The sequence below is a fragment of the Plecotus auritus genome, assembly GCF_963455305.1.
Source record: "Plecotus auritus genome assembly, chromosome: 8".
Lineage (NCBI taxonomy): Eukaryota > Metazoa > Chordata > Mammalia > Chiroptera > Vespertilionidae > Plecotus > Plecotus auritus.
The window spans coordinates 86,334,326-86,905,630 of record NC_137782.1 but is presented as its reverse complement, the minus strand read 5'-3'; the positions used below and the strand labels follow the sequence as shown (position 1 = coordinate 86,905,630).

General features: G+C 44.2%; 12 protein-coding genes and 4 pseudogenes across 29 annotated transcripts; 7 read left to right on the top strand and 9 right to left on the bottom strand.

Annotated features, from left to right (window-relative positions):
• Positions 1-2,569: 2,569 nt before the first annotated feature.
• Positions 2,570-64,475, bottom strand: CSE1L (chromosome segregation 1 like). 4 transcript variants are annotated; one of them, XM_080682881.1, is made up of 27 exons: positions 63,800-63,830; positions 49,498-49,539; positions 48,888-49,007; positions 45,917-46,012; positions 42,291-42,433; positions 37,723-37,824; positions 37,497-37,642; positions 36,706-36,796; positions 36,477-36,584; positions 34,636-34,728; positions 27,254-27,421; positions 27,012-27,141; positions 25,831-25,896; positions 25,232-25,434; positions 24,206-24,290; positions 22,798-22,859; positions 15,617-15,753; positions 14,401-14,504; positions 12,410-12,507; positions 11,194-11,344; positions 10,847-11,055; positions 10,344-10,441; positions 10,161-10,246; positions 9,575-9,656; positions 8,133-8,279; positions 6,939-7,170; positions 2,570-5,788 (listed from the first exon to the last, which is right to left on the bottom strand). In XM_080682881.1, exons 2-27 carry the CDS (start codon positions 49,514-49,516, stop codon positions 5,699-5,701), a joined length of 3,066 nt encoding a protein of 1,021 aa, XP_080539007.1. In that variant the 5' UTR covers positions 49,517-49,539; positions 63,800-63,830; the 3' UTR covers positions 2,570-5,698. The 4 variants fall into 4 exon arrangements, with proteins under 4 accessions (XP_080539007.1, XP_080539008.1, XP_080539010.1 ...); XM_080682882.1 differs by lacking the exons at positions 48,888-49,007; positions 49,498-49,539; positions 63,800-63,830 and adding an exon at positions 64,323-64,475; XM_080682884.1 differs by lacking the exons at positions 48,888-49,007; positions 49,498-49,539 and having other exon boundaries at positions 63,800-63,826.
• A 9,582-nt stretch (positions 64,476-74,057) lies between these two features.
• On the top strand, positions 74,058-75,665 carry GP9 (glycoprotein IX platelet). Its single transcript, XM_080684598.1, has 2 exons — positions 74,058-74,099; positions 75,005-75,665. Exon 2 carries the CDS (start codon positions 75,017-75,019, stop codon positions 75,581-75,583), a length of 567 nt encoding a protein of 188 aa, XP_080540724.1. The 5' UTR covers positions 74,058-74,099; positions 75,005-75,016; the 3' UTR covers positions 75,584-75,665.
• Positions 75,666-111,644: 35,979 nt separating this feature from the next.
• NANP (N-acetylneuraminic acid phosphatase) lies at positions 111,645-116,552 on the top strand. The gene is made up of 2 exons (XM_080684866.1): positions 111,645-111,777; positions 115,139-116,552. The coding sequence occupies exons 1-2, from the start codon at positions 111,691-111,693 to the stop codon at positions 115,793-115,795; spliced, it is 744 nt and encodes a 247-aa protein (XP_080540992.1). The 5' UTR covers positions 111,645-111,690; the 3' UTR covers positions 115,796-116,552.
• A 2,864-nt stretch (positions 116,553-119,416) lies between these two features.
• LOC308256608 (heat shock cognate 71 kDa protein-like) lies at positions 119,417-123,649 on the bottom strand (annotated as a pseudogene). Its single transcript has 2 exons — positions 123,640-123,649; positions 119,417-121,316 (listed from the first exon to the last, which is right to left on the bottom strand). The product of its transcript is annotated as a heat shock cognate 71 kDa protein-like (transcript).
• Positions 123,650-139,288: 15,639 nt separating this feature from the next.
• On the top strand, positions 139,289-287,688 carry NINL (ninein like). 4 transcript variants are annotated; one of them, XM_080685885.1, is made up of 24 exons: positions 139,289-139,443; positions 204,442-204,635; positions 208,481-208,577; positions 222,792-222,958; positions 226,658-226,724; positions 229,561-229,751; positions 230,465-230,617; positions 233,150-233,320; positions 237,133-237,269; positions 238,775-238,915; positions 241,582-241,756; positions 242,889-242,999; positions 243,616-243,696; positions 248,822-248,951; positions 252,285-252,394; positions 253,377-253,723; positions 268,219-268,323; positions 269,530-269,599; positions 270,073-270,147; positions 273,922-274,080; positions 274,809-274,922; positions 278,902-279,090; positions 281,515-281,628; positions 286,801-287,688. In XM_080685885.1, the coding sequence occupies exons 2-24, from the start codon at positions 204,453-204,455 to the stop codon at positions 286,990-286,992; spliced, it is 3,279 nt and encodes a 1,092-aa protein (XP_080542011.1). In that variant the 5' UTR covers positions 139,289-139,443; positions 204,442-204,452; the 3' UTR covers positions 286,993-287,688. The 4 variants fall into 4 exon arrangements, with proteins under 4 accessions (XP_080542011.1, XP_080542012.1, XP_080542013.1 ...); XM_080685886.1 differs by lacking the exon at positions 270,073-270,147; XM_080685887.1 differs by lacking the exon at positions 222,792-222,958 and having other exon boundaries at positions 139,305-139,443.
• On the bottom strand, positions 190,144-191,341 carry LOC308255725 (Y-box-binding protein 1-like). Its single transcript, XM_080683514.1, is given in 2 exon segments — positions 190,144-191,206; positions 191,208-191,341. Coding segments are annotated over 2 exon segments (969 nt in total). The 5' UTR covers positions 191,247-191,341; the 3' UTR covers positions 190,144-190,276.
• On the bottom strand, positions 198,739-200,064 carry LOC308255966 (medium-chain specific acyl-CoA dehydrogenase, mitochondrial-like; the record flags this gene model as incomplete). Its single annotated transcript, XM_080683837.1, is given in 2 exon segments — positions 198,739-199,980; positions 199,983-200,064. Coding segments are annotated over 2 exon segments (1,263 nt in total). The 3' UTR covers positions 198,739-198,799.
• A 6,293-nt stretch (positions 287,689-293,981) lies between the features above and the next one.
• Positions 293,982-328,606, bottom strand: GINS1 (GINS complex subunit 1). 2 transcript variants are annotated; one of them, XM_080683442.1, is made up of 7 exons: positions 328,492-328,606; positions 315,618-315,682; positions 308,016-308,114; positions 307,158-307,248; positions 303,617-303,733; positions 296,825-296,899; positions 293,982-294,256 (listed from the first exon to the last, which is right to left on the bottom strand). In XM_080683442.1, the coding sequence occupies exons 2-7, from the start codon at positions 315,650-315,652 to the stop codon at positions 294,188-294,190; spliced, it is 486 nt and encodes a 161-aa protein (XP_080539568.1). In that variant the 5' UTR covers positions 315,653-315,682; positions 328,492-328,606; the 3' UTR covers positions 293,982-294,187. The 2 variants fall into 2 exon arrangements, with proteins under 2 accessions (XP_080539568.1, XP_080539567.1); XM_080683441.1 differs by lacking the exon at positions 328,492-328,606 and adding an exon at positions 322,954-323,167.
• A 243-nt stretch (positions 328,607-328,849) lies between these two features.
• On the top strand, positions 328,850-403,991 carry ABHD12 (abhydrolase domain containing 12, lysophospholipase). 2 transcript variants are annotated; one of them, XM_080685781.1, is made up of 13 exons: positions 328,850-329,245; positions 366,276-366,400; positions 379,492-379,597; positions 382,776-382,895; positions 386,114-386,144; positions 387,712-387,757; positions 394,165-394,294; positions 395,765-395,802; positions 396,321-396,400; positions 399,473-399,555; positions 401,259-401,337; positions 402,370-402,497; positions 403,359-403,991. In XM_080685781.1, the coding sequence occupies exons 1-13, from the start codon at positions 329,055-329,057 to the stop codon at positions 403,396-403,398; spliced, it is 1,197 nt and encodes a 398-aa protein (XP_080541907.1). In that variant the 5' UTR covers positions 328,850-329,054; the 3' UTR covers positions 403,399-403,991. The 2 variants fall into 2 exon arrangements, with proteins under 2 accessions (XP_080541907.1, XP_080541908.1); XM_080685782.1 differs by having other exon boundaries at positions 328,907-329,250.
• Positions 367,719-369,517, top strand: LOC308255840 (large ribosomal subunit protein eL30-like; annotated as a pseudogene). The gene is made up of 3 exons: positions 367,719-367,728; positions 368,275-368,666; positions 369,499-369,517. The product of its transcript is annotated as a large ribosomal subunit protein eL30-like (transcript).
• On the bottom strand, positions 376,135-376,682 carry LOC308255839 (large ribosomal subunit protein eL18-like; the record flags this gene model as incomplete). Its single annotated transcript, XM_080683756.1, has 1 exon — positions 376,135-376,682. Exon 1 carries the CDS (start codon positions 376,669-376,671, stop codon positions 376,135-376,137), a length of 537 nt encoding a protein of 178 aa, XP_080539882.1. The 5' UTR covers positions 376,672-376,682.
• Positions 403,992-405,940: 1,949 nt separating the features above from the next.
• PYGB (glycogen phosphorylase B) lies at positions 405,941-444,555 on the bottom strand. Its single transcript, XM_080685780.1, has 20 exons — positions 444,169-444,555; positions 436,640-436,741; positions 434,566-434,644; positions 431,923-432,026; positions 428,379-428,510; positions 426,678-426,789; positions 426,209-426,291; positions 424,769-424,912; positions 424,082-424,174; positions 422,502-422,648; positions 421,488-421,651; positions 420,555-420,669; positions 419,875-419,976; positions 418,934-419,081; positions 415,455-415,513; positions 413,718-413,859; positions 411,462-411,669; positions 409,890-410,024; positions 408,718-408,784; positions 405,941-407,391 (listed from the first exon to the last, which is right to left on the bottom strand). The coding sequence occupies exons 1-20, from the start codon at positions 444,409-444,411 to the stop codon at positions 407,239-407,241; spliced, it is 2,532 nt and encodes an 843-aa protein (XP_080541906.1). The 5' UTR covers positions 444,412-444,555; the 3' UTR covers positions 405,941-407,238.
• A 3,409-nt stretch (positions 444,556-447,964) lies between these two features.
• Positions 447,965-449,187, bottom strand: LOC308256751 (EMI domain-containing protein 1-like; annotated as a pseudogene). The gene has a single exon. The product of its transcript is annotated as an EMI domain-containing protein 1-like (transcript).
• A 12,998-nt stretch (positions 449,188-462,185) lies between these two features.
• Positions 462,186-496,855, bottom strand: ENTPD6 (ectonucleoside triphosphate diphosphohydrolase 6). Of its 6 annotated transcripts, none has more exons than XM_080684633.1 (14): positions 496,705-496,855; positions 486,125-486,438; positions 484,238-484,314; positions 474,591-474,734; positions 473,395-473,470; positions 472,691-472,726; positions 472,080-472,168; positions 471,431-471,510; positions 470,763-470,827; positions 468,612-468,713; positions 466,581-466,721; positions 464,862-464,918; positions 463,483-463,595; positions 462,186-463,349 (listed from the first exon to the last, which is right to left on the bottom strand). In XM_080684633.1, the coding sequence occupies exons 2-14, from the start codon at positions 486,414-486,416 to the stop codon at positions 463,251-463,253; spliced, it is 1,371 nt and encodes a 456-aa protein (XP_080540759.1). In that variant the 5' UTR covers positions 486,417-486,438; positions 496,705-496,855; the 3' UTR covers positions 462,186-463,250. The 6 variants fall into 6 exon arrangements, 4 of the variants coding, with proteins under 4 accessions (XP_080540759.1, XP_080540757.1, XP_080540758.1 ...); XM_080684631.1 differs by having other exon boundaries at positions 466,581-466,718; positions 496,705-496,851; XM_080684632.1 differs by having other exon boundaries at positions 462,197-463,197.
• A 45,912-nt stretch (positions 496,856-542,767) lies between these two features.
• On the top strand, positions 542,768-543,771 carry LOC308256607 (large ribosomal subunit protein uL30-like; annotated as a pseudogene). Its single transcript has 2 exons — positions 542,768-542,797; positions 543,025-543,771. The product of its transcript is annotated as a large ribosomal subunit protein uL30-like (transcript).
• A 5,390-nt stretch (positions 543,772-549,161) lies between these two features.
• Positions 549,162-555,068, top strand: VSX1 (visual system homeobox 1; the record flags this gene model as incomplete). The annotated part of the gene is made up of 5 exons (XM_080684928.1): positions 549,162-549,591; positions 552,554-552,632; positions 553,083-553,206; positions 554,132-554,312; positions 554,797-555,068. The coding sequence occupies 5 exons, from the start codon at positions 549,162-549,164 to the stop codon at positions 555,066-555,068; spliced, it is 1,086 nt and encodes a 361-aa protein (XP_080541054.1).
• Positions 555,069-571,305: the final 16,237 nt, after the last annotated feature.

Sequence of the window (571,305 nt, the reverse complement as noted above, 5' to 3'; positions counted from 1 at the left end):
CCCTAGATTTAGCCTTTTCTCCAAGGAGCCCTGGTCCCTTTCAATGACAGCATTTAGAAACCAAGATCTGGGTGCTTGGAGCACTCATTGCTCCTGGGGCATTGTTTCTAGGCCCTCTGAGCCAGACAGCTAGGAAATACGTATTGGTGTGAGTGTGTGTATAAACCTGTCTATTTATTCATATGTATAAAAGCCATGCATTTATTTTAAAAAAATATATTTATTGAAAGTATTACAAATGTTCCTTTTCCCCCCATCGATCCCTTCTAGCCCACCTCTAGCCCCTGTCCCAGGCCCTCTCCACTCAGTCTGCATCCATGGGTTATGCATACTAGTATTTGCATACGAGGTAAAAGTCACACATTTATACTGATACCTCTAGCAACACCAGGTTCTTCGCAATCTTTCCCGTCTATTTTTAGTACTTTCTTCAGCAAGAATATTAAAGCAAATCTCCCAACCTTGCCAACCACCTACCACGCATGCCCTGTGTTCTTAGGTGTCTGTTGAGGGTGCATTGCCTGTGCCTCACAGTATACACACAGGTGACAAGACAGAATAGTCTTAGAATTCAGAACTTCTAGTGGCTGTTTCCAATTGGCCCTCAATGACGGCACTCTAAAAGGGAAACATTTCCACTTACCAGGGATGTTGTCAGGAAGGATTTCTGGGTTCCTTTGGCTGTTTTGGAAAGCTGTCCCCCTTGAATGTTCTGAGTGTAAACTTTCAAACCAGGCTTGCCTCTCTGAACAGGCATCTGCAGAGGAGGGCTCACTGCAGTACCTCTACCTGAGAGTGCCTGGGAGTTTGCACTGTTTTACCCCAACATGATCTCTTTCAGTGGCAAGAACATTTAAGCCCAAACCAGGTACTTCTGCCCTTGGGGTAATATATGCAGTCCTGGTTTTCAGAATGGAGGCAGGAAAGCAGACAGGAAGGTACCAGAGAGGCAGGTCTAAAATTATCCAAGATGCTGTGAGTCAGCCACATTAAGACTTAGGATTTGTAGAGCATTGATCCTCAAAGGTCCTTAGGATAGACAAGCTTGGAACCCATCACCCCATAGTGAAGTGCCAACTTTGTCAGGTTCCTCTTATCACAAGATGTTAATGAGTGAAGATGATTTCGTTATAGGTGGGGTTTTTGTTTGTTTTTTAAAGTCTTAGAGAAGTGTTACTTTTGAATCTAAGTGTCTTTCCATAGTGCCCTGAGCTAATATGTGTGTGGCTTTGCAGGGTGAATGCCCAGCGACAGCCTCCTTAACTTGGATTGCAAGGTCTGCTGAGGTAGGTGGGATGGGTGTGATGAGCGGGAAATCAGCCATTCCCAAGAAGCAATAAGCTGATGCTTGCTGTGTAAGAGCTAACATGAGCTAGAATATGACCAACCAGGGAATAAACCTGAGGATGGAGATGTATAGTTTTTTGTTTGCTTGCATGTAACTTATCTTTAGAAACTTCCCTAACTACCATCTTTGGTTTTAGTGCCTAAATATCTTTTTGCCCTTAAAAACAGACTAAAAACTTCCTTGAAATTTCCAAATCCATAAATGATTTGTCCAACACTTCTGCATAGGCAATGAGGAGTGGTAGAGGTTTCAATTCCTGAAAACACCATTAATTTTCTTGGAATTCCTTTGTCACATATAGAATACACATTTGAAACTATAATTTTTATTTTTTAAAAAATATATTTTATTGGTTTTTTACAGAGAGGAAGGGAGAGGGATAGAGTTAGAAACATCGATGAGAGAGAGAAACATCGATCAGCTGCCTCCTGCACACCTCCTACTGGGGATGTGCCTGCAACCAAGGTACATGCCCTTGACCGGAATCGAACCTGGGACCCTTGAGTCCGCAGGCCAATGCTCTATCCACTGAGCCAAACTGGTTAGGGCTGCAACTCTAATTTTTAAAACACCATATTTTAATCAGACTTTGTACTTTAAATGGCATCCCAATTTTATTAGCAAAAATTATGTATAACTTAGGAAATTTTTTATGCAATGCTTAATGTGCTTCATAACTCGTTTAATATTTTAAAAATACTTCCTTTGTACATTGTTTGACAAATATTAAAACCTACTGAGACGGAAATATCCACTAGCCCTGCAGTGGCAACAGTTAAGCAGTATTTGTATAGTGGCAATTTTAAAAATAATTTTTAAATTTAAAAGTAAATTGTGAAAAATTTGGAAGTGTGCAGTGCACATGCAATGGTATATCCATTCTAAAGCTGGACTGTGAGGTATGCTCTGAGCACCTGAAGCTTGGTAGGGTGTAGGCAGGATCAGGTCTGCTGGCCCCTCCCTGGCTGCTCTAGCCTTCCACCACCATCAATGTCCCCACTTCCTTAGGCTGTCAAACAATAGGAATGTCTTTCTCTGACCTTCGATATTGCTGTGATGGATTGATTAGTGGGCAGTTGGTTCCCCTTTGGAGCAAGAATCAGAATCCTCTATCACTTGTCACTTCTTCAGAATTCTTCTGAAGTAACTGCCTTTTTAATTGTGTATTTACGGTTGATCTTGTCCCAAAGGTCCCTTAAACTATCTTATTTTTTCTGTTCTGATTGGGTGTTTTCTGCTATTTGTCTTCCAGCTACCTCAGTCCTCTGCGTCATCTAATTTGTTGATTCTCTCACATATTCTTCATTTCTGATTCTATTTATGTGTCTCTATTATTCTCACCTAGTTCACCTATTCTTCCCCTTAGCTCATTGAAAATCCTGTAGCCATTTTGACTTTATTGTTCTGTTCTTTCATTTGGGACATGCTTCATCTTCTCATTTTGGCTGACTCCCTCTGTTTCTGTGTGATAGATAGGTAGATCTGCTACATTTCCCAGTCTTGACAGAGTAGCCTTATGTAGAAAGCATCTTGTGAGGCCCAAAGGCTCAGTCTTCCTGGCCACCTGAGTTTGGTGCTCCAGGGCACTCTTGTATATAGGTTGTGTGCGCCCTCCTGTTGCAGTTGAGCCTTGATTGCCATTGGCATGTCAGTGGGTGGAAATGACCCTCCAGCTGACTAGTTGTGAGGTGGAGGTTGATCCCATGGAGTGTAAGTTGCTTTAGTGGGATTCTGGTGCCAACCACATCCAACCTTCAGGTGTGTCGTTCGTGGAGCTGGCTAGTCGTTGTTCTGATGTGGTCTGCAGCTAACCACCAGCTGCATTAGTTCTGGAGTGTCTCAGGAGGGGCTCCAGCACAGGTCCAGGTCTGCTGCTGTTTGTGCTTGACGTGTGGGTTGCCAGATGGGAGCTACAAAGTGATCTAAGGTTGGTTCTACTGGTCCTGGGATTGGGAGGCTCTGGAGTGAGGCTATACTGCAAAGGCTGGCTGCTATAAATGTTGGACTCGGGGACACCTGATGGAAGTTACCATGCAAGTTGAGACTCATTGTCACTTATGCCAGGCTTGGGGCTGCTTAGCCAGAGGTTCAGGGTATTCTGAGGCTAGTAGCTTGTTTGGGGGGCCTTTAAGAGATTTTAGTAGCACCATGGAAGAAGGCCACCTGTGTGGAAAAGCTGCTGTAAGTGGCTTGGGAATGCAAGTTGGAGCATAGATCAGCGTTAGGTTAATGGAGAGCTGATTGGCACAGGCTAGGTTAATGGAGAGCTGATTGGCACAAGCCTGAGCCTGTCAACAAAGGATCGGTGGTGCCTGCCTTTGCTTCCATTCCCAGAAGCTGCCCTAACCCTCCAGCCCTCGCCCTAAAGTTAGTCAATTCACTTCCTCCCCATAGGCCAGGGGTGGGCAAACTTTTTGACTCGAGGGCCACAATGGGTTCTTAAACTGGACCGGAGGGCCGGAACAAAAGCATGGATGGAGTGTTTGTGTGAATATAAATTCAAAGTAAAGGAGCGGAGGGGAGAGCAAGAGAACCTGATAGAACAGCCGGATCCGGCCCGCGGGCCGTAGTTTGCCCACGGCTGCCATAGGCCCTTGGAGGTTTTCAAGCTAGTCTGGTAGCTCTGGCTGGTATCACTCAGCGGACAGAGCATCAGCCAACGGACTAAAGGGTCCCAGGTTCGATTCCGGTCGAGGCATATGCCTGGGTTGTGGGCTCTATCCCCAGTAGGGGGTGTGCAGGAAGCAGCTGATTCTTTCATCATTGATGTTTCTCTCTCACCCATCCTCTCTCTGAAGTCAATAAAAATATATATTTAAAAAAAAAGAAGCTGGAGTCTGGTGTGGGGCTGGTATCCCTAACTCCTCTGTGGGGTACCCCTCCACAGATGAGATACTCCTCCCAATTCTTAATTGTCACATGTGGGGCCTTCCCATTCCACGTCTCTGCCTCTATTAGTCTCATCCTTGTTTCTTCATATCTTGAGGGGATTTTTATTCATCTAGTCTTCAGGTGGGTGGTTCTATAATTGAGTTGTAATTTGGATGTGGTTGTGGGAGAAGGTGAGCACAGTGTTTACCTTCTTCACCGTTTTGACTGCAAGTCCTTGGAAAGGTTTTGTAGCCTCACTGACTGGCCAGAGTGCTCAGCAGGCACTATCTCAGGGACTTCTTCCATTGTTCTATTCTGAGATCTGTAGTCTCAACAAAGGATGCTCTCTATGTAGGGTTGGTTCCAGCTTAACTTTGGACCTCAGTATGGGGCTCCTAGACTCCTTCTTCCCCTGCAGACCCACTTGGAGACAGGTCAGGATGTCTTCTCAGCTGATACTCACTGCAGAACCAAGGTTCCTCAGAACATCAGTCACCCTCCTCTCCAGATGCACAGGGCTGACTCTAACTGCGAGAAGATGGACATGTTCCCGGTGCAAGGTAAATAAGCCTCTTCTCTCGTCGTGTTTCCCACCTCTCCAATAAGGTCTCCTCAGGTCCAAAAAACTTTTGCCTTGACCTGTCTATTGTGGCTTTTTTCATATAGACAGTGCCTCCCCATTACCAAGTTTCTCTCTCACATCCTCCAGTTTATAAGGGAGGAAAGCCAGAAATAGGTAAATGAATTCATGTAGTTCATGGCTGCTTTTCCCCACCACACATACCATGCAGCAACCCCAAAGGGTATTAATGTTCAAAATGTAAAAAGACAAGTATTCTGAGTGAATTACTTAGAAATAAGAATTTTTATGGAGTCCAAGAGAGGAAAAAAAGAAAAATTTAAAGAAATTCTTCATTATAAAAGTATCAGCACCAAAAACCTGTCCTTAAGAGGTTCTTAGATACATGTTTAGGGCTTTTTTTAATTGCCGATCACAGATTTAAAACTATGAAATGTGCACTTTTTGGCAAGTCACACAAGTGATTACTTACATTGCCAAATAAAAGCTGAAGGAAACAAATAAAAATTCAAAGGACAAGAAAAACACAAATTTGCATCAACCTCAAAACAAAAGGATTTAGTAAAAGAAAAAGAATAAAGTTTCCACAGTCAGTGTCCGTCAAAATTCTAAAGTTATCCCAACAGTGCAAATGCTCAAATCAGTGTCTTATACTGAACTATTAATTAACACTTGGCCCTTGAAGCTGCAAACTGCAAAAGTCATCCACTTAGATTATTTATCATCACACAAACCACCTAATTTGCTCAGGGTTGAGTAAAACAACATTTAATATTTTTTACAAGATGGAATTTGTGACAAGGAAAACTTGCTTTGTTTTTATGCAGTTGTGCTCAGAAGTCTCCCAGCTTTCCCCATAAATCATCCTGGGCTTTTATTAGCCAAATCATAATCATAGTTCAAAGCAGGGTCACACTGGCCGCCTGAAGGTACCCTTGGAGATACTGGAGGGCTTCTGCATTGAGGCTGGTGCTCACCATTGATGGAACCTACAAGAGTCAGGAAACACACAAAGGAGCTATTGGAGATCCTACCATACCAACACAAACCCCATCTCTACAAGAGAGCTGCCACAGCTCTGGGAAGAGCAGTCCATCATGACTATTGAAAGAATTCATCCCCAAGTAACTCAATCACTTTTAACTTTTATGCCTTAAAAATGAAATGGGTCTAAAAAGGGGAATTACTGTTATTGTTCACTGTGGTAGAGGCAATGTGATGATGTTTTAAAAAGAAAGTCTTTATGAATTAGTGATGCATAATGAAATACATATGGGTGAAATGACATGCTGCCTGAGGCTCTAAAATTCTCTAGCAAGGGGGCGGGGAAGGAACTCATGAAACAAGATTAGCAGATTATAGTAACTGAAGGTCAGCATACTATTTCTTGGTATTTTGTTTTCCTTAACAACAATAAAAAATATAAACATATCTTAAGACTGTAAAAGGCGCCCTAGCTGGTTTTGCTCAGTGGGTAGAGCATCAGCCTGCGGACTGAAGGGTCCCAGGTTGCAGGCTCGATCCCCAGTAGGGGGTGTGCAGGAGGCAGCTGATCCATGGTTCTCTCTCATCACTGATGTTTCTATCGCTCTCTCCTTCTTTCCTCTCTGAAGTCAATAAAGAAAAAAAAAAAAAAGACTGTAAAAGGCAATGGCTAATGGAACAGTATAGCCATTAATAGGTTTGCTCTATATTCCATTATTTAATTTCTGCGTATGCATATAGAACCAATAAATGCCTGCTCTATCTTGGAAATAAATACATTTTTATTTTAGAGAGAAACATTGATTAGTTCCCTCCTGGTACACACCCCAACCTTGGATCAAATGCACAACGTTGGGGATGTGCCCTGAAACGCTAGCTCTTTTGGTGCACTCCAACCAAGTCACAGCAGGGTGAAAATAAATTTCTAATCAAAAGGCTTTATCCCTGAGATTTGCCCCTACAATGATTTGCTTAAAATATTTTTGTAGCCCATAATTTTAAAGAAAAATAAGCCTTGACTATATGTAAATGAGATGTTGTTTGATTATGCTGACCAACTATAACGCACCAGAACAACTATTACCCTCTTACCTTCCCATAAAGGTGTCCTATTGATCACAGCATCCTCTGATAACAAAGATACTTAATACTTACCCTTCCTGGACAGGCAGTAGACAATTTGTGAAGTGACTGTGCCAGGTGAATCTTGGGGTTGGTCACCATTTGACCTACAGGATCATGCTCTTTTTTCCCAGCAAATGCCAACTGTGAGAAGGCAGTCTGGTATCCTGGTGTATCTTCTATGTCAATAAAATGTTCTTCATCAGGAATGGAATCATCCTCAGGTAACTCAAAAAGACCAATCAGAGACTGCAGTAAAGGAGTCCTGGATTGAAGAAAACAAGACAAAAGATTAATACACAGCAATTCCTTAAAAACACAAATTATAGAGTCAGTGTCAAGAATAGCAAGGGACTGCCGAAACCGGTTTGGCTCAGTGGATAGAGCGTCAGCCTGCGGACTGGAGGGTCCTGGGTTCGATTCCGGTCGGGGGCATGTACCTTGGTTGCGGGCACATCTCCAGTGGGAGGTGTGCAGGAGGCAGCTGATCGATGTCTCTCTCTCATTGATGTTTCTAGCTCTCTATCCCTCTCCCTTCCTCTCTGTAAAAAATCAGTAAAATATATTAAAAAAAAAAAAAAAAAAAAAGAATAGCAAGGGACCAATGAAATAAAGATGGATGTCAGTGCTTATGCCTATCCAGAAACCATTTTTCAATTCTTTTGGCCAGAGCACCCCAATTTCTCTTCTGAAAACTATACCATCACCAGAGATGCTTGGCTAGTGAGAAGGCTGTGTGACCTCAGCCAAATGAAGGTGGAAGGAATAAGCCTCAAGTTGTCACTTTATGAAATGGCTAGCTGGCTAAGTGAAACCATAAGAAAAAGAGAGGCAAGAGGTCAAGTAAAGCAATGTCTGTTGGACATTGAGCACACACACGTAAGATCTTCCCTAAACCTATTCAGTGTCTCTTCTTAAGACTGAGGCCAGTTTACTTGGGCACCTATCATAAAATAGTGTTAGAGATCATCAAGAACAGGAACTTTTACCAGACTCTCAGGAGGTCCATGAATTTCTTCCCTCACCCCACAAAATGTTAAGAATCAGGAAATAAGATCATCTTGGGCCCAGAAGGATCCACAAGTCATGTCTTGGACTTGATGGTTGTTAGTAGAGAAGCTAAAATCAGAACCAAAATTCTCTTGGCCCTCGAAAGTAAGCCTGGCCGATTTTGCAGTCATAGGAAAGGAAGCTGTAATTTTCAAGAACTTGAGGATGAGTACTTGCCATAGCTTGGTATACTCAGTGTCCATCATTGGGGGACATTCTGTTAGTAGTTTGGTTATGCCAACTGCACAAATCTTTTTCTCTACATTTCCAGATACTTTCTGAATTTCGGGAATAATAATTTTTTCCAAAACCATTCCAAACATTCTGTCAATCAAAACAAAATAAACCCAGTCAATATTAAATTGGATGACGACTATAATTATGTTAAACAGGTGTTATTCATACTCAGTAACTCCTCATAAATAGAAAATTCAAAATAACAAGGTTGCATCAAATGGAAGAGACTGAGAGGTGACAAAACACCAAACCGGCCCTGTGGCCAACTGCCACCATCTTTTGTGAACACGCAAGCCTATGCTCAATCTTCACAGCCATTGTTGGTCTTGTATGTTTTTATTTAAAAAGTCCTCAAGAAATCTTAAAAAAAATAGAAATTAGAAAAAAGAATCACCCAGCAATAGTTTTCACATTTTTGGATTATAAACTTCCCAACTTTCTATTTTCTATACCTACATATCTATAACTACGTAGATGTTAATGGCTGTACTAAAAAATGATTTTGGCCAATCATTCCATGTTGTTGCAAACATTCTAGAAGTTTCCCATGATTCTAAATGATGCAAATGTCTCAAATTATACATTAATGAATCCTTTGAAATGGAAATAGTGGGTATCAAAGAGTATAGACATTTTAATGCTCTATAGAAAGGGTGCATGTTCATTGCTTTCTAGAAAGATCATGCCAATTTAAGCACCCAATAGCAGTCCATGAACTATTGAATTCCTCACAATCTTTTATTACCAGAAAGCATATTTTCTGGTCCTACTCTTTAGGTTAATTCATTTTTTACATTTTATTCAATTTTGAATTATTTCGATACCCTCACAGATACAGCGATCTAAAGTGAGTTTTTTTTTCCCATCCTCTATCAATTTCTTTACATCCTTCTTTCCCTACTAAATGGGGAATGTTACGCAACATTCTTTGCATATACACTAAAGCAGTTTTAGTGATCCAAACTTTTCTTTTGAAAAATCATGCTGTTAAAGGCTCCTGGAGACAACACTGACCATCACACCGAACACTGGCTTTGGAGAATGCTAGAGTAGGGAATAACTTTGAGAATTAGGGAAATATTTACAGGTATGTTCTTATTTATGACTTAACACCCCACGAACATTTGAAAACCACACAGATAGAATCACTGCACCAAAAACTATGAAGTTATCTATAAATAAACAAGTCCAACTTTCTGCTTTTAAAAATAAAACACAGCCCTGGCCAGTTGGTTAGAGAATGGTCCTGATATGCCAAGATTGCAGGTTCAATCCCCAGGCAGGGCACATATAAGAATCGACCAATGAATACATGAATAAGTGGAACAACAAATTGATGTTTCTCTCTAACTAAAATATAATAATAATAAAAACAAACTTACTTTGGTTGTATTCCATCAAATATTTCTTGTAGTGCCAGCGCCCCATATTTTATGCAATACAAATTAATAAAGACTAAGAAACCTGTTGAAAGGAGATGCAGACTTATCAATACATAGGACTCACTGCACTACACAAGTGATTTAGTAGTTTACCAGATGAAATATTTATCATTAATGCAATGGTAAGATATGTACACATATAATACCTTAATAAAAAACAAAAAAAACAAAAAAAAAACAAACAAAAAAAAACCCCCAATGACTAACTTTAGCATCAATACTTCCCTTTTAATACAATTTAACATACAGAATTTCTGCCTTTATTGTACAAGCAAAAAAGTCTACATGTAGTCTCTGATTTATATTGTTTTATCATTTCTGTTTAAAATATTTTGATATTTAAATTTATAAACGTCTGGAATGCAATATATTTGAAAATGATTTAGTGTTCGAGAAATGCAAACATCTTAAAGTATTTTATATGTAATGTTTATAACTGATAAAAACATTGGTATGTAACCATAACATCTAAGGGTCTTAAGCTACTTCATTATTTCTGCAGGAACACTGAAATTACTTTACTTACTCTTGATAAACTTCGTTGTTTTGGAATTTTGAAGTCTCTGGAATAATAGAATGAAGATTTGCTTCCTGTATTGGTCAACTGACTCACTAAAGAAATGAATAAAAGCAACCATGTAAATGCAGCATTTTTCTGAGTACCTAACAGAATCCTAGTCTAATGTACGAGATTATATTTCATACTCACGGAGGCATGTGCTCTATTATACTGTTTAGAAGATAAAAACCTTGGTGGTCATTGGCTTTGGATGCAATGAGCTTCTGAAAAACACCTAATAACCCAGGCTACAACAAAACAGATCAAATAACAATTAAAGTGGCAAGGCTTAATTATTCTAAAAGTTAAGCAGGTGATATATCTTGGAAAAAAAGAGCACACTGTAATAATCTAATTTGCATTTTCATTTTAGTTCTTATGTCTGAAGTGTAGAAAAAAATAATCCCACCTCAACAAGCCCTTAGTTTTACATTCTTGAAATTAACCTTAACCTATTTGACTATTATTTTTTTATTTTCCACCATGGCAATAATTAAAGGATACCTAATTCTAATAAAATATACATTAATATTTCCTACTAATTACTTCCCTTTTTACTAAATTTAAGTAAAGAATTTTTAAAAGTCTGCCATCCCTAGTTTCTCTCAGCTACCTTAGAAAATTACATTTACATCAAAATAAATCTGACTCACTATTTTGTCAGCTGCAGCATTTGCTATTGTATTTGAACCGCGTTCTAGGAATGCTTGGAGAAGCCTCACTAGAGCAGGGATATTTCCTGTTCTTTCCCAAAGCACTGGCTGAAGGAGATGAGGAAATAAGGCCATATAGGAAGACGGAATATCATTTTTGTGTGTTTCCAGAAGCAAAGACATCACTTGAAAGACATATGGAATAAACTCTGTTGAGGAAAATAACAGCTGTCAGCTTCATAATCAATGGCTCTGACACAAAAGGTTCATATTGTTAGGAACACTGTGTTTATAACAACTTTAATAATTTTATTCAATTTAGAAGAAAACAACTCCTTTTAACTTACCTTGTACATCATTCTGTAAAATTTCAGTAAACACCAGAAACAAAGCCTCTTCAAAATTTACAACAGCAGCAGGGTTGGCTTTGCATGTTATTCTTATGGATAAACATATTGCTTCAAACATATAGTGATTAAAGTGAGGTTTGCTTGGGTTCTGAAATTTTAAAAAAAGGCTTATTATTCTAATAATCCAAGTGACTATATTAAATGTCATTTAGAAGAAAACACACCTAACTTTCTAAAACAGATTACAAGAGATGCCATCTTTTTAAAAGTCAGTATTAAGAAAAAGTACCAAATACACTAAAAAGCCTGCATATATGTTAAAATTTTACATTCACTTTAAAATTCAGAAAAAACAATACTTGCTAATACCTGTTTGGATTATTTTTTTTAAATACTATTACTAAAAAGTACTTCAGAGTCACAGGGAGGTGACAGCACAAGCCTCAACTGCCCGGGCTGTAAGGAACTTTTCTAAGTAGTGGCAGAAGAAATGAGCAGGGACATTAAGTCCTGGCTCTGCCAATAGCCTTGTATGGGACCTTAGACAAACCTTAACCTCCATAGGCTTTGATGCCTGTATCTACAGTGATAACCCTTCATATTAGCCGTTTTCTTGGAAGGCTACTACATAAAGCTGATGACCTCAGAAGATGTGTGAAGGGAGCAGGGGCACGCAAAGTGTGGGACCCTGCTTCTCTTCTCAAAATTCCCCAAGGCCCAAAGTAGTCCAAAACCCTTACCAGACCTCAGTGAAAAAATCATCACTGTTCTCCAAAATCCCTCTAATACTTCCCATAAATTTATCTCCTTTTCATACAATTATTAGGAATAAGAATGAATCAAATATCTGTAAAATTTCTGATCAAAGGAGGAGTTAAAAGCCTCTTTTGTGTCCACCTGGTACAAAGCTTACTTTCCTAAGGTTTCAGATTATCTATACTTTCTCAATTTTCTTTAACATGTTACTTTTTAAATGAGAATAAAAACGTTTTTAAGTTTTTGAGCCTATACTTAAAGGTGAGTGCTGCCATGTCTGCAATCTAATGTCATCCCCACACTTTCAGAAACACACATTAACTGTTGGGTCAAGAAGAATTCAACAAAGACCTTTTCCTTAAGTCTGACCTATTGCCAGGGAATACTGATGATCAAACAGTTTATAGCATGAGTTTTTTTTCAAAAAAGGCTGTACTTTCAGAAGTGGTTCTGTTACCTTACTAACAGCTAATAGCTTCTGGGTAAGCTGAGTGATGAGAGTAGGGATATAAGGGATTATGGCTTCTTGGAGGAGGGAAAAACTTCTCATGATAGCTGTAAAATATAAAAACAGCAAAAACAAATAGTTTAAACTTCAGAACAAAATAGTGGTTGGGGAATTCATCATCTGACATTTTAAGACCTTAGACAACCCCAGATAGCTCTCTATATTTAATCTAAATTTCCTTTCCTTTTAAAATTAGGCCAGGGACTGGCAATAAAAGTTAGCTGGGAAATATTGAGTATTTCCAGGGGGCATAAGGCTTAAAGAATTTTAAAAAAGGGACAATAAAAAAATAACAAAGTGACTAAAGAAACAAAGAGAAGAACGAAATAGTATTAGTATTCCAAGTTTCTCTCACTTAGAAATTAGTGGCAGAAAGCATTTAGTCCTGGCCTATTGGAAACATGATTGCACCTGCTTATCCCCCCTAAAAGAGAGATTAGGAGCATAAGAAAAATCTGAATATACATATGAAGCTATGGAAGGTCCATATTGCAAATATATTGCTCATTAAGATGCCTAAAAACATTTATCATGGGAGATAAACACATTAAGCTAAAAATGTATGATAGCCATGTTTGCACAAACAGAATAGATGTTCCCTAAGTAGAGCACCTACTATATGCCAGACACACAGGATAGAAAGTTATAAATCCCTTGCCTCCTAAACTTTGCAAAGATGTTTCCTCTACCCGAGCCAAAGCCTCACCCTCCTACTAGCTAACTGCTACCGATCCCTCATCTCGGCTTACCAGGGGTGGGCAAACTTTTTGACTCGAGGGCCACAATGGGTTCTTAAACTGGACCGGAGGGCCAGAACAAAAGCATGGATGGAGTGTTTGTGTGAACTAATATAAATTCAAAGTAAAGGAGCGGAGGGGAGAGCAAGAGAACCGGATAGAACAGCCGGATCCGACCCGCGGGCCATAGTTTGCCCAAGGCTGGCTTAGACCCATTTCCTAGAGAAAGCCTGTCCCTGAGTTAGGTTACTAGGGTTAGAGGAAGGACCAGTGTCGCTCCTCTGGGCTGACACACAAACCTTTCTTTCACTCATATCTCAGTATTTCCTGGGTGCTCTTGCATACCCGAAGAACACAGCAACAAAGACCAGCAGTCATTACCTATCATTGTTGGGAGAAGTCCAGTGCTAAAAACACATACATGTAAACACATGTACAAATGTGTACACACCCCAGGGGTCCTTACCCAGGACAGGCATCAGTTTCTTTGAAAAACATTTTCTACAAATCTGACACTGTGCTATTCTCTTGGAATCCAACAGTGAATAAGACTATGACTGCCCCTGAAGTCAGAGCTGTCAACAAGACACTCTCATAATGGACAACCTGGCAGGTGGTTATAGCTGCCTGTATCCTCAACAGTATGTCTATGAAGGCAGTATCTGTGTGGGGTCTACCAAGTGCAGTCAGGTGTCACACCAAGACCCAGAATACACAGCGTGCATCACTGAATGTTGTTTGATCTAACCTTTGCCCTCAAGAAATTCAATCTAGCCCTGGTTTGGCTCAGAGGATAGAGAGTTGGCCTGCGGACTGAAGAGTCCCAGGTTCGATTCCAACCAAGGGCACATGCCCAGGTTGCGGGCTCAGTCCCCAGTAGGGGGCGTGCAGTAGGCAGCAAATCAATGATTCTCATCATTGATGTTTAATCTAACTCTTCCTCTCTGAAATCAATAAATATATATATTTTTAAAAAGCAATCTAGGAAAGGAAAAAAAGGAGTTTGCTACTTTAATAAGAATTCTCTATCAAATTAAGGTAAAACTTTTTCCTGAAATCACTGGTAATAGTAAATAAAACAATATTCTTTATTTTCAAATACCTAAACCTAGCTAATTCTTGGCTAACAGTATACAACTCACTATTTACCCTTATAATCAGAAATTAGATACTTATAGTCTATACACCAGGGAAACGGCCTACCTTTCATAATATATTCATTTTCTGAAGAGCCAGGAAGTGTGAGAGCTTTGAAAAGGTTTGTTAGCAGAATCTCAACAAACGGTGCGATTTCTGCAGCTGTAAAGCTATAGATGAAAAAACAGCTTTCAGTCACTACCAACTCTTGAGCTTGTCACTCTGGATTATCCTGGGACTACATCACACTTCTTGGCATAAAAGTGAGCCATCTCCCACCACTGACCATCGGCAGACAGCTTAGGAAAATAATTTTTTATATGTGCTCACGTTAAATTCCTAAGGCACATCTGACACCAATCAGTTAAACGAGCCAAAACCCGAGCAAACCCAACATCATCTGAAGCTGTTAAGGTCATCCATGGTTCATATCACCATCAAGGACAGGACTCAGACCCTCAGGGAACTGTCACTTATTCTTCCTGAAGGTGGAACTGATTCAGAACTGTTTTTTGCATAAATTCCAGTCCCGAAGAGATACTGGCTTGACTCACAAAAAAATCTTCTTTTAACCCTTACTTAGTCTCTGAGAATATCTGCATTTCAAGTTCTTGATGAAGAAAACCTAAAATTGTTTTCCATATCTTACCCACAGCTCAGTTTAAGAAATAACATTGTTGAAGAACGGCCTGAAAGACATGCTGCTGTTCTACATTTTATCCTTGGATTGGGCTAGAAAAGCTACTATCTTGGACCATAGAAAATTCTTTTCACTCAGCTGTGTCATATCTCAGCACTGAGTGAACACAGCCAGCTGAAAGTAACTACACTGCATGATGCTGCTAAGAACACGACTACTGCACAGACTCCCTCCATGAAGGCCCACTTCTGAGATGCCTTCTGAGTAACTGTTTAAACTCATGGACATTGTGGAAATTTTAACTCATCAAGTTTCCCTCATTCATTTGGTTGCTAGGAGACTACACATAAAATCAAGAGTTTCTTTAACTACTGTAAATGATCCTGACACACATTTCTGTTTATTAAATGCACCCCAGTTACTTTCCTTTGCTGCTACTTCCTCTACTCAACTTGATTATCATAATATATCTATTCTGGCATGCTGCCTTAGATCCTTCTGGATTGAGACAGTATAAATGAGTAAAAAGTACACATTTATTTTTCTGACTCTTAGTGAAATTTTGAATACATTTCAGAGATATCTCTGACCCACCCCACACCAAAATGAAGAAATATAAATTGCTTAGAACCCAATACTTACAGAGTGGCGTGGTTAGGCCCCCTCATAGTGAACAGCCTCTCAAGAGCATGTGCTGCATAAGTATGAACAACAATACTTTCAGCTTGAAGATAATTAATCAAGAGAGGAACAGAGACCAAAAGCTGTTCTTTTGGTACCTGAAAAATACAATAATATGTATGCTCTAACTCAACAATGCTATCTTTAAGTAAAAAACAACGGGAAGAAAAGGACTTGCTGAATCTAAAAAGTGTTCTTTCAACTGTTACAAAGGGAAATGATACGATGGAGAAACCAAAACTTCTACCACAACACAATGGTTCAATTCACATTCTCTTTTCCAATTCTCTTTCTCTGAGCATAAAAACTATGATTAGGGTAAAACCTTGCATACCATAAAATAGTATCATGGAGAAGCAGACTAAGATTTCATTAATCTTAAAGAAATATACTTTTTCCCTTGCAGCCATTTCTTGGAAAAGTCATTCAAGCTTTGTGCCTTATTTTCTCTTAAAAAAAAGGGGGGGGGGGAGGGCAACAAAAATAAGAATACTAAGCTTCATTAAAAGCCTCTAAAATGTTATATTATTCATTCACTAGCCTCTAAAACAGAACAGCTTCATAAGGTTGCAAGTAACCTTGGTAAATACTTGCCAAAGACACACAAAAATTATGAATCAGGAAAATAAAGAATCATCCACAGGAAAGAAACTATGGCATATTCTTACAATGGAATACTACACAGCTATTAAAAATGAACGCTTAACACCGCTAATAAATGAGTAACTCTCTAAAACGATGCTATAATTAAAAATTTTAAACCTATAGGGAACTACAGAATTTTTATGGAAATATGTAGTATACAACCATAAATAAACACTTATAATAATAATGGGTATAAAACACATTTAATTCATTACAGCAATTATCTCTGGGAGAAGGAGAATACAAATCAGATGTATATGTACATGTAAGTAATTATAGCATGGAGTTAAGATTTGTGGTGGTCATGCTAGAGAAACCAAGATGGCAGCATAGGTAAACACTAAACTGCTGCCTCGCACAACAATTTCAAAACTACAACTAAAAAAAACGGACATCATCCAGAACCACAGGAAGGCTGGAGGAGTGGAAATTCTACAACTAGAAGGAAAGAGAAAAACACACTGAGACTTAGAGGAACTACAGGAGGCAGAGGTATTGAGACACATGCGCAGAGAGGACTGCCAACTGAGTGCGTGGCTGGCTTTCTCAAGTGGGAGGGAGACAAAAGCTCCCGACTGCGCTGAACTCCATTTCTAGGTGAGACTCTGGGGACCCAGACTCATTTGGGGAGAAACTGGACTGTCTGGTAGCGGGTGGAACTCGAGGGTGGCTTTCTCTCAGAGGTGCTTGCAGCGATTAACACGGGACACTGAGACACAGGGGCCTATTAGGGCAGGGCTGATGGGAAACCAATGCTGTCTGCTCCGCCCTGAGACTCCACCCCATCCAAGCTGAGCACAGAGGCTTTTGTAAGTCTTGTCTCATAAGGGTGTCTCCAGCACAGAAGTTCTCCCAGCGTAGACACAGCTGATCCTCTTAGCCAACTGGCCTGGAGGTCAATTCCTCCCAGTGATACCAACAACAATCAAGGCTTAACTACAACAAGACTGTGCACACAGCCCACAAAGGAGTGCACCAAGAGTGTACACCTCAGGTTAACTGAGGAGGCCGACCCACTGGGCCGTATAGGACACCTAGCACACAAAGCCACTCTACCAACTCAGGGAAGCAGCCAAAATGTGGAGACAAAGAAACTAGAGGATCACAAGAATCAAGTCAAAGATTTGAAATACAAAGAAGCAAAAAACACTCAACCGGAAAAGCAAAAAGCAAAAAGAATCCAAAAATATGAAGATAGTGTAAGGAGCCTCTGGGACAACTTTAAGCGTACCAACATCTGAATTTTTGGGGTGCCAGAAGAAGAGAAAGAGCAAAATATTGAAAACCTATTAGAAGAAATAATGACAGAAAACTTTCCCTACCTGGTGAAAGAAATAGACTTACAAGTCCAGGAAGCGCAGAGAAACCCAAACAAGAGGATTCCAAAGAGGACCACACCAAGACACATCATAATTAAAATGCCAAGAGCAAAAGACAAAGAGAGAATATTAAGAGCAGCAAGAGAAAAACGGTTATCTACAAGAGAGCACACATACGACTGTCAGCTGATTTCTCAACAGAAACTATGCAGGCCAGACGGGAGTGGCAAGAAATATTCAAAGTGATGAACAGCAAGAACCTACAACCAATATTACTCTACCCACCAAAGCTATCATTCAGAATGGAAGGGCAGATAAAGAGCTTCACAGATAAGAAAAAGCTAAAGGAGTTCATCACCACCAAACCAGTATTATATGAAATGCTGAAAGGTATTCTTTAAGAAGAGGAAGAAGAAGAGAAAGGTAAAGATGAAAATTATGAACAATACATACATATCTATCAACAACTGAATCTGAAAATCAAGTGAATAAAAAAATCTGATGAACAGAATGAACTGGTGAATATAATAGAATCAGGGGCATAGAAAGGGAGTGGACTGACAATTCTCGGGGGGAAAGGGGTGTGGGGGGTGTGGGAAGAGGCTGGACAAAAATCGTACACCTAAGGATGAGGACAGTGGCGGAGGGGTAAGGGCAGAGGGTGGGGTGGGAACAGGGTGGAGGGGAGCTATGGGGGGAAAAAAGAGGAACAACTGTAATAATCTGAACAATAAAGATTTCTTAAATTAAAAAAAAAATTTGTGGTGGTTATGCATTATACAGGTTGAGGCAAAAGCAGGTTTACAATTGTGAGTACACAAAACAGAGTTTATTCTTGTATTATTATTTATTAATTTAAAATAGAACAGCTTCACAATGTTGCATGTAACCTTATTTTCCATTCAGATAACTATAAACCTACCTTTTACCTCACCCTGTTTTGTTTTCTATTCTTGCTTGTGTATCTATATATATAAAAGCCTAAGTGACCATCACAACCGAACGGACGACTGTACAGGCTGCGTGGGGCGACTAGGCCAGCAGGGGAGTTAGTGAGGGGTGACCAAACGACCGAGCAGTAGGCTGCGTGGAGGCAGCAGGGGAGGCAGTTGGGGGCAAAGAATCTGGCGGGGGGGGGTGGGGGGGGGAAGGGAGGTAAGCAGTGAGGGGTGACCAAGCTGGCTGGCAGAGGGGGGCAGTGAGGGGTGACTAGGCTGGTGGGGGGGGGCAGCTGGGGGCGATCAGGCTGACAGGAGGGGCAGTTGGGGGCGACTAGGCCAGCAGGGGGGGCAGTTAGGGACAACCAGGCAGGCAGACAGGTGAGCAGTTAGGAGCCAGTGGTCCCGGATTGTGAGAGGGATGTCTGACTGGGGATCGGGCCTAAACCGGCAGTTGGACATCCCCTGAGGGGTCCTGGATTGGAGAGGGTGCAGGCTGGGCTGAGGGGATTCCACCCGCCCCTCCCACCCCCCCGCACAAATTTCGTGCACTGGGTCTCTAGTTTAAAATAATTTGCAAGATAGCCACATTGTAATTTGGCAGAGGTATAGGAGAATAAGATGACTTTGCATGCTTTATTTTTTATCTCACTAAAATAGAGCGATGTAAAGTGCTAAGAGTCGGAAGGATCATATAACTCAACAGCAAAAAACAACAACAATCCAATTAGGAAATGGGCAGCCCTGGCCAGTGTAGTTCAGTTTGTTGGAGTGTTGTCCCATGAACCAAAAAGTTGGTTCAATTCCTGGTCAGGGCACATGCCAAGTCTTCAAGTTTGGCTCTGACTGGGGTGCATACGAGAGGCAACAGACCGATGTTTCTTTCTCTCTCCCCCTAAAATCAACAGAAACATATCCTCAGGTGAGGATTAAAATAAAAACCCACACACAAAAAAACACCCCACAATGAGCTATCGATCACCTGACACTTGCTAGTAGAGCTATTATCAAAGCCAAAAAATAACAAGTGTTGTTCAAGGGTCAACTGTTCATACAAGCATAAAATCACTATGCTATATACCTAAAACTTGTATGTTTATTATATATATATATATATATATATATATATATATATATATATATATATATATATATATATATTACGTTTCAATTAAAACAAAAAAGAGAGGGGTGAGGAACTGAGAACCACTGAGGGGACAATGGGCTATTGTAGTCCTCCCCTCTTGCGGGTGTCAGTTCAATGACAGGCATGACTGGTGGAATTTCTTTTATTGTTTCCTTCCTCTGATGCAAAGTGCTACTACTGATGAGCTGGAGCCTGGGCATTACAGCAAAATGGGGGATGATAAAATTTTATAAAGGGGATTTATGGTTTAAAATTAAATACTTCAGGATCCACAAAATCTTATTCAGAGTCCAAACTGTTTGGAAAATATATAAATCAATCAATGAAAAATGTTAAGAGTGTTTTTCTGTTGTTGACTTTGAACATGTTCAAGGAGCTATTGTGGTGAAATTTAACAAGGGTTGTGACCAAAAGACTGAGTCAATGACTTGAGGGGGTGACTCAGAGTCTCTGTGTTCTCGTTGGACTAACTTTTAATATTTACTGGTCCAGTGGAATAAATAAAAATGATCATATCTAAGAATAATTAAAATTAGATCAATGTTTTGTTGGTTATGATAAAAGCACCATGCACTTGAGAGTTGCTTGAAATAATTTTTGTTAAAAAAAATAAGAAGCTCTAACCGGTTTGGCTCAGTGGATAGAGAGTTGGCCTGCGGACTCAAGGGTCCCAGGTTCGATTCCGGTCAAGGGCATGTACCTTGGTTGTGGGCACACACCCAGTGGGGAGTGTGCAGGAGGCAGTTGATTGGTTTCTCTCTCATCGATGTTTCTAACTCTCTATCCCTCTCCCTTCCTCTCTGTAAAAAATCAATAAAATATTAAAAAAAAAAGAGAGAAAACTACGTTTTCTAAATATTAAGAACAATCAGAAATATGGGCAAAGTATGACTAAATAATTCACAGAGACTACACTGAAATGGCCCATTAAATGAAAAGGTATACAATCAAATTCAAACTGAGAAATGCATTATTAAAACTGCAATAAGATACTATTTCCTATCTATGACATTGGCAAAATTCCAACATACTCTATTGGGAAAAATCAGCACTCATTCAATTTATAAAGAAATGCAGCATGATACCTCTATAGAGGCAAATATGGCAAGATCTAACAAAATTACATGTGTGTTTACCCTCTAATCTAGCAATCCTACTTTTAGGAATCTATCACAAAATTACAAAGGCGAAAGCACTAAGTGAGATAAACAAGTATTATTTAAAATAGCAAAAGGTAGAAAAAAAACAATATCCATGGGGGAATCGGCTGAGTAAACCATGGGCGGACCACCCAATGGAATACTACAGGTATTAAAAAAAGAGAGAGAAATCTATAAATACTATTATAGAATGACACCCAGGATTTTTTAACTGAAAAATGCAAGGTAGAAAAAGTTTACTTAGTAAGCTCTTTTGTGTAAAAGGAGAAGAAATATAGATATACATAGGATAAGTATTAGGTTATATTTTTAAAAATAAATAATGAGCCCTCGCAGGTTCAGTGGTTAGAGCATCAGCCCATGGACTGAAGGGTCGCCAATTTGATTCAGGTCGAGGACACGTACCTCTGCTGTTGCAGGCTCAATCCACACCCTGGTTGGGGGCATGCAGAAGGCAACCAATCAATGTGTCTCTCACTCAGATGTCTCTCTCTCTCCCTCTCTCTCTATCTCTCCCCCTCCCTTCCACTCGCTTTAAACATCAATGGGGAGTGCTTGCTTCAGCAGCTCATATACTAAAATTGGAATGATAAAGAGAAGATTAGAATGGCCCCTGCGCAGGGATGACAGGCAAATTTGTGAAGTGTTCCATATTTAAAAAAAAAAAATCAATGGGGAGCCCGGCCAGCATGACTCAGTGGTTGAGTGTCGATCTATGAACCAGGAGATTACAGTTTGATTTCCGGTCAGGGCACATATCTGGGTTGCTGGCTTGATCCCCAGTGTGGGCGTGCAGGAGCAGCCAATCAATGATTGTCTCATCATTGATGTTTCTATCTCTCTCTCCCTCTCCCTTCCTCTCTGAAATCAATAAAAATGTATTTTTTTAAATATCAATGGAGGGGAAAAAAATATCCTCAGGTGAGGATTAACAATACATAAACAAACAAACATAAATAAATAAAACCAGAACTCGGTAAGAAAAAAACCTGGTTAACCACTACAAGAGGGAGGGAACAGGGATGAAAGCTACACCTTTCTGAATGTACCTTACTGTATACTGTCCTACTTCAGAGGCATGACCACCAAAATAAAAAAAACACACAATGAAATGAACCTAATAGTTTATCAAGTTTATGGCAAAAATGCACAAAGAATAATTTCAAGTTGCTTTAAAGACAGTATTTTTAAAATACATATAAAAACCACAAAGAAATCAAACTGCATTCAGCAGTATTACTTTAGTAATAATAATACTGGTATTGTTATTTATTTCCTTACTCTCTCCTGTGAAAAAAGCCTAGAACTAATGGTAATTCATTAGCAGTATCTCTAGCACTTAGATTTCTGTCTTTCAAATAACATTTTGCATCATCTTCAAGAGGCACCTGAGATCTATAGCAGGAAATGTATCAAATGAGCCTGGAATATTTTGTCATGTATAAAAGAGGCCATTAAAGTATATGTCAAGAGGGCACAGGAATCTATAATGGGTCCCCACTGGCCAAAGATTCAACAACTAGGGCATCAAAATACCCTCATCTGTCACACCTTTGGAGGTTGGTAAGGCACTGTCTCGTTACTCTAAAAATTGATAAAGTGGGAAAACCAACAAACATTTATCCTGCTTTTCCCAAACAAATTGGTAATTAACTATCTATGAGAACATGGTGGTGGTTGAACAAAAGAATGAATATATTAAAAACCATTTAAGTGTACATTTTTAAATAGAGATATTTAAGGGAATTAAAACATAAGTCAATGGTGGAAAGTTTCTCTTTACTTGAATCTACTGATCACACAATCATTACTAAAAGTAGACAACCAGACATGGCGTATGTCCTAAATAAATGAAACAAAGTGTAACTACGACAAATTCTTGCCCCCGCCCAAAGGATTAAGTGGTACATAATATAAGTGAAAAGCAACTTACTTGATTCCTAAAAATCATAATGTATTTGATACCATCAGCTTTAAGGACAGGAAATTCATTCACTATTTAAAAAAAAAAAATCATAGTTACTAGAATACTAAGGACTATTTTTCCCAAACTGGTGAAAACATTATCAGATTTTTAAAACAAGGTTTTGGTAACCAAACTGTCAAGTAATTCAAGCTTAGTTACCTCTATACTAATCTACTATGTAGCTATTAATTCTGGTAAGATAATAAAATAATTTTCCCCTTTATCTTTAAGTTTCATTACAAATTAACATGTATTACTTATGTAACTGAATAAACATGATTTGGGACCATGACTAGTGACCATATATCTATCATCTTCTTCCCAGAATTGAAGCTATTGTGAATCAAGAGCATGTTTCTCTACCTGAGATTTACTTTAAATTGCTCTAGTGGTGAGAAAATAATTAGTAAAAGGGAGAGAATACTAGTTAATTGTTAAAAATTCTTAAAACTAGATGATATTAATATGGAAGTTCATTACAAGACTCTCCCTACCTTTTAATGTATTTAAAATTTCCATACAGCCCTAACCGGTTTGGCTCAGTGGATAGAGCATCGGCCTGCAGACTGAAGGGTCCCAGGTTCAATTCTGGTCAAGGGCATATACCTTGGTTGCAGGCACATCCCCAGTAGGGAGTGTGCAGGAGGCAGCTGATCCATGTTTCTCTCTAATCGATGTTTCTAACTCTCTCTATCCCTATCCCTTCCTCTCTGTAAAACATCAATAAAATATACTTAAAAAAATAAAATAAAATTTCCATACAAAAAGTTTTCAAAAAGGGAATATCTATGTATCTTGATAAATATAATTTCATCAACATAAGAAATTATCCGTAATATTTATTAGTTTCATATACTTTAAATTTACTATGATTTTTAAGAGTTTTTCAAACAAGAAGAAAACTGAAGTATAATTCCTAGACTATATACCAGGATAACGAAAAGCTAAGATACAATCTTACTTATTCCTATTTTCCTTCTACGTAAGCCAATATTTTCTTTATAAACAGTTAATTTCACCTGAGCAAAATCTGGAGGATCATTTGAGATTTTATTCAATAAAAGAAACACCTGCAACAAGCACAAGAGCCAATGTTTGGAGTACTATAGTGATATAGAGCCCCTATTATGGCTTTTGCCATAATGTTACTTATTTTGGTAGCTCAAGTTGATTAGAGCGTCATCCCACTATGCCAAGGTTGCAGGTTCAATATCTAGTCAAGGCACATACAAGAAGCAACCAATGAATGCATAAATAAGTGGAACAACAAGTTGGTGTGTTTTTTCTCTCTCCCAAATCAATTTTTAAAAATTGCAAATAAATATTGCAGGTATGGTGTTGTTCAGTTGCATAAATAATTTTTTACAAAACTCACCATTAGCTGATTTTAAATCAGGGAGAATGTGATTCACAAAGAACTCCGTCAGATTTACAAGCTCATTTGCTTGTGTAATTCCATGCTGAAAAACGAATTTGTAACAGGGTAAAATAACATGAGATACCTGTATATATCTACCACATTGGACATTTATATAACTTTAGAAAACCAGGTTAAAAAATGGAAATGAGCCCTAGCCAACTTGGCTCAGTGGATAGAGTGTCGCCTGCGGACAGAAGGGTCCCGGGTTCAATTCAGGTCAAGAGCACATACCTCAACTGCAGGCATGATCCCCAGCCCCGGTTGGGGCACATACAGGAGGCAACCACTCGATGTGTCTCTGTCACATCGATGTTTCTCCCTGTCTGTCTCTCCCCTCCCTTCTATCCTCTAAGAGGAAAAAAAAAAAAAAAAAAAAAAAAATCAATGAAAAGATATCCTCAGGTGAGGATAAAAAAAAAAAGGGGGGGGGGAGGGACTAAAAACTTCAAAACACAAACTGCTTAAAAACAAAACAAGACTAGCTCAGCCAGTGTAACTCAGTGGTTGAGAACTGACCTATGAACCAGAAGTCATGGTTCAATTCCTGGTCAGGTCACATGCCCAGGTTGTGGGCTTGATCCCCAGTGTGGGGCATGCAGGAGGCAGCTGATCAATGATTCTCTCTTTCTTTGATGTTTTCTCTCTCTCTCTCCCCCTCTCCCTTCCTCTCTGCAATCAATCGAAGTATTTTTTTAATCATTTTTTTAAATATATAATAAAGAAATTTCCTTAAATTAACAAACACTGAGTCTCAGCTAAGGGAACAAGTGTGGCATCTGTGAACATTGTGTTCTATAAGAAACTTAAGTGCTTAATACATCAACATAAAGTCCTCTTTGGAAACCACATGAATTCTAATCAGAACTAATAGATTACCTAGCAGAGAGAAATATGCGTCATCAAAAATATATTACTTCCCTTTTACTTCTGTGGTCACCAACACGTCTGATTTAGAAAGAAAGCTATATTGAAAAGATTCACCTTCTGTGTCTGGGCTTTTGATGCCAAAGATGTCACTAGGTAAATGGCTGCATCTTTGTGTTTCCAGTTGACAGATGGATTTTTTGCATATTCCTGCAGCATGGAATTAACATAACCGGAGAAGATTCCTGTCACGGGTCCCTCAAAAAACTTGCATAATCCTCGTACTAGATCACAAGCAGCCCTTCGTCTAGTATCAATATCTATAAAATCAAAGAGAATTACATCATAAGAAACAACCACCAACCAACTGATCAAGTTTATGAAGAAAGCTGCTGACAGCTATCAGCAACATAAACAATGAACATTGTTTTCACACACACAAAAAAACACAAACAGAAAATGAGGATGAAAACTAAAAAGGTCATAGTAGTATGATAAACTCTACCAAGTACATAAAAAAGAGAAGACAAATGATTTAACTGATAAAGCTCACATAAGAGCTGCTTTTTAAGGTGTAGGAGTGAAAAAAAAAAAGTTATCCGACGACAGCCAGTTGAAATGACACACTAGTCTTAACTCCCTCTTCCATATTTACCAGAAAAAAAGAGCCACTTTAAAACTGGCTTGCCAAGGCTGTTAAAAACAAAAATACATACCAGATCCTTCCAAATCTCTTCTTATGTACTCCTCAGAATTATCTTCAAAGGCTTCTTCATCAGCAGCTACAAAGACAGATGACATTTCTGTACTCAAAAGACAACCCCTCAAAAGACATGGCAATCACTATACTTTTACACCTGAGCATGCTGAAAAGTGTGTAGAATTGACATATTTTACAGCAAACTGTTCTTTCCCAACACATAACTACTTCATATATTACTATTCATTACTTAGAGCAGCAAATGCTACCGCGAAAGTTTAGGTAATGGATCATTCACACAGACGTGCTACCAGCTCACTTGTTCTAATGTGTAAGTGTCCCCATAACTGGACTTTACCATCAACTTTCAAAAATGAGTGTTGGAAACCAATCTAGGGGGTGCCAATTTTTTATTTTGCCAGATAAGGACATTAAAAAAAACAAGCTAACAACTATAATCACCATTTCACAAAAATAATTTCAACACCGAAAATGTAGGACAACATCAGAATAAAGCTCTGTTCTTTAAATAAATACATCGTTTTAGAAAAACACAAAAGGAAAGAAAATCTCACATTATATTGTCCTTTATTTCTTCATTTTGTTCCAGATAATTGAGAACCACTGATCTAATGACTGCTTTGATATAGAACACAATTCCTACCACATTTACTACTTGCTCTTCCCAACTAGAAAAAGACATTCTGTATACAATCAGTATCTTAGGACTATCTGAACCTTAAGCACGAACTAAGTGGGCTTTCACTCTATTTAAAAGTTATCAATTCTAATCTCAAGTCAACTGTTGGAAAACAGTTATTTGCCTTGGTGAAATACTAAAACCAAACAAAACCAAATTATTTCCATAAGTTGAGATCCTGGACAGTTTACTTTCTTCTCAATATACCAGGATTGTTAAAGTTTCATTTAATATTTCTATGAAAAAACCTCCACAGCATAAAACAAAGTTCATCACAGCAGCATTCATTTCACAAATGCCTTTTATACCGACCACACTTGGTCTTGGTTTACAAAATAGGCAATAAATGATCTACAAAGTCTTATTTAGCAATAAAAAAAATTAGAATATGTTATAATAATCAACAGGGAAAAGACTTACGGAATATATACTAACACACCCTTTAAAAAACCAAGTTTTTGATTTCCTAAAAAAGCTTTACACTTCGCTATAATTACCTCTAAATTCCATGTTAGGCACAATAACCTTTTCACAGATACTTGTCAGCGTGTTCTGGTCCTCAAACAGATTCTTATAGTGAGGTCTCTCACAAACTGAAGCCAGAAATTGAATTGCATTACTTACCAACTGGAATAAAACACAAAAGTAAGCATATTTTTAAAAGCAAAACTGAACCATTTATTTCTTGGGGAAGTTAGAAGGGGGACGTCTTAATTAATTTTCTCCAACATCATCTTACCAAGTCATATTTGACCTCTTGACCTGTTGTAACTAGTAAATTCCAGATGGCTGTGACAAAACGAGGCAGGTACCGTTGAAATTCTTCATCATACTTTTGTGCATACAGTGCAGCATTATCACAAATCTGGGATTTTAGGAGCTCCAATAAGCCTGCTTCCTCTTCATCCTCACATAAGAGAAACCAGAAAACTCAAACATACATCTTTAATGCTACCATAAATACAGAGTAGCTGTAATGCCTGAACACTTTAAAAATTTAAATCCAAAGCCACTGTCAATTTACTCACCTAGTCTTTCAAATAAATGAAAGATGAAATACTCATTTATTAATCACTGAGAACAGCTCTCAAAAGATTTCAAGTTAAATAAAGCCTTTTCTTCTGGTTGCTAAATTATAAAATATTTACATACCAAACTGAAAATAACATATTCCTACAGAAACCTGAATGATAAAGATTACATCACACTTTCCTTTATAACATGGTTATTGTATTGTCTTACTGTCTCCCAAAAGGTTCTCATTTCAAATGTTACAATGTGTCCAACCCCCAAAAAGGTAATGCTATAGGATTCTCAAATAATATTTTGGTTATCTATCTAATAAAAGAGTAATATGCAAATTGACCATCACTACAACACACAAATGGCTGCCCCCATGTGAACACAAGATGGCAGCCACACAAGATGGCCAGCAGGGGAGGGCAGTTGGGAGGGGCCAGGCCTGCAAGAGAGGGCAGTTGGGGGCGATCAAGCCTGCAGGGGAGGGCAGTTAGGGGTGACCAGGCCAGCAGAGGAGGGCAGTTGGGGGTGACGGGCCTGCAGGGAAGGGCAGTTGGGGGGGACCAGGCCTGCAGGGGAGGGAAGTTATGGGTGACCAGGCCTGCAGGGGAGGGCAGTTAGGGGTGACCAGGCCTGCATTGGAGGGCAGTTACGGGTGACCAGGCCTGCAGGGGAGGGCAGTTAGGGGCAAAGAGGCTGGCAGGGGAGCAGTTAGGCATCAATCAGGCTGTCAGGGGAGTGGTTAGGGGGTGATCAGGCTGGCAGGCAGAAGCAGTTAGGGGCAATCAGGAAGGCAGGCAGGTGAGCAGTTGGGAACCAGCAAGTCCTGGATTGTGAGAGGGATCCCAGATTGGAGAGGGTACAGGCTGGGCTGAGGGACACACACCCCTGTGCACAAATTTTGTGCACCAGGCCTCTAGTAAAATATAAAACAACAATCTAAACCAAGGGTCAGAAAATTCAAGCAGAGCCTGTAGGTCTGCTGCCTATTTTTATAAGCTAAGTTTTATTGAAAAACAGTCATGCTCATTCCTTTTCCTCATTTATACAATTTCTAGTATTGCCTTTGGCTGTGTTCAACTACAACTGCAGAGGTGAGTTGTTGGAACAGAGACTGTATAGCCCACGAAGATAAAAATATGTACGATCTGGGCCTTTACAGGAAAAGCCTGCCAATCCCAATCTAAACAATAACAGTGGTTTATATAATACTCTCAACTATAACAGCAAATCACAAAAATCTTTTGAGCTATACCAGCCTTGGGCAAACTACGGCCCGCGGGCCGGATCCGGCTGTTCTATCCGGTTCTCTTGCTCTTCCCTCCGCTCCTTTACTTTGAATTTATATTAGTTCACACAAACACTCCATCCATGCTTTTGTTCTGGCCCTCCGGTCCAGTTTAAGAACCCATTGTGGCCCTCGAGTCAAAAAGTTTGCCCACCCCTGAGCTATACTATGTGCCAAACAGCTCATTTCTTTTTTTTTTTTTTTAATATATTTTATTGATTTTTTACAGAGAGGAAGGAAGAGTGATAGTCAGAAACATCGACCAGCTGCCTCCTGCACACCTCCCACTGGGGATGTGCCCGCAACCAAGTTACATGCCCTTGACCGGAATCAAACCCGGGACCCTTCAGTCCGCAGGCTGATGCTCTATCCACTGAGCCAAACCGGTTTTGGCGCAAACAGCTCATTTCTTAAGGCATAAAAACAGGGGCTGCTACAAAGATGACAAGGTAGTACATGGCACACAGCTCTCTGTAACAATCTATGAGAAAGGGTCTTTTCCTAGTGGACTGACAGAATTACTTTATGGGAACCAAACCCTTTTTTATTGCTTTTTATTTAATAACTAGTGACCCTGTGCACGAAATGTGTGCACATTAAAAGGGAATTAATTAGAGGAAATATTTTAATATTGCTTTTTGCCTTTTCTCTATAATAGAAGTGTTAGAGATGAGAGAAAATTAGTAAAATGTATATGAAAATAATATATAAATTTATTAATAAACAATCACAACATGATATAACAACAAAGACATGACATAAAAATAACAAAAACATGATATGAAAACAACAAAAACATAATATAAAAACAAAAACATGGAGGATCCAAGATGGCGGCATAGGTAAACACCTAAACTGCTGCCTTGCAAAACAATTTCAAAACTACAACTAAAAGACAAAACGTCTATCACCCAGAACTACGGGAAAGCTGGCTGAGTGGAAGTTCTACAACTAGAAGGAAAGAGAAAACAGCATTAAGAGGTGCACAAGCGCTGAAAAGCTGAGGTACGGAGACGCACGCCAATCAGGCTGGCGACGGGCAACTGGGAGTGCTGCTTTTTTCAACCCGAAGGGAGACAAGCTCCCGATTACTCCAAACTCCAGTTTCTGGGGAGACACGGGGGACCGAAACACCTACAGGGCGAAGCTGGACTGTCTGCCGTGGGGTTGGAAAGTGAGGGTGGCTTGCTTGCAGGGCTGCGTGCAGGAATAATTGTTTACTGTGCTGGGGCGCGGGATGCGGGGATGCGGTCGGAGACACAGAGCCGGCTAACTGGCAGCCATCACTGTTTGCCACGCCCTAGCCTAGTGATGCCCTGAAACCCCGCCCCGCACAATCTACAAACCCACCCAAGCTCCAAGCAGCGGCTTTAGCATATGAATGGCCTGCCCTATCGGCAGCTTAACCTAGCAAACCTGCAGCCTGGGTCAGACAGCTCCAAAACCTCCAAACCCCAAGCAAAGAGGAGAAAACTGTAGTTCTCACTGTAGCTCCTGCTGGGTGGCCTCAGACAGTAGCTGACCTGCACCCCATTGGAGATCCAGAAGCCAGTGTACCTAGTGGTCAGTGTGAGACACCAGATTTCAACTCCTCACATCCATAAGTGACACATTCAAGAGGCAGACTCAGTGAGCACCAAAGCCCCACTGAAACAAGTCCTGCACCATAAGCGTGTCTCCAGCATAGCAGTTCTTCCATTATAGACACAGCGGATCCTCACAGCCCATTGGCCTGGAGGTCAATTCCTCCCAGTGTACCAACAGCAATCAAGGCTTAACTACACCAAGACTTTGCACTCAGCCCACAAAGGGGTGTACCAAGAGCGTCCACCTCAGGTGATTGGGGAGGCTGAGCTACTGGCCCCTATAGGTCACCTACCACACAAAGCCACTCCATCAACACAGGGAAGCAGCAAAATGCAGAGACAAAGAAACATGTCAAGAATAAAAGAAATGGAGGAAAGCAAACTACTGGATGACATAGAGTTCAGAACCACATTTATAAGGTTACTCAAGAATCTTCTAAAAACCGCCGAGAAACTTGATGAGACCTCCGAGGAGCTTAGTGAGACCTTCAAGGACCTTAATGAGAATGCCAAAAAAATGGAAAAGGACCAGTCAGAAATTAAGCATACACTGTCTAAAATAAAGAATATACAGGAACTCAACTGTAGATCAACGTACTCCAAGAATCAAACCAAAGATCTGAAATAAGAGAAAACAAAAACACCCAACCAGAAAAACAAAAAGAAAAATGAATCCAAAAATATGAAGATAGTATAAGGAGCCTCTGGGACAACTTTAAGCGTACCAACATCTGAATTTTTGGGGTGCCAGAAGAAGACAGAGAGCAAAATATTGAAAACCTATTAGAAGAAATAATGACAGAAAACTTTCCCTACCTGGTGAAAGAAATAGACTTACAAGTTCAGGAAGCGCACAGAACCCCGTACAAGAGGATTCCAAAGAGGACCACACCAAGACACATCATAATTAAAATGCCAAGGGCAAAAGACAAAGAGAGAATCTTGAAAGCAGCAAGAGAAAAATGGTTAGTTACCTACAAGGGAGCACCCATATGACTGTCAGTTGATTTCTCGGCAGAAACTATGCAGGCCAGAAGGGAGTGGCAAGAAATATTCAAAGTGATGAACAGCAAGAACCTACAACCAAGATTACTCTACCCAGCAAAGCTATCATTCAGAGTTAAAGGTCAGATAAAGAGCTTCACAGACAAGAAAAAGCTAAAGGAGTTCATAACCACCAAACCAGGATTACATGAAATGCTGAAGGGTATTCTTTAAGAAGAGGAAGAAGAAGAAAAAGGTAAAGATAAAAATTATGAACAACAAAATGACACCAAATACATACCTACCAACAAGTGAATCTAAAAATCAAGTGAATAAAAAATCTGAAGAACAGAATGGACTGGTGAATGTAATAGAATCAGGGACATAGAAAGGGAGTGGACTGACAATTCCCAGGGGGAAGGGGGTGTGAGGGGTGCGGGAAGAGATTGGACAAAAATCTTACACCTATGGATGAAGACAGTGGCGGGGGGGTAAGGGCATGGGGTGGGGTGGGGTGGGGAATCAGGTGGAGGGGAGCTATGGGGGAAAAAAAAGAGGAACATATGTAATAATCTGAACGATAAAGATTTATTTAAAAAACAAAAAACCCCACAAAAACATGATGTAAAAACAACACTGATACAATGACTGATAAATTGATTAAACTTATTCTAATATCTCCCTGTACACCACATTAACAGTGAAAACACTTTCAGAGTGCTTGACTAATTTCCCTTGTGATGAAGTATTTACAATTTTAACGTCACAAGCTCTTCAAACTCGAGAGAAAGCAACATATAACTGACCATGTGCAAAAACAGGTTCAGGTAGGAATAGTCCTACTCTGTCTAGAATTTGTCCTTGTGATTTATTAATAGTCATCGCAAATGCTGGCATTACAGGAAACTGTCTTTGAATTAATTTAAATGGAAGGCCAATGTCAGATGTGGACAAATCAATTCTTGGAATCAGAACCACCTCTCCTTCTGCAGATCCTGTTAATATTTCAGCTTCAATTATGTTAGGTCACAATCTTTTGATAATAAATCTAGTACCATTACAAAGACACCATTTACTATTAATATTTCTCCGTAGCATGATGATTGCACCCACTTTCAATTTCAATTTATTTCATGGCATTCCCAAAGGAGTAATACTATTAAGAAATTCGATGGGAAAATTTTCCTTTTCAGCATCATCTTTTGAATCAATGGAATCATCACTCAAATATGTGTGAAAATCTCCATCGAGTATATCCAAATTTCTTCATTTAATTTTTGAATGTGCTCATTTTTTGGACAAAGAATCGCACGTTTATATATATATATATATTTTAAATATATTTAATTGATTTTTTTACAGAGAGGAAGGGAGACGGAAAGTTAGAAACATCAATCGGCTGCCTCCTGCACACCCCCTACTGGGGATGTGCCCGCAATAAAGGTACATGCCCTTGACCGGAATCGAATCTGGGACCCTTCAGTCCGCAGGCTGATGCTCTATCCACTGAGCCAAACCAGTTAGGGATAGATATATTTTTAATATTATCTATAGATATAGTATTTCCAAAGGTAGCTTTAATAACAGATCCGTTACAAATAATTTCACAGGGCATTTCAATAATATCCATTCCTAAATGAAAACTGCTATCAAGTTTGCCATCTCCAAGTTTTACTATCCATTCACTGTATGCAGAATCCTCTGATCTCATATTTATTTTAAGAGACAACTTTCTGAAACATCCCCAAACATTACAGTACTTTAAACTCATTTGTATTATGGCTGATCGCATAGCATGTGGCACAACACTGAGACAGTAGAAAATCCCCTCTGAGAAGGAGAACTTTCCCACCAAATGCAACATTCAAATTCTTAATTTCTCTTAGTAATTTGTCTATGGCGTTTATAGCATGACTGGATACCATGGTGCATTCATCAATAATGAGAAGTTTGGCCTTTTCAATGGGTCTGGGGTGCAGGTGAGTGGGATACCTGGCTGGCAGGCCTCTGACAGCAAGCTGACCAACGGGACATTCTGCGAGGAATGGGGCTCCCTCCTCCCTCCTGTTAGGGTCCGGTTGGAAGGCCAGCCATGCCCCCAATCATGGCAGAGATCTAGGGGCCACCGGCGGTTGGAAGGCCAGCCACGCACCCAATCCAGGCGGGAGGGTGGGGAAGGGGGGTTCCCCTCATGGTGACCGGTTGTTTGGTCGTGATGCCTCTTGCCCTTTTATTATTATGAACCTTAGACAAAATTTGCTGTAAACTCATAGTAATGACTCTCCCTCTGCAGCCCACTCTCAAAAACTGACTTGAATTACTAATTCCAATTTTTCTTTCATTTGGTGAAGTATTTTAAAATTTTGCTTTTTTATGCTTTTGTTGTTTCTTGGGAAAGGGGGAGATCATAAATACATTAGTAAAGAAGCAAATAAGTAACAGAATAAATGCTATGCACTGAAAAGCACGTATTACAGAGCCCAGATTGGAAACTTATACATTACACACTTTCTTCATGTCCCCTATTTCCTATGCTGACTTTTAAAAAGAGAATATTATTACAGAGGTCTAAGTTTTATGTTTTCTTAATATCTTCAGTGACAAATAATTTTCTATTTCATAAATGTTCACACTGTGAATACTCTAAGGCCTTATTTCAATGTAATAAAATAGTCTAATGCAGTGGTCAGCAAACTGCGGCTCGCGAGCCACATATGGCTCTTTGGCCCCTTGAGTGTGGCTCTTCCACAAAATACCATGGCCTGGGCGAGTCTATTCTGAAGAAGTGGCGTTAGAAGAAGTTTAAATTTTAAAAATTTGGCTCTCAAAAGAAATTTCAATCGTTGTACTGTTGATATTTGGCTCTGTTGGCTAATGAGTTTGCCGACCACTGGTCTAATTTATACATGGTGACCTAAGCCAGGCCCACAATAAGAGTAATTGATTCTGTACACTACACATAACCAAATATGAAACATCCCACATAATTAAATTATTTGCATTCTTGGAATTCTAGCTATTAACAATGCAAGAGCAAATAATTTTTAAGGAACTAGAATGCCAAATGTTCTCAAATAACTTTATTTCATTTTCTGAAGTCTACTCTCCAAGCTTCTCAGAGGGTACTCAAATAATGTCTTAAATTAAAACAAAATGAGATATAATTGATATATATGATTATATTTCAAATAATTCTTAATTTTAACAAAAGGCTACTTGGGAAATATTTTAAACAATACTTACATCAGTTTGTAGAAGTTTATTATCTAATGTCAAGAGAGTATGAAAATTGTTCATCCAAGTTTCCATATTATCTTCAAAAAATTCAGGAAGATCCTAAAGAATAAATGCAGACTTGAGACTTTTAATTAAAATAAGTAGCATACTGCCCGGCCAGTGTGGCTCAGTGAATTAAGCGTTATTCCATGCACTAAAAAGTCACTGACTCAATTCCCAGTCTAGGCATATGTCAGGGTGGCAGCTGATCGATGTTTCTATCTCTCTACCTCTCTCTCTAAAAAAATCAATAAAAACATATTTTAAAAATAATAAGCATGCTATGTACTTATGTTCCCCCTGCACACACACCAAATGTTTTCCACATGCCTACAGACTCCAAGTCTACACTTCTTAGCCTAAGCCAACCATTATCTATTTTGACAATAATTCTCTGTTCTAATTAGATCTGGCAACTGAATAAACCATTCTGACTTCTGTCTCTGTTTATACACACTTTCAACCACAAATAATGCTGTCTTGGTTTCCTGCCCCAATTTAATTTAAATCAACTTATTCCTTCCAGGTCCAGCTAAGACTGTATGAATGAAGCCTTTCCTTATTAAACTCAGTGCTTACCAATATATCCCTTTTCCTTTCTGAACTATTGCATTTAGTGTAAGATGACCACCAATTCAGACTTACTGTCTTATGCAGGTTAATGGTTTCCTATGTAACAGTACTGCCTTCTTAATGAGGTTGATAAATTCCCCAAGGGTAAATTATGCCTTTGGTGTCTCTGACTATGCCTAATAAGAATCTTATTCTACCTGACTTCCAGGAAGCAGAATTCAAAAAAAGATATAAGTGAGGTAGGCGCAAGAAAAAAAAAAAAAGACAAAAGGTATAAGCAAAAACAGTGGCATCCTTTAATTAACTTTCTCAAACTGCTATCTAGCTGATCACTGATGTGGTTATGGCATTTTGAGCTGTTCAACTCCTACTCTACCAATCCTTTGGTGGAATGCTTTCCCTACCACTGTGAGTCATCCTGTAAGGATTAAGTCCCTGTCCTTGGCCCTGGCTAGGATCAATGAAAAGGCCAGATCCTTCCTCTAGCCTTTCTCAGTATAGTAAACTGTACCATTAAGATCCCCTTTTGGTTCCTGGAGCCCTGAATCTTAAAGAAATGAATCAAGAACAGAAAGAATGTCTGGAGGCCACTATCTCAGTAGCAACAGAGTGACTGGGTATTTTCTACTATAAAATTGTGGCTGTGTTTCCTCTGAAATAACACTGCTTCTTATACCTTCTAAATACTGGTTCTTCGCCTTGTCTCCCCCAGATATTTCCAATAAGAGCCTTTTTGTATAAGGCAGCCATAGATCTATAAACAAAACATGGCTCCCCAGTGCTAAGACCCACTTAAATGAACAAGAGGAAGGCCTGAGAATGTGATCTCAGTCTTCAATAAAAGAGTAGAGAAGGAGTGGGGAACCTTTTTTCTGCCAACAGCCTTTTGAATATTCCTAACATCATTTGCGGGCCATACAAAATTATCAACTTAAACTAGGCTGCTATATTTGGTCAAACATTTAATTAACTAGCCTCTAATGCCTTGGGAAGGCCAGACCAGATGATTCCTCGGGCCTTATATGGCATGTGGGCTGGACATTCCCCACCACTAAAGTAGAGGATGGTTCTCCATAAAAATGACTATTTGTAGACAAAGAATGGAGGGAGTAAAAAAACTAATTTCTTTACTTTCAGAAAAATCTATGCTGGCAAAGAGGTCTTCATCAAATGGAAAGTTGCATATTTTTTCAACAAAGAATAAGAATCAAAAACAGAAATAAAAGAAAACTTACCTGAAAATTTAAACTGTAGAACAGTTTTGAGATCAATATCAGGGAAGAAAAAAGAATTCTCAGGGCAGAGGCATCATTTGCATGGGTACTACAGAGTTCAATGGTGGCCTTGGAAAGGAATTTAGGAACATAGTGTTAGTGTATTGTAAGCCTTCATGAAATAAGCTTAGCACTAGACTGAGATTAAATATTTAAGCAATAAATATTAAGTAATTATATTATTCCATACCTTAAATAGATTAGTCAAAGGCAAAGCAAAGGCATCCAGAACAAGTTTAATTTCAGTCCATAACTCGTTTGACTTAAATTCATGGCGGTATCTAGAAAATTAAGATGAAATAGGCAACTTACAAGTTTTTGCTTACTGACTTTGGTTCCTTAGGAATAGATTAGAGAAAAATCTAATTTTCTGAAATTCTTTCTTTTTAAAGGAATCTAGCACAGTTTAAGGAGACTAGGTATTTTACAGATAGGGCAATCCTATATAATAAAGAGGTGATATGCAAATTGACCCTCACACCATCGCACAAGATGGCCACCCCCATGTGGTCAAAGATGGCTGCCACAAGATGGCTGGCAAGGGAGGGTAGTTGTGGGCAATCAGGCCTGCAGGGGAGGGCAGTTGGGAGCAATTGGGCCGGCAGGGGAGCAGTTAGTGGGTAATCAGGCTGGCAGGCAGGTGAGCAGTTGTGAGCCAGCAGTCTTGGATTGTGAGAGGGATGTACGATTGCCGGTTTAGGCCCAATCCCTGTCCGACATCTCCTGAGGGGTCCCAGATTGGAGAGGGTGCAGGCTGGGCTGAGGGACACCCCCCCCCCTGCCAACTGCACGAATTTCTAGTATGAAATAAACATCCTACCTAAGAAGAAACATACTAGTGAATTGAGAGGCTTATGCTCTTATTCCAGAATTATTATATTCAAAGGAATGACAATAGTGACAGAAATATGAACTGCTTACACAAGCAAAAACATATGAAAAAAAAAAGTATTTTAAATGCATGAGTTTTTATGTCAATACCTTTTAAATAAAGAATGTGCTGTACGAAGGACTCCATTAATAACGTGAAAATCGCCACTCTGAAAGCGATTCACCATTTCTGTCAACAAGTCGGGCCATTTCTGAGGGAAATCTTCTCTACCAATTATGCTAATGGCATCACTTAACTGAGAAGAGGAGGGAAAAGATTAATTAGACAAAAGCTCTACAAACAAGCCTACCTAAAAAAAACAGGGCCTTACATTACCTGCTTCTGAATTTGCTCCGGGCTGCTAAGCATCAAGTGAACTATGTTGGCTTTAATGGCTACTCGGTCAGCTTCACAAATTTTATTTGGTTCATCTTCAACCTAAAAACAAAGTATCCATGAGCAAGTAACATAAATCCATGTCCGTGATGAGATAGATGGATTTGTAGATAAAATAGAACCGTTTCTTATTTCCTGATTTTCTAAGAAAAGCATAGAGAAAGGTAGGGCCTTCCCTCTACATGAATGAGTCAGATTCCTTTACTTTCATGAAAGCACGAATCCTTTGATTAGAAAAATGTATATTCCATCCCAAATGCAAATATTTTACATACAAATTAATGAGCTTCTGATTCCCTGATGCCAATTAAGACTCCCAGTTTTATAAACTAATCACATGTGATTAAAATCTTTATATATTCGGCTTAGTACATATTTATCTTCAAAAGCTTCAATTCTGACTCTCACTTTAAGTCAAAGGTCTTTCTCAATGAAAACCTCTTGACCATATGAGTTTGAATGCATCCAGGATTACATCACTCTAAAAGGTCTGCAAGTCTCAGTAGTTTACAAATCAAGATAGAGGTAGAGAGAGGGATTTTTAAACATTTTAGGAATCACCAAGTCATTTTTCTCACATGTGCTTATTAAAGATACAAGCTTAAACTAGTATTTACTACTTTCAAATTCTTTTATGGAATGAAGAAAATAGATTCTAAATAAATATTTAAGATTTAAAGTTGACTTTTTAGAAAAGCTGACCATTTTTGTCAATGGTAATAATTTCTAAATAATTATCATTACTGCTATCATCATGAAACAATTCTCATTTTTTTTCTTTACCTTACGCCATGTTTCCTCAACCCTGGAATCACTGACTATTTATCTTGGATCAGATAAATCTTTGTGGTAGAAATATTTCTTGTATATTGCAGGATGATTACATACATCCCTACCCACTAGATGCCAATCACACCAGCTCTCCACACCCCAAGCTGTGACAACCAACATTTTACCAAATATTGGCTGGTGGGCAAAAATCACCCCTAATATCTGTTTCTTAATTTATAACAAATTTATACTAGTCATTAAACTGCAACACAAGAAGTCACCTTAAAATTAGTATATATTTCCATATCACACAAAACATAGGGCACAATCCCTTATCAAAAACTTCAAAATAAGTTATTTTGCATTTTTTTTTAAAATATATTTTATTGATATTTTACAGAGAGGAAGGGAGAGGGATAGAGAGCTAGAAACATCGATGAGAGAGAGAAACATCGATCAGCTGCCTCCTGCACATCTCCCACTGGGGATGTGCCCGCAACCAAGGTACATGCCCTTGACCGGAATCGAACCCGGGACCCTTCAGTCCGCAGGCTGACGCTCTATCCACTGAGCCAAACCGGTTTCGGCTATTTTGCATTTTTTTTAAAAATAAATCTTTATTGTTCAGATTATTACAGATGTTCTTCTTTTTCCCCCCCATAGCTTCCCTCAACCCAGTTCCCACCCCACCCCATGCCCTTACCCTCCGCCACTGTCCTCGTCCATAGGTATAAGATTTTTGTCCAATTTCTTCCCACACCCCTCACACCCCCTTTCCCCGCACTAGAACTGTCAGTCCACTCCCTTTCTATGCCCCTGATTCTATTATATTCACCAGTTTATTCTGTTCATCAGATTTTTTATTCACTTGATTTTTAGATTCACTTGTTGATAGATATGTATTTGTTGTCACTTTGTTGTTCATAATTTTTATCTTTACCTTTTTCTTCTTCTTCTTAGAGAATACCTTTTAGCATTTCATATAATCCTGGTTTGGTGGTGATGAACTCCTTTAGCTTTTTCTTGTCTGTGAAGCACTTTATCTGCCCTTCAATTCTAAATGAAAGCTTTGCTGGGTAGAGTAATCTTGGTTGTAGGTTCTTTCTATTCATCACTTTGAATATTTCTTGCCACTCCCTTCTGGCCTGCAATTTCTGTTGAGAAATCAGCTGACAGTAGTATGGGTTCGCCCTTGTAGGTAACTGTTTTTCTCTTGCTGCCCTTAATATTCTCTCTTTGTTTTTTGCCCTTGGCATTTTAATTATGATGTGTCTTGGTGTGGTCCTCTTTGGAATCCTCTTGTTTGAGGTTCTATGCGCTTCCTGGACTTGTAAGTCTATTTCTTTCACCAGGTAGTGGAAGTTTTCTGTCATTATTTCTTCAAATATGTTTTCAATATCTTGCTCTCTCTCTTCTTCTGGCACCCCCATAATTCGGATGTTGGTACGTTTCAAGCTGTCCAAGAGGTTCCTTACACGATCTTCATATTTTTGGGTTCTTTTTTCTTTTTGCTCTTCCAGTTGGGTGTTTTTTGCTTCCTCATATTTCAAATCTTGACTTGATTCTTGGGATCCTCTAGTCTACTGTTGAATTTCTCTATATTATTCTTTATTTCAATCAGTGTATGCTTAATTTCTGACTGATCCTTTTCCATTTTTTTGGCATTCTCACTAAGATCCTTGAAGGTCTCACTAAGTTCCTCAGAGTTTTCTAGAAGATTCTTGAGTAACCTTATAGCTGTGGTTTTGAACTCTATATCAGTAATTTGCTTTCCTCCATTTCTTTCATTTGTGACATGTTTCTTTGTCTCCACATTTTGGCTGCTTCCCTGTGTTGATAGAGTGGCTTTGTGTGCTAGGTGTCCTATAGGGCCCAGTGCTCAGCCTCCCCAATCACCTGAGGTGGACACTCTTGGTGCACCCCTTTGTGGGCTGGGTGCACAGTCTTGTTGTAATTAAGCCTTGATTGCTGTTGGTATCACTGGGTGGAATTGACCTCCAGGCCAATTGGCTATGAGGACCAGCAGTGTCTACAATGGAAGAACTGCTGTGCTTAACCTCAGTACCTCCTTATGGGGCAGGACTTGCTTCAGTGGGGCTTTGGTGCTCACTGAGTCTGCTCCTTGCTTGTGTCACTTATGGATATGAAGAGTTGTAATCTGGAATGGTCTCACATTGACCACTGGGTACACTGGCTCTTGGATCTCCAAGGAGGTGCAAAGTCAGCCACTGCCTGAGGCCATCCAGCAGGCGCTACATGGAGATCTGCAGATTTCTCCTCTTTGGGGTTTGGAAGTGCCCAGATGAGGCCCAGCTGTGAAGCAAGGTAGCTACTGCCACCAAGAGCCTTGGGTCTTCTTTTGGAAGCTTTTGAGCTCTCTGACCCAGCTGCAGTTTGTTAGGTTAGGCTGCGAAAGGCCAGGCCATTCATATGCAAAAGCTGCTGTGAACAGCTTGGGTGGGCTTGTAAATTGGGTGGGGCGAGGTCTCAGGGAATCACCAGCACAGAGCAAACAGCAATGGCTGCCAGTCAGCCGTCTCTGCATCCCGCGCCCCCATGCAGGAACAATGATCACTGTGAGCACCTCTGAGAGAAAGCCGCCCTCGCGTTCCAGCCCGGTGCCAGAGAGTCCAGTTTCTCCGTATGAGTCTTGGTCCCCAGAGTCTCTCCCTGAACTGGAGTTCAGAGCAATCGGGAGCTTGTATCTCCCTCCCAATTGAAAAAAACAACCCCATTACCAGCCTGTTTCATGCGCACCTCAGTACCTCCACACCTCCTCCCAGTCTCAATGTGCTTTTTTCTTTCCTCCTAGTTGTAGAACTTCCACTCAGCCAGTTTTCCTGTGGTTCTGGATGATAGCTGTTTTGTCTTTTACTTGTAGTTTTGATGTGGTTGGGAGAGGCAGCAAGTATAGGTGTTTACATATGCCCCCATCTTGGTTCTCGTTATTTTGCATTTTATAAATTTTCATATATATGAAATTTTCAGCTTTATATAATTTTTCCCAGTCCACAATACAAACTGCTTCAGTTATTCACTTAGACTGTTTTCCCATATGTCTCTTCAGAAGACAAAGAGCTAGAATTAAACGGAGGTTAAAACCTAGTTTCATAATCCTCTAGCAACCTGAGTTATAAAGTTGAAGTAATCTATATGAATTCAAATGAAACAGGAACTTTGGAAAAGTATCCTTCTTTCAGGTTTTCTACACAGGAGATCGTGCCATCTATGAACAACGATAGTTTTATGTCCTCCTTTGCTCCTTTTTATTTCCTTTTCTTACTGCATTAGCAAAGACTTCCAATATAATGTTTTTAAAAAGCTACCTGGCCAGAGCTGATTCTTTTTTTAGTCTACTGATGTGATGAATTGCATTAATTAATCAATTTTTAACTTTTTAATTAAATTTACTGGGGTGACATTGGTTAGTAAAATTATATAGGTTTTAGGTTTACAATTCTATAATACCTCATTTGTATACTGTATTGTGTGTTCACCACCCCAAGTCAAGACATTAATTAATTTTTGAATGTTGAACAAGCCTTGCTACCTAGAATAAATCCCACTTGATCATGGTGTGTATTTTTATACTCTCTGCATTTGATTTGTTAGTATTTTGCTGAGGAGGGTGCTGTTTAATTTTATCTTTAATGTGTGTCCAAATCTTTCAGGAGCACTGCATATATAAATCTTATAAACATACAAGGTATTGAACTATGTATTCACAAAATACTTACAATTCTCCAGTTTCTTTTAATATAGTTCTTGAATGTTACTGAGGCACACACTTTGATAACATTATCCTGGGACTTCTCCAGTAATGTTAAAAGCAACAGTGGGTAATTCTGATTTCCTTCCACAGATTCAAGAAACTTCTCAGCTATAAAAGAATTTCCATGTTAGATTTGTTATTATAATCAAATCTTTCTACTTTATGTATATGTGGAACTATGTATATCTGATTTAAGCATCATAAAATGGAAAAGATCTTTTTCCCTTTGGAAACCTATCAAGGGTCTACTGAGCCTTACTTTCCTTATCTATTAAAAGGACTATATATGATGTTATATTAAACTTACATAATACCTCAGTTTTCAAATCATTTGACTCACCTGATTCTCACAAACCTATAATGTGGCCTCATCAGAAGACCACCCTATCTGAAGGAGAACCTGCTTCTTGAAGAGTTTAAGTGACTTTAGGGCAAAAGTTACACACTTTCTCTTGTTCCAGAAGGGCTATTATTAGTACTATTAGTAATAGTAATATTATTTCTTTTTACAGTATTACCGTGATCAAAATTAAGTAAATTCCATCTAATATGTTATTATTAACTATATGAGTCTGGAGCTTTACTCACATATATTATTTCATTAAGTTGTCACTATTACCCAGAGAGGTAGGTAATTTTATCCTCATTTTAAAGACAAGGCCACTGAGGTTAAGTAACTTGTCAAAGGTCACAGAGCTAGAATATTTCATCACTGAAAAAGTTTTCGTCTTGTCCTTATTCGACCACACTAGACTTCAGTTTTCTTCTAGATATACACATTTCTAATACCAGCAAAAAATTATACTAAGATTTTAACACATAGTCACACTGATATTACACTTAGAAATATTAAATACCCTAAGTTTACTGATTACACAGTGAAGGTGTATAGCACTTCTAATTTTTCCTATCTTAAGCCTCACCCATTCCAAGGATCTAATACCCATTGAAAAAAGCTGCTATTAGCACCTATTATTTCCTACAATGTGATTTAGCCTAGCCGGTGTTGCTCAGTGGTTGAGCCTTAACCTATGGATCATGAGGTCACAGTTTAATTCCCAGTCAGGGCACATGCCCGGGTTATGAGCTTGATCCCCAATGGGGTGGTGCAAGCGGTAGCCGATCAATGATCCTGACAACTCTGACTAAAGATGCCTCTATCTATCTATCTATCTATCTATCTACCTACCTACTTTTTAAAAATATGTTTTTATTGATTTCAGAGAGGAAGGGAGAGGGAGAGAGAGACAGAAACATCGATGAGAGACAATCCTTGATCGACTGCCTCCTGAACGACCCCACTGGCGATTGAGCCCATAACCTGGGCATGTGCACTGACCAGGATTCAAACTACTACCTCCTGGGTCCATAGGTTGACGCTCAACCACTGCGCAACACGGGCCGAGCTAAATCATATTATGGTAGAAAATAATAGGTGTTAACAGCAGACCTTTTCAATAGGTACTGGATCCTTGGAATGAGTGAAGCTTAAGATAGGAAAAATTAGAAGTGCTACACACCTTCATTGTGTAACCAGTAAACCTAGGACAGTGGTCGGCAAACTCATTAGCCAACAGAGCCAAATATCACAGTACAACGATTGAAATTTCTTTTGAGAGCCAAATTTTTTAAACTTAAACTTCTTCTAATGCCACTTCTTCAAAATAGACTCGCCAGGCCGTGGTATTTTGTGGAAGAGCCACACTCAAGGGGCCAAAGAGCCGCATGTGGCTCGCGAGCCGAAGTTTGCCGACCACGGACCTTAGAGATTTAATATTCCTCTCTGAACTCAATAAAAAAATATATATTTAAAAAAATAATATGATTTAACACTTTTCTTCTCTCTGAATTGAGTCCCAAGAGTTTAACTTCCATCCTCAAACCTTTCCGCTTTCTGTCACGATGTCTTTCTTGAAAGATGAGAAATGAACTGGAACATGTTTTTAAGTAGCAGACACAGTTTCGTACAAGTCTATCAGGCTCTCACCGTTTCCTTAGTGTCAGCATTTTGTACAGGGCAACACACTATATCCATGATTTGGGGGAAAGCCCATATAGACTGCCAGGTCTCTTTCTTAAATTATAATTAATATCCTGGAAGCAATTTTCTCATGAGTTTAAGTCTATTCCTTTCTGTGTTCATTTTCCTCAACTTGCGCTCAGAATATTCACACTGACATGTTTCCACACACTCAATGAGCTTCAAAATGTCTTCCAGTTTATCTATACCACTGTCACATCTCAATAACCCATGAGAAGAGTGGTATCTGTAAGCTGGAATCCACTATACATTGCCAGCTCCATATCATTTTATAAAGATGTTGAGTCAGTCTACTACCAATCCCTGAGAAATATGTCCACAACTCTTCCCAGAAACACCAGTTTATTCCTACACTCTGTCCTGGATTCATAAAAAAATGCCATCTTCACCTTGAAAGACACAATTATTAAAAATAATTTTAATAGATAATGTTGGCAGAGGCTTTCTTGGAAAGTCTAAGAAGATTAGAGCCATTAGTTTCCCTTTATCCAAGAACACATTACTTCTTTAAGCACTAATGGGAAGTTCACAAATTTTTCCTCTTAGAAATCACAAAGGCTAGGATGAACGCATTAACATGTTTACAATTATATGTTTTACATGTAACATCAGTATGACACACACACACGCATTCATTTGTGTCTTCATGGGGCCCTTCCAAAATCCTCTTCATGAGCACGCACACTAGTAAATTCTAAAGAAGATTAAGAGCATTTCTGGTTAATATGGCTTACATCAAGGATCCTCAACTGACTACTTACAGGACACATATGGCCCTCAAAATTAGTTTGATTTGTATGAATTTCAAAATTGTTCGAAGTTATTAGTTGCTATCATTTAATTAAAAGTAAGGACATTTCATATAAATACCCTTATTTTTCAAGTAAAGCTGGAAATACGATTTTGCAAAACTAGTTTGAATCCCCCTAAGACAGCTGGTTCCAAATAATAATTGCCCCTTAACCAAAGCATATAGTCACAGGAGATTACCAGTCCCCACTTGGCCTGCTCCCTCATTTACCTTCACATCTGATTCCTGTGGGCACCTGAGTTGCAAGTCTAAGTTTATACTAAGTTTCTCATGGAAACTGATAGGTCTTAAAATGTAATAATTAAATCAATCCCAGCATGAAGATTATACATGGAGTGTCTGATTGCCTGGTTTCATTCACTTAATCACTTTTTAGGCAGTTAACACTCATCTCTATGCCCTAATTATTATCTTTCTAAAACTGGCAGGTGTAGGGAATTTCAGAAAAGTGAAGGGACAAAGCATTCTAAACATATTAGTACTTTATATTCCAGAGGAGGCCAAATAAAAGCTATTTTACTCAAAAAACAAAACCCAAAAACCCCGCACCACCCTATGCTATAACATTTGAAGATAGCCAACCACACACTTTATGGCTACAGAATGAAAAATAAACTGTCTGAGAATCCAAGTGTAAATCTTTTTTTAATCTATATTTACAAATAGCAGTTGGCATAAAGTTTTCCCTCACCTGTCCTTTAAGAATATATCAACCACAAACAATATTTATTCTCTTTACCTGGACGTCTGATGGCAGGATCAGGATCAAGAGTTTTCTTTAAATATTCTGTTAGTGTTTGCAAATTTGCGTCACTGAGCTCCATTGCGATAAAATCTAAAACAAGAAATGAGGCTTGGTAACTGGTCACAGGTGAACACAGTAATGTGCATAAAAAATCATTTCATGTTATCAGTCTTCTCTCTGAAAGTCATTCTTGTTATGTTTGGGCATGGACTATAAATCTGACTCTGACCTAAGATAAGAAGGGCTTTTCTGAAACAATGGTGAGATAATTTTGATATACAGTAAAGGAGAAGAAATAACATGTCATAATTTTAAAAAGATAGGCACAGAAAAGCAAAATTGAAGGCTTGATCAAAGTCACCATAAAGTTGATCTAATATATGAAACAGAGTAAAGGGTAAAAAGACTCACAAAGAATGTTTTTAAAGTCCTGTCATAAAAAATTAAAAATTAGAGGAGAAACCAAGATGGCGGCATAGGTAAGCACCTACACTGCTGCCTCGCACAACAATTTCAAAACTACAACTAAAAGACAAAACGGACACCATCCAGAACCACAGGAAGGCTGGCTGAGTGAAAATTCTACAACTAGAAGGAAAGAGAAGAGCTCACAGAGAATTGCAGGTATGGCAAAGGGTCTTTGTGTGCGCAGAGAAGAAGGGCGGCTGAGAGCCTGGCTGACTTTCTCTGGCGGGAGGGGGAAGGAAGCCCCCGACCGCACTGAACCCCAGTTCCGGGCGAGCCCCTGGGGACCCACGCTCTTACTGGGGGAGTCTGGACTCTCGGCCGGAGACTCGGGAGCTGGGGAAGGCAGAAGTCTGAAGGCGCGTGCGTGCCAGTGCGCACAAAGACTGCGGAGGTTGCCACAGGCTTTCCCTAGTGGAAGGGAGTAGGAGGCTCCTGACCGCACTGAGCCCCAGTTCTGACTGCACTGGACTCCAGTTCCAGGCGAGCCCCTGGGGACCCACGCTCTTGTGGGGGGAATCTAGACTCTCGGGCGGAGACTGGGGAGCCAGGAAAGGCGGAGGACTGAAGGCGCATGCGTGCCAGTGCGCACAAAGGCTGCGGAGGTTGCCACAGGCTTTCCCTAGTGGAAGGGAGTCAGAGGCTCCTGACTGCACTGAGCCCCAGTTCTGACTGTAGTGAACTCCAGTTCCAGGCGAGCCCCTGGGGACCCACGCTCTTGTGGGGGGAGTCTGGACTCTCGGGCGGAGACTCGGGAACCGGGGAAGGCAGAGGTCTGAAGGCGCGTATGTGCGCACAAGGGCAAGGCTGACAGGAAGCCAAGACTGAGACTCCACCCCATCCAAGCTGAGCACAGAGGCTATTGCAATTTGGCAAGTCTAATCCTATAAGGCTGTCTCCAGCACTGAACTTCTCCCAGCATAGACACAGCTGATCCTTACAGCCAACTGGCCTGGAGGTCAATTCCTCCCAGTGATACCAACAACAATCAAGACTTAACTACAACAAGGCTGTACACACAGTCCACAAAGGGGTGCACCAAGAGTGTCCACCTCAGGTTAACTAGGGAGGCAGACCCACTGGGCCATATTGGAAACCTAGCACACAAATCTACCGTAACAACTCAGGGAAGCAGTGAAAATGTGGCATCAAAGAATCAGATCACAAACGAAAGAAATGGAGGAAAACAAACGACTGGATATAGAATTCAAAACCACGGTTATAAGGCTTTTCAAGAATATCCTAGAAAAGGCCGATAAATATAACGAGACCCTCAAAGATATGAAAAAGGACCAACTAGAAATTAAACATACACTGACTGAAATAAAAAATATTATACAGAGACCCAACAACAGACTAGAGGAACACAAGAATCAAGTCAAAGAATTGAAATACAAAGAAGCAAAAAACACTCAACCGAAAAAGCAAAAAGCAAAAAAAAAAAAAAATCCAAAAAGTTGAAGATGGTGTAAGAAGACTCTGGGACAACTGAAAGCGTACCAACATCAGAATTATGGGGGTGCCAGAAGAAGAGAGAGAGCAAAATACTGAAAACCTATTTGAAGAAATAATGACCGAAAACTTCCCCCACCTGGTGAAAGAAATAGACTTACAAGTCCAGGAAGCACACAGAACCCCAAACAAAAGGAATCCAAAGAGGACCACACCAAGACACATCATAATTAAAATGCCAAGAGCAATAGACAAAGAGAGAATATTAAAAGCAGCAAGACAAAAACAGTTAGTTACCTACAAGGGAGCACCCATACGACTGTCAGCTGATTTCTCAACAGAAACTATGCAGGCCAGACGGGAGTGGCAAGAAATTTTCAAAGTGATGAATAGCAAGAACCTACAACCAAGATTACTCTACCCAGCAAAGCTATCATTCAGAATTGAAGGGCAGATAAAGAGCTTCACAGATAAGAAAAAGCTAAAGGAGTTCATCACCACCAAACCAGTATTATATGAAATGCTGAAAGGTATTCTTAAAGAAGAGGAAGAAGAAAAAAGTAAAGATAAAAATTATGAACAACAAATACATATCTATCAACAAGTGAACCTAAAAATCAAGTGAATTAAAAACCTGAGGAACAGAATAATCTGGTGAATATAATAGAATCAGGGACATAGAAAGGGAGTGGACTGATAATTCTCAGGGGGAAAGGTATGGGGGGTTCATGAAGAGACTGGACAAAAATCATACACCTATGGATGAGGACAGTGGGGGGGAGGTAAGGGCAGAAGGTGGGGTGGGAACTGGGTGGAGGGGAGCTATGGGGGGAAAAAGGAGAAACAATTGTAATAATCTGAATAAAGATTTATTAAAAAAAAAAAAGAAAACAAAGATTAAAAATTAAACCAGCAAACATATATGCACCCAATATAGGAGCACCTAAATATATTAAAAACTTCTGCCCTCGCTGGTTTGGCTCAGTGGATAGAGCACTGGCCTGCAGACTGAAGAGTCCTGGGTTTGATTCTGGTCAAGGGCACATACCTTGGTTGCAGGCTCCTCCCCGACCCAGGCCCTGGTTGGGGCTCATGCAGGAGGCAACCAATCGATGTGTTCCTCTTACATTGATATTGCCTCTCTGTCTTTTCCTCTCACTTTCACGCTCTAAAAATCAATGGAAAAATATCCTCTGGTGAGGATTAAATATACATATAGATGTGTGTGTGTGTGTGTGTGTGTGTGTGTGTGTGTGTGTGTGTGTGTGTCTCTGTGTGTGTGTGTATACACATCCTTATATGTAAAAGCCCAAGCTACCATTATGACCAAACGACTGGTTGTCCAGTCGCTATGATGTGCAATGACCACAAGGAGGCAAACGCTCAACGCAGGAGCTGCCCCCTGGTGGTCAGTGAGCTCCCACAGCCAGCCAACCTCCCCTGGTCCCTACTCCTGGGCCGGCAAACCTCCCGCGGCCCTTCCCCCCATCTGGCAGGCCCTGTCCGGCAGCAGGCAGACCCTGGCCCTGATAGGCCCTGATCGCTGGCCCGACTTAGGGACCCCACCCGTGCACTAATTTCATGAACCGGGCCTCTAGTATACATATAAAAACTTCTGGAGGACTCTAAAGGAGAGATAGACAGCAATACAGTCATACCTACTAGGGACTTTACCATCCCGCTGACTTCACTGGATAGATCTTACAAACAAAAAATTAACAAGGAAACAGTAACTCCAAATGACACATTGGATCAGATGGATTTAATTTACGTTTATAGAACATTTCACACCAAAGTGCAGAATTTACATTCTTCTCAAGTGCACATAGGTCATTCACAAAGATAAGACCACATGTTAGCACACAAAACAAGTCTCTACAAGTTCAAGAAGATTGAAATCATATCACGCACCTTCTCAAATCACAATGGAATGAAATTAGAAATCAACTACAGTAAAAACACTCAAAAACATTCAAACACATGGAGGCTAAATCTCTGGGACACAGCAAAAGCAGTCCTAAGAAGGAAGGATTATAGCATTACGGGCCTACCTCAAAAAAAAAAAAAAAAAGATAAATTAATAATAAGCTATCTAATCCTACAGCTTAAAAATTTAGAAAAAGAAGAACAAGAAAAGCCCAGTGTAAGTACAAGTAAGGAATTAATAAAGATCAGAGCAGAAATAAATGACAAGAGACTAAAAAACAAAACAAAACACAAAAAAACAAACAAACAAAACCCACCACAATACAAAAGATTGATGAAACCAATACCTGGTTCTTTAAAAAGATAAACAAGATTGATGAATCTTTAGCCAGTCTCATCAAGAAACAAAGAAAGATGACCCAAATAATTAAAATCAGAAATGAAAGTGGTGAAATAACTGACACCACAGAAATACAAAGGATTGTAAGAAAGTACTATGAGCAACCACATGCCAAAAAGATGGACAATGTGGATGAAATGGACAAATTCCTAGAAAAATGCTATCTTCTAAAAATCAGGAAGAATAAAAAAACCTGAATAGGCCAATAACACTTGATGAAAGAACAGGAACAAGACAGGGATGCCCACTCTCACCACTCCTGTTTGACATAGTACTGGAAGTATTAGCCATTGCAATTAGACAAGAAGAAGAAATAAAAGGCATCCAAATTGGAAAAGAAGTAAAGCTGTCCTTATTTGCAGATGACATGATATTGTACATAAAAAACCCAAAAGACATATAGATCAATGGAATAGAATAGAGAATCCAGATATCGACCCAAACCAATATGCGCAATTAATATTTGACAAAGGAGGCATGAGCATACAATGGAGTCAAGACAGTCTCTTCAATAAATGGTGTTGGGAAAATTGGACAGATACATGCAAAAAAATGAAACTAGATCACCAACTTACACCATATACAAAAATAAACTCAAAATGGATACAGGACTTAAATATAAGATGGGAAACCATAAAAATACTAGAGGAATCCACAGGCAGCAAAATCTCAGACATATGCCAAAAGAACTTTTTCACTGATACTGCCCCTAGGGCAATGGAAAATAAAGAGAAAATAAACAAATGGGACTACATCAAAATAAAAAGCTTTTGCACAGCAAAAGAAACCATCAACAAAACAACAAGAAACCCCACTGTATGGGAGAACATATTTGCAAATGTTATCACTGATAAAGGTTTAATCTCCAACATCTACAGGCAGCTTATACAACTTAATAAAAGGAAGATAAATGATCCAATAAAAAAATGGGCAACGGACCTAAATAGAATCTTTTCGAAAGAAGACAGAAGGAAGGCCAACAGACACATGAAAACATGCTCAAAGTCACTAATTATCCGAGAGATGCAAATCAAAACGACAATGCGATACCATCTCACACCTGTCAGAATGGCTATCATCAACAAATCAACAAACGACAAGTGTTGGCGAGGATGCGGAGAAAAAGGAACCCTCGTGCACTGCTGGTGGGAATGCAGACTGGTGCAGCCACTGTGGAGAACAGTATGGAGTTTCCTCAAAAAACTGAAAATGGAACTCCCATTTGACCCAGTAATCCACTTTTAGGAATATATCCCAAGAAACTAGAAACACCAATCAGAAAGGATATATGCACCCCTATGTTCATAGCAGCACAATTTACAATAGCTAAGATTTGGAAACAGCCTAGGTGCCCGCCAGCAGATGACTGGATCAGAAAACTATGGTACATCTACACAATGGAATACTATGCTGCCATAAAAAAGAAGGAATTACTACCATTTGTAGGCACCTGGATGGAATTAGAGAACATTATGCTAAGTGAAATAAGCCAGTCAATGAAAGAAAAATACCACATGATCTCACTCATTTGGGGATAATGAAAAACATTATAAACCGATGAACAAAAAGATACAGAGGCAGTAAAGCATCAAACAGACTGTCAAATTACAGCGGTAAGGTTAGGGAGAGGTGGGGGAAATAAGAGATCAACTGAAGGACTTATATGCATGCATATAAGAGTAAACAACGGATGCAAAACATTGGGGGGTGAGGGCATGTATGGGAGTGGGGTGGGGAGGGCAATGGTAAGATATGTACACATAAAATACCTTAATAAAAAAACAAAAAAACACTTGATGAAATAGAAGCAGTAATAAAAAAAAACACTAGCAGCAAACAAATGCCCCGGTCCAGACAGCTTCACAGGGGAGTTTTACCAATCATTCAAAGAATTAACACCTATTCTCTTCAAACTATTCCAAAAAATCCAAGAGGAAGGAACACTTCCCAGCTCTTTTTATGAGGCCAGCATTATCCTAAATCCAGAACCAGATGAAGACACTACAAAGAAAGAGAATCACAGGCCAATAACCCTGATGAACATAGATTCTAAAATCCTCAACGAAATATTAGCAAATCAGATCCAGCAATATATTCAAAAGATCATACACCATGAACAAGTGGAATTGATTTCAGGAATGCAAGGTTGGTACAATATTTGCACATCAACAAATGTGATGCATCATATAAACAAACTGAAAGACAAAAATCACATGATCATATCAATAGATGCAGAAAAAGCATTTGACAAAATCCAACACCCATTTTTGACAAAAACTCTCAATAAAGTGGGAATAGAGGGATTACACCTCAACATGATAAAGGCCAAATATGACAAACCTACAGCGAACATCATATACAGTGGACAAAAACTAAAACCATTTCCCCTCAGAACAGGAACAAGAGAGGGATGTCCACTTTCACCACTCTTATTCAACATAGTAATGGAAGTCCTAGCCATAGGGATCAGACAAAAAGAAGAAATAAAAGAGCCCTAACCGGTTTGGCTCAGTGGATAGAGCTTCGGCCTGCGGACTGAAGGGTCCCAGGTTCGATTCCGGTCAAGGGCATGTACCTTGGTTGCAGGCATATCCCCAGTAGGGGGTGTGCAGGAAGCAGCTGATCGATGTTTCTCTCTCATCAATGTTTCTAACTCTCTATCCCTTTCCCTTCCTAACTGTAAAAAATCAATAAAATATATTTTTAAAAAAGAAGAAATAAAAGACTTCCAAATTGGAAAAGAGAAAGTAAAATTCTTGTTATTCTCAGATGACATGATATTGTACATAGAAAAACCTAGACTCCACTAAAAAACTTCTAGGCTTAATAAATGAATTTGGCAACGTAGCAGGATACAAAATTAACAACCAGAAATCAACGGCATTTTTATACACCAATAATGAATTATCTGAAAGAGAAACTAAATAAAGAATCCCGCCCTAGCCAGTTTGGCTCAGTGGATAGAGCATCGGCCTGTGGACTAAAGGGTTCCAGGTTCAATTCCGGTCAAGGGCACATGCCCGGGCTGTGGGCTTGATCCCCAGTGTGGGGCATGCAAGAGGCAGCCAATCAATGATTCTTTCTCATCACTGATGTTTCTCTCTCTCCCTCTATGAAATCAATAAAAATATATTTTTAAAAAAACAATAAAATAAATAAATAAACAATCCCATTTACCATCACAACATGAAAATTAAGATACCTAGGAATAAACTTAACCAAAAAGGTAAAAAAAGACTTGTGCTCAGAAAACTACAGGACGTTGAAAAAAAGAGATGGAGGAAGAAATAAACAAGAGGAAGATTATACTGTGTTCATGGATTGGTAGAATTAAAATCATTAAAATGTCCAGACTACCCAAAGCAATCTATAAATTCAATGCAATCCCTATTAAATTAACAATGATGTATTTCACAGATCTAGACCAAATACTCCAAAAATTTATATGAAACCAAAAAAGACCTCGAATAGCTGCAGCAATCTTGAGAAAGAATGACAAAGTTGGAGGGATCACAATACCAGATATCAAGTTATACTACAAAGCCACAGTCATCAAAAAGTGACCCAAGTCATTACGCTCAATTAATATTTAACAAAGGAGGCAAGAACATAGAATGGAGTTTTCAAGAGAGTCACTTCAATAAATGGTGTTGGGAAAATTGGACAAATACATGCAAAAAAAAAAAATGAAACTAGACCACCAACTTACACCATACACAAGAATAAACTCAAAATGGATAAAAGACTTAAATGTAAGACGTGAAACCATAAAAATCCTAGAAGAAACCATAGGCAGCAAAATCTCAGACATCTCTCTTACCAATGTATTTACAGATACATCTCCCAGGGCAAAGGAAACTAAAGAGAAAATAAACAAATGGGACTATAGCAAAAGAAAAAGCCTCTGCAGAGCAAAAGAAACCATCAACAAAACGAAAATGGAGCCCACTGTATGGGAGAATATATTTGGCAATGATACATCTGTTAAAGGGTTAATATCCAAACTATATAAAGAACTCATACAAATTAACAAAAGACAAATAATCAAATTAAAAATGGGCAAAGGACCTAAAAAGACACTTCTCCAAAGTGGACATACAGATGGCCAAGAGACAAATGAAAAAATGCTCAATGCCACTGATCATCAGAGAGATACAAATTAAAATGACTATGCGTATCACCTCACACCTGCCAGAATGGCTGCCACCAATAAATCAACAAATGACAAGTATTGGCCATGATGTGGAGAAAAGGGATCCTTAGTACACTGCTGGTGGGAATGCAGACTGGTACAGCCATTATGGAAAACAGTATGGGGTTTCCTGGGGGTTATAGATATAGATATAGATATAGATATAGATATAGATATAGATATAGATATAGATATAGATATCTGCCATTTGACCCAGTGATCCCACTTCTAGGAATATATCCTAAGAAACCTGAAACACCAATCAGAAAAAAATGCATGCATCCCTATGTTCATATCAGCTCAATTTACAATAGCGAAAATCTAGACAGAAAAACCAAGATGGCGGCATAGGTAAGCACCTAAACTGCTGCCTTGCACAACAATTTCAAAACTACAACTGAAAGACAGAATGGACATCATCCAGAACCACAGGAAGGCTGGCTGAGAGGAAATTCTACAACTAGAAGGAAAGAGAAAAGCTCACGAAGCATCAGAGGAGCGGCAAAGGGCTAAGGTACGCAGACACGTGCGTAGAGAGAAAGGGCGGATGAGTGCCGGGCTGACTTTCTCTGGCAGGAGGGGGAAGGAAGCCGCCGACTGCACTGAACTCCAGTTCCGGGCGAAACCCCATGGACCCAGGCTCATACAGGGGGAGTCTGGGCTGTCAGGTAGAGAGAAAGGCTCTCGGAGACTCGGGGGAGCTGCAGTGGGCAGGGGTCAGAGGGCGCATGCGCACGAGTACTCACAGAGAAGACTGAATGCGGAGGTTGCCGCAGGCTTTCCCTAGCAGAAGGGAGTCAGAAGCTCCTGACTGCACTGAACCTCAGTTCTGGGTGAGCCCCTGGGGACCCACGTTCTTACGGGGGGAATCTGGACTGTCAGGCGGAAACTCAGGGGAGCCGCGGAAGTCAGAGGTCTGGAGGCGCGCGCGCAAGGGCAGGGATGACGGGAAGCCAAGACTGTCTGCTCCGCCCTGAGACTCCGCCCCATTCAAGCTGAGCACAGAGGCTTTTGCAATTTTGCAAGTCTGATCCTATAAGGCTGTCTCCAGCACCGAACTTCTCCCAGTGTAGACACAGCTGATCCTCACAGCCAACTGGCCTGCAGGTCAATTCCTCCCAGTGATACCAACAACAATCAAGACTTAACTACAACAAGGCTGTACACACAGTCCACAAAGGGGTGCACCAAGAGTGTCCACCTCAGGTTAACTGGGGAGGCCGACCCACTGGGCCATATAGGAAACCTAGCAAACAAAGCTACCCTACCAACTCAGGGAAGCAGTGAAAATGCGGAAGCAAAGAAACAGATCACAAACGAAAGAAATGGAGGAAAACAAACAACTGGATATAGAATTCAAAGCCACGGTTATAAAGTTTTCCAAGAATATCCTAGAAAAGGCCAATAAATTTAGTGAGACCCTCGAGGACATGAAAAAGGACCAACTAGAAATTAAACATACACTGACTGAAATAGAAAATATTATACAGAGACCCAACAGCAGACTAGAGGAACACAAGAATCAAGTCAAGGATTTGAAATACAAAGAAGTAAAAAACACTCAAGCGGAAAAGAAAAAAGAATCTAAAAAGTTGAAGATAGTGTAAGAAGTCTCTGGGACAACCTCAAGCGTACCAACATCCGAATTATGGGGGTGCCAGAAGAAGAGAGAGAGCAAAATACTGAAAACCTATTTGAAGAAATAATGACTGCAAACTTCCCCTACCTGGTGAAAGAAATAGACTTACAAGTCCAGGAAGCGCACAGAACCCCAAACAAAAGGAATGAAAGAGGACCACACCAAGACACATCATAATTAAAATGCCAAGAGCAAAAGACAAAGAGAGAATATTAAAAGCAGCAAGAGAAAAACAGTTAATTACCTACAAGGGAGCACCCATATGATTGTCAGCTGATTTCTCAACAGAAACTATGCAGGCCAGACGGGAGTGGCAAGAAATATTCAAAGTGATGAATAGCAAGAACCTACAACCAAGATTACTCTACCCAGCAAAGCTATCATTCAGAGTTAAAGGTCAGAATTTCAGAGGGAAGGTGGTGGGTGGGACGAGATCAACCAAAGAATTTGTATGCATATATGCAAAACCCACACACAGAGATAATAGGGTGGTGGAGGCCTGGGGGGGATGGAGGAGAGAGACGGGCTAGAAGGGGTCAATGGGAGGAAAAAGGGGACATATGTAATACTTTCAACAATAAAGATTAAAAAGTAAATTAAAATGGACAGAGGATCTGCATTAACATTTACCCAAAGACATACAGATGGCCAACAAAAGTACATGAAAAGATACTCAACATCACTGATCATCAGGGAAATGCAAATCAAAACCAGGAGCTATCCCCTAACACCTGTTAAAATGGCTACTGTTAAAAAGACAAGAAATATCAAATGTTGGTGAGGATATGGAGAAAGAGAGCCCTGTTTACTGTTGGCAGGAATGTAAACTGGGGCAGTCACAAGTAGTTCCTAGGGAACCTGGGGAAATGTAGCCTTTTCAGGGCAACCATGCACCAAGTTAATCTGGAGCCTCTATGACAAAGAAAAAATTAAGTTCATAATAATTTTTGTAAAATGTATTAAAGCTAAGTGGAAAAGAGGTTAAGTATACATTATTCAAACTGTGCTAAAATTTACATATAGCCAAATGTATAGAAAAAACTAAAAATACACTCCAAATGTAAAGGGTGTTAATGTCTACATGATAGATATGGGAATTTTTATTCTCTTGTCATTCTTCTAGATAGTTCTAATATACAACTAACTGTATGTATTATATTTACTTTACTATCAGAAAATTATCAAGCAAATTCAGGTGCTCGAAGAAGCTTAGAAGTTGAAGACAAGACACAACTGAAATAACTACTACAGACCTATAATTTCTTTTCTCACTTAGTATGTAAATTTCTTTCACTAAAGAAATAATGTGGCCAGGCTGATAGGGCTCAGTGGTTGAGCTTCGATCTATGAACCAGGAAGTCACAGTTTGATTCCCATGGGGGCATGCAAGAGGCAGCCAATCAATGATTCTCTCCCTCTCCCTTCCTCTATGAAATCAATAAAAATATATTAACAAAAGAAAAAGAAAAAGAATGTGTTTGATTGCAGGGTACTACCCAAAGCTCCACTGGGATGTTGCATAATCCTCAGTAAAAATTCTGAATTCATAGATAGCAATTTAACTGCTAGGAGGTTAAGACAGTTGCTGGGTATTCAGTGGTCCAAGATTTCCCAGAGGCTCTGAGTCTTGCTTGAACTGAATTTGAAGGTTCTACAGATTTGGAAAGGCAAAGTAAAAGGATCCATCTCATGAAGGAAATAATGTGCAAAGTAACAGACACAGGAAGAGTACATAGCCCCTTTGGGGAATAGTGGACTTGGAGGCTGAGATCAGTTAATGTGGGTTCCTCAATACTTAAAAGTTTCATGATGTAATGTACAATAGGAATGTATTTTAGAAATGGGTAAAAATTTAATGCAAGTGGAATATAGGACCTCTGGGCTGTTAATGGTTTAAAAAGAACAGCCAGATGGGAATTAGGGAGAGGAAGAAGCCCATGACTCTGAGATTTTGAATAAAACTTAAAGGTGTGGCCCTGACCGGTTTGGCTCAGTGGATAGAGCGGTGGCCTGCAGACTCAAGGGTCCCAGGTTCGATTCCAGTCAAGGGCATGTACCTTGGTTGCGGGCACATCCCCAATAGAGGGTGTGCAGGAGGCAGCTGATCGATGTTTCTCTCTCATCAATGTTTTTAATCAACTCACTTTCCATTCTTTCTCCCTCTCCTTTCCTCTCTGTAAAAAATCAATAAAATATTTTTAAAAACACACACACACAAAAAAAACTTAAAGGTGTAGCTCAGGGATTGAGTATCAGCCTATAAACCAGGAGGTCAGGATTTGATTTGGGGTCAGGGCACATGCCCGGGTTGCGGGCTCATTCCCCAGTGTGGAGCATGCAAGAGGCAGCCAATCAATGATTCTCTCTCATCACTGATGTTTTTCTCTCTCTCTCCCTTCCTCTCTGAAATCAATAAATATATGTGTGTGTGTACACACACACACACACACACACACTCTCTAGAGGCCCGTTGCAGGAAGATTCCTGCAAGAATAGGGCTTCCTTGGGCCTATTCCTGCAAGAATAAGGCTTCCTGCAGCCTTCTGCACTGCCCCGCCTGCTTCCCTCCCTTCTCCGCAGCCCCGCTCCCTTCTGCAGGGCTTGGCTTCCTTCTACCCTATCTTCAGTCTTTGCTCTGTGTCTGGATATGCAAATTAACCACCAGCTTGGTTGGGTTAATTTGCATACTCGCTCCTGATTGGCTGGTGGGCGTGGCTTGTGGGTGTAGCGCAGGTATGGTCAATTTGCATGTTTCTCTTTTATTAGATAGGAGGCTATTTTTAAGGGGGAGGGATGCACTAGAATTGGGCAATGAGCTAATGCTATGCTTGTGCACAGTACTACTCCACAACCAGAAACCACACCTTCTAAGGAGGACAACCTGTTTGAATCTATATTCTCCTTACTACTATTGTCCTTTCCCTTAATTAGAAAACATTTTTCTCACAAGGGAAGCCAACATTCTGACTGAGTTAAGAGATACCACCACCTGTCTATTCACTTCCTTCCACCCAGGAAAAATCACACTATGGAGATGAATTATAAAATCCCACTCAACCGCACAATTTATGCAGAGGCCACCCTTTCTGTTTTTTATGTCAAAAGTTTGGAAAGTGCAACACATTTTCCTCCCTTTTTGGAGATTCACTTTAAAGATTTCAGGAACTCCAACAGAACGTTTTCAGCTTAACATTGTTTAATCCAGAGTCCCAGCATTACTTGGCCACTTTATTATGGAACACATTTTGAAAAGCAGTGATTTAATCGATTCACTTTCCATTCTTTTTTCCTGTGTTGAAATGCTGACTCTGAAATCTTGAAAGTTTACTGTTGCCAAGCAAAATCATTTACATCAATATATATGAGCTAAAAACAAAAACAACCACCTGGTCTTTCTTTGCCACATGCAAATTTATTCTATCTTTTGAAATTTATGCAAGGCAGCATGTTAGAAACTGTGTGTGTGTGTGTGTGTGTGTGTGTGTGTGTTGGGAGGATTACAGAAGTTAACTAGATCTATTTTACTGAGTTTTTAAATAAACTCAAATCTGCATTTCACTTTCTTCATTTTGTACCTGTAGCACTGTACATATCTCAATCAAAATCTCTTAGACTCCTCATAATTATACATTTTAAAAATCCAAACTCCTTTACCATGGCAAAAGTCCCATGCAATCTGGCACCTGTCAACTTCATTTTCTAACTTCTCCTTGCCTTGTCTCACACTATGTTCCAGCCACAAAAGCCTTCTTTCTATTCCTTGAACAAGCCAAGACACTTCTCTGTGCCTGTAATACTGTTCTTCCTTCTAATTTGATATTGAGTATCATTCAACTGTCAGCTATCAACTCTTCAAAAGGGCCTTCCACACCTATTATGTACTTTATCCTGGTTATACTGTTAACAGCATTAATCATCATCTCAAGTATCTTTGACTTATTATCTGTTATTTGTAAACTCCTTAGGACAGGGACTTTGTATGTTTTTGTCTCTATATGTACAGGACCTTCAACATTGCCTGGCACATAGTAGACATTCAGTAAGCATTGGATGCATGAACTAACAAATGAGCATTTGATGTATGAATTAACGAATGAGTCAATGTCAGCCAGCCAGCTAAAACATAAATCCCATTCTGAACTAGAGACTATTCTGGGATCGGCTATTAGCAGCCCCAACAGAATGCAGGAACTCAGTTACATGTCAAATAAACAAATGACCAACTAGCTGTCATAAATAATTTCTGTTCATTCAAAAGAGCTTTCAAGAAAGAAGTGAGCTCCACCTGGTTTGTCTTAGTGGATAGAGCATCGGCCCTCAGAATGAAGGGTCCCAGGTTTAATTGCAGTCAAGGCCACGTACCTCAGTTTCAGGCCTGATTCCCATCCCCCCCGGAGGCAACCAATTGATGTGTCTTTTTCACATTGAAGTTTTTCTCTGTCTCTCACCCTCCCTTCCACTCTAAAAATCAATGGAGCCCAACTGGTGTCACTCAGTGGTTGAACGACGACCCATGAACCAGATCATGGTTAGATTCCCGGTCAGGGCACACGTGTGTGTTGCAGGCCTGATCCCCAGTGGGGGGTGTAGGAGGCAGCAGATTGATGATTCTCTATCATTGATGTTTCTGTCTCTCTTTCCCTCTCTCTGAAACTAATAAAAACATATTTAAAAAAAATAAATGGAAAAAAATGTGCTTAGGTGAGAATTAAAAAAAAAAATTAAATTTGAAATCTGTCCTGTATTACTGTTCACATATGGCAGTGCTTATATTTTTGCCTCAGGGCCTTGCACTTACTGTCCCATCTGCCTGAGAGCTCTGTCCCTGGAGAGCTGCATGGCTCACTGCCCACTTCATTCAGGTCTCTTTTCAAATGTCATCTCTTTTCAGAGGTGCCTTCCTGGACCGTCCTCTCTAAGAGAGCACCCATCCAATCTCCATTCCCTTACTCTATTTTTCTAAGTAAATTTATCAGGCACATTAATTTGCTTTCTTGTTTACTGTGCCTCTCCTTCCATGAGTAGGAACTTTGTGTTTTGTTCACTGCATTCTCTCTAGTGCTTTACAACGATGAGCACCTACTCATATTGGTTGTACTATTTTCAAAAGCTACAAGCCCTTGATTGATTTTTCCATCAAAAGCATGATTTTTCACATTTATTCTGGTCAACTGTGACAAATACGAGGAAGTGGAGAAAACTGATTCTAAGGCTATGTGATAGAATAACCCTAAAATGACCAAGCTGAGGTGCTAGGATAAAACTATTTTTTAAATTTTTTTAAAAAGCATGTTGGGGAAAAAAGTGTATGTGTATGGGGAGAATGATGTTTCATAAATATGCATGCTACAATCTCTGAAAGTTAAAATACTACATAGATACTAGAATTTTAATGTTAGATAAGGGACTAAATATTTGTCAACAAACCCTTTTTATATCTCCTTAGTAAGAATGTCTATAAGCCCTAACTGGTTTGTCTCAGTGGATAGAGCATCGACCTGGGGACTGAAGGGTCCCAGGTTCAATTCCGGTCAAGGGCATGTACCTTGGTTGTGGGCACATCCCCAGTAAGGGGTGTGCAGGAGGCAGCTGATCGATGTTTCTCTCTCATCGATGTTTCTAACTCTCTATCCCTCTCCCTTCCTCTCTGTAAAAAATCAATTAAAAAAAAAAAAAGAATGTCTATAAAACCAAATTGTAAGCTTAGCCTTGATTTGGGAAAGCATGACAAACCAGGTAATTTTAGAGAATACTCCACAGGTATTCACAATATATCAGCAAGATCCAAGTCTAATTAAGTTCTTATTTGACCACAGATGAAGGTACTTTGACACTTTAAAATATTAAATTTTTGATGTGAAGAGAAACCAGAATTATATATATATATAAAATATATGTTATATATTAAATATATAAATGTAAAGTGTTATTAATTTTAAAATACTCAAACTAGAAATAGAAAATTCATTATTTTGTCTTTAAATGAAGGATGATACTGTACTTTCACCACAAAGCTATCTTTGGAAATCGCTACCAATATACACACAGAGAAAAATAAAAAACATGTACCACAACAAATCAATTATGACAGATATATCTAAATTCTAAGATTTTCCTGTTGAATGGCTGGATCTAAGTCTTGCCTCTTCCCACAGGCCCTCAGTTATAGAGGAACACCTCTGGAATAAAAGCTATGCTTTCCAATGCCATCTCAGACATCTATGACATAAGCTAATCCAAGATGTGTACCTTTTCCTTAGATACTTCCTCCACATTAGAGAACCATTCCTAATGCCTTACATCTGGAGAAAGGAAAAGAGATCCAATGTATGAAAACTATCTGGCACACATACATCAAGAACATGACCCAATCCTAGCCGGTTTGGCTCAGTGGATAGAGTGTCAGCCTGCAGACTGAAGAGTCTCAGGTTTGATTCTGGTCAAAGGCACCTGCCTGCGTTTCGGCTCAATCCCCCATAGGGGGTGTGCAGGAGGCAGCCAATCAATAATTCTCTCTAATCATTGATGGTTCTACCTCTCTCTCTCTCCCTTCCTCTCTGAAATCAATAAAAATACATTAAAAAAAAAAAAACATAACCTAACATCTCTCCACCCTCTGCTTTCTGCTCACAGAACCATACACCTTAGTATCAAATCCAAACTCTTTAAATTGCCTACAAAGCCCTATGTGACCTGGCCCCTGGATACCTCTCCCTTCTTCACACACTACTCTAGCAAGCTGCATTTTCCTCAGATATTCCATTATTCCAAGTTTGTTCCTGTCCTTGAGCTCTTGTACTTTCTATTCCCTCTGCCTGGAATGTTCTGTCCCCTCACCTTTCCATGGCTGGTTTCTGCTTAAATGTCACCTCCACAGAGAAGCCTTCTTCATCATCAGATCACCTGTTACTTGTCCCTATCTGAAACTATCTAATTCATTTATGTGTATTGTTGTCCACCCCTCCCTGAACATAAGCTACCCAAGGGACAGAACCTTGTCCATTTTTGCTTCTTCACTGTATTCCCAGAGATTAACAGGCAAATAATATTCATAAATATGCATGCTACAATCTCTGAATAATAATAATTGTGCATCTGGCGGATGGCAAGCACTGGCCACTTGGACACAGCAGTGAACAAGACAGGCAAAAGCAAGGCCCTTTATTGTCTTTCTTGACATTTTAGCAGTCAAGAAAGACAATAAACAAGTAAACTATTAAGGGATTATAGATGACAATCGATGCATGAAGTATATAAAAACTAGTGCGAAGTGATGAAAAGTTGAGGAGAGGTGCGTCAAAGAAGGTCTAACTAAGGTGAGTAAAACCTGAAGGATAGGGAGCCAGCCTTGCAAAGGTCTGATGTTGGTCATTTCCACGCAAATGAAAGGCATGTCCAAATGCTTTATAGTGGGCATGAGCTTGGAACGTTTAAGAAAAAAGAAAGGCAGGTCAGTATGTCCACCGTGGCTAAAGAGGAAAGATAGGTGGGAAAGGTGGTCACCTGAGATGGGACTGTAAAGCGCGGTAATAACACAGTGGATCCTCACAGCCACTTTACCAGGTAGACTACGTTTTCAACCCCATTTTGCAGATAAGAAAATGGAGACTCAGACAGGTGAAGTGAACAGCCCTAGGCTACGCTCCTAGAACGAACCCAGGCGTTCTAATTCCAAAGCCCATGCTCCGAATTACCAAACCATACAGCGTTTCCCCCAACGGGGTATCCCATATTACAGGTCAGTACATGGACTAGAATTTAATCCTGACAAACAACTCAGCAAAGTCACCATGCCCATTTTACAGTCGGAGAGAATGAAGCACGCTCCTCCTTAAGAAGGTGAGTCCAGGGAAGGGGCGGTCGGGGGGCGGCCGGCATCCTCCGCGGTGCAGCCAGACAGGCCTTGCCGCGCCACTCCACCCACGTTGCGGGTGACCGGGTCTCGAGAACGGACGCGCGGCCATGACCAATGAAAGGCGGCCTTCCCGAGCGACACGCGGCGGCACAGCCAATCAGAACGGCGCTAAAGGGGAAGGGGCGGGCGCTCGAGCGCGTTAGGCCGCGCCGCGGCTGCGCTCGACCCGCTACAGGCCCGGCGAGCCTCAGACCTGAGACACGGCGAGGCGAGGCGAGGCGAGGCGAGGCCGGTGAGCGAAAGCAAAGACCTTGTTCCAGGGCCGTGCCCGACACACAGACCCACATTCCGCTCTCTCCCAGAGGCGCGGTCCTTGCTCCCCAGCGCTCGGGAATGCAGGGAGTGCCTCAGCCCATCCCCAGCGGGATTCCCAGAGGCCACCCTGCCAGGCCGTGCACACCCCGGCCTTACCTGGTGGGAATATGGGAACAGAGAAGAAAATCTAGGCCGCGGACTGCAGCCGTACTACCCACTCCTGCCGCCGTTCCACCTCACATTCAAACCCGGCAAAATGGCGCGGCGGCGAGGCTGTGGTCTGGGCGCATGCGTGAACAGGGCAGAGGCAGGGGGCGGGGCCCCACCCAAATTCGAAGGACCAATCTCTCATTTGCATGCCCCGGCTCTGTGTTTGCGCTGACGTCACAAGCGACAATGCCATTTGGTTCAGAAGGTTCTAACAGGCTTCACAATTCCCATTTTCCTAAAATAAGCACAGATTCAGTGAGTGGCTGCTGGATTGTGACCTATTTTGATGTCAGGGCTTGATGTCAAGCACGTAGTAAGTCTTGAACGAACTGCCCAAAGTCATGTCCATAGCAACTCAGACAAGTTGGTTATGTTAGAGGGAGAAACAGAATAAACAAGATAATTTCATATCATTATAAGTGCTATGAGGATAAAATTAAAACCAGGATGATATGACAGGCAGTGACTTGGAAGGTCAATGGGAGGGTCCCAGAAGGACTCTGAACAGGTGAAAATTGGCCCGAGTTTCAGTAAGAATACAGGTGCGTGTAAATCAGCCTGGAGAGCATTTCAGGAGGAGGGAATGTCAGTAGCAAAGGCTCTGAGTCAGGAATAAGACTGGGGCTTAATGAAGTGGAGCCTGTTACAAGATGAAATTAGGCCAGCCTGAGCCAGACAATGTAAGCCTCATAAGGCAGTGTTTGGACTATGTCTTAAGTGCATGACCACCAACTTTATATTTTAAAAGGCCCACTAGTTGCTGCTTGGAGTATGGACTGTATGGGGGGAAGAGCATGAAGCAGGGAGACCAGTAGGAAGGCTGCTGGAGACATCCAGGAAGATGTTATGGCCTGAACTAGGGTGTGTAGCATGAATATGGAGAGAAGTAGACAGATTCAGGATATATCTTGGAGGCACAGAAGGGGATTTTTTTACTCTTGGATCTCACCAGTGCTCATTTTCTCCTTTCTTTGGACCCCCATACTAGAATTTTTGGCCCTTTTTTCTTTTTTAACCTTTTTATTGAATTTATTGAGGTGAGACGGGCTAACAAAATTATACAGGTTTCAGGTGCACAGTTCTACAACACATCATCTGTACACTGTTTGGCCCCTTTTTTGTGTCTCCATTTTTTGCATAATTCACTTCTTTCCATCAGTGCAAGGGAATTCTTTTATGATTACTTTGATTTCTGCTAGTTGGCTGGAACAGAGGGAAACCATTTTCTATACAGGATTAGATGGGTTGGAGAGCACTGCTCTAGGTTTGGAATTAATTTGTTCCTTTTAAACTTCATTGAGCTCTGCCCTAAAAGATGATCAAACTCTAACATGGCTTCTAGTAGCATAAGGCCATTTCCCTAGGATAGTTTCCTAGGCAAACTCATTAGTCAACACAGCAAAATATAAACAGTACAACTATTGAAATTTCTTTTGAGAGCCAAATTTTTTAAACTTAAACTTCTTCTAACACCACTTCTTCAAAATAGACTCGCCCAGGCCGTGATATTTTGTGGAAGAGCCACACTCAAGGGGCCAAAGAGCCGCATGTGGCTCACAAGCCGCAGTTTGCCGACCACGGCCTTAGGACAAGTGAAGCACAGGTTGTTCAATGCTGCCAGGAGAATTTACTGTTTTTCTAGCCAACACCTGAGGATAGGCCCCAACTACCCTTTCTTAGAGCATTTGATTAAAAGGACTTACAAATGTAAACTTTTCCTCTGTCCCTTTGATATATGTATCTTCCACAGTTCAGGAGTGTTCTTCTTAAGGGTCTGAAAGCCAATCCTTTGAAATCTAATCATCAGGAAGGTAGCTCCTCTGGAAGCCTAACTTAGGAAAATGCTAGCTTGCAGACACAGCTGGCCTAATCACTTTTTTTTTTTTTTTTAAGGGAGCAGGCTCTTCATTTTTAGATCATCCTCACCTGAGGCTTTCCCCTTTGATTTTTAGAGGGAGTGGAAGGGAGGAGGAGAAACATGATTGTGAGAGAGACATATCTATTGGTTGCCTGCTGCACGTGCCCTGACCAGGGACAGGGGATCAAGCCTGCAACGGAGCTATGTGCCCTTGACCAGAATCAAACCTGGGACCCTTCAGTCCACAGCACAAAGCTCTATCCACTGAGCCAAACTGGCTAGGGCTGGTCTAATCACTTACATGTTGATCAGCCCTTTGTAACTTTTCACTTGAGCCCCTGCTCACTCCCTTATTCCCTCATTCTCCCTTTAAAATGTCCAATCAGCTCTGCACAAGTCAGAATGGAGCTCAGCTTTCTCCCCTACTGTCAGTAGTTACTAAGAAAATCTGTTTTCACAGCCTTATCAATCTTTGTCTGTGCTTATCTTTGACAGCACTCTGTCACATGTAAAAGCAATTCCTATGGATAAAATGTAAAAAGTTGTTGTTCTTGAATGAAAAGGTTATGAACATGAGTTTTGGTAAAAGTACTAATCTTATTACAGCCACAAACCCTACAAGATTTGACCTCTTCCAACCTGTCTGACCTCATCACCTTCCTTCTTCCTCCCCGTCACCCTCTCTCAGCTCAGCCACTCTTTCTTCCTTTCTGTTCTTCCAAGCTCCAAGCTTATTTCCCCCTTAAAACATTCATACTTGCTCTTCCCTCTGCCTAAAATGCTCTTTTTCTAGATCCCTGAATGACTGGCTCCCTCTGTACATTCAGATTCCAGTTCAAATGTCACCTCCTCAAAGAGGCCTTCCACCTGTCTGAAATTATCCACTCTCCACCACCCAATAACATGACATTCAGGGTTGCCAGACTTAGAAAATGAAATACAGGACACCCAGTTCAATGTGAATTTCAGAAAAGCAATGCATAATTTTTTAGTATAAATGTTGTATGGAACATATTTATACTAAAATAACCATACATGGTTTACCAGAAATTCACATTGAATGAAGTGTCTTGCATTGTATGTGGCATCCCTAGCTCCATTTTATCATTCTGTTTTCTTTTTTTTATTTGGGATAAATAGAAAAAACAAACAAACATTGATTTGTTGTTCCACTTATTTATGCATTCATTAGTTGACTCTTGTATGTGCCCTGATGAAGGTCAAACCCACAACCTTGGTGTATTAGGACGATGCTTTAACCAACTGAGCTATCTGGCCAGGGCTCATTCTGTTTTCTTCATAACATTTGATTGTCCTTGTTAATTCTTTTTCCTCCAGCTGACTAAGGACTCTATTAGGACCAAAGATTTTATCTTATTTACCGCTGTACCCCAGCACCTAGCACACAGTAGCTGCTCAATAAATAGTTGTTGAATGTTGAATGAAATGCCCTATATAAGTAGGCAAAGCCTGTTGAGAAAGGTATGTTATTAGAACATTCGTGGAAAAAAGATGTATTTTTACCGTTGCAGCAACAGTACAAATAATCACCTTCATTATACTAATCTGCTCTCCTGGACCTGGACATTTTCCTCTGGTCCTGGTGAGAATGAACCTGATAACTTAACAGTTCCATCTTTGAGAGCTCATCAGAAGGAGGCTGGCTGGCACCCTGCATCAGTGTAGTATCTCTGCCAGTTTCTGCAGGAAGCCCTTGAGCTGTGCCAAGATTATCATGTCTATAGACATAGCTCTAGGGGTATTCTCTCTCCTCACCCTTTGCAACCACGAGAAGAGTGACTCGTGATCTTTTTGCTGGTGGAGGGCCTTGCTTTCAATTTGTAAAAAATGCAACACTCTGAAGAACAATAAAGTAAAGCACAATGAAACAAGGTCTGTCTGTATTCGTGTAGTTTTCTTTCTTGCCAAACCCCGATAAAACCCATCTGTCTAGTGTTGACCCTCTGAAAAGATGAGTTATCTATGATGTGTTCCACAAAGAAGATAATTTTATCTTTTATTGGGATTCAAAGGGCATGGACACTTCAGGCTGTGTTTGGAAAGAGCAGGTATCTTTTTTGTTTAATATCATTGGGATGCCGAAGAGTATTGACAGCTGAAATTGAGAGGTGTCAGGTTGTGGTTTCTTACCTTTTTTAAAGTGGAGGCAATTTTCTTTCTTCTTAAAAATGCATGCACATGATAAATACTTCATACAGTAAAAACAACAAATAGCATTTGGTCTTTCACTAATCAGGACATTAGCTGTAGGTGATATATCAAATTTATGACTTCTCTGCCCTTATTTTTTAAATGTTCTCTTTTTTTTAATTCTTTACAGGTTTCAATGGTTGTTTTTTTAAAAAATATATTTCATTGATTTTTTTACAGAGAGGAAGGGAGAGGGATAGAGAATTAGAAACATCGATGAGAGAGAAACATCGATCAGCTGCCTCCTGCACTCTCCTTACTGGGTATGTGCCCGCAACCAAGGTACATGCCCTTGACCGGAATCAAACCTGGGACCCTTGAGTCCACGGCTGATGCTCTATCCACTGAGCTAAACCAGTTAGGGCTAAATGTTATTTTTCTGATGTTCTCTGAGAGGCATGTGGGTCTCGCATCAGGATTCTGGCTTTGTCATTGTTTTTGTTTTAATTTTTTTATTGATTTGAGAGAAGGGGGGAGGGACATCGATTTGTTGTTACACTTATTTATGCATTCATTGGTTGCTTCTTGTACGTGCTCTGACCGGAATCGAACATGCAACCTTGGTGTATAGAGACAGTCCTCTAACCAACTGAGCTACCTGGCCAGGGCGGGTTTCTATTTTGAAGTTATTAGGTATTTAAAGGTTCATACCATTTCATTTTTTAAAATTATTTTGTTAATCCTCACTCGATATTTTTTCTTAAAAAAAAAAATATATATATATATTTAGCACCCTAGCTGGTTTGGCTCAGTGGATAGAGCATTAGCCTGTGGACTGAAAGGTCCCAGGTTTGATTCCGTTCAAAGGCACATTCCTGGGTTGCAGGCTCCTCCCTGGCCCGGGCCCTGGTCAGGATGCATACATGAAGGAACCAATTGATGTGTTTCTCTCACATCAATATTTCTATCCGTCTTTCCCTCTCTCTTTCACTCTCTCTAAAATAAAATCAGTGGGCCCTAGCTGGTTTGGCTTAGTGGATAGAGCATCAACCTGTGGACAGAAGGGTCCCAGGTTCGATTCTGATCAAGGGCACATGCCCAGGTTGCGGATTCGATCCCCATTAAGGGGTGTGCAGGAGGCAGCCAATCAATGATTCTTTCTCTCCCTCTCCCTTCCTCTCTGAAATCAATAAAACATATATTAAAAAATAAAAAGGGGCTTAATGGTATCTTATTTTAAAAAATAAATGGAAAAATATCCTCGAGTGAGAATTTTTGTTAAAAATCTGTAAAAAATATATTTTGCCCTAGCCAGTTTGGCTCAGCGGATAGAGTGTCAGCCTGCAGACTAAAGGGTCTTGGGTTCGATTCCGGTCAAGGGCATGTACCTCGGTTGCAGGCTCCCAGCCCTGGTCGGGGGCATGCAGGAGGCAGCCAATCAATGAGGGGGAGGAGGGGAGGCAGAGTAGTTGACAGGTGGAGGTGGACCTCAGGGAGCCTCAGTTTGACCACTGATCTGCCCCCAGATCTAAGCTAGATGAAACCAACCCTACACAGTTGGGTCCCTCCCATGAATACAGAGGTCTAGCAGATGCAGACACAAACAGAAAACAGAGTGGTAACTACACACAGGAAACCCAAGGTCAGTTACACACAGTCTAACAACAACCTGTATCTGAAACCCACCCAGAACCGGTATAGTCCTTCAAATGATAAATTTCCAATAGATAATGCGTGTATTAGTCCATGAAATAATGTATAATCAATACATTTGTAAATACTACTAGCAAACTCAGTCTAGAAAAATTTAATTTTAGTGTTTCAATGATATAGCGTTGTGTAAAACCTGTAGTGACATATTAGAACTCTCCTAAATTTAATCGTTACCAAGTGAGATTTTGGCAAACTCTTTTTAGTACAAACTATAATTACTAACAAGTATATAATGAATGTTTCAACATGCTTTCTCAGTATAAAGCAGTATAATATTTCACAGAAGATACCACCATTTCCCCACTAAGATCACCTGTGTATTTATTTAAATACTAGAGGCCTGGTGCAGGAATTCATGCACCAGTGGGGTCCGTTGGCCTGGCCTGTGGGATGGGGCCGAAACTGGCTCTCTGACATCCCTTGAGGGGTCCCAGATTGCGAGAGGGACCCCACCAGTGCATGATTGGGGCTGGGGAGGGATGCAGGAGGTTGACCAGCCGGGGAGGGACCGTGGGGCTCCAGGGCATATCCAGCCTGTCTTGCTCAGTCCCCATTGGCCAGACCCCAGCAGCAAGCTAACCTACCGGTCAGAGCTCTGCCCCCTTATGGTCAGTGCTTGTCAGCAAGCGGTTGAGCAGCCTTAGCATATCATTAGCATATTATACTTTGATTGGTTGAACGGCTCACCGGTTGACCAGACACTTAGCATATTAGGCTTTTATTATATAGGATTATATAGGATGCAAACTCATTCCAAACTGGTAATGCATGCATTAGTTTTTGACATAGTGTAAAATCAATATATTTGTAAATGCTACTAGCAAACTCTTTGTAGAAGAGTCTAGTTGTAGTGTTGTAATTAGCTGCACATTGTGTAAAACCTGTAGTGAACCATCTGAATTCTCTTAGAATTAATTTGAATCTAGCAGGATTTTTGAAAACTTTATTTAGCACAGATTAATATCACCAAATGAAAGTCTTATTATGTAATGAATGTTCCTACATGCTGCCCCAGTAAATATCATTGTGTTATAATATTTTACAAAAATTACCACTATTCCACACTCAAGTTGACCTTTGTATTTCTTGAAAGAGTAAAATATATTTTCCATAGGTTATGCATGTTTTAGTTTGTGCCATAACATATAATCAGTACAGCAAACTATAATGAGGTATCACCTCACCCCTGCCAGAATGGCTACAATCAATAAGTCAGCAAATAACAAATGCTGGCCAGGGTGTGGAGAAAAGGGAACCCTAGTGCACTGTTGGTGGGAATGCATACTGATGCAGTCACTGTGAAAAACAGCATGGAGTTTTTTCAAAAAATTAAAACTGGAACTGCCATTAAGAATACCAAAACACTAATCAGAAAGGATATATGTACCTCTATGTTCATAGCCACATTATTTATAAGAGCTAAGGTCTGGAAACAGCCCATGTGCCCATCAGTAGATGAGTAGATAAAAAAGCTGTGGTACATTTAACAATGGAATACTATGGAACTGTAAATAAGAAGGATGTACTACACTTTGAGACAGCATGGAAGGACCTGGAGGTGATTATCTTAAGTGAAATAAGCCAGTCAGAGAAAGTTATAAAAAGAAAGACATATCACATGATCTCACTTATGTGAGGAATCTAATAAGCAAAATAAACTGATGAACAAAATAGTTCCTTAGATAAGGATGCATGGAACAGACTGACAGATCTCAGATGAAAGGGAGGTAGGAGGGATGGAAGAGATTAACCATAGAATTTATATGCATATATGCATAGCCCATTGACACAGGCAATAGTGAGGTGAAGGCCTGGGGTGGGACAGGAGCCAGGTGGTTGGAGGCAAAGTGGGGAAAATAGGGGACATCTGTCATACTCCCAACAATTAAAATAAATTAAAAAAATAAAAATTAAAACAATTTACCAAAAAAAGGCATTTAAAAAGAGGCAAAAAATACTTAAAGTAGAACTGCTTTATTATCCAAAGATTCCTCTTCTGGAAATATATCTGAAGGAACCCAAAACACTAATTCCAGAGAATATATGCACTTCTCTGTTCATTGCAGCATTATTTATGAGACCTGATATATAAAAACAACTCAAGTGCCCATTAATAAATGGACAAAAAACAGTGGTACATATACACAATGAGATACTACTCAGCCATACAAAAGAATAAAATCTCATTTTTTGTGACAGCATGGATGGACCTGGAGAGTATTATGCAAAGCAAAATAAGCCAGTCAGACAAAGACAAGTACCATATGATTTCATTTACATGTGGAATCCAATGAACAACAACAACAAAAAAAAAAACAAATCCAGAGAACAGACTGACAGCTATCAGCGGGGAGGGATTTTGACGTGCCGGGTAAAAAAAAAGGTGACAGGTTAGGAAAAACACACACTCACAGACACAGACAACTGTATGGTGATAACGGAGGGAAAGGAGGGGATGGCACACAGAAGAAGGTAAGCAGGGATAAATGGTGGGCATGGGGAGACTGGACTTTGCAGCACACAGATGATGTGTTGTAGAGTTGTGCACCTGAAAGCTCTGTGATTTTATTGACCAGTGTCACTCCAATAAATTCAATACAAATTTTTAAAAATTCCCAGGTGTTCTAGGAGCAGAAGATTGCTGACAGCTGTCACTGCGATAGGTGTCGAGAGAAGCTTAGCTAGCCTCTGAACACCTGCACAAAAAGGGGGTCAGTATTCAAAAGGGACCGGGATTCCTCCCTGCTGATCAAATCCTTTATAAGTAAACCATTCATTCACTCGTGCAATCACCCAGCCACACACTAATTCAGGACCTGAATGTGCAGACACTGGGCTAGTCAACCATGACTTTGACTACAAAGAGGGTGGCTAAGGCTCCATCTCTCAGGGAGCAGACATTTTGGTGGAGAGAAGCATATGACAAACACACGAATGATATCAACTCCATTCGTTGAAGAGGGTTAGGAGTTGCAGAACACTTTAGAAGATTAAAAAAACCACACTCGGTTGCAAACATAAGGGATATTCCTGTGGGTTTAGTGTATAAATGGAGTGTTTAAAGCACTCCATAGCCCTTTGCCCTTGACTTTCCTTGCCCTGTAACTTCTAGTGTTGTCATCCTGCTTTAAAAGCAAACATCAGTTGTAGAACTTTCAGGTTTCCCCCATCCTAGGTGGGGTAGCATCTGGCCCTGCTCAAGCTCCAGTGTGGCCTCAGTTGGCAGCACAGATGCTCTGCACCTCAGTTTCCCTCTCCAGCCCTAAACCATTCTAAGTGCCTCTAGGCTGGGAGCCCAGGACCCTCTTCTTGAGTTTGGCATTTTTGGCTGACACTGGCCATCACCATGGGAGATAGCCAGAAGGACCCCTTCTTCTTCTCAGCAGGCTCCCACTCTGGGTTCCACTCCTGGGCCTCTCTGGCAAGAGCTCTGTTTATAGAAACTAAATCACCTGCTTAATAAACTCAGTTTATTAAAACTAAATCACCTTCCCGAATAGAATTCTTGACCTGTCCATGGTTGCTGCCCAAACCACATCTCTGAGGCAAATAGGACAAGGTTTATTGCTCCCATTTTCCAGATAAGGAAAACTGAGATTTAAAGGAACAACCAGCAGAGACACTCATTTCCAGGGTCTCCTCCTTCTAGAAGCCCTCCCCACCACCTGGGTCCAGAAGTAGGGTCTCCTTGGTCCTCCCCCAGACCCTGCCCTAAGGCTCATTGGGCACTGGTGGTACAGTGGGATGCACTATGGGACCCCTTCTGCACACTCAAGTTGACCTAGGCTTCTGTGCCCAAGGCACTAGGACCCCAGGCCCCCCTGCCTCTGGAGATAGGCCCTCCAGGGCTGCATGCAGGGGATAAGCCAGGCTATTTTTATCACTTCCTTCCTCCCTCTCACGCATGGCCACCATCAGCTGATTTACATAGAACTGCTACCTCAGCCTCAACCAGGACAGTTCAGGTCACAGAAAGGGGAACTGGACTGCAGGCCTGGAAGGTAAGAAGCCCTCATTACCCAGCACTGCCTCCCACACCAGGGCTTCCTCCCAGGTGGTGAGGAGGCAGGTTGTCAAGTCTTACTTCTATGCCCACTTTTGCGCTCCCTTCTAGAAGATGGGGTTGGGTGGGGGGCCTTCACTCTGAGACACCTGTTCATTGGCTAAGTCAAGATTCATTGGTTTATTCAATGAATAGTCATTGAAAGTCTGCCATGTGCCAGGCCCTGGGGGTTGGAAAGAGCTTGCCTTAGAAAGGGGGGAAACAGTTGTGGAGGCAAGGCAGTGAATCAGGCAGAAAACCTGGGCTCATGAGACCTGAGTTTGAGTCTGGTTTCTGACACAGGCTACTGTGTGACCCTGCACAAATCACTCTGTCTCTGGGCCTCAGTTGCCCAAGCCTGGATGAGGGGCTTTTAGAGGGAGCTCCTTCTGGGTTCCCTTCCCGCCCCCACCTCAGTATCCTTGTGCTGGTTTCTACATTGAGTACCACATAAGAGTTCACTTCATCATGACAAGCTGTTTGGAATTGGTGGGATGAGGTGTGGTCTGTGAAGGCCACACCTTTGTCTTAACCCCAGGCTTAGGCAGGGAGGCTGGGAGCAGCCTTTCCCAGCCCTACGGGTCAAGGACCAGGACTGTAAACCATGGAGCAGGGACCTGCTCCCCCCACTTCCTGAAGTCCTGTCCTCTTCCAAAGTTACCCCTGCTCCCTCCCCTACTGTCTTGCCTTCTGAGTGTTCAGTGAGGGTCAGCCAGGCCTAAGTTGGGCACAGTTCACTTCCTTCCATCTTCACAGCTGCAGTTTCACGGGTCAGATACCATTGTTCCTATGGTACCCACTGGTTCTTGGGATGGGGTGCAGGGTACCAATCCCTCCCTCACCTCACAGCCACTCTCCCCACAGCCAGCCTGCACAATGCCTGCCTGGGGGGCCCTGTTCCTGCTCTGGGCTACCGCAGAAGCCACAAAGGACTGCCCAGCACCATGCACCTGCCAGGCCCTGGAAACCATGGGGCTGTGGGTGGACTGCAGGGGACGAGGGCTAACATCCTTGCCTGCCCTGCCAGCCCACACCCGCCACCTCCTGCTGGCAAATAATAGCCTTCGTTCTGTGCCTCCCGGCGCCTTCGACCACCTGGTCCAGCTGCAGACACTCGACGTGACACAGAACCCCTGGCACTGTGACTGCAGCCTCACCTACCTGCACCTCTGGCTGGAGGACCACACACCAGAGGCCCTGCTGGATGTCCGCTGTGCCAGCCCCAGCTTTGCCGCCCTCCACCCACTGGGCCAGCTCACAGGCTATGAGCTGGGCAACTGCGGCTGGCAGCTACAGAAACCTTGGGCCTATCCATGGGTCTGGTGGGATGTGGCACTGGTTGTTGTGGTCATAATGGGCCTGGCTCTCTTGGCAGGTATACTGTGCACTGCCAGAGAGCCCCTGCTCCTAGAGTCGTTCTTCAGGCCAAGTGGCCAGGCCTGAGCTCCTGTCCAGACTCCACCAGCCCTGATCAGCCAGTACCACCAGTAACTTGAAATAAACTGGCTGCTCAGCCATTTTATCCAAGCTCAGATATTTTATTTTTTCCTTTCAGTACCTTCTGGAAACCTGGGTTCATTTTTTTTTTTTTTTTTTACCAGATATCAATTGGTGCTTTTCTGTCCCCCAAGCTCCTACTAAAATGGGCTGTCCCACTTCCTTCCAACCAGCCAACTCCAATTCCACAATTTGAACATCCAGAGCCTTTCTCCAGTGCCTGCAGGTCCCAGGACACCAGTTCTCACACCCTCCCTTCTCTAGTAGTACCAGCTTCCCACATGGACCATCCTAGGCAGCCCAGGCCAATTGCACATCAAATTCCAAAAATAATCCCAAAACCATAAACAACTTTATCTTACAACACAGCAGTGAACAGACAGGAAGTACTGACAAGGGCATGGTCATCTCTGCAACAGACATACACTAAAAGGCACTTCACCATTCCCAAACAGCCTTGGCATCTGGCCCTGGGGCCATCTGGGTTCACTTGGCCCCAACTCCCGCACTAGTTTCTCTCTCCTTTATTTCCCCTCTACCCTCTTCTTCAGAAACAAAACATCAGATTACTCCATTTCTCATGGAAAAAAACTCCCTGCCAAGTGCTGACATCAGACACCTGCAAACTCTGGGGTCCCACTTCTACCCCATTCAACAGATTCTTCAAACAAGACGCTTCTCTCCCTCAGAGGAATTCTGGTGCCGAGCAGTTAAATTAAACTTTCCCCCACTGTACAAGCTAACATTTAGGTCTGTGACTGGCCAACCTAAATAAAATATAATTACACCAAGGTCTCTCCCTCAAGGAGTTCCATGTGGTGGTCCCGTAGCTCAGAAGGTGCCACTAGGAAATCCAGTGAGCATAGTGTGCCACTGAAGGGCACTGGTCCACAGAGGTGAAGCTGGAATAGGACCCCCAAACTGTGGATGAGGGATGGACAGTAGGGAGTTGTGGAGAATGTGGCAAATCAGAGAGCCCATGTTCCATCCAAAGAGGTCCAGCCAAAGGCTGCCATGTGGAGATGTGGACCTAGGTGCCCTGTATTCCATTCCTCTAGAGAGATTGGAAATCTAGATTTTTATGTGGGATCTCTGAATTTGTCAACTTTTGGCAACTAAATGAAAAATTTAATTGTTATATCAATAGGGCAAATATAACACATATTCTCAATTCGATGGAGCCCACAGCTGAGAGTCTGTAATTTGTCTGCATTAGGAATCAGCTGAACCACTGCTGCCTAATGATGACAATGGTAAAAGATGGCATGACTTATTTGGGACATTGTATGTGCAAGGCCCTATGTGAAGCACTTCACAGTGCACCCTGAAAAAACCCTGAGGAAGATACTGTTCTCCCTGCAATGTATGGAGGAGAACACAGTTCCAGGGGCCCCAGCAGTCACTTCATAGGCATGATCCCAGACAGGTCCCCTTCCACATCTGAAAAGTGCTCCCTTAGAAACGTCCTGGGCCCCCTGGAACTAAGGCTCTTCCGCATCCAAGTCCCCACATGGGATGTCCATAAATTCTGCCGCTTCTCCTTCCTGGGATCAACATGTGCAGCCACAGGTCTAGTGTAATGATTATTATAGGCCTTGATCCTGTTGACTGAGTGGCTTGGTCCAGTGAGAACCTGTTAGGAGCCTGGGAAGCCCAGTGTCATCAATGCAGGTGATGATTCCCCTGAGGGTGGAAGGAGTGAAGGGAACTTCAGTGGCCAAGCAGGAATTTCCCAGGTGAATAAAGAATGGACACAAGAGCCCTAGGAAAACAGGCCCACTGGGGACGTGTATTTGTCATTTCCACCACTCCCATGTTCTCTATTTCAGGCCAGCAAAGCTTCCACCACAGAACCACCCACTCCACAGTCACCAACCCCATCATCAATGTCTCCCACCACCACTGTCCCCTTTAGGACCACAGTCAGCCACAGAGCCAGCTCTCCATGACCACTGACACAGTCTCCCCTCCCTACTGGCCAACCCAGTACGGAGTAACACTGGGATGTCACATTAACACCACCCTTAGTACCCATCATGGCCTGCACACCAGCATCACATCTGCCACCCCTCCGTTCTCTCCATCATAGCCACAGACATTAGCCCCATGAGTTGACACTGTTCCCCACTGCCATTCCCCCATTTCTGCTGTCACCACTAGCACCAAACAAACATGGACCTTACCCCATTATAAGCAAAATGCCAGCTCTGTCATTGACACCAATCTATCCAAGCAGTCACCTTGACGTCATCCTCATAATAATTTCCTTCATGAATATTTTCAAAATCCAGCTACACATGGAGAATTTGTCGATGTCATTTTTACTAGCTGTTATGACAACCACCACACCTTGCTTACCCCAGTTGAAGTTTGCTCCCTCCTCATACCTTGGTATGATCAGCTGTTCACCAGGAGGCCTTCCATAGGACTCCTGGCTCCTGCTGAGCCTGTTTTCTTGGGTCTGCTCAGAGCCCTCTGCCAGCCTCCTGCCTTCTTCTGTCCCTGGGTAAGCAGGGACAGCAAAGAGGAATGTACAGATGCTCACGGCCAGGCCTAGAAATGTATAGATGACTTTCAGAAGAAATAATTGTTTCAAACCCCAGTCACTGGCGCCACCCTAACTGCAGGAGAGGCCAGGAAACATAGACTTCCACTGTGCCCAGTAACAGGCAGCGGGTGGGCATCTAGCAACTGCCAGTTCCATGTAGTCTAAGGTAATAAGTGCCTGGTCAGAAACAGGACACGCTATAGAAAGGGCATTTGTGAAGTGATGGGCACTTTTAGGGGGCACATGCTGAGTCGTGGCCCTGAGACGCAGCCAGACACAGCTCCTAACACAGTGCCCATCTCGTGTTTTTTGCACATATAATTACACACGCACACACACACACACACACACAGTCTTCCAAGGACTCCATGCTGACCCATACAGGATCCCCACAACTCCTGACGCTTGGGATGTCGCATTATTCCCAAGTGTCGGGAGACGTAGGGCATGCACTCCAGCCCCTGTGTGTGTGCCTGAGATGGCAAAGAGCAGAAGATGGAAGGCTCTGTCCTGGCTCAACTCTGCCCAAGTTGGGGAACAGTGGCCTGGGGAACCTTTCAAGAACAAATCTAACTTGACAGACACCCCAGCCTCTGATTGTCAGCTTCCTAAACGGTTTTGGAATTGAATCCTCATTTTAAATCACTCTGGATAATAAGCAGTGATGACATACACTTCAGGCTTAAGGAAATATCACAAAGTCTTGGTTAAGTTTTTTTATATAGGTCTCTAATAAAGTGGGTAAAACAAAGAGAGCAGAGCAGAAAATAATTTGTAATTATTTTCTTAATTACAAATTTTAAAATGGTACACCCCTCTACTGCTTCTATTGGCTACTGATATCACTTTGATGTGGATCTTTCCATACATTTTCTATGTACTTATAAATATGTGTATGTACCCACCAAAAATATTACTGTCTTATGGCAGGTTTCTACAGAAATAATATATTATGTGTTCTTCTGGCTTTTTTAATATTATGTGTTCTTCTGGCTTTTTTTTTTCATGGCCATGTAATTTAGAGAACTATCTATCCATATCAGCCACCTCTCAACCTCCCTCCCTCTTTTTTTTAAAAAAAATATATTTTATTGATTTCAAAGAGGAAGGGAGAGGGAGAGAGAGATAGAAACATCAATGATGTGAGAGAATCATTGATTGGCTGCCTCTTGCACGCCCCACACTGGGGATTGAGCCTGCAACCCAGACATGTGCCCTTGGCCAGAATCAAACCTGGGACCTTTCAGTCCACAGGCAGACGCTCTATCCATTGAGCAAAGCCAGCTAGGGCCTCCCTCCCTCCCTCTTTTTAACACAGAATTAGCACAGTATTTCATAGTATCATGTTCTACAGTTTATTTAACCTTTGTTGACAGAGATGTAATTGTTCCAATACTCCCCTTTACAAAAAACAACACTGAAGGGAACAACCTGTGTGGAAATTTTGTTAGACCACTAGTCCTCAAAGTGGGGTTCCGGGAACCTGGGGTTCCCTGAAACTTTTTCAGGGGTCTACAAGTTTAAAACTATTTTCATAGGATGGGAGGCAAGGTGCTTGCAGCATAAAGGGGGGCTTTGTGCCCTTTCTCCCAGCCATGGACTGGATTTACAGCTAAAATGCTATGTGGTTGGCTTGAAAAAAGAAGAGAAGTGTAGCTAATTTGACATATTTTGTGTAAGGAGCACTGAAGAAACAACGTAGAAATTGGTAAGAGCGGGGGAGTTGTGGAAAGGGGGAGCACTCCTGGAGCCGGTGCTGGGCTGAGAGGCTTGGGTGAAATTGGGTGCAAAGTTTTCTCCCGTTGGAGCCATGTGGACTGATCCATCCTGTGGCAGTAGGGATTTCTGAGCCACACGGAGGAGAGTTGGGAGCGTGAGCAATGCAAGGATTCTCAGCTCCAGCTTTACTGAGATCAGTTGTGCAGAGAGATTGGAGTCCTGCCTCGGGCTGACTTTGCAACCGCTTCTGCTTGAATCTGTGGCACAAGGGTGCTGGGTCCTCACAGAGCAAGGGTGTTTGTTTGTTTGTTTGTTTGTTTGTTTACAGCATCCCCCAGTAACCCCCAGGAAGGCTTACATTGGAGAGATGGACTAGGGAGAGCTGGGCTTTGCGACTGCACTGTGGGGAGGCTGATCCCAGCGACCTGTGAGTTCAGGGGTGGAGCTCAGATCCCCCTGCTGCATTCTGGGAACACCGCCCCCAACAGGAAAGAGTTTAGATGAACTCTCTGAAGCCCTTGGATAACCCTCGCTGGGTGCAGTCAGTAAGGGTCAGGAAAACAACTCAAAGCAGAACATTCTAAGAACAACTCAAAGCAGAACATTCTAAGAGTAAGACCCTCAGAGACTATTGCCTAGGACTAGGAGTAAATGCTTAGCCCCCTCCTGTGGGCTGGGCAGGCAACATTCTCAACCAGAATCCCTTTGGATCAACCCACTGAGCCCAGGGCAGCTGAAACTTTTGCAGAAAAGGCGGCAGGCTATATTCAACTTGAACCTTAGGGGGAACTAGAGTTGGACAATGCGGTAGAGACTGAGGAGTCTGTCTTTGAAGCAAAGATTAATTAGCCCTCACTGAGCGCCTGACACGGTAATCTCTAAGAGGGGCCCACTAGCCCTAGCTATGCTAGCCTGGCTCCACCCAGAAGACTCTCTTCAGAAGACACTGGAGGAAGCCCAGGCAACCTCATGGGGGAGGCAGAGTAGCTAACAAGTAGAGGCCGACCTCAGAGAGCCTCAGACCAACCACAGCTACAATAGGACACCAAGAGCCAAACTTAGCTCCAGACATGAGCTAACAAAACAAGAGCCTCCCAGGAGGCCTGGAATCAGTATACAAAACAGTGAGCCTCAGACTTCAGAATCTGTCTAGATGATCTTTACTTGGCTGGCTTTTTTTTTTCTCTTTTTCAATATTTTCTTCTATATTGCTTTGGTATTATTATTGTTAATATTTTTTATCTTTTCTCTCTTGTTCCTTTCATATCTCTTACTGGTCTTCCTAAATTTCTTACTTTTTCTCTTCCGTTTTTTTTTTTCACTTTAACTTTTTCTCTCTTCATTTTACCTTTGCATAACTTCTTCCTTCCTTCCTTCCTTCCTTCCTTCCTTCCTTCCTTCCTTCCTTCCTTCCTTCCTTCTTTCCTTCCTTTCTTCCTTTCTTCCTCTGTCTTCTTGTCTTTTTTTAATCGTTTTCCTTTCCTTACTCTCTACTCTTATGTTTTGCTCTGTCTTATTTCTTTTCAGAATATTTTTTCTGCCCCTTTTCTCTTCCAATATTTTCATAATTTTTATTTTACTTTTAGTAATATTATCTTTTTTTCTCGTTCTGTTTTGTTTATTATTCATGTTCTCTTTTCTTTTGTGGTTGTTTTTGCTGTTGTTGTCAGGATCTTTTGTATGTTCCTGTTTGTTTGGTTTGGTTTGGTTTTGCCCTGTCAGCACCTTGCATGATATGGTTAATCCTTACAGCCAGCCAGCCTGAGAGAAGAGCCCACCCATGAGTGGGACAACAATAATCAAGACCCAACTATAACAGGATAGGCCAAATAATCCACAAAAGGGTCACTCCTAGAGCACACAGCTCAGTAGTACAAGGAGATCTCCCCACTGGGACCCCTAGGACATTTAATACAAAAGCCCACCCCATGAAGACTGGAAGTCAGAGCAAGTATATCTTGTGATACAAACACAAAGAGACAACTATAATGGGGAGACAAAGAAACAACCCCCAAATTAAAGAAAAGGAGGAATTGCCAGAAAAAGACCTAAATGAGATGGAGGTAAGCAAGTTATCAAACATAGAGTTCAGATTAATAGTTATAAAGATGCTCAAGGAACTTAGTGAGAACTGCAAGGAACTCAATGGAAACTACAAAACACTTAGTGGGAACTACATCAAAATGAGAAAAAGACATAGAAATTATGAATAAGAACCAGGCAAAAATGAAGAATACTATACATGACATCAAGAAGGCACCAGAAGAAATTAAAAGAGGCAGAGAATTGAATATGTGAATTAGAAGACAAGGTGAAAACAACACACAACTCAATCACGGCAGCAAAAAGAAAAATACTTAAAAAGCCTAAGGACAGTTTAAGGGAACTTTTGGACAACATGAAACAGAACAACATCTACATCATAGCGGTACCAGAAGAAGAAGCAAGTGAGCAAGGGATAGAGAACCTGTATGAAGAAATAATGACACCAGGGAGAGGTCAATGGGGGGAAAAGGAGACATAGGTAGTACTTTCAACAATAAAGAATTTAAATAAAAAAATAATGACAGAAACCTTCCCTAAGCTGGTAAATGAAAATACCATACAAATTCAGGAATCACAGAGGGTACCAATCAAGATGAACCCAAAGAGACTCACACCAAGACACACCATAATTAAAATAGCAAACATTGCCCAGCTGGCATGGCTCAGTGGATGAGTGTCAATCTATGAACCAGGAGGTCACGGTTTGATTCCTTGTCAGGGCACATGGCCGGGTTGTGGGCTAAATCCCCAGTGTGGAGCATGCAGGAGGCAGCCAATCAATAATTCTCTCTCATCATTGGTGTTTTTCTCTCTCCCTCTCCCTTCCTCTCTGAAATCAATAAAAACATATTTTAAAAATAGCAAACATTAAAGACAAAGAGAGAATCTTAAGTGCAGCAAAGAGGGGCAATCAATGACCTAAAAGGGAGATCCCATAAGGTTCTCAGTAGATTTCTAATCAGAAACACTACAAGCCAGAAGAGAATGGCATGACACATTTAAAATAATGAAAAGCAAGGATCTAGAACCAAGACTACTCTATCAAGCAGGCTATCACTCAAAAGTTAAGGTGAAATAAGAGCTTCCAAGACCAAAAAAAAAGGCTAAAGGAACTTATTGCCACCAAACCTACAATGCAAGAAATGTTAAAGGAATGGCTGGAATAAGAGGAAGAAATAAAGAGAGAGGAACATAGCCGTAATGAATAAAAATAGCAATGAATAAGTACATATCAATAATAACCTTAAATGTAAATGGCTCAAATACTCCAATAAAAAGACATAGGGTAGCCCTGACCGGTTTGGCTCAATGGATAGAGTGTCGGCCTGCGGACTGAAGGGTTCCAGGTTCGATTCCGGTCAAGGGCATGTACCTTGGTTGCAGGCACATCCCCAGTAGGAGGTGTGCAGGAGGCAGCTGATCGATGTTTCTCTCTCATTGATTTTTCTAATTCTCTATCCCTCTCCCTTCCTCTCTGTAAAAATCAATAAAATAATATTTTTTAAAAAAAGCCTTAGGGTAGCTGAATGGATAAAAAAAGTATGACCCATATATATGCTGTCTACAAGAGACCCATCTCAGAACAAAATACTCACACAGGATAAAAGTGAAAGGATGGAAAATTTTTTCCATGCAAATGAAAAAAACATAAAACAATGGGTAGCAATACTTATACCTGACAGAATAGACTTCAAAGCAAAGGCCACTACATAATACTAAAGGAATTCATCCAACAAGAGGATATAATTCTGGTAAACATATGTGCACTTAATATAAGAGCACTTAAATATATTTAAAAGTTCTTGAAGACTTAATTTTTAAAAAATATTTTTATTGATTTCAGAGAGGAGGGAGAGGAAGAGAGAGATAGGAACATCAATGATGAGAGAGAATCATTGATCGGCTGCCTCCTGCATGCCCCCCACTGGGGATCAAGCCCACAACCTGGGCATATGTGCTGACCAGGAATCAAACCGTGACCTCCTGGTTCATAGGTCAATGCTCAACCACTGAGCCACCCTGGCTGGGCTTGAGGACTTGAAGGGAGAGATCAACAACAATACGATCATAGTAGGGGACTTTAACACTCCTTTGACATCACTGGATGGATGTTTCAGACAAAAAATCAACAAAGAAAGAGTGACCTTAAACAACACACTAGATGAGGTGGATTTAATTGACATTTACACAACATTTCCTACCAAAGCTGCAGAATATACATTCTTCTCAAGTGCACATGGGACATTTTCAAAGACAGACCACAGGTTGGGGCACAAAATGAGTCTCTATAAATTCAAGAAGATTGAAATCATACCAAGCATCTTCTCAGATCACAATGGCATACAACTAGAAATCAAGTACAATAAAAAAACACTCAAAAACATTCAAACACATGGAGGCTAAATTGCATCTTATTAAACAATGAATGGGTTACAAATGAAATCAAGGAACAAATCAAAATCTTTTTGGAAGCAAAGGAAAATGAACACAAAACAACCCCAAATCTATGGGACACAGTGAAATCAGTCCTGAGAGAGAATTTCATAGCATTACAGGCCTACCTCAAGAAGCAAAAAAAAACCCCAACAAACTCTAACCCTACAACTAACAAAAAACTCTAACCCCACAACTAAAAGAATTAAAAAGAGAACAACAAGAAAAGCCAAGAGTAAGTACAAGGAAGGAAATGAAAAAGATCAGAGTGGAAATAAATGACATACAGAGTAAAAAATAATACAACATAGAGCGGTTTTTTTGAAAAAGCTAAAAAATATTGATAAACCTTTAGCCAGACTCATCAAGAAACAAAGATAGAGGCCTGTATTGCTATGAGTTTCCTTCGTAGTACTGTTTTTACTGTTTCCCATAGCCTTTGGGTGATTGTATTTTCATTTTCATTTATCCCAAGTTATTTTTAAATTTCTCCTAGATTTTGTTGTTAATCTAATTATTGTTTAGTACATTATTTAGCTTCCATGTGTTTGTGTGTTTTTATGTTTTCTCTTATAATTGATTTCTAGTTTTATACTATTATGGTCAGAGAAAATGTTTGGTATGATTTAAATCTTTGTAAATTTATTGAGACTTCTTTTGAAGCCTAACATGTTGTCTATCCTGGAAAATGTTCCATGTGCACTTAAAAAGAATGAATATTGTACTGGTTTGAGATGAAATATTCTAAAACTATAAATTAAATCCATCTGGACTAATGTGTCATTTAAGTTTGAAGTTTTATGTTGATTTTCTGTTAGACGGATGTATGCATTGATGACAATTTTGTGTTAGGTTCGACTTTATTACTTTCTCTCTATTTCTGTCAATATTTGCTTTATATATCTAGGTGTCCTATGTTTGGGTGCATAAATGTTTACAAGGGTTATAGGCTCTTGTTGGATCAATCACTTTATTATTATTAAATGTTTTCCTTTGTGTTTTATTGTAGCCTTTGTTTTCAATTCTATTTTATCTGATATCAGTGTTGCTACCACCAGTTTTTTGTTTCTATTTGCATCAAATATCTTTTCCATCCCTTTACTTTCAGTTTGTGTGTGTGTTTCAATCTGAAGTGGGTGTCTTGTAGACAGCATATGTTTGGATCTTGTGTTTTTATCCATTTCACAACTCTATATCTTTTGATTGGAACACTTAACCCATCTACATTGAAAGTGATTATTGATGGGTATGTAGTTATTGCCATTTTTATTCATATTTAGGTTTTTCTTATTCTTCTTAAATCCCTTTAGCATTTCTTATATTATTGGCTTGTAGTGATAAACTTCTTTAGCTTTTTCTTGTCTGGGAAGCTCTTTATCTCTCTAACTTTAAATGATAGTTTCTCTGGGTAGAGAAGTCTTGATTTTAGGTCTTTACCTAATAATCACTTTGAATATTTTGTGCCAATCCCTTCTGGCCTGAATAGTTTCTGTTGAGAAATCAGGTGAAAATCCCTTGTAGGTAAATGTCTTTCTCTTGCTACTTTTAAAATTCTCTCTTTGTCCTTAACCTTTGCCATTTTAATTATGTGTCTTGGTGTCAACCTCTTTGGGCTCATCTTGATTTGGACTCTCTGTGTTTGCCGGACTTGTAGTTCTATTGTCTTCAACAGGTTAGAGAAGTTTTTAGTCATTATTTGCTCAAACAGGTTCTCAATATTTTGCTCTCTCTCTTCTTCTGGAACCTCTATGATGCAAATGGTGCTACACTTGATGTTACACCAGAGGCCCTTTAACCTATTTTCATTTCTTTTCCATTTTCTTTTTCTTTTTTTAAGATATATTTTTATTGATTTCAGAGGGTAGGGAGAGGGAGAGAGACATAAAAGCATCAATGATGAGAATCATTGATTGGTTGCCTCCTGCATGCTCCATTCTGGGATCAAGCCCACAACTTGGGCATGTGCCCTGCTTGGGAATTCCATCCTGACCTCCTGGTTTATAGGTCGACACTCAACCACTGAGCCACGCTGGCTGGGCTCATTTCTTTTTCTTTTTGCTGTTCTGATTGAGAATTTTCTACCTTATCTTCCAAATAGCTGATTCAATCCTCTGCTTCATCTAATCTGCTGTTGATTTAATCCTATATAATGAAGAGGTAATATGCAAATTGACCATCACTCCAACACACAAGATGGCTGCCCCCATGTGGTCAAAGATGGCCGCCCCATGTGAACACAAGATGGCTGCCACAAGATGGCCGGCAGGGGAGGGCAGTTGTGGGCAATCAGGCCAGCAGGGGAGGGCAGTTGGGAGGGACCAGGCCTGCAGGGGAGGGCAGTTAGGGGGGACCAGCCCTGCAGGGGAGGGCAGTTGAGGGGAACCAGGCCTGCAGGGGAGCAGTTAGGCATCGATCAGGCTGGCAGGGGAGTGGTTAGGGGATGATCAGGCTGGCAGGCAGAAGCGGTTAGGGGCAATCAGGCAGGCAGGTAGGCGAGCAGTTGGGAGCCAGCAGTCCTGGATTGTGAGAGGGATTTTTGACTGCCGGTGGGATCGGGCCGGTGAGATCTGGCCTAAATGGGCAGTCAGACATCCCTCGAGGGGTCCCAGATTGGAGAGGGTACAGACTGGGCTGAGGGACACACACACACACACACACACACACACACACACACACACACACCCATGCATGAATTTCATGCACCGGGCCTCTAGTATAATATATTCTTTATTTCAGTTATTATATTCTTAATTTCTGAATGGCTTTAAAAAACAGTTTCCATGTCCTGTTTATGCTTACTATCTCTTTGTTTAAATTCTCATTAGTCTTAGCTCTAAGCCTAAAACCTAATCCTAATCCTAACCCTAGTTCTAGCTCTAACTCTAACACTAGCCCAATCATAATGATAGCCATATTCCTAACTGTAAATCTAATCCTAAACCTAGACCTAAACCTACCCATATCCTTAGCCATAAACCTAAACCTAATGCTAGTGCTCCACCTAGCCCTAACTTTAATCCTAACCCTATCTCTAGTCTTAACTATAATACTCAACCTAAACCAAAGCCTAGCCTTAGCCCTAGCCAATGAACTAACCCTAGCTCTAATCCTAAGCTTAATCCTAAACCTAGCCCTAACCCTAATTCTAAACCTACCTCTAACCCACATTTTAACTTAATTGGTTGTTTTAATTCCATTTTCACATCTGCTAAAGCAAAAATCCCATTGGTCCTGAAGCTATCATGGCCATACTTGTTTCATAAGCTCTATCCCACAATGCTTGTACAGAGAAAGAGACCCTGCCCCTCTGTTTATGGAAACTATTAATAGAGCTACACATATAGAGATAGGAAGAAAGAAGTAACCGGAGGAAGAGACAGTTGGAGGGATTTTTAGGATTAGACACAACTACAGAGAGATTCACTCTATAGCCAAGTAGGGTTGTAGATACAGTTATAACTTTGTTTATATATTACATATATATTCAATTGGCAAATATCAGAATTTTAAAAATATTTACACACTTTGGAAAATATGTATTAGAAATATGAGCATAGCCAACACCGGTTTGGCTCAGTGGATAGAGCATCGGTCTGCGGACTGAAGGGTCCCGGGTTCGATTCCGGTCAAGGGCACGTAACTTGGTTGCGGGCACATCCCCGGTAGGAGGTGTGCAGGAGGCAGCTGATCGATGTTTCTCTCTCATCGATGTTTCTAACTCTCTATCCCTCTTCCTTCCTCTCTGTAAAAACTCAATAAAATATATTAAAAAAAAAAGAAATATGAGCATAAAATTAATGGGCCCATAATGTCTCATTCGAAGTGAACTAGAAAAATATCTTGGTAAAACAAAAAATATCAAGTAAAAGGACTACTGACACTTAATCATTGCATCTAATACATTCTTTTTACAATTTCTTCAGAGTATCTGTTCCCATATTACAAGGTATTTGTCTTTTTATTCTGCCTTTTTTAAAAAAAAAAAAGAAAGAAAAAAGAAAAGGGAGAGAAACTGAGAAGGCTAACCCCTATTTTGTAAAACTACTGTTTGGAATTCTCTGCTGTTTTTTTTGTTTGTTTGTTTGCTGGTTTGTTTTTTTGACGGCCTCTTATTCTAAAAAAATAACTTTGCTTTCTAGCCTGCTTTAGCCTGCTTGAATAATGAGGAAGATAAACTTAGCTGTCTGACCTTGTAGGCCAGAGACTAGATATGCCCATAATTTCAATGCCATGCCAGGTGCATTTTTTAACTGGATAGAACTATGTTGTTTTCAAGGCCAGCAGTGAGATAACCACTAAGTGCACATAGGGCTGGCTCTTTAATACAAAGGGAAGTTCTGCTTGTAGCCTTGCTTAGAATTTAAATTCATTTTCTCTAAGCCCACCAGTGAATAAAGTGTGACTCCAAACTCTCCGAGCATTGTTTGATTATTACGGTTCTCTGTAACAAAACCAAGATGGCAGCATAGGTAAGCACCTAAACTGCTGCCTCGCACAACAATATCTAAACTACAACTAAAAGACAAAACGGACACCATCCAGAACAACAGGAAAGCTGGCTGAGTGGAAATTCTACAACTAGAAGGAAAGAGAAAAGCACATTGAGACTCAGAGGAGCTGCAAAGGGCTGAAGTAGGAAGACGCGAGCGCAGAGAGGACTGGTGGCTGAGTGCGTGGCTGGCTTTCTCAAGCAGGAGGGAGACGGAAGCCTCCAACTGCACTGAACTCCAGTTCCGGGCGAGACTCTGGGAACCCAGACTCATTCGGGGGGGATCTGGACTGTGAGGAAAAGAGAAAAGCACACTGAGACTCAGGGGAGCTGCGGAAGGCAGAGGTCCGGAGGTGCACGTGCGCGGAGAGAACTGACTGCTGAGTGCGCGGCTGGCTTTCTCAAGTGGGAGGGAGACAAAAGCTCCCGACTGCACTGAACTCCAGTTCCAAGCAAGACTCTGGGAACCCAGACTCATTTGGGGAGAAACTGGACTGTCTGGCAGCGGGTGAAACTCTAGGGTGGCTTTCTCTCAGAGGTGCTTGCAGCAATTACTGAGGGACACTGAGACACAGGGGCTTCATAGGGCAGGGCTGACGGGAAGCCAAGGCTGTCTGCTCCTCCCCGAGACTCTGCCCCATCCAAGCTGAGCACAGAGGCTTCTGCAATTTTACAAGTCTTATCTAATAAGGGTGTCTCCAGCACAGAAGTTCTCCCAGCATAGACACAGCTGATCCTCACAGCCAATTGGCCTGGAGGTCAATTCCTCCCAGTGATACCAACAACAATCAAGACTTAATTACAACAAGGCTGTGCACACAGTCCACAAAAGGGTGCACCAAGAGTGTCCACCTCAGGTAACTGGGGAGGCTAAGCCACTTGGCCCCATAGGACACCTACCACACAAAGCTACTCTGCCAACTCAGGGAAGTAGCGAAAATGCAGAGACAAAGAAACAGATCACAAATGAAAGAAATGGAGGAAAGCAAACAACTGGATATAGAGTTCAAAACCACGGTTATAAGGTTTTTCAAGAATTTTCTAGAAAAGGCCAATAAATTTAGTGAGAGCCTCGAGGATATGAAAAAGGACCAACTGGAAATTAAACATACACTGACTGAAATAAAAAATATTATACAGAGACCTAACAGCAGACTAGAGGACTGCAAGAATCAAGTCAAAGCCCTAACCAGTTTGGCTCAGTGGATAGAGCGTCGGCCTGCGGACTGAAAGGTCCCAGGTTCGATTCCGGTCAAGGGCATGTACCTTGGTTGCGGGCACATCCCCAGTGGGAGGTGTGCAGAAGGCAGCTGATCGATGTTTCTCTCTCATCGATGTTTCTGGCTCTCTATCCCTCTCTCTTCCTCTCTGTAAAAAGTCAATAAAATATTTAAAAAAAAAAAGAATCAAGTCAAAGATCTGAAATACAAAGAAGCAAAAAACAAAAACAAACAAACAAACAAAAAAACACAAACACTCAGCCAGAAAAGCAAAAAGAAAAAAGAATCCAAAAATTTGAAGATAGTGTAAGGACCCTCTGGGACAACCTCAAGCGTACCAACCTCAGAATTATGGGGGTGCCAGAAGAAGAGAGAGAGCAAGATACTGAAAACCTATTTGAAGAAATAATGACTGAAAACTTCCCCAACCTGGTGAAAGAAATAGACTTACAAGTCCAGGAAGTGCACAGAACCCCAAACAAGAGGAATCCAAAGAGGACCACACCAAGACACATCATCATTAAAATGCCAAGAGCAAAAGACAAAGAGAGAATATTAAAAGCAGCAAGAGAAAAACAGTTAATTACCTACAAGGGAGCACCCATATGATTGTCAGCTGATTTCTCAACAGAAACTATGCAGGCCAGACGGGAGTGGCAAGAAATATTCAAAGTGATGAATAGCAAGAACCTACAACCAAGATTACTCTACCCAGCAAAGCTAGCGTTCAGAATTGAAGGTCAGATAAAGAGCTTCACAGACAAGAAAAAGCTAAAGGAGTTCATCACCACCAAACCAGTATTATATGAAATGCTGAAAGGTATTCTTTAAGAAGAGGAAGAAGAAGAAAAGGTAAAGAAAAAAATTATGAACAACAAATACATGTCTATCAACAAGTGAATCTAAAAATCAAGAGAATAAAAAATCTGATGAACAGAATGAACTGGTGAATATAATAGAATCAGGGGCATAGAAAGGGAGTGGACTGACAATTCTTGGGGGGAAAGGGGTGTCGGGGGTGCGGGAAGAGACTGGACAAAAAGTGTACACCTATGGATGAGGACAGTGTGGGGGAGGTAAGGGCAGAGGGTGGATGGGAACCGGGTGGAGGGGAGTTATGGGGGGACAAAAGAGGAACAATTGTAATAATCTGAACAACAAAGATTACATTAAACAAAATAAAAAAGGGAAAATAGATTTAAATAAATACAAAAAAGGGAGACCAATACAGCAAGATTTTCTTCCTAATATTCTATAATCATCACTAGGACTTGCTATGACCATTGTTGAGTATGATGTGGTAGCATAGAATGTGATGATTGGATGAGTCTGGCACTTACACTTTTGTATATACTTTTGTGGAATACTCACTCAACCTGCATCTAGAATGCAAACTGAAGTTATTCTATGCAAGGAGTTTCCACTGCTTCCAATCTGGTATGGGTGCAGAAAGACGCTATAAACTTGGTTAGGCATTCTGACTTTCTCACACAGTGTCTCAAGTAAATGAGGCATATCTCTGAAAAATTGCTGCAAATACTGGGAAAAAAGGCAAACAGAACTAATCATAGTTAAAAAGCCATTATGAGTTTTTAAATATAATTTTATTTTATGAAATAAGAATCATATTCAGCTTAAAAATCTAAGAGGCATTTTTTCCCAAAATACAAACAAAAGAAATTGAAGAGAGACAATGAGAAGTCTCAGAGATAACTTATTTCTTTATACAAAAAATATTAAAAATTATGGGCAATATGAATGTTCATATATACAAAAATGACAGAATAAGGGAAAGAGCAAAATTCAGACAATTTCCTGATTATTGACTCATAATTTCTACTAATAGTACCTTTTTCTCCCATATTACTTATGTTTTAAATGTTCCAAGGGGAAATCCGATGCAAAAATTGCAAGGTGTTATAGACTTCACCTTTAAATCAATTTATCGCATGCAGAGTTTAAAGTTTTATTTGACTATCTGTTCTAGGACTGAGGACTAGAATAACAAACCATGGATCTGGATTAACATGTTCAAGATCTTTAGCATCTATTCCTATCACCTAACTAACTTCAGTTTTCTCTCCTGAACTTCAGAACACCAACCAAAGAAACATGTGGAGGAGGAGTTCTCAAGCTCTTTTTGCCTTGCTTTATTTACAGTTATAGGGTTGCACAGATAGCACAGTTGGTGGTAAGAGCAGTGAAGAAGTCATGTTTGCCATTTCAAAACTTTTTGTTGTCATTCAGACTTTGGGTAAGGCATCTATTGTTTGGTGCTTTTAGTGCTTCCAGATGCCCTGCGGGGCTTGACAACAATCATTTAGGCAATAAACTGTTACCTACAGAACAGGGATAATAAAACACTTTTTGGGTATTCGTGTGATGGCTACATCTTTCTGCTTTGGTCTTGCTCCAACACCTGGTGTGTATTCCAAGATTTAATACTTTGCTGTCACTATGGATTTGCATCTCAAACAAAAGACCTGTTTTGGGGGGGTGAAAGAATTATGCCATTCTTCTCCTAGAGCCCACGTTCTGACTTAATTACTGCATGCTCAGTAGAGCCTAACGTTTTTCTCTAACTGAGGAGTGATTCTGGTAGTCCTGGAGGCTCATCTTCCTGAGGTTTCTCATTTGGAAATGCTTGTGCCTAGTTCTGTAGCAAGGGGGTAGAGAGGATTTCTTCTAGGCGCCTCATAGCTTATGTGGAATGTCCCAGTGTAGGCAGACTGTAGAGTTGTCCCTTTCTCTTGTCTTCATATTGACATCATGTATGCCCTGTAGCACCATTGCATGCAGTCTTGCAAAGGCAGTGCTGTTGTGTTAGTAGTGGGTTGGCCTTTCCTCCCACCTCCCCAACTCTGGGTATCAAGGGGAACTACGAGTACATTAGAAGCCCCTTCCAATGTCAATTCTATTTATAAGTGATTCAAAAACTGTAAAATATATCTTCTCACTATGTAGCCTGTACAATGATTGGCCTAATCCAGTGGTCGGCAAACTCATTAGTCAACAGAGCGGCAAACCACGGCTCGCAAGCCGCATGTGGCTCGCGAGCCGCAGTTTGCCGACCACTGGCCTAATCAGTTTCTGGGGGAAAAACAAACAATGAGAAAAGCTGTTGCTGCTACAAATGATTGTATGCTATGGAGGAAATAAAATTGAGGAACATGATGGGAGCTGCTGAGAACTGTCAAAAGGTTGCTTTGGTCCAACTGAGGTGACAGGTGAGGCTTAGGATCGGGGCCTTGTGCCAAGGCATTCAGGTTTCCACTTCTGCTCTGCTCTGAGCGCTGAGCTATTCAGTTCTGAAACCAGTTCTAGAAGAAAAACAGTAACACAAGAACATTAAAATAAAAGATTCCAGTTCTATATCCATCCCACATACTGCCAGACCGAGGAAAATGTATGTAAAGCCTTATATCAGGAGTGTTTTATATATAGCTTTTAACTGGTCCTTTTTAACTGGAAGCAACTTAGGGCAACTGTGAACACTCGGCTAAAAGTGGATTCAACATTGATCCAATAGAATGATAGACAGCTACACACTCCCCATTACATCTTATCCCCAGTTCTTTCCTTATAATTGATGTCTTAATAGTATCCCCTTTATCCATTCTATGGAACATGAATAGAGATCTGCCCCCTTCTCTACATATTCTTTTTTTTTAAATAAATCTTTATTCAGATTATTACAATTGTTTCTCCTTTTTCCCCCACAGCTCCCCTCCACCCGGTTCCCACCCCACCTTCTGCCCTTACCTCCCCCACACTGTCCTTATCCATAGGTGTATGATTTTTGTCCAGTCTCTTCCCACACCCCCCATACCCCTTTCCCCCTGAGAATTATCAGTCCACTCCCTTTCTATGCCCCTGATTCTATTATATTCACCAGATTATTCTGCTCCTCAGGTTTTTAATTCACTTGATTTTTAGGTTCACTTGTTGATAGATATGTATTTGTTGTTCATAATTTTTTTCTTTACTTTTTTCTTCTTCCTCCTCTTCTTAAAGAATACCTTTCAGCATTTCATGTAATCCTGGTTTGGTGGTGATGAACTCCTTTAGCTTTTTCTTATCTGTGAAGCTCTTTATCTGCCCTTCAATTCTGAATGATAGCTTTGCTGGGTAGAGTAATCTTGGTTGTAGGTTCTTGCTATTCATCACTTTGAAAATTTCTTGCCACTCCCGTCTGGCCTGCATAGTTTCTGTTGAGAAATCAGCTGACAATCATATGGGTGCTCCCTTGTAGGTAATTAACTGTTTTTCTCTTGCTGCTTTTAATATTCTCTCTTTGTCTTTTGCTCTTGGCATTTTAATGATGATGTGTCTCGGTGTGGTCCTCTTTGGATTCCTTTTGTTTGGGGTTCTGTGCGCTTCCTGGACTTGTAAGTCTATTTCTTTCACCAGGTGGGGGAAGTTTTCAGTCATTATTTCTTCAAGATAAATTGGTTAGTTTATCTTGCTCTCTCTCTTCTTCTGGCACTCCCATAATTCTGATGTTGGTACGCTTGAAGTTGTCCCAGAGGCTTCTTACACTACCTTCAACTTTTTGAATTCTTTTTTCTTTTTCGGTTGAGTGTTTTTTGCTTCTTTGTATTTCAATTCTTTGACTTGATTCTTGTGTTCCTCTAGTCTGTTGTTGGGTCTCTGTATAATATTTTTTATTTCAGTCAGTGTATGTTTAATTTCTAGTTGGTCCTTTTTCATATCTTTGAGGGTCTCGTTATATTTATCGGCCTTTTCTAGGATATTCTTGAAAAGCCTTATAACCGTGGTTTTGAATTCTATATCCAGTCATTTGTTTTCCTCCATTTCTTTCGTTTGTGATCTGTTTCTTTGACGCCACATTTTCACTGCTTCCCTGAGTTGGTAGGGTAGCTTTGTGTGCTAGGTTTCCTATATGGCCCAGTGGGTCGGCCTCCCCATTTAACCTGTTGTGGACACTCTTGGTGCACCCCTTTATGGACTGTGTGTACAGCCTTGTTGTAGTTAAGTCTTGATTGTTGTTGGTATCACTGGGAGGAATTGACCTCCAAGCCAGTTGGCTGTAAGGATCAGCTGTGTCTACACTGGGAGAAGTTCGGTGCTGGAGACAGCCTTATAGGATTAGACTTGCAAAATTGCAATAGCCTCTGTGCTCAGTTTGGATGGGGTGGAGTCTCAGGGCGGAGCAGACAGTCTTGGCTTCCAGTCAGCCTTGCCCTTGCCCGCGTGCGCCTCCAGACCTCTGCCTTCCCTGGTTCCCGAGTCTCTGCCCGAGAATCCAGATTCCCCCCACAAGAGCGTGGGTCCCCAGGGGCTCGCCTGGAACTGGGGTTCAGTGCAGTCAGAACTGGGGCTCAGTGCAGTCAGGAGCTTCTGACTCCCTTCCACTAGGGAAAGCCTGTGGCAACCTCCGCAGCCTTTGTGCACACTGGCGCGCGCACCTCCAGTCCCTTGCCCGCCGGGGCTCCCCCGGGTCTCCCCCGGGTCTCCGAGTCTCCGGGTGCCTTTCTCTCTACCTGACAGTCCAGACTCCCCCTGTATGAGCCTGGGTCCACGGGGTTTCGCCCGGGACTGGGGTTCAGTGCAGTCAGAACTGGGGTTCAGTGTGGTCGGGGACTTCCTTCCCCCTTCCGCCAGAGAAAGTCAGCCAGGCTCTCAGCCCCCCTTCCTCTCTGCGCGCACAAAGACCCTTTGCCATACCTCCAATTCTCTGTGAGCTTTTCTCTTTCCTTCTAGTTGTAGAATTTCCACTCAGCAAGCTTTCCTGTGGTTCTGGATGGTGTCCGTTCTGTCTTTTAGTTGTAGTTTTGAAATTGTTGTGTGAGGCAGCAGTGTAGGTGCTTACCTATGCCGCCATCTTGGTTTCTCCTCCTTAAGTATTCTAAATTCAATACACAGGCAATCATCCAAACTTTTTCTCCTTTCTGCTGATGGCTGACAGATACATTTTTTAAAAAAACCAACTTCTGTGACTCAGATGCTTTTTCTTATTTAGAAGTGTGATGAAATGCATTCCTCTATTTTATGTGTTTACTTGAGGTACCTATAAGCCTTCACACAGGGTGGAGACTATTAGGGTTAGCTATATTAGGTTTAAATCTAGGGCTAAGGTTAGAGTTAAGAATAGGATTAGATCTAGGGTTAGGTTTAGGATTAGGATTAGCTTTAGTGTTAGAGTAGGTTTAGGGTTATGGTTAAGGTTAAGTTTATGATTTGGTTTACGGTTAAGGCCAGGTCTAAGCTTAGGGTTAGGGTTAGCTTTTAGTTTAGGGATAGGTTTAGGGCCAGTGTTTGATTTAAGTTTAGCTATTGGTTTAGGGTTAGTTATAGGGTTAAATTTTGGTCTAGGGCTAGTGTCAGGGTTAGAGTTCGAGTTTGAGTTCGAGCTAGGTTTAGGGTTAACTTTTGGCCTACGGGTAGTTTTAGCACTAAAGCTAGATCTAGGGTTAGAGTTAATGTTTGGTTTAGGGTTAGTGTTAGGGCTAGAGTTATTGTTAGGATTAGGCTAAGGGTTAGTGTTAGCTTAAAGTTGAGACTTATAACAAGGTTAGGGTTATGTTTAGGGTTTAACTTTGTCTAGAGTTTGGTTTATTTTTAGGGTTAGTGTTAAGGCATGGGTTAGGCTTAGGTTTAGATTTAGGGTTAGAATTACAGTCAGTAGTTTTAAGGTTTGAGGTATTGTTATGGTGAGGGCTAGAATGAGGGTTAGGGTTAGGTGTAGGACTAGGTCTAGGGTTAGGATTAGAATTAGGGTTGAGGGTAGGTCTATGGTTAGAGTTAGGGTTAAGGTTATCATTTGGTTTAGGGTAAAGACCAAATCTAGGTTTAGGGTTAAGTTTAGGGTTAGGTTTAAGGCTAAGGTTATGTTTAGGGTTAGGGCCAGGGTTAGGGCCAGGGCTAGTGCTAGGTTTAGGGTTAGGGCTAGGTTTGATCTAGTTTAGGATTAGGATTATTGTTAAATTTAAGGCAGAAGCTAGTGTTAGAGTTTGGTTTAGAGTTAAGGTTACAGTTAAAATTAAGACTAGGTCTAGAGGTAGGCTAGAGGTAGGGTGAGAGTTAGGGTGAGGGCTGGGACTTGAGCTATGTTTAGTGTTAGGGTAAGGTTTAAAGTTAATGTTATGGTTAAGGTTAGGTTCAGGGTTAGGTATAATGTTAGATTTAGGGCTACTGCTAGGACCAGTTTAAGCTTTAAAGTTAGGCTTTGGGTTAAAGCTAGGGTTAGATTAGTTTTGGATCATGTTTAGGTTTAAGGCTAGAGCTATGGTTAGGATTAGGCTTAGGGTTAGGGATAGGTATTTTGGTCAGGTTTCAGTTTAGGTCTACATTTAAAGTTAGTGTTAGCTTTAAGGTTAGGTTTAAGTTTAGGGCTAGTGTTAGGTTTAGGGTTAGGGCTAGAGATAGAAATACACTTAAGGTTAATATTAGGGAGAGATTTGAGGCCAGAGCTAAGGCGAGGATTGAGGTTAGGCCTAGGGTTAGAGATAGTGTTAGGGTTAGGCTTAGAGTTAGGGTTGGCGTTAGGGCTAGGGTTAGGATTATGATTAGGTTTAGGTATAAGGTTAGGTGTAGGACTAGTACTAGGGCTAATATAAGTGTTAGGTTTAGATTTAGGGATAGGGTTAGGGTTAGGGCTAGCTTCAAGTTTAGGTTTAGTGTTATGGTTAGGACTGGGTCTAGGAATAGGGTTAGGATAAGGTATATGGCTAGGGTTCAGTTCAGGACTAGCTTTATGGCTAGGATTAGGCAAGGGCTAGCAATAGGGTTTGGGTTAGAGTTAGGGCTAAAGGCTATGGTTAATTTTAGGGCTAGAGCTAGAGACAGGGTTAGGGCTAATGATAGGGATTTTACTTGATCTAGTATTAGGTTTAGAAAAGGTGTTGGGACTAAGGCTAGGGTTTCAGTTAGGGTTAGTTTAGGTTTATGGTTAAAGCTAGCATTGGTGTTAGATTTAAGATTGGGTTTAGGGTTAAGGCTAGGGTTAAGGATAGGTTTAAAATTAAGTTTACTGCAAAGGGACCTCCTCCCACTGCCTCCTTCCAGCTTTACCTTTGCCAATGGTTCTCAAAACCATTCACATTCTTGTTAAGCCTAAAAGGACTGAGGACAGATAGAATATCTATAAAAATCACTAGGAACTAATTTCTGTGGTTCCGCTTGGCATTTTAAATCTCAGTGGAGGGTCATGGGAATGTGGCCTCGACACAGGTCCTCCCGCTTCCTGGGTCACGTGGCCGTCTGGGGAGTCCACAGAGGCCCACAGACTTGTGTGATGGGACCCATGTTCTTTCGCTGAGAAAGGCCTGCCTCGCTAGGGTCCCACTGTCCCTGTCAAGGGGGTGGGGTTCCTGGGGCCTGGGACCTGCCACCCTCGGCTTCTCCAGCCCCTTGTTTTGTTAGTGACTTGATTCAAGAAGCTCCCCCGAGGGGCTGTTATTTTTCCTAAATGCACATTGTTACACTGCAAATTGTTAAATAAAGTATTTTGCGCTTGGAAAAAAAAATTAGGTTTAGTTCTGGATGCATGGTTTGAGTTACGTTTTTGGCTAGATTTAGGGCTATGGTTAACTTTAGGGTGGGTTCAGGTTAGGGCTAGTGTTAGAGCTCGGTCTAGGGTTAGGGTTAGGTTTAGGATTAGGGCTAGAGCTACGGTATGGTTAGGGTTAGGCTACAGTTAGGTTTATTGCTAAGGCTAGGTTCAGGGTTAGTGGTAGGTCTGTGGTAAGGGTTAATTATAGGATTAGGACTGATGAAGTTAGTGTTAAGTTTAGGAAAATGTTTAGGGCTTGGGCAAATGCTAGGGTTAGTGTTAGGGTTAAGGATAAGTTTAGTATAGGTTTAGAATTAAGGTTAGGTTTAGGGCTAGTGCTAGGGCTAGGGCTAGTGCTACAATTAGGCTTGGATTATGATTAGGTCTATAGCTAGGATTAATGTTAGGGATAAGCTTAGAATCAGGGTTAGTATTAGGGCTAAATTTAAAGCAAGGTCTAGATTTTGGATTTGGGTTAAGGCTGTTATTAGAGTTAGCATTAGGACTAGGGTATAGTTAGGGCTACAATTAGAGCTATTGCTAGGGCTAGGTTCAGGAATATGGCTAGGTCTATGGTTAAGGTTAATTATAGGGATAGGGTTAGGAATAGGGTTAGAACTAAGACTAAAGTTAGAACTAGGTTTAGAAAAGTGTTTGAGGCTAGGGCAAAGGTTAGGGTTAGTGTTAGGGTTAAGGATAAGTTTACGGCTAGGTTTAGGGTTAGTATTAGTGTGGGTTTAGAATTAAGGTTAGAGTTAGGGCAAGTGCTAGGGCTAGTGTTAGGGTTAGACCTAGGGTTTGGGTTAGCATTAAAATTAGTGTGAGGAGTATAGTTAGGCTTGGATTATGATTAGGTCTATGGCTAGGGTTAGTGATAGAGATAAGTTTAGAGGTAGGGTAGCATTAGAGTTAAATTTAAAGCACAGTCTAAGGCTAGATTTAGGGTTAGGGTTAATATTAGCACTAGGATTAGGTTTAGGGTTAGATTTATGTTTAGGTCTAAGTTTAGGGTTTAGGTTAATATTAAATTTAGGGTGTTAAGGGTAGGTCTAGTTTAGGTTTGGTGTACAATTAGGTTTAGATTTAGGACTAGGGTTATATTTAGGTTTAGGGTTAGGGCTAGGGTTAGGTTTAAGGTTAGGGATAGAGTTAGACCTAGGATAGAGCCTGGGTTAGGATTAGGGTTAGGTTTAGAGCTAGGGTTAGGACTGGGATTAGGTATAGTATAAGGTTTAGGTCTAAGTTTTGGGTTAGTGTTAGGATTAAGGCTAGGGCTAGGGTATGATTTAGTTTGGTTTAGAATTAGGGATAGGGATGAGGCTAGAGTTCTGTTTAGGGCTATGTTAATTACAAGGTACTGGAGGCCTGGTGCATGAATTCGTAAACGGGTGGGGTCCAGCCAGCCCACCCTGATGGGGGCCGATCAGGACCAGACTGGTTGGGGGAAAGGGACGTGGGAGGTTGGCTGGCTGGCCCCGCCCCCAATTGAGCCGGTTGGCTGGCCACAGTGGGTGTCATAGCAACCAGTCAGTTCAGTATTTGGTTGCTGGCTTTTTATATACATACTAGAGGCCCAGTGCACAAATTCGTACACAAGGGAGGGCAGGGTTCAGCCAAGCCTGCGCCCTTTCACAGTCCGGGAGTCTCAGGGGATGCCCGACTACATTTGAAAAAAATCACCCTGTACTTAATTTTCTTACTAGCTCGTCCTTTTAAACTCCCCTCACTCTCACATTCTATTTTTTTTAATTTAATAAATCTTTATTGTTCAGATTATTACAATTGTTGCTCTTTTCCCCCCCATAGCTCCCCTCCACCCAGTTCCCATCACACCCTCTGCCCTTACATCCCTCCCGTACTCATCCATAGATGTACGCTTTTTGTCCAGTCTCTTCCTGCACCCCCCACACTCCGTTCCCCCTGAGAATTGTCAGTCCACTCCCTTTCTATGCCCCTGATTCTATTATATTCACCAGTTTATTCTGTTCATCAGATTTTTTATTCACTTGATTTTTAGATTCACTTGTTGGTAGACATGTATTTGTTGTTCATAATTTTTATCTTTACCTTTTCTTCTTCTTCCTCTTCTTAAAGAATACCTTTCAGCATTTCATATAATACTGGTTTGGTGGTGATGAACTCCTTTAGCTTTTTCTTGTCTGTGAAGCTCTTTATCTGACCTTCAATTCTGAATGCTAGCTTTGCTGGGTAATCTTGGTTGTAGGTTCTTGCTATTCATCACTTTGAAAATTTCTTGCCACTCCCGTCTGGCCTGCATAGTTTCTGTTGAGAAATCAGCTGACATTCGTATGGGTGCTCCCTTGTAGGTAATTAACTGTTTTTCTCTTGCTGCTTTTAATATTCTCTCTTTGTCTTTTGCTCTTGGCATTTTAATTATGATGTGTCTTGGTGTGGTCCTCTTTGGATTCCTCTTGTTTGGGGTTCTGTGCGCTTCCTGGACTTGTAAGTCTATTTCTTTCACCAGGTGGGGGAAGTTTTCTGTCAATATTTCTTCAAATAGGTTTTCAGTATCTTCTCTCTCTCTTCTTCTGGCACCTCCATAATTCTGAGGTTGGTATGCTTGAGGTTGTCCCAGAGGGTCCTTACACTATCTTCATATTTTTGGATTCTTTTTTCTTTTTGCTTTTCCGGCTGAGTGTTGTTCGCTTCTTTGTATTTCAGATCTTTGACTTGATTCTTGCAGTCCTCTAGTCTGCTGTTAGGTCTCTGTATAATATTTTTTATTTCAGTCAGTGTATGTTTAATTTCCAGTTGGTCCTTTTTCATATCCTCGAGGGTCTCGCTAAATTTATCGACCTTTTCTAGGAAATTCTTGAAACACCTTATAACCGTGGTTTTGAACTCTATATCCAGTTGTTTGCTTTCCTCCATTTCTTTCATTTGTGATCTGTTTGTCTCCACATTTTTGCTGCTTCCCTGAGTTGGTAGAGTAGCTTTGTATGGTAGGTGTCCTCTAGGGCACAGTGGCTCAGCCTCTCCAGTTACCTGAGGTGGACACTCTTGGTGCACCCCTTTGTGCACTGTGTGCACAGCCTTGTTGTAGTTAAGTCTTGATTGTTGTTGGTATCACTGGGTGGAATTGACCTCCAGGCCAATTGGCTGTGAGGATCAGCTGTGTCTATGCTGGGAGAACTTCTGTGCTTGAGACACTCTTATGAGACAAGACTTGCAGAAGCCTCTGTGCTCAGCTTGGATGGGGCGGAGTTTCAGGGCGGAGCAGACAGCCTTGGTTTCCCATCAGTCCTGCCCTATGAGACCCCTGTGTTTCAGTGTCCCTTGGTAATCGCTGCAAGCACCTCTGAGAGAAAGTCGCCCTCGAGTTTCACCCACTGCCAGACAGTCCAGTTTCTCCCTGAATGAGTCGGGGTTCCCAGAAACTTGCCCAGAACTGGAGTTCAGCGCAGTTGGGAGCTTCCATCTCCCTCCTGCTTTAGAAAGCCAGCCGTGCACTCAGCTGCCTCTGCACTCATCAGTCAGTCCTCTCTGCGCGCACGTGTCTGCGGACCTCTGCCTTCCGCAGCTCCCGAGTCTCAGTGTGCTTTCTCTTTTCCTGACAGCCCAGATTCCCCCTGAATGAGTCTGGTTTCCCAGCGTCTCACCTGGGACTGGAGTTCAGTGCAGTCGGGAGTTTCCGTCTCCCTCCCACTTTAGAAAGACAGCTGCGCACTCAGCTGCCCATGCACACAGCCGCCCGTCCTCTCCACGTGTGAGTCTCCGTACCTCAGCCTTTTGCAGCTCCTCTGAATCTCAATGTGCTTTCCTCTTTTCTTCTAGTTGTAGAATTTCCACTCAGCCAGCTTTCTTGTTGTTCTGGATGGTGTCCGTTTTGTCTTTTAGTTGTAGTTTAGATATTGTTGTGCGAGGCAGCAGTTTAGGTGTTTACCTATGCCGCCATCTTGGTTTCTCCTCCCCTCACTCTCATATTCTGTTTCTTCTTTTTATTTAACTATTTTCCTGGCCTTGCCCCATTTTAGCATCCTTCTCTTTCCTGCTTTCTTTCCCTCCCTCCCTTTAAACCTCCCGCGGCCTCTCTCCCTCCCTCCCTCCTCCCTTCTCTCCCTTCATTCCCTGTGTCTGTCTCCTTCTTACTCCTTCTCCCCTCCCCCCATTTGCCTTTCCCTTGAGAGCCTGAACCCTGACTCCCTCCCTCCTTCCCTATTATTACTGCCACGCCTCCCGCCATGTTCACTGGTTTCTCTTTTAAACCTTCCCATTTCTTCTCTGACCTGCTTCCCACCCCACCTGAGCTCGCTTTGATATTAAAGCTTCTGTTCGGGGTGGGGGGGGCATTAACCCCCAGCCCAGGGCCCAGCCCCGGCCAGGCCTTCGCCACCCCCACTTCCCTGGCCTCTCTGCCACCGTCCTCCTCCTATTCCCTGCCCGGGACGCCCCAACTTCTAGTCAACAAAGTACACTTAACACGCCACCAACCTAACCTTGGCCAGTATCTTTGGGGTCCAGCCCTTGGGGACAAAAGCAGTACCCTGCTTAGTATCCGACTCCGCCCCAGCTAAGCTGCACCTCCCCTCCCAGCGAGGGTGGCCGAGGCCTGTGCGGCCTGGGCGCTGCTGCCGCGGAGCAGGAGCGTCTTCACCCAGAAGACCTAGGATTGTCCACCCCTCTGTTCCAACGGCCTGAGCTGGGGGCCATCTCCCTCCTCCCACGTCTGGGCGGGGCTCCCTGCTCTGCGCCGCCTGAGCCCCGCCCCTCACCAGGCACAGCTGCTCTGCCTCCCCCATAGTTACCACCCCCTCCTGCGTGCAGCCCCGCATTTCCTTCCCTTTTCCATTCCTGCGTCTTTTTCTTATTCCCTTTCTGTATTTATGTTTCTCCTCTTGGCCTGTCTGCATGCAGGCCTGCCTTCCTCTCCCTCTCCTTTCTTATCCCCTCCTATTGTATCCTATCCTACCTACCCTGGGCCTCACAGCTGCCTGAGCAAGGGGCAGGGATGCAGCCTGCTGAACGGTTGTTACGTGATGGCGTCCCAGGCAATTTGCATATTCCTCTATTATTAGTATAGATAGAGGCCCGGTGCATGAAATTTGTGCACTGAGGGGGGTCCCTCAGCCAGGCCTGTACCCTCTCACAATCCAGGACCCCTTGGAGGATGTCCAACTGCTGGTTTAGGCTCAATCCCACAGGGATCCCTGCGGGATGGGGCCTAAACTGGCAGTCGGACATCCCTCTCACAATCCAGGACCGCTGGCTCCTAACCGCTCACCTACCTGCCTGCCTGATCACCCTAACCACTCTTCCTGCCTGCCTGATTGCCCTTAACCCCTCTGCCTGCCTGCCTGCCTGATTGGCCCTAACCACTCTCCCTGTTTGCCTGATTGTCCCTAACCGCTCACCTGCCTGCCTGATCGCCCCTAACTGCTTGCCTGCCTGCCTGATCGCCCCTGATCGCCCCTTACCACCTCTGCCTGCCTGATGCCCCTAACTCTGTGGTCGGCAAACTGTGGCTCGCGAGCCACATGAGGCTCTTTGCCCCCTTGAGTGTGGCTCTTCCACAAAATACCACGGCCTGGGCAAGTCTATTTTGAAGAAGTGGCGTTAGAAGAAGTTTAAGTTTAAAAAATTTGGCTCTCAAAAGAAATTTCAATCGTTGTACTATTGATATTTGGCTCTGTTGACTAATGAGTTTGCTGACCACTGCCCTGCTTGCCTGCCTGCCTAATAGCCCCTAACTGCTTGCCTGCCTGCCTGATCGCCTGTAATCGCTCGCCTGCCTGCCTGATCGTCCCTAGCCACTCGCCTGCCTGCCTGATCGCCACTAACCACTCACCTGCCTTCCTGATCGCCCCTAACCGCCTCTGCCCCTGCCACGGTGGCTTCATCTGGAAGGACGTCTGCAATGATGTCTGGAAGGTCTTTCAGCTGTCTGGTTTAATTAGCATATTACGCTTTTATTATTATAGATAGGGATAGTTTTAAGGCTAGGTCTACAGTTAGGGTTATGGTTACAAATAGGGTTAGTTATAAAGTTAAAGCTAGATCTACTAGTAAGTCTAGAGTTAGGGTTATGTTTACAATTAGGTTTATGTTTAGGATTAGGATTAAAGATAGGGTTAGATTTTGGATTAGGGTGAGGTCTAGCTCTAGGGTTAGTGTTAGGTTTTGGGTTAGGTTTAAGGCTAAGTTTAGGGTTATAGTTAAAGTTAAGACTAGGTTTAAGGTTAAGGCTAGAGGGAAGGGATAGGGCTAAGTTTAGGATTAGGTTTATGGTTAGGGTTATATTTAAGAATAGGGTTAAGATTAGGGCTAGAATTAGTGTAAGGTTTTGAGTTAGGTTTAATGTTGGGGCTAGTTAAATGGTTAGAGTTATGGTTGGGTTAAGTTTGGGGCTAGGACTAAAGTGAATAATACAGTTAGGGTTAAGTTTAAGGATAGGTTTATGGCTATAATAGGGTTAGGATTAGAATTAGGTTAACATTAAAGTTAGGCTTATTGTTAGGGCTCGTTTGGGGACAGTTATGAGTTAAAGTTAGATGATTGTTAGGGTTAGGGTTTAGGTTAGGGCTGGGGCTAAGTTTAGGTTTAGTGTTAGGGTTAGTGTCAGTGCTAGGTCTAGTGTAAGGTTAGGGCTATGGGTAGGTTTTGAGCTAATGCTAGAGCTAGGGTTGTTTTTCTTAAAATATATTTCTTAAAATCTATTGATTTCAGAGAGGAAGGGAGAAAGAGAGATAGAAACATCAATGATGAGAGAGAATCATTGATCGGCTACCTCCTGCACACCCCACAGTGGGGATCGAGCCCGCAACCTGGGCATGTGCACTGACTGGGAATTGAACCGTGACCTCCTGGTTCATAGGTCCACACACAACTACTGAGCCATGCTGGCTGGGCTAGGGTTATAGTTTAGTAAGATGATAGTTAGGGTTAGGGTTAGAGTTAAGTTTAGAATTAGGGCTAAATTTAGGATTAGGTTTAACATTAGGTCTATGTGTAGGGTTAGGATTATTGTTAGGAATAGGTTTAAGGAAAGGGTTAGGGTTAGGATTAGAGTCAGATTAAGGGGCCACTTAATCTGCCCTCCCTGAATTCACTGAGACCCTTGTCCCCTCCTTAGTGTCTATTATGGGAGTTGATGGATTAGTCTCACAGCCATTAGCCACCTCACCACTACACTGAATCTTACTAAATACCCGCTTTGTGCACTATTTTGTCGTTCTACCTCGGTGCCCAACCAGGGCTACTGGGCAGCCCCTTATAAAGCCCAGTTGTCCTGAACCACAGTCACCTACCTCAGTTTCACTTTCATCCCACAAAGTCTAGCCCAGGGGTGGGCAAACTTTTTGACTCGAGGGCCACAATGGGTTCTTAAACTGGACCGGAGGGCTGGAACAAAAGCATGGATGGAGTGTTAGTGTGAACTAATATAAATTCAAAGTAAAGGAGCGGAGGGGAGAGCAAGAGAACCAGATAGAACAGCCGGATCTGGCCCGCGGGCCGTAGTTTGCCCAAGGCTGGTCTAGCCATTACCTTAGACCACAAATGCCTTATATCCTCCATGCCTGTCCTCTCCTCTAGACAAGAAATACTCTCCTTTCTCAGGCTTGCTGGATACTTTCACCTCTGGGTTCCCAACTTTAGTCTTCTCGTAAAATCTGTCTAAGGCATGGAGAAGGGAACCCTCGCTGAGCCTATAGATCTCAAGGCCAGTATTCTCACCCCCTTAATGCTCTAAAAATTGCTCTCACCTTAGTGCCTCCTCCCCCCCCCCCAAAAAAGGAACAACTTTCTTTACTATAAAACTGCAAATGCTTACTTAACAGTTCTGCTACTATTAGAAGCTAAACTCATTATCACCCAAAACTTAGCATGTTATCTCTAAGGAAAAATGTGGCAGTTTTAAATCTAAGTGGCTGGAGGCCTGGAAACTGCAGTCTTAGAACAGGCTGTGGGGCCTGCTCCACGTCTGCCCCCACCCAACCCCCCGCTCTGCCTTTCTCCAGACTCATATGCCTATACATAAATTTCCAAAGTATTTGGTAACTTAAAAGCTTTGGAACATTGCTGGGTTAAATGATAAACATCTAAATATTTCGCCGAAACCGGTTTGGCTCAGTGGATAGAGCGTCGGCCTGCGGACTGAAAGGTCCCGGGTTCGATTCCGGTCAAGGGCATGTACCTTGGTTGCGGGCACATCCTCAGTGGGAGGTGTGCAGGAGGCAGCTGATCGATGTTTCTCTCTCATCGATGTTTCTAGCTCTCTATCCCTCTCCCTTCCTGTCTGTGAAATATCAATAAAATATAAAAAAAAAAATAAAAATAAAAATAAATATTTCAACAAGTTTTAAGTTCACCTGATTTTAGCTTTTGTCATAGAAAATCTATAAAGTAGATGTGGAACTGTTAATGTAATGTCATGCTTTATTTCTTGAAAGTGAGTGTTTATAAATGTCAACCTAAGAAATGCTGGTTGTTTACTTTTTGGTTATCATTGTGAAAGGGTTAATTTGAAACGCAGGCAGATAGGGCAGGGGTCCAGTAGAAAACAAAGGCAGGTGGAACATAGGCAGGGCAGACACAGCAGTTTGAACAGCCTAACCACAGAAACCAACCGTGCTGAAATAATAAAATGTTTTGGGACACAAAGCGGGAGGCATGGAAAACCAAGGGAGGGCCTGCAACAACTAGGTATATGAAAACATAGAAAGTTCAGCATAGGAATAAAGCAAGAACACATAGAAACAGGGACAGTTCAGATCTGTTGCTGAGCAAGAACAATGAGGGACTCAATCAGGTGATGACACAGGTAGACATAGAGCAGACTTGTAGGAAATATATACCCCTTGACTACAAGGTTTAAGGGGGGAAGCCCATTATTGCCCCCCTGACCCTGTGAGGGGAGTCTGAATCTGCTTATAATAAATTTTCCACACTTTTGCTTATATCTTCTGGTCTGCAGAGCTCATTCTTCGGCATTGTGAGACATGACCCCGGGAAAAACCTCAACTCACTGTTCTGGTTATCAATTGGAAAATCCTAAGAATTCTAATTAAATTGGAAATAAATTGTATGGTTTTGGTAATAGAAGACATGAGGCATGGGCATGCATTTTGAAGGAAAAAGAAAGTGAGTTAAAGTTGTAAGAAGGTTTGTGAAAGTTATAGAAGATTTATAGGGAGAAATCCTATATAATAAAAGGCTAATATGCAAATTGTCCCCTCGGCCGGGAGTTTGATTGTGAGTTGGACCAGGGGCGGGCTGGCCAGGCCCCACCCATGCATGAATTCATGCACCAGGCCTCTAGTGTATAAATGAGACAGGCCAGCCGTAGCTGGTTTGGCTCAGTGGATAGAGCATCAGCCTGCAGACTGAAGGGTCCCAGGTTTGATTCTGGTCAAGGGCATGTACCTTGGTTGCAGGCACATCCCCAGTAGGGGGTGTGCAGGAGGCAGCTGATCGATGTTTCTCTCTCATCAATGTTTCTAACTTTCTATCCCTCTCCCTTCCTCTCTGTAAAAAATCAATAAAATATATTTTTAAAAAATGACACAGGCCAGTAAGCCAGGACAATAATAATAGGGAAACTGATAGTTAAACAGCAGTTTGCAACCATCTAGTAAATCCTATCTTCCCTAAACCAAGGACACTTAAGAGTAAATAATGTGCACTATTCCTCCCCAGCCAGAGGGAAAATAGCTTAAATCAACTACTTAGGGAGACAGCAGAAATCCCATTAGTTCCATCTGCTGACCACACTCAAGGACAAATTAAGTTAATAGAATAAATCTCATTTTGGTACATTAAAACAATTTGGTAAATTATATATTTTTCTTCCTCCCTGACTCCTCTAGAATTTGCAATTCTTAATGAGTGATTCATGACAATATGTTTCTTTGCATGAATTCAATAAGACCAGTTTCCAATTGTGGTTTTATTAACCAAGATTTGGACTGGGATGTCATGTATAAAAAAAGATGTGCCTGGACTCTGGGTACCACCAGAAAGCATTCTCAAAACTGATCAAAGCCAATCAAAAGCCACTTACAAGAAAAAAGCCTGGTACCCTGCTTGATCATGTGTTTTATGGCAGTCTTTGCAGGTAAGGAATGAAGGTTGCTTTCCTGAGAGACGGCAAGGAAAGTACCCCAAAACATCATTGGGGACCTCAACAACTTGTAGAATTCACCCAAGTCTACAGGTAGTGCAGGAAAACCTGATGGCAACTAGGTGGCTCAGTTTCTTTGCCCTGAGGGGCTAATTAAAGCTCAGCCATGAGATTCCAGCAAAGCAGGTTTTTAAAAGCCTGCATAATCAATTTCTATTCTTATTGTGTTCATGCAAACTATCAGGCCAAATTGTAACTAGACTTAATGCAGTAAATAAATTGGTCTTAATTTGGCTCTTTAATAAAAATAAAGGTGAGTGGATAAAAAAAAAGCTGTGGTACATTTATACCATGGAATATTATGCAGCAGTAAAGAAGAAGAATCTTTTACCCTTTGAGACAGCATGGAAGGACCTGGAGAATATTATGCTAAGCCAGTCAGAGAAACAAGTAAAACATGATTTCACTGATATGTGGAACCTAAGTAAACAATATAAATTGATGAACAGATTGGATCCAGAGAAATGGAAGCATGGAATAAAGTGCGGAATCTCAAGGGAAGGTGAGGGAGGTGAGTGGGTGGGAGGTAATCAGCCAAAGAATTTGTATGCACATACACATAACCCGTGGACACAGAGAATAGGGTGGTTAAGGCCTGGGTTAGGGGATAGTCTGGAGGGAGTCAATGGGGGAAAAAAGGGGACATATGTATTATTTTCAACAACAAAGATTTTTTTTTAAAGCATGATTTTAGGAGGGAAAATGTGTGTTTCAATAGATTCCATATATGCAGTTGTGGATGTTAGACTCTAGTTCAGTTTAATATCTTCAAAAGTTTTATTTTTAACTAGAAGCCTAGTGCACAAAATTCGTGCACTTGGGGGGGGGGTCCCTCAGCCCAGCCTGTGCCCTCTTGCAGTCCAAGAGCCCTCGGGGGATGTCCGACTGATGGCTTAGGCCCGCTCCCTGTGTTGCCTTGGAGGCAGGAGAGGCTGCAGCAGAGGCTCCCACCACCACCGCTGTGCTTGCCAGCCATGAGCCCGGCTCAGGGCTTCTGGCTGAGTGGCGCTCCCAGCACTGACCACCAAGGGGCAGCTCCTGCATTGAGCATCTGCCCCCTGGTGGTCAGTGCACGTCATAGTGACCAGTTGTTCCACCATTTGGTTGATTTGCAGATTAGCCTTTTATTAGATAGGATAGGATGTTGTTTTTATGTAAATCAGTCTGGCCTAGTCAGGGATGCTGCCAAAAATTAATAGAAAGGGTCACAAAGATTAGAGAAGGTCAATCAAATTCATGAGACGACTGGCTAAAGATATAAATTGGTATATCTGGCTACTTCCCTTCACAGGACCATTAACATTCCTATTCCTCATCCTCTTTTTTGGTCCATGAGGAATTCTGCACAATTTTTCATCTTTCCTTCAGGACAGCTTTCGAGCCTTCACCAACCAGTCTTTTGGGGAAATCATGCTGCTGCAACCCTTCGCTCCAAACATAAGGAATCTGTACAGTGTTCCAGTGACTACACTCAAAGTCCATCCAGCCCCTTATGATCTTGATGACCCTCCTTCCCCTCAGCAGGAAGTAACTATGGAAGAAATGGCCTCCATACCTATTCCATAAAACGGAAAGGCTGGAATATTAGATTTGATCAAATAAGAAACGATACCCTCTTCCCTAGGAAACTGACCTTTAGATCATTTTGCAACCGACATTTCTTTCCACTTAGACCACATTCCATTTGCTAAGACCAGTAACTTTCCACTCCAGACTTGCCCAGTATCTGGACCCACTCAGAACTCCCCACTGAAAAGGCCTGCCTAGGGTCCTTTAAAATCTCTGACTCCCTGTCCCTGGGTGCTGGTGCCATTTTGGGGCTCAGCCCATCTGGTATCCAGATGACCTAATAAATGTATAATCCCTTAGCACTTCTGGCCTTGGGCATTCCTCCTTGGGGACCCTAACAGTACCCACTAATGTAAAAGTAGTGTGTGTCTCTCCAGTTTGTTTTTTATCCAATCCCAGAGATTTCCCCGCTTTGCCTTCTCCTACCCCCTTGCTCTACCACCAATGGATTTCATGTAACCATCCTTACTTCTCCCCCTTTTATTCTAATGTATAAAGTAAGCTGTAAAACTGCCATTCTCCAGAGCATTTTCTTAATCCATGGAGATTTTGCTTCCCCACAATGATCAATTTGGCTCAAATAAACTCATATAAGTTCTCAACAGGTTTGGACATTTTTAAAAAAATGTATTTTAATTTACTGCAGAGAGGAAGGGCGAGGGAGAGAGAGAGAGAAACATCAATGGCGAGAATCATTGATTGGCTGCCTCCTGCACGCCCCTTACTGGGGATCGAGCCTGCACCCGGACATGTGCCCTTGATCGGAATCCAACGGGCCCTTCAGTGGGCATGCCCATGCTCTATCCAAGCTAGGGCAGGTTTGGACATTTCTTACGCTCCGTTATTAACGGTGACCCACCATAGCCATGGTCGCAGACTTAGTATACTAGACACACAGGTACCCTAACTTAAGGCAAAGGCCCAGTGACATTTCAGAGCCCCAGCAGCTCCGCATTCAATAAACACACCGGCCCCCCTGCAGCCTACACGCCTACCCGGAAAAGCCAGCTTCTCAGTCTCCTTCCTAAGCGCCAGACGTCACAATCCCACCTCCAACAACGCCTCCCCAACCCCGCCCCTGGACAGCAAAAGGAAAAAAGAGATTAGCAGAAAGCAGGTACAAAGGAGGAAAGCGCACGCTGATCAGGTAACCACTCCCGTGGGGATGGCAGTTATCCGCCTGCGGCGCAGCCTAGAGACCTCCGTTCGGGAGTGCCACCGGATCTCGCTGGCATTGGGAAGGGGAAGGGGGAGGGGCACGGGAGGGTCAGGTGACTCATAAAGCTCCGCCCAGGGGTTCGTTGTCCAGTGACCTGCCTTGCGCATGCGCCGATGAGGCGAGAGTTGGAGCATCTTGTAGTCCAGTAGCTGTTGGGATGGGGCTAAGCGTGCGCGCCGTTTTCTTTGACCTGGACAACACGCTCATCGACACGGCGGGGGCCAGTAGAAAAGGCATGTTGGAGGTAATTTCCCGGTACCCGCAGTCCTCCCCCGGTTCCCTTCTCTTAATGTCCTCCCTCCTCCGCTTACCCGGCGCCCGGGGTGCGGGATCCCGCAGGGGACCCGGAACTCTGGCCTCTGCTACTTTGAGACTCCTGTGCGGGAGCGGCAGGAAAGGATGGGTGGGCTGGGAGGCTGCCTGCCCTCAAGCCTGGAGGCTTGGGTTACCTGCCTTTCTACTCACAGGCTCTTGAAATTCGTTCCAGCGCTTTGGGACCCAGAAAGATGTCATTAAAGCTGACACGATGGCAGAGTTGAACAAAAACGTAGGAAGCCTGTCACCTCGCTTTCTTATTTAATATATTTTTATTGATTTCAGAGGAAGGGAGAGAGAGATAGAAACATAAATGATGAGAATCATTGATCGCTGCCTCCTGCTTGCCCCACACTCGGGATCGAACCCATAACCCAGTCCTGTGTCCTGACCGGGAATCCAGCGTGACTTCCTGGTTCATAGGTCGAAGCTCAACCATGAGCTAAGCCAGCTCAGTTTCAGAGGATCTTTGAGGAGACCTAGGAAGTTACACAACTATCAGTTGTGAACCTGGACTTAATCGATTCTAGAGAATTTTCACTGCCGAAATTCTTCTCCTGTGATCCCAGGGAGTGGTGGAGTAAGGGAAGTGAAGGAATTGAATACAGTTTACATAAATGAGCAGTTTCCTGTTGTGAATAATTGGGGAATTCTTGAGATAGTATATGTTCAGTTTCCTGTTGTGAATAATTGGGGAATTCTTGAGATAGCATAACATACGTTATGTTCCTCCCAAGGAGCAAGAAAGCTGTGATATTGATTCACCAATTTCCGTTCCTCATTGGTTGAGGCCTGCTCCCAGGCAACACTTGGGCCTCAGCCTATGTGTTTATGGGTGCCCCTGAGGCCAAATAAAGCCCTAGGCAGAGAAGCCCAAGTACTTACAGTGTGAAGCCATTGATGTACATGGGAATCGTGTGTGCCAAGGTGATTTGGGTAGCATCTGTTATAGCCTGGGACTCATGGTCCTTTACAGACTGATTCCAAACAGCGTCTAGTCTCATCTCTTAGCATCCTCCCTCACATGACTTTCATTTTGGCTGAACTAAGCTTCTTGCTTTTCCCAGTTTACAAAATTCCAAGCTCTGTGTCTTTGTTCATTCTGTTCCTTCTCTTTAGAATGATTTTTATCGTCTTCCCATTCCCACCTTAGGGGCGTGGTAACTGCTTTAAATATTACTTCCTCTGATAAGCCTTATCCAGCAATCCTGTGGAATGACTTGATCCTTTTTATTTCCACAGTTGACATAAGATTGTCGTAGCACTCACCCTAGTATTTGTGGTGGTTGAATACCTAATTTCCTCATCAGATAATGTCATGGAGACAAGAGACCCAGTCTCCAAGTGCCTAATAGCAACTTGTGCAACTTTACAAGTGTGTAAAGGCAAGCATGTGGACTTTGGAAGTAGGCAAGTGTGGGTTAAAATCCCAGCTTGTGCAAAGTTATGTAACAATCTTGAACTTCTATTTCCTCATCTCAACAAAGGAACTCTTAGAGAGTTAGAAAGGTAGAAATAATGTATGTAAGCACTGGGTATAATGCTTGCCACATTTAGGGTCTTAGTAAGTATTAGAAGACAGGCCAAATGAATAAGAACCTCCTATCTAATAAAGAGGGAATATGCTAATTGACCATCAGACCCTCACAAAGATGGTGGCACCCACAGGCAATAAGGAGGGAATATGCTAATAGACTGTCATGCCCTCAAAGATGGTGGCACCCAGTCCCCTCAGCCCCTCTGGAGCGGCAGGTGCACAGCACGGCCAGGCTCACCCCCAGGCGGGTCTGACCGCTCTGCGCCTGCCTCTGGAGTCCCCCAGTCCCCTCAGCCCCCCAATGCCCAGGGCCAGCCTGAGGTGCAGGCAAGCTGCCAATGGCAGCTGCCCAGCCGCCCAAGGCTCAGGTAACTAGGGCCGGCCGAGGCTTGCACTCCCAGCAGTGGCAGCAGCAGAGGTGTGATGGGGGCGACGCCTTCCCCTGAACGCTGGGTCGCCTCCTGCCCCTGAGGGCTCCTGGACTGTGAGAGGGGGCAGGCCGGGCTGAGGGACCCCCCCTCCAGTGCATGAATTTTCATGCACTGGGCCTCTAGTAATGTAATAAAAGCCAAGATAAAGAGCTGTGGAGACATGAGGAGGTGTGCTTAATCCTGAAGAGGGAATCAGAACCAGGGTAGCAAAGAGAGTGACTCAAAACTACTTAAAATTTTAAAAATCTAGAAACCTAGGTTTGGAAGAAGCACTGGATCATTAAACTGCTGAAATCACAGAACATGCTTGATTCCATTAGAGCTACATACACGTTTTTAAAAGTATAGAATTAGCCCAGCAGGTGTGGCTTAGTGGTTGAGCATTGACCTGTGAACCAGAAGGTCAAGGTTTGATTCCCAGTCAGGGCACATGCCAGGGTTTCAGCCTTGATTCCCCAGTAGGGGGCATGCAGGAGGCAGCCAATCAATGATTCTATCATCATTGATGTTTTATTCCTTTCTCCCTCTCCCTTCCTTTCTGTAATTGATTAAAAAAAAATTTTTTTTTTAAAAGAAAAGGTGAGGTGAACTAGTGTTATTTCTGGAAAGCGTCTAAATGATAGTTAGAAATTTTAAATATTTTACTAACTATAAGTACAAGTTCATGTGTTTATGACCAGAATGTAATGTGGTGGACTTAAACTGCTAAAAGAAGGATTTTTATTAGTTGTATATGAGGAATGTTTATAGAATAGAAATTGGTATATATATATATATATATATATATATATAGAGAGAGAGAGAGAGAGAGAGAGAGAGAGAGAGAGAGAGAGAGAGAAATGAGCTGTCTAGAGAGGTTGGGAGATCTTTATTCTGGTGTTCTTTAAAAATAAGACCAATTCCCAATGGAAATGGTATGATAATAGACCTGCCTTTTGACAGCTCTCTTGGAGTGGAGCCCTGGCCAGTAGGCTAGAGTGTCGTCCAGTGCACCCAGGTGGGGTTGTGGGTTTGGTTCCCAGTTGGGGTACATGCCTGGGTTGTGGGTTTGATCCCCAGTCAGGGTGCATGCAGGGGGTAGCCGATGAATGTTTCTCACATTGTAGATTCTCCCTCCCTCTCTCCTTCCCTCTCTCTAAAAATCAATGAAGAACATATCCTCTAAAATAATAATATCCTATAAAAATAATAATAATAATAAATACTATTGGGGGAAAAAGAGTGGAGTTAGAATCTTTTTGCTCTGGGTTTATAGGATCACATCTCATGGCATACTATTAAAGACATAAAGTGTGTTAATGGAGCTGTTTTCCTTTACTTAGGTGATAAAGCTCTTACAATCAAAATACCATTACAAAGAAGAGGCTGAAATAATTTGTGACAAAGTTCAAGTTAAACTCAGCAAGGAATGTTTTCACCCTTCCAATATATGCATTACTGATCAAAGGACTTCACACTGGGAGGAAGCAATTCAGGAAACAAAGGGTGGTGCAGCCAATAGGGAATTGGCTGAAGAATGTTATTTTCTGTGGAAATCTACGCGTTTACAGCATATGACACTAGCAGAAGATGTCAAAGCCATGCTCACTGAACTTCGAAAGGATGTCTGCCTACTTTTATTAACAAATGGAGATAGACAGACCCAGAGGGAGAAGATCGAGGCTTGTGCTTGTCAGTCCTATTTTGACGCCATCGTCGTAGGTGGAGAACAGAAAGAAGAGAAACCAGCACCTTCCATATTTTATTACTGCTGTGATCTCCTTGGAGTACAGCCTGGGGACTGTGTGATGGTTGGTGACACACTAGAAACCGATATACAAGGAGGCCTCAATGCCGGGCTGAAAGCAACAGTCTGGATAAATAAAAATGGAATAATACCACTGAAGTCATCGCCCGTGCCACATTATATAGTTTCTTCTGTGCTAGAGTTACCTGCTCTCTTACAAAATATAGACTGCAAAGTCAGTATGTCAGTTTAAAGCAAATAAAAAGACATGGTCTGTCTGGAAACCTAGAATAAATTAGTACAAGTTACTTTTAGTAGTGTGATTGACAAAACTTGAATAAATATATTATTTGTTAATCTGTGACTGAGGTTTTTAAAATTTTGTTTTATTAATCTTTTAGCATCTTGGATCCAATGAGATACCAAGCAGGATAGCTTATATATGGGTATACAAATACAGGTTTTATGTACTGACTTTAAAAATAAATATTTTTTTAAAATAGACATTCTAGCCCTAGCCAGTTTGGCTCAGTGGATAGAGCGTTGGCCTGCGGACTAAAGGGTCCCAGGTTTGATTCTGGTCAAGAGCACATGCCTTGGTTGCGGGCTCGATCCCCAGTAGGGGGCATGCTGGAGGCAGCCAATCAATGATTCTCTCTGATCATTGAGATATATATCTCTTTCTCCCTCTCCCTTCCTCTCTGAAATCAATGTATATTTAAAAAAACTTTAGAACTTTAAAAAAATAGATATTCTAAAACATGTAATAGGACAACTGGATCTGGTTAATATGAAATAAGTACTAGGTCACATGCAAATCAAGGCATTTCATATGAGATTATTTTGTATATTTTTGAAAATATATATGCCATTTTTTTTTGCCTACTTAAATGTATCTTTTCTTTTATTAATCTAATTTTTCTGCATTACCTTTTCTGAGGGGCCTCCAATTTTCCTATGCTATAAATATGACAAATAGATTCCTCCAATAGAAAAAGCTGTTAAACCTGACTAGCGTTTCTCATCATTGATGTTTCTATCTCTCTCCCTCTCCCTTCCTCTCTGAAATCAATAAAAATACATTTTTTTTAAAAGCTGTAAAAAATTCAGCATCTAGTACTCCTATTATCACATCTTTCCAGAGTGAGCTTGTAGTTTCCTATTAGTCTTACCGCTTAAGGAAGTATTTTTACTATCTTCTCCCAGGCACACAATGGAGTTGAGGGAACTAGACTGTCTTGAAGATAACTGCAATCCATAAAAGTCATTTTCCTTTTGTGGATACATCAGAAGGGAATTGTCTTGGCACAGCCTCACCAGGCACTTTCATCCCCACCTCCCCATCTGTTCTCTACTCTGAATAGTTCCATGCATGTGACAAAAACTAATAGAAAATTAGGTTTTTCTATGAATCATTTCAGGGTGCAATTTTAATATTTGACTTGCTCTTCTTGGTGTTACCATCCTTTTAAGTCTCCTGTTTTTCAAATTTTAGAAATTGTATTATTCACAAATTTCTGTCCAATTCAGGGTTCACTTTGAGCTTACTAATTAATGACTCCATTGCAAAGCATCTTGTAACTAGAAAAATTTCTCTAGATAGTCTCATTATTTCACCAACTTAGAGTAAAATGATTAAGGAAATAGGAAATAATGACTTGGGTTGTTTTTTTGGTAGTTTTTTTGTAACTTTTGTATAAAAAACTACTAAAGTAAGATATTAGACTCTGTTAGGATTACTTAGATTCTAAAATATGCCTCTCCATGGATTGTCTGCCATGTGCAAAAGCCTTATTGTGTTTACTTCTCTTGATTTTTTAAAAACTATATTTTTATTGATTGCAGAGAGGGAGAGAAAGATAGAAACATCAGTGATGAGAGAGAATCATTGATCAGCTACTTCCTGCATGCCCCACAGTGGGGATTGAGCCCGCAACCCGGGCATATACCCTGACTGGGAATCTAATGACCTTCTGGTTCACAGTTGACGCTCAACCACTGAGCCACACCAGCTGGGCTACTTCTCTTGAATTTTAAAAATGTGGCTGTGCCATTGACTGTCCCAGGATGCTGTTGCTATAAAGCTGAACATTTGTTGCCCTGGACAGTGTGGCTTGGTTGTTTGGAGCATCATCCCTTACGAAAAGTCGTGGATTTAATTACTGGTCAGGGCTCATACCCAGGTTGTGGGTTCCATCCTTGGTCTGGTACATACAGGAGGCAACCTGTCGCTTTTCTCATCTCTCTCTGTCTCTCTCTGTCTCTGTCTCTCTCTCTCTCTCTTCCTTTCCTCTTTCCCTCTCTTCCTTCTCTCTCTCAAATCAATAAAAACATATCCTCAGGTGAGGTAGAAATAAAAACAAGTCTTTTAAATAAATAAAACTGAACATTTGTGAACAGAGTATGTTCGTGTGTAGTTCCAGGTAAGGTGCCCATGTGACTGACAGAAATTATATTTTAGCTATTTAAAAACTTAATAGTGCCTGATTGGTGGTGTTGCTCTTATATCAATTAGGGGCAGAGCTGTTTCATGCCTGAAGCACATAAAATGATAATTGCTAGGTCTTGGAGGGGAAAAGATCAGAAACACTGGTCTCATAATAAGTAGATTATAAGTATTAAGTGAGGCTTAGGAGGGGTGTAGTTTTAAAGTTTGTGGAGATGTGATTACTCTAGTAACTTCCAGATAACAGTAAGTAGGTAGTTCTAGCACAACTCCATTAGGAGTGAACATGTCACCTAACAGTTTTTGTGACAATTGTGCAATAGGATATGGATATATGTCATTCTGCACATACTAGTAAAACTGGGTGCTATGAGAATAAATGGGACACTATTGGCTTCCAGAAAATTGTGTGGGGGTCTAGTATGGTAATATTGGAATTATTTCAGAGGGCAGTTACTGTGATCATGTATTCTCAGGAGCCAGAATATATTTAAATCCTGAGTCTCTGCCCTTTAACTGTCAATGTGGTCTTAGATGCATTTAACCTGCCTGTTTCTCACCTGAAAAGTGAGTTTTAATAATAGTGCATGTAAGTTGTTGGAAAAAAATAAAATATGAGAAACACTTAAAATGGGGCCTGGCACAGTTGTAGCTAATAATACATATAAACATTTATCTTTTTGGGGGTTCAGAAAAAAAATAAAAATAAAAACTTAGTGGGGGATCTTGACAGAAAAATAATTATGTGCACAATTTCTCTAATAGATACTGAGGGTTTGTCCTTTTAGCTATCCCACAGATGAAGGTAGTGTCATAGCCATAACACTAACTGGAAAAAAGGTTCATCACTCATAGATCACAGTGGCATATCTCAACAAGATATCTTCTAGAATGTTAAGTGAGCAGTTCTTCAACAAAAGTGATGTGGAATAGAAATGGAAATAATTGAGTTTGTCTTCATAGTTTGTATTCTATACAGTGAAGGAATGCAATATTATTTTCCAATTATGTCCATCTTTAGAGAAGGACTTCATAGCTTTCTGCCTTCTGAGTGGAATATTACAGAAGATATTAAGAAATCTTGAGCCTGGCCAGCGTGGCTCAGTGGTTGAGTGTCTACCTATGAACCAGGAGGTCACGATTCAATTTCTGGTCAGGCACATAATCAATAAAAATACATTTTATTTCTTTTTTATGGTGCCAATTTTAATTAGTTTTAAGACGTCGCATTTTCCACTTAACAATTCAGTGTTATAAAGTGCATTATTTACTTTCCCTGTGCACATAGTCCATATTAAGTATCAAGAATGTCCAGTTATTTACTATGCAGCAGCAGCTCAACTTTTAAAATTACCATGGAATTTGCTACAAATTTGCATCCTTCAATATTTTGTATGGAAAAATGCTAAACCTATGCTCAAAGGTGGCTTAATAAACCTCTTCAATGGTGGACCCAGAGGAGGCACCACCAGATGGAGGTGCTCTACACCAGGAAAGCCCCCAGGCATTCCTCCTGGCATGCCTACTTGCACCCTGGTACAACTTGATAATGATGAGGTTGCAGACTTTTTCCAACTCTTTCTGCTGATGTTCAAATTCTTCCTTTTCCACAGTCTGGTTCTTATCAAGCCAATGATGATTTCATTGCACTTGTCAAGAATCTTGTTTGTCCTCATCATTGATCTTGCCTTGAAGTTTTTCATCTTTTAACAGTTGCTTTCATGTTGAATGCATAGGATTCAAGTAACTTCTGGGAAGACACCTGGTCCCACTGCTTCTCATCTTTAGCTTTGAACTTCTCAGCTTCCTGGACCATGTGCTCAAAGTCTTCCTTGTTCACACGACCCTTGTCGTTAGTGATGGTAATCTTGTTCTCTTTTCCTGTACTCTTATCCACAGCAGAGACATTGAGGATGCCATTAGCATCAATATCAAAAGGGACTTCAATCTGAGGAACACCATGAGGTACAGGAGGGACCCCTGGGAGTTCAAACTTGCCAAGCAGGTTGTTATCCTGGGTCATGGCACACTCACCTTCATAAACCTGAATGAGCACACCAGGCAGATAGTTGGAGTAGGTGGTGAAGGTCTGTGTCTGCTTGGCAGGAATGGTAGTATTACGCTTGAAGAGGACAGTCATGACTCCACCAGCCATCTCAATGCCAAGGGAAAGAGGAATGACATCCAACAGCAGCAAATCTTGGATATTTTTGGACTTGTCTCCAGAGAGAATGGCTAACCGGACAGCTGCACCATAAGCAACAGCCTCATCAGGGTTGATGCTCTTATTCAACTCTTTTCCATTGAAGAAGTCCTGTCAGAGTTTCTGAATCTTGGGGAAAGGGATAGAACTACCCTCCAGGACAATATCATGGATCTGGGACTTGTCAAGTTTGGCATCCCAAAGGGCTTTCTCTACAGGGTCCAGGATGCCAGGAAAAGGTCAGCATTTAATTCTTCAAATTGAGTGTGGGTAATAGAGGTATAGAAGTTGATTCCTTCATAAAGTGAATCAATCTCAATACTGGCCTGGGTGCTGGAAGAGAGAGTACGCTTAGCACGTTCACAAGCAGTACGAAGGCAATGGACAGCCCTCTTGTTCTCACTGATATCCTTCTTATGCTTGCATTTGAACTCTGCAATGAAATGAACTCTGCAGAAGTCCATTTGGTTGTCAAAGTCTTCACCTAAGTGGGTGTCCCCAGCTATAGATTTGACCTCAAAGATTCCATCTTCAGTTATGAGAATTGACACATCAAAAGTGCCACCTCCTAAGTCAAAGATCAGCATGTTTCTTTCAGCTCCAATATTTTTGTCTAAGCTGTAAGCAATAGCAGTGGCAGTTGGCTCATTGATGATTCTAAGTACATTGAGACCAGCAATAGTTCCAGCATCTTTTGTAGCCAGATGCTGAGAATCACTGAAGTAAGCAGGTACTGTGACAACAGCATTGGTAACAGTCTTCCCAAGGTAGGCTTCTGCAATTTCCTTCATCTTTATCAAAACCATAGATGACACCTCTTCTGGATAGAAATTTTTTGTCTTTTCCTGTATTCTACTTGGACATTGGGCCTGCCAGCATCATTCACCACCATGAAAGGCCAGTGCTTCATATCAGATTGAACAACAGCACTTGGCATCAAAAGCTTTGTTGGTAGGATTCATTGCTACTTGATTCTTTGCAGCATCACTGATCAATTGTTCAGTATCAGTATAGGCAACATAACTCGGGGCATCATGATTTCGTTTCCATGATTGTTGGCAATTTCCACTTTTCCATACTGGAAGACACCCACACAAGAGTAGGTAGTGCCAAGATCAATGCCAACTGCAAGTCCTTAAGACATGGTTGCTGGTATCTAAGCATGGCTTTACAGACCAATCCGAACAACCGCCCCCGCATTCAATGAGCAATAAAAATATATTTAAAAAAATAAAACAAAGTCTAAAAAATACAAAAGATCAATGAAATAAAATGTTGGTTTTTTGAAATGATAAAATTGATTCAGCTTTACTCATACTCATAAAGTAAATAATAACAACAACAACAGAAATACACTTACTCAAGCAGGAAACTCCCTGTGACCTCCAAAACATCGCTGCTGTGGTATCAGCACCAGTACAACAGTTTGTAGGACATGTTCAGCATTAAGCCTCACAGTCAGCCACCTGAGGGTTGAGCCCGCCTACAAATGGGACAACAGCAATTAAAACCCAATTACAAGAGGAAGGCTCACATAACCCACACAAGGAACATCCCTAGAGCACACAGCTCCGGAGATCAAGGAGATAGCACCATGGGGTCCCACAGGACACCTACTACAGAAGACCAGCCCACCAAGATGGGAAGTCGTGGCAGATCTACCTAATAAATAGAAACAAGCACATTGATTTCAGAGAGGAAGGGAGAGGGAGAGATAGAAACATCAATGATGACAGAGAATCATTGATTGGCTGCCTCCTGCACACCCATGCTGGGGATAAAGTCTGCCACTCAGGCATGTGCCCTTGACTGGAATCAAACCTGGGACCCTTCAGTCTGCAGGCTGACACTCTATCTACTGAGCCAAACTAGCTAGGGCTCAGCTGATTTTTTAACAGAAAGACTACAAGCCAGAAGGGAATGGCATGAAGTATTCAGAGTAATGAAGAAAATCAAGGATCTAAAACCAAGACTACTCTATCCAGCAAGACTATCAGGCTATCATATCATTTAAAATTGAACGTGAAGTAAAGAGCTTCTCAGATTTAAAACACACACACACACACACACACACACACACACACACACACTAGTGTGGTGAAGGCCTGGAGTGCGTGGTGGGTGCCGGCTAGAAAGGGTCATGGGAGAAAAAAAAGGGGACATCTGTAATGCTTTCAACAATAAAGATAAAAAAGAATAATAAAAATAAATACATAGTTTTTTAAAAAAGAATAAAAATGGCAACAAATAAGTACCTAACAATAATAATCTTAAATGTAAATGAGTTAAATGTTCCAATCAAAAGACATAGGGTAGCTGAATGGATAAGAAGCCATGACCCACATTTATGCTATCTACAAGAGACTCATCTCAGAACAAAAGACTCACAAAGATTAAAAGTGAAGGGATGGGAAAAATATTCCATGCAAATGGAAATGAAAATAGCTGGATTGGAATACTTATATCTGACAAAACAGAACTCAAAACAAAGGCCATAAAAGAGACAAGAAAGTCACTACATAATACTAAAGGAATAGATCCAACAAGAGGATATAACCTTGCTAAACATATATGCACCCAATATTGGAGAACCTAGATATATATATTTTTAAAAACTATTGGAGGACTTTAAAAGAGAGATCAGCAGCAACATAGGCATAGTAGGGAACTTGAACACTCCATTGACATCACTGGATAGATTTTCCAGACAAAAATTCAACACAGAAACAGCAACCTTAAATGACACACTAGATCAGATGGATTTAATTTATATTTATAGAACATTCCAACCCAATGCACATTGGAACATTCAAACACATGGAAGCTAAATAGTATGTTATGAAACTATGAATGGGTTACCAAAGAGATCAAGGAAGAAATAAAAAACTTCCTGGAAACAAATGAAAATGAACACACAAGAAACCCAAATCTGTAAGACACAGTGAAAGTAGTCCTGAGAAGGAAGTTTATAGCATTACATGCATACCTCAAGAAACGAGAAACAGGAGGATCCAAGATGGCGGCGTAGGTAAACACCTAAACTGCTGCCTCGCAAAACAATTTCAAAACTACAACTAAAAGACAAAACGTCTATCACCCAGAACCACAGGAAAGCTGGCTGAGTGGAAGTTCTACAACTAGAAGGAAAGAGAAAAGAGCATCGCGACGAGCACAAGTGCTGAAAAGCTGAGGTACGGAGGTGCGCGATCTGGGCTGGCGACAGGCGTTGCTTTTTTCAACCCGAAGGGAGACAAGCCCCTGATTACTCTGAAATCCAGTTTCTGGGGAGTCGCGGGGAACCCAAACTCCTACGGGGAGAAGCTGGACTATCTGCCATCGGGTCGGAAAGTGAGGGTGGCTTGCTTGCAGAACTGCGAGCAGGAATAATTGTTTACTGTGCTGGGGCGCGGGACGTGGGGACGTGGTCAGAAACGCAGAGCCGGCTCACTGGCAGCCATCGCTGTTTGCCACGCCCTAGCCTAGTGATGCCCTGAGACCCCGCCCCACACAACCTACAAACCCACCCAAGCTCCAAGCAGCGGCTTTAGCATATGAATGGCCTGCCTTATTGCAGCTTAACCTAGCAAACTTGCAGCCCGGGTCAGACAGCTCCCAAACCTCCAAACCCCAAGCAAAGAGGAGAAAACTGTAGTTCTCACTGTAGTGCCTGCTGGGTGGCCTCAGACAGTAGCTGACCTGCACCCCATTGGAGATCCAGAAGCCAGTGTACCTAGTGGTCAGTGTGAGACACCAGATTTCAACTCCTCACATCCATAAGTGACACATTCAAGAGGCAGACTCAGTGAGCACCAAAGCCCCACTGAAGCAAGTCCTGCACCATAAGAGTGTCTCCAGCGCAGCAGTTCTTCCATTATAGACACAGCAGGTCCTCACAGCCAATTGGCCTGGAGGTCAATTCCTCCCAGTGTACCAACAGCAATCAAGGCTTAACTACACCAAGACTTTGCACTCAGCCCACAAAAGGGTGTACCAAGAGTGTCCACCTCAGGTGATTGGCGAGGCTGAGCTACTGGCCCCTATAGGTCACCTACCACACAAAGCCACTCCATCAACACAGGGAAGCAGCCAAAATGCGGAGACAAAGAAACATGTCATGAATGAAAGACATGGAGGAAAGCAAACTACTGGACGAAATAAAGTTCAGAACCACATTTATAAGGTTACTCAAGAATCTTCTAAAAACCGCTGAGGAACTTAGTGAGACCTTTAAGGATCTTAATGAGAATGCCAAAAAAATGGAAAAGGACCAGTCAGAAATTAAGCATACACTGTCTGAAATAAAGAATATACAGAAACTCAACTACAGATCAACGTACCCCAAGAATCAAACCAAAGATCTGAAATATGAGGAAACAAAAAACACCCAACCAGAAAAACAAAAAGAAAAAAGAATCCAAAAATATGAAGATAGTGTAAGGAGCCTCTGGGACAACTTTAAGTGTACCAACATCAGAATTATGGGGGTGCCAGAAGAAGAGAGAGAGCAAAATATTGAAAACCTATTAGAAGAAATAATGACAGAAAACTTTCCCTACCTAGTGAAAGAAATAGACTTACAAGTTCAGGAAGTGCACAGAACCCCATACAAGAGGAATCCAAAGAGGTCCACACCAAGACACATCATAATTAAAATGCCAAGGGCAAAAGACAAAGAGAGAATCTTGAAAGCAGCAAGAGAAAAACGGTTAGTTACCTACAAGGGAGTACCCATATGACTGTCAGCTGATTTCTCAACAGAAACTATGCAGGCCAGAAGGGAGTGGCAAGAAATATTCAAAGTGATGAACAGTAAGAACCTACAACCAAGATTACTCTACCCAGCAAAGCTATCATTCAGAGTTGAAGGTCAGATAAAGAGCTTCACAGACAAGAAAAAGCTAAAGGAGTTCATCACCACCAAACCAGGATTACATGAAATGCTGAAGGGTATTCTTTAAGAAGAGGAAGAAGAAGAAAAAGGTAAAGATAAAAATTATGAACAACAAAATGACATCAAATACATACCTACCAACAAGTGAATCTAAAAATCAAGTGAATAAAAAATCTGAAGAACAGAATGGACTGGTGAATATAATAGAATCAGGGACATAGAAAGGGAGTGGACTGACAATTCTCAGGGGGAAGGGGGTGTGTGGGGTGCGGGAAGAGATTGGACAAAAATATTACACCTATGGATGAAGACAGTGGCGGTGGTGGGGGTAAGGGCATGGGGTGGGGTGGGGAATCAGGTGGAGGGGAGCTATTGGGGGAAAAAAAAGAGGAACACCTGTAATAATCTGAACACTAAAGATTTATTAAAAAAAAAAAGAAACGAGTAACAGCTCAAATAAACAATCTAACCCTACAAATAAAAGAATTAGAAAAAATACAAGAAAAGCACTAAGTAGAAAGAAGGAAATAATAAAGATCAGAGCAGAAATAAATGACATAGAGACTAAAAAATAACAATACAAAAGATCAATGAAAACAAGAGCTGGTTCTTTGAAAAGATAAACAAGATTGATGAACCTTTTGCCAGATTCACCAAGAGAGAGGACACAGATTAATATAATTAGAAATGAAAGAGTTGAAGTAACCATTGACATCACAGAAATAGAAAGAAATGTAGGAAAATACTATGCCAACAAATTGGACAAGTTGGGTGAAATGGACAAATTCCTAGAAATGTACAATTTTTCAATTTCTGAACCAGGAAGAATCAGAAAACCTGAATAGATCCATAAAAATGAGTGAAATTAAAACGGTAATCAAAGCATGCCTAGCAAACAAAGTCCTTGACCAGGGGCCTTCACAAATCTTACCAAACATTCAATGAAAAACTAAAACCTATTCTCCTCAAACTATGCCACAAAATTCAAGAGGAAGGAAGACTTCCAAACTCTTAACTAGTCAGCATTATCCCAATTAAAAAACCAGCCCTTACTGGTTTGGCTCAGCTGATAGAGTCAGGACGTGAACTGAAAAGTCCCGGGTTCGATTCCGGTTGAGGGCATGTACCTTGGTTGCAGGCTTGATCCCCAGTAGAGGGCGTGCTGGAGGCAGCTGATAGATGTTTCTTTCTCATCGATGTTTCTAACTCTCTCTCCCTCTCCCTTCTTCTCTGTAAAAAGTCAATAATAATAATAAAAAAACAGATAAAGACAAAACAAAGAAAGAAACTTATAGGCCAATATCAATAAAATATTAGCAAATCGGATCCATTAATACATTATAAAGATTGGATTTATTGTGGGGATGCAAAGTTGGTTCAATATTCACAAGTCAATAAATGTGATACATCACATAAACAAATGACAGCTAAAAAATCACACGATCCTATCAATAGATGCAGAAAAAGCATTCAACAAGATCCAGCACCCATCTATAAACTGGTATATAAAAGGCTAATATGCAAAGTGTCCCCTTGGGAGTTCGACCGGGAGACCGGGAGTTCGATCGCTCACTATGATGTGTGCTGACCACCAGGGGTGGTGCTGAATGAAGGGAGGCCCCGGCTGGCAGCAGGAAGGCCCCGATTGGCCCTGATCACCAGCCAGGCCTAGAGACCCTAACCATGCACGAATTTAGTGTACCAGGCCTCTAGTTTATGATAAAAACTCTCAATAAAGTGGGAATAGAGGAAAATTCCAAAGTGGGAACAACCTACAGCCAACATCATACTCAATGTGCAAAATCTAAAATGTTTCCCTTAAGCTCAGGAAGAAGACAGGGTTGTCTGCTTTCACCACTCTTATTCAACATAGTGCTAGAAGTCATAGCCACAGTGATCAGACAAGAAGAAATAAAAGACATTCAAATTGAAAAAGAGAAAGTAAAATTTTCATTATTCACATGACATGATATTGTATATAGAAAAACCTAAAGAACCCACCAAAAAATGACTGGATTTAATAAATGAATTTGGTAAAGTAACAGGATACAAAATTAATACCCAGAAATAGGTGTCATTTTTATACACCAATAATAAACTCTCAGAAAGAGAAACCGGAAAAAAATTCCGTTTATTGTTGCAACATAATAAATAAGGTACCTAGGAATAAACGTAAACAAGGAGATAAACTACCTATGCTCAGAAAACTATAGGTCACTGAAAAAATAGTGAATGACACAAACAAGTAGAAGTACATACCATGTACTGTTACATGGACAAAGAATTAACATCATTAAAATTTCCATACTACACAAAGCAATGTCTAAATTCCATACAATCCAATGGAATTTATACTAATGGCATATTTTTACGGATACAGGACAAATATCTCAAAAATTTATATGGGGCCAAAATAGATCCCAAATAGCTACAGCAATCTTTAGAAAGAAGAACAAAGTTGAAGGGATCACAATACTGGATATCAAACTATACTACAAAGCAATTGTAACCAGAACAAGTACAGGCATATATAGATCAATGGAACAGAACAGATAACCCAGCTATCAACCCACACCTCTATGGTCAATTAATATTTGACAAAGGAGGCAAGAGCATACAATGGAGTCATTGTATTGAAGATACTAAAAGGTGTTGGGGAAACTGGATAGCAACATACAAAAAAAATGCAACTAGTACCAACTTGCACCATACACCAGAGTAAAAATGGATAAATGATTTTAATGTAAGTCATGAAACCATAAAAATCCTACAAGAAAACATAGGCAGTAAAATCTCAGATTTCTCTTGGAGCTATATTTTTGCCCATATATCTTCAAGGGAAAGGGAAACACAGGAGAAGATAAACATATGGGACTACATCAGACTAAAAGGCTTCTGCAGAGCAAATGAAACCACAAAATGAAAAGGGGACCCATTATATGAGAGAACATATGCGCCAACGATTCATCAGATAAGAAGTTAATATCCAAAATATAAAAAGAACTTATACAACTCAACACTAGGAAGACAAACAACCAATTAAAAAATTGGCGAAGGACTTGAATTGACACTTCCCCAAAGAGGACATACAAATGGCCAACAGATATATGAAAACATGCAAAAGGTCACTGATCATCAGAGAGATACAAATAGAAACTACCATGAAGTATCACCTCACACCAGTCAGAATGACAATTATCAATAAATCAACAAAAAACTAGTCCTAGAGAGGATGTGGAGAAATGGGAACCCACTGCACTATTGGTGGGAATGCAGACTAGTGCAGCCATTGTGGAAAATAGTATGGAGTTTCCTCAAAAAAATTTAAATGGAACTGCTTTTGAACCAGCAATCCCACCTTTGGGTATATATGCTAAGAATCCCAAAACAGCAATCAGAAAGAATATATGCACCCCAATGATCATAGCTGCAGTATTTACAACAGCCAAATCTGGAAACAGCCCAAATGCCCATCAATAGATAAGCGGATAAAAAAGCAATGGTACTTAAACATAATAGAATACTCCTAGCTGTAAAAAAGAAGGAACTCTTACCCTTTGCAACAGCATGAATGGACCTGGAGATTATTATGGGAAGGAAATAAGCCAGTCAAAGAAAAACAAATATCACATGATCTCAGTTATATGTGGAATCTCATGAATAAAATAAGCTGATGAACAAATAGGACCAGAGGCATGGATACATGGAACAGACTGATATAGATCTCTTAGGGGAAGAGTGTGAGGAGAATGGAAAGAGATCAACCAAAGAATACATATGCATATATGCATAACCCATGGTCACAGACAATAAAGTGGTGCAGGGTGGAGGGAGGCAAAGGTGGGGGAATTGGGGATATCTGTAATGCAGTCAATAATTTTTAAAAAGTCTAACTGGGCAGGTCATGGTGGGTAGTCAAGACCCAAGCCTATAACCTCTTTAGTAGAGGTTTATCTTTGCCTCAAGCAAGCCCTGTTCATTTATTCTGTGTATCTAGATTAACACACCCTTCAGACTATTTCTAAGGGGTAAGTGATACCATAGACAGTCAGTCAGAGCTCCAGGAAATCTCTCCCATTGGCCAAGAAGGCACTGGGGGAGGTTTGTAGTACACTGGGCGTGCCAAAACCTAGAAAGATGAATGGACAGGAACTCAGCCCTTGGAAAGCTAGAAAGATGAGTGTGTAGGGTCCCAAGCACATTGAAAGCTAGAAAGATGAATGGACATGACTGGAGTGCACCAAAAGCTAGCAAGATAATTGGATAGGAAAAAAAGCCCCCTCATCCATATCCTTATAAAAATCTTGGCCACTGCATGGGAGAACATATTTGTCAATGTTATATGCAATAAGGGTTTAATCTCCAAAATTTATAGGGAACTCATACAACTTAACAAAAGAAAGATAAAAAATCCAATCAAAAAATGGGCAAAGGACCTAAATAGACACTTTTTGAAAGTGGACATGCAGAAGTTCAAGAGACATATGAAAATACGCTCAAAGTCACTAATCATCCGAGAGATGGAAATCAAAATGACAATGAGGTACCATCTCACACCTGTCAGAATGGCTATGATCAACAAAGCAACCAACAAGTGCTGGCAAGGATGTGGAGAAAAAGGAACCCTCATACACTGCTGGTAGGAATGCAGATTCGTGCAGCCTCTGTGGAAAACAGTATGGAATTTCCTCAAAAAATTAAAATTGGAACTCCCATTTGACCTAGTAATCCCACTTCTAGGGATATATCCCAAGAAATCAGAAACACCAATCAGAAAGACTATATGCACCCCTATGTTCATAGCAGCACAATTTACAATAGCTAAGATTTGGAAACAGCCTAAGTGCTCATCAGCAGCCGAGTAGATTAGAAATCTGTGGTACATCTACACAATGGAATACTATATAATAAAAGCCTAATATGCAAATTGACCAAATGGCGAAATGACCAGTGGAACAACCGGTTGCTATGACATGCACTGACCACCAGGGGAAGACGCTCAATGCAGGAGATGCCCCCAGTCCCCAGGCCTCAGGCCAGCCAAGGTTGGTGCCAACCAGGGTTCCCCAATCACCCCACTGGTTGCCTCGCGGTGGGGGGCAGGTCCAGCGAGTGGGCGCCCCCTCCCTTGATTGCCCCGCCTATCGCCCCACAGATCACAGATCGTCTCTGATCACTGGCCAGGCCTAGGGACCCTACCCATGCACGAATTTCATGCATCGGGCCTCTAGTGCTGCTATAAAAAAGAAAGAACTCTTACCATGTGCAACAGCATGGATGGACCTGGAGAGCACTATGCTAAGCGAAATAAGCCATTAGCCATTTGGAGAAAGATAAATATCACATGATCTCACTCATTTGTGGAATATAATGGACAACATAACCTGTTGAATAAAATATATCTAGATACATAGAAGCATCAAATAGACTGTCCAACCTCAGAAGGAAGGCAGGAGAGGCCAGGAGGGGGTGGATAAGAGATCAACCGAAGGATTTGTATGCATGCATATAAGTATAACCACTGGACACAGACAGTAGGAAGGCAAGGGCATGTGCTGGGGCGGGGGTGGGAGTGGCCGGGGTGAGGTCAATGGGGGAAAAAGGAAACACATGTAATACTTTCAACAATAAAGAAGTTAAAAAAGAAAAAAGAACCTTGGGCTTGAGTAGGCAGGGGAAATGGGCTTTGAGACAGAAATCCAGCATTCTCCCAGGTCCCATGGCACCTGAATAAAACCTCTTTCTGTGTGCATCAGAACCTGCCCAAGGAGTTTGACTTTCATTGGGGCAGGCAGCAGAACCTGTGGGGATTTTATGTTGTGTGTGTGTGTGTGTGTGTGTGTGTGTGTGTGTGTGTGTGTGTGTGTGTTTGTTACAGCTTTTGTCGGTTCTGCTGGGACAGCATGGACCTTGGTAAGTCCAGAGGGCCTGGACTGGGGTCCCAGCTTCCTGTGGCAGGATCCTGGAGTGAGACTGTGGGGATTTCCCAGCAGCCGTGGAGAGCATTTATCAAAGAACTTTCCTACACTCCTTCTCAAGGTGTCAGCCGCCTGAAACACGGGGTGGTGAAAGGAAATAGGTTTCTGGGGAGCAGACGGACTTCAAGACTGGGTAAGTTGAACCGGCATGCCCACAGGGGGTCCTCTATCCCTGCCACTTGGGCTTCATGCCACTTGGGTTTTGTACGACTTGGGTCCAGTTGGGATCATTTGTAGTGCTGGTTGGTAGGCTATTCCTGCAGCTTGCGCTCTGTGCCACTTGGATCCAGATAGGACCACTTGTGGTATCCGTTGGCAGGAGATAAGATGCTAAGACTTGCTTGTGAACACTTGTTTAAAATAATGGAATATGGATTCAAGTTTTGTTTATGTTTCCACTTTGTCTGGGGTCTCTTGCTATGGGTATGGCTTTTGGTTCGTACTTTTGTGCCATCAGAGTTTGTTCTGTTTATGCTCCTGAAGGGAACCCACTAGCTGAATTTTAGCAGATTGGTCCATGGACAGCTATGATCCAATGACTAAGAATAAATTGGTTTTCTACTGTAACACTGCTTGGTCTATGTATACTATGATGGGAAATGGCCCTTTAATGGTTCCCTAAGCTATTACACCATCACACCATTGGAATTATTTTGCCAATGGTCAAGGAAATGGGACAAAACCCCTTAAGTCCAGGTGTTTATGTCTTTACACAATAAGGATTTGGCAAAGAAAGGCAACAACCTAATGTTGCAGAGAAGGAAATTGGCTTCAAAACCCCTCCCTGATAGTAAGACACAGGAAGAAAAGGAAAATGAGGAAACAAGTCTCTTTAATGCCCTGAATCCAGGGGACCCAGGATTGGCAGCAGGAAGATTCCCCTTGTCAACACCCCTGCTGCTAGGTACCCCTGAAATAGGGCCCACAGGGGTGACAGCCCCATTCCCGTATGATGAAAAAATGGCCTCCCCCTTGAAGACCCAGCAGGGCACCCAATTTGGCCAGGGAACATCCCTCTCTGGAGCAGGACAGTTCCATTTGAGACGATATCCTTTAGGTTGAATAAACCAGGAAGGCCAGCCCACTGGCTACTATTGGGCTCATACTTCATTTTCCACTTCAGATTTACTGAATTGGAAGAATTCCAACCCTCATAAAGGGAGAGTCCTCAGAAAATGGAAGATCTTATTGCCTCCAATTTTTGCCACTCACCATCCAAACATTCTGCTAATGCCAGATGAAAGATGGCTAGTTATAAATAAGACTAATGAAGAACCTCATTACCTCCATCAAAAGAATCCGAATGGGACCCCAATACAGGCAGGGCAATTCCATTGATAGAGCCCACCTGGACCCAAACAGTGGGGACTTAGCCTTGCTAGATTCTATAACATTATAAGAGGTTTATATTGGAAGGGCTTAAGAAAAGGGTGCCTAAACAAAAGCACCTGAATATGATACAGGCCATTCAACAGAAACCAAACAAAGATTTTTCTGATTTTTAGAAAGAATCTATCAGGCCTATCGAAAGCCCACTGATGCTGACCCATAGGCACCAGAAAATGTCCAGATGGTAAACATGACTTTTATTGGGCAAAGTAACTGGAATATCAGAAGGAAACTCTAACGTTTAGATGGGGCGTTGGGAATGAATCCCTCCCAGCTGGTGGACATAGCCTTTAACAAGGAAACCATGCCCAGGAAACAAGAAAATTAAAGCAGGTCGCTGTTTTCTTAGAAATAGTGTGGGGAGGAGAAACCAAGATGGCGGCATGGGTAAGCACCTAGACTGCTGCCTCGCACAACAATTTCAAAACTACAACTAAAAGACAGAATGGACATCATTCAGAACCACAGGAAGGCTGGCTGAGTGGAAATTCTACAACTAGAAGGAAAGAGGAAAGCTCACGGAGAGTCAGAGGCGCGGCAAAGGGCTGGGGTACGGAGACGCCTGCAGAGAGGAAGGGAGACTGAGTGTCTGGCTGACTTTCTCTGGCGGGAGAGGGAAGGAAGCTCCCGACTGCACTGAACCCCAGTTCCGACTGCACTGAAACCCAGTTCTGGGCGAAACCCCGTGGACCCAGGCTCATACAGGGGTAGTCTGGACTGTCAGGTAGAGAGAAAGGCACACGGAGACTCAGAGACCCGGGGGAGCCATGGCGGGTCTGGAGGAGTGTGTGCGCACACGCGAGTGCTCGCAGAGAAAGCTGAATGCAGAGGTTGCCACAGGCATTCCCTAGCGGAAGGGAGTCGGAAGCTCCTGACTGCACTGAACCCTAGTTCCAACTGCACTGAACCCCAGTTTTGGGCAAGCCCCTGGGGACCCACGCTCTTACAGGGGGAATCTGGACTGTCAGGTGGAAACTCAGGGGAGCCGTGGAAGGCAGAGGTCTGGCGGCACGCGCACAAGGGCAGGGATGACGGGAAGCCAAGACTGTCTGCTCCGCCCTGAGACTCTGCCCCATCCAAGCTGAGCACAGAGGCTTTTGCAATTTTGCAAGTCTAATCCTATAAGGCTGTCTCCAGCACCAAACTTCTCCCAGCGTAGACACAGCTGATCCTCACAGCCAACTGGCCTGGAGGTCAATTCCTCCCAGTGATACCAACAACAATCAAGACTTAACTACAACAAGGCTGTACACACAGTCCACAAAGGGGTGCACCAAGAGTGTCCACCTCAGGTTAACTGGGGAGGCCGACCCACTGGGCCATATAGGAAACCTAGCACACAAAGCTACCCTACCAACTCAGGGAAGCAGCGAAAATGCAGAGACAAAGAAACAGATCACAAATGAAAGAAATGGAGGAAAACAAATGACTGGATATAGAATTCAAAACCACGGTTATAAGGCTTTTCAAGAATATCCTAGAAAAGGCCGATAAATTTAGCGAGACCCCCGAGGACATGAAAAAGGACCAACTAGAAATTAAACATACACTGACTGAAATAGAAAATATTATACAGAGACCCAACAGCAGACTAGAGGAACACAAGAATCAAGTCAAAGATTTGAACAACAAAGAAGCAAAAAACACTCAACCGGAAAAGCAAAAAGAATCCAAAAAGTTGAAGATAGTGTAAGAAGCCTCTGGGACAACTTCAAGTGAACCAACATCAGAATTATGGGGGTGCCAGAAGAAGAGAGAGAGCAAGATACTGAAAACCTATTTGAAGAAATAATGACCGAAAACTTCCCCCACCTGGTGAAAGAAATAGACTTACAAGTCCAGGAAGTGCACAGAACCCCAAACAAGAGGAATCCAAAGAGGACCACACCAAGACACATCATAATTAAAATGCCAAGGGCAAAGACAAAGAGAGAATATTAAAAGCAGCAAGAGAAAAACAGTTAATTACCTACAAGGGAGCACCCATACGATTGTCAGCTGATTTCTCAACAGAAACTATGCAGGCCAGACGGGAGTGGCAAGAAATATTCGAAGTGATGATAAGCAAGAACCTACAACCAAGATTACTCTACCCAGCAAAGTTATCATTCAGAATGGAAGGTCAGATAAAGAGCTTCACAGATAAGAAAAAGGTAAAGGAGTTCATCACCACCAAACCAGTATTATATGAAATGCTGAAAGGTATTCTTTAAGAAGAGGAAGAAGAAAAAAGTAAAGATAAAAATTATGAACAACAAATACATATCTATCAACAAGTGAATCTAAAAATCAAGTGAATTAAAAATCTGAGGAACAAAATAAACTGGTGAATATAATAGAATCAGGGTCATAGAAAGGGAGTGGACTGATAATTCTCAGGGGGAAAGCGTATGGGGGGTGCAGGAAGAGACTGGACAAAAATCGTACACCTATGGATGAGGACATGTGGGGGAGGTAAGGGCAGAGGGTGGGGTGGGAACCGGGTGGAGGGGAGCTATGGGTGGGGGGGGGAAGTAGAAACAAATTGTAATAATCTGAACAATAAAGATTTATTAAATTTAAAAAAAAAAAAAGAAATAGTGCAGGGAAACCAGAAGAAAAGGCCGGGGCCTGAAAGGAAAAGGGGTAAGACTCAGTAGGCACATGTTGCAAAGAGAAAGACCATTGGAGAAAGAACTGCTGGAACAATAAAAATAAAAAGGATAGAAACCCTGATGAGAAATGTTACAAAGAAAAAATGAATCTGGAGGCTCAGGGACTTCCCTAGACTCTTCCCAACCTATTAGTAGTTCCTCACAGGAGTCTCAGGTACAATTGACAGTGGGGAACAAGCTAATTGACTTCCTCACAGACACAGGAGCTACAGACTCAGTGCTAAATACAAAGCTATCAACAACAACAACAACAAAAAATCAGCAGTGGTGTCTGTTACTGGAGTGATCGGGCAATTATAAAAACAAGCATTCCTTCTACATCTAGAATGCCAGCTTGGGGATCAAAAATGTACGCACAGTTTTCTGTGCATGCCATACTGCCCCCTTCCATTGTTGGGCTGAGATTTACTTTGTAAGTTGCATGCACAAACAACTTTTTCCCCTTAGAATCAGCAATTATGTTTAGAAGTCCTGCTGGAACATGCTCTCCAGCCCGAGGTGTTCCTGTCTTGCCTAGAAAGGCCCAGAAAGAAACTCTTCCCATCCAAGATCTATGATCAGGTTGATGGAGCCATTTGAGCTGATGGAACCCCAGGTGGGAAGGTTAACATTCAACCCATAAATATTAACCTAAAAGAAGTGGCACAGATCCCATCAAAGAAAAAAATACCCACTTAAAAATGAAACTTTAAGGGAATTCAACCAATATCACAGAAATTCTTAGAATCAGGCACTTCAGAAATCTCCCAGAAAATAGGACAGGCATGACAGATTCATTGGAAAAACTTACATTTTTGTTGTTGAGTTGTGAGTTCTTTATATATTTTGGATATTATTGGAAGTATCATTGGCAAATATCTTCTCCCATTCAGGTGGTTGCCTTTTTGTTTTCTTGATGGTTTCCTTTGCTGTGCAGAAGGTTTTTAGTTTCATGTAGCCCTATTTTTTTTATTTTTGTTTTTGTCTTTCTTGCATTTTGAGTCAAATTCACAAAAACACCACTGAGACCAAAGTCTAGAAGCTTAGTGCTTATGTTTTCATCTATGAATTTTAATATTTTGGAGCTTACATTCAAGTTTTTAATTTATTTTGAGTTAATTTTTTGAATATGTTATAAGATAGTGGTCTAGTTTTATTCTTTTGTAAGTAGCATTCTTTAAAAAAACATGTTTTATTGATATCAGAGAGGAAGAGAGAGGGAAAGAGAGATAGAAACATCAATTGATAGGCTGCCTCCTGCACGCCCCCCACCAGGGATCGAACCCGCAACCCGGGCATGTGTCCTTGACCGGAATCGAACCAGGGACCCTTCAGTCCACAAGCTGACACTCTGTACACTAAGCCAAACCAGCTAGGGCTGTATGTAGCATTCTAGTTTTTCCAACACCATTTACTGAAGAGAATTTTCTTTCTCCATTGTATGTTCTGGGCTCCTTTGTCATAAATTAGTTGTCCATATGTCTATCAGTTTAGTTCTGGGTTCTCAATTCTGTTTCATTGGTCTTTGTGCCTATTTCTTTGCCAGTACTATATTGTTTTGATTACTTTGGAACAAAGTTTGAAATTGGGGAGAGTGATGCCTCTGGCTTTTTCTTTTTGTCTCAGATTTTTTTTTGCCTATGTGGGGTCCTTTGCGTTACCTTACAAATTTTAGGAATTTTTGTTCTACTTCTGTGAAAAATGTTATTGTCCTTTAGGCATGTCATTACTTCTTAATGGTCTCCTTACTTCTGCCTCTGTCTTCTTTCTCATACTGTCAACAGATGGTCATTGGTGTCAACTCAATGACAATAGGAATCCCCAATTTGGAGAGTGGTGAAGAAAATTTTTGTCAGTGCAAACAGCTCAATTGTGATACAGCACAGCTATGAGAACAGCATGGCTGTGGAATAGCTCAATAGTGTTACAGCTTAACTATGAAGCAGCATGACTGTGGAACAGCACTGTTGTATGGCAGCCTTCGTGCAAGTGGCCCTAAGGCAAGGCTCCCACTCTCTGGCTAGACAGCTCTGCTCTGCTTTCTTCGCTCCACACCAGACTGTTCCACTGTGTGCTGCTCTGCTCCACCTGCTCTTCTCTGCTTGAACACAGTCTTCAGTCTCTGGTGCAAAGGGAAATACACTCTGAGCTAGGAGAGCTGCCTTATCTATACATATAAAAGCTGAGCGACCAGAATGATGGTACGACCAGTAGCTATGATGTGCACTGTGGCAGCCAACTGGCAATCAGGGCCCCAACTGGTGTCCCCCCAACCTCCTGCGGCCCCTACTCCCAGCTGGCCCGGGCCCTATCAGGTCCCAGCCAACCTTCTGTTCCTCTCTCCACCCCCCGCCCACCCCGCTGGCCTGGGCCCTATCAGGTCTTGATTGGGGGTGGGGCCAGGAGCCAACTTCTGCTCCCCCCTCCCCTCCGCCATTGCGGCCTCCATCGGCCCCCATCGGGACAGGGCAGCTGGACCCCACCTGTGCACGAATTCATGTACCAGGCCTCTAGTATAGAGATAAGACCCTACCCTTGGTCTGATTGTTCTATCCTCACACAAATGAGGACTCTTAAATCCTCTTGGCTCCATTGGTCCAAAAAACACTGTCCTGATTGGTTAGAATGGAGCAGCTCTGATTGTTTGAATGGAGTAGCATCTGGAGAAGATGCACACCTCTGACTAGACAGGGAAAATATCAGTCCTGTTGGCTGAAATACAGTTCCAGGATCTCCTTTGTAAGGGTTGGCTTTGATGGCAGGAACACAGTGCAGTCAGGCCAGTTCGGTGCCAAAGGCAAGCAGCTAGGTGTAGGAGGCAGGCAGCTTAGTGCAGGCTTCTTGCTGAAGCTTGGCTTATGAGAGACCCCTGTTCAGAAATAGCTGTTACACTCTGTTTTTAATTTGAGCCAAGTTAGCCACCAGGGGTCCTTATTAGTAGACTAGAGGCCTGATGCACGAAGATTCGTGCAAGAATGGGCCTTCTTTCCCCTGGCTGCCGGCACCACCTTTGCTCTGGCTGGGAGCCGCCTTTCCGCCTTCCTATGCTGCCCAGAGGCCCGGAGCTGCTGTGGCGGTGTGGAACGCCTGCATCATCGCCATGGCGACGATGCAAGCGTCCCACCCGCCCCCGGCAGCTCAGCACGTATGCAGATTAAACCGCCATCTTTTTTGATTAATTTATATATTCACTCCTGATTGGCTGATGGGCATCGCAAAGGTACAGGCAATTTGCATCTTTCTCTTTTATTAATGTAGATATCTTCTTTCTCAGGCTGGACACTACTCATGTCCACACAGAAGCCAGCACTCTGTATATCAGACCATAACTTCCCTTTGCTAAATACTCTCGAGTAGAAACCATGCCTTTACAAGGGGCAACAGGGCCCTACATACCTTTCAGTTCATCTCTAACTTCTGTGTGACCTCACATACCATACTTCTCACACTTACTCTTCCCATCCCATTGAAACATCCTGGGCATCCTCTAGCCTCAGGGCCTCAGCACACTGCTCCCACAGATGTCTGCCTGTCTCTTTCCCTTGCTTCCTTTTGGCCTTCACTTAAAATGTCACCTCCCCACTGACCTTCCAAGGCCAACCTCCTGTTCTCTGTCCCTGTCGCTTACATTGCTTCACTTCAGCATTTGTAACTACCTAACATTTATAATATTTAAGTTTTTAAATTGTTTTCCAGCTGTAAATTCCAAAGGGGCAGGGATTTTGTTGTTGTTGCCCCTGTCTCCCCACCCCCAATTGTGACTGCTGTATTCTCGGCCCCTAGGACAATTTCTGGCAATGAGTGGATACTTAATAAAAATTTCTTGATTGTATAAATGATGGAAAGATAGTAACCAGAGGTTTTATGTCTTCCAGTTTCCGAGTTATTACTATTGTCTAGTCGGCCTCCAGTTGTTTCCAGAAGAGGATGCTAGACCAAGAACCAAATCCCACAGGGATCAGCGAGGTCCGCGAGTGGCTCACACCTGAGGCTTATACTTTCCAGAAATACCCCAGAAGCAGTGGAGGAGCCTTGGTCCACACTGGCAGCAACACACACCACCGCACACTCCATACCGGGTCCCCGGGGACTAATCGTCCCGCCCCGCCCCGCCCCGCGCACTTCCGGTCCCGCCCCGCCTGGCCCGCTCCCCGCTCCGCCCGGCTCCTGGTTTGGCCTGCGGTCCCGGCGTAGAGGACCAGGGGGCGGCGCCTGGTGGCCCAGAGAAGCGCAGCATCTGGACCTTCTGACACAAAGAGCGGCGGAGGACGCGGGTGGGAGCCGCGGGCCAGCCCAGTGCCCTTGGGCCGTGTCCCTGGGACCCGCGCGCGGGCAGAGACCGTGGATCCCCTGCTGCCCAGGTGAGCGGGGTCGGGGGCGGCCTGCGGAGCCCACGTGTGGGTCAGGACCGGGGTGTGGGCAGGGACCGGGGTGCGGGCAGGGTTCGGGGTGCGGGCAGGGTTCGGGGTGCGGGCAGGGACTGGGCGCTCCTCTGTGGGGGCCGCAGAGCCTGGAAGTCAGCAGGTGGGACGAAAGTGTAGGTGCCCGCGACTCTGGACGGAGCGGAGACGGGGTGAAAACCTGTGGTTCTCCTGCCCGCCCCCCCTCCCCACCTCGGCCCTCGGGGGCTGCCGCTGCGTGGGGTCCACGTCTTCCCCTCGCTCCGGCTACAGGGGCTACAGGTTCGATAAGTGTGACCGGGAGTCCCGCTTTTCCCGTCACCGTAGAGGCTGGGGGTGAGTCACTTTAAAATAACGTATCCTGCGGGAGGCCGGCTGCTTGACCAGTCTTTCTGAACCAGATCCTACAATACGGCTGTTTCTGAAGTGTCGGTGCCCCTTTGAGCAGAGTTTACAGTGTCCCTGCTGAGGTGGACATTCAACTCCGGGTGTGCGATCCGGGATGGGGCAAAGTCAGTGTTTTCACTGGGAGCGTGGAGGTGAGCCGTTTGGAGAGAGATTGGGGAGAGCCGTGGCCTAGGTGGGTGTCTGCAGCGTCTTTGCTCCCCAGATGCGCCGCTGCCGGTGACCAGGTCCTCTTTTGCCAATCCTACCCCTGCCAACTCCAATCCTTCAGGCTCCCCGGGTCACCTGCAAAACTCGAGGGCTCCAATCCTCAGACAAGTCGAATTATTCGATAGAATCATCTCCTGTAAATAAGATTGCATTCCACTATACTACTAGAACAACTTTTTAGGATGAACTTGTTTCCTTTTCTTGTGTTAGGATTTTGCACTTTGAAAAACTATTTGAAATAAGCCACTCTCTGGGGCAGAAAAGTGTGTTTTATATATTGTACTAGTTGTTTGGCAGAATCGCCTCTTTCCTCACCACAAAGGCCTTGTAGGAGTCTTTTCAATCTCTTTAGATATTTCACTCTCATAAATATGACCCGGGGCGTTGTTAGGAGCTCCCTGTATGTCTGTGTGTTTGCACAGGATGGAAGTGAAGTAGGGTCATTTGGTTCCCTTTGCTCTAGGAGACTTAGGCCAAGCTATGGAACAGGGAGGCAGGAGAGGGGGGTCCGCGGAAGAACTATGATGGCTTGGAGAAGGCTCAGAGGCCCCACCACCAACACTGTTAATAGGAGGGAAGGATATGAGTTGATGGTAGTTGATGGTGACTTTCTTTTCAGAGGCTTTTGCTGTGGATTCCAGGTTTTTCACATTGGACTTTGAATACTTTTAAAAGAAGAAGATTAAAAAAAATTAATGATAGTTAAAACTGGGCAATTAAAAACAGCACTATCAGCAGCCTTACAGTTTTAATAGCTTTGTGCAAGAGTGTGTATATATATATATATATATATATATATATATATACATATATATATATATATTTAAAAGTATGTGTATATTAAAAGAGAAATGCTAAGGCAGTTAGAGCAGCAGGCTACTACCGTGGTGCCCCTGTTGTTTGATTTACAAATCATCTACTGGTTTAAAATATTACAAATTTAACTGGTCTCTATTGGCAAACCAAAGCTGTTTTGCCACAAAGGTGTATGTGTTTAATTATAGTTCATATTCAATAAAAATTAGAGGATACTCATTTTTGCAGAATAAGAAAATAACCTTTTCCAAAGACCTTGAACTTCAGATAACATTTAATACTATCAAATTAGAAAGAGAACACTTTATGGAGGAAAAGTTAGGCTTTACATTTTTTTAAAATGAGGAGTTTATAAACTTTGATAGAATACTATTTTCCCTAAATCATTTCCCTCGGATGTGGTGAACTGACAGAATCATTTGCTAACAGCATTTGTAACTCCCTAGTGTTAGTGCATCCTTTGTTCTGAGTCCTTAAGAATGCTTGGTGGTGGCTGAAACCGGTTTGGCTCAGTGGATAGAGCGTCTGCCTGTGGACTGAAGGGTCCCAGGTTCGATTCCAGTCAAGGGCATGTACCTTGGTTGCGGGCACATCCCCAGTAGGGGGTGTGCAGGAGGCGGCTGATTGATGTTTCTCTCTCATCGATGTTTCTAACTCTCTATCCCTCTCCCTTCCTCTCTGTAAAAAAAAAAAAAAAGAATGCTTGGTGGTGGACAATAGAGTAACAAAAGAATTGCAAAGTATATTAACCATAAATATTCAAGGTATTTAGATCTTGCCCTTTTATGGTGATTGACTTTGTATACTAGTTTTTTATTTTATTTTTTCTTTGAAGATGAAACATGACATTTGAGACTTGGGGCATCTGAGAGGTCCCTCTGATCACATTCTTTACACTTTGGACACTTAGGTTTGGGTTTTGCCATAAACAGGTGGTTGCTAGTTATCTTTTCTTCCCTGGCTCAAGAAAGGTCTAGAAAAAGGAGCCAAAACACAGTGACCTGGCCTCACTCCTGACTAGAAGGAATGGCGCCCTCCAGCCTGGAAAGGCATTTCCAGTGCCATGGCCCCTTCCTTGTTCTCTAATTCCATAGTCATTCCGTAAAGGTTGCATGGCAGTGGCCATAACTGGACTCTAGATTTGGGTTTAGCTTAGTCCTTGGTTTCAAGTACAAATTAGGAATTCAGGCTCAAGGCCAGAGATTTTGTTAATCACAAGCAAGAGGCCAAAACTTTGGGTCAGACTACCTGGAGCTATTTGGAGGGTGGGGTTAGCAGAAGGTTTTTGCTTCCCCATCTTTGGGATAAAGTTGAGCCTCCTGGTGAGAGTTCCTCACCAAAGGATTCTGACTGTTGTCTGAACCATGGGCAGAGATGTCTTATGGAGCATGTTCTCTATTTTTATCTTCTTTTCACAAAAGTTGGAGCATGCCTCTGGTGCTGCCTATTTTTTGTCTCTCTCAGTCCTGGATTGTCCTCGGGCTTAATCACAAGGAACAACAACAGCCTATAATTATTGGAATTGATAGTCTAGGTCAGTGGTTGGCAAATTCATTAGTCAACAGAGCGGCAAACCGCGGCTCGCGAGCCGCATGTGGCTCGTGAGCCACAGTTTGCCGACCACTGTTCTAGGCTTTAGGGATAAAATGACTGCTAGCTTCTCAGTCTAATTCATTGTCTGCTTTCAGTTGAAATAATTTGTCAAATAAACCAAAGTCCTCCAGGTAATTCTGATGCACTCAAATTTGAGAAGTTTTGGCATATACCAGTTTTTGTGCATTGACTGTTATTTTGTATTTCATTAGGCAAAACTGACAAATCTTTTTGTGTTATGAGAAATACACTTTTAATTCAGTTACCTTATTTGGAGCTCTGCTTTGTTTACTAAGTTAAGACTTTGGTGTGTTGGAGTTTCTCAGAGTGGTCATCATTTTTTTGTTATTGTTAAAGATCTGAAAGGAAATCATTCTCCACAGTTTCTAGATTTTCAGGGTTCCTCCAGTAAGGAATTTTACATTTGTGGATGTCCATCAGTTAGTATGTTTTTAGCTGCCAGTAATGGAATACCTAATCTCAGATTAAACAAATAGAGAGGTCCTGGAAGGAAAATCCAGGCTTCAGGATGGGTTGTTTCCCTGGCTGAACCAGCGGTTGGGGGGCCGAAATTGTTCCTCTTCTGCATAGTGTCGATTGGTGGCAGCTGTCTCACTCACAGTGGAACGAGAGGGAGGTTTGGCTTTCGTAGCTCTCCCTTTAAAAAAACACATTTTTCAAGTATAGTTAACATACAGTATTATATTAGTGTCAGGTGTACAACATAGTGATTAAATATTTACATGACTATTGGGAAAGTGATCTCCCCAGTAAGTCTTGTACCCATCTGACACTATTGAAATATTATTGACTATATTCCTTATGCTGTACTTTACATCCCCGTGACTATTTTCATAAGTGGCAATTTGTACCTCTTGATCCCTTTCACCTTTTCACCCATTCCCTCCTCAACTTCTCATCCATCCGGTGACCATCAGTTTGTTCTCTGTACCTCTGAGTTTATTTCTGTTTTGATTGTTCATTTTTTTTTTTATTTTTCAGATTCCTTATATAAGTGAAATGATACGGTATTTGTGTTTCTCTATCTTATTTTACTTAGCATAATACCCTCTGGTTCCATCCATGTTGTTGCAATGGTAAAATTTCATTCCTTTTATGGCTGAGTAATATTCCATTGTATGTGTGCCTCATATCACCTTTATCAATTCATCTGTTGATGGACATCTAGGTTGCTTCCATATCTTGGTTATCTATATATATAAAAGGCTAATATGCAAAGTGTCCCATCAGAAGCTTGACAGGGAGGAGTTTGATTGCTCGCTGTGACATGCACTGACCACCAGGGGCTGTGCAGGACATGGTGGGCGACCAGTGGAGGTGGTGGTGGGGCACTGAGGGAGCGAGGTAAGGAGGAGGAGGGGAGGCAGGGAAGCGGGGAACCTAATCAGCCCTGATCACCGTCCAGACCTAGGGACCCTACCCGTACCCAAATTGCACTGGACCTCTAGTTATAAATAAGGCTGCAATGAACATAAGGGTGCATATATCTTTTTGAATTAATGTTTTGGATTTCTTCAGGTTAATACCCAGAAATGGAATTTCAGGGTCATATGGTAGTTCTATTAATTTTTTTGAGGAACCCTCATACTATTTTCCATAGCAGATACACCAGTCTGCGTTCCCACCAACAGTGCATAAGGGTACTTTTTTCTATATATATCCTCACCAGCACTTTTTGTTTATTGATTTATTGATGATGGCCATTCTGACAGGTGTGAGGTGATATCTCATTGTGGTTTTAATTTGCATTTCTCTGATGATTAGTGACATTGAACATCTTTTCATATGTGTTGGCCATCTGTATGTCCTCTTTGGAGAAGTGTTTATTCAGTCCTCTGCCCATTTTGTAATTGGATTGTTTTTTTGGTGTTAAGATGTATGAGTTCTTTATAAATTTTGGATATTATCCCCTTAGCGAATATATTCTCCCATTCAGTAGGTTTTCTATTTACTTACTTACTTATTTATTTTTGTTTTCTTTTTCTTTTGATGATAGTTTCCTATGCTGTGCAAAAACATTTTAGTTTGATGTACTTCCATTTTTTAATTTTTCTTTTCTTTCCCTTGCCCAAGGAGACATATCCAAAAATATTACAAAGAGTAATGTCAAAAAGTTTGCTGCCTATGTTTTCTTCTAGAAGTTTTATAGTTTTAGGCCTTCCATTTAAATCTTTTATTCATTATGAGTTTATTTTTGTATATGGAGTGGTCTAGTATCATTTTGCATGTCTGTCTAGTTTTCCTAACACCTTTTATTGAAGAGTCTGTCTTCATCCCATTGTATAGTCTTGCCTCCTCTGTCATAGATTAATTGTGTATATAGGATTTATTTCTAGGCTCTCTGTTTCGTTCCATTGATCTAGATGTCTGTTTTTATGCCAGCACCATACTGTTTTGATTATCATAGTCTTTGATTATCATAGGTATAATTTGATATAAGATAATATGATAAATTAACTTTGTTCTTTTCCCCCCCAATATTGCTTTTGCTATTTGGGGTCTTTTGTGGATCTATATGAATTTTAAGATTATTTTTTCTAGTCCTGTGAAATATACCATACAGTATTATATTATATTGGTATTTGGTACATTTTGCATTGAATATGTAGATTGCTTTGGGTAGTAAAGACATTCTGATGATGTTAATTCTTCCTTTGCATGAGTATGGAATATCTTTCCATTTATTTGTATCTTCAGTTTCTTCAGTGTTTTATAGTTTTTTGAGTACAGGTCTTTTACCTCCTTGGTTAGATTTATTCTTTTTTTTAATGTATATATTTTTATTGATTTCAGAGAGAAAGGGAGAGGGAGAGATAGAAACAATGATGAGAGAGAATCATTGATTGGCTGCCTCCTGCACGCCCCCTACTGAGGATGGAGCCCACAGCCCGGGCGTGTGCCTTTGACAGCAATCGAACCCAGGACCCGACGCTCTACCCACTGAGCCAAATTGGCTAGGGCAGATTTATTCTTTTTCATGCAATTGTAAATGGGATTGTTTTCTTCATTTCTCTTCCTGATAGTTCATTATTGGTGTATAAAAATGAAACTAATTTCTGAATATTAATTTTCTGTCATGCAACTTTACTGAATTCATTAATTCTGGCGTGTGTATTTTTGTGGAATATTTAAGGTTTCTATATATGTTATGTTATCTGCAAATAATAAGTTTTACTTCTTTCAAATTTGGATGCCTTTGCTTTTTTTAAAAAAAATCTGATTGCAGTGGCTACGACTTTCAATACTATGTTGAATAAAATTGGTAAAAGTGGAATTCTGGTCTTGTTTCTTCTTTTATCTTGGCAAGTCCCAAGACTGCTGACTTCTTTGTTCAGAGTATAAGATAAACTGCCCCTCTACTTTCCCCCTCCCCTTCCTCATGCCTTAGCAGCTCTCTTGCCTGCCTGACATTCCCCACTCAAGTGATACCATCCAAATACTTTTGGGGTTTTTTTATTTGTTCCCCAGACATCATCTGTCCTTGAGTTCAGCTGGCACAAATGGCATTAATTGGGTTTTTGTTCCCTATTTTCCCAGGCCAGGATGATTCAAGCTATGTATTCTCTGGTTAAGGAGGACGGTATAAACCATTTGTTCTCAAGTGTCCTTGGTTGGGGAAGATAACGTCTTGCAATTCACAAGCTGACTGCAAGCTGCCCAAACTGTTTGGCCTTGTTTAATTTTCTTGTCTCAGTTTCCCCATTCCACGTGCCCAGGAATTTCCCTAGTTTCTTACTATCCTGCCACAGATTAGAGAGTAGTATTGCATCAGTGCCATATTTTGATCATTGTACTGTGACTGTATCCTTGAATTTAGTAAATACATACTGAAGTATTTAGGGATAAGAGGGCACAAAGTCTGAAACAATCTGAAACTGAGGGAAAGAAGGGGAGAGAAAGAGGAGAGAAAATGATAAAATAGACATGATAAGTGGGTCAAAATGAAAACAGTTATTTGGAGAAACTAGCTGGGTAAAAAGGGTATTCAAGAATCCCTCATACTGTTCTTACAACTTTTCTATAAATTTGAAATTTTTTCAGAATAAAAATTTACAAAAACATATGTCTGCCCTATATTCACTGCAATCTAATAACCTCCTACCAATAAAAAAAGCTCACTGTATTTTATCTGTTCTAAGGTGCATCTTTTTTTGTCATCTTATAAACATCTTCAAATTTGGGATACATTTTTAAATAAGTGCTGTCTTAGCATTGTGTCAGATTTTGACAGCAGTTTTTCTTTTTTAGTCATTTGTTTTAGAATCAGTGGCATCTTGGATTTATGAAATGTGGTATTTTCTTTGGCTTTGTTGTCCGAAGAGGTGGTGGTGGTGGTGGGGCAGACAGTTCTTTGAGTAGCTTCATCTATAAAAATTTTTAGTCCCTCTTGCTCACATCTAAGCTACAGACCAGATATCCAGCTCCCTTTGCTCATCCCCACCGCCATGCTTCATAGATATCTCACACTCAACATATTTTAGACTGAATTTCTATTTTTACCTCCATCAACCCCAAAATGCTCTTCCTCTGTGTTTCATGTCTCAGGTGAAACATGATTTTTAGCCAGTGACGATTCCAGAATGTCCTTGTGGAAGGAGTGTAGAAAACTGTGCAGGTGTTCATAAGGGAGATGGGGTGGTGTTACTGGACTAATGAGGTCTATCGAAGTCCAATAAGACATGAACAGGAGTTTGCAGCAAAGAAAGTAAGGGTTTATTGTTAGGAAGTGGTCCTTGCTTGGAGACACAGGTAGGCTAATGCTAAAGGCCTGGGTCCTTGATGGCTTCCAGGGGATGGGTTATATAGGGGGAAAAACAGCATCGCTTCATCTGGTTTCTTCACTTTTGATATTTGTAGGGACCACCAGGAACAGGCACGTTTTATAGAACTTGTGGTGGCCTGATTCTCCTGGGCTCACCAGTCACTGCAGTGTTTGAAACTTCTGTTGTAGTGTATAAAGTCTCATTAGATCTTGAACACCACTCTGTCAGATTGGAAATGGTTCTTTCCTAAGTGTTTTTAGTACTCTCTAGTCCCATTTGACTCAGAGGAAACTTTGCATCAGCCCAGGATTGTGATATATTATTATAGTTTATTTTGTTTGGCATGGTTTTCAACTAACTGTAATAGCAAAATACAGCGATTTCCCCATGGCCTAGTTTCTTGGACTGCCTTATTTTTTCTACATTTAAGATGATTAATTCTAGGCATTCTGAATGTGGTTTTTAGGACCATTGAGTTCTTGGTGTTGACACTGACCTTCACATGGGCTCATCCTTTAGAAGTAGAAAACACAAATATTCAGTACCTTTTTGGAATCTATGGACTTTTAAATATATAGTGAGAGTTAAGAAGACTAATAGTGTGTGATGTGCCTTTAGGCTCCTGTTTGCATGTCTGGAATTCAGGTGAAATTTGGGATAATAATGAGAAAGTAGTGAATTGTTCTTAGAGTTTTCTAAATATATTTTATAGGCTGTGCCACTTTATTCTTTCTTTCTTTTTAAATATATTTTTATTGATTTCAGAGAGGAAGGGAGAGGGAGAGACAGAAACATCAATGATGAGAGAGAATCCTTGATCAGCTAGCTGCCTCCTGCCTGTCCCCTACTGGGGATTGAGCTCGCAACCCGGGCATGTACCCTGACCAGGAATTGAACTGCAACCTCCTGGTTCATGGGTCGATGCTCAACCACTGAGCCAAGCCAACTGGCGTCTCTTACTTTCTTTTTTTCTTTTTCTTTTTTTTAAATATATATTTTATTGATTTGTTACAGAGAGGAAGGAAGAGGGATAGTTAGTTAGAAACATCGATGGGAGAGAAACATCGATCAGCTGCCTCTTGCACACCTCCTACTGGGGATGTGCCCGCAACCAAGGTACATGCCCTTGACTGGAATCAAACCTGGGACCCTTCAGTCCGCAGGCCGACGCTCTATCCACTGAGCCAAACCGGTTAGGGCTCTTACTTTCTTTAAAGCCAACCTGAAACAAAGCTTACACATGGTTCTGGCAAACAGAGTGTCTTGGTATTTTCCAAATAGATGGATAGAAATGGATTGAGATATGGAATATTTGGTTGAAGTTTTGCTTTTTAACTTTGGGTACTACTCAAGTTAATTGCTTTTTCCCTTACAATTATATTTACTAATATAAAATTCTTACGTAACATTAGGCTTTTCTGGTTTACTGTAGTTTAGAGCTACAAGAGACATTTTCTCATATTCTGCTGTGCAGAACGTAAGTGGCTCCATATTAAAGTGAATTCACCATCTTGACATCTGGGAAAACCCGGACCTTTGACCCTGACCCTTCTTCCCCTGGTGAGCTCTGGAATACGATCAGCCCAAGGCTAATCACAGGATTCCCATTAGTTCTCTCTAGCTGGGGCAAGTCACCCTCCACATTAACAAGTTCTGGCACCAGAGCCTTATTGTTCTTGATCCCTTTGATCATTCACACCTTTTTATAGCTTAGGAGATTCAAGCACAGAGCTTGAAGAAAGAAAGGCATGGAGGATATCCCGTCCCTATGGGTGTTGCCCAGAACAAGCCTTGTATGTACCTTGCTTTAATAAACGCTTAATGTCCTGAAGTTGTTTGCGGCTCTCCAGTCTCAGCACCTGGACATTTTATGTAACATTTGGATTCAGTTATTCATGGGAAACAAAAAACCCCAAAACTATTTGTAACAAATAATCCTAAATTTTATATGAAACCATAAAAGACAATGAATAGCCACAGCAGTCGTTTAAAAAATATTTTTAAAAATATATTTTATTGATTTTTTTACAGAGAGGAAGGGAGAAGGATAGAGAGTTAGAAACATCGATGAGAGAGAAACATCGATCAGCTGCCTTCTGCACACCCCCTACTGGGGATGTGCCTGCAACCAAGGTACATGCCCTTGACTGGAATCGAACCTGGGACCCTTCAGTCCGCAGGCTAACGCTCTATCCACTGAGCCAAACTGGCTACGGCTAAAAAATATTTTTAATTAAAAATATTTTTATTGATTTCAGAGAGGAAGGGAGAGGGAGAAATAGAAACATCAATGTTGAGAGAGAATCATTGATCAGCTGCCTCCTGCATGCCCCAAACTGGGGATCGAGCCTGCAACCTGGGCATGTGCCCTGACTGGGAATTGAACTGTGACCTCCTGGTCCATAGGTTGATGCTCAACCACTGAGCCATGCTGGCTGGGCTTTTTTTTTTTTTTTTTTTTTTTTTGGTAAATCCTTACTTGAGTGTATGTCTACTGACTTTAAAGAGAAGAAGGGAGAAAGAGAGAGAGATATCAATCAGTTGTCTCCCATACATGGCCCGACTGGGGATCGAACCCACAACCTAGGTATGTACACTGACTGGGAATTGAACCCAGGACCTTTTGGTGTACAGGATGATGCTTCAGCCACCTGAGCCACACAGGCCAGGGCACCACAGCAATTAAGAGAAAGAAGTACAAATTTGGAGGTATCATGCTACCTGTTATCAACCTGTACTACAAGGCTATAGTAATCAAAGCAGCATGGTAATGGCATAAGCAGACATATAGATCAATGGAATAGAATAGGGAGCTCAGAAATAAATCCATACCTATGTTGTCAATTAATCTATGACAAAGAAGGCAAGAATATACAGTGGGCTAAAGATAGTCTGTTCAATAAATGGTATTGGGGAAACTGGGGAGATACATGCAAAAAAAAATGAAACTACATCACTTTTTTACCCCATATGTAAGAATAAGCTCAAAATGGATTAAACACTTAAATGTAAGACTTAATACCATAAAAATCCTAAAAGAAAACATAGGAAGTAAAATCTCGCACATCTCTCTTAGTAATATTTTTTTCTGATATATCTCCTTGGGCAAGGGAAACAAAATAAAAAGTTAATGGGACTATATCAAAGTAAAAAGTTTTAGCTCAGCAAAGGAAACCATCAATAAAAAGAAAAGACAACCTACTGAAAGGAGGAAGATATTTGCCAATGATACATCAAATAACAGGCGAATTTCCAAAATTCATAAAGAACTCATACATCTTAGTGCACGTGCATGCACGCACACGCACAAATAACCCAATTGTAAAATGGGCAGAGGACCCAAATAGACACCTCTCCAAAGAAGACATACAGATGGCCAACAGACGCATGAAAAGATGCTCATTGTTGCTAATCATCAGAGAAGAGCAAATTAAAACTCCAATGAAATATCACCTCACACCTGTCAGAATGGCTGTAATCAATAAATCTACAAACAAGTGTTGGTGACGATATGGAGAAAAGGGAACCCTTGTGTACTGTTGGTGGGATTGTAAACTGCCACAGGCTAGAAACACCATTTATTAGCTTTTTTGTCTTCTGTATCTGTTGGGGTATGTGCTGTTTGAGAAGTTCGCCTGTTAACTCCACCCGCCTTTGCTCCTCACTCAGTGACCCCATGTCTTCTTGGAATTTAAGCACATTTTCTCCTGTAAATGAGCAAAGCCCAGTCATCAGCCATATGTTTCCATGGTCACCTGGTGACACTGGAGCACTGCATGCTAGCTTTTTTGAAAATCATCAGGTATTTCTCTTGGATAGTTTGGAATTAAATAGTCACCCTCTCCCCATTTAAGGGAATTTCAGGTTTTAAAAAGGAGGTTGTGAATACTTGAGTTCACAGACCTCCTGAAATCATTTGAGGGCAACTTGACTGGCTTTGATGGTGCCTTGTTTAGGTCCTCGGGACAGGAACAATGCATCCTTTCAGTGGTTTTCTCTATATACACATGTATGCAGACTAGGGGAGGGCACTTTCATACATGAAGAAAGGTCATCTTCTCAGTGAGGCCTTTCCAGTCCACCCTATTTAAAATTATAAACCATCGCCCTAGCCAGTTTGGTTCGATTCCGGTCAAGGGCATGTACCTCAGTTGCAGGCTCCTCTCCAGCCCTGCCCCTAGTTGGGGCAAGTGCAGGAGGCAACCAGTCGATGTGTTTCTCACCTCGATGTTTCTGTTTTCCCTCTCTCTTCCACTCTATCTAAAAAATCAATGGAAAGCCCCCTAGCTGGTTTGGCTCAATGGGTAGCAGGTCGGCCTGCGGACTGAAAGGGTCCCAGGTTTGATTCTGGTCACGGGCACTTGCCTGGGTTGTGGGCTCGATCCCCAGTAGGGGGCATGCAGGAGGCAACTGATCAATGATTCTCTCCCATCATTGATGTTTCTATCTCTCTATTCCTCTCTGAAATTAATAAAAATATTTTTAAAAAGTCAGTGGAAAAATATCCTCGGGTGAAGATTAAAAAATAATTATAAACCATCTCTACCACCTCACCCTGTTTTATTTTCCTCCATACCACTTCTCACTATCTGAAATATAATTTGTGTTTTTATTGTATTTGTCTATCTCCACTAGAATGTAAGTTCCATAAGGTGAGAGATTTGTCTGCATTGTTTGTTGTAGTACCACATGGGCCTAGAATGTGCGAGGCACATAGTGGGTGCTCAGGAAATATTTGTTGAATGAATAAATGTGTAATATTTTGAAACTTGCTTTTCTTTCTTTTTAAAAATAAGCTCTTTCTGAGATCCTCCTGTGACATTTGAAGATACACCAGACACCTCTTTTCTTTAACGGACTATGTTTTAACCTAATCCTGATCTTCCTTCTGTTCCTCCAGCCACACAGAGCACATTATGGGTGGGTTGGCAATGAACATGCAATGGGGCCTGGGCTCCTTAGGATGGAGTAGTCCCATTCATATGAACGAGGCTCTCTGGGTGTGCACATCCCTCACCTGACACTGGCCCTGTGTTTTCAGGCTTTGTGGGAGACATTACATGGTAATTCCCTATATTGAAAAAGGTTGTACATATCTCTTGACAGATAGAACCTTGCAGGTAATTACTAAAAAGCAACAGTGTTAAAAACATGTAACACCCTGGAGAAGACCTTGGCAGAAAAACAGCCTCCTTGGGAAAAACAAAAGATGCAAGCTTGTGTCTCGCCTCTGTGGCTTAATATTAGAAAGTGAACAAACAACTTTCTGGGTGTCTACTGCTATGTGTATGAAATGGGATTGTGGGAGGATAATAAGCTAGGGAAATTCCTAGGCAAGCTGAATGGGGAAACTGAGACAAGAAAATTAAACAGGCCAAACAATTTGGAGAGCTTGTAGCCAGTTTATGAATAGCAGGACCTTATCTTTCCCAACCAAGGACACTTGAGAACAAATGGTTCATACCTCTCCTCCCTAACCAGAAAATACATAGCTTAAATCACCCTGGCCTGGGAAAATAGAGAACAAAGACCCAATTTGTGCCAGTCAAACCCAAGGACAGATAAAGTTGGGGGGGAAAACAAAAGCCTCATTAAAGCCAGACAGAACTAAGATAAAAGTAAAACAATAAAACAGACCAAAGAAAAATCCAAAACTCCCCAATACACTAATTTTAATGCATCAGCATATTAAAAATGCACCTGGAAAGTTGATGAATATTCTACTGAAACCCTCCCCTAAGAGTCTACCTACAGAAATAGAAAGGATAAAATACCCTCAGGACAAAGACTCAATGTGGGCTCATTCTAGAGCAGGGCATGAACTTTTTATTTCTTCCTAAATTCGAAGGGTCCTCATGAGACTTGCAACCAGGGAAGCAGTGGGCAGCAACAGCTCTACCCAGACTCACCCCCTGATCCTGTCTTCAAGGCCCCCTTTTCTCTGACTTCCCAGTGAGCTAAAGCAGCCCTGCCTTGGCTCAGTTCTTTCCTGTAACATTTCTAGGGAGCCAAAGTAGAGCACCCCCTAAGCTCTCTCCTGTTGTTTCTTCTACCCTAATTCCTTCCTTTGTTCCACTGTCCCCAGCTTTAGTAAATGTACTCTCAAACCATCTGGACTTGTATTATGGAATCTTTCCTACATGATGTCAAGGACCCACACACTACAGACCAGCCCGAGGCAGACCCTCTGCAGGTTGGTCCCTGTCCATTAACAGGAACCCAGGCTAAATCCCCTTTTTACTGCATTTTGTTGGCAGTGCTCCAGAAACACCTATGCTTGAGTACTGTATCCCTGTGGCTGCATAGTTTTGGTTAGCCATAAACACACTTCTGAAGGGAACCAGGGCTTCTTCTCAATAACCACATTGGTGCTGAGGAGTAGAGAATTTAAAAATCGAAGAGGAAAGAATAAGGTGACTGTGCTTTAGGGAAAATTGAATGTTAAATGAGTTTCAGTGCTTGACAAAAAAAGCACCAGTGCTAATTATCTTGGACAGCTTCTTGAAGAAGACTTGACCACTGAAAAAAATTTTTATAAGTTTTCTCAAAATTGATTTGAGAGAGAGGAAGGGGAAGAAGAAAGAGAGAGAGAGAGAGAGGAACATCGATGCAAGAGAGATACATTGATCAGTTGCCTCCCACACACTGATTGGGGATCGAACCCACAACCTAGGCATATGCCCTGACCAGGAATCGAACCTGCCACAGGACAACACTCTAACCGAGCTACAACAATACAACATCCAGGCCAAAAAAATTCTTATAAGTTTCCAGGAGATAAAAATGTATGAAATGAATGTTTACATTGGTTATTATAATCAGCATATTCATTCATTCATTCATTCATTCATTCATTCATTCATATTTTTGTTGACACTATTACAGATGTTCTCTATTTCCTCCCCTTGCCCACCTCCACCCAGCCCCCACCACTCCCTTCCCCTAGCCTTCACCATTCTGTTGTCTGTGTCCATGGGATATGTATATATGTTCTTTGGCTACTCTCTTCACCTTCTTTTATCGAGTTCTCCCTAGCCCCTCACCTCTGACCTCTGTCAGTTGTTCCATGTATCCATGCTTCTACTTCTATTTTGTTCATCAGTTTATTTTGTTCATTAGATTTCGCATATAAGTGAGATCATATGGTATTTGTCTTTTGCTGACTGGCTTATTTCGATTAGCATAATAATCTCCAGGTCCATGCATGATGTTGCAAAGGGTAAGAGTTCCTTCTTTTTACATCCACTTAGTATTCCATTGTGTAAAGATACCACAGTTTTTTTTATCTACTCATGTACTGATGGGAAATTGGGCTGTTTCCAGATCTGGGCTATTGTAAATAATGCTGCTATGAACATAGGGGTGCATATATTTTTTTCTGATTGGTGTTTTGGGATTCTTAGCTATATTGCCAGAAGTGGGATCCCTAGGTCAAAAGGCAGTTCTATTTTTAATTTTTGAGAAAACTCCACACTGTTCTCCAGAGAGGCAGCACCAGTCTACATTACACCAGTGGTGTACCAGGGTGCTTTTTCTCCACAGCCTGGCCAGCACTTGTTTGTTGATTGATTGATGGTAGCCATTCTGGCAGGTGTGAGGTGATACCTCATTGTAGTTTTAATTTGCATCTCTCTGATGATTACTGACATTAAGCATTTTTTCATATGTCTCTTGGCCATTTATATGTCCTCTTAAGAGAAGTGTCTATTCAGGTCCTTTCCCCATTTTTTAATTGGATTGTTTGTCTTCCTTTTGTTGAGTTGTACTTTGTATATTTTGGAAATTAACCCCTTATCAGATATGTCATTGGCAAATATGTTCTCCTATATAGTGGGTTCCCTTTTCATTTTGTTCAGTGTTACTTTGGCTGTGCCGAAATTTTTTTATTTAGATGTAGTTCCAGTTGTTTATTTTTTTGTTTGGTTCCCTTGTCCTAGGAGATATATCAGAAAAAATACTGTTATAAGAGATGTCTGAGACTTTATTGCCTATATTTTCTTCTAGGATTTTGATGGTTTTGCAACTTACATTTAAGTCTTCTATCATTTTGAGTTTATTTCTGTGTATGATGTAAGTTTGTGGTCTAGTTTCATTTTCTTTTTTGCAGGTATCTAACTTTTTCAACACCATTTAGATTGAATTTACTCCATTGTACGCTTTTGCCTCCTTTGTTGAACATTAAGTGACCACAAAGGCATGGGTGGATTTCTGGGCTCTCTGTTCTGTTCCATTGATCTATATGCCAGTTTGTTTGTTTTTCCAGTACTAGGCTGTTTTGATTTACAATTGCTTTGTAGTACAGTTTGATATTCGGTATTGTGATCCCTCCAACTTTGTTCTTCTTCCTCAAGATGTTGAGGCTATTCCAGATCTTTTTTGGTTCCATATAAGTTTTTGGAATATTTGTTCTAGATCTGTGAAATATGCCATTGGTATTTTAATAGGAATTGTGCTGAATCTTTAGATTGCTTTGGGTAGTATGGACATTCTAATGATGTTATCACCCCAATAAATTTAATAAAAAGTAATGATGTTAATTCTTCCAATCCACCAACACACTTTATGCTCCCATTTGTTTTTATCTTCCTCTATTTCTTTCCTCAATATGCTATAGTTTTTGGAGGACAGGTCTTTTACCTCCTTGGTTAAGTCTATTCCTAGATAACTTAATGTTTGTTGTTTCAATAGTAAATGAGATTGTTGTTGTTTTTTTAAATATATTTTATTAATTTTTTACAGAGAGGAAGGGATAGGGATAGACAGTCAGAAACATCGATGGGAGAGAAACATCGATCAGCTGCCTCCTGCACACCTCCCACTGGGGATGTGCCCGCAACCAAGGTACATGCCCTTGACAGGAATCGAACCCGGGACCCTTCAGTCTGAAGGCCAACGCTCTATCCACTGAGCCAAACCAGTCAGGGCGAGATTGTTTTCTTAGTTTCTCTTTCTGATAGTTCATTAATGTTGTGTAAAAATACCTCTAATTTCTGGATATTAATTGTATATCCTGCTACTTTGCAAAATTCATTTATTTTTATTTTATTTTATGTATTTTTTAAAATATAAATACTTTATTATTGAAAGTATTTCCCCTTATTTTCCCTCATTGACCCCTTCCAGCCCACTCCTGCCCCACACCCCAGGCCTTCACCACACTATTGTCTGTGTCCATGGGTTATGCATATACTAGTATATGCATACAAGTTCTTTGGTTGATCTCTTCCCACCCACCCACTGCCTTCCCTCTGAGATTCGACAGTCTGTTCCATGCTTCTATCTCTCTAGATCTGTTTTATTCATCAGTTTATTTTGTTCATTAGGTTCCACATATGAATGAGATAATGCGATACTTATCTTTCTCTGGCTGGCTTATTTCACTTAGCATAATACTCTCTCCAGGTCCCTCCATGCTGACTCAAAGGTTAAGAGAGCCTTCTTTTTTTACAGATTCATAATATTCCATTGTGTAAATATACCACAGCTTTGTTATCCACTCTTCTACTGATGGGCACTTAGGCTGTTTCCAGATCTTAGCTATTGTAAATAACACTGCTATGAACATAGGGGTGCATATATACTTTCTGGTTGGTGTTTTAGGTTTCTTAGGATATATTCCTAAAAGTGGGATTACTGCTCAAATGGCAGTTCCATTTTTAATTTTTGAGGAAACTCCATATTGTTTTCCATAGTGGCTGCAGCACCAATCTGCATTCCACCAGCAGTGTACTATTCCCTTTTCTCTACATCCTCGCCAGCACCTGTCATTTGTTGTCGTGTTGATGGCTGCCATTCTGACAGGTGGAGGTGATACTTCATTTTAGTTTTAATTTGCATCTCTCTGATGCTTAGTCACTTTGAGTACTTTTTCATATGTCTCTTGGCCATCTGTATGTCCACTTTGGAGAAGTGTCTATTTAGTTCTTTGTCTATTTTTAAATTGGATTGTTTGTCTTTCTTTTGTTAGGTTGTATGAGTTAACCTCAGGAGGCATTTCTCAGAACATATCCCCATCATTAAGTGATGCATGACTGTCCTGATATATGCTACAACACTGATGAACTTTGAAAACATTATTCTAAGTGAAACAGGCCAGTCATAAGAGACCACATATAGTATGATTCCATTTATACAAAATGTCTAGAATAGGCAAATCCATAGAGAAAAAGTGAATTTAGTGGTTACTTATGATTAACGGGGGTGGGAAGGAGTTGGAAAGAATTAGGAAGTGATTGCTAATGTGGAATTCTTTTGAGGTGATGAAACTGTTCTAAAATTTTTTGTGGTAAGGGTTGCCCAACTCTGTGAATATACTAAAAACCATTAGAATGCATATGTTAAATGGATGATTTGCACGGTATGTAAATTATATGTCAGTAAAGCTGTTATTTTTAAAAAGTAAGTGGTGGGAAACCCATACCATGCATACTATAAATCTAAGAATGCTGAAGAGGCCATATTAAAAGACTTCTAGAAGTAGAATATTACCAAAGATAGACTTCTCATAGTGATAATTAAGCAGGAAGACATATCTATATATATATATAACACCAATATGCAAATAGACTGAACGGTGGAACAAATGAACAACTGAACAACCAGTCGCTATGACATGCACTGACCACCAGGGGCGTGCACAGAACATGGCGGGCATTGGCAGCAGGCAGCAGAACGCGGAACATGGCGGGCATTGGCCACGGTGGGATGGTAGAGCAGGTGAGCGGGGGTGCCAGACCAAGGCGGTTCTTCAGTATAAGTTTTACTTAGAAAACGTTTTAGAGGCTCTTTACCTACCTGAACAATTATTTATGATATGTTATTAATTAAAAATAAAAGATGCAGTAATATGTACTTTATAGTAGCCCAAAGTATAAACAAAAATACCTGTAGTACTGTATTGATGAGGGATGAGGACACAAACTACTGGTGGGAATTTAAATGGATACAACCTTTATGGAGGGCATTTGGTCATATCCATCAAAATGTAAATGTAGCCCAGTCAGTGTGACTCAGTAGTTGAGCACTGATGCATGAACCAAGAGGTCACCGGTTTGATTCCCAGTCAGGGTACTTATCCAGATTGCAGGCTCAGTCCCCATAGCGGGCATGCAGGAGGCAGCCAATTGATGTTTCTCTTTCAATGATGTTTCTATTTTTCTATCCCTCTCCATTCCTCTCTCTCTAAAATCAATAAAAACATTTTAATAAAAAATTATGAGTATACAGATAGATCATTTGTTTTAATATTATCAATTCTAGTTATACATCTTTCAGATATGCTAGGGGATTTGCTCAATGACTTATGTACAAAAGTATTCACTGTAACATTATTTCTAATAGCAAAGGATTAGAAATAACCTATGTTCATCAATGGGAAGTTGTGTGGTACATGCAGGTGTAGAAAAGAATGAGTAAGCTCTTCCTATAGTAGAATGATAATTTATACTTGCATTTTAATATATTTTTGAATACAAATGAGGAATACTATCGAAGCTGTGTTATTCAGCGATGAGAATTTCAGGTAAGGCTTTTATTTCTAGGTCATTTGATTAGACCATCTCATTTTGAACTGGGGAATGGAGTGAAACATTCAGTTTTTCTACAGTGGCTTGAAGCACAGATTCATGTGGTTCATAAGAATTTGAAATTTTGAAAGTAGATTAAAATGGTCTCAGATTAGTATTGCCCCAGATAGCTACTGGCAGAAGCAAATTGAAAATCTTCTCCAGCAGAAAATTTTATTATTCTATGCATCAAAAATTAATACCCCAAGTAGTTTTTCATTTACAATGTTCACAAATAGTCAAATATAACCAGTCACATAAAGAACCAAGTATCATGAGCCAAGACTGGTAGAAACAAAGAAAAATAGAAACAGTCATAAAAATTATCAGGCAGAGACTTTAAAATAACTACTCATGATTATAATGAAAGAAATAAAAGCCAAACTTGGAAATTTCAGCATGAAATTATTTATTTAAAAAATGATAAGTAACATATAGCACATTAGAAAAGAAATCCTAGAACTCAAATATACAATGACTAAAATTAAGACATCAGTGGGCATGCTTAATGGCAGTTAAGACAGAGCTGAAGAATTAATAAACTCAAAGCTGGGTAAATAAAAATTATACAGAATGCAGCATATAGAAATAAAATGTGAAAGAGAGATTAGGCAGCAGAATGGCTAGAGTAAGAAAGGCCACTACATTTTAATTTGGTTCTTAGCAGGAAAGAGGAAATGGAGCAGAGGCAATAATTAAAGAAATAATGACAGAGAATTTTCCAGAACTAAATGGTACATCAGCTCATAGAGTTAAGAAATTAGTGATTCTCAGGAAGGATAAATAGAAAGTATATCATAGTGAAATGATAGAAAACAAACTAAAATAGAGATTATTAAAAGCAGCCAGAAAAAAGAAAAAATATCTTTAGAGACGACAGGTAGACTGACAATTGACTTTTCAATGAAATAACTGAAAAGAAGACAGGTGATCTTCAATGTATTATAAGAAATCTTTTTTTTTTTAAACTAGAAATCTATATACTATATATCCAGTGGAAATATCTTTTAAGCATGCAGGTGAGCATTCTGGACAAAATGGTAGCATAGTAAATGCAGTACTCACATCCTCCCACAAACACATCACAATTGCTACTAAACTACAAAAGAGCCATCATTCAGAACCCCTTAAATGTAGATAAACAGAAGTCCTATAACTAAGAATATATAGAAGAAGCCACATGTTAAGACTGTAGGAGGGGCAGAGATGTAGAATGGGCTCTCATCATTGATGTTTCTCTCTCTCTCTCCCCCTTTCCCTTCCTCTCTGAAATCAGTAAAAATGTATATTTAAAAAATATTTTTTGAAAATGATAAAGACAAAACCCAAAATCTGATCATCAGAGTAGAAAGCAAGTTTGCTACAAAGGACACACATTTGTCTTTAGCACTTTTGGCTGCAGAAGTCACATGAGTAATACATTGCTTCCAAGTGCTGAAGAAAAATAACTTTAAAACAAATTGTACAAATGGCTCGGTCCTTGAGTATTTGATTCTTTGCCAATTCTCGATCTCTGCCTCTAAGAGGGAATTCACACTCATTTCCCTAGGCTTCTCTGCAGAGGGTCTCTCATCTTGCCCCACCCACACTCTGCTTTCAGGTCTCAGGTTGGAAGTCTTGTTCTCAAATTATTTGCAGTTTTTGGTGTGGCTTTCCAGGCAGTAGGCATGAACCTCAAACACCAAGGAAAATCTCCCTGTTGGTCTCTTCCACTCTGTTCTTTCTTACTTGAAGCAGGGAGTACAGACTATCCTCCTGCTGCCTGAGTGCCATATCTAATCCAAGATGTGACATTGCCTGATCAAAGGTCATCATTTACTACTATGTTGTCTTCTAAGAGGTTTGTAGTTTTAGATCCTACATGTGGGTCTTCGATCTATTTTGAATCAATTTTTGCATATGATGGGAACTAGGTAGGGTTTCAACTTCATTCTTTTGCATACAGCTAGTCAGATGTCCCAGTACCGTACATTGAAAAGACTGTTCTTTCTCCATTGAATTGTTTTGGCCCCTTATCAAAATCAATTGACTATAAATGTAAGATCTTATTTCTGGATTTTCACTACTATTCTGTTGGTCTATATGTTTATCTGTATGCCAGTACCATACTGTGTTGGCTTATATGTTTGTAGTAAGTTTTGAAATTGGGGATGTGAATCTTCCAACTCTTTTCTTCTTTTCCATGATGGTTTTAGCTATTCTGGGTCTCTTGAATTTCCATATGAATTTTAAGATCAGCTTGTCAATTTCTTTGAAGACATCACCTGGAATTTTGGGAGGGGTTGCATTGAATCTGTAGGCCAGTTTAGGGAGTATTGCCATCTTAACAATATTAAGACTTGGGCTTTTGTATTAGTTTCCCAGAGCTGCTGTAACAAATGGCCACAAACTGTGTGGCTTAAAACAATAGACATTTAGTCTCTTACAGTTTTGGAGGCTAGGAGTCCAAAAATGTCAACAGAATCACTCTCTCTCCATACATTCTAGGAAAGAATTCAATCTTTGTCTCTTTCAGCATCTGGTGGTCCCAGGCATTCTGTAGTTTATGACTGCATCACTCCAGTCTCTGCCTCTGTGGTCACATCACCTCCACTTCTTTCAAACTTCTTGCCTCTCCCTTATAAGGACACATTTGATTGTATAAATCCTACCTGGATAATCCAGGATAAACTTCTCCTCTTAAGAACCTTAACATAAGAGGTAATGTTCACAGGTTCTGGGGATTAGGAAGGAAATATATTTTTAGGGCACCATTTTTCATCCTACCACAGATTATTTTTCTATTTATTCACTTCTTTAATTTCTTTCAACTACAGGTATTTTTTTTTAAAGATTGATTTCAGAAAGGGAGAGGGAGATAGAAACATCAATGATGAGAGAGAATCATTGATTGGTTGCCTCCTTCATGCCCCACACTGGGGTTGGAGTCCGAAACTCAGGCATGTACCCTGACTGGGAATCGAACCATGACCTCCTGGTTCATAGGTAGATTCTCAACCACTGAGCCACGCACCAGGCTACAAGCGTGTTTTTGTTTGTTTGTTTGTTTTTTCCAGAGTATATGTCTTGTATTTCTTTGGTTAAATTTACACCCAAGTATTTTTTTATGCTATTAGAAATGGAGTTTTTTTCTTAATGTAAATTTTGAGTTACTGATTACATGGGTATAGAAATACAATTGATTATTGATCTTATAGTCTGCAGCCTTGCTGAATTTATTAGTTCTTATGGTTTTATTAATGAATCCCTTGGGATTTTCTATATGCAAGATCATGCCATCTGCAAATAAAGATAATTTTACTTCTTCCTTCCCAATCTGGATGCCATTTTTTTTCTTGCCTAATTGCCTTGGCTAGACTACCCAGTATGATTCTGAATAGAAGTGGTAAGAGTGGACATTATTGTCTTCTTCCTGATATTAGGGGATAAAATATTCAGTTTTGGCTAAAATCTGGGAGGTGGATGTAACCTCCCCTGACCTGGACCTATTGAACTGAGGACCTGAGGAAACTGAAGAGACTGAAGATCGGTAGCACCTGTATAACAGTTGGCAAAATGACACTGGGCTTGAACCTTACTGGCAGCAAGTTGGAGGGGAGATCCCTCCCACAGATGGGACATCAACAATCAAATCCCATTTACAACAAGAGAGCCCAATAATGCACACAAGGGGGCATTCCTAGAGCATTCAGCTCAGGTGAACAAAGAAACTGCTCCCCTGACTCCTCAATACACTTTCTTCATAAGGCCATCCCACAAAGACTGGGAGGCATAACATTTATATATAATATATAGAAGTATATAAGAGAGACAGCTAAAGTGGGGAGTCAAAGAAATAACTGCAAATGAAGGAAAAGAAGGAATCTCCAGAAAAAGAACTAAATGAAATGGAGGTAAACAAAAAGACTTAGAGTTCGAAGCAATGGTTATAAAGATGCTTAAGGAAATTACTGCAAATTATAACAGCATGTTCAACATAGTACTGGAAGTCCTAGCCATAGCAATCAGACAAGAAAAAAAGTAAAGGAGGAAGTAAAATTCTCATTATTCGTGGATGACATAGAACACCCTAAAGACTCCACCTCAAAACTACTAGATTTAATAAATGGCCCAACCAGTTTAGCTCAGTAGTTGAGTGTTGACCCATGAACCAAGAGGTTACCAGTTCCATTCCCGGCCAGGGCACATGCCTGGGTTGCAGGCTCAGTCCCCAGTAGGGGGCATGCAGGAGGTAGCAAATCAATGTGTTTCTCTCTCATCAATGTTTCTATCTCTCTATCCCTCTCCCTTCCTCTCTCTCTAAAATCAATAAAAACATTAAAAAAATAAAAAATAAATGAATTTAGCAAAGTAGTGGGATACAAAATTAACATCCAGAAATCGATAGCATTTTTATATACCAATAATGAACTCTCATAAAGAGAAACTAAAAAAACAATCCTATTTAATATTGTAACAACAACAACAACAAAAAATAAGATACTTAGGAATAAACCTAACCAAGGAGGTAGAAGACTACAGGATGTTGAAAAAGGAGATAGAAGAAGATATAAACAAGTAGAAGCATATACCAGGCTCATGGATTGGAAAAATTAACACCATTAAAATGTCCATGCTGAACAAAGCAATCTATAGATTCAGTGCAGTTCCTATTGAAATACCAAAGGCATATTTCACAGTCTAGAAAAAATGCTCCAAGAATTTATATGGAGCCAAAAAGACCCCAGATAGCCTCAGCAATCTTGAGAAAGAAGAACAAAGTTGAAGGGATCACAATACCAGATATCAAGTTATATTACAAAGCCATTGTAATCAAAACAACCTGATACTGGCACAAGAACAGACATATAGATCAATGGAACAGAACAGAGAACTCAGAAGTTAACCCAAGACATTATACTCAATATTTGACAAAGGAGGCAAGGGCATACAATGAGGTAAAGACAGTCTCTTCTATAAATGGTGTTGGGGAAATTAGACAGGTACATGCAAAAAAGTGAAACTAGACCACCGACTTATATCCTACATGAGAATATACTCAAAATGGATAACAGAATTAAATGTAAGCCATGAAACCATAAAAATTCTAGAAGAATACAAAATCTCAGACATCTCACATATCAGAATTTCTACTGATACATTTCCTAGGGCAAAGGAAATTAAGGAAAAAATAAACAAATGGGACTATATCAAAATAAAAAGCTTTGCCAAAACCGGTTTGGCTCAGTGGATAGAGCATCGGCCTGCGGACTGAGGGGTCCCGGGTTCGATTCCGGTCAAGGGCACGTACCTTGGTTGCGGGCACATCCCCAGTGGGAGGTGTGCAGGAGGCAGCTGATCAATGTTTCTCTCTCATCGATGTTTCTAGCTCTCTATTCCTCTCCTCTCTCTTCCTCTCTGTAAAAAATTAATAAAATATATTTTTTTAAAAAATAAAAAAAATAAAAAAAATAAAAAGCTTCTGCACAGCAATTGAAACAGCATAAAAATGAAAACAGAATCTACTGTATGAGAGAGCATATTTGCCAATGATACATGTGATAAGGGGCTAATTTCCAAAATTATACAAAGTACTCATACAACTCAACAAAAAGAAGACAAACAGTCCAATTAAAAAATGGAACATACAAATGGCCAAGAGACATATGAAAAATGCTCTATATCATTAATCATCAGAGAGATGCAAATTAAAACTACAGTGAGGTATCACCTCATACCTGCCAGAATGGCTACCATCAATCAATCAACAAACAACAAGTGCTGGCCAGGCTGTGGAGAAAAAGGACCCAGTACACTGTTGGTGGGAATGCAGACTGGTGCAGCCACTCTGGAAAACAGTATGGAGTTTTCTCAAAACCTTAAAAATGGAGCTGTTATTTGATCCAGTGATTCCACTTCTCAGAGTATATCTTAAGAATCCCATAGGGGTACAAACTATAGATGCACCCATGTGTTCGGTGGTACATTTATACCATGGAATATTATGTAACTGTAAAAAAGAAGGATCTCTTACTCTTTGAGACAGCATGGAGGGACCTGGAGATCATTATGATAAGCAAAATAAGCCAATCAGAGAAAGACAAATATCACATGATCTCACTTATATGTGTAATCTTATCAACGAAATAAACTGACAAATAAAATAGAACCTGTGGCATGGAAACATGGAACAGAATGAAGAGTCTCAGAGGGAAGAGGGAAGGGGGAGTGGAAGAGATTAAAGAACTTATATTTATATATGCATTGCCCATGGACAGAGACAGTAGGGTGGTGAAGGACTGGGGTGAGGTGGGAACCTAGTGGAGGGTGCAACTGGAAAAAAAGGCAACATCTGTAATACTCTACAATAAAGAAAATAATAGAAAAAAATCAATTTCTGAAAAAAATATGTATTTTGACATATAATAGGAAATTATAAGGTTATCTGTATATAGTTTACTAGTACCAGGTGTACCGGTTAATAATGGTGGATTTTGTAATCAAAGAAAACATGATAATCTCAAGAGAAACATCAAAAGTGCTTTATTCAAAGTAATGTCCATTGCTAGCTACAAATTTCCCCCATCTTTCAGGTAATTTGTGGATACCCGTCCCAATAGAACTTTTCTTGTTTTGAGGCAAACCATTCAGAGACCCAATTTTCCACTTCTTTGTACATTTTGAAGTGCTGCTCAGAAAGTGTGTGTGCCATCGATCGGAACAAATGGTAATCTTAAGGAGCAAGGTCTGGTGAATATGGCGGCTGAGTTACTACCGTGTTTCCCCAAAAATAAGACATCCTCCGAAAATAAGACCTACTTACATGTTTTCTTCTGAGTGAAATATAAGGCATCCCCCGAAAATAAGGCCCCCAGGCTCTGTCTCGGAATGAAAATTAATTTACCATAAACTGGTCGCTAGGGCCGCCCCGACTGGCGTCTAGCAACCAGTTACGTTAAGCGGAGTCCTGACGTCACTGCTGTGTGGAGGCGGAGCAGAGGTCGGAGTGAGCAGTGAGCGCGGGGTGGGAGAGAGGAGGAGACTTTCGCAGATGCGTGTAGAAGAACAGGAGGATTAGAGCGGACAGGACGCAGCGAAGGTGGCGAGTGCTGGTCTGTCTCTGGTGACACTACCTGATGCTCGCGGCCGCCTTCATGATGACTGAAGGTTCTCAGTCAGTGGCAGACCCTGCTCCAGCCCAGATCCAGGCCCCAGCAAGCCCAGTGACAGTCCCCAGGCAGGCCCCAGGGGGTAAATGTCTGATAAAGGGGTAGGGGGGATGTCTGGTGAAGGTGTTCAGTGGCACAGGGGTGGGGGGAGGGGGATCACTTAAAATGACACAGGAGGATCAGAGGGGGCAATCAAAATGACACAGGAGGATCAAAAGGGGTTACTAAAATGGTAATCCCCCCTCTGATTCTACTGTGCCATTTTGATTCCCCCCTCTGATCCCCCCTGTGTCATTTTGAGTGATCCCCCTCCCCCCACCTTGATACCCCAATTCCTTTTTTTTTACCCCTACGGTAGAAATGAGCGCAAAAAGAAAAAGCTACTCCGTGGAGTACAAGAAAGGAATCGTGGAAGACTCTTGGGGCCAAAATCTTACTGCTTTCTGCAAAGAGAAGATGTTGAGTATCCAATTGGTCCAAAAATGGCGAGCAGAGTATGGTAACCTCATTGAACAAGTGGACAAGGGAAATGCTAAAAAGCGCAAGTGTGGATCAGGTCGGCAACCATTATTTTCCGAGCTGGAAGACCTGATCTGTGAATGGGTTGTTGACAGGAGAGCAAAGGCTTTGGTTGTGAATAGGGCTCATATTCAAGAATTTGCCCTTGCAATGGCACCACAGTTTGACATAGCCCCCGAAGACTTCAAAGCATCACAACACTCGCTGGATAATTTCCTTCAGCGAAGTGAACTGTCTTTAAGAAGATCTACCGGTACAACATGGTTTAGGTTGGAAGATACTCAAGTTATTAAGCGAGCACTTGCATTCAAGTCCTTTATTGATGATGCTGACTTCTCTAAATACAATCTTTCCAACATCATTGCTATGGATGAAACTGCAGTGTTTATGGGCCAATCATCTCAAACAACAATTGAACAGCGGGGTGCCTCCTTAGCATACATTCCCTCCACTGCTTACGAAAGTGCACGTGGTTCCTGTATTTTGGTAATTCGTCTGGATGGCACTAAAATCCCACCTTTAATCATTTCTAAGGGCAAGAAGGAAAAGATTGAACGTGTTTTGGGTGTTTTTATTCTTGAAACTGAAAAAGCCTGGGCCACACAAGCAGTTATAAGGAAGTGGGTCGATTTAATGCTGCCGCTTGTTATGCGAGGGAGCCAAAGAGGTCTGCTAGTCTGGGATGCAGCCAGCACTCACCACGCTAAAGACATGAAGACATTTCTTCACGAAAGAAAAATAGATCAGCCCTAACCGGTTTGGCTCAGTGGATAGAGCATCGGCCTGCGGACTGAAAGGTCCCGGGTTCGATTCCGGTCAAGGGCATGTACCTTGGTTGCAGGCACATCCCCAGTAGGGGGTGTGCAGGAGGCAGCTGATCGATGTTTCTCTCCCATCGATGTTTCTCACTCTCTATCCCTCTCCCTTCCTCTCTGTAAAAAAAAATCAATAAAATATATTTAAAAAAAAAAAAGAAAAATAGATCAGATAATGATTCCCGCAGGAATGACGGCCTATCTCCAGACTCTTGATATTGCAATAAACAAGCCATTCAAAGACAATTTGTGCATGGAAATTAATGACTACATTGAAAATAGAATGGAGAGAAATCAGCGTGGAAACTTTGTGAAACCTAAACTGCAAGAAGTTGTGACTTGGGTGAAGAATTCATGGGAGAAAATCACTGACAGTTGCATTGCAAATGCACTGCGAGCAGGCTACCTTGACAAGAAGTACTCATTTAAAGACAGTGCTATTGCTAAGCATGAGAGATTTGGTCCACTGATTCTGAAAGAAATGGAGTCACAAGAAATTCACCAGGAAATTCAGGAATTGGATTGTTATGATGATCATCCAAAAGATGATGACATGATTGTCATTGAATAAATGAGTAAATTCTTGATACTGTAGGATTCACAGTTTGTCTGGTTTGTGTTGACAACTACCGTACTACCGTACCGTATACAGGTAATAAATTTCCTTTATTTTCATTTAACAATAAATGTGTACCGTATTCTTCTTCATGGAAAAATAAGACAACCCCTGAAAATAAGACCTAGCGTGTCTTTGGGGGCAAAACTTAATATAAGGCACTGTCTTATTTTCGGGGAAACACGTACTTCCCAGGTAAGATCTTTTAACGTGTTTTTAACTGGTTTTGAAGTGTGTGATGGTGCATTATCATGAAGCAACATTACTATGCCGTGTCTTCTGGCACATTCTGGTCATTTCATGATCAAAGCATGGTTCAAATTGATTATTTGTTGTCGGTTGCGGTCAGTATTAACGGTTTCACCTGGTTTTAGAAGCTCATAATACACCACGCCTTCCTGATCCCACCACATGCAGAGCATTGTCTTCTTTCTGAAGCGATTTGGCCTTGTAGTCAATGTTGATGGTTAACCTGGATCAACCCATGATTTTGTGCATTTGGGATTCTCAAAATAAATCCACTTTTCATTGCCAGTCACAATTTGATGCAAAAAAGACTTTCTTTCATGCGATTGAAGCAACATTTTACTGATGACTTTTCGGTTTTCCATTTATCTTTCATTCAGTTGATGTGGCACCCATTTTCCTTCCTTTAAAATCTTTCCAATTGTTTGTAAACAATCAGAAATTGTTTGCTGAACAATGTTTAATCTTTCTGCAAGTTGTTTTTGAGTTTGACACACATCTTCATCCAATAATGCTTGTATTGTTGGTCTTCAAACTTTTTCATTTTTAATAAATCTTTATTGTTCAGATTATTATAATTGTTCCTCTTTTTTCCTTCCCATAGCTCCCCTCCACCTGGTTCCCACCCCACCCTCTGCCCTTACACCCCCCCCCCACTGTCCTCATCCATAGGTGTATGATTTTTGTCCAGTCTCTTCCCGCACCCCCCACTTTCCTTTCCCCCCAAGGATTGTCAGTCCACTCCCTTTCTATGCCCCTGATTCTATTATATTCACCAGTTTATTCTGTTCATCAGATTTTTTATTCACTTGATTTTTAGATTCACTTGTTGATAGATATGTATTTGTTGTTCATAATTTTTATCTTTACCTTTTTCTTCTTCTTCCTCTTCTTAAAGAATACCTTTCAGCATTTCATATAATACTGGTTTGGTGGTGATGAACTCCTTTAGCTTTTTCTTGTCTGTGAAGCTCTTTATCTGACCTTCACTTCTGAATGATAGCTTTGCTGGGTAGAGTAATCTTGGTTGTAGGTTCTTGCTATTCATTGCTTTGAATATTTCTTGCCACTCTCGTCTGGCCTGCATAGTTTCTGTTGAGAAATCAGCTAACAATCGTATGGGTACTCCCTTGTAGGTAACTAACTGTTTTTCTCTTGCTGCTTTTAATATTCTCTCTTTGTCTTTTGCTCTTGGCATTTTAATTATGATGTGTCTTGGTGTGGTCCTCTTTGGATTCCTCTTGTTTGGGGTTCTGTGCACTTCCTGGACTTGTAAGTCTATTTCTTTCACCAGGTGGGGGAAGTTTTCTGTCATTATTTCTTCAAATAGGTTTTCAGTATCTTGCTCTCTCTCTTCTTCTGGCACCCCTATAATTTGGATGTTGGTTCGCTTGAAGTTGTCCCAGAGGCTCCTTACACTATCTTCATATTTTTGGATCCTTTTTGCTTTTTGCTTTTCTGGTTGGGTGTTTTTTGCTTCTTTGTATTTCAAATCTTTGACTTCATTCTTGCAATCCTCTAGTCTGCTTTTGGATCTCTGTATATTATTTTTTATTTCAGTCAGTGTATGTTTAATTTCTAGTTGGTCCTTTTTTATATCCTCGAGGGTCTCGCTAAATTTATCGGCCTTTTCTAGAAAATTCTTGAAAAACCTTATAACCGTGGTTTTGAACTCTATATCCAGTTGTTTGCTTTCCTCCATTTCTTTCATTTGTGACCTGTTTCTTTGTCTCTGCATTTTGGCTGCTTCCCTGTGTTGATAGAGTGGCTTTGTGTGCTAGGTGTCCTATAGGGTCCAGTGGCTGAGCCTCCCCAGTTACCTGAGGTGGACACTCTTGGTGCACCCCTTTGTGGGCTGTGTGCACCGTCTTGTTGTAGTTAAGCCTTGATTGTTGTTGGTGTCACTGGGAGGAATTGACCTCCAGGCCAATTGGCTGTGAGGATCAGCTGTGTCTACGCTGGGAGAACTTCTGTGCTGGAGACACCCTTATGGGACAAGAGTGTGTCCCTTATGGATCTGAGAATTTGTAATCTGGATGGTCCCACTTTGACCCCTGGGTACACTGGCTCTTGGATCTCCAAGGAGGTGCTAATTTAGCCTTGCCTGAGGCCACCCAGCAGGAGCTACGGAGAGATCTGCAGGTTCCTCTTCTTCGTTTGGGTTTTGGAGGTGCCCAGATGAGGCCCAGCTGTGAAGCAATGCAAGCTGCTGCGGGGCCTTGGGCCTTCTTTTGGATGTTCTGGGTCTCACTGACTCAGCTGCAGTTTGTTAGGTAAGATTAGAATTCAAAGGACCAGGCTATTCATATGCAAAAGCCTCTGCACTCGGCTTGGATGGGGCACAGTCTCAGGGCGGAGCAAACAACAATGGCTTCTTGGGGCAGGATCTCAGTGGGGAGCACATAGCAATGGCTTCCCGACAGCCCTGCCCTAAGAGGCCCCTGGGTCTCAGTGTCCTGTGGTAATCGCTGCAAGCACCTCTGAGAGAAAGCCGCCCTCAAGTTTCGCCGGCTACCAGACAATCCAGTTTTTCCCCCTTATGAGTCTGGGTCCCCAGAGTCTCACCCGGAACTGGAGTTCAGAGCAGTCTGGAGCTTTTGTCTCCCTCCCGATTGAGAAAGCCAGCCGAGTACTCAGTTGTGAGCCCTCCCTGCACTCGTGCCTCCGTACCTCTGCCTTCTGCAGCTCCTGTGAGTCTCAGTGTGTGCTTTTCTCTTTCCTTCTAGTTGTAGAATTTCCACTCAGCCAGCCTTCCTGTGGTTCTGGATGATGTCCGTTTTGTCTTTTAGTTGTAGTTTTGAAATTGTTGTGCGAGGCAGCAATTTAGGTGTTTACCTATGCTGCCATCTTGGTTTCTCGAATCCGGTCTTCAAACTTTTTCAGTTGACCTGGATGTTCTTTGCCTTTCACATCGAAATCATCACTTTTAAAGCATTTAAACCAGCATTTACAAGTATCTTGAGATGGAGCATGTTCACCATAAGCTTCCTGAAGTATAAGACAACTTTTTATTCAAAATAAAGTAATGAATTATAACTTCCCTCAAATGCTCTTTTTTTGGCATGAAATTCGACATTTTTAAAAAATATATATTTTATTACCATGTGCCCACCATCCAGATATCATTGCTGACATGTACACATAAGGAACTGTTTGACATTGAAACGGAGAATCAGAGCTGTTGGACATTGAAATTGGGACGCAAACATTTTTTGTTATTATATGTTTATTTCTAGTCTGCAGAGGCAAGATTTTTTAAAGGAAAGAAAAGGGGGAAAAATAGATACAGAAGCAAAGAAGCATTGAACAGACTGTCAAACTACAGTGGGAAGGCAGAGGAGGTTTTGTTGGGGGGGGGGGGCTGTAAGAGATCAACCGAAGGACTTGTACGCATGCATATAAGCATAACCAATGGATAAAAGACACTGGGGGGGGGGCAGGTAAAGGCATGTACTGGGGGGAAGGGGAGGTTGGGGGAGGTCAATGGGGGAAAAAAAGAGACATATTTTTAATACTTCAAACAATTTAAAAAATGTAAAAAAAAAAATAAAATAAAATAAAATAAAAAATAAAAATTATTTGACAGTAAAAAAAAATAAAAAATAAATAACAAAAAATATATATATTTTATTGATTTTTTACAGAGAGGAAGGGAGAGGGATAGAGAGTTAGAAACATCGATGAGAGAGAAACATTGATCAGCTGCCTCCTGCACACTCCCTTCTGGGTATGTGCCCGCAACTAAGGTACATGCCCTTGACCAGAATCAAACTTGGGACCCTTGAGTCCACAGGTTGATGCTCTTTCCATTGAGCCAAACCAGTTAGGGCGAAATTTGACATTTTTAAGTGTAAAAATATCTATGATGTTAACACCTGCAGCAAATTTGACATATGAAGTTTTGAAGCTTGCTGTCAATACAACAAAATAGCATACATATCAAATTGCATATATAACATATGTGTAACTCCATCTAGTGAAAAAAATCCACATTATTAACTGGTACACCTAGTATTTTGAAAGCCACAGACACCTACCTTGTTTATAGGTGATTACAGATGTGTGTATAGCCTCAGACACATATGCCTGTATAACAGTGTTTATTTAGTAATTGCTGGTCTCAGTACTACATTTAACACATTAAAATCTATAATAATAAAAGTGTAATATGCTAATTAGACCGGACAGCTGAACGACCTTCCAGATGTCATTCCGACGTCCTTCCGGATGAAGCCCTGGCGGCGGGGGCTGAGGCAGAGGCGGTTAGGGGCGATCAGGGGCGATCAGGCAGGCAGGCAAGTAGTTAGGGGTGATCAGGCAGGCAAGCAGAGGGGTTAGGGGCGATCAGGCAGGCAGGCAAGCAGTTAGGGGCATCAGGCAGGCAGGCAGAATGGTTAGGGGTGATCAGGCAGGCAGGCAGAAGGGTTAAGGGTGATCATGCAGTCAGGCAGGTGAGTGGTTAGGAGCCAGCAGTCCTGGATTGCAAGGAGTGTCCGACAGCTGGTTTAGGCCCAATCCCTGCGGGATCAGGATCGGGCCTAAACCGGCAGTCGGACATCCTCCAAGGGGGCCCGGATTGCGAGAGGGTGCAGACCAGGCTGAGGGACCACCGGCCCTGTGCACGAATTCCCTGCACCGAGCCTCTAGTGTCTAATAATAGCTTCTTTAATTCTTACAATGTCCTAATGAGGTATTCAGGAACAGAGAGTTGAAGTAACTTGTCCAAGATCCCAGAGCTAGAAAGTGTCCATATTTAATAAAACTGGAGACTCTGACCCTAGAATCTGCCATCAGTATGTACCACAATGTCTTCTTTAGGAGACCCTAGAAAAGTAGGTTTTCTAGGACAGTTTTAGAATTTGACATCCTTATAGTTTTCCGTCTAAATATCTACCAATTAAATGAGGTATCAGTTTATGTTTATATTGTTGAAACTGGAAAATCTCTTTCATTAAAAAAAAAAAAAAGCTTTCAAGCCTGATTGCTGATATTTAGAGCCTACATAGGCAAAGTAAATAAATAGTATACATTTTGAAAAACAAGAAGAAAACATGAAAATGTAATGCAGAAACTAATCCCAAAAGCTTAGAATGTTCAGCTTAAGTAGGAAGGTTAATTACTAATTGCAAGGCTATTTAAAGAGGCATCGAGGTCTGCTGTGCTGGAACCCAAGGACTGGCTTCAATATTTAATAGGTTTGTAACATCTTTCCAGATAAAGAATGAACCTAATTAGAATGGCTACCCTTGGTCCTATTCATTATGGGTGAGCAGTTTTTTATGGAGGGCCTTTTTGGGAACTGTTTCTCATTACAATATTCTGTGTCTGCAAACATCAGCATACCTAGCTGCTCTGAGAGACCACAATTCTCGTCCCTATCCTCAATACACAGTATGTTTCTAGGGGCACAGATTAAATTCCCCCATCATTGTGCATCAGTTAAATGCAAACCAACACCTTGCTTCGTCAGCGTACAGAGGACTGTGTTGTGCAGAATGCTGGCAAGAAGCATCTGTCTCTGGGCCAGTGTCCAATTTGTTTAGGGCAGGCAGGTTTTTCTCCTCAGGATGACAACAGGGTTTTGCTTCACCTTTTAAAAAAAATGTTGGTTTTTTATTGATTTTTTAGAAAGAGAGAAAGAGAAAGGGAGAGAGTGAGGGGAGGAGAGAGAGAGAAACATCAGTGAGAGAGAAACATTGATGGATTGCCTCCTCACACCCACTACTGGGGGTTGAGCCTGTAACCCAGGCATGTGCCCTAACTGGGAATTGAACTAGCAACCTCATGGTGCATGGGACTAGGCTCAGCCAACTGAGCCAGACCAGCCAGGGCTGTGCTTGCATTTTAAATTAAGCTTTATAGCAATAGAATTATTGAGATTCTACTGATTCCAATTTCAAAAGAATAAAACTTCTCTAGCCAGATTGGCTTAGTGGATAGAGCATCAGCCCATGGACTGAAGGGTCTCGGGTTTGATTCCAGTCAAGGGCACATACCTCAGTTGCAGGCTTGATCTCTGGCCCCAGCTGGGGCACATTTGGGAGGCAACCAATCTGTGTTCCTCTCACACTGGTGTTTCTCTCTGTCTCTCCCCCTCCTTCCACTCTCTCTAAAAATCAATGGGAAAAATATCCTTGAGTGAGGATTAATAACAACAACACAAAGAATAAAAACAAGTGTTTCTCTTTATCTGTATGTTTTCCACAGTTCTGCATTCAGCCACTGAATTTGTCCTGGTTTTTGGATTGTTTTGATGTGTAAACATTTTGTGCATGTGTGGAATCCGGAGGAGAATTAAGTAATTCCGTTTGTAAGAAGAAACTGAAGAGGCCCTTGAACCCCCAGGAACATTTTAACTACTTTGCTGTGAGGCCTGCATTCAACCCCAGACCCCACCTGAGAGTTTAGGGAAGGCACTCCCTGTGTTTCTTTTCTCCTTGCCAGGGGCCTGTGGAAGGATCATAGGGGAAGGGGTGTTCTGGCCTCTGCTCTCACACATGGACCTGAGGGACTCTAAACAACCTTCCCGTGGTTACTGCACCATAGGTTCCCAGCAGGGGGCAGGATTAAGGCAGCTTGTTTTTCTTACCTTACTTAGAGTCCAGTACTTTAGGTTGATTGCCTTTCCAGAGAGGGAGGGAGAAGCAGTTTTTCAGTGAGGCATTTGTAGAATTAGGATTTGAGCAGGAGGAAGACTGGAAACCTGGGGTCCTCTGTGTGGGAAAGTAGTTCTGATGTTATTGGTACTATAATGAGCTCTAAGAATAAGTAGCAGTTTCTCTATATCCAGCCCTGGCATTTTCTATAACGGTTCCTTCAGCAGCCCAGTGAAGAAGGTGTTTTTGATCCAATTGAAGCATCAAGCGGGGCTGGTGTCTGACTACCTTGCAGTGAGGGTATGGGGAAAGGGCACTAGATCACCTTAGTTGTGAAGGCAGCATTGCCAACCTCTTCGGTTACTTAGAGCCATCTTTGCAGCAGTCAGAAAGATTCTGATTTTTTAAAATATTTGCACAAAATCCTTGGCCCATTTCCATTTACCTCGGTGGCAGGTATGTGCCATTCTCTGGACACCCTACCCTGCAGTGTTGTGGCTGACATTAACATGCAGGGAAATCAGTTCCCTGGAGGCTCAGAGGTTCAGATTTGGGGGCTCAGCATTGCTTTATGGGAATTGACTGCAACCCAGTTCATTTCAGTGTCCATTTTGATAACTTATGTTAAGTACCCACCTGACATCAAAAGGCAAAGCTCACGTGATTTGATCAAATACTGAAATTCAGTATGACGGATTGTGCAGCAACAGGCAGCTGTGTCCTGATAGCCCCTACCTAGTGTCTGAGCCTGCAGCATGCTGCTTGTCCCTCTTCCCTGCCCAGCTCTGTGACCACCCAGTCAGCCACCACAGGTGGAGAAGCCAAGGGAACATGACTCCTGCTGGAGACACCTCAAGCTCTGTTTACCACCTGCACCAGGTCCAGGCCCAGAGGAAGCTTGGACAATTGGGAGAACTAGGAAAACAAATTTCGGTCAACTCATTTTGTGGGGGAATAAAAATATACACGTAATATTTTTACAAGAGGAAGGTCACTGTGATCAGGAAATCAGACAGCAGCAGTAGATGCTCAAACCTGGGATTACAGACCTGCTTCCTGTTGGACGTCACCAGCTCTGGAGCAAGGCCTGTTCAGAATGTCATAGGCAAGAACAAAAGCATGTGCATGTTCACATGCGCTCCTTGAGGTTTAGCTTCTCTTTGAGCAGAGGTGGGGAACCTTTCCTCTGCCAAGGGCCATTTGGATATTTGTAACATCCTTCTCAGGCCATGCAAAATGATCAACTTAAAAATTAGCCTGCTATATTTGGTCAAACATTTAATTAACTCACCCCTCATGCCTTGGCAGGACCAGACCAAATGATTTCGTGGGCCTCATACTGCCTGCGGGCCAGACATTCCCCACCCCTGCCTTAGAGGAAGAAAAGTAAACGAAAACACAGTGATCCTTCCACGTAGAGGACAGTGATCTGAGTTGGAAAGGCCACATTGATTGTCTTGCTGTTTACTCCCGTTTGGATGGTGTCATGTTTATCTTTCAGGTGATACCAGGATTTGGACTGGCCAGAGCTCACCTGAGTGCAAAGGCCAGTCACCAGTGTCTCAACTCCTGGTGTCTTTCACTCAGATAACCCCAGGACCTGACCCAGGACTTCACTATTAGTGGAGCAGAGATAGGCCAGTTCCCAGAGAGAGAGGCAGGAGGGTTGGGAGAGAAACAGAGGGAGGGAGAAGAGGGGGAGGTGAGAGACAAAAAGGGAAGCAGAATGCATAACACAACTGGAAGTGGTAGATTTATTTCGGCTCCTTTCTGGAGCTCTTTGTGGATGCCTGTGAAATCCTTCTCTGGCCATAAATGGGACAGAGCATCCTGAGGCAACAATGTCTCTCCTGAACTGTCCCTCTTTGCAGGTCCCCCACACCCTGAATTCTGCCCCCTTGCACAGCTCAGAACTGTTACCTCATATGCCCCCCTCCCCCCACCCTCTTTGAAGCTTCCCAGGAGCTTGGTGCTGCCTGACTGCCACACTGGCATGTTGTATGGGCATAACATTTACATTCTTGTGCCAAGTTTGGCTTTCTAGAGGTTAATGTTTTCTTAGTTTTTACTTATTTACTTCTTCTTTTTTTTAAAATATATTTTATTGATTTTTTTACAGAGAGGTAGAGAGAGGGATAGAGAGTTAGAAACATTGATGAGAGAGAAACATCAATCAGCTACCTCTTGCACACCTCCTACTGGGGATGTGCCCGCAACCAAGGTACATGCCCTTGACCGAAATCGAACCTGGCACCCGACGCTCTATCCACTGAGCCAAACCGGTCAGGGCTTATTTACTTCTTAATGTATTTATTCTTTTCCAAATGTTCCATCAGTTCTGTCAGAAACCTAACCATGTTATTTTCCATATGGTGACAAGAACACAAGATCTGTTGGTTCCCTAGTTGTCTGTTTTGCGTGGATTGCTCTCTGGTCCTGCTCAGGGCTGCCCTCTGTGGACAGAAAAAGGGGGGTGAGTGTCTGTGGAAAGTAACCTCACAGGGTGATGTCATCATAAATTCCTAACTGGGTAGGTCATGGTTAGTAGTCACATCCCAGGCATGTAACTTCTTTATTAAAAGGCTTATCTTTGCCTTAAGCAACCCCTGTCCATTGTTTCTGTGCATCTATCAGGGGTGGGGAACCTTTTTTCTGTAAAGGGCCATTTGGATATTTATAACATTATTATTCACTTAATATAATTCACTTAATATGAATTTATGTTGGTATGAAAAAAAGCTCCTAGATTTATTGCATTTTGAGTCCTGCCTACGGTTTCCTTGGCAGGGCCAGACCAAATGATTTCGTGGGCCTTATGCGTGGGCCTTATGCGGCCTGGGTTGGACATTCCCCACCTCTGACTCTGTCAATACACCTTTGAAATGCTCTCTCAGATCCCTCAGGAGAGCACATTTATCTTAACTGCCTTGTAATTCTATCCCTGGCATTGCTTCCTCCCACCTTCATGTAATCTTCCTTACATTCCTTCTTTAATCAAATGCACAAAAGGAAGCTGCAGAACTGTTAATTCTCTGGAGCTTTGAAATCTTGCTCCCTGGTGTATATTGTCAGTTTGGCTCAAATAAACTCTTATAAAATTCTCCACAGGTTTGGTTGTTTCTTACATCGGCTGAGAACAGTCTCCACTGCTTGCATGTGACCCAGATCCCAGATCCTGTGTCTTCCTCTTTCTTGGATAATCCCCCAATTTGCAGTACAAATTCTGGTAGCTTCCAGATTAGGTTGAAAGGGTTCTTCCCAGAGGATGTGTGTCAAAGGCAGTCCTCAACTCTCAATCTTGCTGTTGAGAGTCCATGCTGTGCCACTTCTGCCCCTCACCCCCCACCCCCGGCATTGTCAGTGTGGGACTGCCCCTTTCTCTTTAGACACTTTCCCGACTTGTTCTAAAATTTCATGAGGATGTACTTGGTATGGGTATATTTTTTCTTTTCTTTTTTTAGACATTCAATTATTTTTATTTAAAATATTTTTATCCAGCAACATTTTTATTAGAAGTGTATTTACAGTTACAAGGGGAGATGAACCTGATATTAGGAGAGGTTGGTAACTCACAGATGGGTTGATTAGGTCCTTTAACAAAAGAGTTCATGTAATTATTTGCAAGCTATATATTGTGTAACATGAGGGCTGCGGTCAGTCCCAGGTGGAGGGTCACCACTGCGTGCTTCCTGCCTAGTCTGTGGAGACAGTATGGCCCATATCACTAAACTTGAGTCTTGCTGTGTAGCACACAGATTGTACACACTGTGCAGAAAGAAAATGATGATTTTTAAAAAATGAAATTGTGTTGCATTATATTAAAAACTCTTGCAACCCTAAAACATTTTTGGGCTCATCAGAGTTTTAAAATAAAATTAATATGTAAAACTTGAACTGATTTAGAAACCTCCAGTGGGAATTGTAAAACTTTGCTGTGTGTTTTTTTTTTTTTTTAATAACAAAAAGAAAAATAATTTATATGATTATTCCATTTTAGGAAACTGGTAAAACAAGAATAGAACACTGCAGTAACAGACATAAAATATTTGAGAAAGATGATATCTATAGTTGTATCTTTAAATTCTCTTCTAAAGAAAACTTCTCGTGGATTTTATTAGAGAACTTGTCAATCCCTGATACTTTCTCTTTGGGATTTAGCTGTTTTGGTTGTACATATAAATATTAACCGAAAGCAAAGGTGTTTCTCTGTTTCTTACATGAAGTATATTTGTAAGCTATACAATGACAACATCAAAAAACAGGCTGCCAATTTGAATATGCTCATGTTAACATGTGAAATAGTTTCTAAAGAAGTAGACTGGAACTGTGATATAGTTCTGCAATTCTAGATATAATGTATTTTTAGAGGAACCTTCTACAACACAAACATTTCTAAGGACAGCAAAGTGATTTTACAACAAAATGGCATTGGTCTCCCCAGAATTAAGTCCAATCTAAATCTACACAAATGTTTCCCTAGCCAGTTTGGCTCAGTTGGATTCCAGTCAAGGGCACATGCCCTGGTTGCAGGCTCGATCCCATTAGGGGGTGTGCAGGAGACAGCTGATCAATGATTCTCTCTCATCATTAATGTTTCTATCTCCCTCTCTCTTTTTTTTTTTTAAATAAATCTTTATTCAGATTATTACAATTTTTTCTCCTTTTTCCCCCCATAGCTCCCCTCCACCCGGTTCCCACCCCACCTTCTGCCCTTACCTCCCCCCCCACTGTCCTCATCCATAGGTGTATGATTTTTGTCCATTCTCTTCATGAACCTCCCATACCCCTTTCCCCCTGAGAATTATCAGTCCACTCCCTTTCTATGCCCCTGATTCTATTATATTCACCAGATTATTCTGTTCCTCAGGTTTTTAATTCACTTGATTTTTAGGTTCGCTTGTTGATAGATATGTATTTGTTGTTCATAATTTTTCTCTTTACTTTTTTCTTCTTCCTCTTCTTTAAGAATACCTTTCAGCATTTCATATAATACTGGTTTGGTGGTGATGAACTCCTTCAGCTTTTTCTTATCTGTGAAGCTCTTTATCTGACCTTCAATTCTGAATGATAGCTTTGCTGGGTAGAGTAATCTTGGTTGTAGGTTCTTGCTATTCATCACATTGAAAATTTCTTGCCACTCCCATCTGGCCTGCATAGTTTCTGTTGAGAACTCAGCTGACAGTCGTATGGGTGCTCCCTTGTAGGTAATTAACTGTTTTTTTCTTGCTGCTTTTAATATTCTCTCTTTGTCTTTTGCTCTTGGCATTTTAATTATGATGTGTCTTGGTGTGGTCCTCTTTGGATTCCTTTTGTTTGGGGTTCTGTGCGCTTCCTGGACTTGTAAGTCTATTTCTTTCACCAGGTGGGGGAAGTTTTCGGTCATTATTTCTTCAAATAGGTTTTCAGTATCTTGCTCTCTCTCTTCTTCTGGCACCCCCATAATTCTGATGTTGGTACGCTTGAAGTTGTCCCAGAGTCTTCTTACATTATCTTCAACTCTTTGGATTTTTTTTTTTGCTTTTTGCTTTTTCGGTTGAGTGTTTTTTGCTTCTTTGTATTTCAATTCTTTGACTTGATTCTTGTGTTCCTCTATTCTGTTTCTGGGTCTCTGTATAATATTTTTTATTTCAGTCAGTGTATGTTTAATTTCTAGTTGGTCCTTTTTCATATCTTCGAGGGTCTCGTTATATTTATCGGCCTTTTCTAGGATATTCTTAAAAAGTCTTATAACCGTGGTTTTGAATTCTATATCCAGTCGTTTGTTTTCCTCCATTTCTTTCGTTTGTGATCTGATTCTTTGACCCCGCATTTATAGGATTAGACTTGCCAAATTGCAATAGCCTCTGTGCTCAGCTTGGATGGGGTGGAGTCTCAGTCTTGGCTTCCTGTCAGCCTTGCCCTTGCGCGCATGTGCGCTTTCTGTCCTCCGCCTTCCCCAGCTCGAGTCTCCGCCTGAGAGTCCAGACTCCCCCCACAAGAGCGTGGGTCCCCAGGGGCTCGCCTGGAACTGCGGTTCACTGCAGTCAGAACTGGGGCTCAGTGCAGTCAGGATCCTCTGACTCCCTTCCACTAGGGAAAGCCTGAGGCAACCTCAAGCCTTTGTGCGCACTGGCCCGCGCGCGCCTTCAGACTTCTGCCTTTCCCAGCTCGAGTCTCCGCCCGAGAGTCCAGACTCCCCCCGTAAGAGCGTGGGTCCCCAGGGGCTTGCCTGGAACTGGGGTTCAGTGCAGTCAGAACTGGGATTCAGTGCAATCAGGAGCTTCCTACTCCCTTCTGCTAGGGAAAGCCTGTGGCAACCTCCGCAGCCTTTGTGCACACTGGCGCGCGCACCTCCAGTCCCTTGCCCGCCGGGGCTCCCCCGGGTCTCCCCCGGGTCTCCGAGTCTCCGGGTGCCTTTCTCTCTACCTGACAGTCCAGACTCCCCCTGTATGAGCCTGGGTCCACGGGGTTTCGCCCGGGACTGGGGTTCAGTGCAGTCAGAACTGGGGTTCAGTGCGGTCGGAGGCTTCCTTCCCCCTTCCGCCAGAGAAAGTCAGCCAGGCTCTCAGCCGCCCTTCCTCTCTGCGCGCACAAAGCCCCTTTGCCGTACCTCCAATTCTGTGTAAGCTTTTCTCTTTGCTTCTAGTTGTAGAATTTTCACTCAGCCAGCTTTCCTGTGGTTCTGGATGGTGTCCGTTCTGTCTTTTAGTTGTAGTTTTGAAATTGTTGTGCGAGGCAGCAGTTTAGGTGTTTACCTATGCCGCCATCTTGGTTTCTCCTTTTTTTTTTTTTTTTTCACTTTATTCCTAAAGTTTATTGCTTCTACTCTAAAGTTGATATATTTTTTATTGCCAAAAATGTTTTGGATAAGACTAGCAGAATGGCTTTTTAAAAAAATCACCTTGTTGCACTATTTTGCACTATTCATTCTAGTGGTTCAATAGTGAAACTGTCAAACTATAAATGTCCATCCTGGTGTGTTGGGTACATCTTACATTGACAAAGTGATTCTGTTCTTTGGTACTCAGTTGAAAATTCTAGTGTTACCTTGGGAAAAGGAACCAAACTGTTTGCCCCCTTAAGTTCTATTTCTGATGGTGACCCTGACCTTTTTTTTTTTTCTTAAATTCTTTATTGTTGAAAGTATTACATATGTCTCCTTTTCCCCCTATTGACCTCTCCCCACCCACTCCTGCCATCCCTGCACAGTCCCTTACCCCCCTACTGTCTGTGTCCATTGGTTATGCTTATATGCATGCATACAAGTCCTTTGGTTGAACTCTTACTGTCCCCCGCCTTCCCCCTGCCTTCTCACTGAGGTTTGGCGGTCTGTTCGATGCTTCTGTGTCTCTAGATCTATTTTTGTTAATCAGTTTATGTTGTTCATTACATTCCACAAATGAATGAGATCATGTGATATTTATCTTTCTCCGAGTGGCTTATTTTGCTTAGCATAATGCCCTTCAGTTCCATCCATGCTGTTGCAAATGGTAAGAGTTCTTTCTTTTTAACAGCAGCATAGTATTCCATTGTGTAGATGTACCACAGTTGTGTGTTTTATTAATAATTTAAGGCAAACTTTATTGATTTATTTTAAATAAGGCAAGCAATGCCCTAGTCGGTTTGGCTCGGTGGATAGAGCGTCGGCCTACAGACTGAAGGGTCCCAGGTTCGATTCCAGTCAAGGGCATGTACCTTGGTTGCGGGCACATCCCCAATAGGGGGCGTGCAGGAGGCAGCTGATCGATGTTTCTCTCTCATCGATGTTTCTAACTCTCTATCCCTCTCCCTTCCTCTCTGTAAAAAAAAAATCAATAAAATATATTTAAAAATAAATAAATAAATAAATAAATAAATAAGGCAAGCAAAAATGTGGGCCCAGAATTAAACAAAATTTTTAAGTAACTTCTGGTTGTTGTATAATAGGAAAATATAAACATTAAATTTTTTACTATCACTGTATAAAATTGAAAACAAGTATTTTCCAAATTTTAGCAAATGAACTCCTCTAATACAATATCATTAAGTCTACAAAGTCACTGGCAAGTTATTTGGTGATATCCAAATCCTACAAAAGTTTCTCATTGTTAATTTTAGGATATCCTACTTTTATAAACCCACTATTCTGTCATTGGAAAAATATTGAAATTCCAAGGAATTTCTGTTACTCTAATTTTAAGAAGTCAAAATAGGGGGAGGCAAGATGGCGACCAGCAGGAAGGTAGGGAGGGAGAGTGTGTGAGAGAGTGAGAGAGCGATAGAAGTGTGTGTGGACGTGTGTGTGTGTGTGTGTGTGTGTGTGTGTGTGTGTGAGTGAAATAGGGACAGTTAGACCCTGCAGTTCTCCAGGGGGTTGCCAATCCGGGCAGTCTTAGATGGCAAAACCCCGCGGCCGCTGCAAACACTCCAGGGAGGACACCGGCAGCACAGAGACCATGCCATCTTGAAGAACAGAACTGCTTGAGACTAGGATCCTAGCCTCGCCACTACCCAGTCTGGTCTTGGAAGCAAACCGGGACCCTACAGCTGCTCTGGTAGAAGACCTGCTACCACAGCTGCAGACCCAGGGACACCAAGAATCCAGGCACCCGGCCACAGATTTCTGTGAGTCACGAAACCAATCACCCTCCCCCGCCGCCCCTGAGGCAGCGACATAGAAACTACCAGACCCCAGCTGCACAATAAGGCTTTCTGCACACACAAAGCAGTGGCGACTCTGCCTGACTTTGAGCCTTGGTGTCGGACGTAGGAAGTTTGTTTCCCGTGACTAGTCTCTGCGCCCAGGCAGGGAGACTGAGCGGAATTCGAGCCTAGCTGCTCATCCCTAGGGAGGTAGTTTCTGCGACCAGATCCCGCGCCCACGCAGGGCAGGGCGACAGCACTGAACTTGAGCCCGGACTTGCGAACTCAGGGAATTTGTTTCCCATGACTCATCTCCACGCCCAGGCAGGGAGGCAGTCCTGAATTTGAGCATAGGCACACGACCTTGGGGAGATTGTTTTCTGTGACCAGATCCTATGCCCACGCAGGGAGACAGCACTGAATTTGAGCCTGGGGGTGCAAACCCGGGGAGTTTGTTTCCCATGACCAGACCCTGCACCTTACAGAGAGGGTGTGGTGAATTTGAACCTGGATGTGCGGTCTCGGGGAGTTTGTTCCCCATGACCAGACCCTGTGCCCACACAGGAAAGCAGCGCTAAATTTGAGCCTGGGTACATGGACACAGGGAGTTTGTTTTCCACAGTGCACACCTGCATGACCAGACCCTACACCCACACTAAGTGGCAGTGCCACCTGACTTTGATTCAGGTCAAGTGTACACAGAGGCTGTTTACCACAGGGCAGAAGTGGACCACCTGCCAACACAGTGCAACTGAGCAACCCGGTCTCCCGGGTAGATTGGGGACCCTGAATCTCCACACAAGAGGCAGCATTGACTACCAGTGACTAGACTCCGTTCCTCATTATGTGCACCTGAGATCCCTGATTCCCAGTACATTCACACTAAGAGCCAGTGACTCCAATTCTTGGCGCATGTGCACACAGGGACCTGATTCTCAGTGTGAGGTAGCACCAAGAAACAGAGACTCTGATACTCGATTCTCGGAATGGACACAGGGAGCCTCTGACTCCTGACATGCAATAAGGGACTTTGATTTTTGGCACACGCCAGTGGGTTCTCTGTTTCAACATGGCACAGGCAGGGTCCCTGATTCTAGTTGTGCACACGAGGCCACACTAAGTGCCAGTGACTCTGACCCAGGACAAGCGTGGCTCCCACCAACCCACAGCAACCGCATGTCTTGGTATCAGAACTCTTCAGTGACACTCGGGGGGTGCAAAACTCCCACTGCACACGGCCCAGGCCCCCACAACTTGACATCTGAACCTTCCAGTGATAGTCAGAATGGGGAGACAACGAAGCAATCCCCAGAGGAAAGAAAAGGAGGAATCGCCAAGTAAGGAAATAAGTGAAACAGAAGCATGCAACATGACAGAAAAAGAATTCAGAGTAATGGTCATACAGTTCATACACCAGATGGGTGAGAAAATCAACAACCTATGCAAAAATCAGGAAGAAATGAAAAATGATATAGCTACAATAAAAAACACTATGGAAGGCTTCAACAGTAGACTAGAAGAAGCAGAGGACTGAATCAGTGAGTTAGAAGATCAGGTACAGAAACAAGCCCAATCTGAACAACAACTAGAGAAAAAAATTAAAAAGCAGGAGGAGAGCCTAAGGGAGCTTTGGGACAATGCAAAACAAAATAACATACATATAATAGGGCTGCCAGAAGGACAAGAAGAGCAGCAAGGATTAGAAAATTTATTTGAAGAAATAATGACAGAAAACTTCCCTGATATGGGGAAGAAAAGAAGTTACTCATGTACAAAGAGTCCCAAGCAAGATGAATCCCAAAAGACCCACACCAAGACACGCCATAATTACAATGGCAAATGTTATCGACAAAGAGAGAATCTTAAAGGCTGCAAGAGAGAGACAGAGAGTTACCTACAAAGGATCCCCCATCAGATTATCAAATGATTTCTCAACAGAAACACATCAAGCTAGAAGGGAATGGAAGGAGATATACAAAGTAATGCAAAGCAAGGGACTGAATCCAAGAATACTCTATCCAGCAAGACTATCAATCAAAATGGAAGGGGAAATCAGGAACTTCACAGACAAAAAAGGCTAAGGGAGTTTATCACTACCAAACCATCAATGCACGAAATGCTAAAGGGAATGCTGTAAAAAGAAGAAACAAAAAGGTAAGAAGGAACACAGCCTCAAAAAATAAAAATGGCTACAAACAAGTACCTTTCAATAATAACTTTAAATGTAAACGGACTAAATGCTCCAATCAAAAGACATCCAGTGGCTTAATGGATAAAAAAACATGACCCATATATATATGCTGTCTACAAGAAACCCACCTCAGGACAAGGGACTCACACAGACTGAAAGTGAGGGATGGAAAAATATCTTTCAGGCAAATGGAAATGAAAAAAAAGCTGGGGTAGCAATACTTACATCTAACAAAATAGACCTCAAAGTGAAGGCCATAACAAGAGATAAGGAAGGACACTTCATAATACTAAAGGAATCGATATAACAAGAGGATATAACCTGGTAAACATATATGCACCCAATGCAGGAGCACCCAAATACATAAAAAATCTCCTGGAAGATATCAAGAGAGAGATAGACAACAATACAATCATAGTAGGGGACTTTAATACACCACTGACATCACTGGATAAATCCTCTAGACAAAAAATCAGCAAAAAAAACAACAATCCTAAATGACTCACTAAATCAGATGGACTTAATTGACATCTTCAGAACATTTCACCCCAAAGTCACGGAATATATGTTCTTCTCAAGTGCACATGGGACATTTTCAAAAATAGACCACATACTGGGTCACAAGCAAAGTCTCCTCAAATTAAAGAAGATTGAAATCATACCAAGCATCTTTTCAGACCAAAATGGCATAATATTAGAAATAAACTACAATAAAAACAATCCAAAAACAAATACTTGGAAGCTGAATAGCATGTTATTAAATATTGATTGGGTTACCAATGAGATCAAAGAAGAAATTAAAAACATTCTGGAAACAAATGACAATAAAAACACAACAATCTAAAACCTATGGGACACAATGAAAGCAGTCCTGAGAGGGAAGTTTATAGCTTTCCAGGCCTACCTCAAAAAACAAGAAAAAATGGTAGTAAATCATCTAATGCTACAACTCAAAGAATTAGAAAGAGAGCAACAAGAAAAGCCCAGAGTGAGCAGAAGGAAGGAGATAATAAAGATTAGAGCAGAAATAAATGACATAGAGACAAAAAAAACCCACAAAAACAAACAAACAAACAAACAAAAAACAATACAAAAGATCAATGAAACCAAGAGCTGGTTCTTTGAAAGGATAAACAAGATTGATGAACCACTAGCCAGGCTCACCAAGAAACAAAGAGAGAGGATCCAAATAAACAAAATCAGAAATGAAAGAGGTGAAATAACAACAGACCCCACAGGAATACAAAGGATTATTAAAAAATATTATGAACAACTCTATTCCAACAAACTAGACAACCTGGAAGAAATGGACATATTCCTAGAAATATACAACCTTCCAAAACTCAATCATGAAGATTCTAAAAATCTCAATAGGCCAATAACTATGGAAAAAATTGAAGCAGTCATCAAAAAGCTTCCAGCAAACAAAAGCCCAGGCCCAGACGGCTCTACAGGAGAGTTATACCAAACATTCAAGGAAGAACTAAAACCTATCCTCCTCAGACTATTCCAAAAAATTCAAGAAGAAGGAACACTTCCAAACTCATTCTATGAAGTCAGCATCACCCTAATACCAAAACCAGATAAAGACAACACAATGAAGGAGAATTACAGGCCAATATCCCTCATGAACATAGATGCCAAAATCCTCAACAAAATTCTAGCAAATCGGATCCAGCACTACATCAGAAAGATTATACACCATGACCAAGCAGGATTTATACCAGGGATGCAAGGATGGTACAATATCTGCAAATCAATAAACATGATATGTCACATAAACAAATTGAGAGATAAAAATCACATAGTCATATCAATTGATGCAGAAAAAGCATTTGACAAAATCCAACACCCTTTCTTGATAAAAACTCTTAGCAAGGTTGGAATACAAGGATCATACCTCAACATCATAAAAGCCATATATGATAAACCCACAGCCAGCATCACACTCAGTGGACAAAAACTAAAACCATTTCCCCCAAGAACAGGAACAAGATAGGGATGCCCTCTCTCACCACTCCTGTTCGACATAGTACTGGAGGTACTAGCCATTGCTATCAGACAAGAAGAAGAAATAAAAGGCATCCAAATTGGAAAAGAAGAAGTAAAACTGTCCTTATTCGCAGACGACATGATACTGTACATAGAAAACCCTAAAGACTGCATCAAAAAATTATTAGACTTAATAAATGAATTTGGCAATGTAGCAGGATACAAAATTAATGCCAAGAAATCTATGGCATTTTTATACACCAATAGTGAATTTACAGAAAGAGAGACTAATAAAGCAATCCCATTTACCATCGCACCAAAAAAATTAAGATACCTAGGAATAAACTTAACTAAAGAGGTAAAAGACCTATACACGGAAAACTACAGGACACTGAAAAAAAAGAGATAGAGGAAGACATAAACAGATGGAAGAACATACCGTGTTCATGGATTGGTAGACTCAACATCATCAAAATGTCCATACTATCCAAAGCAATCTATAGATTCAATGCAATCCCCATTAAAATACCAACGGCATATTTCACAGACCTAGAACGAACTCTCCAAAAATTCATCTGGAATAAAAAAAGACCCCGAATAGCTGCAGCAATCCTGAGAAAAAAGAACAAAGTAGGTGGGATCTCAATGCCAGATATCAAGCTGTATTATAGAGCCACTGTTCTCAAAACAGCCTGGTACTGGCACAAGAACAGACATATAGATTAATGGAATAGAATAGAGAACCCAGAAATCGACCCAAACCACTATGCCCAATTAATATTCGACAAAGGAGGCATGAACATACAATGGAATCAAGACAGTCTCTTCAATAAATGGTGTTGGGAAAATTGGACAGATACATGCAAAAAAATGAAACTAGACCACCAACTTGCACCATACACAAAAATAAACTCAAAATGGATAAAGGACTTAAACATAAGACGGGAAACCATAAAAATACTAGAGGAATCCACAGGCAGCAAAATCTCAGACATATGCTGAAGAACTTCTTCACTGATACTGCTCCTAGGGCAATGGAAAATAAAGAGAAAATAAACAAATGGGACTACATCAAAATAAAAAGCTTTTGCACAGCAAAAGAAACCATCAACAAAACAACAAGAAAGACCACTACATGGGGGAACATATTTGCCAATGTTATCACTGATAAGGGTTTAATCTCCAACATTTACAAGGAACTCATACAGCTCAACAAACGGAAGATAAACAATCCAATCAAGAAATGGGCAATGAACCTAAATAGAAACTTTTCGAAAGAAGACAGAAGGAAGGCCAAGAGACACATGAAAACATGCTCAAAGTCACTAATTATCCGAGAGATGCAAATCAAAACGACAATGCGGTACCATCTCACACCTGTCAGAATGGCTATCATCAACAAATCAATAAATGACAAATGTTGGCGAGGATGCAGAGACAAAGGAACCCTGGTGCACTGCTGGTGGGAATGCAGATTGGTGCAGCCACTTTGGAGAACAGTATGGAGTTTCCTCAAAAAACTAACAATGGAACTCCCACTTGACCCAGTAATACCACTTCTAGGAATATATCCCAAGAAACTAGAAACATCAGTCAGAAAGGATATATGCACCCCTATGTTCATAGCAGCACAATTTACCATAGCTAAGATTTGGAAACAGCCTAAGTGCCCATCAGCAGATGAGTGGATTAAAAAACTGTGGTACATCTACACAATGGAATACTATGCTGCGCTAAAAAGAAGGCATTTCTGCCATTTCCAACAACATGGATGGAACTGGAGAGCATTATCCTAAGTGAAATAAGCCAGTCAGAGAAACCTAAGTATCAAATGATCTCACTCGTTCGTGGAATATAATGAACAACATAAACTGATTAAAAAAAACAGTTCCAGCCGAAACCAGTTTGGCTCAGTGGATAGAGCTTCGGCCTGCCGACTGAAAGGTCCCGGGTTCGATTCCGGTCAAGGGCATGTACCTTGGTTGCGGGCACATCCTCAGTGGGAGGTGTGCAGAAGGCAGCTGATCAATGTTTCTCTCTCATCGATGTCTCTAGCTCTCTATCCCTCTCCCTTCCTCTCTGTGAAATATCAATAAAATATATTTAAAAAAAAACAAAAAACAGTTCCAGAGACAGAGAAACATCGATCAGACCATCAAACCTCTGAGGGAAGGTAGGGGAGGGTGGGGGTAAAGGGGAGAGATCAAAGGACTTGTATGCATGCATATGGGCCTAACTGAAGTATCCATCTTATATAAAAACTGTTTGAAATTTTTTTTTTATTATTTCAGACCTTTATTAACAGGTGCTTGCAGTTTGTTGACTTTTTTGAAAAAATCAAGCTGTAAACTTTTATTACAAATTAAAAATGAGGTTCTTAAAAATCTCAACTTGACCAGATATGAAACAATTTAAAAACCTTTAAAGGTGTATTGAGAAAAACCAGGCTTTTTTTTTTCTTCTTAAAAAACACGTTTGTCATTACCAAAAAGAGACGTCTTTAGATAAAAATAATAAAAAACCCCATGCTGCATAGATAATGCAGATAGTTCTAATTATCTGGTCAACGGGCAAAAAGCAAGCACTTAAGGTCTTCAGCTCCAATCTTTTGTTCATTTCTTATTGCTGGAATTTCATATTTCTTCTTGTTGGATGACTAAACCGGATGATGGTAAAGATGGTAAGCCGGTATTTTTTACTAAGCCCCGCCCTGCTCAGCCTCGGGAGCGGACGAATTCTCAGCTGGTGGGTCGGCTGCTCTTGTCTCTTTGCCATCTTGTGGTTTAGGGTTTTCTGGGCGTCTGTGTCGGTAATTGAAGTTACGGCGGTACTGAAGTTGAGGTGGCTGCTGACCTTGGGTCTCATCTCCTTGATTTTTCTTATCTTCTTCATTGCCGTCCTCTCTAGGCTGTCTTTGGCGAGGAGGGCCCCTGCGGAATCGTGGTCTATAGCCCCGATACATATTCTGTCTCACTGGTCTGCCTTGTTCTCCTGCACCATGGTTGTCAGCACCCTCCATCACTTCTCCCTGTACAGGAGGGCTGGAATACTGTGGTCGATGCCCATAGGGTCTCCGCATGTAGTAAGGTGGGAACCGTCGCCTGCGATAGGGCCAGCGCTGTTGGCCCTGACCTTCGGGAGCACTCTGTGATCCCTCATTCTTTTCCCCGCTCTCACTATTCTGGTAATTCTGGTAATTGCGTGGAGGACCCCTGCAACGTGGATAGCGTCTATAATGGTTACGGTCTGCTGCATATTTACTGCCTTGTACTGGAACTCCACCAGGGCCTGTAACATTTGCTGCCTCCACACCCTTTTCTCCTTCAACAACATCAAACTCCACAGTCTCTCCATCTCCTACACTGCAAAGGTACTTTCTGGGGTTATTCTTCTTTATGGCAGTCTGGTGTACAAATACATCTTCCTTGGTGTCATTCCTGTTGATGAAACCATATCCGTTTCTTACATTGAACCATTTTACTGTTCCCAAAACCTTCGTTGCGATCACCTTCTTGTCCCCGCCGGCAGGCGCCGCCGATGTGAGGCCTCCCGGGCCGCTGCTCCCTGCGCTGCTGCCCCTGGTGCGGGGCTTGGTGTAGGCAGCACTGAGGGTGGGGGCGGCGGGGGGGCGTGGCGGGCGGCTGCTGGGTTTCAGCCTCACTGCTCATGGTTGCGGTGATGGTGACTGGGACCCGCTGTGGCAGCTGCGGCTCCTCCCGGGGTGTGATGGTAACTAGGCCAGCGGCGGCGGTGGGGCTGCTCAGGGCTCTCTAGGGTCCGCTCTCCACTGCCGCTACGGATTGAACTCTGCTGTTAGAAATTTTAACCCTGCTATTTGGCTTCTGTAAATGCTTGCTTGCTTAAATAATAAGGAAAATGAGACTACTTCAGAGAGGCCATTAAACCTTCCCCATACAAAATTATCAGTGCTGGCACCAGGCCAGGCCTTTGGTTGAGGTCTCAAGGCCCCAGCACATAGGGGCTCTTTAAGAACTTGCAAAAGGGGCCGGAAACACCCCATATTTGGGAGACAAAGAAGGTAAAAACATATAAATAGGGAAAATTCCTCCATGTTGGGGCCCAGAATTTGAGAGACATTTTCCTCTGGACCCGCGCATAATAAATGTAACTCCATCTCTCTGAGTATTGCTTGGTTCTTCTCCGGTTTTCTGTAACATTATTGGTTCCCTGACTGGGAAAACCAACTCATGCTTGGCTTTTTAGCCTCTGGTGAGTGGACCGGGTTTGGGGCCCGGGGAAGCCAGATAGGCCTCCAGGAGGTGCCGCTCTGCTGATTTAGCAGAATTGAACCAGGGGACTCCGGGCACTCCCGGACCTCAACCCAGGACCTGGCCGGCATCTGGAGAGAGTGGATGGATACTTCTGGACCTGTCGACAGAATTGGTAAGGTAGGGGCCCCCTCAGTTCATCCCACTCCAAGTGAGTGGAAGGGGGAGCTTGATCACCTCCCCGGAAGCTATACGGCTTCCTCAGGCAAATTAATCAGCAATCAGGAATCAGGTGGACTGTTTAAACTCTGTGTAAATATCTGGTAGAAGTCAAAAACTCAGACTAGCTAGTATATAAATGTGGGACTCTGGAGGTGAATGAATTCAGATTTGATTAAGGAATTATGAGTTCACTCTGCTGTTTGTTTGTGTGGGACTAGCCAATTTGCTACCGATAAGGGGGACTGGACGCAGTCTTTTTTTTTTTTTTTTAAATATATTTTATTGATATTTCACAGAGAGGAAGGGAGAGGGATAGAGAGCCAGAAACATCGATCAGCTGCCTCCTGCACACCTCCCACTTGGGATGTGCCCGCAACCAAGGCACATGCCCCCGACCGGAATCGAACCTGGGACCCTTCAGTCCACAGGCGGACGCTCTATCCACTGAGCCAAACCGGTTTCGGCTGGATGCAGTCTTAACTCCTCCAGTAGGTTCTCACCAAGACGTTGGACGAGAATTCTGTTCTGGGGCATGGGTGCCGGGAGTGCCCTCAAGCCCATCTGGGGAGTTGGGCATTGTTTCGTTTATCTGCTCAGTTCCAGTCTGGGCTAGTCTACTGAGAGAGTGTGAGCAGGGATGTTTGTCTGTCTTGGCATAATTATCTGCTCATTAACTGGTCTGTGTGAAGCGAAAGCCACTTTGTGCCTTTTGGCTGTACACAGTAGAGTATTTGTTATCTCTTTCTGTTGTTTAATTTGTTTAAAGATAGGGCAGACCTGCTGTGACAGAATGCAAAAGTCTTTAGCAGCTGCTGAGAATTTTCTTTTTCTCAGAGTCTTTTGCTCTCAGTGAGAGAGGGAATCAGCCCACTTAGCTAATAAAAATTTCTCTCTAATTTTGTATAAGTAAGGGTTTCAGTTTGCTCTGATTTGTGAATCTGCTGTATTAAATTGAAATTTTAAAGTCCTAGGGTTAATTTAAAGGTATAAATTTGCAACATTTCAAAGAACAAAGAACTTTTATTTATGGCTTTCTTAACTCTTTTGGTGGTCGGAGACTTCCAGGGGCAGGGCTTACAGCTCCGCAGGGCGGAGAGATTTACAGGCCCTGTCCCTGCCTGTGACATCATAGTCAAACGTGAGCCACCTGAGGAGGAACCAAGGCTGAAGTTATTATTAACTGTCTATGGACCCCATTAACCCTGGTTGTGTGTCTTGTTTGACTTGCTGTTTTCAGTTATTTATTACGATCCTCACAGAGGACATAACCGGGTCTTTCCCTTCCTCTCTCATCCTGATTCTAATAGCATCTGTAACTGGATTAAAGCTCTTTTCTTTCAGGAGGCCATCCAGGCTTTCAGTTCGCAAGAAATCTTCCTACACACCCTTATCCTCATCCGCTATCTTTCCAGGCTGACTGAGAGTCATTTTCCTCCACAGATTGGACCCCAGCCTTCCAAAGGGAAGACTACTACAGCAGTAGTCTGTGGTTTTCTCTGAAACTCCCACTGTTTCTATTTCTCCCCTCTGTAGGAATTGTCTTCCTCTGACTCACAATAGGAAAGGGAGAGAAGCAACTGGACTGGGGAACGGGAATGGTCGGAGAAATCAAGAGTGGTAAAGGAGGAGGATTTAAGATACTCTAGGGGCTTAGAGTAAAGAGGAAAAATCTATGAGGGAAAACAACGGTTACAAAATGAAAAAAGTATCCTTAAATGTAAAAAGCCTAAATATACAGGATCTCAGACTATTTGCCTTGTTTCAGGACAGAGTAAATGGTTAATGCAGAAAAGGGGGGAGGGAGGGAGAGATAGGTTTTGTTGATAGGTTTTGAGCCTGACTGAGGGATGGCAGAGACCCTGTTGGGTTGGAAGGACCTAAGGCCACATGTTAAACTTATAAATTACAGCTTTCTAGGCAGATGTCCAAGCCCAGTTATGTAGGGGTTAAGCTGCCTGTTTATAGCAGCTTATGAAGCAGGGAGAGATAGGTTTTGTTGATTTTTACTGGCTGCAGACCGCTTTGCTGGTGTAGGGGTCTGGTCCAGGTGTCTTATCAGAACTTCACTAGATTCAAGGTTGCAAGTTTTCTGCAAGCATAATTAATACATTAAAAAAAACTAAACTCCCAGGAGCCAAGTGGAGGAGAAACGGAGCTGAAGTCTACAGCTGCCCTGGTGATTTAAAACTGGTTGCTAGGCAGACTTAGCCCCCGAGAGCCAGGTAAAAGAAGGGGGGCTGGATGCCCGAGCTGCCTGCAGTGGCCCTGGAAGAAGCCACAGCAGCGAGAAAAGCGGTGAACAGCAGACATTTACCTGACACTAGAGCTGCCCCGCTGCTGCCCAGTGAGTAATGAGTGTTTTTCCACAAGCAATACAAGACTTAGGCCTTTGGCTTGCTGGCTACAACAGTTAAACCAGAAGCCAGTGACTGCTACTGTCCTTCAGCAGCCCCAGGAATAGAGCAGCAGGCCCGGGATCTGTAAAAGCAGCAGATAGAGCTAGTGGAAGCTCCCTGTTTGCAAATGTACTGAAAGGGTTCAGTACCTGTTGCTGCTGGAAGAGGATGGGCTGAGATCCCCTTCCAGTGCACTCCCTTGGGAGAGGCCTGGTCGCTGTTCTGCCACAAAGGGGACTGGCAGGAAGACAAGCGGTCTAATACCCAAGCCACTGCCACAGAAGCGCTTTGCAACATGCAAAGCTGTTTCTAACTGCAACTCTGGCTGTTTTGGACTGGCAGCTTAAAGTCAAAGAGCAAAGGAAAGGCACTCTCCCTGGATCGGGGAGCCTTCAGGACTTTGAGATTCTCCAAGAGAGGAGGAGTCTGACTGAGGGATGGCAGAGACCCTGTTGGGTTGGAAGGACCTAAGGCCACGTGTTAAACTTATAAATTGCAGCTTTCTAGGCGGTGTCCAAGCCCAGTTATGTAGGGGTTAAGCTGCCTGTTTACAGCAAAACAACTTTCTCCCATGCCAGAATAAATTTTAGGGAAATTAGACAGGCTTTGTTTGTGGCTAGAAAGAAGAACTGGCCACCATGCACAGCCCTGACAATGGCCTACAGAAAACTGTATAATAGACTTAGATGATGCCTGCGTCTTCATGGACATGACTCCAGAAAGACAAGGACAATTTTGCTTTGTGTGGGAAGGTCAAGAATAGACTTTCGTCACCTCCCTAAGATATTTGTATAGCTCTACCATGTGTCATCTATGGTAGCAGAAGATTTGGCTACCTAAGGTGGCCACAGTGCCAATATTGCACTTCATTGTGTTAATAAAATTGCATTAACCTTACAGATTTGAATGCAGTTGCCAAAAGTGTAGGTGCCCAAATGGGCAAGGAAAATACCCATCTGGTTTTGGTCTCTATTGAAAGACAGTTGGCAGCCTGTATACTGTCTTGCAGGCCTGTGTGGCCATACCCATGTCAGAGGTGGCACAAACCTCAACTTTAGGAAACTGGGGAAGGCCTGTTTGGAACAGAGGGAAGTGGTGAGTACCAGCCCTTTGTTACAGGAATTACAGACCCCGTGAGGCCCTGTGACATGTGAGACCCTGTAAAGCAATAAAGCTCCCTTAGTTCTTTCTCAGAGGGCATGTCACCCCTCCCAGAGACCATACGAAATTTTAAGGACAAGTCAGGTAGGGGGAACCCTACTACAAGGACAGCTATAATTGTCTACTTGAATATAGACACATTTTGAATTTCTCCTTATCATTTGAAGACAGTAATATTACTCTGAAGAATCCATAGAAAGGACTAACAAGGAAAATCAGAAGATCTTAAAGCACGTCAGTATATTTTTCTCCTTATATAATTCCTCTGAAATTTGGCAATGCTTAATAAATCATGGCAATACATTTCTTTGCATAAATTCAATAAGACCGGTTTCTAATAGTGGTTTTATTGACCAGAAACTTTGACTGGAGTATCATGTTTTAAAGAGCCCTGTCTGAACTCTGAAGACTTGAAGCCAATAAGAGTGCCAAGGAAAAGCTGGTATCCTGCTTGGGAGCCCTGAAAATGGCTGGTGCTGGAGCGTCAGGCCCATGCCCTACCATCACTGGCGGTTGGTCAGAGTAGAAGGGGAGCAATAGGATGCCTCTGCATCCCTGCGGAACCCCCAAGCACTTTAGGCTGCAATGAGTAGGAGGGCTACTGAGATGGGCCTTAAAACCTAGGGCGTGGGCCCAGGTGGAGTCGCTGCAGGTGAGGAATTCACCTAACTCAGCAGATACTGCAGGCAGGCCGGACGGCAGCTGGATGGCTTGGCTTCCTAGCCCTATGGGGCACACTAAGATTCAATCATGAAATTCTGGCAAAGGTAGTTAGTTACCATTCTTGTTGTGTTTATGCAAACAATCAGGCCAAATTAAGTACAATAGGTAAATTGGTCTTGATTTTGCTCTTTTAATAAACATAGAGGTAATTTTGAGGAGAAAAATTCTATTTCAATAGAGGTTATTAAAACTGAAATATTTTCTTTCCCTTCCACCAGACCATTTGTTACAGTTTGTCTCTGCCAGGTCACAAGCCCACCTCTTTCTGTGCCCAGGCCTCATCATCCCTCTGACAGACAGCACGGATCTCTTGGCTCTGAGGGAAAACTCCGTCCCTCCTCAGCACGAAGCAACTACAGAAGAAATTCAACGTCCATTTTCCCTAAAAGAATTCAGAGCCAGGATCCTTGAGGTAATATATTAGGCAGTTAGACAGACATGAGCAGAGCAAGGACGATGGGCCAGCTAGCGCTACCAGATGTCACTAAGTCTTTCCACCTCTATGTATGTGAGACAAGGGGCATAGCCAAAGAGGTATTCACCCAAAGTCTCAGTCCTTAGAAAAGGCCAGTAGCCTATTTGTCCAAAAGACTTGACCCCTTTGCATTTGGGTGACATACTTGCCTCCAGGCGGTAGCAGCCACAGCTATGCTTATCGAAAAAGCAAATAAGTTAACCCTAGGGTGGTAACTCATCCTAACTGCCCCACATGAGGTCGAGGCTTTACTCCGGAACACACTAGAGCACTGGATGTCAAACACTCGAGTCACCCAGTTTCAGGCTCTCTGGTAGACAAAAGAAAAATCAGTAACAATTTATACTGATAGCAGGTACGCATTTACAGTGGCTCACGTACATAGTGCTATTCACAAGGTAAGGGATCTCCACAGAAGCAAGAGGGAACCGGGCCACAGATGAAGCTGCCTGTGAGGCTGCCCTAAAACCAGTGGGGCCTCTACAGATTCTAGTGACTCTTCCAGACCCTGATCTACCCAATCTAGAAAAGCTGAAATCCATAACCAGTCTTTATTCAAGTTCTTACAGGCTTTACAGACTACCCAAGGAAGCAATCCAGAAGCACATCTGAGATGCTCTGCCTGTACCAACTTCTGATCCGGTTCATTCCTTCCACCCTGGTGACTCTGTTTGGGTAAAGAAATTTGCCACCTAAGTACTGACTCCTACCTGGAAGTCAAGGTCAACGGAATCCCAACGTGGCTTCATCACACCCGGCTTAAGACAGCCCACGAAAAACAGAGAGTCCAGGACTTTTCGGACTCTCTAAAGATTACTCCTGGCCCTCATTCTGGGCCCTTATCTTTTTTTTTTTTTTAATATATTTTATTGATTTTTTTACAGAGAGGAAGGGAGAGGGATAGAGAGTTAGAAACATCGATGAGAGAGAAACATCGATCAGCTGCCTTCTGCGCACCCCCTACTGGGGATGTGCCCGCAACCAAGGTACATGCCCTTGACCGGAATCAAACCTGGGACCTTTCAGTCCGCAGGCCGACGCTCTATCCACTGAGCCAAACCAGTTAGGGCCTGGGCCCTTATCTTATAAGCAGGCCCACTAACTTTATTAGGCAGAAAATTAAAATTATAGTCCTCAGGGGTAAATATAACTCCCTCTTGACAATGACCAAGAGTCAATGATTTGACTCATGTACATAAAACCAGTGGGAAATGAAGTATCCATCTTATATAAAAACTGCTGTTTGAAATCTTAACCCTGCTATTTGGCTTCTGTAAATGCTTGCTTGCTTGTTTAAATAAGGAAAATGAGACTACTCCTACTTCAGAGAGGCCATTAAACCTTCCCCATACAAAATTATCAGTGCTGGCACCAGGCCAGGCCTTTGGTTGAGGTCTCAAGGCCCCAGCACATAGGGGCTCTTTAAGAACTTGCAAAAGGGGCCGGAAACACCCCATATTTGGGAGACAAAGAAGGTAAAAACATATAAATAGGGAAAATTCCTCCATGTTGGGGCCCAGAATTTGAGAGACATTTTCCTCTGGACCCGCACGTAATAAATGTAACTCCATCTCTCTGAGTATTGCTTGGTTCTTCTCTGGTTTTCTGTAACATAACCAATGGACACAGACAACAGGGAGGTGAAGGCATGAGTCGGGGAGATGGGGTGGTAATGGGGGAATAAGGACACATATGTAATACCTTAATCAATAAAGAAATTATTTAAAAAAAAGTCAAAATAACAAAACTAATGCATTTTTCAAGGTTAATATAATTCAAATCAGTGGTACTGAGGACAACACATAATTTAATGAAACCAAATCTATTTGAGGAAAGGCAAGTCATAAAGTTAAAGGTAAAATTACTATTAGAATCAGTCGCATATGATTAGTTAAGAGGACTTATTTGAAGATTTTCACTGGGAAAAATCTTGAAGCCCTTTCTTTTTCTGTACCTTAAATACTGGATTATGTTCTATTTACTCAATAATTAGTCATGTTTCTACAGAGATCTTGTTAATTTTTATACCTGCCAATATGTTCATGGGCTATAATAAGCCTTTGAATTTGAGCTGTACCTTCATAAATCTGATAGATCTTGGCATCCCCCATTAGTTTTTCTATTGGGTATTCTGTGTTAAATCCATTGCCTCCAAAAATCTGCACAGCATCAGTAGCTAACTGATTTGCAATATCTCCAGCATATGCCTTTGCAGTAGACGCATAATAGGTATTTTGGCGACCAGAATCAAACTCCCAAGTGGCTCTCTGATAACCTAATCTAGCTAGTTCAACTTTCATTGCCATTTCAGCCAGCAAAAATGATACTCCTTGGTGCTCTACAAGCAGCTTTCCAAAAGTTTTCTTCTCCAGGGCATACTTGGTAGCTTCATCCAAAGCTCTTTGTGCTAGTCCCACAGCACCAGCTGCTACTGGAGGTCTGGTTTTATCAAAAGCTCCCATTGCAATTTTGAAACCAGCTCCCTCACCAATTAAAACATTTTCTTTAGGCACTTTTACATCTTCAAAGACAATTCCTCTTGTATTTGAACATCGCTGGCCCATATTTAATTCCTTTCTTCCAATCTGTATTCCTGGGGCGTCTGCTTCCACAATAAATCCAGTAAAGGCTTTACTAGCAGAAGCCTTAGAATCCGGATCAGAACGAGCCAATAAAAAATACCAATTAGCTCTTCCTCCATTGGTTATCCACATCTTCTGATCATTAATAATATACTCACCTCCTTTCTTTTCTGCTTTGGTCTTTATACCTGCTACATCAGAGCCCGCTCCAGGTTCTGTTACACAGTAGGTACACATTAATGGCTCTTCAGTCATCCTCCCCAAATATTTCTTTTGTTGTTGATCATTTCCAGCAATAATAACAGGCATTTGCCCCAAAGAATTTGCTTCAATAGCAGTCTGAACTCCTGTATATCCATAAGCCAATTCTTCAGTAATTAAACAGGAATCAAAAGTTCCAAGTCCAAGACCTCCACAACTTTCTGGAATGTGTGTATTCATTAAACCAAGTTCCCAGGCTCTTTTAACGAGGGGAACAGGATACTCGCCAGTTCTATGATATTCTGCAGCAACTGGGATTATTTCCTCCCTGGCAAATTTACGAGCAGTAGCTTGAAATTCTTTCTGCTGTTCAGTGAACTCAAAACTAAATCCAAATCCTTGTTCACGTTTAGGGCAGCTTTTGTATGTTGTGATCTCCAGTCAAAGAGAGAAAGACTTCTCAGGGCCCCGCAGCTGCGCCTAAACATTGCTGCCATGACGACTCGCGGAAGGACTGCTCGGTCCTTCACCCTGCACGTTGAGCCGAGACTTGTACCACAGGTTTTTAATCCACTCATCTGCTGATGGGCACTTAGGCTGTTTCCAAATCTTAGCTATGGTAAATTGTGCTGCTATGAACATAGGGATGCATATATCCTATCTGATTGGTGTTTCTGATTTCTTGGGATATATTCTTAGAAGTGGGGTTACTGGGTCAAATAGGAGTTCCATTTTTAATTTTTTGAGCAGACTCCATACTCTTTTCCACAGTGGCTGCACCAGTCTGCATTCCCACCAGCAGTGCAGAAGGGTTCCTTTTTCTCCGCATCCTCGCCAGTGGTTAGTTTTTTCTTGTCCCATTTGGTGGACTTTGTCATCTGTTTGCTTGGAAAAGTCTTGTATTATTCTAGTAATCCCCCTTCCCTTCAACTGGTTTCTTTACTTTGTTCATAGAGGATGCCTGGAGATTTGGGATTGATTTTTTTTTTTTTTTTTTAAGGAAAATTCAGATTGAAGTGCTGTAAAACAGAACCAGGAAATTTCAGAAAGCAAGCATAAAATTTAGAGCTCTTTTTTTTTGAGCACTTTAAAAATTAATTATTTAAAAACGTTTAATTGTGGAAAAAAACCACATAATATAAAATTTACCCTCTTAACCATTTTTTAATGTACCATTTAGCAGTATTAACTATATGTACATTGTTATGCAACAGATCTCTGGAACTTTTTCATTCTGCAAAACTGGCCAGTGTTAGAGTGTCAGCCCTCACACCAAAGGGTCGCGGGTTCAATTCCCAGTCAAGGGCACATACCTGGATTGTAGGTTCTTGTGCCCCCAGTTGGGGCTTATTTGAGAGACAACCAATCGATGTGCCTCTCTCACATCAATGTTTCTCTCTCTCCCCCTCCCTGCCACTTGCCCTCTGAAAAGCAATGGAAAAAATATCCTTGTGTGAGGATTAACCAAAAAAACCCACTCAAACAAAAAAACTGAAACTCTATACCCATTGAACAAGTCCTTCCATTCCCCCACTCCCCACCACCATTGTACTTTATGTCTCCATGATGTTGACAACTTTGAATAGTGCATTTCAATGGAATCATACAATATTTGTTCTTTTGTGACTGGCTTATTTCACTTAAAGTAATGTCCTCAAGGTTCATCTATTATGGCATGTGACAGGATTTCCTACCTTTTAAAGACTGAATAACATTCCAGTATACATATATCTCTCTTATATTATAAAGAGCTAATATGCTAATTAGACTGAACAGCAGAATGACTGTCCGGACGACCATCGAAACAAAGCCGGGGCTGTGAGGGCTGGCCGAGTTCATTGGGCCTCTAGTACAGTGGTCGGCAAACTGCAGCTTGCTAGCCACATGCGGCTCTTTGGCCCCTTGAGTGTGGCTCTTCCACAAAATACCATGGCCTGGGCGAGTCTATTTTGAAGAAGTGGTGTTAGAAGAAGTTTAAGTTTAAAAAATTTGGCTCTCAAAAGAAATTTCAATCGTACTGTTGATATTTGGCTCTGTTGACTAATGAGTTTGCTGACCACTGCTCTAGTATAATAATAAAAACGTAATATGCTAATTAGAGTGGAGGTCCTTCCGGACAACCTTCCAGATGAAGCCGGAGCTGCTGCTGCAAGGGCTGGGGCGGCGGCCGGGGCTACCGCCTCGGCCCTTGGAGCCCCTTGCACGAACTTCATGCATCAGGCCTCTAGTATGTATATAATTTTCTCTATTTATTAATTTGTCAGTGGACATTTGGGCTGCCTCTACCTTTGGCTATTGTGAATAATGCTACAATGAACATGACAGTGCAAATATCTCTTTCAGATCCCTCTTTTAGGATAAATACCCAGAAGTGTGATTTTTAGTTTGTTTTTTGAGGAGCCTCTTCTGTTTTCCATAACACTTGCACTAGTTTATATTTCCAGCAACAGCATATAAAGGTTCCAATTTATTCTCTTTAACATTTATTTATTTATTTATTTTAATCCTCACCCGTGGATATGTTCATTGATTTTTAGAGAGTGGGAAGGGGTTGGGGGAGAGAGAAAAACATCATTGTGGGAGAGAAACATCGATTGGCTGCCTCATCATATATGCCCTGAACCCTGGAGATAGAACCCACATGCTAGGCATGTGCCCTGATGGGGAGTCGAGCCCACAACCCTTTGGTGTACTGGCTTGCTAGCACCCCTTTGCTTCCACCTCAAACAGGAGGGGATAAAAAAATTCAGCCCCACTTGGCACTCCAATCTTTCATTGCGGCTGGCCCCCACTGTGCGGGGCCTCCACCCAGGCGCCAACCAGGCCAAATCTCCTTGTCCCTCATGCCGCCACACTCAGCCACAGGGGTGCAGATTTCCAGCCTTGATGTGGCTTTTCCTGTAACTTGTTGGCTATAAAGCTTCTCTCCAACTAGTCTTCAGTTGGTTTTTCAGGGTGGTTTTTCTATAATTTAGTTGTAATTTCAGTTTAGTCCTGGAAGGAGGTTAGGTAGCTTCTACCTAATCTACCGCCATCTTGAATCTCTCCCTTTTATTAACTCTTGTACACACCTTCCCATCAACCATTTAAAAATTTCATCTATTTGTATGCTATAAATAGGAAGAGATGTTGTTTTATTGTTTCATGTTTTCTTGCTTTATTTAATGAGTTTGCTTGGCTTTCCATTTTTTTTTACTTATCATATTTCTTCTTTCAGAATTATCCCTTAGGTCCTGTTGCTATTTTTGTGGATGAAAATGCTCAAATAATAATAATTTTGTATGGTTCATCCTAATATATTTAGGAGCTTAGTGTTTTTCATAATATTTTTTGGTTATAAAGTGTTCTGCTTGGATACAATAATTTTTTAAAAAGATTTTTATTGATTTCAGAGAGGAAGGGAGAGGGAGAGAGAGATAGAAACATCAGTGATGAGAGAGAATCATTGATGTGCTGCCTCCTGCACGCTCCTACTGGGGATTGACTCCGCAACCCGGGCATGTGCCCTGACCAGGAATTGAAAAGTGACCTCCTGATTCATAGGTTAATGCTCAATCACTCAGCCATGCTGGCGGGGCTACAGTAATTTTTAAGAAATATAAAAATATATAAATTAGGAAAATTTATAATAGTAGAAAATCATCCCTTACTATTTTGGTGTTTTTTTTCTTTTTTGAATATAGGGTTTGGCAAAAGTAGGTTTATAGGTGTGAGTATGGGAAACAGAGTTTATTCTTGTATAATTTTTTTATTAATTATTGTATTATTTTCCATATAAACAACTGTACCAGTAAACCTATTTTGCCCCACTCTGTATATTTTCCTTAGGAAGTTGCAGAGTTTTTGATAGAACTGTTAGCCATAAGTGACCAGTGAATATATTAGCTCTAATGATTATAAGTAGTAGTTATCCTTTCTTGATGTTTTATTAACTATATTTTCAGTGCTATTAAATATTTTTTAGAAATGTATTTTCAAGACTAGTTCTTATTCTGCCATGTACATACATTATAACTTAGCAAACTTCTTTTGCTGGTTGCTTTAGGTTATTTTCTGTCCTTATATAAGTAGTAGTCTGATGAACTCATATCTTTGTGTGTAGCATTGTTTCTTTTAGTATAAAGGAATTTTTAAAAGGGATTATGAAATTCCTTTATTTGAAATAACTAGGTCAGATAATCAAAATATTTTAAAATTTCTTGATATATAGACCAAGTAGCCTCCCTAGACATTTACGAACTGTCACTTCCTCCAGGAATGTGTGAGACTCCCCTTGTTTGACAGCCTCAGTTAGCAATGACATTTTCATTCTTGATAATTTGGCGGTCGCAAATAGTATCTCTTTGTTTTAATAATTTGAACATTTTTAGGTGTTATTAACCATATATTTTTCTCCTTTAATGATTTGTCTACTTAAATTCTCTCTTTTTATTGGAGTTTCCATTTTTCTTATATTTGTAAGGGAGAAAAATCATACTTGAAATGTGTAGACAACAATTAGAATGTATATTAATGATTTTTTTTAGGTGGTGAAATTTTGAATGATTTTAGGTATCTTCATATTCATCATTTTTCCTGATTATTCTGTAATAGATTTTTGTGGGTTTGTTTTTTTTTTGACAGAACAAAAATTTCTACTTCTCAGAAGGAGGACTGGTTCTCTAGTGACATGTTTTTGGCTTCTTCTACAAAGGTGCAAGCGATGCCTCCCAGCCCCACGTAAACCTGAGAGGCTCTGGGTGACCTTTGCTTACACACCCCGCTTCTACCCTGTGCCTGGGCCACACTGTCTGGGAGCATAGCAGTGAGAGAATGTGTGAGGGGTGGCAGTAACAGTGTACCACTGTTTTTGTGTTTTTGCATGTCATGTCCAGCCTGCTATGGGATGGATGAAGAAGAAGAGGACCACTATGTTTCACAGCTCAGGGAAGTCTACAGCAGCTGTGACACCACAGGGACAGGCTTTCTGGATCGGGAGGAGCTGACCCAACTCTGTCTTAAGCTTCATCTGGAAAAGCAGCTTCCCATCCTTCTGCAAACACTTCTTGGAAATGATCACTTTGCCAGGGTGGGTATTTTACTTCATTCTCATACCGAAAAGCACAGAATACTTTTGTTGGCGATTATTGGCATTTGATAAATATCAGCTGAATCAAGATACTTGTCAAAGGAAAGTTACACAGCTTGAAATTCATCTTGCAGTTGGAAAAAATTTCAATGTACTATTAAGGAGCAAAGGATACTTATGTTCAGAGGTATCCTGTGATTTCATATAAGCAAGAAAGAAAATGAACTCAGAGAGTTCTTTTTTCTAGGAAATTGAAGGTCATCTAAATGGTGATCCAAAACCTAGATAAAAACTTTCCTGATAAAATACTCACCTTGTTCCAACCTCTTGAATGTGTCCAGATACTAACATGTTAGTGCTAAAAACAGTGCCTGATATCCCAAGGTATTTAACCTTTTTGATGCAATTATAAATGGGATTGTTTTTCTTAGTTTCCCTTCTTTAAAAAAATATATTTTTATTGATTTCAGAGAGAAAGGGAGAGGGAGAGAGAGAGAGAAACGTCGAGAATCATTGATCAGCTGCCTCTTACATGCCCCCTATTGGGGATCGAGCCTGCAACTTGGACATGTGCCTTTGACTGGACTCTAACCCGGGCCCCTCTTCAGTCTGCAGGCTTACGCTCTACCCACTGAGCCAAATCAGTTAGGGCTTAGTTTCCCTTTTTGATAGTTCATTATAGGTGTATAGAAATGCAACTGATTTCTGGATATTAATTTTGTATCCTGCTATTTTACTGAATTCAATGATCAGTTGTAGTAGATTTTTGGTGGAATTTTTAGGGTTCTCTATATACAATATCATGTCATCTGCAAATAATGACAGTTTTACTTCTTTCTTTCTAATTTGGATACCTTTTATTTCTTCTTGTCTGATTGTTGTGGCTAGAACTTCCAGTACTACGTTGAATAAGAGTGGTGAAAGCGGACATCTCTGTCCTGTTCCTGATATTAAGGGAAATGCTTTTAGTTTTTGCCCATTGAGGATATCTTCCTTGATCCATTAGTTGTTTAGTAGCATGTTGTTTAGTCTCTACATATTTGTGTGTTTTTTTTCCAGTTTTCTTTCTGTAATTTATTTTTAGTTTCATGTCATATGGTCAAAAAATATGCTTCATATGATTTACGTCTTGTTGAGTTTATTGAGGTTTGTTTTGTAATCTGTCCTGAGTAATGTTCCATGTGCACATGAAAAAGTATATTATTTTGAAGTTTTTGGATGAGAGGTTCTATAACTTTTTATTAAGTTAATCTGGTCTAATGTGACATTTATGGCCACTTATTAATTTTCTGTCTGGATGATCAATTCATTGATGTGAGTGAGACATTAAAATTTCCTATTCTTATTGAATTACCATGAATTTCTCCCTTTATATCCATTATTATTTGTTTTTTTATGTAGGTTCTTCTATGTTTGGTGTATAGTTACTTATAATTGTTTAAATCCTGTTCTTGTATTAACCCCTTTCTCATTATGTAATTGCCTTCTTTGTCTTTTTTTTTTTTAACATTCTTTGTTTCAAAGTATATTTTGTCTGATATGAGTATTGCTACCCCAGCTTTCTTTTCATTTCTATTTACATGGAATATCTTTTTCTATCCTTGCACTTTTGATCTCTATGTGTCTTTCAATTTGAAGCAGTATATAGATGGGCCATGTATTTTAATCCATTCAGCCATCCTATCTGTCTTTTTTTATTGGAACATTTAATCCATTTACATTTAAAATGGATTTCCTTGTGATCTGCTGGTTTTCTTTAGTGTTTGTTTGGGGACCTTTGTCTTTATTCTTTGTGTATATCCTTTGTAGGTTTCTGGTTTTTAGTTACCATGAGGTTCTATATCTATGGCATTCTATTTTAAGCTGATAGTCATTTAAATTTGACTATATCTAAAAGGATTACATTTTTTCTCCCCTCCTCTACACTTTGTTTTTGGTGAATTTCACTGTATTTATTAAATACTAGAGGTCTGGTGCATGAATTCATGCACGTGTGGGGTCTGGCCACCCGCCCCCATCGGAGCTGATTGGGCCCGGCTGGCAGGGGGAGAGGAGCTGCGGGTGGTTGGTGGGCTGGTCCAATTGGGGGAGGGGTCACGTGTGGGGAGGAGCCACGGGGCATTAGGCCGGCCACACCCCTTGGTCGAACTCCCAGTCGAGGGGACAATTTGCATATTAGCCTTTTATTATATAGGATTTGTCTTTATCTGTGAGATTTTTTTATATCTAATATTTTCTTATTTCTGTTTATGGCCTTTCCTTTTGTTTATCGGAGGCCCTTTAGCATCTCTTGTAAAGCTGGTTTAATGGTGATGGACTCCTTAATTTTTTGCTTATCCAGTAAACTTTTCTCTCCTTCAATTCTGAATGATAACCTTTCTGGGTAAATTATTCTAGGTTGTAGGTTCCTTTCTTTCATCACTTTAAAGATGTTCTGCCATTCCCTTCTGGCCTATAAAGTTGCTGCTAAGAAATCAGCTGATATCTTTATGGGGTTTCCTTTCTTTGTAACTAGTTGTTTTCCTCTTGCTGCCTTCAAGATTGGCTCTTTAACTTTTGCCATTTTAATTATAATATGTCTTTGGACTCTTTTAGTTCATCATGGTTGGAATTCTTTGTGCTTTTTGGACCTATATGTCTCTTTCCTTTCACAGGTCAGGAAAGTCTTCAGCCATTATTTCTTCCAATAAAGTTTTTGTTTCTTTCTGACTTCTCCTTCTTGGACCCCTATAATGTGAATGTTAGTGTGCTTGCTATTGTCCTAAAGGCCCTGTAAATTATCCTCAATTAATTTTTGTTGTTGTTGCTGTTCTAATTGGTTGATTTCTATAGTCTGTCTTCAAGGTCACTGATCTTTTCTTCTTTGTTAGCTAAGCTACTATTGATTACTTCTAGTGTATCATTATATTCTTCAGCCCTCTTGGTTTCTTATTATACTTTATAACTCTTTGTTGAAGTTCTCCCTAAATTTCTCTATTTCACTCTCAAGTTTGGTGTGTATCCTTATGACTTTTTTTTAATTTTTTTATCAGATAAATTGCTTATCTCTGTTTCATTAGTTTTATTTTCTGGTTGATTTTTCTTGTTCCTTCATGTGAGAGGTATTCTTCTTTTCATTTTGTTTACCTTTCTTTGTTTATATGAATTAGACAAAATATTTCTCTCTCCCAATCTTGAAAAAGTGACCTTGTGTGTGCTGGGTGGTTTTGAGAGGACATTTGGAGCCAAGCAAGTGCCTATGGCATCTGGGGCACTGGCCTACAAAGCTGTAGTATGTCTGGGAGGGTAGGCCAGGTTCATGTAGGAATGGCCTGTTGATCCTGCTTGCTTCCTTTGTTTGGAGCCAAATTGGACTTCCAGCAGTGTGGCTGGGAATATGCTATGGCAATCTTGCAGGTAAGCCAGAGCACTTGGGTAGAGCCCTCACCTGACTGATGGAGGTGGACAGGGACATAAACAATGGTGCTCACTGGCACCTTTACTCCTGGAGAATTCCTGCAGATATTCGGGGGCTCCCATGGTTTTCTAGCCTTCTCTACTCACTCTCTTTCTCTCCTTTATTCATAAGCTGTCTAATCAGTCCCCAGTTGTCTCTCAGGAATGATTGCTCTCTAAACAGGTGTATATTTCAGTGTGCTTTCAGCGTCTTCCTGTGTTATTACCATCTTGGACCTCCTCCTTTCAAAAAATCTTAGGTAAATTTTTTGGGGAAAATAAATGTTCTCCATGCAAAAAGGCAACAATAAGATGTTTCCATCTGAGGAAATAAAACAAACAAAAGGCTGATGCATTATATATTTGTTCTGTTGAAAGTAACTTTGACCTCTTTTCTTAAATTCACCCAGGTTAACTTTGAGGACTTTAAGGAAGGTTTTGTGGCAGTGTTATCATCAAATGCTGGTGTTGGCTCCTCAGATGAAGACAGTAGTTCTTTGGAATCAGGTAAGAGGATTTCCTCCTCTCACCTTTAGTTTCTTTTCATTATGTATAACATTTTAGGATATAATATCCTGATGGAAGAATCTAGTAGGTTGAGACTAAATTCTAACCCTGCTCTATCACTGCTGAGCAATGACAATTGGGACAAAACATTTCTGTTTTTTTTTTCTTCTATTTTCTTACTTGTAAAATAGTATTTTAAGATAGAAATCCTGTTATTTTCCCTTAAATTGTGCACAATACTCTGAATACTGCTGACACTCTGGTCAACAGATGTGTGGTAGTTTTTCCCATGCTGTAAAGTCTCTGACACCATTTGGGTGCTCTACAATTAATCAATTCTGACATGATCTGCCTAGAGATAGTGTGAGATCTGATAGGATAAGGGCTCAGTCCCATTAATTCTTCACTTCAGATGCTGGTCGCAAGTCCAGGTTGTCACCTATGCTTCTGACCAATAACTATGAGACAGAGGTTCTCAAAACCTACTCCTTTGATTCGATTAATTTGCTAGGGCAGCTCACAGAACTCAGAGTTTTACTCACTAGATCACTGGTTTATTAAAAAAGTATATAACTCAGGCCCAGCCGGTGTGGCTCAATGGTTGAGCGTTGACCTATGAACCAGGAGGTCAGGGTTCGATTCCCGGTTGGGGCACATGCCCGGGTTGCTAGCTCAATCCCCAGTAGGGGGTGTGCAAGAGGCAAGCAATCAGTGGTTCTCTGTCATCATTGATGTTTCTATCTCTCCTCTGTTCCTTTCTCTGAAATCAATAAAAACACGTTTTTGAAAAACGTATATAAGTCAGGAATAGCCCGATAGAAGAGATGCATAAGACAAGGCGTGGAAAAGGGCCCGGAGTTTCCAGGTCCTCTCTAGGTATGCCAGTCTCCAATGGTCACCAACCCAGAAGTTCTCCAAACTCCATCCTGCTGGCATGAGAGGGGGAAGGTGTCTCAGGGAGGGCAGACAGCAATTTAATTGAGGAAAACTTTGAAATCTAAAAGAAATTACAAAACAAAACTGTCATCAGTGAAAAAAAGCACAAGTGGTATGCTCTCCCTGAGACACATTCTCCCTCTCATGCCAGCAGATGAGGCTCATGCCAGTGCCCACCTCCAAGCACCCATCCACGGAGGCAGGTGCCCACTGCTCGAAGGCCTGATCAAGCAAGCATTAGTGGTCCTGGAGAGTTAGAAAAGCGTGGTGCCCTCCAGGATTGTGTTCATTTCAGCTTTCCATCCCTGGTTCACTTTCTCTGTCTCAGGCCCTTTTTGTCAAGTGTGATTTAGGTCTCTGCCTCCTCAGTGCCTCATTTATTACCACCCGCTGCTCCATTCATAGCATCACTCTCTTCCTGTTTTCTAATCTGTTTGCCAGTCTTTCCTATAATCTCCCACCATGATCAGAAAAATGTGCTTTTGATACTCCAGGAAGGAGAGTGTCATTGTAGAATCAAATTCTTGGGATTTTGAAGGACATTCCTGCTTCCCTATCATTCTACTCTTTTTTTATCCTTTTTAAATTTCTTTATTGATTAAGGTGTTACATATGTGTCCTTATTCCCCCATCACCCTCCCGCCCCCACTCATGCCCTCAACCCCCTGTTGTCTGTGTCCATTGGTTAGGCTTATATGCATGCGTACAAGTCCTTTGACTTTTTTTTCCTTTTTTTAAATTTAGTAAATCTTTATTGTTCAGATTATTACAATTGTTCCTCTTTTGTCCCCCATAGCTCCCCTCCACCCGCTTTCCACCCCACCCTCTGCCCTTACCTCCTCCCCACTGTCCTCATCCATAGGTGTACGATTTTAGTCCAGTCTCTTCCCACACCCCCCACACCCCTTTCCCCCCGAGAATTGTCAGTCCACTCCCTTTCTATGCCCCTGATTCTATAATATTCACCAGTTTATTCTATTCAGCAGATTTTTTTATTCACTTGATTGTTAGATTCAGTTGTTGATAGAGATATGTATTTGTTGTTCATAATTTTTATCTTTTTTTTAAATAAATCTTTATTGTTCAGATTATTACAGATGTTCCTCTTTTTCCCCCCCATAGCTCCCCTCCACCTGATTCCCCACCCCACCCCATGCCCTTACCCCCCGTCACTGTCTTCATCCATAGGTGTAAGATTTTTGTCCAATCTCTTCCCGCACCCCTCACACCCCCTTCCCCCTGAGAATTGTCAGTCCACTCCCTTTCTATGCCCCTGATTCTATTATATTCACCAGTCCGTTCTGTTCTTCAGATTTTTTATTCACTTGATTTTTAGATTCACTTGTTGGTAGGTATGTATTTGATGTCATTTTGTTGTTCATAATTTTTATCTTTACCTTTTTCTTCTTCTTCCTCTTCTTAAAGAATCCCTTCAGCATTTCATGTAATCCTGGTTTGGTGGTGATGAACTCCTTTAGCTTTTTCTTATCTGTGAAGCTCTTTATCTGACCTTCAACTCTGAATGATAGCTTTGCTGGGTAGAGTAATCTTGGTTGTAGGTTCTTGCTGTTCATCACTTTGAATATTTCTTGCCACTCCCTTCTGGCCTGCATAGTTTCTGTTGAGAAATCAGCTGACAGTCGTATTGGTGCTCCCTTGTAGGTAACTAACCATTTTCTCTTGCTGCTTTCAAGATTCTCTCTTTGTCTTTTGCCCTTGGCATTTTAATTATGATGTGTCTTGGTGTGGTCCTCTTTGGATTCCTCTTGTATGGGGTTCTGTGTGCTTCCTGAACTTGTAAGTCTATTTCTTTCACCAGGTAGGGAAAGTTTTATGTCAATATTTCTTCTAATAGGTTTTCAATATTTTGCTCTCTCTCTTCTTCTGGCACCCCAAAAATTCGGATGTTGGTACGCTTAAAGTTGTCCCAGAGGCTCCTTACACTATCTTCATATTTTTGGATTTTTTTTTCTTTTTGCTTTTCTGGTTGGGTGTTTTTTGTTTCCTCATATTTCAGATCTTTGGTTTGATTCTTGGGGTACATTGATCTACAGTTGAGTTTCTGTATATTCTTTATTTCAGACAGTGTATGCTTAATTTCTGACTGGTCCTTTTCCATTTTTTTGGCATTCTCATTAAGATCCTTAAAGGTCTCACTAAGTTCCTCAGCGGTTTTTAGAAGATTCTTGAGTAACCTTATAAATGTGGTTCTGAACTCTATGTCGTCCAGTAGTTTGCTTTCCTCCATTTCTTTCATTCGTGACATGTTTCTTTGTCTCCGCATTTTGGCTGCTTCCCTGTATTGATGGAGTGGCTTTGTGTGGTAGGTGACCTATAGGGACCAGTAGCTCAGCCTCCCCAATCACCTGAGGAGGATGCTCTTGGTACACTCCCTTGTGGGCTGAGTGCAAAGTCTTGGTGTAGTTAAGCCTTGATTGCTGTTGGTACACTGGGAGGAATTGACCTCCAGGCCAATTGGCTGTGAGGACCCGCTGTGTCTATGATGGAAGAACTGCTGCGCTGGAGACACGCTTATGGTGCAGGACTTGTTTCAGTGGGGCTTTGGTGCTCACTGAGTCTGCCTCTTGAATGTGTCACTTATGGATGTGAGGAGTTGAAATCTGGTGTCTCACACTGACCACTAGGTACACTGGCTTCTGGATCTCCAATGGGGTGCAGGTCAGCTACTGTCTGAGGCCACCCAGCAGGAGCTACAGCGAGAACTACAGTTTTCTCCTCTTTGCTTGGGGTTTGGAGGTTTTGGATCTGTCTGACCAGGGCTGCAAGTTTGCTAGGTTAAGCTGCCGATAGGGCAGGCCATTCATATGCTAAAGCCGCTGCTTGGAGCTTGGGTGGGTTTGTAGATTGTGCGGGGCGGGGTCTCAGGGTGTCGCTAGGCTAGGGCGTGGCAAACAGCAATGGCTGCCAGTTAGCCTGCTCTGTGTCTCTGACCATGTCCCTGCGTCCCGCGCCCCAGCACAGTAAACAATTATTCCTGCGCATAGCCCTGCAAGCATGCCACTCTCACTTTCCAACCCGATGGCAGACAGTTCAGCTTCTCCCCGTAGGAGTTTGGGTTCCCCGCGACTCCCCAGAAACTGGATTTCAGAGTAATCAGGAGCTTATCTCCCTTCGGGTTAAAAAAAGCAGCTCTCCCAGTTGCCTGCCGGATATGCGCACCTCCGTACCTCAGCTTTTCAGCACTTGTGCACGCCTCACTGCTCTTTTCTCTTTCCTTCTAGTTGTAGAACTTCCACTCAGCCAGCTTTCCCGTTGTTCTGGGTGATAGATGTTTGTCTTTTAGTTGTAGTTTTGAAATTGTTGTGCGAGGCAGCAGTTTAGGTGTTTACCTACGCCGCCATCTTGGATCCTCTTCAAAGCAGAGCCATAATTTTTATCTTTACCTTTTTCTTCTTCTTTCTCTTCTTAAAGAATACCTTTAAGCATTTCATATAATACTGGTTTGGTATTGATGAACTCCTTTAGCTTTTTCTTATCTGTGAAGCTCTTTATCTGACCTTCACTTCTGAATGATAGCTTTGCTGGATAGAGTAATCTTGGTTGTAGGTTCTTGCTATTCATCACTTTGAATATTTCTTGCCACTCTCGTCTGGCCTGCATAGTTTCTGTTGAGAAATCAGCGGACAATCGTATGGGTGCTCCCTTGTAGGTAACTAACTGTTTTTCTCTTGCTGCTTTTAATATTCTCTCTTTGTCTTTTGCTCTTGGCATTTTATTTTATTTTTTTTGTTTGTTTGTTTTGTTTATATCTTTAGTTATGTTTTTTATTTCTTTTTTTTTTTTCAAATTTTTATTAAGGTATTATATGTGTACATATCTTACCATTACCCCCCCAACCCCACTCCCATACATACCCTCACCCCCCAATGTTTTGCATCCGTTGGTTACTCTTATATGCATGTATATAAGTCCTTCGGTTGATCTCTTATTTCCCCCACCTCTCTCTAACCTTACCGCTGTAATTAGACAGTCTGTTTGATGCTTTACTGCCTCTGTAACTATCTTTTTGTTCATCAGTTTATAATGTTTTTCATTATCCCCAAATGAGTGAGATCATGTGGTATTTTTCTTTCATTGACTGGCTTATTTCACTTAGCATAATGTTCTCTAATTCCATCCAGGTGTCTACAAATGGTAGTAATTCCTTCTTTTTTATGGCAGCATAGTATTCCATTGTGTAGATGTACCATAGTTTTCTGATCCAGTCATCTGCTGACGGGCACCTAGGCTGTTTCCAAATCTTAGCTATTGTAAATTGTGCTGCTATGAACATAGGGGTGCATATATCCTTTCTGATTGGTGTTTCTGGTTTCTTAGGATATATTCCTAAAAGTGGATTACTGGGTCAAATGGGAGTTCCATTTTCAGTTTTTTGAGGAAACTCCATACTGTTCTCCACAGTGGCTGCACCAGTCTGCATTCCCACCAGCAGTGCACGAGGGTTCCTTTTTCTCCGCATCCTCGCCAACACGTGTCGTTTGTTGATTTGTTGATGATAGCCATTCTGACAGGTGTGAGATGGTATCGCATTGTCGTTTTGATTTGCATCTCTCGGATAATTAGTGACTTTGAGCATGTTTTCATGTGTCTCTTGGCCTTCCTTCTGTCTTCTTTCGAAAAGATTCTATTTAGGTCTGTTGCCCATTTTTTTATTGGATCATTTATCTTCCTTTTATTAAGTTGTATAAGCTGCCTGTAGAGTTTGGAAATTAAACCTTTATCAGTGATATCATTTGCAAATATGTTCTCCCATACAGTGGGGTTTCTTGTTGTTTTGTTGATGGTTTCTTTTGCTGTGCAAAAGCTTTTTATTTTGATGTAGTCCCATTTGTTTATTTTCTCTTTGGCTTCCATTGCCCTAGGGGCAGTATCACTGAAAAAGTTATTTTGGCATATGTCTGAGATTTTGCTGCCTGTGGATTCCTCTAGTATTTTTATGGTTTCCCGTCTTATATTTAAGTCCTGTATCCATTTTGAGTTTATTTTTGTGTATGGTGTAAGTTGGTGATCTAGTTTCATTTTTTTGCATGTATCTGTCCAATTTTCCCAACACCATTTATTGAAGAGACTGTCTTGATTCCATTGTATGCTCATGCCTCCTTTGTCAAATATTAATTGCGCATATTGGTTTGGGTCGATATCTGGATTCTCTATTCTATTCTATTGATCTATATGTCTGTTCTTGTGCCAGTACCAGGCTGTTTTGAGGATAGTGGCTTTGTAATACAGCTTGAAATCTGGTATTGAGATCCCTCCTAGTTTATTCTTCTTTCTCAGGATTGCTGTGGCTATTCGGGGTCTTTTTTTATTCCAGATGAATTTTTGGAGAGTTCTTTCTAGGTCTGTGAAATATGCTGTTGGTATTTTAATGGGGAGTGCATTGAATCTATAGATTGCTTTGGGTAGTATGGACATTTTGATGATGTTGATTCTACCAATCCATGAACATGGTATGTTCTTCCATCTGTTTACATCTTCCTCTATCTCTTTTTTCAGTGTCCTGTAGTTTTCCGCATATAGGTCTTTTACCTCCTTGGTTAGGTTTATTCCTAAGTATCTTAATTTTTTGGTGCAATGGAAAATGGGATTGCTTTTTTAGTCTCTCTTTCTGTAAGTTCACTGTTGCTGTATAGAAATGCCATAGATTTCTTGGCGTTAATTTTGTATCCTGCTACATTGCCAAATTCATTTATTAAGTCTAATAATTTTTTGATGGAGTCTTTCGGGTTTTTTATGTATAATATCATGTCATCTGCAAATAAGGACAGCTTTACTTCTTCTTTTCCAATTTGGATGCCTTTTATTTCTTCTTCTTGTCTAATTGCAATGGCTAATACTTCCAGTACTATGTCAAACAGGAGTGGTGAGAGTGGGCATCCTTGTCTTGTTCCTGTTCTTAGGGGAAATGGTTTTAGTTTTTGCCCATTGAGTGTGATGTTAGCTGTGGGTTTATCATATATAGCTTTTATTATGTTGAGGTATGATCCTTCTATTCCCACCTTGTTGAGAGTTTTTATCAAGAAAGGGTGTTGGATTTTGTCAAATGCTTTTTCTGCATCAATTGATATGACTATGTGATTTTTATCTTTCAATTTGTTTATGTGATGTATCACATTTATTGATTTTCGGATATTGTACCATCCTTGCATTCCTGGGATAAACCCTACTTGGTCGTGGTGTATGATCTTTCTGATGTACTGCTGGATCCGATGTGCTAGAATTTTGTTGAGGATTTTGGCATCTACATTCATGAGGGATATTGGCCTGTAATTCTCCTTCATTGTGTTGTCTTTATCTGGTTTTGGTATTAGGGTGATGCTGGCTTCATAGAAGGAGCTTGGAAGTGTTCCTTCCTCTTGAATTTTTTGGAATAGTCTGAGGAGGATAGGTTTTAGTTCTTCCTTGAATGTTTGGTAAAAGTCTCCTGTGAAGCCGTCTGGCCCCGGGCTTTTGTTTGCCGGAAGCTCTTTGATGACTGCGTCAATTTCTTCCATAGTTACTGGCATGTTGAGCTGTTTAGATTCTTCCTGATTAAGTTTAGGAAGGTTATATTTTTCTAGGAATATGTCCATTTCCTCCAGGTTGTCCAGTTTGTTGGAATAGAGTTGTTCGTAGTATTTTTTAACATTCCTTTGTATTTCGGCGGGATCTGTTGTTATTTCACCTCTTTCATTTCTGATTTTGTTTATTTGGATCCTCTCTCTTTGCTTCTTGGTGAGCCTGGCTAGAGGTTCATCAATCTTGTTTATCCTTTTAAAGAACCAGCTCTTGGTTTTGTTGATCTTTTGTATTGTTTCTTTGGTCTCTATGTCGTTTATCTCTGCTCTGATCTTTATTATTTCCTTCCTTCTGCTTACACTGGGCTTTTCTTGTTGCTCTTTTTCTAACTCTTTGAGTTGTTGGGTTAGGTAATTTATTAACATTGTTTCTTGTTTTTTGCAGTAGGCTTGTAGAGCTATGAACTTCCCTCTCAAGACTGCTTTCACTGTGTCCCATAGATTTTGGATTGTAGTGTTTTCATTGTCATTTGTTGCCATGATGTTTTTTTATTTCTTCTTTGATCTCTCTGGTAACCCAGTCATGGTTTAATAGCATGCTGTTTAGTCTCCATGTGTTTGATTTCCTTGGGGTGTTTTTATTGTAGTTGATTTCCAGTTTTATGCCACTGTGGTCTGAGAAGATGCTTGATATGATTTCTATCTTCTTGAATTTGAAGAGACTTTGCCTATGTCCCAACATATGGTCTATCTTTGAAAATGACCCATGTGCACTTGAGAAGAATGTATATTCTGTGGCTTTGGGGTGAAATGTTCTGAAGATGTCAATTAATTCCATCTGGTCTAGTGAGTCATTAGGATTGATGTTTCTTTGCTGATTTTTTGTTTAGAGGATTTGTCCAATGGTGATAGTGGGGTATTAAAGTCTCCTACTATGATTGTATTGCTGTCAATCTCTCCCTTGATATCCTCCAGGAGTTTTTTTTATGTAATTGGGTGCTCCTGTATTGGGTGCATATATGTTTACCAGAGTTATTTCTTCTTGTTGGATTGCTCCCTTTAGTATTATGAAGTGGCCTTCCTTATCTCTTGTTATGTCCTTCAGTTTGAGATCTAATTTGTCAGATATAAGTATTGCTACCCCAGCTTTTTATTCAGTTCCATTCGCCTGAAAAACCTTTTTCCATCCCTTCACCCTCAGTCTGTGTGCGTCTTTTTTTCTGAGGTGGGTTTCTTGTAGACAGCAGATGTATGGGTCATGTTTTCTTATCCAATCCATTACCCTATGTCTTTTGATTGGGGCATTTAATCCGTTTACATTTAAAGTTATTATTGATAGGTACTTATTTGTCGCCATTCCTATTCTTTACACCTGTGTTCCTTCTTTGCTTCCTATTTCTTTTTTTTCTTTTTACAGCAGACCCTTTAGCATTTCTTGCATTGCTGGTTTGGTGGTGATAAATTCCCTTAGTCCTTTTTTGTCTGTGAAGCTCCTGATTTCACCTTCAATTTTGATTGATAGCCTTGCTGGGTACAGTATTCTTGGATTCAGACCCTTCCTTTGCATGACTTTGTATATTTCATTCCATTCCCTTCTGGCCTGATGAGTTTCTGTTGAGAAATCAGTTGCTAGTCTGATGGGGGTTCCTTTGTATGTAACTTTCTGTCTCTCTCTTGCTGCTTTTAAGATTCTTACTTTTTCGTTGGTGTTTGCCAATTTAATTATAATGTGCCTTGGCGTCGGTCTTTTGGGGTTCATTTTGCTTGGGACTCTGTGAGCTTCTTGGATTTGTGTGGGTTTTTTCTTCTCTATATCAGGGAAATTTTCTGTCATTATTTCTTAAAAGAGGTTTTCTATTCCTTGCTCAGCTTCCTTTCCTTCTGGAACCCCTATTATGCGGATGTTGTTTTGTTTTGTGTTGTCCCAAAGTTCCCTTAGGCTCTCCTCCTGCCTTTTAATTTTTTTTTCTAGCAGTTGCTCTACTTGGGTATTTTTTCCCATCTTGTCTTCTAGCTCACTGATGCGGTCCTCTGCTTCTTCTAGTCTACTCTTGATGGTTTCTATTGAGTTCTTTACAGCAGCGATGTCATTTTTCATTTCTTCTTGGTTCTTCTTCATTTCCTCTTGGTTCTTGCTCATATTGTCGAATTTGTCTTCCATTCTTTTCAGCCACCTTATGACCATTTCTCTGAATTCTTTTTCTGGAAGGTTGCTTGCCTCCATTTTGTTTACTTCCTTTTCTGGTGATGCCTGCTTTTCTTTCATATGTGGGCTGTGTCTTTGTCTCCCCATGGTCTCTCTTCTCTGGTTGTCTGGTTATGTAGTTCTCTCTCTCCTGCGTTGATTTAAAGGCACAAAATACAGCACTACCAGGTACAACACACAAGGCACTGAACAGAAATGTATTCACGATATTAATAACCTCCAATAAAGGTGACCACCAGAGAAAGGCAAATTAGGGGATAGGAGAGAAAGAAGAAGAGGAAAAAGAAAGAAAGAAGAAGAAGAAAAAAGGAGTGTCAAAATGAAATTGGGAAAAGGGAAAAAAAGAAGACAAAAAAAAGTAAGAGAGACAAGAAAGAGAGTAAGAGAGAAAGGGAAACAGACTATATATATTGGGGATAAAACTCCAATAGAACAATCACTTATCCCATCAAATGCCAGCAACAAGTACCTGGGGATTAATACAAACTACAACACCAACTAATATTGAGTGAGGCAAGGGAAAACAGAAGCACTAAACAAACAAAAAAATAAACAAAAGAAGAATAAGCAAAACAATCTCACAAAAAAGCATAAAAATTCGATATAATCTACATTCAAGTGAACAACAACAAAAGGACAGAGAGAAAAACAATTTTTTGCATAGTTAAGACAGCGAAGAGAGAGGTGTGTATGGACTTGGAGCAGGGGAATGGAGATTAGATATATAAGTAGGGTGAAATTTTAACAGGGGGTAAACAGAAAGAATAGGGAAAATCTAAAGCAGGAAAGGGGTAAGATAAACAGGACACCAAAAAGGGAAAAGTGAGGAAGAGAGTGATGGCATAAAGGTAGAGTTGAGATAGAGTAAAATGATGCTAAAGGAAAGATAAAAATAGAATGTAGAACATTAATCCCAAAACAAAATGAAGAGAAAATAAAAATGACACTTAAAAAAAAAAAAGATAAAATAGCAGTAGTAATAATACGGATTGAAAATAAGAATGTAATAATTAAAAAGGTAAAATCAAGTGACGAAAAAAGAAAAAAAATTAGTTTCTTGAGTAAAAGATGCAAAAAATGAAAATAAAAATAAAATGTGGAGTAGTGAAGGTCATTCACTTCCTCTGTTGTTCTGTTTGGCACGCCTGTGTCTCACTCCGGACAGTATTGCAGTTCCCTGCGTTCCACTGCTCTTCAGTGATGTAAGCCAGTCCTGATTTTAAGCAGGCGGTGTGTCTTAATTCGTATTCCTTTATTTTTGATTACACAAGAGTCAATTTGTGATTCAGCCCCTGGGTGGCAGTGTTTCTGGATTGACTTCCGGGTTTATCTATGGCCTCTCTAGGCAGTGTTAGAGCCTTCTTTCCCTGTGGCACTCACTACCGGTTTGTGGGAGTGGGCTGCCTCAGAGCTGGCTCTCCGATGGTCACTCCCCGCTCTGATCCCCAGGTTCCAGAAAAACAACTTTCCCCTGCAGTCTCCCAGGGTGTCCCCAACTGGGTGATCCTATGTATTGGGCTTAGTAATCAGAAGCAAGGATTTCAAGAGGAAAAAGCCCAAGTGTGCGCACTCCGTGGCTGCGCGTAAGTCTAGCACACCCCTGAAATTCTTAGGGTGTCCCTGCACTTCAGATCAAAATGGGTTGCTTTTCAGAGAGCCCTTCTGTTAGCAGCTCTGAGGACCCCCTTCCACATTCACAGATCACACCAGCCCCAACAGCCACGGATTTTTCTAGGCACAGACTTCCCTGGTCCTCCAGCTCCCGCAAAACGCGCGTTCCTCTCTCGCGCCGGGACCAGAGACCTCACCTTATCCCAGGCGAAATCTGACTTTTCCGTGGTGGAGTGTAGAGCTCCTCTGAACCTGTGTGTTTGCGCCAATTGGGGAGCGTTGTTCTGGGGCTCGCAGCTGTTCCGTGGGTGCCGCGGCTGTGGATTCTCAGGCTTCCGATAAGCTCCACTTTCTGGTTCCAGATGGCGGAGGCTCCGCGTCCAAGCCCGCAGCTCCAGGAGGGGACCCAGCCGCAGTGGGAGCTGCCAGGTCAAGGGAACCCCATCTAGCAGTCTCCCACCTTCTTCTGGAGTTCAGCTGTCCCCCAACTTGCCAACAAACACTCCTAGTGCGACCCTCAGCTGTTCTTTCTTTCTGCTCCGGGACAAGGCTCGGAACACGTCTGTCTATTCCGCCGCCATTTTTCTCTCTCCTCTAAATTCTTCTGCTCTTGGCATTTTAATTATGATGTGTCTTGGTGTGGTCCTCTTTGGATTCCTCTTGTTTGGGGTTCTCTGCACTTCCTGGACTTGTAAGTGTATTTCTTTCACCAGGTGGGGGAAGTTTTTGGTCATTATTTCTTCAAATAGGTTTTTAGTATCTTGCTCTCTCTCTTCTTCTGGCACCCCCATAATTTGGATGTTGGTTTGCTTGAAGTTGTCCCAGAGGCTCCTTACACTATCTTCATATTTTTGGATTCTTTTTTCTTTTTTCTTTTCCGGCTGAGTGTTTTTAGCTTCTTTGTATTTCAAATCTTTGACTTGATTCTTGCGATCCTCTAGTCTGCTGTTAGATCTCTGTATATTATTTTTTATTTCAGTCAGTGTTAATTTCTAGTTGGTCCTTTTTCATATCCTTGAGGGTCTCACTAAATTTATCGGCCTTTTCTAGAAAATTCTTGAAAAACCTTATAACCGTGGTTTTGAACTCTATATCCAGTTGTTTGCTTTCCTCCATTTCTTTCGTTTGTGACCTGTTTGTCTCCGCATTTTGGCTGCTTCCCTGAGTTGCAGAGTGGCTTTGTGTGCTAGGTGTCCTATAGGGTCCAGTGGCTCAGCCTCCCCAGTTACCTGAGGTGGACACTCTTGGTGCACCCCTTTGTGGGCTGTGTGCACAGTCTTGTTGTAGTTAAGCTTTGATTGTTGTTGGTATCACTGGGAGGAATTAACCTCCAGGCCAATTGGCTGTGAAGATCACCTGTGTCTACGATGGAAGAACTTCTGTGCTCAGGACAACCTTATGAGACAAGGCTTGCAAAAGCCTCTGTGCTCAGCTTGCATGGGGTAGAGTCTCAGGGCAGAGCAGACAGCATTGGTTTCCCATCAGCCTTGCCCTAATAGGCCCCTGTGTCTCAGTGTCCCGTGATAATCGCTGCAAGCACCTCTGAGAGAAAGCCACCCTCGAGTTCTGCCCGCTGCCAGACAGTCCAGTTTCTCCCCCAATGAGTCTGGGTTCCCAGAGTCTCAACCGGAACTGGAGTTCAGTGCAGTCGGGAGCTTTTGTCTCCCTCCTGGTTGAGAAAGCCAGCTGCACATTCAGTTGGTAGTCCTCTCCATGCACGCGTCTCAGTACCTCTGCCTCCTGCGGCTCCTCTGAGTCTCAGTGTGCTTTTCTCTTTCCTTCTAGTTGTAGAATTTCCACTCAGCCAGCCTTCCTGTGGTTCTGGATGATGTCTGTTTTGTCTTTTAGTTGTAGTTTGGAAATTGTTGTGCGAGGCAGCAGTTTAGGTGTTTACCTATGCCGCCATCTTGGTTTCTCCCATTTTACTCCTTTCATTAGAGGCCATTATTGAATATACTAGAGGCCCAATGCACGAAATTTGTGCGAGGGGCTCGGCCCTTGCAGCCCAGGCAGCTGCCTCAGCAGTCCCGGCTTTGTTCGGAAGATCGTTCGGCTGTCCGGTCTAATTAGCATATTATGCTTTTATTATTATAGATAACCATATGTACTTTAGTTTTTAGATTTTGTTACTCTCTTTCTATAAATAAAAATGTACACTAGGAAGACACAACTGGATGGCTAGGGCTTGGGTCAGCAGGTATGCTGCCCTGTCTACCAGAGCCATGAGGGGCCATATCTTGTGTGCTGTGGACACTCTGGGGTCCTAGAGTGAAGTGAGCAGGGTGGAAAGTGGCCTCCCTGTCTCTAGAGTGGTATGTTCCTGGATTGTTGGAAAGGTTTTTTTCTTTGTATAAAAAGCTAGATTTTGTATTAGTTTTTTATTACCTAAATAAAAGCAAAATATGGTAAAAAATAAAAAAATAAAATCTTAAAGCCTTAGCCAGTGTGGCTCAGTTGATTGACCATTTCCCTGTGCACCAGGGTGTCGCCAGTTCAATTCCCAGTCAGGGAACACACCCAGGTTGAGGGTTTGATCCTCAGTCAGGGTGTATGCAGGAGGCAGCCGATCGATGTTTCTCTCCCACAATGATGTTCCTCTCACTCTGTCTCTGTCCCTCCCTCCCTCCTTCGCTCCCTTCCTTCCCCTTCCTCTATCTCTAAAGAAAAAAAACAAAACCCTAAACAGCATGTATAGTTTAGAGCGGAAAGTCCTTGTCTCCCAGCCTGCCTTTCTCAGTCCCCAGCCCTGGAGAATAGGATAACTGCTGTTAACTATTTCCTCTGTTCTACCAGGTGATTCTGTGAGCATAAAAGTGCATCCATCAGTGAGACATGCACTCTGTGTCCAAATCTGTGCCTTCTTAAAAGGCATCTCAGTAGCTTGCATGGGCCCAGAGGGTGCTTTAAAGGCCCACCCCTCCGAGCCTCCCATTTTCTTTCCAGCTGCCTCCCATGCTGTCCCACCAAAGTATGTGAGTGGCTCTAAGTGGTACGGCCGTAGGAGCCGACCTGAGCTGTGCGACTCTGCAACCAAATGTTTACCAGAACAGCAAGCCAAGGCCTCTGTGAAAAGCCAGATTCGACGCTCTGCATCTCTGGAAAGTGTGGAGGTGAGTCGGGTCGCCCCTTCCCCACCCCAGGCTGCCAAGCATTGGGGAAATGGCGATTCACTTAGTCACTGCTCACTGCAGGAAGATGTGAAGGGGCAGACGGGCATCCCTGAGCATTTGTCACCAAGAAGCGCAGTGCGCTTTGGAGAATGACATTTCATCCTGAAGTGTCTTTAGGCCTACTTGTCTGCGGGGAATTCAGACATTGGGGTGGTAGAGAGCTTGTACACAAATCACTTGTTTCTCTCCTTCCCCTGCTCACCACCACCATCTTTCAAGAAGACTATTTTTATGGTTTCACAGGAGTGAAGTGGTAATTGGCCAAGGATACCAAAAAGAAGGTGCCTTTCTGATGGAGCACCAAGGTTAGGAATTTGGATGTATCAAGCCCACCATCCCACCTGTCTTGAGCACTTAGAATATCCCAGCCATGCATTTACACCTTGGCGAGCATGTGCCAGCTCCTCTGGGGCCTTGGGAGCTGACTCTACTCCCAGTCTCCCTGAGCTGTTTACTGCGGCTTAGGGATTGACCCAGGACTTGGGCTGCAGGAGCCTCATAGGCTTCATGTCCACAGGGCAGATCCATAGCCTGTGAGTTAATTGGACCTGTTTTCAAGGGTTCAAGAAGGTTCCTGGTTCCTGCTCTCCGTGATGACACTTCTGTCAGATGGGGTGATATGGGGTATTATCTTTAATAAGATGGCCCTGGACCCCCAGATTAATTTGTTTATATGCTCAATGTTTATTGAGACAAAGAAGAAAACAAACAAATAGGTATTGAAATCACCACCAACAAATCCCACACATTTGCCTTTTTATTCTATTTTTAAGTTGGCCCACATGGTTGGAGGGCTGTGTTGGTGCATCTTTGTAGTGCTGTTCTACTTCTCAAAACTACCTTTGATCTCTAGAACTAGAACATGGGACATTGTTTTTAGGGTTGTCAGTTGGGTTCAAAAATGGGACATCCCACTGCTCCTACATTCCTGCCCTCAGCTCAGTCCTGGCTCTGAGGAGTGCCGAGTCTTGGTAACCGGCACTCATTCCAGAATCCATCATAGGACACATGGCACCTGTGAAAAGCAAACTTGGATGTTGTAGTCTGCTGCCTGGGTCACAAAACATGAGATGTTTGCTCTAGTCAGAAGTTTATTGATGGGCCTTCCCCTTTAGGATGCAGCTCTTAAAGGGCACCACGGTATCAGGGGCTTGCTATGCACCATGCTGTCCACGGAGCTCTTGCAGGGACAGAGAGACCTGCTTTCCTCTGACTGTTTGCAGAAATGATATGGGTGATGAGGACAAGTTGAGGACCTTCAAACCTCAAGTTGAGATCCTGTCCTGCGATGCAATGTTAATCAAAGCTCCAGGGCTATTCTTGAAGAGATGCCGGTTTGGGGAGCATTTTTCTCTCCAGTTACGTAGGGCATGAACTCTTTGTTTTTGTTCTTAAAAATGTTTGATGTTGACATTATTCAGGTGTCCCCCCCCCCCCCCCCCGCCAGCCCCCATCCCTTGCCCTCCTCTCTCTCCCTTGGACTTCACCAAACTGTTGTCCGTGCCCATAGGTTATGCATATATGTTCTCTAGCTAATTCCTTTACCTACTCTTTCCAGTCACCTCCAATATCCCCCTCTCCCCTGCCAAGCACTGGCCAGTCTATTCCACATGCCCATGCTTACGGTTCCATTTTGTTCATTGTTTTATTTTGTTCATTAGATTCCGCATATTAGTTAGATTATATGGTATTTGTCTTTCTCTGACCGGCTTATTTTGCTTAGCATAATACTATCCAGATTAATCCATGCTGTCCCAAAGGTTAAGAGTTCCTTCTACCCGTGAGGCATGTAGCCTCAAGTTACTCTGCAGCCACCTTACCTCTCCCCTTAGTGTTCCATTCTGTAGACGTACCATACCTTTGTTACCACTCATCTGCTGATGGGCACTTGGACTGTTTCCAGATCTTGGCTATTGTAAATAATACTGCTATGAACATAGGGTGCATAAATTCTTTCTGACTGGTATTTCAGGATTCTTAGGATATATTCCCAGAAGTGGGATCACTGAGTCAAAAGGCAGTTCCACTTTTAATTTTTTGAGGAAACTCCTTACTGTTTTCTACAGTGGCTGCACCAGTCTGCATTCCCACCTACAGTGCACTAGGGTTTCCTTTTCTCCACATCTTCACCAGCACTTGTTTGTTGATTTGTTGATGGTGGCCATTCTTACAGGTGTGAGGTGATACCTCATTGTAGTTTTACTTTGCATCTCTCTGATGATTAATGTCCTTGAGCACTTTTTCATATGTCTATTGGTCATCTGTATATTCTCTTTGGAGAAGTGGCTATTCAGGTCCTTTGCCCATTTTTTTAATTGAATTATTTTTCCTCCTGGTGTTAAGTTGTCTCCCAGATAGAAGCCTCCCTTCAGATATAGTCCAAAATTCCCAGCTCTGCATGGATTCGGTTCCCTCGCACCACGGGTCCAAGCAGGAAGGGTTAGAAAATCAGTCCCACGCAGGACTCTGATCTCTCCTGCGCAGCTGGCCTCAGTGAAACATGTCGAAATTCCCAGCTCTGCTCTGCAGTGTGGGCCAAAAATCCCCAACCTGCCCTGCTCTGCTACTCGCCCTGGATGGAGCTGTCTGGGAGGCCCCACAGGTGAGAGGAGGAGGCGTTCCAACCCCTCACTGGAGTGGGGAGAATCCTTTCCCCTTTCCCCAAGCCAAACAGTTTAGTCACGAAATGGTGCTCTACACAGTGCCTTTCTAGAAAGTGGAGGGTCCCTCAGAGACACTGCTGTGTGCAGTCCATAGGCCTCTCTGATGGACCCAAGCACCGCGGCATGGTCTTTCCAGCAGTCAGAGCCCAAGCAAACTTCTCAGGCTGGGGCTGCTAACAATAGGCACCCTCCTTCATTGGGAAGATATTGTCCTAGTCTCGTGGTCGGCAAACTGCGGCTCGCGAGCCACATGCGGCTCTTTGGCCCCTTGAATGTGGCTCTTCCACAAAATACCACGACCTGGGTGAGTCTATTTTGAAGAAGTGGCGTTAGAAGAAGTTTAAGTTTAAAAAATTTGGCTCTCAAAAGAAATTTCAATCGTTGTACTGTGATATTTGGCTCTGTTGACTAATGAGTTTGCAGACCACTGAGCTAGTCTCCCAGGCAGACAGATTCCCTCTGTCCGGTGCTATGAGGGCTCTTCTTCCAGTCTCTGCTGCTCTGGGTTTGGATCCTACGGGGCATTGAGACCCCACACTCCCAAGGGGAGGGAGCTTTGTAACTGATAATCGCTTGTCCTCTCAGCTGCACACCTGCTCCAGGGGGGCTCCCCATGGGATATATGTCCAGTCAGCTACGCTTCTCTTGGTTTTTCAAGTTGATTACACAGTATTTTAGCTGTAAATCCAGTCCCTGGCTGGGAGCAAGGGCATGTAGCCTCAAGTTACTCTGTAGCCACCTTGCCTCTCCTTAGATAAGCACTTGATTGTGTTTTTATTGTGAACTACTCTCTGTGTGTGAGGACCACCTTGCAGGGGTGGGATTTTATTTGGAGGAGCTGAATCTCACCAGGATGTTGTTCCTCTTCCTCAGTCATCCCTACCCGTCCCCAAGATATACCATCTAATTACTCCTGGTGCTCTGCCCACTGCTACATCCTCTGGGGGATTCATGTTCTCTTTTTCTTTTTGTGCAGAGTCTCAAGTCAGATGAAGAAGCTGAAAGTGCTAAAGGACCTCAGAATGAGTTATTTGAAGCAAAAGGTAAAGCCTTGGCCTCATGCTTGGTGCTTTCACCAGTGCTCCGAAAGCTCCAGCAGCTGGGTCTTTGGACAGTGAGCCAGCCGAGTATAATTTTCTGGGAAGCGTGTAGTGCGGATGGTGTCCTTGGTGGGCCTCTTCTCCAAGGTGGTTCTAGCTATGAGGCTGCCACTGCATTCTCAGCATCACCTGAGGCCAGACCCTCAGACGGAGACCACTGGCTAAGGAGGCAGTGTGGTTCTACCGCACTTCATGGTCTGCAGGGACCTGCACCCCCTTCCTGATGTGGATGAGTAGCCTCTCCCCTGCTGTGGATGAGTAGTCTTAGCACCTGTCAGGACCCCCGCCTGTGTCCCATATGGAGTGCAAGACATGTCCTGGTCCTTGGGAGCCTTATGGTAGCAACCAGGAAGGAGCAGCAAGTATACATAAGCAAATTGCAGTACATTGGCCTGTGATGTGTCTCAGGGCAGAAATGTGACTTAGAGAGAGGGATCTCAGAATTGACACTGAATTTCGGCTGCAGAAAAGTATCAGCAGTTGGCACTGAGTACCTTCTAGATTGTGGTCCTCAAGCACAGGGCTGTTCAATGTTTACCTCCACAGATTTCATGTGAACAGATCTGAACATCGCCTGTGCCACTGGATAAAGCAAATAGAGACCCTTCATGTTAGGAAGAGCATCCAAGCCATCATGTTTTAATTTTCTAGACTCAGAGCCTAAGGAAGGGATCTTGGGGCAGGTTATTCACAGAACGATTTGGTGCTTGCTCTCTATCCAGAGAGCAGGCTGGTTTCTTCCTAGCCTTGAACAGAAACCTTTCCATCTGGGTTAGAACACTCATGTCAAACCTCAAAGGATTTATTTACCTCCTGCCAGCCTTGAGAAGTAAACCCCAGTATCAGAATTGCTTTTACATTTTTCTAGAAATTTTAGACATTTTAATTTGGAAGTGATCTGAGAGGTAGCCTTTTCTGCCTGGTTCTAGTCTTGCATTTTCTTCAGCTGAAACCTATAGCAATATTTGTGAGCATGCAGGCCTGGCTTTCCTTGGGGAAAGTGTCTTTCTGGTTATTAGTTGGGTTATCAAAGTAATTAACACCACGGGGGCTCATCTACCTGAAAGGTACCGACCACTGACATAGAACTCAAGTCTGAATTAGGTGTGGCCCTGTGTTGAACTCTTTCTGTCTTGGGCTGGTTGTAGAGGTGAATGGCTGGTTAGAAGCATAGCTTATCTATGGCTAGCTTCTCATGGACACCCTCAACTTATGCGCTCTTCCACAAGTTGTTTCTCTGGCAAAACTTCAGAAACATTAGTAAGCCGACTAGCTAAAGTGATAAAGTTATGGAAACTGACCATCTGTCACCCAAACCTACTGATGAGTCTTTTTTTAACAGATTTTTAGAGAGGAAGGGATAGGGATAGAGAGAGGAAGAGAGAAACATCAATGTGAAAGTGAAACATCTATGAGTTGCCTCCTGCATGCCCCTAACTGGGGATCAAGCTCGGTTGGGCATGTGCCCTGACTGGGGATCGAACCTGCAATCTTCTGGTGCATGGGACAACTCCCAACCAACTGAGTCACACAGGCCAGAGCCACTGATGAATCTTTGCATCTCAAAGGCACCTGCACCTCCTGATGTGAGGTGGTATGGAGTGCACAGCCTCACCTGTGGAGTGTTTTTGCCAAGAAAAAGGAAAAAACTGAGCCTAAACCCAAATTACAAACTAGCCTTTGATGCTAAATTTGTTTACAGGAAATATTAGGGATAGAGGCACAAGTTATATGATACCATGAGGAAGCAAACAGACAAATCCAGATGGGGGACATTCTGTAGAACAACTATTGGTCCAGTTCTTAAACAAGGCAGTGCTAGGAATTGGGGGACAGGAGAGTAACTCATGGTTGAAAGACCTAAGATAAATAGTAACCAAATGCACTGTTTAGTATCAATTCAAACAAATAAGTCAATTTTGAGACAGTTGGGAAATTATTGATTTTGTTAGGTTTAAAGTGGCATTGTGATTATGTAAGAAATGTTCATATACTTCAGAAATACTACGTATTAAATAGGTAGGGGTAAAAATGAGATCTGGCATTTATTTTCAAGCACTTCAGCAATAGCAAAAAGGGAATAGTTGAAGTCAGCATGCAAAGCCTTTATCATCACAGAGCCCGGTGACAGGTGCACTGGGGTTCAGTGGACTGTGCTCTTTTTTTTTTTTTTTTTAATATATTTTATTGATTTTTTTTACAGAGAGGAAGGGAGAGGGAGAGGGAGAAGGAGAGGGATAGAGAGTTAGAAACATCAATGAGAGAGAAACATCGACCAGCTGTCTCCTGCACACTCTCTACTGGGGATGTGCCCGCAACCAAGGTACATGCCCTTGACCGGAATCGAACCTGGGACCCTTCAGTCTGCAGGCCGACGCTCTATCCACTGAGCCAAACTGGTTAGGGCTGGACTGTGCTCTTTACTTTGGGTAGGTTTGAAACATTTCTAAAAATTAATTTTTAAAAAATTTTTCATTGTAAATACAAATAATGCAGTCCCCTTTTATATGCTTTCAATGGTGTGACTTCAGTAGGTTCCCTTCAGAAAAAGCTTTTCCCACGTGGAGCAGAGAGGTTTTATTATGAAAATTGCAAACACAGAATGAAGTTGAAAGAATTGTACTGTGAATGTCCATGGACCCACCACCTACATTCCACTTTTGATGCTTTGCTGCTCACCTATGTCCATCTGATTTCAGAGTAACTTACTGGCAGGTGTTTTCCCCCTCGGGGCTTTCATCTGGAGCATCGTGTTTACCTGTCACTCCCTCTGCTTCAGGCCAGCTACCAATCTGGGGTTCTGAGGTGTTTGGGAATACCCAGAAGTCCTGCAGCCCCTTCTTTGACACCCCTGAGAGCCAGGTTCGGGCCATCTGGGAAGAACTGGGCGTTGGCAGCAGTGGACACCTCAATGAGCAGGAGCTGTCTCTGGTCTGCCAGAGCATCGGGCTCCAAGGACTCAAGAAAGAGGTAAAAGGGGCCGGGACAGACCACTCTCCATGACTACGATGGCCGTGGTTGATGTTGGATCTGGAAAATCCTTTCACCCTGCAGATACTGATTCAATTGTATTAACTTCTGGTCATAAATTCTTTGGTGACCTCAGCCTTGCCAATCACTCAGGATTCTTCTTCCGCCTATAAGACCCTTTTCCCCTACCTATGTGGCCTTTGTTCCACCTCTGAACCGAAACACAATGCCCTCAGAGCCTGGCTATACTCCCAACAACTGTATTCACTCCTCCTTTCCTTTTGCAAGGGCCAAGGGGAGGAGGAACAAGCAGTGGTGATGGGGCATTCCCGCCCCCTCTTGCTAAAGTCCCTCTCAGCCCTACTGCCCTTGCTAGACCATGAACCTCGGGGGCCAGGCCATGCTCCATATATACATCTTTTCTATCCTCCAGCAAGTCCCTGCCACATTAGACACTGAATGGGTATTAGTGGGATTTGGGAAGTTCAGGTGGCACCCATTCACAGCAGGATGAAAACTGACTAGATGTGTAGATTTCACAAGCCAGAGCCTGGGGAGACCAGGTGTGACCCAACAGTTGAGTTTGGATGAGGACAAGCAAACTGCCCTGCTTGGAGAGGGAGGGTGAGTGGGAGGGTGGATGGGTGGGCCTGGATGGTTGTAGCTGCTGGTGGATAGAGCCTCTGAGCACAGGTGTGGTGGCTTTTGTTTAGGAACTAGAAGACCTGTTTAACAAACTGGATCAAGACCAAGATGGCAGAGTGAGTCTTGCGGAATTCCAGCTTGGCCTGTTCAATCACGGACCTACTTCACTTCTGGAATCTTCCTCTCCCGTCAAACTGAGCAGGTCCTGGTCTCATTCCCAGGTAAAATGGGACAATTAAGTCTTGAATCACAGCATTAAATGCTGTCACCCTTTGGCCTTCAGCATTTTTTCACAGGCCTGACCCTTCTGCCTGTGTTACCACAGTGAGCCCCAGCAGTTGGTCGGGGCATGCACACATGTGTGTAAGTGGGAGGCAATGTGACTTAGATTCTAGAACCACACAGATCTTGGCTTGCTTCTCCCTAGTTGTTTGTCAGTGGGTATTACCTTCGCTGAGCCTCAGGCTCCTCATCTGTGAAATGGGCACCCACACCATTGGGGTTTTATGAGAATTCCTTGGTAGTTCTTCACTGTGTCTCCTAGTGTGGGAAACACTGTTCCAATAAGAGAACCCCCTCTCCCTCCTCCCGACCAGTGTCACTGAAGGATGCTGAATGACCCTATGATTACCCTCCAAGTGCTCATTAACCTGTGTTCTCTGTCCTCACATACAGATACCAGGTGTCTGCAGTTGGAGGAGAGCAGATTTCAGGCAGTTGTGATTTTGTTTGGTGACTGTTGGCCTAGTACTTGGTTTTCTCAGCCCCAGGACAGTAAGGCCGCCCTCTCCCACCACAGGCAGGCGCCCTGGGAGTCTTCCTGATACTTCTTTGCTGACATGGCTGATTCTGTGGTTTGTGGGTGATGGTGCAAAACCAGTAACATTGTTCTCTGCCAGGCTGGGTAATTTGATCATCAGGTTTCTGAATCTGAAGTCGGGAAGAGCAGACAGAGAAGAAACTAGGAGTGTTGTCAGGCCACATAGGGTCAGAGACCACAAGGAAGTTCCACAAGTCACGCACAGAGCCTCTTGCCATGTCCTGAGATGGAGGCACAGCTGGAGAAGGGCTGGAGCCACAGGAGCAGGTGCCCAGCCAGCCGAAACCCCACCGCTGGTCAGATGCCGGTGGCCACGCGAGACCTGGCTGTCCAGGAAGACTGTCCAGGCTGACATGGCTGTGGGGTGGAAGGTGTCGCATCCTGGGCACGTGGACTCTGTCTTCACATGGCAGTGCTTGGTTCTCAGATGTGTGCCACAGATGGAGATTTGCCTCAGCCCCAACCAGCCCGCATGGTGGTCCCTGTTCCCAAGCTCAGTCCTCAGAGAGGAAACAGAGGGAGGGAGACTAGGGTGGTCTGGGTGCATTTGGGTATCTGAGTTTGTCTGTGGTGGCCATGCATTCTTGAGTTCCCTCTCCCCTTCTGTAAACATGATACTTTGTAGGGCTGAAAAGTGCCCAGCGCAGTGTAGTGAGCACCCAGTTTTTAAGTAACTGGGAAGTGGTAGGGGCACAGTTGAGGGTAGACGAGGGCAGGCGGCTGCTGCATCCTCAGGAAGGGCAGGCGGCATAAAGGCCAGTGATCCCCTGCTGAAGAAGTGAGTGCTGCTAGGGAGGTGGTGGGCTGGCAGGGGCTTGGCCAGGCCAAGGGAATGCCATCTGAGTAGGGGAGCGGCCATGGAAGCATTGGGTGAGAGTGTTTTAGGCAATGGGACAGGCTTGCAATGTTCAGGAAGAGCAAGGAGGCACTAGAGCCTGTGAGAAGGGGATGAGAGAAGACTGGCGAGGATTGTGTCTCTGCAGACGTAGCAGGATCCCTGGTGGCTGCAGGAAAGTGTGCTACTGCTCATTCCTGTGGCCTCAGACAGCAAATGCTTGTTCTGAAGGCAGAAAACAGCCTCCTGTCCGGGGCAGAAAACAGCAAGGAAAATAATCTTGCCTTGTGGATTCTTATAGCACCTAAGCTTAGCAAGTCAGTTTTCTGGCCAAGAGTTTTTTTTAATCCTCACCTGAGGATATGTTTATTGACGAGAGAGAGAGAGAGAGAGAGAGAGGAAGGAGAGAGAGAGAGGTTGCCTCCTGTATGCGCCCTGACCAGGGATAGAACCTGCAACCTAATGGGGAATCGAACCCACAACCTTTTGGTGCACAGGATGATGCTCCAATGAACTGAGCCACCCAGCCAGGGCTGGCCAAGACTTTTTTGCCTTCATCTTAAAACTCCCTGAGACTGTTTCTGAGGAAAAGCTCGGGCTGTCCCACCTCCTCTCTTTAACTTGTCTTGGGTTTCTTTCCACAGACTGCACTTCCTAGAGCTGGCATGTGCCTTCTTGGGCTCTTCTTTTATGAAGCCAGGCGCACACCATTACTGATTCGGAGAGAGATGTGAGACTTCTTCATGTCTCCCACTAGGTGGTGTGTGCTGACAGGCCGGGCCACTAGGGTGCTGGGACATGTTCCTTGCACAAGGCCTCAATGGATGGTAGGAGTGGAGGTACCCAGGGTCCTCAAGAGAAAGTTGAATTGGGTGTAAGGAGTCCTGGGTTCAAATCCCCACTTTGCCACCTGCAATGCTATGTGATCTTGGGCACATTGAGCAATGGTGCCGTGCCTTTGTTTCCTTGTCTGTGAATGGTTCCTATCAAGCCTCAATGACACGGTGAAGAGCTGAGCCCAGGCTGGCGAGGTCGGGAAATGTTGAAGATGAACAGGAGGCCCGTGTGCTCACAGGCATCTCCCTGATTCCCACACAGGTCCTGGAGGAGGGTGGCTGCCACACCACCACGACATCCTCTCTCGTGTCCTTGTGCTCAGGACCACGCCTTTTCTGCAGCATTGACAATGGCACCGGCTTCGCCTTTCCCGAGCAGCTCATTGCCCTATGGGCCCAGGAGGGGATTCATAATGGCAAGGAAGTCTTGCAGGTATGGAACTGGTCACTCCCAGCTTGCCACACTGGGAGGCATCCAGGCTGTGTGGGGCCAGGCAGGGGACCTCGGGGCCATCTGCCCACAGAGGCAGCTGGGCAGAGCACCCTCTAGACACAGGGTGTGGAGAACCCCATGTAGGGAAGGAAGGCTAGTTGGAAACACTTTTTTCTTTATTTTTTGCTGTTAAAATATAGGAAATTTTCACTTAAAAATAATAAATAAAAAGCAGAGGAAACATGAATCCATTTGAAAGTAGGTTTGAATATTTTAGGCATTTCTCCCAGTGCATTTCAGCCTTGGAGACATTCTATTTTTCTGGATGAAGGAGGTCAGTCCCACAGACAAGGTGGTGCAGATGTTCTCTTCCTTGTGGTGGAGATGTCTTAGTGAACATCACTCTCCGAGGATCTGAACGTTTTCTCCCAGAGTTGCCTGCCCAGCTTGTTGAACTCTTTTCCCTGCATAGCCCCTACTCACCCCAGATCTTCTCCCACTGGGTCAGGCATAGGGAAACTCATCCCAAGCTCCCCCCTGCTCTTTCAGGGGCTGGTCCAGGAGACTGTCCTCAGATGGGTCCAGGCCTCTTCCTAGGGGCCAGGCACACCTCCCCGAGAGCCACAGGGTCAGACCCTGGAAAGAATGCTGGGGGAAGTGTGGTGAGCTAGACTGACTATTTTCATTTCCACATTTCACTTCCTGTTGTTAAAAAAGTGTCAACTCTATGGAAGTCTATAATATAGTAAAGCCTGCCTCCCCCGCTTTGCTCCCATTCTCCAGGAGTGGCAACAGCTAATGATTTAGTGGACATTCATTCTACAGAGCTTTTCTCTGGCACAAAAAAGAAATATATATTTAAACATCCCAGTTAAAATTTTTTGGGTAAAATTGGTATTATATCCTGTATCTTGCTAATTTGTGTTATTTTTTCTTTATTATTGTACAGGTTTTTCCTGGTATAAATATGGGCATTTAAAATGCTTGTATATCTTCCTGCTTTAATGCTGGCATTTCTGTAGGATAGATTCCTGACCTTTTGATCGGTTCTGTCATATTGCCTCCAAAAATGCCCTTATTTAATGAATTTATTTGTTTGTTTTGTTTTTTGTTTTTTGTTTTTTAATCCTAATGAGAGTGTCTTATTTTATTTTATTATATTACTAGAGGCCCAGTGCATGAAATTCATGCATGGGGGTGTGTGTCCCTCAGCCCAGCTTGCACCCTCTCCATTCTGGGACCCCTCGAGGGATATCTGACTACCTGTTTAGGCCCAATCCCAGTAGGACTGGATCTCACAATCCAGGACTGCTGGCTCCCAACTGTTCACCTGCCTGCCTTCCTGATTGCCCCTAACTGCTTCTGCCTGCCAGCCTGATCACCTCCTAACCACTCCCCTGCCAGCCTGGTTGATGCCTAACTGCTCCCCTGCCAGCCTGGTCACCCCTAACTGCCCTCCCCTGCAGGCCTGGTCACCCCTAACTGCCCTCCCCTGCAGGCCTGGATCCCCCCTCAACTGCCCTTCCCTGCAGGCCTGGTTGCCCCCAACTTCCCTCCTCTGCTGGCCTGGTCACCCCCAACTGCCCTCCTTTGCAGGCCTGGTCCCTCCCAACTACCCTCCCCTGCTGGCCTGATCCCTCCCAACTGCCCTCCTCTGCTGGCCATCTTGTGGCAGCCATCTTGTGTCCACATGGGGGCAGCCATCTTTGACCACATGGAGGCAGCCATCTTGTGTTGGAGTGATGGTCAATCTGCATATTACTCTTTTATTAGATAGGATTTTATTTTATTTATTTTTTAAATTTCTTTATTGATTACGGTGTTACATATGTGTCCTAATTTTCCCATTACCCGCACTAACTCCCCACCTCATGCCCTCACCCCCCTGTTGTCTGTGTATATTGGTTATGCTTATATGCATGCATACTGTCCTTTGGTTGATCTCTCCCCCTTACCTCCACCCTCCCCTACCTTCCCTCTGAGGTTTAATGGTCTGATCGATGTTTCTCTGACTCTGGATCTATTTTTGTTCATCAGTTTATGTTGTTCATTATATTCCATAAATGAGTGAGATCATGTGATACAAAAATGCCCTTATTAGCACAAACGAACAAATGTGAAGGAGCCCAAAGACAACCTTTAAGATAGTCTGCCTAGTTCCTTGGGCCAAATCCTCCTGGGCCTAAACTCAGCCTTTGCCAAGTCTGGCCACCCAGCAACCTTGGGCAGAGCCCAGATGGCAAGGCCAGACCTGGACAGCTGGCCTTTAAAACTATTGTGAGAACTAGAGGTTGAGCCTAGATCACAGAAATTGGCCCCCAGGAAGGGCAAAGAGGAAAGGGGCTCAGGATTTTGAAATTCTCCCTGAAACCCTGTTCCTGAGTCCCAGTATTTGGAGGTGGGCTGGCTGCCATCATAGTCTGACCAGTGGAGAGTTTCAACCTTGCCTCTGACATTTCAGAATTTACTCTTTTTATTGCTTTCCTGTTATTAGAGCATATTTCCCCTTCTAAAACTTTTTAAAAAAATAGATTTTATTGATTTTTTTACAGAGAGGAAGGGAGAGGCATAGAGAGCTAGAAACATTGATGAGAGAGAAACATTGATCAGCTGCCTCCTGCACACCTCCTACTGGGGATGTGCCCACAACCAAGGTACATGCCCTTGACCGGAATCGAACCTGGGACCTTTCAGTCCACAGGCCGACGCTCTATCCACTGAGCCAAACTGGTTAGGGCATAAAACTTTTTTTTTTAATTTATTTTATTGCTGAGAATATTTCAGATGCACCCCATTTTCCCCACTTTGCCCCACTCCACCCATCTCCCACCCCACCCCAGGCCTTCACCTGTCTATTGTCTGTGTCCATGGGCTATGACTAATTTGTACTTCTAAATTCTTTCACCTTTTCACCCATCCCCCTAACACTCCTCCCATCTGGCAACCGGCAAAATGTTCTCTGTATCTATGAGTCTCTTTCTGTTCTGCTTATTTTTATTTTGACTTTTAGATTCAATTGCTGATAGATATGTATTTATTGCTATTTTATTATTCATGTTTTAAATTTTTATTTCTTCTCCTCCTTCTCCTCTTACCCCTCCTCTTTAAGAAGACCCTTTAACATTTCATGTAATACTGGTTTGGTGGTGATAAACTCCTTTAGCTTTTTCTTGTCTGGGAAGCTCTTTATCTGACCTTCAATTCTAAATGATAGCTTTGCTGGGTAGAGTAATCTTGGGTAGGTCCTTGCTTTTTATCACTTTGAATATTTCTTGCCACTCCCTTCTGTCCTACATAGTTTCTGTTGAGAAGGATGTCAGGTGGTGGGACTCTTGGTGCTCCAGGCTGTTGTCAAGGTTCTTTTCTATCCTTCTGCTTGCTTCTTGGTGGTGTTGTTGTCAGGTCAGGCTTCCCCGTGCAGCTCCCCAGACCCACAGGTCCATACAGCAACTGACTTCACAGGGAAAAGGGCCTGTCTCCTCCATCCCCTGTCAATCCCCTTGAGTCCTCTGCTTGAGGTATGGCCTCTTCTGTGTCAGTCACTTTGCCCAGAGAGGGAAACTCTGACCTGGGTCACACCCACCGCTGAGGCAGGGACCATGAAGGGGGCAGAATTGGGCATTGACAGGGTCGGAGAGAGGTGTATGGGTAGGGGAGAGGCCTGTCCAAGAGGCAGACTTTGCTGATGGAAAAGTGGTAGGTGCTGCCTATAGGACAGCACGGATCACGGCCTGGGCTGTCCCTAAAAGAGCCAAGAAGTGTCTAGAGAAGCCACTGATCCTGTTCTGCCTGATGGGTCTTGCTTTATCCAGAGCCTTGACTTTAGTGTGGATGAGAAGGTGAACCTTTTGGAGCTGACCTGGGCCCTTGAGAACGAGCTCATGATGATCCATGGTGCCACTCAGCAGGCGGCCTTGTCCTGCTACCGCCAGGAGCTGAGATTCTGCCAGTAAGAGCCCCCATGTGCTTGGGGTGGGCCTGGGAGTCAGCTGGCTGGTCTGGTCTGGTCTGGAGAGGGGAGTCCAAGAAAGTGGCACTCTGCCCTCATCTACCCCAAATGCCCAGTCCCGGGAGTGGGGGGTCTGCACCATCTTTCCCACTGACTTTCCTCTAGCTCAGGGGTGGGCAAACTTTTTGACTCGAGGGTCACAATGGGTTCTTAAACTGGACCGGAGGGCCAGAACAAAAGCATGGATGGAGTGTTTGTGTGAACTAATATAAATTCAAAGTAAAGGAACGGAGGGGAGAGCAAGAGAACCCTCCGCTCTTTTGGCTCCGCGGGCCGGATAGAACAGCCGAACGGGCCGTATCCGGCCCACGGGCTGTAGTTTCCCCACGGCTGCTCTAGCTGGTGGCCGCAGTGGGACCAGGAAAAAGCTGAGCTGTGAGAGCAGGACGAGGGGTCCCTGTCCCTCAGGTTTTGTCCACGTATGTGGTTTCACTGTGGCCTGAGGACCCAGTGAACTGCTCAGTGGTCGCTGCTGGGGCTTTTGTGGCCACAGAATTTAAGGGGCACTGGCCTTCTCTCCCACTTAGAAATCGATGTCAGTCATCTCTTAGCCCCCTCTGTCAGTCTCACAGAGAAGGATTTGAACTTGACGCTCATCCTGCATATCCTGGAGCTTTCGCAGCAGAGAGGTGGAAACCCTCCAGTCAGTAGGTTGTGCTTCTGAGAACAGCCAAAGGGCACTTGGGTTTGGGTGGCTGGAGAGGAAAAAGAAGTATTCTTTAAACATGGCCACCAAGTAACAGGCTAAGAATACATTCCACTTTAATTGGGATCAGCTTTGGGTTCACTGAGTATTTAATCCATTGGGGTGGGAGGGAGGGGGATGAGCTCTGTGCTCCTTCAGTGGGAGAAATAGTCACCAGAATAGTGAGTGCCAGGGGTGAATTGAGAGCCTCTGGGGGGTGGAGTGGGATGGGGTGAGTGGACAATCCAGGGCCACACACATAGATGGTCTTCTCTCTGGGGGACTCACCTTGCACTCACTCAGATGCCAGGCTACAGGTGTCGGGGCTGTGGCTAGGCAGGGTATTGGTTGGCCACCCTGCTCCCCTCATGTGTCCAACCCCAGATTAGATGCTGAGGACACCTGGGGTTCAAGTCCCCACTGGAGAACTAGGGGGACTCAGATGAATTCTCACCATTCTGTGGCCTTCTGGAGGTATGGCACACTGTAAGCCTTTAGGCTGGACTTCTTTGGTTGAGAAACCTTGTAGAAACTTTCCTTGGCAAGTCATTTAACCTCTCTCAGTATGTACATCTGCAAAATGGGCATAGTAATGGTACAAACCTCTTTAGGAGGTGGATGGTGGTGGCGTGAGGTTAGAGCACAGTGCTGGACCATGCTGTGCACTCAGCGAGTGCTGGCCCTTTTATCGTTCGTGTAGACGCAGAGCTCACTGGGCCCAGAACATGTGTTCTATTAACGTTGTCTCTTTCCTGCGCAGGGGGCAAGTAGAGCAGATGGTGAGGGAACGAGACAAGGCAAGGCAAGATCTAGAGAAAGCGGAGAAGAGGAACCTGGAGTTTGTAAAGGAGATGGATGACTGCCACTCTGCCCTAGAGCAGCTTACAGAGAAGAAGATCAAGTAGGTCCTGCCATTGGTGCCCGAGCCCAGAGCTGTAGCTCCTTGCAGCAGGGCAGCAGTTTCTCAGCCAGAGCTGAGGGCGGGTTGTGGACGGAGGGCTGCCACCAGCCAAGGCTGTGGTCATGGACATGGCAGAGCCGCGGCCCTCCTATTTCACCTGAGCCAGTAGAAATCTAGAAGACACACCTTCCTTGAAAGAAGAGAGAGGGGTGCATTTAAAAAGTGGCCTTACCAGCCAGTCAATGATTCTTTCATCATTGATGTTACTATTTCTCCCTCTCTGTTCCTCTCTAAAAAACAATAAAAATATATTTAGCCCAGCTGGCATGGTTCTGTGGTTGTGCGTCGGCCTAGGAACCACAGTTCGATTCCCGGTCAGGTGGCATGTACCTGGGTTGCGGGCTCTACCCCCAGTTTGGGGCGTGCAGGAGGCAGCCAATCTATGATTCTCTCTCATCGTTGATATCTCTCTCTCTCTCTCTCTCTCTCTCTCTCTCTCTCTCTCTCTCTCTTCCTCTCTGAAATAAAAAAATATATATATTTAAAATTTTAAAATTAAAAATATTTTTTAAAATCTCAAAAAAATAAAATAAAATAAAAAGTGACCTTGCTCTTTATGACGGGTGCATGGTGGAGGCATCTAGCTGTGCTTGCCTGTGAGCTGCAGGGAAAATTCCTCTCTGCTTCCCTCTCTTTGCTCTGCTTCATTTATGCGGTCTGTCCCACTCAAGCCAAGTGTTCTGTGTGTCAGTAATCAGTAAGACAGATGGACATTTTGAGACAGGGCTAGTGGATGGCTTTGGAGCTTGTTTGCTCAGCAAGAAGGAGCCTGACATGGTGGAAGAAGCTCAGAGCTCAAAACCTGACTGTAGTTGCACTGGGCAGACCCCTGGTGAATGGTCTGCATTACTTGTGGGGCTGGCAGCTAGACAGACAGTACAGTTCACTTGCCACAGTCACACAACCAATGTGGCCTGAGGTTTAAACCCCAGGTCCTCTCTCTTGGTCTTATGCTGTTTCTGAGAGAGCATTAGTCCAGGCCTGCTTTATCCTGGGGGTGTAAGCAATGGACCCTTAAGCGAGAGGAACCCTGAGGGGTAGAGAGCTCATCACTGTCCCAGGATGGGGTTGTCCAGTCACATAACCACCGTCCTACGTCAGCTCACAAGGGCCCCACCAGCTCCCTCTACACAATCCATATACTCAGGGTTCGCAGAGACAGCCCTGGCTGCCCCTCCTAGAACTGCCACCTTTCCATATATCACAGTCTGTGGGGGAGCGGCCTCAAATCCACATCCACATGCTTCCTAATTTCAAAGGCCTGGGTTCTCTTTTCCTTCCTAGGGGTGGCTAGGGAAGGCCAAGTGAAGTAGGTTGAGATACTGGTCTGCTCACCAGTTGGAATCCTCACCTACCTCTGTGGGTGTTGAGAAGGCGTATGTGAGAGATTGCATCAAGGGATGTGAGTGTGTGAGAGTATGTATCGGTATGAGTGAGAGTGCATGGGTATGAGTGAATGAGCAAGTGTGGGTGTGAGCATACACACATGCATACTCACTTCCACCAGCTCCTGTACTCTTAACAGGATAATAGTAATTTTCAGGAAAGCTAAAAATTGAATATCCTTTCGCCAAACTTTTAAAACTATTTCCAATCAAACTTGAGGAACTAAATAAATATGGGGTCTCCCTCACTATACCAGTAAAGTGGTGTCTGCAAGGCCAGGAACCCCAGTGTGAAGAGATGGGCCATGGACATCTTGACTTCTGCCTAGACACTGGCCGTGGCCTTGCTGAGCCGCTCAGTGTGGAACATGTGCAGTGTTCATCACAAAGGAGCATGTAGTTAAGAAATAACTGGGTTTTGTTTCTGCTCTTGTCAACAGTCTCTGTTCAGCTCGTTCCCTTGCAATGTCTAGCCATAAGCTTCCCCATTTACCATTTCTTGCTGAGCAAGTTCCTATGGGTGGAACTAGAAAATTCAAACCGTTGATTCTTGTAGCTACAGATGTTTAACTTTGCTCATCTGAGCTATTATCCCTAGTCCCTGACTTTGCAAAATAGGGTGTAAGGAACTAAAAGTATTTTGAAAGAAGCCTAGAGTGCAATAGCTAGCACATTTCCCCCTCTTTCTTGGTGTCTCTTCCAGCCTCCTAATGGCCCTTTTAACAAGATGCTGTCATCAGCCTTGTCACACATTTGGAAATCTTGGTATCTCACCTGAGCGTGTGCAGGACCTATTCTAGCCACCCCGGTTGTTGACACCAAGACCTTAGGTTGCTGGCTGTTTGGGACACAGGGGAGGCGAGGGTCCACAGGGCTTCCGTAAGCTCTGCAGCAGCCCAGCTTCCACACAATGTTCTCTGTACAGCATTGCCAGCTCCTCAGCCCCCAGTGTTGTTCAAGAAGAAAACACCTTTTTAAACAATCACATTTCAGCTCCCAGGAGGCCCAGGTGTAGGATTTAAAGGAGGGCCCTGGCCTCACAGCACATGCCATCGAGCTGAGAAACAGGGACCCCATCTGTCAAGCAGGCACTATTGAGTCCAAGACCATGCCAAGTGCTCGTGAAGGGGAATTCCAGGGAATGAAGAGGTCTTGTCAGCTGGAAAGGTCTCCCTGGAGAGGCAGTAAGCCCAATGTGATGTGCTGTTGTGTGCCTTACAGACACCTGGAGCAGGAGTACAGAGAAAGGCTGAATCTCCTGCGGTCTGAGGTGGAGATGGAGCGTGAGCTATTCTGGGAACAGGCCTGCAGGCAGAGAACCATGCTGGAGAGGGACCTGGAGCGCTTGCAGGCTGAGGAGGCCAGCCTCCGAGAGAAGCTGACCCTGGCTCTGAAGGTAGGCAGGGAGGGGGAGGAAACAGAAGAGGGGAAGGGCTCCTCTACAGGTCACCCCACCCAGAAGGAAAAGACAGAAAAGAGTTTACCTGACGGTCCCTCCTCCCACACCCCACATTTTCCTAGTCAGGGATTTCCCTACCACAGAGAGGCAAACTTCTAGGAGGTGTTGAATCCTCCTAGAAGTTTGCCTCTCTGTGGTAGGGAAATCCCTAGGATTTCAAACTGAGGAACGTTTGCCATGGAGATAGCACATTTCTCAGCCAAAGCAGAAAGGGTCCTGCTTCGCCAGAATCGGCACTGCCCCTGCGTGCTCTCTGGTCACAGGGGCAGCAGGACAGGTGTGGGCCTGCAGGGCCTCTGTTCTCTGGGTCTGTGGGCCAAGTTTAGGAAGGGTCAGCAGCCCTGGAGACCTGTGAAGTCAGCAAACCTAAGCCCACCCCCTGCGCGTGGGTGCGGCCTGGGGCACAGGTGGTTTTGGGGCTTTGGTGAGTATTCCTCGACTCACAACCATCCTGCGTTTGGGTTCAGTGGAATGTCCCCTGCTCCTCCTGTGCTCCTGCCTTTCTCTTCCTCTCCCAACTCAGAGCCTGTGGGTTCTCTCCACATTGGCCTGCTTCCCTCAGGAGCAGAAGCCAGGCAGCCCAGGGGCGTCGATGGCAGTGAGCACAGCCCTTCCTTCTCTGCCTGTCTGGGCTCTCCACCGAGCTGTCCTCACCTCTCCTTACAGGCTGCCCATGTCTGACAGTGCTGCCTTCCTCCCCTGTGGACATCTGAGTGGTAGTGGTGCAGCTTCAAATCCCTCATTTAGGAAACAGTTCAGAAGGGCCTGCCACCAGCCTTTTCTTGTGATACACATGACCTCTGAGCACTTGGAATGGGAGGAGAAGAGGCCAAGGGAAAAGCAGTGAGCATTGGTGAGGGCTTCACAGGGTCTGTCCCAGGGTAGCTCTGCATTAGCCCCTGAGACAGCTTCCTCTGCACGTCAAGGCGTGAGTGCCAGGCACCATGAGGTTTCTTCCCTGGTAATGAATGCTACTGGGAACAGGCCTCTCACTCAGAGAGAAGGGCAGACCTGCCCGCAGCTCCCTCTTCCACTTAGAGCCTGGCAACCACTAGCCCGTGTCTTGTAGGAAAACAGCCGATTACAGAAGGAGATGATTGAAGTTGTGGAAAAACTTTCAGAATCAGAGAAGCTGGTCCTGAAACTGCAGACTGACCTGGAGTTTGTTTTGAAAGACAAGGCAAGTCCTTTTGCTGACTCTTAGTCTTGAGAGAAGAGCCTGGAGTGCTGGGTAAAAAGTATTAGGGTCTTGAAAAAGAATATCGAGGTGGCTGGGTTTAGTTTTTCCTGTTAAACTTCGGAGAGAAAATGAGCAAGGTGGATTTCCCTCTGTTTCCCACCCCCGCTTCAGGCCAAAGCAGGGATGTCAATATGCTCCAGTGATGACTTGCATGTGGGCCTTTTAATGGCAAGACCAGGGCCAGCTGGCACCATCGACCCCAGTAACAGGCTCTCAGTGATGAGGGACATGGAGGAGAGGGTAGAGTTTGGTGCCCACCATGAGTTTGGTGCTCTCCCACCCCACCAGGCCCTGCCCATTACCTGGGGAGTAGGCGGGGAGAGGAGTTGTTGTACTGGGGAAGGATCCAGGCAGGGGGTGTCCCAGGGGGCCAAGGCCGGATCATCCTACTGCCAGAGACCTTTTAAGCAAGGGGAGGGAGGGAAGAAGGAGGAAGGGTCTGGAGGGTGTACTGGAAGTGCTGAGCCTTGGGTAAAGAGCATGAGGGTGTGATAGCATGCACTCTGCCTGGCCTGAGGTCTTGTGTGTAATTGTCCTTTTCTGGTATGACCTTCAGCTGGAGCCACAGAGCACAGAACTCTTGGCCCAGGAAGAGCACTTCGAGGAGGTCCTGAAGGAGTACAAGCTCAAGTGCAGGGTATGTGCTCCCCTGACCCCTTCACTGTCCTGAGCCTTAGCATGCCCTTCGTCTTGGATCAGGCTGTCACTTTTGTCTTTTGTGCACTGGGCCTCACACACTCTTGCCCCCCTACCCCCTTTACCTCTCCTGTAGCAGGGGTGGTTCTTTCTAAGAGCATGAGCCTTCAGAGATCTCCTGGGTCAGAAGGTGTGGTACCATGTCCCAGCTACTTCTGCAAAGAATGGGATGCTGTAGCCCATGAGACAGGCTGGCCCTGCAAGTCATCAGGGTCTGCCTGGCTCAGACCTGGGTGGTGGTATGCAGGCTTCATCCCTCCACCTCCTGCTCGGGAGTGGCCTGGCATTCTTGGCAGGGCACACTTCTGGCCTCCACATGAAGTGGTCCAGAAGGGGTGGCAGGAGTATCCTTCTCCTAGCAGAGTGGAAAGAGCCTCTGCTCTGGGCCTGCATTTGGCTGACAGGGTCCTCTAAGCCTTATGTTCTGCTAGGAGGTGGAACAGGACTTGCCTGCACAGCCCCTGTGTTTAGCCCCACATGGGCTGGCCAAGTCATTAGACCAGCACCAATTCCGAAGGCCCCTCTGTGTCTCCAGGCACCATGTAAGGCTTCATCGTGTTTTCTGTTGTTGAGTGTTTAGATTTCCTGGGCCAAACCTACCAATGTCAGTCCATTTAATTGGAGACACTGCAGTACAAAGCAGGGCAGAGATGGTGAACAATGTTAGTGGCGCTGACCTCATTACACTCTTAAAATGATTGAAGCAGGCCCCCCCCCCTTCCCCGCCAACAGATAAAACATAAACACACACACACACACACAAAATTGATTTCAGAGAGGAAGGGAGAGGGAGAAATAGAAACATCAGTGATGAGAGAGAATCATGCCCCCTATTGGGAATTGAGCTCGCAACCCAGGCATGTGCCCTGACCAGGAATCAAACAGTGACCTCCTGGTTCATAGGTTGATGCTCAACCATTGAACCACACTGGCCGGGCATAATTCACTTATTCATGGTCTCTCTCCAAATTAAAGTAGAAACTGACTTTTGTTCCTGCTTCACATTGCTTTGGCAATACCAGAGGATAAAGGTGAGGCACGCTGTTCTGGAGTGTGACATGATCTGCTGTTTCCTTCCCTGTGTTCTCACCTCCACTGCAAACCCTGAGTCCTTTTAAACAAGGGGAGGGAGGGAATCCTGTGTGTGGTCAGCGGTGTCACCCCCTCCTGAACCAGATTGCTGTGTGGAGGGTCAGGGTTGTGGGGCTGTCACGCAGGTGGGGTGTGCCACACAACCTTCTGCTGGAATTGTAGTTACATGCTGTGTTTTTTCCCTCCCTTTAAGCTTGTTGCAAAGACTTAGAACCTATAAGTAACCATTAATTCATATGTTACTTCAGTGAGGTGATTTTCAACTTTTTTCATCTCATGGTACACATAAACTACTAAAATTCTGTGGCACACCAAAAATATATTTTTGTCAATCTGACAAAAAAAAAAAAAAATAGGGATAATTTGATTCATTCACATCAGATAGCTATTGTTGTGTTGGCTATTGTCATTTTTTTTTTATTGGATAGTCTAAAGGAAAAGAGGTCAGTGCCCCTGACTAGTTAGGTATTCATGTTTAAAAATTCTTGTGACACACCAGTTGAAAATTGCTGCTTTAATCCACTGGATTTATCTAACAAGTATAAACTACGTCTTTCTTTAGCATGATTCTCTTACTGAAATAACTGCTACTCATTTCACATTTGGTTCTTGAGATTTTAGTTTTTGAAACATCAGCAGAAATATTTTACATTTTAGTACTAATGTGTTTAGAAATTTTCCCTCTAATTTTTTTCATATTTTTTGCTATTTCAAACTAACTAGTGCATTAAAAAACTTTTTATTTGAAAATAATTTCTAATACATAAAATTACAAAAGTAAAAGTAATGCAGGGAATACAGATTTCCCTTTTCCCAGATTCACCTGTTGTTTACCCTGTTTGCTCTGTCATTGTGTACTTGCTCACTGTGTGCATGTGTGTGTGCGCACGCGTGTGCATGAGCATGCGTGCATCCTGATGTGAATGTATCTACATTGTTATTTTCTGAACATCTGAGGGTAAGTTATATGCATCATGGCCCTCCATCCCTACACAGGTCAGTGTGCATTTCCTAAAAACAGGCTTAATCCTAAAACCTTGAAGTGGTGTGCAGGTGCACTAGAGTTGATTGTTAAATGTTCAGGAATTTTGCTAGCTTCTTGTTAAAAGTTTGATAGCTTGAAATAGGCTATGGTGGGATCATAGAAATGTGCAAAAGCTACAAATATGGGATTTTCTTCCTGGAGAGCAAGCTTTCCAATACACTGCAGAATGAGAATATTCCTAGTAACTGTTTGACATCCTTTAATCTGAAACAGTCTGTCTTAGTCCAGTCAGGCTGCTACAACAAAAATACCATAGAATCAGGTGGGGGCTGGGCTTATAAATAACATATATTTAGCTCCCGCAGTTCTGGGGGGCTGGAAAGCCCAAAATCAAGTTGCAGACAGATTTGGTGTGTGGTGAAAGTTCTCCTCCGGGTTGCAGATAGCTGGCTGTTTTCTCAGTGTCCTCACATGGCGGAAGGGCATGAAGGAGCTCTCTGGGGTCTCTTATAAGGCTCCATCCTCATGACCTAATCACCTCCCAAAGATCCCACCTCACATAGGATGTTAGCATTTAACATATGAATTTGGGAGGACACATTCAGGCTATTGCACATTTCTTTGACATGAATATTATTGAAGAATACAATCCCCCCTTCCTTTTAATAGAAACTTTTTCATTTTGTGTTTTTCTTTCTTCTGTTAAAAATTGTTTTTGTTTTTTTAAATTTGATTTGATTTTATTTATTTTTTTTAAATATATTTTATTGTTGTTTTTTTTAAAGAGAGGAAGGGAGAGGGATAGAGAGCTAGAAACATCGATGACAGAGAAACATCGATCAGCTGCCTCCTGCACACCCCCTACTGGGGATGTGCCCACAACCAAGGTACATGCCCTTGACCAGAATCGAACCCGGGACCCTTCAGTCCGAAGGCCGACGCTCTATCCACTGAGCCAAACCGGTTAGGGCATTAAATTTGATTTTAAAGAGAGAGGAAGGGAGAGGGAGAGAGACAGAAACATCAATGATAGAGAAACATCAACATAGATTGGCTGACTCCTGCACACCCCCCCACAGGGGATCTAGCCCAAAACCCGGGCATGTGTGACCTGACCAGGAATTGAACCTGCATCCTCCTGGTGCACTGAGCCACACCGGCTGGGCTCATTTTGTGTTTTTCTGACACTTCCTTGGGATTAAGTTGATGTTATACATTCTTAGCTGGACAGCATAGGTGATGTTAATTTTGTTCTCTTGGTGAAGGCATTACCTGATTTTTCCACTGTATAATTACTGGTAGTAACTAGTAAGCAGCAGTGGGGAGACACTTTAAGAACATGCAATATCCTGCTATTCATCTAAATTTTCCTTGGATTTAATATCCATTGATAATTCTTGCCCACTCCAATCTTTACCATGATGATTTTCCAACTTCAGCACCCACTCCCCACATCTGTCAGTTGGCCCTTGGCATTCTACTGTAAGCCAGAGAAGTCTGATCTATCTATCTATCTATCTATCTATCTATCATCTATCTATCTATTGGCTTGGACTCATGAGTTTCCATTTCCCCCCAGTAGTTTGTAATTCATTGCTATGTCTAAGTACTTTGGAGCTCAGATTGTGTAAGATTTGGCCAATGGGAGTGTCTTCTGGCTTGCAGCCACGTCCTTGGGACATGTCACCATCATTTGTTTGTTTTATTGATTAGTTCCATACTCTTTAGCATCATAAGGTGCTGCAGACTCCTCTTCTACTTTACCTGCACTTGCCCTGGACCAGTCACTTCTCCACAGCGTCCTGGTTTGTTTCTCGAGGTATCACAGACCTAGATCTGGGTGCTTGGTGTGCTGGCACAGGGGATAGAGTCTCTGCCTCTTGGCTGAGGACTTTTTTTATAGTCAGTCTCCAGCAGTAGAGGTAACCTTGAACCTTCCCTGATATGCATCACCCAGTCTTTGCAAAGTCACTGCTTGGAGTTTCCTTTTATTTTTTAACCAGGACATTTGTTAGCAAGGAAACCATGCCTTCCCTTGTTGTCAAATCCCCTTTCTATTTAACTATCATTTTAGCTTTTTTGGTTTTTTTTTCTTTCAACTGTCAGCCTCAGTTCTCTTGGCAAGGCTGCCTTTGGTAAAAGCGAATGTAAAATGTTAGTCAGATCCTCCTTGGAGATTATTTGCAGTTAAATGTTTTCACTGTTGTCTTGAGTGGACACCATAATGGAATAGCATGTCCTTGGTCAGAAACCCCAAATGCAGATTCCCCCCCCTGTATTTCCACATACTGAATGTTTGTGTTCCCCTAAATTCATACGTTGAACCCTATTTCCCCATTGTGATGATGTTAGGAGGGGGGGTCTTTGGGAGGCTGTGAGGGTGAGCCCAGTGAAGGGGATTAGTGCTTTAATAAAAGGGACTCATCACTTCTAGCCTCCAAAACCCTGAGAGCTTGCCCAGCCTAAGTGCCTCAGTTGGTTGAGTGTCATCCTGTGCACCAAAAGGTTGCCAGTTCGATTCCTGGTCAGGGCACATATGTGGGTTGCAGGTCTGATCGGCAGTCTGGGCACGTACAGAAGTCAGTCAATGTTTTTCTCTCACATAAATATCTCTCTCTCTCTCTCTCTCTCTCTCTCTCTCTCTCTCTCTCTCTCTCTCTTCCTCTCTCTTCCTTCCTTCCTCTCTTTAAGCATGTCCTCAGGTAAGGATTAAAAAGGATGCCAAAACACTGAGAGAGAAATTTCTGTTGTTTTTAAGCCCCCAATGTGGTATTTTTGTTATAGCATCCCAAATGGATGGAGACATGCACCAACCCCTAACACCTTTGCCTGTCTGTGGGCAGGTCTTCAGCCCCCCCACCCCCTTATGTGTGGCTTACTTAGGCCCAGCTGGTTGCTCCAGGCACTGGGCTTAGCTGTTCCCTGGGTGGCCCAGTCTCCATGCCAGTGGTCACAGTATCTGGAAGAAGTGTCTGTCTCTGCCCCACAGGACCTGCAGGACAGCAACGACGAGCTGCAGGCTACGGTGGAGGGTCTGCGGGCACAGTTGCCCCAGAGTTGGCATGGCCAGCCCCATGCACAGCCAAATGGACGTCTGCTCTCTAGACATGGCCGAGCAGGTAGGAACCAAGTCCTGGGAGGTGGCAGTGATGTGGTCCTGCTGGGGATGGTGGGGGCAGTGGGCTTCTACCTACCTCTACTGCACAGGCTACCTTTGGTTCCAGGGAGCACAGTGCTGGGCAGGCCAGCTTCATAGCACATCAGGCCCAGCCCAGACTCCAGATGGCCACGTGCCCCTCCGACTGCCGCATGTGGGAGAAGGGCCAGTAACCCAAGGCTAGAGGTTGACACAACACCCAGAGCCCAGAGAGAGGACAAGGAGGGCGAGGGCTTTACCATTTGAGTAGGATGCATGACCGTAGGGTAGATGTATTCAAGTGACTCTCCAGTGTTGTGAGAGGTACCCAGGGGATCCAGGTGAGTGTTCAGCATAGGCCAGACACAGAGATGGTCATCTAGAAAAGGGAAGCGGGAGCTTTGGGGTGAGCAGGGGGGTTGTCACAGGTCTGACAGCTCTTAGATAGGGAAGGCACTAAATCATGTAAATGGGTCAGGGACTCCCCGTATTCACAGGGGCCTCGTGTGGACTGAGGTGGACCTTACTTGGTGTTTACTGCCTGGGTTATGTGGATAGCATCATCCTCGAGCTCTTGAAGCCAAATCCCAGGTTGGCTGCCTACTGCCAAGAAAGCCAAACTCATGAGACAGATGCTGGTGAAAAGGGAAAGCGGTTTATTCAAGTGTCAATCACCTGAGAAAATGGGGCGGGTGAGGGAGGGGTTGGGGCAAAGCCCACCTCAGCCTCTCAGTACTGGCAGAGTTTTATAGGGAGGGAGAGGGGAAGCAAAACAAAGTGATCAGGAGGAGGGGCTGTGGATGTACCGGCAGTGTCCCTGCTGGTCTCGATATGGATCATTATTGTCAGCACACTGAAACTGCCAGTGCCAGCCAGAGTCCTGCAGTTGGACAATCTGCGTCAACCGAAGTCGTGGTCAAGGCCATTTCTGTACAAGCAGGAGCTGGGACTGCTGATGCCTGCAGTGTGCTTATAAGGAAATGGTCAGTGTGTGAGCTCCTTTTATCAGTTTGTTTGTACATTTTATTCTACTACCATTTCATGGTTAGAGTAGATTAAAGTTTTTATTCCTTGTTACACTCTGGAAGTGCCCCCACCTGCTCAACACAGAGCTGCCTGTTGAAGCTGTAACTTGAGCAAGATCAGGCTTCATGCTTCCTAAACAAGCCATAGACTTGGGATGAGCTCCGGGCTCTGAGAGGCCCTGAGGTCCTGTGTGTGGTTAAGTGTTTTTGGCTCCTTTTGAGATCAGGCTGGGGGTGTGGTGTTTCAGGTGCCAGAGCTATCCTTGAGGTTTCTGTGGTCCTTTTGGAGGACAGGGTGGTTATGGCTGGTTGCTACCCTTCCTGGCAATTGGACAGGGCGGGTGCCATGCAGGTTCACATGATATACGTGGCTTCACGCCTGCTGCTGCCCATGGGAGTCAGGACCACAGGGACTGTCCCAGCAGCCTGATTGCTTCCATCGATCAAACCGCTCCGCAGAGAACGTGCTCCCATCTGTAGCCCCGAGGGCACTCAGAGTTTCCCATATTGCTTGGGAAAAGCTTACTTAATAAAACAGAACAAAGTGTGTGCTCAAGAGAGCTCGTATGGGAACCTCCACAGGAACCGCATGGGTTTTCTGTGCACGTGGGCCCAGCTTCCTTGGCCCCTAAAGAAACCCCTCAACTGCATCTTCTTTAGTGGAATCTGATGGCTTCTGAGACCCATAGCCCTGACTACCCTCAGCTGGGTGAGTGGAGGGTGTGGCCAGCTCATCGGGTGTTATCAGATCCCGGGCCAGTTGTGATGTGCGGCCAGGTGGGCACTGGTGGAGCCTGAGCTCTACAGGGTGTACAACTCTCATCAGGAGCCAGGTGTTCCTGAAGCTTAGGGCATGCAGAGCTGGGGTCCTATACCATTGTTGTCCTTGTCCAGGTCTCAGGCTGTGGCACCCCAAGCAGGCCCCTACTTTGTGTGTCACTGATAAAACTAAATCTCCAGCTGGGGCCTTTTTCTTCACCCCTCCATCTGACTGTACAAGTTCCATCGGCCTCCTCAAGGGAGGAGGGGTCTGTCTGCTGCTGTAGGGAACAGTCGCAGTTGCAGCCATGTGTGTTATGGTGGCCTGGCCATCAGGGCATTCAGCTGGAGCCGCTCCTGGGGGTCCAATTTATCTGTGCTCATTGGCCAGACCCAAATGGCAGCTTCTGGCTGTCAGGGCATTGGAATGCCTTCTTTCCTGGGGTGCTTTCTCAGTCCATGTCTCTGAGTCGGTCACTTTTTTTCATGGAAAATGATTTTGGGAATGGCAGATGGTGAGATTAGGGAATGTATCTTTTCCTCTCGGTTTTCTGACCCTTGGACCAGCACAGATGAGACCCTGGCACTGACCAACTCCCACATTCTGAGGGAACCCTTTGGTGTATCCCCCACTTACACAATGTTGGGAACGCCTGGTGCCCTTGAGAGCTGGCAGAACTTGTGGGCCTACAGGTAGCCCATTAAAATGAGCTGCCCAGATGTCTGACATTGTCAGTGAGGAGGATCTTCTGGAAGAAAATGTCGCTTCCTGCCCTAGCTGGTTTGGCTCAGTGGATAGAGCATTAGCCTGCGGACCAGAGGGTCTCTGGTTCGATTCCAGTCAAGGGCACATGCCCTGGTTGCGGGCTCGATCCCCAGTTGGGGGTGTGCAGGAGGCAGCCGATCAATGATTCTCTCTCATCATTGATGTGTCTATCTCTCTCTCCCTCTCCCTTCCTCTCTGAAATCAATCAATATATATTTTTAAAAAAGAAAATGTCGCTTCCTGTGATCTCGCAAAACCTTGACTCCACAAGCACTTCACTCCATTCCTGACTTATTTGTTGAAACCCCACATGACCTGTATGTGGTGCATGTATGGTGTACCTGCCTCATCATAAAGCACTGACAGTCACGGAGGTTTGTCTGTGCTCCAGGTCACGCTTTTTTTCTGTCTTCACAGTTTTTCTGTGTACTGGGGCAGGGAACACAATTTAGAGTGCAATACCTGTACCATGGGTAGCATCTTTTAGGGAATTAAAGGGCCTGACAAATCTTGCAGGGAGTCTCCTAGTTATATCTTGGAGTAATCTGTGTTCTGGCAAAGACTCAAAATGTTGATTTCTCAGAGCTCCAACTTTGAGAATGGGCCATAACAGACAAGGGCCTCCCCTCACCGCCAGCGGAAGGTGCCCATGGAAGGCTGTGCGCTGTCCTGGGTGGTGGAGGAAATCTGGGATGAATACTCAGTGCCATCCAAATGTCGGATGGGCACCTGAGCAGCACATAAACAGAAATGGCCTTGTTTGCAGGCATCATCTCCTTCCTGGGCGATTCCACTCCCGTGAGTCTAGAAACGGAGATAATGATGGAGCAGGTGAAGGAACATTACCAAGACCTCAAGATCCAGCTGGAAACCAAGGTCAGGGGGGTTGGGGAGGCCACAGGGAGATTTGGGTACTTCCTGCTGCATGCCTAAAAGCTTCGCTCACTGTGCTACCTGCACACGTCTGCCCGTGGACCCCCTGCTCCGGAGTAAGCCTGCTCAGGGAAGGAAAGTGTGTGGGGAAAGGGAAATAAAGCTGACGTTCAACCTCAAGCCCTCTGTGGAGGGAGATGGGACATAAGGAATAACTAATCGTGGGAGGGAATGGGGTTATGTGTGTCTGAAGTGTCACAAGGGCACTGCTGAGGCAAACCTCCCTGCTTGCTCTGTCTTTGGGGAATCACAGCTCCTGGCTCTGTTCTATGCTAAAATAACCCTGGGACTTACCTTGGTGGGGGTACTTTGTGGCCTCATGGCCTGGCCAGCTCCGTCTTCTTGGATGACCAGGTCTCCTGCTCTGTTATTAGATTGTGGTGGGTTTTGTTAAGGGACGGTGTCCATGACTTGTAATCGGGGGTCAGATGTCTGGATCTGAGTAGCGCAAGGCAGGGCCACCTCTGTCTTGCAGTGATGCCTGTGGGTTCCCTGGAGGTAATAGCTGGTAGTTGCTATAGTAACCTTGCCATGGCTGGATAGTATTCCTTCCCATTGGAGCGCCAAGGAGTTCAGAACTGTCCTGCCAACCTCATGAAGGCTCCCTGTTCTCTGTGTTGTCACACCCTCAGCCCTCCTCATGCTTCCCGGCCAGGCACCTGGCCCAGCTGCCTGCAGCCTCCCTTCCCCACCTGCTGGATCTGCTTCGTGGGGCCGATGGAAGGTTACCGGGAAAAATAAAGGCTGTAGCTCCCTGGGCCCGTGGGGAGCCTTAGGCATTGCTGGCGTGGCTGTCCCCTGCGCCTCATCAGGTCTAGGCTATCTGCTCTTGGTGCCACTTGGCAGCCTCCTACTTCTGTGTTGTATTGTCAGTGAGTCATTTTGGGGACCTCCTGATCGACATTGCTCATATTTCTCGTCTCAGGTAAACTACTACGAAAGAGAAATTGAGATGATGAAAACGGACTTTGCAAATAAGAGAAAAGAAATGGAGCAGGCTTTCCAACGTGAGGTCAGTGTGCTGGAGGACCAGAAAGCCAACCTGGAGAAACTCCACGTGAAATCTCAGGAGGTCATCCAAGGCCTGCAGGACAAGCTGCAGAGTGCAAGCCACGGCCCTGAGCTGGAGAGGACGTTAGAGCTGAAGAGGGCGGAGATGGAGCTGTGCTACACGCAGGCGCTGTCTGGCCTGGCTCAGCAGCTGGCCCGGGAAAAGGAGGAGCTGGAGGTGGAGCTGCACCAGAGGCATCAGCAGGAGCTGCAGCAGTTCAGGTCCAGCTCCCTGTTCTTGTAGGACTTCATGTCTGGGGTTTCTTGCCAAGAATCAAAATGTAAAATTGGGTTATGCACACTGTGCAGAATGGCAGTACCTGTAAACTAGATGGTTTTTCTCAGGGGCAGATGGGTGAGCACTGACAGATCAGGTCATCGTATAAAGATTTTTACTTCAGATTTGACATGTATTAACCAGAGCTTAGGCCATGAAACAATCTACTTTGTAGAATTTTATCTCAGTGTTTTTCACCTTCTGCCTCAGACTTGTCTGGTATAGCAAAGGCAATATGTTCTTCATCATTTAATATCTTGTTCTAATTTTCTAGGACATGGTGTTGTAGCACCTGGGGAGACGGATAAAAGATCTAGAAGCCCTAAAACAATGGGAAGAACCATTAATTTGGGTTAGTGAGATTCTTGAAAAGGCTAAAATATATGCGCAAAGGAGAGAAAAGGCTTATTTGGAAAACTGGAATGTGGTCTTTCGTGTTACAGTGTAACTAGTAAGTAACTAGTTATTGCAGGCTCAGTGCTGGTCAGCCATCCCTCTCTGCCCCATGTGGAGTCTTGGATCCTCCCAGCTCAGGAGAGGATGGCCACACCCCATACATGTTGGCGTAGAGCTGAGTGGACGACTCACAGATAAGTGCCCACCACACACCTGCCCTCATTGGGGGCTCTGTGTGGACCTGTTTGGGTGCCGATGTTGTTGCCGAGTGGATATGCCCCCAATCAGCACACTGAATGCAGGGTGTCAGGGCCCTTCCTGTGAAGTTCATGCCTCCCACTGGGTGACGGGGGGGCGGGGGGAGGTGCTAGTCAGGATGTGCCTGTGCTCCCTTCCTCCCTCCACTCCAGACGACACCCTCGGGCCTGCAGGGACTGGCTGACACTCCTGGAGGGGGTAAGTCTTTTTTATTTTTAATGTTTTTATTGATTTTTTTGAGAGAGAGGAAGGGAGATGGAGAAAATATCAATGATGAAAAAGAGTCACTGGAGAAACCAAGATGGCGGCATAGGTAAGCACCTAAACTGATGCCTCGCACAACAATTTAAAAACTACAACTAAAAGACAGAACGGACACCATCCAGAACCACAGGAAAGCTGGCTGAGTGAAAATTCTACAACTAGAAGGAAAGAGAAAAGCTCACAGAGAATTGGAGGTACGGCAAAGGGTCTTTGTGCGCTCAGAGAGGAAGGGCGGCTGAGAGCCTGGCTGACTTTCTCTGGCGGAAGGGGGAAGGAAGCCTCCGACCGCACTGAACCCCAGTTCTGACTGCACTGAACCCCAGTTCCGGGCGAACCCCTGGGGACCCACGCTCTTACGGGGGGAGTCTGGACTCTCGGGCGGAGACTCGAGCTGGGAAAGGCAGAAGTCTGAAGGCGCGCGCGGGCCAGTGCGCACAAAGGCTGCGGAGGTTGCCACAGGCTTTCCCTAGTGGAAGGGAGTCAGAGGCTCGTGACTGCACTGAGCCCCAGTTCTGACTGCAGTGAACCCCAGTTCCAGGCGAGCCCCTGGGGACCCACGCTCTTGTGGGGGGAATCTGGACTCTCGGGCGGAGACTCGGGAGCCGGGGAAGGCGGAGGACTGAAAGTGCGCGCGTGCCAGTGCGCACAAAGGCTGCGGAGGTTGCCACAGGCTTTCCCTAGTGGAAGGGAGTCAGAGGATCCTGACTGCACTGAGCCCCAGTTCTGACTGCAGTGAACCCCAGTTCCAGGCGAGCCCCTGGGGACCCACGCTCTTGTTGGGGGAGTCTGGACTCTCAGGTGGAGACTCGAGCTGGGGAAGGCGGAGGACTGAAAGCGCACACGTGCGCGCAAGGGCAAGGCTGACGGGAAGCCAAGACTGAGACTCCACCCCATCCAAGCTGAGCACAGAGGCTATTGCAATTTGGCAAGTCTAATCCTATAAGGCTGTCTCCAGCACCGAACTTCTCCCAGCATAGACACAGCTGATCCTTACAGCCAACTGGCCCGGAGGTCAATTCTTCCCAGTGATACCAACAACAATAAAGACTTAATTACAACAAGGCTGTACACACAGTCCACAAAGGGGTGCACCAAGAGTGTCCACCTCAGGTTAAGTGGGGAGGCAGACCCACTGGGCCATATTGGAAACCTAGCACAAATATCTACCTTACCAACTCAGGGAAGCAGTGAAAATGCGGCATCAAAGAATCAGATCACAAACGAAAGAAATGGAGGAAAACAAACGACTGGATATAGAATTCAAAACCACGGTTATAAGGCTTTTAAGAATATCCTAGAGCTGAAACCGGTTTGGCTCAGTGGATAGAGCGTCGGCCTGCGGACTGAAAGGTCCCAGGTTCGATTCCGGTCAAGGGCACGTACCTTTGTTGCGGGCACATCCCCAGTAGGAGGTGTGCAGGAGGCAGCTGATCGATGTTTCTCTCTCATCGATGTTTCTAACTCTCTATCCCTCTCCCTTCCTCTCTGTAAAATATCAATAAAATATATTTAAAAAAATAAAAGACTATCCTAGAAAAGGCCGATAAATATAACAAGACCCTCGAAGATATGAAAAAGGACCAACTAGATTTAAACATACACTGACTGAAATAAAAAATATTATACAGAGACCCAAAAACAGACAAGAGGAACACAAAAATCAAGACAAAGAATTGAAATACAAAGAAGCAAAAAACACTCAACCGAAAAAGCAAAAAGCAAAAAAAAGTCCAAAAAGTTGAAGATAATGTAAGAAGACTCTGGGACAACTTCAAGCGTACCAACATCAGAATTATGGGGGTGCCAGAAGAAGAGAGAGAGCAAGATACTGAAAACCTATTTGAAGAAATAATGACCGAAAACTTCCCCCACCTGGTGAAAGAAATAGACTTACAAGTCCAGGAAGCGCACAGAACCCCAAACAAAAGGAATCCAAAGAGGACCACACCAAGACACATCGTAATTAAAATGCCAAGAGCAAAAGACAAAGAGCGAATATTAAAAGCAGCAAGAGAAAAACAGTTAATTACCTACAAGGGAGCACCCATACGACTGTCAGCTGAGTTCTCAACAGAAACTATGCAGGCCAGTTGGGAGTGGCAAGAAATTTTCAATGTGATGAATAGCAAGAACCTACAACCAAGATTACTCTACCCAGCAAAGCTATCATTCAGAATTGAAGGTCAGATAAAGAGCTTCACAGATAAGAAAAAGCTGAAGGAGTTCATCACCACCAAACCAGTATTATATGAAATGCTGAAAGGTATTCTTAAAGAAGAGGAAGAAGAAAAAAGTAAAGAGAAAAATTATGAACAACAAATACATATCTATCAACAAGCGAACCTAAAAATCAAGTGAATTAAAAACCTGAGGAACAGAATAATCTGGTGAATATAATAGAATCAGGGGCATAGAAAGGGAGTGGACTGATAATTCTCAGGGGGAAAGGGGTATGGGGGGTTCAGGAAGAGACTGGACAAAAATCATACACCTATGGATGAGGACAGTGGGTGGGGAGGTAAGGGCAGAAGGTGGGGTGGGAACCGGGTGGAGGGGAGCTATGGGGGGAAAAAGGAGAAACAATTGTAATAATCTGAATAAAGATTTATTAAAAAATAAATAAATAAATAAATAAATAAATTGGAAAAAAAAAAAAAAAAAAAGAAAAAGAGTCACTGATCATCTGCTTCCTGCATGCCCCCTACTGGGGATCGAGCCAGTAACCTTAGCATGTGCCCTGACCAGGAATTGAACTGGCGAACTCTTAGTGCATGAGCCATACCAGCTGGGCTGATAAGTCATGTGCTTCCCCGGAGCTTTGTTATTTTCTCTGAAACCCAAGAGCTGTTTGATAAGGGACCAAGGCTCCCTCCAGACCCCCACCAGGCAGCAGAGGATCAGGGCAGGGTGGTACCCTCCTGCCCATCCCTCCCATCTCGAGCCCGAGATGCCTTCGTTGGGAGGAGCTCCTGCAGCTCACTGTCCCTCTGAAGCCTGGAGGGAGAGCCCTGTCTGGCTCAGGCCTTCATTGGCAGAAGCAGAGAGCACACCTGACCCAGGCTTGGTGCCCTCATGCAGCCCTCACCTCGCTTCGACGCCATTCTCCCAGGCTGCCAAGGCCTCAGGCTCAGCCCCTTACAGAGTTTCCAAGGGCAGTTTTGACTATGGGTGAGTTTCATTCACCCGACTAAGACCAGGCCAGGCTGTCCTCAACTTCCTGCGATGAGGGACATCCCTGTGTCTGCTGGGTGCTAAGGCCGCCGCCAGCCACATATGCTGCTGAGCATGGGTGTGTGGCCTGTGCAACTAAGGGACTGAATTTTAATTGTTTATTTTTAATCAACTTGCATTTACCAGTCACCTGGGTGAATGGCATCTGTGTTAGCTGCTGCATATGGAACCCAACGGTAGTGAGATAGTCCTCCTGCGGCCTCTCTAAGGATGGGCCAGCAGTGTGAGGTGGTGAGCAGGAGGGTACAGATGATCCCATGATCCTCAGTGCAGGCAGGAGGGAGCAGCCTTGCCATGGTGGCCCCAGGCTGAGCCCAGCCCCTGCCCTGGCACCCAGAATGCCCTCAAAGAGTCTCAGCCTCGGAGAGCGCAGTTGGAGTGTGCTCAACCCCGAGAAGATGGCTTCCGCTATCACAGGGGAGGGGTCCTGGAGGACCTAGTGCCTTCTGCTGATGGCCCAGCTGGCCTGAGCCAACTTGAAGCCCAGGGAGCAGAGGGTGGACTGAGCCCCAGAGGGTGGGCTGGGGGGACACTAAGAGGCAGTGGGCTGTTGTCAAGGAGCAAGCTGGGAACCTGAGCAGGGAGCCAACCCCTGCTGGGACTGTGAGGCAGGCCTCAGGGGAGCAGGCCTAGTGCAGTGAGACCACCCTGGAGTGGGGCTGCAGCACAGTGGGGAAAGGCCAGGAGGGGTACCTTGAGCCCCACCCAGGCTCACTGGCCCCTGGGTGGCCAGACAGGAACAGCTCGATGCCCTGGGGGAGGTAGAGGCTGAAGTGGCCCTGGAAAGAGAAGAATGACATGAAAACCAAACTTCTGTGCCTGGAAGATGTTATTTGGGCTCTTGAGGAAAAAGCAGAGTCAAGAGAAAACAACAGGTGTGGTGTCTCCCATTTTCAGAATGCCAGGTGACACCCTCTAACCTCGCTCACTAACTCCGCTCATGTGCCTTCCCCTGGACCAGCTTGCAGCTGCTGTCGAGGTGCTTGTGCAGTGGTCCTAAGCCCAGACTCGACCTCAGGCACCCACAGGTCACCAGGCTCCCAGGAGTGGGCAGAGGGGGCAGAGATGAGCCTCTGGGCATCTCAGCTGGCTCTGGCGTCCCCTGCCCTTATCTTTAGGAAGTTCTTGGTGGTGTCACAAGACAAGATACTGTGCTTGGAGACCCATTTCATCCTTGGTCACCTGAGCCCTCTTCCATCTGACTGAGCAGGATGCACCACTGCGCCCCGCCAGTGTGTGCACCAGGCATTGTCCTTGACTGCAGGTTTCTGTGCTGTTGGGGCAGCAACAGAGGAGGCCGTCCATCCAAGGAAAGTACCCCTCTGCTGCTGTGTGCGGGCTTGCAGTGACAGGGCTGGGCATGAGTGCCCCAACAGGCCCTGATACTGCTGCAGCCAGTGCCTTCAGGGGCACCCCAAGGTGGGGAGGTGGCCTGGAGATGTCTGTCTGTTGGCATGGTACAGAGAGAGCCCAGATGTGCAGCCAGGTTCTCCTCCAGGCTCCCCTTAGGGACTCAGGTCGGCACATGTTCTTTCTCAGAAGCCTGGAGTTCTAGGTCTTTTCTGATGCTGCAGAGCATGGCTCTAGGTGCTCTTCTGGCTCCTCGGGAGACAGGGCTGCCCTGGGAGATGTTGTGGGCACTTGCATGCCACAGTGACTGTGTGACATGGTCACTGCTCTGCATGCAGAGCCATTGGGTCCCACCTGTGAGGTGCCTGCTTCATGTGGAGATGGAAGTTGCCAGGGGTATTGTGTCATTTGTCCAAGCGAGTGATTCTGGTTTACAGCAGACACGGGCTATCTGAGCGTGATCACAGGTGTGTGGTGAGATCTGCATTCCAGCTCAGGCTCCAGCTCCTCTAGCTGGGACCATGGACAAGTTGCTTTACTGAAAAAAATAAAAGATAATGTAGGATTTATGATAAACCAAAAAAAATAAATGTCAGTACACACCCAGCTTAACAAAGAAAATATTAGCATGCTAGAAGTCCCTGGGCATTCACTCCTCTGGGAGGTGCCTGTCCTGAAGGGGCTGTTCACGGCCATCTAGGCATTACTTCATGCTCCTGCCTCTTATGTGGGTGTTCCTGAACAATGTGGGGCCTTGTTTGTGGTGGCCTGACTTCTAAATCTCCTTATCCATAGAGATGATGCCGTACCTCAAAAAGGGCATGGAGCCCTGGCCGGTGGTGCTCAGGGGTTAGAGCGTAGGCCTGGGCATGGAAGAGACGCAGGTTTGATTCCCAGTCAAGGGCATGTACCTGGGTTGTGGGTTCGTTCCTCATCCCTGGTTGGGGTGTGTGAGGGAGGCAACCAATTGACGTGTCTCTCTCACATCAATGTTTCTCTCTCCCCCTCTTTCCTCCCCTCCCTTTCACTCTCCCTCTGAAAAGCAATGGGGAAAAAATCTTTGAGAATTAACAAAAAAAGCAGAGGGCAAGGAGCATGAGACGAATATGTGAACATGAGCTTACCATTGCGGCTATTCCATAGCAAGTCCCCCACAAACAGGTCAATCATGGGCCCAGCGTGAGCACCTTGGGGACCTGCTCCATGCATGAGTCCACAGCCGCATACCAGGGACTCGGGCACAGAAGCAGCCCAGTGCCTGGAATCTTACTCTGCCTTCCCTTTCAAATGCTTCTCCGTGGACAGACATGCGGGCCCAGATTTGTGCTATTCGGATTCTCCACCCCAGCCCCCAGTGGTCCGCCACTCACTGACAAGTCCTGGCAGGCTGCCCTGTTCTCTTCCTGCTTCTCCTGACATGTGCATTCCCCGGCCTGTTGGCCTCACAGCTCGTCACAGTTCATCTCAGCAGGGTCTTCACTTATTTAACAGTGTTTCGGGGCACCTGCTATCTGCCAGCACAGTTAGGGATTGCAGTTGGGAGCAAAACAGACGTTTGGAGCTTTCATCCCACTGGGAAGCACCACGCTTCCTGCATGTCCCCGTGTTAAAAGGAAATGCGCCATCCTTCCAAGGATGAGGAAACAAAGGCCATGCCACTCAAACCAGGTCCATTTTTCAGGGACACATGCATGTGTAGTGAAATCCTAAGAGAATATATAGAAATAATCACCCCAAATTCAAGCTGTGGATTTCTTGCGAGGCTGGGGTTCAGGTCTGGGAAGACCATATGGCATAGACCCAGCCCCCATCAGGCCGAGGAGACCTACTGTGTGGCTGACGGGGGAAGGGGCTTGTCTCAGGTTAGAGCAGCAGTTGCTAACCAGTGGTCCGTGGACCACTGGTGGTCTGTGAGGTCCGAAAGTTTGGTGACCTCTGGGTTAGAGGGATCTGCAGCGTGAGGAGACAGGCTGTTCCTAGGGAAGATGGGTAGTTGCCTGCTCTAATGGGAATGGGGAGGGCTTCCTAAGAGCAAGCTGCTGGGGGCCTGGACATGGCACAGCAGTGGATGAGCGGGCAGAGGAGGTGGCTGCTGCAGCTGCCCGGGCAGGAGGTGACAGTGGCTGGGCCATAGTGATGGCCGCAGAGGTGCAGGACATTGACTGGCAGAAGTTGGAGACTGAATTGATAGGTTATAGGTGGATGGGATATGGGCAGGGAGGTTGGAAATGGGTCACAGAGTAATTAAAGAACTCCCAGGGAATGCCACCAGGGAGAAGAAAGTGGGGTGGAATTCCATTACTTTTGAGGAGCCTTTGGTACTGTCCCCTGTAGAGAGTGAGTTGGGTGAAGAGATGGGGATGGATCCCAAAACCAAGGGGCTGGTGTCTTTTGGAGAAGGTTGCTTTAAGGAGGAAGGGACACCTGTGTCAGGAGCCACTGAGAGCCTGAAGGAGCAGGTACCCCCGCATCCTTTATCCCAGGGCTGGGCCCCCAGCCTTGGCTCCTGCTCTGTGGGGGCAGGTCTGTCCCCAGCCTGTGGGCCCTTGGCCACAACTCCAGTGTGTGGTCTTATAGCCACTTCTAAATAAACCATCTCCCAAGCCACAGCAGCTACAGGACCCCAGCTGGGTGAAGGTCAGACTTGCAGGATCTTAAAGAATACAGGGAGGATTTGGGCCTTTATCATAGAGAAAGCAAAGTCGAGAGAGTGAAATGATTTGGGTCGTGAAAGAATCTCTGCCAGCAGTTTAGAGAACAGCAGGGATGGTCGTCACCACCCCCCTCTCTTTTGCACTACACATCCATATGCACACCCTTTTTATTTTTTCTGAATTTGAGATAATTGTAGACATTATTGCAGACACTTTATTGCTAAATACTTCAGCATGTTATTTTGTAAGAACAGGGACATTCTCCTATATATCCATAATATCAGGATCAGATATGGGAAATTTAACATAAATTCAATGCTATTTTATTTTTTAATTTTTTTTATTTTTTATGTCTTTTTTTAAAAACATATTTTATTGATTTTTTACAGAGAGGAAGGGAGAGGGATAGAGAGTTAGAAACATCAATGAGAGAGAAACATCGATCAGCTGCCTCCTGCACACCTCCCACTGGGGATGTGCCCGCAACCAAGGTACGTGCCCTTGACCGGAATCGAACCTGGGACCTTTCAGTCCGCAGGCTGACGCTCTATCCACTGAGCCAAACCGGTTTTGGCTTCAATGCTGTTTTTAATTTACACTCCATGTTCAGTTATCCCTAATTGTTTCAATATGTTCTTTTAAAAAAAAAACTTATTAAAAAATATATTTTTATTGATTTTAGAGAGGAAGGGAGAAAGAGATAGAAACATCAATGATGAGAAAGAATCATTGATGGGCTGCCTCCCACCCACATGCCCCCTACTGGGGATTGAGCCGCAACCCAGACATGTACCCTTGACCAGAATCGAACCCAGACCCTTTAGTCCACAGGCTGACGCTCTATCCCCTGAGCCAAATCGGCTAGGGCTCAATATGTTCTTTATTGTTCGTACACTCCAGATCCAATCAAGGATTCTGCTATGCATTTAGTTATCATATCTCTTTAATTTCCTTTCATCTAAGAGAGTGTATCAGTTTTTAAATTAATTTTTGTCAGTAAAAATCGATCATTTCAGGTGTATAAATCGGTGGTGTTAAACATTCACAGTGTTGCACAATCGTTACCACTGTGCAGTTCCAAAACTTCCATCATCCCAAATAAAAATTCTGTGCCTGTTAAACATAATTTTAGCAGAAATATTGATAAGAAATGTTGGTCTGTAGTTTTCCTCGAGTGTCTTTGTCTGGCTTTGGTATTAGAATAATGCTGGCCTCACAGAATGAGCCGGGAAGTATTTCCTCCTCTTCAGTATTTGGGAAGAGTTTGAGAAGGATTGCTGTTAATTCTTTCAGTGTTTGGTAAATCCATTAGAGAATCCATCTGCTTCCTGGGCTTTTCCTTGTTCCAAGGTGTTTGATGATGATTAAACCTCCTTAATAGTTAGTTATAGGTTTTTCAGATTTTCTATTTTTTTTTCATGAGTCAGTTTTGGTAGATCATGTATTTTCTAGGCATTTGGACATTCACATTTTAAAAGACTCAACACCAGGTGTGTTGCATAATGGCCCTGAATCTGGATGCCTGTTTTCCTCATGGCTCGATTCAGATGGAATATATTAGGTGAGATTACTGTTTGCTGATATTGCATCCTCCTCAGCTGGTCACGTGGGAGGCTCCTATTTCTTTCTGTATCTCATGCCTTCTTTAGAGGACCATGTTCTTTCTTTCTGATGTAAAGCCTATAGAAAAGTTCTTTTAGTGAGACTCTCCTGGGAATAAATTCCCTCAATTTTTGTTTGTCTGAAAGTGTCTCAAATATTTGTCTATTTTTGAAAGAGAGTATTCCTAGGAACACAAATCTAGGTTAACAGTTCAAGAGCTGTCTGCTATACATGTTCAGTATCTTCGAGATTCCTTTGTTGACATTGAATAGTTTGTGCTGTGTCTAATTGTTGTCCCTTTGTATGTCTATTAGTTTCCGATTGCTGCTGTAACACATCACCACAAAGTTAGTGGCTTAAAACAACACAATCTATGATTTTACAATTTCTGAATCTCCTTTCTTGCCCTTTTTCAGCTACTGCTCTCATTCTCTTATTCTGTGGTTTCTGACCCCTTTCATCTTTAAAGCCAACAATGACTGGTCAGGTCTTCCTTATATCACATCACTCTGATATTGACTCTTGTTAATCCTCATCTGAGGATATTTTTTCCACTGCTTTTTCAGAGAGTGGAAAGGAGGGAGGGAGGGGAAGAGAGAGAAACATGGATGTGAGAAAGACACATGGACTGGTTGCCTCCTGCACATACCCAACTGGGACTGGGGATCAAACCTTCAACCCAGGCACATGTCCCTGACTGGGAGTGGAACCGGTGACCCTCTGGTACGTGGGGTGATGCTCTAACCACTGTGCCACCGGCCAGGGCCTGGCACTGACTCTTATGCTTCCCTCTTCCACATTTAAGGACCCTATGATTACATTGGGCCCACCTGGATCATTCAGGATACTCTCCCTGTCTAAAGTCAGCTAATTAGCAACATTAGTTCCTCTTTGCCATGTAATACTACAGTCACAGGTTCTGGGGACTAGGACATGGGCATCTTTTAGAGTCCGTTATGCCTACTATGGTAGGTAATCTGAGTTAAGTCCTCTGGCTGCTTTTTTTAAAAATAAATTTTTAAATTGATTTTAGAGAGGAAGAGGGAGACAAAGATAGAAACATCAGCCCTGGCCGGTCTGGCTCAGTGGATAGAGCATCAGCCTGCAGACTGAAGGGTCCTGGGTTTGATTCCAGTCAAGGGCACATGCCCGGGTTGCGGGCTCAATCCCTAGTGGGGGGTGTGCAGGAGGCAGCCAATCAATGATTCTCTCTCATCATTGATGCTTCTATCTCTCCCTCTCCCTTCCTCTCTGAAATCAATAAAAATATATATATTTTTAAAAGATAGAAACATCCATGATGAGAGAGAATCATTGATCAGATGCCTCCTGCACACCCCACGCTGGGAATGGAACCCACATATGCCCTGACTGGGAATTGAACCATGACCTCCTGGTTCATAGGTCGATGCTCAACCACTGAGCCACACCAGCCAGGCTGGATGCTTTTACAGTCTTTTTATTTTGCAGTTTTTCTTTTATGTATTTAGGTGTATAATTTTAACTTCTTATTATATACACAAGAAAAATATACATATGTGTTCAATTAGAAGAATTGTCAACAAATTGAACACATCTATGTTATCAGCAACCAGAACAAGAAACAGAGCTCCCCAAATCCTGACTTCTAATAGCATGGATTACTTTTGCCAATTTTTGTACTTCATGTAAAGGACTCACACAGTGTGTACTCCTTTGTATCTGTCTTTCTTGGCTCAACGTATGTCTGTGAGATTCATCCAGGTTGTTGCTTATACCTATAGAGTTTGTGCATTTGCGTTGCTATGGCAGTCTGTTGTGTGAATTAACCACAATGTATTCATTCACTTGCTGATGAGTATTTGAGTAGTTCCTAGTGTTTAGCTATCACAAGTAATACTGCTGAAAAAGTTCTTGTAAATGTCTTTTTGAGCATTTATGTTGGGATGTACCTAAGAATGGAATTGTTGGGCCATTGGGCATAGATGTGGTTTCCATTTAACTTATCTTACTTAAAATATTATGCCTATTAAATGTATAGATTTGTGTCTTATAAAAAACTCTCAGCCCAGCCCAATGGTTGAGTGTCGACCTATGAACCAGTTGGTCACGATTCGATTCCCGGTCAGAGCACATGCCCGGGTGTAGGCTCAATCCCCGATAGGTGGTGTGCAGGAGGCAGCAGCTCAGTGATCTCTCTCATCATTGATATTTCTGTCTCTCCCTCTCTCTTCCTCTCTCTGAAATCAATAAAAAAAAAATTTAAAAAAAACTCTCAGCAATTATTCTTAAACTATTGCCTCTGTGTCTAATATGTCATTTAACCCATTCAGTGTTTAACATTGCCTTTTCTCATTTCAAAAAATTTTGTGGTTTTCTTTTATTTCCATAAACTCTGTTTGGTCCTGTCTGAACTCTTTTGATAATTTATTCATGTTCATTTTTAAATTTCTATCTTTTACTTATATAAACATTCTGTAGTATTTATCTTTAGTTTGTGTCTGATGATTCCAATATCCAAGATTTGCAGGGGTCTAATTCTGTTGTTTTTGCTTCTGCTGACTCTCGTAGGTGGCTTTTTTTCATGTATATTGTGGTGATTTTTGATTGGGAGCTCATGTTTATGTGATGCTAATCTCCGGAAATCCTGGGAGCTGTAGTAGAGGATGCTTTCTGCAGAAAGAATGTATATTGCTTTTGCCCACAATTGGGGGCCTACTAATCTGGAACCACGTTAAACTCCTTCTAGGGTACTGGCTTAATGCACTTGTCCACTGTGCAGTTTCTCCATGCTGCTGACATAGGCATTGGCCCCGGTAACACCATCTTTGTGTTACTTAATGCTCACAGCTTTGGTTTCAGCTTCCAGGTTTTTGTTTTATTTGGGGGCCCTTGGTGGTTTCCATTACCTTCAGTGAGAACAATCACACATTGTATGATCAGCTTCATACAGATTGTAGTTTGGTGAGTGTGTAGGGGATGGGATGGGGCAACCATCAGCTTATCTGATATCTAGGAAGCTGGAAGTAGATGCCCTGCTTCCCCCCCACCCACCTACTCCCCCTCCCCCCCCCCCACACACACACATATACCTGCCTTGAATCAATTTCTTTTTCCATACTGGAGCCAGAGTGACAGTTTCAAAACACAGATCTCATTTTTTTTACTCCTCTGCTTGAAAACCTTTGCTGCTTTTAAAATTCCAGCGATTTCTATTTCTTTATATTTTTCTTTAGTTCCTTGTGAAATAAAATGAAGCCATATTTATGCTTATGAAAGAGGTATTTGATATTATAATAACCATAATACATAAATATTAATGAGATCATGTGGCTTTGAGTATTTTTAGATTGAAAACATTACAAGCTAATGCCAGATAGAGACCTATTGGGGGTAATAAATGTCAGCCAGACCAACATGTGTTAAGAATGAAGTCTTTGGCCCGGCTGGTGTGGTTCAGTGGATTGAGCATTGTCCCATGCACCAAGAGGTCGCTGGTTCGATTCCTGGTCAGGGTGCATGCCCAGATTGTGGGCTCCATCCCCAGTAGTGGGATCAGTGTTTCTCTCTTCTTCTCTCTCCATCTCCCTTCCTCTGTCTCTAAAATGAATAAAAACATATTTAAAAAAAGACATATGTTAAGGTGAGGATTTTTTTAAATGTAGCTTTTAAAAAAAGAATAAATTTTCTGGGCAGCAAGTATGGGTTTTAGCCACCTCATTTGTGGTATTTATTGGTAAGTTGCTCATTTGTCATATAGTGATGGTGTTATATTTGAGACTCTAGAGCAGTGGTCGGCAAACTCATTAGTCAACAGAGCCAAATATCAACAGTACAACGATTGAAATTTCTTTTGAGAGCCAAATTTTTTAAACTTAAACTTCTTCTAACGCCACTTCTTCAAAATAGACTCGCCCAGGCCGTGGTATTTTGTGGAAGAGCCACACTCAAGGGGCCAAAGGGCCGCATGTGACTCGCGAGCCGCAGTTTGCCGACCACGGCTCTAGAGTCATCAGAAAGCAGAGGTGGCTTTAGACACAGTTGGTTCATGTAGTAGTTGTTTATACTTGCTTTTTTCTCCCTGGAAGAATCCACCTGATGTCAGGTTTCTCTCCATGAATGGATGTGGGCATCTTCCTAGGTTTCTCCTCCCAGTGCTGTGGCCTCAGAGAATAGGATAGTGGGGGAGGTACTGTACCTAAGGAGGAGAATGTGCCCATGTGTTTCCATCTTCTTATTCCTTGTGTTTCTTAGCTCCATGCTGGAGTTCACTGATGGAAGGATGTATATCCTCTGCAATAACCTGAGGACTCACAACCCAACATTGTGCATTGGTACCAACCGCAGACACTCACATTTCAGTTAGAGTTTATAAGATGCAGGAACAGGTCAGCTGTAAACACAGAGTAAATGGAACCAAGGTGCTGAATATATTAGTGAATTGTTGATTGTGTGACAATTTTGGAAGCTAAGAAAGCTTTCCTTTCTGTAGCTTCTCTCTAGGGAGATGCAAACTGTAGCATGTTGTAACTGGATAGAGAGAAAGGAAAAGGAAAAGTATGCCCTGTGCCATCATCTAGGGAAGAGGAAATGTAGATGGCAGGACTACCATGACTTCCGACTTCAAGACCCGACTAATGTGGGCTGCATTTGGTACCTAGTGCCTGAGTTTCCAGTCTTCTTTCTCTTTTCTATTTTTCATGCAGAATTAAGTTGGATAGGCTTTCTGAAGAAAACACAGTGTTGAAAAATGAGCTGGGGAGAATGCAGCAAGAGCTTGAATCTACAGAAAGGACAAATGATGCACAAAGGTAAGAGCCCTGTCTCATTGGTTCACTCAGAACTTACAGCCTATGGCACATGTTACTCTTTGTAGAATGAGCTTAGAAGGTATTGCTGTAGAAAGTGGGAGATGTTCACAGAGCAATCCCGCATTCCAGAAAACCCTAAGTGGGCGAGCCATGCTGACCTCTGACCAGCTTGGACATGCATGAGAGGCTCAGGCCTCCTTCCAAATGCTGGCAACCTTCCTGAGAGTCTGGTCTCAGAAGTTTGGGTAGAAAGTGCGAGCATGCAGCACAGTCATCACCACAGTGAGCAGCTCCAGCACAGGCCCGCTTACCTCAATGTTCCCATGCTTCTCACCCCTGCAGAAATACTCCACATTATGCTAAGGGTGGGGAGCAGCAAGTACTTTTGTAGGGGTAAGTGGTGCTCCAGAGGCCTTTCTGGGCAAGGAAAATCTGTTCACTCATGACCTGATAATGGTTTCAGCTATGCTTTTCTCCAAGATTCATTTCTGTCTGTTGATTTTAGTGAGTCATAGTCGGGGTAGGGAGGTGGGAATGGAGAAGAGGTGCAAAGCTTGAGCACTGAGGCAGGAGAGACAGTTGGGGGTGAGGTGGACACAGAAAACCTGCTGGTGGATTTCTGCTTTCATGCCCGTAGCCCTATCTTATCCAAGGACAGTGGGCTGACCTTTTTTTTAGCTCTGAAATTGAAAATGAGCTCAGCTCTAAAAGGCTGAGAATGTGTTACTGATTTGATTATTAAATTGCTATGATTAATTAAAATATGGAATCCAGAAGAGGTAGGCAAACAAACTGATTGCTATCACATTATAGCAATTCTGAAATCTAAAAGTTTTTCACCCCAGGAACCATTTTTCCCTACATTTGCTGCCAGCCCCCCTTTGACATCAGACCTTAGTGGATGTAAAGCTTTTGGGGTCTTCATGCTATTGGTAGTGAACATGCTGTGCCCTAGAGATATTCATGGGTGCAGTTGAGGGACGTTACAGAGCGTTTTGTTCTGTAACCAGCGTCCGCTGGTTCTGAGGATTGGGACCCACTTGGATCAGCAGCGGCAATAGTGTACAATAGTAACAGAGTGATGGCCAAGAGCAGGTGTGAGAGTGGTTTGTGGCCACAGCTCCAAGGTGCTGTGGTTACAGTGGGCGATGACGGAAAAAGAAACTGGATGGCCAAAGTGATATTGTCAATTTTGCTTTTCAACAGGAAGGAAATTGAGCTTTTAAAGAGAGATAAGGAAAAGACCTGCTCCGAAATGGAAGAGCTCAACAAACAGGTCAAGTATTGACACCTGGCATGCCACTAATGCTACCCTCCTTTTCTTCATTATTTTGAAACTAGTGGCCTGGTGCATGAAATTCGTGCATGGGGGGAGAGGGTTCCCTCAGCCCAGCCTGCACCCACTCCAATTGGGGACACCTTGGGGGATCAGGCCTAAACCGGCGGTCGGACGTCCCTCTCACAATCTCGGACCACTGGCTCCTAACCGCTCGCCTGCCTGCCTCATTGCCCTAACCTCTCTGCCTGCCTGCCCCATCACCCTTAACTGCCTCTGCCTGCCTGCCTGGTCACCCCTAACTGCCCTCCCCTGCTGGCCTGATCTCGCCCCCAACTGCTCTCTCCTGCCGACCTGATCTTGCCCCCAACTGCCCTCGCCTATCGGCCTGATGTTGCCCCCAACTGCCCTCCACTGCCGGCCTGATGTCACCCCCAACTGCCCTCCCCTGCCAACCTGATTGCCCCTAACAGCCTCTGCCTTGGCCCCCACCACCATGGCTTTGTCCAGAAGGAAGTCGGACATCCGGAAGAGGGCCGGTCGACCCGGTATAATTAGCATATTACCCTTTTAGTAGTATAGATAGATTATATAGGTTAGAATTGCTTAAATGGGAGTGGTGGCAAAGCCTTTTTCAGCAAGAGGAGATGCTCTTGGCAGACAAAAATACATAATCCCTATATCTGGACTGATAGCCAGCCATATGCACTATATTGCCAAACTGGTCATTAAAAAATTGAACTGCTTTCTTACACCTTACAGCAAATAGCTGTTGCCCTTAAAACCCCTCCTCAGCCCCCACCTTAGGTTCTGCCTTCGCAGTTCACCCAGATTAGGTTCTGATTGGTCAGTTTCTATGCCAGTCAGTGTCAAAAGCTCTGCCTCATAGGCAGCCATTGGCTCTTCGCACTTCATCCAGATTTGGTTCTGATTGGTCGGTTTCTATGCCAGTCAGCGTCAAAAGCTCTGCCTCATAGGCAGCCATTTGCTCTTCACATTTCACCCAGATTTTGTTCTGATTGGTCAGTTTCTATGCCAGTCAGCATCAAAAGCTCTGCCTCATAGGCAGCCATTGGCTCCTCACAGTTCACCCAGATTTGTTTCTGATTGGTTGGTTTCTATGCCAGTCAGCGTCAAAAGCTCCACCTCCTAGGCAGCCATTTGCTCCTCGCACTTCACCCAGATTTGGTTCTGATTGGTCGGTTTCTATGCCAGTCAGCATCTCGGGGCCTATCAGTAGGCCTGATCAGAGAGTCGGGGCTGATCAGCAGCCCCAGCGGAAGCCAGAGAGAAAGAGAGGTGCAGCTGCTGGCCAGGCCCCGAGAGAAAGAGAGAGAGAGGCAAGGACTGATCAACAGCTGCCACGGAGGCTCTGGATCAGACCCTGCTTCTCTGTCCAGGCCTCTCTTCATGCCTCATCCGCAGCCCCCTAGGCCAGTGGTCGGCAAACTGTGGCTCGTGAGCCGTGGTTTGCCGCTCTGTTGACTAATGAGTTTGCCGACCACTGACCTAGACTCTCGATTCCAATAATTACAGGCTGTTGTTGTTCCTTGTGATTAAGCCCCTATCCCAGTGGTCGGCAAACTCATTAGTCAACAGAGCGGTAAACTGCAGCTCGCGAGCCGCAGTTTGCCGACCTCTGCCCTGGGCAGTCAGTGCTGGGTCACGGCGCCCGGAGAGGTGGGCAGTCACTGCTGGGTCACCACAGCAACCCAGCACTGACTTCCAGTCGGTCGAGCCTTGGGTCATTTTGTATGTTACAACCCTGGCTTTTTATATATTAGGATAATTTCAAACTTACTAAAAGGAAATAGAGAACTTTTTTCTGAAAGACCTGAGTGAGTTGCTGACCCATCGCTCCCCTCATCCCTCAAAAGTCAGGAAATGAATGTGGTACAGACCCCACCTTAGTCTCCTGTTCACTTTTGCCAGCGGCCCCACTCATTCAGAATTCCGCTTGGCATTTAGTCACCTTCAATCAGTCCATCCTTGGTTTTAGGACCTTGGCACTTTTGATGATAACAAGCAGTTATTTTGTATGAAGTTCTTCAGTTTAGTTTGTCTGATGTTTCCTTGTGATTAGATTTAGATAATGTATCCTTGGCAAGAATATAAAGAAAATGCTACTGTATTCTTCTCATTTCATCCTATCAGAGGGACAATGATTTGTCCCATTGCTAATAATTCTTGGTTAGGTGGTGTTGGTCAGGCTACTCCACAGTAAAGTTACTTTTCCCTGTGTAATTAATGAGCATTTTATGGGTGGATACTTTGATATTAACTAAATACTCTGTTCTTCATCAAACTCTCACCCACTTACCTTAGCATCTTTTGTTTCTTGGTGGACTCAGTTATTACTCTGATGGTGGCCAATTGGTGACTAACTCCACCATTCCTTTTGTTTTATTAATTGGTATTCCAGTGTAAGGAAGAAATTTCTCCCCATTTGTTTATTTATTTACATCATTATATTGCTATCATAGGGTCCTGTTTTATTCAATGGGTTATAATATGTTACCGTCATTTACTGATGGCTTATAGACAGCTGTCATCTCCTATGTCCTCACATGGTCTTCCCTGGTTCGTGCCTGTCCTAATCTCTTCTTATTAGGACACTATCATACTGCATTAGAGCCTACTCGAATGACCTCATTTTACCTTAAACACTTCTTTTTTTCCCTAAACACCTCTTTAAAGACCCTATTTCTTTCTTTCTTTTTAAAAATATATATTTTTGATGTCAGAGAGGAAGGGAGAGGGAGAGAGAGATAGAAATCTGATCAATGATGAGAGAGAATCATTGACCGGCTGCCATGTGCATGCCCCACACTGGGGATGGAGCCCACAACCTGGGCATATGCCCTGACGGGGACTCAAACCGTGATCTGGTTCATAGGTCAATGCTCAATCACTGAGCCATGCTGGTCGGGCTAAAGACCCAATTTCTAAATATAGTACAGTTACATTCTGAGGTACTGAGAATTGTGCCTTCAACATATGAATTTTGGGAGGACACAAATGAGCCTATTACAAATATCGCAACCAATCTATTGACATTGATACAACCCATGGATCTCATTCCGATTTCACCAGTTTTACTTCTGTACTCGTGTGTGTGTATGTGTGTGTGTATTAAATTCTACACAATTTTATCCCCTGTATAGGTCCATATATCCACCACCAGTCAAGATACCAAATAGTTCCAATTCCACAGGGACCCTTCATGTTGTTTTTATAACCATACCCACCTTCTCCTTGCCTACCTACCTCAGCCCCTAACCCACTCTGAAGGCGGGACTTTCTAGTTGCTGTTTCAATTCAGTGCATTTGCACATCCATCTAATGAGCATTTGTTTAGCACCCACTATCTGCTGGGTGGTGGTTATTTAGAAAAAGCAAAACACACAATTTAATCAATTCCTATACCCTACTATAAGCTACATTTATGTGTTTAATGAAAAAGATCAGAGGGTATTTTGAGGAGATTTATATATCTCATTTATATGTTTTTCCTTCAAATTGCTTAAAATAATGTTAGCAATAACTGGAAGAAATGAGAAAAACATGAGAGGTCTTCAGAACAGTGGTTTGGATCTTCATGGCATATAACCACCTCTGGTTTTCCAGATGTGGCTCCTTTTTTCTAGGGTAGAGGAGAGTTTCCTGTGCTTGCACTGGCTAGAATCAGCCTTGAGCAAACTACGGCCCGCGGGCCGGATCCGGCTGTTCTATCCGGTTCTCTTGCTCTCCCCTCCGCTCCTTTACTTTGAATTTATATTAGTTCACACAAACACTCCATCCATGCTTTTGTTCCGGCCCTCCGGTCCAGTTTAAGAACCCATTGTGGCCCTCGAGTCAAAAAGTTTGCCCACCCCTGGCTAGATCATTCTATGCATTGCAGGGTGCTGAGTACCTCACCCACCAGCTGCCAGTAGTAATCCTCTTACCAAAGGTGGTAACGAAAACTGTCAAAAGACATTATAAATGTCCCCCGGGAATAGAGCGTCGGCCTGCGGACTGAAAGGTCCCAGGTTCGATTCCGGTCAAGGGCATGTACCTTGGTTGCGGGCACATCCCCAGTAGGAGGTGTGCAGGAGGCAGCTGATCGATGTTTCTCTCTCATCGATGTTTCTGACTCTCTATCCCTCTCCCTTCCTCTCTGTAAAAAAGCAATAAAATATTTAAAAAATAAAAAAATAAAAAATAAATAAATGTCCCCCGGGAAACAAAAGCATCCCTGGTGGAGAATCACTGAAATGATCTGAATTGAGCTGTTGGTTAAAAAAATAACTTTTTTATCCGTTTCATCCCTTTTGTTCTAGAGTCAGAAATGCAAGGATGAATTGCTTCAGCTCAACCACAGGGTCCTTCAGCTAGGAGAGGAGGCCTCTAGCCAGCAGACCCACATTGAGAACAATGGCATCACCATTCAGCTGTTAACACAGAGATTGGAGGAGGCTGGACGTCGGGAGGAGTTGCAGGTGAGTAGTGGCTGGGTCCGTGGGGTAGAGAGGAGCGGGCACATTAGAGAGGCAGCCTAACACATATCAGGAGCAGCCCTAATGTGCCAAGAGGTAGGCACTGCCCCGCAGGTGAAAGGAAGGCACTTAACTGGCAAGCCCTGGAAAATATGTGGACTTCAGCAGCTTCTGCAAGTCCCAGGTAGCAGAAAGGAATTACATTCTGATGGTAAAGAGTAAAACTGCCAGCCTCTCGGGAGGACAGTTGGGCAAAATATGTATCAAGAGCCTCAAGAATGTCAATATCCTCTGACTTCGTGATTCTTCTTATGGGCATTTTACTGGAGTATTGTGGAAAGACTTAGTTGGAAGTATTTTCATTGCTGTGGTATTTGTAATAGCAAAACAGAATTGGAATTGGCTTGAATCATCCATCAGCAATTTACTGAATGAGTCAGTAAATTATGGTATAGTTGTTAAAATCCATGTTTTCAAATAATAGTTATGTCATGGGGAAATGAAAGATATAGTAAGAAAAGCACAGCATCTGACACTGTGCCAGTCTTATGGTAGAGATGCTGTGTGTAGAGGATGACAGCACAATGTCAGGTGTGGTTCTGGGCTGCTGGGAGCATGGGTGGTTTAAATTTTGCAATTTTTGTCCTTCTGTAATTTTCTGACATTTCTACATTAAACATGTATCAAATTGCTATTTCTTACACTCAGGAGGTTGATTATTTTTAAAACAGGGTGACCAAATTAAAAAACTCGAACTTGAACTTGAACTCATAAATCAGGAATGCCAGAGCCTGAGACTGTCATGGTCACAACTGAGAGAGACCCTTGAAGAAAGTCGAAACCAGGTGGGTGTACATGCTGGCCTGAGACGCTTGGTCCCGTCTGGGAAGGTGCATGTGATGACCTGAGACGCTGGGTCCCTTCTGGGAAGGTGTATGTGATGGCCTGAGATGCTGGGTCCTGTCTGGGAAGGTGTATGTGATGGCCTGAGACGCTGGGTCCCTTCTGGGAAGGTGTATGTAATGGACTGAAATGCTGGGTCCCTTCTGGGAAGGTGCATGTGATGGCCTGAGACGCTGGGTCCCGTCTGGGAAGGTGTATGTGATGGCCTGAGACGCTGGGTCCTGTCTGGGAAGGTGTATGTGATGGCCTGAGACGCTGGGTCCTGTCTATGAAGGTGTATGTGATGGCCTGAGATGCTGGGTCCCTTCTGGGAAGGTGCATGTGATGGCCTGAGATACTGGGTCCCGTCTGTGAAGGTGCATGTGATGGCCTAAGACGCTGGGTCCCTTCTGGGAAGGTGCATGTGATGACCTGAGACGCTTGGTCCCGTCTGGGAAGGTCCATGTGATGACCTGAGACGCTGGGTCCCTTCTGGGAAGGTGTATGTGATGGCCTGAGATGCTGGGTCCTGTCTGGGAAGGTGTATGTGATGGCCTGAGACGCTGGGTCCCTTCTGGGAAGGTGTATGTGATGGACTGAAATGCTGGGTCCCTTCTGGGAAGGTGCATGTGATGGCCTGAGACGCTGGGTCCCGTCTGGGAAGGTGTATGTGATGGCCTGAGACGCTGGGTCCTGTCTGGGAAGGTGTATGTGATGGCCTGAGACTCTGGGTCCTGTCTATGAAGGTGTATGTGATGGCCTGAGATGCTGGGTCCCGTCTGTGAAGGTGCATGTGATGGCCTAAGACGCTGGGTCCCTTCTGGGAAGGTGCATGTGATGGTCTGAGACGCTGGGTCCCGTCTGGGAAGGTGTATGTGATGGCCTGAGATGCCGGGTCCCATCTGGGAAGGTGTATGTGATGGCCTGAAATGCCGGGTCCCGTCTGGGAAGGTGTATGTGATGGCCTGAGATGCTGGGTTCCGTCTGGGAAGGTGCATGAGATGGCCTGAGACGCTGGGTCTGTCTGGGAAGGTGTATGTGATGGCCTGAGATGCTGGGTCCCGTCTGGGAAGGAGAGTCAATGCAGGTCAATGCTGACAGAGCATTGCTAGGATAATCCATTCCAGAGGAGTTTTTGGGCCGGCCTGAGATTGCACAGCTAGTGGGGCACTTACCAGGCCCAGGACTGAAGTCAAGCCTCATCCAGAGTTGGGTTGACCTTTAGCAGGCCATATGAAGAGCTGTATCTCAGTAAGCATGTCTTTGGGTGTGCCCTTTATAGAACCAGGGAGCCAGAGGTGAGCTTCAGGGTAGCTTCTGAGGGGAGGTGGTGTCAGATCCAAGCAGCCAGCCAGACCGTGGGGCAGAGTAGACCCCATGGGTAAGGATCTCCATGCCCTCGTCTCACACATTATTTACATGCACGTCCCTGTCTGCTGGCTTCCACACTCTCTCCTGCTCCAGCATTTATCCAGCACTTGCTAGGCTCATGAGGTGCCGAGACAGGGAGGCAGGGAGCTCGCAGCTGTGAATAGGAACCTCAGAGTGCCCTGACAGTGTGAGGTGCAGGGACACAGAGTGGGTAGCCAGTTCTTCCTGGGAGAGCCAGGCTCAAGAGGGAGGAGAGAATGGCAGGAGTGTGACAGTAGGAGGTATCTTGAGTACTGAGAGCCCAGTGCAGACTCATGTGGGGTGGACTTGGAGGGCCAGGGGGCTGTAGGGAGGAAAGAGGGGCCGTGGGAGAGACCACCCTAAGCATGGTATGGAAGGGGTCTTAACCTATGTGGCCTCAGTCCCAGCACCAGCCTCACTTGAGTATGGCACCTGAGTGCCTGCCTCTTTGCAGGTTCCCCCACTGGCTTTTGGCCCCACAGCTGGACTTGGCCGGTCGTGGTTGCCTGGTGTGAGAGGGCAAGATGCCCAAAGCTGCAGAGGGGTCAGCCTGGGTGTGGGGCCCTCCAAGGCTGTTGGGAGATCCTTTAGGCTGTCAGCTTTCCCACTATAAACAAGAACTTTCCCAGAGATACCTCTGTATTTGGGGGTTCCCTTCTCTGTTTTTAAGTCTGAAAGGGCCCTTGAGAAATAGCCTTGGCCAGTTTGAACCCTTTGAGACTGAGTCAGCCAGCGTCACAGGCAGAAGTTGCCTTACTTAATCTGCTGCAGCACGAGCTGGTTTCCACTTCTTTGTGACTTAGAAGATTCCCCCCGAGACCACACTGATGAAAGCCCAGAGGAGGGAAGTAGAGGCATCTACAGAGCAGTTAAGACACCTCTGGGTGTGCTGGGATGAGGATGGGTGTGCTGGGATGAGGATGGGTGTGGAGATACGTGAGATGGACTCATTGTTATCACTGGTGCATCCATAGATGGTTATGAGGAGGAACGTCTAGGACAGTGGTTGGCAAACGGCGGCTCACGAGCCGCCGTTTGCCACTCTGTTGACTAATGAGTTTGTCGACCACTGGTCTAGGCGGTCACAGAGCCAAGCAGGTGGGACAGGCACTAGCAGGGGGGCAGCTTGGATGAGGCCAAGGGAGGTCCCAGTGCTATTTTTTAAAAAAACATGCTGACCAAATCCAACATTCTGGTGGTCCAGCCTGGATTCAAGGGGAGGGCGCAGAGCCCACCTTTCAGTGGGTGACGGCACAATCCCTACCTGTGAATGAGGGAGAGGCTCAGAGCCCAATTCTCAACGGGGCAGAAAGAGCAGCTCCATCTGCATCTCACTTCCATGAAGAGGGAGATGAAAAGGACTGGAAAGAATTCAGCTTGTGGAGGCTTATGGGCGAATTGCCCGTGTAGATAGTTGCAGGGACTCCCCTGCTCTCCCCGCAGTAAAGGTCCATGTCAGACACCACATTCAGAGAACAGGGTGGCTGTAGAAGGCGGCAGTGAGGAGCATAAGGCAGTGTGTTCAAAGGAAGCGTGCACAGTGCATCTCCCTGGGCTGACCTCCCGTCCTAGAGAACTGCTGTGTGTCACTGATGATGTGGTCCCTCAGGTGGTCCTCCAGGGATGTGAGGTGACGCAGTGACTGTTGAGAGGAACCTGGGCTGGAGGTTTGCAGCCGCTTACTCTTGGGTGGCACCCGCCCTTTCTCTCTGGCCATGTGTCCACTTTGAGACCTGCCCTAAGTGTGACATTTTTGAAATTTTTGTAAGAGTGTCTTTGAGCCAAACTGATGACGTATATCAGGGGAGCAAAGATACCCTCCTGAGTGTGACATTTGATAGAGCCTCAGAGGTGCATGAGGGCTGATGTGGCCAGTTCCTTTAGGGGCCAAGGGAACGGTGCGTATTCTAGATGAAGCCTCAGAGCCAGAGTGAATTAAATGGCGTTTGGATCTGACCTCCTGATTGCTTAGTAAAAACACTGGCCACATGATATGCAGTTCAATCATGAGAACTCAGCATAACTCCATGAGTTCTGGCAGTCCTCTGTGGCTGGGGAGCTTCATCCCACAGCTGCTCCCAAGTTTCCTTCTGCTCTCATTGTGTGCTAGTTACCCTGTGACCCTGGCCCCAGCGGGTCTCAGAAGGGTAAATTCTCCACTTCGATTATTACCATATCTGGCTTGCATGGGTTATATAGTGTTTAAATAATCAGGCTCCAATGAGGCATGCTGGAAGGTAAAACTGGACAGAATATCCCGTGATCTCCCATGGATCCAACGTGAAGTCTTAGCGTCATTCTGAGGATCACAGGCACAACTTTTCCTCTCACTGCAGCTCTAGCTGCCTGGGAGTTTGCTGTCAGAATTCCAATGAATAGGCCCTTTACAAATTCTGCATTTTGCTGCGGATGCAGGGACCACAAAGGAGAGAAGACGCCTTACTTGTGCTTCCAGTTGTAGGGTGTCCTTAAACAGTCCTCGTGTCTGACAGTGACCCTGTAACTCTCAGCAGTCACACCAAAGCTGTTGTGGCCTTTTCTCTGGTACAGCTGCACGGAGCCAACCTGAGCCCTGACCAGCCCTCACAGGACGTCCACCAGCTGCAGGAGCAGATGGAGCAGAACGTGCCTGTGGGCTGCGTGGCAGAGCTGCAGCAACTGCTGGAATGGGAGCAGCGGGCAGCTCAGCAGCTCTGCCAGCAGTGCAGCCTCCAGCAAGAGGAAGGGAGGCGACAGCGGGTGAGTGGCAACAAGAGCCCTGAGGTTCCAGCTGATGGTGATGGGGGCAGGGGGGTACGGGGGAAGTGGGGGGAAGAGAAGTTGGATCGTTGGTCCAACTTAGCCTAAAACTGTCCTAGTGCCAAGGGGGAGATGGCCCAACAGGCCATCCTAACTCCATGAGAACTGGTTGTACAGAAGCTGTGGCCCTGATTTCCACTATGAATAATAAGGACTCTTAACAGATGCTGAGGAAGGACCAGGGAGGTGAGAGGTGCAGGGAGCCTCTTTGGGAAGGTGTCTCACGCCCTCTGGGAGGCACTGAGTGAGCTGATCCTGAAGGTCTCTTCAGCCTGGGGGCCCCAGTTCCTCTCAGCTGCAGTCTGTCCTTGGGGGCTGCAGAGTCTGCGGTAGGCCCCAGGCTAAACGTTAGGGGCCACACACTAAATGCTTACAGGGCTGAAAGGTGAGGCAATGGGTGCTGCTCCTCGGCTGTGTAGCCCCTGCATTTCAATGCTCCTGATTTCAAAGAAACTAGAATTTTATATAAATACTCCCAGTTTCCAAATGATGCACCTAATTAAAAAAACAATCTTAAACTGTTATGCAGACTGAAAAGAAAACCCACCAAGGGTACATAAGGAATACAGAAGTGACTTACTGGGCACGCACTGATCTAGGCACTGGAGATGCAGAAATGACACACAAGGCAAAAGTCTGGAGCCAAATTATACTGGTGGTAGGGAGACCAAAATAAAAAATGAACCGTGGCTAGCACACCAGGTGGTGGTGAGTGCTGTGGAGTGGGAGGTCTTGCCTTTTTAAATAGGAGAGCTAGAGAAGGTGGTTCTTGAGCCAACGCCTGAGGTTGTTGAGGCAGCAAGCCATCCAGTTACCTGGGGAACGAGGACTCTAGGCAGCAGGGGCAACACGTGCAATGGCCCTGAGATGGGTATGTATTTGGCATATTTAAGAACAGCAAGGTCACCCTGGCTGGTTGCTCAGTGGTTAGAACATCGGCCCTCAGACCGAAGGGTTGCAGGTTTGATTCCCAGACACAGTGTGGGTTTGTGTGGGAGGCAACCAATTCATGTGTCTCACATCAGTGTTTCTCTTTCTCTCCCCATCCTCCCTCCCTTCCACTCTCTCTCTAAAAAATCAATGGAAAAAAACTCAAGTGAGAATTTTTAAAAAAAAAGAATAGCAAGGATTGGAGGGAGGGCGGGAGGAGGATGGCCGTGGGACAAGAGGTCAGCAAGGTAACAGGATCGACTTGAGGAGCCGGCTGTGTGCCAGGCATCTAGAGATGTAGAAAGAGGGCCACTGCCTTAAAGGGCAGCAGGACATGGTGGCTCAGAGCGTTGCCTGCAGAGATTGGGATCGCGGCTCCCCCACCTCCCAGCTGAGTAACCTTGGGCCAGTTAACCTTTCTGGGCTCCAGTTTCCTCATCTGTAAAATTCCGATACCAGCTCAAAGCATTATTGTGAAGCATCAATGAGTTCGCACTTCTAAAGTGCTTGAATTGTCTGGGGGACGTGTGCACCCTGTGTAAGTGTTTAATTTAAAAGCCTGAAAAAGTAACTTGATCCTGAGTAACACAGTTCATGAGGAAAAGTTCAAGGCAGGTGGGATGGGGAGATCAGGAACCAGAGGGCAAAAATCAGAGCAAGACTTGAAAGGTGGGTAAAATGTAATGTTTGTAAAGCATAAATTCGACAACGAATAACCTTTCAGCATTATGCAGTAGTGTTCAGCTAGAGATAATGATAAACTATGATAGATTAGTGACAAAACAAAGAAATTTGATCAGAAATTCTTTAGGGATACTTAGTCTGCTAATTTTTTTTTTTTAAACATACTTTTATTGATTTCAGAGAGGAAGGGAGAGGGAGAGAATCATTGATTGGCTGCCTCATGCACCCTACTGGGCATGTGCCCTTGACCGGAATGGAACCCGGGACCCTTCAGGCTGACACTCTGTCCAATGAGTGAAACCAGATAGGGCGGTCTGCTAATTCTTGAACTACAAAAATAATAGTTTTGTGGTTTGTGACAGAACATTTTTTTAACTTACTCTATACGGAGGAAAGGTTATCAATAGTTACTCTCATATTTGCACATTTTAGCTAATTTCCACTCTAAAATAAGCCTGAGATTATTTTTATTTATTTATTTATTTTTAAAATATATTTTATTGATTTTTTACAGAGAGGAAGGGAGAGGGATAGAGAGCTAAAAACATCGATGAGAGAGAAACATCAATCAGCTGCCCCCTGCACGCCACCCACTGGGGATGTGCCCACAACCAAGGTACATGCCCTTGATCGGAATCGAACCTGGGACCCTTCAGTCCGCAGGCCGACGCTCTATCCACTGAGCCAAACCGGTTAGGCGAGAAGATTTTAAAATGTAAAATATTGGTGTGTAACCTTCTTTTGTGGCAGGAAGAACATAAAAAGCAGCTTAAACATACAGAAGAGCAGGTGGAAGAGGTGGAAATGATTTTGAAGAACATGGAAATGCTCCTGCAAGAAAAAGTGGGTGAGCTGGGAGAGCAGGTACGTGAGGGGCTTCTGTTAGTACACATCAATATCCTCTTTCAGAACTCTTTTTTTCTTTTTATGGGTGTTCATTTGGAACCAATGAATTTGGGGCTCTGCCTAAACTTCATTTTTAGAATCTGATTATACAAATACTAGATGCCCGATGCATGAAGATTTATGCAAGAATGGGCCTTCCCCTGGCTGCTGGCACCGCCTTCGCTCTGGCCGGAGCCGCCTTTTTGCTCCAGCCTGAAGTCACCTTTCTGCCTTCCCACACTGCCCAGAGGCCCCGAGCAGCTGGGACAGTGCGGAATGCCTGCCTGCGTCATCACCGTGGTGACAATGCAAGCATCCCGCCCTGCCCCTGGCCGCTCGGCACCTGCATATGCAAATTAACCTGCCATCTTTGTGTTAATTTGCATACTCACTCCTGATTGGCTGGTAGGCGTTGTGAAAGTACAGTCAATTTGCATCTTACTCCTTTATTCATGTAGATTTTTCAGATTAACAATTAAAAGCAATCAGTAGAAAGTTGATCTTACTAAATATATACAATACCCTACATTATATTTGTACATACATTGTGCTTATTTTCTTTTGAAAATTGTTTTAAGATATTGAGGTGTTCGCATAACCTCAGAAAAGATGTCTGTTTTCATTTGTTCATTCAGTCATTCCAAGCACCTGTTAAGTATCAAGGCATTGTCCTAGGTAGACATTGAGATAAGCCCTCAAGGACCTTACATTCTAAAGCAGCCATGGGCAAACTACGGCCTGCGGGCTGGATCCGGCTGTTCTATCTGGTTCTCTTGCTCTCTCCTCCGCTCCTTTACTTTGAATTTATATTAGTTCACACAAACACTCCATCCATGCTTTTGTTCCGGCCCTCCGGTCCAGTTTAAGAACCCATTGTGGCCCTCGAGTCAAAGAGTTTGCCCACCCCTGTTCTAAAGGCAGAGGCAGGTAACGTAAATGACCTCAGGTTGTAAGAAAAGGAAACAGTGATGGTTGGGATTTGGTGAGGATAGTCAGGACATGGCATGGGGGCAGGCACCTAATGGCCCAGCCATGGGAAGGTCTAGCTGTGTCCCCCAACAGAGGCCAGGTTGGCATTTTAGAAGGGAGAATGCATATTGGGTGGGACTGTCTTGTGCATTATAGCGCTAAATGCCAATAGCACCTCCAATTCCTGGGACAGTCTCCACATATGGTAGGGGACATGCTAGAACCCCAACAAGGTGCATTCCACAGAGGGAGCAGTGCAGGTAAATGTCCTTAGATGGGACCAAGCATGGCAAGGGAAGAGTCATTGTAGCACATGTGAACTGATGGGCAGGAACAGGTAGGCAGGGTCCCATCAAAGTCAGTAGTTCAAATTTTATTTTAATTACTACAGGCTCAGTGCATAAATTCGTGGGGGGGGGGTACTGCAGGAGGTTGGCCTGGCCCCCGGATCCAAGGAGGGAGCTGGCCCTTCGCGCCCCCCCCCCCCCGCCCCGGGAAAGGGGCCACATCTGCCGCCACTGACCCCGGTTCCCTGACCCAGCCTGGGGCCCAAAGGCCCCAGCGGGGTCAGGAGAGGAGGCGATGGTCACTGGGCCGGGTGCGGAAGGAACAGACGTGACGCTGCCCCACCACTGCATGGTTCCCTGCCTCCCCCTCCTCCTTCCCTCGCCACCACCACACTGCCACTGTGGTGGGCGGGCAGCCCCTGGGGAAGGGAGAGGATGGGAGCAAGACAAACCCCTGTGTTGAGGGCTGACTTTCAATAGATCACAGAGAGGGAGCTGCTCTGCTATGTACAAAACCCCGGCCCAGAAGCAGGTCGTAAACAAATAGTTTAGCACCAGGGGCTGATGGGGGCCAGCTGGCCGGGGGGGAGAGACTGTGGGCAGTTGGCCGGCCACAGGAGGTTGGCTGTGGGAGTGCACTGACCACCAGGGGGCAGCTCCTGCATTGAGCATCTGCCCCCCGGTGGTCAGTGCACATCATAGCGACTGGTCGTCCAGTCGTTATGGTTGTTCAGTCGTAACAGTTGCTTAGGCTTTTATATATAGAGACTAGAGGCCCGGCCCATGAAATTCGTGTGCAGGTACAGTCCCCAGGCCTTGCCTGTGATCAGGGCCATCTTCCCCAGCTGCCAGCAGCCAGTCCCGCCCCCCGCCACCACCCACCCTGGTTCCCCATTTGCCATCAGGCTATCAGAGCCTGATGGCCAGGGGAAGGGACTGAGAGGTCAGCCGTTCCTGCCCGCTTGCCAGCCCTACCCCCACTGTGGGTCGCCCTCTGTGTGTGGGGCGACTGGCAGGGCGGGGACCTTGGCCTGGCACTGCCCACCACCCACCCCCGGGTCCCTGTTTGCCATTGGGCTATTGGAGCCTGCCAGCAAGGGGAAAGGGACCAAGAGGTGGTCGGTGCACCTCATAGTGACTGGTCAAGTGGTTGTTCTGGTCATTCTGCTATTATGTTCACTGGGCTTTTTATTATATAGGATAGATAATTAGAAGCTATTGGAAGAGTTTAAGTAAGAGAATGATCTGATCTATCTATATATCTACACTAATAAAAGAGAAACATGCAAATTGACCATCACTCTGCTATGCCCACCAGCCAATCAGGAGGGAATATGCAAATTAGAAGGACAAATATGGCGGCTGCCCAGCTGCTCCAGGCGCGGAGTGGCCGAGCAGGGCAGGACGCCTGCTATGAGAGGGAAGCGGGGGGGTGGCGAAGGGATCTACAGGAGCGGCATTCTGGCCGCAGCGGAGACGAAGAGTGCAGACTCCAAAGTCTGCAGCAAAGATGAAGATGGCAGACTCTGGCCTGAGTCTGCTGCGAAGACAGCAGACTCTGGCCAGAGCCTGCAGCAAAGACGAAGAAGGCAGACTCTGGTTGGAGTCTGCAGCAAAGGCGGCAGACTCCGGCCGGAGCGAAGGCCTGGGTCCTGGGTGCCGGAGGAAAACTGGTGCTGGAAGCCAAGGGAAGGAAGGCCTATTGCACAAATCTCTTCGTGCAACGGGCCTCTAGTATGTGTGTATGTGTGTATTTTTTTCTTTTTTTAAGAAGGGAGAGGGAGAGAGAGATAGAAACATCAATGATGAGAGAGTCATTGATGGGCTGCCTCCTGCACACCCCACACTGGTTTCTTTGTTTGTTAGTCCTCACCTTGCCTGGACCCACCCCTATCTCCTCCTTCCTCCATGTGCCCTGACTGGGAATCTAACACTCTTTGAGGCCTGTCCCCCTCCTTGTCTACCTTCCTGGCTTTGCTCTGTCACCCACTAACCCTCTCACTGTCTCCCTGGTCCTCACTTTTCCTCCCAATGGCAGATTCTGACTCCCCTTATAGTCACTCATTTGCACACTGTGTGCTTCCTCACCTGGCAAAATCAGTTCTAGTTTAATCTTGTGGCTTTTGCCCACCAGAGCTGCCCACACCTCCTGGCTTGCTAGCACTCTGAGCCCTCTCCCTCCCTTCTGACCTCCAGCACCTCTTCTCTCAGCTGTCCTTGGAAGACCTGAAGTGCCCAAAGCAAACGTGCACTGCACTCGGGCCATGCACACCTAGACCTAGCCCGTGTCACCTTGCCTGAACCCACGCCTATCTCCTTCCTCTGGGGCCCTGGCTGCCACCCAACACAAACCTTAAGGAGGCTTGATCTTACCAGTTCTCTGCTCTTCACAGAAATACCTTCAAAGAGTTGTCTTTGGTTCACTTGCCATTGACTTAGATCCAAAACCTTGGAGTGTGGTGGGCTCCTTCCCCCACCCACCCCGTCTCCATCTAGTCCACCAGTTCTGCCTTCAGAGTGGAGACAGCCCCACCCCCACTGCTCTCACCTTCATCTTTGGTGTCCTAACTGGCATGTCTTATTTCCTCCTCTAATCTATTACCAACCCCAGAGCTCTAATCTGTTACCAACCCTGGAGCAGCAAACAATCCTCACCAAATGTGGTTGAGGTGCTGGCCCTCCTCTGCTTGGAACCTTTTTTCCCAGGTCCCTTAGAGTAAAAGGCAGAGCTTTTACAGTGACCTCAAAGGTTCTGCAGGATTTGTGCCCTGCACAGGCAGCCTGGTAGGTGATTTCCTTGTCACAGGCCTGCTGGCCATCCTGTCACCCCAGCATGCACGCTCTGGCTCTTACTACTTATTCCTCCCTCTGCCTGGAATGTTAAAGCCTAGCCAGCCTCGGGACTTACTCCCGTGCTTTTTCAGACCTGTTCAAATGTCATACAGAGACACCCTCTGTTCTAACCAAAATGGAACCCTCCTCAGCTGTCTGGTTTTCCTCTTAGCACTTCTCACCACCTGACACACTGCATGTGTTTCTAATCTGTCTCTGTCCACTAGAATATGTGCTCCATGAGAGAAGGGTTGCTGTTAGAGCAATGAGGGGTGCTCTGTGAATGAATGAATTCAGTGTTGACTTAAGAAGCACAAAGTCAGGCCCTAGCCGGTTTGGATCAGTGGATAGAGCGTCGGCCTGCAGACTGAAGGGTCCCAGGTTCGGTTCCGATCAAGGGCATGTACCTTGGTTTCGGGCACATCCCCAGTGGGGGGTATGCAGGAGGCGGCTGATCGATGTTTCTCTCTCATCGATGTTTCTGGCTCTCTCTCCCTCTCCCTTCTTCTCTATAAAAAATCGATAAAATATATTTGAAAAAAAGAAAAAGAAGCACAAGGTTAGGACGTCCTTGTCTTTGTATCTTGAACAAGGACTCATGACTAGAGGCCTTGTGTCCCCATCGCTGATATCCCGGTGGCTGTTGTGTGTGGTGACTGCACCGGTCTGTGAGGGTGAGTGCAGTGCCTCAGTGTCCTGGGTGACAAGATGGGCTTACAGAGCACACTTGGATGAACAACACATTTTTGGCACTCTTGACAATTTCCTTGTTTTATATTGCCCAGAACAGTTCTTTTTGAGACCTAAGATTTTGGCCTTTCATGTCTTCATTTCATGGTAATATCTCTGATAAAGTTGACTTAAATATTCTCTACTACATAGTTCCTCAGATTCTCAATTTCCTGTCTCATGCCAAGATAACAAAAATTGCTATGACATCCAATGTTTGTATCAGATCTGTAAGAATCCCAAAATATGGTTTGAATAACGATGGAAGAGTAAAGGGTTGTGTAGCATTTCTGCGATAGATTCACAATAAAGTATGGCTTTCTTCCCTCTCTAGTTTGAGAAGAACACAAAATCTGATTTGCTGCTCAAGGAGCTCTATGTGGAAAATGCTCACCTGATGAAAGCACTTCAGGTCACTGAAGAGAAGCAACGAGGGGCTGAGAAAGAAAACCGAATCTTGGAAGAAAAAGTAAGAGCTCTCAACAAACTAATCTGTAGAATAACTTCAGCATCCTTCTTTGTGTAGATTGCTTGTTTTCCTGAAATTCATTTTGGAAGAGTGTCTTTTAAAATTAAGCCACTGTGATGCCATAATTTTCTATGGTTTATTGGCCATGCACCCCTGGACATATGAGCCAGATGCTGGGGAAACAGACATGCTGGAAAAGACTACATCTTTATTAGTAGTTCAAGGTAATTTCCAATTGTGCTTAGTTACCAGTGAAATCAGATCATGGGGGCTCTCAGCAAAGAATGACTAAAAGACAATGATAAAGTAAAACAATATCAATGTTGTGCTTTTGACTTTGGCTGCAGAGATGAAAATGCAAAATTAGAGCTCTGCAGTTTTACCATTCCACTGTTACTGCTTTGAGTTTAAATCATTAGTATTCTTAATGGCGAGTCTATACAAAAATTCCAAAAAGGCTTCACTCTGTGACTGTAAGGGACAAAGGAGGGGAGCCCTTTTAGGGACTGCTGCACCATGGGAAGGTGTTTGGACAATGCTTATTTTAAGTCTGTATGCTCAGGGATAATGATATTTATTGCGAATGCAATCTTTTCCTCCTTGAAATGTCCTCACACTGGAAATTGTATTATATAGTTTTTAAAAAGTATAGTTTTATATCCAAAATACACAAATTATGGTCATTTGGTTTATCAGAATAAACTACTGTAATATGAAGTCACTATTTGCAATAAATTTTTCTATTAAAATTGATTCAACTTCTAAGTTTGTTTTTAATTTTCTTTGTTATTTCTCACCTAAAGATATTTTTTCCCCATTGCTTTTTCAGAGAGAATAGAAGGGAGGGAGGGAGGGAGGGAGGGAGGAGAGGAAGAAAGAGAAACGTCAATTGGTTGCCTCCCGCAGGGGCCCTGACTGGGGCCAGGGAGCGAACCCTCAACCCAGGTATGTGCCCTAGACCCAGAATGGAACACGAGACCCTTCAGTGCATGGGACAATGCTCTACCCACTGATCACACCAGCCAGAGCCAATTTTTTAAATCCTCATCCAAGTGTTGCAACCTGTTTTAATAAAATGAGGGATGACGAAATGACAGACAACATACACACAGACAAGACAGACGCCGAGCTCGGTGAAGACTGCAGCAAGTTTATTAACTGCGTAATGCCTTTTATACACAAAACACTGAATAGGAGGTCTGTCAAGAGGAATGTATTCTTTGTTCCTCTTAATCTCTAAGGGAGAGACAGAGCAGAAGGACAAATTCTCAGTACAGCAAATCTCAGTAAATAGTTACAGACTTCTTGTTAAGCTATGAAAGGTTGCTCTCATTCTACTGATAACCGCCATCCAAACAAGCCTGGGAAAACTGTGTGGGTAGGGGACCCATAACTTTAAAGAATAGCTTTAAAGGTCATTCCCTTGTGGCCAAACCCACCCTCCCTGTTTGCAGGCAAGAGGGAGCACATCTGTTTGCAGAATGTGCTTCTTTGGCACGTACACAGTTGGGAATGTTTCCAAGTTATGCTGTTTGCAGCTTTTCCTCAGCTGATCTCTTCAACCAAGGATACTAGTATGTTTATTGATTTTGAAAGAGAGAGAAACATCGATGTGAAAGAGAAACAAGGATTGGTTGCCTCCCATACGCACCTGACCTTGAGTTGAACCCACAACCTTTTTGGTGTATGGGACAATGCTCCAACCAATTAAACCCAGGGCTTAATTTTTTTAAATAAAATATCTCAAACATATAGAAAAATAGGTGGTTTTTTTTTTTGTTGTTGTTAATCCTCACTCGAGAATATTTTTCCATTGATTTTTAGAGAGAGTGGGAGAAACAAGAGAAACATGGATGTGAGAGAGACACATCGATTGGTTGCCTCCCACAAACACTCCCGACCAGGGCCAGGGATTGAGCCTGCAACCGAGGTATATGCTCTTGACCAGAATCAAACGCTGGCTCATGCTTTATCCACTGAGCAAAACTGGCTAGAACAGAAACATCTATCTATATAAAAGCCTAAGCGACCGAACAACCAAACAACTGAACAACTGGTCACTATGACACGCACTGACCACCAGAGGGAAGATGTTCAACACAACAGCTGCCCCCTGGTGGTCAGTGCGCTCCCACAGCGGGAGCGCTGCTCAGTTGACCAACAGGCACCAGACACAGGGCTCATGGCTGGCTGCAACAGCCCGGAGACCGGAGCGGCAGCGAGCCTACCGAGCGGTGGGGGCAGCAGGCACAGTGGGGCCAGGGTGAGCAGAAGCTGCAGGCAGCGTTGGACTGGCTATTTTGGCCTGATCTCCTGCAGGCTACGCCGAGGGACCCCACCAGTGCACGAATCCATGCTCTGGGCCTATAGTAGTTTTTATAAGAAACATTCCTGTGCCCATCAACTAGATGCACTAAAAAACATTCTGCTAGCCCTAGCCGGTTTGGCTCAGTGGATATAGTGTTGGCCTGTGGACAGAAGGGTCCCAGGTTTGATTCCAGTCAAGGGAAATTGCCTGGGTTGCAGGCTCAATCCCCAGTAGGGGGCATGCAGGGGGCAGCTGATCAATGATTCTCTCATCATTGATGTTTCTATCTCCCCCTCTCCCTTCCTCTCTGAAATCAATAAAAATATTAACAAACAAACCAAACAACCCAGTCTTCTACATTTCACTCTCTCCCTTCCTGAAAGCAACCGCTGTCTTGCAGCTAGTGAGCCCATCCCCTTCTATCTGTATATTTACTATACGTATGTGAAAAACCTTAAGGCACCATGGAAAGACCCAAAGACTGGAATAAGTGGAAAGCTCAGTTCTTGGAAAGGAAGACTCAACAACATTAACTGATTAATGTAATATATTCCCAATAAAAATACAAACTGCCCAATCAACGCTTTGTCCCAGAATTGGGCAGTTCTAAAGTTTATATGTACAATTAGATAAACAAATTAAATAATATGAGAAACTGGAAAAAAAAAAAACCAACAAAAATGAAAGGGGATTAGTCCTCCCAGTTATTAAAACATCAAGTCTCGCCCGGCCGGCGTGGCTCAGTGGTTGAGCATCGACCTATGAACCAGGAGGTCATGGTTCAATTCCCGGTCAGGGCACATGCCCAGGTTGCGGGTTCAATCCCCAGTGTGGGGTGTGCAGGAGGCAGTCGATCAATGATTATCTCTTATCACTGATGTTTCTATACCTCTCTCCTTCTCCCTTTCTCTCTGAAATCAATAAAAAATATACTAAAAAAAACACACCCCAGCAAGTCTCAATATAGTTTGGGTTACATGGGTGTATACATTGGTCAAAACTCAAAGGCTACGGTGATGTCATAAATGCTGCAAAGAAGTTTGTTTCTGGCCAGAAGTCAATGGCAGCGAGTGGAAATTTGGGGCATACACCTTTTGTTGGTTAGCTGTAAATCAGAAGCACATTGTAGGAAAGAGCTGGACATTTTCTCAACCAAGGGCAGCAAACACATGAAAGTTCCACGTCTGTAATGTAACATTTGTCTTGGTTTTCAATGAGGTGAAATATCTTAAAAAGTATAAATGCAAGAAATTGTTCCCTACTTACCTAAAGTCAATAAAATATTCTAAGTGTTAAAAACAAACAAACAAACAAACAAACAAACAAACAAAAAGAACAAAAAAAACCTCAAAGGCTAGCCCAGCTGGTGTGGGTCAGTAGTTAAGTGTTGACCCATGAACTAGGAGGTCACAATTCAATTCCTGGTCAGAACACGTGCCGGGTTGCGGGCTGGATCCTCGGTAGGGGGCATGCAGGAGGCAGTCAATAAATTATTCTCTCTCATCATTGATTTTTCTATCTCTTTCTCCTTCTCCCTTCCTCTCTCTGAAATCAATTAAAACAAAACAAAACTCAAAGGATACACGTCTTCATTCACTTTAGGCTTCTGGCTGGGACTGGAGTAACAAGGAGATTTAATCTAATATACCTGAATAACACTAATAACCAAATGATGTTTATAGAATCCAACAGCCAACAATAGCAGAAGTGCACCTGGAACATTTACCAAACTAGACCAAATTCTGGGCCTTGAAACAAGTCTCAAAAAATGAAAAGGATTCAAGTCATATAAAGTATGTTCTCTGACCACAATGAAATTAAATTAGAAATCAAGCCCAGAATGATATCTTGAAAATCCCTAAATATTTGAAAAATGAATAACACACTGATAAATAACACACAAAGCAAAGAAGAAATAAAAATCAGAAAATATTTCAAACTGAATAAAAATAAAAATGCAACATACTAAACTTTGTGGGATGGAGCATTACTTAAGGGAAAATTCATAGCACTAAATACTTGTATTAGAAAAGAAGCAATGACCTCAGCTTCCACCTTAAGTAATGGAAAAAAGAAGAGAAAGTTAAACCCCAAGTAATCAGAAGAAAGGAAATAATGAAGATCACAGTAGAAGTTAAGGAACAGAACAACAGGTTGGCAAACTACATGCTTATAGGTCAAGCCCAGCCCTGTAGCCTGTTTTTATAAAGTTTGATTGGCACGACTACACCCATTCATGTATGTATTGTCTCTGCCTGCTTTTGTGCTGTAGCAGCAGCCATGAAACTCTGGCCTACAAAGGCTAAGATACAGAAAAAGTTTGTTGGTCCCTGCAACAGAAAACAAAACAAAAAACGGGAAAAGCCAATGAAGCCAAAGGCTGGTTCTTTGAGAACATTAATATTAAATTGGTAAACCCTTAGCCAGGATAATCATGATAAAGAGAAAAAAAATTTACCAACATCAGGAAGACAGGGACATCATTACAAAAATCTATGATAATATTATAAACAGCACTAATTCAGTAACTTAGATATAATGGAGCAGATGAAAATTATCAATTAGAAAAATAAGCTGAATAGCCCTATATCTATGAGAGAAATTGAAATTGTGGTTAACCTTCCTACAAAGAAACTCCAGGCCCAGATGTTTTAAATGTGAATTCTAGTAAACATTTATGGAAGACATAATATCAAGTCCACGAAACTCTTCGAAAAAATTGAAGAGGAAGAGGTATTTCTCAGCTCATTATATGACAGAGTTACTCATAGACATGACAAGAAAAGAACATTTCAGACCAATACCCCTCATGAACATACATACAAAATTATAAACAAAATTTTAAATCAAATCCAGTGGGGTTATGCCAACAACACACAGTTCTTTTAACGCTGGAAAAAATATATAATAAATATCAACATCTCTCCCCAAGGTTCATACCCAGATGGCTCTATCATTATTAAAGCTATTACATTTCTATTTAAAATAGGCAAAGGAACAAATAACTCATTTGATACACCAGACGCTGACACCAAAGCTGGTAGCTACTGAGTGTTCCCACCTTCATGTGGCTCATGAGTCCCTTCACTCCTCTGTGCATCCTGTGACCATACATACCCAATGAGGAACGCAGCGAAGCAGTGCTAGCCCAGTACCAGGCCTAGCCTTTCAGAACTCTAACAATGCCCACTTCCATCCTTAGCACTGTGGGAGTCCTGAGCTGCCAGGTAGGAAGCCCAGCCAGCTTGCTGGAAAACACCACATGGAGAGACCACACAAAGACAGGAGGCTCGCTTGTCTACATGTTTCCCTATGCTCTGGGAGTAAATATAAAGGAGGGAAGTGACTATAGACCCACAGTTAAAATGTCAACGTTATTGATCCCATTCACTAGAGAAATTTTCCTTATTATCAGCAGAAATTTAGCTGAAAATCTGATCTGGCTACCAAAGCAATGGGGAGAAATCATTTTCAATAATGAAAATAATCTGCAGAGGGGAGCCTACTGACCTAAGTCGGTCTATTATGAAAACATACAGATCCACATCCTAGGTAAAGCCTCTCTCTGACTTGATTTTGGCCAGAAACATTCCCTTATATAAAAACAAAACTGCAGCCCTAACCGGTTTGGCTCAGTGGATAGAGCGTCGGCCTACAGACTGAAGGGTCCCAGGTTCGATTCCGGTCAAGGGCATGTACCTTGGTTGCAGGCACATGCCCAGTCGGGGGTGTGCAGGAGGCAGCTGATCGACGTCTCTCTCTCATCGATGTTTCTAATTCTCTATCCCTCTCCCTTCCTCTCTGTAACAAATCAATAAAATATATTTAAAAAAAACACACACAAAAAAAAACCCCTGCATGTATAGTATGTACCAGGTACCAGGCTTCTGGAGTCTTTTACATTTGAAAGCCTCTTTCATATTACTGGGCTGGTAATGGAGGGGATTAGTGGGGAAAGGCCACTGACCACCAGGCGGACCACTTTGTGCCTCTCCAACCCCTACCATTCATAGTTCATCAGACAATAGAAACTGCCCCCCTTTAGCTGACCAACTCTTATGTGACTTTTCTGTCAATGTGAATCTGGGGGAACACTGTACAAAGTTTCTTTCCTAGCCCCAACTTCTATTTTCCTTTTCAAAGTGGTGATACTGGTGCTCACCCTAACAAGCTCACAGGCAGGCATGAGCCAGACCACCCACCACTGCTGGAAATGGGCAAACTCATTGTGTCCTTACTTCTTCCTTCCCAAATAGCCAGGCAGTTGTCATTAAACATTACATATACAGAAAACACTTAAAGACCACCATCTCCACTTGCCCACGTCATCTGAAAACACATATTCCAGAAATTCAGCTCCCTGGCTTATACAATGCACACTGTCAGAAATAACACAAGATGCACAGGGACCTACTTTATCCCAGAACAGCCAAAGGTAACTCTTATTGTTTAAAAGATTCAAGTGTAACCCTAGCTGGTTTGGCACAGTGGCTAGAGCGCTGGCTTGTGGGCAGAAGGGTCACGGGTTCGATTCCGGTCAAGGGCACATGCCCAGGTTGTGGACTTGATCCCCAGTGTGGGGCATGCAGGAGGCAGCCGATCAATGAGTCTCTCTCATCATTAATGTTTCTCTCTCTCTCTCTCCCTTCCTCTCTGAAATCAATAAAAATATATTTTTTTAAAAAAGGATTCAAGTGTAATAAATACTTTCATGGAAAAAAAACACCACACAGACATTGTAACTGTAGGAATGTTATAATTATAGATGCAGATTACAAAAAAGAATCCTATACAATACAAAACAAACCATTCTCAGCTGAGTATTCCTGGTTATATTAAAGAGTGTCTGTAACCTTTAAAACCAGAGACGGGTGGGCATAAGGGAAGGGAGAAGGAAGTGTGTAAGTGTTGTGCATGGGTATAGCCTTGTACCACAGAATGAGGTCACCACAGGACATGCTCCAGAACACCTTGTCTAATCAGCGGCTCACACTTCCATCGAGGTAGAAAGTGCTGAGTGAACAGGTGGGGGAAAGAAAGAGAAATGATTGTAAGTTTTAAATTACATTTTACATCATTAAAAAGCAGCAACTGAATATATGTTATTCAAATTCCAACAGTTATATAATTAAAAGTTAAAGTTATAGCATATCTGCTGTTTTCATCTACTGAAACTGATGGTATGCAGAACTGTACTGAATTCTGATTTTATAAGCAAATTCATAGCTTGTTTAAGTTAAATTTAAAGACTTCTGAATTCTAGTTGGTATTTTCCTTAGAGTTTGCATTTTGAATTCATGCACAGAAAACCCAGGTAGGTGAGATTTTTAGGCACCCGATGACAAGTTGTACAATTCATTAGGAAGACCAACAAGGAAACGTCTCCATTAAACCTTTTTTAGGATTTGAGTCTGAACATTTATTCTAATAACAAGTGACAACTTTTCTCTTTGTCCTTTTCAAAAATTAGAAGAATTGTAACCTATGAAATAGGTGCTGTTAACACTGTTGTGAAGACACCAGGGCTCAGCTAATGCTCGTCTTCCATGTCCTGACAGGGTGCTGATTCTCATTCTGAAGTGGAAAGGAGTCTTCTTGTCTGATTCCCTCTCAACACATACAGGGGGTTAAAACAGAAGTAAACATTTCCTAAACTTTGGAGTGAGGAGGAACAGGAAGCAAGCTCATGTGAGCAAAGAAATCTCAAAGAAAGACATACTTCAGTAAAAATAAAAAATTAGTACATTAGAAAGTACAGAGCAAATAGCCTTAGAAAATAAAGCAGTAGGAGAAATATCAAAACTATTCAAGGAAGCTAAATGTAACTTCAGCAGCACTGTGCACCTGAAGGTCCCTCCTCAGAAACTCAAACGTCTTATGCAAGACCCATGACCAAATAAATGCCTCCAAACCTGTCATGAAAACACACAGGCCAAGGGCTTTTACCTAACAAGTTAACTGAATTATTAAAGTCTTTAGAATGAATAATATAAAAAAGGGGGCCTATCACCACCACTACCCCAAAAGAAAAAAAAAGGGGGGACATATTGAGTTGTTTAAAAGTTATTCCAATTTCTTTTAAAAAGAGGGGGTTCTGATTTCTAGACAAACAGATAAATGTTTGCCATATTGATAAGCATAAATGGATGTATGGTAAGAAAATATCTCATTAATATTTTATATAATATGGACAGATTCCATAGAAAACTGATTTTAGATGTGGTCAGACATTTTTAGAAGCCTCTTAATACCAACTATAGTAGATTATGTTTTTAAATTTTGTTCCCATTTTTATAATGAAGGGTGGGGCGATACTGAAAAACTAAGTTACAAGCATCACCAAGGGGAAGGCTTCTGCATGGTCCACACAGAAAACAACTAACACAGAAGCAGGACGAGGGGCTCAGTGGGTTTCCACTTGCCCCAGCCCTACCCAGGTACTCCCTGCCACTGAGCGATCACCACCATCTGGGCATACTGGTGGGAAGATCAGCCATGAGCTTGAGAAAAAAATTCAACCACAGGACAGTGTTTAGGGAAAAGTGACATTTTCTCATCTCTTGCTTTATGAGGATAAGCTTTATTCTTGTGAACCAGAGCTTCATACTGGGGCCTCCAGAAATACAGATTTTTATGAAAGCATTAATTTATCAGTATTAATAATCCATTAGTATATTCAATTCATTAGTATCCTACTTCCAAGAGGACACTGGGAGGGAAATTTTGCCTTAACAAAGAGAGATTTTAGTGTGCCCTGAAAATCTGTCTTTAAAATATTCAATCTTTGTTTTAGGAAGCTACTCAAAGCTCTAAGGGTATTCGTAAAATAAGAGATCAAGTCACCCTCTCTTAAGGAAATTAGTCCAAGAACCACAAAACCTGAAGCATGCTTTTGCTCCAGGCATAAGCAAAGACATAGGCTCATTAGACACTAACCGGCTGATAACAAGATGGAAGATAAAGTGGTTTTCATTAAGTCATTTTTCCTCCTGTATTAATGTGACTAAAAAAATTGAAATAGGATAAATTTAGCTAATGTGAAATTAAACTACTGGGAACTTGAAGATATCTAAGGAAACAATAAATGTTGAGATTATTTTGTAAGGAAAAATTTGATTGCAGTTACAACTTCACAGTTTTAGTCTTTCCCTATTAAATTTTGTTAATATATTAGTTAGAAAATTTTGATCTATCTCATTATTTGTTTGCTAAAGAACTAGGGTTTATAATGTAAAGTACAAGCTAAAAATCAGTGCTTATCACCTGTTAAAATATAATTCAAAGGAGCTAAATCCAACATTTTCACAGTGCTTAACTAGAATAAAGCCTACTGTGATCATTTCCCTGGAAGAGACTTAGTGTTAAATACAAGCAATATTCTAGGAAATTAATTAACTTTTTCTTTGTATATGTAACATTTCCCTCAACCTTTCTTTATATTTATAAAAAGTAGTCTTACACTAAACATAACGCCTAGATATAAATGACTATCACAAGGTGATGTTTATTTTGTTACGGCTTTCAACGTTTCCATCATGCAACACTCTTACAAGATTTAAAGTATCTTTAGACAAGAAATACCTGGCTATTTTTTTTTAATAGGACTGAAGTACCATCATCAACTTCAAATTCTCCATAGTCCTTTAGACATCGCACCTGAAAGGAAAAACTGATGTTTTATCTAAATTATTTTTTAGTATGAAATGACGACAAAGTAATTAAGGATTATCTAAATACTCACAAAGTAAAAGTATTAGGTTTTCTGTTGGCTTGTATATTCTCTGTGTACTTGGGCCTAGTACTCCTACTGTGGTATGCTAGTGGTTCTAACTGTCCAGTTTTGATGAAGAGGAAGAAGAATGGCTAAATCGCCAAATGTATGTGTTTGTTGTGCTGACAGCAAGGAAACCCAGGGAGCTGCTAAGGGGAGACACATCACTGCGTTCTTTTCCCTCTGCAAATCCTGAACTACCAAGCAGTTGAAATATATATTTACAAAGAAAAGAGAATGCTTTAGATCAATTCCAACCTGCCTCTTTATGGTTCCCTTCCATGAAATATCAATATCTGAAAACAGACCATAGGTGAGTCTGCAAAACTTGTTTTAAAAAGATTTTTCCAATTTCATTTGACAAACTCTTTCCCAAAAATACTTACAAGTAAACTATGGAAGAGCAGATGCAGACTCATGTTATAAGAATCAGGAGAGGTTCTTAGTCAGAAGGTGGGAGGCATAAGATTGCCTTTTGACAGACCCTCTACAACTGCAGAGCAGAATGTGGGGAGAAGGTTACATTCCTAACTATAGTTCCAACTGCTGCCACAGGAAACCAGGACATTTTTTCATCTTCTATAAGAACTCCAGACTGGAGTTTACTATTCCCTAAGTACTAGGATTAGTATTAGTAAAGCCAACTCCAGCAATAAGTCTCAGTCATCTACTTTTCCCAGGTAATTTCATCATGTCCTATAATTCCTCTGGAATTCTACCATGACTCCTCAAGGTATTTTAACTTAGTTTGAGAAAGACTATTCTAGTAAATTACCTAGTACCAATAACACCTTTTTACTTCTTTAAACAGATTATGGAAAATTGCAAACATATTCAAAAGTAAAAACACTAGCCCAGCTGGTGTGGCTCAATGATTGAGCATCAACCCATGAACCAGGAGGTTGCTGATTCGATTTCTGGTCAGGGCGCATGCCTGAGTTGCAGCTAGATCCCCAGTAGGGGCATGTTGGAGGTGGCTGATTGATGTTTCTCATAGATGTTTCTATGTCTCTATCCCTTTTCCTTTTTCTCTCTCTAAAAATCAATAAAAACTTTTTTTTTTTTTTTTTTAAGTAAAAGACCACCCTAGCTGGTTTGGCTCAATGGATAGAACGTCAGCCTGTGGACTGAAGGGTCCCGGGTTCGATTCCAGGTCAGGGGTACATGCCTGGGTTGTGGGCTCGATCCCCAATAGTGGGTGTGCAGGAGGCAGCCAATCCATGATCCTCTCTTATCACTGATGTTTCTATCTCTCTCTCCCTCTCCCTTCTTCTCTGAGATCAATAAAATTATATTAACAACAACAAAAAAAAAAGTAAAAAGACCAATATTCCAAAATCAATGTCCTATCAATTGGCTTCAACAATTACCAACATCTGGCCAATCTTGATCCCTTATCTACTTCGAAATTTTGAAGCAAATCCTTGACATAATTTCATTTCATCTATAAATATTTTAGTATCTATTTCTACAAAATGAGATTATTTTTTTAAAAAAAAATACAATCTCAGTACCATTACTGCATCTTAAGAATTTTTTCTTTTTTGTTTAAATATGGAATGCAGGGGCCATGCTAATCTTCTCTGTATCATTCCAATTTTAGATATGTGCTGCTGAAGTGAGCACTTAGTACCCAAATTTCCCCATTTATCTCATAAGTTTTTTTTAAAATTGCCATGTTCAAATAGGAGTCCAACAAAAGCTGCACACTACATGTTACTAATGTCTCTCTCTTAATCTATAGAGTTCCTTCCCCCTTCTTCTTCACAATTTGTTAAAGAAACTGAGCAGTTTTGTAGCTTCCCATAAACTACATTTTGTTGTGGTTTCCTGTGCGTCATTTAACATGTTCCCCTCCCTACCCTGATTTCCTATAAACTGGAAGTTAGGTCTAGAGGCTGGATCATATCAGGTCTGGTTTTCTGGCAAATGGTGTTATATATGTCCTTTTTCTTGCAAGACCTCATAAAGCACAGGATATCTATCCCTTTTTGTATTTTTAAAAATATATTTTGTTAATATGTTTTTATTAATGTCAAAGAGAGGAAGAGAGGAGGAGAGATAGAAACATCAATGATGAGAGAGAATCATCAATTGGTGGCTGCCTCCTCAACACCCCTCATTGTGGATTGAGCCCACAACCCTAGCATGTGCCCTGACTGGGAACTGAACCCTGACCTGGTTCATGGATAGACACTCAACCACTGATTCACACCACCAGGCTGACTATCCCTTGGGATGTGTGGACCCTGAGAAGATTCATTTGATGACCTTGAAAAGGAATTTATGTGCTGAGATGGACTCCCCATGATCAAGGGATGCCCTAAATTTTCTAATATCATGTGGGCAAAAGGTTTACAGTTGTTCATGTGGAAAATAATATAATCCTATATAATAAAGAGGTAATATGCAAATTGACTGTCACACCCTCACAAGATGGCGGCCTACAACCAGGCAGGCAGGGAGGTTAGTGAGGGATGACCAACTGACTGCGCAGCAGGCTGCGTGGGGTGACCAGGCCGGCGGGGGGGGGCCGTGAGGGGTGACCAGGCCAGCGGGGGGTGGGGGGTGCCATGAGGGGCAACCAGGCTGGCAGAGGGAGGCAGTGAGAGGCAGTTTGGGATGACCGGGCCGACGGGGGGGGGGGGGGGGGGCGCAGTTAGGGGTGACCAGGCCGGCCGGGGGGAAGTAAGGGGTGACCAGGCCAGCAGGGGGGCAGTTAGGAGGGACCAGGCCGGCATGGGATAGTTGGGGGTGACCTGGCTGTCAGCGGTGGGCAGTTAGGGGCAACCAGGCCGGCAGGGGCGGCAGTTAGGGGTGATCAGGCCGGCGGTGGGGGGGAGGGCAGTTAGGGGTGACCAGGCAGGCAGGCAGGTAAGCGATTAGGAGCCAGCGGTCCAGGATTGTGAGAGGGATGTCCGACTGCCAGTTTAGGCCCGATCAGGCCTAAACCAGCAGTTGGCAATCCCCCAAGGGGTCTCGGATACAAACTGTTTCACATACTTACAACGGTAAACCCACCTTTTGTCCACCCCTGTAGTAAGAGCCTAACGGCCATCTGCTGACAGGGACTTCGTCTCACATACTCTGTATACTAGGAAGAGCCTCAGACTGAAATCTCTGCTGTATGCACTATGCCACACTGGTTTACACCATCTTAAGGGATGCCCTAGTTTCATCTTTTGAGGAATGGACTGAAAGCTGCCTTGTCCAATTGGAACTATGCAAATTATATCCTTATTTGCATGTATACCAACCAACTAGAACTGCATGATTTGGACCAATCAGAACTGTACAATTTGTAAACCTCATTTACATGAAATGGAACAAAATGGAGCCTATAGGCAAGAAAATTTCCTATAAAAGATGACCTCTCCTGCCTTGGCCAGTGTAGCTTAGTTGGTTGGTCCCATATACTGAAAGGTCTTGGGTTTGCTTATCAGTCAGGGCACATATCCAAGTTGTAGGCCCAATCCCCAGTTGGGGTATAATGGGAAGCAACCGATTAATGTTTTTTTCTTTTTAAAAAAAATATATTTTCATTGATATCAGAGAGGAAGGGAGAGGGAGAGAGATAGAAACATCAATGAGAGAGAATCATTGATCGGCTGCCTCCTGCACGCCAGGAATTGAACCACGACCTCCTGGTTCATAGGTCAATGCTCAAACACTGAGCCATGCCGGCCAGGCCAATTGATGTTTCTCTCCCACTTCAATGCTTCTGTCTCTCCTTCTTCCTTCCTCTCTCTCTTGAAAAATTCTCTAGAAAAAAGATCTCTCCTTTGTTTCAGTAGAGCACACTTTCTTTCTGCCAGAGGCTGCTTCTCCCTGGTGTGCAAACTATTACATGAATAAAGTCCCTCCTTTTTCTGTTCCAATGCCTTTTGAATTTCTTAATGAATGATAAGTTAATCAGTGGGTCTGGGTCCATACCCATCCATTATTAAGTTTTCTGTTAACTTTTCACCTAAAGTTTTAGTAGCTATTTGCCTCCATGCATTAGGGTTACAAAGTATTATTAATCTAGTTCTTTTTTATTCTTGCTGCATTTATTAGCAGCAATTCTTCTACAAAAAAAATTTCCTTATAATCTAGCTACCCTGAGATAGAGTTTGTACAGTAAAGGCAGATGGATGTTTGATTCCATTCTTTTATTTATTGCTTTTCAAAATGAGTTTGCAGCCCTCTTATTCTCCAAGGGGACCCAAAGAGGTTTTATTTTTTTTATAATTGTCATAACTGTTGTTGTTTGGTGTCATTATGCATTCAGACTTCCAATATAATTGATGTGATTCAATTCAATGCAGTTACTATTCATTTTCATGCTCAAAGTGCCTCTTCTTTGGCAAGTGGGAACTCCTTCAAATCAGTTCCCAAACTTTAGAGCACTCACATAGACCTTGATACTTTACGTGCTTTTTAGAAAGACAAGGTATCCCACGCTCAGTTTGTACATTTTTTTATTTAAGACCAAGAATTAGCCTTTTTATGCACAAGGAGTCCTGGTTTTCTTAACTGGGAAATGGCATTTAGACTCCACAATTTGAATGCTCACGACTACTGGGCCGGTGGAAAGAACTAAAAAGTACTTTAACAAAAAGAAAAAGAGATGGTCCTGCCCTGACAGGTGTGGCTCATTTGGAGCGCCATTCCGTACACCAAAAGGGGCGGGTTCAGTTGCTGGTTAAGTGATAGGTTTGATCCCAGGTTGGTGCGTGTGTGAGGAGGAAACCGATGGATATTTCTCTCACATCAATGTTTCTTTCTCTATCTCCCCCTTCCTCTCTCTCTGAAATCAATTAAAAATAAAAAAATAATTAAAAGGAGATGATTCAACTGGACTCCATCTTGATATTTCAAACTTGAGTTTGAGAATATAGAATTTTCACTTAACTTTTTCATTTTAATATTCAAATCTCTTTTATTTTAAAAATCTTGGTTCCTACTGCTATACTTTTTTGCTCTACTCTTCAACATATAAATTGTTTCAAAATAACAGTAACTATTATTACTGAGAATATGACTATAAAAATAGATTAAGATATGTTTATAATTCTTTTCATCCTTAGAACATATCCACTAGCAACATACAATCAATTTATGTGTTTTAAAGTAATTTAAAATAATTCCAGTTTGACTAATCCACCAATTTAAAACATAGGTTCATTTGTTTCATTTTGCTTTCAAAATTTGTGGGTTGGTTTTCTACTTTGATATAATAATATATAAAACTAGAGACCCAGTGTACAGATTCGTACACCCGTGGGGTCCCTTGGCCTGGCCTGTGGAGATCGGCCAAAACCGGCTCTCCAACATCCCCTGAGGGGTCCCAGATTGCGAGAGGGCGGTCCTTGGGTGACGCACCTGAGAACTGCAGCTACCAAGTCACCACAGCTCAGCAGCTCCTGCGTTGAGTGTCTGCCCCCTGGTGGTCAGAGCGCGTCATAGCTACTGGTCAGAGCATATGCCCCCTGGTGGTCATTGTACATTGTACATCATAGCTACCGGTCAGATGGTTGTTTAGGCTTTTATATATATATAAACTAGAGGCCCGGTGCACGAAATTCGTGCACGGGGATGTGTGTCCCTCAGCCCAGCCCGCACCCTCTCCAATCTGGGACCCCTCGAGGGATGTCTGACTGCCCGTTTAGGCCCAATCCAGGTAGGATCGGGCCTAAACGGGCAGTTGGACATCCCTCTCACAATCCAGGACTGCTGGCTCCCAACTGTTCGCCTGCCTGCCTTCCTGATTGCCCCTAACTGCTTCTGCCTGCCAGCCTGATCACCCCCTAACCACTCCCCTACCAGCCTGATTGATGCCTAACTGCTCCCCTGGCAGCCTGATCACCCCTAACTGCCCTCCCCTGCTGGCCATCTTGTGTCCACATGGGGGCAGCCATCTTTGACCACATGGGGGCAGCCATCCTGTTTGTTGGAGTGATGGTCAATTTGCATATTACGCTTTTATTAGATAGGAAAGAGGCCTGGTGCACGGGTGGGGGTCAGCTGGTTTGTCCTGAAGGGTGTCCCGAATCAGGGTGGGGGTTCCCTTGGGGCGTGGGGCAGCCTGGGCGAGGGGCCTATGGTGGTTTGCAGGCCGGCCATGCCCCCGGCGACCCAAGCGGAGGCCCTGGTATCTGGCATTTATTTATCTTCTACAATTGAAACTTTGTAGCCTTGAGTGGAGGCCTGGGCTGGTCAGGGTGTGCGGAAAGCTTGGCTTCCTCCATTGCCGGGGAAACCCAAGCCTCCTGCTCGCTCCATGGCTGCAGCCATCTTGGTTGGGTTAATTTGCGCACTTGCTCCTGATTGGCTGGTTGGCGTGGCTTGTGGGTGTAGTGGAGTGATGGTTAATTTGCATATTACTTTTATTGGATAGGATGTTTACATGATTTCAAAGTCAAAACTATTACAACAGGCCTATGCAGAATATTTTAGCTTTTCTATCCTAGCCCCATCATTCACCTATAGGTAACATTTTTGGTTTCAGTTTATTTTTCCCTTTCCTTTTTAAAATAAATTAATATATATTAATATACCCCATAGACAAAAGGCAGCACAATCTATGCATTAAATAAAAATACATTTTTAAGTATACTTACTTCAATATATAAACTTTTGGGAGGTTTCATATCCTGTGTAATATCTAAACCTTCATCTCCTCCCAATGACCTCATATAAGTAGCAAGAGACTTCTTATAATGATTGAACCATTCTACCTGCAAACATAAAGATGCATTTGACAAAGTTTTAAGAAAACAAACTTGCAGAAATTGTATACTCATCTTTTAAAATTAAAATACCAATGGCATATTTCACAGAGCTAGAACAAATATTCCAAAATTTATACAGAATCCAAAAAAAACCAAAACCCAAATAGCTGAAGCAATCGTGAGAAAGAAAAACAAAGTTGGAAGAATCACACTACCAGATTTCAAGTTATACTATAAAGCCACTGTAATCAAAACAGGCTGGTACTGGCACAAGAACAGGTATATAGATCAATGGAACAGAACAGAGAACCCAGAAATCAACCCAAGCCATTATGCTCAATTAATATATATATGTTTTTACACTCAATTAATATTTGACAAAGGAGGCAATACAGTCTCTTCAGTAAATGGTGTTGGGAAAATTGGACAGATACATGCAAAAAAAAAAAAAAAAAAGAAACTAGACCACCAATTGATACCACACACAAGAATAAACTCAAAATGGATAAAAGACTTAAATGTAAGTTGTGAAACCATAAAAATCCTAGAAGAAACCATAGGCAGCAAAATCTCAGACATCTCTTGTAGCAATATGTTTACAGATACTTCTCCTAAGGTAAAGGAAACTAAAGAGAAAATAAATGGGACTACAGCAAAAGAAAATGCTTCTGCACAGCAAAAGAAACCATCAACAAAACGAAAAGAGAGCCCACTGTATGGGAGAACATATTTGACAATGACACATCTGATAAAGGGTTAATACCCCAAATTTAAGGAACTCATACATCTTAACAAAAGAAAGACAAATAATACAATTAAAAAATGGGCAAAGGACCTAAATAGACACTTCTCCAAAGAGGACATACAGATGGCCAAGAGACATATGAAAAAATGCTCAAAGTCACTGATCATCAGAGAGATACAAATTAAAATGATAATGAGGTATCACCTCACACCTGTCAGAATAGCTACCATCAACAAACCAACAAATGACAAGTGCTGGCAAGGATGTGGAGAAAAAGAAACCCTAGTACATTGCTGATGGGAATGCAGACTGATGCACCATTATGGAAAACAGTATGAAGTTTCCTCAAAAAATTAAGTATGGAACTGCCATTTGACCCAGTGATCCCACTTCTAGGAATATATTCTAAGAAACCCGAAGCACCAATCAGAAAGAATGTATGCACCCCTATGTTCATAGCAACATAATTTATAATAGCTAAGATCTGGAAACAGCCCAAGTGCCCATCAGTAGATGAGTGAATAAAAAAGCTGTGGTACATTTATACCATGGAATACTACGCAGCAGTAAAAAAGAAGAATCTCTTATCCTTTGAGACAGCATGGAGAGACCTAGAGAGTATCATGCTAAGTGAAATAGGCCAGTTAGAGAAAGACAAGTATCACATGATCTCACTCATATGTGGAATCTAAGTAACAAAATAAACTGATGAACGGAGTGGATCCAGAGACATGGAAGCATGGAACAGAGTGCAGAATCTCAGAGGGAAGGTGGGGGAGGATGGGTGGGTGGGAAGTAAGCAACCAAAGACCTTGTATGAATATTTGCAGAACCCATGGACACAGACAATAGGGTGCTGTGAACGCCTGGGGTGGGGGGTGGTGGTGGGCTGAAGGGGGTCAATGGGGAAAAACGGGTAAATATGTAATACTTTCAACAATAAAGAATTATAATAGCCCTAACCGGTTTGGCTCAGTGGATAGAGCGTTGGCCTGCGGACTCAAGGGTCCCAGGTTCGATTCCCGGGCAAGGGCATGTGCCTTGGTTGCAGGCACATCCCCAGTAGGGGGCGTGAAGGAGGCAGCTGATAGATGTTTCTAAGTCTCTATCCCTCTCCCTTCCTCTCTGTAAAAAATCAGTAAAATAAAAAAAAAAGAATTATAATAAATAAATAAACAAATAAATAAAATACAAATAAATAAGCCTGGCTGACGAGGCTGTGGTTGAGCATCCTCCTATGAACCAGGAGGTCACTGTTTGATTCCTAGTCAGGGCATTTGCCCAGGTTGCGGGTTTAATACCCAGTAGGGGGCGTGAAGGAAGCAGCTGATCAATGATTCTCTCATCACTGATGTTTCTATCTGTCCCTCTTCCTTCTTCTCTGAAATCAATCAATCAATATATATATATTTTTTTTAAATAAAAATAAATAAATATAATTTCCAACATCCTTATGGATTGGACTAATATTAAGTTAATTTATAGATAAACTTTAGTTATCTAAAGTCTTTGGTTATCTGGACACTTTCTAAGAGATTAAAAGTTTAAAGGTAGAAATTACAAAGGCAATGCAAAATAAGCAACACATATTTGGTCTTTGTAAAGCTCTAATTATGATGATAAATGTGATGTAGTACATTCATAGTTTTATATAAGTTAATGAGTTAATGTCTAAATGCTGAAATTTAAGCTTTAAAATTTTCATCTCGTTTATATGCATTTGTGTTTATTTAAACATACAGATAAAGTTATACTAGAATTATGAGACTGAGAACCTTATGAATAATAAACAGAAAAAACTAACAATTCAGAGAGAAATGGTCTTTGCCTATTCAGTCTACTTTTTAAAAAAAGAAAAAAAATCGTATGTTCTTATTTGGTGGCTTTTACGGAAAACAAAACATTCTGATCTCATAGAGAAGCTCCCAAATCTTTGCAGTTTTGTGATTTTTTAATTTATACTAAAATTTTTTACTTCTGAAAAAGTTGAAATTTCCACTGTTACTGCTATGATTAAACGTTATTTCTGATTACTTGTACAATTAAGATAATCATTTTTGTCTTTAGACACGAATGACTTACATTTATGTACTAACTAGAGACCCAGTGTATGATATTCGTGCACTTGGGGGGGAGGGGGGCATCCCTCAGCCAAGCCTGCACCCTCTCACAGTCTGGGACCCCTGAGGGGATTTCCGCCTGCTGGGGAATGTCCGCCTGACAGCTTAGGGATTGGGCCTAAGCCGGCAGGCGGACATCCCCCGAGGGGTCCTTAGCACTGCCGTGGAGGTGGGAGAGGCTCCCGCCACTGCAGCTGCACTCGCCAGCCATGACCTTGGCTTCTGGCTAAGTGGCGCTCCCCCTATGGGAGCGCACTGACCACCAGGGGACAGCTCCTGCATTGAGCTTCTACTCCCTGGTGGTCAGTGTATGTCATAGCAACTGGTTGTTCTGTCGTTCGGGCAATTTGCATATTAGCCTTTTATTATATAGGATACTATAAAATGTTTTTTTATAATTATTTTTTATATTGATTTTCTCAAATCTAGACTACATATTACATAATAAAAATGTTAAAACGATAAAACAAAGAAAAACAAAAAGATAAATACTAATAAATATATTATAGAATGCCAGAACCTCAGCATTTTCCAAATTCATAATTGAATAACAGTGCTAACTTACTTCTTCAGCAGACATGTGAAATCGCAAAATATTTGGCAGAACACTGCCATATTCCCACCTGAGTGCTCTAATCCGAAGCAATCGGTCATACCTAGGAGATTAAGAAGGTATTAGATGCTTAACAAAAGGGATATCAGAAGCTGTTTTGATCAGGAGAGATCAAGACTCACATTAATCTAAATGTACAATGTGTACTTTATTTGGCTCCTGAGACAAACTGTGAGAAGTCATCTTGGGGACAAGGCAGAAAATATGAACGTTGATTAGATAGAAGTCTTATTGATTAGAGATGCATACTAAAGTATTTAGTGGTAAAAATGTCATGATGCTCTACAATAGTGTAGCATAAATAAATAAAACAACATAAAACATTTATGGCAGCCCAGCTGGCGTGGCTCAGTGGTTGAGTGTCAAACTATGAACCAGAAGGTCACAGTTCGATTCCTGGTCAGGGCACATGCCTGGGTTGCTGGCTCGATCTCCAGTGTGGGGTGTGCAGAAGGCAGCCGATCAATGATTCTCTCTCATCACTGATGTTTCTGTCTCTCTCTCCCTCTCCCTTCCTCTCTGAAATCAATAAAAATATTAAAAACAAAAAACATTTATGGCAAAATGTTAAAAAATTGTTACACATGTATGACGGGTCCATGGGGGTTCATAACATTATTCTCCCTAGTTTTATGAATATTGCAATATTTCATAATAAAAAATTTTTAATGGAAAAAAGAATTTACAGTATTTATAAAGAAAAAGACAAATCTAAGAATTTCTGTTTTCCATTTAAAATGGTTAAAAGGAAACCACATGGAAAATGCTCCATTATTCCCTAACACCCCAAGCAAAATCTGAGAGGCTTACAAGTATGCTATAGTGCAGCGTCGATTTCTTAGCAAAGAACAGTGTCGAAATTTGATGGTTGGTATCAAATCACTTCGTCCACCTGACTTCGCTTCATTCCTAGTAACATTTGAATAGGAAAAGAACAAATATGTCTATTTCAGTATAAACAAAATTTTTAAAGCCAACTAACAACTGACTTATATGTTTATTTTTCATTTTTTAAAATTCTTTATTGTTAAAAGTTTTTCATATGTCTTCCTTTTCCCCCCTTGACCTCTCCCCACCTGCTCCCACCCACCAGCACATGCCCCCACACCCCTATTGTTTGTTGGTCATGCTCATATATATGGATACAAGTCCTCTGGTTGATCTCTTATCCCACCCACCCCTCACTTTCCCTCTGAGGTTTGATGCTTCTCTGTCTCTGGATCTATTTTTGTTCGTCAGTTTATGTTGTTCATTATATTCTACAAACGAGTGAGATCATGTGATATTTATCTTTCTCTGACTGGCTTATTTCGATTAGCATAATGCTCTCCAGGTCCATTCATGCTGTTGCAAATGGTAAAAGTTCTTTCTTTTTTACAGCAGCATAGTATTCCATTGTGTAGATGTACCACTCATCTACTGATGGGCACTTAGGCTGTTTCCAAATCTTAGCTTCTATAAATTGTGCTGCTATGGACATAGGAGTGTACCTGTTGTTTTTTTGTTTTGTTTTGTTTTGTTTTTTTTATTAGCAGTTAACATAAGCAGCACCTGCCTCTATTCCAGAGCTTTTATTAATATGTTAAAAGATAAAAAAGCCTAAAGCCAAATAATTTGCCTAAGATCAGGCTATCAGCATTTCATTTAACCATTTAATACTTTGCAATTTTGTACACTGATTAATCTCCATTATTTCCAAAAGACAAACAATGGAATTCCTTTATCATGCTAGGATAAGAGACAAAGGTAATGTCATGGTTCATAACATTATGGTCCTATATTATGTTTTTTTTTATGTAGTACTGCCCATTATAATTAAGTGAATGAAAATGGGAATCAACATGGTCCTTCACTCATCCAACAAATATTTGTGGATCTTCAACAATATGCATGTACTGCACTTCACAGAAAGAAAATTTTGCTTCTACCCTATGTACATCTCCTTAGATATTGGACAAGTATGACATTTTAAAATCAAATTGTTTATGGGTATAGAATTTCATTAGTATAAGATGAGGAGTTATGAAGATGGATGTGGTTATGGTTGCACAACATTATCAATGTACTTAACTGTACATTAAAAAATGGTTAATATGGCAAATTTTGTTATGTATATTTTAAAAATTAGAAAAACAAAAACAAAACAAGATCAGATGTACAGAAAGAATAAGAATCAACTTTAGAGTTTTAAAAGGAACCAGATAAATATAAAAAAAATAACTACTTCATGCAGTGTATGCTGCAGGCCCTGCAAACAGAGCCAAAATATACGTCCCACCCAATCATGTCTTCTAGATCTGTTCTACACACTTCTAAGTCAGATTTATTCGCCACATTGTTTACAATGTGCTCTGGATTACAAATACTACAAATAAAATACATCTAACTTAATTATCAGGGTACTTTATTAAGTACAGAAGGATTTGCTAAAAAATTTACATTCATATGAGTAATTTAAAATAGATTTCTCGTGACAAATAAGTTTAACCAGAAACTGGTAATAGTGATTGTCCTCTTAAAAAGAAACTAGGGGGGAGAAACCAAGATGGTGGCATAGGTAAACACCTGAACTTGCTGCCGTACACAACCACTTCAAAACTACAACTAAAAGACAAAATGGACATCATCCAGAACCACAGGAAGTCTGGCTAAGTGGAAATTCTACAACTAGAAGGGAAGAGAAAAGCACACCGAGACTCAGAGGAGCTACGGAAGTAAAGTCCAGAGGTACAGAGGCGCGTGCGGAGAGGGCTGGCAACAGAGTACGCGGCTGGCTTTTTCAATCCGCAGGGAGACACAAGCACCCAACTGCTCTGAACTCCAGTTCTGGGCAAGACTCTGGGGAGCCAGACTCATACGGGTCTGGCAGCGGGCGGAACTCGAGGGCGGCTTTCTCTCAGAGGTGCTTGCAGCGATTGCCGGGGGACACTGAGACCCAGGGGCCTCTTAGGGCAGGGCTGACAGGAAGCCATTGCTGTTTGCTCCACCCTGAGATTCCGCCTCATCCAAGCTGAGTGCAGAGGCTTTTGCATATGAATGGCATGGTCCTTTGAAATCTAAACTTACCTAACAAACTGCAGCTGAGTCAGTGAGACCCAGAATATCCAAAAGAAGGCCCAAGGCCCCGCAGCAGCTTGCATTGCTTCACAGCTGGGCCTCATCTGGGCACCTCCAAAACCCAAACAAAGAAGAGGAATCTGCAGATCTCTCCGTGGCTCCTGCTGGGTGGCCTCAGGCAGAGGCTAAATTAGCACCTCCTTGGAGATCCAAGAGCCAGTGTACCCAGGGGTCAGAGTAGGACCATCCAGATTACAACTCCTCAGATCCATAAGGGACACATTCAGGGGGCAGACTCAGTGAGCACCAAAGCCCCACTGAAGCAAGTCTTGTCTCATAAGGTGGTGTCTCCAGCACAGAAGTTCTCCCATCGTAGACACAGCTGATCCTCACAGCCAATTGGCCTGGAGGTCAATTCCTCCCAGTGATACCAACAACAATCAAGGCTTAACTACAAGACTGTGCACACAGCCCACAAAGGGGTGCACCAAGAGTGTACACCTCAGGTAACTGGGGAGGCTGAGCCACCGGGCCCTATAGGACACCTAACACACAAAGCCACTCTATCAACTCAGGGAAGCAGCCAAATGTGGAGACAAAGAAACAGGTCACAAATGAAAGAAATGGAGGAAAGGAAACGACTGGATAGAGTTCAAAACCACGGTTATAAGATTTTTCAAGAATTTTCTAGAAAAGGCCGATAAATTTAGAGAGAACCTCGAGGATATGAAAAAGGACCAACTAGCCCTAGCTGGCTTGGCTCAGTGGATAGAGCGTCAGCCTGCAAACTGAAGGGTCCCAGGTTCAATTCTGGCCAAGGTCACATGCCTGGGTTGCAGGCTCAATCCCCAGTAGGGGGCATGTGGGAGGCAGCCAATTATCTCTCATCATTAATGTTTCTATCTCTCTCTCCTTCTCCCTTCCTCTCTGAAATCAATAAAGAAATATATTTTAAAAAGAAAAAAAAAAAAAAGAACCAACTAGAAATTAAGCATACACTGACTGAAATAAAAAATAATATACAGAGATCCAACAGCAGACTAGAGGATTGCAAGAATGAAGTCAAAGATTTGAAATACAAAGAAGCAAAAAACACTCAGCCGGAAAAGCAAAAAGAAAAAAGAATCCAAAAATATGAAGATAGTGTAAGGAGCCTTTGGGACAACCTCAAGTGTACCAACATCCTAATTATGGGGGTGCCAGAAGAAGAGAGAGAGCAAGATACTGAAAACCTATTTGAAGAAATAATGACAGAAAACTTCCCCCACCTGGTGAAAGAAATAGACTTACATGTCCAGGAAGCGCACAGAATCCCAAACAAAAGGAATCCAAAGAGGACCACACCAAGAGACATCATAATTAAAATGCCAAGAGCAAAAGACAAACAGAGAATATTAAAAGCAGCAAGAGAAAAACAGTTAGTTACCTACAAGGGAGCACCCATACGATTGTCAGCTGATTTCTCAACAGAAACTATGCAGGCCAGACGGGAGTGGCAAGAAATATTCAAAGTGATGAACAGCAAGAACCTACAACCAAGATTACTCTACCCAGCAAAGCTATCATTCAGAAGTGAAGGTCAGATAAAGAGCTTCACAGATAAGAAAAAGCTAACGGAGTTCATCACCGCCAAATCAGTATTATATGAAATGCTGAAAGGTATTCTTTAAGAAAAGGAAGAAGAAAAAGGTAAAGATAAAAATTATGAACAACAAATACATGTATATCAACAAGTGAATCTACAAATCAAGTGAATAAAAAATCTGATGAACAGAATAAACTGGTGAATATAATAGAATCAGGGGCATAGAAAGGGAGTGGACTGACAATCCTAGAGGGGAAAGGGGTGTGGGGGGTGTGGGAAGAGACTGGACAAAAATCGTACACCTATGGATGAGGACAGTGCGGGGGGGGAGGGCGGTAAGGGCATGGAGTGGGAACCGGGTGGAGGGGAGCTATGGGGGGGGGGAAAGAGAAACAACTGTAATAATCTGAACAATAAAGATTAAAAAAATAAATAAAATAAAAAAGAAACAAAAAAGAAACTAGGAGGATAAGGAATAGAATTTTTGGATTATGAATTTGCAAATGGTACAAATACAGTAGATCTGCCCAAACCGGTTTGGCTCAGTGGATAGAGCGTCGGCCTGCGGACTGAAGGGTCCCGGGTTCGATTCCGGTCAAGGGCATGTACCTTGATTGCGGGCACATCCCCAGTGGGGGGTGTGCGGGAGGCAGCTGATCGATGTTTCTCTCTCATCGATGTTTCTGGCTCTCTATCCCTCTCCCTTCCTCTCTGTAAAATATCAATAAAATATATTTAAAAAAAAATACAGTAGATCCTCGGGTTACATCGGAGATCCGTTCCTACGGCGCGACATAACTCAATTTTTGTTGTAAATTGGAACCCACCTACATAAGCACCTACGTCACTCACATGGAGCACATACGCAGCAGTAATGAAGTGAAACAGTAAAAAAAAATTTTAAAGAAAGATAACAATTCCTGACCTTTACTTGTGGTAAATCCTATCTAATAAAAGAGTAATATGCAAATTAACCATCACTCTGCTAACCCACAAGCCATGCCCACAAAGCCAATCAGGAGTGAGTATGCAAATTAACCCAACCAAGATGGCTGCGGCCACGGAGAAAGCAGGAGGGAGGCTTGGATTTCCCTGGCGATGGAGGAAGCCAAGCTTTCCGCACACCCTGGCTGGCCCAGGCCTCCACTTCAGGCTACAAAGTTTCAATTATAGAAGATAAATAAATCCCAACAAAAATGGCAGCAGCCACGGAGCTGGAGAGAGCAGGAGGCTAGGGTTGCCACCGGCGATGGAGGAAGCTAAGCTTCTGCAGCCCTGGCCTGCTTTGGCCTCCGCTTAAGGCTACAAAGTTTCAATTATAGAAGATAAATAAATCCCAACAGAAACGACTGCCGCCACAGAGCGAGCAGAAGGCTTGGCTCCGTTCCAGGCTACAAAGTTTCAGTTGTAGAAGATAAATATACCCCAGATACGAGGGCCTCCGCTTGGGTCGCCGAGGCGGTGGCCGGCCTGCAAACCAGCACAGGCCCCTCACCCAGGCCGCGCCTCGCCCCAAGGGAACCCCCACCCTGATTTGGGACACCCTTCAGGGCAAACCAGCTCGCCCCCACCCGGGCACAGGCCTCTATCCTATCTAATAAAAGAGTAATATGCAGATTGACCATCACTCCAACACACAAGATGGCTGCCCCTATGTGGTTAAAGAGCCTGCCCCCATGTGGACACAAGATGGCTGTGACAAGATGGCCAGCAGGGGAGGGCAGTTGGGAGGGACCATGCCTGCAAGGAAGAGCAGTTGTGGGCAATCAGGGCATAGGGGAGGGAAGATGGGAGGGACCAGGCCTACAAGGGAGGGCAGTTGGGGGCAATCAAGCCTGCAGGGGAGGGCAGTTAGGGGTGACCAGGCCGGCAGAGGAGGGAAGTTGGGGGCAAACAGGCTGGCAGGGGAGCAGTTAGACATCAATCAGGCTGGCAGGGGAGAGGTTAGGGGTGATCAGGCTGGCAGGCAGAAGCGGTTAGGTGCAATCAGGAAGGCAGGCAGGCAGGCGAGCAGTTGGGAGCTAGCAGTCCTGGATTGTGAGAGGGATGTCCGACTGCCCGTTTAGACCCACCGGGATCAGGTCTAAATGGGCAGTCGGACATCCCTCGAGGGGTCCCAGATTGGAGAGGGTGCAGGCTGGTGCACCGGGCCTCTAGTAAATAATAAAAAACATAAAGCACATACGTATGTATATACGACGAAATGATGGAACTTTTTTTTTTATAAATAAATGGGAGATGGCGACGTAACCATGAAATGACGTACGTCGAGTCCAATGCAACCCGAGGACTGCCTGTACAGGAAAATCATTCCCTTACTGGACTAAGGTCTATTAGGTCACATCCAAAACATATTTTTAACCTGTTCACTTTTTATCTACTCCAAGTCACCTCTCCTGTCACCTAGATGACAGCATGCCTCCCTCTCCTCTCAGCTTCTCCTTCCATGGTCAACACAGCAGTCAGTGTGATCTTTCAAAGCACAAACATGCTACCACCTGCCCCACATTTTAAAAAATCTTACCTGGTGTCTTGCTTTGCTTGCTTATAAGCTTAAGCCACAGTGGCCTTCTTTGGCAGTTTCCTGAGCATCCCACCCTCTTTCATGACTCTGGAACTTTGCATATGCTGTTCCCTCTACTTGGAACGCTCTCTGCCACAATTACTACCTAGCTAAAAATCTGCTTCTCCTTCAGGCCTCAGCTGAAATGTCTCTTCTTTGGAAAGAAATTCTCAGATTCCTTGATCTGATTATATCTTCACTTCATTATTCTCTCTCCTAGCACTCTGTTGTGTTCTTTCATAGCATGTATCCCAATTTGGTCTATCTGTCTTCTCCATTAGACTGTGAGGGCCATAGTGACAGAAATCTTGACTACTGTGTTTACAATTGAAATACCAGAGCCATTTATCAGCATATAATTGTTCAATACATATTTGTTGAGTGAATGAATGAAAGAATGTCTCAGGAACTTCCTTTTAGGACTTTAGATTTACTGCAAATCTGTTGTGGTTCAGTCCCACATTCTAAAAAGACTTCTCTGTATCCATCCTTAAACACTGTAGCTGAAAGTGTTCCTGTTGTTCTGTAAGCTCCACTATGCTACTGATTTGAATATCCAAGTAACTGATAAAAACATTGTACTTAACAAGACCAAAGATGAAACCTCAGGTCACATATAACTTCTCTCTAGGTTGAGATCTGAATACCTCACTTCTGATTTAGAATTTGGTGTCTTTAAGACACTTTTGTGTCTAACTCTTCATCAAATCACGGGGACCTCTGAAGTTTGTTATACAGACCAGATGCTTAGCTCTAACTAGTCTATAAATCTAGAGACTTCTCACGTCCAATCTGTAGCCTTTTGTAGCCCTAGTTCTCAATGACCTTCACTCAAGCTACTGGAATCACTACTGTTCCTGCTAAGTTTACAAAATACCCATCCTCTCATCCTATAAATGAAAGCAAGCAGTGGAAACCATACATTTCAGTTTGTTAGGGTTTTTATTTGCTCAAGTCTCAACTCTTTTTGATTTACCCTAATATCTTTCAAGTCATATCAGTCAAATAAGAAATATTTATCGAGCATGTACCATATGCCAAGCACTACCTGAATCCCAGAAGAGATAGCCATGATCAATACAAATCCCTTTAATACTGTATAACCAGACTCAGAATTAAAAAAAGTCACATCTAAAAACTGATGTAAGATTATCTTTCAATATCACATTTCTTAAAGTTTTAAAATATGAATTTTATCAAAACTTACACATCAGACTGGTTTTGTTCATATAAAGATTTCATCTCCTCCAGAACTTGCCTGAGTCCATCCTCCTGGAATATACAAAATGATATTGGTCCATATTCACTAATTCTCTCATCAAGTCTGCAGCAATATTCTATCTATACTATGTTTATATTTGATTTACATATCTTATCAAAAAGCAAGTCCTTTCACACCTACTATGATGGCTATAAGTGTTGGCAAGGATGGGTAGAAATTAGAGCCCTCATACATTGCAGGTAGGAATGCAAAATGGTACACAGCACTGGAAAAAAATCTAATGGTTCCTCAAAAAAGATAAACATATTACCATATTAGCCAGCAATTCCACTCCTAGGCATATACTCAAGAGAATTAAAAACATAATCTTACAAAAACATGTACACAAATGTTTAAAACAGTACTATTCATTATAGCCAAAAAGTGGAGTGGATTCTCTGATGAACTGATAAACCAAATATGGTATATCCATTTGATGGAATATTATTTGGCCATAAAAAGCAATGCAGTTAGCCCATGGACACAGACAACAGTGTGATGATGATCTGAGAGAGACGGGGCACAGTTGGTGGAGGTAGATAAAAAGGGTGAGAATCAGGGACAACAAAAAGCATCCTATCTAATAAATGAGTAATATGCAAATTGACCATCACTCCAACACAAGATGGCTGTTTCCATGTGGTCAAAGATGGCTGCCTCCATGTGGACACAAGATGGCCGCGACAAGATGGCCAGCAGAGGAGGGCGGTTAGGAGGGACCAGGTCTGCAAGGGAGGGCAGTTGTGGGCGATCAGGCCAGCAGGGGATGACAGTTGGGAGGGACCAGGCCTGCAAAGGAAGGCAGTTGTGGGCGATCAAGACTGCAGGGGAGGGCAGTTAGGGGTGACCAGGCCGGCAAAGGAGGGAAGTTGGGGGCAACCAGGCCTGCAGGGAAGGGCAGTTGGGGGAGACCCAGGCCTGCAGGGGAGAGCAGTTCGGGGGGAGACCAGGCCTGCAGGGGAGGGCAGTTGGGGGGGGACCCAGGCCTGCAGGGGAGGGCAGTTAAGGGTGACCAGGCCTGCAGGGGAGGGCAGTTAGGGGCAATCAGGCTGGCAGGGGAGCAGTTAGGCATCAATCAGGCTGGCAGGGGAGTAGTTAGGGGGTGATCAGGCTGGCAGGCAGAAGCGGTTAGGGGCAATCAGGAAGGCAAGCAGTTGGGAGCCAGCAGTCCTGGATTGTGAGAGGGATGTCCGACTGCCAGGTAGGATCGGGCCTAAACAAGCAGTCGGACATCCCTCGAGGGGTTCCAGATTGGAGAGGGTGCAGGCTGGGCTGAGGGACACCCCACCCCGCTGTGCACGAATTTCATGCACTGGGCTTCTAGTAATAGAATGAAAACAAAACAAAACAAAACCAAAAAAAGCGATGCAGTATATGCATCAACATGAATCAACCTTGAAAACATTACACTAAGTGAAACAAACCAGGCACAAAGGACAAATATTGTATGAGTCCACTTATCTGAAGTATCTAGAACAGAGACAGAAAGCACATTAGAACTCACCAGGGACTGGGGGAGATGGAAATGGGAAGTTACTGCTTAATGGTTACAAAGTTTCTGTTTGGGGCGATTAAAAAGTTTTGAATACAGCCGAAACCGGTTTGGCTCAGTGGATAGAGCGTCGGCCTGCGGACTCAAGGGTCCCGGGTTCGATTCCGGTCAAGGGCATGTACCTTGGTTGCGGGCACATCCCCAGTGGGAGGTGTGCAGGAGGCAGCTGATCGATGTTTCTGGCTCTCTATCCCTCTCCCTTCCTCTCTGTGAAATATCAATAAAATATATTTAAAAAAAAAAAAAAAAAAAAAAAAAAAAAGTTTTGAATACAGGGGTGATAGCTGTACAACAATGTGAATGTAATTAATATTAGTGAAGTATACACTTCGAAAGATTTAAATGGTTAATCTTGTTATGTATTTTTCACCACAATAAAAAAACAAAACAAGCCAAAACCGGTTTGGCTCAGTGGATAGAGCGTCGGCCTGCGGACTGAAGGGTCCCGGGTTCGATTCCGGTCAAGGGCATGTACCTTGGTTGCGGGCACATCCCCGGTGGGAGGTGTGCAGGAGGCAGCTGATCGATGTTTCTCTCTCATCGATGTTTCTAGCTCTCTATCCTTCTCCCTTCCTCTCTGTAAAATATCAATAAAATATATTAAAAAAAAAAAAGACACTTAAAAAAAAAACAAAAACAGGAAAACAATGAAAAGAATTACTGACTACAGAACCAATACACTAGTTTAGGATAATCTAAAACTATACTGAGCAAAAGTCAGACACAAAGGAGTTCAGACTGTATGTTCCCAAATGGCCCTTTTCAGATAAAGTTTGCAACTCCTGGCACACTGAATCCAGATATATGCAAAGAGGGCAAATATACTCAGTATTCATGGAAAAGTAAATCCATGTTGCCTCAGGCTACATGTGGGAAGTAGCAAGTAGCTACAAAAGGTAAAAACGAACCCTTGGGGTGACAGAAATCTTGATTGGGGTGCTGCTTATAAGGATGTACATATTTGTCAAAAGTCAAAAACCTGTTAAAATGTGTATTTTATTGTATATAAATTATACCTCAATAAAACGGATGGTAAAAAAAATATCAATAGTCCTACAGAATAAGGCATGACAAAAGTATGTAAATAATTTACTATTTATTGAAAAATGGTCTTAAAATGTTACTAACAAAGAACAGTGTTTTGGTTTGTACTGAAAGAATATAAAGACCAAAAGGAGTTTTTCTATTATCTACCTTGGGACAAATTTTTTAAAAACTTAAAAAATGTACTTGGAAGGATAAACAGAATAGTATTCTGAAATTCATAAACGTTACACATAGGTCTATCAACAATCCAAAAATAACTGGCCCATCTACAGGGTGTCCTCCCAAAGATGTATAAACATTATAAAGACAGTGTACTAAAATACATTTCATTTTTAAAATGTAATAGAATCTAAAGCTATCAGCCTTTAAAGTGTGTATACATTTTTTTTAAAAATATATTTTATTGATTTTTTACAGAGAGGAAGGGAGAGGGATAGAGAGTTAGAAACATCGATGAGAGAGAGACATTGATCAGCTGCCTCCTGCACACCCCCTACTGGGGATGTGCCCGCAACCAAGGTACATGCCCTTGACCGGAATCGAACCTGGGACCCTTCAGTCCGCAGGCCGACGCTCTATCCACTGAGCCAAACCGGTTAGGGCTGTATACATTTTTTGTGATACCCTATACTTACACATTCTACTTTTAGGGCCAAAATATATGCAAATGCAACTACAAATCAACTACTTAAGCCTTCTCAAATATAGGAAAAGATGTAATTCCTGATAAAAAATGTAAGACTTCTACCTTCTCTTCCCTTGGCTGGTTAAAAAGAGATCATGGAAAAGTCTGATTTATTAGAATTCAGCTAAATATACTTTTTTATCAGCAAATATTATTTTAAGGAATAGTTGAAACTCATATACAATTAATACATCTATAGGTATACAAAAGACCAGTGTAAAATAATTTTGTAAAAATACACAAGTTTTCACCCTAGCCAATTTGGCTCAGTGGATAGAGCATCAGCCTGCAGACTGAAGGGTTCTAGGTTCGATTCTGGTCAAGGGCATGTACCGCGTGGTTGTAAGCTCCTCCCTGGCCCGGGGCCCTGGTTGGGGCGTGTGCAGGAGGCAACCAATCAATGTGTTTCTCTTACATCGATGTTTCTGTCTTGCCCTCTCTCTTCCACTCTCTCTAAAAATCAATGGAAAAATATCTTCAGGCGAGGATTAAAAAAAGAAATAACACACAAAAACACAAGCTTTCGGACTTAGATTTATAGTGGGAATTGAATCCGTTTTGTGCCCTCACTTCAGGCTATAAGCCCCTGATCGCCCAAGATAATTTCCCTAAACACTCAAACTATTACCAGTTCTGCATATAGAAAGTGGGTAATCACCCCTGGCCTGTGTGGCTCAGTTGGTGGGAGCGTTGTCCCCTACAACCAAAAGGTGGCAGGTTTGATTCCCCATCAGGGTACATGCCCCATTATGGGCTCAATCTCCAGTAGGGGGCGTGCAGGAGGCAGCCAATCCTTGTTTCTCCCTCACATCAATGTTTCTCTCTTCCTGTCTCTCTAAAACCAACAAAAACGTTATCTATAAATAAATAAATGAATGAATGAATAAAAATTTTAAAAGAAAGTGGGTAATTATTTCAATTTGCTAATAAACACAGCACCTGACCACGAGGAATGCTGGAATGAACAAGAGAGTCTCTGCTCTAAACTTACTATCATTTCACTCAAAAGAATAATCGATTCTTGAAAGTCATGGGCCTATTGGCCCTCAGATCAATTCTCAGTCTGCCTCTGCTCAGCTGTGTCACAGTGACCAGCTTCCAAGGCTGAGTATTCCAGGCCGCTGAGTCACCTGAAAAAAGATGGGCTTGTTGGTAGAAGGCATGAATCCAACAGAAGGTGCAAAAGGCTCTCCACCAAACTAAGACATAGAAGAGTGATTTCACAGCCTCTAAGTCCCACTCCCCCAAAGTAGTAAAGCAACACTTACTTGCACACTCTGTATTGCATCCTCTCTACTGAACTTCCCAGTATTGTATTCTAACATTTAAAGGAGGTCAATGTCCTGAAGTTGAAACAACAGACTGGAATCTAGGAAACCTTTGTTCAAAGTGAGGCTCTGCCTCCAACATGCTGCAAGTTCAGACAATTCCCTTAACTTGGTCCATAATTTCTCTTGGCTGTTTCCTTATCTGCAAATGACCTAATTTTCAGACTAGGTGATCTTTAATGTTCAAAACAAAACTCACCTTCCCCCAAACACTCATCCCCCTGAACTCCATTGTTGTTTACTCAGCCACTTGAGAGAAGCCTCCCAAGATCCCAATTCCTCCCCCTCATTTATCCTTCCCATCTCCGCCCGGTTCTAATAATTACAAGTCTTGTTTGTTTTAAGTCATTAAGACCAACCACTCATTTCAGGGCCCACTGACTGGATGGTTTGGACCCTACAATTCTTCTTTTTTTTTTTTTTTTTAAATACATTTTATTGATTTTTTTTTACAGAGAAGAGGGATAGAGAGTTAGAAACATCGATGAGAGAGAGAAACATCGATCAGCTGCCTCCTGCACACTCCCCACTGGCTATGTGCCCGCAACCAAGGTACATGCCCTTGACCGGAATCAAACCTGGGACCCTTGAGTCCGCAGGCCAACGCTCTATCCACTGAGCCAAACCAGCTAGGGCTGGACCCTACAATTCTTTCACCTGGTCCATTATAACCACCCAGAACCATCTCTCTGCCTCCATTCTTTCTTATATCCAATCCATTCTCCACAGTGCTGCCATATCCTCAAAACCCCAAAAAGTACCCGATTGGTACTTGCCTATCTAAAATCCTTTACCAGCTTCCAAATGTCCTGAGTGAATATCAAACTCTCTTAGACCTGGAACCCACACACACCCTGCCACCCCTCCTATGCGATCCTGTGTCTCTGCTGTCTCTTTTGGCTGGGATGCCTCACACACCTCTCAGAGTGGTGACCTCCTCCTCCTCCTCCTCTACCCTAGCTCACACTGGAGTTTCTCTTCCACACCTCTTTAGTATAACTTTACACGTTGCCTTCTATGACCTGCTGCACGCCCCGCTCCCACCAGAGGGTGCCCTGGCATCCACACAGTGGCAAGGAATGTAGTCAAGTACAAAATTTGGAGTGCAGGTCTGAAGCCAGACTGTAAGGATTCAAATCCTTAGCTTTACTTTTTACTAACTGTCACCATGGGCAAAATAATCTCTCCCACTCTCCACATATTTAGCTGGAAAGAATGGAAAACAAAAGTTTAAACATCGCAGGATTACAATGAGAACAAGAGATCATGTAGATCAAGTGTTTCACACCCTGACTGGAGTAGTACCAATAAAAAATAGGAAAAAACATAACAGTTATTAGTAGCAGTGGCAGCAGCAGCAGTAAAAAGACTTAGTTACTACTGTGTCAAGTATTGTTCAGGGAACCTAAGTATAATACCATCTCACTGAGCCCTCTCTACACCAAGAACTGGATACTATTTTTATTATCATCCCCATTTTCCCAGAAGAGAAAACTGAGCACACAGAAAGCTTGAACAACTGACCCCAAGTCACCTGACAGGGCCAGAATCCCAGCCTGGCTCCAGAGGCTTAGCTTTTTTTAATTAAAAAAAAAAAATTTTAGCCCTAACCGGTTTGGCTCAGTGGATAGAGTGTCGGCCTGCGGACTGAAGGGTCCCAGGTTCGATTCCGGTCAAGGGCATGTACCTTGGTTGCGGGCACATACCCAGTAGGGAGTGTGCAGGAGGCAGCTGATCGATGTTTCTCTCTCATCGATGTTTCTAGTTCTCTATCCCTCTCCCTTCCTCTCTGTAAAAAATCAATAAAATGTATTTAAAAAAAAAATTTTAACCCTCACCCGAGGATATTTTTCCATTGATTTTTTAAAAATATATTTTATTAATTTTTTTACAGAGAGGAAGGGAGAGGGATAGAGAGCTAGAAACATCGATGAGAGAGAAACATAGATCAGCTGCCTCCTGCACACCCCCCACTGGGTATGTGCCCGCAACCAAGGTACATGCCCTTGACCGGAATCGAACCCGGGACCCTTCAGTCCACAGGCCGACGCTCTATTCACTGAGCCAAACCGGTTTCGGCTCCACTGATTTTTTTTTTAAAGAAATTGTGGAAGAGAGGGTGTGAGGGGAGGGAGGAGGGAGGAGGAAGAGAGAGAAACATAGCTGTGAGAGAGACACATTGATTGGTTGCCTCCTGCAAGCACCCTGACCTGGGGCTGGGGATGGAGCCTGCAACCAGGTTCTTGTCCTTGACCAGAATGGAACCCAGGAACCTTCAGTTCGCAGGCGGACGCTCTATCCACTGAGCACACAGGCTAGGGCAGAAGCCTAGCTTCTGCCTGCGTGCACAACAAATGCTAGATTATCAGGCAAGCAATAAACGTTTGGTTAAGCAAAGGAACAGCAATTCATTTATAGATTAAGAAATACTAAAGGAAGTAACTCATATAAAGAAATGCATCTAATTTCTGGGTGATAAAAGAACAAAGGGTTTCCTTTTCCTCCTATACTTTGGCCATGTTCCAAAATTTTTGTGCTGGACTTTGGAGTTCACCCCGTGAGAAAGTAAAGCCTCCAGGGAGGCTCAAGGGAGAATCCGGAGGGCGTCTTTTCGCCCTGCCGTCAGGCCCGGCCCCAACACGCCCATCCCGTCTACCCGGTCCCCCTCACATTGAAGGCCAGCAGCTGCCCTTCGGGCGCCCGGTGCAGCTCGCGGACCAGCTCAATGGCCCTATCGCAGAACATGGCGCAGTCGCCCCAGTCCCGTGGCCTCGTCAACTGCCCGCTTTCACGCCAAACGGTCGGTCAGCTCACGGCCGCAATTCTCAGACCCTCTAGTTCCGGGCCCCACAGCTCCTGATCTTAGCCTGCGCCTCTGATCGGCGCTTTGGCGCCAAACACGCCCAGCCAATAGGAGCACGCTGATGAGCCTCCTTGCCTACGGCGGCGGTAAAGGGACATTTCCCCCCACTGCGCAGCCTCCTACCAAAAGTCCTTCCCTGGCAAATAGGGGACAGTGGGAGGGCCTCCGTTGGAGCCTGTAAAATGAGATTTCTTTTCGAATTTCCAGGCGGTTAAGCAAGAAACTTTGAGGGCAGCACAGCTTCACATAAACGCATGTTGGTCAACTTCCTTTTCCCATTTGATTCATTCATTTCCATTTAGGTTCAAAGAGGTGCGCACTTTGAGGTTAAGGAAGGCTCAGCCCGGCCTGGCTCAGTGGTTGAGCGTAGGCCTAAGAACCAGGTTTCCCAGTCAGGGCACATGCCTGGGTTGCTAGCTGGATCCCCACTAGGGGGCGTGCAAGAAGCAGCTGATCAATGATTTGCTAGCTGGATCCCCACTAGGGGGCGTGCAAGAAGCAGCTGATCAATGATTATCATCAATGATGTGTTTTTTTTTAATATTTTTTATTGATTTTTACAGAGAGGAAGGGAGAGGGATAGAGAGCCAGAAACATCGATGAGAGAGAAACATCGATCAGATGCCTCCTGCACACCTCCCACTGGGGATGTGCCCGCAACCAATGTACATGCCCCTGACCGGAATCGAACCCGGGACCGTTCAGTCCGCAGGCCGACGCTCTATCCACTGAGCCAAACCGGTTTCAGCAATGATGTTTTTAAAAAATATATATATTTTATTGATTTTTTACAGAGAGGAAGGGAGAGGGATAGAGAGTTAGAAACATCGATCAGCTGCCTCCTGTACACCTCCTACTGGGGATGTGCCCGCAACCAAGGTACATGCCCTTGACCAGAATTGAACCGGGGACCTTTCAGTCCGCAGGCTGATGCTCTATCCACTGAGCCAAACTGGTTAGGTCTCATCAATAATGTTTCTCTCCTCTTTCCCTTCTTCTCTGAAATCAATAAAAAAAATATATTTTTTTAAAAAAAAGGAAGGCTCAGAAACTTGGTGTGCATTAACCTTATGACACGGCATTTCCTTTGTTTAGTTTTGCAGTGTGGGTGTTTTGTTTCATAGAAAAGGAAAAACAGCCCTGACCAGTTTGGCTCAGTGGATAGAGCGTTGCCTGTGGACTGAAGGGTCCCAGGTTCGATTCCGGTCAAGGGCATGTACCTTGGTTGTGGGCACACCCCCAGTGGGGGGTGTGCAAGAGGCAGCTGATCGATGTTTCTCTCTCATCGATGTTTCTGACTCTCTATCCCTCTCCCTTCCTCTCTGTAAAAAAATCAATAAAATATATTTAAAAAAAAAAAAGGAAAAACCAACTTTTCTGTGAAAGAGGACCTATTATGTGGTAAAGACGATGACATATTTCATTTGCTTCTCAGCATTAACCAACCCTAAGGTGGTATTTAAGACTCTTGGTACTGGTTAGGAAACAGAAGTTAGGTAACTTGCTTAAGGTCACACAGACCTTGTATTTAAGCTTTCAATTCCACAGTACCACTTTTGGTGTTAAAGCAGTCATTTTAAAACATTTGTAGCTTAAGGTCACACAGACCTTGTATTTAAGCTTTCAATTCCACAGTACCACTTTTGGTGTTAAAGCAGTCATTTTAAAACATTTGTAGCCCTAGCTGGTTTGGCTCAGTGGGTGGAGCATCAGCCTGCGGACCAAAGGGTCCTGGGTTCGATTCCGATCAAGAGCATGTCCCTTGGTTGCAGGCTCCTCCCCAGCCCAGACCTTGGTCAGGGCTCGTGTAAGAGGCAATCAATCAATGTGTATCTCTCATATAGATATTTCTCTCTGTCTTTCCCTCCTGCTTCCACTCAATGGGAAAAATATCCTTGGGTGAGGATTAAAAAAATATTGTAAATAGCTCTAGTCACAAGGTCTACAGAGAGGGAAAAATGCCCTAGAATCTAGGGCCTAGAAGATTATAACATCAATTCACACAGCCCTATTCTTATTTACATAATTATGGAAATTTTCATAACCATATAGAAGCAAAAGGTAAGAATTACTGCTATAGAAAATTCATTTTTGGCTATTTTTTTAAAAAGCAATATTTTTTAATGGGCAATATTACTTGGATTCATTCTAGCCAACCTGAGAAACTATGTTCCTCTTTTGCAAATATACAGTGGATGTATGATCTGACAAGTGAGCATGGGAATGGCCTCTTTACATTGAGTGTTATTTCCTTTTCAGCTCTGTAGTAAGGGATAATTTAGCTGAGGGTTTTTATTAAATACACAGTTCTATAGTGGACTGTGATCCAAAGATCAAAAGCATCCACAGCTTTCCTTTGCCATAAACCTTAATTTTGAACCTCAGGCCTGAGATTCACTTCCTTACCTATACAGTGGGGACAATGGTATCCACTTCTGAGGGGCTATGATGATTCTTTTTTTTTTTTCTTTTTTCTTTTTTTTTTTAATATATATTTTTTATTGATATTTTACAGAGAGGAAGGAAGAGGGATAGAGAGCTAGAAACATCAATGAGAGAGAAACATCGATCAGCTGCCTCCTGAACACCTCCCACTGGGGATGTGCCCGCAACCAGGGTACATGCCCTCAACCGGAATCGAACCTGGGACCCTTCAGTCCGCAGGCCGACGCTCTATCCACTGAGCCAAACCGATTTCGGCTATGATGATTCTTTATTCCTTCAGCAAATATTTATGAAGTGTCTATGTAGTAGACATTGTTTTAGACACTGAAGATAAAACAATGAACAAAGTCCTTGATCTTAGCCTATATTCTAGTGTGGGGAAACAGCAATACACAAATACAAATACATTGATAAATATATTAGTGAAAAGCTTGAAAAAAGGGAAAAAAAGGCGTTACAAATAAGCCAAGGAAGGTGAGCAGAGTGACGGTGAGAAGGCATCGGGATTCTGAGTTAGTGTTCAAAGAAGGCACAGACCTGAAGTGGGGAAGGGAGTAAGCCATTGGGAGGGCAGAAAATTCAGGCAGCAAGAATGTAGGGCAAAGGCCTACAAGGAGGGTTGTATGGTGGCTGGCACACATGCCACCCACACCCCTCCTGGGGGCCCCTGTATCAGCAAGGAGGCAGTGATGCTGGAGCAAGATGAGCAATGGAGAGGCTGTTGGCTAAGAGCAGATCCAGGGCTAGAGGCTCTTTCATAAACTTTGATTTTATTTTCAGTGAGATGGAGAGCCATTGAAGTGTTTTGAGTGAACAAGTGACAGGACTGAACCTAGGTTTTAAAAAAGACCTTTGTGGCAGCTGGGTTAAGTAGAAAGAAATGGGGCAAAGGTGGAAGCAGGAGATCACTTAGGTTATTAAAATAATCCAAGTGAGAGATGATGGCAGCTTGGTCCAGGTGACAAGAAGTGGGTGGATCCTAGATAGATTTTGAAGGGAGATCTGACAAGTGGTAAACGTGCTGTGGCAAAACAGGGGAGGAGTCGAGGATGATCCCAGGGTTTAACCTGAGGAACTGGAATGAGGGCCTTGTCACCTGAGGTGGGGAAGGTTATGGATGGAGCTGGGGTGGGAGAAGGGTAGAGAGCTCAGCTTTGAATATAATTTTAGGTGCCTGTAGGATATGGACAAGAGATACAAATGCAGGTGTCACCAATGTGGTATTTAAAGCCTGGATAACACCACTCACAAAGTAAGTGTTGGTCCAAGAGTTGAGGACTCTGTGGGCAAGGCCTGGTACCAAGGACACAGTTCCCCTTACTCTCATATCTCCAGCCCTACCTTCCTAGCTTTTTTTTTTTTTTTCTATTAAAAAGGATTCAATGAGTGTTAAAGTAAAAGAAAATTATTTACAGTTTAGTTGCTGGATTCCCAATCTCCAGTATGTGTTGCTATATCACTTTAAAGAATTCACCATTTATCCCTAACCAGTTTGGCTCAGTGGATAGAGCGTTGGCCTGTGGACTCAAAGGTCCCAGATTCGATTCCAGTCAAGGGCATGTACCTTGGTTGCGGGCACATCCCCAGTGGGAGGTGTGCAGGAGGCAGCTGATCGATGTTTCTCTCTCATCAATGTTTCTAACTCTCTATCTATTCCTCTCCCTTCCTCTCTGTAAAAAATCAATAAAATACATTTTAAAAAAAAAAGAATTTCTAATTGATCTTAAATTATCAGTTGCCAATAGTTTTCACTAACACAAATGTTGAAATCCCAAAAGTTACTTTGGAATAAATCTCTTGGTTGCAGATCGTTTGTAAAATAATAATACCATGTTAAAGGAAGCAAAAGCTATAAAACCAAATTTGTGACTCTGCTCTCTTATTTTCTTTTCTCTTTTTAGGATGGGTTGAATTATACTTAATTTGTCTTTCACAAATGGGAATTTATCTTTGAAGTAAGATTTCCCCCCACAGCTAATTCCAATTGTCTTTTTTTTTTAAAAATATTTTATTTTATTTTATTATTTTTTTTTTTTAAAAATATATTTTATTGATATTTCACAGAGAGGAAGGGAGAGGGATAGAGAGCTAGAAACATCGATGAGAGAGAAACATCGATCAGCTGCCTCCTGCACACCTCCCACTGGGGATGTGCCCGCAACCAAGGTACATGCCCTTGACCGGAATCGAACCTGGGACCCTTCAGTCCGCAGGCCTATCCACTGAGCCAAACCGGTTTCGGCTAATTCCAATTGTCTTATAAAAATATAAAATCTAATGCAGGTTTAAAAAAATAATTTCAGCCCTAGCTGGTTTGGCTCAATGGATAGAGCATCAGTCTGCGGACTGAGAGGTCCCAGGTTCGATTCCAGACAAGGGCACATGCCTGGGTTGCGGGCTTGATCCCCAGTAGGGGGCGTGCAAGAGGCAGCCAATCAATGATTCTCATCATTGATGTTTCTATCTCTCTCTCCCTCTCCCTTCCTCTCTAAAATCAATAAAATATATTTAAAAATAAAAAAATAAAAAATAAATAAAATATAATTTCAGCCCCAAAGCAAAAATTAAATATCTATACATTTGCTTCAAATTAAAATAAGACTACCTGGCCGAAACCGGTTTTGCTCAGTGGATAGAGCGTCAGCCTGCGGACTGAAAGGTCCTGGGTTCGATTCCGGTCAAGGGCATGTACCTTGGTTGCGGGCACATCCTCAGTGGAAGGTGTGCAGGAGGCAGCTGATCGATGTTTCTAGCTCTCTATCCCTCTCCCTTCCTCTCTGTGAAATATCAATAAAATATATTTTTAAAAAAATTATTTAAAATAAGACTCCTGAAAGCAAAAGTAAAGTCCTGGTGGGGGAATGGTTATAAATCATTAGAAAAGAATTGTTATTTGTTACCTTTTTCTTTTTGTTCTTCTATATCTTTACAAGGGCATTTCCAAGGAAAGATACAGATTGGGTTTCCAGTCTTGGGGGAGTCAGAAAGCCTAGGGTGGAAGCGGGGGGAACTAACTTTCTACTGCGGCTGCAGCTTGGTGGGTGCTCCCTTCCTGGCCAGCGTCCTCTCCGCTCAGGCCACTGATCTGTCGGACAATGCGGTTTCAGGGGAAGGAGCCCCCGCTCACGGGACCAAGCCCAGACTCCAGGAGCACCAATCAGCTGCTCAGCCGGCCTCGACCAGTGCGGTTACATCCGCCCTCTTCCAAGATGGCTTCCGATCGGCGCCGGGGACTCTGGGTGCGCTCTGCGCAGAGCCGGGGAGGAGGCGGGCCGGGGCGGGCCCGGCGGGAGCTGGGCGCTGATTGGCCCCCGCGGTCCGTAGCCGGCTGCGGCGACTAGGAGCTGGAATGTGAGGGGCGGCGGGCTCCCGGCGGCGGCATCTCCTGGAGCGGTGGCCACTGCGGCGCGGGAGGCGCGGAGAAGGCCAGCTGCGCTCGGTGGCCGGCCGTGACGGCCGCGGGATGAGGAAGCGGACGGAGCCAGTCGCCTTGGAGCATGAGCGCTGCGTCGCCTTGGGCTCGTCTTCCTCCGGCTTGACCGCCTCGGTGCTGGACGCCGACTGCCGCCTGAAGCGCAACTTGCGTTTAGCGGGCAAGGCGCCGGCTGAGCCGAGCTGCGCCGCCGACGCGGGCATGAAGCGAGCGCTAGGCAGGTGAGGTGAGGCCCCTCCATAAGTTACCGGCCTGCGGGAGCGCCCCACGCCTACCCTCCATCCTTCCGGAGGCCTCTTCTGACCTCCCGACGCCCTCCCCTTTCTGGTCCCTGAATCCCTGAATCCCTTTCCCAGGTCCCTACCCGCAGGAGCGCCCCTGCCAACTCCCCCTCTCCCCAAGCCCCCAAGTTGTCTTCAGGCCCCAACCCATCCAGCACTCTAAATCCAGCCCGCACCCCTACCCTTTCCCCGGTGAGCCATTAGGGACTCCTTCAGCAACGAGCTGGACGAGCGTCTCCCAGGGAGATGGAGTGGCTGGGAAATCACGACTCCGCGTGGGAGAGTAGGAGGATGGGGGGAGGTGTTCCCTGGGGAGGTGGGACGCGGAAGGGTGGGCGCCGGATCCCGAGAGCTTTGGCTCCACGCGGATCTCCTCCTCCTCCTTGGACTCAACCCAGCGCCCCTCTCACTAGGTTGGCGTGCACGGAAGCTGACGGATACCCGGTTTCTCACTTAGCGAATCCTTCTAGGGTAACTAGTTGTCAGGAGTGGCATTCTCTGATCGGAACTGCCCGACCTTTAGGGAAAAGTTAAATGGGCTGCTGTGTCCAAGGGAAAGGAAGGATGCTCCTCATTCCCAGCTGAAGGATGCTCCGCATTCCCAGCTGTCGTTAGCTCTGCAATTGGCTCCTAGTGCTTGAAATTTGTCCACTTAAGTGTCCTTGGGAATCTCCGTAATGTCGGGAAATCATTTGGTTGGGTTTTCCCTTTTGTAGATAAATACGTTTATGTAAAACTGATTTCAAAATTGACATAGTATATTAACATGACCAGATTTCTCTCCCATAAGCTGGTTTCTTAACCATCTGGCTGTAGAACATATCATTCATGGCAGTTTTGAAGTCCTGATATTTCATGGTGTTGGAAGAAGTTGGTGTATTCTCGTGCTGTATGAGAGTCATTGCAGGGCAAACTGGAATGCCCTTAATTGACATTGGGCACTTCAGTGTAAAATATTTATTCAAATAGTCCCTAAATATATCAATTGCCTAAAAGATCAGTATATTTAAAATATGAATGTTTGGATAAATAAAAACAGTAGCTCCTTAAAAATTCAATTTTATTTTTTAATCATGAAATTAAACTACATACTCCTCTAAGAAAGTGCTTTCCAAAGTTCTAGAGGTCAGGGAATGACAATATTTTTTATTACAAAATCATGATTAGCTTTAGTGCACTTTTATTAACAGGCTTAGCATAGCACTTAGGTAGGTTGGGAAATTCTTGAAAGAAATCAAATGGTGATGCACAGTAATGTTTGGAGAAACAATGCTGACTTGATACCTCCCTTGAAAGATGTACTATATTAAAAGGATTTGTATGGGGGACAAAAGAGAGACCTTCAAGTGGTGTTCCTGTCCTCTGGATAAACAAAAGGCTGTTAGGGGAATAAAAAGAAAAGCGGAGGGCAGAAAGGCCAAATTTGTGTGTTATACCATGGCTTCCTTCCCTGTTGCCTGTAATTCTGGGCATTATCCTGCTTTGTTTTCTCCTGTAGCCGGGTCTCTGCTCAACTGTCACCTCCTCGGAGAGGCCTTCCCAGACCAGCACATCCAAAAGAGCTTTCATGCCACCTCTAACCCCCTTACTCTGTTTATTTTGTTCTTCATTGCATTTATCACTTACCTGACCTAGTAATTGCCTGCATACTTGCTTTGTGGGTTGTCTCCTCCCTCATAAGAATGAGAGCAGGGATATTGTTTTCTCCATTTCTCATCTCCAGTGCCTGGCACATAGTAGGTGGGAGAAAATACTTGCTGAATTAATGACTAGGATAAATATGTAGAACTGGAATTGCTGGGCCAAGGTTGTGTGTTAACTTTGAAAGGTAACGCCAAAGTGCCTTCCAAAGAAGTTGTGGTTTGTGACTCCCTCCAGCAGTGTCAGCTACCAATCCAAATATTGATTAGTACCATGTATTTTTATCTATTCTATTTGATTGAAGAAAACAACATCTGGTTTGTAGCATTAATTTGCATTTCTTAATTGTGAGCTGGCAATTTTTGTGTGCTTTTATAAACTATTATATACCTTTGGGATTATTTACATCTTTTAAGATCCTTCTTTGTTTGTGGTCCTCCTGCACATTTCTTTTACCTCTATGGTGTACATGTTCAAATATACAAAAGTAGAGCAGACGATATAATGAACCTCCATGTATCCATCACTTCATTTCAACAGTTTTCCATATTTGTCTATCATGGAATCATTTATTCATCCTCTCCTCCATTTTTTGCAGGATGGGAGACTAGACTATTTAAAAATAAATGATTTCATCTATTAAAATAAATAAAGTTATTTCATCTATAAATATTTCATAGTATGTCTTGAACAAATAAGGACTTTTGAGATATAAATAACACCAATACTATTATTTATCAAAGTTAACAATTTATCTGTAATTAATTTACTATGATCTAATAGTCTACATACATCTTTACAGTTGTCTCAGAAATGTCTTCTTTAGGTTGATTTGTTTTAAAATCCTGTACATTTCTTAAGTTTATTCCTAGTTTTTTTTTTTTTTTTTGGTTGTGATTTGAAATAGGATCCTCTCTTATACTATATATTGTTATTAGTTGTTATAATTTGCAATTTACATAATCTTAATTTCTAGTAATTTTTGCAGTTGGTTCTCTTGGATTTTCCAGGTACATTATCTTGTCAGCTGCAAGCAATAAGAATTTTGTCCATTGTTTTCTAATTTATATGTCTCTTGTTTCTTTTTATTATTATTATATTGTATTTCCAGAACAAGGTTAAATAATAGGGATGATATTGGGTACCCTTGTCTTGTTCCTGACTTTAATGAGAATGTTTTTAGTGTTTTTGCCACACTAGTTATTTTACTAAGGGGTGTGTTGCTGTTTTTTGTTTTTTTTGTTTTAATATATTTTATTGATTTTTTTTACAGAGAGGAAGGGAAAGGGATAGAGTTAGAAATACCGATGAGAGAGAAGCATCATGAGAGAGAAACATCAATCAGCTGCCTCCTGCACACCCCCTACTGGGGATGTGCCCGCAACCAAGGTACATGCCCTTGACCAGAATCGAACCTGGGATCCTTCAGTCCACAGGCTGACGCTCTATCCACTGAGCCAAACTGGTTAGGGCTGCTGTTTTGTTTTTAATAAAAATTGGTTGTTGAATTTTATCAAATGCTGTTTTAGCATCTATGAAATAATCATATAGATTTTCTCCCATTTCAGTTATAGTAATAGACTTTATATTACTGAATCATCATCATTGAATCGTCAGTGATAACTCTGTTATTGTGTAGTCAGCTACATTCTATTTATTTTACTTGGTAGTTTAACACTATTATTTGTGAGAGTACTGTAATTTTCTTTTTAATGCCATTTTTATCAAGTTATTTCAGTATTTTCTATAGCTTTATTAAAAGCTTTTTCTTTCTCTTTGTTAGCCAGTTTAAATACTTTTGAAATGATCTGTTTCTTTAAATATTGGTAGAATTCCCCTATAAAACTACCTATTTTTTAGAATATAAGCAACTTGAATAACTATTACAGTTTCTTACGTTATTTCTTTCTGGGTTCGTTTTGGTAATTTATATGCTCATAGAAAATCATTAGTTATGTTCAGATTTTCCTCTGTAACTGGGGCTATTTCCCTAGTCTGGTTCCCCATTTTGTGTAGCTCCCTCCTCTTTTCCCCCCTTGATTTAGGCTATGTGTCAATGTAAGAAACATTAAACTTGTGAAGAATTTTTGTGAGTTTATTTGAGTCAAGCTGTCGACAATTGCTGGGAAGCAAAATCTCAACAGACTGAGATGATGCTCCAGAGAATAGCAGTTTTGCACCTTATTTTATACATAACCATCAAAAGAGGAGATGTAAGTGGGTTACATGAAATCCATTGGTGATAGATTAGGGAGATGGAAGAAAGCAAAGTGGGGAAACCTCTTGGATTGTATGAAAAGTAAAATGATAGACACATACATCTTTTATATAGGTGGGTACAGGATAGTTAGCAGTCAACAACATGATAATAACAATGAAAGGCTCTGTGGCCTTCACACTGGTGCATTGGCTGTGCCCTGAGGGGTCTGGAAAAAGGGGAGTTGCCCTGACATTTCAAAGGAATGTTATTGTAGATGCAAAAAACAATACTAGTAAACTGGCTTAGTTAAGGTAAAGATGGACTTTTGCCAGGGAATATTCTAGCCTAGGACATGACTACCTGCCATAAATTGCTTTCAATTAAAAAGTTTTAATTTCAGACCATGCTTTGTGTTTACTTTAGGTCTCAGAGTTTACAAGGCTTTCTCTGAGCTTGTCAGGTTAGCATGTGGCACCTTTTTGTCCATACAGGTAATAATATACCTACTGCATACCCATGCACCTGTTATTGGATAAATCAGTGGGCCAGATTTCTCAGTCATGAGTGGGTGTGAGGTTCTTGGGGTACTGCTGAAGTAAGCATTTTCAGGAGCCCCCATGGGAGAATGAGATGTGGTAGAAGGCTTTATTTGCATAGAGTTACATTCCTCGGGTTGTAAAGTCCCATGTCCCTTAAACAAGTCCTGAAAGAGGTGCAGCAGCTGGGGTTCCAGCAGGGCCAAAAGCAATGCTAGTGTCCATCCAGAATGTCCATTCCAAGTTGCAGCTGGGGTCTGGACAGCATTAGACTAATTAAAGCCCATTAGTCCATTAGGTGGGCACAGGGGAGCACAGCCCCTGCAAAAGGAGAGCCAGGAGCCTGGCCTGCAAGTGCAAAGAGAGGGGACTTTTTTAGAAGTTTAAATATTCAGGTTTTTCACTCTTTCAGTGGCCATGCCTATTCTGGCCATTTAACCTGTTCCCAGGTGTGATTGACAAACAGCCACCTTCCACATCACTCAGACCTTACTGGACATGTGTCCAAACTGCCTTTGTCCTGTCCCCCATTGATCAGCAGGGAATAGACTTGGAGAATGTTAATTTACAGCTTTCTAGCAAAGCTATGTAAATGGCATGCCTATATTATCTAGTGTTCCCTTTACTCCTTTCCTGTTAAATAATAATCAGATTATTAACAATGGTATCACACATATCAAATATATATTATTTATTAATTCTGGGAGACCAGGATGATGCTGACAGCTGCAGAGAAGTGCTGAGAACTTGTTTTGTCTGAAGGAGGCAGCCGTTACTGTATTCTCTCCTGTTGTTGCCTGGCAGGAATGTGGGACCAGGGTGGCCAGATCTTCCAGTCTCTCCAGAAGACTAACTGGTTTGTGTGTGTGTGTGTGTGTGTGTGTGTGTGTGTGTGTGTGTGTGTGTGATCTCTGACTTTTAATTTAGTTTTTTTTCTTCTTTTTAATTCTCATCCAAGGAGTGAGGATATTTTTCCCATTTATTTTTTAGAGAAGTGGAAGGGGAGAGAGATAAAAGAGAGAGAGAGTGAAACATTGAGAGAGAGGCACGTCGATTGGTTGCCTTCTGCAATCTGCAACCCAGGTATGTGCTCTTGACGGGGAAGCGAACCCATTACCCTCCAGTGAGCAGGAAAACACTCTAACCACTGAGACACACTGGCCAGGGTGATCTCTAACTTTTTAAACATTGGCAACCAATTCAGAAGAAAACAACTTTGGAGGTCAAAATAAACCTAGTTTTGTTTTGTTTTTAAATTTCTGCATTTAAATTTCTGGTTATTCTTAAAGGTAAATGTTTATCTAACTCAACCTGCATTCCACGAGTGGAGAAACTATATATTAGTTTTGATTTGCAGTCTGGTATGAGGAAGGGCTTGCCAAATGAGAGATTTTGTGGGCCTTTCATGTTCTTTTCAGTAACCCTGGAGTTCTTGGAAATATGCATTAAAGGCATAAATAGTCTAAATTGTATCCTATGAAGGCACTAATGAGATGTATAGGTCTGTGTGTTTCAGTCGGCTAGGCTTTATCCTTCAATTTCCAGTCCTCAGGCCAGATCTGCCGGATGACCGAGATCTTTGGCTGTATGGAAGGTGGCATAGCTGTCAATGTAGGAAATATTTAAACTTGTGAAGAATATTTGTGAGTTTATTTGAGCCAAACTGTCCATGATTGCTGAGAGGCAAATCTCAATGGATTGAGATAATGCTCCAGAGTATAGCAGTTTTGCACTTTATTTTATAAATTACAATCAAAAGAGGAGACGTAAGTGGGTTACATGAAATCCATTGGTGATAGATTAGGGAGGTGGGAGAAAGCAAAGTGGGGAAACCTCTGGGATTGGAGGAAAAGTAAAATGATAGACACATCTTTTACATAGGTTAGTACAGGATAGTGTTATCATGTCAACAATTAACAAGATAAAATAATGAGAAGATTTATAGTTTCCACGTAGATGTGTTGGTTGTGCCCTGAGGGGTCTGGATAAAGGGGAGTTACCCTGACATTTCAAAGGAATGTTGTTATAGATACAAAAGACAATAAGGCAGGTTTAGTTAAGGTAAAGATTGACTTTTGTCAGGGAAAAGTGTAGCCTAGGACATGAGTACCCACCATAAACTGCTTTTAGTTTAAAAAGTTTTAATTTCAGACCATCTTTGGTGGTTATTTTAGGTCTCTGAGTATACAAGGCCACTAAGCAGGCCTTCCCTGAGCTTGTCAGATTTAGTATGTGGTCCCTTTTCATCCACATAGTGATGAACCCTTGCATGTAAACACAGAAGAACTGAGATATCACCTTGTTTCCTCCTAGACCCAAAGGAAGGGGCGTCATCTAGAGCTGCTAATGGCTTCACCATAACCTAGAAAGGTGGGTGACTGAGGTTAACATCTGTCGTCTTCAACATTAGCCTTCCTGGGAGTTAATGTTAAGCCTACCTTCTAAGCCTCTATTTATCCATCGAGAAGATGAGAGTGTGTTCTGAGTTAGCTTTTGTAGTTAAGGTTTGCTTTTTTCCCATCCCCTTTCTCCTCTTACTCTCCCAGAGTATAGTTTGTGCCTGGACTGTGACAAGCAAGGGGGCAGACTTCGTTATGAAATCTCAGCAGGGGCCCCTGGTTGGGTCCATCTCTTCCCAGTTGTGGTTTATCTTATCAAGGCCAGATTCCAGGACTCTGGAACGTGGCTCTTTGTTTGCATTTGGTGGAACTCTGTGTCCTTGTACCTGTGCTTGCTTCCCAGTTCTTTTCAGCTGGTGTGTACTCTCTTCTCAAGGGAGTGTCTCTCTTCTACAGTAACTTTGAGCAGACACTGCTCAAATGTGGGAAATATTTTGGGGTAGATTAAAAGCTCCTGAAGACACTTTCATGGAGATAGCCTTAGAAAGAGGTATAGAAGATGGGTCTTTTTCTCAGGGTATGTTGACAGTGACAAAAAACAGGATGCTGTTCCAGACTCAGGGTCTTCCTCCCATTAGAGCACTTTTCTTTCCAAAATGAAGTCTGTAGAAAAATTTTCTGTAATAGGATCTTGAAAACTGACAGATTAAGTTAACACTCTTTACCCAGAGATGGTGCCTACAGAACTGGGGTGTCAGTGGATTTATGCTTTGCCAGAGAATTCTTTCAGCATGGAGAGTGGGTAAGTCATTTGTTTCATCCTGAACTGAAATCGGGACTGGCATTGAGAAAGGGGGATGCTGACACAGAGAAGAATAATATCTAGGAAGCCTTGATGAAAATGTCCAGTTAGCAGAAAGACTCATTATTTAGGCTTGGTGCCCATTATGGTATCATTTGCTATGATAGAGGAAAGCTTGCATAGATAACTGAGCCCCAAGTGAGTGTTTTCAGGTTCTGTGGCTTGAGGTGAGTTGCTTAACTTTCTGAGTTTGTTACTTCCTCTGTGATGTGGGGATAAAAATATCTTCCCTGTAGGATTGGGGTAAGGCTCAGTGGCATCTTTTACGCCATGATTATTATTAATATTATTAATTGGAAGTATTGAGAAAGCTCTGTTAACTTAGGTCAAATAGCATTTACCCTTCCCCGCCTTTTTTGCTCCCAAACTGTTATAGTATGTCTTAGCTAGTTTTCATGCCTATACTTTAGTTGTCTTCATGATTAATTAACATATGTGTTGGTATTAGAACAATTTTAAACAATACTGTTTGGTTATTCAACACTTTTTCCACCTGTTTATTTAGCAAAGTTTGAATACCTGTTACAGTAACTCTTCTAAGTGCTGAGGCTGCAGCAGTGGGTGCAGGTCCTGTCTTCTGGACTTTACAGGGGGAGACGTGCTGCATTAGGTGCTCAGAGCTCGGAAGAGAAAAGTAAAGCCAGTAAGGAGCAGCTACTGTATGTGCACAATTTGGGTGTAAAAAGCCTTTCTGCTAAGGGGACATTTGAATGGAATGCCACTGGCTGCTTTAGAGCAGAGAAATGGCATTACCATGTCACTCTGACTACTGTGATGAGGACAAACTGAGAGACCACGGGAACAGAGGGACCAGATAGGAGTCATCCAGGCAACAGGTGATGGGGTTTAGGCCTGGGGTAGCTATGGAAATGAGAAGTGTTACATTCTGGATCTGCTTTGAAGTAGGTGTCAACAGGATTTGCTGATCAATTAGTATGAAGAAGCAAGGAGTGTCAGAGAGGATTCACCAGTTCTCTCCTGAGCAACAGGAAGAATGGAGCTGCCATATGCTGAGATGAGATGATTATGGGAAGAGCAGATGCTTTGGGGTGTAATGAGTTTTGTTTGGGCATGGTGAGGTGCTTATTAAATGTTCAAGTGGAGTAGATAGGAGGAGTTGGAGTTCAAGGAGAGTTAGAGCAACATATGACTGTTCACCTATAGGTGGTCTTCAGAGTTATGATGGGGATCATAGGCTTGGCCCGGGCCCTGCATGGTTAGGAGCTGGGACAAAAAGAGGCTCAAGCCAAGGAGACCTGGAGGGAGGGAGTTGGAAGGAGAGCTAGAAGGAAGAGGTCGAGGCAGCCTCTTGAAAGCCTGTTGCAGAGGAAAGCAAGATCTGCCACTGGATTTGATGACATGGAGATCAGTGGTTAACAAGTGTGGCCAATTGGAGTGGTGGGAGTAAGAGCCTGATGGAGTAGCTCAAGGGAGAGGAAGAAGTGTAGCTTTTTCAAGGAGTTTTGCCATAAAAGGGAACAGTAATGAGGGGGAAGCTGAAGTGGGAGGAGGTTTCTGACCAGTGTTGCTAGAGGCCTTGGTATGCTCATGGGGACAACAATCCAATAGGAGAAAGACTGGCTCTACAGGCACTGTGGGCATGGTGTCACTGGGACCCAGTGCCCCAAGGCCAAGTGGAGGGTCTCCAGACAAGAAGGCAGGCTAAGGATGCTCTGAAGGTTCAGGGATTTCTTTGGGAAGCATTGGAAGTTCTCTTCTGGTTACTTCTGTTTTCTCTGTGAAATAAGAGCGAGGTCACCTGCTGAAGGGAAAGAAGGTCTTTCCTTTTCAGTTCTCTGTCTGGACCCAGTCTTAGTTTTCTGTTCTTTACCTAATCAGACATTTCCTACCATATTTCCTAAATTCTCATTAACATAAACAATCAAATTGCTTGTTAAGGACTTTTCTTTCTGACATGTAATGTTTCAAAAATGGATGATAAAAATGCCTCCCATAGGAAGTAGTTTCATCCATGACTTGCAGTGTGTCTGAGAAGCCATGCATGTTTTGCACAGTGCTGCCCAGTTCTGGGGGGGGGCCTGAGCAGGAAGGCAGCACTCCACAAGGTCCCTGCACAATCCCAGTGAGGAAGGGAGGTCCCTACACAATCCCAGTGAGGAAGGGGTTAGAGCTGGGTTTGAGGAGGAGGTGGGAAAAAGATTAACATGAACTGAGGTCAAGATAGAGTGAGTATGTGGGACCTAGGTAGAATTCTTACCTCAGGCTTTACTAATACACAAATAGCTAAATTTCTAAATAGAATTTGTCTTGAGATGGTACTTGTGGAATTTGTCTTAATCAGGTGATCTATTTACTAGGTATGAAAATGTCCTCAGAAGGTAAAAAGAGGACCGAGTAGATGGCTGTCAGTGTAAGGAGTTTCAGAAGATTTAATACTTCATTTTGCAAAGATGAAGGCAGAGAAAGGGTATCAGTGAAGGAATACAAGCGCATCTCAGGAATGCTAGGATTTAGGGTTTATTCTTGAAACTTGAAAGAAGTGGCCCTGACCTTTAAGGTAAAGAAAAGGAAGTTCAGATTGTTTTCAGTTCTTACCAGATTTGTGGGATCTCCACATAAGATTTAGATATATTGCCTGGCCTGCATGGTTCAGTGGTTGAGTGTGGAGGTCACAGTTGGAGTCCCAGTTAGACACATGCCAGGGTTGCAGGCTCAATCCACAGTGTGGGGTGTGCAGGAGGCAGCCAATCAGTGATTCTCTCTCATCATTGATATTTCTGTCTCTCCCACTCACTTCCTTTCTGCAATCAATTTTAAAAAAAGATTTAGTTATATTGACTGAATTATTCATAATGGGAAGGGAAAAATGTTCAAAGTCGAAGTAGGTCATTTTGATGCTGTAGTTCAGGGCCCTAAAAGAAATATATAGCTTTTAACCTCCATCTGTTTTCTTCTAATATTGTGTACAACAGAGACTCCCTATCCTTTTCATCCTGATTTGTGCCATCCTGGTCCTGGCATATCATGCTGTTTGTACCTGAAAGTGGCCATGTCACTGCTAGGTGTTTAGCAAGCAGTTATCATGCCAACAGAGGCCATGCTTTGCATTAGGTATGTAAAGATGAAAGAAGACAGTACCTTGGCCCTGTCCTGGTAGCTCAGTTGGTTAGCATCCTAATATATCAAAGTTTGATCCCCTGTCAAGGCATATACAAGAATCAATCAGTGAGTTCATGGATAGGTGGAACAATAGGTTGATGTTTCTTTCTCTCTTTTTCTTCTCTTTTTAAGATTAATGAATTAAAAAAATATATATTTTAAAGAAGACAACAGTACCTATCCCCAGGGTGTTTGTTGTCTATCCATTTTTCTTTTCTTTTTTTTAATATATTTTATTGATTTTTTTTTTTTTTTTTTACAGAGAGGAAGGGAGAGAGATAGAGAGTTAGAATCATCGATGAGAGAGAAACATCGATCAGCTGCCTCCTGCACACCTCCCACTGGGGATGTGCCCACAACCAAGGTACGTGCCCTTGACCGGAATCGACCTTTCAGTCCACAGGCTGACGCTCTATCCACTGAGCCAAACCGGTTTCGGCTCCATTTTTCTTCATGCAGCCATCAGCTCTTAATGTTCAAATATTTTTTTAAAATTGATTTTAGAGAGAGAGGAAGGAAGAGGAATAGAGAGAGTAACATTGATTATCTGCTCCCTGCACATCCCCAACAGGGGACCAAGCCTGCAACCTGGGCATGTGCCCCAACTGGGAATTGAACTGGTGATCTATTGGTTCATGGGTTGATGCTCAACCACTGAGCCACACCAGCTGGGCAATGCTTAACTATTTTAATGATGTCTATAGTAGAGACAAAATTCAGGAATGACTGGAGATGGTTAGTCTGATCTCACATTCAATCTTTGTTACTCTGACTTTTTTTGTGTGCTGATTTTTCTTCAGTGTATCTCATATTTTAGGCTCTCACTTCATCCCTGGAGTATCAGGGAATCTGTAGATAAGAAAAATTCTCATTTTGGGGACACAGAACACTTTGACAAGGTATGTCATGGCAGAAACTGTAGGAAGGAAAATAAGAAAACTGCTATTCTAGGATATTTGTTATTTGTCTTAGGGCCCTAAAACAGTGGTTCTCAACCTTTTTAATGCCGCGACCCTTTAATACGTTCCTCATGTTGTGGTGACCCCCAACCATAAAATTATTTTCGTTGCTACTTCGTAACTGTAATTTTGCTACTGTTAGGAATCGTAATGTAAATATCTGTGTTTTCCGATGGTCTTAGGCGGCGCTGCTAGCGGTTCTCAACCCGTGGGTCGCGACCCACAGGTTGAGAACCACTGCTGTAGAGCCTAAGACCATCGGAAAACACAGATATTTACATTACGATTCCTAACAGTAGCAAAATTACAGTTACGAAGTAGCAACGAAAATAATTTTATGGTTGGGGGTCACCACAACATGAGGAATGTATTAAAGGGTCGCGGCATTAAAAAGGTTGAGAACCACTGCTCTAGAAGGAAGGAGCTGTTATACTAGTGTAGACCAGCTGGGAGCCTGCCAGTCAGCCACAGGGCCTTGGTGGAAAGCTCCAGGGAAATTTTGCAGGAATCTCCAGGTGTGAGGCCATCTTGGGGATGGCAGTTGCCTTGGTAAAGGTGGCCCCTGAGGCACCCTCTCTGGCTCCATTTGCTTCTCTCTTATTTTAAATTTTTTTCTCATTACAAAAGTAAAAAGATGTCTTAATAAAACTTTAAAACTGAGAAGATAACTGAAAAAATGGAAAATCCCTGGATAATTACTGTTTACATTATAGCATATATCATTGGTCAGCAAACTCATTAGTCAACAGAGTGGCAAACCGCGGCTCACGAGCCGCAGTTTGCCGACCACTGGCATATATCAAGAATATTGCTTGTCTATTTGTACTTTCATTCATTTAATAAATACTGTGGGCCTACTGTGTGCTGAAGGATGTGAATAAAACATTGCACAAGAGTCAGACAGGTCCCAGCCTTTATGGAGCTTACATTCTCATGAAGGAGAGAGACAGCAAAAAGCTAGCAGGTAAAATTCAGTAAAATTTCAAGTAGTGGTAAAGTACTATGAAGAAAACTAAGCAATGCAGTGTTAAAACAAGACTATAGGCCCAAAATGGCCCGGTGTTACCAAACCAAGAGTTTGGGCTCTCCCAGAAATGGAATCATAACCAGTCAATCAGGATTCCTGTCACTAGCACTAGTTAGGTCATCTGCCTGACATACCCTCCCTTCCCCTCAAGGAAAGTGACCTTGCAACAACCGACCAGCCTTTTTGCCCAGTACACCTTCCTTCTCCATGCTTCCTTCTGCCTGTAAAATCTCATTTTATACAGCTTCTCCGATCTCCTTTCTGTTTGCTAGATTGGATGCTTCCCAATTCATGAATTGCTTAGTAAAGTCAATAAGATCTTCAAAATATACTCAGCTGAATTTTGATTTTTTTAACAGTAGGTAATATAGTTGTGTGTAAAGCACCTGAAAATGAGCTGTGCTTTGGTGGTAAAACATTATTGTTTTGTTTACCTCTGCCAGGAGAGTAATGCCTTTTCAGAGTAGGATACCTAGCTATTACTCAATTATGCAAATATCCCATGATTTTTGTACTGTTTCTTTCCTCTGGGAACAGACATTTATGGACTGCTCTTATATATTTTATTAAGGGCTTAAAGTTTTCAATTTTGTTGAATGAAGTTGACTGTTCAAATAAAATTTTGAACTTTGTCTATCAGTTTCCACCTATAACTTGGGAAGGATTTAATCCAAATTTTAGTCTTGGGGAATGAATTTTGATTTTACTCTTTTGTTCCTTCTGAAAGAATATAATGGAATGTATGTGATATAATAGGCTACATATTGTACAATATAAGTATATTATCATATAAAATATATCTATTAACATAATGAAATAAAACATACCCTTTCTTAATAACATTACTGGTTACAGTTATGGAGGAATTGGTGAAAACCAGAGATAGACATATTTTTTAAAAAATATATTTTATTGATTTTTTACAGAGAGGAAGGGAGAGGGACAGAGAGTTAGAAACATCGATGAGAGAGAAACACCGACCAGCCGCCTCCCGCACACCCCCCACTGGGGATGTGCCTGCAACGAAGGTACATGCCCTTGACCGGAATCAAACCTGGGACCCCTCAGTCCGCAGGCAGACACTCCATCCACTGAGCCAAACGGGTCAGGGCGAGATAGACATATATATATATTTTTAAATATATTTTATTTATATTTTACAGAGAGGAAGGGAGAGGGATAGAGAGCTAGAAACATCGATGAGAGAGAAACATCGATCAGCTGCCTCCTGCACACCTCCTACTGGGGATGTGCCCGCAACCAATGTACGTGCCCTTGACCGGAATCGAACCCGGGACCCTTTAGTTCGCAGGCCGACGCTCTATCCACTGAGCCAAACCGGTTTCGGCGAGATAGACATATTTTAAAAGAAATACAAAACTTCCACTTCCAGCCAAGATGGAGTAACAGGTACTGAATTTACCTTCAAGTAATCAAAACAGCAACAACAAAAAACAAACAGAATGCATGACACAAAAGTTTAACACTGGGCACCAATAATGAGAGACAGTAATCTTGTGACAAACAAATAATGTGACTCCTGAGATGACCCCAGCTTACTGCCAGGAGAGAGTTTCTCTGCTGCAGCCCAGAAAGGGAGAATCTGATGTGGAGCATGGTGCAGTCCCTGAGTTGTGAGTAAGGAGCTGAGAGTCTGGGGATACCTATGTGCCTATGGTTTCTAGGAGAGAAGACCAATGAGGATAAAGGGGCATAGAGACATTTGCAGAGGAGCCATCTTGGGCATTCAATAGAGCAGTGCTCAGCACATGTGGGTAAGAGAACTATCTGAGGCTGGGGCAAGAACTTCAAGAAGGTTTAGATAGAATAGTTCCATTTCTCTATAATAAGACTGTAATTCCCAGGAAATTGGGTTACATCACTTAGGAACAACGTGCTTCAGTAATGGGCACTAGACTGATTACTGCTCTGTACCAGCCTATCAAATCTGGACCCACCTAACAAGACCCAGAAGAATCAAACTGTTTCCAAGTAACTTGACTACATCCTGAAACAAGATTACAGGCATATGAAAATATCCAGCACCCAAAAAAGTAAAATTCAACAAGGTTTGACATCCAGTTTAAGATTTATTAGTTTGTTTGGGCTGTTATAACAAAGTAACACAGACTGAGTGGCTGAAACAAGAGAAATTAAATTTTTCACAATTTTGGAGGCTAGAAGTCTGAGATGAAGGAGGCAGCATTGGCTTCTTCTGTGGTTGCTGTCCTTGGCTTATAGATGACCATCTTCTCCCTGTGTCTTTAAATGGTCTTCCCTCTATGCATGTCTTTGTTGGGAATCTTATCAGATTACATCCCATTCTAATGATCACATTTTAACTTATTTACCTTTTTACTTATTTATTTAGTAGAGGCCTGGTGCACGAAATTCATGCATGGGTAGGGTCCCTAAGCCTGGCTGGAGATCAGGGCCCGTCAGGTTCCCTGCCTCCTCCTTCCCTCACTCCCTCAGCACCCCACTGCCCCTGGTCGCCTGCCATGTTCTGTGCCGCCCTCTGGTGGTCAGCCATATTAGCCTTTTTATATAGAGAGTGGAAGGGAGAGGGAGACACGCAGAGAGTAACATTGAAGTGAGAGAGACATATAGATTGGTTGCCTCCTGCATGCCCCCCACCCCCGCCACCAGAGCCAGAGATTGAGCTTGCAACCAAGGTATGTTTAGTCAACATACCTGACTGAAATCGAACCTGTGATCCTTCAGTCTGCAGGCTGATGCTCTATCCACTGAGCCAGACTGGCCAGGGCTTATTTACTTTTTAAAGACTCCAAATACAGCCACATTCCAAAGTACTACTGGGTTAGGGCTTCAACATATGAATTTGGGGGAGGAGGGAGACACAATTCTGTCCGTAACACCAAAGAGATATTCTGCAAAGAGATGGAAGAATATGACCTATAATGTGGAGAATAATCAGTCAATGGAAACTAACCCAGAACTGACACAGATGTCAAAGTTAGCAAAGAAGGATATTAAAACAATTATTTGAATTGTATTTCATCTGTTAAAAAAGTTAAGTAGAGTCATGAAAGATAGAAAAATTACCCAAATAAAATTTCTAAAGATGAAAACTATGTGTGATATGAAAGATACACCGAAGGACATGGTAGATTAGACACCGGAAGTCAAGATTCAGCTATCCAACATGAAATAGAAAAGAGAATCAAAATTTTTCAGAAGCAATATTGGGCTGTAGCACAACTCTAGGTTGTTTAATACTAGTATATGGGTAGTTCAAGTCCCTAAAGAAGCAGGGGAAAGAAAATAGGTTAGAAACCTAATGGCCAGAAACTTTTCAAACTTGATGAAAACTATAAACTCACTTAAGAAGTTCAGTGAATCACTTGCACAAAAAAACATGAAGAAAACTACACCAACACACATCATAATCAGCTTGTTCAAACCCAGTGATAAAGAGAAAAATCTTAAACAGCAGCCAGAGGGGAAAAGGCATGTCCTGTAGAGAGGAACAGAGATGCATGCAACAGCAGATTTCTTGTTAGGAAAAAACACAAAAACAGGCAGTGGAGTAACATCTTTTTTGTTGTTAATCCTCACCCGAGGATATTTTTCCCATTGCTTTTCAGAGAGTGGAGAGGAGGAAGGAAGAGGGAGACAGAGGAGAGAGAGAGAAACATTAACATGAGAGAGACACATCGATTGGTTGCCTCCTGCAAGGGATCGAACCTGTAATCAAGGTCCACGTCCTTGACTGGGAATCAAACCCACGACTCTTTGGTGCTCAGGCCAACTCTCTAACCACTGAGCAGGGTTGCCAGGGCTGGAACAACATATTTACTTGTTATATATTTTTTATTGATTTCAGAGGGGAAGGGAGCGGGAGATAGAAACATCAATGATAAGAGAGAATCATTAATCGGCTGCCTCCTGCACACTCCCATTGGGGATCAAGCCCGAAACCCGAGCATGTGCCCTTGACTGGATTTGAGCCCAAGACCCTTCAGTCTGCAGACTGACACTCTATCCACTAAGCCAAACCAGCTAGGGCTGGAACAACATCTTTAAAGCACTGTGGGAGTGGGGGTGGGGGTGGAGGACAAAAAAAACACTGTTCACCTAGAATTCTTTACCAGGTGAAAACATCTTTGAAAAACAAAGACATATGAAAACTGAGAGAATTTATCATTACCTGCAGATTCACACTGTAAGAAATGTTAAAGGATGTCCTCAGGCAGAAGAAAAATTACACCAAATGGAAATCTGAGTCTACACAAGTGAATGAAGAACACTGGAAATGACTGCATAAGAAAATATATAAGATGTTTTTATTAATACTTTAATTTCTTTAAATGAAAATTGTTTATCCAAAAATAACAACAGTGATTTTGGGAGGTTTATAACATATAAAATTAAAATTTCTCATTACAAATGCATTTCGCAGAGGAGGGAATAAATGGCAGTACCCTTTTGTAAGGTACTTAATATTATATGTGCAATAATATAATTTCACTTGGTCAGTATGATTAAAATGTATAGTGTAAACATTAAATCAACAACTAAAGTAACAGAAAAAAGAGTTAATAGCAGCCCAACAAAAGAAATAAAATGGAATAAGAAATGCTTTATTAATTCAAAGAATAATTTAAAAATAAAAATAGAAATGCAAGGAAATAGACATATACACAATTATAGGCATACTAGAGGCCCAGTGCACGAAATTCGTGCACGGGGGTGTGTGTCCCTCAGCCCAGCCTGTACCCTCTCCAATCTGGGACCCCTCAAGGGATGTCCGACTGCCCGTTTAGGCCCAATCCAGGTAGGATCGGGCCTAAACGAGCAGTCGGACATCCCTCTCACAATCCAGGACTGCTGGCTCCCAAATGCTCGCCTGCCTGCCTTCCTGATTGCCCCTGACTGCTTCTGCCTGCCAGCCTGATCACCCCCTAACCACTCCCCTGACAGCCTGATTGATGCCTAACTGCTCCCTGCCAGCTTGTTTGCCCCTAACTGCCCTCCTCTGCAGGCCTGGTCACCCCTAACTGCCCTCCCCTGCAGGCCTGGTCCCCCCTCAACTGCCCTTCCCTGCAGGCCCGGTCACCCCCAACTTCCCTCCTCTACCAGCCTGGTCACCCCTAACTACCCTCCCCTGCAGGCTTGATCGCCCCCAACCCTCCCTTGCAGGCCTGGTCCCTCTCAACTGCCCTCCCCTGCTGGCCTTATCGCCCAAAACTACCCTCCCTTACAGACCTGGTCCCTCCCAACTGCCCTCCCCTGCTGGCCATCTTGTGTCCACATCGGGGCATCTATCTTGTGAGTTGGAGTGATGGTCAATTTGCATATTACTCTTATTAGATAGGATCTAAATACCCAGCACCCAACAAAGTAAAATTTATAAGGTTTGACATCCAGTTTAAGATTTATTAGTTTGGGCTGTTAAAACAAAGTTACACAGACTGAGTGGCTGAAACAAAAGACATTAATGTTTTCACAATTTTGGAGGCTAGAAATTTCAGTAACTGATAGAAGTAGGAGGCAGAAAAATCAGTGAGAACTTGATCAGCACCATCTGCCAACTTGATTGATAGTTCCCCCCAAAACAGAAGATACACATTATCCTCAAGTGCATACAGAATATTTATTAGATAGACTATATTCTAGGCCATAAAACAAGTCTCAATAACTTAAAAGAATTTGTCATGTGAAGTCTGTTCTTTTACCATAAGGAATTAAATTACAAATCAATAATAAAACATTCTCAAAGCATATGAGAACTGAATAACATATTTCTGAATAAGCCATGGGTTAAGGAAGAAATCAAAGAGGAAATCAGAAAGTAATTCTAACTTAATGAAAATAAAGATGTGTATGCCCTACTATAGCTTCGTTGGAGAAATTATAGCACTAAATGCCTATAGTGGGAAGGTAGAAAGGTCTTCAGTCAATGACTAGCTTCCATCTTAAGAAACTAGAAAAAAGAGCAAATTAAACCCAAAGTAAGCAGGAAAAAAAAAAAGCATATAGTAAAAATCAAATCAGAAGTCAAAATAGAAAATGGTAATAGCAGATTTTATCTATAATAGGCAAAAACTGGAAACAACCCAAATGTACCACTCTCATGTGGAATATTGATAGTGGGGTGGGTTGTGCATAGGTCGGAGGCAGAGTTATATGATAAGTCTCTATACTTTCTGCTCAGTTTTGCTGTGAAACTAAAACTGCTCTAAAAAATAACGTGTTGTTTTTTTTTTTTTTCAAAAATGAACTATTGATACAGGCAACAATGAATGAACAAATCACAAAATAATTAAACACTAAGAGAAGCCAGACAAAAGAAATTCCATTTATAAAAACTGGCAAATTCAAACTAATCTGTAGTGACAGAAAGTAGATCTGTGGTTGCTTGGGATGGGGAATGGGGACCAGAAAGGGGCAGGAGGAAGGAATTAAAGCAGGCAAGAGAGAGCTTTTGAAAAGATGGTTATGTCCACTGTCTTGAGGGTTTCACAAATATTTACATATCAATGTCTACATAACTTGATGCTTTCACAAATGTTAAAACTTATCAAATTATACACTTTAAATATGTGCAGTTTATGTCAATTATACATAAACTAGAGGCCTGATGCACGAAATTCGTGCACGGGGTAGGGGAGTCCCTCAGCCCAGCCTGCATCCTCTCCAATCTGGGACATCCCTCTCGAAATCCTGGACCACTGGCTCCTAACCGCTCACCTGCCTGCCTGCCTGATCACCCCTAACCGCCCTCCCCTGCCGGCCTGATTGCCCCTAACCACCTCTGGCTCAGCCCCCACCACCGTGGCTTTGTCCGGAAGATGTCCAGTCCACCTGGTCTAATTAGCATGTTACCCTTTTGTTAGTATAGATAAAGCTGTTTAAAATATAGAGCTTTTACATGAACATTTTGGAAAAAAATATATTCCCCAACTTTTATTCTCCAATTTTTTTCCCCTCAATTTCTGGCAATATTTCATTCATTCATTTCCAATGAAAACTTGGTGGAATGGTAAGAATGGGCCAGACTTAGAGGCCCAGGACTTGACCTCATCCCCAGCTGAGGCATTACCTTGAGCAACTTAATAGCTATGAGTTTAGCTTCCTTATCTCTATAAAGGGGTGTGTTATCTGTTCTGCCTACTCCACAGAATTGTACTAAGATTTGTCAGCATTATACAAGTATAAAGTGGTATATCATGTTCTCCCTCCCCCCAGTTTACTCAACCCATCTACTTTTTCTGTTGATTTCGAAGAAGTTTATAGGAGACATCTATTTTACATTTCAATTTATTTTCCCAGTTTTTATACTTTCTTTGGAGAGAGGTTATTAAGTTGTGTATATTGTTAATATATGTTAAGTCCTTGTATTTTTGCTTTGTATTGCCACAGGTTTCAGAACTTTCTCAGGTACTTTTTTGCTATGAAAATAGCATTGAAGAGCAGGTAGTTTCTTGTTCTAGTTGTTAAAGAGTGCTTTGTTATTTTAGAGATTCATAATGTCTCATAAACAATTCTAGAGCTACACAAAAAAATGTTTATTTGTTGAACTAAATGAAAAAGGAGCTATAATTTTCCATCTGAGATAACCTTTTAAAAATATTTTTATTGTAAAATATACATAACAAAATTTACCACTTTAATCTTTTTAATCCTCACACGTTGATACGTTTATTGATTTTAGAGAGAGAAGGAAGGGAAAGACAGCAAGATATGTCAATGCGAGAGAGAAACATTGATCTATTGTCTCCTGTACATGCCCTGACTGGGGATCAAACCCACCATCTAGGTATATGCCCTAAACAGGAGTCTAACCTGGTGTTAGAGTGGTGTATGGGGCAAAGCTCCAACCAACTGAGCCACCTGCCCGGGCCACCATTTTAATACTTTTTAAGTGTACAATTTAGTGGCATAAGCATATTTACAAGTTGTGCAGTCATTGCAATTACCCGTCTTTAGAACTTTTTCATCTTGCCAAAATAAAACTCTGTACTTATTCAACACTTAACTCCCTACCCCCACTTCCAGCTGCTGATAATCACTGTTACACTTTCTGTCTCTGAATTTAAATACTCTAGATACCTAATATAAGTGGGATCATAAAGTATTTGAAATAAGTATGGCTTATTTCACTTAGCATGTTCAAGGTTCATCCAAGTTGTAGAGTATTTCAGCATTTCCTTCCCTTTCAAGGCTGAATATGTATACCACAATTTGTTTGTCTCTTAATTGAGATGGACTTATTAGGGGTAAAGAAAATAAAAGTCACTTTTCATAATTGTACTACTGATAAAATAGAAAAGCAGTGTATTGCTTTTCTTCAGTGTATACCTTCTTACCATTTGTGCACTTAACTCTTATGTCACCGAAAATCCAGGACCTGTGCTGTCCTGGATCAGGAAGAACAAAACCTCATATAAGATGCTAAAAAGATGTCATTACCCTGGACCTCTTTGAGGGATGATGCCAGAAGTTTATCTTCTAGCTTGTAATCAGTACTATTCATAAATGAAAGGGGGAGTACAGGACTGGGAGCCCTAAGTTGGATCTGGGGGTGTCCAGAGCCTGCTTTGTTCTGAAGCCAGGTCCTTCTTGGGCACCATAGTGGATAGAAAAGAGGACCTAAAGAGGAAGTGAGGAGAGAGGAAGAAAGACTACAGTGTTATTCCAGAGGAGTGAGAGTGCCAAATACTGGCACTTTTGGACTAAATTTTTATTATCTGGAAGGGGAATAAAATATAAGGACAGTGTAGAGAATCCCTCATAAAAGTAAATTTACGTTTGAATTATGAGACATTGTTTAGTGTTAAAATGTCCTCATTAGATTAGCTTGTTTTTGAAATTGTTACTTGGTAAAATAAAAACTTGGCAACACTATGTCATTCCCCATTTGGTGGAAAATTTAGTCCATGAAATACAAAAATGTAGGGACCAGTTCTTTTGAGGGGGTAGGGAGGAGAGTAGGAATAGGCTGGGAGGAACCACCTCTGGAGACAGATGACTAGGTTAAAGATGAAACCGTCAGGATGATTGCTAAGTATTTTATAATGGGGTACTTGGTTTTTAAAAATCAGACATTTCTATGCATTTGAGCCTGCTGCTGACTCAGGTTGTAATGGGTTTATGGGAGCTGGTCACAGTGAAATGTGATACAGGGCTGCCACTTAGGTGCATTGGCTAGGTACAGGTTTACCGCATTTAAATGCCTGTATCACCCAAGGGGACCTTTGTGTGGGAGCCAAGGCTACCACTCTAGCTCTCAGTCCCTGAAGAATAGGAAGTCTATGTTTGCTGTGCTTTTAAAGCAATAGTCTCCTATTTGGCCCAATATCTCCTCAGTCTTTCAAAAATAGCTTCTGGCAAGTTGGTGTTTGCTAATGATGGGAGGGAAGCAAAGCGAAGGAGGGTGGTAGAGGCAAAACAATCAAAAAGAAATGAAGGAAAAGGGAAGAGTCAGTAGAAGTAGGCACAGGCAGAATTAAAAATAACATTGAATATACAGATACCATTCTCTTAAGCATTTTACATGTATTATTAAATGCTTCCAACTACCTCATGGGTTACGATAAGGAAACCAAGGCACAGATAGGTCACACAGCCATCCAAGTCAGAGCTGGGCAGGCGCAGGGGTCCTCAAACTTTTTAAACGGGGCCAGTTCACTGTCCCTCAGACCGTTGGAGGGCCGGACTATAGTTAAAAAAAAAACCATGAACAAATTCCTATGCGCACTGCGGGCCCGGGACGAGTCAGCTGCTAAGCAGGATAGGCAGCGGCACCCGGCGGGCCGGATAAATGTCCTCGGCGGGCCGCATGTGGCCCACGGGCCGTAGTTTGAGGACCCCTGCTAGGATCTGTGCTGTAACTACTGTACTTTCCCACCTCTGTTAGGACTGTCTCTCTTACACAACCTAACTGTTAAAAGAGGGAAATATTAGGTTAAAAATGTTGGTCAAGTGTCACTTGAGGGAAATCAGTGAGTTAACCAGGATGTCACATTCCTTCTCTGACCACTGTAGTGAACACAGTGTAATGCTGAGGGGGGCTTCTGAGATCACAAGCCTGCCGCAGAGCCTTCCCTTGGGGTTGGTGGCCTGTCTGGGCCCGCCTTGTTGGCTGATACCTTCCACCTTGTCAGAGTGTTGGAGTGGCTCGCAAGGTCTTACACACCTGCTGCAGATGCCTTGGGGAAGCTTCACGTGAAGCCAGGCTTGTTGCCCTCTGGCTTTCTGATGTTGTCATTGTGAATCATGGGGACCTCAGGTCATCAACAGGAGGGAGCAGACACATTGAAGGGTGTACATGTCCAGGTCTACTGTAATCAATTTAAGGAGGGATTTCTGCAGTGCCGGTATGCGTTGGTTTAAAAAACTAAAGAACCCAGCAGCTTAGGCTTCCCAGATAGGAAAATTAAAGCGGGGAGGTCAGGTTCACTTACATCTAAAAATAGTCCTTTGTAAAAAATTTACTTAGGTTTCTTTTAAAGTGTAAGTTTTTCCAGTGTGAAGTTGTGAAATGTCCCATTTTATCCATTTTGTAAGTGCTATGTATGCACATATAGCTGTTTCACCCTGTGAGCACATCATTACAGCTCACCGAATTTCTAGTTCAGGACCTTGCCCAATTTAAATGAGACATGATCTCATGATCTGAAGAAAGTGTCATGTTACTCTCTAGATAGAAGCATTTGTGGTTCTCTTTACCTTCTTTCCTAAAGCCATTTATGGAGATGGCAAAATCACAAAGTGATGGTGCTTCTTGACAGGTTCCTGAGTGAATAGGATTAGGGCAGTGGTCGGCAAACTGCGGCTTGTGAGCTGCTGTTTGCCACTCTGTTGACTAATGAGTTTGCCGACCACTGGACTAGACTAAATGTTACCGTGTAGTTGGAAGCTGTGAGGATTAGGCAATTGTGGCATATTGTGTGCAAAGAGGTAAAGGGTAGTATACAATGGTTGGCAAACTCATTAGTCAACAGAGTGGCAAACCGCGGCTTGCGAGCCGCATGTGGCTCGCGAGCCGCTGTTTGCCGACCACGGGATTAGGGGAAGCCCCTGCTAACCTGTGCTGAACACATAGCCAGATCAAGAAATAAGGTATACCGCTGGATTTGATGGGGGTTTGTTACACCATACTGTGTTATGCCCAGATTTCGTGATCCCCAAAGACCACCAGGGAGCCGAGTCCGATGCAAAAGCAAAGAGCCTTTAATTGAGCTAGCTCGAGCTCAGAGACACACACACACACACACACACACACACACACACACACACCACACACACACACACACACCCCACCCCCCAGCGCAGCAGCGAGGTGGAGAGAGAGAGAGCCCCAGTCCCCAAAGGCGCTGATTTATAGGGGGCCTGGGAGAGGTAGGAGGGGTGAGGTAGTATGGCCTCCGCTGATTGGTCGGGGCCAGGTTGCACATGGGGGCAGGGCGCGGCTTACTTTCCTCTTGCATTTCTATTGGCTAATTCAAAAGTGTGGGTTGGGCTCTTGGAGAGGTTCTAGGGCGGGAACCTGACTCCACGAGGTGGAGGACATGGAACAAAGGGAACATGGAGTCGGTCTCTCCCTGCCCTTTCAACTGTAGCATGTGTAGCCTGTTTATGCTAATACAACCTCCAATTTTTGAAATCTTTTTGTTATATAAAAGAATTATATGTAGCATTTTTTAATATGCTGAAGCATATGTGGTGAATTCTCTGCCCCACACCCCCCATTCACCAACATGAAGTTCTTTCCCCCAGAAGACTAAGTCCTTCCACCTGCAGCCATGTCACTACATAGACATGCATTCTTTGTTCTTAACAACTGCATGTCATCCATCCATTGTGTGGATGCACTCCCTATTAGAGGAATAGCAAAGTAGTGTACTGTGATCCATAGCTTCTATATATACAAACAGCGATTGGTTGTGGGATATAATGGAAGAGAAGACCCCAAAAAATAACAAAAAAATAATGCTTACAAGGGTGCTTAGAAAGAAGTATTCAAATTCTGTGAGAGGAAAATGAAAACATTCCCAAAGGGCACAAAAATAGACTTGAACAAATATAAGGAAACCTGTTCTTGAATAGGAAAACTCAACATCATAAACTGCCTAATCTCCCTAAGTTAGATTATTCATTTAAAAAGGTTCCAGACACAAATGCCCATCTTTTTCTCTTGGGTTCTAATAAACTGATTATGAAGTTCAATGAAAATGCGGCATACTGGTATCCCAGGAGCCCTCTGGAGAAAGAAGAGTGGTGAATAGAGAGGAGTCCATACTTCAGTGCTCAGTTCAGGCAGTTTGGCAATAACTTGGAGTAACAAGCCAATGAGACAGTACAAAAAAAAAAGTTCTAGAAGAAACATGAGTGAAATTCTTTATAGTCTTGTGATGGAAGAGGCCTTTCTAACAAGAACTTCTAAATTATATTTTATTATTTATTTTTATCATTGTAAATTATATTTAAAAGGTTTTTTTGGTAATCCTCACCTGAGGATGTTTTTTCTTTCATAAATATTAAAAAAAATCTGCATGACATAGCTAATGACAAAAGAAAAAAATTGCAATTCATAGGTAAGGAGCTACTTTCTGTATTAGCTAAAGAACTTTTACGAATTGAAAGGAAAAAGAGGCTAGCTGGCATGGCTCAGTGGTTGAACGTTGACCTATGAACCAGGAGGTCACAGTTCGATTCTTGGTCAGGGCATATGCCTGGATTGCAGGCTCGATCCCCAGTGTGGAGCATCCAGGAGACAGCTGATAGTGATTCTCTTTCATCATTGATGTTTCTCTCTCTCTCCCTCTCCTTCCTCTCTGAAACCAATAAAAATAAATATTTTAAAAAAGGAAAGAGAATAAAACTCAATGAAAAATGTGCAAAGGACATGGATAATTCATAGAAAAATTACCATAACCCTTCATTATGTGAAAGGGTGCAGCCACACTTATTCATAATTAGAGAAATCCTATTCAAACTATTCCACAATGCTATTTCTTACCTATCAGATGGGCAGACATGTTTTTGCCATGTTGAGACATCATTAACAACCACTGCTTCATTAGTGAGGCTTTTAGGGAGCCAGGGGTTTGAAAGAGTGGTTTTTTTGACCCAACAGTTTCTATTGTAGGACTATCCTCTGGGTGCTTGCATAGAAAAAATTATATATGGGCAGAATGATTCATGGTGTCACTGATTGCTGGAAACAGTTACCTGAGTGTCTAGTGATAGACTGCTTTATTAAACTTGTGATGTATCAATACAAAGAAATACTATGCTGGAAAAAGGCAATGGAATTAAAATGGAGAAATTGCCGGGATATATTGTTGAGAGAGGAAAATCAAGGTGTAAAACAGTTTACAACATGTAGTATGCCACCTTTTGTACATGTATTTTGTAATTATACATGTACATGTATTTGCATAAGGAAACACTGGAAGGATAAATAAGTAGCTAATAAAAATGGTTATCTAGGCAAGAAGGGGACAGGGCACATGGAACCAAATTGGCAGTGAAATTATTGTTTTATTTTTAAACTATGTAAACATAGACCATTTAAAAAGTTATTGGTAGGCTAAAAGCAAAAATGAGCATGTAGACAGAGTATAATTTCATAGTAGTTAGGATGACACTAGCTGCTTTACCAAATCAGTACCTATGACCAGACACATATCTCCTGACTCACATGGCCCCATTCGCTCCCTGCTGGACTGGAAATGTAGACCCAAATGGGCAGCCACTTCCCATCACCAGATTTTTCCTCGGGAAGGTTGAGTATAAACTTGGTAGTCTGCTAGCCATCTCTACCATAGAACCTAATTTTATAAGATAGAGTCAATATGACTGTTTATAAACACATACTGCTCTAGTACATTTACTCACAGTGGCTTGTTTACAGTCATGTAATTTGAGGTGATTTTTATTTTCTTTTTAATCCTTTTTGCAACATGCAAAATTTTCTGCATTTATCTGTTATCAGGCAGGACATAAAGCTATGAAAAGTAACCCCTGGTGAATATTGCAAATATATTCCATTTTCCTGTCACAGACCATGTTGCAGAGAGGGCATCCCTGCAGGGCCTTCCTCTCATACTGGGGTGATTGCATTTGTGTGGTCAGTCCTTCAGAGTGAAATTTCTTGGTCACCAGACAGCAGGTCTCACTGGCAGCAGGAGAGTGTTCACTCATATCATTTTGTCAGTATTCTTATTTTTTGCCAATAATATAGGTGAAGATGGAACTTCATTGTTTAATTTGTATTTCTCCATGTCATCTTAATTAATGCCACATGCTTTGGGAACAGGAAATATCTCAAAATAGTTCTGTAGATATGAAGATAAATTCTGAGTTTTGCCTCATTGTGAGTTATTGTTTTGTTCAAATTAAAATGGAAGGGGAATGAGTTAGAGACATTTCAGTATAATCTGAGGGTGTCTTAACCCATAGGGCTGAATGGCATGATGCTGGGACATTTGGTCTATTCTTTTTACCTGGCCTAGGCCTGTGGGGTTCAACAGGATAGTCTTTTCAGCTCCATTCTCAGTACAAGGAACCCCAGGCCTAGAGATTCTCAAGTGGATGGGTATTGAGGTCTTTGAGGTTCATTAGGTCTTTCATAAGGCCCAGGTATTGGTGGTCTCCAATGTGGGTTTGGTTGACCCTGGGGGTATATGAGAAACGGTCACCAGGGTATAGGAAGGAAATATTAGGACTTCTAATTATATTCATATTTAGAAATGAACCAACATGCACGTAGAGACAATTATACATATATATTATTTAATAAATGTATTGAGGACATGCTCAAATGTTACTGATCAAATATATAATCAAAAAGGTTTGGGACTGCTTTTGGGTCTGGGCAAAACAACATGTTGCTGGCCTGGACCAGAGAGGCAGCAGTTGAGGTGACTAGAGGTAGATGGATTTGAAATGTATTTTGGAGATGTCATGTGGATTAGAAGTGGAGGTAAGAGCAAGCAGCGGGTGTCAGGAATGACCCCTGGGGATCTGCCTAGGTCCTGGAAAACCCAGAGAAGCAGCAGGCTTAGGGTAGGGAGAGTGTGGAAGATCAAGGATTTGGTTTTGGACAAGTTACTTTTGAGTTGCTTATGAAACTCCAAATGGAGAAGCCAAGTTGATCGCTGGACATAGGGACCTTCAGCCCAGTCCTTTCAGATCTTAACATTGTTCATCTTACCTGAGGACCCTCCGTTCAGGTAAAGAAATGAGTACAGGTCAGAGTCGGGTAGGTCATGCTGCAGAACCCCCGTCATTGTTGTGTTTCTTGCTCCCACAACATCTCCTGCATGGGCTCTGCTCATTGTGGTTACTTGGGAAGCCAGGCCAGCAGGGACCTCATCGCATCAGCAGTGGTTACTCCTGAAACATCCAACCAGAAGTGACACAGCTCTGCTCCCTGCTCTTCTGTTTCCTTAGCAAAGTGAGTGACTTGGCCCACCTCTAACTTTAAGGGGGAAGGGGGAGGAAACATGCCATTCTATCATAGGCCCAAAGAAAACCAGAGATAACTGGTGAGTGGCACTAACGGGTAGCCTTTTGTAGCAGATGACAGTGGAACAGTACTAGGCTAGTGGAGCACAGAACTAATTGCACTAATAATGAAATACACATGGAACACTAATCACTACAAGAACCTGCCTTTCCTGGGCTTAGAGCATGCTCTGGGAACCTTTGGCAGAAACCCACTCAAGCAGAACTTCTTCAGAAAGGTCCTTTAACTTGGCTAGAGGTGTCATTGTTCTCAGGGCTGAGGGCTGCAGAAGTGAGCTGCCAGGGCTGGGCTGACTCCCCTGAGGAGGCCGGCAGCCCTGTGCCTGCTTGCAGCTTAGCTTCCCTTTTGATGTTGCACGTGGCATTACTGGAGTCATTTCTGAAGCATCAAACTGCTTTTAAGCACTAATGTAGTTAAAGAGCGATTGTAATACAAGATACCAGAGCAAGAAATTAGAGCTCAGCTGGATGGTTTTGCCAAGAAAAAGGGGCCAGTGTCAGTGAGGACTGGACAAAGCCAGGATGTGTTTGCCTCTTTCCCAGCCCTGGTGGAGGCCTTTTCAGTTCAGTTTAATGTTGCCTGCTCCATGTGTGAGACTCTGTGCTAAGCATTTCACTTCATTGCTCATTTACTGTGCACAATGGCCTTTCACGTAGATTTCATTACAGAAGAAACAGAGAGTTGGTTTGCCCAGGGATCTGGTCATCTCAGCTCCTTGCTCTCACGCAGGAGCCTAGGTTGAGAGACCTGTGCTGCACACTTCCCCTACCTGTGCTCACTCTAGAGGAAGTGCAGCACACTGGGGCCCCAAGTGCCTGAGGGGGGGGGCATATTACCAGATTGGGGCCTTGGTCCCTCTCCTAAAAGAGGAATCATCTACCCCAGAAACAGTAAGATGAAAAGCAAATCACTGTCAAATTAGAAATCTGAGGGGGAGCAGGCACCAATTCTGCACTTCCCTACTTAGCAAGGCCTGCTCCTTATTCTCACCAGTTTTCCCGTAACTCCAGCCTTTTTCCAGAGGAGAGTGTGTCCCTCATCTGTGGCACACCTGAGGAATTCTCATGGAGGGGTCATGCAGGCAGAGTTGGCGCATGAAGGGCTCTGGTCCTGATGCTAGAGAGATGGGCATGTCCCTGGCAGCAATGGATGCACTGGCTGAGATCACGCCCCCAGGAAAAGTGAAGGTGGTGGTTCCCAACAGTTTTAAAATGCTGGGTGCCAAATCGGGTCATGGGAAAGCCACTGTCTGGAAAGACTCACTGAGTGTTTATTGATATATACCGATTTAAGGGGAGTCTGAGGGCTTGTGCCAGCTGTCCCACATAAGGCCCGATGGAAAGTGGAAAGTGAAACCATAGCTGTTTCAGACAGAGACAACCAGCAGGAGCTAGTGTGATGGCCTGACCTTGGGTATCGTTTTCCCCTTTCAGTTTTGCAGATGCCGTTTGACTGAAAGGTTCTAGATTACACACTTAAGGTATACTTTTCTTGTTCAGCTTCAAGCGCAGGAACTACATTTATATAAACAAGCTCGTTCACCAAAGTTTTCCTTAATAAATATTATATGTTGGACTTCCTATGTTTGCTTCTGTTCTCTCAGGAAAGGGGACCCTCTTTATCTGTCAATCAGTGGTTCATATTATTGCCCTAGTTTCACAGCTCAAAGTGGGGAAAAGGAAAATACGCTCTTTAAACTATAAATGACAACTTTTATTTGGTGAAAGGTAATGAAAGATCTTTGTAAAAATATACCTTTTAAATTCACACAAATGTTATGCTCTTTTAGCAGGAAATGGTAAAAATAAAAATGAAATGACAACTCCATCCAAGCTCATCCTTATTCTTTTTTTCTGTATTGCCCTTAAAATTGGGGCTAGGGATCTGTGGTTTAAAATCTTACTTGTTTTCTACCTGTTAGATTTTTTGTTTGTTTTTTTGGTAGGCAGTAGCAGAAAATGAAAGTGAATCTCTGCTAGTCTTCACATCCTGCATTAAGTGTTTTTCAGTCTGCAAATGGACAGGATAGAAAACATGTTCACTTGATAATACCAGTTGGTTCAGTATCATATCCAGAAGATCCAGCTGTGGCTTAGCAGGAATGTGATAGAATTTATTTGAGGGAATTTATTTTGCGACTGTCCAGACCATTATTTTTCCAGTTCTATATACAGAGTCTTTGACAGCTCATACCTTTTAGAAAAAAAAAAAAAAAAGTCCTGCCCTAGCCATTTTGGCTCAGTGGACAGAGCATCGGCCTGCGGACTGAAGGGTCCCCGGTTCGATTTCAGTCAAGGGCATATACCTTTGTTGCGGGCACATCCCTGATAGGGGGTGTGCAGGAGGCAGCTGATCCATGTTTCTCTCTCATCGATGTTTCTAACTCTCTATCCCTCCCCCTTCCTCTCTGTAAAAAAAATCAATAAAATACATTTTTTTAAAAAAAAGTCCTCTTTGTTCAAGGCAGTTTAATTAAGTTTGTAGGCACAGTTTGAAGTATCTCTTTAGAAGGCACAGAAGGAGAAGAAAAAGAGAGATATGAAAGAGAAAGTAAAGTCAGATAAGGAAATGGGAACTTGTGATTGGGGCAGATTTTTAACAACTGCCAAAGGGAGTCTGAACACTGGTATTCGAAGATGGAAGGGATGGGCAAAAGCTGAACAGACCAGACACATTCTTTTTTTTTTTTTTTTTCTAAAATACAGTCCTGTCTTGCATAGGATTATGTGGATTCAGTAGTTTTTGGCTGCTGGATTTCTGTGGTGGTGGTGTGTGTCTTTGGGATCCTGTGTGTCTTTGTGAATGCTGTGACCCAAGAGTGTCCTCCTCTGTATTCATTCAGTTCCACGTGGACAGTATGTCTTGTACACAAGCCTCAGTTTTTCATGTAATATATATGCTATATACTGTATATCAAAGCCTAAGCAACTTTCGCAACTGAAACAACCGAACAGACGACCGAACAGGCTGTGTGGGGCGACCAGGCCAGCAGGGGGGTTAGTGAGGGATGACCAAACAACTGGGCTTTGGGCTGTGTAGGGTGACCAGGCTGGCGGGGGGGGGGAGGGGGCAGTTGGAGGTGACTAGGCAGGCAGTCAGGTGAGCAGTTAGGAGCCAGTGGTCCTAGATTGTGAGAGGGATGTCCGAGGGGTCCCGGATTGGAGAGGGTGCAGGCTGGGCTGAGGGGACCCCTCCGACCCCCACCCCCATGCATGAATTTCATGCACCGGGCATCTAGTATATATTATATTAGCCTAGAAGGCATGAGGCCTACAGTTGATGCTGAAAAGCCAGAATGCTTAAACACACTCTGAGTCATAAATGTGAATGAACTTCCGTGGAAGATGTATTCTGGTACCAGAGCTGAAGTCAGTTGGGGGATCCTCCTACTTTGGGCATTGTGAGCCTATAGGTGCTACAGCCTCCTTCCTAGTCCTTCCTGCCCCATGCTCTCCCCAGATCCTCCTGCCTGCTCCTCACCTGCTTTCTGGACAGCATGCACCCCTGTGTTTGATCTCTTAACCCTCTTCTCCCTCCCCCCCGCCCCCCAGCCTCCCAGCTGTGAACTGGCACTGCAAATAGGAACAGCCTTTTGGGCCAAACTCTGATTGTGGTGTTTGTTTAATTCCAAATGCGATTTTCTGTGTCATGAAAATAGCATGGTTGTGAGGAGGTGACCTGGGGCTAGGCCCTTCTTCAGCTAGGCAGCTCTGCTCTGGTCTAGTCTTCACTGGTCTGTGCTCCAGCCTGCTCTAGCCTGGGGAAAAGCAATCTTCAGTCATAGTGTAAAGGGAAAGTGTGTGCTCCTTGAATCTGAGGGGACCTGGCTTAGATAGACAGATGTCCCTGTCTCTGGTCCCTGATTAGTCTGTCCTCATGCAAATGAGGACTCTAAATCCTCTGTTTGATTGATCCAAAAGGCACGATGCAGATTGGTCAGAATGGAGCTGCTCTGATTGGTTGGTGAAGATATTGATGGAGAGATAGCTGCACACCTTCAGTTGGACTGGGAAGCCCCAGTCCTGTTGGTTAAAAGGATTCCAGGAGCTCATCTAAGCGTTGGCTCAGATGGCAGAAACAGTGCAAGAGGCAAGCAGCTAGCTTAGTGCAGGCTTCTCCCTAAAATACTGTTTCATGAGAGACCCCTGTTTAGAAATAGCTGCTAGCCTATGGTTTGTTTGTTTGTTGTTCTTTTTTAAATTTAAGCCCAGTTAATCCACCAGGAGCCCTTCTTAGTAGGTTTCTTCTTTCTCAGGGTCCACACCTTTCTCATCCCTAATTTTGTATGTTGTCTTTCTAGCCCTAAACTTAATTTGTTTCTTGTTTTTTCTTGAAGAAACCACTCTTGGATTTGTTAATCAATTTTTGTATTTCTTACATCTGAACTTCTTTAAAACATGAAAAATAAAGGTTTTTTTTATAGTTTACTAGAGGCCCGGTACACTGATTCATGCACTGGTGGGATCCCTTGGCCTGGCCTGCGGGGATCAGTGGACCACGCCTTTGCAGCCTGGCCTTACCCGCCAGCTTGTCAGGCTCCAACCCACTGTCCTAGTCAATCCCACACAGCACGAAGTAGTGTGGGAAGTGGCAGGCGGCTGGGGAGGTGCCCGAGCCTGGGCTGGGCGCTGCGCTGCTCCTGCTCATCCTGGCCCCGCTGCGCCTGCCACTGTAGCCGCTTGGGCACACAGGGGTAGTGTCCTCTGGAGAGGCTTGCACCACTGCAGCTGCGCTCGCCAGCCGTCAGCCCAGCATCTGGTGCCTGTCAGCTGAGCATTGAGCATCTGCCCCCTGGTGGTCAGTGCGTGTCACAGCTACCAGCTGGTCATCCAGTCATCTGGTCTTTGGTCTCTTCGGCTTTTATATATATAGATTGCTCTTTTTTAGAGAGAGAAAGGGAGAGAGAGAAAAACATCAATGTGAGAGCACAACATCAATTGGCTACCTCCTATACGCCCCTCACCGGAGATCAAGCCTGCAACCCAGGCATGTGCCCTGACCAGGAATTGAATCAGCAACCTTTGGTGCACTAGTTGACACCCAACCAACTGAGCCACACTGGCCAGGGCAACATGAAAATATTTTTATCTTGCTGATTATGCAAGTGTAATACAGACTTGTAAAATTTTTTTCTCTGTGTGCTTTTTAAAAAGATTTTCAGACTTGTGGACAAGATTTACTTCTGATCATATAGCACTGATTTAAAAAGAATCTAGAGTCCTAGCTGGTTTGGCTCAGCGGATAGAGCGTCAGCCTACTGACTGAAGGGTCCCAGGTTCTATTCTGTTCCAGGGCACATGCCTGGGTTGCAGTCCCAATCCCCAGTAGGAGGCATGCAGGAGGCAGCTGATCAATGATTCTCTCTCATCATTGATGTTTCTATCTCTCTCCCCTTCTCCCTTCCTCTCTGAAATCAATAAAAGTAAAAAAAAAAAAAAAGGAATTTAGAGAAATTAAATTTTATTGTGGGAACGTATACTCTCAGGTATTAAGTAATTGTGTATTTCATTATTAAATATTCATATCAAGAGATAACATTAGAAACTGATGTCCTATATAAGAAGAAACTCCCAGGATGAGAGAGAAAGAAACATATCCCAAAGAACTACCCAAGTGCACTTCTAAAGGTAATCCAGGAGAGAGAAGGGTTCTGGGGAGAACCATGTGCTGACTATGTTTCTAAATTGCAGAAACCTTGACTTTAGTTATGGGATTCTTACAGAATTTGGTTATTTACAAGTATAGAACTTTTGTATAAAAATCATGATATAAAATTTTTAATATAAGATCTATGGAGTTTTCAAAACTAAATAATTTTCTCTTGTTCTGTGAATTTCTTTGTGTAATACTTACTTTTGGTTTTATCTAAAATTACTAATCACTAACTGCCATTCCTGCATTGTCCTCATCTCCCATCCTGGGCTTCAGGTTTCCTGGGGAGTCCCAATACACTTGATAGGTCTGAGTAAAACCAGTTGTCTCTCTGAAAGCCCTTATGTCTGCTCCACTGAGTTGAGAGCACAACATAGATGCAGACATCCTCCTTTGCTGCCCTTATTGTCCACTGCTTAAGAGTGCTAGGTGCTCAATAATGACTGTTGAATAAACCAGATGAATGATTGAATGACATTATCAGATGTGCATATTTGTCATCAGCTTTATTAAGGCATTATTTGCATACTAGGTGCCTGATGCACAAAATTCATGCAAGAGTAGACCTTCCTTCCCCCAGCTGCCAGCACCAGCTTCCCTCCGGCTACCAGGACCCGGGCTTCCCTTGCAGAGGGAGGCCCCACCCACCCACGGCAGCCCGCCGGTTGGTGGCCTGGGCCTCCCTCTTTGGGCCGATCATGGAGCCCCCTGATTGATTGCCCTGCCAGCCGGTGGCCTGGGCCTCCTTTGCTGCCAATCTCTCTGCGGGGCAATCATGGGGCAATGGCCAGGCCCCAGACCAATCACATCGCACCCGCCTTGGCTGGCCTGGCGCCAGTGGGTGTCATAGCTTGGTCCCGGATGGTTGTCCAGATGGTCGTTCCACTGTTCAGCCGTTCGGTCGATTTGCATATTACGCTTTTACTATATAGGATAGTAAAATTTACCATTGTATACAATTGTGTAATCCTAATCAAGATAAAAAATATTACATCACTTCAAAAGTTTCCTGTGCCCCTTGCAACCTCCTCCCTCACTCCTCAGCTTCTGGCAACCACTGTTCTGTTTTTCTGACCATATAGTTTCGCCTTTTCTAGAATTTTAGATAAATGGAGTTGTACAGTACATAGTCTTTTTGTGTCTTATGTAATTTAGCATAATGCTTTTGAGATAATCTGTATCTGTTTTTAAAACTGCCTTAACTTTTTTTTTTTAAAAAACAGTTCAGAAATAAATAGCTCCACTAAGATTTTACTTGTTATGGTAAGTTAGAATAGTGGTTCCCAAGGCTGCTCTAGGGGATCATGGGAGGTCCCACAAATCATTTCTGAGTGTCCATAAGGATCAAAATGATTTTCATAATAACACTGAGCTGTCACTTGCCTTTTTCACTCTCATTCTGTCCTAGAGTACTGTAGAGTTTCCAGATACTACATGATATGTGGTGTTGCAATAAGATTGAATGAAAAAACAGATTCGTGAATCCAGTCTGTCTCTAGTGAGTTGTCTGCCTTCAAAGAAATCTGTAAAAGTATTGATGCCACTCTTCTCACTAAAAATTTTTGTATTTTTGCCTGGCTGGTGTGGGTCAGTGGTTGAGCATCAACCTATGAACCATGAGGTCACAGTTCAATTCCTGGTCAGGGCACATGCCCATGTTGCGGGCTCAATCCCTAGTTGGGGGTGTGCAAGAGGCAGCCGATCAATGATTCTCTCTCATCATTGATGTTTCTCTCTCCCCCTCTTCCTTCTCTGAAATCAATAAATATATACATATATATATATATATATTTTAAAAAGTTTTTGTATTTTTGCCCTGGCTGGTGTGGCTCAGGTGATTGGAGCATCATCCCATACACCGAAAGGTTGCGGGTTCGATTCCCCAGTCAGGGCACATGCAGGAGGCAACTAACGGAAGTTTCTCTCCTTCTCCCTTTCTCTCTCGCTCTAAATTCAATAAAAGCATGTCTTCAGGTGAGGATTTAAAAAAATAATAAAAAGTGCCCTAACCGGTTTTGCTCAGTGGATAGCGCGCCAGCCTGCAGACTCAAGGGTCCCAGGTTCGATTTCGGTCAAGGGCATGTACCTTGGTTGCGGGCACATCCCTGGTAGGGGGTCTGCAGGAGGCAGCTGATTGATGTTTCTCTCTCATCGATGTTTCTAACTCTCTCTCCCTCTCCTTTCCTCTGTAAAAAAAAAATCAATAAAATACATTAAAAAAATAAAAAGTAAAATAATATAAAAGTTTTTTTATTGGAAAATATAATCACTTTTTACAACAAATGTTAATTATATTAATATGTAATATGTTGTTTATGTGTTATATGCATTAATAGATTTTTAAAAATTCCTTTGTTTTAACTTCTCATGTGACAAGTAGTAAGACATGTAAACCATATGAACAGAAGCTCTTTTGGGTCCTCAATTTTTCAGTTGTAGAGAGGCCCTTAGTCCAAGAAGTTTGCAAATCTCTGGGCTAGAGACATTTTTGAAAGGGATCAGAACAGCAAGAGGATGTCATGAAGCTGGATAGAGATTAGAAGAGGATCTTGAGATCCAGGATGACAGCTTGGCATGAAGTGCCTGGAGATGGGGCCTCCATTGGGCGGTGCCACAGGGCATGAAGGCAGAAATGGGAGGACATGCAGTGATGACCAAGTTTTATTCTCAGCCCTTGCTCCCTCCCAGGACCTGGTTAGGCAGATTCTGTTGATGTATGCACTTTCTACAAGGAGATAATGGGTAACCTGCACCTGTGGCTGGCTTGCATCACAAGGTGATCACAAGGCCCAGATGTAGTCACTGTCTTTTGACATGAAGTTGCAGCCATGGTCTGATATTAGGTTGGGCACTTGCTAAAGATCTGATATCTATGCTGTGTTCTGATCCCAGGGCAAGCATAGGAAATCATCAGGACTGTTTCTTCAGCTTTCAGGAAAAAAAATTTACAGTAGTATTCTAAGATCAAATCAAAAGACCTAAAATAATTATTTTAACAAAAGTAGGCGGGAAGGTATTCTTGTGGGAAAAGATACTTGTGGATCTCGGTTAGTGATGTCGATAATGCTATTAATAAACTCTAGCAAAATTGTACCTACTGCCTTTGATCTGTTCTTTGCTTTTCTCTTGCAGGCGAAAGGGCATGTGGTTCCAACTGAGGAAGATACTTCTCTGTATTTTGGGATTATATGTTGCCATTCCATTCCTCATTAGACTATGTCCTGGGATACAGGCCAAATTGATTTTCTTAAATTTTGGTAAGTGCCTTGTGTCTGTTTTTTCTTTAACCTTAGTAAGATGATGATTTATATATGGGCAAAAGTAGGTTTACAGTTGTTCGTATGGAAAATGATACAATAAATAATACAAGAAGAAACTGTGTTTCACGTACTCATGACTGTAACCCTACTTTTGCCCCACCCTGTAATTATGTATCTACCACCCAGATCAAGAGATAGCATGTTTCGCCCTAACTGGTTTGGCTCAGTGGCTAGAGCGTCGACCTGCGGACTCAAGGGTCCCAGGTTCGATTCCAATCAAGGGCATGTACCTTGGTTGCAGGCACATAACCAGTAGGGAGTGTGCAGAAGGCAGCTGATAGATGTTTCTCTCTCATCGATGTTTCTAACTCTCTATCCCTCTCCCTTCCTCTCTGTAAAAAATCAATAAAATGTATTTAAAAAAAAAAAAAAAAAGAGAGAGAGAGAGAGAGAGATAGCATGTTTCTATTACCCAGAAAGTTCCCTTGTGCACCTTCCCAGTTACAGGCTGTAAGGAGTGCATTGCTCTCCAGGGCTGGCATTTGTGTACACAGATGACCACTTTAAAAAATAATAATTAGGCTTTTTTTCTTTTTAAAAATAGATTTTTTTTTTCACTTAAAAACACCTGACATATTTTGGTTTCTATGAAAGTATATGTTGGCTTTATAGGTGTTATAGTCTTCTTGAGTTATCTTGGACTTTGTGTGTTCCAAAGGTGGGGTTTATTTGTTTTTTTATTACCTCCTATCCACTCACCCTCCCCCACCTTCCTTCTGAGATTCTGCACTGTGTTCCATGCTTCTATGTTTCTGGATCCATTCCATTCATCAGTTTATTTTGTTACCAGAGGTGTTTGTTGTGTGTGTGTGTGTGTGTGTGTGTGTGTGTGTGTGTGCGCGCGCTATGTATTTACTTTTTTGCTAGTGGGAGGAGAAAGGTGCAGAAGTATCAAACATATGAAATAGAAGTTCTGTGGTTGCTGGGAATAATCCTTTTAAGGAGCACCATTTTTTAAAATAATATTTTTTATTGATTTCAGAGAGGAAGGGAGAGGGAGAGATAGAAACACACTGGCCTGGTCCATGATGAGAGAGGATCATTGATCGCTATCTTCTGCACTCCCCGTACTGGGGATCGAGGCCTCAACTCGGGCATGTCCCCTGACCGGGAATCGAACCATGACTTCCTGGTTCATAGGTCAACGCTCAAACACTGAGCCATGCTGGCCGGGCAAGGAGCACCATTTTATACCTACAAGATGAGACTAAGAGGGCACTTATGTGTGTGAATGTTAGAGGTTTGAGGATAGAACATGGTGCTCTGTAAATGTTGGCCTTCAAACTGGGTATGGGTAGCATTTGAACCAGATGAAGTGGTCTCTGTGTATGCTCTTTGGCTGCTTTGGTTTGCAGAGAGTGGACTTGAACCTTATGTGTTTGGGAGCCAGAGACTAGGGTTGAGGATGGTGCCATGGAGGCAGCAGGGGAACAAGTAGAGAGGAGGGAGTGGAGAGGAGGAAGAACATGAGGACCAGGGGGAGTTCAGACAGGAGGTGTTGAGATGGTCCATGTGTGACTGGCCTGGTCCATGCTAGGAGAGACACACTGGGGTGGGTGTGTCATAGGAATCCAGAACCCCTTTCCTGTGGTAACACAAGTGCTCCCAGCGCCCCAGGTGTCTGGGTATACAAGTTTGGGGTGTTAAGTCTGTAATAGACTTTCTGACAAAAACTTGGAAGTTGCTGGTTAAATAGGAATTTCTGCTCTAAAGAGTAACAACAGTATTTTTATTTGATGTCAAACTAGAACTTTCTTGCTCCCTGGCCACCTTGGCAGCTGCTCTTGGTTGGGGGCTGTCCCACACCTAAGATAGAAAGACAGTGACCACAAAGAAGATGAAAAAGTCACTGGAGTCAATCAGCTCTAGGCTCCAACTTGTTATAAAAAGTGGAAAGTACATGTTGGAGTATAAGCAGACTCTGAAAATAATCAGACAAGGTAAAATGAAATTGGTCATTCTTGCCAGCAACTGCCTAGCCTTGAGGAAATCTGAAATAGGGTACTGCAGCATGTTGGCTAAGATTGTTGTCCATCACTGCCATGGCAATGATATTGAATTGGGCACAGGGTGTGGAAGATACCACAGGTGTGCACACTGGCTGTTGTTCATGCAGGGATTCTGATATCAGTAGAAGCATGCCAGAACAGACTGGTGAAACGTAAATCATATGAAATGTTTTTCTAATAAAATTAGCCAGAATGTGTTTAAAAAATTTCTTTTTAATTGTAAAGTACATGTGGTATACTAAGAGGCATTTGACTTTTCTAACAGAAACATAGCTAACTTCTGGGAATTTATCATCTCTAAGTTTTTATCACTTGTGAGAAGCTCAAATTTAAAAGGAACTAACAGTATACTAAAAAGGGAGGTGTTTTTTAAAAATATATTTTATTGATTTCTTACAGAGAGGAAAGGGAGAGGATAGATAGTTAGAAACATCAATGAGAGAGAAACATCGATCAGCTGCCTCCTGCACACCTCCCACTGGGGATGTGCCTGCAACCCAGGTACATGCCCTTGACCGGAATCGAACCCGGGACCCTTCAGTCCGCAGGCCAACGCTCTATCCACTGAGCCAAACCGGTCAGGGCGGGAGTTTGTGGTTTTTTTTACTTAAGTGTCCACAGTCTGTCCAGCACAGAAGAGAATTCAAGTTTATATATAAACACAAAGCTACAGGGCTGCAGATTTCCTGATGGCCGACCTTGGAATTGACCTTGCACGCTTTTCCAACTTTGCTGGTCTGGAGGTACCTTGGGCTGGTGTCTTTGTGGCAGTGGGTACATGTGGCATGCTGCTCTGTGGGTCGTACAGCAAATATTTGAGTTGAATTGATTACTTCAGATCAGTTATTTGGGCTACTTTAGACACAGCCCACAGATTTTGCTGTGTTGGTTTCCTAATGAAATTGCAGGATGTTCCTCAGGAACAGAACTTTGCCAGCCCCAATGGCACAGAAGAGGAGGCTTGGGCCACAGTGGTGTTTTTAAAGGAGATTTTTGGTTAGTTGTCTGTGCCCCCTTCCCCTGCAGAGGAGGTGGGGGTCTCTAACACAGCCCTGTAGTGACTTGGCGGTTTCACCTCATGCTGCTGGGGTGGTACTTCCATTCTTGTCTCCTCAAAATGTGAATCATGAGCCTGTGGATTTCCATTTAGATATCAAAGGAAATGTAACAATCTTTTAGGCCTCAAAATATGATTAAAGAATATATTTTTAAGTTCACAGTAAATCTGTTTGAAGCCAAATTTATAAATCAGATAAATACGCTTTAGAAGAAGGTTAGCACTTATGATTTAAGGCATTATTCTTACTTTAAATAAAATTTTCACAAGCAAAAAAATACATGATCATTCTAAAAGATTAACTGAAAATGCCTGAATAACAATAAAGAAGAAAGTGAAAATCACTCTGAGAATATTGTTAACATTGTCATTTATTTCCTGTTGGTCTCTTGTCTATCTTACACATAAACATAAATGTATGTGTTTCTTTTTTTTTTTTAAATAAATCTTTATTCAGATTATTACAATTATTTCTCCTTTTTCCCCCCATAGCTCCCCTCCACCCATTTCCCACCCCACCTTCTGCCCTTACCTACCCCCCACTGTCCTCATCCATAGGTGTATGATTTTTGTCCATTCTCTTCATGAACCCCCCATACCCCTTTCCCCCTGAGAATTATCAGTCCACTCCCTTTCTATGCCCCTGATTCTATTATATTCACCAGATTATTCTGTTCCTCAGGTTTTTAATTCACTTGATTTTTAGGTTCGCTTGTTGATAGATATGTATTTGTTGTTCATAATTTTTCTCTTTACTTTTTTCTTCTTCCTCTTCTTTAAGAATACCTTTCAGCATTTCATATAATACTGGTTTGGTGGTGATGAACTCCTTCAGCTTTTTCTTATCTGTGAAGCTCTTTATCTGCCCTTCAATTCTGAATGATAGCTTTGCTGGGTAGAGTAATCTTGGTTGTAGGTTCTTGCTCTTCATCACTTTGAAAATTTCTTGCCACTCCCGTCTGGCCTGCATAGTTTCTATTGAGAAGTCAGCTGACAGTCGTATGGGTGCTCCCTTGTAGGTAGTTAACTGTTTTTCTCTTGCTGCTTTTAATATTCTCTCTTTGTCTTTTGCTCTTGGCATTTTAATTATGATGTGTCTTGGTGTGGTCCTCTTTGGATTCCTTTTGTTTGGGGTTCTGTGTGCTTCCTGGACTTGTAAGTCTATTTCTTTCACCAGGTGGGGGAAGTTTTCGGTCATTATTTCTTCAAATAGGTTTTCAGTATCTTGCTCTCTCTCTCTATTTCTGGCACCCCCATAATTCTGATGTTGGTGTGCTTGAAGTTGTCCCAGAGTCTTCTTACATTATCTTCAACTTTTTGGATTTTTTTTTTTGCTTTTTGCTTTTTCGGTTGAGTGTTTTTTGCTTCTTTGTATTTTTAATTCTTTGACTTGATTCTTGTGTTCCTCTATTCTGTTTCTGGGTCTCTGTATAATATTTTTTATTTCAGTCAGTGTATGTTTAATTTCTAATTGGTCCTTTTTCATATCTTCGAGGGTCTCGTTATATTTATCGGCCTTTTCTAGGATATTCTTAAAAAGTCTTATAACCGTGGTTTTGAATTCTATATCCAGTCGTTTGTTTTCCTCCATTTCTTTCGTTTGTGATCTGATTCTTTGACCCCGCATTTTCACTGATTCCCTGAGTTGGTAAGGTAGATATTTGTGCTAGGTTTCCAATATGGCCCAGTGGGTCTGCTTCCCCAGTTAACCTGAGGTGGACACTCTTGGTGCACCCCTTTGTGGACTGTGTGTACAGCCTTGTTGTAATTAAGTCTTTATTGTTGTTGGTATCACTGGGAAGAATTGACCTCCGGGCCAGTTGGCTGTAAGGATCAGCTGTGTCTATGCTGGGAGAAGTTCGGTGCTGGAGACAGCCTTATAGGATTAGACTTGCCAAATTGCAATAGCCTCTGTGCTCAGCTTGGATGGGGTGGAGTCTCAGTCTTGGCTTCCTGTCAGCCTTGCCCTTGCGCGCCTGTGCGCTTTCAGTCCTCCGCCTTCCCCAGCTCGAGTCTCCACCTGAGAGTCCAGACTCCCCCCACAAGAGCGTGGGTCCCCAGGGGCTCGCCTGGAACTGGGGTTCACTGCAGTCAGAACTGGGGCTCAGTGCCATCAGGAGCCTCTGACTCCCTTCCACTAGGGAAAGCCTGTGGCAACCTCCGCAGCCTTTGTGCGCACTGGCGCGCGCGCGTGTGCGCACTTTCAGTCCTCCGCCTTCCCCGGCTCCCGAGTCTCCGCCCGAGAGTCCAGACTCCCCCCACAAGAGCGTGAGTCCCCAGGGGCTCGCCTGGAACTGGGGTTCACTGCAGTCAGAACTGGGGCTCAGTGCAGTCAGGATCCTCTGACTCCCTTCTACTAGGGAAAGCCTGTGGCAACCTCCGCAGCCTTTGTGCGCACTGGCCCGCGTGCGCCTTCAGACTTCTGCCTTTCCCAGCTCGAGTCTCCGCCCGAGAGTCCAGACTTCCCCCGTAAGAGCGTGGGTCCCCAGGGGTTCGCCCGGAACTGGGGTTCAGTGCAGTCAGAACTGGGGTTCAGTGCGGTCGGAGGCTTCCTTCCCCCTTCCGCCAGAGAAAGTCAGCCAGGCTCTCAGCCGCCCTTCCTCTCTGCGCGCACAAAGCCCCTTTGCCGTACCTCCAATTCTCTGTGAGCTTTTCTCTTTCCTTCTAGTTGTAGAATTTTCACTCAGCCAGCTTTCCTGTGGTTCTGGATGGTGTCCGTTCTGCCTTTTAGTTGTAGTTTTGAAATTGTTGTGCGAGGCAGCAGTTTAGGTGTTTACCTATGCCGCCATCTTGGTTTCTCCCTGTATGTGTTTCTTGATACAGTTCTCTTGCCCTTGAATCTACAACTGTCTCCTGGAGAAAAGGAGTGTTTTGGTTTAAAGGCCTGCACAGGAACTGCTCCTCTCTGCACATTGCCTTGGCCTTTTTTGGCAATAGGTTAGATATATGAAGTACGTATTTGTTTGTTGTTGTTGTTTTTTTGTTAATCCTCACCTGAGGACATTTTTTCCATTGATTTTTAGAGAGAGTGGAATGGATGGAGGGAGAGGGAGAGAGAGAGAGAGAGAGACATCCACGTGAGAGAGACACATCGATTGGTTGCACCCCCTCCGCACTTGCTCCAACCGGGGCCAAGATCAAACCTGCAACCGAGATACCTCCCCCTAACCTGGAATTGAACCTAAGACCCTCTGTTATGTGGGCCAACACTCTTAACTACTGAACCACACCGGCCAGGGTGAAATATGTATTTGTTTTTGAAGCAAAAGGCCAGCCAGTTCACTTCAATGGTTACCGAGACAATAGTGCTTACGCCTCCTCTTTTTGCTTCCGTGTAGCAGTCCCTGTTAACCTCCGATAGCTTTCTTTTCTATTCTTTTTGCTTATGGAAGCCCCTACAGCCTGCATCATGGAGTTGAAATTTGATAAACCCTAGAGAGCCCTTGTTGGCTCTACATGTCATCCAGTGTTTCAGGGTTGCTCCTTGCTCAGTAATTGGAATCAGCTATAGCCCCGATATTTAAAATATTCAGGCAGTCAAAAATGTTCTTTGCAGGTAAGTAGTTTCAGCTTCTCACCCTATCAAATATTTTCCAGATTAGTTTAAAAAAAGGAAGACAGAGTAGGTTTTTTCCCCTTCATATGTTGATTCACTGATTATTCATGGAGAACCATTGTGCAGGATCCTTTCTAAATCATGTTCGTTGATGGTTGTGGCTGCTGGTAAATGGTGGATATGGCCGGAGAGTAGACAGTGCAAAACAGGAAGGAGGAAAAGCCAGAGACCTGAGTCCCAGCAGCTAGATGTGCCTTGGGTCCTGTATATTGGGTTCCTGGGCCATGCAGTCAACCTCTGTGTAAGGTGGAGTTTGTAACTCCTATTGGACTGCCTTTCCTGCAGGCCCTGTGCTGTGTCCCTACTCCAACCCTGTATATAATTCACGGGCCTAGAGGGTGGGCTCCAGCCAGCATCTCAGAGTCAGTGGGGCCAAGGTATATGATCACATGGGAGGTCAGTGGGCCCTGGCCTGTTACTGGTCTGTTACTGTGTTCTCGCCCAGGCTAGCCTAGGTCTCCTGTACCCCTCAACCCATTCCTTTGCTTTGTGGCATTTCTGCTCACTTAGACCAGTAGTGGCAAGGTAGTTCCTCTGGCCACTGCTCTAGGGTTGTCTGACCCCCAGGAGTGACCAGAGGTCTCCATTAGCTGGAGGGGAGATGCATGGACAGCATCTGCTGGACTTGGAGCATGTACTACCTCCTTTTTCACGATTGTTTCTAAAACACAAATAAAAGTGAACTGGAAGACGAGCTTCGTGGAATGCCTGGAGTAGAATCAGATTCCTCAGTTCCTAACTTTCTGGGGTTTGGAGGCTTTGGAGATTAGCTGCTAATCTTCGTAAATACTTTTCAGGGGGCGGTCCTCTGAGCTCTGGGGTAGTGTATACGTAGCTTGGCTGCCTCTCTCCAGACACAGAACCAGTCAAGGCTCGGAAACTGAGTCAGCGGAAGCCAAGTACCCTCAGCCCTTGATGGCACCCACTTTCTGTTTGGCACTGGGACTGGGGTATGTAATTCCAGCCTTAGGAGCAGAATTGATTAAATAGTTTGGGTGTGGGGTTGACAGTGGGCACTAGGTATGGATATTCAGAGTTTCATTGAGGAAGTTATTCCGCCTCACACTTGTCAGATGAGGAGCTGTCATATCCGGCTGCAGCCTTCAGCTTCCACAGCATGGAACAGTCACAGAATTGGGACTGCAGGAGTAGGTGCCTGCATCTGAAACAGTGCGAGAAACAGAAGTCCTTCTCAGGCCCTCTCTCTGAGTTCCATTGCCAGAGTAAAATCTGAACTCCTTGTTGGCTGCATTTGTTCCCAGGTTGTGAAATAAGTACCACACACTGGTGGGCAGATTTAAAACAACAGAAATTTACTCCCTCCCAGTTCTGGAGGCTGGAAATCTGAAAGCAAGGTGTCGACAGTGCCATCTCCCTGAGACTGGGTGGAATCCTTCCTTACCTCTTCTCAGCTTCTGGTGGTGGCCAGCAATCCGTGGTATTCCTTGGTTTGTGGCTGCACCACTCTAGTCTCAGCCTCCAGTGTCACATGGCTACCTTCTCCCTGTGTCTTTACATTGTCTTTTTCTGTCCTTGTCTCTCTGTGTGTCTCAGTTATCCCTTTTGATAAGGACAGCAGTTATATTGGATGGGGATCTAACTAACAAGCTTGGTTACTCTGTGAAGACCCTATTTCCAAATAAGGTCACATTCTGAGCACTTCTGCATGTCCTTTTGGGCGGGGCGCACAAGCCAACCCATAACAGGGCATTTGGGATCAATGAGAACTAGAACCAGTTTACCTTTCTCACTTCCTGTCTGATTAGCCAAGTGTGTGGGTCATGGAGTCGGGCAGCCAAGGTGCTGCAAATCCTAGTTCTGTCCCATGTGAGCTGGTGACTTAACCAGAACCATGAAACCAGCAGTACCAGCCTATCAGGATGGTGTGCAGATTACAAGAAGTGCTGTGGTGAGGGCATGAGCAACACAGTGCTGGCACCATAAAAGCACAAGGAAATATTATGCCACCTCCTTTGGTTGCCATTTTTCTCTTTAGAGAAAACAATAATTAATGTTTTAAAAAAATGTATCCTGCTTCTTGAGGAAGAGATGGGTTAAGAAGCTGGAGGTAATGAAAAGCAGTCCTGGTGGGAAGATTTGTCTGCCTGCGTGGTCTGAAACGTTCGCTCAGGGAATTTCTGAGGAAAGAGCATATGTGTATCCCCATATCCTCAGGAGTTGGATACTTTATTTCTTCAGCAAATGTGTACTGCGCCGCAGGGACATTTTAGGAAGTGAGAGCCAGATGTGCAGATTATGTGGTGGGAGAGCATTCAGGCAAAGGGGACGGCAAGTTGCAAAGGCTCTGGAGCAGGAGGTTGATGAGTGCAGCTCAGGAAGGGGACAAGGGTGGCAGATGAGCACACTTGGCTTTTATACCACGTAGATGCATGAGGTTACTTAATGAAACTACTCGCTTCACCAAAGAAAACTTAACAGCGTGTACAGCTTCCTTATAGAAGGTGGGATCAGCTAGAAGTCAGGACCATACTGCTGTTGTTACTTCCCCCTTTAGGAGATGCCATTTTATAAAGTTAGTAAATCTCACCTCAATGTTTTGGGTTTTTTAAGTATTTTATTTTTTCACTGAATATATCTTCATATATGTTCACCACAAGCAATAAAAGTACAGTGATATAGCCCTAACCGGTTTGGCTCAGTGGATAGAGTGTTGGCCTGCGGACTCAAGGGTCCCAGGTTCGATTCTGGTCGAGGGCATGTACCTTGGTTGCGGGCACATCCCCAGTAGGGGGTGTGCAGGAGGCAGCTGATCCAGGTTGCTCTCTCATCGATGTTTCTAACTCTCTATCCCTCTCCCATCTTCTTTGTAAAAAATCAATAAAATATATTTGCAAGAGGTCGCCGGGCCAGCCGCGGATACAAAAACTAACCCTAAATCCTATCATATTATTAAAAAGGTTTTGGATGCTGAAGAAAAAAGACTGTTCTGGGACACTGTGAGTGAACCTTCAGAACCTCCAGCAAACCTTCAGAACCTTCCTTCGAACTGCTGGCCCTTGGATTGCACGTAGGGTTTGGTGTGGCTGTGGGGGGTTCCTGGGGCCTTGCCGAAGTGCCTGTATACCTCGCGGCCCTTGCGAGGACCAGAAAGCAAGACAGTGCTACAGCCCTTGGGGGAGTCCAGGGCCAGCTGGTCGAAGATGAGAATCTTGCCCCCAGCCTTGAGGATGCGGCTCCGGGCACGGCTGCTCACACGAAGGGCACACACCTTCAGTTTGGGCACCTCCTGGATTCTCACGTCATCAGTTATAGTCCCTACAACCACGGCGGTTTTGCCCTCCCGGCCAGGAAGCTTCATCTTGCCGATCATCCGGGAAAGGGACAGATGTGGCCGGTTGGTGCGACTCATAAACAACCTCTTCAGCACCACTTGGTTGAAAGTGGAGTTGGTTCTTCTGGCCAGAAACCTGTATAACTTGACCAACAGCCTTAGATAGATGTCCTGGCTCTTGGGCTCCTTGCGCCAAACCTTTCGGTCTTTGTTGTAGCGGATGTCGACTCCCATGATGGCGCCTTCTGCTCTACCAGTTCCAGAAAGAGGTCCCAGAGCAGTCTTGCCCACAATTCCACCTGAGGCTGCAGGTTCTGGTATGCCTGGCATTATTGGCTTGGAAAAGAGTTGGCGCTTCCTTTTTTTTTGAGAGCTTCACCTCTATTTTTTTTAAATTTAATCTTTATTGTTCAGATTATTACAATTGTTCCTCTTTTTTCCCCCCATAGCTCCCCTCCACCTGGTTCCCACCCCACTCTCTGCCCTTACCTCCCCCCCCACTGTCTTCATCCATAGGTGTACGCTTTTTGTCCAGTCTCTTCCCGCACCTCCCACACCCCTTTCCCCCCGAGAATTGTCAGTCCATTCCCTTTCTATGCCCCTGATTCTATTATATTCACCAGTTTATTCTGTTCATCAGATTTTTTTTTTTAACATATTTTATTGATATTTCACAGAGAGGAAGGGAGAGGGATAGAGAGCTAGAAACATCAATGAGAGAGAAACATTGATCAGCTGCCTCCTGCACACCACCCACTGGGGATGTGCCCGCAACCAATGTACATGCCCTTGACCGGAATCGAACCCGGGACCTTTCAGTCCGCAGGCCGACGCTCTATCCACTGAGCCAAACCGGTTTCGGCTCATCAGATTTTTTATTCACTTGATTTTTAGATTCACTTGTTGATATACATGTATTTGTTGTTCATAATTTTTATCTTTTCCTTCTTCTTCCCCCTCCTCCTCCCCCTCCCCCTCCTCCCCTTCCTCCCCCTCCTCCTCTCCTCCCCCTCCTCCCCCTCCTCCCCCTCCTCCCCCTCCTCCCCCTCCTCCCCCTCCTCCCCCTCCTCCCTCTCCTCCTCCTCCTCCCTCTCCTCCTCCTCCCCCTCCTCCTCCTCCTCCAATACTGGTTTGGTGTTGATGAACTCCTTTAGCTTTTTCTTATCTGTGAAGCTCTTTATCTGACCTTCACTTCTGAATGATAGCTTTGCTGGGTAGAGTAATCTTGGTTGTAGGTTCTTGCTGTTCATCACTTTGAATATTTCTTGCCACTCCCGTCTGGCCTGCATAGTTTCTGTTGAGAAATCAGCTGACAATCGTATGGGTGCTCCCTTGTAGGTAACTAAGTGTTTTTCTCTTGCTGCTTTTAATATTCTCTCTTTGTCTTTTGCTCTTGGCATTTTAATTATGATGTGTCTTGGTGTAGTCCTCTTTGGATTCCTTTTGTTTGGGGTTCTGTGCGCTTCCTGGACTTGTAAGTCTATTTCTTTCACCAGGTGGGGGAAGTTTTCGGTCATTATTTCTTCAAATAGGTTTTCAGTATCTTGCTCTCTCTCTTCTTCTGGCACCCCCATAATTTGGATGTTGGTACGCTTGAGGTTGTCCCAGAGGCTCCTTACACTATCTTCAAATTTTTGGATTCTTTTTTCTTTTTTCTTTTCTGGCTGAGTGTTTTTTGCTTCTTTGTATTTCAGATCTTTGATTTGATTCTTGTGGTCCTCTAGTCTGCTGTTAGGTCTTTGTATAATATTTTTTATTTCAGTCAGTGTATGCTTAATTTCTAGTTGGTCCTTTTCCATATCCTCAGGAGTCTCACTAAATTTATTGGCGGTTTCTAGAAAATTCTTGAAAAACCTTATAACCGTGGTTTTGAACTCTATATCCAGTCATTTGTTTTCCTCCATTTCTTTCATTTGTGATCTGTTTCTTTGTCTCCACATTTTTGCTGCTTCCCTGAGTTGGTAGAGTAGCTTTGTGTGGTAGGTGTCCTCTAGGGCACAGTGGCTCAGCCTCCCCAGTTACCTGAGGTGGGCACTGTTGGTGCACCCCTTTGTGGGCTGAGTGCACAGTCTTGTTGTAGTTAAGTCTTGATTGTTGTTGGTATCACTGGGAGGAATTGACCTCCAGGCCAATTGGCTGTGAGGATCAGCTGTGTCTACGCTGGGGAAACTTCTGTGCTGCAGACACTCTTATGAGACAAGACTTGCAAAATTGCAAAAGCCTCTGTGCTTAGCTTGGATGGGGCGGAGTTTCAGGGTGTAGCAGACAGCCTTGGCTTCCCGTCAGCCCTGCCCTATGAGGCCCCTGGGTCTCAGTGTTCCTCGGTAATCGCTGCAAGCACCTCTGAGAGAAAGCTACCCTCGAGTTTCGCCCGCTGCCAGATAGTCCAGTTTCTCCCCGAATGAGTCGGGGTTCCCAGAAACTTGCCCGGAACTGGAGTTCAGCGCAGTCGGGAGCTTCCGTCTCCCTCCCGCTTTAGAAAGCAAGCCGCGCACTCAGCTGCCCGTGCACTCAGCAGTCAGTCCTCTCTGTGTGCGCGCGCCCCTGAACCTCTGCCTTCCGCAGCTCCCGAGTCTCAGTGTGCTTTCTCTTTTCCTGACAGTCCAGATTCCCCCCGAATGAGTCTGGTTTCCCAGCGTCTCACCCGGGACTGGAGTTCAGTGCAGTCGGGAACTTCCTTCTCCCTCCTGCTTTAGAAAGCCAGCCGCGCACTCAGCCGCCTGTGCACACAACCGCCCGTCCTCTCCGCATGCGAGTCTCCATACCTCAGCCTTTTGCAGCTCCTCTGGGTCTCAGTGAGCTTTCCTCTTTCCTTCTAGTTGTAGAATTTCCACTCAGCCAGCTTTCCTGTGGTTCTGGATGGTGTCCATTTTGTCTTTTAGTTGTAGTTTTGATATTGTTGTGCGAGGCAGCAGTTTAGGTGTTTACCTATGCCATTATCTTGTTTTCTCTCGAGAGCTTCACCTCTTGTGTGTGTGTGTGTGTGTGTGTGTGTGTGTGTGTGTGTGTATCCATCCCCACTAATCCTGGTTTTCATCTCTTTGTCCCCCACAGTGAGAGTTCCCTATTTCATTGACTTGAAAAAACCACAGGATCAAGGTTTGAATCACACCTGTAATTACTACCTCCAGCCAGAAGAAGACGTGACCATTGGAGTCTGGTGAGTGTCTGGACAAATGACTGCAGGGTCGAGGCACCCACTGTGTGGACTCTTTAGGAGGCAGGAAGGACCCTGAGTACTGTGGTCACCGTTGTCCTTGACAGCAGTCTCTAAAACTGTTGCATGTCCATTTTTATTTTTACCCACTGTATTTCCAAAGCAAAGAGCTCTGCTAAATTTGATCCTAATGAAGCACGATGAGATGGCACCAAACTAGCCTGAGGTTTTCAAACAGCTTTGTAAACCAGATTGCTTTTTGTAGAGAGCCTTATTTCCAGGGGAAGAGAAAGTCCTAGAAACAGAGAATATAAACACAGAATTGTGAGCACAGGCTTGAGATATACCGTTTCTTTTCAGAGACAGGAATGTCTAGATACTGAAAACAGCTTGATTTCTTTTTACATAGAGCACTTTTGCAGTTGGTAATTTTGGTGTTTGCTATCTTAGTATTTACTTTTTGTAGCCATAAATTTGAATTGGACTTCAGCTCTGTGACTTCTTTGTCTTTAGAATATGTTTTAATGTTTTTTCTGGGGACAAGTGGGTATTTTCGAATAACTAAATTTAAATTGATCAGCCTTTCTGTGGTATGTTGTGCTTTTTCCTCTCAGAATCACTCTGAATCGCTGTCCCTTAATCTAGATGGGGTGTTTTTCAGTGCCATAAAGTCTCTCCCTGCTGTCTCAGAAAACCACTGTGTATGTGAGGAGCTTCTAAATGAAATGTTGTGAATAGCTTCCCAGTGTGGATTGCGAGGAGTTCGGGCATTTCTAATAATGATCCCTGGTAGAGAACATAAAATGAGAAAGGAGATTTTTGTTCTTAGAAGTTGGTGCTGGGACTCTATAGAGTCTTTTGTCATTTCTGATTTGGTTATATCCAGCATTTACTGACCACTGTGTGCACAGAGGGCACTGTGCTTTTCCATCCTGAGCTGTTTGGTGGGAATTGGTTGGCCCTCCTGCTGGTTAATGGGGGTTTGTGCTTTGAAGACATGGGGATTAAGTTAGGGCTTCTTCCTCCTGTTGCAAAGGGAATTTGTGGTGCTGATACTTAGGCTGAAAGCTCTCACAGCAGTTACCCAAGAAAGTTGTATTTAGTGACAACAAATACAACTTCTGGTAGTGACAGCCAGGCTGCCTGCTCATGTCTGTGTTTTGTGCTGTTGGGAGAACAGTGTGGGCCCTTGGGCACCAACTGCTCTCATCAGGCACCTCATCAGATCTAAAGCTGAGGATTTGCTTGGCCGTCAGCTCAATCTCGGCTGCCTGTCGTGGGCAGAGTTATCCACCTGGCAGGACAGAGGTGAGCCCCACGAATATTTCCCCTTTTTTCTTGCTGGAAGCTTCCTGGGCCTTTGTCAAGAGTCCCACGTTTGTCGTAGGTTGTCTATTGGAAGTGCCTTAGCTCACAGTACTGAAAGCTACATTTACACCATGGAATGCTATACAGCTGTAAAAAAGAAAGATCTCTTACCCTCTGAGACAGCATGGAGGGACATGGAAAGTATTATGCTAAGCGAAATAAGCCAGTCTAAGAAAGATAAGTATCACATGATCTCACTCATATATGGAATCTAATGAACAAAATAAATTGATGAACAAAATAGATCTGGAGACATAGAGCATAGAAGAGACTGACGAATCTCATAGGGAAGGTGGGGGTGGGGGAGATAGGAAGGGAGAGATTAACCAAAGAACTTATATGCATACTAGAGGCCCGGTGCACGAAATTTGTGCATGGGGCAGGGGGCCCCTCAGCCCGGCCTGCACTCTCTCCAATCCGGACCCCTCAGGGGATGTCCAACTCGCAATCCAGGACCGCTGGCTCCTAACCACTCACCTGCCTGCCTGCCTGATTGCCCCTAACTGCTCTCCCCTGCCAGCCTGATTCCCCCTAACCACCTCTGCCTCGGCCCCCACCACTGTGGCCTGAAGGATGTCTAGAAGACGTCTGGTCTAATAAGCATGTTGCCCTTTTATTAGTATAGATATGTATAACCCAGGGATACAGACAATAGTGTGGTGAAGGCCTGGGCAGGTGACGGTGCAGGGTGGAGGGGGTTGATGGGGAAAAAAAGGGGGACATATGTAATACTTTCAACAATAAAGATAAATTTATATATGTGTGTGTGTGTGTGTGTGTGTGTGTGTGTGTGTGTGTGTATATATATATATATATATATATATATATATATATACCTTTCCATTCCATAGGTTTATAATTATAGGAGAGTGATAATTACAGTGGTCAGAACCACCCACAGTGTTATCCCTGGAACTGGTCAAAAGATATGTTAGAAATGAGATGCTGAAACTTAAGAGCTAGAAAATAAGAAATTGGCCATTTACTACAGTATTTTTTTAAGGATTCTTACTAATTAATTTAAATAACTTTTACAGAAAGCCTTATTAATTCAGACTCTCCCAGTGATTAACAGTATTTGATGTGGGTCTGAGTTAAGATTAACTGGAGCATCTCTCTGAAAGAGGATTTGGCCAGATAGACTGAGTGAGTCTCTGAGAGCCTGGCTGGGTATGGAATGAGTTGGCTGACTGTAAGCTCAGCCACGAGATGGGGCAGCCTGCAACGCCTCCTCCTGCAGACATGGGTCTGCGAGCAGGGTCTGGAATGTGCTGTACTTTAGAAATGGTACTTTAAGGATGGCCAGGTTTCTGGTGCAGCTCAGGAGATCAATGTTGGCTGAATCTAATATGTTGCACTTGTGGCAACATGATACTGTCTTAAGTGCACTAAGTTAAATTGTGTATAGCTTAAAAATATGGGAGCGCATGAAGGAAATGCTGTTGTTCAGCTCATATTTATCAAGTGCTCATTCTGTGCTAGTCCCAGGTTAAGGCCTGGTGACCCATCCAGGTGAGATTTTTCCTAACAGAGCTACTAGTTCCTCCTGGAGAAACAGTTGTCCCCACACCCCCGGTAACTGCTATCTGTGAGCCTCTATGGCCAGCAGATGTCTATTTGCAAGTTAGGAAATCTGCTTAAGCAGTCAAAAGCCATCCCTACACCTTGGAGCTCAGAGTTCAGTAATTTATTCTGGAGACAGCAACAGTTTGCCTCTTCTGCGCACCCATCCCCTGCTCTCTGCTCGGTGTGACATTGGCTTCGACAGCCATCATCATCTGGTCGTGCTGTTCCCCTCTGCTTCTGTTTCCAGGCACACTGTCCCCGCTGTCTGGTGGAAGACTGCCCAGGGGAAGGACCAGATGTGGTACGAGGATGCCTTGGCTTCTAGTTACCCTGTCATCTTGTACCTGCACGGGAATGCAGGCACCCGGTGAGGAAGAAGAGCTCACGCATGTGTCCTCCGTACAGTGCTGGCTTCTTTGTGAGCAGGAGTACCCTGGCCCAGTCGAGCTTACTGACCCACTGCAATGAGGGAGCAGGCACAATGGGGAACAGAGGAAAAGACAGAGTTCCTATGGGGTTTGCTGGAAGGGGGCGGGGGGTCTAGGTGAACTCACAAGAAGCAGCGTTCCCACAGGCTCAGAGCAAGGCAGGGCTGTGTGCAAAGTGGGCCCCGATCCTCTTTCCTTGGAAGCCACCATGTTAAGCAGATGTCCAGAAACCCCTTATCTGATGCTCACAGTGACTGCGGTGGGATGGAGGAGGCTGCGTCTCTGTCAGAGTGACCCAGATCCTGGGCCAGAGCGGGATGTGTCCTGCCTAATGTAATTTAAAAGGCAAAGAGTCTGAGGGCCCATGGTTTGGGGAACAAGGTTTCTCAGTGGGTAAGGAAGCAGTGGTCCCTCAGGGGGTATAGAGGGGTGGTGTGACTCTTTAGGGCCCAAGCATGCCCTGAGGAAAGTTGTGTCCTGTTCAGTAGCAGCTTCTATCCGTCCTGTCTGATGACTGCAGGCAGGTTGGCACATTCTTACTGGCAGGTATGCCCTCCTGGGGGAGGAGGGACACCTCCTAGAAAGGCCAGCGAGTGCTGAGAAGAGGCAGAGGTGACACTGAAGAGGTACAGCCAAAGGCAAAGGGCGTCCAGCCAAGAGACTCCAGCTGAGGTGCCCCACATGCTGTCGGGTCAGGGTGACTTTCGTGAGTTCTCTGCTTCCAGCTGTAAGCCAGCAGTGCCGGTGCATCCTGCTGGGCCAGTGAGGTAACACAGCTGGCACATAAAGCCCTTGTCCAGGTTTATCCCAGCTTCAAGGGTGACTTTGATGCCATGTTCTTCAGACCAGCTGGGATTGGAGCTACCACCGCCCTTGGTTTAAAGAGGGCTCCTTCCACCCCATGTGGCCAGCCTTACTCAGAAGAGTCTTTGTGGGAGAGCTGATGGTGGGAGGGGTGGGGGGACAAGGGGCATGTGCATTTTATTTTTTTAAAAAATATATTTTATTGATATTTTTACAGAGAGGAAGGGAGAGGGATAGAGAGCTAGAAACATCGATGAGACAGAAACATCGATCAGCTGCCTCCTGCACACCTCCCACTGGGGATGTGCCCGCAACCAAGGTACATGCCCTTGACCGGAATCGAACCCGGGACCCTTCAGTCCGCAGGCCGACGCTCTATCCACTGAGCCAAACCGGTTTCGGCAGGGGCATGTGCATTTTCTGAACAAAGCTCTACCTGAATCCCTTGGGAGGGTCACTGTTGCTGCAGCTGCCTTAGGTCGTGTGAGAGAGCCAGCAAGGAGCTAGCAGGAGGCAGGGCCACTGCCTGGCGCGTTGGCCATAGTGGTGGGCTGAAGTGTGGTCATTTTATAGACAGAACCTGCAAGAGAATACTGCACGGGCCTTTCTGGAGGGGAAAGCAGGCCACAGTAGGGGTCTGGGCAGAGGGGCTGTGCAGAGGACAGGCAGGAAGTCCAGGAAGCGTGGCCTACGAGGATGGTTTCTGAGCCAAGGAATAGAGTGCCTACCTACTAAATCATGTATGCTCTTGGCTGTTTGCTTTCTTCTATGTCTGGAACAAGCCACAGAGCATTTCTCTTCTTTTAAAGAGCAAGTGGCTACAAACAGCTCTTGTAGTATCTTTCTGTAAATGAGAGAATTTTTAAGTTTATTGTGAATAAGGTTCAGTTAAGCAATGCCAGTCACATGGTAAATAAAACAAACTGCCTGTAACTTCAGGCTTAAAGGAATATTGTGACTTTGAAAGGTTTGCTGCTCCCTCCCACTGCTCCAGAGACTGCCTGTGCTGCAGATCTTGCCTGTCCCTGCTCTTTGACCAGACTCAGGCCGCTCCCTGAGATTCAGATCCCCGGGCTGCTTGTGTTATGCTCTGAATCCTTTTTGTTCAAGGTAGGACATTTGAAAAATTTAGATAAGAGCCACCGTGAACTCTTCCAAAGTTAACTGCAAACATTGTGCAGTATTTTGTTCTAGACTTGAAACTCATTTCTTTGTATTTTTGTTTCTGCATTGTATTGGTTTCCTCCTTCATCTGGTCCTTGTCTCTCCCAAGGACACACCCTTCCCCCACCCCCACATACAAACCCAAAATGGACAAAATGCTCGTTATAAAAAAACATAGCTGAGCAGTCTGTAGAAGGTGAGCCCACCTGCCAATACGCTTTCTTTCTTTTTTTTTTCTTCAACATGCTTTCTTGTCCCAAGGTGGCCCTGTTCTGAGGCTGCCCCATTTCCACTTTTGGAGTCTGTCTGTCCACAGTAACAATTGACCAACAACTGCACAGAAAGTGAGAAGGAATAGATGGTCCTTGGACAGAGAATACAGACATGTGAAATAGTTCAAATGTATGAAAGCCTATTCAGCCTCGGTAATAAAAAGTGCCCACAAAAACTAGTCTATTGGTGAGGAGCTGGGAGACAGCTGTTCTCACATACTTGGGGTAAAAGGCGAGGGCCCTCTGAAGGACTCAGCAGTGATTGTCAAGATTACGATTGCACGCCTTCAGGTAGTAGTTCCTTGTGTAGGAATGAGTCCCACACATGGCTCACATGTATCTGGCTATGGCAGCAAAATCTAAGTCAGCAGCAGGTGGTAAAGAACCAAATGACACAAGACAAGCAAAGTGACCACCACTAAAGAGTGTACTTGAGAGTTGGCTGTGATGTATTGAGTGAAAAGTGAGTTATGTGTGGCAGATCCCTGTGGGTGTGTGTCTGCAAGTAAAGAAGGGCCTTTGCTTCTGTTATAGGCAGTCCCTGGACAGTAGGAGGCTGAGGAAGAGGCTAGATGCTGGGGCAGGAGTGGGTGGGCCTGCTGTGTATCCTCTTGTATCTTTAGGATTTTGTACCGCATGTAGGAATTACCTAGTCAAAAAGAAAAGTAAGATAGTAATTAACAAATATCTTCAAAGTACTAAAACTGTCCCTTGCTTGGCACAGTACTACTACAGGCAAGCTTAGAGCCACTTAGGGTATCCCAAGGAGGAGGTCACCTGTCCACCAATGCCTGGCCCTTTATGGTTTTGGGAACCAAGTCCTTAAAAGCCCAAATGCTCCAGTATTGACCCTGGGCCTGCCTCTTTGAGAAGATGCATTAATACCTATTCTTGTTTCCTTCTCCCTGACATTCTAGAGGAGGTGACCACCGAGTGGAGCTTTACAAGGTAGGTGAGCATGGCACAGTATGTGATGGAAAGAGCAGTATCCACACAGTCTGTGATGGGTCAAGCAGTGTCTACACTGTCTGTGACTGAGGGAGCAGTGTCCAGATGGTGTATGATGGACAGAACAGTGTCCACAGGGGTCTCTGATGGAGGGGCCATTGCCTGAGTGTTGTTTCCTGTCTGTTCTTTCCAGGTGGCATGAACAGCAGGGAGTCCCCTAATAATTTTGATTGTTAATCATGGTGGCCTTTCTGGCACTGCCTCTGTGGGTGACTCCATCATAGAGTGCTTCCTACAATGCTGCCTCCAGGAAAGTTTCCAAAATCAGGATAAATGGACCTTGTAGATCTTATGCCAGATGTTGGCTGATTACATAAAAGCCGTTTTAAATTGTTTACTAGTACAAGTATGTTACTCACATATAAAAGGAATGGAGAGGACAGAGGGGTCAGGGAGCTATACTTTACTCCCAAGTTGCAGGCTCAGGAATTGGGCCACCACAGAAGTTTCTCGCCTCACAGGAAGTACAGTCACATTTAAATCGGATTTCAAGCCCAGCCCAGCAGGTCTCCCCAGATAAAGGGGGCTGCTGCAGGCAGGCTTGTAGACCTTCCCTTCTACTTGGTCCTTGTCTTCCTCAGGTGTTTGGGTCTAGGAGCCTGAAATGTGCAGTTGTTACCAGTGTCCCGGGGTCACCGTGCCTGTCTCCCCCATCCTTCTCTTAGAGGGGCATCTGCATTTGCTACAGGCAGAAAGGGACACAAGCAGATGTGTGGGAACATCAGTACTGTGCAGGCACTGCTCTGTCATATACCAGGTGGACTGCCCTGGGCTGTGGAATGTTTGTTTCCCTGTGTGGATTAGATCAGGTCAGGGAAGGGAATGCTTGGAAAACTGTAGGTCCCGTTTTGAGGTTTCTGTCCATAGAATGGTTCACACCAGGAACAGTGTGGCTCTGGAGAGTGTAGGATTTGCGGGAGGTTGGGAGCTAGAAGGTCACCTACAGACTGCCCTGGGGCAGCCTAAGGAGAAAGGAACAAAGGCCCGGCAGTGACTTTGGGTGACTTGGTGGATGGCAGCTTCCACATGCCTGTGGGCACACCTGAGCCACCGTGGCGGATGGAGTGGAAGGAGGCTGTAAGTAGGTATCTAGTGAGAAATCTCAAGTCTGGAGGGTTTTTTAATAACAGAAACAATTGAATGAAAGCTTAAAGTCTGAGATATGCTAGGTTGCAGATGGAGTTCCTCCTCCTGGGTTGCTGGGTGGTCAAAGCCCCCTTGTGAGCCCCTGAATGCAGAGGTGCAGGTGTGGCTTGGAGCCAAGGGAGAGGCTTCCTGCTCACACTGCTGAGGTGGAGGGCATCAGTGTATCCAGTAGCAGCAGTTGGCATTGGGTTTTTAAGATCCCACCGGGATTGGGGCAACATGATGACAAGTCTTGATTAAGTTTCCCATGTGTGCGGGGCGTAAAGACAGAAGCCGGGATGGGTTTAGTAAGGGGCAAGTTACCCTCTCTGTCCAAGGTACGTGGATCTTTTTGCCCAGATGTTTATTTTTCACTTTACAGGTGCTGAGTTCCCTTGGTTACCACGTGGTCACCTTTGACTACAGAGGTGAGTGTTCTTTTGAAATTGCATCTCCTAGCCCTCCCACTTCCTCCTGTTACCGGACAGGGGATCTGGCCCTTGGCGGGGCTGTCTGCTGATAGTGTGTGGGTTCTTGACTTCGTGCAGGAAAAATTTCACAACACGAGTCCAGGTGAATTTTAGAGGATGTTTATTAAAGCTGGGGCAGTGAAACTAAAAACGCTGGCGAAATGAGCCTATGCTGGTCTGCTTTGGCTTACTAAGAAGTCAGAGAAAAGGAGGCCTTGGGGACAGATTCAGGGAGTTAGCCTGGGATGAACTGCCACTGCCCATTGCTGCCCTGGTTGCAAGCCTACAATGCTGCCTCCAGGAAAGTTTCTAAAATCAGGATAAATGGACCTTGTAGATCTTATGCCAGATGTTGGCTGATTACCTAAAATAGTGGGGTCCCTTAGAATTTAGGAGATGCATGCCTCTGGGGAAAGAAGAGGGGGAGGGGAAAGGCTCCTTGTGCTCCCGGGAGAAGGCATGCTGGGATCTACTGGGACATTCCTTTGTTTTGAGGGGTTTTAAAGGCTGGGTGTTGCTCTAGCTAGTTTGGCTCAGTGGATAGATCGTCGGCCTGCGGACTGAAGGGTCCCAGGTTCGATTCCAGTCAAGGGCATGTGCCTTGGTTTCAGGCACATCCCCAGTAGGGGGTGTGCAGGAGGCAGCTGATCGATGTTTCTCTCTCATCGATGTTTCTAAGTTTCTATTCCTCTCCCTTCCTGTCTGTAAAAATCAATAAAATATATTTAAAAAAAAATAAAATAAAGGCTGGGTGTTTAGGGGAGGATCAATAGAATATTCATCAGGTATATGCTGATGTTACAAAATGAGATTTATCCTCTTAACTTCATCGGTCCTTGGGTGTGGTTGACAAATGGCACTAATTGGATTTCTGCTGTCTTCCTTAGTAGGGTGATTTAAGCTAATTATACCCTGTTTGGGGAGGGGAAGTGCAAATCCTTTATTCTCAAGTGTCCCCAGTTTAGGGAAGATAGGATTTACTAGATGGCTGAAAACTGCCTGGCATCTAGATTCCTAGGTGGCTGCAAACTGCTGTTTATCTGTCTCAGTTTCCCTATTCTGCTTATCCTGGCTTACTAGCCTGTCCCACTCTAGTTAATGTTTGATGTGTTTCCCCGAAAATAAGACAGTGTCTTATATTAATTTTTGCCCCCAAAGACACGCTAGGTCTTATTTTCAGGGGATGTCTTATTTTTCCATGAAGAAGAATACGGTACACATTTATTGTTAAATGAAAATAAAGGAAATTTATTACCTGTATACGGTACGGTAGTACAGTAGTTGTCAACACAAACCAGACAAACTGTGAATCCTACAGTATCAAGAATTTACTCATTTATTCAATGACAATCATGTCATCATCTTCTGGAACATCATCATAACAATCGAATTCCTGAATTTCCTGGTGAATTTCTTGTGACTCCATTTCTTTCAGAATCAGTAGACCAAATCTCTCATGTTTAGCAATAGCACTGTCTTTAAATGAGTACTTCTTGTCAAGGTAGCCTGCTCGCAGTGCATTTGCAATGCAACTGTCAGTGATTTTCTCCCATGAATTCTTCACCCAAGTCACAACTTCTTGCAGTTTAGGTTTCACAAAGTTTCCACGCTGATTTCTCTCCATTCTATTTTCAATGTAGTCATTAATTTCCATGCACAAATTGTCTTTGAATGGCTTGTTTATTGCAATATCAAGAGTCTGGAGATAGGCCGTCATTCCTGCGGGAATCATTATCTGATCTATTTTTCTTTCGTGAAGAAATGTCTTCATGTCTTTAGCGCGGTGAGTGCTGGCTGCATCCCAGACTAGCAGACCTCTTTGGCTCCCTCGCATAACAAGTGGCAGCATTAAATCGACCCACTTCCTTATAACTGCTTGTGTGGCCCAGGCTTTTTCAGTTTCAAGAATAAAAACGCCCAAAACACGTTCAATCTTTTCCTTCTTGCCCTTAGAAATTATTAAAGGTGGGATTTTAGTGCCATCCAGACGAATTGCCAAAATACAGGAACCACGTGCACTTTCGTAAGCAGTGGAGGGAATGTACGCTAAGGAGGCACCCCGCTGTTCAATTGTTGTTTGAGATGATTGGCCCATAAACACTGCAGTTTCATCCATAGCAATAATGTTGGAAAGATTGTATTTAGAGAAGTCAGCATCATCAATAAAGGACTTGAATGCAAGTGCTCGCTTAATAACTTGAGTATCTTCCAACCTAAACAATGTTGTACCGGTAGATCTTCTTAAAGACAGTTCACTTCGCTGAAGGAAATTATCCAGCGAGTGTTGCGATGCTTTGAAGTCTTCGGGGGCTATGTCAAACTGTGGTGCCATTGCAAGGGCAAATTCTTGAATCTGAGCCCTATTCACAACCAAAGCCTTTGCTCTCCTGTCAACCCATTCACAGATCAGGTCTTCCAGCTCGGAAAATAATGGTTGCCGACCTGATCCACGCTTGCGCTTTTTAGCATTTCCCTTGTCCACTTGTTCAATGAGGTTACCATACTCTGCTCGCCATTTTCGGACCAATCGGATACTCAACATCTTCTCTTTGCAGAAAGCAGTAAGATTTTGGCCCCAAGAGTCTTCCACGATTCCTTTCTTGTACTCCACGGAGTAGCTTTTTCTTTTTGCGCTCATTTCTACCGTAGGGGTAAAAAAAAATGAATTGGGGTATCAAGGTGGAGGGAGGGGATCACTCAAAATGACACAGGGGGGATCAGAGGCAGGAATCAAAATGGCACAGGAGAATCAGAGGGGGGATTACCATTTTAGTAACCCCTTTTGATCCTCCTGTGTCATTTTGATTGTCCCCTCTGATCCTCCTGTGTCATTTTGATTGTCCCCTCTGATCCTCCTGTGTCATTTTAAGTGATTGCCCCCTCTGATCCTCCTGTGTCATTTTAAGTGATCCCCCTCCCCCCACCCCTGTGCCACTGAACACCTTCACCAGACATCCCCCCTACCCTTTTATCAGACATTTACCCCCTGGGGCCTGCCTGGGGACTGTCACTGGGCTTTCTGGGGCCTGGATCTGGGCTGGAGCAGGGTCTGCCACTGACTGAGAACCTTCAGTCATCATGAAGGCGGCCGCGAGCATCAGGTAGTGTCACCAGAGACAGACCAGCACTCACCAACTTCGCCGTGTCCCGTCCGCTCTAATCCTCCTGTTCTACACGCATCTGCCAAAGTCTCCTCCTCTCTCCCGCCCTGCGCTCACCGCTCACTCCGACCTCCGCTCCGCCTCCACACAGCAGTGACGTCAGGACTCTGTGTAACGTCACTGGTTGCTAGACGCCAGTCGGGGTGGCCCTAGTGACCAGTTTACGGTAAATTAATTTTCATTCGAGACAGAGCCTGGGCCTTATTTTTGGGGGATGCCTTATATTTCACTCAGAAGGAAACCTGTAGGTAGGTCTTATTTTCAGAGGATGTTTTATTTTCCGGGAACACAGTAGTAGGTTTCTAACCTGTGGTAACTGTCTGTTAAGGTAATAGAGGGGGACCGATTCTTCAGTGAGTGTCCTGCATGCATCCGCCAGGGGCATCTCTGTTACAGGCAGGCACTAGTGCCTGGAACCCTGGCACGTGCCCTCTGTGAGCAACATTTTAAATGTGGAAGATTCTGTCTTTTTTCTTTATTGGACTCAAGACTTTCTCTGCAGCAGGACATCAGATGTGTTTTATGCTTGGGAGAGTTTGCCTTATTGAGGTTATGAAAACAGGAAAAGGAACTGCTAAGAGAGAAGATTGTTATTCTTGCCCCTGCAGTATTTCTTTCTTGAATAAATCAGAGGGTTTGCCCCTGAAGAGATCAAGAACCCACAGTTTGATGTAAGCTAAGAACATTCTACTTCAGTGAGCCAGGAAATACTTTTTATTAATAGTGAGCAGCTGTGTGAGAAATGTATTCCCCGCCCCCTGCCCAGTTCTCAGTTGGAGAGAGTAAAGGCTGAAGGCCACTTGGCTGGCTTATCTTGACCTTCTTGGAGGGCATTGTTGTCCAATATCCTCAGACTGAGGATATGGGTGTTATGTTAGTTAGTTCTTGTTGTTGTTGTAACAAATTACCACAAACTTAATTGTCTTAAAATAGCACATATTTATTACCTTGCCGTTCTAGAGGTCAGAAGTCCAAAATCTTTAGCATCTGAGCTAAAATCAAGCTGTTGGCAGGGCTGGTTCCTTCAAAAGGTACTATGGGAGCATCTGGTTTCTTGTCTTTTCCAGCTTGTTGGTTTTTAAAAATATACATATACATATATATATATATATATATATATATATATATGTGTGTGTGTGTGTGTGTGTGTGTGTGTGTGTGTATATTTTATTTCAGAGAGGAAGGGAGATGTGGAAGATTCTATCTTTTTTCTTTATTGGACTCAAGACTTTCTCTGCAGCAGGACATCAGACGTGTTTTATGCTTGGGAGAGTTTGCCTTATTGAGGTTATGAAAACAGGAAAAGGAATTGCTAAGAGAGAAGATTGTTATTCTTGCCCCTGCGGTATTTCTTCTTTCTTGAATTATAAGAGGGCTTACCCCTGAAGAGATCAAGAACCCACAGAGAGGGAGAGAGAGACAGAAACATCAATGATGACAAAGAATCATTAATCTGCTGCCTCCTGCACGCCCCCTACTGGGGATCGAGCCCGCAACCCGGGCATGTGCCCTTGGCCGGAATCGAACCTGGGGTCCTTCAGTCCACAGGCCAATGCTCTATCCACTGAGCCAAACCAGCTAGGGCCTTTTCCAGCTTCTTGATGCTGCCCACATTCCTTGACTGTTGGCCCCTTGTATCTGCATTACTCGGACCCTGACTTTTGGGGTCTGGGGTTATTTTCTGGTTAGTTTTACCTTTTTCTTGTATTAGTCTCGCTCCGTTTTTGTTGTTGTTGTTGTCTGTCTTTCAGACTAAGGTGATTTAAACCACCTTCTCTTCTATATCTTTAGTTAGGAAGGGTCGATTCTTGTGATTTATTACCTGCTGTTATTGCTCAGCCATTCTGGCCGTTTGTTCAGCCATTTGTCTCAGTTTCTTCATTCGCTTGCCAGGGAATTTTTTTAGTTTCTTGCTAACCTGTGTCACTTTCACATAACATATTTACAGGTTCCAGGGATGAGGATAAGGATGTGGGCCTCTTTGAGGGTCATTATTCTGCCTACCTCAGGAATGGTTCTTTCATGAAGACAGTTAGTTCCTGGTTCCATCAGGTTGAAAGTTAGGGTTGGGGAAAACAATGAAATGAGGATCCAGAAATCAGTTCACCCATTTATCCTTTTGTCCGTGCTAAAAAGGATTTTCTGTTTCTGCTCTACTCTGTAGCCCTCAGGATAATGAGAAGGGCCTGCCTTCTTCCTTCTTTTCCTCCCTCTGCTTCTGCCAAGAAATGAAATCCAGTGTATTAAGTCTCTACATTTCTAAGCCCTACAAGAGAGAAGTTCCGCTTCTAAGTGTCTCTCCCTGTGCCTGTCAAGTCTCTGTCTCTGTGTGTGTCTTTGTCCCTCCCTATCCCCGTGTCCCTGCCTCCCACTGTGCCCTGAGCCTCTGTCTTGCCTTGTGTCTCATATGACTTCTTCCCTAATCTGGTGTCTGGGATGCCCAGGGGAAGTGACTTATTGTGCCCATTTTCTCTGTGGGTTTTTGCTTATGCAGCAGAACCTGCTTTTTCTGAACCTTATGGTACTTTCAGATCATTTGATGATGACTCACTGCTGAGTTGGTGGAAATGACAAAGGCACTTGACCTTTCCTGGAAACTGGGTAGAAGGGCCCTTGGGAGGACCCAGAGTGGAGGAAGATGTGTTTGACTTTCCTCCATTATGCAAACAAGATGCTTAGAGCCCTTGCCTCTCTGGTTCAGAGTTGCCTGGAGCCTGGAATTACCCCCACCTACCCTGTCATCCACCCTGTTTCTCAGAGCCTCTCCTGACTCCCTTGCCTATTCAAAGCTGGGCTGAAGCTGAGCCAGGGTGCCTGGATTGGGCTGAGGGGTCCTGGGGCAGGCTGGGCTCTCATTGGCCCCTCATCCTGGGCCAGCCACTGGCAAGCCCCCAGTGTTGGGGAGGTTGATGTCCCAGCAAGACCACTCCATTCTTCGTTGCTGCTCATCAGGACTCAGTCTAGGGCGTGTGACAGCCTTTGGGTTCAGGGGTTGTAATTGGGTAAGGAGGTGGGAGAAGTAGGAACAAGTTTGTCGGGACACCCTCCATGTGGAGCTGTGGATGGTGACGATGGTGATGGCAGAGATTTGTTTTGCCCCTAATGGTCTGGGCCTGCCTGTTGAGAAGGAGGGGAGTTGAATCTGCCCCCAAGAGGTTCAGTGAACTGGGCTTGACTTCCTTCTCTTCTGCCTCTCTCCCCCAGGTTGGGGTGACTCAATAGGCACACCATCAGAGCCGGGCATGACCTATGACGCACTCCATGTTTTTGACTGGATCAAAGCAAGAAGTGGAGACAACCCTGTGTATATTTGGGGCCACTCCCTAGGCACTGGGTAAGAGTTCCTAGCATGTGAACATAAACTGATGAACAAAAACAGATCCAGAGACAGAGAAGCATCGATCAGACCGTCAAACCTCAGAGGGAAGGTAGGGGAGGGTGGGGGTAAGGAGGAGAGATCAACCAAAGGACTTGTATGCATGCATATAAGCCTAACCAATGGACACAGACAACAGGGGGGTGAGGGCATGAGTGGGGGCAGTGGGGGTAATGGGGGGATAAGGACACATATGTAATACCTTAATCAATAAAGAAATTAAAAAAAAAAAAAAAGAGTTCCCAGCATGGCATGGCCTTTTGGAGAGCAGGTCTTCATGGGGCGACCTTCCAGCCTGGGCTCCCGAGGGTGCCCGGGTGCCCTATGGATCCTGTAGCACCATTAGTTCTAACAAGCCTTGTCTCTCGTCTACATGCAGGGCAGGGGATGCGATGCCATAGAGACCATAAAGGGTTGAACTACTTTAACTCCTCAACCCAAGAAGTGACTGCAGACACACATGGGCAGTTACAGGGTCGTCTCCCCCTCCTGAGGGAGGATGGGCAGACTCCTCAGCCCGAGGTTGTGCCCTTGGGGGGACAGAGCAGAGCAGACCAGATGGGGTTCAAGTTCCAGATGTACCTGGGCTTTGTATCCCTGGTTTTGGACTTTGTGTGCTGGCCAGCAAGCTCCAGTGCCGGGCTCTGATAACTGCGCTGGGGCATTAGTAACAACTGGGCCACACAGGCCGTACTTGGTTTACCAGATAACTTGGGGGAGGCAGCAGTGCCAAGACAGGAAGCACTTTAGTCTTCCATTTGGGGGTCACCTAAATTGTTTTTGCTGATGTGAGGTCCAGAATGTTTCTGAAAGATGTCAGTGCCCAGAAGCCCAGGACCTTCAGTAACCCTGTCTTTTCCTGCTGCCTTTCATTCAAGTGCAGTGGCTGCGACACCTTTCCACGTTGCTGCTCATCTTGATAGCATGCTGCATTTGGGCCACGCCTCCTGGCTTCTCCTCAGGGGAAAATAGCTCTCAGAAATGTGCCTGGGAAGGGGAGGGGACCAGGCCATCTTGCCATGGCTGTCTGCAAAGGACATGGCTGGTGTGGCAAGAGGCCCCCAGAACTGTGCAGGTGGACACAGCCTGCTCTTAGCTGTCTTGGGAGCACTAGCTCCAACCAGGTGTGAGCCGAGGGGCAGTGTTGTGCAGCCTGAAGGAGGCTGTTCCTGGTGAGGCTGCAGAATACGCCTTGGGGACATAAAGGGTGGCTGTCATTGCCATCCTTGACAGAGGGCTTGGCTGAGGCTGGAGCAGCCGGGCCCACCCACAGTCCTGGAGCATTGTCTCCCCACCCCCTTCCCTATAATGCTACCAATTTCTTCGCAGATCCCACAGCTTCTCTGCTCACTTTCTAGTGTGAGAACAGTCTCATATAAAACAGTTTTTGTCAAAATTCAACTGAACTGTTTTGTTTTCTCTTTTCAGAGTGGCAACAAATCTGGTGCGGCGCCTCTGTGAGCGAGGTAGGGGCTCATGTGGCATGAGTTCTGGTGTGTGGGCAGGGCTCCTCCTGGTCCCGGCTCCCTCGGGGCAGGCCCTGCTGTGAGTCTTGTGAAGTGGGTGCTTGTGGGCAAGCAACAACAGTGCCTGTGCTCTGTGTCCCCTTGGAGCCCCTTGAGCTGGGTATTGAGGCCAGGGCCTGGCAGACCCTCAGCTGCCCTAACCCTGCATCCCCCCCAGGGATTCCTGAGCAGCTGGTGCAGCCTCACCAGGAACCAGGCTCCAGATAAGCAGCTTTAACAGATGTGGTTCTCAGGAGCGACCCCAGGCCACCTGAGGGTCCCCTGTGTGGGTACTCTTGCATGCCAATCATGTGGGAGGGTCTGAAGGGGGTGCAGCTGGCCAGGTTGGCACCCCAGCTTCCACTGTCTTTTCTGGGGGGCTATCCTTCCCATGGACCCTCATGGGGCCATGGAGCTTATGTTTTGTCTGGGCTTCTTGCCTATCTCCCAGTTTCCTGTTTATTTTACCAATAATCTAGAGACGCCTCCAGATGCCCTTATATTGGAATCTCCATTCACTAATATCCGCGAAGAAGCCAAGAGCCATCCATTCTCAGTGGCAAGTACAGATCTTATTTAAAATGGACTTATTTTCATTATTAAAGTAACTAGAGGCCCAGTGCATGAAATTCGTGCACAGAGGGAGGGGTGTCCCTCAGCCCAGCCTGCACCCTCTCCAATCTGGGACCCCTCGAGGGATGTCCAATTGCCCGTTTAGGCCCGATCCCGGGCAGTCGGACATCCCTCTCACAATCCAGGACTGCTGGCTCCCAACTGCTTGCCTGCCTGCCTTCCTGATTGCCCCTAACCGCTTCTGCCTGCCAGCCTGATCACCCCCTAACCACTCCCCTGCCAGCCTGATTGATGCCTAACTGCTCCCCTGCCAGCTTGTTTGCCCCTAACTGCCCTCCCCTGCAGTCCTGGTCACCCCTAACTGCCCTCCCCTGCAGGCCTGGTCACCCCTAACTGCCCTCCCCTGCAGGCTTGGTCCCTCCCAACTGCCCTCCCCTGTAGGCCTGGTCACCCCTAACTGCCCTCCCCTGCAGGCCTGGTCCCCCCCAACTGCTCTCCCCTGCAGGCCTGGGTTCCCCTGCAACTGTCCTTACCTGCAGGCCCGGTCACCCCCAACTTCCCTCCTCTGCCGGCTTGATCGCCCCCAACTGCCCTCCCTTGCAGGCCTGGTCACCCCTAACTGCCCTCCCCTGCAGGCCTGATTGCCCACAACTGCCCTCCCTTGCAGGCCTGGTCCCTCCCAACTGTCCTCCCCTGCTGGCCATCTTGTGGAGGCCATCTTGTGTCCACATGGGGGCAGGATCTTTGACCACATGGGGACAGCCATCTTGTGTGTTGGAGTGATGGTCAATCTGCATATTACTCTTTTATTAGATAGGATAGAGGTCTGGTGCACGGGTGGGGGCCAGCTGGTTTGCCCTGAAGGGTGTCCTGGATCAGGGTGGGGGTTCCCTTGGGGCGTGAGGCAGCCTGGGCGAGGGGCCTGTGGTGGTTTGCAGGCCGGCCACACACTCCGGCGACCCAAGCGGAGGCCCTGGTATCTGGGATTTATTTATCTTCTACAATTGAAACTTTGTAGCCTAGAGCGGAGCCAAGCCTTCTGCTCGCTCTGTGGCGGCAGCCATTTCTGTTGGGATTTATTTATCTTCTATAATTGAAACTTTGTAGCCTTAAGCGGAGGCCAAGGCACGCCAGGGTGTGCAGAAAGCTTGGCTTCCTCCATCGCCGGGGGCAACCCTAGCCTCCTGCTCTCTCCAGCTCCGTGGCTGCCGCCATTTCTGTTGGGCTTTATTTCTCTTCTATCATTGAAACTTTGTAGCCTTGAGTGGAGGCCTAGGCCGGCAAGGGCAGGCGGAAAGCTTGGCTTCCTCCATTGCTGGGGAAACCCAAGCCTCCCTCCTGCTCTCTGTGGCCACAGCCATCTTGGTTGGGTTTATTTGCATATTCGCTCCTGATTGGCTGCTGGGCGTGGCTTGTGTGTAGCAGCGGTACGGTCAATTTGCATATTACTCTTTTATTAGATAGGATTACTATGAAGTGACTATCCTATCTAGTAAAAGAGTAATTGCAAATTGACCGGCACTCCAACACACAAGATGGCTGCCCCCATGTGGACACAAGATGGCCACCACAAGATGGCCAGCAGGGAGAGCAGTTGGGAGGGACCAGGCCTGCAAGGGAGGGCAGTTGTGGGTGATCAAGCCTGCAGGGGAGGGCAGTTAGAGGTGACTAGGCCGGCCGAGGAGGGAAGTTGGGGGCGACTGGGCCTGCAGGGAAGGGCAGTTTGGGGAGACCCAGGCCTGCAGGGAGAGCAGTTGGGGGGGACCAGGCCTGCAGGGGAGGGCAGTTAGGGGCAAACAGGCTGGCAGGGGAGCAGTTAGGCATCAATCAGGCTGGCAGGGGAGTGGTTAGGGGGTGATCAGGCTGGCAGGCAGAAGCGGTTAGGGGCAATCAGGAAGGCAGGCAGGTGAGCAGTTGGGAGCCAGCAATCCTGGATTGTGAGAGGGATCGGGCCTAAACGGGTAGTCGGACATCCCTCGAGGGATCCCAGATTGGAGAGGGTGCAGGCCTGGCTGAGGGACACACCCACCCCATGCACAAATTTCGTGCACTGGGCCTCTAGTAGTAAATAAGTATTAAAAACAATAATCATAAAAAGTAATTAAGTATTCTAATGAAGGCAGATTTATTAAGAATTAATCTTTGTTTAGTTCTGGGTATTGGCCTGAATCCAGAGCTGCCCAGGAAGTTTATAACTTTGCAGCCAGGTAGGACGGGTTCACAGCTCAGTTGTCTAGAGTGGCAGGACCCTCAGGAAGCCTTGCCCCCGTGGCCTTGTTTGCACACCGGCATTGTTCCCTGTGGGGCTCAGCCCAGTCTGAGTGCTGTTACCCCAGCTGTTTCCTCAGGGGTGAGCTGGTGAGTGCCTTCCCTCTCCATCCCCACAGACAGTGCTGAGCAGCCAGGCTTTCACTGTTGAATTTTGGGGTGACGTGTGGCCTAGAGGGACTTCCTCTGTGGCCTTTCCATCTGACCTCACATTTCCTACCATCTGACCTCACACTGCCTGACCAAGATTCATCTTTAGTCTTACTTCTTGGATGTTGCTTTTCTCCCAAGTTGTATAGACCCCCATTTTTATTGAGATGGTGGCCCTGATGTCTGTGGGATGTCTGATCTCTAGGCTGCTGCTCTGAGGTGTAGGAGCCCCGCTTGCAAACAGCTTTTGCTGCAGCAAGTCGGGGGTCCTACTGAGCAGGGAGTCTGTGGTCAGGGCACAGAGGGGCAGGGGTGCCCCAGTAGAGCCATGGTAGAGCTGCAGGTCAGTATACTTAGGAAGCAGGGATGTCTTTTGACCTTGGCTTTCCATGTGGGTATTTTATTTGATTGATTAGTTGATTGATTGCTTTTAGAGAGAGGAAGAGGGGGGAGAAAAAGAAACACCGATCAGTTGCTTCCCCATGCTCCCCGATCTGGGATTGAATCCGCAACCTGGGTATGTGCCCTGACTGGCAATCGAACCCATTACCTTTTGGTGTGCGGGACGACACTCCATTCAGCTGAGCCACACTGGCCGTTTAGTTGACTCTTCTGCACATTGTTTCCATGTCTTCTTCAGGTATATCGATTCTTCCCTGGGTTTGACTGGTTCTTCCTCGATCCCATTACAAACAGTGGAATTAAATTTGCAAATGATGAAAAGTGAGTACTGTAGTAGAGCACCTAATTCTTCACTTAGAAAAACACTGAGAACCTCCAGAATAAGCCTGCTCAGTCACATTAACCAAATAGGATGGAATTCTGAAGACTTTGGTTCTTCTCTAACCTCTCTTTATAGAGGGAAAGCAGGTAGAGAGCTGCTTGAGAGAAAAAGTGATCTGGGAAGACTGCAGAATTAAAGCTATGTGAAAGCAGAGTCCGTATGGTTTGTATGTGAAAATAGTTTGGCAAAACCAAATCCTGAATAGGTGTTAAAGCAGTAGTAACTGTTACTCAAAAACTGACTTTTCCTCAGCTGTTTGATTGATGTTGGCTATGATTTCTATTACGTAAATCAAAAGTAAATATTCTAGTTAAGGGCTCATTCTCTGAACAATGTTCATATTCTGTTAGCATTGTCTTTTTTATATCTTTATTTCATCTCTTTTATTTTTTTTTAAAAAAAAAGAAAGGAAAAAATCCTTATCTGAATATTCAGTTAATACCTAAAAATCTACATTTTGAAACAGAATGTTGAAAAATAGCATATTTTTCCCCTCAATTACATTTTTTGGTTCTAAAAATAGAACTAAAACTTGAGCAAAAATTATAAGCAAAAATACCTGTTTGTAAATGTGGTGGTTTTTCTGGAACTTAAGAAAGAATTATCTGAGCAAACTGGACTTTTTCTAAACAACAGCAATGAGTGCTGCTCTCCCTGGCAAGCCGCCTTGGGCCCTGCCCCCCAGCTGAGTGGTGGCAGTTGTGGGGTCCAGCAAGCACTTCACCCCCACGTGGCCCAGCCCTCACCCACTGGAATTCAGGAGCCTCCTCTTGGTGGGCAGGTCTGTTGCCAATTACTTGCCAAGGTGAAGCATGTGAGCTAGGCCTCTTTCAAAGCAGGTAATGGTAAGAAAACTGCCCACAGTAGAAAATCTAAAAAGTGGATAGTTCAGAGTTTGATTCGCTCCACCCTGGCAGCGGAATGAGGTCAGAGTGGATGGGCTGGGCATTTCTGGGATGACGAGCCCCCTGTCCCAGGTTCTGCCAGGTGCCAGGCTTGCCCCCCAGCACTGCCCTCATGGAGACCCCAGATCAGTGATCAGTATGGAATCGCTAAGACCAGGTGGGTGCTGTGTCCACCAGCTCACTATGAGGGAGGCCTCTGTGAGGCAGCCAAGAGACACTCAGCCTATTATGTGGTTTGCTAAAGGGGTTGAAGTAAGTGAACCTGTTGAAAATGTTAATTTACTTGTAAACATTCAAGAGTGACCTTATGTGTTTTACGCCAAAGATAAATTAGAGGGTATAGACACTTAACCAACAGATGCCTAGTAACATTCATTTGCAGTAAGTTTCTTGGCCCCCCTAAAATACTCAGTTTGTAAATACTGTTCTGTAACTTTTAAAAAATATGTCTACTGGCAAAAATAATCATGTTCAATTTTCAGAAACTATGCAGAGGCCAGATTTGGTGAATAAATTGATCTCTAGGTTTGATTGACACCTAGAATAAATGTTGATAGAAACATCTGAGAAATCAGCTTTTAGTTCTCTAGTAAAAAGAAGCCCAGCAGAATTAGAGCTGTTAAACAGCATGGTGAAATACTCCCTAAACCTAGGTCCCTGCCAGGGGTGGGGCCAGGGTGCTAGGAGACCCCAGCCATCTCCCTGAGATCTTGGTCTAGTCCTTTCTCCCTCCACAGTGTGAAGCACATCTCCTGCTCTCTGCTCATCCTGCACGCCGAGGATGATCCGGTCGTGCCCTTCCATCTTGGCAGAAAGGTGGGTGTCCATGCAGCCCCTGGGTGGGAGACACCTATCAGGCCCACGTTCGAGCTGGATTGGGCACAGGCAGATGACAGGAGGGGCCTGCTGCTGGCAGGGTGGGGGTCGGGCTAGACAGCTCATGCCGTCCACAAGAGGAAGCATAAAAAATAAGCAAATGTTTCCTAGGTCCCAGTACAGGGTCCTGGCCTGACAGAGACTTGACTACAGGGGACCCAGCGGGAGGGCTCGCCATTTTTTGGCCGGAGGATAGGACCCCTTGATGACAGGATCCTCCAGCCCCAACTCAGAGGAGTCCCAGTCAGTAGTGTTGACATAGACTCTTGCATTTGCTCTCCTGCCTTTGGAACTGGAGCAGTGCTAGAGGAGTATCATGTAGTCATGGGGCCTCTGCATTTACTTTTGCTGAATTTGCTTTGCCTTTGCTGCCACAAAGCAGGATTAGATTTGTAGGTGAGTGTGAGGCAGGAGACAGCATTGCCTGGCCATGGTGAGAAAGAGGGGCAGGGGCAGCCTAGAGGGGGTGATGCCTGGGCTACTTCCGCCTCAGAACAGGCCCAAGGTACAGGCGAGTCTGGGCACACAGTCTGGCTGTCCTGGCGGTAGGAGGAGGGAGGGGCTGAGCCAGGACAGAACCTGAGAGACCTTGTTGACTGGCCTTGACCAGGCATACAGCAAAGTATGAGGTACCTGACCCATCCCAGCCCCCAGGGCTGAGCCCTCAGGGCTGCTCCCGGCTCTTACACCACCACATCATCCATAGCACGTGGTGCTGGCCCATTCACCTCACCTAAGGAAGGGGGCAGTTTGAGAAACAGGTGTGGGGACAGGTAGGTTCTTAAATCGCCGGCCAAGGGGCTGCGCCTGGGCTGGGCTCTTGCCAGCACCCTGGCCTTGGCCATGGCAGGCTCCTGGGCTGTTTGAGGGGCCATGGGCTGCCTCTGACGGGTCTCTGTTGAAGAGGAGGCCACCAGGCGGGTCACTACAGGACCGCCATCTCTGGGCACTGACCTGTTTCTCCCTCCTCAGCTCTACAACATCGCTGCACTATCTCGAAGCTTCCGAGACTTCAAAGTTCAGTTTATGCCCTTTCACTCAGACCTCGGCTACAGGCACAAATACATCTACAAGAGTCCTGAGCTTCCTCGGATACTGAGGTGAGAGACTCTTCTCTTCAGGGATGTTGTCCTGGGTGGTGCCAGCGTGGGCCAGACATACAGCAGCTTACCCACTAATGCTGCCTCAGTGGAAGATTCACGAGCCTTTTATTTCCATGGAGAGGAGCTGAGTGTTTATCGCTCCTCCCTCCTGGACTATTCCTGTGATCTCCCGGGGTACAGGTTGTGCAGGCCCACACAGACACCCCACACAGGGGTGCGTCTAGCACAAGACATTCATGTACAGGCACTATTCCCCACCCACCCACCCCCACACACACCTCAGGCCTTGGTCCCTTCCCACGTACCCGTCAGGTCCTGCCCCCCACATACACAGCACACAGGCTCTCTGGCCTGGGCCAGCTCCTCAAAAACATGTTTGTCCCCAGCTGCCTCTTGGAGTAAGGCTGTGCTGCTGGCTGTGCGTTCACCTTCCTGGGCTTCTGAGCCTCGGGGAACCCAAATCAGCCATCAGCGGGTTTCATCCCGTGTGTAATTGCACTGCATGCATGAGTTCTCCTCCTGCTGCCTTGGGAGTTTGAGAGGCAAAGCTATGTTTCTGTAGCAGTTTGCCATTCCTTGCCACATGGACCTGGGTTGTTGAGAGGGACCAAGGAGCTGAAAGAGTATGGATTTGCTCTGAGGTTGTAATTTTCCCCTATCATTACAGAAAATTTAGACCAGAGTATAGCTCTAAAGTTTAAGAAGCGCTCATAAGCTGGTCTTTCTTCCTGCATGTCCTTGACTGTGATGCCATTGGTGCCCTGCCTGTTGTTCTCCAGGCTCCTGCTCTTTAGACGAGCTATGAGGACTGGGGGAGGCGGGATCTCGGGTTTGGCTGACAGTTGTCCTCTGGCCTAGGGAATTCCTGGGGAAGTCGGAACCTGAGCTCCAGCACTGAGCTCACTGCCTGAAGGAGCATGAAGACCTCTGCCCTTCTCCCCATTCCTCTGACCAACCCAGCACCCTGGAGACCGGGTGCAAGTGTCTGCGGTGCACCTGGAGAGAGGACTTCGATGCCAGCTAGGGCAGGCAGAAGAGGCTCTGGCAGACTGGTGGCCAGAAGCATGGATTTTTCTGAAAAATGTGAGTGGCAGGCATGTGGCCCTCTCTCCTTGCTGCCACGCAACCTGAGCTCTTGGAAAGAGTAACACAGCAGGCCAGCCACCAGGCAATCAATCCCACACTTCTGAGCTGGGCATGGAGAACAGGGCAGGAGGTCTGAGGTCTTGGGACCACACTGAGCTTTCCAGCACCACCCACGAGAATGTGGGAGACTTGGGCCCTGTCCCTTCCCAGCACATGCAGAATGGACTCTAATGGTTCCATCATCCCTCTTGCCCCACGTACCCCGCTTGCCTTCTTTGATGTCCCTGCCTCCCTAGGCAGGTCCCACCACTCACAGAGGTGCCTGTGATCTGCATTTTCTCCTCTTTCTACCCACCTAACCTGGCCCTAGACTGAGCATTTATTTAATAAAATCTGGTGGTGGTTTGTCTGTAGCCTTTTCAGTTCCGCCTCTAGCCCCACCCAGAACCTGTCCCAACCCCAAGCCACTCACAGAGCCTGGCCACATGGGTGGAGGGGTGCCTGTGGGGAAGGCCCTTCCAGGGAGGGGCCTTCTCCAGATGTGGCAGATGGTATTTTCCTAAAATATAGGCCTACATAGGTGACTCTGTCAAACTCATGCTTAGCAAGCTTATTGGACATGGCCATGTCAGAGGATGGGCAGTGGGGTTTCACCATGGACCCTAGATGAACCCCTGACTATTGACAGGGCAGCTGCTGGAGTGCAGGGACTTGAGTGTGGCCTATGATCATCGCCACCTTCACTCACCTGGTGGTGGTTCTTGTCTTGTTTGGCTTTTTGTCAAACCAGCTTCTCTCCCCTGGCACTGGTGACCTCTCAGAGAACTGACTTAATAAGAATGCGGCCTTGAGCTGCCCCCTCAGGGTGTATCCCAGCTCAGGGTAGGGAAGCCCACCTGGGACACAGCCTCTCCTGATGGCTGGCCTTCCTCCCCTTGGTCCTGAGGCTCTGGAACTGAGCAGTCTCAGCAGCTCAGAAATTCTCACCTGCCTGCCTGTCCTCCAAGGCATTAGGGCCAGTATTAGCATCTGGGGTTTGCTGGGGGCCCAGAGGCCAAAGCAGGTTACACCCCTTCCTGGGGCACTTTAGAACTGCCCATGGCGCTTCTCACATCTGGGAAATGCACACTTTTCTTAAACTGGGATTGAAATGTGAACAGACTCTTGTCCTGAAGTCCATGTCTTTTCCTGGTGTTAGCACTGCCTGTAAGCACCGTTGTCCCAGGCTGAGAGTTGGGACACCTGGGCCCGGCCCGATAGCATCTTTCTGTATAACTGCTCTGCGTCAGAGGCTCTGAGAACCACTAAACACCACGTGCCCCCTGGACTGGACAGCCCCTTCATGAGGCTGGCGTGCTCTTCTGGCTGTGTCCCTGAGACTCAAAGTCAAGTTCTCAGCCAAGGAAGTGGGTGTGATATGCTCATATTATCTCAGACCTGCCTGTTCTGCCTGGGTTCTTCGTGGGTTTTTGTTTGTTTGTTTGTTTGTTTGTTTTACTTTTTGTCTATGTGAAAGGCCTCAGATCCTTTTCTAGGGGGAATGAGATAGGATATAAAGTAAAAATACAAGCTGTTAGTGTTCTTATAGGTTCCTGACAGGCCGACTGAAGATGAGGAAGCACAAAAAAAGGAGCGGTGAGTGGGAAGCCACTGGCCATTACCTCAGGTCCAAAGGACCCTACTTGATGGCTTCTTAGCTTATTACCTTGGTCCAAGGCACTAAGCTTAAACTATGGGTAAGCGCTGACCCTGGGTTACAAAATCAATGTATGGTCAGGACCAATGCTTTAAAAAAAAGAAGAGATGTCGATATGCATAGCTATACACTGCAGTTACACACATGTCCTGGGAGCCATAGGACAAGGATGGGAGCATGCATTCCCAGGGCACATCCCCACTTCCAGGAGAGGCTCAATGCCACTGCTCCCAGCAAGGGTCCACCATGCTCCAGGGTCCCATACTTCTCAGGGTCTTTGGGTAACACTGAGCCCCAAGTTTACACCACTCCTGGTTTTTTATTCAACTTGCAGCTATACAATTTTGGAGAAAATCTTTTTGGGCATTCTACTTGCCAGGATGGGTGGCGGAAGATGGGTGCAAAAGAAGCCAATATAGTTCCGCACAAAAAGCCATGCCCAGAGGACAGTTTACCAAGTGACTAGATTTCACAGTTCTTGGAAGAGCTGGCAGTTTAGGCATACCCAGCTCCAAGTCTCACATCAGCTGGTATGAGAGAACTTTGTCTTCAATCCCAGGACAACGGCCGTAATTGAGCCCATCTCCTCTTTAGGAGGGAGGACTGAAGCCTGCCCCAAGCTGACCCTGAGTGAAATGCCAAGGCCAGGCCAAGCAAATGTGGGCAGGAAGTTTTAATCAGTTTCTCACACGAGGCAATAACAGCAAGTGGCATAGTGATGGTCGCATACAGCCTAAGGGACGGGACAGTGGAGCGTGTTGAGGGTATGACCACAGGCCCCAGTGGCTCTGATGTAGTGTGGACTTGAGCAAGTCCTCCATGGCCTGGTTCTGCGAGCAGTCAGGATCCAGGATGAGGGCAGAGCCTGTGATGCCCAGGCCCAGCATGCGAGGAGGCAGAGCCTTGGGAAGGGTGCTTCCATCCAAAGCTGCCAACAACCTGCGGTGAAGGGCGCCACCTGCTCCTGGCTTTCTCTGGGCAGCTGAGGTGCTCACCTGCACTTCCTGGCACCAGCCTGCTATCTGGGCAGAGTGGAAAGTGGGCTGCCCTCTGGGCCCACTTGGTCCTTTTCCAGGCCAGCTTGTGGCTCTGGTGGAAAAGGAGGGCAGGCAGAAGTAATTCAGCCTCCCTCAGCAGGGGCAGCAACCCTGCCCCAGGCCCCCACAACCTGACAGAAACATCCCAGAATTGCCTTCCCTGACATGAAATTTCAAAAGTACAATTTTTAGTTACTAACCAAGAAAAGGCTTCAACTAGTTTCATTTCCTTGTGAACTTAAAAATTTTTTTTTTTTTGAAAAAGCAAAACCAAACTAACTTTGCATCAGCCAGCCTTATCCTAATCGAGGCTCCCTTGATGCTGGACTCAGGTGTCCTCCCCAATGTCACCCATAGTCATGCTGAGGCCCCTTTATCTGATCAATCTGGAAGCCCTGGGCCGGAGCACCCACGGGGCAGCTGTAAAGATGGCTTGGGACACTGGACCCTCCCAGCCTGACCGGGAGGCAGAGCTGGTTCAGCGCCGTTAGCCAGCCCAGGTACTGCAGAAACACTTCTCCAGGTTTCACCATTGCTGCTTGCCAGACCCCAGAATCTAGAGGCTCCAAACTTAAAACAAGCTTACAGCAAGTTTGGAAGGTCTCGGAGGAGCCCACTAGGTGGCTTCACCCATGTCTGTGGGGTGCGATGGCCAAGGGGGCAGATGGGCTAAACTGTGGGGCCAACTGGGCAGTGCTATGAACTCTGCTTTCCTGCAAGAAACCAGGCAGCATCTCACTTTCAGCACCTTTCCTTCCCTGTCTATCCATTCTCCCAACCCCCACTCCAAGCCACCACCATGATCCCCAAGCCCTTCCCTGAAACACAGCACTGAAAAAAACAGCGACAACTTGGAAAATGGCATGAGGTGCAGAGTCAACACAGAAAACAAAACCCCTGGTCCCCACTGTGCCAGCTCCTAGTCCTTGGGGACATTGGGGGTCGGAATCTGTAGGTCAGAGGGCTCCACACCCCAGATGTCCCGGGCATACTCCGTGATGGTCCGGTCACTGGAGAACTTGCCTGAGCAGGCAATGTTCCTGATGACCTTCTTGGTCCACTCCTTGGTGTTCTGCAGAGAGAAGGATGTTTCCAGGTGAGGTCTTGGCTCACTCTGGGCGGTATGATGGAAGAGGAGAAAATGGCCATCATAGCTCACTGGAGAGGGGCCCCAACTACCAGAAAAGCTACCAAATGACTAGATAAAAGGGGCCAGGAGCCTGCATAGGTCCTGGCCCTCGAATGCTCCACATCCCACTGGGGCACAGCCCACACAACAAAAACAAACACTACCCGGTGAGTACTTGCTACCAGGCGGACCCAGTTGCCCAGGGAGATGGCCAGGTAGTCTTCTGGCCAGAGCCCGGCAGCTGCCCCCAGACTGCAGCCACCCCCGGAGGGGCCTCCCGGAAAGGGCCACTCTCCTTGAGGCCCAGTTTAAGGGAAGCAAAGGTTCCTCCCAAAGCCCTGCCCATCACCATATCCCAGGCCCCACCCTGTCCTTTTGCAGAGGGCACATCAGGAGTTGTTGGGCAAAGACAGCAGTTTCTTAATGGCAGGGGGCAGAGACTGGCAACAAATCAGATGTACAAGTCCGAGGCCTCATCCAAGAACCTGCTAAACAATTTAGGGAAATAAACCAAAATTCTGCAGTCCCCTCCCACTGCCATCCTCTGAGGGGTGCACAGGTGGGACACCCACAAAATCCCAGAAAAGAGAGGGAAGCAGGCACCTAGGCACGTCCTCCTTCACTCCCCCAGCTTAGGGCCTGGGTCTTCCCACCATGAGATCCCACGTGGACTCCTTTACGGGTCACACCAGGGTGGACACACCAGGCCCATGGGGGGCCAGGCACACGCTTCACACAGAAACTTGGGATGTGGTCCTCTCCTTGTCCTTCACCATCAAGTGGGAAACTGGCTCCAACATCCCTGCCTCAGAAACTGCTCCTCACAGCTCTAAGTTCCTTGCTCTACTGAGCGAAGCTTTTACCTTTCTAAGCAAGTGTTCACACTCTCATTTTAGACATGCTTTCTGTGTGCACTGCCCACCAGACCCGTCCTCTTGAGCTGACCACCCACTCCTCATGCCCCCCTGATCACACCCACGTGGGATGATCAGACTAGGGAACAACCCATCTCCACCCCCTCTGTAGGGGAAATGTGCCAGGTGGATAGCAGCCTGACCCCAAGGAGCCAAAAGGCTCCAGCGTGGCAGATAAGAGCAGAGGACGGCTAAGATGCCCCTGAGTGGGAGGTGATAAAGAAGCAGCAGGTGCCTGCTCTGGGCTACAAGCTGAACTGTGACTTCCTAGGAGCATCCTAGACAGGATGCAGATGCACCCTGAGGCTCCCCCACCAGTGCCGCCCCTACCAACTCTGGGGTCTGAGAACCTTACCTGGTACAACTGGTCCACCTGGGCCTGGCAAGCCAAATATGCTTCATAATCCGCAAACACCTTGAACCTGAAAGAGGAGACAGATCAGGAAACCAGCCACCAGGCCACAGCCGTCTGTGCCTTACGCTCTGGAGCCCACCTGGCTGTAGGGGCTGCTCTGTGAGCAACACTACTGTCCCGGGGACACTATTCTTGAAGAACCTGACTTTAACCCAATGTTCCTTTAAAGAAATTGGTGTTTATAATGCACGTAGGTTGGAGCTGCACACCTGAGAGGTTTCTTCCCTTTCACCTCCCAGGGGGAAGGGCACAGGATGATGGGAGACGGGCTCTACGTAGCAGTCAGTTCTCAGATCTAACTGGACCAGGAACAGGTGATACAGGACCCCAAAATGCAGGATTTGTGAATACAGAAAAGCATTTCTGTTTATAATTGAGTCAGAAACAACTGTTAAAAGTCCTTCCTTGACCAAAGCCTGTGTGATTATGATCTGGTCTGGCTGAAGCCAGCTGACAGCAGTCATCGAAATGAAACAAACAAAAGTAACCCCAAAGCAATCCAAAAGTGGAATAGGCAGTAATTCTCAGCATTCACCAGACTCAACTTTTAGCAATAGGTTGGAGCAAAGAACTGTCATGATGGCAAATGGTACTGCCAACCTGTTCCAGGTTACCCGAAGCTGAATTAACTATGTGTCAATTGCATTGTAATAAAACATTAACTACACTACAATTTATGTCACAGGTTAATTCCACTTGAATTACTTTGTGTCACCATGGGCCCCTGCTGCAGCCTTAGACCCAGCCCCGCCACCTGAGAGGAGTCCTGCCCACACATCCCCTCCCCTCACTGTCTGTCACATCCAGATGGTCAGCTGGTGCTGGGGCCTGGGCTGGACTGTGCAGCTGGCAATTCCCACCACCAGGGCGTCCACAGCACACCAAGCGCGGCCAGAGGCCACTGCAAGCTCTAGTCCTAGGGTAGGGGAACGTCTCAAGGTGAGGGCCTGAGGCCCTGGCCATGGGCCACAGTTGGGAGGGGCGAGGGGGTATAAGCCTCACCAAGGCCAGGGTTCACCCCCAACAATGCCATTTTCAGCCCACCATGGGAACCCAGCTGTCTGACCTGTCAATGGGGAGGAACATAAGGACCAAGGGGAGGCCGGTCCCACCTGTCGTGGTACAGCAGCATGTTGACGATGTCCCTGAAGCAGTCTGGCTCCTTGGGGGAGAAGAAGCCACCCCTGATCTGATCCACGGCCTGCCTCAGCTCGGGCAGACGGTCGTAGTACTCTTGGGCATTGTACCTGTGGGGAGGCGGGTGGAGTCAGCTGCCAGCCAGTGTCTGCAGGCAGCAGCCTTGAGGCAGGCAATGGGCACACCCCTCCCTGACCTAGCACTGAGGCAGAGGGCTACTGGGCGCTGGAGAGATGGTGATGTACTGTGAGTGCAAACTCAAACCCACCTGCTCCTTTTACTGTTTACAGAACCACAGTCCCTGAGGATGTACAATGGTGCACATGGCTCCATTGTATTCCCACAGGAGAGGGCTGCTAAAACTTGTAACTCTGTATCCCTACCCCCTTTGCCTCCCATCCCCTATTCCCACCCTGCAGGACACAGGCCTGTGGCCATCAATAAGTGGGAACAGATGGGTAATCCTAGTACTCGGAGATGGGACAGAAAGAGTCTGAATGCGGGGCGTCAAAAAGGGCATGTAAGGTGTGTACTCTCAGGCTGACAAGGACCAAGTTCTGACTTTTTAGGTGACATTTGAGTTTTTACCTGGCTGGTGCCTGAGGCCTCACCAACTCCCCAGGGAGCTTTTAGGCAATTAGGCAACATTGTCTTTTCTTGGTCATTACTGCTCAGAATTAGGCTGGGCCAGGACTCCTAGAGCATCCAAAGTCATGGAAAACAAGGAAAGGCTGAGAAACTGTCACAGATGAGAGGAATGCTTTGGATGGATCCTGGGACATTAAAGGACAGGCCATTCATGGGAAAATGGTGAGATAAAGGATGGACTTTAAAAAATGACATCATGCCATTATTGGTTAATTAATTTTGACAATGTTGCGCACTCATTAACAATATGCAAACAACAGGTAAAAGTGGAAGTGTATATGGCATGCTGTATAGTCCTTACAACTTTTCTGAAACTCTAAAACTATTCCTAGGCAACTGTTTTGTTTTGTTTTTTCAAAATTAGGCCAGGGAATCTCAGCAGTGGGCCAGCCTCAAATCACAAATCAGTCAAGAGTATTCAGAGCCCTGTCCCCGGGGGCTCCCCCCACAGAGACCAGGGCCTTCCACCCTTTGGAAACACTTGGTCTGGCCTTAGCCATTTTGGATCAGTGGATAGAGCATCAGCCCGAGGACTGAAGGGTCCCGGGTTCAATTCCAGTCAAGGGCAAGTACCAGTTGCAGCTTGATCCTTGGCCGGGGTGCACGCAGGATGCAACCAATCAATGTGTCTCACATTGATGTTTCCCTCTGTCTCTCCCCCTCCTTAACACTTAGTCTGGTTCCCTCTGACTGAGCCGTGGAGAAGCACAGAGCAGCCAGCTCCTGCCCAAGCTGGATGTGTGCAGGCCAGAGTGCCCATAGCCACTCCCCACCCCCTGGGTGGGCATGCACCCTGACGAGCAGAGGCCTGGCCTGAGCCCCTTCATGGCCCTCCTTGGGGCTCAGGGCAGTGCCCAGGATGATGCCACACCCTTGATGGCATGGGGAGGGACACACACCCTTTCTGGTCCAGGGCCTGGACGTCTTCCACCCGAAGGCCAAAGATGAAGAGGTTCTCGGCCCCGGCTTCCTCAGCCATCTCCACGTTGGCACCATCCATGGTGCCGATGGTGAGGGCCCCGTTGAGCATGAACTTCATGTTGCCCGTACCTGAGGCCTCAGTGCCCGCGGTGGAGATCTGCTGGGACAGGTCAGCAGCGGGGATCACTGCAAGGGGGTAGCACAAGAAGGCATGTCAGCCACCAACTACTCAGCGTGATCCATGGATCTGCAAGAAACATCCTACTCTCTCATCCTGACCCGAGGTTGGCGCTCACTCCAGAACGAGCCAGAGCCCTTAGGCACCCCACAAGTGGCCAAGGCTGGGCACTGACCACCCTCCCTCTAAGGGCTCCCTTTCTTGATCCAGGGCAGCCTGAGGCAGAAGGTCCAAGAGGGGACCCTTGGAAGAAACATCGCAGGTGGCAAAGGACCTTTGTTCTGAAACCTTCCAGGGACAGAACCCAAACAAAGCCTGGTGGGGTCCCTGGTCCTGGCCTGTTGGTGTGATCACTCCCTTTCACCCCAATACCACTTTTGTCTTATTAAAAAGTCTGTAAGTCTCATTAGATCACTTCAAGAGGAATCTGGACTCCTTAGGAACCAGAAGACTAGAAAATGTGGAGTGGGAGAGGTGGGGGGCATTCCTCCCATTCACAGTTACTCTGTGCTGTACACAGATTGAGCCCTACAGCTTCTCCCAGGAGTGGGTTCCCGGCGCCTCCTCTGTCCCACCTGCCTTGGCATTCCTGTTCTCATGTCCTCAGCTCATCTGTGGAGCTGATACTTCCCTAACCCAATGGCAGGCACTCAAGGCCAGCAAGTCCAGACACGGGCATCTTGGCCCCCATGCAGGCCTACCCCACAGGAAGATGACACAGCAAATATAATAGCAGACACACTGCCACAGCAAGTCTAAGCGCTGGAGGAGAATGTAGGGGCCCTGATCCCAGGTCTGAAGACCCAGACTGGGCATCTCCCAAGGTTCTAAGCAAGCACAGGAGCCGGCCCCAAATAACAGTGGGGGGCAGGGCAGAGTTTCAGGCAGCAAACAGCCGTTAAAACACATTAGAAGCTCTAAGCGACTAACCACGCCACCAACTGAGCCACACGTGGTCCATGGCAGTGGGGCCACAGGGATGGTGCTGATGAACAGCTGAGCTGCCAGGAGGAGGGAGCACAGCTTCACGCAGACAAGGCCCAGGAAGCAGCCCACGGTTTGTCTGAACCATGGACGTTCCTGTTCCTTGGCACCAGAATTCCAGGCTCAGCTTTGCACCATTTGGTTGGGCAGATGCTGTCCTGCCGGAGCCTCCGGCAGCAGCCAATCTGGGAAGGCCTGTCCAGATAAGGACAGCCGTGCTCCAAGGCACACTGGGCTGCAGGCCCTCCTTCAGAACCTTCTCCAGATGGCAGCCCACATCCGAGCAAGGCTTTCCAGGGCTCCCTAAAGTGGAGCTGCCCCAGACTGAACTCTCAATAGAGCAGAATGTCACCCGCGCTGCCCTGAGAAAGGACAGAAGAGGCAGGTACTGGCCCAAATGAGAAGCAGGCCATGCTCTTGAGAGTGAACAGGTGGTGATGAACAGAAGCATCCCCCGGAGGTGGGGGAGGGAAAGAGGAGGCTAAATGGAAACCCGTCCTGCCAGCAAGAGCAAGCCCAGCCCTAGCTGGTTTGGCTCAGTGGATAGAGCGTCGGCTTGCTAACTGAAGGATCCAGAGTTCGATTCCAGTTAAGGGCACATGCTGGGGCTGCAGGCTCAATCCCCAGTAAGGGGGCGGGGAGGCATGCAGGAGGCAGCCAATCAATGATTATCTGTCATCATTGATGTTTCTATCTCTCTCTCCCTCTCCCTTCCTCTCTGAAATCAATAAAAATTTAAAAAGCAAATATTATTATATTAAAAAAAAAAAAAAAAAAGAGCAAGCCCAGCAGCAGCAAGGCAAAGCTGAGGGCCCAGAAGAGAGGAAGGGGTGGGACAATGAGATCAGGGTAGGAACGAGAAAGTACAGAACAAAGAGCACCCAAGGTTGAGAGCAATTCCGCACTTGAGGAGGGACAGAGAGCTCCCCAAAGCCTTTCAATACTAGACTGAAGGCCCCATTTGGCTGGGGAGCCTGGTGTCCAGGGCAGAGTTAACCCGACCAGCAACGACCACCCACATTGCACCCGGCAGGGGCAGGCTTTCCGGTCTGACGCGGCCTCCCGGGGGTACCTTTTTCGGCCAAGGACACTCGGTAGTTCTCTAGGAAGATCACTTTGAGCCTGTTGCCCACAATTGGATCGTGGTTGATAACATCACCGATGGACGTGACCAGCTTGATGATCATCTTGGCCATGTGGTAACCAGGAGCTGCCTGGGAGGAGGAGGGTTACGCGTGAGCACGCCTGTGCTTGGGGCCAGCACTATTGCTGGTCACTGCAGCCTGGTGCTGGCCACACTGAGGCCATGTCTGGCTGAGCAGCCCCATGGTGTCTAGGTGGGTAGCTCTCAGAGGGGCCAAGGCCATGGCAACCCTGCGTGTCCTCCACTCAATCTGGCGACAGACTCATGATGGAAGAAGCTGCGACCCTACTGGGCATGACGCCCACCTGCCCTCCCTCAGTTCTGCCAGAGCATGTCTCCGACGGCCAGGTCACCCATGTGTCAGCCTCAAGCTTGTTTTCAAAAATTAGGAGATAAAAGAAAACTGACTACCAACTTAAGAGGAAATAAGGGAGCTAAAGGACACACTGAAACATACCAGAGGAGGCAATCAGAACCAGCAGGAAGATGCACCCCCTTTCTATAACAAAAAGAACTGCAGGGGAAAGAGAAACAGATGGAGAAAATCTATGATGAAGAGATTTAGGAGGCAGCCATGCTAGGCCTTTGCTGGGGTCCTGATTCAAACAAACGGCTCAAGATATCTGTCGCTTGAATGTTGCGGTGTGACAATGGTCTTGTGTGGTGGTGTCGGAGTCTGTCTGTACTGTGGGGGACATCACTGTGAGGATGAGTGAAGGGCTGAGGGGCAAAGGGCTCCAGTGTCTGGGTTTACCCTGAAACGGTCCAGCAGAAGTCCAGCTTTATGAATGTCCTACAATTCTTTCTACTTTTTTCTAGGCTTGACATTTTTTATATTGAAATTCTGACAAATGAAATGTCATGATGTCTAGAATATGCTTCAGAAATAGCAGAAGTTGGTGGTGAGGAGTGGGCAGAGACCAAACAGGGTGGGTGTGTGGGGCTGTCTGAAGTCGGCTCACAAAAGGGCTTGAGCCTGCCACCCACCCTCGCATGTGCCTGAGTCTGAGGAAAGGACAGAGCCTGGCCCCACCTGAGGTCCCCCATAGGGAAGCTGTGCCCCAGAGCTCCTCACTCCCTGATGGCACCAGGCTGCTGGGGAAAGTGGCAGAGGGTGGGTACTAGAGCACAGAGCACAATGATGAGGCCACCTATGCCTAAAGGTGATTTGCTAGAGTCCACAACAGTGTATCCAAAGCATGTGCCACAGGAAATGCGATGAAATAACGCCCAGCAGAGCCCAGAGCAGGCTCACATCTGGTCAGCGAAGCAGCCAGCAACCTGCATCCTCTCAGCATGAGTATGTGTGAGGAGTGGGGTTGGGGTATAAGCTGGGGCCTAAGAGCCAGGAAGGGCAGTGAAAGAGTACCACCCATCAAATGAAGGGGCCAGGAAGCCCACTGGAGGCTTCCCTGGATTCTGGGGACCCATATGCTGGGCAGGCAAGGGTCCCATCTAGCTCCGTCCTACTGCTGAGCTGATGGAGACTTGGCCCACGTGGAGGCCAGGGGTCCCCTGGCATTGAGTGCATGCTAGCTCAGAGCCACCCGCAGCATCCGGTCAAGTGGGCAGCTAGTGCCCAAGTCGGGATCCAGTAGCACTGATGGAAAGTGTGGTGGTTTGTGCATTCTGGCCAAATATCAAGCAAAGAGGGTGTCACCTCACCTTACCCCCGATTATGACAGTCCTGGGCACACAAGCCTTGGCAGGGTCCTTCTTTATTCCTGCAGGACAAACGAGATTCAAGTGACCAGTGTCCTCAGAGGTCAACCCAACACAGGGTAGGCACGGCCACTGGGCCCTGCACACCCGCCAGGAAATCCCACTCACACTTGTGCCCCAGGGTCATGAGGAAGGTCAGCCGGGAGCAGACTCTTCCAAAGGCCCCAGAAAAGCTGCACCTCTGTTTCCAGAACACCCAACACAGGAGCCGGGTTTGGGTCTGGTCCCCAGTACACGACTGGCACTTGAAGAAGAGGTCACTTCAGGATTGTGGCCATGGCACCATTAGCCCTCGAGGGGTGTCAGGCAAGACCCCAAGTCCCTCTACTCTCATCCTGAAGCTCTCCTGATGGGGCAGACAGGGATCAGGCACTCTAGTCCACTGTGGTCGGCCACCTTCAGCGCCAGCAAACTGAGCGCGTCCTCGCCAGGCCACCAGTTTTCAATTTCAGTGCATGTGGCGGGGTGGGGGGTGGGGAGGTAGGGAGAGGGTGAGAGGCAGCCCTAGGCAGCATTTACCGGAGACCTGGAACCAGCCATAAGCAGTGTAGAGTGATGGCTGATCTTTAACCTGTGACTTCATGTTCTAGTAAAAACACAACTGTACCTGACTTCTGAATCTCCCCGCTTCCATAAATCAGACAGGATAACATGAAGTATAGCAAAAAAATAAAACTACATTTTCACCAAAACTTTCCTAGGAAAAACATGCTAACTCCAGACCATTGAGCCAGTTCTGTCAGGTCACGGGGGTAGGTGGGGACAGGGCTGGGAACACAAGGGTCTCAAGACCTGGCTTCCCCAGAAGGGCCCAGTGCAAGGGAGACAGTGCGAAGGAGCCTTCGGCGCCAGGCAGGCTGACCTCCTCAGCCCCTCCCCCACAGAGAAACCTCAGGAGAGGAGCTGATATCCTGGTGGACAGAGGCCCGCGGGGTGGGAACCATGACAGCCAGGCCAGGGAGCCCTGAGCCACCGTGGACTTGGAAGAGACAGAGGAGATGCAGCCACAGAGAGGTACCAGGCCTGGGGGACCCGAAGCTGCCTGGAGCCCCACGGCGCTCCTGCCGGTCATCCCGAGTACTGCAGCTCACTCATCTAGGAACCACAAGCATGAACACAGCTTCCCCACAGACAAGAGGACACGTAACAAACCTCCCTGTGAGAAGCTCCAACCTGCAATGACCGTCAACATGGAAAAGGGACACAGAACTTAAGACCTCGGGAACAGGAAGGACTCGGGAGCACATTAAACGAGAACTGGCAGAACACGGAGCTCAGAGGCAGAACACGGAGCTCAGAGGCAGAACACGGAGCTCAGGGGCAGAACACGGAGCTCAGGGGCAGAACACGGAGCTCAGGGGCAGAACACGGAGCTCAGGGGCAGAACACGGAGCTCAGGGGCAGAACACGGAGCTCAGGGGCAGAACACGGAGCTCAGGGGCAGAACCCGGAGCTCAGGGGCAGAACCCGGAGCTCAGGGGCAGAACCCGGAGCTCAGGGGCAGAACACGGAGCTCAGGGGCAGAACACGGAGCTCAGGGGCAGAACACGGAGCTCAGGGGCAGAACACGGAGCTCAGAGGCAGAACTGCCACATGTGAGTGCAGCCTAAGTAGAGAAGCCGAGAGGGAGGAGACTCACAGCACAGCACATACATAGGATGAAAATGCGAAGCTCAGAGAACCTAATGGAGAAGGAAAGACCTTTAGATGTTCCGAGAGAAATCAACAGGCAAGACACACACACACACACATATGTAGCAGGAGTCCCAGAAGAAAACCAAAACGGTGGCAGTAATAAATGTTTTAAATACATTTCAAGAAAACTTCCTAGAAATAATGCAAGATAGCAATCAACACATTCAAAGAGTAGTCTGAGCATGATGGAAACCAACCTACAGGGGCCAGCACCCAGACACAGCACGATAAAATCTGCATAGACCCAAGACACACCAGAACTCACCCTCCAAACAGAGGAGCACAGGACCTAAAAGATACTCAGTGGAAAAAAATGAACTAAAAACGTCACCTTCAAACCATCCTTCATGTTGAAAGAACAAGCAAGAAGCTGGGGGGTGCAGTTCATGGGAGCAGTGTTGTGAACTAAAGGGAAGTCCAGACAGGATGGCTGTGCAAAAGGACTAGTGGGCACTGAATGTGTTCATCTGCAGACTACGACCAAAATCATGTCAGGAATGAGGACAGCGGAGCGTCAACACCATGTGCTGTAATCACGGAGAAAGCACCAGAGCATGTGTACACACACGCACACACACACGCACACATGTGTGCAGGCAGGTGTGTGAGGAGGAGCTGAGATCACAGGGTGTGTTAACAGCTGACAAGCACAGCAGGGGTAGTGGGTGATGGAAGCACAAAGGCACACACAGAACAGGTGACAGAGAGACCACTAACTGCAGGTGGGGCCACAGTGGGAGGAAAAAAGTGGCGCCCAGTGACTTCTCTGCTGCTTGTAAACTGGGTTCAGGGAGGGGACTCGGGGACATCCCTGAGGAAATGACAACTAAAGTGCAGAGAATCATGACTGCAAAGGAAAACACGGCAAATAAGGCAGAACGAGATCTCCACGAATGAGCATTTCTGGCCAGGGAAGCATGTGGTAAAGCACCTCCTTCAGCCACACAGGAGGTCCGCCCTGCAGCCTGCTCTGAAGGTTCGGGGTCAGAGCTCAGAAGTCAAGCCTATTACTCAGCGGTCTCACCAGGACCCAGATTCCTCGGCCCGAGTCTTACTCACTGGTAACAGGAGTGCTAATGATCCTGAGAGCGGCTTTCTATCTTGAGGAGTATTTGTGCTTCTTTGTTTTTCAAAATTAATCACTTTATTACATTATGAAACTTTAAAAACTAAGTTATTCCTTAAGGTTTTATTATAATATTTATAAAACTAGCAAATATTCATACTTACTTTTAGGGGGTCTTTGATTCCGATTTCCTAATATTGAAATGCTGCTTTAACCATTAAAGGTACATGTATAAATTTAACAGATACTATTTTGTTCTTTGTAAGTATACTTTAAGTGCCTCTATTAAGTAAAATCTCTCCAAACAACTCAAGTCTAATAAAAATAATACGTAAATTTAAAGTAAAAGCTGAACCGAACATAAAACCTAGCCTCCGAGTCCCCCGAAGCTCCCCACGCCGGGCCCCATGCTGACTACCCGGGGCCATCCCTGGCCCTTCTGAGGCATCTGTCTGCCTGCCTCGCAGAGCTCAGGCCTGTACCCCAGTCAGACAGAGACAGCTCACCTTCACTCCTTGTAACTACTCTGACACTGAGTGCACAGAACATAAAGCTGTTGGTTCACATAAACGCGCAGTGTCACACACAGGCCCCTGGCTGCCCGACTGCGTGAATAGAGGCCCAGGACGCGCTGGCGGGCAAGAGCTGAGGCCACACTCACGGTTGTACAGGGTGATGATGTGCAGGCAGTTCAGCAGCTGCCGCTTGTACTCATGGATCCTCTTCACGTGCACGTCGAACATGGAGGATGGGTTGATTCGCACCTTGTACTCCTTCTCCAGGAAGGCAGAGAACTTCAGCTTGTTTTCCTGGGGAGAAAAGAGGAGATGGATGGCCGGTTCACAGGAACACGAGCTCCCCAGTGTCCGACTCTGCTGAGAGTATCTCTGTCCCTCGTCAGAAGCGCGGCACAGGGGGCTACCAGGACGCCCGCTGCTGCCCAGGGGCGGGCCATGACGTCTGAAGGCCAGCGCTGAGGGCTGAGGGTGGCAGCCGTGTGAGGGAAAGCGGAAGTGGGGGGAGCGTGATCCGGAAAGTGAATACCCACCACCAGTGGTAGAAATAAATGCAAAACTAGACCAAAAAGCAAACCTGGAGAAAAGCAAAGCAGAAGAAAAGCAGAATAAAGAGGGACCAGTGAATGTGGTGTAAAAGGAGGCAGATGTTGGCAGTTGGGGAGAGAAGAGGGAGGGGTGAGAGTTCAAAATGAGGGGCTGATCCTGGGCACAGCACAGAGTCAGCTGGGGGAGCACATGACATCTCAGGGTCGGTCCTCACTCTCCATTGGGCGGCCCCGTGTGGTCTGCAGTCTCAGCGACCCGGCCTGTGAAGCTGTGAGGCTGGCTGCGGTGGGAGAGGCTCAGGAGCACAGGCCTGAGCACTGCCCTCTGACCAGCTTCTCCTACAGAATGCCTGCCGGGTGAAGACGGTGTGCTCCAGGCTGCTCTGGGGTCTCCGCCCGCCCCCTGCTGGTGCCCTGAGGTCAGTCGGGTCCTCATCAGAAAAGCTCAGTGGAGAGGGTGGGCCCCAACACACAGAGCAGGTGCGGACCTGGCACCATGCTATGTCTGAGGCAGCCGGGCTGGCTGCACGCGGGCATACCTGCTTGACCTGGGCCACCTCCCTGATGAGCGCCTCGTCATTGACCAAGGGCAGCAACTTCTTCAATTGACTCAGGTCCGTCAGGAAACCCTCCCCGATTTTCTGGAGAATGGTAAAGGAACACATGGTTTCTGCTCGTGTTGGGACCTGTCCTCCCGTTCGGTCACCCATGCCTCCCACTCACTCTTCTGTCCTTCCCTGACACACACATACAGCCCTGCCGGGCAGTGCCCCATGGCAAGCCCTCACCAGGCACTGCCCCACAGCCTAGCACACACCTAGCAGGTAGGAAGCTTCATTCCTTTCCTCCCGAGTGAGCACCTGAGCAAGTCCATGAACTACCACATCTTTGGCTCACAAAACCTCTTTGGCTACTGGCCTATGGCTGCTGCTCGGCCGGGTGGCCCCACCCCAGCCCGTCCTGAAACCCCAGGACCTCGATTCTGAACTACCCGCCCCCAGGCCCAGAGATCACTGCCCTGGCTGTCCCAGCGTTCCCATGCCGGGGGGGTAGCAGCTGGGCGCCACCTACTCCCATCCAGAGCCACTGCTGGGCCACACACAAGGAGCAGTCTGAGACCGCTCAGCACCCACTGGCCATGGGCCTGACGACACCAGCGGGCGGTGGTGTGGCTCTAACGGTGCCCACCGTCCCCATGGACTCGGAGGTGCGGTCTCACCTCCATGATGGTGTCAGCCAGGCCCGGGTTACACAGGAGCAACCACCGTCGGGGCGTGATGCCGTTCGTCTTATTCTGGAACTTTTCTGGCTCCAGCTCGTAGAAGTCCTTAAAGCTAAAACCACAGAGACAGGCCACGGTGACAGATGCTGTGTTCTAAGCAAGGCGAGCAAGAAGAGCATGAGGACCTTGTGAGGAAATGCCCGGGAGGGTCCTGAAACTCAGTTTTCCTGCTTCGTTCCCCAGAGAAGGTGGAGCAGCCAGCATCACTGCACACGTGGAGAGTGGCGGACACGCAGCCCACGCTTTTCCGTGCGCCCCACACCCGCCGTGCAGAGGCGGCTAGCTATAACCTCATAGGCAGCAGGACCAGGCCTTCTTCTGAAGTGATCACGACCGTGGAGAATGGGGACTCCCTCCCCCTGAGAAGTCTGCTGTAGGATTAAAGCCTCTGGGCAGGCGCCAGGAACACAGGCGTCTCCACAGGCACAGACCTGGCCGAGGCCCGCCCAGCACGCTCAGAGTGTGAGGGTGGGAGGAGGGGCTCTAGGATCACCTCCCACTTCCAGGGGATCTGACCTAAGGACTCTTCCATTCTCCCAGTGACCAGCCATTGCCCATCACACCCTGACCATCGCCCGGTCCAAGGCAGGACACTCGTCCCTGTGGGGCCCTCCTGGCACCTGGCCAGCGGCAGAGGCTCCAGGAGCAGAGCCACAATGTAGAGAACAGGAGCCACTGGCGATGACCAGGTTCAGCCCCTCAACATCACCTGTCGGCCAAGGTGCTCCGGGCAGGCCAGCCATGGCCCACAAGGCCAGCACAGCAATGGTGTGGAGCAGGGCCACATGCCTCAGCCACCATGCATATGGGCAGGTGTGGGGTCAGAGAGGAGGCACGCCCTAGCCCAGGACCAACAGCGGCCTCACTCACACAGAGTGCTTCACGATCTCCGAGTGGATCCTCGCTACACCATTGATGGCATGGGAGCCGATCACACACAGGTGGGCCATATTAATCCGCTTGCAGTCCCCTTCCTCAATCACAGACATCCTCCGCAGGCGGTCCACATCCCCAGGGAACAGGGCAGCCACTTGCTGTTGCCAAGAGAGAGAGAGGCATGAACAGGAGGTCTCACAATGGGCCAGGGGCTCCCTGAGGGAAGTTTGGTTTCCTCCAAGAAAATCCTGGGGCTGCTGCACCCCAGACTTGCATTCACATGCCCTGGTCGCACCTCTAAGAGCCCATCCTCCCACACCACATCACCCAGGGGAAGCCCAGGAGGACTCGGCAGAGCGGCTCTGTCAGCGGCCGACCAGAGGACCTGCAGGGCTAAAGCCATGCCATGTGCCTTTATGTTTGTACCATTACCTTTTCTGCAGGTAACAAAGACAACACGGACTTTGTTTCCAAATTACCCAATTGCTGCTATGTCATCTCTGGCATTACAAGAATAGACACTTAAATCCAAACCCCACAAGGAAATAGGAGCATTTTAAAAAGACCTGAATGCCCAGCCAGCGTGGCATAGTGATTGAGCATCGACCTATGAATCAGGAGGTCATGGTTTGATTCCCGGTCAGGGCACATGCCCAGGGTTTTGGTCTCGATCCCCAGTGTGGGGCATGCAGGAAGCAGCCGATCAATGATTGTCTCTCATCATTGACGTTTCTCTCTCTCCCTCTCCCTTCCTCTCTGACATCAATAAAAATATATTTATTAAAAAAAAAAAGACTTGAATCCATAACTCCCATGTATCTAGCAGGGGCTAGGTGTGGGGACTAGCCAACAGCTCTACCAAGTGACAGCCCCCAGATCTCAAAATCCTCGCTGGACAGAGGCTATTCGGTTCAAGAAGTGATGTGGGACACAGGAGGGCCACCAGCGCGGGTGCAGCCCATCTGCCTGCCCTTCTCCCCTCCCCCTTCCAGCAGGGCCGGTGCTCACATCCAGGTGCCTCTGGTTGATGGCGTAGATGATCTCCAGGTGCCGCGGCAGCAGCTGCCCAAACATGGACACAGGCCAGCGCTCCAAGGCCTCCGGCAGCACCGTGTGGTTGGTGTATGCACAGGTCTTCTTTGTGATTTCCCAGGCCTAGAACATTCCAGAAAATTCCAGTTGTGCTTTGTTAGAAACAATCAACTCTTTTGCCAGATGCCTCAGCAAGGGGAAAGTCTCGGATCAAAGGTAGACGTTAAGTCGTGCAGTTTTTATGGCCAGGTAATATTACATTGTATTATGTACCACTTCTATTTTTTAACCCTCACCTGAAGATGTTTTTATTGATTTTTAAAGAGAGAGGAAATGAGAGGGAGAGAGAGAAACATCGATGTGAGAGAGAAGTATCAATTGCCTGCCTCCAGACTGGGGATCGAACCTGCAACCTGGGTATGTGCCCTGACTAGAAATCAAACCCGCGACCCTTCTGTGCACAGCACAATGCTTTAACCAACTGAGCCACGCCGACCAGGACTGGTCCCACTTCTTCTTTACTCATTTGTCTATAGATTGGCACTTGGGTTGCTTCCACATTGGCTATTTGTAAATAACATTGCAGCGAACATGGGGATGCACATGCTCTTTCGAATCCGTGTTTTGGTTTCTTTGGATGTATACCCGGAAGTGGAATCACTGGGTCATCCGGCAGTTCCATTTTTATATTTTCTGAGGGTCCTCTGCAGCGTTTTCTGTAGTGGCTGCACCAATCTGCATTCTCACCAACAGTGCACAAGCATCCTCTGTAAACTATATTTTATTGGTAAATAAAATAGAGCACTGAGCAGTTTTTACTTTATTTCCACTAAACTACTTGACACCCACAGCCTGGAGAACACTCATAAAATGTGTGGTCCTGCCCTCTACTGGCCAGGAGTGGACAGGACCCAAGATGAGCCGCCTAGTCCCACCAGGTGCACCCCAAGACAACAGAGGGGCTCTGGGTTCTATAAAACACGGTAAGTTTTGTTTTATGGTTTCACATGTTGATTTAATTAGATTAGGTCAAAAATATACCACTATATGAAAGAACCTAGGACCAAAATTGATCATGAAAACAACATGTAAAGATGCAAACAATGTATTTCTTTAAACGTAATACTTATGGGATTTTTGCTATGATTTCTAAGATGAGAAAATATATACTAGGAACCCTAAGGAGTGTCAGAATCCTTTTCTTGGCTTCCAAAACAAGTGTCCTGTGTCCTTGCACCCCTGTTCCCACTCACTGTGTCCCAGTCCCTGGGGAGAAACACCAGACCTACTCCTGGAACTTGGTTCTCCTCCCCTCAGCCCTATCTCCTTGGGGACAATGTCCCTCCATTCCGCCAAGTCCCTCAGTGCTGTAGGACTAGCTCAGCACTCACAACCATTGCTGGGGTAGACTCCAAGGTCAGGGGGTAGTCTCCCCATGCGTACTTCTGCAGGGAATACCGTCACCCCCAAGTGCCCAGCTCTGTGGGGAATACCGTCACCCCACACCCAGGTCTGTGGGAGACACTGTCACCCCACGCCCTTGTCCTCATACTCACCTTGTCCCAGTCCACTTTCTCCACATCCACCAGGATCCGCATGAGCTCAGGAATGGCGAGGGCTGGGTGGGTGTCGTTCAGCTGAATGGCAACCTGAGGTTTACACAAGGTGATACCTTCAATCACCTTGCACCCATGGAGTGGACCTACATGGCCGGTATGTGCAGGCCTGAGGTCCTCAGCAGCCACGCCTTAGGAGTCTATAGGGATGACGGCAGGGAGCAGACAGGGCCGCGCAGGTGCTGGGCCAGCTTGAAACCCGGCCAAGCAGCAGGCCGAGGGCCACAGGGGGCTGGGAGGACCCCCTGGGTTGGCTCTGTAGCACGTCTGCTCTGCAGCAGGCACCCAGGACTACAGCACCCCCTCCCCCCACCGCCCAAGGCCTTCTCAACTAGGGTATGCTGGATTTATTTACAATCATTGAACTGATACTGCCAAACACGTCCTGTTACGCCCACAGGAGCCTTTCACAGTGTCCTTGCTGCCTTGACTCCTGGCGAGGCCCAGTGTGGCCCTGGTTGGGGAAGAAGAGGGACTTACCCGCGCCCCCCCACCCCATGATGACGAGGAGACTGAGATGAGGGGATGCTGCTATCCCACCCCCGCCCCAGCTTCAAGGAAGAAACCAAGCCTAGGAGCATCCTGTCCTCCCCGACTGAGCTCAATCCCAAGTCAACAAACACAAACCTTGTCTGGGAATATCTCAAAACAGGTTCTCACTGGGTCCCGGCAGCCAAACTTGGAGGACTTAAAGCGGCGGACGATGTCCTGCAGGGTGGCAGCCACCACAAAGTACTCCTGCTTCAGGCGCAGCTCCTTCCCCTCAAAGAACTGCAGAAACAGAACAGCTCCATCACCAACCCAGACACTGAGGCCGCTACAGGCCCTCAGAGGCCCCCGGGACCCAGGTAGGGTATCAGACGGAGGGTTGGGGGCATCTTGCCCCAGGGACCACAGAGATGTGTGTGTGGATAAAAGGAGAGCCCTTGAGAGCAAGGTGCTGATACCCCAACCCCCACAATCCTGGGGCCCAGATGGCAGGTGACCTGAAGCTGAGGGCACAGATGGAAGGTTGCAAGTGGCCTAACCTGTGTGTGACCTTCAGATAAGGAGGGAGCACAAGGGCAGCCAGCAAAGGGCACACCATCCTGTGTGAGGACACCAGGCAATGGGCCTAGTCCCTTCACTGTGACAGGCTGAGTGCCAGGAACAACAGGCCACCCAGAAATGCAACCTCCAAAGCCCATTCTGAAAATGCCTTGTGCCTGAAGCTTTAGAATCTGATCAAAATCTCAGGAAGGGGAGAGGGGAAAGGAGCATTTTACCGTGAGCCTTTCAGCACCAATGTTCTTTGCTACTATGTGTACATATTCCTTTGATAAAATAAAATAAACAAAACAAACACAGGACCCACTAAGAGAGGCAGATTTCAAGGGTGATTTCCTGGCAATAACAACAAAAATGCCACTAGACACTAAATTCAGTGACAATAGAAAATGTGACTGTGACCTTCATATTTAGTCCTAGAGGCCCAGTGCACGAAATTCGTGCACTTGTGGGGGGGTCCCTCAGTCAGGCCTATGCCCTCTCGCAGTCCAGGAGCCCTTGGGGGATGTATGACTGACAGCTTAGGCCCACTTCCCCAGGGGGAGTGGGCCTAAGCCGGCAGTCGGACATCCTTAGCGCTGCTGTGGAGGCGGGAGAGACTCCCACCACCGCTGCTATGCTCGCCAGCCATGAGCCCGGCTTCTGGCTGAGTGGCACTCCCCCTGTGGCACTGACCACCAGGGGGCAGCTCCTGCATTGAGAGTCTGCCCCTTGGTGGTCAGTGTGCGTCATAGCAACCGGTCATTTCACTGTTTGGTTGATTTGCATATTAGGCTTTTATTATACAGGATGAGATGGACACCAGCCAAGAACTTTTCAAACCATGATTGTCATGCATCTCAAGGTGTCACTGCAAAATAGGGATTGCTGTCCCCACTTGACAAATGGGTCATCTACTTCTTGGGAAAGTGGCATCAGAAAAACAGAAACCGCCTGGACATCAGTCATGTGGTCTCACCGGCAAGCAGGCCTTGTAGAGAGCCCTAGCCTATACAAAGACAAACTATGGACGCTACTCACATTGTCATTGGGGTACAGGACTCTGGAGATGTTCTCGGCCAGATTTCTGTCCAGGACCGCCTCGATGTAGCCGCCCGTGTTAACTAGGAGTAGAGATGAGATGGTGAGGTCAGGACCTGCATCCCTTCTCCGGTGTGCCCTCACACCCAGGTGTCGCACTTGCTTCCCTCAACAGCCTGAGGACAAGCATTCCTGAACAGAAGGCACCCCCAGAGCTGTTGCTTTGCCTGCCTCCTGCCCGCCCCCTCTAAAAGTTGCTGGGTGCCTTATCCTCCATGTGCCCTGCAGGGCCCCTGGCCCCTAGCTCTTTCCTGGGGGTGCAGGCCTGGTGGGGGGGCTCTGCCTGGGAGTCTTCTGCTCACAGGAACCTGCCCTCTGCCCGAAGCAGTGAGCGTGCAGAGAGGGGACGGGAGCAACGTGAGCAAGTCTTAGATAAGTCACCCCACGGAGACTCAAGGGCACAACGCACAGTCGTGGAGATTGAAGTCATTGGGCGCTTTGGCGGACCACAGCCTCATGGTGTTGACAGTGTTGTTCTTGTAGCCTGGCACCGGGGTGTCGTATGGCATGGCCAGCACCACCTGCCCGAGGGAGAGATGGTCAGGGTCAGGATCGAGTCAGCCGGAGACAGTGCCCAGTTCTGGGCCCACCTGCAGAGCAGCGCCAGCCCAGTGGGAAGCACCTGCTCATCCTCCTCTGGCTTTTCTCCTTCTGCCCAAAACTATGTCCTTGTCCACAGTCCCACCACCCTCCCACCTGCTGTACACCCGTACCTGCAGCCCCAGCTCTCGGACATCCCGAGTCAGGCCTGACAGGTAAGCCTGAATGCACTCCTGAGGTCACACTGTCTTTTTAGCCTTACCTGCTTCAGTACTGACACCAGCTTAACAATTCTTCCCACCTTGAGGGGCCATTGTGTTGACTGGGCTCATGCTCCCTCAGCAACCACTGTATCCTCGTCCACTGCCCTCCATACCGTAACTCTTCTCACTCAACCAACTTCCCCCAAACACTGCCATTTCTGACCTCCATTCCCATGTCTGTGGGGAGGTCCTCCTGCTGTGTGCCTTGATATCTAACTCTCAATGAAGCCGAACCAGCCCACACACTCAGCTCCCAACAGAAAGTGCAAGACCTGCTCTCCCCCTACGGAGGCTGCCGCACCCCCTCCCAATTCCCTCTGACAGCTTTGCTCTTGGGAGGCACAGGAAGAAGTGGATAAGCATCTAGGTCTCTTCCAGCTCTCAGGCCCTCCAATCTGTCTCCTCACACACAGACATGCTTTTGGTGGCACCGACAAGGGCACCGTGTGGCTTTACAAGACGAAAGCAGCTCTGGCAGCCACAAAGGACTATGGAAGGGCACCACCAGGTTTAAGCTCGTGTCATCTTTCCCTTCAGATCTCCTCTCAACCCTCACCCTGCCCGCTGCTCCCCATCTCCATGGCTTTGTCCAAGCAGGTGACAAGCCCTGCAAAACATCTCCAACTGCCCTCCTTCCCTCTCCATGGCCAGCCCTCCAGGGTAAGGCCCTCATCACGTTCAGCCGCGGACACCCCAGCAGTCTCTGGGCCTCCTTACATACACGTACATGTTCATCTTCCACAAGCGTGCACACTTAGAAGCACCAATCCCCTTCTCTGCTTTTTCAAGTTAAATACTACTTATTAAGGCTCTTTAGGCCTCCAGCCATCTCTGACCTCTCTACACGTCAGGGGCTCTGAGGGGCTGTGAGCTGCACCTGGGGTACTACTGAGAGCCATGGGCACCCCGAGGACCAGGAGCATGTGGAAGAGAGCACACTGAGCACTTGCTGGGGAGCCGTGTACGTCCCCCAGGGGATCGATGCCCTTGTCCCTGTCACAACGCTGTCTGCCCTGCTTGTCATTAAACAACTGCTGGTCTCCATCCCAACACACAGTTCCTGGTAAACTACAGAGTGTGGCTTCATGTTCAGCATTTTCCACTGTCTGGAGAGTTTCTGACAAAACGTAAGAAATCGAAGGTATGAGAAGCAAACCTCCCAGGCTTCTACCTTGAGTTAGGTCTTCTAGGGAAGCTTATGGTGACTCCTGAGTGCACACCTCCCACTCCCAAAGCAAGCCAATTCAACAATGAACCCCCGTGGTGCTGCACTCAGCCCACGCTCCCTGAGAAACACAGGTGGGTACCTGCGTGTCCAGCCACTTTACCCCCTCGGGGGTGTGCTCCACTCTCCCGTAGAAGTGCACAGGAAGCATGTACTCCGGCCGGGCCTTCTCCCAGGGGTTGCCGTAGCGCAGCCAGTCATCGGCCTCCTCCACCTGGAAAGCAGTCAGCAGCAAGCAGTTCATGGAGAGGAGAGAGTCCATGGCACTAGGCTGACCCTGTCCTTGGTCAGCACTAACCACGCGTGCTGTCAAGATGACGCTGGCCCAGCACTGAAACAAAACTACAGCCTATTTACAATGCGAAGATTTGGACTATTAAGAAAACAAACTTAAACAAAATTCAGAAAAATGCATTAAAGTGAAAAGACATTAAGAATTACCTGAATTCAGCGATAAAAGAGGTCCTGCTGCATGCTACTGCATGAATGAACCTTGAAAACATTATGCTGAGTCAAAGACGCCCATGTACTGTATGATCCCATGCATATGAAATGTCTGGAACAGCCAGATCCAGAGAAAAAGTAGATGAATAGCTGACAGGCACAGGGGGGGTGTGACTGGAAATGGGTGCTTGGTTTCTTTTTGGGGTGATGAAAATGCTCTGGAAATATGGGTGATGGTCGCCCAACTTTGTGAATATATTAAAAAATGGATATCCCAAAAGCTGTTATTTAAAAATAAAAACAGAATCACTGAAAGCCCACTGCTTTGAAAATGTGTAAAGTGGTGCAGCCACTGTGAAAAACAGTATAGACTGGTTCCTCAAAAATTTCAAAATATGCCCAGCAGACGTAGTTCAGTGGTTGAGCATCGACCTATGAACTAGGAGGTCAAGGCTCGATTCCTGGTCAGGGCACATGCCCAGGTTGTGGGCTTGATTCCCAGTAAGGGGTGTGCAGGAGGCAGCTGTTCAATGATTCTCTCTCATCATTGATGTTTCTATCTCTCTCTACCTCTCCCTTCCTCTCTGAAATCAATAAAAAAAATATAATTTTAAAAATATAACTAGCATATGACCCAGCAATTCTACTTCTGAGTAGCCAAAGAAAATAAAAACACTAATTCAAAAAGATATACACATCCCTATGGTCATTGCAGCATTATTCACAATAGCCAAGTAATACAAGTATCCAAAGATAGAAAATGGATAAAGAAGATGTGATATAGACATGGAATATTACTCAGTAATAATACACAATGAGATCTTGCCATTTGAACAAGATAGGTTGACCTAGAGGGTATTATGTTAAGTGAACAAGTCAGACAGAGAAAGATAAATACATGATTTCACTTAGATGTGAAGTCTAAAAAACAAAATGAAACAGAAACAAACTCATAGATACAGAGAACAAATTGATAGTTGCTAGAGGGGAGAAAGACTAGGGGCATGAGTGAAAAAGGTGAAGGGAGATAATGGTCATTTTATAATCTCCAGTTATAATATGAATAAGTCATGGGGATATAATATATGGCACAAAGAATATAATCAATAATATTGTAATAACTTTGCATAGTGGATGGTTACTAGACTTACCATGGTGACCAGATTGTAAGGTACATAAATTGCTATGTTGTACACCTGAAACTAGTATTGTATGCTAACTATACTTTAAATAAAACAAAACAAAGATATCAAAAATAGAAAATAAAAATCTTTGATCATTTCTTAAAAACAGAACAAAACACATGTACATCTGACAAACACACACATAATCTGTGAGTGAAATTATCTGAAAGGTACCAGAAGGAAAGCTGCATTTCTTTTAAGGCTGGAGGGAGTATTTCTATAAATTAAACAATCGGTACAAATCTGTTTTAAGTTTCCTTTTACGGTTAGCCATAATTTTCTTTGCCCACATGTTATTATGAGCATTTTCAAACATACAGAAATGTTAAGAGAATTGGCAGTGAACACCCACACGCTCACCACCTAGGTTCTATAACTGTTAACATTACACTTGATTTATCCATTGATCCATTAATTTTTGGGTGCATTTCAAAGTAAGTTGCAGACATCTATACACTCCTCCCCTGACCACTTCAGCATGCACGTTTTTAAGGACAGTTCATCATGTGTTTATTTTTTAGGTTACTATATATACAGTGAAATGCACAAATCCTGTGGATACCATTGGTGAGTTTTGACAATTGCTTCCTGTGTGACTCAAACCCCATCAAGATATAGGGCATTTCCATCAACCCGGTCATCATCTGTTTCGCTGAGACTATACTACTCTTGAGTTACAAAACTTTCCAATCCTAACCACGTCCTGGCTTTATATGTGACTTTGATGCCCCAAATTATACTAAAAAAATTATCCTCCACCCAAATGGAATAGTTATGCCTTCCATTTGGAAATGCCAAATGAGGGGAAGCAACCACCTCGCCAAGAGGAGGACAGAGAGATTGCGTTTTTTGTTGTTGTTGTTGTTTGTTTGTTTTTTTTTAAATATATTTTATTGATTTTCACAGAGAGGAAGGGAGAGGGATAGAGAGCCAGAAACATCGATGAGAGAGAAACATCGATCAGCTGCCTCCTGCACACCTCCTACTGGGGATGTGCCCACAACCAAGGTACATGCCCTTGACCGGAATTGAACCTGGGACCTTTCAGTCCACAGGCCGACGCTCTATCCACTGAGCCAAACCGGTTTCGGCGAGATTGCGTTTTAAGATGACGCTCTTCACGGATGTGGTCCCGACCGCCTCATGTTTGATACTCTAGAACTGAGGTTCACTCTTCCTAAGGGCCCCTTTCCTTTGCAGGGTCTGGCCTCTAAGCCCACATGGTGCTGTTCTCTTACTGGTGTCGGAGAGATAAGGCTGAAGGTGGGAATAAGACCGACGACAACTGGTCCAGGTCAGTTGTCCCTCTGAGGGTGAACCAGTGAGGGGCCACTTTGGCTCTGCACTGAGATACAATGGAAACCAGCATGCGCCTGTGATATTCTCACCACCTCCACCCAGCCTCCACCTCTGGTGTCCCCTATAAGGTCCAGCAGGCTCTGGACCCCACCCCACCTGTCCGAAATGAGCTCACACAGGAGACCAGCCTCTGCCAGCCCCTGTGGAACATGAAGAAAGCATGGAGCTCATAGGATTGCCCTGACCTGCCCGACCTCTGCTTGTCTAGGACTGGCATGTGGTCTCTCCATGAAGGAGTTTAAAATACTAAAAGCTGGGATGGCTTTTGCGTCCACTGTAGACAGTGAATCTTGGTGGTGATTTTTTATCTCACCACATGGGTGGCATTCGGGGGCCCGCTCGTGGCCTGTGTGGAGGGCTTGGGTCTCGGGTCACTCTCGGGTTTGTACATTGTCCCTTTCCAGTGAGTCCGTGGAGATCTGTGGTTTTGTTCTCCTGGGTTTCAGGGAAAGTGTTTAACTTTCTAGTGATTGATTGTTGGGTTTTGAAATACCAAAGCTTTCTTTTGTTGTGTTTTGAAATAAATCTCTTTTAAACTTAAAAAAAAAAAACTACTAAAAGCTGAACGGAAAGTGCACCTATTTATTTTCTTGTGCAAACGAGAGCTGGAAATGAGTGAAGGAACCAAGTCTCACCCACCTGCCAGCCATTGACAATCTTCTGGTTAAAAATCCCAAACTCATAGCGGATTCCATAGCCATATGCTGCCAGGCCCAAGGTGGCCATCGAGTCAAGGAAGCAGGCTGAAAATTGGAAACACAAAGAACTTCTGATCAAAGACAATCAACATGTTCGAGGCCCACTGAAAGCAAGGCCCTAAGTTAACCAGGCGCTGGGATGCCAGCCTCCAGGGGTCAGGGATTCAGTGGTGACCACTGTCAGCTTCAGCTACCATGAAAAAGAAAACTGAGATACACCCTCTCTTCCTTCGGCTTGAAAGCCCGGGGCCACAACAAGAAGATATCTATGTGGAGTAAATTTGGGGATTGTAGGAAGATGCAGAGGGGAGAGAACACAGCAACACGTGGGGCATCTCTAAATGCATCAGTCCTACTGCCAACTTTCTCCCAGAGTCTCATTCGGACTGACGGCCTCCCATCCCCCACACAGTCAACCCAAATCCAAGCTGTCTGGATGGTAGGGGCACATCTACACACTAGTGGAGAAGGCACAGAAACAAGGGCTGGAAATATACATTTCACTGCCCATGACACCATATTCCCAAGCGCCAAAGTGCACCCAGAGTGTGCGGGAAGCGGCTGGAACAGCATGTCACCAACTGACCCCTTGTTCTGATCAAAATGTCTTGGGGAAAAGAAAGCACCATGCTTTAAATAAAGACCCAGAACACAGCCTTATTAACTTTCTGGATTAAAAGAAAGAAATAAAGTAAAGGGGTAAAAAAAACTCTACACAAAATAAGCAAAAAACAAACACACAAACAAAAACATGCCTAATTCACCAAACATGCACAGGCCCCTGGAGGCCAGGCCCTTCACTGAGGGAGAGAAATAAGGAAAACCCGAACACGTAAGATCTGGGCTCTTGTTTTGAGGAAACCATTCTCACAGGAGGGACAGAGGACATAGGAAGCTACAGCGGGCTGGGCTGCCCAAGTCTGCAAAGGTGACAGGAGCTGTGGAACCAGAGGGGCCCAAAGGAGGAGGTGCCATCACACCCACCCAGAGGAAAGGCCAGTGGCACAACAGAAGTGGAGGACCGGTAGTCGACATGAATCTGACTGGGGAAGCCCTGAAAATGCCCAGAATGTAAGTGGATTGTGAAGGGCAGGGGGTGGGACTGCCTGGCTGACAGTCCCCAGCTTTGGAGTGAGAGGGGAGGGGAGGATGCACTCCAGTAAAGAACACCAACCGGCCTGGAGCTTCCCTGGAGCTTGGGAAGCAGGTTCTGTTTTTACTGTGATTAACAGAATGCCATCAAGGGGAAGGGGACTGGGTGGACTGGCCTTGGGCTGAAGGACCTGGGGCTCTCAGGGGGCTGCAGGGGAAGCAAGCTCTGGCTCACTGTCTGGGATGATCTCACCATCATACACCCAAACAGGGCCCTGCCCTGGAGAGCAGGATGCCCAGGACTCACAGGGGCTTTTCACACTAAGGGTGGGGGTGGGCAGGCCTTGCCAATTGTTTCTTTCTCTTCTTTTAATCCTCACTCAAGGACAGGCTTTTCAATGAATTTTAGAGAAAGGAAGGGAGAAAGAAAGAGGGGGAGAGAAACATCAATGTGAGAGAGAAACATGGATCAGTTGCCTCCCATATGCACCCTGCTCTGACTGGATATTGAACCCGCAACCTACATATGTGCCCTGACCGGAAATCGAACCTGCAACCCTTTGGCGAAAGGAATGATGCTCCAACCGACTAAGCCACTCAGCCAGGGTGCCAATTGTTTCTTTATACAGATCCATGTGCTGTTTTGTTCGAGATAAACATGTTGCATTAATAATTTGTGAAGAATTTACTTTAAAATTAAAAAATACAAGCACATTCCCCCCCCACCCCCTAAATTTTAAGGCATTTGCTCCCTTTTCAAAATGACAATTCCCAAAAGAGGCCAGGAACCAAGTGGGAGGGGCCTGAGCCCACCCTCCCCTCGGCCCCCCAACACAAGAGCAGCACAAAACCTAAGTCATCTTTGCCCTTAGAGACACTGGGCCCAAGCGCCTTGATGTCACAGTAAAATCAAATCTCACCGTGACTGCTATTTCTACTTCCCCGTTCTTAACCCAGCTCCCTCTCCCCTAAAACACTGGGAAAAATAATTAAAACAGGAAAACAACAACAACTGAGTATGCTCTCAAACAGAGTTTACCAAGGGGGCAACATCCCCCAAAGGGAGAGAGCTCTGTAAGCTGTGTGTGTGTGTGTGTTTGTATGTGTGTGTGTGTGTGTGTGTGTGTGTGTGTGTGTGTGTGTGTGTGTGTGTGTATGTATCTGTCTTTCTCCCAATGACTGACTTTGGGATCGTGCAGAGTGATTGGTATATTGGAATCCCCTCCCAGCACCAGTCATCCAACACTGGCAATCCTGGTCTTCATGATCTTTATGAAGGGCCCCTTGGGTGACAGAGACATACATCTTGCACTTTTTCCCTGCCAGAGGCAAAGATTTTGACCAGGAGCACACACTCTCCCATCCACCCTGAGAGACCACTTTATCCGGTCAGAACAGTGCCAGGAGCATGGCTGACCTTGGCCTTACCATGTGATCACTGACAAGGCAGCATGTTAGGACAATCTTGTCCTAGATAGGTGCCTGGGGTTACCTGCCAGCCTCCCCAATCCTCCATTCCCCAGGCCAGCGTCCTCTTCTATTTCCTCCAATTCTTCCAAGTCCAACCCCAACTGTGAATAAAAACAGAGGCAATATTTTCACATTACTTAATATTTTCACTCAAGTACCAGGTGAAATGATATTTAAACCCTGTGAGTTTATATCAAAGGGTAGAGTCTGTCTGCTTCCTTTTAGACTTGAAAGTCCAATGTTAAAATCTGATGCTTAATCGCTGATCGAAAATGAAAGTTTCCAGGTATTTCAAAAGCTGCCAAATTACTTAAGAATTACAGTCAAAATGAGACTTGGTTTAATAGCCAAAGATATATACTGCCATATTATTGATTTACTTATAGTGGATAGATTATAACATGTTTCCTAAAAATGAAACCAATGGTTTTAGTAATTCTCTAATTTCGCATGGTCTAATGATAATTACGTGACATCTTTTTAAACCCAAATCTAAAAACACCTTTCCGTGGCATTCCAATTATATTCAAGCCAACTTGTGAAACAGATATGGTATGTTAAAAATTAGAGAAAAAGCAACAAAGTCACAACCACTTCACCTAACTGAAAACCATTCCAGAATATAGCTGTTAGGGCTCTCAATTATGTTGTATTGATAATTATTCCATTAATCTTAAACTTGATAAAACCCATAACATTAACATCAACAACACTGTTTAGTAAAAAAAAAAATAACTATATTTGAAAACAAATAATTATTTACTGAGAAGAGTTGCAGTATTTCGTATTTTTACAAAGTTCTTTAATGGACTTCCTGTTCCAGCATTCAGTATGTTGAAATATCACACATCATATAGCATCTGGAAAACTCTACTGCATACTCATGAAGTGCAGAGTGTAAAAGGCAAATAACATCCTAGTGTTATGAAAATAGTTCTGACCTAGTGGACCCCTTGAAAAGGTCTCAGGGAACCTGAGGGTCTCGAGACCACACTTTGAGAATCTAATAAATTACAAAGAGTGGAAGAAGAGTTGTGAGAAAATTAAAAACATAAAAGTCATACACAATAGTTTAGCATCTATTAAGTAAACTGAATGGTGCTAACACATACAGTCATCTGATTTAGATTTCAAAATATTGACTTAACTCCAATAACAATTTCAAAGAGTGTGTTCCACCAAAAATATCTGGAATATGTGGGGGGATTTACCCGAGATATTACCAGCTCAGTCTTGGAGGGGGAGACATGATCCCCCACAATGCTGGGCTGCCTGCAAGGCTCACACCACACCTCCTCCAAAAAGGCCCCCAGAGCACCTCCCACCTCAAAACCAAAACTGAACCCAAGCAGAAGGTTCTTGGAGGTAGGACGACTGTGGTAAGGACCCTTCTGTGTATGTGCAAAAGGGCAGAAGTGCTGCATATTCACACTCAGAAAATTCTACACCGAGCATCTAGGTGAGGGAGAAAGACCATGTCCAGGGAAGTGGGACAGAGACAGAAAACAGACACAATCAAATCCAGCTCTGCTCTAAAACAGCAAGTGAACTGTGAAAGACCTCCAACGAAACAACTGTTAATGAAGAACCCTTAAGCAAAGGCAGTTTCTATTCTGTTTAGGGGAGAAAGGCAATTTTATAACTAGAGGATAGGATGAGCCCAAGAGGTTATCTTAGGGGCAGAGGAGGGACCCTGGAGGTAGGTTACCAGTTCAATGAAGCAAGGAGAAATGGGACAATACCAAATACTTCTGCCACATTATAAATCTGTCCCTGGGGTGGGAGTGAGGAATACAGTGGTTTCTAGAAGTCTCCAAACCTTAGCATTACAATGCAATCGAGCCCTTGCACTCCAGTGTATTAACAGCTCTCCATCCAGTTCTTACTTTCTCCCCTTGAGAAAGAGGAGCATCACCCACCAACCCATTCTCCCTCACAAAGGACAGAGTACACCATTAGACATTTCCCAGATCTGCCGTTAGGTGGCGGCAAATCCTAACGTCCACACTCTGTCAATGCTCACCTCTGCGGGACCTGAACTAAACCCTCAGAGCAACAGGAGAGGCTACCGGGCAGCCTGGCCCCAGGACCCGTACCTGGTAGATGGCTTCATCACAAGCATTCTGGAGACCCAGGTTCACCATCGTGTTCTGCAGAGTACGGCCCATGTAGAACTCCAGGGAAAGATAATAGATGCGCTGAGAGAGCAAAAGAAAGCATCTTATATCTCTTGTTCCATCTCCATGCACAAGCAGATGATGATGATGATGATGATGATGATGATGATGATGATGATGAGTGAATTCCTAAGAGAACCTATATAGGGGTTTCATTTATGTTAACCCAGAACTTACCGGCACATCCCCAAATGAACTCACTCCCTTCACCAGGCCTTGGCCACCCTCAGTTTTCCAAGGGCATCTCATGAGGGAGCCCCCCACACACTTTTTTTTTTTTTTTTTGGCTTTATGCTCTTTTTATTTTTTTAATTTTTCAACTACAGTTGACATTCAATGTTATATTAGTTTCAGATGCATCACATAGTGATTAGACCTTTATGTATCTTACCAAGTGATTTCTCCCCTGCCATAAGTCTAGTACCCACCTGGCGCCATACATAGTTATTACAATACTAGAGGCCCAGGGCACGAAATTCGTGCATGGGGGGGGGGGTGTCCCTAAGCCCAGCCTGCATCCTCTCCAATCTGGGACCCCTCGAGAGATGTCCGACTGCCCGTTTAGGCCCGATCCAGGTAGGATCGGGCCTAAACGGGCAGTCGGACATCCCTCTCACAATCCAGGACTGCTTGCTCCCAACTGCTTGCCTGCCTGCCTTCCTGATTGCCCCTAACCACTTCTGCCTGCCAGCCTAATCACCCCTAACCACTCCCCTGCCAGCCTGATTGATGCCTAACTGCTCCCCTGCCAGCCTGATTGCCCCTAACTGCCTTCCCCTGCAGGCCTGGTTACCCCTAACTGCCCTCCCCTGCAGGCCTGGTCACCCCTAACTGCCCTCCCCTGCAGGCCTGGTCCCCCCCCAACTGCTCTCCCCTGCAGGCCTGGGTCCCCCACAACTGCCCTTCCCTGCAGGCCTGGTTGCCCCCAACTTCCCTCCTCTGCCGGCCTGGTCACCCCTAACTGCCCTCCCCTGCAGGCTTGATTGCTCCCAACTGCCCTCCCCTGCTGGCCTGATCGCCCACAACTGCCCTCCCTTGCAGACCTGGTCCCTCCCAACAGCCCTCCCCTGCTGGCCATCTTGTGGTGGCCATCTTGTGTCCACATGGGGGCAGCCATCTTGTGTACTGGAGCGATGGTCAATTTGCATATTACTCTTTTATTAGATAGGATAGAGAGGCCTGGTGCAAGGGTGGGGGCCAGCTGGTTTGCCCTGAAGGGTGTCCCCGATCAGGGTGGGGGTTCCCTTGGGGCATGGGGCGGCCTGGGCAAGGGGCCTGTGGTGGTTTGCAGGCTGGCCATGCCCCCCAGAGACCCAAGCGGAGGCCCTGGTATCTGGGATTATTTATCTTCTATAATGAAAACTTTGTAGCCTCGAGCAGAGTCCAGGGCCGGTCAGGGTGTGCGGGAAGCTTGACTTCCTTCATTGCCGGGGAAACCCAAGCCTCCTGCTTGCTCTGTGGCCGCAGCCATCTTGGTTGGGTTAATTTGCATACTCGCTCCTGATTGGCTGGTGGGCATGGCTTGTGAGTGTAGCAGAGGTACGGTCAATTTGCATATTACTCTCTTATTAGATAGGACTAGGGGCCCAGTGCACAAATTTGTGCACCTTGAAAGGAACTGTGGGCCGCGAGGCTGCGGTAGGCACAGGGGCGGGTCTCAGCCCATCCTCTGAGCCCTTGCTCAGCCCCTCCCGCCATGGCCCCCCCGCCCCTGTTCCCCTGTCTGCCAGAAGCCCCCCTCCCACTGATGCCACTCCCACGTGATGACGTTGCCGGCCCTGCTCACACCCGCTGACATCATGGAGCGATTGGGGCCAAAGCCAGCAGCGGGTGCAAGCGGGGCCGGCGCTGTCAGCGGGTGTGAGCGGTGGCTGCTGCCCTGATCACCCCACAGGAGCAGGGGGAGGTGGAGAAGCCCTCAGGAGCAATGGGGCCGGCAGCCGCCGCTTGCACCCACTGATGGCACTGAGTGATCGGGACCAGTGCTGGGCACTGGCGCCGGCTGCAGGTGTGAGCAGGGCTGGCGCTGACAGTGGGTGCAAGCGGCAGCTCCGGAGCCAGCAGCAGGTGCAATCGGGCCCGGCGCCGACAACAGGTACAAGTGCCAGGTGGGACCACAGCATGTGGGAGCAAACAATTTTCAGTAACCACCAGAGGCTCACCCTGATGACAGCGACTGGTGCCCTGCCTTGGTCTGGCACCCCCACTCACCTGCTCCACCATCCTGCTGTGGCCAACACCCGCCATGTTCTGCACACGCCCCCTGGTGGTCAGCGCACATCATAGTGACGGGTTGTTTGGTTGTTCTGGTTGTTCCACCATTCGGTCTATTTGCATATTAGCCTTTTATTATATAGGGTTATTGACTATATTTCCTATGTTGCACTTCACATCCCTGTGACTATTTTATAACTGCCTATTTAAACTTATTAATCCTTCACCTTTGTCACCAAGTCCCCAACCACCCTCCCATTTGACAAACAACCGTTTGTTCTCTGTATCTATGAGATTGTTTCTATTTTTTATTCTGTTCTTTAGATTTCACATATAAGTGAAATCACATGGTATTTGTCTTTCTTTGACTGACTTATTTTACTTAGCATAAAACCCTCTAGGTCTACCTATGCTGTTGCAAATGGTAAGATTTTATTCTTTTTATGGCCAAGTAATAGTCCATCGTATATCTTACTATATGTCTTCTTTATTCACTCATTTACTGATGGGCACTTAGGTTGCTTCCATATCTTGGCAACTGTAAATAATCCTGCAGTGAATATAGGGGTACATATGTCTTTTTGAATTAGTATTTTGAGTTTCTTCAAATATATACCCAGAAGTAGGATTGCTGAATCTAAGGCAGTTCCATTTTCAATCTTTTGAGGAACCTCAATACGGTTTTTATAGTGGCTAAACCAATCTGCCATATGTTAAATGATCTAGAGACTGCCTTCATGTTTTAAAAACTGGGTTTATTTATTACACATAGGAAACATCACAGAAAAGTATAAAAGCTCTTCAGCACAAACAGATGAACAGAAGATCAACACAGATATAATTTTCTAAAGACATCTTAGGCATTAATAAACTCTAACTGTGGAAATGAAGTTGAGCATCCATAGGTAGAGCCTTATTTTGCTCTTTACACACTGAGATTAATCTGAGATTATCTTAATCTACCATTGAGATAACTTATAAGAAAGAGCCATAGGAAACATTATTTAAACCGCTGCAGAGATAAAGAAGACCATCCCATCCGCTCACTGCAGGAGTAGAGAAGGCCAGTTATATACTAAACTGACTATTCTATCCACTCACTGCAAGGATGCAGCAGCCCAGTAACAGAAAACTGGCTATTCCACAAACTCATTGCAGAGATGCATGGCCTCTTACATAGTAAATTGCCTATTTCACCTACTCAGGCAGAAATGCTGTAGTTTGATTATATAGTAAACTGACCATTCCATGCATTCACGTGCAGGGATGCATTAAGCCAGCTACATACAAAAATGGCTATTCAAGTGTGTGTGTGTGTGGGGTGGGAGATATCTGTAATACTATCAACAATAAAAAAATATATTTAAAAATAAAAAATAATAAACTTACTATTCCATCCACTCACTAAAAGAGTGCTAAGGAACCTGGCTGTTCCATGCACTCACTGCAAATATATAGCAGGCCAATGGACAGTCAACTGATAATTCCACCCACCTACTGCAGGGATGTAGTAGGCCTGTTACAGAGTAAGCTGGCTATTCCATCCTCACTGCAGGGATGCAATAAGCATGTTACATAGTAAGCTGGCTATCCCATCATTCATTGCAGGGATGCAATAAGCCTGTTACATAGTAAGCTGGCTATCCCATCACTCATTGCAGGGATGCAATAAGCCTGTTACATAGTAAGCTGGCTATTCCATCCTCACTGCAGGGATGCAGTAGGCCTGTTACATAGTAAGCTGGCTATTCCATCCTCATTGCAGGGATGCAGTAAACCTGTTACATAGTAAGCTGGCTATCCCATCACTCATTGCAGGGATGCAATAAGCCTGTTACATAGTAAGCTGGCTATCCCATCACTCATTGCAGGGATGCAATAAGCATGTTACATAGTAAGATGGCTATCTCATCACTCATTGCAGGGATGCAATAAGCCTGTTACAGAGTAAACTGGCTATCCCATCCTCACTGCAGGGATGCAATAAGCATGTTACATAGTAAGCTGGCTATCCCATCACTCATTGCAGGGATGCAATAAGCCTGTTACATAGTAAGCTGGCTATCCCATCCTCACTGCAGGGATGCAATAAGCATGTTACATAGTAAGCTGGCTATCCCATCACTCATTGCAGGGATGCAATAAGCATGTTACATAGTAAGATGGCTATCTCATCACTCATTGCAGGGATGCAATAAGCCTGTTACATAGTAAGCTGGCTATTCCATCCTCATTGCAGGGATGCAATAAGCCTGTTACATAGTAAGCTGGCTATCCCATCACTCATTGCAGGGATGCAATAAGCCTGTTACATAGTAAGCTGGCTATCCCATCACTCATTGCAGGGATGCAATAAGCCTGTTACATAGTAAGCTGGCTATTTCATCCACTCACTGCAGGGATGCAATAGGCATAGTAAACACACTATTCCACATGCTCACTGCATAGATACAGTAGTCATGTTACATAATAAACTGGCTATTCCATCTACTTAATAGAGGAATGCTGTTAGCTGGTTGGAAAATAAACTGAGTATTCCATCTACTAACTACCAGGACAGGATAGTCAGGTGACATAGGAAACTAGCTATTCCACCCACTCAACGTAGGGATACAGTACATACAACACAATATTTTTAGTGTAATAAAAACAAATGCTTCAACTAGCATAGAAAAAAGGTGTAGAACACAAAATGTTTGTAATATCTATAGTTATATTACTAAGTGGTGAGACTACAGTTATTTTTTTTTCCATTTGACTTATCTGTACTGTTAAATTTTTCCTCCAATAATCATAAGGACTTGCATAATTGTGTAAAAGACAAAAATAATAAATAAAATCACTTTAACTTAATAAGTATATATCAGCAGGTTACCCCAGTCTGGAGGGTGGTGGTACAAGCCCCTGAGGCCATTCCTGGGGCCGGGGGTGTGGCTTTGCAGGATTTTTAAAAAATATATATTTTATGGATTTTTTACAGAGAGGAAGGGAGAGGGATAGAGAGGTAGAAACATCGATGAGAGAAACATCGATCAGCTGCCTCTTGCACACCTCCTACTGGGGATGTGCACGCAACCAAGGTACATGCCCTTGACTGGAATCGAACCTGGGACCCTTCAGTCCGCAGGCCGATGCTCTATCCACTGAGCCAAACCAGTTAGGGCATAGATTTTTATTGGGAGCCCACTTCCCTGGGCTCTGACCCTCCTGGGGCTTGTTTCTGGTCCATTAAAAACAAACATTTGCAGAAAAAGGAGACAAGGAGCTTATTTTCAACATGTATTAGCGAGACCAAAGCACTTATTAATAAATTCCACTTTTTCTTTTTTAAAGGGCCTTCCTGTCCAGAATAGTCTCCTTCCATTTACAGGCTGCGGTTTCTTTAAAAGAGAAAGGTTTTCACATGTAGCCGAGGCAGCCCATCAAAACTCAGAGCACTCACTGAAGATGACAAACCTGTTTTGCTCATGAAAGGTCATTTCCGTAATCCCTGAGTCCATCGCTGGCCTTTTCAGGCTCTACTGTAAACATACAGAAGCCCTAGTATGTTGGGGTGTGTCCCTCTCCAGGGAAATGCCCTTGACTGTGCAAAGTTGTACCCTTGTCATCTGTTACACGGACAATAAAAATGATGTTGCGAAGCAGAGTTCTGCCATCAGCAGAGGATTCTGGGGGAGCCACTGCCTCCTGGCCAGTTTCCCTGGCAAAGTCAAGCCAAACCTTTGTTGTAATAACCTGTTTTAGCCACTTGGTGCCACTTCTTTCCATACTGCCTTGCATACTAAATATGAAGATGCCTCGTTGGTATTCCAATAAATCTGTTAGTTTTACCATCTCTCTTTTAGAAACAGGAGTGCCCCAGAATATGTTTGGAAAAGCAATTAAAAAATGTTTAATAATTGCTAAGAAGTCTTACTCTTAGCAATTATTAAACATTTCTTAACGTCCCATGAAAATACTCTAAAATACTATCAACGGAACAACTGTTCCGTGCCCAGGTGTACACGGCAAGTCAAATCTTTGCAAACGGACTCCTTTCCTTGGAGTGTCTCCTTTCCTTGCTAGTTCTCCCTGGACCATAGTGTAGTAGAAAGGACAAAATTCTCCACGGTCAAGAGAAAAAAAAACTGGCCGAGGGGGCTGGCCAAGCCTATGATACACCTATCAAGCTAAAAGCTACCAATGATGCTGGAGAAGCATATTTACTGACTCGTAGCTGTTGAAAAGTTATAACTGATGAATGACACAGAAATGCCGCAAAACTGTATATGCAATATACTTTTTAAAAATGTGTATAGATATATAGGAGTAGGAAAAGGACATACAGCTATATTTTAATATAGATAAAAGTAACGGAGGTTATCAATGACTTTCCTTTTGTGTATTTTGTATTTTTCTACCGTAAACATACATTTTTGCAAAATCTAAAAAGGAACAATGACTTCATCCCCGTGAACTGTAAAGGTAAGTAGAAGCTGTTCAAGGGAGGTGTGGAAACCTCAAAGGCAAGCTGCTTTGCAGGCTCCTTTTTCTGAGTGTTATGACCCCTCCTGCTTCAGCAAGCCCCTCCGACGATTTTTTTCTAATCATTGCCTAGCCCGGTCAAGTCTAGTTCCCTGCGCATGACTGTGTTCACCCCCTCCCAACACATAAAACACCCAGGCCTGGTTCCAGTGCCTTTTCTCTCACACACGACCGCACAAAATCAGAAGTGGGGGCGGGGAGAGGAGGAAGCCTCAACTCTGCAGCCATCGCGGAAGCACACAGCTAGTGACAGGCTGGAAAATTCCGCCGGGTTTCCAAGCCTCAGGAATTTGGGGAGCAGCGGACCAATGCATGGCCGGGCTCCTCGCGCAAGGGGCCTGGCGGCTCGGCCCAGAGCAGGCTGACCACCAGGAATGTGCGCGCGTGGGGGAGGGGGCGGCCAGGGCCTTCGCGAGGCTCCTCTCCTCCACGACACGCAGGGAGCGGACCACCGATGGGCTGTAAGGGCGGACAGGGGTGACACATTCCGTAGGCAGCGGCCCTACTTGTCTCAACTTAGATACACATTCCGTAGGCAGCGGCCCTACTTGTCTCTTTTTAGGGAGAGGTGCAAGCTTTGCTGTTATTTCTCAGGGGCCTGTGGTTCAAGAAACCCTGCACCAGGGCTTTCCTTTTCGGGGTGGGGCAGCAGAGCGGCAGGAGAAGAGCGGGGGCCCCAGGTCGGGTACCGGCCTCCGGGGGCGCCTCACCTTGGGGTCGCGCTCGTAGTAGTGCTGCTGCGTGCGAATCCAGCGCCCCACCAGGTGGTCGCGCACCGTGTGCGCCAAGGCGAAGTAGTAGTCGCGGGGCGTGGCCACGTTGCGGTCCTTGACCAGCGTGAAGTGCAGGTGCCGGTTGAAGCTCTTCCGCACCTCGGCCACGTCGCCCAGTCCCGCGATCCCGCGCACGCTGATCTGCTTTCGTTTTTCGCTGTCCGTCAGCGGCTTCGCCATAGCGCCGACTGAGGAAGAAGAGAAAAGGGGAGAGCGGCCAAGAGATGCGAACACCGAGGATACGGAACGTCTCTGGCGCCAAGGACTGCAGCTACCCGCGCTGGCACCGACCGCGCCTGCGCCCTGCACCGGGGGCGGGGCCGAGTGCGGGCCGAGGGAGGGAAGGGAAGGCCCCTGGGAGAGAGGGGCCTCTGTGTGGAGTGTGGTCTCCTTGAAAAGTGGGGTCTCGGGGTGTGGCTTTAATCCTTGGAATTTGGAGGCGGCTTTCGGTTTCATAAATGAGAACCACCCTCAAAAGCTGGGGTCTCACCCCAAGTTGGCCAAGCCCGGCAGAAGTGGGAAACGACTGGATGAGCTGGACGACTCCGGAAATAGAAGCTGCAGTCCTGTTTGCCTCTATTCCCCCAGGGCAGACAGGGGAAGAATGCGCTCCTCCCTCCTCCCTCCCCCGCTTTTGGGATTTCTGGGGGCGTGTCCCTCCCTGCCAAGGGCCCCCAGGTGCCCCCAGGCCAGAGTGCCCTGGGTGCTGGGCCATTAAGGGAAACCGAGTACACACTTGAAAGGCAGCCACCAATGCCTGCCCAGTGGGCCGATTCCTTTTGAGGCCCAGGGTGGCTCTGAAAATATCAGCTAAGAAGGTAAAAGTTTATACAGTAAACCCTAGACTTTGTGGACCTAGATTTAACAGACAAAATTTCCGATCCATGTCACATGTGAAAATTAACACCCTATTAATTTAAAAATGCTTTTAACCAAGATTACCTTACAATTAAATTAACAGGTTGTTTTCTTGTTATTAATTCACTGTTATTTTAAACAAATTTTATCGAATAGGCTATATGTTGGGGAAAAAACTGTAGTAATTTTACTGACATAAGTAAATATTACATATCTGCAACTATAGTCTACATATTTAAATCCAAGAGTCACTGCTTGTAAACAATATTCAACGAATAATTAACAGGTGATCACACCGCATCATGCTCGGTAATTGTTTTTTTAAATATGTTTTTATTTCAGAGAGGAAGGGAGAGATAGAAACATCAATGATGAGAATCATTGATCAGCTGCCGCCTGCGCGCCCCCTACTGGGGACTGAGACTGCAACCCGGGCATGTGCCCTTGACCGGAATTGAACTCAGGACCTTTCAGTCCGCAGGCCTATGCTCTCTTCACTGAGCCAAGCCAGGTAGGGCTCGGTAATTGATTTTACCGAAAATCCCGTGGTGTGATTTTCTGCAGCAGTTTTAACTCCTGCCAGATGATGATATGTTTCTTTTAAAAATATATATATTTTTCATTGATTTTTTACAAAGAAGGGAGAGGGGTAGAGAGTTAGAAACATCGATCAGAGAGAAACATCGATCAGCTGCCTCCTGCACACCCCCTACTGGGGATGTGCCCGAAACCAAGGTACATGCCCTTGACTGGAATCAAACCTGGGACCCTTTAGTCTGTAGGCTGAGGCTCTATTCACTGAGCCAAACCAGTCAGGGCGATGATATGTTTCTGTGTGGGCTAAGCCACGCCCCAGCTGTGTGCATCTGTTTACTCCCAGTGACTGGTGAATGCATGCATTTACTAGACCTATGCAGTAGAAATTTAAAATTACTGTAATAGATATAGAAAACTTTTCTGTAAAATTATGCTTCATACATAATTAATTTTAATTACACAAACGTGTCTACATAAGTAAAAACAAGTAAACTAATTTGTCAATTTTTAAAACATACCCACTCAGAAAACCTACTTTATTATATAACGGACTTTTAGCTTTAACAGAGGCCCCCTGGCCCGAATTAGACTGTTTTTATGAAGGTTTTGCTGTACAGAGAAAGTGTGCAGTCCTCGGGCTGGGCTGACAGACACTGCCAGTGAGCAGGAGACAACTTTCTTCAGGGCGTGCTGTGGCCTTGAAGAGTCACAATGACTCCTCCTCTGGGAGACCACCGCTTCCTCACCCACTGAGAAACCTTGTTCCCTAAATCACAGGCCCTTTAAATTAAGTCAGGATGAAGGCCACACCCCTCTCTGGCAGAGGATCTGAATCACAGACAGAGCCTCCTCCAATCCACCCCAGTGTGAGCTTTAGATAAGGGGTTTCTGGACAGAGCTTCCCACATCTGCTTAACATGGTGGTTCCAAGGAAACAGGGTCGGGGGCCCTCTTGGCACACAGCCCTGCCTTGCTCTGAGCCTGTGGGAACACTGCTTCATGTAATTATTATGTCTGCAGGGAAAGGAGCCAGGCCAAGAGACTTTGTGGGAGTTTAGGATATTTTATTTCATTCTCTCACGGTGAGCTGAGACCATTGTGTCAGTGTCAGCCCTGAGGGGGTGGTTAGGTTCCCTTCTATAGAGTATGCAAAGTAGGGTCAGGACATGGGTGCTCAACTTGGTCAAGCGGAGGGGAGGGCACGAGTTAGTCAGGGGAGTCGAGGGGTGCACGGGTGGGTCAGGCGAAGGGGAATTCATTTGACCTTGCTTCTGCAGGCACAGACTGTCTGCCCCAAGCTATAGGAAAAGGTTTATAAGAATGTATATTTCAGAAAACATGTCCAAGCAGGAGAGGTTAAGGGTAGTTCACCCTAACAGTAAGTTTCACCTACACCTCCCCTTCTGGCAAACCCCATAGGAGCTCTGTTTTTTCCTTTGGGGGAAAGAACTCTGTCTTTGCCTGATCCCTCATTGCAGTGGGTCAGAAACTGGACTTAGTGGAACTGCAGGTTTGCCTCTGGTGGTCTTAGGCTGCTGGGCTGCAAAGGTTCCTGACTTACAGGGAGGCCAAAATTGCCAGCAGGAGATGGCATGAATGTCCAGTTGCAGAAGGTTTCTTAGGGTGATGCTTCCAAGTTATCTTCTTTTTTTGGGGAGGTGGAGGGGTGGGGTATCAGGCTGGGCCTTTATTGGCCGGTATGCACCTATTTCCTGTGTTGGTCACAGGCTTGTAGGAGCAGGTGCCTCCTCCCTTTCCATGTCCCTGCTCCCCTTCCCCCAGCCTGGGACATAGGAGTAGCTTGGGGCTCCGGGGACAGAACTGAGTCGAGGAGCCCACAACATCCCGTCAGCTCAGGAGCTTGACCTCAGGGTTGGGAACCCAGCACCAGAAACCAGAAAATGAGAGAAGTGGTATGGGGTTTGATGGGGAGGAAGGGAGGTGAGTCTGCCCTCCTTCAAGTCCCTGCATGTGCTGAGGTCCAGGCAGAGCTTCAGCTCCTGCAGTGCCTGCAGGCCCGATGCCTGGGCAGCTGATGGGAAGACAAACCACGAACCTGAACCTGCCACCCCCTCCCTACAGGCCTGCATCACCCCATTTCACAGAGGGAAATAGGCCCAGGGCCCCGAGCAAGGCCCCACCTCCCTCCTGGACCACCTCTCCTCAGGCCTCCCTCCCTGCTGAGCCTCATATGCAGCAGCTATGCCTGGGGTGCCAGGACCTAGACCTGCTTACCCCAAAGGCCTAGGCAGCAGAGGGACCCTGAGGACATTAATAAATAGGATGGGCAGTCCCTAGAGGTAGCTGGCCTGGTCCACCCGAGGGGCCACCACCACCTTCAGCCTCTCCTGTTGCGGCTCCTTGGGGCCATGATCCGGTAGTTGGTTGTGTGTCCTCCCCTCTTGCCCCGAAGAAGGTTGGGGGTGCCCCTGGCCCCTCTGGTTCATAGAGCCCAATCATTGTTTCCAAGATTAAAACCCTCTCAGCTAAAATCTTCAAAGCCTCGCATAGTTGGTGCAACCCCTCCCCACAATGGCTCTTCTCACCAGGGTCTCCTTTGGGACCAGGTTCTCCTCGCTGTCCCATGGAGCCCTGGGGGCCTGGCTCTCCATGCAGTCCTCTCTCACCCTTTTCCCCTGGACGGCCAGAGATTCCTTTGGGTCCAGTGGGGCCTGGGGGTCCTGTATGTCCAGGACTGCCATGGATGCCCATGGGACCAGGAGGTCCGGGGGGGGGGGGGGGGCGGCGGGGACCAATAGGCCCTGGGGACCCAGGGGCCCAGCCGGTCCCTGGGGCCAGTGGCTGTTTGTCTCAGTGAATGTGTTAGACAGAAACGGGTCCCCATGCTCAGAGGTCTGGGCGTGGGGTGGTTCAATGGGGGCTGGGGGTCCAGGGGGCTCAGGAGGCCCTGGTGGGCCTGGAGGTCCCCTTCTCCAGGGATGCCCACAGCTCCGTCCTGGCCAGGGCTCCCTGGGGGGGCCCTGTGGACCTGGGGGGCCTCTTATTCCTGTTGGGCCCCGGCTGCCAATGTCTCCCTTGGGGCCAATGGGCCCGGGAAGTCCCCGGGCACCAACCAACTGGGTCATCTCGAGGGAGCAGGGGGGCCCTCGGGGTTTCTCTGGCTCCGAGCAGCCCTCGGAGGTCTCCATCCCCAGGGCTGCCCTGGGCAGCTGGGGAGCCCCAGAGAGGGGTGGGGTCCTCGGGGGCAGCTGGGGTTGGGGGCACCTCGCTGGGTAACAGTCAGTACCGCCACCTTGGCCTCCAGCATGTTCAGCTGCTCCGCCAGATCCAACACTTTGCTGCAGTTGACAGCCTGAGAAGGCTGTGGGTCTCACCACAGTTCTGTAGCTGTTCCACGGGCAGCTCATGGGCCAGGGGCAGTTCTGCAGCACTCGCGAAGGTACGTGCCCTTCTGCACATGGCATGAGATGGTGCGGGTCACCGCGTAGAGCACCAGTTCCTGCGTCCTGAGAACTGGGCTCCCCCGACGCTCCACGAGGCGCTGCCTCCTGGGAGCAGGAGCCTGAGGCAGAGCAGCGCCCAGGCCCGTGGGCCGCCCATGCTGAGCCCAGCGACCTCCTCGCGCGGCCCCTCGCTGCCGCCGCCCCCAGCCTGCAGTCCACGCCCGCCCGCGCAGCCAGCCGCACCCCCCCCCCCCCCCCCGCCCGACGCGGATCCCGGTCCCCAGCGCAGCTGCGGAAGGGAGGGAGGGAGGGAGGCGGGCGTGGGGCGGGGGCGCGCGTCCCGGCCTCCTCCGGCCCCTCGGCTCAGCCCCCGCCCTCCAAGTTACCTTCTTACCTGAACCCTCCCTCTTCCAGCTGCAGACTTCTCAGGGGACAATAAATCTGAATGCCCTCTATGCCCCACATTTGCACATACCCACCTGCTCCAGCTCTTGAATTCTCTTCTGCACTAACTATTCCCTCCGGATTTACGCCAGCAAATGGAATTTCAGTCCTTGATGACAGGACTGGCAGGGTCTCAGTGAAGCTGCCAAGCTTGGCTGGAGGCTCTTCAGACTGATGCAATCTTTGTGAGAATTATCTGGCAACTCATGAGAAGACTTAAAAAATTACTGTGGTCCTGGCTGGCATGGCTCAGTGGTTAAAGCGTTGGCCTGCGCACCGGGAGGGGGGGGGGGGTCTTGGGCTCCATTCTCAATCAAGGACACCTACCTGGGTTGCAGGTTACATCCTTGGCCAGTCAGGGGTGCATGCGGGAGGCAAGCAATCAATGTGTCTCTCTCACATCAATGTTCCCCTCTCTCTCCCCTCCTGCCTTCCACCCTCTCTAAAAATCAATTGGAAAAAACCCTCTGGTGAGGATTTAAAAAAAATGATTGTGCCTATGGCTAGTTGTATCAATTTGGGGTATAGATTTAAAAAAAAGATTAAAAAAAAAACACACACCAACGTGTACAGAGATGTTTCTGCTGTGCTATAGATTATACTTAAAACCTGCTAACGGTCAAGGAATGGGAGAGTTATGTCTATTGATCCTTATTGTGCTCTGTACCTGTATTGATTTATAATCACCACAAATAGCCTCCTATGATCCTCACTTGATAATGCAGAAGCACAACTGCAGAGAAGGTAAAATGCTTCCTTAAGCTCACACAGCTATAAAGGAAACCACCAAGACTCACCCCACGCCACATCCTGCCCACACAATTCCCTTTACTCAAAGTTAATATCATAAACTGTTGTGTTGCTAAGAGGAATGACATTTTGCATAACTAGCTAATAAGAACAATACAGTAATGATAAGTAAAAAGAAATAAGAAAGATGTGATGCAGAAATGACAGTAATGTTTTTAATTTTATTTCATTTAAATTAAATAACCACAAGTGAGAACTGTATTAGAAACAGGTTTATATGGAAGCATAAGCACTGTTCTTTACTGAATGGCAAAATTATCAGGGGGAATTTTATTTTCCTTATACCTTTTATATTGCTTGTTTTTTCTATTAAAAAAAATATATATTTTAATTTCAGAGAGAAAGGGAGAGGGAGAGAGATAGAAACATCAATGATGAGAAAGAATCATTGACCGGCTGCCTCCTGCATGCCCGCCCTGGGGATCAAGCCCACAACCCAGCCATGTGCCCTGACCAGGAATCGAACCTGACCTCCTGATTCATAGTTCAATGCTCAACCATTGAGCCATGCCAGTTGGGCTATAATATTTTTTTATAAATAGAATAAATGTCAAAAAATTGGGGGCCAAGACTATGTTAATGGTTGCTGACTTAAGGACTATGTGTTCTCTCTTGCAGGAATTGACTTTTAGTTCTTTCTTTCTTACTCCTAAATAAAATTTAAGTTCTCCTATCCATCCTTCATGGCTATACTTCCTTTATGAAATTTTATGATCCTCCCACTCAGATGTAATTTCTTTCTCCTGAGAACTCCATGGTCCTTTCCCCTCTATCATTTCATTTGTACAGTCTTGAGTCTTCATAATGCGTGTGGTTGAAGCTGGAGGAGCCTTTTCACCACTGTGTCCCTTACTCCTCTTGGCCACTTATAACACTGGAACGGATACATCAGTGGTCAGCAAATTCATTAGTCAATAGAGCAGCAAACCGCGGCTCACGAACTGCATGTGGCTCGCGAGTCGCAGTTTGCTGACCACTGGGATAAATGAACCTCGTGAGCATCTCAGCCATTTCCAGGTAATCATTTTTAGAGGGTTTTAACTGTGGTGAAGAAAAACAAGTTGAGTAGTTAGTGATAGGAGGTGATATTTAAATTGAAAGTCAAAAACTTAATGAGTGAATGAATCTGGGGGAATGGCAAGTGCAAAGGCACTAAGATGGACACATATTTGGACAGTTCTCAGAATAGAAAGTCCAGTGTAGGTGGAGCAAAAAGAACACCTGAGTGGTACCAGAATATGCCACCCCCCAAAATTCCACTTTGACATATAGATTATTTTAAGCTAAAGGCCACTGAGAAACAGTAAAAGCAGGAAACGTTCTAAAATCAGGATACAAGTTTTCCTTTTGTAAAGGAAATTTACATTTATAAATTTAAAGATAAGTGGGAATTTCCATTTGTAGAGATATTTCTATCTCTGAACTTAAGTCTGTCTATAAAACCTTACTAATAGTCAATAATATTTTAAGACTATATATGGTGTCAGATGGGTAATCACTTCAGAAGGTGTATAAATGTCTAATCACTATGTTGTACACCTGAAACTAATATAATATGTATGTCAACTGTAATTTTGTTGTTGTTGCTAATCCTCGCCCAAGGATATTTTTCCATTGATTTTTAGGGAGAGTGGAAGAGAGAGGGAAAGACAGAGAGAAACATCAGTGTGAGAGAAACACATTGATTGGTTGCCTCCTGCATGAGCCCTAACCAGGGCCTGGGCTGGGGAGGAGCCTGCAACCAAGGTACGTGCCCTTGACCAGAACTGAACCCGGGACCCTTGGTCTGTAGACTGACGCTCTAGCCCAGCCTTGGGCAAACTACGGCCCGCGGGCCGGATCCGGCTGTTCTATCCTGTTCTCTTGCTCTCCCCTCCGCTCCTTTACTTTGAATTTATATTAGTTCACACAAACACTCCATCCATGCTTTTGTTCCGGCCCTCCGGTCCAGTTTAAGAACCCATTGTGGCCCTCGAGTCAAAAAGTTTGCCCACCCCTGCTCTAGCCACTGAGCCAAACCAGCTAGGGCATCAACTGTAATTTAAAAATGAATTTTAAAAATTAAAATAAGCTTATTAAAGAACCTTTGTTTACCATATTTTTTCTGGTCACTTTCCCATAACTTTTCTCATCTGCCCAGAAGACCCAAATCACTTTTTCTTTGTTTCAGCCTAACATGATATATAGATCCAAATTCTAACCATCCCTTTGAGTTACTAATCTCTAGGTGCTCCGGTGTGCATGTGCAATGACATGCTAATAAACTTAGTTTGTTTTCCTCTTGTTAATCTCTTTGCTCAGTCAAATTTACAAGGCCCCAAATGGAGAATTTGAGATGAGAAGAAAAAGTTTATTCCTCCCCTGCACAACTGTGGGCTTCAGAACAGGCAATGGAAAAAATGGGCTCAGATTTGGTTCTCCAAGAAAAAGAACTGCTCTTCTGACAGCCTGGCCAGCTGTGACCAAGTCAGGTGTATGTGCTTGCCTGTCGGGAATAAGGGTGTGAGGCCATCAAGCTGCCTTGTTAGACACTGACTGGTTCTCCATAATCTCTTCTTTCTTGGGGGAGCCCATTTTAAAAAATCGATTTACTAAAAAGTGATAGATATTGGCCTGGTTTCTGTTACTGTTGTAGTGAGCTTTTCTGTGTTGTTGGAGATAAATTACCCTTGAAGTTCTTTTAAACAGGTATTTAAGACTGCCTCAGAAACAGAGATGAAAGATGTCTTTTTTTGTGGAATGAAATGCTATGGAAATTCAAAGAAACTGAGTGTGGAAAACAGACATTTTTTTGGTGGGTTAGGCTTAAGCTTGAGGACTTGATGAGTATCTCATTGAGCGTATAGATATTGGCTAAGTAAGTGACTCAGAAGCATCACCAGTTCTTGATGAGACTGCACGTGCCAAGCATAAAGACTCTCTGGGATCCCAGCAACACTGCTGGCTGATCTGTGCTGGTCAATGAAGTGTTTGCAAATGAACACAGATCTGGCCTTTCAGGAACTGGATGGCAAATAACAAAAGCATTATTTTTGAGTGGTTGGTAATTATAAAGCTCAATAGAATGAAGATCATGAGCTAACATGACATTGTGGAATTGGGGCTCTCCCTTCACTAGGGAAGGTAAACAGATATTCTTAGTGATGTTGGAGAGTGGGAATTTTTGAGCACTACTGAGGCCGTGGACTATGCCCCAGATAGAGTTGTCAGTGCTGACATCAGGCCAGGCCTTGAGATACGGTCTCATGGCCCCTTCCCAGCACGTAGGCCTTCTTTCATAGAACACTGTCAGCTTTCTGAAGAACAGGATGACCCTGTGAATAACATGGTCGTCAATGGCATGATCCTGACGTTGCTTAGGAAAAACTGTTTTGTCTTGGGTTACTTGCTCTGCAAAAACAGGATGTGGTTAATGTGCTTAAAAGTGGTCCTGCACAAAGGGTCGGGGCTGCTCTCTGGACTCCCTGCGTGGAGAAAGGCAAAGCAGTCACCGGCCGGCTGGCCGGCCAGCTGGCTGGCTAATAAAGGCTCCCTAAATTTTAATTTGGTCTGGACTCCAGTGGTCGTTCACTCGTGCTCGCTCCACAACAGTGACACTAATGTATTTTAACATGTTGATGTTAAGGGAAAAAAATCCATGAGACCAGAGTGATATTAAAAGGAAAGATAAAAGCAGGGTGGAAAGGAAGAACGAAAGCTCTTCTCTACGGAAGGACGCCAAGCAAATGTAGGAGTGGATACTAGAAATATTCGACAAAGGCTTTGGTGAACACAGGGTAGTCATAGTCTCAAAGTACCACCCTTATTAGTTATAATAATAAAAGCCTAATATTCAACTTGTCCCTTCGGGAGTTCGACCAGAGTTTGACAGCTTGCTATGATGTGCGCTGACCATCAGTGGGCAGCGTGGAACATGGCAGGCATTGGCAACAGGGCGCTGGCAGCAGGCAGCAGTGGAGGTGCTGCTGTCTCCGATGGGCCCCAATGAGAGCAGGACCGCGGTAGGATAGTGGAGCAGGTGAGTGGGTGGTGCCAGGCCAAGGTGGGTGCGAACAGGGTCCCTATCGCCCCACCGATCACCCCGCAGATGGTGACCAGAGGTGGTGGTGGGGGGGTTGGGCTGCTGCCTGGCTCCCAGGTGCTGAGGGAGCAGGGCAGGGCCGGCCCCGATCAATCACCCCACAGGCGGGATGGTGGAGCAGGTGAGGGGGCGGTGCCAGGCCAAGGCGGGGTGCCAGGCAGGGCTGTGGGGCTGTGAGGCTGGGGGCACAAGCTGGGGCCTAATTCCCACAGGCCACCCTGAGGGACTCCACCTGTGCACAAATTGGTGCATCGGGCCTCTAGTTAGTTATAAAGGGGAAAAGGCATTTTACAATGGAGAGATAATCCAGCCTCATGAAGTGATCCAACCTAGTAACACCAATAAGGGGACAAACCAATACTTTGTGCCTCCTGATTCAATGCACTAAGAAGGACACAGCATCACTTAAAAGCAATATAATGTAGTATACTATACGTATATAAAATAGTAACATAGGAAAGATACCTAGGACTCAGCATATAGAAGTGCAGGTAATAGCTAAAGCAGTTTCCCAAATCCCAAAGCCCCAAATCCAGAATTCCAATTGCCTAACTTCCAGGGCATTCTTTTTATTTGTGCAAATGTGGGACTCTCTGCCCAGGCAACCCTTCTACCCCAGCACCAGGTTCCTGTTCTAGGAGGAATGATGCCAAAAGCAACAAGGAGTTCCCCAATGTGGCTGGGGCTTTTTTTTTTTTTTGTCTAGGGCTTTGAGTGTGCTCAACTAGGACACTGTATCATGCTTAGGTGGGTCTAATGTCCCCAAGATGGGTTCTAAAGCCAACTGCCAAGAGTCAGCTTAAGGTGTCCACCTCATGACCACCTTACACAGGCCCTTTGCCCTTCCGGAAGGGAGGGAGGCACAAATAGGAGCTGGTGAGGGACAGGGCAGTAGACATGCTAGAGAGAGAGGAAGCTGGTTACACTCCATGACCACCACGCAGCTGTCCTCCAAACCAAAACCCGTCCCCCATTTTGGCAGCAATTGACTGTTTTTGTGGCAGGATAGTAAGAAGCTAGGAAAATTCCTGGACAAGTGGAATAAGGGAAACTGAGACAAAAAATTAGGCAGTCTGGGCAGTTTGCTGCCAGCTTGTGAATCGCAAGATCTTATCTTCCTCAACCAAGGACACTTGAGAGTAAATGGTTAATACCTCTCTTCCCTAACCAGATAATACATAACTTAAATAACTCTGGCATGGGAAAATAGAAAACAAAGACCCCGGCTAAACGTTTAGCAAGGACAAATATCACTTGCCGGATGCTAAGGCAGGAGGAAGGGAAGGAGAAAAGAAGGGAAAGTTTTATCTCACCCACTAAACAAAGAAGCCCTTGTTAGAACTCGCCAAACAAGATGACCAGATATATGTACAAACATTCCAAGATAAGCCACAACAATGTAGGAGGCAATTTTGAAACATAGTCTGCTACCCAAATTATCTGGCAGGGAAGCTTTGAAATCTATAGGGAGAAGGGTATAAAACCCCCTGAACCCCCACTGGGCACATGCTCAGACTAGCTGAGTTGCCTGCTTGTGCTATATGCCAAGTGTGTTCTTAATAAATTTACTTGCTTTGCTTCAACACTGCTGTCTGTCACTCGTCTGAAAACTTTCTTACGAGATTGACAAGAGCCAAGGAGGGGACAGCCCCCCACCCCCTCTGGCTCAGGGTGCTGTCTGGTAACATTTTGATAATTACCCTGAAGTTGGTTATTAGACTGGACTTTGTGCTGCACCAAAGTGACCTGAGGGACCATGGTTTCATCCATGGGGGAAGGTGAACTGTCACCCTGTAGGGCTCAGAGGGCCAAGAGTGAAGGGAACAAATCTAACGTGCACCCCTGCACCCACCATCTCCTGCTCAGTCAAGGTCAGGCACCCTGAGGAAGTCAGCACTTAGAGGACCAGGGATCCTCAGTAACACTCCTGTCACTCAGCAGATACTTCCTTGCATTCCATGGGGCAGAAGGTTCTAGGCAGGCCTATTTATTCTGCTATCCTGTCTCTCCAGGGACATGTTAAACTCACAGTGAGACAGTTTGTTTCTATGGCCTGAATTAATGTAAAATGAAGAATAATGGCCACCTGTAGGAGTCACCCTGAAAGACAAGTATCTCCGTAAATCCAATTGCTGCACCATCGAAGTGCCCACACCTCTTCTGGGAGGACTGGAAGCAGTGGGGACAGTAGCTCGTGAGAAGGGGCTGGTGATACTGAGATAACCCTCAGGCTGCAAGAGGAGGCTTTTGGTCCTGGTATCTGCTCCCTGGGATAGGATTCATCAGACACCTGCTACGCGCAACTCTGGGTCAATTCCTGTTCTCCACATCCACAGATAATCAGAGACAGTGGGTGGGGAAGGTAGATGGGCTGTAAGGGGATGAAGAGACAGCCAAAGAGAAATTTTGTGAAGATTTCTGTGCTCTGAGCTGTGTAAAAACCCCATAAGAAAACCAGGGTAAAAAGTTCCATTATTCTTTTTTAAAAATTTATCTTTATTGTTGAAAGTATTACAGATACCTCCCACCCCCCATTGACAGCCTGTACCCATTTCCCCCGACAGGTCTTCACCACACTATTATCTGTGTCCATGGGTTATGCATATATGCATTCAAGTTCTTTGGTTGATCTCTTCCCACCCACCCACCGCCTTCCCTCTGAGATTAATCAGTTTGTTCCATGCTTCTATGTCTCTGGATCTATTTTGTTCATCAGTTTATTTTGTTCATTAGATTCCACATATGGATGAGATCATGTGATGCTTGTCTTTCTCTGACTGGCTTATTTCTCTTAGCATAATACTCTCCAGGTCCTTGTATGCTGTCTTAAAGAGTAAGAGATCCTTCTTTTTTTTACAGCTACATAGTGTTCCATTGTGTAAATATAGGACAGCATTTTTATCCACTCATCTACTGATGGGCACTTGGGCTGTTTCCCAATATTAGCTACTGTAAATTGAACATAGGGGTGCACACATTCTTTCTGATGGGTGTTTTGCGTTCCTTAGAATATATTCCTAGAAGTGGGATCATTGAGTCAAATGGCAGTTACATATTTAATTTTTTGAGGACACTCCATACTGTTTTCCATAGTGGCTGCACCAATTCGCATCTCCACCAGCAGTTTACTAGGGTTCCCTTTTCTCAACATTTTAAAAACCCCACATACAGCAAAATGCTAAAATGATGTGAAGTATATAAAAATACTGGACTATTACTCAACATAAAAACGAATGAACTACTGATATGCACTTTGACCTGGGTGTATCTCAAATACGCTAAGCTGAAAGCCAGACACAAAAGAGCACATACTGTACAATTCCATTTATTTGAAATTCCAAAACTGGCAAAGCAATGTGTTGTGATGGAAATCAGAGCAGTGGTTGCCAGGGCCAAGGGTGGGGGGACTGTCCAGGGACTTTCTGGGGTGACAGAATAGGGTGTGGGCCACATGGTGTATTTGTCAAAATTGAACTATATACTTGAGTTGTGCATGGTACCTTAAAAAAATCCCTCAGTAAAAATGTTCTTTAAAAAGTCACAATGTCAGAAGTAGAAGTCCCTAGGTCAGAAGGAAAACCATAAAGACGTAAAGTCGCCTGCATCACACAGGCGGCCGTTGCTAACTTAGGCTTCTAGGAAGTAGCACCGAGGCCCTGCGGGGGCTCCTTTTGTGCAGAGGCATTCCAGCCCAAGCTCTGAGCCAAGTGTGAGCGTCCGTCCCGGAGGGACATTCATGCAGGCTTCTTGCACAAAGCCTATTTGCTTTGCCCAACCCTTAACCTCCGTTTGGTTTGGGCAAAGTCTTGGCCTTGCACTCTCATTGAGAAAATACGTGGAAATTCAGGGGGTGGGGAGGGAAGGTCAGTGTCCCCTTCTCAGGGTTTTCAGTTCCCCTGCTTTCTTTAGACAACCTTCCCTTATTCAACAGGCAGGATCCAGGTGTTCACCCGGAAGGAGTAGAGGTGACTCCTCCCTCAGGGAAGCAATCTTTTCTCAGCCCACAGGTCTATGGAGAGACCATGAAAAGATGGAAAAAGTCTAAGGGTTGAGAAAAAGAAGAGATCATATGCTTTCAGACTGGAACACAATGATAAGATGGAAACCCACTGTTTTAGGTTGTTGCTTCCCTGGAATTCTAGTCTTCAGTTTTCAGGTGCCTTTTTTTTTTTCATCACCTAATGATATGTTTTTATTGATTTTAGAGAGAGAGAAAGGGGAGGGAAAGAGAGAAAGAGAGAGAGAGAAACATCGATGTGAGAAACATCGATTGGTTGCCTCCCGTTTGCTTATGTACACTGACCAGGGATTGAACCCACAACCTAGGTACATGCCTTGACTGGGAATCGAACTGGCAACCGTTTTGGTGTATGGGGATGATGCTCCAACCAACCAAGCCACCCAGCCAGGGTTCGTCTTCATGTTAAAAACTGTCTTATTGAGATATATTTATATATCATACATTTACCTATTAAAAGTACACGATTCAATGATTTTTCATATATTTATAAAGTTATATAACCATTACTATAATTTAAATTTAGAACCTTCTCATCACCCCCTGAAAACCCTGTATCCAGACTATTAGCACTTACTCTCCATTCTCTCCCTCACCCAGCTGCTGGCAACCACCAATATGCTTGCTGTCTCTAGATCTGCCCGTTCTGGGACACTTCATAAAGATGGAATCATGCAATATGAGGTCTTGTGTGTCTGGCTTCTTTCATTTAACCTAATGTTTTCAAGTTCCATCCATGTTGTGAGTCTGTAATTCCTTTTTATTCCAAAATAACATTCCAACGTATGGAGAGTCATTTTGAAAAATCCTTTGAAATCTCTTCATCCCCAGAAAGCTGAAAAAACCTGGTTGATATTCCCATTTCTTCTTGTTGCATTAGAACAAGTCCTTGCAGGCTTCTGAGCGTTAGCATATTCATTTCCAAAACCATTTGACCCTAAGCGACCTGCTGGGTGGCTCTGGAAGAACCACACAGCTGTGTCTGCTGAGCACTGCGGGCCTTTGAAGGTGTGTCCTGTGCTACAGAAATGCAGCTCTGGGCCTCTCCTGACCTTTCAAGGGGCTTCTCGAGACAGGACGCCTTGTTGGGGAATATCTGCTTCTGAACTATGTGAATCCTGAGGCAGACACGAAGACTGACAGGGCTGGACTCAACCTCTTACACGGAAACCTCTATCCTCTAATCAGTTAACACTGCAAAGTGATTATCAGAGGCTGTCAAAATGATAAAAGGACAGTTAGGCCTGGAGCTAGTTTTTATTTCTCTTGACTGTATAACTATTTTTCTAAATATTATAAAGTTCATTATTACTGTGATGACTGAATCTTTAGTGGAGAGACCTGCTTTTGATAAACAGCTACATGTAAGGCCAGCTTTGATGAGGAAAAATCTGTCTAGAGACAATTTTAACTTTGGAGGCACTGTAGCACATAGTTTGGGGTTTGAAAGCCTCCAGACCTGGGACCAAGGGGGGCCCTCCTTCCTCCTCACTCATTGATGGTTAGCTCTTTTAGGCCCAGCTTCTTGGCTGCACTATGGCAAAGACTAATACCTGCCCCCTGGGCTGCTGTGATAATTAGATCATTGGTTACACAAGAGCAGTCAGTTCCATGCCTGACACACAATAAGCATGCTACAAACACGAGCCATTGTCTTATTTAAACTCAAAAGTGAGAGATGATGTTACATGTTAGGTATGTTTACCTGGCCATGGTGTTCAAGGTCATTTTCAAGGCAAATCCAAGGATGTGGAGTATGAAGAGGACATGGCGGTGCCTGGCTCTGACCTCTCATCCTGACAGGGCAGGACACACCCCATTGAAGAGCCTGTCTTCTTTCAGGACATCTTTCCTGTTTAGACAGAAACCTGAAAACGGGTTTCCTATCACTTTTACCTGTGTCTGAACTTCCTTCTGGAGCAACACAGGTAAGGCCAGGGTCTGACAATCCTTGTAATTTTTAAGACAGCTCTTGGACTCCCACCCACCCTAAAGCCTTTCTTTACAGGACAGCGATATTGTGACTTACAAGGATGAGCAGCCCCAGTTGCTTCAAACATTCCTATAAATGGACCAAATCAATTTTCACTTTTACCTTCATGCATCTTTAATTCCTTGCCTCTGGCTCTTCAATTCAAATTGTTAGATATTGTGGAAGGAAGGGGCTAGGGAGAGTCTACCAAGGCAGGGGTGGTGAGGTGCAGGGGAGAGGTCATTTCCGTGTCCAAAGCTTTAGTCCTAATGTGGCTTTTCACTAATTGAAGCATCTCTCCTGCTTTGTCCTTTCCTGCTTGTGTCACAACATAGCTCCTGACCTTTGCCCCAGAGGTTACATCCTGGGAAACCACTGGGCAGAGAGCTGGCTCGTTTTGTCAATGGTTTGTATCCAGGTGGTCCCCTGGAGTTGGGGTAGTAATAATCACCCCATTCAGACCAGAGGATGCTCAGAAAAGGTGGGCACCTCCCTGTCTGAGCGTCCTGCAGGCCCAGTGCTTCTCAGACAGCAAAGGCTCACCTCTGGACCCTCTCCTGTCTCTGCCCACTGGGAATTTAAGGTTCTGGGAGGCGAGGAGCAAAATTACCGTTTCCTGCAGAGGCCTCTTCTCTCCCACGGGCCTCTACCCCTTGGGACTACACAGCGGTCGTGCCTGCTCTGGCCCTGCTGCAGCCCTGGGAAGGCCAGGGGTCAGACCCCGTGTTTCCTTCTGTCAGGTCGGAGAGGTGAGAGGGCTCTGAGTGTTAGGGTCACCAAAGGAGGTACGCACAAGGCAGAAAGTGGTAAAGAATTATAAATGTATTATATCACCTGGAAACCAGATGGGCTGAGCCCCTAAATGGCGACAGCACCCAGAGATGGGGAGTCAGAGATTTTAAAGGACTCTAGGTGGGCTTTTTTAGCAGGGAATTCTCTGGGTGGGTCCAGATCCTGGGCAAGTCCAGAGGGAAAAGTTACTGGTCTTAGCAAGTGGAAAGTGGTCTAAGCCAGTGGCCGGCAAACCGTGGCTCGTGAGCCACATGCGGCTCTTTGGCCCCTTGAGTGTGGCTCTTCCACAAAATACCACGGCCTGGGCGAGTCTATTTTGAAGAAGTGGCGTTAGAAGAAGTTTAAGTTTAAAAAATTTGGCTCTCAAAAGAAATTTCAATCGTCGTACTGTTGATATTTGGCTCTGTTGACTAATGAGTTTGCCGACCACTGGTCTAAGTGAAAGGCAATGTCGGTTGCGAAATGACCTCAAGGTCAGTTTCCCAGGGGAGGGGGTATCGATTCGATTATTTGATCAGACCTAACAGTGAGCACCTAGCGATCAGGGTGGAGTCCACCCAGTCTTTGCCTGACATTGGACTCCTTTCCAACTGACCCCCATTAAAGCCAGGGCTTCCCTGAACACACTGCCACCTGGAGTTTGGCACACTCGAGCCCGCCGTGCTGCTCGGGGTGATGTGTGTGAAGACTTACCTGGCACATGCTGCGATGACAGTCCCAGAGGTGGGCACTCTGTTCTGACAGACCCTGGGGAGGTGAGGGGCTTCCTGGCCAGACCCTAGAACAGCCTGGGCCTCCCCAGGGCTGGTCACTAACAGGGGATGGCAGGAGGGCCCCGAGGGCCTCTGCGTGTCCTTCTGCTGTGGTCTCCTCACAAGATAAACTGACAGCAGTCAACTGTGTCCCTACCTACCATCCAACCTGGGCAGTTTTTTGTTTAAACTCGAGTAAACAGGGACTTCAGGTCCTTCCTGCCAGTGTTGGGTGGATGGATGTGGCTGATCCTCACTGAGAGGAAGCACAGAGGAGCAGGAACTTCCAGTAACTGGTAAACCTTTATTCTGAGTGAAACACATGAGGTCAGCTTCTGCTATGTACTATACATTCACGAGAACGACTGTAAACCTGGGGCCACACTGTACCGCACGCAGCCCATGTCTCCCCTTGACAGATCTTGCAGTGTAGACCTTGGAGGGCGGAGCCAGCGTCCTGTGCAGCTGGAGGGGGAGGAGCCACAAGAGGGCAGTTCTGGCAACTGCTGAGCCGGCTCATCCACTGGAGCTCCTGTGTCCTGACACTGCTTGGCTGCACACGGTTCACAGCAGTGGTGTGTCCACTGGGGCTCAGAACACAGTGGCCACACAAGCACTCAGCACTGCTTGGCAGAGACATCACTCACTCAGCACAACCATACATATTTCACAGCAGTTCACGCTCACATTCAGCCTTTCTTGAAGAGCCGGGGCACAGGAGGGCCACGAAGAGGTATTTCCCCCAGCCCCTCCTCCTATTCACAGTGTCAACTCTATCGGTTAACCTTAAGCCATCCAAAGACTGAGGAACAGGCCTCTGTATGACTTCACACATCCACACCCAAGGAAGAACAAATACATTCAAGTCCAGAGTTCACAACGCCCTGTCCGGCCCACTGTCCCAGAGGGCACGGGGGTCCCCACCCGGCTCACCCTGAGCAGCAGGGCAGCCTGCAAAACCTCACCCTGATTCTGGGGAGAAGGTGGAGGTCTGCCTTGGGGAAGTGGGGGTAGACAGGGGCAGGGGCACAAAACAAGACTCCAGTCACAGGAATGGATGTCACAGCTACCCAACCCTGCAGATGGGGAGCGTGGGGACAGTGGGACTACATCACCGGGCCTTGGCAGGTGCTCTTTCCCCATCTGGTTTGCTGTCCACCTGGAGCTGAGGCAGGGAGGAGGAGTGCTGGGCCTGGGCTGAGTGCCAGTCCTCGGCCCGTCCAGGGGCAGGGCTGCAGGAGGAGGGTCTCGGCCTGAGCTGTGGACTCCTCCCAACACGTCCAGAGTTTCCAAAGGGCCTGTTCTTGCAGAGACGGAGCCATCACCTTGAGGACACCAGGCAGCTCAGCCACTACGAGGCCCTATTCTTCTGTCCATTCAGGGAGTCGATGTAATGAAAAATGGCCCCCAGAGCCCAGCTGGTCTCAACGTTGTTGATTTTCCGAGTCAGCTGGAGAAGACAAGGGAGGGGCAGAGGGCCCATGCACGCGGGTGGAAGGATGGCCTGGGTTAGGGAGGCAGGAGGCAGTGTCCTGGCCCCTCGGGCTGTGAGGGACACAGGGCACCAGGAGGCGAGTCCTTACCTTCAGCACTTTGTTTCCCGGGAAGCCGAATTCTCGGAGCAGCAAGCTAATGTAGGTGAGATCCATGCACAGGAAGGGGTTGCTCTGTGGGCGGGTCTCCGCCGTCCGGCACACTGGGGATGAGAGAGCTGGTTCCCAGTCAGGTTCCCGGGAGGGTCGGGGTAGGTGTATGCAGACCCGACTCCACTCACTCCAGGTGTCCACTCTGCGCCAGGCTCTGTGTGGACCCCGGTCCTCACTGCTTATTTAAACAAGCCTGCAGCTCAGAGTAGGACAGTGGCCCGCCAAGAGCACCAAGAGGCAGGGCCTGAGGCCCGCCACTCGCCAGGGGCTGGGCCGCCCGTCCCGGTGTCATGGGTGGGAGGCCACATCTCTGCCCCCATGACACGGACACCTCTCCCAGACGCAGACCTGGGCTGAGGAATGAAAACACCAGCAAAACTCGCTCCGAACAATCTACTCTTATTCTCCAGGGCGATGGACAAACCCACCCACAGCCTTCTCAGCATTCTGCTGGGCACCTTTTCCTACTGAAGAGTCACGGACACCCAGTGTCCACAAGACAAACCCGGAAATGACAAGAAAGCTTAGAAGCCATTTTGGGGAGTGAGGAAGAAGGACTTTCTATGGAGAAACATACAAAGGTTAACTCTTTCGACATGCAATTGCGAATGGCAACCGAAGAGCAGAATGTTTACAAGCCTTCGCTTCACATCCTTTTTGGCTGGGGCGTGAGATGGCAAGGAAAGAGACGGCTTAGGGCTGCAGGGCCAACACCTGTGACACCCAAGGACACAGGACCAAGTGTCCAGTTTGTGCCAGCACCACAGGAGTCTCAAGGCCACTGAGACCCGAGGCTGGCACCTGGGGATCCTGGGGAGGCAGGCGCAGGGTGTGCTCAAGGGCTGGCTGCCAGCCTGCTCTTCATCCCTCATGTGCCAGGCTCTGCTGTTCTGGGGGCCCTGGCTTCTTCAAGATCTGGTGACAATTTTGAATTTACTGGGACACTTTCAGGGGAAATCACTCTTAGGGTTAACCTGAATCACAGTGAGAGGCGTCAGGAAAAGTAAAATCAAGGGAGTCCATTCCTCACAAGGACTTTTTATGGCTGGGGACACGGGCGTTCCCCGTCCCCACTGCCTGGGGCCACACGGGACATGGTGAACCGCTAGTGTGGGCCCAGCATGGTGACCCCAGTATACTCTCAACTCCATACTCACCCCTCTGAACACTCATCTGGTTGCCAGAATCAAGAGCCCACCCCAGGAGTTCTGGTGCCACTGCCTGTCACAAGCATCGCAGCCCATGTCTCAGACGGGACAGTGTCCCTGCCTCCAGCTCCAGCCCTTCCCACCTGGGGAAGTACAGCAGCCACTCACCGTACTTGGCCGCAATCTCAAAGTCTCCGACCACGAGGCTGCCTCCCTTCTCTGCATCTGGGGGATAAGACCAAGCATCCAGTTTGTGCCAGCACCACAGGAGTCTCGAGGCCACTGAGGCCCGAGGCTGGCACCTGGGGATCCGGGGGAGGCAGGCGCAGGGCGTGCCGAAGGGCTGGCTGCCAGCCTGGCTGTAAGCAGGGCAGTGGCCCCACGACACTGAACATGGCTTCTGAGGTACGGACAGGCTTGGGGTGGGCAGATGTTCTATGCAGGACCACATGGGGGCAGTCAGCACATCAGGGATCTTACCCGAGGAAGCCCACTAGACCCCACTTTTTAACTTTAAGAAAAGTAAACTGGAAATGTTTCCCAAAGCTATGGCCCTGAGCTTAGCAATGATATTCTGGCATCCGTTTCCTTAGTGTGAAAAAATTCTGTATAAAGAAAGTGAGGGGCGGTTGTTAGGTCTTAGAACAAATGGGCAGCCCCAGGCCTCTGGCCATTTCCAGGGAGAGAGGCACCTCACTTGTGTCTGGTGTGAGGCAGCTACTCAGTGTGTGGAAAGGAAGTCTCCTGATTTCTTGGGCATTGGCTAAGTCAGCGAACGTCAACATTGAGGGTGGGTCCCAAGGGGTTCTTTCAGAGCCACGTGTGAGCACATGAGGAAGCCAGAAGAGCTGTTCCAAACACCCAGCATCTCCTGGGTCACCTGAGCAGATGTCGGAACCCCAGGGAAAGGACAGCCTTCGGTCACAGTGCGGAGTCCGAGATTGACACGGGGATGCTGGGGGGGGGGGGGGAGGGGGAGGTGCCCAGCACCAGGCACTGCAATGCCCGCAGCTGGCAGCATGGTTAGGAAGTGGGCACCACGTGCCCTTGCTCCAGCTACATAGAGCCCACAGGGTCCCTAAGGCCCAGCAGCCTTAGGTTGGCTGTAGGGGGCAGCCCAGGGACCCTTGATCTGTGTCAGAGAGAGGGACCTGGGTCTGAGAGATGGGTGAGAGAGAAAACCCCTACCCCCTGGCTGCCTTTCACAGGGGGCCTGACAGTGGGTGGCTTAGTGTGAAGACTCAGCGGGAGGTCTCAGGATCCCGGGAGCCAGAACCTGACATCATTGGTGTCTTCTGAAGCTTTTTATTTGCATGAATGCTCTTATCTTTATCACAGGCCATGCATTATGAATTTCTCAATTATTTCATTAACAAAATTTCTGGTCACCACTCAATGAAGTGACTTCAAACTCTCCAGAGTTTCCACCCTCAGTCTAAGCACCACCCCGTGGCAAACTCCACATGTCATGGCCTGTCCTGACTGCACTCTGGGGTGTGGAGTCAGAGAGACCCTAAAAGCTCCTCAGGGTCACCAGTGGCGAAGGCTGACCTCTCCCCAGCGCAGCCTGGGGGCCAGCCAGGGACAGACGGCTGCGTGGCTGAGTCACAAAGGGCTCCATCAGCCAGAGACTCAGGAACCAGGCAGGAGGGTGTGTCTGAGTTAGGTGAGTCAGTCCTGCCAACATACCTACTAAGTGGCTCAAAGAACTGAGTTATTTATTTAGAAGGGGGCTTATTACCTCTTATTTGATGACAAGACCCCTGCCCTCCCCAGTCAGTCCACTTCTCTTGCCCCGAGGTGATTGACAGCACAGCTGCTACCCGACAGAGTCCCTCTGCCCAGGGTCTACCTTACCGATGAGTTCCTGGCCCAGCCCCACCTTACCTATGAGGCCAACATTTGCTGCAAGGTCATAATAGTAGGAAAAAGCATAAAAATCCACATCCTTCACTTCTTCTGTCCTGTGCACTTTATTCTGAAGGACTTCGGACACTCTGTGGGCACACAGCTGGTAGAGGTTCACTGCTGGGCAAAGCAAAAAGCAGGGCCAGCAGTCAGTGGGCTCCCAGTACCCAAGCACAGTCCCTGAGCCCCTTTCCCAGCGACCTGAGTCTGACCAGGAGGGGGAGGTGGGACCAGAAGCCTGCAGACACCACCCCAAGTCGGCGCGCACTAGCACCTTACCCATCAATAGCACCTCTCAGGGCCATGGCTCTGATCAAGGGAGGGAAACCTGACTGCAGGACACCAGCCTCTGCTGAGCCCCATGCAGCCATCCTCACAGCCCAATGGGCTCAAGTGTGAAGTTTACCCTCCACTCGCCCTCTGCCAGCCCCATGCGGAGTTCTGAACATGCACCGTCTTCCTCCGTCTCACCAGACACCGTGGAGGTGAGGCCTGCACTCTCCTTGTGTCACAGATGAGGAAACGGAGGCCTAACAGGCAGCTTGCCAAGCTCACAGGGTGGCCGTTAACTCCTTGCTTGGAAGGAGAAGACAAGCCCTGGAGTTAAGGGATTAAATGCCAATAGCCCATGCCCGGACCAGTTTCCCATCTTCCTTTCCCAAAACCTGTCCCACCACCCAAGGGCAGCACATTCAGTCCCCTCCGAGGCCCACAGGCCACCCCTTGCCCTTCAGACCAGACCAGTCACACTACCTCCTCCTTGTTCTGTCAACACAGCAGCTGCTCCAGGGCCTCTGCACACGCTGTTCCCTCAGCTTTAGATCTGGTGGCTCACTCCGAATCTCTTCCTATCTGCTCTCAAATATCCCCTGGTTGTCTTATCTAACAGCAATCTCTCCTTCCGCACCCCCTCTCTTCCTCCTATTTTATTTTTCTTCAAAGCGCTTTCCCATGTGTTTTACTGCCTGACCCCTCCCACTCCTCCTGGGCACAGCCTTGCCTGCACTGTGCACTATCTGTGTGCCAGTAGCTGCAGCAGGGCCAACAAATGGCATGTGCACAGTGGCTGAGTCACAGTGAGCCACATATCCACTGGATATTAAGAAATGTATTTGGTCTTGTTCCTGGTTTCTGATACAGAGCTCCTAAACCCCTTGTAAGATCCTGAGTGATGGGGGTGAGGGGATGAGGAGGGACATCTGCTATTCATAATAAGCTTTCAAGCAGACCTGAGTTTATGCTAATAAGGTGACTCTTGGTGGGTCCCCAGGCTACAGGGTGGGGGATGATTGTCAGAGGAACCTACCATGTGATATGAAGTTTGGAACTTCCCAACCCCAACATCCGGGGAGGGGTGGGGGACTAGGGACTGACTTATCACCAACGGCCAATGATATAATCAATTGTTTGGAGAACTGATTGGTGTAGAAAACCCACACATTTGGTGTCAGAAGAGTAGACACAACGCTGTCACCAAAGGCAGACAAGCCACAGGACCACATTGTCCAGCCTGGGAACAACATTTCACTACTTCTTTTAGATGACAGTGCAGTGCACAGAGTGACAGAGACCATGTGGGGGGAGAGGGGCAGGCTGGCAAGACCCTGTTGCAGACCTTCGGGGACCCTGCAGCCTGAGCAAACCTCCCGTCCTGGAGGAGGAAGGGGAGGAGAAGCCATCGCTCCCTTTGTTCCAAAACGGGCTTGCTGACTGCCCTAGGGATGCTCAGGCCTTTCTCACTGGGGCTTGTTGGGAAAGCTGGCCCTTTGGAAGAAAGCATCTGGCAACAGACAAGGAAGCCTTGGGCAGAGACCTTGAGGAGTTGATGGTTCCCAGTGGGCGGGCAAGGGCCTCCCAGAGTCCTGATGAGGTTCAAAGGGCACCTCCATTTCAAGGACAAGTACAAGCTTGTCTGTAAAGGAGGTGTGATGACAGTCTCAGAGGTCCTTGGAAGGGGCAGGCTGCATTGTTAACCCTTATCCCCCACAATGAAGGGTAAGTCCACAGTACCTGCCTTCTGTCCTGAAAGTCTGTATGTTATTTCAGCATGTTCCCACTCTCCTTTGAAAGTGGGAGCCAGACAGGGACTGACCAACTCCTCTCCATCCTCCACTGAAATAAAGAGAGAAAAGAAAAGCACATTGTCACTGCAAGACCAGGGCACTGCATGGAGCTGAGACATGATTCCACTGAGGGGAGGCTTATAGGACAGAATATTTTAGGCCAGGACTACAGGCACCGAGGGTACAGGAGAGACCTGACTCATGGGAGTGTCAAGGCCAGCGCAGAACCTTTGTCAGAGAGGCCGGAGCAAAGCCTCATCTGCCCTGGAGACATGGCCACTCCCAGTTCACATTCCCTGAGGGGCTTCGGGGTTCCAGGCAACAGGCCTACTGCTGCTCAGTGGATTGTCACAGGCCCCTAAGAGAAGGGGAGCAGTCGTTACCCAATTTATGGATGACCGAGGCAGGGCCAGGATGCTGCTACCCTGCCACAGGTCTGTGCTGCTCCCCAAAGCTGGGGCCCCATAATTAGCCAAGGAAATGTGGTGGCTGGCCTCCAAGGCTGGCCCTGCAATGCCACCCCTCGAGGATGTGTGTGCGGGTCTCCCACTGAGAAGTGGGTCCCTGTCCCTGCCTGAGTCTACTTTCACCAACAGAAGGTACAGGACACAATGTCCTATCACTCAGGCAGTCTTCTTTCCTCTGAGCCGCCAGGGAGACACACAGGCTGCTCTGCTGGGACAGAGGCCACGTGGAGTACCGGGGGCAGACATGCAGCCCAGCCACCCTAAATGCCACCACATGGGATCCCCAGGGACCCCAGGTGTCACCCAGTCGAAGCCTATGGATTCATGAGATACAATAAAATGTATTGAGTGCAACCACTCAGTTTGGTGGGTGACCTGCTGTGCAACAATGGATAACACAACAGGGAGACTCGTCCGCTGAAGTATATCCTACTTGGTGGGTGTCACGCCCCCACTTGTGTGGACTGTCAAGACCAGTGGCCTCCCAGCTGCTCTATATCAGCCATGGATGGCAAACTGGTGCTTGCCTTCTTGTTGGCTAGTGTTTTCTGGCCCCAGAGTGAAGGTCACAGGTGTGTCTGAGACGTGGATGTACTTTTGGCTTGCAACAAAGGGGATTATCATCACAAGGTGAAACACCAGAATTTGAAAGAAATGAATGGAAACAGGATGTACCCAAAGAAAAATTTTCAGTTGAACATTCCCATCGTGTCAGACAACCAGGTCCTTAAAGAGGGTAAAAGAGCTGGGCTGGGGCTGGGCGAGACATGGGACCCAGAGAGGCAGGGCAAGCGAGGGTGTGTGGCTGAGAACACGAGTGGGCTCACACACACAAGTCAGGACCTGAGGCCTGGGTCAAGGCCTTTGGGACTCCAGCAAATGTCATCAGGGTGGATAGGGAGATGCTGGCCTCGGAGCTGTGTCTTGTTCCCAAATTGAGACACAGTGATCCCTAAGATCTCAGAGAATTCCCATGTACTGCTGGCCAATGACAGGCGTCTCCTCCACTAGACCCATCAGGAGGGGACAGGAAAGCTGGGAGTAAATGTGACTTTAATAATCTGATCAGACAGACTTTGTCTCTAGTCCAACACGACATCTGGAAGAAGAGCCAAAACCATGCTTTATGATGAAGCAAGTGAAGACAGAGGGACGTTCTCACAAGGCAAGAATCACTGCGGATGAGGACAAGTCCTCCAGCCCCATTGCAACAGCCCGAATCACACCTCCTTGGGGCCCCTCCCATACTGTCCTGAAGAATAAGGTTCTCTTCAAATTCTTAAAACAAGCAGACTCCAAATTTAAGTGACGACTGTTATTTGGATCCTAAAATCCCCCAGCTCAGCATTTCGGAGATGACTTTACCAGCATTTCCTTCTTTGGAAAAATAACTTGGAACATACACAGGTAAAACACACTAGCCTGCATCCCGTCTGAGTGCCACTGACAAGATCTGTGGTACTTCCTTCTACACACGTCCCTTCTGGGCTCTGAGTCCTACCAGCAGGGAGCGCAGACCGGAAGCCAGGCCAGGGGTCAGTGGAGGCACGGGGAGGAGAAGGGACTCCACTCCCAATGGACTCCCCATGCCTGCTGAACCAGGAGGATTCTCAAGATTGCATTCCACTTACCAGGCTTCCCCTCTGTGCCACCCAGAATCGCCAGCCGAGCCGACATCAATCCGAGCCCCAGGTAGCTGTGGAAAGAAAATCCTGGGTGAGGGTTGGCCTGCCATCTTCTACTCAGATTCTGATACATTCACCTGTCCTGGATCCAAAACAAGTGGGAATGGGAGGAAACTGTGGCTTTTCTGCTTCTTCTAGAGTTTAGAGCGTCCAGCTAATTAGTTCAACAAATGAAGGCCTATTACTTGACAGGAGCTTGTCTGGGAGCTGTGGACACTGGTGAACGCAATAGCCCTGATCTTTATCGTGCACGTGTGTGTTACAGAAAGAATCTACTGAAGGCGCCAAGTGCACTAGATGGTCCCGAAAATTCCTGCACAATCCATGGGCCTGTCCCCACTTCTTCAAAACCTCCTCCAAAGCAGAACAAAATAAGAACAAAAGAAGAAATGTCATTTTACTGTAGGAAAACTGAAAAATGGAGGGAGAAAGCAGGAGGAGGGAGAAGGTCCAGGTGGGTCCACAGCAGGGGGTCCCCGGGACCTGGCGTGTCTGTGACTGAACACTCCGGTCACCCTATAGCGGGAGTTGGAGGCATGGGGGAAGCCAAGCAGTGCTAGTTGACCTCTGTGTCTGGAAGGTCACCCTCTCCACCCTCACTCCCAAAGACACACCTGTAGGAATAGAGCTTGTAGGTCCTATTAAAAATCTGCAGTGACGTCAGGTAGCCGGGTGGGGAGGTCCGAAGGGTGTCCTGGGGAAGAAAATGAGGGTTACTCCCCTTCCTGCTGGCCTTTCTAGAAAACTGTCCCCAACTCCTTCAACTTGTTTCAAAGCACAAGGATACTCACAGATGTATTCAATTAAAACAGCTGTTCATTAAGCCATGTTAAGCTTTTCATTGGAGCAAGAATAAAAACTAAACATCCAAAAAGTAGGTTTTTTCTTCTTATGAATAACATTTACTGATTCTGACAAATATGGCCCAACCAAGACAATGATGAATAAATTTCATAAGTGCTCTTGTGCTGAAAACTAAAGCTAATAATACTAAAATATGGTGGATGAGGAGGGTACTGTCAGGGAGGGAAGGAGAGGGCCACTTCACAGTCTCTGGCCCAAGGGGTTCCAGGTAGTACATACTTTATCACCCCACACATTTCCATTTTTTTCCAGGGAGATTTAAATCAAACTAAGCAGCGTTAACTGAATGGATCTGGCCCTCAGGAGAGGACCCGACAGCCTGGGCCCAGAGCCATCAGGTCTCCAGGCCTCCCCGGGGAGGGATCCTGGGAGGGTGGGACCCCCACAGGGGCTAGTTACCTCAACTCTCGGAAGGAAGGTGATCTGAGTGGACCCTCCGCCCAAATCCAGCATGCCCACACTGTTGCTTCCTGGGGATTTCAAACTGCCTGGAGCACAGGAGGAAAACCAACCCAGCACTGTCACGTCAGTAAACAGGTGAGCACAGGTGAGTACAGCAGAAAAGGGGAGGTTATAAGAAAAGTAACTCCTTGCTGTCTGGTTCCAAAAACAGAGGTTTCTGTTTCCTGTTCTACCTGCTGTCGAGGAATTCAATTATAAAGTGATCAGCATGTACATCATGTTTAATACTCAAAAGTTACCAGTTTTATTCCTGACTTCCCAGAAATGAGAGGACAGGGCCCCAGCAGCTGCTGCTGCAGGAGGAGGGTAGCGCGCGCTGGGGAAGCCACTGGGACTGCGGAGAGGAGAGTACCCCTTCCTGGGCACATACGTCTGTGAACTCAACACCTGCCCTGCCAAGCCAGGCGGACATCCCCACCCATTCCAACTACCTACCTTGAGCCAGAACAGGGCAAAACCCCAAGGGGGTATTTTAAAGAATAGAAAAGAGGCCCTTGCTCTCAAGAATGGGGTCTGAACTGTTAGCCTTCATGATGAAGTGAATGTACCTGTTAGGAAGTTGACGGTGATCCAGGCTGAAATGCCTACGGGAGAGTCACAAAGAGCATTTGAGTCACGCGAGGTGCTGTAGACAACATACGGATGCAGATGCTACCTTTAGGTTTCAGGAGCACAAACTGACCACTTCCTCACTACCCTCAGCCTTCAGATCAGGGACAGAGGAAGACTGAGCCATGCCATCCAGTGGCTTCTGGCAGACAGTTTTAGGAGATACCAACCCTAAAAAACTAGAATACTCTGCCAAATGTCACATCTCTCTCTCACTCCTTTATCAACTTCCTCTTTTTGGAAGAGAACCAAACGTCCCCTTTCCCTCCCCCATACAAACAAACTCTTAAGGTCATATTTAAAGCCAGGGGCTGGTGAGGAACCTTACTAAGCGTATCTTAGGATTAAAAATGCAACAGTAACATTGGAAACATGGTAGTAATTGGGCATTCTCTTTATATGCTCTTAAAATGGAAAGAATGATTATTTTCAGAAACTTCATCTGTGCTTGTCAAGATGAGAACCTAATACTGGCTCCAAGAAGACCCACTGAGATAGTTAAACTGTGAATTAGAATGGGATGGTCACTCTGTCCTGTCCATCCGTGCATCTGACCCGGAGCGAGCTGAGTGCTCCCAGTGGCTCTGAGCATGGCCGCCTCACCAGGAGAGCCTCCTCGCACAGAACGCTCTGGCAACTCTACCTTCATCAGTTCCGTTCATGATGGAAACACAGTCATCCCCTACAAGGAAAGGTGACGCCTTAAACACTTCTTTCACCTAGATGTAAAGAGAGACATGTCTTTATCCTCTAAAATCTAAATTCACAGTCCCAATCAAGCTATCTTCCAGCAGGGGGTCTCAAAACACCAGAGGTGTCAGCTGCTGCTGCAGAGTAGCAAAGCTCAGGTTTTGTTTTCAGCTTTTATGATGCTCTGCAAGCGCTTTCCTTGTTAATCTACTCCCTGGACTGGTAACACAGATGCTGCCCTGGAGAGCCTGTGCTGAAGCAGATGCTGCCCTGGAGAGCCTGTGCTAAGGCACTCTGGACTGGAAGGCTCTGGGGTGCACGACTCTGCTGGGCCCCAAAATGCTGCCTTGCTTTAGGACGGGGGATGAAGGGGCAGAGCTCAGATCTGGGACCCCCGCATGGCGTGAAGATGAGCTGGGAGAGGGGAGGCAAAGGCAGTGAGCAGCTCCATTTGAGGTTTTTCCTTATCCATTTTTTAGCAAGTATTGACACACAGGAACTTAAATACATCTGGTACACCACAAATGCAGTGGTGTCCCATAATCCTACTTGAGTGCATAATTTTATAAGTGACCTGGACAGATGTGCAACCACCCGTCGTTCAGCAGCTGGTTTAGAAATAGTATAGAGGACCATCCTGCTTAGAACAGTTTTCCTGATTTGGCTGATGAAAGCAACCTCCAGGCACCTGGTAAAGAGGGGTTCCAGGGCCCCCTGCTGGGTGATGCAGGGCCTGGGGACATGCCTGGCCATGTGAGAGCCAGGAAGAGGCTAAGGGTCTCTGCAGAAGTTACACCTGAGCATCGGCCTGGGAGCAGGACTGGCTCCCATGAGAACAGCAGGCTGGAGCTAGATGTCAGGAACTCAGTTCCCACAGCCTCTGCATCACCAAGCTCTTGGGTGACAGCCCTTCAAAAGCATGATGAATTTTTAAAGCAAAGTTGTTCTTATGATAAAAACAGATTTATTCTAGAAAACACCAGCAGTTTTAAATGTCAGGAGGAAGCAAATGTCATTCACTCTCTAATAACAATTCAGTGTTTCTTGCTTCAGGAAGCATCCTACGGCCTGACTGCTTGGGCACTGGCTGCATGTTTTGGGTGTTCAGTTACTGTAAGCCACCCTCATGAAGGAAATGGGCAAGATCACCTTTTGTAGTAAATTCTGAGCCTTTTCTCCTGGTAGCAGACGTAAGCCAGCGGTAGCCTTGAGCACCAATGGGGTGGCCTTCCAGAAATCAAAAGGAATTTCTTGTTTAGCAACATCCAGCAATTCCTGAATACCCGGAGTGCTCTGTGAATGGGTAAAACAGGGTCTGTCAATGCTTAGCAATGTTTAGTGCTCTGTGAATGGGTAAAACAGGGTCTGTCAACGCTTAGCATACACTCACAGATGCTCCCTCACCCTTTGGTTTTATTAACTTATTAGAGGCCCGGTGCACGAAATTCATGCATGGGTGAGGTCCCTAGGCCTGGCCAGTGATCAGGGCCAATCAGGTTCCCCACCTCCCCGCCTCCCCACCGCTTTCTTCCCTTGCCACCCGCGTCTGCCACCACCCACCCCCAGTTTCCCATCCCAGCCTGGGGCCTGGCCCCAATCGGATGGATGATTGGGACCTGCCAGCCGGGGGAAGGAAGGGGGGAAGAAAGGGGGAGGACCCAGGAGGTTGGCCACCAGCCCTGAGGAGGGAGCTGGCCCTTGGACCCCCTGGGAAAGAGGCCGCAACTGCCGCCACCCACCCCCGGTTCCCCATCGGGGGCCCGGCCCCGATCTGGCAATCAGGGCCTGCTGACTGTGGGGAGGGACTGGGAGACTGACCAGCAGGCCCAATCGGCGATGGGGGCCTGTGGGCTGGGGGCAGCTCCTGCACTAAGCGTCTGCCCCCTGGTGGTCAGTGCGCATCATAGTGATTGGTCCTTCCATTGTAACAGTGGCTTAGGCTTTTATATATATAGATAAATACATAGTTTCTAATTTTCAAAATCAGCATAAAACAGCAACTGAAGTAGTGCTGGTGGGTGGGTGGGGCACAAGAACCAGGAAAGCATAGAGAAATGTCCTTGGCGGAACATCATGGGATGAGGCCCACGAAAGGGGCTCCTGTTCTACACACCTAGCCACCAAAACCCTCACCCGGCAACCTCAGATGAGTATGACTCCCCTGGACATCATGAGCAAATTCTGGGGTCGCTCAGAGTGCTAAAACCCATGAATAATTACACTGCAGGGTCATTTTCACGTGGGGGAATGCTTGATCCAAATATTGGATAAGGCCCTGTGTCTGTGGGGACGGGTGGGGAATGACTTCGATAAAACATTGCTGGCATGTCAACAGGCACAATGCTATGCGGGCAATTTGGCAAGGTGTGTGCAAGGGAAAAATACGTCCCTTTTACTAAGAGGTCCCACTCTAAGAATTCATTAGGGAGAGCTCTTTGCACATGTGGGTAATGAAGTGTACTACAGAATATGACAAACAGCAGCCCTTCTTATACTGTTAAGATCAAAAGACTGGCCGTTATTGAAATGTCCTTCAGGAGGGACTGGTTCTGTAAATTCAATGTGCATATATAACTGCAATACCATTCAGCCAGAAAAACCAGAGAAGCTCTTCCCATACTGAGAGAGTAAACGATCTCTAAGTGATATTGTTTAAAGACAAAAGCAAAGTGCACAGCAATGTGAATGCCACTCCATGGTGTACGTAAAAGAAAAAGGAGGGGAGACTACAGATGTATTTGCTATAATCCATATAAATGTGCTCTTGAAGGATATGCAGGAAACCAAGGACACTGGGAAGTTTATCCCACTTGAATGTGTTGCCTACTGAAATAAGTAAGGTTTTAAAAACCCAGAGCTAAAGGGGAACAAATGGCAGCAGAATAGACAGACGTGTCCTGAGCCTTGTCCCGGAGCAGATAGAAAGAACAGCTGAGGGTTGCACAGGGAGTGTTTGTTGGTGAGTTGAGGGACAGGTATACTCCAGGAGATGGTGGGGGACTGCTGGACAGGGCTCCCCTGACTGGGCAGCCCCCACTGCTGCTGGGTTCCCTCCCAGAGCGACCCGCTCGGACGCAAAGACTGCGTCATCTTGAAGGGGAAAGTGGATGTTATCGGAAGCCTGAAAATCTACAACTGCGGCACCCACCGAACAGCTGTGAACCCCAGAGCACCGGTCCCCAATTGGCGCAAACACGCGGATTCAGAGGAGCTCTACACTCCACCACGGAAAGGTCAGATTTCGCCTGGGATAAGGTGAGGTCTCTGGTCCCGGCAGGAGAGAGAAACACACTCACTGCGGGAGCTGGAGGACCAGGGTAAGTCTGTGCCTAGAAAAATCTGTGGCTGTTGGGGCTGGCATGATCCGTGAATGTAGAAGGGGGTCCTCAGAGCTGCTAACAGAAAGGAACTCTAAAAAGCAACCCATTTTGATCTGACACAAAAGGACCGCCTAAAAATTTTAAAAGTGTGCCAGCTGCTTAGACCCAAGTGGGTAAAAGGCTGCACAGACTTGCGTGCAGCCCCGGAGTTCGCACACTTACGTCGGCTCTTTTTGTTTGTTTGTTTTTTCTTTTTCCTTTAAATTCTTGCTTCTGATTACTAAGCCCAATACATAGGATCACCCATTTGGGGACACCCTAAGAGACTGCAGGGGAAAGTTGTTTTTCTGGAACCTGGGTATCAGAGTGGGGAATAACCATCAGAGAACCAGCTCTGGGGCAACCCACTCCCACAAACTGATATTGAGTGCCACAGGGAAAGCAGGATGTAAGCACTGGCTAGAGAGGACCTATAGACCCGGAGGTCAATCCAGAAACACTGCCACCCAGGGGTTGAATCACAAATTGACTCTTGTGCAAACACAAATAAAGGAATACAAGAAATTAAGACACACTGCCTGCTTAAAAACACACAGGCCTGGCTTACAACACTGAGGAGCAGTGGAACGTAGGGAACTGCAATACTGTCCTGACAAGGAAACAGGTGTGCCAAACACAACAGTAGAGGAAGTAAATGACCTTCACTACTGCACATTTTTATTTTATTTTTTCATCTTTTACTAAGAAACTATTTTTTTTCCTCACTTGATTTTACCTTTTTAATTATTACATTTTTATTTTCAATCAGTATTATTACTACTACTATTTTACTTTTTTTTTAAGTATCATTTTATTTTCTCTTTATTTTACTTTGGGATTAGTGTTCTACATTCTATTTTCATCTTCCCTTTTGCATCATTTTACTCTATCTCAACTTTACCTTTATGCCATCACTCTCTTCCTAACTTTCCCCCTTTTGTTATCCTGTTTCTCTTACCCTTTTCCTGCTTTAGATTTTCCCTATTCTTTCTTTTTACCCCGTTAAAATTTCACCCTACTTATGTATCTAATTTCATATCCCCTGCTCCAAGTTCATATACACCTTTCTCGTCTCTGTCTTCACTATCCAAAAAATTGTTTTTCTCTCTGTCCTTTTGTTGTTGTTTGCCTGATTGTTGATTATATCGATTTTTTATGCTTGTCTGTGAGACTGTTTTGCTTATACTTTTCTTTTTGTTTATTTTGTTTTTGTTTGTTTTTTGCTTCTGTTTTCCCTCGCATCACTTGATATTAGTTGTTGTTTGTAGTTTGTATTCATCTCCAGGTACTTGTTGCTGGCATTTGCTGGGATTAGTGGCTATTTTATTGGAGTTTTCCCCCCATATATACAGTTTGTTCCCCTTTTCTTCTTATTCTCTTTCTTTCTCTCTTACTTTTTTTTCCCTTTTCCCAATTTCATTTTTGCACTTTTTTTCCTTTATTTTTTTTCTCTTCTTCTTTCTCTCCTGTCCTCTAATTTGCCTTTCTCTGGTGGTCAACTTTATTTGGGGTTGTTAATACCGTGAATACATTTCTGTTCAGTGCCTTGTGACTTGTACCTGGTTGTGTTGTATTTTGTGCCTTTAAATCAACACAGGAGAGAGAGAACTACATAACCAGACACCCAGAGAAAAGAGACCATGGGGAGACAAAGAAACAGGCCGTATGTGAAACAAAAGCAGGCATCACCAGAAAAGGAAGTAAACAAAATGGAGGCAAGCAACCTGCCAGAGAAAGAATTCAGAGAAATGGTCATAAGGTGGATGAAAAGAATGGAAGACAAATTCGACAATATGTATAAGAACCAAGAAGAAATGAAAAATGACATCACTGCTGTAAAGAACTCAATAGAGCATCAAGAGTAGACTAGAAGAAGCATAGGACCGCATCAGTGAGCTAGAAGACAAGGTAGGAAAAAGTACCCAAGTAGAGCAACTTCTAGAAAAAAAAATTAAAAAGCAGAAGGAGAACCTAAGGGAACTTTGGGACAACACGAAACAAAACAACATCTGCATAATAGGGGTTCCAAAAGGAGAGGAAACTGAGCAAGGAATACAAAACCTGTTTGAAGAAATAATGACAGAAAACTTCCCTGATATAGGGAAGAAAAAACCCACACAAATCCAAGAAGCTCACAGAGTCCCAAGCAAAATGAACCCCAAAAGACCGACGCCAAGGCACATTATAATTAAATGGGCAAACACCAACGACAAAGTAAGAATCTTAAAAGTGGCCAGAGAGAGACAGAAAGTTACCTACAAAGGAACCCCATCAGACTAGCGACTGATTTCTCAACAGAAACTCATCAGGCCAGAAGGGAATGGAATGAAATATACAAAGTCATGCAAAGGAAGGGTCTGAATCCAAGAATACTGTACCCAGCAAGGCTTTCAATCAAAATTGAAGGTGAAATCAGGAGCTTCACAGACAAAAAAGGACGAAGGGGATTTATTACCACCAAACCAGCAATGCAAGAAATGCTAAAGGGTCTGCTGTAAAAAAAGAAATAGGAAGTGAAGAAGGAACACAGGGGTAAAGAATAAAAATGGCGACAAGTAAATACCTATCGATAATAACTTTAAATGTAAATGGATTAAATGCCCCAATTAAAAGACATAGGGTAATGGATTGGATAAGAAAACACGACCCATATATCTGCTGTCTACAAGAAACCCACCTCAGAAAAAAAGACACACACAGACTGAGGGTGAAGGGATGGAAAAAGGTTTTTCAGGCGAATGGAAATGAAAAAAAAGCTGGGGTAGCAATACTTATATCTGAAAAATTAGATCTCAAAGTGAAGGACATAACAAGAGATAAGGAAGGCCACTTCAAAATACTAAAGGGAGCAATCCAACAAGAAGAAATAACTCTGGTAAACATATATGCACCCAATACAGGAGCACCCAAATACATAAAAAAACTCCTGAAGGATATCAAGGGAGAGATTGACAGCAATACAATCATAGTATGAGACTTTAATACCCCACTATCACCATTGGACAAATCCTCTAAACAAATAATCAGCAAAGAAACATCAATCCTAAATGACTTACTAGACCAGATGGAATTAATTGACATCTTCAGAACATTTCACCCCAAAGCCACAGAATATACATTCTTCTCAAGTGCACACGGGTCATTTTCAAAGATAGACCATATGTTGGGTCATAGGCAAAGTCTCTTCAAATTCAAGAAGATAGAAATGATATCAAGCATTTCTCAGGTCACAGTGGCATAAAACTGGAAATGAACTACAATAAAAACAATCCAAAAAAATCAAACACATGGAGACTAAACAGCATGCTATTAAACAATGACTGGGTTACCAGAGAGATCAAGGAAGAAATAAAAAATATCATGGCAACAAATGACAATGAAAACACAACAATCCAAAATCTATGGGACACAGCGAAAGCAGTCTTGAGAGGGAAGTTTATAGCTCTACAAGCCTACTGCAAAAAACAAGAAACAATGGTAATAAATTACCTAACCCTACAACTCAAAGAGTTAGAAAGAGAGCAACAAGAAAAGCCCAGTGTAAGCAGAAGGAAGGAAATAATAAAGATCAGCGCAGAGATAAACAACATAGAGACCAAAACAAAACAAAGAAAACACAATACAAAAGATCAACAAAACCAAGAGCTGGTTCTTTGAAAGGATAAACAAGATTGATGAACCTCTAGCCAGGCTCACCAAGAAGCAAAGAGAGAGCACGCAAATAAACAAAATCAGAAATGAAAGAGGTGAAATAACAACAGATCCCACAGAAATACAAAGGATTGTTAAAAATACTATGAACAACCCTACTCCAACAAACTGGACAACCTGGAGGAAATGGACATATTCCTAGAGAAATATAACCTTCCAAAACTCAATCAGGAAGAATCTAAACATCTCAATAGGCCAATAACAATGGGAGAAATTGAAGCAGTCATCAAAAAGCTTCCAGCAAACAGAAGCCCGGGGCTAGACAGCTTCACAGGGGAGTTTTACCAAACATTCAAGGAAGAACTAAAACCTATCCTCCTCAGACTATTCCAAAAAATTCAAGGAGAAGAAACACTTCCAAGCTCCTTCTATGAAGCCAGCATCACCCTAATACCAAAACCAGATAAAGACAACACAATGAAAGAGGATTACAGGCCAATATCCCTCATGAACATAGATGCCAAAATTTTCAACAAAATTCTAGCAAATCGGATCCAGCAGTACATCAGAAAGATCATACACCATGACCAAGTAGGATTTATCCCAGGAATACAGGATGGTACAATCCACAAATCAATAAACGTGATACATCACATAAACAAACTGAGAGATAAAAATCACATAGTCATATCAATTGATGCAGAAAAAGCATTTGACAAAATCCAACACCCTTTCTTGATAAAAACTCTCAACAAGGTGGGAATAGAAGAATCATACCTCAACATAATAAAAGCCATATATGATAAACCCACAGCTAACATCATACTCAATGGGCAAAAACTAAATCCATTTTCCTTAAGAACAGTAACAAGACAGGGATGCCCACTCTCACCACTCCTGTTCGACATAGTACTGGAAGTATTAGCCATTGCAATTAGACAAGAAGAAGAAATAAAAGGCATCCAAATTGGAAAAGAAGAAGTAAAGCTGTCCTTATTTGCAGATGATATGATATTGTACATAGAAAACCCTAAAGACTCCATCAAAAAATTTTTAGACTTAATAAATGAATTCGGCAATGTAGCAGGATACAAAATTAACGCCAAGAAATCTATGGCATTTCTATACACCCATAGTGAACGTACAGAAAGAGAGAATAATAAAGCAATCCCATTTACCATTGCATAAAAAAAATTAAGATACCTAGGAATAAACTTAACTAAGGAGGTAAAAGACCTATATGCGGAAAACTATTGGACACTGAAAAAAGACATTGAGGAAGACATAAACAGATGGAAGAACATATCATGTTCATGGATTGGTAGAATCAACATCATTAAAATGTCCATACTACCCAAAGGAATCTATAGATTCAATGCACTCCCCATCAAAATATCAACGGCATATTTCAAAGACCTAGAAAGAACTCTCCAAAAATTCATCTGGAATAAAAAAAGACCCTGAACAGCCACAGCAATCCTGAGAAAGAAGAACAAAGTAGGTGGGATCTCAAGAACAGATTTCAAGCTGTATTACAAAGCCACTGTTCTCAAAACAGCCTGGTACTGGCACAAGAACAGACATATAGACCAATGGAATAGAATAGAGAATCCAGATATCGACCCAAACCACTATGCTCAATTAATATTTGACAAAGGAGGCATGAACATACAATGGAGTCAAGACAGTCTCTTCAATAAATGGTGTTGGGAAAATTGGACAGATACATGCAAAAAAATGAAACTAGACCACCAACTTACACCATACACAAAAATTAACTCAAAATGGATATAGGACTTAAACATAAGACGGGAAACCATAAAAATACTAGAGGAATCCACAGGCAGAGAAATCTCAGACATATGCCGAAGCAATTTCTTTACCGATACCGCTCCTAGGGCAATGGAAGCTAAAGAGAAAGTAAACAAATGGGACTACATCAAAATAAAAAGCTTTTGCACAGCAAAAGAAACCATCAACAAAACAACAAGAAAGCCCAATGTATGGGAGAACATATTTGCAAATATTATCACTGATAAAGGTTTAATCTCCAACATCTACACGGAACTTATACAACTTAATAAAAGGAAGATAAATGATCCAATAAAAAAATGGGCAATGGACCTAAATAGAATCTTTTTGAAAGAAGACAGAAGGAAGGCCAAGAGACATATGAAAACATGCTCAAAGTCACTAATTATCCGAGAGATGCAAATCAAAACGACAATGCGGTACCATCTCACACCTGTCAGAATGGCAACCATCAACAAATCAACAAACGACAAGTGTTGGCCAGGATGCGGAGAAAAAGGAACCCTTGTGCACTGCTGGTGGGAATACAGACTGGTGCAGCCACTGTGGAGAACAGTATGGCGTTTCCTCAAAAAACTAAAAATGGAACTCTCACTTGACCCAGTGATCCCACTTCTAGGAATATATCCCAAGAAACTAGAAACACCAATCAGAAAGGATATATGCACCCCTATGTTCATAGCAGCACAATTCACCATAGCTAACATTTGGAAACAGCCCAAATGCCCATCAGCAGATGAGTGGATTAGAAAACTATGGAACACCTGTAGTATAGATTCTATACAATGGAATACTACGCTGCTATAAAAAAGAAGGAATTCTTACCATTTGCAGCAGCATGGATGGACCTGGAGAGCATTATGTTAAGTGAAATAAGCCAGGCAATGAAAGAAAAATACCACATGATCTCACTCATTTATGGAAAATAAAGAACATTATAACCTGATGAATAAAAAGATAGATACAGAGGCAGTAAAGCACCGAACAGACTGTCAAATTACAGCGGGAATGCTGGGGCGTGTTGGGGAGGGGGGGAAATAGATCAATCAAAGGACTTGTATGTATGCATATAAGCACACCAATGGACACAAGACACTGGGGGGGTGGGATGAGGGCATGCGACAGGGGGTGGGGGAGGCTGGGGGAAGGTCAATGGGGAAAAAAAAGGAGATATATGTACTAATATATGTAATATTTTAAACAATAAAAAATATTTAAGAAAACCCCCAGAGCTTATTCTAGATATCTAATTCAATCAGGTTTGACCTATGCTCATGCTAGAATCACTAATTTTTTTTTTTTTTTTAACCAAACTACAGGAAAGCAAGGCTATGACTACACTGTCTGAGATCAGGAACCATCTGTGGACTAGAATGACCTATTAGCTTTTGATTTGAGACATACTTGAACCAAAAAAGGAACTCACAGCTACACTGGTGACTAGTTTCACGAGAGCCTTCGTGAAAAGACAAGTGTCTCGTATTACTGTAGTTGTAAGTTTTAAGGACTTTAGAAGCATAAATGCTACAAGCTTACAAAAATCACTGATAGCTTAAATTTCTTTTATACTTATTTGTTTTGTGGATTTTGCGTAATACATCTTTAACCTTTGTTTTAGTCAATGTGTGTCATTTTCAATCAGAGAACTAAAACAATAAAAATATTAAGTTTTCAAAGAATGCTTTTTGTAAGTTTGTAGCATTTGTGCTTTTGAAATGCATCAAGACCTCTGGTGGCCTGTGTGCGGGTCGTAGCAAGTGCCTGGGATGGCCAGGGCATGTGTGGGAGTGGGAGCTGCGGGCCCTTATGCATTGTACCAGTTTCCTCTAGTTTCTGAGCAGATGAAACATATGAAATGTCCCCGGTCAGCACCATCAGAGATGCTATTTTGTGAAGATGGCCTACTGCGCTCGGGGAAGAAAGCTGGCTTTAACAAATCACAGTTAGAAGACAAAGACGAGAGAAAACGGCTACCTTTTCAACGTCGTCAGCATAAGCAGAGAGACCTGGCTGGAGTGCTTTGAAGGTTTCATGGGTCAAGGTGGGAGTCTCTAAGGAAAAAACATTTTTTTAAAAAGGTACAGCTATGAACGTATACACAAATATATACATCTATACAACTAGAATTAGCCACACCTTTAAAGGCCAATCTGAAAATAGATGGGTCCCAGAGGGACAGGAGCCCTGTCCATGATTCTCATCTAAATTCTGAGCCTAGTCTGGCTAAACAAGATGAATATTATACCTAACATTTTGGCCAGAACTTTACCTTTAAAATAAAAACTAACTTTATTTAGGTATAATTTGCATACAAAAAAAAAAACTCCATTTAAGGTTAATTCTTTTTTTAATATATTTTATTGATTTTTTACAGAGAGGAAGGGAAAGGGATAGAGAGTTAGAAACATCGATGAGAGAGAAACATCGATCAGCCGCCTCCTGCACACTCCCCACTGGGGATGTGCCCGCAACCAAGGTACATGCCCTTGACCGGAATCGAACCTGGGACCCTTCAGTCCGCAGGCCGACGCTCTATCCACTGAGCCAAACCAGCTAGGGCTAAGGTTAATTCTTGTTAATAAATAGAGGAGCAGGGCAGATGATTTTGCAATTTTTCAAACTGCAAAAATGAAAGTCATTTCCTCGATTCTGGGATGGATGCATTATAGGATTCTAAAAATATGTGCTTTCTTCTTTTTTAAATATTTAGGAGGCTGGACTCCTGTGCATATAGCAGGGTGAGCATTCAGAGCACACAGTGGCCAAGGGATGCTGGTCTGAATTCAGACACGGAGACCCAGGAGGAAAAATCAGATACAAAACTTTTTGTAAGGGTGTCTTTCCAACGATTAAACAATGGAATGTCGCTATTAACGGATTCCATGCGGACATGTGTTGTCTTAAACTCAGCTCCAAACCATTTTTGGAGGTAGATAGGTCCAGCGCATAAATATGTATTTAACTTGCAATAAGTTTAGAAACAAAGCAGAGGAAAAGTAAATAAAATATGCCATGATGGCTTTGGAAGGCTACTCAAGGTGTCTGCATCACCTGCTCAGTTAAATGCACAAAATGGCATCGACTCAGAAGGCATTGAAAGTGAGCAAAGAAGCAGAGAGGAGAGGACCCCAGCTTGACCAGTGCGCCTGCTGAATAGTCAGCAGAAAACATTGGCTAGAGGCTGGAGAGGCAATCCTCAGAGCCAACGGGCACAGAGAGGTGCTGGGAAAGGAGGTCAAAGGGAGGAGGAACAGGGTGAGGAGCTGGGCAGTGGTGGGAGTCTCCCTATAGGAGAAGCCAGTGAGTGAAGGTGCCTAACCTCCTCCTCAGGGAAGCAAAGCTCACAGGCTCTGGCTCCAGCTCCACTCTAACTGCCGAGGCCATGGCCCCACTGGCAGCTCTGTGTTGGGCTGGGTTCTGGGTCTTTCCAATTATCTGACTGTCCTAGACTCCTAGCTCCACGGGCCTGAATCTGGGGTTACTTCCTGCCTTAAATTCACTAATACGACGTCTTGCCTCAGTCATGGTCCCAGCCACTTGACCTGCCTGTGCATGCTGGGAGGGGACAGGCCACCAAACACCCTTCGGGATCTCAGTTGCCCTTGGCTGGTAACCAGATGCTAGTACAAGTAAGAATATTCTGGGACTCCTGGGAAATGTAGATTCCTGGGTCCCAACCCATAGTCGGAGTCAGCATCACTGGGACACTGCATTTTTGACAAGCTCCCAAGTGAGTCTAAGGCAGGGAATCTAGCCCATACCCTGCGAAACCACTGCCTTTAAGGGGGGTTGATCCCAAGAGCTCTGCTGGGAGAGGAGAGAAAGCAGCCCGCAGTAGGGCTTTCTGCCTGGGCAGGATACCTCCAGGCTGCCAGGTGAGTTGAAAGATATGCACTCGGGTGCCAGTGCTTCCCGCGTCAAACATGATGCCATAGAAGACCTTGTGACCACGTGCAGTCGTCCCCAGGGCATCTCGAGTCTGCTGGCCCCTGTGGGCCCCCGAGGCTGCCTCCGTGATGCTGAAGAAGGCCTGGGTGGCGAAGACCCAGTGCCACTTGATGTAGGCGATGTAGATGAACAGGCACACAAACAGTCCCAGGGGGTACGCCACCTTCATCATCTTCAGGTTCCCATTATTTGGTATTTTTCTCATTTCTTTGTCTGTGAGGACGGTGCTGGCAGAACGGGAGAGGCAGGAAAAACACATTAGGCTGCGAACTTACAGGACAAGTCAGAAATCCCTGTGCTCGGGGACAAAACATGCAACCAAAACCTGGGCTGTGTTTTCTCCTGTGAATCAGAAGCTCCACTTGATTCTCAAAGTGATTCTGGAAGGTGTGATCCCTATTTACAGAAGAGGAGCTGAGGTGTATAAGGCTAGGTGAGTTGTCCAAGGTTGTAGGTCCTGCAGGTGCTAACCTGGGGCACAGACCCACAGCCTGAGCATGCTTTCCTCCAAGTGCTGTTTCAGACAAACAGCTTTGGGACTCATTATATTTTATATTTTTTAAAAATATATTTTTATTGATTTCAGAGAGGAAAGGAGAGGTAGAGAGAGATAAAAACATCGATAAGGGGGAGTCATTGACTGGCTGCCTCCTTCTATTTTAAAAAGTTATGTATAAATGAAGTCCCCAAACACTTCAAGGTGTCAGGAACATGTATTCAATCCATTCTTCCACTTTTTCTCCCATTCAGTAATTTACTTTTCAAAAGGGTTAAAATCTTGTCCTTTGGGAACTGAGAGCCCCAGACAAATTAGGGAATATGCTCGTTTTTGTTTCCCTGGAAAACTCACAACATATACATCTTTTCATTCAGGTAGCATATTCCTGCCAAGGAGGAAATCGTGCCTGTGTGCTTTCAGACTATGAGAGTTCTACCTGGGTAGCGAAATAAACGAATTCAGCACCATTAACTGTGGTTCAATGCACCCCAAATGAAGCACGTGTTCAAGTTTCATTAGCAGCCTCTAGTGCAAGGCACACGTGGGAACTTGACTCTTCCAAGGACATGAAGTGAGGTGCCTCCTTCTCAAGGCTCCCGTGCCCTCACGCAAAATCCACTATTCTCTGCCAGCTATGGTAGAAGGAATGGAAATTCCTAGGGAAAAGGGATAGGGAAGTGCCGGGTTGAAGGCAGAACATGGGTTTAGGCTGCCCACAGCAGTGTGTAACCGTGGGCAAGTTACCCCCTTGCATGGGGCTGGTCTCCTCATCTGTAAGGCGGAGCTGCTCACGGGAAAGCTGCCTCGTGCTGCTGTTTCAGGACACAGAGATGTGTAATGTGCTCAGAACAGACACAGAGAACATAGATATGAATGCCGGCTCTGCAGAAGGGCAGCAGGAGGCAATGTGCCCTGGAACCAGGGACAGGGATGGGTAAGAGTGCTGGAGGCGGGGTGACTGCAGCGTCTGGGGATGGGAAAAGTGGGGGCCAGGGCCCATCAGTGCAAGCCTACAGTGGCCCTCATGCCAACCTCGATTCTGTCTCGGTGGAACCTTGGTTCTCAAACTTAATTCGTTCCAGAAGTCTGTTTGAGAAGCGATTTGTTCGAAAACCAGAACATTTCCCTCCATTAGAAATAATGTAAATTGAATGAATTCGTTCCAGACCCCCAAATGATTCTGTTTTAACCTTTCTTATATATAATACATGTCTAATACAGTACTGTTTAATCTATAAACAAACACTTATTTTCTTAAATTTATCCAACCACCCCCTACCAGCCTTAAACGAATCACTTTTAACAACACTAGGGGTGCCTTTCAGGAAGTCAGCATGCAGCATATTCCCTTTTTCATTTATCATGCTTCTGAAATGCTGTCACCGGCTAACTGCTTTCCCTTTATCCAAATCAACAACGGTTTTTCTTTTTGTTTTAAAATTGTGGTAACTGTCCATTTTGCCAGCAACAAAAGCAGCCATGTATATGGGGGAACTGAAAATAGCACACACACAAACCCAGGGAAGATACATGCTCAGAAAAAATTCTAAGAACAGCTTAAACTTTTGCGCGCGCCCCCCGCCCCCCCCCCCCCGCCCCTCTCCCCACCCTCCCATCCTCAGCTGACCCTATGGCGCAGACACAACCTGCTAATTAGTGAAGGTCTTTCAAGGCACAGAGCAAAGACTGGGGAAATTGGCTATTTTTCAAATGCTGAATTTTTCAAGAAGAAAAAATAATCACAAGACATACAAAGACAGAAAAACATGTCCCACTTAAAGAAATTGGTATAAACCATCTCTGAGGAAAAACAGGCATAGGATGTACTAGATAAAGACTTTAAAACAGCTCATTAAATATATTGAAAGAGGTAAAGAAAACCCAAAGAACTAAAAAAAATATTAGGAAAACAATACATGATAACAAAATGAGAATATCAACATAGAAATACAAATTGTAAAAAGAAATTAAACTCCAGGTCCCTAAACCAAGGGTTCCAGTACCAGGAAGAGAAGTCCACATAACTTCTGGCTGTAAAAACCAGCGGGGGCTGAAGCTGAGGGAGACAGAGACCTGCTGGAGTCCCAGGAAGTTCCTCTTAAAAGGCCCATACACAGACTTACGTGAACTCACTCCCTGTGAGCTCCAGCACTGGGGCAGCAGCTTGAAAGGCACCAGAGACATATGAGGAGGAACAAAACTGTCAGGCATCAGGTGAGAGCTGGTGGGGTGGGGGCAGCTTTCTCCCAGACAGAAGTGATAGCAGAGGCCACTATTCCTTAGACGAGCCCCTCCCCCATAGAACAGGGAGGTGGGTGCCATATCTGAGACTCCATCAACCTGGCCTGCCCTGGTAATACCCTGATTCCTCACCCCACCCAACTTTCAGGCCCACCCAAGCTATTTCCAGTGGTTTCCATATGAGTGGTCTGTCTTGGCACATGTTTCAGATTTTCCTAAAATCTCTTAAACAAGCAGCATCTGGTCCCAGTGTGCCCTGTACCATTTGCTAATTGGCCCCAAGCCCGGCATTAGCAGCAACCAGCCTTGGTTCACAGCCTGGCCTTGCCTGGGCACTTCCAAGCCCAACACAAGTAGCAGCCATCTGCAGATGGCTTTGTAGCTCATGCCTGGTGGCCCCAGGCAAAACACAGGTGATGGCTGACCTGGGCCTGCCATCCTCTTGGGAAGTCTGAGAGCCAGCACACCCAGTGGACAGCTTCAGACCACTTCTAAGTAGCACCACCCAACCACCTCCACAAGTGACACACTCAAGGGGTGGACTAGGCGGGCAGCAGAGACCTGCTGAAATAAGTCCTGCTTTGTGGGGTGGGCCCCTGCACAGCAGATTCTCCACAGTGGTTGGAGGTCAGTGGTTGCAGCTACTCTTTTCAGCTGATCAGCCTGGGGTTAGTCCAGGGGTGGCAAACTTTTTGACTCGAGGGCCACAATGGGTTCTTAAACTGGACTGGAGGGCCGGAACAAAAGCATGGATGGAGTGTTTGTGTGAACTAATATAAATTCAAAGTAAAGGAGGGGAGAGCAAGAGAACCCTCCACTCTTTCGGCTCCGTGGGACGGATAGAACAGCCGAACGGGCCGGATCCGGCCCGTGGGCTGTAGTTTGCCCACGGCTGGGTTAGTCCCTCCTATTGACATGCCAACAGCAATTAAGGCTCAACTATAAGAGGAGGGTTTCATATCCCATGGGGGGGGCGGTGTGTGTGTGCACCTCAAGTGGCCCAGCTTGGGTGATCAGAGAGGCTGTGCCACCAGACTCTACAGGACACCTATTACATTAGGCCACTCTACCAAGCCTGGGAGACATAGCAGCTCTACCTAATACATAGAAACAAACCCAGGGAGGCTGCCAAAATAAGGAGACAAAGAAACACATCCCAAATAAAGAACAGAACAAAATTCCAGAAAAAGAGCTAAACAAAATGGAGGCAAACAATCTATTAGATGCAGAGTTCAAAACACTGAACTTAGTGAAAACTTCAATAGCATAAGAAAAGACCAGTCAGAAATTAAGGACACACTAACTGGAATAATGATTTTTAAAAACAACAACAACAAAAATACAAAAGTAAAATGGAAAAAGATTCCATGAAAATAGTAGTCAAAAGAGAGTAGTGATGGCTATACCATATCAGACAAAATAGACTTTAAGTCAAAAACTGTCATAAAAGACAAACATTATATAATGATTAAAGGGCCAGTTCAACAAGAAGATAAAACAATTATAAACATATACACCAGAGCTCTTACATATATGAAGCAAACATAGAATTGAACGTAGAAATAAACAGCTGTATAATAATGGTCGGAAACTTCAATGTCCCACTTTCAAAGCAAGGACAGAAAAAATCAGCAATCAACAAGAAAATAGAGGATTTGAACAAAATTATAGTCCAATTGGATCTGACAGACATATACAGAGCACTCTACCCAACAAAAGAATACACATTTATCTCAAGAACACATGGTACATTCTCCAGGATAAATAATATGTTAAGCTACAAAATACATTTTAAGTTACAAAAAATACCAAAATTAAACAAAGTATCTTTTCTGATCACAACTATAAATTAAAAGCAGAAGAAAAACTGGAAAATTCCTAAATACGTGGAAATTAAATAGCACATTCTTAAAGAACAAATAGGTCAAAGAAGAAATCAGAAGAGAATTTAGAAACTATCTTGTGATAAGTGAAAATGAAAAGACAATATACCAAAACTTATGAGATACAGTGCCAACATGGAAATTTATAACTGTAATTGCTTATTATATCAAGAGAGAAGAAAGATCTCAAATCAACAACCTAACTTTGCACCTTAGGGAACTAGATAAAGAACAAACTAAACACAAAGCTAGAAGGAGGAAAACAAAAATTAGAGCAGGATAAATAAAATAGGGAATGGGAAAAACATAGAGAAATCCTTGAACCCAAGAGTTGGTTCTTTGCAAAGACCAAAATAACACAAAATTTTAGTTAGATTGACTAAGAAATAAGGAAAGAAGATTCAAATAACTAAAATCAGGAATAAAAAAGAAATCACTACTACCGATTTTATAGAATAAAAACGATAATAAGAGAGTACTATGAACAACTGGATGCCAATAAATTAAATAACCTGGATGAACTGGACGAATTCCTAGAAACACACAACCTGCCAAGACAAATTATGAAGAAATGGAAAGTCTAAAGAGACCTATAACTAGTAAAAACATTGAATCAACATAAAAAACTTCCTAACAAAGTAAAGCCCTGGACTAGATGGCTTCCCTACTGATTCTAGCAAACATTTAATGAGGAATTTACAACAATCATTCTCATAATCTTCCCAATAGATAGATACAGACAATCAGGCCTGGGTTTGGAGCCGGAGCTGGGTGGAGGAGGGCAAAGGGGGGGAAATGGGGAACATCTTTAATACTCTCAACAATTATAAAAACGCACAAAGTTCGAGGCCTCATACTTCCTGATTTCAGAACACACTAGGAAGCTATAGTAATTAACACACTGTAGTAGTGGTATATGTAAGGACAGATATATAGACTAATGAGATAGAATATAAGCCCAGAAATAAACCCTAATGTATATCGTCAAATGATCTCTGACAAGGGTACCAAGACTATTCATTGGGCAGAAGATAGTCTCTTTAATAAATGATAATGGGAAAACTAGATATCCACACAGAAAAAAATGAAGTTGGATCTTTACCTTACATCAAACATGTCAACCTTGCGGCCTGTGAGCCGCGAGGTTGACATGCTTGCCTTATATCATATAGAGAAATTAACTCAAAATTGATTAAAGACTTAAATGTAAAACCTAAAACTATAAAACTTCTAGAAGAAATCAGAAAAAAGTTTCATGATATTAAATTTGACAATGATTTTGTTGATAAAAACCAAGCACAGACAATAAAAGCAAAAATACACAAGTGCGAGTACATCAAAATTAAAAACCTTTATGCATCAAAAGACACTAAAAACAGAGAAAAAAATGCAACCTACAGAATGGGAGAAAATATCTGATAAGGGATTAAGATCTGTAATATATAGAGAATTCCTAGAATTTAACAGCAAAAAACAAACAACCCCATTCAAAAAAGGGCCTACATAAACATCTCTCCAAAGGAAACATACAAACAGCCAATAAGCATATGAAAAGATGCTCAACATCACTAATCATTAGAGATACACAAAACTACAATGACATATCACCTTACACAAATTAGGATAGCCATTATAAAAAAAAACACACAACAGAAAATAACAAATGTTGGGAACAATGTGGAAAAATTGGAAACCTTGGGGGATTTTAAATGTTGCAACCAATAAGGAAACCAGTATGGAGGTTCTTAAAAAAACTAAAAACAGAATTACTATATGATACAATAATCTTCTTTCTGGGACTATAACCAAAAGAAATGAAAACAGGGTCTTGAGATTATTGCACACCCATGTTCACTGCAGCATTGTTCACAGTAGCCAAGAGGTAGAAACAGCCCAAATGACCACCCATAGATGAATGGATAAAGAAAATGTGGTATATTTATGCAATAGAATATTATTCAGCCTTAAAAAGGAAACTCTGACATATGCTACAACATGGATGAACCTTGAAGACACTATGCTAAGTGAAACAAGCCAGTCACACAAACACAAATATTCTACTTATATGAGGTACCTAGAGTAGTCAAATTCATACTGACAGAAAGAATGGTACCAGGGGCTGGGGAAGGCAGGAGATGAATTATTGTTTAACTAGAGGCCCGATGCACGAAATTCATGCAAGAGTAGGCCTTCCTTCCCCCAGCTGCTGGCACCGGCTTCCCTCCAGCACCCGGGACCTGGGCTTCCCTCCGGCCGCTGGACCCCGGCTTCCCTCGCAACCCTGGCTTCATCAGGAAGGATGTCCAGTCTAATTAGCATATTATGCTTTTATTATTATAGATGGGTACAGAGATTCAATTTGGGTACAAAAAAGCTCTGGAGATGGATGGTGGTGATGAGCACAACAATGTGAATATACTTAATGCCACTAAGTTATATACTTAAAAATAGTAATGTTATTTACCATTAAAAATGTTATGTATATTTTATCACAATAAAAAAAAATCCTTTAATAGACAAGTTACCTTGTTTATCTGAGGCAAGACAGGTAACCTAAATGAGTTCTGTGATGCCGGGCTAAAGGCAGTGGTAGGGGAGGAAAATGAAGAGGGCTGGGCCTGCCTATTGTATCAAATTCAAACTGTTTTAAAGTTACCAGTCACACCTTACTCTCTCAACAAAGGCAGCAGGTCATGTCTTGAGATTTTTCCTGCCTCAAATATTGTTTCTTTTAGCATCCTTTCTCCACAATGGCATCCTCTTCCTTTGGTTCTTTCTTCACACCTCTGCAGAACCTACTCAAGATGCTTACTGCCACTCTGAACCCTGGCAGCTGAAGGCTCCTCCCTTGCGCTCCTTGGTGCTCTGCACACTTCCTCTCCCTGAACAAATTGTAGGTGGAGTGCCTCTCTTCCTTCTGGTTGAACAGCACCTCTCTAGCTGTTCATCCCGGATCTCCAACTCTGGCACAAGGCCAGAGGCCAGCAGCTGCTCAGCCAACACTTGCTGGTAAAGGAGGCGAGCTGACAGCTTAGCAATTCACCAATTCACCGAGACAGAACAGGCATTCAGGGGAAGATGGAGGGACAGAAGATGCTATAGGACCTGCGGATAGCCACCAACAGTAGTAGCCCATTTAGGAGGGGGCTGTTCCTGGGACACAGAAGTGACCAGGTTTTTTACATGCTGAGTTTGAAATGACAGCAAGACATCAGTCACATATGGAACTGCTCTGTGAGAGATGAGAGGATTGGGGTTGAGCCAGGGGAGTTATCTGCATTAAGGGGATGTTAGCTGAGATCAGGAGTGAAGAAGTCAGTAACAGAGAAGACCCAGGCATGAGTAGAGGCTGAGACACAATCTGGGGAATGCCCTCTCATAGGCCTCTTTTTGTTACATAACATGAAGTTCCCATTGCTAAATGATCATTAAAAAATATTTATAGAAAAAGTTCTAAAGCATCTATTTCCAAGGATGAATAGTGAGGACACAAAAGCAATCCCATACAAATGTGAAAGTGTTTTGTAAAATCCATTTACATAACCAAGTTTTATCATGTTCTATGTTAGTCTAAGAGCTATGTTCTACATGATCAGATTAACAAGTGATATATTTTGAGGAAAAGCTTGCTCTTTATTAAATTTGTCTACCTGTCAAAAAAAAAAAATAAAACCAAACACAAAACACCTTTACATATGCTATATCTTATTATCAGAGGCCTACAAGGCTGGCACTTATATCACACAACATAACCTGGGATCACAGGTTAACACATGGTGAGGCACAGACAAAATTGCCTGGCTGCTAATAAAATGTGCTTCATCACTTCCCTTTCCCTATTAATACAAGACTACTTTAGACAACCAAAAAACACACATGAAATTACATACACATAATCATTTAAGTTACACACCATACGTTTAGGGTGACACAAACAGAGTCCAAATAGAATGTTGTAGGAACAAAGAGCCAGGAACAGCCTGGCCCATGGGCACCTGCAAGCCCCTGAGGCCAAACCCAAAAGCCAATTTCATTCCACTGGGCTAAGGTATTTGTCCAGAGCCAAGACATCTGCAGGAGAGACAAATCGCATTTCCATGGCTACCTCTAGTATTGCAGTGCAAATGTGTTGATCAGGCCTCCCCAGAGGTGCACGGAGGAAAATAATTCAACTTTAGTTTTGTTCTGTGAAGGAGAGTTTAGAAAGTAAGGCTGTAAGGCTGTAAGGAACATGGAGTAGGCTGGCGGATGGGGCAAGGTGTATGGTGCACAAAAGCAAACGAAAGCTTTCATTGAGTGAACCTTGCTCCCAGCTGGCTCCTGCTGGGGGCCACCCTCTGTTAGGGCAGGCTGGGTCAGAATCTGGGTGTGGAGCAGAGGTGCCTGCCCCATGCCTGGCTAGGTTTCTGGGGACAGCAGATGGGCTCTCAGAAATATAAGGTCTCTCTGATTTGGATGTTGGCCACCTAATCTGTTGGCCAGTCCCTTCAAGGTTTTCAGTTAAAGTACACAAAACAGCCATGTGTACAAATGACTGCCACATATACTGAAAACGTGTCCAAAATCAGAGTATGTTAGCAAACCACTACTTATTCTCCTGGTAGGTTTAAAGGGATCTGTCTCCCCTTTTCTGCAAAAAAACTGTATATGAATCAGCCCTGTCAATACCACCTGTTGTTTCCTTTTCACAGGATACAGTGGGTGGGAAGCACTTCCAGATCTCTTTACTGGACTGTCCACTTCTCTGGTTCTTCATGTAAGGCTCAAGGAGGGAGATGGATACATACCATATTAGCCAAATGACACTTCTGAGGGCAGAAGTGGGGGAGAACAAAAACCAATTTCTGGACTTGTATCATTATGCTTGCTAGACTTTTCATGAACCTTGTTCATGCCATGGTAACGCCAATAGGATGCTTCCAGAGGGTGGAGGATGTGTGGGTGCCTGGAGGACACTGGAACTGCCTAGGTGACTTCCGGGTGACTGGTTCCTTTGGGCAGACACCCAGAATGCCGGGCTGTGTCCACAATAATCTAGCTATTCTCGCTTTTCTACAACCCTTAAAACCATTCTGTGGCTTCTAGCTGCATTTAAACTAAAAATCACCCATCCTTCCAAGGTCCCCTGCCTATGTCTCCCTCCTCCTCCACACTCTCCTGGCTACTCACTGCTTTCCACTGAACAAAGTCCAGCCTGGTGTCCAGCTCTGTGCCTCTTCCTCCCACAGCCTGGAGCACTCTTGGCTCACGGGTCAGCTCAGGCAGAACCACTCTTACCACCTCATAAGCTCATCTGGTCACTCCTCCAACGTCAGAGGTCATTGTCCTCACATCCTCAGTATTGTATGAATGGCATAATCTCACGGGTTCCCTGTGTTTCCCAACTGGGCTGTGAGGCCCAGGAGGGCAGGGGCCTGCCTGTCCTTCCCCTAATTTAAATTTGTCTACCCATTAAACAAATAGCTTTACATGTGCTGTATCCATTACCAGAAGCCACAAGGGTGCTGCACCTGCACAGGGCTGGGAGGAGGGACGGCAAACGCTGGCTGAACGAATGCAGCAGGGTTGCCAGAACTGACTGCGCCCCTCAGGGGTCCCCGAAGTTCAGAGTCCAGGGAGAACTGCGGGAGCTGGGGCAGGAGGGCGGCAGGAGGGAAGACCAGTGCTCGAGGGACTCCCAGGCCACCTCCAGGCGCTGCCGCTGGAGACCCGTGTGGCAGGCACGTGGTTCTGCACCCCGGAGACCCCCGGCCCTCCACCACTCCGCCCCCGCTCCAGGGCGCAGCGCACCGGCGCCCGCCCGGAGGCCCATGTGCTGCCAGTTACCCGCAGCCCCGCCAGCCCTCACCCACCCCAGGTCCCCCGCTTACCCTGCAAGCGCCCCTCTGCCCCACCCGCAGAGGAAGGTGACGTTCCCGGGGAGGGGGAAGGAGGGGTGACAGAGGGTGCCTCTCAGTTTTCCCACCCGGGCGGCCGCCGTCACCCTGCCTTCCACACACAAGCTGCACGAACCCGCGGATCCCGGGGCCTGGGCCCCGCCCACTTTCACGCCACGTTCCTGCTGGGCGGGGCGTGGCGGGACAAATGCGCATGCGCGGAGTAGAGGCGGGGCGTCTCGGGCCCCGCGGCGCAGGCGTAGTGGTCTTTCCCACGTGGGTTGATCTGATGGTTCTTTGCAGCCCTGAGCCTGGCTAGTGTCCCCACAGAACTGGGGTCTCGGCCCCTTTGGTGCACTCCCCACCTCCCCGCCCCCACACACCGCCCCAATCCCTACCGCGGCTCTTCCCGTCGGATTCAGCTTCTGATCCAGCTTCGTCGTTTTACACTCACACAGTAATATATATAGGAGTGTGCGTTTCCTTACATTTTTACTAGTAGAGTCTTTCCAAACCTTTGGATTATTGCCAATCCAATTATTACAAAAATTCTACCTCATATACAGTTTTAATTTATATTTATTCTAATATTTTGAAATGTCTTTTCAATGGAATTGTGATGACTCTGTTTCTGTCTACTGGACAGATCTCTGACCATATTTTACTGTTAGAGTTTCTAGAATTTTTCACTTTGGTTGATACAGGCTTTTGCTTGTGCTATTTATGTTTGGAAAGCTCTTCCCCCAGGTCTTTCCTTAGTGAATTGCTATGGTCGGAATGTTTGTGTCCCCCAAAATTCATATGTTGAAATCCTACCAGGCAAGGTGGGTGAGGCCTCTGGAAGATTAATTGAGTTTTAATATCCTTATCAAAGAGGATGTAGAGCGATCCCCTGCCCTTTCTGCCATATGAGGGTGCAGTGAGATGACATGGCTCTGAGGAAGATGGCTCTTACCAGACACTGAATCTGCTGGCAGCTTGATCTTGAACTTCCTAGCCTCCAAGACTGTAAGAAACAAATATTTGTTATTTATAAGCCACCCAGTCTATGGTATTTTTTTTACAGCAGCCCAGATGGACTGAGACATAGATTCTTTCTCATTTTTTTTTTGTTAAATATATTTTTATTGATTTCAGAGAGGAAGGGAGAGGGAGAGAGAGAGAAACATCAATGATGACAGATAATCATTGATCGGCCGCCTCATGCATGCCCACACTAGGGATTGAGCCTGCAACCTGGGCATGTGCCTTGACTGGGAATCGGACTGTGATCTCCTGGTTCATAGGCTGATGCTCAACCACTGAGCCATGCCAGTTGTGCTCTTTCTCATTTTTTAAGACTTAGCTCAAATAGCTCCTCTTCAAACCACTTTATCTAGAGTGGCCTCCCCAGTCCTATATATTTTCACCCTTTATGTTATTTTCTTCATGCACGCATCACACCTTTTGCTACATTATTTATTTGTTGAGTTGTGTATTTTTATATGCTTTATTCCACTACTGAAAGATAAGCTCCATGAAAACAAGGAAGTGTTCTGACAATTGTTGCATGCCCAGTACCTAGCACTTGGTCGGTGCATGGTAGGTGCCCATATGCCCTTGGCCCACTTCTGACTTCAGCTCGCCAGGGGTGGTGAAGAATTCCCATGAATGCTGCCACCTCACATGTTAGGGCTCTCCATGTTAGGGCTTACCTTAGAACTTTCTTGGGCAGCCCTGGCAGTAGGCACAGCCTAGAAGTTCAACCCTTAACTAATTGGGGATGAATGCCTCAGCCTTCCATACTTCATGGGAGCAGGACTGAGACTTGGTTGCCCTAAGGAGCCCAAACATGCCCAACCCCTGTGTTGGCTTTCCCTTCTTTCTGGGCCCCCTCTCCAAAACAAACTACTGTACTGGCATTGAAGCTCTTGTCTCAGAATGTCTTTGGAAAAACCCAAACTAAGACAATACTCAGTAAATATTTGTTGAAGGAATGGATGGATTAATTATGGTGCTTCTCCAGGTTTTATTAGTCAGCTAGAAGCTGTTAGAATCCAATTGGCACCTACCCTGGAAATGCTCCAGAAAATGTATGCAAGTGCTCTGATAGCAGGAAGGAGTGACTAGCCTGCTTTTGGGGGTGAGAAAGTTTTAGAAGAGGTAGAGTTGCCCCAGTTTACCCAATGTGACTAAGGACAGAGTGGAGGAAGCCCACTATTTTGTGCAGATACCTGATCAGATTTGTCATCAACTCTCACCTATCTAGGAGGAAAGCTACAAATCTCTCTGTTATATGAAGTAGTGTAAGTATCAGAGGTTCTAAACTTCAGTTGTATTTTAGCTCCAGGCTCAGAAAAGCAACAAAACCAGACAAGTGACCCTAAGGCTGACCCCAGGACCAGATACATTAGACAATGACCCCCTGCCCTGGCACAGACCAATCAATAAGTGGAAACCTAGACCCTGAAAGGACACACCTGGAAAGCTGCTGAGTATTCTATTGAGATCTCCTGGGACCTCCCCTAAGATTTCTACCCTTAAAACCCTTAGGACAGAGGACCCAATGCTCTCTCCCTCCCAGGAGAAACCCAAGCCTTTCCCTTCCCCCCTGCCTCCCCCCCCCCTCACCCTATGTTACCATTGCCTTCCTTACTCCCAAGCTTCAAGGGCCCTTCCTTTGCCTCTATAACTTGTTTCCTCAGCCTATTTCTGAAAAGTTCGGAATGGGCTGGGGTCGCGCACCTATGACATGAGGCCATAATGTATAAAAAAAGATTTTATTCTGACCACCTGGGTGCAGGTGGGTTGAGACTGAGAAAGGCATCAGCGAAGAGAGCAGGGAGAGATAGGTTTTTATTAATTTTTGCTGGCTGCAAGCTGCTCTGCTGACGTAAGGGTCTGGTTTGTCCTTGGTTCCTCCCATGCCAGGTGTCTTCTGGTTATCTGAGCTATGCTGTACTCAAGGCTGCAAGCTTTCTGCAAGATATCCGCTAAGCACAATAAGTTTTTCTTTGCCCCATTTCATTCTCTTTAACCCTTTCAATTTCTTCTACAAATTACTTCTTCTGCCTCTGTGATTTTATAAATAGATGTTCTCTTATAGTTTGAGCTTTGGCTCTGAATTACTTCCTAGCCAGAATTCAAGTACCAGGTACCAAGGTTGCTGAACCCAGGTCTGGTCAGACCCCACAGGTCTAACATCTGGTGCCATTTCAGCTGCTGACAACACTTTTTCTTTATTTTTTTACTATATATTTTTAATTTTTATTGAATTCACTGGGATGACATAGGTTAATAAAATTATATAGGTTTTAGGTTTACAGTTCTATAATGCATCATCTGTATATTATATTGTTTTCACCACCCCAAGTCAAGTCTCCTTCCATCATCATTTATCCCCCTATACTGTCTTCTACTCTCCTCCCCTGTCACCTCTCTTTCCCTCTCATAATTACCATACTATTGTTGGTGTCTATGAGTTATTTTTTTCTTTTGCTTAATCCCTTCATCTTTCTCACCCAGTCCTGTTCTCTGTGTCTACGAGTCCGTTTCCATTTTGTTTGTTAGTTAATTTTGTTCATTATATTTCATATATAAGTGAGATCATATGGTACTTGTCTTTCTCTGACTGGATTGTTTCCATTTACACAATGGAATACAACTCAGCTATAAAAAAAAAAAAAAGGAAATTTTACCTTTTGAGACAGATGGGAATTTGGAGAGTATTGTGCTAAGTGAAATAATCTATGTCAATGAAGTGTTAAAATCCCCTACTGTGACTGTATTACTTTCAATCACTCCACTTTTTAAAAAAATATATATTTATTGATATTTTACAGAGAGGAAGGGAGAGGAATAGAGAGCTAGAAACATCGATGAGAGAGAAACATCGATCAGCTGCCTCCTGCACACCTCCCACTGGGGATGTGCCCGCAACCAAGGTACATGCTCTTGACCGGAATTGAACCCAGGACCCTTCAGTCCGCAGGCCGACGCTCTATCCACTGAGCCAAACCGGTTTCGGCTCAATCACTCCACTTTTGTCCATCAAGATTTGCTTTATATATTTAGGTGCTCTTAAGTTGGGTGCATAAATGTTTACAAGGGTTATATACTCTTATTGCTCCCTTTATCATTATGTAGTGTCCTTTTTTGTCTCTTACTATAGCCTATGTTTAAAAATATATACATATATATTTGCTTATTGTTGACAGTATTAAAAATGTTCCCCATTTTCCCCCACTTTGCCCCCATCCACCCAGCCCCTACCCCAACCCAGGCCTTCATCATGCTATTGTCTGTGTTTATGGGCTATGCATATCTATATATACTATAAAAGGCTAAGTGACCAACTGTATGACCATACGACTGACTGACCCACCTGCTGGTACATATGACATGCACTGGCAATCTCTATATATAAAAGGATAATATGCAAAGTGTCCCGTTGGGAGTTTAACCGGGAGACTGGGAGTTTGATTGCTTGCTATGACATGCACTGACCACCAGGAAGGCCCCAGCAGGCAGCTGGAAGCTAGGGAAGGGAGGCCCCAGCCTGCAGCCATAAGGATCCAATCGGCCCTGATTGCTGGCCAGGCCTAGGGACCTACCCATGCACAAATTTCATGCACCGGGCCTCTAGTTTAAAAATAAACGTTGACTTGTGCATGTGTGATACATATAAAGTTCTTGCTGATGCCAATTGCATTTGTGTTTTAATTTTATTTTATTTATTTTTTTTGTATTTATTTTATTTTTTTTTTACATTTTTTTAAATTGTTTGAAGTATTAAAAATAGTAGTACATATGTCTCTTTTTTTTCCCCATTGACCTCCCCCCACCCTCCCCTTCCCCCCAGTACATGCCTTTACCTGCCCCCCCCCCAGTGTCTTTTATCCATTGGTTATGCTTATATGCATGCGTACAAGTCCTTCGGTTGATCTCTTACAGCCCCCCTCCCCCCCAAAACCTCCTCTGCCTTCCCACTGTAGTTTGACAGTCTGTTCAATGCTTCTTTGCTTCTGTATCTATTTTTCCCCCTTTTCTTTCCTTTAAAAAATCTTGCCTCTGCAGACTAGAAATAGACATATAATAACAAAAAATGTTTGAGTCCCAATTTCAATGTCCAACAGTTCTGATTCCCCGTTTCAATGTCAAACAGTTCCTTATGTGTACATGTCAGCAATGATATCTGGATGGTGGGCACATGGTGGCAATGCAGGTCCAACCCTCTCTGGTTTGGTCCTAGGCAAGTGCTGCGTCGCACAGCTTCTGACTGCTAGCGTGGCAAGGCGTCGTCAGCGTTGTGTTTTAATTTTATAATACTATATTATATATACTATTTTGATGTGTAATTATTTGCAGTAGCATAATTAGCGCACGAATCTTTCTTCTAATTAATTTCCTTTCAATGTGCACGAATTGGCCACTAGTAAGTATATAAGTTCTTTGGTTAATCTCTTCCTGTCACCCCTCCCCCCTGTCTCTGAGATCTCTCAGTCTGTTCCATGTATGCATGCCTCTGGACCTAGTCTGTTAATCAGTTTGTTTTAGATAAATAATTAGATTCTATATATTACTGAGATCATTTGGCATTTGTCTTTCTCTGGCTTATTTCACTTAGCATATTAATCTCCAGATCCATCCATGTTATCTTAAAGAGTAAAAGATCCTTATTTTTTATAGTCACATAGTATTCTGAAAATGTACCACAGCTTTTTTACCCTCTCATCTTCTGATGGGCACTTGGGTATCCATGACTCTGGACCTCATTTGTTTATCAGTTTATTTTGATCATTAGATTCCATATATAATTGAGATAAGGTGATATTTGTCTTTCTCTGACTGGCTTATTTTGCTTAGCATAGTAATCTCCAGGTCCATCATGCTGTTGCAAAAGGTAAAAGAAAGATCCTTCTTTTTTATGGCCACATGGTATTCCACTGTGTAAATGTACCACATTTTTTTTTTATCCTTTATTTACTGATGGGCACTTGGGATATTTCTAGATCTTAGCTATTGTAAATAATGTTGCTATGAACATAGTGGTGCATATATTTTTTTCTGATTGGTATTTCAGGACTCTTAGCATATATTTCCAGACATTAGGTCACTGGGTCAAACGGCAGTTCCATTTTTTATTTCTGAGGAAACTGCATACTGTTTTCCACAGTGGCTGTATGTGGGGACCCTAACCAGAGTACACCAGATGTTAAAGGGTTAAAGGCCCATTTGCCACACACTACCTTTACTTGCGCAGCTCCTGAGTCTCAGTGTGCTTTTCTCTTTCCTTCTAGTTGTAGAATTTCCACTCAGCCAGCCTTCCTGTGGTTCTGAATGATGTCCATTTTGTCTTTTAGTTTTAGTTTTGAAGTTGTAGTGTGAGGCAGCAGTTCAGGTGTTTACCTATGCCGCCATCTTGGTTTCTCTCTCATTGTCATTTTAATTTGCATCTCTCTGATGATTAGTGATGTTGAGCATTTTTTCATATGTCTCGTGGCCATCTGTATGTCCTCTTTGGAGAAGTGTCTATTCAGGTCCTTTGCCCATTTTTTATTTGGATTGTTTGTCTCCCTTTTGTTGAGTTATACGAGTTCTTTATATATTCTTGAAATTAACCCCTTATCGGGTGTATCATTGGCAAATATGTTCTCCCATCCAGTGGGTTCCCTTTTCATTTTAAAAATATATATTTTTATTCATTTCAGAGAGGAAGGGGAAGGGAGAGGTAAATAGAAACATCAATGATGAGAGATAGATTCCATTGGGGATTGAGCCTGCAACACAGGCTTGTGCCCTGACTGGGAATCCTTCTTCATAGGTTGACTCTCAACCACTGAGCCATGCCAGCAGGGATTTACAAATTCTTTATTTTTTTGAATTTTCCATTAATATTTTCATACCTTAATTAACTGGATAATTGAAATTGGAAAGTTGGGACTACTAAATCTAGATAGTCTTTTCAGCCTCCCAGTTTCCCTTTCTAGGTATATATTACCAGCTTGTTTGTATTCACCAGAGGCATTTTTATATACATAAGCATATATGCATATTTATAGATTTGTTTCTAATATTTTTCAATCACAATGGAATGGCTCAACTTCAACCACATTTTTAAATTTCTGGGAATATGTTTGGTGTCAGTCTGTAGAAAGGACATCGGGTGGCAGTATACTACCAGATGATGGGGGCTAGGAGGGCCTTTGCAAAAACTAAATAGCAACTGCACTTGGTTTTCCTATACTGTGGTAGCAATACTCATATCTGATAAAATAGACTTCAAAACAGATGCATGATATGGGAAAAAAAATGGTGGTGGAATAGAAAGACGTGTCCTGAGCCTTGTCCCGAAGCAGATAGAAAGAACAGCTGAGGGTCGCATGAGGAGTGTCTGTTGGAGAGTTAAGGGACAGCTATACTCCAGGAGAAGGTGGGGGACTGCTGGACGGGGTTCCCCTGACCGGACAGCCCCCACTGCTTCTGGGTTCCCTCCCAGAGCCACCGGCTTGGATGCGGAGACCATGCCATCTTGAAGGGTAAAGTGGATGTTATTGGAAACCTGAAAATCTACAACTGTGGTACCCACCGAACAGCTGCGAACCCCAGAACAGCGGTCCCCAATTGGCATAAACACACGGATTCATAGGAGCTCTACACTCCACCATGGAAAGGTCAGATTTCACCTGGGATAAAGTGAGGTCTCTGGTCCCGGCGGGACAGAGAAACATGTGCACTGCAGAAGCTGGAGGACCGGGGGAAGTCTGAGCCTAGACAAATCCGTGGCTGTTGGGGCTGGCGTGATCCATGAATGTGGAAGGGGGTCCTCAGAGCTGCTAACAGAAGGGATCTCTAAAAAGCAACCCATTTTGATCTGACACAGAAGGACAGCCTAAAAACTCTGGGAGTGTGCCAGCTGTTTGGACACAAGGGGGAAAAGGGGATTGCATAGGCTTAGGAGCAAACCCGGAGTTCACACACTCACGCTTTCTCCTCTTTGAATCCTTGCTTCTGATTACTGAGCCCAATACATAGGATCACCCAGTTGGGGACACCCTAGGAGACTGCAGGAGAAGTTGTGTTTCTGGAACCTGGGGATCAGAGCAAGGAGTGATAGTCAGAGAACCAGCTCTGGGGCAGCCCACTCCCACAAACTGGTATTGAGTGCCATAGGGAAAGCAGGATCTAAAGCAGAGGCTAGAAAGGAACCATAGAACTGGAAATCAACCCAGAAACACTGCCACCCAGGGGCTGAATCACAAATTGACTCCTGTGTAATCACAAATTGAGGAATACAAGAAAGTAAGACACACTGCCTGCTTAAAAATCAGGACTGGCTTACAACACTGAGGAGCAGTAGAATGCAGGGAACGGCAATATTGTCCTGACTGGGAAATAGGTGTGCCAAACAGAACAATAGAGGAAGTAAATGACCTTCACTACTGCACATTTTATTTTTATTTATTTTATTTTTTAAATTATTTTTTTCTTTTTCATCTTTTACTTAAAAAACTAATTTTTTTCCTCACTTGATTTTACCTTTTTAATGATTACATTTTTATTTTCAATCAGTATTATTACTATTACTGTTTTACATTTTTTTAAAAAAAGTGTCATTTTATTTTCTCTTTATTTGACTTTGAGATTAGTGTTCTATATTCTATTTTCATCTTTCCTTTAGCATCATTCTAATCTATCTCAACTCTATCTTTATGCCATCACTCTCTTCCTAGCTTTTGCCCTTTTGTTGTCCTGTTTCTCTTACCCTTTTCCTGCCTTAGATTTTCCCTATTCTTTCTTTTTACCCCCTGTTAAAATTTCACCCTACTTATATATCTAATTTCCAATCCCCTACTCCGAGTTCATACACACCTCTCTCTTCTCTGTCTTCACTATCCAAAAATTGTTTTTCTCTGTCCTTTTGTTGTTGTTTGCTCGAATGTTCATTATATCATTATTTTATGCTTGTTTGTGAGATTGTTTTGCTTATTCTTTTTTGTTTTGTTTTCTTGTTTGCTTTGTTTTTGTTTGTTTTTTGCATCTGTTTTTCCTTGCCTCACTTGATATTAATTGTTGTTTGTAGTTTGTATTCATCTCCAGGTACTTGTTGCTGGCATTTGCTGGGATTAGTGGCTATTTTATTGGAGTTTTCCCCCCATATATACAGTTTGTTCCCCTTTTCTTCTTATTCTCTTTCTTTTCTCTCTTACTTTTTTTTTTTCCTTTTCCCAATTTCATTTTGGAACTCCTTTCTTTTTTCTTTTTTTTCCCTCTCTTCTTCTTTCTCTCCTATCCCCTAATTTGCCTTTCTCTGGTGGTCACCTTTATTTGGGGTTATTAATATTGTGAATACATTTCTGTTCAGGGCCTTGTGTGTGGTACTTGGTTGTGTTGTATTTTGTGCCTTTAAATAAACACAGGAGAGAGAGAGAACTACATAACCAGACACCCAGAGAAGCAGAGACCATGGGGAGACAAAGAAACAGCCACATATGAAAGAAAAGCAGGCATAAAAGGAAGTAAACAAAATGGAGGCAAGCAACCTGCCAGAGAAAGAATTCAGAGAAATGGTCATAAGGTGGATGAAAAGAATGGAAGACAAATTCGACAATGTGTATAAGAACCAAGAAGAAATGAAAAATGACATCACTGCTGTAAAGAACTCAATAGAGCATCAAGAGTAGACTAGAAGAAGCAGAGGACCGCATCAGTGAGCTAGAAGACAAGGTAGGAAAAAGTACCCAAGTAGAGCAACTTCTAGAAAAAAAATTAAAAAGCAGAAGGAGAACCTAAGGGAACTTTGGGACAACACGAAACAAAACAACATCTGCATAATAGGGGTTTCAAAAGGAGAGGAAACTGAGCAAGGAATACAAAACCTGTTTGAAGAAATAATGACAGAAAACTTCCCTGATATAGGGAAGAAAAAACCCACACAAATCCAAGAAGCTCACAGAGTCCCAAGCAAAATGAACCCCAAAAGACCGACGCCAAGGCACATTATAATTAAATGGGCAAACACCAACGACAAAGTAAGAGTCTTAAAAGTGGCCAGAGAGAGACAGAAAGTTACCTACAAAGGAACCCCCATCAGACTAACTAACAACTGATTTCTCAACAGAAACTCATCAGGCCAGAAGGGAATGGAATGAAATATACAAAGTCATGCAAAGGAAGGGTCTGAATCCAAGAATACTGTACCCAGCAAGGCTATCAATCAAAATTGAATGTGAAATCAGGAGCTTCACAGACAAAAGAGGACTAAGGGAATTTATTACCACCAAACCAGCAATGCAAGAAATGCTAAAGGGTCTGCTGTAAAAAAAGAAATAGGAAGTGAAGAAGGAACACAGGGGTAAAGAATAAAAATGGTGACAAATAAGCACCTACCAATAATAACTTTAAATGTAAATGGATTAAATGCCCCAATCAAAAGACATAGGGTAACAGATTGGATAAGAAAACACAACCCATATATCTTCTGTCTACAAGAAACCCACCTCAGAAAAAAAGACACACACAGACTGAGGGTGAAGGGATGGAAAAAGGTTTTTCAGGCGAATGGAAATGAAAAAAAAGCTGGGGTAGCAATACTTATATCTGAAAAATTAGATCTCAAAGTGAAGGACATAACAAGAGATAAGGAAGGCCACTTCAAAATACTAAAGGGAGCAATCCAACAAGAAGAAATAACTCTGGTAAACATATATGCACCTAATACAGGAGCACCCAAATACATAAAAAAACTCCTGGAGGATATCAAGGGAGAGATTGACAGCAATACAATCATAGTAGGAGACTTTAATACCCCACTGTCACCATTGGACAAATCCTCTAAACAAATAATCAGCAAAGAAACATCAATCCTAAATGACTTACTAGACCAGATGGAATTAATTGACATCTTCAGAACATTTCACCCCAAAGCCACAGAATATACATTCTTCTCAAGTGCACATGGGTCATTTTCAAAGATAGACCATATGTTGCATCATAGGCAAAGTCTCTTCAAATTCAAGAAGATAGAAATGATTTCAAGCATATTCTCAGACCACAGTGCATAAAACTGGAAATAAGCTACAATAAAAACAATCGAAAAAAATCAAACACATGGAGACTAAACAGCATGCTATTAAACAATGACTGTGTTACCAGAGAGATCAAGGAAGAAATAAAAAATATCATGGCAACAAATGACAATGAAAACACAACAATCCAAAATCTATGGGACACAGCGAAAGCAGTCTTGAGAGGGAAGTTCATAGCTCTACAAGCCTACTGCAAAAAAACAAGAAACAATGGTAATAAATTACCTAACCCTACAACTCAAAGAGTTAGAAAGAGAGCAACAATTAAAGCCCAGTGTAAGCAGAAGGAAGGAAATGAAAAAGATCAGAGCAGAGATAAGTGACATTGAAACCAAAAAACACAATACAAAAGATCAACAAAACCAAGAGCTGGTTCTTTGAAAGGATAAACAAGATTGATGAACCTCTAGCCAGGCTCACCAAGAAGCAAAGAGAGAGGACCCAAATAAACAAAATCAGAAATGAAAGAGGTGAAATAACAACAGACCCCACAGAAATACAAAGGATTGTTAAAAAATACTATGAACAACTCTGCTCCAACAAACTGGACAACCTGTAGGAAATGGACATATTCCTAGAAAAATATAACCTTCCAAAACTCAATCAGGAAGAATCTAAACATCTCAATAGGCCAATAACTATGGAAGAAATTGAAGCAGTCATAAAAAAGCTTCCAGCAAACAAAAGTCCAGGGCCAGATGGCTTCACAGGGGAGTTTTACCAAACATTCAAGGAAGAACTAAAACCTATCTTCCTCAGACTATTCCAAAAACTTCAAGAGGAAGGAACACTTCCAAGCTCCTTCTATGAAGCCAGCATCACCCTAATACCAAAACCAGATAAAGACACCACAATGAAAGAGGATTACAGGCCAATATGCCTCATGAACATAGATGCCAAAATCCTCAACAAAATTCTAGCAAATCTGATCCACCAGTACATCAGAAAGATCATACACCATAACAAAGTAGAATTTATCCCAGGAAGGCAAAGATGGTACAATATCCGTAAATCAATAAATGTGATACATCACATAAACAAACTGAGAGATAAAAATCACATAGTCATGCCGAAACCGGTTTGGCTCAGTGGATAGAGCGTCGGCCTGCGGACTGAAGGGTCCCGGGTTCGATTCCGGTCAAGGGCATGTACGTTGGTTGCGGGCACATCCCCAGTGGGAGGTGTGCAGGAGGCAGCTGATCGATGTTTCTCTCTCATCAATGTTTCTAGCTCTCTATCCCTCTCCCTTCCTCTCTGTAAAATATCAATAAAAATATATTAAAAAAAATTAAAAAAAAATCACATAGTCATATCAATTGATGCAGAAAAAGCATTTGACAAAATCCAACACCCTTTCTTGATAAAAACTCTCAACAAGGTGGGAATAGAAAGATCATACCTCAACATTATAAAAGCTATATATGATAAACCCACAGCTAACATCATACTCAATGGGCAAAAACTAAAACTATTTCCCTTAAGAATAGGAACAAGACAGGGATGCCCACTCTCACAACTCCTGTTCGACATAGTACTGGAAGTATTAGCCATTGCAATTAGATAAGAAGAAGAAATAAAAGGCATCCAAATTGGAAAAGAAGAAGTAAAGCTGTCCTTATTTGCAGATGACATGATATTGTACATAAAAACCCCGAAAGACTCCATCAAAAAACGAATAGACTTAATAAATGAATTCGGCAATGTAGCAGAATACAAAATTAACGCCAAGAAATCTATGGCATTTCTATACACCAATAGTGAATGTACAGAAAGAGAGATTAAAAAAGCAATCCAATTTACCATTGCACCAAAAAAATTAAGATACCTAGGAATAAACTTAACTAAGGAGGTAAATGACTTATACGTGGAAAACTATAGGACACTGAAAAAAAAAGATAGAGGAAGACATAAACAGATGGAAGAACATACCATATTCATGGATTGGTTGAATCAACATCATCGAAATGTCCATACTACCCAAAGCAATCTATAGATTCAATGCAATTCCCATTAAAATACCAACGGCATATTTCACAGACCTAGAAAGAACCTTCAAAAAATTCACCTGGAATAAAAAGAGACCCCAAATAGCTGCAGTAATCCTGAGAAAGAAGAACCAAGTAGGTGGGATCTCAATACCAGATTTCAAGCTGTATTACAAAGCCACTGTTCTTAAAACAGCCTGGTACTGGCACAAGAACAGACATATAGACCAATGGAATAGAATAGAGAACCCAGAAATTGACCCAAACCACTATGCCCAATTAATATTTGACAAAGGAGGCATGAACATACAATGGAGTTAAGACAGTCTCTTCAACAAATGGTGTTGGGAAAATTGGACAGATACATGCAAAAAAATGAAACTAGATCACCAACTTTGACCATACACAAAAATAAACTCAAAATGGATAAAGGACTTAAACATAAGACGGGAAACCATAAAAATACTAGAGGAATCCACAGGCAGAAAAATCTCAGACATATGCCGAAGGAACTTCTTCACTGATACTGCTCCTAGGGCAATGGAAACTAAAGAGATAATAAACCAATGGGACTACATCAAAATAAAAATCTTTTGCACAGCAAAGGAAGCCATCAACAAAACAACAAGAAAGCCCACTGCATGGGAGAACATATTTGCCAATGATATCAACGATAAGGGTCTAATCTCCAACATTTACAGAGAACTCATACAACTTAACAAAAAGAAGATAAACAACCCAATCAAAAAATGGGCAACTGATCTAAATAGACACTTTTGGAAAGAAGACAGAAGGAAGGCCAAGAGACATATGAAAACTTGCTCAAAGTCACTAATCATCAGAGAGATGCAAATCAAAACAACAATGCGGTACCATCTCACACCTGTCAGAATGGCTATCATCAACAAATCAACAAACGACAATGTTGGCAAGGATGCGGAGAAAAAGGAACTCTTTTGCACTGCTGGTGGGAATGCAGACTGGTGCAGCCACTGTGGAGAACAGTACAGAGTTTCCTAAAAAAACTAAAAATGGAACTCCCATTTGACCCAGTGATCCCACTTCTAGGAGTGTATCCCAAGAAACTAGAAACACGAATCAGACAGGATATATGCACCCCTATGTTCATAGCAGCACAATTCACCAGAGCTAAGATTTGGAAACAGCCTAAATGCCCATCAGCAGATGAGTGGTTTAAAAAATTGTGGTATATCTACACAATGAAATACTATGCTGCGTTAAAAAAGGAGTTCCTACCATGTGCAACAACATGGATGGAGATGGGGAGTATTATGTTAAGTGAAATAAGCCAGGCAGAGAAAGATATATATCACATGATCTCACTCATTTGTGGAATATAATGAATGCCATAGACTGATGAACAAGAACAGGACCAGAGACTGAGAAATGTCAATCAGAACCTCAAACCTCAGGGAAGGAGAGAGTCTGTGGGAGTAAGGGGGAGAGATCAACCAAGGGACTTGTGTGCATGCATATGAGCCTAATCAATGGACACAGACAACAGGTGGGTGGGGCATGAGTGGGTGGTGAGGGGTAATGGGGGAATAAGGACACATATGTATAAAAATAATAAAATAAAATAATAATAAAAAAAATAGAAAAGAAATTGTGAGGTAACCAGAACCCCAAGAACACCTGAGAACGTCTTTCTTGCCATGCTAGCAGTCATCAGCTGTATGGTAATATTACCTGGGGAAAATGGGGAAGTATTTTGGACTTACGTTCCTGACCATTTACGGATAAGACCCTTACGTGGGCCGATCCCCCGCCTAATGTAGTCACCAATAATACCAAACACCTTGGTCATCCAGGAGGACCATGGCTGGGGCAAGGAAGTATAATTACACAGGGGTCGCCACCCAGCTTCCCTTTTGTATGACACAAAATCAACCCACTGCTCCTTTGTGTGTAAAATTAAAGAGAGGTTTCTGGCTTGCGTGGACACCAAAGGAAGGGGCTATCACTACTTTCTCCTGGGAGAGGTGCAGAAAATGTAACTAAGACCTTGTCTGTACAAAAAGAAATTCACAGCCAGTTTGAAATGGAATTGCCATGGCCTAGAGCAAAGAATATCCTTACTTGATATTATTCTACAATGTCATTATGATTTTTCCCAGATTTGTATTACCCCCATTACCTATAATAGTACCTCGCACCCTTGGGAATCAATAAAAAATCATCTTTTTGGTGCTTGGAGACAAACGTAACACATCTCTTGATATTTTAGAATTACAACAGCATAATGTACAATTATCCCAAACAAACTTACAAACTAATTCTTTGAATGTCTGGCAGCAATTTAAAAAGGACACGAAGGGATTTAATCCCTTCCACTGTATAGAGGGCCCCCTGGGAAGGAGCCAGAGCATTCTATATTGGCCCCTCTTGCCCCTTTGGCCAAGAAGGACCCTCTTTTCACAATCCAATTGCCCACAGCTGTTGCCTGAGCTTTCTGTTCATCCTGAGGTTGAAGCCTCCTGGTGACTGGTACCATGGATCTGTCTCTCGCCCAGTGGGGTGAGCTGGGCCCTCCCCGGAGAAGAAACCTGGGTTCCCCAAGATATGTGATCAGTGCCGGGGGCCCCGCCAGCAGGCGAGGGGATCCCAAGGCAGGTGCTGGGCGTGGAGGCCACGGGGGATTAGGCTACTAAGGAGACAGAACCTCACATCACCCTGCTTGGCCCCGGAGGATGGCTGGTTAGCTAGAGACGGGTAAGATTCCTCAGGGAAGGAACAACCTAAGACAGGCACAGTCACAGAGGGGCCATCAGGAGAGAACTTGGGAGTCAAAAGAGGTGGGACACAGACCCTCACCCCCCCAACTTTGCAGGGGTCTGAACCCTCACCCCTTCTGAGGGAGGTCTCCTGCTCCGATGGCTGCTTCGCTTCCCATGCCCAGCTCAAATCGGGACCCAGGTAACAGACAGAGACTTGGCCGACAGCAGCTGCCCTCTCACTGCAACAAGACTTGTTTGAGTTGTCTTGTACCCATGGTGTGGGGAAGTGGATTTTTGATATCTAAATCCAGCCTAGCACCAGTATTGCTCAGGGCCTACTCAAGAAGGCAAATAATCCTTTCCACTAATATTTACAGGGAAAAATAAGATTGTTGATAGACTATTAAATTTGACAGTAAAATAGTAGTCAAGTTCTCAGACTAATTTAAATTGGCTAATTGAAATAAGCGAATATTCTAGAAAAATTAATGGTACTAGACAAAAAGCTATTCCTAAGGTGTTAACTAAAATTTTTATTGGTAGTTCATCTCATGGTAAAATTGCATAACATGTAATGAACCTAAAGCAGTTATATTTTAGTGCAAAAAATTAAAATTTAAAAGCTATCAAGACTACATTATAAAATTTCCAAAAGCCTCCTAATATTTAAATAAAAAAGGGGGGACAGTAGAAGAATATCATGTAAGGAAAAATATCCTGTAAGTAAATTACATCTAGAAAATTTTTACTTTAGAAAATTAACTTTCATTTGTAATGCTAACAGCAAGACACCCATGAAAAACACACATGGTGTCAAAACAAGCCAAAGGAAAATTGTTTGGGCAAAAAAATGAAAAAGGATCCCAAGTCAAATTTATAGAAAAGATTCCTTTATTAACTTTTGGTCAAGAATATGTTTGTATATTTTCAGAAAACAACTCCAAGACCATGTGGATTCCTGCAACAGAGAGGAATTGCTCCAGCCATGAAGACAGAAGAGAAACAGTCCAGAGATGGAAGACACTGACGACGCCTTGCCATACTAGCAGTCAGCAGCTGTGCGTCACTGCAGGTTGCCCAGGACCAAACCAGAGAGGGTCGGACTTGCAGTATCACCATTTGTCCACCATCCAGAACCAAAATATCATTGCTGATATGTACACATAAGGAATTGTTTGACATTGAAATTGGGACTCAAAAGAACTGTTGGCCCAGAAAGAAACTCACTACAGACTGATTCATTTGCCTCTCAGCATAACCATTATTGCTTGTCCCATTTTCAGTTCTTATAAGTGTATTTCTAGTATCACATGATCTCACTCATCTAGGGGAAATAATGAAAAACATAAATTTATGAACAAAAACAGACCCGGAGACAGGGAAGCATCGATCAGACTGTCAAACCTCAGGGAAGGTAGGGGAGGGTGGGAGTAAGGGAGAGAAATCAACCAAAGGACTTGTATGCATGCATATAAGCCTAACCAGTGGTCACAGACAACAGGGGGGTGGGGGCATGCATGGGGAAAGTTTCAGGAGGGGAATGGGGGGATGAGCACAAATATGTGATACCTTAATCAATAAAGAAATTAAAAAACAAAACAAAAAAACACAAAAAACAAAGGCATAACAAGATACAAAAAAGGTCACTACATAATAATAAAGGGATCGATCCAGCAAGAGGATATAATCCTGCTAAACATATATGCACCTAAAGTAGGAGCACCTAGACATATGAAAAAAATTTTGGTGGACTTTAAGGGAGAGATCAATAGCAATATAGTCATAGTAGGGAACTTTAACACCCCACAGTCAACAATGGACAGATCTTCCAGACAAAATATCCACAAGAAAACAACGACTTAAATGACACAATAGACCAGATGGATTTAATTGATATCTACAGAACATTTCATTTCAAAGCAGCAGAATATACATTCTTCTCAAGTGCACATGGAACATTCTCAAAAAAAGACATGTTAGGACACAAAAGAAGTCTCAATAAATTAAGAAGATTGAAATCATATCAAGCATCTTCTCTGACCAGAACAGCATGAAACTAGAAATAAACCATGACAAAAAATTAAATAAATAAAAAAATTCAAACATGTGGAGGCTAAATAGCATTTATTAAACAATGAATTAAACAACAATGACATCAAGGAAGAAATCCAAAATTACCAAGAAACAAGTGAAAATGAACACACAACCATCCCAAATCTCTGGGCCACAGCGAAAGCAGTCTTGAGAGGGAAGATCATAGCTTAACAGGCCTACCTCAAGAAGCAAGAATAATCTCTATACCTAAAAGAACTGGAAAAAGAACATCAGGAAAAGCCCAGAGTAAACAGAAGGAAGGAAATAATAAAGATCAGAGCAGAAATAAATGACATAGAAACAACAACAACAACAAAATAAATATATACAAAAGATCAATGAAACAAAAAACTGATTCTTTGAAAATATTAACAAAATTGATGAACCTGTAACCTGACGCATCAAGAAACTATGAGAGTGGACCCCAATAAATGTAATCAGAAATGAAAGAGGAGAAGTAACAACAGACATTCAGAAATACAAATGATTGTAAGAAAATATTATGAACAATAATATGCCAACAAAATAGACAACCTGGGTCCCAGCCAGTTTGGTTTAGTGGTAGAGTGTCAGCCCTCAGACTGAAGGTTCCCAGGTTCCATTCTGGTCAATGGCACGTACCTTCATTGCAGGCTCGATCCCAGGCCCTGGTTGGGGTGCCTGCAGGAGGCAACTAATTGATATGTCTCTCTCACATTGATGTTGCTCTCTTTCTCTTTCCCTGTCTTGCCTCCTCTCTCCACTCTCTCTGAAAGTCAATGGAAAAATATCCTCCAGTGAGAATTAACAACAACAACAAAAATAGACAACCTGAGCAAAATGGACAAATTCCTAGAAACATAAAATCTTCCAAAACTGAATCAGGAAGCAGTAATAAAAAAAACTTCCTACAAACAAAAATCCTGGACCAGATGACTTCACAGGCCAAATTTTCAAAACATTCAAAGAAGAACTAACACCTATCATCCTCATACTATTAAAAAAAAAATTCAAATGCTCAAACTATTCTCATTTTAAAAAGAATTTTTTTTGCTGCTCTTATAGAGTATTTTTTGCTACTTTGTCTTCCACATCATTGATTCAATCTTCTGCTTTATGTAACCCACTGTTGTTGTTTTTTCAGTGTATTTTTTATTTCAGATATTGTATTCTTCATTTCTGAGTGGTTCTTTTTTATGGGTTCTATGTCCCTTTTTATGTGTATTGTCTCTTTGCTTAAGTGCTAACTGAATTCATCCATTCTTCCCTATGTTTTTTATCATTCTTGTTACTATTTTTTTTTAACTCTGTATCTGGTATATTGCTTACCTATATTTCTTTTAGTTATTTTTCTGGGGGTGTTTTTTATTTGGGGCAGTTTTCTTTGTTTTCTCACCTTGGCTGCCTCTCTGTATTTGTTTCTGTGTATTGGGCAGATCTTCTATGTCTCCCAGTCTTGGTATTGTGGCCTTATGTAGTATGTATCCTGAGGGGATTAGTAGCAAAGTCTCCCTTATTACCTGAGCCAGGTGCTTCAGGAACATCCCTTCTTTGGATTATATGAACCCTCCTGTTGTAATTGGCTCTTGACTGCTGTTGGCTTCTTCGTGATTAGATGTCAACCCTCAGGCTGGCTGACTGTGAGGATCAACCCTGACCACAGTATATGAGCTGCTGTATAGGTCCTGATGACACAAAGCCGAATTTGCTGCAGCAGTGTCTGGTCCCTTGTATGTGTAGCTTTTGGAGCTAATTGGGTTCTGCTTTGATGTGGTCTGAAGCCTACCACTGGATCTGTTGGTTCTGGGGCCTCTTGGAGGGACTCCGGTGTAGGTCAATGTCAGATGTTGCAGGTGACTGGTCCTGGGTGACCTGTTTGGAGTTACAAAGTGATCCACAGTTGTGGCTGCTTTTGAATAGCCTGGGTGTGCCTGGGAGAGGCCAAGGTACACACCAAGTCTGATACCAGTAGCACTGAGCTCAGCGACAGGTCAGCAAAAGGCCCAAACACTCTGACATTTACCCCTGCCTGCTTCTGTGTGCCACATACCTGTCAGACTCAGTCACTGAAATAGCCTCTGGTGGTATGTGAGTTACATGAAGTAGGTTCTCAGTGAGTCACCAGGTAGGGGCAAGTAGTGTTCACCCGACTGACATAGATTCAAACTCAGTGCCAATACTGGGTCTGAGACCACTCAGCAAAAGTCCCAGGGTACATCCATGCCAGACACCACCACCAGGTGCCGGAAGACCTCTGTGATGGGGTGGAATCTCAGGCAGTTGTTAGGGTGAGGCCAGAGTTTATCAGGCCAATACAGACCAAGATTTAGCCATGTGATTAGAGGGCTTTGCATAGGAATGGTCTCACCAGTCAGGTGAGCAAGGGAAAAATGGTTCCCTCCCTAAGAGACAAACAACTCAGTGAGTCTCTGATTCTGGTGAAACCTCCTCAACAGCCCTAGCTCAACAGGGAATGCCCACAGGGAGTTGAGAGGGTGGGGCTAGTGGATCTCCAAAGTGGGGTGCTGGTCAGACTTGTGTTAACTCAGGGGAATAGCCCTGAGCCACACAACTCAGTCTCTGAAACCCCCTGAGTCTGCCCAGACCTTTACACCAGGGACTCAGGCACTGACTCCTCCACAGAGCGTGAGTTCACTCCTCAGGGTGGGGTGACAGGGAGTGGGGAGGGTGTGACTATTGCATCCACCCCCCCCCCCCCGCAGGCTAATGCATATGGAAGAAAGATCACATCTGTGGGAGAGGGACTCAGCATAGGGTCCCTTCAACTCTTTCCTGAGAGCTTCACAACCCAGTCTTTTCTCACATGACTCTGGTTTGCTCTGAGCCACCCTCCCTCAACTGAGGCCTGTGTGAATGTCTGTGAATGAGATTTTGTGTGCTAGCCCTTTAACATGGCACCTGGGTTTCTAGCAGACTCCCATCTGTCTCTGGTGAACAGAATCCCCACTGATTCTCACAGCCACATGTTATGTTGGCTCCTCTTCCTGGTTCTGGTGCTCTGGGCTGGGGAGCCCACTGTGGGGTAGAGACCATTGCAGCTGGGATATCCCTCTAGATTCTCAGCCATAGCACGTTGGTGAGGGGCCAGCTCTTTCTTTTGCATCCCTGCCCTTCCTACCAGTCTGGATGTGGCTTCTCCTATAAATCCTTGGTTATAAGACTTCTCTTCCTTTAGTCTTCAGTTGGTTAGTCAGGTTGACTGGTCTTTATTTTAGTTGTAATTCCAGTTTGGTCCTAGGAGGAGGTGAGTATAACTTCTACCTACTCTACTTCCATCTTGGATCAGTTATTTTATAAATGCCTCTCAGTTTGGTTCTTCTGATATTTCCTTATGATTAGATTCAGACTGCATATTTTTGTCACAAATTCCACAGAAGTGGTGATGTGCCTTTTCTGTGTATCCTATCAGAGAGCTCAAGGTGTCGGTTTGTCCAAATCACTGGTGATGTCAACTTTCATCCTTAGTGAAGGTGGTGTCTGCCTGCTTTTTTCACTGTCTAGTTGCTATATGTCCTTGTGTAATTAATAAGGGTCTTGTGGGGATATACTTTGACCCTATGTAAATATCTCCTCACTCCTCAAATTTGTACCCATTTTTGCATCCATTGAGAATTTTTGCCTGAAAAAATTGGGACTCATATCAATTACTAATTTTTTTTTTGGGGGGGGGGGTAGGTGTTATATTTCTGATTCAAAAGATTCAAAGAGCCATGCATTCTCTAAAAAAGGTGTATAGTCAATCATTTGTGTGTTGAAGTGACCCATAAGAACCACAACAGGCTTAATTTTCCCTGTTTGCAGTAAAAAAAAAAAAAAAAATGACATCTTGTACTCAGGGGCTTAACGATAACTAATTATTTAAAATTTGCACTCTGCTTTCTTATTCTAGAGGAGCACATCGATGATTTGGTGTTTTTATTTTTAAAGAATAGTAAGTTCATTCTCTATACCTCACAGAAGTTGAAAGATTCTTAGATCACTTTTACTTATTGAGGTTCCAGGAATATTAAGATATAGATAGCAAAGATTGTTTGTGACTATGGTGGAAAAAAATCAATAATTGTTGCCTAAGGGTTGAAATTGGGGATGAGCTGGGAGTGGGACTGGATTGACTGGAAGGGGACAGAGAAAATTTTAAGGTGATAGAATGTTGTGCATCTTGAGAGAGGTTTGGCCATGGGTGCACAAGTTTGTCCACACTCATTGAACAGTGCACTTCAGAGTCAAACATCAAATTATGTTTGTTTTACCTAAAAATCCCCACTAACTTATTGACCTGTGGTTCCTGATGTGCATGCTGATATATTTAGGGGAAGGAAGGGTGTTGACTGCCAACTCAGATGGATTGATAGGTGAACCAAGGGATTGACTTGTGATGAGGCAGGTGTAGCAAAATTTTAATAATTGTAGAATGTGCTCAGTAGCTGAATGGGGTTCACTTTCAACTTATTTGGTATATTTAAAATTTTCCATAATAAAATGTTGGGAAAAAATGGGTTACCAAAACATTATGTGCATTTCAGTTGTTTGCATTTAACAAGTAAATGCCTTTCAGACACCAAAAATACAGTGCAATAAAGTTGTCCCATTCACAAGATAACTGTTAAATTTATTAAAAATATTAATTTATAAGTGTCAAAGGTATGGTCTCATAGTGGAATACAAATTAAGAGTTGTCTGAAGGACTTTTTAATTTTTAAATTCTGACAGTCTCTCCAAAGTCTGATTCTGTAAGGCCTGAGGTGACACGGCCCTTGTCCCCACTCCACTCCCACCCCACCTGTCTGATGTCAATGAGTTCATTGTAAAGAGCCTCTTCACCATGTTGTGTGGAGGGAAAGCAACAACATGACAGTTTGTACACAAGGGGTCCCTGCCTTGCCCCCTACCCCAGACCCCCCTCTGCCTGTGAATAACAAAGCTTTAACATTTACTAAGTGGGAGGTGACAGGTCCTTCCCAGCTCTTGCTATTTTGGTCTTCAATTGATAATTAGGCACCTGAAAAATGAGCCAATCTGTTTCATGGTGGGGAAGATGCTTCAGCCAAGGCAATTAGCATCTTGGTTCTGGTTGCCTTGGGAATTTAACTCTGTCCCATGGCCCATTTAACATATCCAAATATTGTTGTGTCCTGAAGAGGAAAGTCATGATTGTTAAATGAGGGAAAACCCTGGGGATCCATATGCTGAGGATTCCCTGTGTGGAGGGTTGGCTAGGGACACAAGGGCTGGCGGTTTCTGTCCAGCCCCCATTCCCCTTCCATTCTTCTCTTAGGACTCAGCAGCTGGCTCCTGGAAGCACAGGCCCTAACCACCCGGTGAGGGAGTGGCAGCTGCCCCCAGATAGTCACACAGTTGAGTGGATCTTTTGTCTCCTTAGAAGACATTGCAACTGCCAGTCACCAGTTGGCCTTCTTCCAAAGGGGTGGCCATGGAGCAGGGCAGCCTGTCTGTGCAGCATATTGTTGAAGTGCAATGAATTTGCAAACAGGTTGCCATAAGTTGTCCATGGTGCATGGAGTGACTGCAAGGCCAGGGAAGGACTGAGGCCAGGGAAGGCTCCAGGAGAGGGAGATTAACCAGACAACTTAAGTAGGGAGAATTGAGGAATCACAGAATCTAGGGGGAAGTTGAGAAATCTACATCTTTTCTCTTCTTTCTCAGGAACCATCGAAGTCAGTGATATGGAATTCTCTTTTAAAAGAAATTTCAAGACCGCCTGTGTTTAACAACTGTTGCTGGGAGAAAACTCTTTTAATCATGCTTTTAAAAATCTGCTTTCCTTTCTCAGGTGGCCATCAATAACAGTTGGTTTTCCATTTTAAGAGGCTTCAGAGATGTGAAAAATGGTCACTAATGAAGATGACAATGCAACAATTATAGATACTTATCACAGGCCTGGCCTCATGCTGAGAGCCTATATCTATCTCATTTCCTCCCCACAGCAGCCCGGTAAAGTTGATGTTATTATTCACATTTCAGAGATGAAGAACTCGAGGCTTTAGGTTTAGGACTAAGTAACTAGCACATTGGCAAAGGGACTCAAACCCAGAGTGGCCCATTCTCAGGCCTGTGCTGTGAGCCCTCCTCCCTTTCAGTCTCCTGGCTGCAGCCCTTCTCCATTCTCTGCCAGTGTTGGCTTTTCCCCATCTTTCCCCTTCTCCCCCCTGCCACCCTATTTCCTTCAGGGCTCAGAGCTGTGGTCCAGAGCACTGTCTTGAGCTTCCTCTGTGGGGCAGTGCTCAGGTCATGGGAGGATGGGGCAGTATTGCTGTTGACCATAGGAATTAGTGCAGTCTACTCGCACCACCCAAATCTGATGTCCTGTGACAGAGTGACCTGAGCAAAGCGCTAGTGAGGGCCAGGAAGAGTTCTCCAAATTCCACACGACACATATTCCACATGGGCTATCACAGAACAATTTTGAGAGCCAAACAGAGGTGGTGGAGGAAGCTGTTCCTCTAGATTTGGCCTCAGGAGTCTTGTCAAGAAGAAAGAGATGAAACAGGTAAGGTTGGGATAATGAAGTGAGAAGAGATGGCATAGGTCAAAGCTTAGGAGACGAGGCAGAGGTTGGGACAGAGGCCTAAGAGAACAGGTCCTTAGGGGGTTCTGCTTGGGCAGAGAGGTGGGGGGCATGATGATGGGTGAAAGTAATGGTGGATGCATGCCCCCAAAGAAGGGGCTTGACACTGGCTGGTTGCGCAGGTTCATCAGTTGCATCGTCTGTCATATTGTGGAAATATTCCCACCCCCAGTTAGTTGTGAGGGGAAACCTGGATATGATACTTAGACTCACAGACCAGTGCTCACAGCCCTGCCCTGGCAGACGTCAATCACTGGGCTTTTCGATGGCCGGGACAACCCAGATCAGCACCTCAGATTTAGGATGCATTGTGGCAGTTTTCAAGAGGCAGGAATCACAGAATGACCTCTTAGGTTTCATAGAACAATGTTGCACTCTTAGCTCCTTGTCAAATACACAATTCACTGAGGTCACTTGACAAAAACCAAAATTACCTATGACCACAACGCTCCTGTTGGTTTGAGGAGGTAAATTTTTGTGGTAGACTGGGGAGAGTTTGGAATGGGACAACAAAGGGGATGAGGAGGGAGCCCCACCCACGTGGTCCAAGTGAAAAGATGTGTGGAAACCATTTCTCTGACGACCCCAGGGTGTGCCAAAGTCCCCTCACCACTCTGCCCTGAGATGCTGTTGGTCCCTGGAAGGGGTTAAGCTGAGACCCTACTGGAGGACGAGGCTAGGGGCCCTGCCCATGGTGAGGAAGTTTGGCATGGCCGCACAGAGGATGCACCCGACACACATTTTGGATTTTAGGCATCATCTTTGATTTCGCCCACCCACTGTGCCCCCAGGCTGCCACACTGCGTTCAAATGCGTGTGAATGGAACAACTCCACAAATAATTTTTCTCTGGAGAAAATAAAACAAGGGCCCTGGGTAGTGTGGAGCCACAGGGATGGTTGTGTTGCATGGAAGAACTGAGAACGTCTGCAGGTAAACTGAGAGATGCAGGACGGAGGTGTAGAGACAATTTCCCTTCTTCGTGGCTTTCTGAATCTGAGGATGCACAGAAGGTGTCCGGGGTCTCCGATGCTTATTTTGCCCATGATGCTAGATGTCAGTTGGACAGGGGGTAGAAAGATGGCATTCGGTGGCTGGGAGCAGCATTTATCTAACATGCCAAGTGGGACCCAGCAGTAACTAACTTTCCCAACAGCTGAGGGTAGCATAGGGGTTAAGCATTTGGGCCTTGAGTCAGGTTGTGCTGGGTTCAAACAATGGCTCAGTCACTGCAAACCCAAGACAAGGATTTGGTGCAGAAAGTTTGCCACCTGCTCCTGTGATGCACTGTGAGGGGCTAGGGAAGTGAGATGAGGAAGGGAAGCAGCCAAGGCAGGTCGCATTGATGACCAGGTTACTTTTGTGGGCACTTGGGCTGGAGCCTGCTGGGGACCTCTGGGAGCCTGCGAAAACCAGCCTGGTCAGTAGGAAGCTGGGTCTTTATCTGAGAACAATAGTCTGGGATTGGCTGAGGGCTGCTCCCCGGCCCTTCTGTCTGCCTTCTCTTGGGTTTGGTCAGGCCACGGGCAGTGAACACTTGACAAGAGCCTCGCAGATGCTGGGAAAATGGAGCATGTACTCCGGTAGTCCCGAGGATGTGCCGGACCCTCCCTCTTTCACTGTCCATTCTCTTGGCCCTTCCTCTCCCTCCCCTGCCATTTCACTTTGCCCAGGAGTACGAAACTGAGAGCCGTCCTTGGCCCTGCCCTGGTGTGGCCTCCACTTCCTGCCTGGGGTTCCCTGGACATGCGTGTGCAGTGCCTGGAGCTGACACACAAGCCCTTCTTCCCTGGGGGACACACTCCACAAAGCCCCTTCAAAAGCACTACATTGACAGGGTGATCAGTTCAGTAATGCACCCTGGAGTCAGCATTCCCTCCCCCGCAGGCCTGTGCCCTGTTCCCTGGGATCATTGCCCAAACAAGGCCTGCAGGCCAACCTGTGCCAGGCTTTGTCCTCTGGGGTCAGCTGTCTGCCTCGAGGCTAGACTGAGGGAGCCCTGTCGTATAGGTGTACGGGACAGAGTGGGGACCTGGCTTTGTGGGTATGTAAGAAAGCGCCATAGGAGGACCAAGAGGTTTAACCACGTTAACACAGGGCTGCAAGGACTGGTGAGCATGGTCAGACCCTTCAGATGTGTCTGCTCCCACGTCCCCGTGTTCCGAAGCAGAGAGAACAGTCCTGTGGACTGCTGTAGGAGGACACTGGTTTCCAAGGCACAGAGAAAGTTCAGGAAAGTGTTACCCCTGTTTTTACTCATCCTGGAATTCAGAGCAACACCGTGAAACAGCATGCACATCTCTGGGAGCAGCTCTCTGAGGGACTCCTGGGGCAAGTCCAGGGAGGACTCACATAACTCGTTACATTGATAAGACGAAGAACTTCACACGGGTACAACACGATTTTCTAACCTACAGACTTTATTTGGATTTCACCAGTTTTTCCACTATCATTTTTTTGTTTGTTTGTTTCAGAATCTGATCTAGAATACCACATTGCATTTAGTCATTGAGTCTCCATCTTCTATTTGTGATAGTTTCTCAGTCTTGTTTTTCATGACTTAGGACTTTTGAATAGTATGTTTACTAATTTTTAAAAAACTAAGCCGACTGGCTTCTAGGTTGGTTGTTTTGTTTATGGGACTGTGTGGACACAGTGATGGTTTTGGTCATTCTGATACACGAGACCTGGCTTCATAGCCGGCAAGGACATCTGCAGTTCTCGCAGTGCTGTGAAATTATCAAAGGCCTTCAATTATCAATGACTGGCTTGAATGTCTTTGTATGTCTGCTCCCATGCACACTTTTTAAAAATATATGTATTTCATTGATTTTTTTATAGAGAGGAAGGGAGAAGGATAGAGAGTTAGAAACATCAATGAGAGAGAAACATTGATCAGCTGCCTCCTGCACACCCCCTACCGGGGATGTGCCCGCAACCAAGGTACATGCCCTTGACAGGAATCGAACCAGGGACCCTTCAGTGCATGTCCCCCGGTTGCCGACGCTCTATCCACTGAGCCAAACCGGTCAGGGCTCCCATGCACACTTTTGTTGCTGCTGTGGGAAGGGGCCTTTGTGAAAATAGCAGAAGGAAGCATTTGGAGGTGGTTGTCCTGAATGCTGTGTTTCTGCAGAAACGGCATCGTTAGTCCCCCCAGATCCAGTGTAGTGACACGGCTTTGTCCTCTTGGCACCTGCCTGGGGTGGCTCAGCATCTCCTCAGGGAGTGCCTTCCTGGCTCATGCTCTCTCCAGCAGATGTCACACTCTGATAGTGGTGGCTCCAGGCCAATCTGGGCTGGCTGTGAAGGTTCCTTTTGGCTCTCCCCCACCCTCTTCCCTGCACAGGGCCCACCCATGCGCCCTGTGTAGACGTAGCCCCCTGGCACTTACTAAAACAAGCTCCTTGGATTGCAAATGCCAAGTGCACTGGACAAGTACCTCAGGACTTGTATATGCCCTTTGGAGGTTCCCCAGAAAGGCCGGGGAAGTCTAAGGGAGGGAGACAGGAGGAGGACGGCCAATTAGCAAGGGCCCGCTGTGACCATGCAAGTGCAATTCAGAGTCTAGGGCAGGGGTGGGCAAACTTTTTGACTCGAGGGCCACAATGGGTTCTTAAACTGGACCGGAGGGCCGGAACAAAAGCATGGATGGAGTGTTTGTGTGAACTAATATAAATTCAAAGTAAAGGAGCAGAGGGGAGAGCAAGAGAACCGGATAGAACAGCCGGATCAGGCCCGTGGGCCGTAGTTTGCCCAAGGCTGGTCTAGGGCCTAGGCCCTTCCTGGTTTTCCTTGGGTGTGGACTGAGAAGGTTTCCGACATAACAGGAAAAGCTCCTGGTGCTGTGATCTTTTCATTTAAACGCAAGTTTTCTGGGTGTAATATCTTGGGCTCATATTTCCTTTCTTTGCATCTGAAATAGATTTCTCCATTTCCTTTTGAGGAAGTATCCCTGTCAGTGCTAATGGTGATCTAATTTTCTTTCCCTTTTATTTTATGTCCTCTCGTGCCTTTTTTTTTTTGTCCCATTGACCAAATAAATTATTTGTTTGTCTTTGAAGTTCAGTTTTCCTAGGATATCTCTTGGCATTGGTCATTCTGGGTTGATATTCTCAGGTGCACACCGTGCTCTGTCAATATGTAGCTCCACATCTTTTTCTGTGTTTCAGGAAAGTTTTCTGAAATTACAGATTTCAGAATTTGTTCTTTTCCTTTACTTTTTCCCCCCTTCAGGTGCCCATATTATCTATATGCTGACCCTTTTTTTTGCTTGCTTGTTACTTTTAGAAAAATCCGTTTAATCTCTTCATATCCTTATGGTTTAGTAAACATTCCTCCTATTTCTCTTAAGACATTAATTGTTGTGTTATTTGCTCTTATGCTCCATACTAGAGGCCCAGTGCACAAAAATTCATGCACTAGCGGGGGGTCCCTCAGCGTGGCCTGTGCCCTCTCGCAGTCCGGGAGCCCTCAGGGGATGTCTGACTGACAGCTTAGGCCCACTCCCTAAGCTGCAGCCTGGCCTCCCTCTACGGGAGGTGACTGGTGGGCTGATCAGGGTACCACGCCAGTGGTTAGCGGTTTGCCCCGCCTCCCATCGCCATCCCCTCCCTCTGCCTGCTGGCACACGCCTTGGCTGGCCTGGTGCCGCCTGCTCGCCGGCCCCGCCCTTTGCCGACCAGTTGTTCCGCCATTCAGTCGATTTGCATATTACGCTTTTATTATATAGGACTAGAGGCCCGATACATGAAATTCGTGCAAGGAGCTTGTCCCTCGCAGCTCCGGCTTTGTCTGGAAGGTCATCTGGAAGGTCATTTGGCTGTCTGGTCTAATTAGCATATTACGCTTTTATTATTATAGATGGCTTAGCCTTCATTTCTCAGATGGTTTTTTTTTTTTTCATTTTGAATTCTTTCTTGAGTCCTCTTTTTTTAAAAAAATTTTTTTTATTGATTTCAGAGAGGAAGGAAGAGGGAGAGAGAGATAGAAACATCAATGATGAGAGAGAGTCATTGATTGGCTGCCTCCTGCACAGGGATCAAGCCTGCAACCCAGGCATGTGCCCTGACCAGGAATTGAACCCTGACCCAGGTCGATGCTCAACCCAGGTCGATACTCAACCACTGAGCCATGCTGGCCGAGCTTGAGTCCTCTTTTTTCTGGGTTTCTCCAGTTTCCTTCACATCTTTCCTCTCCCCCCACACAGTGGCTGACACTGGGTAGGGGTTGTGGCCATGGTGGTCTTTCCTATTTGGGGGCTGGGGGTGTAAGTTTTGTTGTAAGTTTGTCCATGTGTTTTGGGTTTTGCTATCTTATTGTCATATTATTTTTGTGTAGGATTTAAAGAGATTCAAAACCTTTGCCAAGCTGCTATCTTCCCCTTAAAACCGTGTTGACATTAGCAGTGTTCCTAAAAGGCATTCCCAGGCTAGGATGGCTGCAGTAACTTAGCTATAACCAGGAGTGACTGTGAGTCACATAAATGCATCCTCAATGCAACTTCCCCCAAATGCCTCTGACCATCCAGCACAGGCCTGTGAGAGAGGCAAGTTGGAATGGTCTCTAATGCCTATTGGTTACAATAGTCGACTATTGCAAATTTTACAAAAATATATGACCCTGTGAACACATTGCTGGGCTCCTCTTGAGGCCTTGGAAAGGGCAAATGTTTGCCATTTTGCTAAAGATTAAGTAAACTAGAGTGTATCCATTGCTTTTTTAAATTAAAAGTATTTTTTCATAATAACGAATGTGCATTGTAGAAAATTTAGATAAAATACATAAAATAAGAAAATAAAAACATCATATTCCTACCACCCAGAGGTTATCACTGTTTAATACATTGGGATATGTCCTTTCAGATTTTGAAATATTTTGACAACAGTTAAAACAGCACATAAATGATGCAAAGTGAAAAGAACTAAGTACAGGTTGTTTCTACAATGATATTGAGATATAAAGTTATGTATACATTAATATGTATTAAAAGGAAATATACCAAAAATGTTAACAGGACTTATTTGTGGATGTTAGAATTAGGATGCTTGCCATTTTCTTATTTCCTACAACAAACATGCAGACTTTTAAAAAATATATATATATATTTTATTGATTTTTTATAGAGAAGAAGGGAGAGGGATAGAGAGTTAGAAACATCGATGAGAGAGAAACATCCATCAGCTGCCTCCTGCACACCCTCTCCTGGGGATGTGCCCGCAATCAAGGTACATGCCCTTGACCGGAATTGAGCCTGAGACCCTTCACTCCACAGGCCGACGCTCTATCCACTGAACCAACCCAGTTAGGGCCATGCAGGCTTTTATAACCAGAAAAAATGAATCATATTCAAAAGTAATTATAGTTATTTCAAAAGTGAGGTGTGATTGTGAGTATATGTGAATTCGAATAAACAGCTTATTTTGTGTCCAATGATTATGTAATTGCATTATGTTGCTTGGGGTTTTCCTCCCTCAAAAAAAAAAAATCAAATTAGATTGTGATTTTGTTTTCTGACATTAACACGTGGGTATTACAGGAGCATGTATGTCACATGGTTAATTCATTGGCAGAAGGATTATGCCATCAGGGGAATAAATTTGAAATTCTCAAGGTACTTTGCTCCAGTAATCAGGACTTAATTTATCTCTAAGCTGAAAGAGGGGATTGAATTCTTTAACAATGGCCAGAAAATGCTTTTAGGAGGATTTCCTTCCTATTAAAACAATTCTTAAAGTTGCAGTAAAGACTGTGAGCTGCCCATGTCAGTGAAGACTGCAGAAGGCTTGATAGGATAGTTTCCTTCAAAGCCACAGAAAATATATCGCAGGATAGAAAATAGAGGAAAAATCATTGGGAAGAGGAAAAGGTTGAGCAAGGGGCAGTCAACGCTTCTGATGACATATTGGCAAGTTTTCCTGGCCTGGTTACTTTTGAAGACTTTGACTTTCCAAGCAAATGTCACTTGGTGATAAGACTTCACCACTGGCCACCAGAGTGACCCCTAAACAATTTGAGAAATCCAAGTCTTAAATTTAAATCAGATTCATACAGCCCAGGTGGTGTGGTTCAGTGGTTGAGCATCAGCCCAGGCACCAAGAGGTCGCTGGCTTGATTCCCAATCAGGGCACATAACCGGGTTTTGGCTCAATCTCCAGTAGGGGGCATGCAGGAGGCAGCCAATCAATGTTTCTCTCATTGATGTTTCCATCTCTCCCTCTCCCTTCCTCTCTCTCTAAAATCAATAAAAATATATTTTAAAAAATCAGCAAGTTAATTGTATTTCAACAATTTGATTTAAGTGCAAGTTCTATGTTTGAGATGTAAGAGTTTCCTTAGTTTTTTAGTGATGTAAATTGGAAGGGCTTGTACTTACCAGGTGGTCCAGCTCCTGGAGGCTTGAAGGCTTCCAAGGAGAAAACCCTAGATGTCCCCTTTCTTTGAGGCTGCCTGAAATATCAGGATGTTCCTCTTGGCTCATGCCATTTTACACTTTTGGAACATGATGGTGAAATTGCCATCCCCATTCTATTGCCCAAAGAAGAGGACCCCACTTCTCAGGAAAAATGGACGCCTCCTCTCCTGGCCAAGGAAGCCAGTAGGAGCCACTGTCGAGCAATAGCAGCTTAGCTAGGGGTCCTCTGCACTCCTCTCCTCTGCTTCTGGGGAGGCTAAGGGGATCAGGGGCCTTCCTGCTTTCTTCTAGGTGACTATTACCAATGTCTGGATCCAGACCCACTCAGAGGAGAAAGAATCTACTCATGATTCCATGTTCAGAACTCAAAGGTGCATCTTTTTAAACATTGTTGACACTATTACAGATGTCACCCATCCCCCCTTCTACGCATCTCCACTCATCCCACACTCCCTTCCCCCGCTCCCCCACAATCACCACACTGCTGTCTGTGTCTCCTTCTTTCATCTAATCCCTCCCATGCCTCTCCACTCTGACCTCTGTCAGTTTGTTTCTTGCATTGGTGCTTCTGGCTCTATTTTGTTCATCAGTTTACTTTGTTCATTATCTATAATAATAAAAGCATAATATGCTAATTAGACCAGGTGTCCTTCCGGATGACCTTCCGGATGAAGCTGGGGCTGCAAGGGAAGCTGGGGTCCCGGGTGCCTGCTGGCAGCTGGAGGGAAGCCTGAGTCCTGGGTGCCAGAGGGAAGCTGGTGCCGGCAGCCGGGGGAAGGAAGGCCTATTCTTGCATGAATTTCATGCATCGGGCCTTTAGTATTCCACATAATAAGAGAGATCACATGGTATTTGTCTTTCTTGGTCTGGTTTATTTCACTTAGTATAATAATCTCCAGGTCCATGCATGCTGTTGCAAAAAGTAAGAGTTCCTTCTAAAAGGGGCATCTTTACTCAGACCAAGACAGTGGACAATGACAGCTTTGACCTAGGAGAAAGCCACAGCTTGGACACCAACAAGTAGTATGCATGGTTCTTTTCACCTATTAACTATATGGAAGAAATTGTAAGCAGTGTATCTCATAAACAAAACATTGACTTAATTATTTTTTAACAGTTTGCTTGACACTCTTGAGTACAATCTACCTGTTTTATATCAGTGGGGAAAACTTGGTGGATGAGAAGGGAGTGTTCACACATTATGAGCACCGAAATATCAAATAATTTCTGTGCCAATCTCACCACATCCTCTGGTGTCCTAGGGTCTGATCACATATGGGAGACTTCCTGGTGGTAAGAGTCTTTACATTCCTTGTAACATGATCCTGGTTGCTTTGTAAGGGCGGTTGTCTGGCTGAAATATCATGCCCTGTGGGGTTACAATGTTGTGTGTTTGAATAATGTGTGATATTGGGCAAGTTTCTTAGCCTCTCTGAGCCTTAATGCATCATCCTTAAAAAGAGGATGACAAGATAGAGTTACATTGTATAATTTTTGTAAATATGAGTATACGAAAGAGAGAAAGAGAGAGAGAGAGATCAACTTAAATAGTGCCGGTCATTTGATCAGCACTCCACCTAAATAATACATACCCCAGAGAGATAACCCTTCCCCTTTCCCCTTCCCCCTTTCCCCTTGGTTATTCTCACTTCCACGTTGCTGTTAAGTATGAGTCCAACAGTCTCAGATAAGTGAAATATACTGAGCGAATTCTTCTCCATGAAAGAATTGAAAGAAAGAATCTACTTATTGAAAAATGGTATATCAGCCTTCCATAGTGACTTCCGAAGGGATATTCAAGGGCAATTTTGACCATGTGAATGTTTCACTTTACTCAATGTTTTTGCAACCTCATCATGTCCACTTTTCAGTTTATAGTTTTCAGGTTTGGGTACTGACATGAGATTTAGGCTGAATACCAAATCTGAAACCAAACTTTCATGCATTTCTAAAATAATAATTTACCTTTAGAATCTAAGGTAGAAAGCAGTAAAAGGCAGAGATCACGCGGATGAATGTGCAAGCCACCCAGAAAATGTGTCACAAACCTTTCAATACCTAACCACATAGTCTTCAAATATATGCCAGATACATGTTGTTTTGTTTTGTATTTTACCTTTTAAATTACCTGTGCAATTAAGATGTTCTATGATCACAATATCTTCCAATGGCTATTGACCGGGTGGTACTCACTAGCTTTGCAGCCTTAGCTGACCTGTACTTTTTTATTTTGTTTTATTATTTGTTTTAATTTAATTTTATTGTCTAAATCTTTATTGTTGAGAGCATTACAGATGTCCTCTCTTTTTCCCCCATTGGCCCGCCCCCCCCCCCTCCCAGTTCTCGCCCTGCCCTAGGCCTTCAGCACCCTATTGTCTGTGTCCATAGGTAATCCATATATCTATATAAGATCTTTGGTTAATCTTTTCCCACCCCCTTTCTTCCCTTCCCTCGGAGATTCATTAGTCTATTCCATGTTTCCATGCCTCTGATTCTATTTTATTCTTTAGTGTTTTTTTTCATTAGATTTCTTGTTCACTTATTTTGATTTTTAGATTCCATTGTTGATAGATATATATTTATTGCTCATATTTTTCTCCTCCTCCTCCCCCTCCTCCTCCTCCTCCTCCTCCTCCTCCTCCTCCTCCTTCTTTTTCTTCCTTTTCTTAAAGAATACCCTTCAACATTTTATGTAATACTGGTTTGGTGGTGATGAACTCCTTAGCTTTTTTATTTTCTGTGAAGCTCTTTATCTGACCTTCAATTCTAAATGATAGCTTTGCTGGGTAATCTTAGTTGTAGGTCCTTGCTATTCATCGATGTGGTAACAGTGACTGTCTCTGGGGGAGCTGGCATTCAAGGTGGTGTGGGTCAAGGTGGGCATTTCTTTTCATTTTCATTGTTCGACATTGTGATAATGAAGATATGTGCATACATTACTGATATCATTTTAAGTAATTTAAAATAACAAGGAAGGTGAGAAAAGAAAAAAATGTTTTGGAAGTCCAAAAAAATTTGCTTTTAATTTTTTTCCTCCTCCTTGCTAATTCTTTATCCTTATTGTTCTCTATCAATGTGTGCAGAATACCATGAACTTGACATGGCCCTTCAGAATTTCCTCTCTCTATAGAATGTCTTGTCGCTGTCTGTCAGTGGTAGCCAGCCTACGACACGGAGTCATACTCTTGAGCAGTTTTTCTAACAATGAATTGAGGCTGGTCTCCAAAAGCCAGGTCAGAAAAGGCATTGCAGCTTCCATTTGACTCTCCTGGATTGCTCGTGTTGGGGGAAGCCAGTACTATATCATGAGAACACTCAAGCAGCCCTGTGGAGACTAAGAAAGGTTAAGAAACTTGCGCCCTCCAGCCCCTCATGAGAGACTCTGAACCAGACCTGAGCTGCTTGTAAATTCCTGACCCACAGAAATTCTGAGAAATAATGATTATTGCTGTCTTAAACCATTAAGTTGGAGGGTAATCTGATACAGCAGTAGATAACGAATGTGATGCTTTTCTTTTTGTTCAGAATATCCTTTCCAGTCCATTATTTTTCATATCTTGGGTATTCACTCCACCACCCTCCTTTCATAGGCATCTAATGATTTTAGCAGTCTTTGAGCTCTCCCTTCTCACAGTCAGCATCCAATACCTGTCTTAATTTATCTTTATTTGATGTTGGCTCAGTCTGCCAACCTCTTCTCTGTACCCACCTGCCCGCTTCTTTTTCCATCCTCTGTGACACTCCCCCAACCTTGGCCTGCCCTCTCGGATGAGGACGTAAGTGGCTGGATGAACATGCTGTGGTCTTCCCAAGCCTCCCCTTGGGCACTGTTGCAGCTGTGACATGTTTGTGGTCAACCCTGGTAATTTTGTGGTTTGTAGGGTAAGAGGTTCCGAGGATGATGCAACCTTTTTTGTCTTCAGAACCTCATTGTCTTTTTCTTTTCTAAGGGTTGAACCAGCCTGGTGGGAACATTATCCTGGTACAAAGGTCCAGACCAGCTTTGGGGCAGAGCAGGAGCAGTCCTTTTGGGTCAGGTATTGTCTGAGTGCTTTATGGATCAGCTCACTGGGTGTCCCACATTTGGTAATGGGAGCCTCCACCCTCGTGGGTTAGCACAGCCATAGAAATAAAGCCTTTTCAAGCCTGGTTTGCTTCCAAGATGCCATCTGGCTGTAAAATGGCTGCCCCACGCACGATGAGAGAAGTGGGCTGGTTTCTGGGAGGGGGTCCTCCTTTGAGCACCCTGGGCTCTTGTCCTAACACTACTGGAGTTCCTGGTCTAAATTAGAGCGTCCCTGCATGTTTTGAAGATAAGGGCAGACCCTTCCCTCCATGGACCGGTCCACCCAGTCCCTGGGCCCTGCTCCAGGCTGAGCGTCCCACCTCCAGGGCCCTCACTGTCTAATCTCACCTCCGCATGCCTGGTGCCAGCAGGTCTTTCTCATTCTCTAGTTGTAAACCTCCCCCTGGGAATGATAAAAGAGGCAGGTAACCCTGATTCGTGCTCTGGTCTACACAGGAGGGCCATGATATTCCCAGACTGCCTTGCCCCTGCGAAAAGGAAGATCACAAGAGGGTTAAACACTTTATTTAGATGGCTTTGCTGGTTCTGGAGAATTAATGGAAGATAAGCTAAAAGTTCCTTTATAAGAGTATTAAAGGATAATTATGATGGAGTAAGTGCATAGGGTCAAAAGGCATTATGATGAACAGACTTATAGCACAGAGCTAGGAAAATAGGCTAAAATTCATTCAGTAATGCAGTACCAAACATTTCCCCCACAAAATCCACTAGATGTGAAAATCCATGTCTCTCTCTCTCAGCCTTTTTAAAATTTTAATTAAAAGATTAGTAATCCAATCCCTGGTTAGGTCATCTGTGAACTTACAATTATAAATTGATCCCGGGAATTTAGAGTTTAAGGCAGATCCAAATAGATGACCTTTTAATAGCAACAAAATAAGAAAAAAGACTTTGTAGAAAATCTTTTAAATCAGATTAGACAGAAAGTGGATAAATCTGATTACAGTCCTACTAAAGACAGTATTTGGGCAATATTTGGTCTAAAACAATAGTATTAATTCTTCTTTAACAATTATTATCTAGAAAAAAATCAATAATTAATGGGAACACAATATTAATTCACAGTGTGGCGCATAACACAGGAGGAAGAAAGAATTGAAGCCATGGACACTGCTCGATCCATGGTCAGTGGAAGGTGTCCAAGTTCCTCAAGTTTTGGGTTAGATTTTACCATGTTTTGACCTTTTTAGAATATAACAGCTTTCTTTTAAATATATATTTTTATTGTTGATAGTGTTACAGATGTTCCCCATTTTCCCTTGATTTGCTCCCTCCATCCAACCTCTGCCCCACCCCAGGCCTTTACCACACTATTTTCTGTGTCCATGGGCTATGCATATATGTATATGAGTTCTTCAGTTAATCTCTCCCCATCCTCCCCACTCCCCTTCCCGCTGAGATCTGTCAGTCTGTTCCATGCTTTTAGGTCTCTGGATCTATTTTGTTCATCATTTATTTTGTTCATTATATTCCACATATAAGTGAGATTATGTGATATTTGTCTTTCTCTAAGTGCCTTATTTCTCTTAACATAATACTCTCCAGGTCCATCAGTGCTGTTGCAAAGGGTAAGAGATTCTTCTTTTTTACAGCTGCATAGTATTCCAGTGTGTAAATGCACCACAGCTTTTTTTACTGATGGACACTTAGGCTGTTTCCAGATCTTAACAATTGTAAATAACACTGCTGTGAATATAGGGGTACATATATTCTTTCAATGTGATGTTTCTGGATTCTTAGGATATATTCCCCAAAGTGGAATTGCTGGGTCAAACAACATTTCCACTTTTAATTTTTTGAGTAAACTCCAAACTGTTTTTCATAGTGGCTGCACCAGTCTTCATTCCCACCAGCAGTGTACTAGTATTCCCTTTATTCCACAAGTGTCTGAAATTTTACTGCCTATGTTTTCTTCTAGGAGTTTTATAGACTTGAATCTTAAACTTAAGTCTTTAATCCATTTTGAGTTTATTCTTGTGTATGGTGTAAGAAGGTGGTCTGGTTTTATTTTATTTTTTTATGTATTTGTCAAATTTTCCCAACACCATTTATTGAATAAACTGTCTTTACCCCATTGTATGTTCTTGCCTCATTGTCAAATATTAATTGATCATACAGTCATGGGTTTATTTGTGAGCTCTCTATTAAGTACCGTTCATCTATAGGTCTGTTTTTATGCCAGTGCCATGCTGTTTTGATTACTATGGCATGTAGAATAATTTGATATCAAGTAGCATAGCTCCCTCAACTTTGTTTTTCTTTCTTAAGATTGCTGTGGCTATTAGAAATCTTTTGTGGTTCCATATTAACTTTTGGATTATTTGTTCTAGTTCTGTGAAATATGCCATTGGTATTTTAATAGGTATGGTGTTGAATCTATAAATTGCTTTGGGTGGTATGTTAATTCTTTTTCTTTGTGAGCATAGTATATGCTTTCATTTATTTGTATCTTTTTCAATTTTGTTCTTCAGTATCTTATAATATCTCAAATACAGGTCTTTACCTCTTTGGTTAAATTTATGCTTATGTATTTTTTAATTGTATTGTTTTCTTATTTTTTTCTTTATGATAGTTCATTATTGCTGTATAAAAATGCAACTGATTTTTGGATATTTATCTTGTGTTCTGCTACTTTACTGAATTTATTTATCAGCTCTAGTAGTATTTTTGGGCAGAATCTTTAGGGTTCTCTATATATAGTATTATGTCACCTGAAAATAGTGACAGTTTTCTCTTCCTTTCCAAGTGAATGCCTTTTATTTCCTCTTCTTGTCAGATTGCTCTGGCTAGGACTTTGAGCAGCATGTTGAATAAGAGTGATGTAAGTGGACATCCTGTCTTTTTCCTGGTGTTAAGGAAATGTTAGTTATTTTCCAATTGCATATGATGTTAGCGGCAGTTTTGTCACATATGGTCTTTATTATGCTTATATGTTCCCTGTATTTCCACTTTCTGAGAGCTTTTATCATAACTTGGTGCTAGATTTTCTCAAAAGCTTTTTCTGCATGTATTAATTTGATCAAATGATTTGTATTCTTCATTTGGTTTATCTGGTGTATCACATTAATTGGTTTGCGTATATTGTACCTACCTTGCATTCCAGGAATAAATCTTACTTGATCATGGTGTACAATTTTTTTAAATGTATTGTTGGATTCAATTTGTTAAGGATTTATGCACCTATGTTCATCAGGGATATTAGCCTATAATTTTCTTTGTAATGTCTTTATTTTGTTTTGGAATTAGGATAGTGCTGGCTTCATAAAATGAACTTCTGAGTCTTCCCTCCTCTTGAATCTGTGGAATAATTTGAAATGGATACATGTTAGTACTTTGAATATTTGGTAAAATTCACCTATAAAGCCAACTTCTATTTGTTGAAAGTTTTTGTTCACTGCTTTGATTTCATTAGTTGTAATCAGTCCAGATTTTCTTTCTTGTTGATTCAATTTCAGAGGTTGTATGTTCTTTGAGATGGTCCAATTTGATAACCTATAGAGGTTTGTAATATTTTGATGGTACTTTGTATTTCTATGGTGTCACTTGTTCCTTCTGCTCTTAGATTTATAAATTTATTTATTTGGGTCCCCTCTTTTATATGATGAGTCTGAAAAATATTATCAGTCTTGTTAACCTTTTAAAGAACAAGTTCTTGGTTTCATTGATATTTTGTATTTTTTAAGACTTTTGTTTATTTCTGCTCCGATTATTATTATTTCTGTCCTACTTACTTTGGGCTTTGCTGTGTTTTTTTTTCTAGTTCTTTTAAGTGTAATGTTAAATTGTTTCTTTGTGATGGTCCTTGTTTTTTGAGGTAGGCTTTTAAAGCTATGAATTTCCTTCTTAGGACTGCTTTCTCTGTGTCTCATAGATTATGGGTTGTTGTATGTTAATTTTCATTTGTCTCAAGGTAATTTTTTATTTATCCCTTGACCTTATTGTTAAACAATTTATTGATTAGTAACATATTATTTAGCTTTCATGTATTTGTGTGTTTTCCAGTTTTTTTCTTGCAATTAATTTTTAATTTCATACCATTGTAGTCAGAGAAAATGCTTGACATGGCTTGAATCTTTTTAAATTTACTGAGAATTATTTCTTTAAAAATTGATTATAAAAGAGGTTGATTTGTTGTTCCACCCATTCATGCATTTATTGGTTGACTCCTATAAGTGCCCTGACCAAGGATCAAATTCATAACCTTGGAGATGGGTGATGTTCTAACCAACTGAGCTACCCAGCCAAGGTGAGACTTGAAATTAAATTATATTTACTTTCTTTGTAAATTTTTTTGTTTTCCTGAAGTTAATTATTGCCTTCTTTTCATTTGCTTTGTTTTCTGAGAATCTCACTAATTCTTTTTATCACTTTCTGACAGTTCATCACAGTATTCTTATGCTGTCAAGAACATTAGATAATCTTTCTGATCCATTAATCTATGTTCCCTATAAATATTTCTCCTGGAGCCCTTCAATCTTCTCCCCAGCCTGAGCTTTGCACAGATATCTTAGGACATTTCTTTCAATATCCCAAGAGTTTCTTTAGCTCCTCTCTTGTAGGAACCCTGTCTCCTGGTTCCCATATTTTCCTCTTTCTTGGTTAGTGGCCTTCATTTTAGTGAAGCATTCCTTGCAATTGCTTCCTCCAAACGATGATATACAATATAATACATTTTTTTGAGATTTTATAGGTCTGAAAATATCCTTATTTTGACATTGCACATCACTTTAAAATTTATTGACAGTTTAGATTGGTATAAAATTTTAGTTCGAAAGTACTTTTCCCTTGGGATTATAAAAGCAAGACTCCCATTGTCTTACAATGTGTTGCAAAGTCCTTTTTGTTTTTATTTATTTTTTTTTCCTCTTGGTATTTGACTTTTCCTCTCTGAATACTTTTGGCATTTTTTCTTTGTCCCTAGTATCCTATAATTTCTCAATAATATGCCTTGATGGTGGTTTTTTACTAATTTATATTTCTGGGTTTCTGGTAGGCCTTTTGATTGAGAGACAAGATTTTCTCTTCTGTAACATATTCTTGGGTGCTATGTTTTATTTTTTTTTTTTTCTGTACTCTCTTTTTAGAACTCATATTATCCATGTGTTATATCCCTGAAGTGGTTTTCTAATTATGTTTAAACTTATGTCTCATGTTGTTCATCTCCTTGCCTCTCTCCAACTGCCTTCTGGAAGATGTTTTTAGCTTTATCTTTAATTCCTGCTACTGAATTATTTTTGTTTTGGCTATTACATTTTTAGTTTCAAAGAGGCCATTTTTACTTTTTAATTTTTTTAAAAGAAAACTCTGGTCTGGTTTCATAGTACAACATCTCTCATCTCTTTGAGGATATTAATTATAGTTATTTTAAAGTTTTCTGTTCTATGCTTTCTCTATATATCCACTGGATTTTCTGTTTTTTTGTCTCTGACTCCAACATTAAGGCTTCCCTCAGCTATCTTTTCATACTTAAGCATGAGTAACTTATGATGGAAGTTCTTTGTGGGTGTGGTGGGATGTGTTAGTGTATGAGAGAGTGTGAGTATGAATGTGTGTGCGTGAGAAGAGAGTGTGTTTGCATTTATGTGTGATAGTGGTGCTTGTTGGCTGGTTTCCCTGCAGGTAATTAGACAGCTAGCTATTGACCTGGGCCTGTACGTTTTCATAATTTTTTTCTCACAGCTTCCACTTTCTGTCTGATGCCTCAGCTCTGCCTTCACTGGGCTTCTTATCTCTACCTTGCATCCATTTCCCAGCTTCCAGGGGGTGGGGAAAGTGGTCCTGTGGTTTCCAGAAAATCTACTAGCTCCTCAACAGACTTCCCTCCCTTTTAGCCCTAGGTCTCATCTTACTCACCCTGTACTTGGGGTCTTGGATTTTTGAAGCTTTCTGGATTCTGGCAGCACACAACAGCTCATATGTCATTGGTGTTCCCTGAATAGCACTTGGGCCTTTTCTGATCTGCTCCCTGAGTACCAGTCTCCTGTTTACTGTCTCTCTGAATTTTTGTTGACCTTCCCTGTCTACTATTATCTTCCATCCCATTCACCCTTGTGGGTTTATATTCACTACAGCTGGAAAGCGCATGCGGTTCACCCCTGGAGGAGCCACAGCAGCAGAACAATGTGCGCTTCTTGGCACGTGGGTAACTAGTTCAGGAAGAAGGAAGATGTTGTAGATGAGGTGTGTATGTGTGTGTGTATGGGTGGTGGGGGTGGGTGGGTGCAAGCCTTGCAGTGAAGGAGAGACCTCTACAGTACTATTTAATCATTGGATAGCAGGGCACATCTGTCACCACTGCTCAATAGGGAGGGCAGGCTTGCAACCTTGGTATAAAGCAATATGTTCTGGGCCTTTTAATCACTTGAAAAATACCTATTTTGCAGAGGATTCTTTCAGTGTTTATTGCAAATCCTTCTATTTTATTACAGAAATTCCCCGCTAATCCTTCAGTGAGGGCAACTTTCTATTAACACACAGCTGTTAAGTGGGGAAAAAAAGGAGAGAAACCAAGCCAGTCTCCAAATAATCACATGCTGATCCTGTGAACACAACACTGTCAGGCAGAGGAAAGCTTTTAGAGTTTTAAGTAGCGCTCTTTTGAAAGGCAAAACACACTTGAAACCTACATAATTTTATTAATGAATATTTCCCCAATACATTTAATTAAAAAGAAAGAAAGAGCCCAGCTAGTGTGGCTCAGTGGTTGAGCGTCAATCTAAGGACCAGGAGGTCACGGTTGGATTCCTGGCCAGGGCATACGCTGAATTCTATCTCTGATAAACTGCTAGCCTCGAATTCATTTAATTCCTTTTCTGGTGGTTCCTCTTTTTCTTTCCTTTGGGGATTGCTTTTTTGTCTTCCCATGTTTTCCTGTAATGTTTTAATTGTAGATCCAATTGCTTTGCTACCCAGGTTCTTTTGGGGATGGTGCTACTGGCGTAATCTCTCAGTTCTCCTGGACTTGTTAATCTAGTATAGCTCCCTACTTGAGCTATTTGGGTTCTCTTGATGTAGACCTGCGAGCTTGAGAGGCACAACTGCAGTGTCTAGAAGTCAGCTGCGTGGAGGGGAGTGTCCCAATTTTTGGTGTCTTGCACCCTTAATTGAAATCACGCGTGCCCAGCAGGGAATCACAGTGGCACCCAGGAACCCTCTGTTGGGGTGATGGGGCTCAGGGGGCCTGCTCTCTGGAAAGGTGGTGCCCAGAGTTCTGTAGTTGTGGGGTGGGCAGACCCAGCTTTTGTTGTTTCACCTGTGGTGGATAGGCGCTTACTCCCAGTGGCGGCTCACAGGAGCACCCGTGGTATGTTTGCCAGCGAGGCACACTGAAGGACTCTGAAGGGCCCTGGCAGTGTAGCTGCGCAAATGAGGCGCCTGTGGGCCAGTATCCAGGATGAGTGAATTCAAAACTTCTACTGCTGGGGGTGGGGGTGGGGGGGGGTGGGGGGGTGGGCAGTGTGCCCCTGCTTGTTCAAGATCGCACTCAGGGAGAGCTCACAGTGGCTCCCACTGGCGCCCTGTGGGTTGATGGGCTCAGGGTGCCTGCCTGTTGGAACTTCGCCTCTGTGGAGGTGCGCTTGCCGGGCGCAGAGTTCTGATGCACTCTGAAGGGGCCTGGCACCACGGTTGAGCCGCTGGGGTGAATGTGGGCAGTTATCCAGGAAGAGTGAATTCAGAATTTCTACTGCAGGGCTGTGTGCCCTTGTCTGTGCAGAATCACACCCTCCAGGGCTCTCAGCGGCTCCCAAGCGCTGCCTAAGGAGTGGAGTGTCCTGTGCGGCTGGAAACGTGCGAATCTGGCTGGAAACCCGTGAATCTGGAGTTCTGCCGCTGCGGAGGGGGAGGTTGCACTTACTGCTGCCAAGCTGTGCACCTTTGGAGGTGGAGGTCCCAGGGTCCGCAGGTCTGCGGGTGGGGTAGCAGGATTTTGGCTGGAGTGGCTGCTGGGTCGCGGGGCAGTTCCAAGGCCTGTCTCATTGGTGGTGTTGATGAGTTCTTAAAAAAGGCCATTCTCCCCTTCAAGATGGTGTGGGCTTCGTGCTGGAGTCCCGCCGTCTGGGGAGTGCCCGCAGCGGTGGTAGTCTCTCCTTGTCAAGGAGAACCTGTCTGCCAGCCCCTGCTGCTCCCGCGAGATTTAACTTTCCCTCACTCACTCACACACACACCACGCACATCCACACACTCTCCTTTCATACCCTCACTCACTCACTCACTCACTTCCTCTCCCTCACCTCTGTCCTGCCAGCCGCCATCTTTTTTCCCCTCAACATTCTATCTGCACATAAAAAGAATATCCCTGTTAGAAAGCAAATATATATATATTAGTGTGTATATATATATATATATATATATACATACAAATACATATCGGTATATAGTATATATATGTGTATATATGACCAGAATGGCCAGAACAACCAGTCGACCAGTTGCTATGATGCGCAATAACCACCAGGAGGCAGAAGCTCAATGCAGGAGCTGCCCCCTGGTGGTCAGTGTGCTCCCACGGCCAACCTCCTGTGGCTCCTCCCCTCAGCCGGCTGGCCTCCATCGGCCCCTGGTGCTAAACCATTCGTAGAGACCTGTTTCTGGGTCGGGGTTTCATATGTAGCAGAGCAGCTCCCTTGCTGTGATCTATTGAAAGTCAGCCCTTGACACAAGGGTTTGTCTCACTCCCATCCTCTCCCTTCCCCAGCGAGAGAAGGAGGAGTGGGGGAGGCGGGGAACTGCCTCCTCCTCTCCCTTCCCTGGGGGCCGCCCACCCACCACAGTGGCGGCATGGTGTCGAGGGAAGGAGGAGGGGGGTAGGTGGGGAACTGTGCAGTGGCATCAGCGTCAGGTGTCCGTTCCTTCTGTGCCCAGCCCGATGACCGTCGCCAACTCTTCCGACCCTACTTGGGCCCTCGGCCCTGGCTGGAACAGGGAACCAGGGGTGGGGGATGGCAGACGTGGCCCCTTTCCCAGGGGTGTGAGGGCTGGCTCCCTCCTTGGAGCCAGCGGCCAACCTCCCGCAGTCCCCCCCACCCCACCGCACGAATTCGTGCACCGGGCCTCTAGTATATATATAATTTATCTAAGCTTATAGGGAAAGGTTGTTGGGTAGTGGAAATCCACAAAATACAAATGGAAATAAAAATATATTTTAACTTGGATGCAAGTATCCTGCTGTCACTAATGAGCCATTTCTCTGCATGGGGAAGTGTTGTGAACACACTGTAAATCAAGCACTTAGCAGCTATCATTAATGCCTGTGAAATAAGCCCAGATTGTAGTGCTTTCTTACTCTCAGAACATACACTGTATGCATGTTCAAGATAAATATCTTCAAAAACCCCACAATCTATAAATCAGTTCCCTGAATTTGAGAAAACTGACTTTGAGTAGAATTAATTCCTCTTTCTCAGATGTGGAGAAGCTGTGCTTAATCTGTCACAAACATAAGTATAAAGTCAAATCCTGTGGGTGTCTGTGTGTGTGTCCTGTCTCTTTGTCCATATGTCATGCATTTAATTTTAAAGCACTTTAAGATAACATATAAAATGGAAATAGATGAAATAAGTGGATTTTTGTCAGAGCTGCCAGAAACATTTCTAAAGTGTACATTTTCCAATTTTACTTCAGTTTTATAGTTTTGTTTCTTAAACAAAGTTCCCATACAGATCTTACTGCATGGTACTAACCAAGATGCCTATAAGTAAAAGAATAATAGGTATAATTAACAATCATTTATAAATCTAAGTAAATTCCTTTAGATTATACTTTGTTGAAAATGAAAAAGTTAAAGCATATAATGATAGGATAAGAAATAATTTTGCATGCCAGGTAGTTTCTTACTCTTTGTTTTAACATATTAAAATAGTACCTGATTAAGTTGTCAGATAAGAAATGATAAAATAAAAACAAAATTTGGGGAATGTAATCAGGACATGGTTTAAATGAGTAACATTGTTATGAAAAACTTGCTTCTAAAAGGATTGATTGAGTGATTTGGAAAATGAGGTAGCAGAAAATGACCAATCAGAGTAGCAAAAAAATATTTTTTAAGGAATTTAAAAAATAAGAATAATTTTAAGAACCTCTGGGACAACATGAAGTGTAACAGTATTCACATCATGAAGGTATGAGAAGGAGAAGAAAGTAAAAATTGATAAACTATTCGAAAAATAATCACTGACAACTTCCCTAACCTGGTGAAGGAAAAAGACAAAAGTCCAGAAAGCGCGGAGTCCCAAGCATGATGAACCTAAAGAGGCTCACAATAAGATACATCATAAAATGGCAAAAGTTAGAGACAAGAATACAACCTTAAAAGTAGCAAAAGAGCTCTTTTCGGGCTGGAACGGAGGAGGAGGAGAGGGAGGGGGAGGGGGAAGATGTTGTTCCTGTTGTGCCAGAAACCCTCAAGAAAAAGTGAAGGAATTTGCAGAGCTGAAGATCAAGCGCCTGAGAAAGAAGTTTTCCCAAAAGATGCTTCGAAAGCAAGAAGGAAGCTCATCTATAAAAAAGCTAAGCACTATCACAAGGAATACAGGCTGATGTACAGAACTGAGATTCAAATGACCAGGATGGCAAGAAAAGCTGGCAACTTCTATGTACCTGCTGAACCCAAATTGGCATTTGTCATCAGGATCAGAGGTATCAGTGGTGTGAGCCCAAAGGTCCGAAAGGTGCTACAGCTTCTTTGCCTTCACCAGATCTTCAATGGCACCTTTGTTAAGCTCAACAAGGCTTCCATTAACATGCTGAGGATTGTAGAGCCATACATTGCTTGGGGGTACCCAAACCTGAAGTCAGTAAATGAATTAATCTGCAAGCATGGTTATGGCAAAATCAACAAAAAACAAATTGCCCTGACAGATAACTCATTGATTGCTTGATCTCTTGGTAAATATGGCATCATCTGCATGGAAGATCTGATTCATGAGATCTACACTGTTGGAAAGCACTTTAAAGAAGTGAACAACTTCCTGTGGCCCTTCAAGTTACTTCTCCGTGAGGTGGGATGAAGAAGAAGACCACCCATTTTGTAGAAGGTAGAGATGCTGGGAACAGGGAAGACCAGATCAATAGGCTTATTAGAAGGATGAACTAAGGTATCTACCATACCTTTGTAATCTGGTCAGTTAATAAACTGAGTCCTTTAAAATTGAAAAAAAAAAAAAAAGTAGCAAAAGAAAGAAAGTTACCTACAAGGAAACTCCCATAAGACTGTCAGATGATTTCTCAACAGAAACATTTAAGGCCAGAAGGCATTGGCACAAAATATTCAAAGAGATGAAAAGCAAGAACATATAACCAAGACTACATTACCCAGGAAGGTTATCATTTAACTAGAGGCCCGGTGCACAAAAATTTGTGCACTGTAGGGGGTGGTCCCTCAGCCCAGCCTGCCCCTTCTCACAGTCCAGGAGCCCTCAGGGGATGTCCTACTGACAGCTTAGGCTCGCTCCCAGCGAGGAGAGGGCCTAAGCCGCAGTCTGGCCTCCCTCTGCGGGAGGCTGCTGGCCAATCAGGGGAACGTGATGACCCCATCACACCGCTGCTGCTGCCACTGCCAGCCGCCGTGGCTGCCTGAGCCTCGGCCCTCACAGTTACTGCGGCTTCCTGAGCCTCGGCCTGGCCCTCGCAGCAGCAGCTGCCATCCGCCGCTTGCCTGAGTCCCTGTGAGCCCGCAGCATGTCAGCCAGGCCAGGTAGGGCCTGGGGAGGCCTTTCCCTCCAGGAGCTGTTCTTCCCAAGTTGGCAGCGTCGGTGTTTTTTTTTTTGTTTTTTTTAATTAATTATTTTTTTTTGGAAAGCAAGCTCTGGGCTTGTGGTTCCTGGGATCCCTGGGCCATAGCATGTGCCTCCAGGCCTCACTGTGCCCCCCTCCCCCTCCTCCTGGGTTGAGCAGCTGGCCCCTGGTGGTTGTTATGGTCGTTAGGCCCTTAAGGCTTTTATTATATAGGATATTGAAGGAGAAATAAAGAGCTTCCCAGACAACAAAAAGCTAAAGGAGTTCATTACCACCAAACCAGTATTACAAGAAATGTCCAATGGTCTTATTTTAAAAATGAAAGAGAAAGGGAAACATAGTTATAAAGAATAAAATGACAGTAAATACATACCTATCAATAATCAATTTAAATGTAAATGGCATAAATGCTCTAATAAAAAGACATAGGGTAGCCCTGGCTGGTGTTGCTAAGTGGTTAGAGCACTGGCCTGCACACAGAAGAGTCATGGGTTTGATTCCTGGTCAATGGTGCATACTTGGGTTGCAGGTTCCATCCCCAGTCAGGCTCATGTGGGAGACAACCAATTGATGTGTCTCTCACATTGATGTTTTTTTCTCTCTCTCTTTCTCTTCTCACTTCTCTCCTCCCTTCCACTCTCTGAAAAAAAGTTAATGGAAAAAATATCCTCATTCTTGGAGTAAGGATTACGAAAAAAAGGCATAGGGTGGCTGAATGGATAAGAAAACAAGACTAATATATATACTTTCTACAAGAGACCCACCTCAGAACAAGAAACACACAGAGACTGAAAATAATGGGATAAAATAAGATATTTTGAGGAAGTGGAAATGGCAAAAAAATAAAAAAGCTGGGGTAGCAATACTTACATCAGACAAATAAACTAAAAAAACATCTATACTAATAAAAGGGTAATATGCTAATTAGACTGGACATCTTCCGGACGACCTTTCAGCTGTCCTTCTGGACAAAGCCATGGTGGCAGGGCCCAGGCAGAGGCAGTTAGGGTGATCAGGCCAGCAGGGGAGAGGAGTTCGGGGGATCAGGCTGGCAGGGGAGAGCAGGTAGGGAATCAGGCAGGCAGGGAGAGCAGTTAGGGGGATTAGACCAGCAGGCAGGTGAGCAGTTAGGAGACAGTGGTCCCCAAGGGGTCCTGGATTGGAGAGGGTGCAGGCCGGGCTGAGTGACCCCCCACCCCCCATGCACGAATTTCATGCACTGGGCCTCTAATACTATAATAAGAGGCAAAGAAGAACTCTACATAATGATAAAGTGATCAACACAACAGGATATAACCATAGTAAACATTTATGGACCCAACATAGGAGCACCTAAATATAATAAGCAAATGTTGATGGACATATAGGGAGGGATTGACAGTAACACAGTCATTGTATGGAATTTTAACACCCATTGACATTAATGGATAGATCTTCCAGACAGGAAATCAACAAGGAAACAGTGGCCATAAATGACACACTAGATCAGATACATTAAATTGATATCTTCAGTGCATTTCACCCCAAAGCAGCAGAACACATATATTCTTTTCAAGTGCACGTGGAATGTTTTCCAGTAGAGACCTCTGTTAGAACACAAAACAAGTCCCAATAAATTTAAGATTGAAATCGTATTAAGCATATTCTTACCTAGATATGAAATTACACCTACATGGTCAACTAATATTTGACAAATAAAACAAAAATATAAAATGGGGTAACAACAAACTATTTAGTAAATGGTGTTGGGTAAATTGACCCGTTAAGCCGGGGTGGGAGGGAAGGGGGGGAAAACTAGACCACTTTCTTACATTATACACAAGTATGAACTCAAATGGATTAAAGACTTGGATGTTAGACTAAAACCATAAAAATCCATGAAGAAAACCTAAGCAGTAAAATCTCTCTTAGTAATGTATATATATATATTTGATACATCTCCTTGGGGAAGGGAAACAACAACAAAAAAACAAATGAGAAGACGTGGGGGGGGGTACTGGAGGCCTGATGGGCATGCAGCACAGTGGTTAGGGCATGAGATGTGGACAGGGCAAAACAAGAGTCTGCTACAAGGATCCTTAAAGGGGACACAAAAGCAACTGAGAAGGAGCAGACAGAGAGGCAGGAGGAAAATCCCTGCCTCTTCTGGCAGGGAGCCAGGGGATGTGTTTGTGTGGACAATCACAAGGCGATACATTTTAAGCACGTGTGCATCCCACTTCCATTGTGTCTGTACTTTATACTGACAGCCTGCCAGGGGCAACTCCAAAAAGCCCAACCCAGGTCTCTGTTGAGCCACTCACAACCAGTCCAGGGTCCATTTGGGGGCACCCAATTGGGGGCACCCAGGCCAGCCTGGAACACATTGTGTGTGTGTGTGTGTGTGTGTGTGTGTGTGTGTGTGTGTGTGTGTGTGTGTATGTGAGGGGCTGGGGAAGTGGAGCTCACATTTGTGGTTGGCCACAAAGGGGGCTTGGAAACCTTCCCTGGAAAATAATGAGCGGAGAAACTACTGATTAGTTACATCCCAGATAATCCTGGGCTAGAGGCTGGAGAGGGCTCTGATTTGTCTGTGCTGCCCTCTAACCTATTAAGGAGTCCCCCAAACGATGGCGCCCCCCGCGTAGACTGGCACCTGCTCGGGCGCCCTGGACGCGCACACTCCCGGCCGGCTGGCTCTCTCCTTGCCAAATCTCCTAAAGAACTGTTACCCCAGCTTTGGAGGACTCTGCTTGAAGCCCTTAGCCGGCAGAGCTATTCTCAGAGGTTGGGGTTTTGAGCGGATCCCCCCCGAGTCGCGCTGGAGAGGACCGTGGATCTCCAGCAGCAGCCGGGGGCGGGAGTCGGGGCGCGGATCAGCAGGGAGGGGGGTGGTGATGGTGGTGGTAGGGAAAGCAATTCTCACTGGGAAGGGGGCAGTGAAAATACTGCGAAAAGGAAGGGGTGCCAGGGTTCAGCTCTCTCCAATCCCACCCCCATGTCCCGCGGGCCCCTCCCCGCAGATGGGGTCGGTGGAGGCGTTAGGGACGCTTCTATCCTGGAATTGCCGGGTCCCCTAGGCCTCCAACCCTGGCTCCTTTTCATGCTTCTTGCTTCTCTTCCCGGGTTTCTCTCTCCGTGTCCAGCGTGAGCGGATTAACAAGCCTCAGTTCCTCTCATTTGGAAATGCGTTTTGTAGGATCCTTCCGAAATGCTCCTGGCACCGTGCGCTGCATCGTGCGGGGTGGCCGAAGGCGGGAAGGTGACCTCCCGCCTCCCCTGGCAGAGGCTCGGGGAGGGAGACTCCAGGACCCCGGCCCAAAGCCGAAAATGACGCCGGCGTCTAACGCCGCCCCGCCCCGGAGCAATTCAAAGGGCAATGATCCCAAAGGAAAGTTATTGTTTTGCTAATCCCGGGAACAGCTTGCGAGGGGAGATTGGGGTCTTCCTTTAATACTTGAGAGTTAATGCTCAGCCTTTTGTAATTATCTTTATCGGAGGCCCCGCGTTTAATCTGCACGTTCAGCGGAGGACCCGCTTGAAGGCGCGGCGAGAGGGAGACCCACTTCGCTGGGCTCCGGCTCCGTCGTGAGCGCAGGGAGCCGCTGGGCGTCCGGCCAGGCTCGCAGATTTGCTGCCTCCTCGCGGGGTGACTTCCGACTGCTCGGACCACAGGGGTGGGACTGAAGAGAGTCTGCTTCCCGGGTTCTTGGTTTGGGAAGGGTGGGCTCAGGGCTCCCAGCTGTTCGGGTTGGGTGGGCTCAAATTTTCGGCGTGTCTGGCTTACTCACGTGCTGTCTTTGGCGCCAACTTTAACAACGATGGCGTTTCACATGGAAACCAGACTTTCTTTGACTAATCATAAACTGACAATAATGTGTTAGCCTCCGAGAAAAGCTCTCTGTCCCAAAGGACAGTCCCTATTTTCCAATTTATTCCCCACTACCCCCATTTAGGGTTGCAAGATGGAATGCTGGCACATACTCATACTAAAAAAAGTATTCATTGCTTATCTGCAATGTAAGTTTCACGGACCTCCGGTAATGCAGTTTGCTAAACCTGCCACCTGTTCCTATCGTGGTAGCAGGTCACTCCACTCCTGCCTGTCTCTATTTCTCGCCCCCACCGCCTCCCCAGTTCCCAGCAGCTTTGCGACCCTCTGGAGCACCAGGGGGTGGATTTGCCTGGAGGCAGAGTGGGCAGGGATTAAATTAACGCTTTCCAACTCCCCGCGGGGGTTTTCGGAGGAGGCCTTCTTGGTGCCCGCGGTGCAGTGGGAGCGCTGGCAGGGGTCGTATCCGCCGCATCAGGGGGAGTGTGGCTGTGAACGGAGCCTGAGGTCTCAGTGTGCGGCTGGCTGGTGGAAGCGAGGCTTGGGGGGCCACTGCGACCCGAACCACCACCCGGAGAATCTGGAAGGAAAGGGAATTTCATGCCGCACTGAAACCTGCGGATTTTAGAGGGATGGGCAGATAGCGGGGTCCCTGTCTCCTCCCACCGAAAACGGGGGTGGTGATGGGACAGGGGGACAGCTGGGAGGAGATGGGAAAAGAGGGGACTGCAGCTGCGAGGGCGGCTACGGGAGGGAGGGGAACTGGTGGCGTCCCAGCTCACGGGGTCCCAGGCGATGACGCATCCGCGCCGGGCTGATTGGAGCCCTCCTGGCCTTCCGCGCCCGACGGGAGACACAACTATATAAAGCGTGCTCTTAGCTGAGCCCCTTTCGCGATGGTGACCTACAGAGGGTCAAGCCTCCGCGACTGAGAACCCATGACGGGCCGAGACGCGCTCTCGGAAGGGCACGCTAGGGGCACGGCGCTGGCGCCCGGTGCCGCCCCCACCGGCCCGCGCCCCCGCCCCCGCGGCTTCGCCATCACCGACCTGCTGGGCTTGGAGGCTGAGCTGCCGTCTCCTGCCGGACTCGGGCCGGGGTCGGGCTGCGAGGGCCTAGCGGCCGCGCCCCGTCCCAATCCCGGGCTCGGCAGCCCCCGCCTAGCGCTCGGGACCCTTCCGCTGGGTCTCGGCCTCCTCTGCGGCTTCGGTGCACAGCCTCCCGCGGCCGCCAGGGCGCCCTGCCTGCTCCTCGCCGACGTGCCCTTTCTGCCTCGCCAGGAGCCTGAGCCTGCCATCCCACCAGCCCTCCGCCGCCCGCCGTCCCCGCTTGGCCGCCAGAAGCGCAGCGAAAGCGTCTCCACGTCGGGTAACTAGGCCATCCCATCCCACTCCTGACCCTGTTCCCTCGGGTTTGGGCCGCGCAGGAGTAACGCAACATCATCTCACCCTAGCATCCTAGAACTAAGGGAGATCGGGACCCCAGGTCCCCGTTGGGTCCAGGGGAGGCGCATCCCCGCATCTGCACCCGCATCCCTCTTGCCTCTTCCTAAATCCCTGCCTATCCTCGGATTCTGGTGACTACCACTACCACCGGGTTTCGGGCCTATCCTGGGGGTCTGGAGTACCCAGCATTGGTCTGGCTCTGCCGAGCGCCCTTCTCCACCGCCCCGCGCAGGTCGGGAAGGCCTGAGCCTGTCTTACCACCAGCAACACAGAACCCGGTAACCCGTGGGCGCTCACACCTTTGCAGAATTGATTGAATGATTGACAGGTCCGTGAAGAGCGCTGGGCCTGGAGCCGCGGGCCTGTCTACCTCCCCGGGTGCCTCGCTTCCCCCCTGGCGCCGCCCTTCCTCCTCCCTACTCTTGAGAAACAAAGCAACCTCGTCAATTTCATTGTAGTTAGGCTTAGTATTTTGTTCTGAGCCCACCTATTACCTCTCAAAGACATCAATGCGGATTATAGGGAAAGAGAAGGAAGCAATAAAATTCTTTAAAGGACAAGGGCCTAGAAACAGACGTTTAGGGTGTTAGGGAAAATTACATAAGAAAACGTGGAGTGAGAGAAACTATGTAGTAGAATCTAGAGCTGTGCATCCAGGCAGCCAAGGCAAAAAGAGTACATTGGGCCCTAACTGGTTTGGCTCAGTGGATAGAACATAGGCCTGCAGACTCAAGGGTCCCAGGTTTGATTCCCCTCAAGGGCATGTACCTTGGTTGCGGGCACATCCCCAGTGGGGAGTGTGCAGGATGCATCTGAACAATGTTTCTAACTCTCTATCCCTCTCCTTTCCTCTCTGTAAAAAATAAATAAAATATATTAAAAAGAAAAAGAAAAAAAAGAGTACATTGGGTCTCCACTGATAAAAGGAAGGCAGTAGGCAAGTGAGCTTTTGTTCAACTCCAAAAGGACTTTATTTCATGAGTCTGTAAAATAAAATGAACCCTCAATTAGTACCCCCCTAAAAATGCAGAAACCACCTACATAGGATGGGATCTTTCTCTGTGGGCACTGATAAAATGAAAAGCAAAATGCAACTAAATCTTAGTCTGTGAGGGAATTTCTGGAAGATCAAGAGCAATGCTACCCAATAGAAATATGTGACTGAGAGTGTGAAGAAATTTTATCTTTTTAAAAAGCTTTTTTATTGATTTTCTAGAGAGAGGAAGGGAGAGGGAAACATCAATGTAGAGCAAAGCATCAATTGGCTGCCTCCTGCACGCCCCCTACTGGGCCCACAGCCCAGGTGTGTGCCCTGATTGGGAATCAAACAAGCAACTGTTTAGTCAACACCCAACCAACTGATCCACACATTAAAAATGAAAAATAAACAGGTGAAATTAATTTAAATACTATATTTAATCCAATACATATAAAATAACATTTACATATAATGAATTAAAAATCATTAATATTTTACTTTTGGGGTAGTAAGTCTTCTAAATCAACAGAATATATTACATTTACAGCAGGTCTCAGTTTGGACCAGCCCCATTTCATATGTTCAATGATGTGTGTCTAATGGTACCAGATTGGACAGAAAGGGTATTATAATCTAAGCATACAGTTTTCTGGTGAGCGAATTGATGTTGGAGTAAAACTAATATTATTTTTCCTTTAATTTATTTTTCATACTTTGAGGCAAAAATGCCTTTTAACAATGAATCTGACAATAGTTTGATATTCTAACCTTCCTTTTTTTTTAAAAAATATATTTTATTGATTTTTTTTTACAGAGAGGAAGGGAGAGAGAGAGTTAGAAACATTGATGAGAGAGAAACATCAATCAGCTGCCTCTTGCACACCCCCTACTGGGGATGTGCCCGCAACCAAGGTACATGCCTTTGACCGGAATCGAACCTGGGACCCTTGAGTCTGCAGACCGATGCTCTATCCACTGAGCCAAACCGGCTAGGGCTCTAACCTTCCTTTTTATACAGATCTTTTAATATAAAGGCTATCAAGAGATAAAGCATAGTAGGGTTCCTAATATTTTTCAAGTGCACCTAAGACTTATCTAGGCATATTTATCAAGAATGAATTTCTGGACCCCACCTCCAGAGATTCAGAACTGGTACAGCAGGGCAAGGAGTGCAGTTTTTTTAAAAAAATATATTTTTATTGACTTCAGAGAAGAAGGGAGAGGGAGAGAGATATAGAAACATCAATGATGACAGAGAAACATTGATTGGCTGCCTCCTGCACTCCCCCTACTGGGGATCGAGCCTGCAACCCAGGTATGTGCCCTTGACCAGAATCGAACTTGGACCGCTTCAGTCCGCAGGTTCTATCCACTTAGCCAAACCTGCTAGGGCAGGAGTGCAGCTTTGATAAGAGTTCTGATGTCACAAACTTCAGTCCTCCTTTGTGAAATGTTGGTGTGCTGATTAAGATAAGGAAGTTGGAAGCAGAAGGAAGTGGATGAATTTGAGAGCCGAGTGGGGATAGAAAATTCGATTAGTTGCCAAGTAGCTTTGGCTTTACACAGTAGGGTTTGAATCCCAACTTCACCATTTATTACCTGTGTGATCATGGACAGATGACTTAATCTCTCTGTGCCTCAGTTTCCTCATCTGTAGGAATAGGATACTAATAGCAGCTACCTCGGAGTTCTCTAATTTTATGAAGAAGAATTGCAATAATGCATGAACAGTGCTGAGCACAGAACATGGATTGTAGTGAGTGCTAAAAATGCTAGCTTGTATTAAGCTAAATATTACTCACATTTTGCAACAGGTTCATAGTTTTAATCCTTGTATTAAAATCCAGAAAATAAAGTGAAGAATATGCTCACTGTTAAAGTCCTCTCTTTCTCCTTATGCCAACAGATGAGGAAAGCCTACCTGAAAACAGGAGTAACCTGAAGGTGTCCCCCAACCCTGGCAAGAGGAAGAAGAGGCGGCACAGGTACAGGGCCAGGCCATCCTCTCTGACCCTTTCCCTTGGACACACAACATCCGAAAGTGGGCGGTCCTGCATTAGAGGAAGCCCAGTGGGCTCCAGGTTGGCAATGGGAAGGGGGTACAGTAACCATTTAGGAACATAATTTTGCAAATCCCAGGATGCTGCAGGACAATCTTTGCAGCATTTAAAAGACACAATTTTGTGGGTCTTTAAAATGGGTCTTCTTAGAATGAGTTGATGAATACATTGAGGAGGGGAAAAAAATGCTGAAGAGCTATCATATTTGAACCAAACTTTCCAAAGGTTAATTATTCTGAAGTGGGATATTCAGTTATTATGAGGTGGCCTTTTGGGGTGTGGACAATGGGGGAGATAGGCACAGGGTCCCCAAGCTGGGAAGCCTGGCATCCTCCTTTGACCATGTGCGCACGTGTCTTCTGGGCCTCCCTGCAGGACTGTCTTCACCAACCAGCAGCTGGAAGAGCTGGAGAAGGCATTCAGCGAGGCACACTACCCTGACGTGTATGCCCGGGAAATGCTGGCCATGAAAACTGAGCTCCCTGAAGACCGAATACAGGTGTCTGGGGTTCCCTTCTCCTTCCTGAAGATAACGTAGAGAACATGTTAACCTCGCAGCCAGTGTGACCCACAGCCATATCTAAACAGTCAAACACACATTCCCTCGCACAGGCAAACTGAGGGCCACTCAGCCGCAGGCACCATAGTGCTAGAGCCTTCCTTATGTCTATGTAAGAGGATATCCCCTGTAACCTTCATGCCTTTTTTCTTTTTATTATGTCATTCTTTAAAATCACAATGCTGTGTGCTGCAGCTAGAAACTATATAAAGATTTATCAATAAAAGGAAGTGACCATCCACCCTTATAAAACCTCAAAGAAACCAATATAAGTAGCCTGACATGGCCTTTCTGCACGTTGCCTCCATGGCATATATATCTGGCCCTGAACAATATATACACTCACATACATATAGAATTTTGTCTTGTTTTTACAAAAAGGTATCGTATTTTACAACTCTGCCTCTTTGCTTGACAGCACATGTTGGACATTTGTCCAGGTCAGAAGATATGCCACAAACTCACCCTTTTTAAACAGCTAAACAATATTCCATACTATTCCTTTATTAAGCTGTTTTCTATGAGAAATATCACCAGCAACCCAACAACCTGAGATTAGAATGGGCCATTGACTGAGTGACCTCTTTCCAAACCATGAGAAAAGCCAGAAAACATTATAGTTGACGCCTTCGCACTATGTGGGAAAGAATACTTTACTTTTATTTTTGTCAACTCTATGGAAAACTTCAGTGGAAAGTGGTCACACATTACCCCACAACGAGTCCCTGTGAGTTTTGAGTGAACAGTGGGCACAGTTACTGAAAGGTCTTGGGTCGTATGAGCTCCCGAGTTGGCCCATTTTAGAACTCCCCGCTCAGGGACACCTCCAAGCGCCCTAGTCACAGTGTCTCCTGCTTTATACCAGGTCTGGTTTCAAAATCGGAGGGCCAAGTGGCGGAAGCAGGAGAAGCGCTGGGGCGGCAGCAGCGTGATGGCCGAGTACGGGCTCTACGGGGCCATGGTGCGACACTGCATCCCTTTGCCGGACTCTGTCCTCAACTCCGCGGAGGACAGCCTGGCCGGTTTCTGTGCGCCCTGGCTCCTAGGTAAGGAAGAGGCTGAGAGAGAGAAAATTCAGTGAGAAATGAAGCTCACCCCTCTGAGATGATAGGACCAGGGGTTGAGTGGGTGGGTGGGGTGCCTACTGGCATCTGCTGGTCCATGGCCATACAAGAAACTGGGCCCAGTGCTGCCAGACATTTTGACTTTCTGAGAGAAGCTGGAAGTCTGGCTTTTGATGTATAATCTCCTGATTTTAAAACGTTGTGAACAATTTTCAAAATAAAATTTTATAAGTCCCTATGTCATCTAAACAAGGCAACTTTGCTGGCTGCACCTGGCTGGCACACACCAGCTTTCAACCCCTACCAGTGGGAGTTACCTACGTGACTCTCCTGAGGAGCCAGAGAGAGGTACTGACAAGGGCAATTCTAATGGGACTTAGAGAAAAAGAACATAGAAGAAATTTAGTTAATTGCTGACCCTAAAGATATCTGTTTTCCCCCCATTTTCCTTTTTTTTTTTTGCAAGGGATGCATAAAAAATCCTCAGGGATGATAAGGAAACCAGGAAATGAAGAAAAGCTGGCTGGACTCTGGGGCCCTGACCACCTCAATGAAGGTTCTAGTCCAAGTCAGGCAAGGTCCCGGAGAGTCTCCAATGAAGCCAGCCCTGAGAGTAACTTGGAAGATGTTGCCATTGATCTCTCCAGCTCCACATGGCAGGAAACCAAGACGGTGCACCAGGGGGCCAGTGCTCAAGATTCTGAGGGGCTCCAGCCTAGGAAGGTGGGAGCCTTCTGAGGCCCACAGGTCCCACCCTCACAGGTTGGAAATTCTTCACTTTGGCTTTTTCAAAAAACAAACATCAAGGACAGATCCTCTCAGTTGGATTGCTTGCTAGTGTCAGGATAAAATTCAATGCCATTTGTTTTAAGAAGACGAATGGGTGACTTGGGAAAAACTCCATTTTGTTCTAGAGTGGAAACCACTCCTTAAAGGCACTTGAACCAGTTAATGGGGTGTAAACATTTTATTGTCTTCCGTAGAACTTGAGGAGGGAAGATTTTCGTTCAAACAGCATTTTCACTGCTGGGCATCATTTGAGATTTGGTTCAATTAATAGGTTAGGTCTGATGTCCTCACTTTGAACTTGAAAATATAAAATTACTTAACTTGCAGAGAATCAGATGTCTTCATACATAGTGAAGACCCCATGCAGACATATGAATGAGTTATATTACCTTTATCTTGAACTTGACTTCAGACAGGTCGATTTTCTTATCAGGCAATAATTTTGCATTCTCCTGAGTTTCATTTGATATGCTATGTGCGTTGGAGTTCATTAAAAAAATAACAACAACAAACAAAGTATGCTTTCCCCTTTCTTTTGGAAATAACATGGACCATATTTAAACAATTGTTGATTATTTATAAACAGTGTTTTAAGATCAGACCAGGTTCCTTGGTCTTTTAAAATTTATGTTGGAAAGCACTTTAGTGACTTGGATTTCATGAATATTTCCTTTCCTGTATTCCCTTTGCCACTTATTTATTGTGTAAAAATAAACATTGTGTAGTATGCTTACCTGTCAAGCTGCTCCTTGTATTACACACTTGCATGTCTCCATATTATTGCTGATCCCCTGACAAGCCTTCCCCATCCCCTTTTAATCTGGGAACCTCTAAAGCAGTGGTTCTCAACCTTTCTAATGCCGCGACCCTTTAATACAGTTCCTCATGTTGTGGTGACCCCCAACCATAAAATTATTTTCGTTGCTACTTTGTAACTGTAATTTTGCTACTGTTAATTTTGCTACTTAGGCTCTACAGCAGCAGTTCTCAACCTGTGGGTCGTGACCCACAGGTTGAGAACCGCTAGCAGGGTCGCCTAAGACCACCGGAAAACACAGATATTCACATTACGATTCATTAACAGTAGCAAAATTACAGTTACGAAGTAGCAACCAAAATAATTTTATGGTTGGGGGTCACCACAACATGAGGAACTGTATTAAAGGGTCGCGGCATTAGAAAGGTTGAGAACCACTGTCCTAGAGCATCCCCTAGGATTCAGGCCTTTAGAAAACATAAGAACCCTCATAACAAAGCACGTAGCAGGAGCTTAGATGGGAACTTGACTTTCTTTCTCCTAAACTCTATGGGTGTCCACCAGACTTGCAACCAGGGAAGCAGTGGGCAGCAGCAGCTTGTCCTGGGCTAACCCCTTAAGCCTGTCTCCAAGGCCCGTTTTCTTTGACTTTTCAGTGAACTAAAAGCAGCCTGGCCTTGGCCCACTTCTATCACTGTGATTTTACTCCTCAGTGAGTCCACGCAGCTCCGCATGGCTCACTTCTTTCCTATAATATTTCTGGAGAGCCAAAGTAGCACTGCCTAGCTCTCTCCTGTTTGCTTCTTCTATCTGAGGCCCTTCCTTGTCTCACTGTCTCCAGCTTCATTAAACATACTCTCAAAATCACCTGGACTCATATTGTGAATTTCCCTGCATGAAGTCAAGAACCCATACACTGCAGGCTGGCCCGAGGCACATCCGCTCCTGTCCTGGTCCCTTTCCAGTGACACAGTTACATGTCCTGGCTCCTCTCAGCCCTCTGGCTTCTGGACTTCTGGGAAGATGGGCTGAGAAGGCCTCCTCAAGGCTTGTTCCCCATGTCAGGTGGGACTATGAGACAGAGGACAGGCCCAGGATGCCTGGTTAACAGCTTGGCTCACATGCCATTATTCAGACTCAATCTGCTTAAAAGAAGGTTCTGGGTAGCGTGGTCTCCCTGCACCTTTTCACCTTCCAGCTCACACCTTAGCAATGCAGTATTCTGTTCCTAAACTTCCGTGGCTGCCTCTGGCTATGGCAAAACAATGGGCTGCTCCATCTTGCTGCTTCCACAGTAGGGTAAGTGCCCAGGTCAGCCCATTCCACTGCCATTTAGCATGCGTCCAAAGCCATAGAGCCTGTGCCCAGGCTGAGTAGGGGCCACTCCTCAAAGTGGGGGCAGAGATTAGAAGTACCTCAATCTGCCCCACCCCCAGCTACCCCAGAGCTTTAGAGGAGAGAGAGCTAATAGGCTATTCCCCAAAGAAGCTGAGGACTCATGAGTCTTCTTTTTTTTAAAATAAATCTTTATTGTTCATATTATTACAATTGTTCCTCTCCCCCCCCCCCCCCGCATAGTTTCCCTCCACCCGGTTCCCATCCCACCCTCTGCCCTTACCGCCCCCTCCCACACTGTCCTCATCCATAGGTGTATGATTTTTGTCCAGTCTCTTCCTGCACCCCCACACCTCTTTCCTCCCGAGAATTGTCAGTCCACTCCCTTTCTATGCCCCGATTCTATTATATTCACCAGTTTATTCTGTTCCTCAGATTTTTAATTCACTTGATTTTTAGATTCACTTGTTGATAGATATGTATTTGTTGTTCATAATTTTTATCTTTATCTTTTTCTTCTTCTTCCTCTTCTTAAAGAATACCTTTCAGCATTTCATATAATACTGGTTTGGCGGTGATGAACTCCTTTAGCTTTTTCTTATCTGTGAAGCTCTTTATCTGACCTCCAATTCTGAAAGATAGCTTTGCTGGGTAGAGTAATCTTGGTTGTAGGTTCTTGCTATTCGTCACTTTGAATATTTCTTGCCACTCCTGTCTGGCCTGCATAGTTTCTGTTGAGAAATCAGCTGACAATTGTATGGGTGCTCCCTTGTAGGTAACTAACTGTTTTTCTCTTGCTGCTTTTAATATTCTCTCTTTGTCTTTTGCTCTTGGCATTTTAATTATGATGTGTCTTGGTGTGGTCCTCTTTGGTTTCCTTTTGTTTGGGGTTCTGTGTGCTTCCTGGACTTATAAGTCTATTTCTTTCACCAGGTGGAGGAAGTTTTCTGTTATTATTTCTTCAAATAGGTTTTCAGTATCTTGCTCTCTCTCTTCTTCTGGCACCCCCATAATTCGGATGTTGGTACACTTGAAGTTGTCCCAGCGGCTCCTTACACTATCTTCATATTTTAGGATTCTTTTTTCTTTTTGCTTTTCCAGTTGGGTGTTTTTTGCTTCTTTGTATTTCAAATCTTTGACTTGATTCTTGCGATCCTCTAGTCTGCTGTTGGATCTCTGTATATTATTTTTTATTTCAGTCAGTGTATGCTTAATTTCTAGTTGGTCCTTTTTCATATCCTCAGGAGTCTCACTAAATTTATCAACGGTTTCTAGAAAATTCTTGAAAAACCTTCTAACCGTGGTTTTGAACTCTATATCCAGTCATTTGCTTTCCTCCATTTCTTTCATTTGTGACCTGTTTCTTTGCCTCCGCATTTTGGCTGCTTCCCTGAGTTGATAGAGTGGCTTTGTGTGCTAGGTGTCCTATAGGGCCCAGTGGCTCAGCCTCCCCAGTTACCTGAGGTGGACACTCTTGGTGCACCCCTTTGTGGGCTGTGTGCACTGTCTTGTTGTAGTTAAGCCTTGGTTGTTGTTGGTATCACTGGGAGGAATTGACCTCCAGGCCAACTGGTTGTGAGGATCAGCTATGTCTACGATGGGAGAACTTCTGTGCTGGAGACACCCTTATGAGACAAGACTTGCTTCAGTGGCGCTTTGGTGCTCACTGAGTCTGCCCCCTGAGTGTCCCTTATGGATCTGAGGAGTTGTAATCTGGATGGTCCCATTCTGACCTCTGGGTACACTGGCTCTTGGATCTCCAAGGAGGTGCTAATTTAGCCTCTGCCTGAGGCCACCCAGCAGGATCTACAGAGAGATCTGCAGATTCCTCTTCTTTGTTTGGGTTTTGGAGGTGCCCAGATGAGGCCCAGCTGTGAAGCAATGCAAGCTGCTGCGGGGCCTTGGGCCTTCTTTTGGATGTTCTGGGTCTCACTGACTCAGCTGCAGTTTGTTAGGTAAGTTTAGAATTCAAAGGACCAGGGCATTCATATGCAAAAGCCTCTGCACTCAGCTTGGATCGTGCAGAGTCTCAGGGTGGAGCAAACAGCAATGGCTTCCTGTCAGCCCTGCCCTAAGAGGCCCCTGGGTCTCAGTGTCCCACGGTAATCCCTGCAAGCACCTCTGAGAGAAGGCCACCCTCAAGTTTCGCCTGCTGCCAGACAGTCCAGTTTCTCCCTGTATGAGTCTGGGTCCCCAGAGTCTAGCCTGGAACTGGAGTTCAGAGCAGTTGAGAGCTTTTGTCTCCCTCCTGATTGAGAAAGCCAGCCGCGTACTCAGTTGCCAGCCCGCTCCGTGCGTGCGCCTCCTTACCTCTGCCTTCCACAGCTCCTGTGAGTCTCAGTGTGCTTTTCTCTTTCCTTCTAGTTGTAGAATTTCCTCTCAGCCAGCCTTCCTGTGGTTCTGGATGATGTCCGTTTTGTCTTTTAGTTGTAGTTTTGAAATTGTTGTGCGAGGCAGCAGTTTAGGTGTTTACCTATGCCGCCATCTTGGTTTCTCTTCTTCATGAGTCTTCTTGACTAGATTGGGCTCTGACAGAAGGGAATTCATGACTGTGCACCTTCCCAGAGTCATACTTTACCCTTCCAACTTTTCCTTGTATCCAAATAGCTGGACTAAGATGGTCAAAAATTTCTGTGGGTATAGTTCTCTGGTGTTTCAGGACCTGATGTAGTAGGGCCATAAAACATATTCCTTTATCCTTGGGAATCAGTACTTCTATTATTTCTTTATTTAAAGAAATAGTAGCCCCCAATTTACTTAGTAGGTTTTTCCTAGGAAGTAAACTGGATGCTAGGGTACACAGAGGATTGGGTGTGACAGCTGTGTTGATTCTTTCATAGGTGTCTGGCTCTCTTGGAGAGGGGGCCTAATGGGTAGTACAAACAGAATAAGTGGCTCCAGGATCTAATAGAAATTAAATTTTCTCTTCTTCTATATTCAGAGTAACCTAGGGCTTCTCATGGGGGATTAAAATGTTATCTTTTAGAGCCAAAAGGGGAGCCCCCCTGCCCAGGCCTGTCAGTCCTTATCTTCTATCTGAGTAACTGTAAAGAGTTAGGAGCTTCCCATTCCCTCCTTCTCTAAGGATAGTTGGGGCACTCTCTTGCAATACGAACGTTGGTTAGACTCCTGCTTTGCTGTATGCCTTTGGCTGGTCCCATGGTGGGGGCTGGGGTTACTCACCCAAGGTGGTCTTCAATCTGTCACCCCCAACTTTCCTGAAGCCTGGAGGGTGACAGCCAGAAAAGTGGCTTTTTTTTCCTTTTTCTTCTTCCCTTCTTTCTTCTCCCACATCCCTATTGTTAAAAACCTTAAAGCCTGCCCTAGCTGCTTTGGCTCAGTGGATAGAGTGTCGGCCTGTGGACTGAAGGGTCCTGGTTTCTATTCCAGTCAAGGGCACATGCCGGGTTGTGGGTTCGATCCCCAGTAGCGGATGTGCAGAAGGGAGCCGATCAATGATGCTCTCTAATCATTGATATTTCTATCTCTCTCTCCCTCTCCCTACATCTCTAAAATCAATAAAAAAAAATTAACAAAACAAAACAAAACAAAACAAAAAAACCTTAAAGTCCACCTCTACCAATTGGTTGAGTTCCTGTCAAGCTCATTCTGTTTACAGCTGGTCTGCAAAACACTATGCTAACATTTAGCAAGAATAGCATTTAGTAAGAACTGTCCAGACCTTGAGATCCTTGTACTATCTAACACTATCTCTATCCTTCTGCATTATTTGAGTTTTTAATGGTTAAGATGAGTTAAAACTCATTACTTGAGTTTTAATTTTTAATAATTTGATACTTTTTTTAAAATAAGGGAAACATTTAGAAGGAAGCTATTTTGGAGGTAAGCAGGCATGTTAATTATTTTTTAAAGTCCTTTGAGTAGTGCATATAGATTGAAAAGTCTGTGCAAGATTTAGGAAAGAATCCTTTGTGTCTAGAAGAGAAAATCATCTTCCAGCTACTCAGATGTGGTGTCCTAGGAATCTACATCCCTAGGTGAGTGGTTAGAAGGTCCAGAGACCTGCCTTCTTTATGCTCTGTAATACCAGCTAATGCACTCTGGGCCATTGATTCTGAAATTGCTTTCAGATTCTTTGGGCCTCATTTTGGAAGCTGAGTAGGGGCTGCAAAGGTTTTCAGAATCTTGGGAATGGGACCAAGTTTGGTTATGGTGAAGCAACTTCTCTGGCAGCTCCAGGAAGACTGGCCTCTCCCAGAATTGTTTTGAAACTGTTTCCAATGTAAACGTCTGTTTATCCAGGCCCCTATTGACACCATTTTATCAGAGAGCACACAGGCTCCTTCAAACCCTGTTTTGGTGCACAGTCACCTTCAGTCACACCCTCTAATGTTGGCTCCTTCTGGGAAGTTACTCATGAAGCAGTGCTCTGCCTAAATAAGCATGCTAATTTCCCTTTGTCATACTGATGATCCCTGTTATCAGACACCCCACTTGTAGAGCTCTCTGATATGCAAAGGGTTCAAGAACATTAGAAACTAATCTCTCAAGTGTATATTTTTTCTTCTGTTACCTAGTTGATGAGAATAAACCCATATTCACGACATATAGGTCCAAGTTACAGATGTAGAAACACCTCTTAATAGTAAAGGTACTTGTTAAAGGTACATATTAGAAGAACTTTTACACAAGTTATGCCAAGAGGAAAGTGTAGATACCTATGGAATTGTTCTGATATTTTAGGGACCCTTCCCCTTCTCAGTCTCCCACTGCTTCACCTGGACCAATTCCCAGCCAGGTTGCCTGTTCACAAGCCCTTGTCTCAGGTGGGGGTGGAGGTGGGGCAACATTCCAGCCATGAGAGAAGTATTGTACCTGAAAGAACTATTATAATCTAAAATTCCATGTGAATACACAGACTAATTTACTAAATTTGGTTTTGAAAACAAAACTTGAATTAAGTAAAACTGCCACATTTATAAATATAAATGATGTCCAGTAACTATTCCATTTTTTTGTTGGTGTTGTTAATCTTCACTGGAGGATATTTTTTCCATTGATTTTAGAAAGAGTGGAAGGGAGGGGGCGGTAGAGAGAGGAGAAAGAGAGAAACATCAACGAGAGAGAGCCACATCAATTGGTTGCCTCCTGCACACGCCCCAACGGAGATGGAGAACCCATAACCCAGGTGTGATGTGCCCTTGACTGGAATTGAACCTGGGACCCTTCAGTTTGCAGGCTGACACTCTAATCACTGAGCATCATCAGCCAGGGCTGTTCCATTTTTATGAGACAGTTTTGTGATTATGTATACTAGTACACTAGAAGCCTGGTGCACGAATTTGTGCATGGGTGGGGTCCCTTGGCCTGGCCAGCAATCAGGGCCAATCAGGGCCGAGGGAGGTTGGCTGGTGGGAATGGGGGCGGAGAGGGATCACGGGAGGTGGGAGCTCACTGACCACCAGGGGGAAGCTCCTGCATTGAGCATCTGTCCCCTGGTGGTCAGTGCACATCATAGCAACCGGTCATTAGGTCGCTTAGGCTTTTATATATATAGATGGCCTGAAAATACTATGAGGATCAATTTGTAAGTCTCTCCCTATATTTCCATCTATTTTTGCTTTTTATTTGTTGGAGGTATATTACTAGATATATGGAAGTTACAAAATTCCTAGATCTCTCAGGTGACCATTTACCATTTTTATTTTCCCCTTTTATTGCTTCTCTTACATTTTAAATTACTTTCTATTTTGTCTAATATTTCATTCATATTTATCTGGGAAATATTTTCCATTCACTAATATGATATTTCACTATCATATTTCCCAATATTTATATTTTTGGTTTAGGTATGTATCTTGAAGGAGTATCTAGCTGAGACTTTAAAAAATTTATTCCAACACCCTTTTTCTTTACTCCATTTATTTAGAATATAATTATTGACATTTTGAAATTTATTTATTTTTTTGTGTATATTTAAACATTTTCCCACCATTTCTTTTCTTTGTTTCTTCAAAAGTTGTTTCTCTTTTTTTCCATCTCTCAGATTGCTCAGACTTTTCTGATTCTATTTTTCCTGCTAAATTGGAAGTTATATATTCTGCTAGATTAGAAGTTATGTTTTCTGTTTCTGTTTTTAGTTAAACTAGAATTTTTTAAAAATATATTTTTATTGATTTCAGAGAGGAAGAGAGAAGGAGAGAGAGCTAGGAACATCAATTATGAGAGAAAATCATTGATCTGCTGCCCCCTGCATGCTCCTTACTAGGGATTGAGCCCACAACTGGGGCATGTGCCCTTGATCAGAATTGAACCTGGGACTCTTCAGTCCACAGGCTGATGCTCTATCTACTGAGCCAAACCAGCTAGGGCATTTAATATGCCTATTCAATTAAACTTAAAACTCTCTCAAACATTGGAAGGATTGTAGGATGTTACTTTTGATTTTTTTCATCAACTTCCATGCTCTTGTTGCTTAGGATTTTGTCCCTATCTTGCTTGTTTTAATGCAATGATGTAGATATTATTGTTATACTTTCATGTTTGTTTTGATTTATCCACAAGTGTAACCATTTCCTTGCTCATTGTTCTTGTGGACAAAAAGCAGCCACAGACTAAACCTGACAAGCTTAGGGGAGGCCTGCTTGGTGGCTTTATAAACTCAGAAACCTAAAGTAACTGCAAAGGATGATCTGAAATGAAAACTTACTAATTATAAGCAGTTTATGGCAGGCAGTCATGCCTTACACTAGAATCTTCCCTGACAAAAGTCAGTCTTTACCTTAGTTAAGCCTGTCTATTTATTGTCTTTTTGCATCTGATACCATACCTTTGGAATGTCAAAGTAAGTTTCTTTTTCTGGACCCCTCAAGCACAAATACCATACCAGAGTGGGAGACCACAAATTCCCTCATTGTTATTGAGTTAATTGTTGACTATCCTGTACCCACTTATGAGAGAACTTTATGTCTATTATTTTACTTTTTTATCCCGTCTCAGAAGTTCTGTCTCCCCTCACCTTCTTTGCTTTCTCCCACCTCCCTAATCTATCACCAATGGATTTAATGTAACCCACTTACATCCTCTCTTTTGATTATAATATATAAAGAAGGGTTCAGAATTGCCATTTTTCTGGAGCATATTCTCAATCCTTTGAGCTTTTGGTTCCTAGCAATTGTCAGTTTGGCTCAAATAAACCCATAAACATTTTCTACAGGTTTGAATGTTTCTTACGTTGACATACTTCTTGCATTTCAGATATCCCTCCACTGCTAGCTGTCAATGTAATCACTATTCTTGTGTCAGTGATCTGTCTTTTCTTTCTATTTTTCAGACCTGCTGCTTGTCTTTTGGCTTTTGATAGTTTCACTATGATGTATATAGGTGCTGATTTCATTCCAGCTGGCTTGGAATTTGTGCTCTTTCTGAACCTGAGTATTGTCTTTCATTAATTATGGGAAAAAATTTAATTCATTGAAAATTGCTTCTTCTCATCCTCTCATTCTGGACCTCCAAATGTGTGTGTGTGTTCCACAACCTGGACATGCGAACCCAGGGGAAAGCCTGGAGACTGAAAATAGACTTCTGAAAACAGAGAGCAGGGAAAGATTGGAGAAAGAGGTAGCCACTCCAGTCTGGGAATTAGCAGAGTCTATTAAAGGAAACACATCCAAAGTGCATCTTTTTTTTTTTTTAATATATTTTATTGATTTTTAACAGAGAGGAAGGAAGAGTGATAGATAGTCAGAAACATCGATCAGAGAGAAACATCGACCAGCTGCCTCCTGCACACCTCCCACTGGGGATGTGCCCGCAACCAAGTTACATGCCCTTGACCGGAATCGAACCTGGGACCTTTCAGTCCGCAGGCTGACGCTCTATCCACTGAGCCAAACCAGTTTTGGCGCAAAGTGCATCTTGAGCAGCTGCAAGACCAAGTGTTTATCCTGTGGGCTGTTTGACAGGCACTAAAGAGTTCTATGGAACAGGGCAAGATGGATAGGGTTTTGCGGTGTGACCTGTCCTAGGTATGGGAAAATGCCTGAAATGCTTGCCCCCGAAAGAAACCAGCACACCGTGGGACACAGGGGAGAGCTTCTGGTTTATGTCAGAAGGAAAGTATTGATAACCATCAGACAGTCTCGGAGGGTTCCCAGGAAGCATTCTGTCTGGCCTGGGTCTCGCTTGAGGGCCTGGCCGCAGTCACGCCATGGAACTCTCTCCTTCACACCATATCTTGCATCCTCTTTTCCAAATGTTCTATCCTTTTGACTCTGAACTATAATTTGTATTATTGGGGAAATTTGATTAATTCATAGCTATTACTGATATGATGCTTGGCTATGTCCCTTGATCTTATTTTACATTTTTCAACTTACCATCCTTGCTTGCTCCTTTTCTCATCCCACCCTTTCCAGCTTTATAAAAAATTGATTAACATTTGTTCCATTTCCCTCACAAATGGTTTTGAAGTTACACTCTATTTTTAGCTTTCTAAAAATTATTCATACGTTTTAAACATATATAGCATATGTTTCTATAAATATCTGGTTCCACAGGGCTTATATCACACCACATCCAGACACAAACCTTTGCATGGTTTTACTTTTCTCTACCCTCACTTCTTCCTGACTCCCAGCCGAACACCTGATGGTTTCCCCAGAGCATCTTCCTGCTGCTCACATCTGGCTTCCCCAAGTCACATTCAACTTATATGTGGTTTGGACTGTAGTTTCTTCCTTTAATTCCACCTTGTTTGCCTCTCATCTGGCAGAAATCCTCCTCAGGGTTTCTCTTCAACCAAGGTATTATGGAGGTTCCCCAAAAGTCATATGTTGAAATCCTAAATGAAAGAGAGAGAGAGAGAGAGAGAGAGAGAGAGAGAGAGAGAGAGAGGAAGCATTAGGGGACATCGGTGTGGGGCCTATAGGAGGCGATTAGATCCTGAGAGTGGAGTACCCTGAATGGGGTTAGTGCCCTTGTAAAAGAGGCCTCTCACTCTTTCTGCCACATGAGGACACAATGAGAAGACTGATGTCTATGCACTGGAAAGTAAGTCCTCACCAGACACTGAAGCTGCCAGAGCCTTGATCATGGGCTTTCCAGCCATCAGAGCTGTAAGAAATAAATTTCTGTATTTCAGCCATCCAGTTTCATGGTACTTTTTTTTTTTAAAAAAAATAATTGAGCCAAACTAAAATACAAAGGCCTTATCTTTCCCCAACTTATCAGATTTTAAAATAAATCTTTTCAGTTATTTCATATACCCAGTCCACCACCTTGATCGAGTCTCTCATTTAGAATAGATCTCTCATCTCCTTTGAGTCCAGGACTGCTAATCAATCACTGTTGATTAGTTCACTAAAAAGACCAAGAAGCAACAAAGACTGTTCCAAGGAACCTTGTTATTCAGGAAATGTTCCTGGACTTCTTTTGATATTGACATGATTACAAGGAATGTGTTGTGTTCTGCTAGTTGGCATGTCCTGTAGATCAGCGGTCGCTAACCGGTGGTCCGCGGACCACTGGTGGACCGAGAGGTCCAAAAGGTTGGTGATCACTGCTGTAGATTATAAACATTAAATTGCTCAGATGATAAGAAGGTAGAATTCACCACTGGGTGGCAGTGTTGGCCAGCTTTAAAATTTCTCAAATTCAGTGATGTAAGAAATTTGATGAATAATATTATATTTTGTTATCACTCATCTTTCCAGTCAATGAAATCAATCACTATTTATTGAGCTCCTGCTCAATCAATATTACAGCCTTTTGGATCCCCACACGGTATTTTTTGGGTGCTCTGTTTAATCTCTCCTGGCCTCAGAGAAAGCAATGTCCCTCCAGGCACTCAGCACATGTCTGTGGTCTGACCCCTTCCCTGTCATGGACCATGAGGTCCAAAAGGTTGGAGATCACTGCTGTAGATTACAAACATTAAATTCCTCAGATGATAGGAAGGTAGAATCCACCACCAGGTGGCAGTGTTGGCCATGGTCTCTGTCTCTAAGTTATGCCATATCATAAACTCCCCCTCATGAGTTGACTGAGCTGAGAGGCTGCGGAAGCCCATGGTTCCTGAGGCCACAGGCAGCGATGGTGACAGCGGGGTCAGGAAAAAGGGGCCCAACAACTCAGACTTGCCCAATAGCTGCTCCCTGGTCCCCCTCCTTCCCCTCATAGCCTCTTATGGAGGAACCAAGCAACCAGGGTGATCACTGCCAACCAAGCATCTGAGCAAGGATATCCATTGGACTGAGACCTCGAAGGGGTTGGGGCAGACTGCTGGTGGGCACTGGGACATTGGGCTCAGAGTGTGTGGACTGCACAGGCTTCTATCAGATGATGAACCCATAGGATGGACCATGAGGGCAAGTGGCCTTTTTGGCACGTGTGGGAAATCCACATGCTTTTCAAGATGACTCTGTCATCTTGCTTCTCTGAGTAGTGCTGAACTTGGCCATCCCATCCCATTTGCCCTTTGGTGTATGGGCATCCTGCTCTCACCTCCCCACTGTGACTCCTCATTCAAACTCAAATTAAAGGACACTCCAGGACCTAGCTGAGAGCGCCTTTCCTAGCTGCCCACCCCCTTGATTTTTCTCATTTTATGCAAGTCAAAATACAAAGCTTTCAAGCCAGAACTGTATGACATTCTTGGAAGCATTGGACCAGAATTCTGCCAAGCCATTGATTCTTGGTTGCATTGAAGTGAAGGATGAAGTCAGTTCTAGTTGGTCCAGCTTTAAAAGAAAACCACAGAGGGTATTCCTGACTGGCTCACTCGGCTGTGAGCTTGGGACCAAAAGTCTTGTGAGAAACAGTGGCTGGTCTGGGGGACTGCACCCATCCAGGTGGGGTGGGGCAGTCTACTGAGTTGGGAACAAAGAAAGGCAAGGTATGGGGGAGGGGGTCGGGCTTGAGCTCTCCAACGCTGAAGTGAAACACTCCTCAAACACATCCATGGAGCCCCCACACTGGCATTAGCTAGGGAAACAGAAGGAATTGGGTATTTAGTTTGACATACCCTTATTGGTATGAATGCACTGCTTGGAATTTTAGAGCTAAAGGATTCAGAATTTGGCTCACATCTGTTCATTATACAGATGAGAAAACCGTGGCTTGGAGATATTGAGGGACTTACCCTGTGGTGGGCTGGGTTAGAACCGAGAGTCTAGTCCAGGTCGCCTGGCTCCCTGTCTAGCACTCTGTCCACTTAGCTTTCTCAGGTTGTAAAGACAGGGTTTGATCCCATGTGTGATGGTGGCCACTTACATCTGGCCTCAGAGTAACTTGTGTCTGTGTGATCACCACTAATAATGCCAGCCTGGCTTCTAGTGAGTGCAGGAGTAGGAGGTGCTGTCTCCCTAGCAAGGGTGTCTACTCAGGAGACCAAGAAGAGGGGATGTGGGCTGGGAGTCCTGGTTCTCCTTGGCCCTGTGCACCTGGCAGTTAGGAGACTGGGTTGGTGTCAGTGATTAGCAGTCACAGGAGATGCTGTTGTCTTCTCTGATCATTCTCTTGACCACTATTGGCTAAGGGCATTTCGTGGAGGCCACAAGCGAATCCAAAAGTGGAAGCAAGTTAGGAGTTTACAGGATTTGGTTTGATGGAATTTAATTAGCATGCTGCTAGAGCTAACAGGGAATGGACCCTGCCATGAGGTCTGGCTGCTCCACAGTCGCACTGCCCTCAGATGGGGGTCCCCCAGCTCCAGGGACCCCTCTGAGAACACCCAGCTGCCAGCCTGGCACCACCTGGCGTTGGTCCTGCTTTTCACCTCCTGTGTCTTCCTGATCTTTGGTGGTGAACCTGCTCATCCTGGAGTTGCTATGCATTGTGGGGTAAGCACCACAAGGATGGAGTGTGCAACTTACAAGACAGAGACAAAGGTTTTGCTGTAGCTCACCAGATCCCCCCTCCCCCTCCCTCCCCGCCAGCTGAAGCAGATTACATAGCCTCCCACATGTCATTGCTACCACTGAATTCATGGAACAACAGGAAATGGGAACTAGAAGGGAAGGTGAGTCCTTCACTCTCAAAAAACTACTTCCATACTCCCAGCCATTTGGGTGCTCTCCTTCCTCCAAACCCTTTCAAGGCTTTACTTGTGGATTTTTTGTTTTGGATTTTCTTTGAATCTCTGTTATTTGAGCTGGTGTGTGTCTTTCTGTTCGTCCTCACACTCCTCCGCCAGTCATCATCTTGATTTCAAGGGCAGTGTTGGGTTCATCCTTGTTGAGCTGACAGCTCCCTGTGGGCTGTGCACACAGAATGGGCTCCACAGATACTGTTTGTGTGTCCTTGAAAAGAAGAAATGGGGGAATGAAGAGAACAGGAAAAGAAATAATATAGGGAAGAAGAAGCAGAGTGCTTTACAGGTGCATTGAAGGTACCAGACTATAGTGAACAGATTTGGTGACTTGATGTTAGGTCTTGCTGACTGGGGGCAGGTGGGTCTCCCAGGGGATCTGTTAAAGCAAAGACTGGCATCGAAGTGCTGCAACTCTCTAAGTAATGTTGGTTTTAGGACCTATAAAGACAAACGGCAAAAGCTGTTACAACTAGAAGCTTTGGCCCTGGCTGGCCTGGCTCCACGGTTAAAGCATCAGCCCATGCACCAAAGGTTTGTGGGCTCGATTCGCGGTCAAGGGCTTGTACCTGGGTCTCAGGTTTGATCCCAGCCCCAGTCAGGACTGGTCCAGGAGACAACCAATTGATGTGTCTCTCTCACATCGATGTTTCTCCCTCTCTTTCTCTCTCTCCCCCTCCCTCCCTCTCTTCCTTCCACTCTCTCTAAAAATCAATGGCAAAAATATCCTCAGTGAGGATTAACAAAAAACAAACAAACAAAAACAAACAAATGAACAAAATAAACTAGAAGCTGTGGAGGCAGAAAGCTAAGGCTCTACCACTTTCTAGCTGTGTGGCCTTGAGCATCCATCCTCTCTGTACTTGTTTTCTTATATGTAAAGTGATGATCAAAGCATCTATCTCTAAGGATTGTGAGGGTCAGCAATTGTGGCTGTACCACCATCTCCAGTTAAACCTCAGGTCTGAGACATAAGGTTCCTTCAGGTCTGAGATATAAGGTTCCTTCAGGTCTGAGATATAAGGTTCCTGCAGAAAACCTCCCCAGTCCTCCCTAACTCTACAGCTTTCAGGACTGGAGGGCCCTGCTCACGTTAAGGTTGAGGGGGAATTCCTGGGGAGGAAATGTGATCAGTGTGGCTTGGGTAACCTGCTGTTCTCCCAGAACTATCCAGGCCCCATAGGACACAGCTGTGTGGATATGGCTAGGGCAGGGGTGGGTGGCTCCACCTTGTTCTAGCTCAGGGAGATCTGCTTCCAGGACACAGCAGGGACAGCCTTGGCCTCAGAGGCTATGATGCTTACGAGGAAATTTGGTAACTTGGGCTGTGGGAAGTGCAATTCTATACCACCTGGTGGGTTCTGAGGTATTTTATGTACATACAGTGGCTTCTTTATCCAACCTGAAGGAAATGGGAACTATGCACTTCTTTACTTAAAGATGAGTCAATTCTATGTACACTCTTCATTGTTCTCTCTGTAGGGTCTTTTCCTCTGGAAAGCTAGACCCCACTCCCTTACAGCATGGCAGCTGGGTTCCAAGACAGCAGGGGTGCAGCCGTGGCCTCACAGGGCCCAAACCTGGGGCTGTCGCAGCAGAATTCCCACCTCATTCTGTCAGAACAATCCAACAGGCCAGGTTCGAGGGGGAACAGGTGCACTCCTCCTCTTGATGGAGTGCACCTCTCACACACTTACCCAAGGGGATACAGCATTGGTGGCTATCTTTGGGACTCCCTGCCACAGTCATGGCCTTTCTCTATTTACAATTTTGTGTATTTCATTAAAAATGAGGGTTCAGGCCAAGTGGTGATTTGATATTGAATGGGGGAAATAGAGGGTGCTGGATGTTGATGCTGCTACTCCATCAGTCCATGTGTTCTTTAGTAAGTCGATCGATTCATTTGGTCTCAGTCTCCTCATGCGTTCCAGTAGAGGTTTATGATGGGCAGGAGTTGACAGCACTAAATACCTTTAAACAGTAAAAAAATGCAGATCAAGCGTGGCACAGGTCAGGGCACATGTCTAGTGCTAGCTATTATCACT

Excerpts from the sequence above, each read along its gene's own strand:
- CSE1L (XM_080682881.1), bottom strand. Across the intron at positions 37,825-42,290 it reads TTAAAAGAAACTGGAGAATT|GTTGAAGATGAACCAAATAA; the intron begins GTAAGTATTTTG and ends CTTTGTTTTTAG. Across the intron at positions 27,142-27,253 it reads AAGAGGTCAAATATGACTTG|TTGGTAAGTAATGCAATTCA; the intron begins GTAAGATGATGT and ends GTTTTATTCCAG.
- GP9 (XM_080684598.1), top strand. The coding sequence starts at position 75,017 with ATGCCTGCCTGGGGGGCCCTGTTCCTGCTCTGGGCTACCGCAGAAGCC.
- NANP (XM_080684866.1), top strand. The coding sequence starts at position 111,691 with ATGGGGCTAAGCGTGCGCGCCGTTTTCTTTGACCTGGACAACACGCTC. Across the intron at positions 111,778-115,138 it reads GTAGAAAAGGCATGTTGGAG|GTGATAAAGCTCTTACAATC; the intron begins GTAATTTCCCGG and ends TCCTTTACTTAG.
- NINL (XM_080685885.1), top strand. The coding sequence starts at position 204,453 with ATGGATGAAGAAGAAGAGGACCACTATGTTTCACAGCTCAGGGAAGTC. Across the intron at positions 233,321-237,132 it reads ATGGCAAGGAAGTCTTGCAG|AGCCTTGACTTTAGTGTGGA; the intron begins GTATGGAACTGG and ends TGCTTTATCCAG. Across the intron at positions 281,629-286,800 it reads TGGGTGAGCTGGGAGAGCAG|TTTGAGAAGAACACAAAATC; the intron begins GTACGTGAGGGG and ends TTCCCTCTCTAG.
- GINS1 (XM_080683441.1), bottom strand. The coding sequence starts at position 323,028 with ATGTTCTGCGATAGGGCCATTGAGCTGGTCCGCGAGCTGCACCGGGCG. Across the intron at positions 303,734-307,157 it reads TTCACATGTCTGCTGAAGAA|GTAGAATGGTTCAATCATTA; the intron begins GTAAGTTAGCAC and ends TTATGTTTGCAG. Across the intron at positions 296,900-303,616 it reads CCAAAAGTTTATATATTGAA|GTGCGATGTCTAAAGGACTA; the intron begins GTAAGTATACTT and ends TTTTCCTTTCAG.
- ABHD12 (XM_080685781.1), top strand. The coding sequence starts at position 329,055 with ATGAGGAAGCGGACGGAGCCAGTCGCCTTGGAGCATGAGCGCTGCGTC. Across the intron at positions 329,246-366,275 it reads ATGAAGCGAGCGCTAGGCAG|GCGAAAGGGCATGTGGTTCC; the intron begins GTGAGGTGAGGC and ends TTTCTCTTGCAG. Across the intron at positions 366,401-379,491 it reads ATTGATTTTCTTAAATTTTG|TGAGAGTTCCCTATTTCATT; the intron begins GTAAGTGCCTTG and ends TGTCCCCCACAG.
- PYGB (XM_080685780.1), bottom strand. The coding sequence starts at position 444,411 with ATGGCGAAGCCGCTGACGGACAGCGAAAAACGAAAGCAGATCAGCGTG. Across the intron at positions 410,025-411,461 it reads CAGGCCCTGGACCAGAAAGG|GTACAATGCCCAAGAGTACT; the intron begins GTGTGTGTCCCT and ends GCCTCCCCACAG. Across the intron at positions 407,392-408,717 it reads AGGTGGACCAGTTGTACCAG|AACACCAAGGAGTGGACCAA; the intron begins GTAAGGTTCTCA and ends TTCTCTCTGCAG.
- ENTPD6 (XM_080684632.1), bottom strand. The coding sequence starts at position 486,416 with ATGAGAAAAATACCAAATAATGGGAACCTGAAGATGATGAAGGTGGCG. Across the intron at positions 484,315-486,124 it reads ACTCACCTGGCAGCCTGGAG|AGACTCCCACCTTGACCCAT; the intron begins GTATCCTGCCCA and ends TTTTTTCCTTAG. Across the intron at positions 464,919-466,580 it reads AGCAAATGTTGGCCTCATAG|ATGCAGAGAAGGGAGGCAGC; the intron begins GTAAGGTGGGGC and ends CTTATCCCCCAG.